This window comes from Saimiri boliviensis, chromosome 1 (genome assembly GCF_048565385.1).
Source record: "Saimiri boliviensis isolate mSaiBol1 chromosome 1, mSaiBol1.pri, whole genome shotgun sequence".
Classification (NCBI taxonomy): domain Eukaryota; kingdom Metazoa; phylum Chordata; class Mammalia; order Primates; family Cebidae; genus Saimiri; species Saimiri boliviensis.
Window position 1 is genome coordinate 17,936,767 of NC_133449.1, and position 576,716 is coordinate 18,513,482.

Below are 576,716 nucleotides of genomic sequence, written 5' to 3' on the forward strand. Positions count from 1 at the left end.
CACTTCCAATGAAGTGGAGAAATACAAGCAATGAGATGGGCCGCCAGCAGCTCCCTGGACTCCTTCTCCCCAAGGGAAAAAGGTGAGTAAGACTAATCCCAAAGACTGGAAAGGAAAGAAAATCTTAAACATAAATATCACTTCTCAATTGCAGTTAATTGGCCTTTCCCTGCTTCTCTCTCATAAACACATGCATATTCACTTAAAGCAGTCTTATATTTCAGAATTGAAGATTTTTTAAGAAGAAAAAGCTTAAAAATGCAAAATTCAGTACCTCTATCCTGACTGCTATGCAGCCGTGGGTGAGTCATTGTTGAAAAAAAAAAAAAAAAAGGAGGATGAGAATCTCAATGATTAATGAAGGATTTCAAGACTGGCAGGGGGCCTTACCCAGATGCTAATAAAATTTTCCACCTACGTCTTGGTTTTAGAATGAAAACAGTAGAGAAAGTTGAAAAAATGCAAGTGCATGCAGATTTTTTAAAGCACACTGCTTTTGAACATATTGAGGGTTAGTGTAGTCATTATGGTGATTGCCATTATTCATTTGACTGTTTCTCAATTACTAAGTCAAACTTTTCTTTTTAAACTTGGGTTTGACCTCCTTGACACTCACAAATGGGTTGCAAAATAGCAACATATTTTTAACAAGTTATCTTTTCAGAAAGCAGTTGTAGAGCACCAGCCTCTCACTTCTAAATCACAAAACACCACTGCCCTTGTAAATATCCTGCATCTGCAACTGTACCTCTCTCATGGGCTCCAGGCATGGCAAGGTTGCCTAGATGGTAGTTACAACTTCAATTTCTCATTGCGAGGGAGATACCAAATTATATAGACCGTACACAGGAAGAGTTATCTTCACTTTGTGGCAGTAAGAACCCTAGAGAGTACACTTACTTCCCAGCTGGTGATCAGACATTTGAACAAGGTGGCAGAAATAGACTTTCCAACCATCTCACTTTCTCTTTTAGTCCCCTACTCCTGTCTGCCTACTACACCCATCCTAACCCTTAGACAACATGTTCCTGTTTCTTATTTTCCTGGGGAAACCAATGCTTAGCTACAAATCACCAATTCTCTTTTGCTTTTAACAGAAATTTACTTATTGTGGTAAAGACAACTATCCATGCAATAAAATCAACTCTTCCATTTTTCCTGAGCAAGGAACTAGCTCAGTTACATCTCTCGTGCCCCCTTGTGTTAGATGTGACCATGTGACTAAGCCCCAGCCAACAGTTATGAGTGCCACCTCCAGCTGTCGCCCATTAAAATCTCTCATTTTTGTTCCTCCACGCTTTTTAATTTTTAAAGCTAACTGGAGTCATGACACCCACCCCACCATGGTAACTTCGTAAGCACCATGTTAACGGCTGCTATTATCCTAAAGTTTCTGAATGACCCCATGGGGCAGAGTCACTTTCCTTACTACTGAAATACCTGGAACCATACTGGCCATTAACTTATTTAGAAATAAATTTCTATCATATTGAATATACATATATAAACTTTTTATTACCTTAGCCTAGTCTACGTAAGAAGATTTATATATGCTTTAGAGCTTCCTTCAGATAGATGTGTTTATTATTATAATTTCATCTGAAATAATAATAATACACTAAAGCTAATAGTTGCAGATACCCCAAAGCTAATACTAGCTATCTAGTGGCAGGCTCTGATAATTGGTGAAAGGGAGACCCTGGGCTTGACAGTTTGTGCCCATCAAGAAACAAGTAAAATACCAGCCACACAGCACATCTAGCATTCAATTCACAATAATCCATAACTTCCATTCATGATTGAATGAGCTGAAAATTAGGGGAGTTTACTAATTTGCTTCAACTGAGCCACCAGTATGACATATGGCAGTGGCTTTTCAATGTCTAGTTATTGAACTTTAAAGGAATACTCCAGAGGAAGTGTTAAGTGAAAGCCCAATGTCCAAATCATTCATCATGGATCAGTTTTTGCTGAAGCATTGAGAGGAATTCTGCAGCCTTTCTAGGGCAAGAGTCCCTGACAACCCACCAAAACACCCCCAGAGAGACCTGGGGATGGAACCTTGTAGGAACAGCCTTGTCATATGGAAGGAACCTAGGTTTTAAAACCAGACAAATGTTGCTTCAAGTCCAAGGTATTAACTCACTCGTGCTATCAGTCAGTTAGTAAAAGCCATCTTGATTAACCTTGGCATAAGTAGGAGAATTCACTGACTTCTGCAAATGTAGATTGAATCCAGGGTCTGTGCTGCCTTCAAGTATGGCTACATACAGGAATATACTGTGAGCATTTTGTAGGTCTTGCCTGGTGAGGGGCCTTATTTGAAACATTATTCTTTGATTCCATTTCTGAGAATTTGTGGTTCTGGTGTCTAGGAACCTGGGCACAGCCCCAGTGTATGCCTCTTATGCCCAGGGAGATGAGAGAGGCACCTGGGATGGTGTTGGGAGCACTGTCCTGTGGGTTTCCTGCCAGATTACAGACACAGTGTCCAGAACCGGATCCCCACATTCAAATGGGGACAATGAAATATCAGTGTCAATATACCTGGGCAAATAAGCAAGGAATTGAGGGGAGCTCCTGAGGAGACCAAGAGAGCTGGGTGGGAAGGTAAGGTCAAGAAAGATGAGGCTCCTGAGGGTGCAAAGCCAGGTCCTGGGAAATTGCTGCAGAACTAGAGTATGTTTTATGCTTTCTCACAGAGAAACAACATTTTTTGTTTTTGAGGTAGTAACTATTTCTCTGACAAACTTCCTTGGATTGAAGAATTTCACTTTATTGATGTTAGTCCAAATTTGGTCAAGTGATCTCTCACTTTCTCCATTTCCTCTTCCTCTTTCTCTCCTTCCCTCCTTTCCTCTTCTTCCTTCCTCTTTCTTCTTACCTCCCTCCTTTATTCCTTTCATTTTTTCCTTTTTATCTTCTTCCTTCCTTTCTCTTTCCCTCCCCCTCCCTTTTTTCTTCCTCTCTTCTCCTTTCTTCCTTCCCTCCCCCCTCCCTCCCTTCCTTTTTTTCCTCATTCCTTCCTTCCTTCTTTCCTTCCTTCCTTCCCTCCCTCCTTCCTTCCTTTTGCCTTCTTAATATTGAGCTCAAACTTTATAATAGGCATTACATGCAAAGTGCTATGGTTAAAGAATAAATAAGACTTACTTCCTGTCTCCAAGGGGTTCACAGTCTCATGGCGAAGAGGACATGAAAGTAGACAGACAATAATATAGTGTGATAAGTTGCAAGGAACAGGTGGGCAGGAAGGAAAGAGAAAATATATCTACATCCAGCTTCAAACAAGTCTTTCTAGATTATTGACTTATATCTCTTAATTTCCAACATTAGCCTCCCTCTGGCTCTGTGTGTTCTGTAACTCTGACATGGACCAGAAAAAATGAGAATCCTGAAATGAATATGGCCCTTATGGAAACCTCCACTCTAAAAAAAAAAAAAAGAAAGAAACTTTACAGAATCCAGCCCCTGAGATGTTTTGCCCTAGAACCCTTGCTCAGCTCTTTGGAAAGCATGGCTCTCCCACTCAGAATCGTGTCTGTTTGAGTTTGGTAACACAGAGCCAAGTTCAGTCTGGTGTTTCTCACTTTAAAAATTCTCATCTGTCAAGAGATGCTGAAGGCACCACTCAAACTCAATTGTACCCTAAGGCCATCAACATTTAAAAGCTAGCCATTGTTTACCAAGTTCTGTCAACCAGAATGGGGTATTTCTTGCATTTATTTGTTTGAAGAAAAAGTTACTTTGCTGTCTCTAGCCACCTACCCAGCAAAAAAGGAGAAAGTGTTTAAACAAACACATTTAGTAAAATAGTCCTGTTCCTTTGGTTGAGGGAGGGCAGGCTCTCTACATGATGTACATGAAATTGAGTTTGTCAATAGAATTAATAAACTACAAACATGGATAGCTGCTTTAGCCTAACACATAGGCTTTAAAACCCCTCTTTGCAAACAGTCTATAAGGACTTTTACCTGTTTGAATGATGCTTTGTAAATTATAAAATGATTTCTGTAAGATATTTTATCTTTCATAATCCTTACTGTAACCAGTGAGGTGAATATAATTATTTGCATTTTACTGGTAATAACTGTGCTGTTCAGAGGTGTTTAAAAACTGACCAAGTTTACATACTAAAAAAATCAATTGAATGAGATTGACTTTAAACTCCATGCATTTTAGACTAATCCAGGCCTTTAGCTACACACCCTCTTTCCCTGACATTTAGACAGACAGGAGCATCCGGAGAGGCAGTATAAGTGTAAGGATAGAAGAGGCAAATGCAGATGGGAGACACCTGGAGTCTCAGCTTTCCTCCATGCTCACTCATCTGTGGCCCTTGAAACAGAGTTGTCCAAAAATAAGAAACACTTCGATTAGTATTTCAGTGCACAGCATAGTCTGCATATAACTGTATTAGACCACTTTCACACTACTATAAAGAACTACTTGAGACTGGGTAATTTATGAAGAAAAGAGGTTTAACTGACTCATAGTTCTACATGGCTGGGAGGCCTCCGGACACTTACAATCATGGTGGAAGGTGATGGGGAAGCAGGCATGTCTTTCGTGACAACAGGAGAGAGAGCAGGAGCATGAGAGGAACTGCCAAACACTTTTAAACCATCAGATATTGTGAGAACTCACGGTCATGAGAACAGCAAGGGGGAAACTGCCCCCACGATCCATTCACCTCTCACCAGGTCCCTCCTTCAGTGAGGATTACCATTCATTATGAGATTTCAAACCATATCAACAACCAAACCGTATCAACAACCACTGCAGGTATCACCACAAAGGACATTGAACCATCAGTAAACACAGAAAGGACAGCACTGCAAAGACCAGCCTTGACTTTAAAGATGCTGGGGGCACCCTCTTAGGTGCTAGTTTCCAAAGGGCTGTAGCCAGCTTCTCCTGCATATTCAATAGAACCCATGAAGACAGGGTTTTTTTTCCCGTATTTGGAATATAGACACCCTGGAAGCCCCCAAACCTCCACCTTCCAGCTCTCTACATGCAGTTCTGCAACTTAAAATGAAAACAAAAATGTTGAAACCTCAACAGATTATTTTAATTTGGGTTTCTGAAACTCAGCACTGCTGACATTTGGGGACTGGATAATTCTTTGTTGTGGAGGCTGACCTGCACATTGTAGGATGTTTGGCATCCCTGGCTTCTACCCACTAGATTCCAGTAGTACCTCCAATTGTGACAACCCAAAATGTTTCCTGACATCACTAAATGTTTCCCTGCATGCAAAATCTTCTTCTCTTGAGAACTGCTGCTTTAATGATTCTCAAGAAAGAACATTTCCTTGTTTCTTTTAATGATCTGGAAGATATTAAAAATATCATATACTCTAGCTATTTTTTTAGGAGGCTGATTTTGTATTCTTTACAGCTTCTATGGACTCCCTCCCCTCTCTTAGAACTATCAATCAATAGTTAAATTATGTAATTGTTAGAGAATGTCAAGGTTGTTTACATTTGTAGCCCTTGAGAAAATATGTTATGACCATAGACTATGAAGCAGACATATATGAATGTAAATCCTCATATTATAATTGTGTGATCTTGAAATGAACCTCCCTAGATATTCATAACCTTGTCTAACCCTATCAAGAGTTCTTGCAACATTGTGGCACTGTTTACAACAGCAAAGACCTGGAACCAACCCAAATGCCCATCGATGATAGACTGGACAAGGAAAACGTGGCATATATATACCATGGAATACTATGTAGCCTTAAAAAATAAGGAGTTTGTGTCCTTTGTAGGGACATGGATGAATCTAGAAACCATCATTCTCAGCAAACTGACACAAGAATGGAAAATCAAACACTCATAGGTGGGTGCTGAACAATGAGAACACAGGGAGGGGAGCATCATACATTGGGGTCTGTTGTGGGGGGGCTAGGGGTGGGACAGCCGGGGGTGGGGAGGTTGGGGAGGGATAACATGGGGAAAAATGCCAGACATAGGTGACAGGGGGATGCAGGCAGCGAACCACCTTGCCATGTATGTACCTTTGCAACAATCCTGAGTGATCTGCACATGTATCCCAGAACCTAAAGTACGATTAACAAAAAAAAGTTGTCACAAGGATTAAATGAAACTATATGCATATAGGAACATACAGAATTGCAAGATTTAACAAATGAAAATATACAACTCCATTAAATTTGAATTTAAGATAAATAACATATATATGTATGTGTATATATATATATAATTATATCTCATGCAATATTTAGTAACCTTAATCATGTATTATCAGTGTTCAATATTAGCTATTATTACCATGAACTTAAAAGTACAAAACTTCTGTTGAGAAAACCATAGGCAGCTCCTCTTTAAAACAAATGTATGTTTAAACCACTTAGGACAAAGGGTCATTTGAGATCTTCCTAAAGAGACGGTAATAAATACTTCAAATCTTTCACAGGCTCTTATTCTTTGTTTGATTTTCTTCTCATTATTCAGAAGTTCTACTGTTCAACTAACGTAACTTCTACTTTATTTTGTTTCTTTATAATTGCACACCTCCATGTGGATAAATAATCAGGAAACAACCTTTCAAATACTTTGAGGTATTAATAAATCAAAGTTCAGGTAGGGAATTAAAAAGAATGGTGTTAAAATCCTCATCTGTCACTTACTGACAGGATGAGCTTACGAGAGTTTCATCACCTCTCTGATCTCAGTTTCCTCATCAGTGGAATAATATTACCTACTCAACACAGCTGCTGGAAGGGTAGAATAAGGTCATGCATTTAAAAAGAAGTTAGTAAATAATACATGAGAGCTAGCTTCCTTTCCTTCTTTGCTCTCCTTTCCTTCCTTTCTCCACCCTAGGTTAAATAATTTTGATTTTGTTAACCTCTTTTTTTTAAAGAAATAGTTGGTTACAAATAAAAGATAGAATAAGTAGAAAATCATAACTTCCTGGTTAAAAAATAATTAGGGAGACTTGACTGCTTGTTAATAAATTTTCAGACAAAAGAATGTGGGTTTTGGAGTCTGTCCAATCTGGTTTAAATCTTGTTTCATCCACTTACTAGCTGGTTAGCCTTTGGCAATCTTTTAAGCTTTTTAAAGCTTATTTTATTCTTTGATAATGTCCACAAAATATTTCCTTTTTTTAACTTTTAAGTTCAGGGGCACATATACAGGTTTGTTACATAGGTAAACTTGTGTCATGTGGGTTTTCTACACAGGTAATTTTGACACCCAGGTATTAAGCCTAGTACTCATTAGTTATTTTTTGCTGATCCTCTTCCCTCTTCCGACACTCCACCCTCTGATAGGCCCCATTTTGTGGTGTTCTCCTCTGTGTGTCCATGTGTTCTCATCATTTACCTCCCACTTCTAAGTAAGAACATGTGGTATTTGGTTTTCTGTTCCTGCGTTAGTTTGCTAAGGATAATGGCCTCCAACTTTATACAAGTCTCTGCAGAAGACATGATCTCATTCTTATTTATGGCTACATAATATTCCACGGTGTATACATACCACATTTTCTTTATCCAGTCTATGCTTGCTTTGAGAATCAAATAGCTGCTATGTATGAAGATTCTTTGCAAACTGTAAATCAGTATTAAATGTCAGAAATACAACTTTTTTTTGTAAAAGTTAAAGAGATTTTATCTCTGACTTCAGGAACATCAACCAGTTAAGTTCCAGTTTGAATGTTAGCTGGGAAGCACAATTGTAGAAGAGACTTAGTTGCCTATGTAATACTCATTCTCCATTCCTGTTTTAATAACACCCTACTGACTTTATTCAGTGCAGCAAAGGGCAGAGATACAATATGAAATTTATCAGCCTCCTTTGTAACTAATAGTGCTCAATGATCTATAAAATGCAAGTCAAGGCAGTAGAGATGTGGGCAGAGCTTTCCCAAAAGCTCTAAGACTGACTCAGCTGAGCTCTTTCTTCCTTTCTGCTATCTGAAATGTGTATGGGGTGGTCAGGCTCCAGCTTATATCTTATGCCATGGAGTAAATTTCAGGATGGAAGAAGCTATATGTGAAAGAGGTGGAAAATTAAAAAAAAAAAAGACTAAATTTCTGATAACCTCAGAGTATCATACCCACCCCAAACTAATTATTTTTTCTGTGTTATAGGTAAACAAAATGCATATATCCTTAGAGCTTCTGAAACTTTGTTAAGTGCAGCCAAACATATTTTTAAACAATCCACTAAGAAAAGTATTGTTATATGCAATGTCAAAGAGCATAGAAAGAAATACTTTGCTTCTTCAAAGCAAATGCTACAAACCAAAGCTTACATCTGACTTCACATGGCTTATATAGCAACTATTTTTCATCTTTCTGTTCATATTTGTTTCTCATATCTGAATAATAGCTGTTCTAAATGTAAGTGCCAGACCGTACCTGAATCTGCTGCTTGTATCTAACAAATGCACAAGGCAAATGAAATGTTCTCCCTCGAGGGCTATACATGACATGCCACTTGGAACACATCCCAGTGAGAGTGTAGCAATGCTTCACTGTGACATTGTGAACTCCCAGATAGATTGTGGTTCACCATGCTTTCTGGGAACAACTTAAGTAATTCTTCCCCTTCATGTTTGGGTAGTTTGTCCAGAACTGATCATCATAAATTTGTGTCTATTAAATTTCTGGTGCTGTATCCACGTGGAATATTAATTCATATAGTCAAATTTTAAAATTTTTCTGAGTTTTGTTGAACACTGTTATCATAGTATTATCATCTACAAATCTAGTTTCATATTTCTAATTTGTTAACAAACATTTATTAATCCAAAGTGCTCTTTCCATGCTTTCGTAGAATCATAAAAGCATTTAGTGGTCAGCCTTAAAAAAGAAAAACTCATTTTAGGAACTAGCCAAAATTAGATGAAATTGCTTATATAAATCGAATACTTTCCTTTTGTTTTTTCTCCCTATTCTAGGAAATGTTTTACTATCCCATTATTAGATAAACCATGGACTATAGCATAAAACCCTTTATTCGTAGTATTACAAGAAAATAGCCATCTCCACTGACTATTCATGTACCAAGCACTGTGTTACATGCTTTGCAAATGTGAGCTCAATTAACTATCCACAGCACAACTCTTGATTAGTATCAATTTCCTCCATCTACAAAAGAAACTATAACTTAGAAAATTTAAATAACTTTCTCATGATTTCAGAGTATGCTGTATGTGCTTAGGGGGTTGGGCATGGGACCGAAGTAAAAGTCAGAATTCAAACCCAGGCTCAGTTCCAAAACCTATCATCTTTCTGTTAGATTCTACAACATCTCCACCTCTATTACCCCAATTTCATGGTGCATGCTGTAAAAACAAGCAAGAACATTGTTTGGCTTCAACTTCCTCCCCACAAAATCCTCAGCCATACTTTTGTTCACATAGGAAGCTGAATAAAGGAAAACATGGACAACCTCAAATGCAGAAACATGACGTATTTTCTCATGAGGATAGTATGGCCCGAGAGGAAAAAGTGAGTTAGGATTCAGGGCATGTTTAGATTCCCAGATGAGGGATCCCATTCTCTAAACTTGGAGAAGCCACTTTCATTCACTGAGGCTTTGTTTCTTCATCAGAGAGGGGTCAGAGGTTAGGCTAAGTAACCTCTTTTGTTTAGGAAATCCACTTAGTTTGCAGCCAGGGTACGGAGCAATGTTCTGGATGAGACCATCTGGAGAGGAGAGGTAACCATGAAGGTATGGACTCTTTTGAATGGTTTTCAATCTGTAGGATATTCCTTTTTCTTTCCATTCAATGTTTTGCAGAGGGTTAAAAAGCAAGGAATTCTACATTTGAGGCAAACACAATATTTTTCTCTTATATTTTTATAATACTTAACAATTAAAGTATTGTCATGTGTATTATCCTCATAGCAACTGCTGTAAATAGTGATATCATTATGTTCTAGCTTTACAGAGGAGAAATTCATCCTCCAAGAGAATAGTGACTTTAATATTACAAAACCAGTCTTTGAGGGTGCTGGATTTGGACCTTGTTGTGTTCTTTGAAACTTCTCCTTCCACACAACACTAACCTCACTATTTCTGTAGTCTGAGAACAAGAAACACAAACCCACTGCTGCTATTAGGACCAAAAATTCATTGTTATACTCAGGTGGGTATTTGGAAACAGTGGTTTACAGTAACAATTTCTGCAATGTGAAGAAACTAGCATTACTGTTTTTTATAAAAATTTTTTAAAAGTCTCTCTCTTATTTCTGGAAATTAAACATGTTTATTTTCTCTCTCTTGATGATGCATATATGTATTCAGATATGACATCATTGTGTGCATTTTTGTTTCCTTTATTTATTCATATGATTTTTCCCATTTATTCCTCTCAGTGAGCACCTCTCATTGGCTAGACCCTGTGCTAGGTATGGGGGATATGGACATCTCTAACACCACTGCTTCGCTCACGTTTGCATAATGTGGGGTATTCACGTATGCATTGAACACTAACATGAGGAAGGAGGTATCCATTACAGAAAAATATAAGCAAAATGCAGTGGGAGCTTAGAATACATATTTTTTTCACTCCTCCTTTGAAAGATAAAAGAACTACCAACAGAAAAGAGGATCGTCTTACCAGTAGATGGTCATGGTTGGGATAGTCCCCTTCCCTCAAATATCTATTCCCACTTTGACATCATGGTGGCTGAAATGATAGCATCCATTGCACATCATGAAGAAAGGATTTCTGAAGACCTCCTTGAATAGAATAAAGAAGTAGTTAGTTTGGACCTTCATTCAATGTCTTCTTGCTTTAGCTGTGGGGGTACAAAAAATCTCTCATCAGCTTCTTTGATGCTGGCCCATTTCTGGCTGCTCTCTCAAGAATCCACTGCGTATTTCTCTCGACTCGGTAGGTGGATGGAGAAAATTTTTACCTATTAAATGTTGAATAACTAATACTCACATAATTATTACAAATCTTACCAGTAAAAGCTCCTTCCCAGCATCCTGTAAAAATGTGTACAGCCAAGTTCACTGAAGATATTGAGGCTGCAGCCCCTATCTCAACACCCTCCCTCTGCCTGCCCATCATTCCCTCAACTCTAGCATATCTTTCTACCCCTTAACCCACATCTTCAGCCCTACTCTGAGACCTAACTCAAGACCCAGCTTCTTTATGTGGTCTGTCCTATAGCAGTTCCAGAATCATCTTTTTCTCTCTCCCTTAACTGTTTATATTGTCATTTGCTAATTATTATTTTTTAATTATACCACAGTTTCTCTTGTTTTAAAATGACTGGCTTCCTCGACTATAGTTTTGTGTTCTTTGAAGGAAGGTATATACTTTCAGGAACCTTGCGTAATAGCAGTTTTATTTGGCTTTCTTTAAGTGACACATACTTAGCAAGTTTATCCATCTGAATGAAGAAATAATGAATTGCAATGTTTGCAAACTGAGCAGGGCTTTTCAAAAACCGTATTTTAAGAGGCCCACACCACACTATATAAAACATACTAAAATGTATTCACATGTCAATTAAATATTGTACACATATGCATATTTGTGGATTTCTCTACATATATGCATACATATGCATATATGTATGCAAATATGTGTGTGTATATATATATATGTATATATATATATGAAATGAGTTCTAATTTGCTAGTTAAAATAATGTTCTGTTTCACACCTATTTGACCATTTTGATGTCAATTTTCCAATTCTCCTTTTTACTTTAGAGCCAATGCTTCTTTTGGGCATTATTTTCATAGGGTTTTGCCCATATGATAGGCTGTAGGCATTGGGCCTGGCTTGCCTACTGGACAATGCAGAGGCGTGTTGGGTTGTTGATGGGTGCAGGTGCTTCCTGATCATCACAGTGAAGCAGAAATGAGCCACGGCTTTGACCTAGCAGCCCAGCCTCACTGCAGAGTGGACGTCTTTGAACAACACTGGTTGTGTTGACACAGACATTAGGTTACATCCCTCACTGCTGTTTCCACTTGTCCTGATTTTTCCTAGCGTCCTCTTTTGCTCTGAGATTTTCCAGGATTTTTCACACCACTTAGGGGATTTGCAGATGGAAATTTTGAGTAAAATTGTTTCATTCGTTTTCATGTTATGCAAGAGTGAAAACAAAAAAGCCTCAAACTCAATTTGGGATGGAGTGGGATGGGGTGGAGTGGCGCCCATGCACGAAAAACTCAAAGCTGCTAAATTGTGAGAAGCAAAACTTTCCTGGAGCTTAATGTTTGGTGTGGGAGATTCTCTGTAGGGATCTGGGGTGGGGGGAAATGACAGAATTTTTAAGCACCATTGACGTGAATATTTGCTACATAGACTTTGAATGATGTACCCATTTCCATGTTATAAGTTGATAAGCAAAGTGAGTTGCTGAAGCTGAAAGTTACTGTCAGTGGTTTCTGAGGATAACATGCAATGACTGTAGGAGTTTCTACTCCCACCACCCCATCTTCTTCGATGCCCCCATGACTTATGCAATCCTATCTCTATTTTACATTTTCACTTTTGTTTAATGTTTCAGACTTGGTTAGAACTCTAAGACACAATTGTAAAATTTCCTGTTTGAAGGAAAAGAATCTTTTAATGTTCACCCCATGGAGGAGCATTCAAAATGCCCTTCTGACAGTTGCTAAGCATCCATACATAAATTAGATGCAGATCGAACTATACAGAAACTTTTCCCACATGCACTATAAGCTCAGTTCACTTCAGTCTGCAAAGAAACAATATATACATATAAAACTACTGAAGATTAAACTGAATAGTATGTAGCAAGCAACTAGGATAGTGCCTTATACGTAACAGTGGCTTAATAATTAGTAGGTATATTATCATTTTTATTTTAGCTAGAGCAGATCCTAAGAATGAAATAGATCTATGAATAGATTACAATATTCTTAAATTATTTTTATATTTTCTGTGTGTTAGAAACATGGACACTCACGCACTCTCTCTGTTCATATGGCCAGTTGAGAGTTGTGGATGACTGGTTGGTTCACTAATTGTCCCCTAATGCTGGAAGTTCCAGAAGAGCAAGAAATTATAACCTCTTTAGTTTATTTCCAAATTGTATCAGTGAGAAAGTGGTTGATTTTGAAATTATGTTAATGTATAGAATTATTTCAGTCCTCTGGAGCCTACTAAAAATACATCCGTCCCACAAAGTGAAGTTATGAAAGATAATGGCCATTTCTCTCCCTATCTTGATAATGAAGAAGTGATTGAAGCAATAGAAGGACTGGGAGTTACTCAGTCAAACCTCCTTGAACTGTATCACAAAGAGGACAATCAGAAAAGATGCAATGTTATGAAAGGGAGGAAGAGTGGGAGGAAAAAAATGAGAAAGGAGGTGGAAAGAGGGAAAAAGAGGGAGAGGAAGATGAAAGGGAGAGGGAGAGAGGTGACGGAATATGTTCTTAATGAGCAGATTACAGCAGGGGAGAGATCTTAACGGCTGGAACTGGACATTCTGAGACATGGTCAGGGGAAAGAAATCAGGTTTCCTCTTTGCCTGAGGGCAAAACATTGGCAGTTCTTCACAGAAGCAAAGTGCAGGCATAAGTTATTGAAATCCAAAGCATTGTCAGCTTGAAGTTTATCTAGATCACAGGTGAAAGGTTCAAGTCAGTACAAAATTGGACATGTGATGATTTCATTGCACTGGCAACTTAGAGTGGTGACTCCGTCAGGTTCCAGAGGAAGGTATCCAGACTGGGTGTGGCAGATGCAATCATCCAAACAGTAAGCAAAGCCCAAGGGCTTGGATAGCAACTCTAGGGGAGGATGGAGCTGGCATTTGCGTCAGTTAAGTCTGTTCAACTCTCTTCCTTCCTTCTTCCCTTCCTCTTTTCCCCTGTTTTTCCTTTTTCCCTCACTTTCTTTTTTATTCAAAACATTTTCAGATATGTATAGCTCTATGAATGATTATAAAGAACAATCCTTGTGAAAAAAGCACCCAGCTGAAGACGCGGGGCACCTACAGAACCCCCCGGAAGTCCTGTATCTGCCTCTATGAATTGTAACGCTCTTTTCATCCAATAGGGGTAACCACTGTGCTATCATCAAAACCGTTTGTTTGTTTTCTTGAGCTGTAGCGCTTTTACAATTTTTCCTTAAAAGTATTATTTAGTTTAAGCTATGTCTCAACTTCTTACAAAAGGAATCACTGTATATATACACACACACAAACACACACACAGATGTGTTATATATATATGCACATGCATATATATATATATATATATATATATATATATATATATATGTAGTCCCATGATTTGTTCATTATCAAACATTAGGTTTGGAGTTTTTTTTTTTTATTTATGTTGCTATATATAGCTGCTGTTTCTTTATCTTATTTTCTGTATAGAATACCCTGGTATAAGAAACTATCATGCAGGCAGCCATTCTACTTCTGGTGAACAGCTAAGTTGCTTCCAGTTTGGGTTTTTGTGGATATGCTCATACGTGTCCTCCGGTGCACATACATGAAAGCTTCCATTGTATAAACAGCAAGTCTAGAAAGACTGATCATAAAGTACGTGAATCTTCAACTTCGGGAGATCATGCCGACTGTTTCCTCAAGTGAATGTACTGATCTACCCTCCAACCAGCAATGAATGAAATATCTTATCAAAGTTAACATTATAAAACTTTAAAAATTTTTGACATTCAACTTCGCATTGTGATTTCAATATTCATTTCTCTGACACTGAAGTTAAACAACTTTTCATAAGCTTATGGACAATTTAGAAAGACCAGTTTATATCTTTTCATTATTTTTTGTATTGGTTTGTTTCTCTTTATCTTCAGGCTGTAGGTAGCTCTTTAAATATTCTGATGGCTGATATTTGTCAGTTGTGTGTGCTGCAGATACTTTTCAATTCAGTGGCTTGTAGTTTTACTCTTGTAGTGTTATCTTTTTAACTATGTGGAAGTTCTTATTGTTAATAAAGTCAAATTACTAGTTGTTTCTTTTATGACTAACATGAATTTTTTTGCTTTTTTTATTATTCCAAGACCATGAAAATACTCTCTTATATTATCATATAAAACATTTATATAATTTTATTTTATTTGTATAGTTTTATCTCTCTTATTTAGGTATTTAAATTACATGCAATATTTTTTGCACATAAAGTAAGGTAACAGTCTGATTTCATTTTTCCATGTTAGTCAATGTACTTATGCATCATTTATTGAAAATAATATGTTTCATTTAATGAAATATGCAACTTCTATCATAGTTCAAGGGTTCATACATACATAATTTTATTTTTGTTGTACTGTTTGCTACTGCCTTGTCCTGAACCATACCACAGTCTTAATTATTACAGCTTCACAGAAAGTATTTGTTTCCTTTAAAGCAAATACTATTCATTTGTTACTGTTCTAGAATGTCTTTATCACTCTTCTCCCTTTGCTTTTCCATATACATTTAAAAACAACTTGTTGAACTCGGCACTGTGGTTCACCTCTGTAATCCCAACACATTGGGAGGCTGAGGTGGAAGGATCATTTGAGGCCAGGAGTTTGAGGCCACAGCAAGCTAAGACTGCACCACTGCACTCCAGCCTGAGAGACAGAGTGAGATACTGTCTCTGAAGAAAAAAAAAATTATAAACAACTTTTCAAGGTCCACACACACACATCCCTCTTTTAGAATTTTGATTGACATCGCACTGAATCTATAAGCCAATTTGGGAAGAATCAACATCTTTAAAATATTAAGTCTTCCAGATATCATAAACACAGTATATTCTTCCGATTACTAAAGTCTTCTGCAATAACTCTTATCTAAGTTTCATAATATTTTCCATAAAAGTTTTGCATAACTTTTGCAAGATTTATGTTTAGATATTTTCTATTTCCTGACGTTATTATAAATTGCATAATTTAAAATTTCATTTTCTAGTGATTTACTGCAAGTATATATACATACATAATGTATAAATATGGTAATATATAATGTGCATATGCAATATATATCTTGTAAAAATCATATATTTGTTGACTAGCTAAATATATATTTATATGATTCCAGAAACTTTCCTTTCTTATATTTTGTCTATAGATTCTTTTGAATTTCCACATATGCAATTGTTTCATCAGCAAATCAGGACAATTTTGTTTGTTTCCATCTAATTCTTAACATTTGTATGTCTTTCTGTTGCTTTATCCCACTATTTATGATATTAAGTATAATCTTTTTTAAAAGTTGGGGGCAATGGCTCTCCTTGTCTCAGCACAAAACTCAAAAGGGAAACTTTCAACCAGTAATTATATTTGTAGCAGATTTTTAAATTAAGATAAACCCTCTTTTAATGATATTTTTCTTTCAACTTCTGTTGCTAAGATCTTTTAAATAATAAACTGTTCTTTTTAAAATTGTATCCAATATTTATTTTTTGAATTTTTAGGGTTTTGTGTTTTTTTTGAGAGAGAGGAGACTGAACTTTTATTAGCTACTGAAAGAAATGGGTTAAAATTTCTTCCTCTGATTCTGAAAATATGTATTATTATAAAGTGATGCTATTTATGTTTTATACATATTGCCTTATAGTTTATTTTGTTCAATATTAGTATAGCTATAGCGGTTCCTGTGGGTGATCAGTATTTTTTTTAATCTTTTTACTTTGAATTTTTTAAAATCTTTTTACTTTGAATTAACTGTATCTTTGTAGTTTATATATTTCTCTTTTAAAAAGCTTACATGTGAATATTTCATAGTCTAATAATATTTATTTTTTAATTAGAACATTTATTCCATTTATATTGCATGTTGTGTATGGATTTATCTTTTAATTAATTTTGTCCTTTCTATTTGTTCTCCTGTATTGTTCTCTTTTTCTGTCTTAACTTCATGGGAAATTTTTATTTCATTCTATTTTTTTTAACTTCTAGTAAATACATACTCTGTTTCTGTTATTTTAGCAATTAACATAGAAATAAAGCATAAATGCTAAACTCATAAAAGTCTGAAATTAATCAACATTTTTACCCTTTCTGCACAATGTAAAAACTTTAGATCACATTGACTCTAGCTACTTGCTTTGTAACTTATATGTTTAGTTTTGTCTTATATGCCCATAGACATTATTATAATGTTTATATAGGCAGTACTTGCTACAGGCTGAATGTTTGTGTCCCTCCCAAAATTAACATGTTGAAATCTAATCCCCAAAGTGATAGTGTTAGAAGGAGGTATTAGAAGTTATTGGGAGGTGATTAGCTCATGAAACCTCTGCCTCTCTGAATGGAATTACTGCCCTGATAAAAAGAGACCCCAGAGAGCTAGCTAGCCCCTTCTGCTATGTAGGGATACAGCAGAAAGGCACCATATATGAAATACAGAGCAAGCCCTCACCAGACACCAAATTTAGTGCTGCCTTGACTTTGCACTTTCCACCCTCTATAACTATGAGAAATGAATTTCTATTGTTTTTATTGTTTATTACTTTATGGTAATCTGTGACAGCAGTCTGAATAGAGTAAGATGTTGTTAGATATTCACATATTTCAACTTTCTCTGTTTTTATTCCATCCTACGGCTTAGACCTTCAATCCAGCATCAGTTTTCTTCTGCCTAAATTTTTTTTTTTTTTCAAAATTTCTTTTAGTGAGAGTCAGTTGGTAAGAAATCTACCGTTTAATTTACTTGAAATGTTTTAGTTTTGCCCCCATTCCTGAGAGATGTGTTTTCTGGATAGAGAGTTTGAGAACAGCAGTACTCCTCACTCTCTCATCACACACAAACCCGCAAAATAAAGATATCCTTCCACTTCTTTGGATTCAACTGCTGCTGCTCAGAAGTCAGCTGTTAGTCTGTAATTTCCTTAAAGATAATGCTTCCCCTCAGTGCCTTCCATCACCACCACCAGCACCACCACCCTTCAGCTTTTTATCTCTGGGATGTTCACCAGTTATCCTATAATGTATTTAACTTGGCTTTTGTTTAATTTTTTCTGTTTCTGATTAATCATATTCCTTGGATCTCTAAATCAATGTCTTTTGTCATTTCTGGAAATTTCTAAGCTGTTATATCTTCAGATATTGCTTTTTAAACATTTTATCTGTGCCCTCCTTCTGGGGGTCTGAAAATATGCTGAGACTGTTTTCATGTAACGTTTTATGTCTCATAACTTCCCTGTCACATTTTAGATCTCTTTGTTTATGTTATAATCTGGATAATTTCTTCTGAATCTGTTTTACAGTTTATCAATTATTTTTTAGCTGTCTCTGATCTGTGGTTAAAACTGATCATTGAGTTTTTAATTTTAATCATTGTCTCTTTATTCGAAAAATTTCTATTTTTTTGCCATTTTTTGTGGATTTCCATTCCACAAATTTTTAAAGATTTCTTTTTAATGTATTTAAACACAATATAGTTAATTGTTTATTAAACTGTGTCTGACAATTCTAGTACCTTAAGTCTTTGCAAAACTTTATTGCCTTTGTTTGTTTGTTTGTTTGCTGCTTCTTACTTATGGTTTATTGTCTTCTTGTTCTTTTTGGACTGTGAGCTGCTGTATTTATTTGTAAAATTATTTCTGGGCCTTCTTTAAGGGTAGAATGATAGTGCATTCCTCCAGAGAGTACTGATATTTGCCTCTGCAATTTTAACCACACAGTTTGAAGATTATTTTTAACAGTTATTGTGAATTTGGACTCTCAGTATGTGCTAGGGATAATTTGTGGTGACAACTTCTCAAAGACTTTATTTTCTTAGTACCAAGGCAGATTTCTATGTGGCCCCCTTCAGAAAAGGAAAGACATGGGTTTATTGTGGGGGATTTGGCAAAGCAGATTTATTTTTGGCTGGATCCCAGCTTATAGGCATGTGTTGTTTAGTGGATTCTCTTCCTGGGAAAGTGTGGCCTTTGGTGTGTGGCCTCCACACTCTGTATTTTAATCTGATTTGCCCAATACTCTCAGGAAAATGCAGCCATGTTTCCCTTTACATCTCTGGTTTCCTGCCTTTACATAGATATTGACCAGATAATTTCTTACTATATTATCAGCTCTTCTGTGTTTATAATATGAAAATATATTTTGGATAGCATTTCAGATATTTTCAAAAGGAGAATTGATTTAAATAACCTAAGCAGCCACATTAATTAAGCTGAAATTGTCTTCTTTCTTGACATTTTAGATATTTTGGGGTAAGCTCAATATTGTTGCTCCAGTGACATGCGGGGTCTTGGAGGAAAGGATTGCTGTTTTACATAGATTTCAGAGTTTCTAACAATCAGTATCAGAAAGAAGCTTATGGCATTCACTTGTGAGGTAAATTCTATAATTTTTTATGATAATAAAAACTATAAATTTATTTGTGAATTTATAAAACTAAATAAATGAGAAAATTATTAAATACCCAATCTCTGTTTTACTGGTGTTGTTTTGTTATTTTATAGACACATGTGTGAATATGCATGTGGGTTATATAAATACACATACACACATATCTGTGTGTATATATATATGTATATATATATACACGTACATATATACACAAATATGTTTATGATATTAGGCATTATTAACTATGTACCCTACATCTTTTTTCTCCTGATATACACACATTATGCAACATCAATTGACCATGACCATCAGTTGACCAATAATGCTTTTTATTAACTATAGTCACCATTCTGTACAATAGATCTGTAAAACTTATTCTTCCTGTCTAACCGAAACTTGTACCCTTTGACTAATATCTCCATTTTCCCAACCCACCCCTCCCTACACTCTGCTAACCACCCTTCTACTCTCTACTTGTGTGAATTTGATTTTTTTTTTAGATTCCAAATATAAGTGAAGTCATGCAATATTTGTCATTCTGTGTCTGATTATTGTTTTGTTTTAGATATTCAGAATGCTCTTGATACATTCTGGCCTATTAACAGAGATTCCACAACTAAATGGCAATTATTTGTTATATGGGAATAATAATAAATACCTCCCTCACACACAGATGTAAGGCTATAAAAATTAACTGTGATGACCCAGATCAAATCCGAGAGTCTGGCTCTTGCTAGGTACCAAAAACCGTGTCCCCATAGCATTGCTATTACTCCAATTTCTGTGAACATGGCTATGCAATTGCTATCCAAAAAGTTCAAAGTGATGACAGTGGGCCCACCCACTTTTCCTGCCCCGCTCTTTCCCACAACCACCAGTGGTCATTCTCATCCTCTTTAATCATTTACACTATTAGTACAAATTTCTAAAGAATTAATTTGGAAATTTTTTCTGCCTTAGTTTTAGCTTGAAATTAACTAGCATTACTTGACTTACTATGGATTATTATTATTATTATTTGAGATGGAGTTTTGCTCTTGTTGCCCAGGCTGGAGTGCAGTGGCACGATCTTGGCTCACTACAACCCCCGCCTCCTAGGTTCAAGCGATTTTCCTGCCTCAGCCTCCCAAGTAGCTGGAATTACAGGCCTATACCACCATGCCCAGCTAATTTTGTATTTTAAGTAAAGACAGGGTTTCACCATGTTGGACAGGCTGGTTTTGAACTCCTGACCTCAAGTGATCCATCCACCTCAGCCTCTCGAAGTGCTGGGATTACAGGCGTGAGCCACTGCGCCCAGCTGGGATTCTTAATATGTAAAATACTGTATTGCAGAAAGCAAAGAATAATGGAGGAAACCAGAAAAAATGATTTTTCGTCCCAGCCCCACTGCTAACCCTGGGATGATTCTGGACAAGTCATCCTATCCTGTTCTTCGAACTGTGGGAAACTTATCACATTTGTCCTTGTGGTTACTTGGGGTTGTTGTGAGAATCAGACTCGATCTTGAGAACGTGCTCTAAATTCAAACAGACAGGACGTTGCCTGTGTGAGGTGCAATCTACGGGAGCCAGAGTCTCAACTCCTGGGAACACAATCTCCTGGTTGCATTTCCAGCTGCTTTTTGCTTAGTTTGGTGATTGTGAGCAGAGCCCTTGGGGTTTGAGAAGCTCTTAGCCCATGAGTGCAAAAAGATGAGAGAGAAATAATAATATTTTTTTTCTCCATAGGGAACTTCCAGCATCTATGAGGAAACAGAATTTCTTTTGATCACAGAAGAAAAGAAAAGAATATTAACCATGGCATGTCCACCAGTGCGAGGGTTTCTGTGCATCAGCTCTTGGAGGGGACAAGGAGCCTTGGTCAAAGAGGACAGATTGGAAGTAACTGGATGTGGTTTCCCTGCTGCCCCAGCCTTGGGCTCAGCACCAGATTCCCTATCTGGTGGCTGTACCATTGAGTCCAAGTCTTCCCAGAGGTAAAGAAAGAACAGACAGTTCTAGAGACTATAAAATAAAGCAGATTTCAGGGTGCTTGCAAAATCCAGCGCCCACAGGCAAGCCAGGTCATTGTGTGTGAGTATGGCACACTGAAGGCATATATTATACCAAAGGAGACTGCTCACACTCAGCTACAACTCCTTGTTGCCATATCGGATAGTGAGAAAGTGTGTGCATGCATGTGTGGTGTGTGCATGAGTGAGATGCATGTTGGGAGTGGTTGGCAGTGGGCCCATCGAGGTATATGTGGGGTTGGGAGCAGAGGCAGCAGTGATAAATAACCCCCTGCCCTCAATTAGAAGTGACTGCCTGCACTGGATCCTTCCCAGGGCTGCCTCTGTCTAGACAGTACCACTGCAGTGCCACCAAGAGTTAATATCCTTCCCAGGCTTCAGTGTGTCTCCCTCTGGGTGTTAGAGGGCAAATTTGTAGAAATAATAAGTTTCTCAGAGCCAAACGCATGCCTCTGTTTCAAAGGGACTCCCCAGGCCAACCCTGACGGGGCCAAACAAAATACGTCCGAGCTGGATCTGCTCTGTGAGCTGCCAGTTTGAGTCTTCTCCTCTTAAGGAAAGGAAATCTGTTCAAAATCAGTTTCTAAGGCAATGCTTTACCCTTATTTCAGACAGTTGTTTTTGCTTCCTTCTATTCTTTCTTTTTCTTCTGAGAAAATAAGTTTTCCTTTCTGTTAATGGCTCTGAATCCTGAATCAGTAACTGATTGGGTAGAAGAAACAGATTCTTATGGCAAGTTGCTCTTATGGCAAGTGGTGGGACAGGCTAATGTTTGGCATAGGAAGGAAAAGATGAAGCTGGAAATTATTTATTCTGAGTGACTCTAGCTGTTAGTCTCTCACATAAACTTTGATACATCAGAAATCATCACTAAACTCTTTTCAGATTTGCTTTTGGATCTTATACCCTGAAGTTGATGGCTGCTGACAGCAGAGCTGAGAATCCTGGGACTGCAGAGGATGCCTTTGCCTCTGTACTGTCATTTCCTGAAAGAAGGGGAGAGAGCCATCTCCATGAGTCTCCTGCAGAAGTGGCCAGAGATAAACACTGGCATTTGGGGCCTCTCAAAATGAAGTTTGTTGGCAACTGGGAGAGCCTTGGAACTCCATTCCTGGGATCAGCCATCAGGGTGCAGACATTGCAGGTCAGAATGTCATCTCAGACTTTACCCTCCAACCATTGAGAAAATGTCTCTGCTTAGTGCCAGAGATAGCCCCACCAACTTGGTGGAAGTAGCAGTAATGAAGTATAAACACACCTCCTTCCCCCAGACGCTTGGGGCTCTGTTTACAGATTAATCTCAGGATGTGTATATTCGACGTTCTTATTCCAGGATATTAATGGCAAAATGAACTTGTCTGGTGATGGCTCCGTCACATTAATGTCTGATGGACGGTTCGGATGTGAAAGGTGCATTAAGGCCTGCTGAGGGCCCTGCATGTGCAAGTCAGGAATGTGACTGCAAGGCTGGAATGTGAGCTTGTTTAGAGTGAACCCAAATGGAGTCGATTTAACCCTGCAGGAGTCGAGTCATCTGAAATACCACAGCCCCCAAAGGCAGAGTCTTGATAAATAGAAGGAAATGTGCAAAATATTTATCTTGCGATTCTTAATCTGCCTAATGTAGTCTAGCAGCATTTCTAGGAAGCTTTGTGGATTTTAACCATTATCTCAAAATTTATAGTTAGCTCAGAGGTCAACTAGAAACATGGCTCTGCAGGATCCTAAAGTCTGTTTAAATCTCCCAGAGGTATCCGGGTTGTCTTCTGCCTGGAGAAATCTGGAGAGAATTCTTACAGAAGGTGATGGGCGTGACTGGGCTAGGGAGCCATCTCTTGGATTTATTGAACATCTAGCAAACAGCCATACTGTGCCCATCACTGAGCTAGGAAGAGAACGGGAGAAACATATATTTTGGTTCTGGAGCTTGTGTGTAGTCTGATTGGGAGGTAAGATAGACTCCAGGAAACAAATACAGAATGAAATGGAGCAGTTAAGCCCAAGGTCATGGAACAAGGCAGCCAGACACTGAAGGAACCACTAAGATTTATGAATGTTCTTTCTCTCCTGTCACAAGGTATGTTGGCAGCTTCAAAATATGAGCCTTAAATGACTCTTGAGAACATAGTGGAAGCCATCATATAACCTGCAAAACATTTGGTGTCTCTTCACACACCATCTCGAGCATGTGTGTGTTGGTACCCAGGGTGGCTGGGAAAGGCAAGTGAAAGTGGACGGATTCCCTTCTCTCCTTCACTCTGGCTCTTCTTTCACCTTTCATCCTTGCCCCACGTCCTATCCACAGTCCTTTGCAGATGACAGAAGCCATAGAGCTGAGGAAGGAGGGACAGCCTGGGAGTGCCACCGTGATTGCTGCCACCTGATTCATCCTTAAACATCAAGAAGCTGCTTTCCTAGTGCCTTAGTGAGGACATGGTAGCTCCTCCATCTCAGTCCTACTCATGAGAGAAATCCAGAGTCCAAATATCAACCAATCCTGATTCCTAAAACAGGTTAAAAAAAAAGAACAGTTTGATGAAAAGGGTTTGGGGTATTTTCTTTTTCTTTTTGGAATCGGGGGTACTTGTGCAGGTTACAAAGAGACATTGTGTAATGTTGAAGTTTGGGTGTAATTGACCTGCCACTCAGTACTGAGCAGAGTACACAACAGTTAGTTTTTCAGCCCTTCCCCTCTCTCCCTTCCTCCCCACTCGTGTATTTCCCAGTGTCTATCGTTCCCATCTTTATGTCCATGCATGCCCAATGTTTAGCTTCAATTTATAAGTGAGCATATGTGCTATTTGGTTTTCTCTTTCTGCGTTAGTTTGCTTAGAATAATGGCTCCCAGCTGTGTCAGTGTTGCTGCAAAGGACATGATTTCCTTCTTTTTATGGCTGTGTAGTATTTCACGGTGTATATGGACCACGTTTTCTTAATTGAACCCACCCATTGACAGGTACCTGGATTGATTCCATATCTGAAAAGATTTATTTTAGGTTTAAAAAAATTGTTATAAAAAGCCATCTTCTTTTTTTGAATGTTGCTTTATAACTAGTAGAAAGCAAACATCAGATGCCTGTGTATATTTATACAATTTTAGTCATTTTCAGCATATTTAACTGAATATAGAACTACTTTTAAAAAGACATTTTATTTTCTGAAAGTAAGTATTTTTGTGTTATGGACATATAAAAAATAACAAAACTATTTCAGCTCTTTAAAAGCTCATTTCAATTAAAAACAAAAAAGGAGGCCCTAGCTTCATGTTCATTTCAGTGGCCGTTAATCCAGCCAACACATACTGAATGCCCGTGAGTGCCTAACTGCAGTGTTAGGTACTAATGACAGAGGGGTGAATCAGATGTGGTCCCGCCCTTTGAAACTAACTTGCTTTTCAAGAGGCTGTAACTGAGGAAGACTCTCTGTGGGCAGCTCTTTGGTAGGACACAGTTCCCCAGGAAACACTATGTAACATCTTCCGTCCTTGCCCCTTCATGACTCATGCTAAAAACTTCTAGGCTGAATTCTATCTGGAAAAAAAAAAAAAAGAAAGAAAAGAAAAATGAGAAGTAAATACATTTGACAATACATTTGAGATCATAAACCTTGAGATTCTTTTCATAATACCATGCACTTCAAAATCAGGCAGTATTTTTCATTCGTCATGGATTTAAAGGTAGCTCAAAGAAAACAGAGGATTAACTGTAAGTAGTGGGATAGTAAGTGTGAGCCAAGCTTCCAAATAAACACATCAGAGACTTGGGCTAAAAAAAGACAGAACACAAATAACCTCCTCTTGATGCGCCTACAGTTTCATTTAACTGTTCCCAGGTCATAAACTAATTTGCCAAAAAGAGGTTAACTCCAGTGCAACCAAACAGCATTTCAGGAAACAGGTTTTGTGCACATCACCTGTGGAAGCTGGGCCACTTGAAGTCCTGCCTGTGAAATGGCTCTCAGATGAGCCCTTTTTAGAACTCTTCAGTGTATTCCTTTGCCGTGAATGGCAATGCTTCAGGACATTGGAGAATATGAGCCTTAAGAAACATGAGCTTGGCTTCTACCCAAGTGCTGATGTCTCCAAACCAAAGAATTAGCCTAAATAAATTTGTTTTGAGTGACTGTGTGACCTTGAATGGCCTACTTCCTCTTGGTCAGCTAGGTGTATTTCCTATAAAATGAAGAGCTTAGAGGAGCTGCTCTTTCAAGTCCCTTCCAGCACGCAGAGGCCCTTCCCAAGAACTCAACACAGGAAAGCTGTCCTCTGCCCCTAGAAGCTTGCAGCCGAAGGAGAGCAGTCAAGGAGCCAAAGTCTTCGGTGCTCAGCTGGAGGAGGATTTCCACTCACACTAATCTTCCAAAACCCTGGGACTTGGGACCAAGCAGTGGCATTATATCGTTTCCAGGCAAAGCCCTAAGTTCTCTCTCGAGTTCAAGTGGTCTCTTTTTGCATTTTGCGCTCGGTTATTTGCTGCTTCATCTGACCTAACTCAGTGAGTTTCTTGATTTTAATCTATGTAGAAGTTTACTTATTGGAGAATTTTATTAAACATGCACATTTTTAAATCTTGCATCAGATGATTCTCATTTAGGAGGCCGGGTAGTGGCCAGGACGTAGGCACGCTTCAAAGGCACCCAAAAGAATCCCATGCAGCAGTGACCCGTGGACCATGCTTTGAGGAACACTCATCTAACGGTTCTGGAGTTGGGGTTGATCTCCTTCACAGACTCAGGCTCCTGGGAGACAGGGATCCATTTGATGTTGTAATGTAACGGATAATATGGAAAGGGACATGCCAGATAGTCAATCAAAATTGGATGAGGAAGTGAATCAATGAATGACTAAGGCACATGCAATAGGGAATTCACTGTCACCATGAGCTGAAACTTTCTGGCTATGTTGGAGAAGGTAAGGTGAGTGGGAGAGGCAGTACAAGACAGGCTTCAAAGCTGTGTCTCTGATGGGTCACCAGAAACAGGAGGGTCCTTGTAAGGCAATGCTTCTTCTCTAGCAGACACATTTGTCCAGAGGAAGTCTGCCAGCCTCCATGATATTTTAAGCTGCATCCCTCAAAATATCATAAAGGAGGATTAAAGTATAAATGATTGTCAGTTCACTCCTGTCCTCCTGGTACTGCGCTGAGCATCTCAGGCCGTTTGGAAGACAGGGACAGCAATGGAGGGCAGGAACAGGGGAGGGTCTTGAAATGTAACTGAACAGAGCCTGCAGAGAATGAGGAGCTCCGGTGTGTCTTGGGGAGGGTGGGGGGAGCTAAAGCAGTTCACAGGCTGCTACTTTTTTGTGACATAGCTTTTATGGGGGAGAGCCAGAATATTAAGCTCATTGCTTCCAGATGGGAAGGTTGGACAAGACAGAAAGGCCTTGGCTCTGAAAGCCTGGATGCTGTGGTGCGATATGGATGTGACATATTGAAGTAATCGAGATAGACGATCTGGCTTTAGCCAAGGCTGTCAGATAGATACTTTTTAAAACATTACATGGTTTGTAACAAGGTATTGTGTATCCTCCCAGAAACCCTGCCGCCTGGGTCTCTGGGAAGGCTGTGGGGGGAAAAGTGTGCTTATTTTGCTTGAGTTACTAAAGCTCCTTTTATATATGAGGAATTTGGCATCTCCTGGCTGGGAACGGCTGAGCCAACAGTGTCCGATGCTCTTGTAATGTAGATCATGCTAGTGACTTGCTAAGTGAGTCCAGGTGCTTGCATAAGAGGCAGGGTCCTAAGCACCTCCTTATTTGAGCCCCGAAGCAATCATGGCCCAGTGCCTCAAATGAGCTTCAAATCTGTTTAATAAATCATCCGTCTATTTATAGAGTTAATCCAAGGAGAAAGCCTCTGTGTTGTTTGGTGGGGCATGAGCCACCAGAGGGCGCCCGATGTCTGCCTCATCCATCCGAGTGTCTCTTGCTGTATCAGGGGTTTTGCCCCCTCTGCAAGCTGCTTTATGCTTGCAGTTTTCCTTCCTAAGCTTCATGCCCTGGATGGCATGCCTGCGGATCAAAGCCAAGTGGGACAGGGGAGAGCCCCCAGACCCTTTCACGAGGGTCCCCTTCTCCAGCGTCCCCAGAGAGAACTTTCCATGCACGCTGTGGAAAGGGAGAGAAGGCCTTGCTTCATTTGGAAATCTTGAGTTTGCAATGTGCTGGTTGACTTGTAATTCTCAGGTTCGGAGAGCGGGCCCCTTCCTTGGCTAACTTCACACCTGAGAACATGTCGGGGCATCCCTGCGGACCCAGTGTCTGCTTCGCATTTCAAAGGCTGGGAACTGTTAAGCTTGTATTTTGATTAAAATTTTGTATTAGTGCCCCCCCCACCCCCGCTTTTCAATGTAATTTCAGGATATTTAATTTCAACCAATCATCTGAAGGAAAGTGGGGGGAGGAGGTATTTGATGTGAAACAGCACACGGGGAAAGCCAGCCAAGTTAGAAAATAGAGCAGCTCGGGGCTGTGTCGATGTGACAACTGAAATCTCTTTTGTTCTCTCAGGCAGGGTCTGAAACCAAAGGCCCTCAAGGACAGGAGATCTACCTCTGGGCTTGGAATCAAGAGGACCAGTCCTCTCAGGAGGCCTCCCTGCTACCTTTGTGGCCTTGGGCAAGTCCCTGAAAGTTTCGGAGCTTCAGCCACCTAGTTGGGCTCTGGGGAGAGGAATGCGCCATTTGCCACTGGCTCTGGGATTTTAAAAGAAAAAGCAGCAGAGTCTTTGGAAAACCCAGTATCTGAAGCCCTGGGGTGAACATTAGTTACAACATCCTAGCTTCAAGGTGATGCAAACTTAAGGGTATGGAGGTTACGCTCAGAGGAATGAAGGAGTGTGAGGCTCCCTCTATTGTGCTCTAGGGTGGAGACCCGTCATTCAAATGTAAGTATGGGGGCAAGCCCAGCTCAAAACAGACGTACAGTAAATAGTTGTTGTTGACTGACTGAATAAATAAAAATGGGTATGATATAAGACCTTAGGGAATGGTGAGAACCTTGTCAAACTGGAAGGTGCATGCCCTGAATTTGATGTTCAAACTATTGCCTTTTAAAACACTAGTTTAAACATCTTCTGGCCCTAGAGCTACCAGTTTGTATCTCTGTATTCACTTTTATATATTTCAGGCCCATTTAAAAGACCAGGAAAAGAGAAAAATAAATCTGGCACTCTAGGAAGTTCCCAATCTTCGCAGTTAACACTAATTTTAATGCCCCATCTCTGTTTGTCATTCTATGTAACCACTTTGGATTAAGCAAATCCAGTCGCTTTGGAAATAGAACATGTGGATGGTACCCTAGCAATATTCTCTAGTGCAGGCCTCTGCCTCTACAGGGGGGACAGACTGATGAATCAGTGATCCACTCCTGCATCCTCTTCCTCAAGGAAAGCCCACATCAATAAAACTGCAGGTTACAATGGAGCCAGAGGGAGAGCTGGCCTGAGCTGAGACCTCCTTTGGAACCCTGGCTTCAGTTTCCTAAAATGGGGATTGTACTCCACTAGCTTTCCTTGCTTCAGAGAGCTGTTTGTGACAGCTCATGAGTAATGTCATGTGAAAGGGCTTTGCACATTGCAGTGTGCCGAATAAATATAAAGACTCATGCTATCCAATTTGAAGACAGAAATTAGAGGACTTATCCTCATACTAGTTAATTACATCTCTTAAATTGCTTGGACTCTTGGCATCGTTCTCTCCAGAGTTGAATATAATTCCGCTATTAGTGGGTCAGCCTTTATTTCCCCCAGTGCTATTTCTTACTTGAGTTAATGAGTCCAAAGCTCATGTTTGCATGTTACCTCTGACTCTCACTAAGTGCTCACCTGCAGCTCTGCCCTGTCCTCAGAATGTAGTGACCCTTGGGGCCAAACACTCCACAGGCTGCACTCTGCCACCCCCAAATTCCCACCAGTGGGTCCCATTCTCAGTCATCTGCTGGGTGTATTTCTGTCGTTTCTGTATTCATGTCAGGGATATTTGGCTGCAGAATTCCTGCAGTATATTTTAGGTGAATGTGCAGCATGATCTTATCCTGGAGTCCAGGAGACTCCATGTAGGATTGTTCACGAATAGGTCAAATGGAGAGGGTGGCTAAGGCCAGTTTTTCTGCCATGACAAGAAATTTTTGCTAGGCTGGTGCAGGCACATGCTTTAGAGTTATGTTTCCAATAAGAGGCATAGATTTTCACTGCCTGATGATCAAAGTCAAGCTCCTAAACCTGGAATTTGAGGCTCTCCAAATCTAGCAATATCATTTTTGCCTTCTCCTCCTCTAGTTTCTTCTGTGCACTACAGGCTTCAGGCACCAGGGTGCACCCCCTTCCGTGTACATATTCCGCATTTTCACACATCAAGCATGCATCTGCGCAATTTATACATACAATTTCTTCTGATTCTTTATTGCCTTTAAATGTCTGCCTGCTATAATCATGACCATTTTCAGGGAGAAATACTTACCCATCCCTTCTATTTCCACAGAAAGGAGAGGCAGAGTAGAGTGCTTCACCACTCTCTTTAGGAAGAGAAAAGATGGAGGAACATTCCCAGCCCCTGGCTCCATCTTTGACTCGCTCTTCCTAAGGGAAGATGAGTAACTGGGACCAAGACCTGAGCATATCAGACTCAGCCTCCCAATCCCTCCCTCTGCAGGGCTTCTCCTGCATGCAGATCAAGGGCTTCTTGCCTTACTACCACTTCCTTTCTCCCTGTGGTTGCCTTCTAGAGGCAGTCATGAGGCCCCGCTCTCAGGCAAGTCCTTCCATTGGGGCAGGACTGGCATAAAGAAGTAATGCCCTCTGCAGTAGGCAGGGTGAGAACATCTGCCTGGGACTGGCCCTGCCCTCACAAGGGTTTATACTGCAAAGGCAGGGGGAAGAGGAATGTTATCCCATCCAGAGTTACCAACTGATGGTTTGAGCTTCTTCAATCTGACCCTAGTGCCCATACTGAATTGATTCTGAATCCTCAGAGGAAGAGAGAAATTATTTATGTCCTAAAACCTCAACAGCTAAATATCACATCTTCAAAGAAGTCTTCTTTGATTCCCCTGACCAGATGTGATCATTCCTTCTCTTTTTCCTCTTTGCATGTCTCCTGTAGGATTTCAGTTGTGCTTGATTTAGCTCATTCTTTAGTTCAACACATATTTACAGGTAAAGACCTGGGATTTCCTTGCATTTAGGATGTGATGAGAAATCACATTTTTAAAGTTGTGATTTGTTTTAGAAAATCCAAGTCTTCATATTAACATGGTATAATGAGAACAAAATTGAACAGAAGGCTTGGATTTAGGTCTCAGATTGAGACCTGCAAGATACTGACAACTTCTGAGATTACAGTAATGGTGCTAGGTGCTTTTTGATACTGAATCTTGAAGTCATTGGTTTACTACATTATTTTCTTTTGGAAATGAAGACCACTGCAGATCTAAGACTAAATAAACAAATGATAGCAAAAATAACAGTAAAGAAATGATGATCACTTCAGGGTCATGTCACCAATGGTTGGACCAGGAGTCAGACCCAAGACTCTTGACTTTGAATTCTCTGTTCATTCTTTCTGCCTTCTCTCACACTTTCTGTGACTCTTGCAGTCCCTCTGCAGAGATAAGAGCAACCCTGAAACAGATCTGTAGCAACATAAGGCAATAAAGTATAACTGCCAAAATAATTCCTCCTGACTGTGCGTAAACTAAGGATTCCATGGAGGATGAATCCCCATGACTGTGTAGATTCATGGCAGCCTTCATGGAAAAGGCAGGATTGAATTGAACCCTGGCAGGAGAATTCTTGAGTAGGGATAAAGGTCTTGGAAGAACATTCTAGGCAAAGGATCTCATAGACACAAAGGAGCAGAGGCTAGATAGAACAAGAGAAATTCAGGACACAAATGAATTTACCAGCCTGGTCTGACCCAAGATTAATATTTGAATAACATGGGAGGTAGGCCTAGAACCTAGAAAGGACAATTAGCTCTTTACTCGATAGGATAGTGGTTTTCAATTTAGGAAAAACCACAGTCTCCCCATTTTGAAAATGCATATACCAGTCCCCAGACCTGCTGAACAGGTAGGATTTGGGGGGATGAGATGGAACAATCATTATCTTTCAATCCTCTATATGTGTGATTCAAATGCTCAGTGAAAGCTGAAAATCACTGAGAAAGCAAGAAAGCCCATCAGCCTACAGAGCCCTTATATTTTGATCCAGCAATCCTGGGGTTCCTCTCTGGCTTCCCATCTCTAACACTCAGTTGGGGCAAACTACTCTTAGCACCCCACTTTTCTAATTTTTAAGATTGAAACAATAATAAGACTGCCTACCACCCTCAAAAACTTATTGTGATGAAAAAGCAAAATACTGTGTTTGAAAATCCCAGACAAATGTGGCATAGGTAGCTGTGAGTTGATTCTTTGAGTGTGGAGGTGCTGAAGGCTGCTGATAAAAGTCTTGGGGCCGGAAGGGCACCCAGAGGGATGGATGAAGCCCTGAGAGATTGAAGGGTACTAGGTGGAAGCTAAGGCAATGATTCAGGTGTGAGCTGACGCAGCCCAGCCATGGTGAGGTCTTGAGGACAAGTGTGTGGCCACAGGCCAAAAAGATTCAGATTCTCTGAGGGGAACAGCAAGGCAGTATCCACACCTAAAAATAAAACTGGCCTCTCTCGATGCTGGATTGGTCACCTGAAATTGCTGAAGGGCAGCAGGACCAAATTATGATTTTAAGAAAGTCTGCTGTTTGAATACAGACTCAGAAACAGTTTTGCTGGGGAAAAAATGTCACATGGTGTGCCAGGATATCGACAGTGTTCCCAAAGATATGTCAGGAATAGAAATACTGAAAAAGGGGATGTCAAGGGAGGAGGTCCTGGGGTCTCTGATTCTAGACTCTTCCAGCAGGAGGAGGAAAGGCAAAGAACGGAAACCCAGAAAGTTAAAAATAATAATAACAACAACAATAATGATAAGACCAAGCTACAAACCCACACTCCTGACATTCCCATCTTGCTCTGACCTGGGCCCCTGGAGCGATTCTCTCTGACCCTCAAAGAGCTCCCACACCTTGGGGTGGGTGCCAGGGGCTCCTGCTCCCCTTCTTCCTCTTCTGGCAGCTACAGGCGTCATTATCTCATGAACTTTCCCCAAATCCCTTGGAGATAAGTATTTCCTTATGGTGATGATTGTTATTCTCATTTCACAGCTGGAGAGGTGGAGACAGGGATAGTCCTGAAAAGAGGGAGACATTTTCTTCTTTTTCTCTGGACTCTGTCATATTCAAATCATAAAACAGAAAGCACAGGAAAGGTCTCTGAGCATTGTTAAACTCAAGGTAGCAGGGATCTGCACCAAGGGAAGGCAAGGTTATTGTGGATTTGGTATGTTGTAAAATTTATGTTCAAATTTTCTAGGGGGAAATGATGGATAGTCAATTTCTTTTTATTTTCATATGCCCATTAAAAAGGATGGAATTTCAGAAACAATCTAATGCAAGCTTCAATTTGCATATAAGGAAATTGAGGCCCAAAGTGAGAACTCGTTAAAAAGGCTGTGACGGGAATGCTGAAGTCCCTGATCCTAGTTGCGTTTAGACCATGCTACCTGCCACCCATCAACCTGCTTCACATGCCCTGGGAGCTGAGACTCCAGGCAAAGGCACATCCCATAGTGATGCTGCCTTTCCTCAAGGTTATCGTGAGAGCCTGGCCAGAGACCGGACTTCTCTGCAAAGTTTGAGAAACATATTGAAATTATCAAGACTTGGAAGGCGGCAGTCATTCGCACCGAGCTTTCACCGCCTTATCGAATTCCTAGACTTTAGCTGTTCAGGGTTTAGCCAGCCCATTGTATCAGCCTCTTCAGCAGCCCTGTAATTTTAGGCCTATCCCCTAGGCCCAGGATGAGGTTTTTGCGGGGTATGGGAGCAATCCTGGCCCCACAGAACCCCAACAACTGCCCTAGGGGAGAGGGGTTGTGGGAAAACTCCCTTGTCCCTGAGCTGGGAGGGCACGGGCAGGGACAGTTGGATGCTGCTCTCAGGATATGCTTAGGTAGGAAGACAGGCCATCCACAGAGAACTATGGCCTATGAGAGCCTCTGTGGAGGAGAGTGCAAGGTAGTCCCTTTCTACAAAAGTGATTCATTGCTAGAAACTTCACATAATTACACATTTGATAATTCGAAGCTAATTTTTTTATAGGCACAAATGTAAAGAAGCACAGATTTCGCTTTTGAGACTTGTAAATCTGTAAGTACCATAAGAAAGTGCAACTTTTTGGTTTGTTTTTTGCTTTTGAACTTGCTTTTATAACAGTAAATATAGGATATGTCAATAAGAAGTTTTAGAAAATTTAGAGATGACCACTGAATAGTGCTTTTCATTTTCAAGAGATTATCTCTAGTGTTTTCCTAAATCAACTGCTGGAGTTATCCTGGCAGATATTTGGTCCTCATCATAGTATTTTATCACATCTAATCCTGTTTTCTAATGTTTTTATTCTCTGAAATGTTTTTCAGCCAAAGCACTATTTCCACTACTTAATACACCCTTGGGTGACATTGACATAAGATATAGAAAAAAATGTAATTATAAGAACACTGAGGAGTGAAAAAAATGACCCCCTGCCAATCCTTTGGGTAAACAACAGAATGGGCTGGTGACAGATTTGTGCGTGCTTACAAAGAGACTGTTGCCATGGGGCAGTAGTGAAAACAAAGCTTAAAACAAATTCGGCACTATTGATTATTATGCAATTCTCATTAATTTTTATGCATTTTGAAAATTTAATTTTGAGCACTTGGCAGATTCTTTTTAAATTCCTCTTTCTACCATACTGTACAATATACAAAGTAACGTACGTAGAAGGTCCGAGGAGGAAATGGAACAAAAAAAAAAAGATTGGAGTTAGGATTTAAACTCACAACTTTTGCTTCTAGATGATTTTACAGAGGATTTACCCAGCAATGTGTCTCTTAAAGATGCACCATCCTGCCGTCCTTGGCTCATTCGGTATGACACATTGCCTCCTGCAGGGAGAGTCACTGCCAAGAAGATATCGCGCTGGGCACATTCGTTTTATTCAATTCTCCTAACAATACCATGCTGAAGATATCTCTGTAATTAGGTGTCTACTGAGTATTGCCTCATTTCCCTCAGTTTACAGCCCCCCTGGCTTTGTGGCCCCTGGAGTCCTAGCTGCCTTGGCAATTGCAGACTCCATTGTTTCTCTGCTCAGTGCCTTAAGATTTCTCAGCAATTGTCCTCTGCCAGGCTTCCCAGGCCCCTGCACTGAGAATTAGCCAATGCAGACATCGAAGTGGAGTTCAGAAAATTATGCATGCAGCTTAGCTTCACAGATCCTGGCTGCCTCAGCAGCCCTCTGCTGCCTTCAAGACAATTAATTTTTTTTAAAATGTTTTTCTTATTGTTCTCAGCTAGAACAGTGGTTTGCTACAGCTACTGAATCAGAACCAAAAGTGGAGGTCAACATGCTTTTGAGATTTGTGTTACAGAGTTGCATCACTCTTTTTAGCAGCTGAATGTAATTTATATATATATATATATATATATATATATATATATATATATATATCATTGTATCTATTTATAGGTGGACATTTGAATGTTTTCCAACTTTTCACTGTTAAAAATAGTGCTGCAATGAATATTCTTGCCCAGGTCTTCCTGTACACATCTTTGAGAATTCCTCTAAAATATACATCTGGAAGTGGAATTGCAGACCATAGAGGCTATCCATTTTAATGTAATTATATATTGCCAAATTGCTTTCTAAAGTAGATGAACCACTTTATGGTATTACCAGTAGTATGTGAGTGTTTGTGTTTTATCACCAGCTTTGATAATATTTGATTGTGAAGCCATTTAATTTTTGCTAGTCAATTGGAAAGAAATGTATATCTTCTTCTTCTGAATACTAATGGGGCTCTCCAGCTCATTGCATTTCAGGATTCCTTTTCTGGAAATGTCTGTTCACATCTCTGGTTGATTTTCCATTGGGCTTTTGTCTCTTCCTTATGAATGTATTCTTTATATAATCTAAATAGCAATTAACCCTTAGTCTGCTACATATGTGGCAAATCAATCCACAAGTATCTATTGAGAGCCTTCTACATGTAGTGCTAAAAACATAGGTATAAATAAGACAGACTAGATCTGATTTCTATGAGGTTTATGTTCCAGTGCGGGAAGACAGAGCATCATCAATTTGACACAAAATTAATAAAATAATATCAAACGAGGAGAAAAGCTGTAAAAATAAAACAAAACAATAGAATAGAGAAGGATGGGTATGTCCGATGTTTTAGGTTGCAGAGGTTACAGAAAGCCTCAAGCAGAAGCTTGGATGAGAAGAGAGAGCCCCAAGAAAATGAGGCAACTGTGCTTCTCCACATGGATGGAAGTCTAAGACTCTGAGGTGGTGCCAGCTCGGCATTCAGTGTTTTTTTTCCCCCCTCTCTCTCTATCCTCCAAAGGCCAACACTTTCTCTAATGAGTACTTTACTCTGTGCTCCAGCAGGACTGCAATCACTGCTATCTGAATCTGGGTTGTGGCAGGCAAGACGTACAGATTATTCTCTGGCACAATAAACTGGTTTAACTCGGGCCCCCCAGCAGTGGTAATAGCTGAAGAAGAGAGTCTGTCTTCCACACAGCATGGCTCATGCCATTTTCAGGGCATCGTGATGAAAGGCACTGGCACTCTGGATTCAGATTACTCCCATTCATATCCCCCTTCCAATTTATTAGCTATGGGACCCTAAAGCAAGTTCTCTAAAATCTCTGAGCTTCCATTTCATCTTGTGTAAAATGGAGATAATAATTATAGTAGAAATGCCTCTAAGATGTCCCCCAGAGATCTCAGCCTGTTGGTATTCATACCCTTGTGCAATTCCCTTCATGGAGTGGACCTAGTAACTTCCTTAGAATTAATGAGAATATCACAAAGGTGACAGGATGTTGCCTCTGATATAAGGTTTTAAAAGACTCTGTCTTCCAACTTGCCATCTTCCTCACTGTCCCTTTCTTGCTCTTTTTGAGTAAGCAAGCTGCCATATTGAGAGCTCCATATGGCAGGAAATGAAGACATCCTCTACCCAACAGCCAGCAAGGAACTAAGAACTGCCAATAGCTGCAAGACAAGCCTGGATTCCTGACCCACAGAAACTGTGAGATAATAAGTGTGTTATTTTAAGTCACTAAAATTTGCGGTAATTCATTATATAGCAGTAGATAATTAATACAATAATAGGACCTTATTATGTTGTTCCTGTAAAGCTGAAATTACAATGATTCCCAACTTAGCAAGGATTTCACTTATTTTTATTTATTTATTTATTTATTTTTTACTTTACTATGGTGTGAAAGTGATACACATTGGTAGAGTTATGTCCTGAGAAGACCGTTTTACAGTGAAAATATTTGCTGGAAAATAAGCATATTTGACTTAGGATGTTTTCAGTTTAGGATGGTTTTATCCAAATATAACACCATTGTAAGTGAAGGACCACCTGTATTTAACACAAGTGTTAAGGTCAGTTGTGTGGCACGTGGCAAGGGCTCGTAAATGTTAGCGGGTGTCCTACTCATTGCCAAAAAGTTGGGCAATGGGTATTTTTACCAAAATCAAGGCTGATAACAAGTCTTGCTTCCTACACATCCTCCCTGAAGCCCATTGGATCAAAAGTTTGACCAAAGCATCCTTGCAGTTATAAATCTCCGGAGCAGCTTCTTCAGACAGGCTATCTTGAAAAAACCAGAGTAGTCTCATCCCTTAGTCCTAAACAACCAAAGGATAGAGATGGCCTCTGATTTTAGTAACTTCCTTCTGTTCTCTTCTATTTTCCCAATTCTCCATCTACTCTCGGTTCTGATTTTCTCCAAGAAGGCTTTTCACATAGACCCCAGTGAGCTCTTCTTCCTCTGAAAACCTTAGCTATTTTTATTATTGCTATGGTTTTGTATTTCCTTCCACCCTTGTGCAACTCTAGCTACCTGAAGGGGATTTTACAAGACATCGCCTCCCCTGGAGGTCCCTTTGGTACAGATGTTCACTTTCACTCTATTGCCTCCTGCCCATTTGCAATTCAACTCTTCCCACCCTTGCCCCTGGACTGCATGGCGATGAGTAAGCATATCCCAAATTGTTGGCAGTGCCATGGCAGTAGATGGCAAGGATGTTTCAGGTGATGCCTACAGGTCTCAGGTAACTAATGAAGCCCATTTCATTAGTAAAACCAAAATGAGGGGTCCTGTTGCATGCTCCCCCATAGGAAAACCTTTACAGCTTATGGGTTCCAAGCTATAAATAACTGTGCCAAGTCTGTGAAGCATATTTTTTTTCATCAGTTTATCCAGATCAGAAGCTACTGAAAGTCCAAAGCACCTGAGATTATTTGCTTTGTAACAACAAGAATATGCAAGGTTCTTCCACATTTATGATGTCATACAGACTACAAAATAATGCTGGAAGATAGTCAGGAATCATTGACTCCATTTCACAAATGACTTAGAAAAGGGAGGAACTTACCCAAGTTTATAAAGGACAGAGGTGGACTTCATAAGGACAGGGGTGGGCTTGAGTTCATTTACCTTTGCATCTAAATGGATATTGATGTGGTGAATATTCAGAGTTCTTGCTCTGTGCTAGGCCCCACATTGAGTGTTTGTATATGTTATCCCATATATAGTCATATGGCATGCTGATGAGTTAAATTTAGAGAGATTAAGTCACCTGGCCTGGGGACCCACAGCTAGTGAAGGAAGAACTAAGATTGGAACCCAGGTCTCTAGTTCTAGAGCCTTTGCTTTTAAGCACACACCAAGCAGCTCCCAACTCCAAAGGTCCGGAGCTTCCCTTACAGGGTGTTGATGATGAGGTGTCAGAAGAGAGGAAGAAATCCTGCTCAGCCCCACTAAGCCAAGTTGATGCTAATGGTCAGTCAGTCCTCAGAGAGCTGGGATGCCCTTCTTCTCCCTGCTTGCTTCTGCCTGGTCCACCTGTCCTCCCTCAGATCCAGGCCTCTGCAGAGGGCTGGCCTGACTCTGGGAGTATCCTGACTGCTGAGGATAGAGAACTAGGCCTGAAGAAAGGGGATATATTTTTAGCAATAATAATTATGCCAACCTGGACATAAAACTACAATCCAGAAGGAGGCTTCATTTTCCCATAAAAGAGCTCTACTTTGAAGGAGAAGATGGGAGAATCTTCGCATGTGCAATTTATATAAGCAAGCTTCATAATGCTACCCTTTTCAATGAAATCAATTTAAAAATATCATTTGGATATAAAAGAGACTAAGGAAAAAATCTGTATGAAAAGCAAATGGGGTTCCTAGACAAGTCCACAAAATCTATTCATTGGCACAGAGATTGGGGTCAGCAAAGAGACTTTCTGAAAGATTCTCTAGGTGTGAAATACTAGTTAGGAAATACCCTCTATGTGGTTGGAGGGAGGAAGATGGGGGTTATCAGGACATGGGCATTGCTAAGTCCTGAGAGTCTCTCTGTCTAAAAGTTTCCACGATCAAGGGCTCCAGGCTCTCCATGTACATCATAGGATAAGTGTTTTGATTCTGGATTTAAACAGTGTGCTTTCTTCTCCTCCTGAAAATAGAGCGAAGTCTATTCTCACCTCTGCAGTCAGAGTGATCCTTCTGAGTCGGATCAAAGTACTGATCTGCTCAAAATCCTACAATGGCTCCCTACTTCTTGTAATGACAGCCTACCTCTTTACAGGAAGAATTGGCCCGGGGTCCTTTTAAGTTCTTAGTAGAAACCCAAGCCACCTAAGGTGACACCTGTTAAGCTCCAGTCACGCGGGCTCAGATGCTAACCTTGCTCACTTTTCTCTAGCCACACTGTCCTCTTGGCTACTTGTCCTCCAACAATGCCAGATGCAGCTCCCACTTGATGGCCCTTGTACTGATGCTTCCTTGGCCTAACCAATGGGTTCAGCTCCTTCATGTCTTTGCCTGTATATAAACTTCTTAATGAGTCTCACCCTGTGAAACTATTACTATATCTGCCTGTGCCCCTTTACCTTCCCCAATTTTTTCCCTGATCACCTTCTTAGTATACAATTGATTTATACATTTCACACTTTTTCCATGTCACTTCCCCCTCTAGTTCAATCTACACAAGAGTAGAGGTGTTTGTTTGTTTCAGTCATTAATACATTCCAAGGATCTAGCATGGTGCTTAATGTATAGTAGGTGCTTAATAAATTATGGCTGAATGAATGATTTTTAAATGCTCACAAGCCACTTCTCTGAGCCTCAGTTTTCTCTTCTCTGAAAGGAATTAAAAGTAATACTGCAATGAGCAGCTACTGTTTTGTCTACCTGGTATTCCTTTTGCATTTGATAAGAGAAGTCCTCCTTCCTAAACCATTTCATGTGGTTCTGATAGCACCAACTGCAGGGTGGCTATTGTCACCCCAGCTGCCCTGGCCAATCAGGGGACAGCACCATTTCTGTGCTGATGGTGGTGCACAAAAAGGCATGCATTTCAAGCAGGGCCAATCCATGAGACTAGGCCAATGCTCTCAGGATGAAGGGATGTTTGGAGGAGCTTGTGCTGGCAGGGCCATGTGGGCTGTGGCTGTCAGCAGTGATCTTACAGACTCTTGAAGGCAGCTTGCTTGGGATGAAGCCAAGCAGAGTCAGGCAAAGCAGAGTAGTTGCCTCGAGAAAGGACAGATCTTGTGCTCTTTTTGAAAATAGGGTCTAGCTGGGACAGAGCTGAGGCAAACAGACCCTGGGAATAGGCAGGACTAATATGCAGAAACAAACTGAGGAGCCAGAAAGCAGAAATTCCTTTGTCAAGGATGCCATCCTTCAATTTTTGCTTGGCAAATTCCTGCTCATCCTTCAGAACCTCATTTGAGGAATTCTTGCTCCCTTAGGTCTCATGGGCTGAATTTATCATGATTCCCCTTGGACCTCATGGTACCAGGTTTCAACTGTATCAAACTCATCACTACAAATTGTAGTCATCCATTGTGTCCATTTTCTAGGAAGGCCACAAGAAAATAGCATAATCTGGGGGCTTAAACAATAGAAATTTATGTTCTCAAGTTTCCAGAGGCTGGAAGTCCAAGATCAAGGTGTCATCAGTGATAGTTCCTTCTTTTTTTTTTTGAGACGGAGTTTTGCTCTTGTTACCCAGGCTGGAGTGCAATGGCGCAATCTCGGCTCACCGCAACCTCCGCCTCCTGGGTTCAGGCAATTCTCCCGCCTCAGCCTCCTGAGTAGCTGGGATTACAGGCATGTGACACCATGCCCAGCTAATTTTTTGTATTTTTAGTAGAGACGGGGTTTCACCATGTTGACCAGGATGGTCTCGATCTCTCGACCTTGTGATCCACCCGCCTCGGCCTCCCAAAGTGCTGGGATTACAGGCTTGAGCCACCGCGCCCGGCCTGATAGTTCCTTCTGAAGCTTCTCTTCTTGGCTTCTCTCTGTCTTCACTTGACCTTTCCTCTTTGAGTCCATCTCCAGTATCTCTTCATGTGTCTAATATCCTTTTATTAGAAAGACATGAGTCAGATTACATGAAAGCCCACCCTAATGGCTTCATTTTAACTTATTTACCTCTTTAAATGCTCTATTTCCAAATACAGTCACATTCTAAAGTAAGAGGTAGGGCTTCAAGAGATGAATTTAGAGGGACAAAATTCATCCCATAAAATCTACTTTTCTACTTCCTCCACAAGTTCCTTGAGGTCAGATGGAAGCTGCTGAATACATGTTTGATTAAGAAAGGATTTAAAAAATGAGTGAATGAGCAGAAATCATTGTGCTGCCCCAGGGTTAGACAGATCCTGCCTTTGGCCCCAGTGATCACTTTATAGTCTCTCCTCAGACTGGTCTGGGAAGATTAAGTCTTCCACAGAAGGCTTAGATTATTGTAGTTTCTTCTGCCCAGTTTCAGGGTGGGCCAGGTGCCAAGGGGAGGCCTATGTTGCAAAGGCCAAGAATCAGTTTTGTTATTTCAATCCCATTTAAAATCTTTCTAGCCTCTACTCTCTTACTGAGTTCCCACATCCTGCAAATTTCCTGAGCTGTCAATTCTTCTCCTAAAGTAGCTATCACTTTTCTCATGACTTGTGAGGCTGGCAGTAACCTTGACTAGCTCTTTCTTAAATCAGAGTACCAACCTCCTAACTAGCTGATCTCTCACCACTGTCCCCACTTTAATATGCCCTCTCCTTGTGATTATAATCTATCTGAAATCAGTGCTAATTGTGCCATTCCTGTGCTAAGAAAACTCTGATCTGCCCTACTGTCTAAAAGTCAGGGTCCCTTTTACATTCCTCCACATCCCCTTCGGACCTCTTATGATGTTCATTTCACCCACCTCTCCAGGGTCCTCTGTCATCTTCACTCTCCTGCCACACCAAGGCCATGTCTCTGTGCCTCATCATGTGCTTTTCCACAGCCTGCAACACATTTCTCCCCCTTCTCCCACAAGGATCCCAGGCTTTGCAGGCCAACTCAACATTACATGCTTATCCAAAGCTTCCTAAGAACCAAGTTTAGTTATGCTTTGAACTCTTTACCATAGACTCTATCATTCTGTATTACAGCTTTTTTTGTACTCATGCATTTATCTACATCTGCTAGACTGTGAGTACTTTGATGGGAAAAAATTAGTCATTAATCTATGTATCATTAGCACCCAGTACATGTCTGGAATATAAAAGATACTCACACTCATAGATAATTGCAAAATAGTTGACTTTTTTCTTGTTGCCTAAATGCACCAGGCATCAAGACACACATGGCCATGAGATAGACACAACATGGCCATGACTGGCAGTAGTGTGCTAAGGGATCAAACAGAAGTGGAAATACAAAAGTCTTCCTGTGGTGGTGGCATGTGACCTGGAGCTCATCACCTGGGTAACAATTTTGTAAGGAAAGTGAAAAATAATTCTTCTTCACACAGGGTAAGGATAACTGAAAGCATTCCCAGTGGAAGTAAATGACCCAATTGGAGGAAAATAAGGAGCAGGTAGAAAAAAAGGCTAAAAGGCTTCAAGAGTACTGAGTGGCTGCAGTTAGCTGAGAAATAAGAATCATTTGCTGAAAGTCTTCATGTTGAAGTAAAGGTCCCTGACTTGCAACACAGGTCACCTGTTTTCATGAACTTCCAGATAGCAGCATAAAAGACGAGAGCCCACATATGGGATGACTTAAATTGGTGCGAGGAAATATGTGTGTCACTCTGATCGGGGGTGGTACGTGCTGCGTTATTAGGCCCAGCCTGAGGCCATAGTACAGTCATAAATCAAGAAGCGGGTGTTTAAAAAATAGTGGAAGTGTTAAGGAAACATGAAGTGGCTGACCTGTGGGGCTGGGCTGTTCCTCCCTATGAGAATTTCGATGACTAATGATGTGGATAAATAAGTGCTTAACTTTCTTATAACCACGCGTGTAATTTATTTAATTCTAGGGTACTATGCAGTTCTGTTGAAGCCCCTTCAGATGATGGTGATCAGTTGAAAAAGGTTTCCCCCTACTCAGATGAAGCTGGAGCCTTGTTCTCGCAAAGAAGATTCTTTTTTTTTTTCAGATAACTGGGATTAGTGTATAGGAAGGTGAGATTTAGGGGTAGCCACCCACTTTTCTAGTTTAATTTATAGCTCTTGAAAGTCTACCAGTAGATAATCATCCCGCTGGATATTTAACAGCCTTTAAAGTGAAAGTGAAAATAATATCTGGGAAGAAGGTGGGTCTCACTTTAGGATTTATTGGATCACATTCATTGAGATTCATGATAGTTGAGAGAGGAAAAGGCCTAAAAGCTTGTGGGTTTGCAGGATGACAAGAAAATGAGTAGAAGCCTAAGACTGGCTATCTGCCCCAGTCATAGCAGTTTCCACCTTTCCCTTCTAAGCCTCCGTTTTCTCATCTGTAGAAGGGGCTAATAATGCCTACCTCATAAAGTGTTACAAAGATCAAAGTACAATGTCAGACACCCATTCCTAGACGATATATTTCTTAGATCTGTATAAAATTCAAATATATTTAAGTGAACAAGCAATATAGATATATTACAAGAAAGAGCTGGTCCCAGGTAAATATAAATTGCAAAATTTCTAATTATGGCTTACTATTTCTGTATAATCTTTATTCTTAGAAAAAAATACTTTTAGCATTTTATTTCTGTTCTTTAATAATTGTTTTAAATTTTATTTTATAATTGAACACAACAATAATGAGTGTAAGCCCAGTGAACATTGAGGTTCATTAAGATCATCAATTATTTGCTTTCAGTACATACATTTCATTTCATTTATTCAATCATTCAACTGGAACAACAAAATGAGTATCAATTACTTGGCAATTTAGTCTCAAACATTTTAGAATCATGAAACTTACATTGATTTATTGCTTTCTTTTTAAAAATTTTAACCTTTCTTTAAAAAAAATGATAAAATTCAGTCAAGATTCAAATAAGCTCTTGGACACTACAGAATAGACATGCCACTGTCAAACAGAATTTTTGGCTCCCAATAATGTCCTAGGGATAATTCAAACAGTTTTTTTTTAATTAGTGATTATGAAAGTCTAAATTCAACATACACATAAGTTTCAGGGGTGTCAATGTAACATATAGATAGTAGAAAAGTTGAAAACCATTAGTAATGTATCTAAAATGTTTTGGTTAGGACATCATCCAGATCTAATGGAATATCAGAGGGTGATATCAGAGTGAGAGGAGAAAGCAAGAAAGGAGGCAGACAAAGGGGAAGTCCTGTTCAAAGACATCATGTGTTTCCTGAGAGCTGGCATAGATCCAGGTCTGCATCAAAGATGGTCTGCTTTCTCCATGGTAGCTCATTTTTTTCTTCATTATTCAGGATAGCTTCTTAATGTAGGGGTCCTCAATCCTGGCTGCTTATTCAAAACATGTATGATTCCAATAAAAATAAGTCAATGCCCGGGGCCTGCCCAAAATGGATTAAATTAGAATTCCTGGGGTGGCTTGCAGACATGGGCTTGCACTTAGGCTTCTTCAGTTACAAACAGCATGGTAGTGGGCAAATAACTTGAGTTTTGTGTAACAATTTTCTCATTAAAATGGTTACTGATCTATGTCACAGATAACTGTCTAGGTTTACACCTGATATATAAAAACTGCTCAAAATATACAGTTTTCCTCTGTATTAGCAGACAGTGCTAAAACAGGCAGATGAGAACAGCATTTCTGACAGATCTTGTAATATCATCAAATGAAGTAGGCTGATGAGAGGATGCAGATGCCGGAAGGAGTCAGAGAAAATAACAACACGCTCCACAGGAATTAAGCCACTCACAAAGCATCTGGCAGTTTTCTCAGTGAGATGGAGCACCATCCATAAGCCAGTAAGCATGACTGCTTCTGACCTGGTCAATGGAAAGTGGAAAGAGACAACTTGCTGGTAGATGTGATGGAAGAGGCTCAGCACCCCAGAGTGTTCTCTAAGGAACAGGGCATCTTAACCAACCTACTTCTTACAACTTTTCTTAAGCCTCTGAATATTTGATTGGGTTAACTCTTCATAATGAAAGGTTACACCACAGGATTAGAGAGTTGGAATATATAGTTTTACTCCCCAGCCTCTGGGGAGGGTGGAGGAACTGGAGATTAAGTTCAATCACCAACAATGATTTAATCAATCATGCCTATATAATGGGACCTCCATAAAAACCCCTAACAATGGGGTTCAGAGGGCTTCTGGGTTGCTGAGTGCATCTATGTGCTGAAAGGATGATCCACCATCTGTGAGCAAATTATTGAACCTGAGGATAGGTTGGTGACAACTTCTCATTTGTGGCCAAGTTGGACAAAATGTAGGTAACCTGTGGACCCACTACTTGCAATCAATGCAAGTTGTAGGGCAGAGTGGTCTTGTGGGACTAAGCCTTTAACTCTTGGAGTCTGACATTAATTATTCATAGATTATATCAGAATAGAATTGAATAATCAGACACCCAGCTGATGATTGCAGAGAATTGAAAGACTGGTACCCCACACATTTGGTGTCAAAAGTGTTAACAATGGAAGAACAATTTCATTTGCTTTTAATTTTTTTAAACTTTCTTTAGTTTTTGCTGTACATTCTTTAACTTCTAGAGACAACCATGTAACTAATGGATTTCCAGTTATGCTCTATTTTTATGTATTCAAGGCTATAATTTCATTATCTTTTTTTTTTTCTTTTTTTTCTTTTTTTTTTTTTTTTTGAGACGGAGTTTCGCTCTTGTTACCCAGGCTGGAGTGCAATGGCGCGATCTCGGCTCACCGCAACCTCCGCCTCCTGGGTTCAGGCAATTCTCCTGCCTCAGCCTCCCGAGTAGCTGGGATTACAGGCACGCACCACCATGCCCAGCTAATTTTTTGTATTTTTAGTAGAGACGGGGTTTCACCTTGTTGACCAGAATGGTCTCGATCTCTCGACCTTGTGATCCACCCGCCTCGGCCTCCCAAAGTGCTGGGATTACAGGCTTGAGCCACCGCGCCCGGCCCCTTTTTTTTTTTTTCAAAATATTTTAAAACTTCCACCTGAGGTCAGGAGTTTGAGACGAACCTGGTCAACATGGAGAAACCCTGTCTCTATTAAAAATACAAAAATTAGCTGGCCATGGTGGGGTATACTTATAATCCCATCTACTCAGGAGGCTGAGACCGGAGAACCACTTGTACCCAGGAGGCGGCGGTTGCAGTGAGCCAAGATCGTGCCGAGCTGAGATTGAGCTGAGATTGTGCCATTGCACTCCAGCCTGGGCAACAAGAGCGAAACTCTGTCTCAAAAAAACAAACAAACCAACAACAACAGCTTCCATTTTGATTCCTTATGATCCATGGGGAATTTAGAAATATATTTCCATCTTTTCAAACTTATGAGAGTTTCAAATTATCATTTAGTTACTAATGTTTATTTTAGCTGAATTGTGATTAGGGAATATATTCCATGTAATCTCAAATCCATAATAAATGTTAAACCTTGCTTTATACTCCAATAGAAAGTCATAGTTTGAGATTCTGCCTGTGCTTGAAAGTTGGTGTATCTTGGAGTTGTTAAGTGCTGTGTTCCATATCTATACATTCCATCAATTTCATTCATCAGATTGTTGTTCAAATCATCTGTAGGCTCACTGGTATTTGGTCCCGTTTCTCAATTACTGAGAGAGATGCATTTTAAAAATTTGCTGTTACAGTAGATATGGCTATTTCCCTTGCAGATATGTAGTTTTGTTTTTTGTTTTGTGCATTTGAGACTCTACAATTTTAAATTTTCATGCAGTTAAATTCTTGCAATTTTTAAAAAACATTTATTTGCCTGGTGAATTAAAACTTTTCTTATCATCAGTGACCTTCTCTTGCAGAATTGTAAGCAATTCTATTGTAATGCTTTTTGGCTTAAGTTCTAGTTTTTCTTAATATAGTTATACCAATTATTTTCTACCTATCTTCATACTTACATTTATGATGCATCTCTTGAAACAGCATGAAATTAGATTTTTAAAAAAAAGTCTAAAATCTTTTTTAACAGAATAATTTAATCAGTTACATTTATTGTAACTATACAGTTTTAGTTAAATCTCTCATATTATTTTGTGCCTCACACTATCATATTATTTTTCAGAAAGATTATTTTTATCTTTCTGGCTATTTTCTGCCTTCTTCGTTTGGAGATTTGATCTTCTTATTATTTCAGTGGCTACTCTCTATTGCATCATATATCCTTGACTTAAATTTTAGTATCAGTCTTTACTTTTCTATTATTTCTAGACAATTGAAAACATTTAGAATACTTTAACTCAATTCACCCCTTCCTGATTTATACCTAAATATTATTAGCTGTAAGTCACCATTTTTCCTTATTATTTTATATTGTTATTTCCTAATATAATTATCAGTTTTATTTTTACCTAATATTTTCTTTGGTTTTGACTATTTCATGAGTCTCAGAACCTCCATCTGGAATTATTTTCCTTAAAACTGAAGTAAATCAGTTAGAATGTCCTTTGTTGTGGTTCAGCTGTGGCCAGTTCTCTCAGTTTGGGTAACTTCGTTAACATTTTTTGTTTCATATCCATTCTTGATATATGTTTTGATTGGGTATAGAATTCTAAGTTGGCAGTTATTTTTATTCATTAGATTAATTCCTCTGTCCTGGCTTACATATTGCTGGTGAAAAGGTAGTTGCTCATCAATTGTCTCTCTTAATGATGATCTTTCTTTTTCTCTCTGTGCTTTTTAAGATCTTCTCTTTGCCTTCTGTTGTCTATAGTTTCTTCATGATGAATCTTCGTATGAATCCTTTTTTTTTTTCTAAATAGGATTCACTTTTGGTATAGTACTTTCTTTGGGTTTTGATATTTATCTACCATTGTCATACCACAAAGAATAGTTTCGATGACCTAAACATCCTCTGTACTGTACCTTTTCATTCTTTCCTCCCACAACCTCTGGCCAGCATTAGTCTTATTACTGTCTCCACAGTTTTGCCTTTCCAGAATGTCATATAGTTCAAATCATACAGTATAAAACATTTTGAGTTTGGCTTCTTTTACTTAGCAACATTCATTTAAGGTTTCTTTCTGTATTTTATAGCTTGATAGCACATTTTTCTTGTTAGAAGGAATACTGTTGTATTGATTGAATGTATCACAGTTTATTATTGTTCACCTACTGAAGGGCAGGTTGCATCCAAGTTCTGGCAATTATTAAGAAAGATTCTCTGAACATCTGTAGATCTTATGTCCACCCGTGTGTACACATAAGTTTTTAATATATGCCTTTTCAATGTTGCTATTTAAAACTAGGCTTCTTTTGTGAATTGTTGTTTTTCATCAATTCTAGAAAATTATCATTATCTCTTCAAATATTTCTTCTGTTCCTATTCTCTCTTTCTTTCTATGTCTGACAATTCCCATATCTGAACTATTTGCTGATTCTCACTCATGGTGTCTGTACCTGTATCCTTAGTGCTACTCACTCCTCTTAAAAATATTATTTACAGGGGCTGCCCAAGCTTTTTTTATTAAGTTATCTTCCTCAAAGATGTGGAGTTTTTTTTTTTTTTTTTTTTTTTTTTTTGCTTCCAGACATTTAGTATACTATCAGTCCCTAACAATTTTGGATGAAATTGATGATTTGAGCTTTCTTGGATTGCCCTGGTAAAACCATCTTATTTCTGTAATCTTTGTGGTAAAGATTTTCCTTTTTTTCCTTTTATACATACCCTTTTCTGCTCAGTGTTGAAGCAACTCTCCCGTTCCATGGGAGAGTTAGGAGTATAATAGTGCTAATTCATGTATACCTTAACTTGAATATGTAGTCTTTCAGAATCCAGCTTAGTATGAATCTTTGTGAGTATCGATTAAACCCCAGATTTTTTGCACACTTTTACTTCTCATGTTCTTGAGGTGCTAGGCAGTCAAAACAAACCTTCACATTCCTTGTTGTTTCTGCTAGGAAGACAAATGCCTTCTGGGTAAAAGTGATTTTGCATTCTCTCTTAACTTTTAGGATTCTCACCTTCATGTTGGCTTGATTTTGACCTAAAAATTTTTCACCAGCTTGTAACATTGTGATGTTTTTAAGAAGAAAAAAAAAGGCATATGCTTATGTATCTGTCTGTTTAAATTTCATCCAGAATTTCTAGTTGTTCTGAAATAAAAATTGGTCAAAGTTTAATTTATCCCATTATGTCTAGAAGCTGACATTCCCTTAAATAATATTTTTGAAAAGAAAATACATTTTCTCTATAACCTCTAATTTTATTCAGAAATTTTTATGAAATAATATTGCTATATTAAATGTGTTATCAGTGGTATGATGGGAAAGCTATGCTAAACATTCGAAGTCTTTAGTGGGTTTTCAGAGTTATGTCTAATCTCTGAATTCTCAGCAGATGTTGGAGAGTTAAAACTGTTGGATTTCAAAAGAAATAGTTGCATTTACTATATAGTACTCTAATATGGTTCTTTTGATCATCATATTGTGATTTAACTCAGACATGTTCATTGTTTGTGCAGTTTCTCCAAACCCCTGAAAGATGATATATATCCCTCTGGCAGGAAACCAACACTCTAGAGTGGCACTGGGTTATTTAACCACGCTGATAAATAGTTTACACTTGGGGATATTATGCAGAAACCTTTTCAATTAACTTGTGTTGACAGAGAAACTAAATATAGTAGTCGGTGAAAATTTTTTTAACACATTCTTGACCTATCAGGCAGAAATACTCTTATTTGAAATAACATCTACTCTAGAAAATGAATATATTAAAGAGAAAGATTTTGAATAATAACTACATATGAGAGTTCAATATCTACGATTGTTTATATTTCTGAGGAAATTTTAACTTTTTCTATGTACATTGTTTTAATTCACTGAAACAAGTGTCTGCTGGTATAGTGAAAAAGCCAAAGGTTCTAAACCCTAAAGATTTTGGTTCAAATCATGAGCTCATCAGGCTTCAGAGGAGTCACTTAAGTTTTCTAAAGTCTCATTTTCTTATCTATAAATTAGGAATAAGAATAGCTTATAATGTTGTTACAAGAATTAGAGATGATATATGTAAACTATCTCAAATAGTTTTTATTCTAGAAATAATTTTCCCTAATGAGTTTAATCACATGTCCTATTTTGTTCCATTAACTGATAAGCCATGGTCTTAGGGATTTGAAATAATGTGGCATTATTTTGAAAAGAAAATAAGTCTTCTTTAGTTTTTTCCTACACATATATATATTTATTTGGAAATTAATTAAGAGATGGAGTAAATCAGTACTAAAGATGGCAAAATTAAGTGTGTTGGCTTTAGCAAGTCACATCTGTCAACTGAAGACAGGCTGCTTACTAGAATACACAAGCATCTGCAGAAAGAACTAGAAGACAGTAGTCAATAGTTTGACTGAACTATACAGAAGCTTCCAGGGGAATTTGTGGCAAGATGATGATGATGATGATGATGATGATGATGATGATGATGATGATATGCTTTCTTTGTAGATGTTCTAGCTTTCTTTATACTCATTCCCAATTACCATTGACTAGCATTGTCAAAAATAATAACATATTTACTTAATGGCTCTTTCATGCTTACCATTTTGACTGTTAAAGATGAGTGTTGAAGAATCCAGCATTGACTTCACAAGCCAGAAGGACTCTCTTTTCTTCAGTGAAGATGAAATTCATTTCCTAGGGTATAGTAAGAGACATCTACCACAGCCAAATCAGCTCCATCTATCCTGGCCATCAGTAATGTGTTAGACAGCTGAGCTTTCGGTGATTAATTAACTAATTAATTGGTCAAACTAATATTTTGTGAGTGATTGATATATAGGAGCCCCATGCCAGATGTTACCAGTATACAGAAAAGAGTCAAACAGATTCCTGCTCTCAGTGTACTCATAGTTTAGCTCTTGACCACTCAAACCTAACTTTTGAATCCTTTTCTATCTACTTCTCTGACTTGATTTGCAGTGTAGAAATAGAAATAAATATTCCTAATGTAACCAAGGATTCAGTCATGAATGTATTTCTAATCCATTCACACTACCCAAAACACTTATGCAGGATTATCCATCACAGGTCATTCTATAGTCCTAATCACATCGACTGCTGAAAGAAGCCCCGTATTTATTACATTTTTCCTTAATGGAAAACAGCTGTGATAAATTAATCTGTTCAGCAGAAATCACATATTAGGAAACATAGTCTCAAATTTCTTATATAGGAATATCTATATCCTGATACAGATTTTTCTCAACTGTCAGTGTCTCCAAACTGTGAATAATATCTTCCTCTACCTTACCTGTGTCTTTAAATATGGCTGGTTCACTTGGCCTCTTCTACTTCTCTGTCATACAGCAGAGACAAAATGTTTCCTCAGCCAGACTACAAACATTTAAATGATAAACACATATTAAAAAAAATGTCACTCAGAGGCATAATAGAACACATAATTACAACGCCCACATAAAGAGATGTATCCAGAGCATAAATCGCCTGCTTAAGGATGAGCCTAATGCAGATATTACTGCTAATGCCACTAGTTCTATCTCAGAAGTCACTTCCTGTGCTCTGATTCTAGAAGAACTGTTTAAGATTCTAAATTGGCTCCCCAAATGGATTTTCTTAATTGGGATACATTTTGCTACTGAAAGAGAAGTTTCCTGTTCTTTTGTTGTTTTCTCATTATTGACAGATATTTTGACAAATTCAGATACTGAGGCTGCTAAGCTAAGGCTTAAACATTGTACAAGTGTGATTAAAGAAATGCCATATTGATTGCTTTTCTTCCCCCAACCTACCCCCAGGTCATTGCAAAGTGATTTTACTTACCAATTTATGTTTTTCCTTTCTAGTCAGTAATCCTGGTAGACTATATTTGTTATATGAAACAATCCATCCCAGATATCTTAAGGAGAGAGGAACAGAATTTTCTAACAGCAAAATAAGTATGTATAAAATAACGGGAAGGGCTGGAAGAATGGCATAGGTTCCAGAAATAGTAATGACTCCAAGAATATGCAAGAATTGACCTGCTAGGGGAAGGTAACTTCTGCCCAAATCTGTACCTTCAGGAAGGTGTGAGATCTAAAGGCTGCCAATGGAAGCACAAGTTAAAACACATGGAATCATGTGTCATCCTAGTATCTAAATATCAGGGAACTGGGATCAGGATACCACTGCCACTGCAGCCTCCTCTCAGCACCCATCAGGAGTTGAGTGGACATGGAATCATTGTAGAGTCTGCTCTACAATTTCCTCTTGTTATTAAAACAATTCAAAACAAAGAAAACAAAACTGAACAAAAAGAAAATGACTCTGTTTCTATGGCCTTTCTTGACAGCAGAAAATAGCCCAGAACAGTAGGTAAAAAGGCCTTCTCAATTGTCCCCACAACATCTAATTTCATAGGTATCTGTTTGGTGGAAACTGGTTTTCATCCATGATGTAGGCAATGCAGGTTTTTGTTTTTGTTTTTAAATCTTCCAACTCAAGCAAGATAAAAAGGGCACTCTAGATGTAGGTAGGAATGAAAACTGAATACCAATTGACCATATCTAAGATATTTCATGTTCCATTTGTCTTCTTATGTTCCTATAAACATAATATAAAAATTTATGCAAGATACCCTATCTTGCACATAACCTACTCTTTGCATGCAATCTCTTAATGCAAATGTATGTATGCATTTGAGGAAATGGTTGAAATTGTGCTCTGGAGTTGGTAGTAAATTATTATTCTTAGTAACATACTGCATGAGATTCTGTTTAGTACTATACTTGAAGATGCTCTAACTTATAATTCAGTATGTAATAAGCGTATCATTGAACATCCCTATGCCATATATAGAGTGCAGAAAAAGTCAGACAAACCCCCACTGAAAAAAGAGCACACTTAAATGACTTTTTACATCCCACATTTAGTTTAATGAAATATGGATCCCCTAATCTGCTGTTTCCTTCTTTCCTTTCTACTATGCTACAATACTTTTGTTTAGTCACTTTTTTTGGTAGCTTCAGTTATTTCTTTCAAAATATCCAAATACAATTATCTTCCTCTTTTCCAGTTCTTAAAGAGAACATGCAAAATGTCTGTTCAGTGAAGAATGAAAAAAACATATATCCAAGCCTTCTCCAAAAAGGCCTCAGTGACTTTTGCAACATCCTCAACTTCATTTATCTATAGGATGGCTTTTGATAGCTTTGTGTAAGCTTTTTAAAGTTCAGCCAAGCCAGCTGCATGATCAACACAAAGACAATAGCTCCCACACACAGGGTTACAAGGATTAAAGAACCCGATCCATCAGTAAACCTGCCAGATGGCAGTGGAAGAAAGCTTGTAACTCTCTCACTTTCATTTCAACAGCAGCAAACAATGTTCAATGTTTAAAATAAACTCTTCCAGATGAGCTAAAGATAAACTCTGAGGTGGGTGGACTTGATCTTGCTAGGCTGCAGCTCTGAAGTGTTTGGTTACATTAACACAAGACCCCTGGGTAGAACCCACTTCTGTCAACAGAATGCCTAGACTCAAACACCTACTACACGAAGCCATTTCCTGTGCTTTCATGGGTTGGTGGCAGAAACTCGCTTTGCTTTTTCACAAACTAATAATGATTATATATTTCTCTGTGCTCAACATTTCCTCAAACCATGTGGATAACTTTAAGATATAACTGAAGTGCCAACATATATGTACGTCGGCACAGATAAAATGCTTTGAAGATGCTTACAACTTAAAATTCTACTTATTATTCACCTTACTACTCTCATAGTAGCAAAAAAGGGGGCTACTAAAAAGATTGAGAATGAATTTCATTCTGTCCAAAGCTGGAGGACCATGTACATCTGTGGGTTATACCAAAAAGGAAAAGAGAAAGGCACAAGTGCTTTTCTTAAGTTCAACATTACAAAGGAAGGTAGAACTTTTTTTGTTTTTAATACACTGTAAAATCCCTAACTTAGGACAGACCAGGCTGTAATAGTTCATATGTAACATGGCAACTTCTAAATATAAAATGACATACTGAAAAATAACTTTATTAAACATTCAGGAACTTATTTATCACAATTAGTGAGAGCTTTTTAAATGAAAGAAAGAGAAACAAAGCTGATGATGAAACTAAATCTTAAGGACCAGCTACAAAACACTTTAGGACCAAATATATCAAATTATCAATTCAATTTATTGGTATATTTTTTAAAATAAAACTATTCCCTAATGTAGATTAGAAGTCCTTGGAAAAATAAGCTTCACTACACAGAACACATTTGTTGTCAGTCCCTCCCAACAAAAACTCTGCTGATACGCAGTGGTACCTCTGTTGTGCAATGGAAGCATTCTTATTTCGAATTGGTTGGTTACATTTTAAAAGTTGATTCAAGCAGAAAATAAAAAAGATGAATCATATGTGCCACAAAATTTTTTAGTTTAAAACATATAACATTTTCATTTATTTGCCTATCATCTAATATAAAACTAAGAGTTCAACTGGCATCTTTGTTGTTTTCCTTTTTTTGAGCGTGGACTCACTTGGAATTTTGTTTTCTTACATTGCTCAAGAATATCTTGTTTTATTATGCTTCACTTGACTGTGCTTTGCAGATATTGCATTTTTCTTTTAACAAACTTAAGGTTTGTGGCAACCTTGCATGGGGCAAGTCCATTGGTGAGATTTTTTCAACGGTTTGTGCTCACTTCATGTCTCTATGTCATATTTTGGTAATGGTCAGCAATATTTCAAACTTTATTATTATTTTATCTGTAACGGTGATTTGTAATCATTGATCTTTGATGTTATCATGGTAATTGTTTTGGGGCACTAGGAATCCCACCCATATAAGACGGCAAACGTAATTGATAAATGTTGTGTGTGTTCTAACTGCTCCAGTCATTCCCACATCTCTTTCCCTCTCCTTGGGTCTCCCTATTTCCTGAGACACAACAATATTGAAATTAAGCCAATTAATAATCCTACAATGGCTACTAAATGTTCAAGTGAAAGAAAGAGTCTTACATTTCTCAAATCAAAAACTAGAAACTATTAAGCTTAGTGAGGAAGACATGTCTGAAGCCAAGAAAGGCCAAAGGCAAGGCCTCTTGTGCCAAACAGTTGGCCAAGTTGTGAAGTCAGTTCTTGAAAGAAATTAAATGTGTGATTCCAGTAAACACATGAGTGATAAGCAAGTGAAACAGCCTTATATTGCTGATACGGAGAAAGTTTTAGTGGGCTGCCTAAAGTGATCTTCTAAGATCAAACCAGCCACAACATTCCCTAAATCCAAACCATAATTCAGGCAAAGCCCCAATTCCACTCTATCTGGATTGAGAGAGGTGAGAAAGCTGCAGAAGAAAAGGTTGAAGCTAGCAGAGGTTGGTTCATGAGGTTTAGGGAAAGAAGCTATCTCTACAACATTAAAGTGCAAGGTGAAGCAGCAAGTGCTAGTGCAGAAACTACAGCAAGTTATCCAGAAGAGTTAGCTAAGAACATTGATGAAGGTGGCCATACTAAATGATATGGTTTGGCTGTGCCCCCACCCAAATCTCATCTTGACTTGTAGCTTCCACAATTCCCACATGTTGTGGGAGGGACCCACAAGAGGTAATTAAATCATGGGACAGGTCTTTCCTGTGCTGTTCTCATGGTAGTGAATAAGTCTCATGAGATATAATGGTTTTATAAGGGGAAATCACTTTTGCTTGTCTCTCGTTTTCTCTCTCCCCTGCCACTACATAAAATGTGCCTTTCACCTTCTGCCATGATTGTGAAGCCTCCCTAGCCACTGGAACTGTGAGTACATTAAACTTCTTTTTCTTTATAAATTGCCCAGTATTGGGTATGTCTTTATCAACAGCATGAAAATGGACTAATACACTAAGCAACAGGTTTTCAATGTAGACAAAATAGCTTTCCATTGGAAGAAGATGCCATCAGAGGCTTTTATAGCTAAAGAAAAGTCAATGTCTGGCATCCAAGCTTCAAAGGACAGTCTAATTCTCTTGTTTGGGGCTAATGCAGCTGGTGACTTTAAGTTGAAGCCAATGCACATTTACTATACCAAAAATTCTAGGGCCTGTAAGAATTACGTTTAATCTACTCTGCCTATGTGCTATAAATGGAACAACAAAGTCTGGATGACAGCACATCTGTACACAGCATGGTTTACTGAAATTTTATGTCCACTGTTAAAACCTACTGCTCAGGAAAGATGCCTTTCAAAATATTACTGCTCCTTGACAATGCACAGTCACCCAAGAACTTTGCTGGAGATGTATAAAGAGATTAATGTTGTTTTCATGTCTGCTCATACATCTAGTCTGCAGCCCATGGAGGAAGGAATAATTTTGACTTTAAAATCTTATTATTTAAGAAATAACATTTCATAGGGCTAAAGCTGCCACAGAGTTATTCCTCTGATGGATCTGGGCAAAATAAATTGAAAATTTTCTGGAAAAGTATTTACCATTCTAGATGCCATTATGAACATTCGTAATTCATAGGAGGAGGTCAAAATAACATTAACAGAAGTTTGAAAAAATTTGAGTCCAACCCTCATGGATGACTTTCAGGGATCAAAATTTCTCTGGAGGAAGTAAACAGAGATGAGGTAAAAATAGCCAGAGAGTTAGTGGTAGAGCCTAAAGATGTGAGCGAACTGCTGCAATCTCATGATAAAACTTGAAGCGACAAGGAATTGTTTCTTATGGATGAGCAAAGAAAGTGGTTTTTGTAGATGGAATCTACTCCTGTTGTAGAGGCTGTGAGCATTTTCCGAAATGACAACAAAGGATTTGGAATACTACATAAACTTAGTTGATAAGGCTGAGCAACAGGGTTTGATAGTACTGACTTCAATTTTGAAAGTTCAACTGTGGGTAAATAGCACCGCATGCTACAGATAAATCTTTCCTGGAAGGAAGAGTGTGTCAATTTGGCAACTTGCATTGTTGTTGTTTTTCAGACATTGCTCCAGCCAACCCAGCATTCAGCAGCCACCACTCTGATCAGTCAGCAGCCTTCAACATCGAGGTGAGACCCTCCACCAGAAAAAAGATAATGACTCATTGAAGGCTCAGATAATTGTTAGAGGTTTTTTGGCAAAAATGTATTTTTAAATCAAGGTATGTACATTGTTTTTAGACATAATGTTCTTACACACCTAATAGACAATAGGCGTATTATAGTATATTATGTATAGTATATTACGTATAATAGGTATAGTATATATTATGTATAGTATAAACATAACTTTTATATGCATGGAGAAACAAAAGAGTTTGTGTAACTCACTTTATTGTTATAGTTGCTTTATAGTGGTGATCTGGAACAACACAAGAAGTATCTCTGAAGTATTCCTGTACTCACTTAAATAGCAGAGTCGGATTTCTAGCTTTTTTGTCCTTAAAATAGACTCAAAATTTAAAGTAACTTGCAAAGCACTAACTACAGATTCCTTTTATATTTTTGTCTTTATTTTTAGTACTTGGTAGTTTTGAAACTTTAGTCAACAGTAAATTTTTAGTAACTTGCCTTCATTTAGTTTTTACAAAGTGACTTTTTTACTTTTCATATAAATTATATTTGTATTCATATTTCATTGATTTGCAGTATGATTAATAATTTGTAATGTGATTAACCAACACAGTTGACACATGCATGCAAAAATTGGGCTGGGTTTTCTTTGTTGCCTCCTGCATCCCCAGAAGTAGAATAATGCCTGGTTACATAATAGGTCCTCAATAAATATTTGCTAAGTGAATAATGAATGGTACGCAACTCACTCTTAAGTATATAATAGAACAAGAGAGAGCAGAAGGGCTGTTGTGTGCTAGAGGAAAGCCTATCAGCCTAGAAATTTCACATGCTATGTGGATTAGTTTTTTTTTTTTTTTTTTTTTTTTTTTTTTTTTTTTTTTTAGAATAAAAGAATGTAGAATCAGTTATTATAGCAAATCTGTTAGATGGTAGTTGCTTAAAAGTGCTTCCACAGCACTTTGATTACACATCTGGCTTAGAAAAACTTTTCCTTACTAACTGCATAAAACTGAGCATTCCATCTTAGTTTCCTCTAGGAATAAACTACCTTTCTCCATGTTAACCTGTAACTAATTTAACTCCCCATTGCCCAGAAAAGGTTTGTGAAACATTTGAAGCTGTCGTGGGGGCCAAGCTCCTGAAGTGTGATTAGTAACATGTTCTCTCTTCAGTGTTGAATAGGACATTTGGAATCAATTAAATATTCAAATACAGATTCCCTCAGATCTCTGGCCAGGCCCAGCAGGTTTGTCAGGGGAGGGAGTTGAAGGCAGATAACTGCTCTTCCTCACACCAGAATCTATAGCTGGAGACAGACTTTTAAAATACACTTTCTAGCCTTCCTGGATCTGCAAGCAAATAGTCATCCATGATTAGAAGTAATATGGAAAAACAACAGCAGCCTTATAGAGTAATAGGAGCTATACCATATATGACAACTACTCCCAAACAAGGTGTCTTAAAAGCAAGCGAATACGTTGGCCCTGGAAGGCTGTACCAGTTATCTAAGTACGATAGTATGGTCTGTGCTGGCTACAAATGGTTTTTACATTTAAAAAACTGGCCTTTTAGATGAAGTCTGGTAACTTTTGGTTTAGAGTTTTGTTTCCATTGTATGTACCTGCCTAACCATTAGCATCACTAATAACTATTACTAATAGATAGTAATGATTAGTTGCATTGCGGAGGGAGAAATGGATGTGTGCCCATATGTGCCAGGCACTTTGGTAAAGGCTTTACTTACTCTGTCACTTTCATTCACTGAGTAATCCTTTAAAGTAGACACTTATATTTCAATGTAGAGCCAAAAAAACGTATAGCTCAGAAAGTTTATGTAACTTGCCAAGGTTAGAGGAAGCCTTACGCAGTAGAGCTGTTAGTCAAACTGAATGTGGTGGTGTGTTTAAGCTGTGAAGTCCCTTCTCCAATTAAATGCTACTTAGAACCCTACTATATAAAATACTCAAGGTGAAGTTGAAACAGAAGGCCAGCAACCTCAACCCTACTCAGAATAAGCTGCTTGACAGGAGTCAAGTTAAAAAAAAAAGAAAAGAAAAGAAACCAAGAACCAGCATGGAAAATGGATTTTCAATACACTTCTTCCATTATCTGGCACATTACAGGCTTCCCTCTAATATTTTGCTGAGGGTGAGAACAAGTATCAAAATAACAGGACTGCCTTTTACTTATTTCTTTGCCCAGTAAAATCATATAAAGTGAGTCAGCAAAAGAGAGAAAGGAGGAGAGAAGTTAAGGACTCAGTCTTCAAAATCTAACTCATCATTTTGAAGCTCTTAGTCCTCGATTCCATCAAACACAGTGGTGAGGACATCTTCCAAATGGCAGCTCATTTTACCTTAATAGTTGGTGTTTCCAGATAAGTTTCTAGTTTTCCATCATGATAAGTTAATATATCCTATTTTATTATGGTGCCACAAACAAGAACTCTGAAAGGCTCAACTCTTACAAAAGGTCCAAATCCCCTGAAAAGCATCAAGTATCAAAATGCAGCCAGAAAAGATGGTATTAAATTAAAAAAGGGGCTCCCTTTTAATGAAGTCGAGGTGTAGGACAGATTTATTAGCTTCCATTTTTCCAAGTTGCATTCTGGTGTATTTCCTGCCCATATTTCTAAGTTCAGCAGGTCTCATTGTAGGATTACTTTTTAAAAATACAATGTTTCAAAGAACATGATGCAGCTATATCCACTACACCTGCAGAGACACACCTGTGATGATACGAACACTGTTTCTCCAATTCACAAGGCAATGCTCTAACAGAAAACAGACCTTCTGCATGATATGCCAAGATCCTGCCATTCTTGAAAATAACTGATACTGGTAACCTGATATTATAAATGGTCTTAAAAATACTAACCAATCAAGAATTATCCCTGGACTAAATGGTTATTAAATTCAGTGTAGCTGTTTATACTTTAGTGTTAGAATTCCTTTTTTCAATATAAGGAGACAGTGAGACAAATAATTGAAATTAAGTAGATACTTTTGATGCTGTAACATGGATGCCTACAATAGTCCTATTTGGGTTCAGTTATTCTTATGCACAGCAGTATTTATTGAATTTTTACTGTGTACTAGGCACTATACTTGATACTTGAGGGAAGAAAGTTAATAATTAAATAAATCTCCTTTCCTTAGAGAATTTCTATTCTAATTATCTAATTTAACCCATGAATGAATAATTAGTGCACTAAACTAGCAAAAGTACCAAGATCAAGGGGAAAAAAAGTAGGAAGAGAGAATTATCTCTGCTTACAGGGGTTGGAAAAAGGAACACATTTGAAAGGAACCTAAAGGGTAAGTCATATTTCCAAGGAAAAAGGAGAGGGTATTCCAGACTGAGAATAATATAAAGAAAGGCCCAGAGCAAGTGAGTAGGTGACTGTTCTACAAGCAGGACTGGGTTATCTGATAGGATGAACTGTCCAAGACACCAGTTGCTAGACATGTGCCTATTTAAATTAACATTACGTGTAATTAGAAATTCAGTTCTTAATTTAATTTGAAGTACTTAATAACCCCAATTTATCTAGAGTCCACCATGTCTGACAACGAAGAGAACATTCCATCCCTCACTGCAGTTCTACTCAACAGTGCTGAGTGAGTATAGGGTAAGCATGGTGCCGCCTCATGGAGCCTCTACTCTATCATAAACAGTTTAATCTTTAATCTAAATAAAAGTGGTTTATAAACAACTATATTCTATGAAATCCCTTTAGGGATTTAGGAGGAGCCTTGGGGGACTCCACCTTGGCAGCACTGTCATAACCTGCTTTACCCCTCCAGCTTCTACATTTCAGTGAAACAACTCTTTTGAAGAAAGAATTCTACATATATTTTTTTAAAGCTCAAAATCCACTGTTTTTTAAGCAGCGTTGTGACAGATTTGGGTTTTAGAAATATTATCTCTTAGAGCAGTGTGCAAGATATGTGGCAAGAAGAGACTTGGCAGACCAAGATCTGCAGAGGCTAATGGTGACAGGATAAAAGACAGTATTCAGTGAGGTCTCCAAAGAAATACACAGTAAAGAATTTGTATCAGTAAATTTATTTCAAGTAAGACTTGTGTGCACACACCAGGGAGATTATTTCCACACAAAAATAAACATCATAGTAAAAATAGTTAATGCTTTGGCCATGAAACTCATATACTTGAAAAACCTCTTGAATAGCACTTTGAGTCACTTAATTCTGATAAATATTAATATTTGCCATCCATGCTTACCCAGTTATAATTTTACAATATATTTTCCATTATACTTATTATTCATTATATTTACTATATATTTAAAACATCTTTGCTCAAATTTTATCCCAAAAATAATTTTTCAATAACTCAAAAATATTCACATGTACCGCTTGGCAGTACTATCGCAATACCAAAATTCTTTTTCTTCAAGTAACAAGTACTCAAGCCACACCATTTCTGATCACAGATATAACTGATATGCAGTTTTATAAATAGCTCTTTTACTGCTTTTTCTTATTTTAGTATGCCAACCATCACTTCACTGATATCCCAGAGTTTTCTTGCAACAGATTCATCCATAGCTTTGGGCAATAGTTCTTCCTCTTTACAATCACCAAAGTATCTTCCCGACACTCCTTCTACCTCAGGTGAAGAGGCCAAATAAATGGAAGTCTGGGCACCTTCTACTGGAGTTTTGAAAAAAGCCCATGATACCAAATTGAAGAGTGGTTTGACCAACAGTGGAATATGTATGTGCCTCCCCAGATTCGTCCGTACAATACCAGGATGCAACACATTGACGGTGACATTTGTGCCTTCTAAGCGACGGGCTAGTTCCCTGGTAAAAAGAATGTTAGCCAGTTTGCTCCGGCTATAACAAAAGCTTTTATTATAGCTTTGTTCACTGTTTAAGTCATCAAAGTTGATATCTCCATATTTATAAAGTTTGGAAGAAACTACCACAATCCTGCTGGGAGCTGAACTTTTGAGGAGTCCAAGGAGAAGATTGGTGAGTAGAAAGTGCCCCAGATGGTTCACTCCGAACTGCATCTCAAACCCATCTTCAGTCTTCATGTAAGGGCACTGGAAGATCCCTGCATTATTGATCAAGACATCCAGCCTAGGCTCTTCCTTTAAATGTCAAAGAGAATAGTAGAATTAAGACATACACCTTGTATCGCTTTTTCTCTTCATGGTAATAAGATTTTAATAAAATTGAGAACTTGAGACTAAAAGCATTTAATTTCAGTTGTTGGTCTAGAACTACTTGAAAACACTGGCAATTTTGTTTTTAATTAATGGGGGAAGGGATTCCTCTGCAAGATGTTCCTCAGATCAATACTGATATTCATGATTTTTCATTCAATAGCTCTTTTTTCTCATTTACTAAAATGATATACTGAAAGGTATTTATCCACAGTAATCTTCCAATAAAGGATGTAGAAACTAGATCTAAGACTTAATTTCTAGTTATACGTTTTTATAACAATAATATTTACAAATATATAAACTTTACCCTTGCACTAGAAAGTTGACTAAGTGATTAGTACTAAGATCTTTCTTAAAACAGAAATACAGTCAATCTGAGGACAAGGCGCTCCTATAATCCTGTATTTTTCCCCTTAATTTCAAATGAACTAGGAAAATATCAATTTGGGAATTATCAGGATAATACTGAGATCATATCAAAATTATAATAATTGTATCTATGATAAAATGTTTAAAAATTCGTGCAGACTACTAAAATTCTGTAAAATGCTTCTACGAGCTTTCAATAATTGAGAGAAATAAGAAAAAAAAAAAAGATGCAGAAGCTTGATAGGGGCCTGCGCTTTTCACATGTTACCACATCTAATTCCAACAACTCTATAAGCAAATGAAGCTCAGAGGCTACGTGACTCGCCCAGTATCAGCACTCCTAAGCAGCAAAATAAGATCAGATCTGAAGATGAAGTCTTTGACATCAAGGCCTATTTTCATAATCAGTAAGCTAGCATGGCTTTCTAATTGGGATTTTCAAAACAGCTAGAGAGGCAAGGTAAGCTAGACAGACCATATACAGCAGAAGACAGGTAAGCATAGTTTATTCCCAGAGCTACTGGTTATCAACACCAAGGGCAAACTTATGGTTGCATTATTCTATAGTTCTCTTGGGGTAAATGGCACCATGGGGATGGAACAACTTCAAGTCATGTCGTTAAAACTGAAAAAGCAATAGAAAAGGTCAGAAATGCAAACTTAACGCTGGAGAGAACATCATGAATAAATCGATATTTATAAAGAATCATCAAAGATTAAGAAAAAATTAAATAGGTAATAAATATCCTACATAAGGAGGACTCTAATTTAGGAGATCTGTACAGTCAATATTTTATACTTTGACCATATGCTTCTGTATCGTTCCAGATTAAAGTCTTAACATTTAGACTGCCCATAGGGAAGTCTTTTCATTCACCAAATCACATCAGATGGTCTTCTCTAGCCTTTTCTCCGTTGTTCTGTTTCTTTTGATGGACAAAGCAATGTACTACATGTTCCAAGTGTAAAGACACTGTGATGACCCACGATTAATTTGAGGTCAAATTTCAAATTTCACTGGCCCTTCTGCCAAGTGTAAGTAAAAAGAAAAATGTGTTACATTTCACAACTGTTATCAAAGCCCACCTGTCAGAGGATTAACTATTTCTCATTCTGGCCTGTTTAAACATCTTTGGGTTTTCCAACAGTCAACTTCAAAAAGAAGGCAAGAGTTCACTCATGGGAAAAAGAAAGGAGTGTTGTTTTTTATTAATCGTTTGGAAGAGTTTCCTGAATTAATCATTTTTTAGCTATCATTCTTTTCTGGACTTGTGTTATTTTAAAATTTTATCATTTACTATTTTTTAAATTATAGGAGATAAATTACATAAATACCAAGAATACCAACCTGTGGGAAATCTACATCTCCATTTTTTTTTTTTTTCATTCTAATTACAGTCACTTAACTTCAGAGCCAGGCAGGAACAGAAATACTCAGAAGCAAGGACAACTTAGTTATCTCTTTGTATCCTCACTTTTTAATTAGTTCTGCCTCAAGTGCCAAAGAAGCACACCCAGCCCCATCTATATTTTAATGAAGAACAGAAAGACCCATTTTTAATGCTTCAAAATCTCATAGATGAGTATTATTTAACCTGTGTTACACAATAATGAAATACTAACAATAAAAAAACAAAAAGCCAAGTCTGTAGTTCTGCAACAACTCCCAAACTGTGCCCTACAGCACTGCAGCAAACTCTCAGCGTGTTGTGGAATATTTTAATTTTTGAGAAAAACACTGATACTTTGCTCAATACCTCAAAAACTACTAGCTACATGTGGTTCACGGCTTCAACGTTATATTGTGCTATATTCCTTTCGATGATATTATTTCTTTGTAGAGCTGACATTTAAGCAGCTGTTAGCAGTTGCTGTAATAAAAAACAAGAACAATGCTAAAAATCTACCCAGAACAGGAAATGAGGGTGGCAGTGTCCAATCTGATTCCAAGGTTTCAGACAGTGGTGCAGTGACCGACAGGCATACATTTCCTGTTAGTAATTATGGCTGTTTAATAATAAAATAATAATTTTTTCTTTCAAGTATATGTTATTTTCTCAAACAGCTACTAAGTTGTTAGGACATAACTACTTATTAGGTTGTGTGAAAGGAAAAGAAATCTCAAAGCCCAAAATCACAAAGGCGAAGGTTAAAGTCAAGCTGGGAACTGATTCAGACAAACCTGCTTCCCATTTTATTCCTAAGATAGCTACAAAATTAAAGAAGCTACATACCACCCTCACAATTGGCCCATATGGGCCTCCTCAAGATCCTTACCCTAAAACAGTTCTGTTGAATTTCACCCTGGCAATCTATTAATAAACTGATAGCTCATCTTCACAAGTACCAAATAAAAGAACTCAAAAGTCATCCCTTTGTTCACCTGAGACAAACCTGATTGCTGCCTCTAGTCTTCTGTTTTTGTGAAAATACAAACTCACTGAGCCAGTCTAAGACGTAAGTGATTATTCCTCTATCCCCCCTGCACATATAAATCGTGCATTCAGTAAAAGGCTGATCAAAGACTAACTTTTTATCTCTCATCTACCTATGACCTGGAAGCCCCCACTTCGAGTTGTCCCACTTTTCCAGGAGAACCAATGTACATCTTACAAATTTGATGTCTTCCTAAAATGTATAAAGCCAAGCTATGCCGTGACCACCCTGGGCACACGTACTCAGGACCTCCTGAAGTTCTGTCACGGGTGCATCCTTAACCTTGGCAAAATAAACTTTGTAAATCGATTGAGACCTATATCAGAAACGTTTCGTTTTACAGTTGTTTGGACTTAACTACTTAATAAATGAACTGGGAAATACTTCTGGCCTAAGGGCATCATGAAAAAATTACTGAGAAAACTTGGGAACCTGTTCTCTAGATTCAAGAGACTCCATGTCATACAGGCACCCTTCTTGTCCCAGATAATTTTAAATTTCACTCTTCTGAACAAATGACCTCTGAATGCTAGTTACCCCTGCAAGAAACCCTTCTACCTCACTCTCAACAGAGAGCATTCACTTAAACGTGGACTCACTTACCATTTGCACAAACAAATCCTCATACCTCCCTACCAGACAGCAGGAGGAAAGAACGGGGTTAAGAGCAAGTGTTCTGGAGACAGACCACAAGCAAGTTGCTTAGCCTTCCTATGCCTCAGTTTCTTCGAGTTGTAAAATGGAGATAATAATGCCTACTCCACAAGGTTACTGTATAGCTTCAATGACAGTTATAGGCAAGGACACTTTATTTTCATTTAAAACGAAAAGGAAGATCTGAAATGTTTGGCAAAGCTCCTGGCATACAGATCTTCAATAAATGCTGGGTATTACATTATTTTTATTCCTGTCCCTGTCTGGAGCATGACCACTGGGTTCCAAGCTCTATTCTACCTGGAAATCAGACCAGAGTCCCGTTAAGGATGGTGCTGAGTTTACTGGAAGCAGCGAGCTCCCTTTCCCAGCAGAAAAGGGGCAGAGGCTAGGGGAGGGAGGAATATTTTTCTAAGGACTGATCTGAGGTTCTTGGCTAGCTACTTGTCCCAGTGCTCTGGGTTCTAGAGGCACAGCTCGGTGCAGATTCACTTCTGACACAGGAGAAACAATCCGGAGGCCATGGATCTATCTCCGGGGCGGTCCTCACATAACGAAATGAAATGTTCAGAAACTGGTTTATATTTATTTTTCTCTTGGGCCCATTTCTTTCTCGACATCCTTCCCAGTTAGCTCCTCTTTCCTTCTGAACCCTACAGCTTCCCAGCCGCCTCGAAGTGGCTTTTGGACTCCGCGCTGCCTCAGCGGTCCCCAAGGTCACACCCCGAACCCCAGGGCGGTCCCTCCCGGCTCAGCCGCGGTCCGCACGCCCCTCCCACCTCGCTCCCGGGCCCTTCTCCCCAGCCCGGCCCCCCACCACCCGAGGCCCACACCTGGAGCATCTCCTGGCAGAAGGCGCGCACCGAGCGCAGCGAGGCGAGGTCCAGCTCCCGCACTACGAGCTCGCCCGCCCCGCCGACGCCGGGCTCCGGGCCGTACTCCGATGCCTGCCTGAGCTCGCGGCGGAGCTGACCCGCCGCCTCCTCAGCGCGCGCGCGGTCCCGGCATCCCATGATCACCCGCGCTCCCAGCCGTAGCAGCTCGGCGGCCGTAGCACGGCCCAGGCCGCTGTTCGCCCCAGTGATTAGCACTGTCTTCCCGTGCATGAGGCCGGGATCCCCGCCTCTGCGCAGCCTCTGGACCCCGGACCCTACGAACCGCCGGGCCGCCAGCCACAGCGCCCCGCCCAGGGCGGCCAGTACAGCCGCCGCGATGGCAACTGCCATCAACCGCCCGGCCCGAAGGCCCACCGGCCCCTCCGCAGGAAGGCCGGCGCCGCCGCCTTCCCGGAATCCAGGCGGCCACCTGTACGCGGAGAACTCTGGGGCACGACGAGTCGGCCCCTGACGGTGCGCGTGGAGCATACTGGGACTTGTAGTTTCCCTCTGAGGGCTCCTGATTGGTTTGGAGAGTTCAGCGCCTGGAGTCCTGCGCCCTCTGGGGAACCTCCTCCCAGCCTAATGGTGGAGACTGGGTACCCAGTACCGGGTTCAGGCTGCCGAGGTTCATCCGTACTGAAACCCCGGAGTAGGGGCGGCCTTCGCCGTGGCAGTGCCTGATGAGTACTTTGAATTACAGATATCCGTACAGGCCCTGTTACAAACGCCACTCTTCAGGGCGTTTTGTGTTTTCCGTTAAGGGCTCCTGGGACTTGTAAATTCAGTTCAACTCACCTTCTGGAGAAGGGTCCCTGCCCAGAGGAAGTCTGAGGTAGGACGGTTTTTCATGGATAAGACAAAGAATTTAGCAACATGAATCAGTTGGAAATAGAATGGGCGAGTAGTTCTCAAACTTTAACGCACATCGGAATCACCTGGAGGACTTGGGGTGAGGGTTCGAGGTGGGGTAATGAAAACGGAAACAAAAAACACCTGGGCCTCAGTATTAGGACTTCTAATTCAATAGGTGCAGGATGGGGCCTGAGAATTGGCACTTCTAACAAGTTCCCAGGAGCTGCTGCTTCTGCAGATCTGGGAACCACACTTTGAGATCACTGAAGAAGACATTATGACATTGGTCTCTTTAAAAAAAAAAAAAAGAAACTCATCCTCAAATGATCTTGACACTGGCAGAGGTACAGTGGGAGAAGCTTGGACTTACTGTAAATATAGGCTTCTGAGCAGGCCCATTTACAAATGCTTCCCTGCCCTCTCCATGGAACGATTACACATAGCTGTGGAAAGCACAGTGCGTGGTTCACTGTAAAAGGCCTCATTAATATCAGGGTTAGTGCCACAGGGACCCATCTTCAAGCTACTTTTAAAGGCTCATTCGTTTATCTGCCTCTCTCTCCAGCATATGCCTGGCCCTGCCTGTTCCCTGTTAGAGCTACAGAAAAATGGGACACCATTTTTGCTCTCAGGGTGCTTACTTTCTGGAACTGTGATCTCCCACTTCCCATCCTCCACCCATTGCAGGTTCTTCAGATAAGGAAAAAGAGCCACAGCTTACGTAGTTTGAAACAGACTCCCTACATAATTGTGATAATCCATCTTCCACTCCCTTACCTTTGGAAAGCATGTAACATGCAACTAAGAGTCATAAAACAAGAGAGAGGGATGGATTCCAGGAGGTTTCTTATGAATAATGAGAATGGAGCTCAGAGGTGGGAAAGAGCACTCTTACTGGGGATTAGACAAGGCACCAGGAATAGGAATCATGAGAGATGGTCCTACTCCACCCTATCCCCAATTTGAAGTTGCTACTCAAACTCAATGATCCCCAGGGTATGTGTTTCTTCTTTCTCTTCCTTTCTACCCATCCACATCTTGCCCATCCATTAAAGTCAAAGGCTACTTCAAGTCCTTTCCTGACCACTTCGGGCCTATAAAGATCTCTGCTCCCTTCACCTCATGTGTGACCCTCACTGGCACTGAGGACAAACAGCCTTCTGGTGTTGGCTGTTTGAGTATGTACATTTGACTTCCTTGACCAGATTGTTAAGGTTTTAAGTTTCCTAGAAGACAGGGTTATGCCTGTGTATCTCTTGTGGTCTTCACATGGGAGGACACCTAGAAAATGGTAGGTACTCAGTAAGTGTCGTAGTCACAACTGATAGAGTTTGGACTGGTTTACATCAAATTAGGGAGCATCAGAAGATGTGTTTCAGCTGTGATCTTCTCAACTAGAGTCAGGAGTGGAATACATATGTACAGGTGGAATAGAGATGAAGGTGGAGGTAGAGTAGGAGAGAGTATGAGGAATAGAGGGAGGAGGAATCCTTAGACCTGCAGTGTAACTGCTGTGTGGTTTGCGCATGGAACTTCATGAAATGATTAATCTGTACCAGATGGGTAATAACTCTATTTAGAAGGAAGGAAAGAGACATCATTATAACTTTTGAAGATTTGAATTTGAATCTAATTAGTCTTAACACTCAGTTCCATATCCTTAGACAAGCTATCTAATCTTTTTGAATCTTAGGCTTCTCATTGATAAAAAGGAAGATAATAATGATACTATGTCACAAACATTTAATTTGATAAGAAAATGAAGTAACATGTGAAAATAACCAGGTCACTGTGCCTAACATATGATATATTTAATGATCAACTAATTGTTGAAAAACAAAACAAAAATCAAAAGAGAATGACAATGAAAGGCCAGGATACTACACTTCAGTCACATTTTAAAGTGGTAGAGTCTTTTTTTTTTTTTTTTTTTTTTTTTTTAACCCATACAACTATGGATAGGCCACCCTGCCAGGCCCAAAGCCAGAGACTTTAAATATATGAAACTCTGTGAACCAGAGGCATTTAATCCACCAAGTAATTTACAGAGAACCCTTCTCAGGAGGTTCTGTTTAAGGCTTGTCTTACAAAGTATCCTGGAGGAACAATCACCTGATTTATTTCTAAATGAGCAGTATCAAAATTGTTATACTCATGCAGGTAGAGTGAAATCCTCATTTTGCATTGGTTAAAAAGGTGGACATGGTGGTCACAGAATACAAAGCTCCAGTTTTCAAGAGTGTGCTTAACCATACTCATTCTCCCTTTGAAGACACTACTCTACAATGCTGAGGGGTAACAATTCATTGTTATCTACAAACATCCAAAAATGAGCAGTGCTTTATGAAACTAAGTAAGCTTCTAAAACAGTCCCTTAAGCATGCAAATATTCAAGTTCTAAACTTACCCTAAAGAGCCATCATTATGACTTACACAGAGTTAGGTGCAATGGCATTCAGCAGTATTGGTAGTTCAAAGAGAAGTAGTTTGATCATAACTTAAGGGTTCAAAAGGTTTTCCAAAAAATCAAAAGAAAACCTTTCCAAAGAAGCTAAGTTTTAAGGGTCAATATTCTGAAATACCTATATAATTATCCTAGAGAGCCAAAAGAAGTGGCTTCTGTAATACCAGACTGTCACCACTTTATTTCTCTTCCCTGTCTCTAAGTACTGAACTTTTTATTAAAGCCATAAGCTGCGACGGGACCTAACTTCGGTGCCCCTTCAATGTGGAACATGTGGTCATCAAAGAAGATGTGGGGCCGGATCTTCACCAAGATGGGACTTTTGGGGGCTCCAGCAAGGAAAAGAGCTTCGTCTATCTCTAGACCCCAGCGTCGAAGGGTCTTCAGCACACGGGCGCCTGAACTGGCTGCACTCCTAGCTGTAACCAGGTAGGTCCTGATAGGACAAAGTAACCGTTCATTTTTGGCATAGAACTTCTTTTGCAGTCTGCCTAAATCTTCCAGAAAGCCTTTTAGGGGACCCTGTGAAAGGAACATATATCACAGCTGTGATACAATGAGCCAAAGAAAGTGAGTGCTGAAAAGCAGAGACATATAAGATACAATACAAAGGATATGATACAGCATGACACGCTTATGAAGCTGATGGCAAAATGCTAAAACTTGATATGTATTCATGTGAATATGTTTTCTGATATGGAATCATCCTTGCATTCCTGGAATGAGCCGAAAATGACCATGTGATTTAACATCTAAACCTGTATACTTTAAGTATGAAGGAATATTCTATAAATAATTAAACCAGGACAACAGACATGAATTATCCATGGTAAGCTAGAATACAGGGTCACTCTAAATAAAATCTAATTAGTTACCAAAGCACTACTCCTTTAATTCGCTTTTTGTGAATTGTGCCTTTTAAGTTCATAAAGTCTACTCTTGTCTAGTTTAATGCTGTCTGGCTTGAATCTAACTGTGTTTTTCATTTTTAACCTTTCCAAACACTTAGTTTTAGTATCACTTGTATAGAGCCTATAATTGGATTTTGCTATATGATACAATCTGAAAACCTTATTTTTAAAAACAATAGATATGTTTTAGTTCTTTGACATTTATTCATATTACATATATACTTGAGATTGTTTCTGTCTTGTGGTTTTTATTGCACTTTCCATGTTTTAAAGATTTTAAAGGATTGTTCAACAATTTGTGTCTTTCTTCTTTGTAGTTGTGTATCCGTGGTTCTTCTGACATTTAAGGTTTGCATTACTTCCTTCTATCAATTACAACTATAAACTTTTATAGTACCCTCAGTCTTCTATTTAAAAAAATCCCAGATCTACTCTTTTCTTTTTTAAAGTTTTGGTTTAACTTTTTATTATTATTATTATACTTTAACTTCAGAATGTGCAGTTTTGTTACATAGGTATACACATGCCACAGTGGTTTGCTGCATCTATCCCCCCATCATCTACATTAGATATTTCTCCTAACGTTATCCTTCCCCAATCCCCCTACCCCCTGCTATCCCTTCTCCAGGCCCCCGAAGCCCCAACAGGCCCCGGTGTGTGATGTTCCACTCCCTATGTTCCATATGTTCTCATTGTTCAACACCCACTTGTGAGTAAGAACATGCAGTGTTCGGTTTTCTGTTCTTGTGTCAGTTTGCTGAGAATGATAGTTTCCAGATTCATTAATGTCCCTACAAAGGACACGAACTCATCCATTTTTATGATTGCATAGTATTCCATGGTGTATATTTGCCACATTTTCTTTATCCAGTCTTATCACTGATGGGCATTTGGGTTGATTCCAAGTCTCTGCTATTGTAAACAGTGCTGCAATAAAAATACATGTGCACAGGTCTTTATAATAGAATGATATATAATCCTTTGGATATATACCCAGTAATGGGATTGCTAGGTCAAATGGTACTTCTATTTGTAGATCCTTGAGGAATCGCCACACTGTCTTCCACAATTGTTGAACTAATTTACACTCCAACAATGTAATAGCATTCTTATTTCTCCACATCCTCTCCAGCATCTGTTGTCTCCAGATTTTTTAATGATTGCCATTCTAACTGGCGTGAGATGACATCTCAGTGCAGTTTTGATTTGCATTTCTCTAATGACCGGTGATGATGATGAGCTTTTTTCATATATTTGTGGGCTACATAAATCTCTTCTTTTGAAAAGTGTCTGTTCACACACTTTGCCAACTTTTTGATGGGGTTGTTTGTTTTTTTCTTGTAAATTTGTTTAAGTTCTTTGTAGATTCTGGATATTAGCCCTTTGTCAGAGGGTATATTGCAAAAAATTTTTCACATTCTGTTGATTGCTGGTTCACTCTAATGATAGTTTCTTTGCTGTGCAGAAGCTCTTAAGTTTAATTAGTTCCCATTTGCCTATTTTGGCTTTTGTTGCCATTGCTTTTGGTGTTTTAGTCATGAAGTCCTTGCCTATGCCTATGTCCTGAATGGTATGCCTAGGTTTTCTTCTAGGGTTTTTATGGTGTTAGGTCTTATGTTTAAGTATTTAATCCACCTGGAGTTAATTTTTGTATAAGGTGTAAGGAAGGGATCCAGTTTCAGCCTTCTGATAAGGAACTTCAGCAAACTCTCAGGATACAAAATCAATGTGCAAAAATCACAAGTATTCCTATACACCAATAACAGACAAACAGAGAGCCAAATCACGAGTGAACTCTCATTCACAATTGCTACAAAGAGAAGAAAATACCTAGGAATACAACTAACAAGGGAGTGAAGGACCCTTTCAGGGAGAACTACAAATCACTGCTCAAGGAAATAAGAGAGGACACAAACAGATGGAAAAACATTCCATGCTCATGGTTAGGAAGAATCAAAATTATGGAAATGGCCATACTGCCCAAAGTAATTTATAGATTTGATGCTATCCCCATCAAGCTACCACTGACTTACTTCACAGAATTGGAAAAAAAAACACCTTAAACTTCATTTAGAACCAAAAAGGAGCCCACATAGCCAAGACAATTCTAAGCAAAAAACAAACAAACAAACAAAAAACCCAAAGCTGTATGCATCATGCTACCTAACTTAAAACTATACTACAAGATTACAGTAATCAAAACAGTATGGTACTGATACCAAAACAGATACAGACCAATGGAACAGAATGATCTATTATTCTTTATAATGAGAAATAATGAAAGCAGGGTGTTTCTTCAATGTCTCTCTAGTCATCTATTTCTTCTCCACCATCTAATTTTAGTCATTTATTTACTCTTCCTTTGTGTTTATTTACTTTTGAATTATTAAGTTTTGTTTGATTTCTGTTTATCAAGTTGACATTTCATCCTTTGATTGGCTATTGTAACTGAAGATTCCAGCATACTTCTTCCATAGACCTTCTTTTCCCATATTTTTTCATTTTTTGTTACGTATATAATTTGTACGTCATACAAATTTGTTCATTTGCACAGTTTTAATTTTATTCCTATGGTTAAATATATTTTATGACTCTTCGTGCCTTTGTGCTTCTAGTCCTCTGCATGTTGGCCAAAATTTGTCCTCTAGTACATATTTTCTCAAAAATATCTTATGGTAATAATCCCTGAGAATATAGCATATTCTCAACTGTATATCTGTTTCCTCTGTCCTTGAATAAACTTTTGGCTGGATATAGAACCCATGATTTATATATAAGATCTCTCCAACAAGATCTTATAACTACTGCTTCACTGTCTTTTGCTTTTTAGGGCTACTCTTGAGAAGTTTGAGGGTATCTTGAGTCCCATTACATCTCTTCCACCACTTATATGAGTAGGCAGCCCAAATAATTATTTTTTCATTTGAAAGTCCAGTAATTTCACTAGGCCCTATCTCAGTTATGATCATATTCTACACCTCTATCACACAATATGAACTAGTAATCTTTAACATTTTAATCATTTAATGTATATATTAAAATATTTTGATAATTTAGTAGTTTTTAAATTTATGTTTTTACATTAATTTGCATATTTATGTTTAACATCACTCCCCCTCCCCAACATGATTTTAAAGTTTTTCTTCAGTGATTCTACTTAGGCATATGCTGGGTCTTCTTTGCCTGTTATCTATTTCTGTCATTTTTCTATATGAAATTACATTTTAAATTATTATTATTTATGGGATTCTATAATTTCACATTTTAATATCTCTTCTTGATTATTGCATTTTTACTTTATGATCTTGCTTTAAGTTTTTAAAAGTCATGACAAATATTCAGTCATAATTATCTGTATTGTGTCAACTCTTTCTTGAAAGAGCTCTTCACTCTTAATAGATTTAGTTCATGTTTTATCTGCCTTTTTCTCATGGTATCTTTGAATATCGTCAGTGCCAGTTCTCTTTTTATTACTTATACTGAAGTAGATTGGTTTTTCTTGGGACAATTGGTAGGTTTCTAAGGGAAAGTCAAGGGTAGTATTTGAAGACTGACTTGTTTTCATGATTCAAAGACTCCCTTCTTTGCTGTCATGGAAACAAATTGTTTTTGTAAACATGACTTATTGAGTAATCATTTGCTTAAATTTTCTTTAAGGCTTATATATTATTTAAAAAAAAACAAGTAAATTTACTTTCTCACAGTGAGAATCCATACATATAGGTGAAAAAATTGGCACTTTTTTTTTTTTGACAACAGCAGCAAACTGGTAGTGACTGTTGACAGGAGCCACCCTCATTGCAGTTTGTCATTGAAACACAGAGGGACACAGTTTCCCTTGCTATTTTTAGATGATTTCCAAATGGAAGAAATAGAGAATGCTGAGTTGATGTCACCACATTCAAATCAGGTATCCATCTCATTCTCTTTTACTTCTATTTTGGGGTATGTTTTATAATTTATATATTTGCATGGTAGTACAGCATATAATTTATCAATAAAAATATAAAAATATTAGGGAAAGTTACAAACAACAAATACTAGGGAAAGACTGTTACTTCCACCCCAATAACAAGAAAACTCCAGACAACCCAAAAAAAAGAACTTTTTCTGAGCCCATCAAAGACCTGCAATTGCAGGGTAACCAACTAGCATGAAAACTAGGGGAAAACGGGCATCTTCAAGAATATGTGGAGTGCAAGAACTGGATACCTTTGGTAGAGTGTTGTAGAAAGTTATACCAGATATCATACAAGCAAGTACAAGCAATTTAAGTAATTTTAAAAAGAGATTGACAAAGAACTAGGGTGGACCAATGAGATAACAAAGAAGCCCTGCACAGCCACAGAAGTACACTCTTTTAGGCTTTTCTTTGTGGACTTCACTAGATGCTGATGAGAAAGACTGCAGGCAGTGGAGTGAGAGAATAAAACCATCCTTGGTGGTACAGGCACAGAGGAGGGGAACAGCTGCCACTGGGAGCAAAGACTAAAACTCCCCCTAGTTGATTATAACCTCAGGAACAAAGACCCTAGACTGCTAGAAGGGCTTCAAACACTGTTAACCTCCAGGTTATTAGTATAAAGATCCACTGTTACTGGGAAAAGGGGACAGAAAAAAATATTCTACCTTTGGGAGGATACGAAACTATCAAGGACTGGAACCATTAGTTATTGCCTATCACTGGGCCATGGCAAGAGCCAGGAGAATGTTCATCCTTAAGCCCTAGGGAGATAGAAGGAATAGCTGGGAAGGGGTAAGAATGGGGAGACCTTCTTTGCAGCAGACACACAGGGAAGGCCTAATGCTGAAAGTAGACTAGAAATCTTGAGGAAAACCTTCTGGCAAGCCAGTTTGCACCCTAAGAATAGAGTTGATACCAGACAAATTTGGATCCTCTGGGGCCATGAAGATAAGCATAGAAACCACAAAACCTAAAACAAGTTTAACTTCTGATTTGATTGATTCAATCTATCACAATAATTGCTAATCCCACAGTAAAACAGAACAAAATAAAAAGAACAATCTACTTTCAGGAGAAATTAAAAGAACTAGACTTAGTAATGACCCAGGTGTCATAAATATAACAGGGGGAATTGAAAATAACTGTGACTAATATCTTTAAATGTCTACTTTAAAAGTGGATACCTATACATGAATAGACTAGCAATTTTGGCAAAGAGATTAAAATGATAAGAGAGTTGAATGGAAATGGTAATAAAAATTACTATATAGCGATAAAGAATGCCTAATGGATATATCAGTAGACTCAACACAGCTGAAGAAAGAATGAGTGAACTTGAAGACAGGTCTATAGAAATTGCCCAACCTGAAATGACAGAAAGAGAAAAAAAGCATGGAGAAAAAAGAGCAGAGCATTGAAATTCTGTGGGACACACCCACCCCTCATATTCAAACCAAAGGAAATATAGACAATTATGAAGGCAGAGAAAAATAGATCCAGTACATAGTAAGGACCAAAGATATAAAATTTATGACATTTGTCATCAAAATCTATTCAAGTGAGAAGACAATGGAACAACATCTTTAAAGTACTAGAAGAAAAACATAGTAACCCTAGAATAGTACATTCAGTAAAAATAAAATATTGTTTTTAAAAATAAATAAGATGAAGACTTTTTAGGCAAAGAAAATCAGAGTATTCAGTACCAGTAGATTGTACTACATGAAATGTTAAATAAAACAAAAGATCTCCTGGCAGAAGGAATATAACAGAGAGAAACCTGATCTACACCAAGAAAGGACGATCTCTGAAAATATTTACATGAAGATAAATACAAAATATGTGTTTTTGCCTCATCCTTATTTACTAGGAGGTATTTAATTAAGAAATATAGAAATAGTAGTGGGAAAAGAAAATAAATCTTGCAGCCCCCAAGTCACTAAACTAAAGGGAAAAGTCAAGCCTGGAACAGCTTAGAGCCATCCTGCCTCCCATTCTATTCAAAGTCACCCCTGTGCTCACTGAGATAAATGAATATCTGCCTCTTTTGGAGAGGCTAATCAGAAACTCAAACCCACCCGGAGTCTTCCCACCTTTGCTTCAAGCTGTCCTGCCTTTCCAGACCAAACCAATGTTTATATTATATATGTTGACTGATGTCTCATGTATCCCTAAGATAAAACCAAACTGTGCTCTGACCACCTTGGGAACATGTCATCAGATCTTCCTGAAGCTATGTCATGGGTGCGTGTCCTCAACCTTGGCAAAATAAAATTTCTAAATTAACTGAGACCTGTCTCAGATTTTCAAGGTTCACAGAAGCAAAGCATAGGGAGTTTATTGCATAAATAAAATAAAAATATATGACAACAGTAGCACAAAACATGAGAGGTAGAGTGTGGCAGTTCATTGTTGCAAAGTTCTTATGGTATATATGATGTGGTAGTGTATAACATTGTTTGACGATAGATTGTGATTACTTAAAGTTGTATATTGTAAATACTAGAGTAACTAATAAAAAATTTTAAATGTCATAAGCCAATAGAGGAGATACTATGGAATTTAAAAAGACACAATAAATCCATAAGTAAATAGGGGGAAAAAAAAAACAAAAGAAAAAGGGAACAAAGAACAGTTGGAACACATAGAAAAAAACATAGGAGATAGTAGATTTTAATTCAACCAAAGCAATGATCACATTAAATTTAAATGTCCTAAAAATAGCAATTAAAACGCAGAGATTACCAGATTGTATAAAATAGCAGCACCAACTATATTATCTGTAAGAAAAATATAAATGCAATTCAGATATAAAGACATAGATAGGTTAAAAGTATAGAAAAATCATATCATACAAACATTAGTCCGCAGAAAAGCAGAGTGATTATATGAGTATCAGACAGATGAATATTACATAATGAAAAGGTATTAGTGAATTAAGACTAATACGATATAATAATCCGAATATGTGGGCTCCTAAAAGCAGATTCAAACTACATGATGCAAAACTGATAAAGTTGAAACGATAAATAAATTCTCAAATATATTTGGAGATTTCAACACTGCTTTCTCGATAGTAGATTTTAAAAAGTAGACAGAAAATCACCGATAATATAAAAAACCCCAAAAAAATTACCTGAATTAATTTTATAATCTAATTGACATTTATAGCATACTCAACCAATGACAGCAGAATATTCTTTTCAAATACACATGACATATTCATCAAGATAGACCATATTCTGGGCATAAAACATACCACAAAAAGTTAAATAATTGAGATACAAAATATGTTTTCTAACCACAGTGACCCATAGGTCAAAGAGGAATCTTTGACCTATGTGTCATTTAGAAGTAGGTTAAGCTTTGTTTCAACAATAGAAAGATATCTGAATAAACTCCAAATAGATGACAATTAAATAACCTACTTCCAAATGACCCATGGGTCAAAGAGGAAATTACAGAAAAATTTTAAAAATATATTTTGAATTAAATAAAAAAAAAACATCACCTATCCAAATTTGTAGGCTGCAACTACAGCAGTGTTTAGAGGAAAATCTATAACATTAAGTGCTCATATTAGAAAAGAAGAGGGGGTTTCAAATTAACAATCTCAGCTTCCATATTTAAAAACTTAGGAACAGCTGGCTTAGGAAAATTGATTAGCCTCTGGCCAAACTGACTGAGAAAAACAACAACAAAAAAGAAAAGACACAAATTACTAGTATCAGACATAAAAGTGGGGACACATCACTAAGGATCCTACAAAAATAAAAACGTAATAAAACACTCTAAAATTTATGTAAATAAGTTCAGTGATTTAGATGAACAAATTTCTTGAAAAACACAAGCTCATAAATAGAAGAAAATAATGAGAAAAGGAAGAAAAAGAAAATTTAAATAGTAGTTTTATAGCTATCAAAATAATTGAATTAGTAGTTAAAAACCTTCCAAAATGGAAAGCAGTCCAGGCCCAAATGCTTTCTCTGAAAAATTCTACCAAGCATTTTATGAGGTTAGTACCATACTGTTACTAAAGTTAGATTAAGATCTACAAGAAAAGAAAGCTATAGAGTATGAGGATGAAGACATAAATGAATAAATAATACAAAATGTTAACAAATTGGATCCAGCAACGTATGAAAAGGATAATAGCACATGACCAACTTGAATTAATACCAGCAATGCAAAACTGCCTCAGCTTTTACAAATCCATGAATTTCATTTACACATCAACAGACTAAAGGAGAAACCACATGATTTTTCTCAATAGATGCAAATCAAGCATTAGTCAAAATTCAACCTTCCTTTATTATACAATCTCTCAAAAAACTAGAAAGAAGGTAACTCCCTCAACCTGACAAAAGGTATCTAGAAAAGAACTATAGATAGCAGTTAAGAGTGAAAGACTGATGTCTTCCTAAGATCGGGAAACATGGCAAGGGTGTCCACTATTCTGAACATTGTACTGGATGTACTAGCAAGGTAACAAGGCAAGAAAGGTAAATAGCATACATACAGCATGGAAACATAGAAATAAAACTGTCTTTAATAACGTCAACATTATTGTCAACTTAGAGAATCTCAATCTGTAAAATTATTACTAGAACTAATGAGGAAATTAAACAAGGTTGCAGAATACAAAAACCAATTGTGTTTTCACGTATTAGCAACAAACAAATAATTGTACAGTAAGGATTTTAAAAATACCGTTTATGATAGTACCAAAGTATTATAAAATGCATAGGTATAAATAAAAAAATACAATATCTGTATGCTGAAAAAAATTTAAATGATCTAAGTAAGTGAGAGGACAAATACCACGTCCATGGAGAGAAAGACTCAATATTGTTAAGATATCTATTATCCCAAGATTTAGCTATAAATAAAATAAAAATAAAAATTCTAGCAAATTTTTTCCCCAGAAATAGACAAACTTCTTTGTGTGTGTGTATGTGTGTGTGTGTGTGTGTGTGTGTGACACACACACATAAAGAAGTTTGTGTGTGACACACACACACACATACACACAAAGAAAGTTGAAGTTTGGTCTTAAGAAATACTATAAAACTACAACAATCAAGGCAGTGTAATATTAATAAAAGGATGAATATCTGTATTAAAGGAACAAGACAGAAAGTCACCCTTTTCAACAAATAGTGCCGGGACAATTAGGACATCCAGGAAATTCGGATAAGCAGGAAAAATGAACTCCAACTGATACTTTGCACAAATATGATATTGTTTCAAAATAGATCATAACCCTTAGTAAAAAACCTAAAACCATAGATTTCTGTATAAAAATTTAGGAGGCAGTCTTTGTGGCCTTGAGTTAGGCAAAGATTTCTTATATATGACATTAAAAACACAATTTCTAAGAAAAAGTTGATAAATCTGACTTCATCAAAATTATAAGTTTCTGCTCACTGAAAGGCACTGAAAGATGTTAGAAGAATGAAAAGACAAGCACAGGCTGAGAGAAAATATTTGTAAAATGCATATCTGATAAAGGTTGAGTATCGAAAACATATGAACTCTCAAAAGTTGATGATAACAAACAAAAAACCCAATAAAAACAAGCAAAAGATTTGAACAGGTACTTCAACAAAGAAGATATTTGAGGGAAGAAGCATCTGATAAGATGCTCGGTATCATTTGTCGTCAAAGAAATGCAAGCTAAAACTACAATGAGATAATTTGTTTTAATAAACACTAAAATTGGTTAAATAAAAAATAAAACTGCTCAATGCTACCAAATGCCAGCAACAATGCAAAGCAACAAAATTATACATTGCTTTTAGGAATGCAAAATGTTATAGTCATTTGGGAAAAAAATTTGACTGTATCTCATAAAACATATACTACTTATCACATGACCTAGCAAATCCCACTTCTAGGTATTTAAAAATGAAATGAAATCTTACGTTTACACAGAAATTTGTATTCAAATGTTTAAAAGTAGCTTTATTTATAAATGTCAAGGACTAGAAATGACCTATCCCTTCAACAGGTAAATGAATAAAGAAAATGTGGTACATCCACAGAATAGGATACTACTCTGCAATAAAAAGGAGCCAACTACTGATACATGCAATTACATGCATTATGCTATAATTAATGAAAGAAGTCACATTGCATCCTGTACATGATTCCATTTATGTGACACCTGAAAAAGACAAAGCTATAGAGAAAGAAATAAGAGTAATGGTTGATGGGGTCTGGAGATAGGGTACTAGGATGGCTACAAAGGGATATGAGGAAATTTAGTGATTTTTTTTTTTCTGAGAGTGAGTTTTGCTCACAGCAACCTCCACCTCCCAGGTTCAAGCATTATTTTACCTCAGCCTCCCTAGTAGCTGGGATTATAGGCATGCACTACCACACCCAGCTAATTTTTTTGTATTTTTAGTAGAGATGGGATTTCTCCATTTTGGTCATGCTAGTCTCAAACTCCAGACCTCAGATGATCCGCCTGCCTCCGCCTCCCAGAGTGAAAGGATTAGGCGTGAGCCACTGTACCTGGTGGAATTTAGTGATTTACTGAAATTGTTGAGTATGTATTTTAATGTTAGTGGTTATTTCACAATTATGTATAGTTGTCAAAACGCTTAAAAGTATACGCTAAAAATGATACATTTTATTATATATAGATATACCTCAAAAATTCCGATTCACATACACACATGTATGCACACACACACACGGAGACCATTATCCCAGAATGATAAGACAAGAAATAGGGATCAAATCAGGAGTTATCAGTTACTTGTCAATGTACTACACTGGAGATTGGAGGCTCATAAACTACATTCAGAGTTGTTAAATTAATCGTCTCAAGCTGTCCCATTTGCTGGTGACTCTTAGACCTTTGACAAAACTAAGATATTGTCATGACCAAACCACCACCCCACTAGAAACATACTTGAATATCTTCAGTAGGAGTTGTACCTCTTAGATTCTTTCTCATCAGTGGAACCCACCTGGCAAGTCCTTTGGCCTTTATGGAAAAATCACCTTTTTTACCTAAAAAATGTCATGTTTTTTAAAGTGGCAGAAGGACTGCATGATAAAAGAAAGCATGCATACTAGAAATTTGTTGGATATTCCTGCAATAACTAGGATTGGGTTTCACAATTTAATTGTTTAATGGGAGAAAAAGGCAATTTAAGGAACAAAAATAAGTGAGACTACATAAACTAGAAAGATCCTGCAAAGCAAAGGAAACAACAGAGTGAAAAGGCAACCTATGCAATGGGAGAAAATACTTGCAAACTCTACATCTGATAAAGGGTTAATTTCCAAAATATATAAGGAATTCTTATAGCTCAACAGCAAAATAAAAACCAATTAAACTGATTAAAAATGGGCAAAGGACTTGAATAGATGTTTTTCTAAAGAACACATACAAATGTCAATGGGTATGTGAAAAGGCTCTCAACACATTAATTATCAGAGAAATCCAAATAAAAATCACAATCAAATATCAGCTTTGCCAGTCAGGATGGTTATTATAGAAGACAAAACAAAACAAAGATACCAAATGTTGGGGAGAATATAGAGAATTTGGAACCCTTATGCACTGTGGACAGAAATGTAAAATGGTGTAGCCTCTATGGAAAACAGAATGGAAGTTTTTCAAAAAGCTAAAAATAGAACAACTACCAAGTGATTCAGTAATTCCACTGTTAAGTATATATCCAAAAGAAATGAAAGCAGGCTCTCAAAGAGCTATGTAAATGTCAATGTTTACTGTAGCATTATTCACAGTGGCCAAGATTTGGAAATCACCCAAATGTCAGAAGAGGAATGAATAAAGAAAATGTAGTATAAGATATAACATATTATTAATTAGCCTTTAAAAAGAAGGAAGTACTACTGTTTGTAACAAAATGGATGAGACCTGGAAGATTTGCTAAGATGAATTCAATTCTAGAGATCTGCTGTACAATGTAGTGCCTATAGTTAACAATATGGTATTGTACACTTAAAAACTTGTTAAGTGGGTAGATCTTATGCTAAGTATTCTTACCACAAAACAAAAAAAGTTTTAAAGACAAGGGGAAAAGTAAGTTTTTGGGAGTGGTGGATATGTTTATTACCTTATTTGTAGTGACAATAAGGTGAGTGTATATACATATATGTCCAAATTCATCAAAATGTATACATTAAATATGTGCAACTTTAAAAATTAAGTATAACTCAATAAAGCTGAAAAAAAGAACAAGGTACAACATGAAAAAAGAACTGAAAAATGTAAAATCCAAAAGAAATTAGATTATTTACTTCAGATGAGAAAATACTGCTTTAACATTTGTCTGGAAGTAATGCTTTCTTTGAAGTATTTTTTGTTTGAGTGTTCTTTTTATCAGAGATTTTCACATTTCAATAATGGTTAAAGGCTCTGAATTTCAGCAGAATAGATTGATACAAAATATAACAATTTTCCTCTCAATAGTAAGCTTTGTTAATACTGAACCACTTTATAACACTAGGTCAACATTTCCAAAGGAGCTATTTAGAAAGAATATGAAGTTACACACACACACACACACACACACACACACACACACACACACACGGAGAGAGTTTAAATATTGCTTGCTTTAATGAGAGGTGACGAAGTAGAAAAACTTTTCAACTTTCAATTAGTCGATTCATACTTTTATAAATTTTTATAAAAATAACAATATTTAAGTTTAATTTAAGTTCAGGAAGAACTGAGAAAAAGAACAATTAAATTTCTTGGGAAAATTGATAGAATAAAATTGAAAAACCTATCAGTTTAGATGCAGATTAAAGAATATTTTGATGTTTCAGATTTCCTTTTGTTCAAAAGTTATAGGTTCTGTTCATTTTTGACCTTGATTTTAACACTTCAGTTCATGGATGAATTGAAAGGTATTCAACAGCACTAATCCAAAAAAATCTAAGTATTTAGTTTAAGTTTCATTACATATTCATAATTTACACTTGTTTGAGGATCATTATTTAATTCAGGTTCTTAGTTGTGCGTATTTTCTCAATTAAGCAATGGCTTTCTTGAGTTTAAAGTCAAGTACAGAGATTCAATAAATGCTTACTCTAACCTATTGGAAATGACCCTACTATTCTGAGAATTTATTACATAGAAATGGCTTATTGATAAGCAGTAGTTCCTGTTACTCCCAATTTGGAGGGGTAGATTTATTATTATGGGAAGATCATAGAAGCATTTCCAATAGGATAAGATAATGTTAAAATTAAAAATAAAGTGTCAGCAGGGAATGCATTAAATTGAGCAATTCATGAAAGACAGAAAGCTCCAAAGATAAGACAGTGAGAAGGAGTGACCTGCCTAAAATAACTTAAACATTCATCAGAAGGGACCAATATTGATATTTATATATTAGAAAATAAGTAAGTACATAAAAATTAATTAGCACTCACTGAACCTACCTGAGCAAGAGGCTTACTTTCACATAACGTATCATACTGGAAGAATTTGTCCATCCCATGCTCTTTGGTAAAATGTTCAGACTCATCAGAGAAGAGGACAGCATCCCCATCAAAGGCCACACGGAGCTGGGTGTCACAGTAAGCCATGTCTTTGGCTCCGTCAAACATTGTCGCAGAGGCAATACCTGATAGATCATGGAGACTGATTAATACTCTTCTCAGGTCCATGAGTTATAGTTTCTACCATTAAAAAAAAATTCTCCCACATCTTAGGTTTTCTCTCTAGCTATTACCTGATGGCTCAACTCCTCTTCAAACCACAGATCTCAGAACAGTTGTCTATGCACTGCCTCTGTTTCTATAGGGATGGGAACATGGAAAATGGATTGTAGGACAATTACTAAGGATGTCCATTTCCAGCAAAGTCAAAGCTCTAAAAGACTTAAGTGTTGCCATGTGGAAAAACTTCAGCAGAATATCCAACAAGAACATAAGCCTCATAATCATATGTGAAATTTAATGTAAGTAATCATTAGTGTAAACCCCTTTATTAACTAGAGGAATAAAATCAGACTAATACCTTCTTGTATTGCCTCTTGCACTTTTTCAGAATCTGCAGAAACATACAAGTTGGTAAGATATGCCTTCAAATAGCCAATGGGGTTTTTTCCACCAGTCAGACAGAAGCGGTCAATCAGTAAGCCTATTATCAGGCAAAAAAGACTTTGTTATGACAGAGATTAAAGACAAAATGCTAAAAATCCAAGTAAAAGTTACCATAGAAATAACTGAGTTTATTTGTAAATTCAACTGGCTTTATTTTTGAACCTAAAGGAAAGTTACCTTAGAAATAACTGAGTTTAGGCCGGGCGCGGTGGCTCAAGCCTATAATCCCAGCACTTTGGGAGGCCGAGGCGGGTGGATCACTAGGTCAAGAGATCCAGACCATCCTGGTCAACATGGTGAAACCCCGCCTCTACTAAAAATACAAAACATTAGCTGGGCGTGGTGGCGCGTGCCTGTAATCCCAGCTACTCAGGAGGCTGAGGCAGGAGAATTGCCTGAACCCAGGAGGCGGAGGTTGCGGTGAGCCGAGATCGCGCCATTGCACTCCAGCCTGGGTAACCAAAGTGAAACTCCGTCTCAAAAAAAAAAAGAAATAACTGAGTTTATTTGTAAATTCAACTGGCTTTATTTTTGAACCTAAAGGAAAGTTACCTTAGAAATAAACTTTTAAAATTATGTTATAGCACCAGTATTTAAAATTCCTTAACAATTTCATTTTATTTATTTTTTATTTATTTATTTTTGTTGTTGTTGTTTGTTTGTTGGTTTTTTGAGACAGAGTCTCACTCTGTTGCCCAGGCTGGAGTGCAGTGGCACAATCTCAACTCACTGCAACCTCTGCCTCCTGGCTTCAAGTGATTCTTCTGCCCCAGCCTCCCGAGTAACTGGGACTACAGGTGCCTGCCAACATGCCTGGCTAATTTTTAGTAGAGATAGGGTTTCACCATATTGGCCAGGCTGGTCTCCAACTTCTGACCTTGTGACCCACCTCAGCCTCCCAACGTGCTGGGATTATGGGCGTGAGCCATCACACCTGGCAAACAATTTTATATATAGTGGTTGTATTTCGTATGTTATAGTTTATAAGCATAGTATATTCACATAGATTATGCCATTTTATTCTCATAAACATACTGAAGATATTATTGTTTTCATTACAGGAAATGGAAGTTAGACATAAAGACTTATCTAGATGCATAGAGCAGACTTGAGCCCAAGTATTTGACTATTGTCTAGACTAGAACAGGATGCTTTTTCTTGAACTACAGCCTCCTCACTTACTGAAAAGGCCTATTAAGATATGGCTCTCTCTCAAAACCATACAATTACATGGAAAGTAAACAGGCTGCTCCTGAATGACTTTTGGGTAAACAATGAAATTAAGACAGAAATCAAGAAATTATTTGAAGCTAATGATATTAAAGATACAACATACCAGAATCTCTGGGACATAGCTAAAGCACTGTTAAGAGGAAAGTTTATAGCACTAAACACCCTCATCAAAAGATAGAAAGATCACAGATTAACAACATAACATGACATCTAGAGTAACTAGAAAAAAAAAAAAAAAAAAAAAGGGAAAAACTAACCCTAGACCTAACAGAAGAAAAAAAGTAACCACAATCAGAGCTGAACTGAATGAAATTGAAATGTGAAAAAATATACAAAAGATCAAGAAAACCAAAAGTTTGTTATTTGAAAGAATTAGTAAGATTGATAGACTGCTAGTTAGATTAATAAAGAAAAAAAGAAAATCCAAATAAACACAATCAGAAATGATACCAGGGATATAACTATCAACCCCACAGAAATAGTAAAGCAAAACAAAAACCCCTCAGAGATTGTTAAAAACACCTCTATGCATAGAACTAGAAAACCTAGAAGAAATAGATAAATTCCTGGAAATACACAGTCTCCCAAGATTGAACCAGGAAGAAACTGAAACCCTAAACTGACCAATAACACATTTCTAAATTGATTCATTAATAAAAAGCCTATCAACCACTAACAGCCCTGGACCAGATGGATCCTCAGCCAAATTCTACCAGATGTATTAGAATAACTGGTTTGAATCCTCCTGAAACTAGTATGAAAAATTATGGAGGAGCGACTTCTCCCTAAGTCATTTTATGAGGTCAACATAACTCTGATACCAAAACCTGGCAGAGACACAAAGTAAAAAGAAAACTGCAGACCAATATCTCTGATTAACACAGATGCAAGAATCCTCAACAAAATACTATCCAGCAGCACATCAAAAAGCTTATCTACCATGACAAAGTAGGCTTTATTCCTAGGATGCATAGTTGCTTCAGCATACAGAAATCAATAAATATGATTCATCAAAGAAACAGAACTAAAAATAAAAACTACATGATAATCTCAATAGATGCAAAAAAGGCTGTCAATAAAATTCAACGTCCTTTTATGTTAAACCCCACCCCGCAAAAAACTCAGCATTGAAGAAACATGCTTCAAAATAATACGAACTATCTATGACAAACCCAGAGCTAACATCATACTGAATGGGCAAAAACTAGAAGAATTGGAATGAGACAAGCATGCTCACTCTTACCATCTGTATTCAACATACTACTTTAAGTCCTAGCCAGAGCAATCAGGCAAGAGAATGAAAAAAGGCATTCAAATAGAGAGGAAATAAAGCTGTCTCTCTTGGCAGATGATATGATTTTTCACCTATAAAATGCCATAGTTTATCCCCCAAAGTTCCTAGATCCCATAAATAACTTGAGCAGTTTCAGGGTACAAAAACTAATGTACAAAATCAGTAGCATTTCTATATACCAAAAATGTTGAAGGTAAATGCCAAATCATGAATACAATCTTGTTAGTAATCACCACACTCAAAAATAAAATACTTAGAAATACAGCTATCCATGGATTTGAAAAGTCTTTACAAGGATTAAAAGCACTGCTGAAAGAAATCAAATACAAGACATACAAATGGAGAAACATCCCATGATCATGAATAGGAAGAAACAATATCATTAAAATGGCCATACTGCCCAAAGCAATTTACAGATTCAATGGTATTCCTATCAAACTACCAATGACATTTTTCACAGAATTAGAAAAAACTCCTTGGAAATTCACTTGGAATCAAAAAAGAGCTCAAATAGCCAAAGCAAACCTTAGCAAAAAGAACAAAGCTGGAGGCATTCCATTACCCAACCTCAAACTATACTATAAAGATACTAAAACAGCATGGTACCATTACAAAAACAGACACATAGACCAATGGAACAGGTTAGAAAACTCGTAAATAAAGCCACACACCTACAACCATCTGATCTTCAACAAAGTCAAGAAAAACATGCAATGGGGAAAGGACTTTGTATTCAATAAATGGGGCTGGGATAACTGGCTAGCTATATGCAGAATATTGAAATGGGACCCCCTTCCTTTTACGAGATACAAAAATTAACTCAGGATGGATTAAAGACAAATGTGAAACACAAACCCAAGCCCTAGAGGAAAACCTAGGAAACACCATTCTGGACAGGCTCTGGGGAAGATTTCATGATGAAAACACCAAAAGCAATTGCAACAACAAGAAAAAATCGACACATGGGACCTAATTAAACTATAGAGCTTCTGCATAGCAAAAGAAACTATCAACCGAGTAAACAGACAGCCTGTAGAATGGAGGAAAATATTTGCAAACTATGCATTTAACAAAGGTGTAATATCCAGAATTTGTGAGATATTTAAACAGATTAACAAGCAGAAAAAACGTCATTAAAAATTGGGCAAAGGACATGAATAGACACTTCTCAAAAGAAGACACACATGCGGCTAACAAGCATATGAAAAAATGCTCAACATAACTAATCATTAGAGAAAATCAAATCAAAACCATAATGAGATTATCATTGCATAACTATCATAATGGCTATTGTTAAAAAGTAAAAAAATAACAGATGATGGTGAGGTTGTGGTTAAAAAGGAATACTGATATGTTGCTGTTGAGGGTGTAAAATAGTTTAGCTGCTGTGGAAAGCAGTTTGCAGATTTCAGAGAATTTTCAGCAAAACTACCAATCCCATTGCTGGGTATATATCCAAAGGAATATAAATTGTTCTACCATAAGAATATATGCACACGTATGTTCATCGCAGGACCATTCACAATAGCAAAGACATGTAATCAACCTAAATGCCCACTGATGATGTACTGGATAAACAAAATGTAGTACATATATACCATGGAACACTCTACAACCATAAAAAAGAAAGGGATTTTTTTTTTTTTTTTTTTTTTTTTTGCAGCAACATGGATGGAGCTGGAGGCCATTATCTTAGGTGAATTAATGTAGGAACAGAAAACCACATGTTCTCATTTATAAGTGGGAGCTAAACATTAAATACACATGGACACAAAGAAGGGAGCAATAGACATCAAGGCCTACTTGAGGGTGGATGGTGGGAGGAGGATGAGGACTGAAAAACTGCCTATTGATAATATGCTTATGACCTCAGTAATGTAGAAATCTGCACACCAAATCTGCATGACATGCAATTTAGCCATAAAACAATGAATTATTATCATTAAACATTAATATAACAAATGCTTTTACAAATCAGTAACAATTACAAAAACACACTGGGTGTTTGTGAGAGGGTTGTAAAACAGGGACCCTCATCTTCTATGTGTGAAAATATACATTGGTACAAGCTGTCTAGAAAATGCTTTGATGACATGCAGTATGTATCAAGAGCTTTTTAACAGGTCTGTACCTTTGACCTAAGATTCCTTTATTTTTAAAAAAAGAAATATTCTGAAATTCTGATAAAGATTTCTATAGAAAGGTCTCAGTTTAGGGTTATTTATAAAAGCAAAACATGTTCAACAATGTGACAGTAGTTATATAAATTATAGGATTATGCATATGATAAAACATGTACCAATTCAAAGTTTTTTTTTTTTTTTTTTTTAAGATACATGGTAAACTGGGTAGCTGTACATGATGTAAAGCAGAATACTGTATCTAGTTAGTTGTTTATCATCTGTATGGACCAAGAGAGTAGGTTAGGTCCACTAACTGTCTTGGTGGAAAAATGCTTTGGTATTTGAAAATGCTGTCACTTTTTCACTTATGCCAATATTGGGCATATGTGGCCCAAAAGTCTACTCTACAAATCCTTAAATCATATGCATCTCATGATCCAGAAATTATTTGGTGACACCAAGACTCCATAAGTGATTAAAGCATCATCCCTTTTCTTAAGGAGATCACAGTTCACTGAAGAGCCAGGCATGTAAAACATTTTTTATAATAAAGACCCCAGGAGACGGAGATATGAATTGCTTTCAGTACCCAGAGAAGGAAATAACTAACTCTTCTGGGCCAAAAGATTTTTATTCCATGAACAAGGCTGCATGAGGAGGTTGTACACAATCAGTTCATCAATAGAATTAACAGGTAAATAACTATGATTTCTTATGCTTCCAGACTTGATGGGTCAGCATGGTGAGGGGTAGATAGACCTCGATCACCTACTAAATCAATTAAGACTATGTGTTGCTAAATACTAGCTGTTGTTTACTAGGTGATTGCTATATGCCAGTCATCTATATTAAATATTTATTTCTATTCTCTTTTTACTTCATAACCCTATGAAGACTGTACTTTTAAAAGGCAAACCTTTTTTAAAAGTGTTTCAATGATTTCAGCCTTATAGTTAGAATAACATAAAGTAAAACTCATAACTTATATCTTGATTATTTGCAAATATGCCCAATTTAAACCTTATTTTAACTTCACATACCCATTTAGAAAATAGGCTAATTGTGCATGAAATAATTCAGGTAGTTCCATAATAGGAAAAGGTGGAACTTTCTCTTAAAGTCCCAGCAGACTGATAGAAACACTGGAAAGACTAGAGTCAATCAGATTTTCCATGTAAATGATTTTATGTGTGGGGAGAGAGAGCAGCCGGGGACAATCAGATTTTAAGAGTGGAAAGGAGAGGTGAAAACCTTTAAACCTTTAACACGAATCTGTGGTGAGCAAGAAGTTTGATCACACAGTAAAAGCCTTTGGGTTGACGGCTCCTTGAAGTCAAGTTCAGAAGTGAAAAACATAAAACAGAGAAATATATTGCAGGACCTAGGATTAAGACTTTGAAATTCACACTTGACAAGTTAAGTCCAGAGCTTTGAGCCCAACTCTGTGCTGAAGTTAAAAATGAACATGGCCTCTCTTGTTCTGACATAGGCAAATAAACATTCCTGCCACAGAAGGGGGTGTCAGTATCAAATACACCGCATTTGGTTAAGCCACAGTTAGCAAAATAACATGGCTTCTCTCTTTCAGAGCGGAGAGCTGGTCTTCCACATGGTATTTATTTTACTTACCATAGTGATTGACGCTGTTTATAAGCCGCACTCCCACTTGGGCATGGTTATTAGTCATCAGTACAATATCAAATAAGTCCTGTTCATCGGGATATAGATCACGGAGTCTAGCATTGACATACTGTAGTGCCTGCAGGTTACAAACATGAATGTATGTAAAGAGGGGCAGGCAAGGTGGGTTTGGGGAGGCCAGAGAGGAAGCATCTCATCAGGGTCAAATTCAGGTTCTGAAGAATCTTCATTGAGAGATTCTGCCTCCTTTAGGACAGAGTTATTCCATGCATTTCTGTGTTATCAGCCTCTCATACATAGGAACTCAGTGAATGTTCACATACATGAGTAATGTTTGTTGAAAATTTTTACAACTTGGATTCACTTGAATTATCTCTGGGGGACAGGTAGAGAGCAGGGTCAGGCTAACGCTTTTGTGCTTTATGTTTGATTTTTAAAATTTGCTTTTACCAATCATCTAATGATTATTTTTTAATTTTGAAAAATATGGACTGCTTCGTGAATATGCATGTCATCCTTGTCCAGAGGTCATGCAAATCATTTCTGTTTTGTTCCAGTTTTAGTATATATGCTGTCAAAGAGAGCACTTTGTGTATTAACATGTATCTTTAGGTTTGTGGTTCCTGTCCATCCATTTACTGTCTCTTAAGTAATTCTACCAACAGCTTGTAGAGGTGTCATTTGTTTTTTCATGGTTATGATATTATTGTGTAATATTTGTATTAAGAAGATCAAAGTTGTAAGTGCTATGTATTTCAGTGTAAGTTCAGAGAACCTTACCTTCTCTATTGAAATCACACCCCTAAGTGCCAAGAGCATCTTTATTTTCTTAATATGCTACGTTTGGGGCCAGAACAACCAAAGTGAATTTCACCTCACTGTAATACGGCATTTTATTTCTACTATTCAGGATTATAAACTCAGGGTTTCTTAGCACTCCTTCGAGGGAGAGAGCAAAGGCTTCTGTTATTGGTCTCATGATTAGGACTTCACTTAGAGAATGCTAACATCCCAAATCTAGGGCTGTGGGCTGGAGTCCCTTCCTCCACAGCCTGGAAGCCTGTGCGAAATCAAACTGACCTGGGTCAGCTGGAAGGAGACAAGAATGACAAGGATGGGCTAGGAATGATCGAGGAAACTGGATGCACTCCCAAGGGTTGGCCTGGGTCCTTCCCTCGCCATTGAGGGTCTGGCGGGCCAAAGACAGCTTTCAGAGTACCTTGACAAAGCGGAACGCGGGGCCTGGGGTCAGGATGACGTTCTCATTGGTGAGCTGATACTCCATGTACTTTTCCAGACCCTCTTCCTCGTAGACTTTCCTGCCGTCCACCATGTTGAAGAGCGCGCAGGATGAGACAGCAACGGTGATGGCGTTCTTGGGTTTGGGCTGCAGAGAGGGACACCAACGGGAGGACACAGTCACGTAGACAGGACGGGGACAGGTTGGGGCTCCTCCAGGGTAGGGTGGGAATAGGACAGCAGGCCCCAGCTCGGAGAAGTGGGATGCTGGAGATAGCCAAGAATGGGACTCCCAGACGTTTGGGGAGGAGAAGTGGGAGACCGGGGAGGACCTCCCTGCGCAGTGGAGAGGAGGGCGCCTGGAAGAGGCTCTTTTGCGGGCTGCGGGGAGGGGCTTCCCGCGTGCCAGAGGCTGCAGGCCTGCTCACCGGCCGGGGGCGCGAGCAGCTCGGGTTCTTCTCATAGAACGACCTCACGGATGCCCAGTAGGCAGCATCGTAGTCGTCCTCATCGTCCTGCTGCTGCTGCTCAGACAGACAGTCGCGGTCCAGCTGGCCGGAGGCTGGGTAGAGCACCCTGCGCTGGCTGGACGCGCGCTGGTATTCCCGCGGCTGCGAGTCCCGGGACTGGCGGATTTCTCGCATGCCTTGCGCCCAGGCCTCCGGATTCTCTTGCATTTTGGTGTTGCGCCGGGAGCCAGGATCTGGCTTTGGGGGTGTGGGAGGCCGCGAGTCCAGTGACCTGGGTGGCTGGGGCGACGCAGGGAGCTGGGGCGAGGCGGGTGGCTGGAACGAGGGCTGCCCGGACGGCGGCGGCGAGGAGTCTTGCAGGCTGGGGGAGGTGGATGGGGTCCGAGAGCTCGCAGAGCTGCTGGGGAGCTGCAGCAAGACAATGGGCGTCTGAAGTTGAAGCCTGCCCCGGGTCCCTCTCGCCAGCTCTGCCAGCTCCCATCAAGATCTTTCCCTTCTGCCTATTCCGTTGCTAGACCTCAGATGGATGCTGGTTCATCTCAGCTCCTTAAGTAGGGCTTAAGGGACCCCGGCATTTCTAGGCCTCAGCTGTTTCATATTTCTGTTAAACAGACACAGAAACGGTCTGCTTTCATTCTCCCCTAGCTTCCCCATCAGCACTTCATAACATTGTTATTTGTTTTGAGTAGATAGGACCCAGTCCTCCTCCTCCCTCTTAGGCAGCTGACACATGGTTTGCAAAGTCCTGTCCCCTGCTTGCAATGTACCTGCTCAGTCAGAGGCCTGCAGGTAGGACAGAGGGCTTGCGAATGGATCTTGCTTGGCCAGTGCCTTGTTGTGCAACCTCCAGTTAACTCCATGAGCAAAGTGGGCCAGACATTCCTACCAGAACACTCTACATAGCACCTCGGGGCATGTCGCTCCCGAATCCCCATGAGAATGATGCACTGAGAGCTGGGAAGTTCCCTTGGCTGGAGACTGGTGCATCTCCCCAGGGCCTTCAGAGCTCCTCAGGCCAGTGGAGCACAGTTACATAGAATCATCTTCCTAAACAGGAAAGGACCATTCTAGAGGAAAAAAAACCTCCTTTACTAAGGTGAGCAAGAAGTTATTAGGCATCCATATATTATTTCAGATTGTTTCGCACACGGCTCAGAAAAGGATGTTTTTGTTTAGATCATTGAGTTAAATCCCATAAAGATGATGGATTGGGTAGGAATGCATGTTCTCTCAGTGACTGTGTCTGGTTCATTCTCTCTGCTTCCAACATCTTAATCTCCAAACTAACTTTTTCTTTTTAATTGCTTATGTCGTCAGGCTGAATTAAAGACCCAAACCTCCACACAATCTAACACTATTTAATTTTTCTCTTGTGGTGACCATTTCCTTCCCTTTTCTGAGAATCAACAACTATTTGTTGATTGTTACTCAAGAGGTGTTGAAGGAAGGAAGGATGCCAGAAGTGTACTGCCTCTAGATCTAGAGCCCCTGGGTTTTAATGCTAGCTCTACCACTTTTTAATGTGAAACCTTAAACAAGTTTACTCTGTACTTCAGTTTTCTGTGGTAAAATGGGATTTTTTTTGTGGGGGAAGGGAGTTCTCACGAGGGCTTAATTAGCTAACACATGTAAAGCACACAAACAGGGACTGGCACATTACTATTATTCTATCATCTACTCCTCCCATTCATCTTTATCTCTACCTTAGCACTGGTGTTCCTGCTTCTAGGCTCATCTACTGATGGAGCCCTGGTGGATGGGCTCCCGGATCTTCGAGACCACTGACTGCGTACCACGTACCCTCGAGAGTCTGTCTTTGGCAGTGATAATTCTTGTGATTCCTGTGATGGAAAGAAGAAACCCAAGAGTGTAAAACCCCACCACCCACTCCTTCTATGCATGTGCCTGCAGAATAGTCATGTCAGGCTGAAAATAGCAGCACCCAGTGAGAAGCTCTCGGGCCTCAATGACTCTTAACTCAACCTGAGCTCTTGTGTACTATTCTAGTTCTGGTCTAGTCCTCCTGTTTGGAGCATCTACGTGGGGTCCTCTTGAAAGAGCATCCAAAACCAAGATGCAAACTGGGTAACATATTTTTTCTCTTGACTCCTCTAATATGGAACTTAATATCGTCATCATTTTTCCTCCCTTTTCTTCACTTCTTTCCTTAAGGATAAGCCTGCTAACAGATGCTGAAACAATATATCCACCATTTTTACCAGACTGTAAAGGTGAGGGCAGCAGGTGCCCTACTGAGGTTGCAGGGAGACTCTAAGGCAGCTGATTCAAGGGAATGGAACCCTCAAGCTTTCCTTTCAGGAGAGACAAAAATGAAGGAGACTTGGGGGAAGCAAGTAAAAGAGTTTCTATTTGCCATATCCTTCCCCTCACCCAGATTGCCTGTGGTTCCCCTCCAGAATCAGTAGTGTGATCTCTGCTCACCCTCATCATGGTGATCTGCTGGCCCCGCTCCCACAACAGGCACATGTGAATATAAATACGTATTGTGCGGCAGGGGCCAAGGGCTGTTCCCTCAGCTGCACAAAGGCAGCGTCTACACGACGAGTGACCCCGGAAGGGGCAACATCTCAGCGAGTGATTCGGATTGACTGCACGCCTCATCTGAAAGATTGTGCAGAAAATGGTCAATGCAATGGCCAGACAGCCCTCCCCTCCCTGATTTGAACAAAGATCAGTCTCCTCCCAGCACAGGCTGAGCAGAGGAGCCTGCTGTGGCTCCACACATTCTCAGTGAACACGTGGGTATGGATGGAGGGGAAGGCAGGGCCCAACCTCTTCTAGTTGTTCCTTAAGCTTCTCATGAGAACATTAGGGACGCCTTAATACAATACTCAACAGCTTGGTCTTCTCTCCCAGAACTCCCTGCCCCCTAATATTTTCCATTATGCTTTCTGCTCCTTAATTTCCTCACCTCTGCTGCAGAGATCAGCTCACCTGACTGCTAAGACGAACTCCCGTTTTGTCAGATTCCTTTCTTTTTCCTGCTTCTAGACTTTCTTTTGAGGACCTCATTCCAGGCTCATTCTTGACATGGAAACAAATAATATTTATTAATTTTTTATCTCAGGACATTTGGAACCTTGGCTTTAGAAATAAAAAGATAAAGAAAACATATAATTTATTTCTTTGCCAATATAAAAAGATGTAAATTCTAGACATTAGCTTCCCCTCTTCTAACAAGCATGAGTAAAAAATGACATCTATTTTATTAAAAAGTATTGTATAAACAATGTTTTTTTGGGCCGTGTGTGGTGGCTCAAGCCTGTAATCCCAGCACTTTGGGAGGCCAAGGAGGGTGGATCACGAGGTGAAAAAAAAAAAGATGTAAATATAATGATGCTTCATTCCTGGATAAACACTTTTTTCACTTGGTTTAACCAGGAGCCTCATGATGTATTCCTGATAACCTACTACTTGCACGACCTTCACTCTACACTTTATATCTAAATTCTACTAATATCAAATAACTTGTATTTGCCTGCACACACCACCCTTATTTCCTTGTGGTCTCCTCTTCTCTTTCGTGTTCTTCAAAACCCAGCTCAGTGTGACCTTGGGAAAATTCCCAGAGTTAAATATTGTTCTGTGTTGCTTGTGTCTTTTGTACATCCTTTTACTGAGCAATGAGTTGTCCCTTTTCTATTCTCTTTCCTACTATGTCATGCATTCTTCAAAGACAGCCACTGTTTTTACATTTTGCTACTAACATATGAGCATGTGCTCAATGAATGCTGACTTATTGGATTGCCTTATATACTACATTCTTTAATCTTTTTCTTTGCTGTCTTCATTTTTAAAAATTTCTCCTTCTTCCCTTTTCTCTGCTTTCTCCATTGCCTTTATTCTCTTCTTTCTCTTTTCTCTACATGAAGCTATTATCTGAAATTATTTGATTGTTGCAGAGCCTTTGCAGAGGCAAATAATGGACTGATATCTACATTTCCTCAGCCTCATGGCAAGATTCTAAGACACTCAATTCACTCACCTTCTTTTTCTGTTTGAGGGATGTTTGACTCATTTTTTTAACTGTTGAAATTCTTTTGTTGTTATGCAGATATTCATCTCCCCAGCTCCATTTCCCGTCACTTCCCTTGCTCCATCTAGCTTTGCATTTAGAATGTCAAATTTATGACATCATATGTGATTCCATAGTAACAAACTGACTCTGTGAACATGTTATTAACCTTAAAGAAGGAAGTTTCTTTATTTTGAATATATCTGCTCATAACTATTGTCTTTGTTTTCAGAAGTTGATGTCTAAACATTGTTCAAATGTTCAATGTGTAGCAGTATCAATATTACCACTTCCTTCTTTTTAAACCTTTTTAGGCATTTCTCTGCCATTCATTATATTAATCCCATTTTTGGCTGTATGTTTCCTGGTACTGCCAAAATGACGGGCAAAGTCATTTGTGGATCCAGGCATTTATCCAGGTTTATTCTGCCAGACACACTTTGGAGGGCTTTCCTGAGATCTAGAGATTATTTTTGATAGCTGAGATTTTGTTCTAGACATGGAGTTTAGACTTGAGTTTCAGTTTAGCTTTAGTGTCTCATGTTCCTTTCAGTGGCAAAACTTGTTGAGGAAGACACTGTCAAAGCCCTTTCCCCATGGCTAGACTCAGTGTAGAATGTTACCTCTGCTGCCCCATCCTTAACCGTTTACCCTGTGCTGTCCCATCCTTAGCCCTTTAAACACTACAGCTAAACTCAAATTCAAGTCTAAACTCCATTTCTAGAACAACATCTCAGCCATCAAAAATAGTTTCCAGAGGCCGGGCGTGGTGGCTCAAGCCTGTAATCCCAGCACTTTGGGAGGCTGAGGCGGGTGGATCACGAGGTCAAGAGATCGAGACCATCCTGGTCAACATGGTGAAACCCCATCTCTACTAAAGGTACAAAAAATTAGCTGGGCATGGTGGCGCGTGCCTGTAATCCCAGCTACTCCAGAGGCTGAGGCAGGAGAATTGCCTGAACCCAGGAGGTGGAGGTTGCGGTGAGCCGAGATCGCGCCATTGCACTCCAGCCTGGGTAACAAGAGCGAAACTCCGTCTCAAAAAAAAAAAATAGTTTCCAGATCTGAGGAAAGTCTGGGAGAATGAACATGGGTAAATGATTGGGTCCATAAATGAGTTTGTGATTCATTTTGGCAAGTAACAGGAAGCATACAGCTACAAATAGGATTGATATTTGCAAAAGGTAGCCTCTAACTCTGGTTTACAGAATCTAACCATGTTCTCCATTTTAGTTTTCTCCTTTTATCTTCACCCAAGCTTTAGATAGGAGACATGTGCCATGCCAACCTGAACTGGTGACACCATCAAGGACTGAGGCAGGTTTCCAGCCTGTTTTCATGGGATTTGATAGCTAAGGTTGAATATCGGAAGTTGTTGATGGTTTTAATATAAGTTCTCCAGGGAGTCTTTTAGTTAGTAAAATGTGCAGGCTGTAGGTAAGAATGCCTAGATTTAAATTCTTTCATCTCTCCCCTACTCTCCACTGTACCCCAAACCCCCACCATTCTACCCAAAATTTGTACAGGGGGCATTTGTTTTTTGCCTGGTTATGATGTTATTATATTTGTTTAAGTTATGTGGAAGATCAAAGTGGTAAGTGCTGTACGTTTCAGTGTAACTTCAGAGAACCTTACCTTCTCTATTAAAATCACACCCCTAAGTACCAAGAGCATCTTTATTCTCTTAATATGCTATGTTTGGGGCCAGAACAACTAACGTGAATTTTATCTCATTGTAATAAGGTGTTTTATTTCTACTACTCAGGATTATAAACTCATTATGGATTGTTAGCACTCCTTTGAGGGAGGGAGCAAAGGCTTCTGTTACAGGTTTCATGACTAAGACTTCACTTAGGGAAGTCTGACATCCCAATTCAAGGGCTATGAGCTTCCTCCACAATCTGGAAGCCTATGCAAAAGGATGAATGGACCTGAGTCAGAGGTTTATCTGACCCATAGTTCTGCAGAGTATACCGGAAGCATAGTGCTAGCATCTGCTTCTGGTGAGGTCCCAGGAAGCTTCCAATCATGGTCAGGAGGCAAAGAAGGAGCAAGTGTGTAACAAGACAAGAGCAGGAGCAAGAGAGAGAAGGGAGGAGGTCACAGACTCTTTTGAAGAATCAGATATCCTGGTAACTCATTACCATGGGAGGGCACCAAGCCATCCATTAGGGATCCCCCTGCATGACCCAGACACGTCACACTAGGCCAAACCTCCAACATTGATAATCACCTTTTAACATGAGATTTGGATGGGACAAATCTCCAAACCATATAATGGTTAAGCATGTTCTTGTCTCAAGTCTTTTACATTTGCTGCTCCATCTGTTGCAGTGACTCATATGTTCACATTGCTTAATTCCTTATTTCAATTAACTTTGCTCTCAAGTCATCTCCTCACAGAGGACCTCTCTGACTCCCATCTAAAATGGTACCTCATTTCCTTCATCTTTTAATCCTTCTGTCACTTTATTTTTATTCATAATATTTATTTCAACCTGACTTTGTTTCACAAGACTTTTATTTGCTTATTATCTTTTCTGGTCCCATTAGAGTGAAAGCTACTTGTGAGAAGGAACATTATCTTTCCACTGCTGCTTTCTTCTTGCCTAGAATAGTGCCTAAGGAGGTACTTCCATAAATATTTGTTGGATAAATACATGAATCTTTTAAGAAATGCATTTACTTAACAGTGATAAGCAGGATACATAAAATTATAACAGTAGTGGTAGAATTTTTTTAATTTTTTTTTTTTTTTTTGAAACAGAGTCTTGTTCTGTCACTCAGGCTGGAGTGCAATGGCATGGTCTTGGCTCACTGCTACCTCCACCTCCCAGGTTTAAGCGATTCTCCTGCCTTAGCCTCCCAAGTAGCTGGGATATCAGGCATATACCACCAAACCCAGCTAATTTTTGTGTTTTTGATAGAGAACAGGTTTTCACCATGTTGGTCAGGCTGGTCTTGATCTCCTGGCCTCAGCCAATCCACCTGCCTCAACCTCTCAAAGTGCTGGGAATACACAGTGGCCTGAGCCACCATGCCCAGCCATGGTGGAAATTTTAAAAAGTCATTTTCTTATGCCTTTGAAGAGGACCATGAATTAGTGCATGGGAAGAAAACCCAGAAAAGTGCTGTATTTCTTTCCTGTCCTTTAAAGCTTTTTTCCCTAGAGATTGGGGTTCTCAAACTTGAGAGTGTATCAGAATTACTTTGAGAGGTTGTAAGAGTGACTTTGCAACAGAAGAATGGTTAAACTGTGGCACATTCATACCGTGGAACACTGCTCAGCAATGCAGAGGAACAAACTATTGATAAACAGCATAACCTGAATGACTCCACAGAGAATTATGCTGAGGAAAAAAAAAAGCCAGTCCCCAAGAGTTAATACTGTATGATTTCACTTGTATAACATTCTTGAAATGACAACAATTATAGAATGGAGAACAGGTCAGTGGTTGCCAGCATGAAGAGGTGGGTGAAGTCAAGTGGGTGTAACTAGAAAAGGGGAAAATGAGAAATCTCTCTGGTGATGGAAATAGTCTGTATTTTTTATTTGCTTGTATCAGTGTCAACATCTGGGCTCTGATATTGTACTATAGTTTTGCAAGATGTCTAAATTGGCAAAGGATAATGGGATCATTCTGTGTTTTTTTTTGTTTGTTTTTTTGCAACTGCCTACGAATCTACAATTATTTCAAAAAATTTAAAAAATTTAATTTTTTTTAAACATATAGGCAAAGTTTTGGGGCCTTTTTCCCTAGAGTTTCTGATTCAATAGGCCTGGATAGGACCCAAAATCCGAATGTATAAAATGTTCCCAGATGAAGCTGATACTGCTGGACTTTGATAATTACTAAGCCAGAATAATTAGGAATTCTTCGTACTCACAGGTAAGCTCCAGGTGGTCCATTGACTCCATGTGAACACCATCAAATAATCCTTTCCTATCTTAAATATCATCTCTCGTAACAAAGACTATCATTAGTGAAAGAGTCTCTAGGTGAGCCTGTCAGACCCCAATGCTCAAGACAAAGCCTCACTTTTTTTCAGTAGGGCCCTGTCTGATTGGTTGGGCTGTAAGCAGTTCACCAGCAACAGCTATGTCCTTTACTGACTGCCTCAGTTGGAAAGGAACTGTCCGAGTTGAGTTGTAGGTTCACATCCTTGGCTGCACATTAAAATTAACCGAGAGCTTTAAAAAAATCCCAGTGCCCAGGAGTTTTCCAGATCACAATCACAGCCAAGTTTAATTAGAATCTCTGAATGTAAGACCCAGGTATCGGTATCATTTGTGTTTGGCTTGAGGGCTGAGGCCTAGGCTTTCAGTAGAATTTCTAAGGTACCTACTTTCCTTCCTCCCTCTCCCCATATTGCTCTGGGTACAGTTCCCCAGACTCCCCAAAGGGGAGGCAGCCCCTGCTCAAGAAGCTGAACCCCCAAACTAGAAACCTCAGTCTTCTTAGACTCTTCCCTCTCTCTTGTCTCAGGTTCTTACAAGTTGCATGTCTTTTATCTCAGCTGTATCTTTCAAACACCAGGCACTCTCCCATTCCATTCGCTTTTGGTTAAGTCTTTATTTTTTCCAATAAGCTATGCAAGAGTCTCCTCACCAACCTCCTCATCTGTACTATTGTGTCCTCAAATCCATCCTTATATAACCACTAGAAAGATCTTTCTAAAACACTAATAGATTCTTTCACTCCCTTATTTAAAACCTTTTGTGAAGAATCTTTTTTTTCCCCAAGAAACAAATTAGTATGATATCCAAGACTCTCTATGACCGAGTCTTTCTCCCATTCCTTGCCTCCTTTCCTAGCCTCATACATCTAGATTTCCCCAACAAAACACTTCTCATTCCCTTAAAAAATTGTTTTATTGAGATATAATTAACACACCATACCCATTTAAAGTGTATAATTCAATGATTTTTAAAATATTTGTAGTCATGCCACTATAACCACAGCCAAATTGTAGCATATCTTCAACATCCCCAAAATGAATTCAGTATCTTCTAGATATAACCCCTATCTTCTCACCCCTTGCCCAGTCCTAAGTAATCATTAATTTACTTTCTTCATAACCCATTTTACAGATCAATGCATCGCTACCCAGTAGAGTTCTGAACTTTGAAACAAGACTGACTTAGGTTTAAATTTTACCTTGGCTAGTCTATATATTTGGATCACTTACTCCATCCAAACTTCAGTTCTGTTCCCATCAAAACTGGAAAAGTTACATACTTCTTAGACAGGCTGTGAGGATTACTGACAGTATAACAAGGTACCCAGCAATAATAAATAGGTGTTAATTATCATTATGTTTTAGTGAATTATGAATATAAAATTTTGAAAAAAGCATTGCTGTGATCCTATAACCAATAACTAGATATCCCATTGTAGCAGTAATTACCCTTTCAGATTTTAATAAGAATATGTGGGCTTATGTGATAGTTCAAATCAAGATGGTTTTAGAAAATTTAATATTAATCATATTAAATTTTGGACTCAATCCAGGTCACAGGGTGGACAGGTTGGCAAGTATCAGGCCTAAGGTTAGTCAGCACAAGTGCGTGATTCCTGAGGCTCACAGAAAGACTGTGGAGAAGGGGAAGGGGTCTTGTTTTCTTATCATTTCCACCTGTTACTTAGATCATCTCGCTATATTAGTTTTGCGTGGCCATGTAACAAATTACTACTAACTTAGTGGCTTAAAATGTGCATTTATTATCACACAGTTCTGTTAGGTTAAAACTCTGGGGAAGCTCACCTGGGTTCTTTGCTCAGACTCTGTTAAAGGTAAAATCAAGGTGTCAACCATGCTGAGCTGTTCCTGGAGGCTCTGGGGAAGAATCTATTTCCAGTCTCAAATGGGTTATTGGAAGAATTCAGTTTCTTTTGGTTACAGGACAGAGGTCCAAGTTGCTGGATGTCAACCAGGGAATCATCCTCAGCTCCTAGAGGCCACTCTCAGGCCCTTGCTCCATGGCCCCCTCCATCTCATTAATGGAGAACCTTCCTTGTGCTGAATCTAATCAGTCAGAAAAAAACTCTCGTCTTTCAAAGGGCTCAGTTACTTAGGTTATGCCCATGGGGATAATCTCTCTTTTATTAACTCAAAATCAACTAATAAGTAAGCTTAATTATATCTACAAAATCTGTCTTGCCATGTATAATGACATAATTATGGGTTTGATGCCCCATTGTATTCCCAGGACAGGGAATTACACAAGGGTGAGGGTCTTTGGAGAGATCATCTTAGAATTTTGTCCTCCACACTCATTTAATTGACTTTGCCTAAGTGAGTCCTCAAAATAGGGAACTAAATAAATAAAACCCGGGCTTGCAAATTGGTGACCACCATTATCTATTTCACTGAATATGGACTATCTGGGGCTAGTATGGGCACTTGATTCGAAGATATATTTTGTTTTTAAAAGTATGGACTAGGAAATGTAACATGTATGGACATGTTAGAGCCTGTCACTACGTCTTTTGGATTCACGTGCATGGATATTTTTGGAGGAGTTGTGTACTTTCTCTTGCACCTTTCTGAGGTCTGTGATTGTTTGTGTGGGCATGGAACAGATCTAGGAGCACATTGACACCTCGGAGAGAGTTTAGAAACTCAAGATGTCTTCATTGGGAGAGTCCTAAAATTAAATATAAGGATAAAGTAGTATATACTTCTTAGTTCCTTTCTATAGAAATGGAAGTGTATTTCATGGTTGGTCTCCAAATATACTCTTTGATGGATTGGGAAAATTTTTTTTAAAGTAAAAAACAGTTGTACTTTAAGAAAAGAATTTTTAAAAATATCCGGGGGAAGGCAGTCTCAGTTGTAAAGATGCTTTGTGAAATATAAGTGCTTGAAAAATAAAAGTGCCACTTACTTGTGTAGATTAGAGCTCTGAAGTTCAATCTTTTCATCTGTGAAACAGAATTTAAATGCTTATGCACATCTTACAATTTTCTTGTGAAACTTGAATGTGGTCATACAATGAAAAGCCATAAGAAGTTCAGAGGAAGTTTTTATAACACATCCCACCAAAAATCTGCATGTTGAGCAAAGAAGATGACCAAAGGACTTGGAAACTGGGCAGGCTAAGTGAAAGTCGATAATCACTTCCTCATAAGGTAAGGGAGCTTGGTGCCAGTGCAAAATCCATGTCTTACTCTTTTTTAAGAAAATCATGAAGAATATTTTCCACATTTTATTAGGCTTAGCCAAAATGGTACATGTTCACCTTTTCCCCTCCATCCATACTTCAACTCACTTTAGTAAGTAAAATCAACAAATAACCCCATTTCTCCCATTAGTAACAGCTCATGAGCTGGAATGTTCGACACTCACAAGCATTAACCAAACCCTAATCAGCCAAATGCTGTCTGCCACCTGCTCCTTACAATGCTCACCTTTCTTTCCCCATGCCTATGATAGCTTTCCTCAAAGACATTTCTGTGCAGAACTCCTGTCTTTGCTTCATTCTCCCTCACATCATTAATCAGTGTGCTATGCCTCATACAAAGGAGGGAAAATTATCCAGTTTCCTGCTCCATGCCAGCCAGATGAACAGGTGCTAAAGTAGGACTTTCATAGGCACTTAAGCTGCTGCACCTGGAATCATGGTGTGTTTAGCAGATTGTGTCCTGTATCTCACAGAAGCCGTCTTTATGTTGAATTGTTCTGTATGATGCCCTAATGCTTCTGGTGTCCAGAGCCAAGCCTTGAGTAGAACAACACAGGAAAATAACTTCTGGCTTAGGTTCTTCAGGAGTTTATCAACTTGCTAGGAGAACCTAAGATCCAAAAGGGACTGTATGAGGAGACTTTCTCTATTAGGTAGCTTTCAAAAAAGGAAAATAATCAAACAAATAGGGAATAATCAAACAACCAAGGCATCTGCACATACACACAGTTCGATAAACCATGCCTGCATTGATACCAAGGGATTTCCTGTGTGGGGGTGGTCCTTGTAGGAGCTTTCAGGAACTGGGAGCTCCCAGGTGGTGTGCTCACCTCCTTGAGACAGGCGATATGTTGCCAGGAAAAGAAACATCTTCATACTCTGCAGATGTGGCTTTTCATATTAATATGCCACTTCCTATGAGTCTCAGAGAGTTGCTTAGCCTCACAGCCCATTTCCTCATTTGTAAAACAGAAATGATAATAACAGTGATTTCGTAGAGAGAAAGAAAATGAGAATTGTGAAGGATTGAGCACAATGCCTGGCATTGGACAGGCACTCGGTAACCATCGTCTTCCCAGTTTCCCTGCCTCCCAATTCACCTGCATAAACATATTTCAGGCACTCTGGGTAGCGTTTTATCTGGACCCCATGACCGCCTAGGGAGGGCCCTGCCCTGAACCCCGGTGCCCCATGGATGACAGACTGTGTGTCTTGCCTGTTTGTTTTCCTTTTGCCTGTTTTTTATTTTGGGTCTGTGTGATTTCCTGGCAAAAGTCCGATCAGTGGTGAGAAAATATGTGTGTTTGCTATTATATTTGAGGAGTGAGCAGCTTGTTCCTAGAGGTCCCCCAACCCCAGATATTGTTGGAGAATGTAGGTCCGCAATGTCCTCAGTGCAGCACAGCTCAGAGTAGAGTCCCAAGTCTGGACCAGCTTAGATTCTGTATTTTTGGTGATGAAAACAGATAGAATTCACTCAGTGACATTTTTCAGTTTTTTAACATTTGGCTTTGACATCGATGACCTTCATTTTCTTTTCCACTTAGTTCTTTTGGCTTCCCACTTCTTCCTGTTCAGTAAAATTTTGAAAAGCTTGCTTTTGCTCCTGTGTTTCTGTTCCTGTGGCCAGCACGACCATCCTCCCAATCAATTGCTCAGGAAAGATCCCAAATTAATCACAGATTGCTGCATTTTCCTCCCTGTCACATCCTGTTATTCACTAGCATCTTTTGGCTTGACTTCCTTAATACCAGTGAAAATCAGCCACATACCCGCATCTCATGTCCAGTGTCTTACTGTGGGCCCTCCCGTGGCACCCTGTGCAATCTCTGTCTTAAGCCCCAGGCATGCCAAGTTATAATTACTTGTTCTTACGTTTTTATTTTCCACTAGTCTTTAACTCCCTTTCAAGGACAGAGCCTATGTATTATTCATCTCTGCAACCCCAGTGCTTAATATAGTGTTTGAACAAAATGTTTCCTGAATGAATAAAATAATGAGTAAAAAATCATGTTACCAATTAGAAAGACTTCCTGTGTCACAGGGTAGACAAAGGTTTGAGGAGGCACCCTCTAGGACCATAAAATGAGATTCCCAATTCTATCTCCATCAACCCTGGGTTCTAATGAGGCTATGCTTATTTGAATTTTTACAACTTTCAGTCAAAACACATTCAGTAATTGATTAGTCCCCTTTAGAGGTTGGCAGAGAATTTTTTTTTTTTTTTGAGATGGAATTCTGCTCTTCTTGCCCAGGCAGGAGTGCAATGGTGTGAGCTTGGCTCACCACAACCTCTGCCTCCTGGGTTTAAGCAATTCTCCTGCTTTGTCACCCATGCTGAAGTACAGTGGCACAATCATGGCTCACTGCAGCCTTGACCTTTCAGGCATAGGTGATATTCCCACCTCAGCTTCCCGAGACTACAGGTATGTGCCACCATGCCTAGCTAATTTTTGCATTTTTTGTAGAGATAGGTATTTCACCATGTTTTCTTGAAGTCCTGGGTTCAAGTGATCAACCCACTTGCCTCCCAAAGTACTGAGATTATAGGCATGAGCCACTGTGTCCAGCTGATCTTGACGTTTTGAAAATTATAAGCCAAATATTATGTAGTGTGTCTCTCCTTTGGGGTTTTCTGACACTTCCTTATCATTGGATTCAGGTTATAGATTTGGGGCAAGAATGCCACTGAAGTGATGTTGTGTCCTCAGGGCACCTTATTAAGAGAATGGTAATGTCAGGTTGTCCCAATATTATTTAGTGACTTGGTTGAATTTGTGTCCGCAAGTTTCTCAGTTATTAATTATCCCTGTGTAAGTAATATGCAATTTTAATGTACTGTGTAAGTATGGAATCCTGACCAAACTTTCATGAGTAATTTTAGCTTCCATTGATGATTTTCTAGCTCCATTATTCCTTTAATTAATTAGACGGCATTCTGTTTTAATAAAGTACTTCCTATTTACTCACATTTACTCATTTCTGTAAGTATGGACTCAAAAATTCTTATTTTATTCAATAGGTTTAGTTCATGATTTATGTAGATGCTCAAATTGTCCCAGATTTGGCCATTGGAAGCCCTGTCAAGTGGGGTTGCTGTGCTTTTGAAATGTCCCCATGTCTCTTTCAGCACTTTTTTTTTTGAGACTTGCCGTGTCGCCCAGGCTGGAGTGCAGTGGTGTGATCTCGGCTCACTGCAGCCTCCGCCTCCTTGGTTCCAGTGATTCTCTTGCCTCAGCCTCCTGAGTAGCTGGGACTACAGGAATGCACTACCATGCCTGGCTAATTGTTTTGTATTTTTAGTAGAGATAGGGTTTCACCATGTTGTCCAGGATGGTATTGATCTCCTGACTTTGTGATCTGTCAGCCTAAGCCTCCCAAACTCTTGGAATTACAGGTGTGAGCCACCGCACCTAGCCTTCAGCACTTTCTTACTTTCTAGAATAACAAAATTCTCCAAACTTATCTTGTACTTTTTCTCTCATATCCTTGAATTAGCCATTTCTTCAGAGCTCTAATTTTTTAGGTGGCCAGTAGCATTTAGAAGTCAGTATATGGGCAGCAGACCACACTGCCATGTGTGTACCTATGCAACAATCTTGCATGTTCTTCACATGTACCCCAAAACCTAAAATGCAATAAATAAATAAATAAATAAATAAATAAATAAATAAAAGAAGTCAATATATGGGCATTAAGTGTACTTTTTGCTTCTAGGCCCTGTCAGTGGATGGAAATCTGCTTTATACACAGACACACACACACACACACACACACACACACACATGCACACATGCATGCACACACACACACACACACACACACACACACACACATACACACATTTATTTCCATCATCTCTTTGTCTACCTACCTATCTATAGTATTAAAAACCATGGGTTTATATGGGTACCTTCAATTTCAACCCAACTTTACTGTGTTCATGTTTACTTTGAATATAGTATGAAGATCTTGCGGCCATTTGAAATATTTGTGTTCAGGAACATTTTTATGGTAATGAAAGCCTACAAGTTCTACATATTTTCATTACAAGAACTTTTTTTTTGTAGTTCTTTTATATACATAGGTGTCTGAAATAATTATTCAACTTAAATCCCATTACTTATATTTCAAGGAAGGAAGTCAATGCTTTATTCAATTTTTATCATGCTTTAAAAGATAGCCTCAAGAGGGAGATCTGGGTATTACCCCAGCTCTTACATTAATGCAGACAAGAGAGTTGAAACTACCAAGCTAATGACAGCTCTTAGCAGATTTGGATGCTCCTCTGATAACATCATGTGTATTACTCTATGTTCAAACATATTCCATCACATTTTAGTTGTCATTTTATATGTTTTCTTCTCCTGTGACATCATGAACCTTCTGATGGTACTTTTTACTGATACAGTATCACGGGCCTCAATAAATGTTTTTGAAGGAATGAAGGATGGGTGACTAACTGATGAAATAAATAATCTTCTCCCTCTCCAGGATCTGTTTAATTCACTCATTTCAAAGTCTGATCTTAGGCTGGGAAGCTGTGGGATAAGAACAAAGAGGAATATACATGCATTTCTGCAATAGGATCTGTGTGGCAACAGACAGATTATAAGCTATGACATATATTGAAAACCTGCTAGGTGCTAGATGGCTACTTTATGTATTTACCTTATTTAAGCCTCACAACAAATCAGTGATAAAGGAAATGGTAATCTCACTTTCAGATGCATGTTTCAGAAAAGCAAAAAAACTTTCTGAGAAAATTGGGGAACTAGAGTCCAAACTCTGGCTGGTTTAACTTTAAAACATAAATTCTTTCTGCGGTGTGATGGTGCACATCAGAAATTGGATGACATCGGAGTTGTGAGGTAACAGAGCCAAAAAGATAGCTAATAGGTGACGTTCTCTGGAGGGACATCACAAAAATTAGTGGGCTTATCAAGCAAATACGATGATGAATATAAACATAGTTTATTGTATTGAGGGGAAAGTGTGACATTTCTGGGGGGACAACAGACTTTAAAAAAATTTATGGGCTAATTGAGTAGATAATACTTCAGATACTATCAAGAAAAATGAACTCTGCTGGGCACGGTGGTTCATGCCTGTAATCCCAGCACTTTGGGATGCTGAAGCAGGCAGATCACCTGAGGTCAGGAGTTCAAGACCAGCTTCACCAACATGGTGAAACCCTGTCTCTACTAAAAATACAAAAAAAAAAAAATTAGCCTGGTGTGGTGGCAAGTGCCTTTAATCCCAGCTAGTCAGGAGGCTGAGGCAGGAGAATGGCTTGAACCTTGGGAGGTGGAGGTTGCAGTGAGCCAAGATTGCACCACTGCACTCCAGCCTGGGTGACAGAGTGAGATTCTGTCTCAAAAAGAAAAAAAAAAAAAAGAACTAATATAAAACGAGATGAGGAAACCAAAGTCTAGAAAGAAAAAAAAAAGGTTATCTAAAAAAAAGAGTTATCAATGCAGCAAGTTGCTGTTGGAACTAGTACTAGAAACCAGGTCTTTGCATTCTGTCTCTTTATTAGTGTACTTCACTGCTTCCTTTTATGTTATTTCATTTTTTTTCATAGTCTGCCTACCTTTTTCACTTGCTTTAATTAAATAGCAAAAAAGCAGGAGCGCAAAGTTTGGGGTTAGCAAAGCACTTGTCTCTCAGTAAACAATAGATGGCCTCCTCCCAGAGTGCAGACAAAGGTCAGGCCATGCTCACCCATGAATATGACCCTGCATGTTTTGTGGGCCTTGTTGCTGTGCTGAGGTTCAGTGTCACATTCTGCATTGCCCCCTGATAAACAGCACACCAAGAATGGACGAGAATGACTATGAAGAGGGAGAAAATGTCCAGATGTTAGTAGCTCATAATGTTTTAATTTAGAGTAGTGCTTTCACCCAACACCATTACCAAAGGTTTGTCTTTGGTTTATTTGTGTTATCACAACAGTGACGATGGAGTTAAATGCAGCCTTTGAAAAGAGGATTTTTGCTTGTTTCATTTACATTCTACTGTTCTTTCATGAAACATTTCTAAATATTCATGGGGCCCAATTCTTAAAAAAATAAATCAGATAAACCTAGGTTTCTTGCCAAGTCAAATATCTACAGTTTCTGGCAATTATGTAATTTCCAACTGCTACAGTGACTATTGCTGATAGGTCAATCGTCATAAAGAGAAATATTCCAGACCAATCTTTATTATGTGTCCTTCACTGATATATGCAATGTCTTTTTTTAAAAAGCAGAGTTATAACTTTTTTTGGGGGGGGTCCCTAGTGAATGGGTTCTCATCATAACAATTTATATCTGGATAATGTCATAGTAAAACATGAAAATGGTAAATTAAAACCAATGAAATTAGGTTCTGCTGTTATTAAAAAAATGGCTCTGGTTTTCACCATTTTGTTATGATGGCACTGTCATATAATGCAGCTTTGCAGTAATGTCTTTCTGGCATTGCAGTTTGATTTGGCCCAGACGAAAGCAATATTTAGGAAGTTACTCTGTAGATCTTCTCCGGGAAGCAGGAACTTGAGGATCACATGCTAATTTAAATACTTTTTAAAAGTTGAGGTTAAACATATTATTGAAAAAAAAGAGCTTTTATGGAGGGAGGAACTCTGCTATTCCTTAGGAGTAGTATAAAATAAACAAACTGAATATACCAGTGCACTATTTTTTTTCAGGGTCACATATCTGTTCGGTGCAAAGATATATATCACTAAAGATGTTTATATGAAAAAAAAACATTACTTTTAAATCACATTTTTTTTTGCCCATGCTTTGAGAAAGATCCCCTGAGACTGACTCTCTGTAGCTAGAGCTCACAATGGTAAAAGCTCACTTTTATTGAGGTCATTAGGGTTTGTGCAATATTTCACTCACATTATCTCATTTATATCCTCCTACAATACCCCTAAGAGGTAGGTAGGGTTTAATTTTATAGACGAGGAAGCTGTCATTCATAGTAGCCTTGCCCAAGGTTCATATGATTATTCTAGTAAGTAGCAGCCCTGGGACTCAACTGGACTTTCTGAATCTTGACCACATCCTTCCCCAGTGCTGTGCTTAAGAGGCAAGTAGTCCTTTTAGGATGCTCATCCTAAAAGGACTGCTTGCCTCTTAAGCACAGTTACTTGTGCTTGATGCATATCATTTAGCATCCTAAAGGGACTGCTTTCCTCTTAAACACAATTCCTTTGATATATCTGAAGGGAAAGTAGCTTAATAGCGCCACCTTAGTTTAGTTGCTTCCCTCTTTGGGCACAGAGTGATCACCAAGATAAACATTACTTTCCACCTTAGAGGAGCATACAGGCAGGTGGATATCTATGTCAGTGGAGAGCCCAGACTTTTAACCTCTCTCAGAACAGGCTTGATTTACAAATTGTTACCACAAGAAACCTGCTCATGGAAACACAGCTTTTCAATTTATTGAGGATTTTCCAAGCCAGCCAGTTGTTGTTCTTTGTGGAAAAAATGCCCTTCTTTGCCAGTATCAGTGAAAAACACAAGCGAAGAGAATGAAGCTTATTCTTAGTTATTTATTTCAGTTATTCTTAGTTATTTATTTCAGGTCTCTGCTTCTTAGGCTATTCTATAGAGTTAGTTAAATGAAAACTTCCACTACAGTATGTTTGGAGACAATCAGTCTAGACAGGTAGGAAAATTTCAACAGAGAAGCTGAACTGGGTGAAAAGGACTAGAAACAAGCTTTCCACAGGCTCTTAAGTGATAAAGGCATGGTATTGCAAAGGATGGGGCTAAAAGAAAATATACAAAACACACAAAAGGCTTGCCACCTTCTGCATAATCTGGCCACCTCCTGCATGCCATTCACCTCCTATTTTCCTTATTTCTCACTGCAAATAATGTCTCTATCTAAAGATTTTATTTCTGCTGGTTTCCTTTTGCTAGAAAGTCACATTCCTAGAGTCTCTTGAACTCTTTTCCATTTTATTCACTGTGTAGCTGTACAGCTGGGGCTGTTCTCAGAATGGGAGAGGATTACTAGGCTCCCACATATTTCACTAAGATTGCTTTTGAAATGAGGGCGCTTGGATTCCCTGCTGCTCTTGTTTTATTTGGGACTGTGCAACAAGGATGAGGACAGGAAGAGACCTGCAAAGGCAGTTAACATGCAGCATACACAGCTAATTTTACAAGCATGGAGTCTCTTTAAGTGTCCTCCCTGGGAGTGTTTTCCTCTGAATTAGAAAGCTCTAGTTTTAACTTGATGAACTGGTTTCTGGTAAATTCAGTTGTTCTAGCCCCTGCTGGAACTAGAGTGATGGATATTCAGAGCAGAGAATGTGGCTTTTAAAAATGACATCATGAATAGGGTTGCCAGATTGAGTAAGTAAAACTACAGGATAGCCAGTTAAATTTGGTACTTCAGATAAAAAATGAATAATTTCTTAGTGCAAATATGTTCCAGATATTACATAGATCCTCTCAAAAATGCAAAGGACACATTTATAATTTTAAAAATATTGCTTATCTGAAACTCAAATGTGATTGGACATGCTATATTTTATCTGGCAACCCTAATCATGAATAATTAAAAGTTGATATTGCTGTGTTGTTCAAAGGCAGTAACTTATTTGATTACTAATTAGGTTCACTAAAATGAATACATATATTAGTCATTTGTCCTTATTTTTTAGAAGAATTGCATCAATAAAATAAAAATGTGTATTTTACCTTTTATATTGTGGAAAAATAAGAATATTCATGTAGACACAGATACCTGTTATCTATATAGTAATTTGCTCTACATGTTTAGAATGTTTGTTTTTATTTAATGCATGATTGAAGACTGATGCCTAAATATGAAATTCTTTATTTTATTCAACTAGTATACATAATAAACGTAGTAGATTGAGTGAGCTGGGGAATTTGATAAATAAATAAAACTATTTCCTGATTATATAAATGACATATGTTTTATATAGAACATTTGGAAAATATATAATAATATTTTTAGAATAAGCCTATAATGTTTTTTATCTAGTTTATATTTTTTTGTGGAAAAATTTTTAAAAATATGTTGGGATTATGTCATAATATAATTTTTTTGCCTTTAGAAATTTATCATTATAACATGTATGCTTTTTATTTCATTAAAATCATTTATGAAACATTTTAATGAAGATATAATACTCTTTTTCTTTTTTGTTTTGTTTGTTTTTTTTCTGTTCTAATGTTAAAATGAGGATATTGGTACATAATTGTTTGAATTGCTGGGTATTTTCTTTGGATTTTTTTATGGAAGTGCAGTTACTTGATCTAAAGATCAAAGTATCTTTAAGACATGAGCTGCTTGTTGCCAGTCTATGGAAGCCTACGTACTCTATGCTTTGTGTTTCCATGTTCTGGCCAGAGGGACCCTCCCGGTCTTTTTTGTCCTCCCTGCCTCTACTCACTTCTTCCCCTTGGGATAGATGTAACTTATCTGATGGCTAAGATTGAAAGCAGAAACTATGAGTCAATTCCTTCTAGATTCTGTTTCTTTTAGATCTATCTATCCAACAGAAGGCACTTTTGCCATGTGGTTACATTACCAGGGTAGACTCTAACTGGCTGGGCATGCCTGCAGTTGTTCATTCTCCTAATGGGTAAGTTGAAAATTTAAGAAAATATTAAGGAGCCCATTGTGACTATTCATTTAATTTACACTGTCATACCTAGTGATTTGAAGTAATACATCTGACATCTGGTCTTTACCTTTCTGATATTCATGTTTAATTCTTAACTAGTTCCAAACTCAAATTGGGAGGAAAGGTGTAATTAATTGTCTCAAGGTAAAACCCCCAATACAAGCTCACTGTCCAGGAATAGTTAGAAGGACTGGCATTTAGAGACCAAAATAACATGAGGAGAGTGAGATTTGGCTTACTGCCAGCATTGCCTTAAAGCATTACGGCTTTTTGTTGTGTAGATCTTGCAATCTTTGACCTTTCAGCTTGGCAGTTTGGATGGTGCATCTTGTAGTTGTACAGCTAGGATTATTAATTAGCATGGGTCATACAAGTTTTGGTAAACATGAGTTGTGTGGTCCTCTATGTCTTACCTTGATCTTATTTACAAAGCTGTGGTTTGGGTGAGATGAAATTCCAGGTTGCTGGGAAAAGAGTCTCTAAGTTCCTCCTGAAGGTCATTTTAAAATCACAGTATAGACTTTTAAAGTATTTTCTGATGAAAGCCTTTTTCCTCCTCTCTCCAGGGGAATGTTTTAGTATGGACAGCAGACCAAGACTGAACACTTCAAAGATAGCTTAGCCCTGTGAGGAGTGGACACCAATAGATGAGTGTCACAAGCTCAATCCTGTGTAAGTCTAGAGACAAAACACGGTTTGCGTGAAGTTTTCATTGCCCAGCTCTTTCCTTCATCTTCTTAGTAGACACCATTTTTAGCTGAGCTGTGAGAAGGAAATTTATGGCTTCAACTTCATTCACAGAGCACATTGAGTTTTTGGAGGATTCTGAAGCTTAAATAAAACAATTGAAAATTATGAACACAAAATTAGGCATGAAAGTGCATATTATGAAGGAGAAACAAAATCATGACAGACTCCCAGAAGCTTGGAAATCCAGATCTCTTTTTCTGAAGCCTTCTTGCCAATTTACCAGAAATGCTTACCTTGAAATCCTTCCTGACTGCTATAGGAAATATTCCAAATTTCAAGGTCTTTCATCTCCTTCCCTCTCAAAACACTTTGTGACTCCAGAGCTCATGCCGTCAGGCTCCAGTGCTTCAGTTTAATTGATCTCCATTAGTATACCTCTGCCTTCTTCGGAGCCTGTCTTTCCAGGACCCATTAGTTATCTGAGAGAACACCCACTTCTTCTGAACTGATGGTAACACACTTTAGGGAGGTGAGTCTCCCCACTCAGAAAATTCTGAGATTCCTCATCAAAAGCAGAAGCTTGGTCTAACACACAAAAAAGGTCCCCCATTCTGCAGAATGTATTCTGGTATTATGGGCTGAGCTGTATCCTCTCAAAATTCACATGCAGAAGCTCTAACCCTCAGTTCCTCAGAGCAAGACTGTATTTGGAGACAGGGCCTTTAAAAAGGTAATTAATGTTAATTGTGGTCATTAGGGGTGGAGCCTATTCTAATATGACTTTTGTCCTTGGAAGAGATTAGGACACAGGCAGACACAGAGGGAAGACCATGTGGAGATACAGCAAGAAGCAGCCCATCTATAAGCCAAAGGGAGAGGTCTAAGGGGAAACTAACCCTACTGCTGATCCCTTGATCTCTAGCTTCCAGCCTCTAGAATTGTGAGAGAATAAATTTCTGTTGTTTAAGATACCCTGTCTGTGGCGCTTTGTTACGGCAGCCCTAGCAAATCAGTATACTTGGATAGACGGAGAAAGAGGGCTCGTTGCCTTATGATATGATTGCATCCCAAATTGAGCAGCTTCTAAGATCACAAGAATAAGGGAAGCAAGGATTTATTCTGAGTGTTAGGAGCCCATGGCCCCTGTGTCCTGAGGAGCCCTTTAAAGCACTTGGTCAGTTCCATGTGAGCAGCTCCCAGTGGCAGCTCCTTGTCCTCAGTCTTGCACTTCGCTGACTTGCATTCCAATCAGCTGCAAACTCATTATAACCATACCTCCTGCTGACTTTTCAGATCTCAGCCCTGGTAGGGGTAACCTTTACTACAGGCGGTGACTGTTTTCTAACTGTGCCACCTACTGATTCCTTCTCCGTAAATTCATGCTTAATCACCTGCTACTCAGTGAAATGCTGAATTGTTCAAATAAACATTGCTGGGAAAGCTAAGATCAACAATTTAGGCCTGTGTGTTAGCAGTCACCTCCGAAAGAGAGTAGGGAGGCCCAGGCTTCTGCTCTTAGCTCTGCTGTAGCCATCCCTGGCCATCGACTGCTTCCCCACACCCTCTACCCTCATTCTTCAGTGGGTTCAGCACTTCCTCTTTGAGATTCCCATAAATTAATTCTGGGCTTCATCCTAACATGCTAATTACCACACTGTATTGTAATGTTTATTCAAAAATTTCCTTCACTAGACTGCCAGTTTCTTTAACTCATGGGCTGTGTCCAATTCATCTCTGCATCACTGGGGTAGTCACAGTGCCAGTTACAGTGCAGGTGCCAAAAATTGGGCCTCAAGATAGCTCATAGCTCTTTATGTGGAAAAAAAAAAAAGACATTCATATAGCATTGGCCAAGAGCATACTATCATAGACTTTGCCCTGTGTAAGTTTTTCCTTTAGGTCATTTCTATTCAACAAACTTGTGTTGAGTACGTACCGGGTGCCGGGTGCTGTGTAAGGTTTCAGGGATAAGTTTATGAATCTGACTCAATCATTGATTGTCCCCAGAAACTTATAGTCTAGCAGGAAGAGAAGACAAGTGCACACATGACTGTGACACATTGGGTGCTGTGTCCATCCTAAGAGGGGTAGGAGCAAAGCACTGTGCCCTGAGAGTCCAAATGTGAGAAGGTTCAAATGAGGTTTGTAAAGTGTGGCAAGAGAAAGGCTTCCTAGAGAATTTACCATTGGGATGAGTGAATGGGAGATAAAATATATTAGTTTTCCAGGACTTTCCATAGCAAAGTACCACAAATTGAGTATCTTAAAAAACAGAAATTTCTTGTCTCATTGTTACAGAGCTGGAAACCTGAGATAAAGGTGTCAGAAGGGTTAGTTCCTTTTATTAGCTGGAAGGGAGAACCTGTTCTATGCCCTTGCCTAGCCTTTGGTGGTTTGCTGGTAGCCTTTGACATTTCTTGGCTTGCGTCCCGATCTCTGCTTTTATCTTCACATGGTGTTCTCTCTGTGTGCATGTCTCTGTGTCTAACTTCCCCTTTTAATAAGGATATCAGTCATGTTGAACTAGATGCTCACCTTACTCCAGTACGACCTCATCTTAACTAATAACATCTGCAATTACCCTATTTCCAAATGAGGTCACATTCTGAGGTAGTGGGGGTTAGAACTTCAGTATATGCATTTTGGGAGGGATACAATTCAACCCATAACAGGTAGGCTTTCAGGAAGCAAAGAGTAGAGGAGGAGAATAAGAAGGAAAGCTCTCCAGGAAGCAAGTACTATGTATACTTTCTGCTTCAACTAAGCTTCTGAATCACTCACTCTAACCATTCCCTTTCCTGCCCCACTCAAGATTTTACTTCGTTAGTTCTCTCGGTCAAGAATGTTGTTCTTTCTCCTTGCCTCCTCCTCCTTATCCCAGAACTGTGCTAAATCCTTTCTAACTATGACACTAAGAGATCCACACTGTGACACTAAAAGGTACTATTTTCTGTACAATCCAGTCTCCATGCTTTAGAAAACTCACTCTGACATTTCATAGCCATGCTTCCCCATACGAGGCACAAATTCATTAAAACCAAAAGGCATATGTACTTCCTGAGTATACACCCTACTACTTTCTGCACTTTACACCATACTCAATGTACATAGGGCTCCAGAATTTTCCACCAAAGGGTTCCATGTGTGTTTCTGATGCCTGCTTGGAGAGTATTCCTAGATTAGTCCTTCAGAGGGCATGGACCTTGCAGGCAGAGGGCACATTCCTAGAAGGTGGTGATTGGAAGGGAAGAGAAGGAGCTTTCTTTAATTGTGCTGTTCCGCTTTCTATTACTGGTAGAGGAGTGATTGCCTATAAGAACCAGGTCAAACACCACTTTCATTTTCTCGAAGAAGCCATTCCTGATCATCTTGTCTCATTCAAATAATGCTAAGATCCTACCGCCTGCTCCATGTATCAGCCTCTGTTTCCACTCTCCTGGCCAAGCCTTTCCTTGGAACCTCTCTAAAACCACTTACCACATTTTATCATAGTTATATTTGTTAGTTATATTTTCCCTTTAGATGGTTAACCTATGTGTCAACTTCACTGGGATAAATAATGCCCAGATAGATGGTAAAATATTATTTCAGGGTGTGTCTGTAAGAGTGTTTCTGGAAGAAATTAGCATTTGAGCTGGTTAGACTGAGTAAAGAAGATCCACCCTCACCAAGATGTGTATTGGGGGTCATTTCTTGAGGGCTTGAATAGAAAAAAATGGGGGAAGGAAGGGTGAAATAGTTCTCTCTGCTTAAGCTGGAACACTAATCTTCTCTTGTCTTTGGAAATCCCCTCTCCATAAATTTATGCTTAATCACCTGCTACTCAGTTAAATGCTGAATTGTTCAAATTGTGTGTTAGCAGTCCCTCCGAAAGAGAGTGGAGAGCTTCAACTCCCAAAGGTCTTTAACTTCGGTCTTCAAGCCCAAAGACCTAAGAGCTTCTCATCTTGGGTCTTCTGACTTGGACTGGGATTTATACTATTGGCTTCCCTGGTTCTCAGGCATTTGAGTTTGGACTGGAACCCTGCCACCCGTGTTCCTGGGCCAATCCTTCATATAAATCTCTTTCTGTATATCTATAAATGCCCTGTTGGTCCTATTTTTCTGGAGAATCCTAACTAATATGTAGTCCTCCTTTTCTATTCCCCTACTCACTATTTTTCCCTGAACTAATCTCTAAGCTACTTAGAAGCAGGGACTGTGCTTTCTTATCTTTTTATGTAATGAAGCTAACGATGTAGCTACTAAACAAATATCCTTTAAATACATTCAGAGATTCCTGAATGAAATATGACATTTTGTAGATACTGGAAGGAAGTTACTGTAGTGGAAACAGCATGATTTGAAGTTGGACAGTCCTGGATTGTGCTTCATCATTTTGTATGACTTAATGGGGCAGGGTCACTTATGAATTCTTTTAAACCTTAGTTTTATCCTTTGTGGAATGACAGCCTCCAGTAGGAATACCTTAATTAATGATGGTTATAGAAAGTCAAAATACAAAATAAGTGTGAGAAGTGTGTTGCCAACCTGCTTAAGATTTACCTGAGGAAAATTTATATGTAGAAGTGTTCAGACCTAGCTACAAGATCTGACTTAGGAAACCTAGGGTGGGTCTTATTAATCTGTGCTTTTATAAATACCACTAAGTGATTCTGCTATGCAACCAAATTTGGGAACTCCTATTTTTTTTTTTTTCAATTTTTAAGTTCTAGAGTACCTGTGCAGGATGTGCAGGTTTGTTACATAGGTAAACGTGCACCATGGTAGTTTGCTGCACAGATCAAACCATCACCTAGATATTAAGCCCAGCCTCCATTAGCTATTCTTCCTGATGCTGTACTTCTCCCATTCCCCTCTGCCGACAACCGAAAGACCCTATTGTATGTTGTGGAACCACTATTCTTGACTACTCTCATTGATTTTAGACTCTCATTAGTAATGGGCATTGAGGATCTCTGGTAGAGGCTTAAAGTTTTTAATAAACACAAAATCCTTTAGTCACAGATTGTTTTGTGAGGCTTATGTTTTATGAACCATGTTTTGGAACTGCTATAGGAAATATTCCAAAATTCAGAAAAATTATATTTGACAACTTTTCCACATTTAACTGTATTAAGAACAATAAAATAGGTAGGTTTTTTACTGGGAACCAGCCAACAACAATGGCAACAAAAAAACAAAAACAGGCCAGGCATAGTGGCTCAGCCTGTAATTCCAGTGCTTTGGGAGGGTGAGGCAGGTGGATCACAAGGTCAGGAGTTTGAGACCAGCCTGACCAACATGGTGAAAACTTGTCTCTACTAAAGATACCAAAAAAAAAAAAATTAACTGGATGTGGTGGTATGCACCTATAATTCCAGCTACTCAGGAGCCTGAGGCAGAAGAATCACTTGAACCTGGGAGGTGGAGGTTGCCATGAGCCGAGATTGCACCATTGCAGTTCCAGCCTGGGCAACAGGGCGAGACTCTGTCTCCAAAAAAAAAAAAAAAAAACCCAGAAAACAAAAAAACAAGTTACACTGAAAAATATTTATTGTACAATGTAGTGATTATGGTTAATAACAATGTACCGTATTCTTGAAAATTGCTAAAAGAGTAGCAGGATTGAAGAGAGTAGATTGTAAGTGTTCTCACCACAACACATGATAAATATGTTAGGGAATCCATATGTTAATTAGCTCAATTTAGACATTCCACAATGTATACATATTTCAAAACATGTTATATATGATAAATATATACAATTTTTATTTAGTTTTTAAAAATAACACAAAAAGCAAGAAATGGGAAAATTCATATGTTTCTCACTCATTTGAATTAATATTTCTGGTTGTCTAGTAGACACAACTACTTGTCTAACTTGTTGATTCCTTAATTTCAGCAAAATTTCTTGTCCTACTTCTACCCTAGATAATTCCTTTCAAAACAAAGTACACCACACATTAAGGAATACTGATTTCTTTTTCTTTTTCTTTTTTGAGACAGAGTCTCGCTCTGTCGCCTGGAGTGCAATGGCACAGTCTCAGCTCACTGCAACCTCTGCCTCCTGGGTTCAAGTGATTCTCCTGCCACAGCCTCCTAAGTAGCTGGGATTACAGGCACTCACCACCTCACCTGGCTAATTTTTTGTATTTTTAGTAGAGACGGGGTTTCACCTTGTTGGCCAGGCTGGTCTCGAACTCTTAACCTTGTGATCAGCCCACTTTGGCCTCCCAAAGTACTGGGATTACAGGTGTGAGCCACCGTGCCCTGTCGGAATAGTGATTTATTTTGGGTCAGTTACAACTCTTCTGATGGAGCTCCCCAAGACCGAAAACTTTGCTTCACCTTGAATTCCTCCTTCATCTTCAATATCCAAGTAAGCATTCAGACTTAAATAAGTATTTTCAATATTTAAATCAGCAATATCCAAGTAAGTACCCTGACAATTATTCCTTCATACATTGTTTAAGCACTGTCCCTTTTCCTCCTTTTCCACTGCTACCCATTTATGCCTCTACCATCCACTTGCGTTACCTATTGTTTGTGAACTAAATTGTGTCTCCCCTGTTCATATTTTGAACCTCTAACCCCCAACACAATTGTATTTGGAGAGAGAGCCTTTAGGAAGGCAATTAAGATTAGATGAGGTTACAAGGGTAGGACCCTATTTCAATAGAACTTGTGTCCTTATAAGGAGGAAGAAACAATACATCTCTCTCTTTCTGTCTGCACTTTTGCACAGAGGAAAGATCATGTGGGAACAAAGCAAGAAAGTGGTCATCTGCTAGCCAAGGGATGAGGCCTCACCAAAAACTCACCCAGCTGGCACCTTGATCATGGACTTCTTGTCTCCAAAATTTGAGAAGATAAATTTCTGTGGCTTAAGTCACCCATACTGGTATTTTGTTATGTCAGCAGTAGCTGACTAATACACTATTTGTCACTGTGTCCTTGAAGGAAACAGCTCCCTTCTTTCCAGATCATCCGGCACAGCTTTGCACGATCACCACAGATATTATATTAGTTTGTTATTGCTACATAGCAGTTTGCCGCAAACCTCGTGGCTTAAGCAATGCCCATTGATTATCTCATAGTTTCATGGATCAAGAAAGCAGGCACAGCTTAGCTAGGTCCTTTGCCCATAATCTCACAAAGATGCAAGCAAGGTGTTGGCAGGAACTCCAGTCACATCTAAAGTACAGAGTCCTTTTCCAAGCTCACATGACTATTGGCAGAATTTATTTCTTTGCAGCTGCAGAACTTATGGCAATTCTTTCAAGCTCAACAAGAGAATATCTGAAGCTCCTAGTCTCTTTTCAAGAGCTAATGTATTAGGTCAGGCCCTCCTATATACTATTCCTTTTGATTGATTCAAAGTCAACTGGTTAAGGCCCTTAATTACATATGCAAAAAGTCTTACCAAACTCAAGGGTAGGACATTATCCAGGATGTATACTACAGGGATCTGGTAAGAATCTTGGAGACCACTCTAGATTTTTGCCTACCATAGACATGATTTCCTTGATTACAATTTAGCACTAAAAGCTATGCACAAAGTATCGATATGAAGTCCCTGCTAAACTCAAGCTTAAAACAGTATACAAATGAAAATATGCCAGTGCACACTAACATCAAATGCCAGAAGAGTGGTACAAATAGTTAGGGCACAGAAGTACTCAGAAACTCTCTGTAACCTGACAAAGTTTTCTTGAAGAACGTTAATTTTTAGCTGGTTCTTTGTCGATGAACTGAACCTAAACCATCAGAGGGAATTCCTGTGTTGTCAGTGTATAATAACATTTACTTAATACTGTCCACTTTTATTTACATTATAACATGTGTATTCAGTTGAATTAAATGTTGCTAAATATTCATCTACTGTAACATTTTTTATTATTTGCCTACAATGTACCAGTCTCTATAATGCAGTCTTCTTAACCTGTTGTTTTATTTGGAAGGTTCCATTTGGAAAGTAAGCAGTAAGACAGAGGGATTAGTATATCTAGTTAGCCATTACCTAGTTAGCCATTAATTCATCAAGCAAGCTGGTCACTTTTTCTTTCCAGCTCAAAATGACCTTATTTGTAAGTCAAAGCTTCAAGATGGAGTCATTTATAACATCCCTTTGGACTTACTCACTTACCTAGAATTTTTGGCATCCTAAGATAAGATAGATTTCTTTTTAAAATGCATTTCTATAGCATATGCACTTCTTCTTCAGAACCCTTACCAAACATATAATTACTTGTCAAAAGTTTATCCCCACTAGATTTTAAAGTGTCTGTGGTCATGGCATGTATCTTTTTTACCACTGGATTTCAGCACCTGGCTCAGTGCTTGATATGTAGTGGTTGCTTAATAATTCTTTATTGACCAAATTAACAATTGATGACCCTGTTTCATGAATATTATGTTCATATGTTTAGTCAACATTTAAAATAATCAGGCATTAATGAGGCATTTTCAACATATATGATTGAGACCAGTTTATAAACCTTACCTATCAGAATATTGTACAAATACTGACTTTGTTTTTTCTGATGGGCTGAGGACAGCTCCTAGGAGCCCAAACTGTAGAGTACACTGAAGCAGGCAGTCTTGGGGCCAAGTGGAGTCTTCAAGGATGATGATTCGGGATAGGGAGAGGAACCATATTATAAGAAGAATAATGTTGTTGAGAGAAACCAAGGTTGAATGCTAAATGGCAGGATAAGTCAGGAGAAAGGTAAGGATAGAAATAGGGAAATGATGGTGAGTTTAGTGGACAGACCAGAAGGCAGTAGAGAATCATCTTCAAGGAAGGGATCCATGAGAGTGGTTAGAACTGAAATAGTGAACAAGGAGGATGTGTTAGCTCTCCTGTTTTACATTGGACATGGTGTGCCTGCAGGTAGAAGGGAGACTGAGTTTTGTGATAGGGGAGATTTTATGTCCTAAGTGGATTCCTTTTATGGAGTTATAGGATAATATTCCCTGATATTTACAATGCTTAACTTAAAAATGGGCCCTAACCAGATATTCCATTTATAATTCTGTTTTACTGAGAAACTAAAACTTTTCCCCGTGGATCCAGTGCTAAGTAAAGGTTGGTTAGATTTTTCAAAGTAGTTCAAGAGTACTATTTAATAAGTATTTTTCTGTGAATACTATAGAAATATTTAGTTTTTGAGAAATCAAGAATATTTTATATTTTCAAAGTGTTTTATAGGAAATAATTATAATATATGCATTAGGTTTACCAGTTTCTTTGTCATAAATAACATAAAAAACTTCTGTAATTTACATAGCACTGATTTGCTTGAAATTATGATTTTTAAAAAAATTTCTTCATCTTGTGAGAGTAATTGTGTTAATGTCTATTTTAAGCCTCCATTTGGTATTAAAATTAGGACAACTTGTTCAAGTCTTGTAGTTTTTATCTTGAATAAATATTGCTAAACTTTCATTGAACAAGTTGGCTTAACTTCAGTTTTGGAAAGTCATCAAAATCTTTCCCTTGCTCTTTTATTTCATCAGATCCACATTAATTTTTGTTTTCCTCCTTTGTATATTATTTCATTATATATCTCTTTTCCCAGATATACTAGTTAAATCTTTTCTGTAGTAGCTCATTCTAAATAGCACAAATACTATGCTTTCTTATTCAGGAGCATTGTATATATGTGTAGTATAAATTTGGTCCCATATTAAATTATGACCACACTTTTTCAGTGTTAGGACTGTGAAGGAGCTTTTGAAGTTATTCTAGCCACTTTAACTTACAAATGAGGAAAAAGAAGTTCAGAAAGTATGTCCAACAAGTCATGACAAGTTAAAGCTAAGACATACACAGAACTCTGATGTCTTAATTCTCTGTTCATTGATTTTTTTTTTTTATATACTACACTACCTTGCCTGTAGCATTTGTTTTCTTTTAGATTTTAGGCTACACTTCTTTCCTATGCCCAAAGAAAAATCTTATATATAGTTTTATACAAATATCATTCTTTTAAAAATAGTCAACTTAATATCCCCAAGGGCTTAGCAGTCTTGTTAGATGGAAAAGGACGTAAGATCATGTATTACCTCTCAAACTTTAAACAAGCTAATTTGTAGTACGATTGTTCTATGAGGATTAGCAGATATTAAGAAGGATTAAATAATTATTCCGAGGATACTTGGATCAGACCATTACCAGCACAGAACTTACTTCTATAGCTACCCATCCTGAACGCATAAAGAAGATTCATGACCACATTTTTAAGTTGTTTATGCTCCTAGAAAAAAAAATATGAGACTCAGGCATATTAACTTGTGGGACATGACAATTATGGAGTTTAGAAGTTGGAATATGTAGCCTTGTAGGTTTAGGTACATCCACATGATGGAAGTTACTTAGATTTTAATTATTCATTCAACAAGCATCGACTGAGTTTCTATGGCCAGGCAGACAAGAAAGAAAGATATGATCCCTGCCCTCCATATGATCCTAATGTGAGCATATAGAAAGGAAGAGGTAATAGAAAAGAGGTTGGAGGGGAGAATCATGAAATAACTGATTCCTTTTGGGAATGGGTGGAAGAGCCAGCACTCTGGGAGTGATTTTCCTCTCTCTTTGTGTTCCCATCCATCTGAGTTTATTGTTCCCGTGCCATTTCTCCCTTCGCTGCCCACTGTCCTTGTAGTTCCCTGATTACACTCAACCTTGCCAACCTTGTTGTAGTTCTAAAACTATTTATTATAATTGTTCCTTGGAAGAACTTGAGGTACTGTGCTAAGAACCTTCATGTTTTCCAAAGAAAGTACTGTAAAAATTGCACATAAACAAGAATTATTGTTTTAGACAAGCTCATCCAAGACAAATCATCCATGCTACCAATTTCTGGCACAGCCCTATCACTAAGCATTCATCTCATTTCTATTTGAGGCTCAAGCATATTTCTTACCTTATGCTATTTTCTTTTCTCCTCATTTTCTGACATTTTCAGTTCTTGCCAAATATGTTTTGATTAAAGGTTGCATAGGTTTCTACCTGGTCTGTGATGGTGCCTTTTATTTAGCTGTGATTCTTGTTGAGTACTGATGCTTTACAGTGGGAGGTTGGTAACGATACATTTCCTCATCTTTTTCTGAAAGGTTTTGCTATTAATGCAACTGCTACTCAGACCTGAATAACCAGGTAAAGCATGGGAGTCAGGGTCTATTTGTCCTCAGTGAAATGTTTTTTTTTTTTTTTCTTTTTTTTTTTAACGATGAGAGCTGGGGATATGAGAGAAAGGCTGTGGCCTTGGAGTTCAGAGCTAATTAATGGCTGCAGTTTTATTTTCTCTCCCTTAGTTCATTGGGAAGTAAGCATAATAGCCCACTTTTACGTGTGTTCTGGACACTCTTCAAAGCTGTTTACATGGATTAACACATTTAATCTTCATAGCAATACAAGAATCAGATACTGTATTCCCATTTCACAGATGTGGAGATTGAGGCTTATTGAGTTTAAATTAAATGCCTAGCATTGTCACAACTATTAACTGTCAGTAATAGTTCAGTCTGTCTTCAAGGCTTGAGCTCCTAATCACTGTGTTAAGTTTTGATCTTCATTTTAATGGAGTTCACTTTTATTATTATTATTTTATAATAAATTTTATGTTTTTTCCTACTCTTTCCATTCAAGTCATAGGAGATTTATTTAGTGTACCTTTCAAATGTACATTCTGTTAGAAGGATACCAGATTACTTCACAATAAAGAACACTCCCGCTAACTTAATTTTAGACTGAACATTAAGCTATATAGCCTCCAGAACTCCTTCCACTGTGACAGTCTGTTATTTCAGAGGGATCTTACTCTTTAGAGAAGCATTCTAATCAAAGACTGCCAAAAGAATGAGACAACTGTTAGCCTGAAGGGTATAGGTTGTCTTAGGTAGGGTCTCAGAGGAACTCACTGTGTTCACAAAGCAAGAGCTACACTCTGATCCTATAGGAACTAATACATTAGCTCCTACCATATGGACAATATCAGAAGATCTGTGTCCAGGTCCCTGCTGTTCCTGTTACTAGGTGCATAACCTGAGACAAGAAATCTTACCTCTCAGAGACTAATTTCCTTGTGCATAAAGCAATAATAAACGGACGTATCTCAGAATTGATAAAGTGTTAGTGAAAGATCTGGAGTACAATGTTTGCTGCCTACCCTGGGTCTTGTGCTTCCCATCTTTAGATTCAGGCTGTTCAGTTGGCTGTTTTTCTCAACCATGGCTTAATTTTTTGAGGTGATGCTCATTTCTTAAAATTTCTCTAATTTGAAAAATCATGACCATGCAGCTGAGATATGTTATATATTTTCAAGAAGACAAATCTTTCTCAGTCAATGGACAGCTCATAGAATTTCAGAATGTTGAGTAATCTAAGAGATGACACAATCCAGTCCTGTTGTTTTTCAGCACAAAGAGGTTAAGTGGATTTCCCACGATTATGAAGCAAATTGGTGGTAAAGTCAAGGCTAAACTTTCTTTCTCCTAATCCCAAGCCCAGTGTTTTTGTTGCAGAGTTCTAATAAACTCAAGATGAGGGTTAAAGTTAGAGGAAAGGCTATTTAAACTACATTACAAAAGAGACATTTTATGTGCACTTTATTTTTGTTTTCACCTAAGTAATTGCTTATAAATTAAATATTATTGTCAGTGAAGAATTAGACCAAAAAACAAAACAAAAACAACAGCAAAAACTTGGTTATACCTCTCAGCAAAGCTGGATTTAAGACATTTATCAGCTATATGACCTTGAAATGGAAACTCTGTAAGTTTCCGTTTCTTTATCAGCAAAATGGGGATAATGATTATAACTTTCTAGTTGTTAGGAGGATTAAAGGAAATATTATACATAAAGCACTTAGTGGAGTGTCTAGTGCATGGTTGTCATATCATAAGTGTTAACTTATAATCTTAAAATAAACTCAATGTAAACAATTTCAGCTATGACCACAATTATGTTGATAAAGGGTGAATTCATCCTAGTAGAACCAAAAATGCTTGGTTTTTACTGAAAGTTAATAAGTTTTAGGACCAGACATACTGTGTTAGGCAAGAAGTCCATTGACTACAACCTGCCCATACCACTGACTGATTTAGGGAGCTCTCCTCAAGCACTCAGAGGGTACTCAGAAGTGAACCAGTCCTTGAAGCTATAGTGCATGGGATTTTATTGAATATGACCAGGGAAGAGGTGCAGTTTTCCACCAGAAAGATCTTTATACTATAAAATATGAGTAGATACACTATGAGGTTAGTCTATGTGCTGTGAAAGCTTAAAAGAAAAGATTAATGTCAAGTAATAGCAATATTCTAAATGACTGGATAAATCTAAAACTAGAGACAATTCCTGCCTGTCAGTTCTCCTACTTAAAGGGCTATTGGCCGGGTGCAATGATTCGTGCCTGTAATCTCAGCATTTCAGGAGGTTGAGATGAGTGGATCACTTGAGCCCACAAGTTCTAGATCAGCCTGGACAACATGAGGAAACCCCATCTCTACAAAAAATACAAAAATTAGCTGGATGTGGTGGCATGCACTTGTAATTCTAGCTACCTGGGAGGCTGAGGTTGGAGTATCACCTGAGCCTGGGAAGGTACAGTCTGCAATGGGCCCTAACAGTGACACTGCACTCCCACCTGGAGACAGAGTGAGACCCTATCTCAAAAATAAATAAATAAATAAATAAATAAATAAATAAATAAATAAAAATAAAAGGCTATTATGCTGTTAATACTAGAGATATCCAAGAGTGTTCACTGTCATTTTTAAGAAAGCCTATGTCTAAATGAGCCAAATGATATAATTGGGAGAAAAATTATCTTGTTTTTTTTTTTTCTATATTTTACTTGAATAATTTAATATAGTAGTGCAGTTTTTTCTTATTAAGATTTTCTTGGATCAGAACACTGAAAGAAATATTTTAAATAATCCACTTTTCTTGAATACTATTATATCTGGCATCTTAGAAATGTAAGTTTTGCTATTTCAATGTGAAAATTTTCTTAAAAGGTTATAAATTTTATAGTTCCTCATATACCAAAAAGTCCAGTTATCTTCTGGGCTAGACCTCAGGCAAATAACAGCCTCCTAACAACTGTTTGCAAATGCTTTCTTTTTGTTTATTTATATTAACTATGTTGGTGAGAATTGGGATTATTATTACAAAACAATGGTTTGATTCTTTTAGTCTAGTGATAATAGAATCTAGAAGGAAGGGAGGATACACTGAAGGGAAAGTGGGGTCACTGTAAATTTTGTAAATTAATTCAATATGTAATTTTGGAATCAGTTCCCAGAATCTAAGTTGATTAGACACTAACAATCCATTGTTGAAATATAATAATGGATATGTAGAAGTTGGCGTATATTTGACCATTTGTTCTTCCTATTTCTGACAATATTTTAAAAGAGTTCTTAAATATCATATGCTAATAATATAATTTTTCAGTTCTGAGCAAAAAACAAATACAAGCTTAGGAAAATTCTAAAAAGAAAGAAAGGAAGAAGGAGGACGAGGAGGATTGGGAGGGTAGGTGAAAAGAGAAAGAGAGAAATGCACTAAGTGACACTTGGCCAATGTCCAGAGCAGCTACTTCTCACTTTAGCTTTTATCCTTTAATGTCAAACTGAGAACAAAGAGCATTTGCCTGCTACATCTCAGAAATAGGAAGGGATTTGAATCATTAACTCTGAAAAAGGCATGCCATCCTGGAAGATGTCCCAGGCCCTTTAAGAAGGGCCCATATATCTGCTCATCTGTCAGCACACATTTCCCATGTCTGTCTTTCTGTTCAGAACAATGCTGTCCCTACTCGCCTGTTGTGTCTTAACTGTTTTCATTGCTGTGGAAATATTTCAGAATTTGGAATATTTCCACTTGCAATCATGTCATCTTTAAGAAATTTGAACACTAAGAGTACATGTTATCTTCAGTTATGATGAGTTGATTCATTACCGGATGCTAGTTAGCCAAAGATAGAAGCAATTTTTATGCAATTAATCATGTTTCCTGCAAACTCTATAGTAGTTTTCAAAAAAGATACATTATATAAAACATTTTATCCTTTACTGTTAGCTTAATGTTTGAAGAGTGTCTCATGCTTCTTGGAGGAAGGCATGGCATATGTTAAAAACAATGTTGATCTACTTGATTTTTACAAAAGAAGTAGATGTTGCATGTGCAACGTGAAGGAAAATCACTTGTAGAGAGATCTATTTAAGATTTGAATATTTCTTGAATTAGAAAATAATCTCTAGTTACGCATTTTTCTTATATAATAAGTTTGGAGTTAGGGATGAGACTGTGTTCTGCATGCTGGAATCTGTGAGTGCTATGGTTTGTGTGCCCCCTACATTTCATATCCTGGAAACTTAAAATAGTGTTGAAAGGTGGGACCTTTAAGACGTGGTTAGGTCATCAGGAGTCTGCCTTAATGAATAGATTGATGCTGTTGTCATGGGAGTGGGTTCCTGATAAAAGGATGACTTTGGCCCCTTCCACTTTTGCTCACATGCTCTTATGCACCACCACCATGGGATGACACAGGAAGAAGGCCCTCACAAGATATGGCCCCTAAATCTTAGACTTCTAGTCTCCAGAACCATGAATAAAAACATTATTTATAAATCACCTACTCCGTGGTCTTCTGCTATAGAAACAGCAAAATGGACTAAGACAATGGTCCAGAACACAGCCAGGCTCTGAGCTTGACCAATGAGACTCATTTTCCAGTTGCCCTTAAGTCATTCTTATACAAGCTAATTTGGCATGACTTGTTTAGCTTTTGTGAAGTGGGAAAATGAATTACATTCATTCAGGCACTATTTATGGGGTGTTCACCATGAGTCAAAAATGATGTTAGGCATTGAGGATATAAAGATAAACAAGATAAATTCTCATCTCTCAGGAGCACAGATGATAAGCGAAAATAAACAGGCCTCTAATACATGGGCCCAGTTCAGACTTTCTTCTACTAGCTGAGTGATGCTGGATGACATACTCTGCCCTTCTGAGTCTGCTTCCTCATCTAAAAATGGGATGGCAATGATGATACTTCTCTGAGAAGGCTGTTACTAAGGTCAAATAAGAATAGAATAATGCTTCGTAAGTGATAGAACATTAAACGTATCAGAGTTATTTTAGGAAGAAAATATGACATAGTAGAATGGTCATGGGTTTGACTGAACTCAGTTCAAATCTTAGCTCTACCACTTGGTAGTTACATGAAATTGAGTTGTTGTGAAGATTAAATAAAACATTTCATCCATACACCCATCCATCCATACACTCATTCAACTAAGTCATTAAGTACCTACTGTATATAAGGTATTTTTTTTAATAAATGATCTCAGAGAATACTTTTCTGCAAAGGGCCACATAGCAAATATTTTAGGCTTTATGGTCGATATGCTTTCTGCTGCAAATACTCAACTCTGCTATATAGTGTGAAAACAACTATAGAAAATTTATAAGCAAATAAGTTTGCTACTATTTCCTGATATGACTTTGTTTACAAAAACAGGTGGTAGGCCAGATTTGGCCTGTGACCTATGGTTTGTTCACCATGTCTGTTATAAATACTAAACATGGACCTTAATTTCATGGTGGTTTTATTTTAGTGGACAGGACAGCAAAACACAGGTAAACAAAAAAGATAATTGTAGATACCCTTTCTCTAACAAACTATAAAAATGACTGTTCTACCTTCTGGTACATGACATAGGGTAGGAGCTTGGTGAGTGCTTACTTAGTTGAGATATGAAGAGATACTTGTTACTTATTCTGTAGTCTCTGCAACTATGTTTTCTTCAATTTAGCAGTGATCGAATACATAGTTGGTTATCAACAAAAGACTTTGGGTGAATTTGTAAATTCTCATTTGGAAGTTGAGTGCCTCAACAAGATTCCAAGGCCGAACATACTGCTAAATGCTCATATATCGGGGGCCATTATTATTTTCTGAACTATTGAAGGAAGCAGTTGATGTTGGTAGATTTGAAAGTGAACTCTGAGACTGCATCAGTTCTGGGGCTCTGTGAACAAGATAAGGTTAGCAGTGCTGAGCCTTTGAGAAGTACCCATGATGTTGCCTGCAAAGGTTAAAAAAGTCTTAGGAGAAAGGCAAAGAAGATTGTCCATTTTTCCAAACTTCTACTGAGGTCACTATATATGGAAGAACTATCAAGTGGATTAAAATTATTTTTTACACTGTGTGTTTGTAGCAGGGTATGCTTTTGAGCCTTCTATTGGTTTGAAAAGCTACAGGAATGAGGTAACCGTGGAATCTCAAATTTCATAACTGCCACATTTTCCAACTGTACTGGATCTCACATGACTGCACAATTCAGCCCTTCCCTTTTGCTCCTCCTCCTCCCACTCAGAGGTACATGGGGCATTGGGATACATAGAAACAGCCTCAGTTCTCTCCCACCTCACTGAAATCATAGAAAGTGGGTAGAGACTGCTTTGATGGATCACTAAAATTATACAGTTGTTTCATAAAACATACTTAGATATCATTCATTCCAAAACTATTCATTTATAGATTAACAGTCTCCTACGGGGGTTGATGATTACACTGGCTTTGGGGTTTGAAAATTGGAAGTTATTAAATGTTTAAAATGGAATTAACTTCGATATGAAAATAAATGACTAGATTGCTTTTAATTTTTATAAACAACAAAATTTTAGGATTCAAACACAATCATATATAAACCTACATACATATGTACATTGCCTACTGTGCCTGGGCACATTTAACCCTCCCAATCTCCCTTTGTTGTATGTGCTATTAGTATTCCCATTTTGCAGATGATGTAACTGAAGAAGAAAGATTATGAAACTTCCATGAGAACAGAAAATAATAAATATGTAGAGCTGGGTTTGAACCCAGGTATTCTGCTTCTAGAGGAAGACTCATTTTACATATTTTTTAACATGTATCCACTAATGATTTATTCTTCATTTATTTTATTTTATATATTTTTTATTTTCCCATAAGTTTTTGGGGTACAGGTGATATCTGGCTACATGAGTAGGTTCTTTAGTGGTGATCTGTGAAATTTTGATGTACCCATTACCCAAGCAGTATACACTACACCATGTATCTGTAGTCTTTTGTCCCGTGTCCCTCTCCCACTCTTCCCTCCAAGTCCCAAAAATTCACTGTGTCAGTCTCATGCCTTTAGGTCCTCATAGCTTAGTTCTCACATATCAGTAAGAACATATGATGTTTGGTTTTGCATTCCTGAATTACTTCACTTAGAATAATAGTCTCCAATCTCATACAGGTCACTGCAAATGCTGTCAATTCATTCCTTTTTATGGCTGCATAGTATAATTTGAAAAGCTGTTTTTCTTCTTCAGGTCTCATGACAACATAATGAAACAATGACTGGACCTTAGCAGGATTGACATTTAAATACAGAATTGCTGAAACATAAATGCAAAATCTGAATGTTATTTTATTTTGGGCAATGACAATGTACAGCTGTAAAATGTACAGCAAGATTTTTCTAGGAGACCCCTATAATTCATAAACAGCTAGAAGAGCCCAGCTAATACCTGACTTATAGTTCATGGAAATAAGTTTTGAAGGCTATGATTTGGCCACCTGCATCTAAATCTGTGTGATAATTAGTCACATCATGGATGCAATTTGGAGGTATTTGAAGAATTCACTTGTGGATTCTTGGCTGAGAGTTTCTCCAGAAGAGTGCCAGAGAAAATTGCATGTTTTCCTTTACTTGGCTGATATCAGTACCTTTGAGATTAAAAAAAAATTGTGAAAAATCTAAGGATGGTAAGGTAAGTAAACAATGTCTAAACACAGGATGGTCCAAATTTAGATGATTACTATGTTTCTTTTTTTTTTCTAGAAAGAAGTAGAGTTACAGAATTGAATGAAGTGAGAAAAATCTAAAGTCCTACCATAACCTTTGAGGGCTTCCTGATCTCACTCTGACTAGATTTTGACCTCTTTTCAACCTGTCTCCTCAGTCCTCCTTCCCACTCTCCAACTGCACAAACCCCTTGCTCTTATTCTCCTGCCCGAACTTTGGCCATTATTCCCACTGCTCTGTGGTCTCTGCCCCCACAGGTCCACATGATTCAACCCCAACACTTCCTTCAGCTCTCTACTCAAGTGTCACCCACTTAAGAGCAGCCTTCCCTGACCACCCTCCATTGGACTGACACCACACTCCACGTCCCTTATGGTGCTTTTTTGTGCTTCATAGCCCTGTTACCATCTGACATTTATCTCTGCTTATTTGTTTGTTGTCGATTTCTGCCACTAGAGAGCAAGCTTAATGAGAACAGTGGCATTCTTTTTGTTCTTCACTGATGTTGAATCTCCATACTAGAAAATTGCCCAGGGACCAAATAAATATTTGTTGAATGAATGAGTCAATGATGAAAGGAGAGCAATGCAAATGCATAGTATTTCCTTTTAGGCTTGTTGAGGCTCTGTTGAAAACTGGAAGAGTAACCACTGGGTGGCCACAGCTGTCTTCACCAATCTCGTGAAGTCACTCACACTCTTTGCTGACCATACTGTGCCAAAGAACTTGGCATCATTCTTCTGAGTGGAGACCTTTAGGTTGTTTGTCTTAGTTCTAATTGCTCAAGGGAAATGAGCCTTTAAAAGACCTGGTGCCATCATATTTATCAGGCTGCTTTGGAATCCACACTCATTCTACTCATTGATTTACCAAACATTTAGGGAGCACTTACTGTGCTTCAAATGCTTAAGGGACAGAGATGAATGTCTTGGGGTCACTGCTTCCAAGGAGTTATCTAAGTTCTACTGAAGGAAGCAAGTGAAGAGAAAGTCACAATCCTAGATGATTAGCACTCTGTAGAAACAGGAAGTTGTGGAGCTTGCAGGAGGTGTACCCAACCCAGCCTACAGTGGGTAGTGTGAAAGATTAGGCTTCCCAATAGGATGACAAAGTTTTGAAGAAAACTAAAGATTACTTAGGTGGAGGTGGTGGAAATCTTTCCAGTGAGAGGAAGCAGCATGTAAAACATCTAAAAGCTGAGAGAACTTGGCACAACTAAAACTGAAGTAGATTATTCTTCTTAGACAATAAAGTACTCCAGGTAGAAGAAGGAAGAGACAAAGCTGGAGAAATGGTGCTTAATGCTGCAAGGAAAAATTAAGCTTATCAAAAAAAAAATATAAAATTGCACTATATCTAGGCATCTAGGTGGGTTTTTCAAGGAACTTTCAAGGGAACTGATATGGTTTGGCTGGGTCTCCACCCAAATTTCATCTTGAATTGTAGCTCCCATAATCCTCACGTGTCATAGGAGGGACCCAGTGGGAGGTAATTGAATAATGGGAGTGGGTTTTTCCCATGCTGTTCTCATGATAGTGAATAAATCTCACCAGATCTAATGGTTTTATAAAGGGCAGCTCCCGTGCACACACACACTCTCTTGCTTGTTGCCATGTGAAGAAGGATGTGTTTTCTTCTCATTCTGCCATGATTGTAAGTTTCCTGAGGCCTATCCTGTTGTGCTGAAGTGTGAGTCAATTAAACCTCTTTTCATTATAAATTACCCAGTCTTGGATATGTCTGTATTAGCAGCATCAGAATAGACTAATACAGTAAATTGGTATCAGGTAGTGGGGTGCTGCTGTAGAGATACTAAAAAATGTCAAGGTGACCTTGGAACTGGGTAAAAGGCAGAGGTTGGAACAGTTTGGGAGGGCGCAGAAGAAGATAGAAAAATATGGAAACGTTGGATCTTCCTAGAGATTTGGAGAGCTCAGAAGACAGGAAGATGTGGAAAAGTTTGGAACTTCCTAGAGACTTGTTGAATGACTTTGACCAAAATGTTGATAATGATATGGATAATGAAGTCTAGGCTCAGGTGGTCTCAGATGGAAGAACTCATTGGAAACTGGAGCAAAGGGACTCTTTTTATTCTTTAGCAAAGAGACTGGAGGCATTTTACCTTGCTATAGGGATCTGTGGAACTTTGAACTTGAGAGAGATGATTTAGGGTATCTGTCAAAAGAAATTTCTAAGTGGCAAAGCATTCAAGAGAAAGCAGAACATAAAAGTTTGGAAAATTTGCAGCCTGACAATGCAATAGTAAAGAAAACCCATTCTGGGGGGAAACATTCAAGGTGGCTGCAGAAATTTACCTAAGTAATGAGGAGACAAATGTTAATCACCAAGACAATGCGGAAAATATCTCCAGGACATTTCAGAGCTCTTGAGGCAGCGATCACAGGCCCAGAGGCCTAGGAGGAAAAAATGGTTCCCTGGGCCAGGTCCAGGGAACATGTGGTACTTGGTTTTCTTTTCCTGTGTTAGTTTGCTAAGAATGGTGGCCTGCAGCTGGAGCCATGTCACTGCAAAGGACATGATCTCATTTCTTTTTATGGCTGCACAGTATTCCATGGTGTATATGCATCACATTTTCTTTATACAGTCTACCATTGATGAGCATTTAGGTTGATTTCATGTTTTTGCTATTGTGAGTAGTGCTACAGTGAACATACATATGCATGTACCTTTATAATAGAATGACTTATATTTCTTTGGGTATATATCCAGTAATGGAATTGTTGGGTCAAATTCTAATTCTGTTTTTAGGTCTTTGAGGAATTGCTGCATTGTCTTCCACAATGGTTGAACCAATTTATACTTTCACCAACAGTATAAAAGTGTTCCTTTTTCTCCAAAACCTTGCTATATCTGTTTTTTTGACTTTTTAATAATAGCTGTTCTGACTAGGGTGAGATGGTATCTCATTGTGGTTTTGATTTTCATTTCTCTAATCATCAGTGATGTTGAGCTTTTTAAAAATATGTTTATTGGCCACATGTATGTCTTCTTTTGAGAAGTGTATGTTCATGTCCTTTGCCCACTTTTTAATTTTTTTTCTTTTCTTTTTTTTTTTGTAAATTTGTTTAAGTTTCTTATAGATGCTGGATATTAGACCTTTGTCAGATGTGTAGTTTGTGGAAATTTTCTCCCTTTCTGTAGGTTGTCTGTTTACTTGTTTGATAGTTTCTTTTGCTGTGCAGAAGTTCCTTAATTAGATCCCATTTGTCAATGTTTGCTTTTGTTGCAGTTGCTTTGGGCATCTTTTTAAAGAAATCTTTGCCTGTACCTATGTCCTGAATGGTATTGCCTAGGTTTTTGTCTAGGCTCTTTGTAGTTTTTGGTTTTACACTTAGGTCTTTAATCCATCTTGAGTTGATTTTTGCATATGGTGTAAGGAAGGAGTACAGTTTCAATTTTCTGATTATGGCTAGCCAGTTCTCCCAGCACCATTTGTTAAATAGAGAATCTCTTCCCCATTGCTTGTTTCGGTCAGGTTTGTTAAAAATCAGATGATTTTAGGTGTATGGTCTTATTTCTGGGTTCTCTATTATTTTCCATTTGTCTATGTGTCTGTTCCTATACCAGTACCATGCTGTTTTAGTTACTGTTGCCCTGTAGTATAGAGTTTGAAGTTGGGTAGCAGGATGCGTCCACCTTTGTTCTCTTTGCTTCAGATTGACTAGGCTATTCAAGCTCTTTTGTGTTTCCATATGAATTTTAAAATAGTTTTTTCTAATTCCCTGTGAAGAATGTCAATGGTAGTTTAATGGGAATGCATTGAATATATAAATTGCTTTGGGCAGTATGGCCATTTTAATAATTGATTCTTCCTATCCATGAGCATAGAATGTTTTTTCATTTGTTTGTGTCATCTCTGATTTCTTTGAGCAGTGAAGAGGTGCTTCTTTTCCCTTGTTAGCTGTATTCCTAAGTATTTTATTCTCTTTGTGATAATTGTGAATGAGAATTCATTTGTGATTTGGCTCTTGCCTTGGATATTTTTGGTGTATAGAAATGCTAGTGATTTTTGCACATTGATATTGTATTCTGAGACTTGGCTGAAGTTGCTTATCAGGTTAAGACGCTTTGGGGCTGAGATAATAGGGTTTTCTGTATATAAAATCATGTCACATGTGAACCAAGATAGTTTGAGTCTCTCTCTTCCTATTTGAATACCTTTATTTATTTCTCTTGTCTGAATGTCCTGGGCAGAACTTTCAATACTATGTTGAATAGGAATGGTGAGAAAGGGCAAACTTATCTTATGCTGGCTTTCAAGGGGAATGCTTCCAACTTTTGCCCATTCAGTATGATATTGGCTGTGGGTTTGTCATATATGGCTCTTATTATTTGGAGCTGTGTTTATAATATCTAGTTTACTGAGACTTTTTAACATAAAGGGATGTTGAATTTTATCAAAGGCCTTCTCTTCATCTATGAGATAATCATGTGGTTTTTGTCTCTAGTTCTGTTTATGTGATGAATTACATTTATTGATTTGTTTATGTTGAACCAGTCTTGCATCCCAGGGATGAAGCCTATTCCATTGTGGTCATAACCTTTTTGATATGCTGCTGGATTTGGTTTGCCAGTATTTTTACTGAGGATTTTTGCATCAATGTTAATCAAGGATATTGGCCTCAAGTTTTCTTTTTGTTGTTGTTGCTGTATCTCTGCCCAGTTTTGTTATCAGCATGATGCTGGCCTCGTAGAATGAGTTAGGGAAGAGTGCCTTCTTTTTATTTTTTTTTTGGAATGGTTTCAGTAAAAGTGGTACCAGCTTTTCTTTGTACCTCTGGTAGAATTCAGCTGTGAATCTGTATGGTCCTTGGCTTTTTTTTTTTTCTGTTGGTAGGTTCTTTATTGCTGCCTCTATTTCAGAACTTGTTATTAGTCTATTCAGGGATTTAATTTCTTCCTAGTTCAATATTGGGAGGGTGTATGTGTCCAGAAATTTTTCTATTTCTTCTTCTTCTTCTTCTTCTTCTTCTTTTTTTTTTTAGCTATGTGCATAGAGGTATTTATAGTATTCTCTGATGGTTGTTTGTATTTCTGTGGGATCAGTGGTAATATCCTCCTTATCATTTCTGATGTGTTTATTTGAATGTTTTCTCTTTTCTTTTTTATTTGTGTAGCTAGCAGTTTATCTAATTTTTTTTTAAACCAGTTCCTGTCTTCATTGACTTTTGAATGGACTTTTTGTGTCTCTATCTCCTTCAGTTCAGCTCTGATCTTGGTTATTTCTTGTCTCATGGTAGCTTTGAGGTTTGCTCTTGGTTGTTTAGTTCTTTTAGTTGTGGTGTTAGGTTGTTAACTTGATATCTTTCTAGCTTTTTGATATGGGCTTTAGTGGTATAAATTTCCTTCTTGATATTATTTTAATTGCATCCTAGAGATTCTGGTACATTATATCCTTGTTCTCATCACTTTTAATGAACCTCTTGATTTCTGCCTATATTTCATTATTTACCCAAAAGTCTTTCAGGAGCAGATTGCTCAATTTCCATGTAGTTGCATGGTTCAGAGTAATTTTCTTAATCTTGAGTTCTAATTTGATTCTAATGTGGTTTGAGAGATTGTTTGTTATGAATTCAGTTCTTTTGCATTTGCTGAGGAGTGTGTTACTTCTTCTTATGTGATCGGTTTTAGAGTAAGTGCCATGTGGTGCAGACGAATGCATATTCTGACTTTATTGGTTGGCAGGAAGTGGTGGAGAGTTCTGTAGATAATCTATCAGGCCCACTTGATCTAGAGCTGGGTTCCTGTCCTGAAGATCTTTGTTAATTTTCTGTCTTGATATTCTGTCTAATATTGTCAGTGGGATGTTAAAACCTCCCAATATTAATGTGTAGTTATCTAAGTCTCTTTGAAAGTCTCCAAGAATTTACTTTATGAATCTGGGTGCTGCTGTACTGGGTACATATATATTTAGGATAGTTAGCTCTTTTTTTTTTTTTTTAATTGAACTCTTTACCATTACAAAATGCCTTTTTTTGGTCTTTTTTCTCTTTTTTGATATAAGATTGCAATGCATGATTTTTTCTGTTTTCCATTTGCTTGGTCAATTTTTCTTTATTGCTTTATTTTGAGCCTATGTGTGTCTTTGCATATGAAATGGGTTTCTTAAGACAGCATATCAATTGGTTTTAGTTCTTTTTCCAGCTTGACATTATGTGTCTTTTAATTGGGGGCATTTAGCTTATTTACATTTAAGGTTAATGTTGTTATGTATGGATTTGATTCTGTCATTATGATGCTAACCAGTTATTTCGCAGACTTGTTTATGACATTCCTTCATAATGTCTCTACTCTGTGTACTTCAGTGTGTTTTTGTAGTTGCTGGTAATGGCTATTCCTTTCCACCTTTAGTGCTTCCTTCAGGAGCTCTTGTAAAGCAGGTTTGATGGCAAAACATTCCCTCAGCATTTGCTTGTCTGAAAAGGATCTTATTTCTCCTTTGCTTAAGAAGCTTAGTTTTTCTGGATACGAAATTCTGTGTTGGAAATTTTTTTCTTTAAGAATATTGAATATTGGCATCAAGTCTCTTCTGGCTTGTAGAATTTCTGCTGAGAGGTCTGCTGTTTGTTAGTCTGATGGGCTTCCCTTTGTAGGTGACCTGGCCTTTGTCTCTGGCTGCCCTTAACATTTTTTATTTCAATTTTGTAGAATCTGATGATTATGTATTTTGGGGATTATCGTAGAGTCCTTTACTGGGTTCTGCATTTCCTGAATTTGAATGTTGGCCTGTCTTACTAAATTGGAAAAGTTCTCCTGGATGATAGCCTGAAGTATGTTTTCCATGCTGATGCCATTCTCCCTGTCTCTTTCAGGTACCCCAATCAGTTGTAGATTCAGTCTCTACATAATCCCATCTTTCTTGGAAGTTTTGTTCATTCCTTTTTATTCTTTTTTTCTGTATTCTTGTCTGACTGTCTTATTTCAAAAAGATAGTCTTTAAGCTCTGAGATTCTTTCCACTATTTGGTCTATTCTGCTATTAATACTTGTGATTGCATTATGAAGATCTTGTAGTGTGTTTTTCAGCACTATCAGATCAGTTATGTTTCTTTCTATACTGGCTAATTTGGCTGTCAGCTCCTGCATTGTTTTATCATGATTTTTAGCTTTCTTGCATTGGGTTACAACATGCTTGTTTAGCTCAGTGACTGTGATGGTTAATATTGAGTGTCAACTTGATTTGATTGAAGGATACAAGGTATTGTTCCTGGGTGTGTCTGTGAGGGTGTTGCCAAACAAGATTAACATTTGAGTCAGTGGACTGGGAAAGGCAGACCAACCCTCTATCTGGTAGGCACCATCTAATCAGCTGCCTGCATGGCCAGAATAAAAAGCAGGCAGAAGAACACAGAAAGACTAAAACTCTAATACAGTGAAGTTCATTTTTACCCACATTCTGAAGCCTGCTTCTGTCATTTCAGCCATCTCAGCCTGACCCCAGTTCTGTACTCTTGCTGTAGAGGTGTTGAAATCATTTGGAGGAAAGGGGCACTCTGGCTTTTTGAATTTTCAGTGCTTTTGTGCTGATCCTTTCTCATCTTTGTGAGCTTATCTATCTTCGATCTTTTAGGTCATTGACCTCATGTTGTTTTTTGGTGTGTTTTTGTTGTTTCTCTTTTAACAGTCTGGCCACTCTTCTGTAGGGCAGCTGCAGTTTGCTGCAGGTCCACTCCAGACCCTAGTCATCTTGGTTTTTCCTGTACTTGTAGGTATCACCAGTAAAGCCTGCAAAATAACAAAGATGGCAGCCTGCCTCTTTCTCTGGAATCTCCATCCCAGGAGATTACTGACCTGCTATCAGCTTGAATGCACCTCTATAAGGTGGCTGGAAACCTCAGTTTCAAGGTCTTACCCAGTCAGGAGGAATAGGATCAGAGACCTACTTAAAGAAGCAGTCTGGCTACTTTTTGGTAGCACAGCTGTGCTGTGTTGAAGATACCAATTCAGCCTTCAATTTGTTTGGGCTCACCAAGGCCCACAGGCTGGACCAGCTGAGATGCCCAAACAATCAGCCGAGGTCGTGACCTGCCCTGACCCCCAGGCACTTTGTTCCAGGGAGAAATTAGAACTCTGTCAGCTGTAGAACATTGCGGGATGGGAGGGGGGATAGGGGAAGAGGCCCTGGGTGGGAGGACCCACCCCATGAAAAGGATTGAATCAGCGTCCCACTTAAAGAAGCAGCCTGGTCACACCTAGACAAAACTGCCATGTCATGCTGGGGAACCACCTCTGCCTCTGTCAGCTTGGACTCTGCAAAGCCTGCAGGCTGGAACAGCTGAATCATCCAAACAACCAAGATGGCAGCCTGCCCTGCCGCTGGGCACTCCATCCTAGGGAGAGATCAGAACTCCGTTCATAGAATGCATGTGTGTAGGATGACTGGAGGCCCCAGCTGGGAGGTCCCGCCCAGTGAGGAGGAATGGATCAGATGGGTTCAGCTTAAAGAAGCAGTCCGGCCGCCTTCTGGCAAAGCAGCTGTGCTGTGTTGGAGGGACCCTTGTTCGTGTGAACTATTTGGACTCTCTAAGCCTGCAGGCTGGAATGGCTAAGTCGACCAAACAGCAGAGATGGCAGCCCACCCCTCCTACCGGAGCTCCATCCTGTCTCAGGCAGGCTCCACCATGTTGCCGGTGGCTGGCTGGAATTCCAAGCCATTGGGTCTTGTCTTGTGAGGTGCTCTCAAAGTAGAACCTGCAGACTGATGCTGCTCGGCCATCTGAATTCAGCCACCTTCCTAGGGGTACGTATGTATCTCACACCTTGCCTGCGTTGCAGACACCTTTGTTGAGAATCCTGAGACCGGAGTGTGTAGAGCTCCTGGGTCTCTGTGTGTGCCTGAGCAGCTGCTCTGCCGAGACTCCGCACCACAGCTCTGTATGTAAGACCCAGGCTCTCGTGGTGTTAGCTCACAAAGGGATCTCCTGATCTATTGCAAAGATCTGTGGGAGAAGTGTGGTTTCCCAGGGGTCAAACATTCACTCGCCACTTCCCTTGGCTGGGTGTGGGGGTTCCCTGGGCTCCCTTTTGCTCCTGGGTAAGCCATCGCCCCACCCTGCTTTTCTTCATTTTCTGTGACTCAAGTTTTTTCTCTCATCAGTCCCAGTGTGAGTACGTAGATATTTCAGTTGAAGGTGCTGGATTCACTCTCCCCGTTCGTCTCGATGAGCGCCACAGAGTGCAGGTGTTTCTAATTGGCTATTTGGCCCTGCTTTGTGGGCCAAGATAGCCAGTTAAAAACAGCTGCAGCTCAGTTTTGAAGTTTCAGTGCTGTGTAGTATTCCATGGTATGATCATTACACAATTTTATTTTTTTCTTTTCATGTTGATGAAAAAGACATGGAAAGGAAATTTAGAAAATTTAAAATTTTCCCTTTATGAATAAGTGGTTAATACATGGAACAACAACTGACATAATTTAAGAGACTTTCAAGACCCTCTCTCAGATATTGATAGAATATGTTGAAATAGATAGTTAATAGATATAACAAGTTAAAAGATAACTTCTGGGGATATAAGGAATACTGATGGAGGAGATTTAATGCATTCTTAATGGCTACCTGTGGCCTGGCATAAGGATCAGAATACTGAGAACCCCCAGTCACAGAATGTCTCAACCTATCCATTGGCCTTTACCTATGGGTATTCATGGAGAGCAGAGACGTAGCAGGCTGAAGGCTAGGGGAATGTCACAAGAGCTAAAGAAGATCACTCTGAGGCACAGCCTTCATTCCCCATGTGCACAGAAGCAGCTTATAGAAGTCTGGGGTTCAGGTAGGAGAGCAGTGAGATTCATCCAGAGCACACAGAGCTTTGGCTAAGCGCGAAGTAGAAGCTTGAGGAAAACTGTGGATGGGGCAGGAGTCCTGAGAGGCAGCCTTCTGCAGTTCATCAGACCTTTGTAGAGAGTGCTTCAGATGTCCACTGAAGGCTGAGGGAAGGGAAAGAGTGGAGAAGGGATATACTGAAGTCCCAAACCCCAGATCAGGAGCCCAGAATGCAAAGAGAACTCAGTAACTTAGAGGGTTAGCTACTAGGCTATAAAATAGGAAGAGACCACCTGGTTTAGAAATCTGCAGGCTGGGCTATAAAGCTTAAAGGGTCTTTCAGAGTCTGACCATGCTCAGATTCTAAGCCATATTGAGCTAAAAGCCCTAATCCTGTGGTCAAATCACTTGAAGCCAGTCAAAACCATCTAACCAGATCTGCAATAAAACCCAGGCAGATCAACTACAGTTCAGATTGGTTTAGCCTCATCCCTGCCTCTTGCTACATTAGCAAACACACTGTGGAGGGACATACTGTGTATATGAGACCAAAAGCAGGAATAACAGTTGGCTTTTCATCAGAAGCAGTGCAGGCCAGAACACAATGGAATATCTCTAAAATCCTGACAGGAAAAAAAGGTTTATTCAGAATCATATAATATTATATTATAGAATATGAAATATAAGCAAATTATCCTTCAAAATGAAGCAACATAATGGCCTTTTCAGATAGACAGATGCTGACTGGATTCCTGCACACCTGCAGTATAAGAAACTGAAGAGTTCTTCACGCTGGAATGACATACTTCATAAAAACCTGAATCTGCTAGAAGGAATACAGAGGCAAAGCTTTTCAAAAAAACTATTAAAAACTGATCTTTGTGTGAGACAAAAAAGAATAAGCCATTCATCTAAATGAACTTTAAATATAAAGACACAGATTGAAAGAATTAGAATGGAAAAGATGTAACATGCAAATGATAAACATAAAAAGGCTGGTGAAACTATACTCCTAATTAAAAAATGTACCTCAAGAATAGAAGAGTTACTAGAGATAAAGAGAGAAACAACAATTGCTAGAATTAATTACAGTTGGAGATTTTTAAGACCTTCTCTCAGAGATAGAGTAAGTTGAAATAAAAATCAATAAGGATATAAAGGATTTGAACAATATTATCAACCAATGTGACCATAACTGACAATTATAAAACACCACATCCAACATTTAAAATCTGTATTCCATTCTAAAGTTCATGTAAAACATTCATCATATGCAGGGTCATAAAACAAATCACAATGCATTTCAAGGAACTGAAATCCCACAGAATATGTTTCTGGCCACAAGAGTAATAGATTAGAATCAATAACTATGAGATATCAGAAAAGTCCCAAAAAACTAAAAAAGAAGGAAAAAAAAAAGGAAAGGCAGGAAGGCAGGCAAGAGGGAAAGAAGAGAGAGAAAAAGAAGGAAAAAAAAAAAAGACATATTCCAATTGTACTGTGAAGCTACAGAGTAATCAGGAGAATGGATGGTATCAGCGTAAGTACCAAAACTATGTCAAATAAAACAGAAATATATCTACACATCCATAATAACTGATTTTTTTTAACAAAGGTTTCAAGTTAATTCAAAGGAGGAAATTAACATATTTTTATAAATGGTCCTAGAAAAACTGACTAGTCACATAAAAACCCCCGAATTTCAATCCTTGCCTCATACTGTAGGATAACAAAAAATAACTCAAGATAAATTACAATTTTAAAGGAAAATTTAAAACTGTTCAACTTTCTAATTAAGACAGAGGAGGATAACTGGGCAACCTTAGGATTTCATGGGTAGAAAACAATTTTTTAAATTGTAAAAAGCATGTAATATCAAAGAAAAAAATAAATTGTACTTCATCAAAATAAAAATTTTCTGTTCATCAGAAGATACAAAAAAGAAAATGAATTAACAAGCTACTAAACTGGGAGAAAGTATTTGCAATAAATATATTTATCACAGAACTTGTATCCAAATTATACAAAAAACTTCTGCAAATAATTAAAGGACAAACAACCCAATAAAAAAAGGAACAGACATTTAGAAAAAGAAGACCCACAAATGGTCAATGAGTATATAAATATGTACCAATGAAAATTAAAACCACAAGGAGTAATTTTCACCTACTAGAATAACTAGCCTCAAAAAAATCAACATATTAAATATTGATAAGAGTGTGCCATCTTTGGAACTCTCATTCATTGCTGATGGGAAGATGAAGTGATTCTACCACTTAAGCAGGCAATTTCTCATAATCCTAAATACACATTTACTGTATGAGGCAGCATTTTGTTTCTTTCTTTCTTTTCTTTTTTTTTTTGATATTTAGCAAATAGAAATAAAAATATATGTCCACAAAAGACTTGTACAAAAATCTTTAAGCAGCCTTAATCATAAAACCTTCAAACTGGAAGCATTCCAAATGCCCATTGATAGGTGAATAGATCAACAAATTGTGGTGTGTTAATATAGTGGAATAATACCCACTTCATAAAAGGAAGCAAACTGCTGTTACATACAGCAACCATGTACAAATCACAAAAAATACTATGTTGTATGAAATAAATTAGATGCAAAATGATACACTGTAGGATGTGTATTAGATGCAAAATGATACACTGTAGGATACATTTACATGATGTCCCCAAACAAGCAAAATGAATCTATGGTGATAAAAATTATGCCTCTTGGCTGGGCACAGGGGCTCATGCCTGCTATCCCAGCATTTTGGGAGGCCGAGGAGGGCAGATCACCTGAGGCCAGGAATTCAAGACTAGCCTGGTGAAACTCTGTCTCTATTAAAAATATAAAAAAGTTAGCTGGGCATGATGGCAGCACGTGTAATCAAAGCTACTCAGGAGGCTGAGGCAGGAGAATAGCTTGAACCCAAGAGGCGGAGGTTGCTGTGAGCTGAGATTGTGCTACTGCACTCCAGCCTGGGTAACAAGAGGGAAACACCATCTCAAAAAAAAAAAAAAAAAAAAAAAAAAAGGATGCCTCTGAGAAACAGAAAGAGTTGACTAGAAAAAGAATAAGGAAGGTTTCTGGGATGATAGAAATATTTTATATCTTATCTTGTGTCGGATTTTAATTACATTGATATATATTATATGTGTCAAAACTCATCAAACTGAACACTTAAATTCTGAATGTTTTATATTTTTGTTATATGTAAATTATACCTCAATAAAAGTTTAATAAATTAAAACAAAACAATGGAATGGAGCCACTCAGGATTGTGAGGAAGCTGCTGCAATAATTCAGACAAAAGATAAAGATTTCCTGGACTAAGGCAGTGGACATCAAGAGGGAGAAAAAGGAAGCAGGAATTTATTCTCAAGTGGCTCTGTTTAAAGTCTGGTACTCCTCAGACTATAGTCAATCTGTCATATGACGACCTGTGATGGAAGAGCCGAAGCTGAAAACTAATCTCAGAATCTGCTAGATTTGTTCTGGTCCCTTTTTGTTTACAGGAGATTTAGATGATTGTGTGAAGTGAGGTGTGGCTGGATCCTTTCTCAGGTCCATCCATAGACCGCATAGACTCAACAATCTATACGCTTGTCTTCCCTTAAGTGCATGGCTATAAAGAGTCTTAAGGTCTGAGCCTCACCTTCTTCATATGTAAAATGGAGATAATAATAGTTTTGTAATAATATTGTTATGATAATTAAGTGAGCTAACACACTAAAGCACTCAGTATAACAATTTATTATTCAAGGCAGTTGTTCACTGTGATATTTTTGCTATCTTTTTGTATTTTCCTATTTTGACCTTCTTTTATTCAGTAACTTTTAGCATTTAGGACTCTATTTTATAAAACTGTTTACATATGCTATGAGGGCTGGGGTTTCTCCAAATATGTACAGATCATAGAAGTTACTGTGTACTGAGACAGCATACTTGGTACTTAAAGCTTGCTTGTTGAAAGCGCAGATAAAGGAAATACCCAATTAAGTTTTGGTGAAAGACAGCCACAGACTGGGGTCTAAGCATCTCTCTCTGTTCTATTTCTTTTCTCTTCCCAGCCATCATCCATGGAAAGTCAAGGTTAGCCTTCTGGATGGATTTGTGTGTAGAGCCTCTCCTCCAAACCAGAGAAGCCACTGTGTACCTGCTTGCCCTATTAGCATACCATGTGCCCAGGAGTAGACAGGTAATTGTGGGACCGGAGACAGATTAACTCATCACCTCAGGTGAGGCAGCTGAGCTGGGAAAACCAGAAGTCTATTTAACTTCCTGGTTACTTTTATAGTGATGGAAACAAGATCTATTTATTTATTATGTAAGAGATAGGGTCTCCTTCTGTCACTCAGGCTGGAATTCAGTGGCACAGTCATAGCTGCCCGCAGCTTTGAACTCCTGGGGCTCAAGCAATCCTTTTGCCTCAGCCCTCCCGATAGCTAGGACTACAAATGGGTGTCACTATGGCTGGCTAATTTCTTTTCTTTTCTTTTCTTTTTCTTTTTTTTTTTTGAGACGGAGTTTCGCTCTTGTTACCCAGGCTGGAGTGCAATGGCGCAATCTCGGCTCACTGCAACCTCCGCCTCCTGGGTTCAGGCAATTCTCCTGCCTCAGCCTCCTGAGTAGTTGGGATTACAGGCACATGCCACCATGCCCAGCTAATTTTTTGTATTTTTAGTAGAGACTGGGTTTCACCATGTTGACCAGGATGGTCTCAATCTCTTGACCTCATGATCCACCCGCCTCGGCCTCCCAAAGGGCTGGGATTACAGGCTTGAGCCACCGCGCCCGGCTGGGCTGGCTAATTTCAAAAAAAAACATTAAAAAATAAAATAAAACGATGTGCTTGGGAATGTGATGAGTGTTGTGTGGGTTGAAAGTGAATCTTCCTTCCAGTGAACAGCAATTTAATACAACTGAAACTTCTGACATTTTCTAGCTAGTAGGTTGATAGAGCTGTCTGGTCCATCCAGATGATGGGTAACAGACTACTTGAAGTAAGAATTCCAAATGAGATATAGGCAATGAGCAAATTTTTGCCTAGTGGTGCTGAGTGTCTTGCAGTGTAATGCTGTTGAGGCACTGTGGGCTTAGTCACCAGCTGAGGTCCTCAGTATACCTTAGGTGGTGCAGTCCCAGGATCCAGGGGTTCAACACAAAGCAAAAAACACTTTGGATGGGATGGGGCAGGTGCTGATAATGAAGGAGAGTGCTGCTCTTCACTGTATCCTGAGTTCTATGACAAGACTATCACCAACCATGTAAGATTGATATGACTGTTAAATGAGAGAATATAATATGCTCAGCTGGAAGGAAAGATAAGGGCTTCTCTGTATTATGTATCTGTTCTTTTGCAAAGTCTGGTCACCATAATACAGGGAAATCCTTACCTTCTTTTCTAGTTGAAGATCTCATATGTTAGTTAATCCTCATATCAATTTCATACAGTGATATTATTTCTAGAACACAGAAAGAGAAATTGAGGCACGGAGTGTTTAAATAAGTTGCTCAAAGTCATACAAGCATTCTGTGAAAGAGCTGAAGTTTGTGTAAGTTCTGTCTAATGCCAAAAGTGATACCTTCCACTCTATGATACCTTCCATTTCTCTGCCCTTTCCTGTCCTCCAATTTGGCTCTTGGCTCCTTTGCTCTTGCTGTAACCTGCTCCTCATGCCTAAAAGGCCCCTTCCCTTCCTCTTCTCTCAACATGTTCTCAACAAGAAAACATGCTAGCTTTCCTGTTGACAACTCATCATAAGAGGTATAATGTCTTTTAGTGCCATTGTACTGCCTGCTTGCCACACACCAATGAGTCCCCATTTTCTTTGCAGAAGACATTTAATTTTTGAACATTCACTGCCCTTAATTTTGAGTTCTGGTTTCATTTTCAGTATTCTTTTCCGGTGGACAGCCTCATGACCTGTGCAACAGCAGCATCCAATCACTCTAAAGTGCGCAAATGCCCCTATGTTTTTTTCTGGTCTGTATCTGTGCTAGCCCTGATGTTGGTATAATTCCCAGATGGTCTTTTACAACCTCTTTTAGGAAGTTTTCATTGACAGCCTCAGGCTAGGTTTATGCTATTCCTTTCTGTTCCCCTAAACTGCGTAGTTTACTCTGTCAAAGGATTTTTTGATTCTCTAGTGAATTTTTCAATTTACTCATCTAATTTTCCAATTATATTACAAGTATCTTGAAAGTAGGAGCTATAACCAACTCAGTTTGTTATCTATAGTGCTTAGCATATGAACAGACTAATTATAGGAATGCAGTAAATGTTTAAAAATAATGCAACTTGAATGTACTAATTTCTTTAACAAAATATAGAGAGTACCTGTGATGTGTAAACCCTATGCTAGACTTTAAGAATGATGAAACCAAAAACATAGTCACTGCTCTTAAGTGGCTGACAGATAGTAGAGAAGCTGATATTTAAACAGATATTTGGGGCAATGTCCCATGGGTTAATGTAAGTGAATGTTTGCTATTGTGGGAACTTGAGGAAAATCCATATGAAACGAAGAAAGCTTTTTTCTCTTTAGTTTATAGAAGACATTCTATTCCATAGTCCTGAAGAGCCTCTTTTGTACTTAGATGGAAATTAACAAGTTATTACCTAGTGTTTGTTATTATTAGTTCTCACACCAATCTTCTTGAGTACAAATCTTAGTATGTGATCTTGGGCAAAATGTACTCTCTCTGTGCCACAGATTCCTCATTTGTAAAACAGGAGTAATACACTGCCAGGACCATCAGGTCCACCAAGCAGGGCAGGGGCTGGAGGTTATGCTGCTGGATTTCTTTCTCTGGGGTTTCAGTTGGAATGTGACTGGGCCATGCTGGTTTTGTGTTTAAACGCTGTACTTATTACAAGAAGAAACTTTTTTTTCAAGCTGTACATTTATAAAAACAGATCATATACTATGTATACAAAAATCTCAAGATGGTAGAGGCATATATGAATGTACTAAGTAGTGCTAAGTATTCCACCATGCTTATTCATATGATAGTTTTTATTACGAAACTCACACTAGGTACTTACAAATGTACCCTGTTTCTTTCCAACTGTGAAAACAGTGTCACTGCTTTCTGGCTCAGTCCCTGCAGATCCTTCTCAACCCTTTTCCTAGAGGTAATTTTCTTCAGCATCCTTCCCCCTACCTCCTACATAAATGAAGGAATCAGCAAACCCAAAATAAATATGGATAATAAATGTATATGCTTCCCACATAGGATTGTAAGGATGAAACGTGGATATCTTCATATCTTAGAATGACATCTTGCATTCAATAAATGCTAGCTTTATCAGCCTTTTTAATACAATTATTACTGTTGTCCTCAGCAAACCAGCCAACTCTATAATTCTGAAATAGGTCTTTTCAATGACATGAAAATATAGAGTAGCAGCTCCAGCCCTATATTTATGTTCGTGCTTGTGCCATAGACATTTGTGATAGGGGCACACACAGTGAGAAAGAGACACAGATTCTGTTTGGATTCCTTGAGAGAGCAAGCATTTTTAAGAGCTGGAAACTTAGAGCATAAACAACAAAGATATCCTTGAATTTCTTGCTCAAAGTTCTGAAGAGACTTCTTAAATTTTGAGAGCTGGAAAGAGGAGGAAATATTTATTCTTTGCAACCTAATAGCAGGAGAACTGTCATGCTACAATTCACCTTTCTCAACTAGATGAGAAAAACAGGCTCAAATGCTTTCCAATGTCTTGAATGTTTACTGAGAGATGTGAAATTGGGAGAGTCCCCTGGTCCCTGTTTGTAGCCTCATTATGCTTTCTCCTGGAATGTTCTGAATTCCTCTTGCACTTACAGAGATTGGTGGATACAGCCTTGGCTCATCACAGCCAATTCCAGCACACATCTCCCTCTGGGACTTTTCACTAGCTCCTGAACAAATGGCCCATCCCAGGTGTAATTTTACAACCTCTTCTTCCATTCTCCCCCACCTCCACATTCAAGTCTTGAAAATTACATTTTCTATTCTTCAATTAACTCCCAAATTTAGACTTCCTCTACCTTTTGCTTTATATCTCCCAAGGTTGCAAATGTATTTCATTCCAACACTGAAACAACTTGAAGTAACTAGCATATCTTGCCTGGAGAGAAAGGGCTCTTGGTAGCAATCTCCCTGTGGTCTACCCGACTATTTCTAGTTTTTTCTTGATTTAGAGTCTGTCATTGTGAATGGGGACCCACTGTTCTCAGGAAGAAATCTGATATTCTCAAGTAGTCCTAGACACCTTCACTGACTGCCTCCCTTTTCTTTCTCTATTCTCGTCCCACAGCCTCTGAGGACTAACCTCACACATTTCCCCCATGCTACTTGGCCTAGGGCTTGCTTCGCTCCTCCATGCTGGCCTCTCTTTCGCCCCTCCTGGTAACCTCAAGATGTAAAATGCTACAGTATCTCTGGCTTGGGCTCCTTATCTGGCCTCAGATTCTTTCATTCTCCCTTTAAGATACTGAAGAAGAAGGAATGTTCATTTCTAATGCATAGTTTCTTTAACTTTTTCTTCTAGGCTCCTTCAGATGACATTTTTGCTCATGCTGCCTTAAAAATGAAATGACCTTTTCCCAATTGCCCTAAGAGATGTGGCATTTCCCCAGAATTAGTTGAGATTAGATCCTTAGGTTGTTGCATTGGATGAGAAATAGTTTTAACAAAGTTGGTGATGGGTTGTATATCAAAACAGAGAAGTGGGAGGCACTCACTGCTTTGGAGACAGTATCCTCCTTCCACAATGGAATTTTTGGCACAATCTTCAAGTTCTTGAGTTTCTTTTTCTCTTTCCTTCCCAGAACTGTAGGAAAGAGTAATTTTATATTATTTAGGCTTCTCATCACCACTACTTTATTGTCCTACACACTTTGTAACAGCTGTAGATGAAACCTTAATATCATACAAGGTTTCAGAATCAGGAAAATGTGTTCAATGACTATTCTAATTCCTCTGACCCAGATATTAAAGCATGTTATTAATAGTATCTTCTATTTGGTGTGCTTTTTTTTTTTATCTCTCCAGTATACTTTCAGACACATTCTTACTTGATTTCAAAAGTTGCTTTACCTACTTTCTGTTCAGGAGTTGTCTTCTGATTGAGTGGCTACAATGTCAGAGGGACGTATGCCTCCACCTATCAACGTGAAAAATAAAAACCAACATTCACAAGAGACTTAGGTACACAATTATTTTTGGACTAAGTATTAGGAATACAAACCTAAATAGACCTAGTTCCTTCTTTAAATGAACTTGCATACTGGGCTATACTCAGAATACTTGGGACCCAATTCTGTTGAGTTTATAGAAATGTGTGCGTATGCAAGGCTGGATTTTTATAAAATTTCTCATAAAATGATTTTTATAAAATGTCTCACTTATGCTTCTTCCTTTTATAATAATATAAACCACATACTTTGTAAGACACTAAAAATATTTTATGAACAGTTTTTGAAACCAAATATAAATGTGATTGTTCATTTTACAGTAAAGTTCATAACCAGGTTATGAGGAATTAAGAGACTTTTGACAGATAGTCTGGATGTTGGGATGTAAATATATCTACATGTATACATTTATATAAATACACACATACATATAGATATATTTCAGGGTAAACATGGTAAGTAATAAATTTTGTTTGAATATTTTGCTCTCTTTGTAGATAAATAAGTAAGTTTTGTTTATCCTAGTAAAGGAGTACTTCCTCAACAGGATTCTATTCATTGCAATGATAGGGGGCTAGTAATTCTAAGCTGGAGAACTGGTGTGTCTACTGTCATCACTTATCACAAAGACCTTGGTGTAGGATGTGCTCCTGGGGGAAGGCTCATAGGGAGAGAGATTTTTGTGATGGAGTAATCCAGATGTTTGAACAGCTGTATTAGTAGAGTTGTTTGGACAATTTTACACAATAATATTTTGTGATAAAGTTTTGGTATGTGAAATGGCCATTGTTTCTCAAAGTTCTTTTACTCAGAAACAGAACATGAATTTGTAGCAGGTCACAATTTAATTGAGAAAATGAAATATATCCTTCTGAGATGTTACACTAAAACACAAATGGCTTTTGCTTCATCCTAGACATTCATGTGAAACAAAGCATTCTGCTAAGAAGAAACCCATAAGGGCTTTTTAAAATAGGATACACTTTGATTATGATCCAAGGAAGAACTGATAGTGAGAGATTAAAACATTTCCAGGGAAATTTATAGCTTCCTGCATTTCTAAGGTTACTTTATGTCTTAATGGTCAGGCATAATTTATATTTTCCATGGCAGAAAGATGCGTGGTCAGAGATTTTCTCTGCTACTCAGAATCTTGGTTGATTTAAGAGAGGAGATGCTATCTCTTAGAGTACCAAATGGAGCCAAGACTTGTACACTTCACACAGCAGCCAAGTCTGTCTGTATATGTTGACACATTTTATAGACAGTGCTTTTCTGAGATCTTGATCAAGATCAGAATAAAAATACAAATAATAATAGTAAGATAAAAAAATGAGAGGATAAAAGGAGCAGGAGAATAAAGTGAAATTGCTACTGTGCCAGAAGTGCTAAGATTAGCATCGGCAATTAATAATACTAGGGCTTCTGTAATTCTAGAGTGTGTGTTAACTAGAGTTAACTCAGCAAACATTCATGGAGACTGTGTGCCAAGCACTGTGCTAGACACTGAAAGATTAGAAAGATGAATCAGACTCAGCCCTTTATGATCTAGCTGGGAGACTCTCCTGTGGGAATTATTTCCAAGAAAAAAAAGCCATTAAATGTGACAGAGAAGCTCAAAGAAAAATACTATATGAACAAAACCTAGAGTTTATGCTAGATTTAGAGATTGGGAAAGCCACATGGGGAAAGAGAGACACACAAAGGAGTTTACAGAAAGTTAATTTTGGTGAATGGATATGGAAAAAAAAAGCAAAATATGGCATGCACAATTTGTGGAGATGGGAGTACATATAGTGCCAGAGTATGAAGATGTCTGAGTACAGAGAATAAAGGATGCTCTCTGGGGACTGTGGCAAGGAAATCTGGGTCATCATTAGAATCTATTCTCATTAGTAGCACTAGAGTGAGGTTTGCTCTAGTGCAGATTTAGAATAGGCCATGCACTAAAGCCTGATGTAGGTGAGCACTGTTTTGAATCCCACCTCCCGCTTTGTTCCTCTTCTCCAAGCTGCCATCCTGTGGTTCATTCTGGCATGAGCTTCTCTATATACTGCAATAGATTTTAGGGAAACTGAAAAGGCCTTTCAAAGAGAAGGATCCCCTGCTGGTGAAAAGACCAGGCAACACGCTGAGCCAAAGAGGGTGCCTGGCTTTTTACTTAATTTCTGTTCCAATGTGACCATCCTTGGACTATGCCTATCTTCTCCCTGCCTGCACGCTACAGATCGTTTTCATTTAGTTTGTAGACATAAGGTGCCCTTAATCATGGACTTTAAGGATTTGTGCTTGATCCTGAGAAGTACTATGAAGCTGTGGACAAAGACTCTGGCTCTGTGTGAGTTCTGCTTACCGGCTGTGGCGTAGAAGGATGCTGTGCTATGTGTGTAAATCAATCACTGTACCCTGGTAGGCATTAAAATAATTGGACTGGGAATCATTGGCTTTGGCTTTTGTCATGGTTTGGCTAAGATTGAGACTTATTACCTTCGGCCAGTTATTTAACTTATTTGACCTCCAGTTGTGTCTTTTGTAAAATTATTTGGTTCGACTTGATCTCCAAGTTTTCTTCCAGCCTCTAGTTTTTATTGTTGTTCTACAATGAAATTTGGATAGTATGGCTTTTAAAACATGAAGAATCCAAGAGTGGCTGAAGTTTCACGTTTCATACTGACTTTTGTGTTAAATTTACTTTTAACTGATATGTTTCAAATTTGATATGATGGCAAACATGTCAAGTCATTCTTCCTTTGCAAGTATAATTCTAGTGTAAGTCATTCATCCTGCCAAGGAGGAAAAAAAGTCAACTATTTTTGTAAACAAACAGCTAATGGGCATGCTAAGTTTATTTAAATTTTGAAAGCCTTTGCAGAGGAAGTAGTATCTTGTAGTGATTAAATCAAACAACTGTATTAGAAATTCCTTACCAAAATCAGATATTTACAGTGAATTTTGCTATGGAATGTTGGCTGGTTTTTGTACAGTTCTGAGGTTATTTTGCTTCATCTTGAAAGTAGCAGGGTATTAAAATACAGTACCATGAACATTTTACCCTGAAGCTTAGCTGCCTTTTATTTTAGAGAGGAAAAGGTAAAAGCTTTGGAATATGGTTGTGTAATGTAGCATAATGCAGTATAAAGAGGAATGCCTACATATTTAATGCCCCACAAATGGAACTTCAGAAAACCACAGTAGTTCTTAAATGGTGCATTGCAAGAATAAAAACATGATCCAACCCAGAAAGCATTCCTGCTGGGTGGCTAGATGTTACTGCCTTTTAGGCCTGACTTTTCTCAGGGGTAAGGCAGACCTTGTACAGCCTTTTATAGAGTGAGGCCTAGATTGTTCCATTATGCTTAGGAAAATATGAAAAACGAGCTAAGTGTTTTAGCAAATTTTTAAGCTAATTGAATCAGTAAGGCAGAAGCCAAGAGTGGGAGAATTTCTAATTCTGGTCCTTTGCTTTCGGCAATGATATTGGAAGCTAATGCGTAAAGTATGAGTTATAAATGCCTGTTTACTTGTCTGCCTTCCTCACTAAACTGAGTTGCTTGAAGAAAGGGACTTTGGCTTATATGAATGCATATTTCTATCTGTGTAACTAGTATATGAATGGAATATAATGGGTCACCAGTGATTATTTGTAGAATAAAATAGAAAAAATAATTCAATAGAAAAAAATCTTTAGAGCAGAGTAAAATAACAAAAGCAATACATGAATGAGAAGAAGAATGAGGTAACACTTTCAGGATAAGTAGTAGGAATTACTAGCTTGTGAAATGAAGGATTCCTTGGTGCTTGTTAGCTTTCCTTAATGTTCTGTTTAAAATGCATCCGTATTTATTGGACCCTTATTTTTTATACTGGGAGGAAATCTTGTAAAATTGGGGTTTTTACATTTCAAAAAAGATGGAAGCTGATCCTAGAAATTAAATACAAATTATCCCAGGTGTCATTCTTTGGGGAGCAGTATACAGGATGGAGTTGTCTCTTGGGACCTTTAGATGCTTCAATTTGGCCCATTATACAAATACAACTTTTTACTAGCCTTTTATCGACTGTTCTTAAGTTGACGTTTTCATACTAGTTTTCCTCTGATCCATCCTAGGGAAAAGTGGCTTGATGTAGTATAGGGAGAGAATACTAGAGCCCTGGAAATCACTATATTTGGCATTCTGGGGTACAGGGTGTGTTCATAGATCGAAATATATTTGAGAGTGTGTGTGTGTGTGTGTGTGTGTGTGTGCGCGCGCGCCTGCACGCGCGCATGTGTCTATTTGCCTTGTCTGTTTGGCTGACTTAATACTACATATTAAGACTTGGAAATATATAAAGTAAAAGAAAATTAAAGGAAAGCCATTCTATTCTCTGCTTTCTGATGTTGATTTACAACATCAAAGCAAAGACACAGAGACTGGTGAGATATTTAGCAATCAATTGTCTATATCTGTTTTTAAGTATGTTTTTGGTTTATAACTGGTGTCTTAAAAATTGGTGTGTGGTTTAAACGCAGATTTTACACTTTAAATTGAGACCATCATCTCAGTTTTGAAGTAGGAAATTGCTAAGATAACTTTATTTTGTAAAAAATGAGGTCCCTCAAATGGTGGACAATTAATCCCAAGGCTTTAATTGTCATCTAAAAGCATAAAGAATAAAGTGTGCCATTTCCTTTTTTATCTTTTTCTTTGGACTTTGTTTTAGAGAAATTAATTTCCTTATCAATTCTGCAGACATAGTGCTAGCTTATGTCTTAAGAGTGGATGCTATCAGTTTTAGTACATTCACTGAAGTTAAACTATCTACATTGAGTAGGAGAAGGGATTTTTCCTGGCATTAAACCCAAACAGAATTGTAGTAAAATTTATAACAAATTCACTTCATTATTGCATTATATAAATGCTCTTAATCTTAGAAATGGCTTTTAATGTGGTGTCCTTTTTATATTTTGATACCATAAACATAAAACATGACAGAATATTGGAAAAATGAAATTCATTCATTGGAATGTATTGTTATGGTTGTTTTTTTCTCCCCTGGCCATTTTAGAGGTTAAAGCTAAGGAAATGTCTGTAATTTTGATGTTCATTAGGTGCAATCTAAATATATTTCTTGGTATTAGAGATTATGTGGAAATAACTTTTATTAAATATTTACTTTTGAGATTAGAATTCTTAAGCTTCAGGTACATTTGTAATCATTACTTAAAGGTGGAAGAAGTTGCTTTGTAAATTTTAAAGCTGGAAATGTGCCTGATTCAGGAAAAAAAGTGAATTTATCCTGGGTCATCCAGTATACTTAAACATTTCTTTTAGCGACAGTTGTGTGTTGAATACTACAGGAAATGGGCCAGGCCTGACTGCCTTTAACAGGTGCATAATCTGTTCTCTTCTTAAACCGTCTCCCTATCCAAACATCATGTTAAGGGCTTGGATATCATTCTTCTGGGCCATAGCATCCTGTTTATATGTCCATCCTCACATTTTATTCTATTAATAAGGACAAAATATTGAACTGCATGTTTGTCTTTCCAACCAGATCCTGAGATCTTCAAAGTCAAGAGCAGTGCTTTAATCTTGTGTTCCAAGGAAAAAAATACATGGATCTTGACAGTAAATACTTTAAACTATCCCATACTTTGGGTCATTAAATTGTTTCCTCTGCTCCCATTTTGCCTTATATAACGTTGCAACGGATTTTTTTTTCATATTAAGCTTGTTTTTCTTTGTCAAATTTTCTTTGTATAATAATAATAAACATTTACATTTATATTTTATGCTTTAATTATATTGCTAAGTATTTCACCTGTGTTACATTAATCAATCCTCATAGTAACCTCTAAACTGATTACTATTTTCTTTTTACAAGTAACTTTGTCTTCAGAGAAATTAACAATTCATCCAAGGCCACATGGTCAGTAAGCAAATACAAAACTATGTGAGCCCAAATCCTGTATCATTATACATTATGCTATATTTACTTATTTACTGATAGTAGAATGAATAAGTCAAAATTAAGAATAATAAAACTATTAGTTTTGCTAATGAATGTGATAAAGATTGAAGATTCTTGAAAAACTAAATGTCCTACAGGAAAGGGAACATGATGTTTTGCTGCGGGTGTCAAAGCTTTGCATGGGGGAGCTTCCTTAGCACTTGACATGTGTGCCTTCCTATGTGGTCCTAAGGAGAGTTCTGTACATGTGCTAGACTGAAAGAACATTGTGGCAGCTCAGCACTGTAGGTCATTCTGGCCTCCATGTTGTTCCAACACACCTTCTCGACAGAAAGTAGATCAGAGAAAAAGGTGTTCTCTGTTAAGTGACACCAAGAGTACCTAGTGATCCACGAACATCTCACTCTTCTGACATTGAAGCCAGGATGTCAGCTTGGTCCATGCATTGGTGGCCCCTGGCGTGTTTGTGCCTTTTCTGAGAAACAGTGAGGGCTGCTGCTTTATGCTAGCCAAGGGCACAACTTTGAAACACAAATATCAATGTGTCTCAAGTCAGAAAGCAAGGAAATAATGATTGGCCCAAGGAAGCTAGGTGACCAGTATAGACCTTCCAGAATTAATCCCCATGTGACCTATGTCTGGCTCTGTCTGAGGAGGATGGGCCGAAAGATTCACTTACTCAGTGCTTTTTCACATTTGTCTGAATCTCCCAATAAGTGTAGCATGCATAATATAGCATAAAGAATGCACTGAAAGAGGTGAATGATACTGGAAGAAAAAGTGTCCTTAAGATGGTATAATGAAATGCAGAGACAAGACCTGTGATAGCATCGTGGAGTAGGAGGTGTGTTTCTAAGAAAAATTTATCTTTTGCACAGAGGCTTCAGTTTCTTCATTTACAAAATGAGGAGGCTGGGATAAAATAATCTGTTAAAAGTCTTTCCTGCTTTTGGGTTGTTATCATGAATTATTCTATAATAATATTTAAGGGTGGGTGGTTCTGATTTAGACTGAAAGTGTGAATTCTTGCTCTACAACTTACTAGCAGTGTGACTTTGACTATGTCACTGAACTTTCATGAACCCCAGTTTCTATTTTGGTAAAATGGAGCTAATAATACTTTTAAATTTTTTTCATGGAAAGACACAGAGCTCAATGCCTACTACAAATTCATTCTATAAGAAATGAAGACATGGTAATGATGATGATGCCATCAATGATTCTGTTTACCCCAGTTTTTCATAAAAAGCCCCATCAGATGTTCAGTGTCAGTTGCTGTATACTGTATGCATTAGTTTCCCAGGGCTACTATTATAAAGTACCATAAACTGGATGACTGAAGCTATCAGTAATTTATTCTCACTATTTTAGAGGCTAGAAGTCTTAAATCTAGGTGTTGGCGGGGCTGGCTCCTTCTGAAGGTTCTTGGTAGACTCTGGGCTATGCCTTTCTCGTAGCTTCTAGTGGCTGCTGGAAATCCTTGGCATTTCTTGGCTTGCAGTTACATCCCTCAAATTCTGCTTCTGTCTTCCATGGCTGTCTTCCCTCTGTGTGTGTATCAGAGTTCTGATATCTTCCTAGGATATGCTTATAAGTACAATAGTAATTAATTGAGGGCCCACCCTAATCTAGCATCATCCCATCTTAACTTGAATATGTTGTCAAAGATAGCTATTTCCAAATAAGTTCAAAATTCTAAGTTAACGGCATTTAACACTTCAATATATCTTTTTGGGGAACAAAATTCTACACAAAATAGTCTATGGGGAACTGTACAACTATAAAGCAGTGAAGTTACGATTTCTGTTAGTGATGATCATAGGTTACGCAAAATCAGAATACAAACAAGTTACTTAACTGGGTTACCTCAATCTTGCCACATGCCAATTGCTTCTAGAAATCAAGTCAGGGAGGATTTTGTTTACACACAGTGTAATGGATTACCAAAGTTATCTGAGTTTTTCAATTTTGGGGAATGGTCTGTTATGCTAAATGAGTTTTGATTTCCCCCAAAATTTGTATCTTGGCTATCTTTGGAAATGGTGACTGCTGAAGACAGTTAAATTATCCTGGAACTCAAAAATAACCCATTTTCAAAATAACTACTAATTGTTTGACTGTCAGGCCCTGAGTCAGATGATTTATTTTTATTCAATGGTCTGCCTCTGGTGTGGCTCCCTCTGATAGCTCAGAACTGCTTCACCTGCACGTCGGCCCCACTAGCAAGAGCTAGGTTGTAATGCTGCATGACAAATCACAGCACCAAACTCATTTACTTCCGAACCACTGTGCAGGAGTCCCTTGATTTTAAACCAATCACCATGATGCTTTCAATTGCCATTTTCTTAGCAAGTGTGAACTTGGGGGGCATAGTTCTCAAAGCCCTCAAGATATACAGTCTTCACAAGGATGCCAAATTAATATGACATTTAGGAAGGGCTCTAAGCTAAGAAAAACATCTTTCCTAGGAACCTCCAAGTATCTCCCTCCCCAAACACATGAATTAATGATCCCATGTGTGAGTTGCAGGGCCAGGAGATGATGATAACTGACAAGCTATCTTTGATTTATTTTCTCTTGTGTCCAATACACTTGGAAAATGGTATTTTGTTCTTTGCTAAATTGGAACCTCAATTCTACCAATGAATGTCTTAGGTTGGCAACTATCTACTGTTTTACTGTCTTCTTCTCTCATAAACATATCTGAAATGTTGTCCGCAGATCTAACTTTCAGAATCAGCATCGTTCCAAGGTCAGGGCATGACACAGAAACTTCCTTATTTCCATTGAGGATTGATATAACTCTGGCCATTCCCCTCTATTATTTTATAAAATCCTAGGATTTATTCAGCCCTTTCTAGAATCTTAAATCTTTATTTCTATCTATCATTTATCTACTGACCTATTTATCTGTCATCTATCTGCAATAGTATGTTATTTCTTTGAATATATAAAATATTTTAATGAACTTAAAGTTTTAATAGACAAGTCTGAAATACTGGAAGTATATATGGTGGTAGATTTATTTCCAGAAATAATAAGCATCGTTTTCTTCTTGAACTTCAGTTTTCCCAGTTTCCTTTTGTTTTCATTATCCCTGAACTTTTGAATTCAGTGAATCCTTGGATACCATAGTAAATTTTAATCTTCTTGATATTTTACTTATTTTCTCCATCATGGTACATTTTTTTTTTCAGATTTCTTCTCTTTTTGCCTTTCTGTTTTCATTTTTCTCTCCTGCCTGCCTGTCCTCCATCCTTGCCTTCTTATCTCCTTCCTTCTTCCTCTACCTCTTTTATAATTCATAAAGAATGAAAAGTGTATAATAAAAGAAGTAGAACAAGAAAGATACAAGAAGGAGAAGGAGGAGAAGGGCAAGGAGAAGGAGGAGGGGGAATAGAGGGGGGAAGTGGGGAGAGAGAGAGAGAAAGAAAGACATAAGGGAAAGGAAAAAGAAGCATTATGTGGTAAAATGAGAAGATGGAAGCAGGAAAGAAGAAAATACCTAAAACTACAAGGCCTAACATTAGTGGGCAATATATTTAGCACTGAATGTTTGTCCAGTGAACACTAAAAGGGAAATATGACTAGTTGCAAAATATACATTGTCCCTAAACATAGAATCATGCCATTTACTTAATAAAATTGAAAAATATTACAGTTTGAAACTATAGTAAAATAAAGATTTCTTAGATAAATATCAGCCCCTAAACTGGCTTTTAACTAACCTAAGTCTGGATGTAATCATTTCAATTCAATTTGAAGTGAAGCTGTCCACTTCACTGAGGCAGTGACCACTCAGTGCAAAGCTACGTCTCCAAGCTCTGCTGCAGGAAGGCTCAGTAGTAAGAACACAGAATCTAGAGTTCTAAGACCTGGGCTTACATGTTTTTTTATCACTCACATGTTCTGTGACCTCAGGCAAGTCTCCTTGTCTCTTTGTTTCTCAAGGGAATAATGAAGAAAAAAACATTTTATATACATACACGTATTATCATTAGCTATTAATTATTGTCATCCCCGATTGTTATGTTTCAAATACATTTTAATTCTCAGATAACACCATTTTGCAGTCCACTGTAACATTGTTAAAATATTCAGTTCTATTAATTCAATATATTGACTATGTCATGAAAAAACTTTAAGTGCTTTTTAAAAAATGTTCAAGGGCTTTTATTTTCTGGTTTTCAGGTAAAATTTTCGGTTTACAGATGTTACAAAAGTACATATGGAGGGCATCCACTGCAGCAGCTCAATATTCTTTTAGATTACGTTTTAAGAAAAAAAAAGAGAACAAAAAACTTATAACAACACCTGCTATTCAGCAGAATTTGACCTGACCCCTTTCTCCTTTTCTTGTTATTATAAACATCAAGCTCTTTAAGCGAGAGCTGTTTAAAGGACTGAGGGTTGTGAGTGTTCCTTCCTAGATCCCAGATGCACTGGGAGACGGATGGGCTTTTTGATCTTTATTTTATGAGTGTCTGATAAATTGCCTCTGGCACCTGGCAACTGAAATTTCACTATCTGAAAACTAACCCTCATGTCAAACAATGGGACCAGCCTCAACCTCTCAATTGAGGACCTCTGTAGCTGGATGGAGGATGCCTTCTACTTCCTGGACAGGTCTACCACCGTGCTCAGGGATTTACATACTTGTGATTTCAGAGGAAAGGAAGGATTATTAAAGGCTTTATATGCTATGCAAAAATGTGTTTTTTGAAAGGTTTCATCATAACTCTCATTCTAGGATTTTTGAGTAAGTCAATTAGAGACTTCAGCCCACTGCCTAGACTGAAAAAAATTGCTGGTAACAGGATAAAGATTTGCAACTCTGGGTCATGAGCCTCTCCTTACTAGACTCCATCTGTGTGTTGATATAAGAAGAATGCAGGTGGTCTTTTTCTAGGAACAGCAAAGCTATAAACAAAGTCAGCAGCTCAGCCTATTATCACCTTTCTTTTAACATCTTATCTGGGGGCAAGATTAACTCAACCCCAAGAAAGGGCTCTATAGTTTTCTCTGTTTATAGAGATTCAAATATGCAGATATTTTAATTTTTAAGAAAAGGGAAAAATAATGAAATGATATAAACATTCTCATATTGTATTGCTTCTTCAAAGGTAGAGAAGCCTAAGAGAGCAATGATAAACAAAAATATTAATCATCCTATAATGTCCAATGAATATGTCATTACAGTGGGAACACAGGTCCTGTGACTTGAGACATCTATGTTTGTGCCATATTACCACTTGCCACTCTTTTTTCCTCTTCCTCTGCTTTCTAAACCTGTCTGTTTAGAAATAGTTGTTACTCCTGGAAGATAATATGTGCACATTTGCTCTGTTCTCCCCATCTTGGAGGAAATTTTTGTTCATCTTTTAAAGTTTCCTTCTGGGTTGCTGTTTTAAGTAATTTTTGAGATCACTTACAGAGCTCTAATCTTGCTGGCTAGATGGAATGGAGTTTGGACATGCTAAAGTTTTGTTTCAGTTTCTTTCTTACTATCTCTCAATTTCTTTCTTTTTGTAGCCAACAAGAGATTTTTAGGTTAGGCTTGGCTGTCTGAAGTACAGTAATACTGCTGTAAAAATAGAAATGTCCTAGGTCAATCATTTACTTACCTAGCAGCATTTATTCATTATTTATTGAGCAAGCAAAATTTATTATACTCAATTCTGAGTTTAGAGGAGTAAATTGGATATATATCTTGCCATCAAGAGGCTCATAGTCTGTGTGAAAAACAAATGTGTACACAAACCAGTAAAAGACAGTTTTTGTCATTGCTTTCTTAGAAGTCTGTATTTGGAAGAATGAGGCTATAAAAGGGTGAGAGGGGAAATTTACAGGTGACATATATGCTAAGTCTTGAAAATTGAGGAGATATTCCTCAGGTAATAAAATCCAGGCAAAAAGAGCAACCTGAGCAATGCATGGACCCTTGAAAGGACATGAGAGTTGGGGAAAGCAGGAAGCAGGTTGGAATGAGTGGATCACTGAACTTGTCCCAGTGAAGGATGACACATCCACGGAGGGGCTCTGATTCATCAATCCTGGCAGGGTTTGGATGCTGCAGTGACCATTCACAAGTAAAAAAATAAAATTCAGAGCTTATGAATCTTTTTTTTTTAAAGTGACATACGGGATATTTAAAGATAATGGATATAAGTTGGTTTTGAAAGAGAAATTATTCTGTCACTAATGTACATCCAGGACTTTCAAAGTCCTGTGATCTGTCAGGTGGCGAAAATAGAATCTTAGGGTGAAATTCTAGGAAGAAATCAAGGCGTTGGGTTAATGTCAGCAACCAATAATAAATGTGGATCCTAAAGTTTGGGATTCATGTTGGTTTTGGCTTTTACACGATGGAACAACAACAAAGCAACACAAAGATGGGGTAGGCATGATGGATGGAGCAATAGGCTGCAGGGCCAGAGACTGGAATCTGCTCCTGGTTCGGCCACCAAAACACTCCATGGATTGAGGCAGTTTCTTGACCACTCCAGGGCCTTCATTTTATATTTCCCCTTGGCAACACTTATTATACTTGCCATGTTTCATGTGTGTATATTCCACTAGATTCTAAGGTCCAAGAGCACAGTAGACATGTACTGTAAGTGACTTTTCTGCATGTTTTCAGAGTCCTGTCAGCTCAGGCATGTGGATATGCTTCCAAGGCTTCAGGCTTCATGTTTTGCTTGACTTATGACTTCATGTTAGAGGTTCCTTCCTTCCTCCCTCTCTTCCTACCTCCTTTCCTTTCTTTTTTCTCTTTTTGACACTGTGATATACTCTATAGAACAGAGACTGAAATGTACCATTCTCTTGCCTAGATACCTCTGAGAGGGAGAATGGAAACTGGGCTTTCTCCATGGGGCTCTAAGGAGTTTGGACACATAGATTCAGAGGTGTCTTTGGATGATCCTACAGGGCTCTTAAATATCTCCTTGTGGAAAAGAGCAGTCCATGCTGCCAACTCCCAGATTCTCATCTGGGAGATTGGAAGACAAGACCCTGTATCATTACCTGTCCCCTGTGTGCTGCCAGTACACATGTAGATATGGACTCTCATTAAACCTGGGGTCACCTCAGCACTGAAAAAGCCAAACCCTGGTTTCCTCTGAATATAACCATTTAATTACTAAAACCAAAATATGAGTGATATTTCCTTTTTAATTAATCCTCCCAACCACCTAAAGTCAGATGGAATTTAAAGTTCTGGGTGAATTGACTTAACGTACATACAACAATGAGAATAATGCAAACTCATAAAAACACATTACTGTGTCTTACATATCAATAATTGATAAGTATAATACAAACTCTTGGTTTTAAAGTTTGGATCTGTAAGCTATGTATTGGGCCCTCCCAAAATATATGAAAGATTTCAGAATGATAAGAAATCCACAGTTAGTTGTTTGCACTGGCATTTAGAGTGTTGACTAGAAATTGCAATTTAACAGCTATGTTTTTTATGTGTTTATATAAAAGAAGAATGCTCATAAAAGTTAAGTATTGGTTTGGGAAATAATAAGCTTTAAAAAATTAAAATGGCTGCACTCAGCCTTCCCTCTGGCTTTTCTCTTCTGTCTCTGTGGGTTAGAATAAGTGAAGCTGTCAGGAGTAAGCAGACTCCTATTGTGTTGAGTGGAAATAGCATGTTGCTTTTTCTTTTTTTGCATCCTTTTTGTTGTTGATAGTTAAACTTGGCTTGGGACCCAGGAATGCCTCAAAAATATTTGCCAAATGAATGGAATGTCTACAAAGTCTTCTGACATGTAAGCTCTTTAGCTAGGTGACCTGGGAATTAGGCATTGCAGATTAAATCACATAAGGCATTATTTGAAAAGTTTGCTCCCTGTTGAAGAAATCAGGCAAGAAAACCTGAGAGAGCAAAGACAAGGGCTGCCATTCCAACTAGTGTCATCTCTCCATTAGTTAGGGGAAGGGTGGCATGGGATCATACACACAGAGGATGTGGTGTGCATTTGTGTGTGTGTGTGTGAATGCATATGTGCTGTGAGTGTAGAAGTCCATGACGCATGTGTAATGTGCAGAGGCAGCTTACTCTAGGTAGAAAGTAATTGAATCCAGTGATTTTTGTATTGCCACTTTCCCTCAGAATCCAGAAGTACGGACATCTGTAATGTGTCAGGGAATGCAGACATTTGAACATGTCTAGTTTTGATATCATTAAATGACCAATGAATTAAAGTAAGTGATGGGAGGAAAGTGTGGCTCTCCCTACTTTACAGATAAGCTGAGATTGAAGTGTGAGATTGTATGGTCTAGCCAGGTTAGAACGGATGACCTGCTGCTGATGAGAAGTAGTTGAAAAATAGTTCCATTTTAATTGTTTTATTGTCTACTTTATATTGTCAGAACTTCTGGGACAGAAGAGTTATGGATAGCAAAAGTGACATAACCCATGTGCCTAAGAAGCCCCTGTCAAAAGGCATGAGATACTTCTTTGGGTCTATCACATTACATTTAGCAAGATCCTCTATTTGAGTATCTGAAAAAATATTTAGGAAGACCTCATACGTATTTTTTACACACAGTCTGTAGAGAGGGGTTTAATCAAAGGTGCAGCAAACAGTAATACTTAGAAATGAAAGAACCAAAGTTCAGTCTTTCTGATGTTTAAAGGATTGTTTATGACCTCTAGAAGGGCAGGTGTTTTCTTACTTTTGGAACTTCTTTAGACAGATGACAAATATGCTCCTGCAGTAACGGGTTCATTTATGCAGTGTGATCATTGAAGAAAGAACCCAGTCATCAGAGAGGCCTGGGCTAACATTCTGGCTTAATTGTTTATCAGCAGAGTAGCGAAAATGGATTTTATCTGTGTCTGAATCTCAGTTCTGCTGCCAACAAAATGACAATAATATACCTGTCATATAGTGTTGTGAGATTTAAGGAAGATAATAAAAATTTCAAAGCTTAATACAGTGTCCGGTAAGTCCACAATAATGATTCACTTTTATGGTTTTAATCATACTTCATCAAATTTAAGACATCAACAATGATAACTTGACCACCAGATATAATGATAACATGGGGGGGATATGGCTTAAGTATGTTAGTTTTATTGTATCTTTAACGACTGACATACTCTAATCCATATAATACCTATTAATTTCCTCTTTAGGTTCAACATCAGTATTTGAGGTGAGTCATGCAAATATCCAGTCTAAACATTTTGTGAATCAATTTGGCCACTAGGGATTACAGAGAATACCAATTGACTTCTCCTTTCTCACCTCCTGCTTGTTATCTTGACACAGCACCTTTACTACTGACAGTGAAATTTGAGGTTTGTCACAGGAGACCAAGTTACCTCTTTCTTCTTCTTTTTGACTAATTGAATTACCTCCCACAGGAAGTCCAGTAGTCTCTTTTGAGAGAAACCAGAACATGTCTGACAAATTTCCGATGCTTGAAAGACAGTACTTTGTGTCTGGGAGGGCATAGAAGAGCTTGGGAGTCAGTTTGTTTACCTGTCTGTCATCCTGGCTTGGGCCCAAACTACTGCTCTTTGCTAATTTTGAAAAATACGGAATTTTGCTGACAGTTGTTGAATTGTCTGACATGTGACAAGCAATAAGCTTATGTTTTAAGCAAACAAAAGATACTTTTCTTTTAATGTTGCTTTATAATATAATCTTGAAATACTTTAAGCAACAATTGGTGCTATAAATGTAAGCTTAAATCTGAATGTGGTGACATCAATGAAAATGACTACTTAGAGATAATTATTGATGAACTACCTTGTAGTTGAGCTATATTCACAGATGAGCAAGCAATGAAAATTCTCTCATAATCATCACTCTAACTACTGACAAGTTGCTTTTGGCAATGAATTTGAAGCACACAATGCTATATACCTATATCATAACATTACATTGTACCCTATAAATATTTGCAATTATAATTTGTCAATCAAAAATAATAATTTTTTAAAAGAAAACGAAAAGATTAAACTGTATCTTTTACATTGAAAAAATTGAAGAAATATGGTGTTATTGATGGCATGTTCTAGCTTATTCTAACTCTCATATGACATTTCCTCAAATGTTTGTACTCTATAAAGAAAATGCATGTGGGTATACACTTGACCCTTGAGCCTTGAGTAACTCCAGGGTTAGGAGCACTGACCTCTCTCTACCACGTAGTCAAAAATCCACCTATAACTTTTGACTACTTAAAATATTAACTACTAATACCCTGCTTTTGACTGGAGGCTTTACTGATAACATAAACAGTTGGTTAACATGTATGTTGTTTGTTAAATATATACTATATTCTTACACTAAAGTGAGCTAAAGGAAAGAAAATCTTATTAAGAACATTATAAGGAAGAGCAAATATACTTACTATTCATTAAGTGGAGGTGGATCATTATCATGAAGGTTTTCATCCTTGCTGTCATGTTGAATAACTGAGGAGAAGGAAGAGGAGGGGCTGGTCTTTTTGTCTCAAGGATGGCAAAAGAAGAGGTAGAGGAGGTGGAAGGGGAGTCAGGAGAGGCAGGTACACTCCCTGTAACTTTTATTGAAAAAAATCCACATAGAGTGGAACTGAATGGTTGAAATCCATTTTGTTCAAGGGTCAACTGTGTATATGTATATTTGTTTGTTTTCTTTTGTTTTCTTCTGTGCTTCTGCAATAGCTTACTCTACTTGATTTCTCTTCTGTTACAATACTTGGCTAGCATATCCATAGGGACGGGTCCATTAGCCTCTTTGAGAATTTGAGCTTTAGAAGAAGTGCATCACTTTACTGTAGACCCAAGAAAGAATTATTCTTTTGAAAGCAGATTGCAGCTTAAATTTTATCTCTTGCCATTTGGTGGTTGTGTAGCTTTGGTCAAATCAGTGATCTCTTGTAAACCTGTTTTCTCATCTGTAAAATTGCTATAGTATGCATTTTTGGGATTATATTTGGCCTATATACTCTACGATTAGATTGTTCCTCCATTTGCTAGCAGAGATCTGGGTATGGCATCCAATAAGTTTATTGGTACCCAATAAGATTATTGCCATAAATTTTTAAAATAATGGCATATAGGCCTGCTGCTTTGTAGTTTACAAAATGTTTTTTGAACACTAGCTTAATTTTACAACATTACTGTGAGACAAAGTAGTAATCATTTTATTAAATGACAGCAGATTTGATTTAAAAACACAGCTCCTTATTTTTAGTGCAATCATCTGTTACTTCCTCCTTACCTCTTTTAGTGTAAAATTGACTATTATTTTGAGCAATTAAAAGCCATATTTGATGCAGATCTCTATTTATATTGTATTATTTCAGTCTAAATAATTTTTTGATAAAGGTAGTTTGCTATCAAACAGGAAACTGAAGATACATGTTGATCTTATTTAGGCCCAAGAAACGTTCAAGAAATTTTACTTGCAGTGAGTTATGTATTTCAAGAAAGGGTTACTAGGCTTTCACAGTTCAAAGTGGAGGTAAACAGGCTGGGGTGGGAGTTGTGGATAAGAGAAGTGTATTCAGAGTCACCTCATTTAGCCCTGTACATAAGACTACCAGAATATTACTGTTATGGTTTGGTTATGTCCCCACCCAAATCTCTTCTTGAATTGTAATAACTCCCACATGTCAAGGGTGGGGCCAGGTAGAGATAATTAAATCATGGGGGCAGTTTCACTTATACTGTTCTTGTGGTAGTAAATAAATCTCATGAAATCTGATGGTTTATAAATGGGAGTTCTCCTGCATAATCTCTCTTGCCTGCCACCATCTAAGAAGTGCCTTTTTCCTCCTTTGCCTTCTGCTATGGTTGTAAGACCTCCCCAGCCATGTGGAAGCGTGAGTCCATTAAGTCTCTCCCTCTCTCTCTTTTTTTTTTTTTTCCTAAATTACCCGGTCTCAGGTTTGTCTATATTGGCCATGTGAGAACTGACTAATGCAAGTACCCTGTGAATTTAAAACCTGCTTTTGAACCTCTGTGAGGTAATGTTGCAACTAGATATATATATATTTTTTTTTTCCGTCATCTTCTAACCCTAAACTTTTGGTACTCTGTGATCCAAGTGCGATATCAGGCCTTGAGCCTGGATGAGTCTCAGCCCTGGAATCACTAGTTGATTTCCTATGTGCAAAGTTCAAGCAAAGTGCAGGGTTTTTGGAATCCAGCTTTGGTGCATCTCATCCTGTAACTATGATATATGATAAAAGGAAAAATTGAAGCCAAACTTGACTATGTTCAAAGCAAGGTGCTAGTGAAAAGATGGGATGGAAAATAAGTCCTAAAGGATTAATGGCTCATGATAAATGTTTTATTATAAGAGCTTGTGAATGATTAGATAATTCTTATTCCAAGAGTAGAATTTAAATATTTCTGCCTGGCTTGTTACCAAAGTAAATAAATCACTTAAGTATATAGATAATAGTCAAATCTTTATGTGCAAAAATAAAATATAGGAAAGATTTTTTTTCTTGTAAATAATCAATGTCTGATTTATTTACTGCTTATTTTTTAAATAATATTTACTGCTAGTTGAACCAACTTACTAAGAAAATAAAAACACTTTCAGTAAATCATAAAAGATATTCCATTTGACACCTATCCATTCAACAAAATAAAGTATAGTGAATAATTTTCTGGCTGATGTAGTTGTTAGTAGAACTAAAACATTAACGAAATAGATGGCTCATTTGCAAAAGTATTTATAACTATTCCAGGACAATTCTCCCCTCACTAACACCCACACGATTCCCACTGAGTGTAACACGTGCCTGTTCGAGGGTAGAATCCAAATATGGTGTCCATTTGAGCTAATTTTCTTTCTCAGTGTGCTGAGGTCAGATTCCCTTGGATGACCTTATGAATACAATTTATATCTTTAATAGCCTGGAATCTTATATACTTATTGATTTAAACATAAGGAAAAAAATATTGCTAACCTAATCTAAAAGTGTGGTTGAAATGCCTCTTGTACCTGGATCAGTGATTTGGTTTTACTGGTTTTCACTTAACTCTTTTGTCATTTTCAGATACAGCTGTTATAAAAAACAACTGTTTTATTCTGATCACATTTTTACACATTGCATGTTTTCTTCCAAGACACTTCAGGAAGTCCTTGTGAAACAAAAAGGTAGTTATCTGAAAAGAAACAAAAGTATCTTATGAAAGTCCTTTGTAACCTCGGAAGTGGTTTTTAAAAAATGTTTTTATTTAAATAGCTCTACAAGTGGTTTTTTCTTACTTGGATGCATTGTATAGTGGCAAAGTCCAAGGTTTTAATACACACATCATCTGAGTAGTGTACATTATAATTATACAAAACAGGTAGTTTTTCATCCCTTACTCCCCATCCAACCTCCTCCCTCTGAGTCTCCAATGTGCATTATACCACCCTGTATGCGTTTCTGTACTCATAGCTTAGTGCCCATTTGTGAGAACACGCAGTATTTGATTTTTAATTCTTGAGTTACTTCACTTAGAATAATGGTCTCCAGTTCCATGCAAGTTGCTACAGGAGGCAGTATTTCATTCTCTTTCATGGTAGTAGTATTCTATGGTATGAAATACTATGTTTTCTTTATCTACTCATTGGTTAATGAGCATTTCAGTTGATTCTATGTCTTTGCAATTGTGAATTATGCTGTGATAAACATATGTGTGTAGCGATCTTTTTTATTTAGTGAATTCTTTTCTATGGGGTAAATATTGAGTGGTGGGATTGCTGGATTAAATGGTAGGTTTCATTTTCATTTTTTTGAGAAATTTCCATACTGTTTTTCATAGGAGTTGTGCTAATTTATATTCTCACCAACAGTATATAAGCATTCCTTTTTCACCACATCCACACCAACATCTATTGTTTTTTTTTTTTTATTGCATTTTAGGTTTTGGGGTACATGTGATAAACATGCAAGATTGTTGCCTAGGTACACACCTGGCAGTGTGCTTTGCTGCATTCCGTCCCCTCACCTGTATCTGTCATTTCTCCCCATGCTATCTCTTCCCACCTCCTCACCCCCCCGCCCCTCCCCCATTTCCCCCCAACGGACCCCAGTGTGTAGTGCTCCCCTCCCTGTGTCCATGTGTTCTGATTGTTCAACACCCGCCTATGAGCGAGAATATACGGTGTTTGATTTTCTGCTCTTGTGTCAGTTTGCTGAGAATGATGGTTTCCAGGTTCATCCATGTCCCTATAAAGGACGTGAACTCATCGTTTTTGATGGCTGCATAATATTCCATGGTGTATATGTACCACATTTTCCCTATCCAGTCTATCATCGTTGGGCATTTGGGTTGGTTCCAGGTCTTTGCTATTGTAAACAGTGCTGCAATGAACATTCGTGTGCACGTGTCCTTGTAGTAAAATGATTTATACTCCTTTGGATATATACCAAGTAATGGGATTGCTGGGTCAAATGGGATTTCTATTTTTAGGTCCTTGAGGAATCGCCACACTGTCTTCCACAATGGTTGAATTAATTTACATTCCCACCAACAGTGTAAAAGTGTTCCTATTTCTCCACATCCTCTCCAGCATCTGTTGTTTCCCGATTTTTTAATGATCGCCATTCTAATTGGTGTGAGATGGTATCTCAATGTGGTTTTGATTTGCATTTCTCTGATGACCAGTGATGATGAGCATTTTTTCATATGTTTGTTGGCCTCCTGTATGTCTTCTTTTGTAAAGTATCTGTTCATATCCTTCGCCCATTTTTGAATGGGCTTGTTTGTTTTTTTCTTGTAGATCTGCTTTAGTTCTTTGTAAATTCTGGATATCAGCCCCTTGTCAGATGGGTAGACTGCAAAAATTTTTTCCCATTCTGTTGGTTGCCAATTCACTCTACTGACTGTTTCTTTTGCCTTGCAGAAGCTGTGGAGTTTGATTAGGTCCCATTTGTCTATTTTGGCTTTTGTTGCCATTGCTTTTGGCGTTTTGGTCATGAAGTCCTTGCCTACACCTATGTCCTGAATGGTTTTGCCTAGATTTTCTTCTAAGGTTTTTATGGTATTAGGTCTGATGTTTAAGTCTTTAATCCATCTGGAGTTAATTTTGGTGTAAGGTGTCAGGAAGGGGTCCTGTTTCTGCTTTCTGCACATGGCTAGCCAGTTTTCCCAACACCATTTATTAAACAGGGAGTCCTTTCCCCATTGCTTGTTTTTGTCAGGTTTGTCGAAGATCAGATGGTTGTGGGTATGTTGTATTTCCTGTGAGGCCTCTGTTCTGTTCCATTGGTCTATATCTCTGTTTTGGTACCAGTACCATGCTGTTTTGATTACTGTATCCTTGTAGTATAGTTTGAAGTCCGGTAGTGTGATGCCTCCTGCTTTGTTCTTTTTGCTTAGAATTGACTTGGCTATGCGGGCTCTCTTTTGGTTCCATATGAAGTTTAAGGTGTTTTTTTCCAGTTCTGTGAAGGAGGTCATTGGTAGCTTGATGGGAATAGCGTTGAATCTGTAAATTACTTTGGGCAGTATGGCCATTTTCACGATGTTGATTCTTCCTAACCATGAGCATGGAATGTTTCTCCATCTGTTTGTATCCTCTCTTATTTCGTTGAGCAATGGCTTGTAGTTCTCCTTGAAGAGGTCCTTTACGTTCCTTGTTAGTTGTATTCCTAGGTACTTTATTCTCTTTGTAGCAATTGTGAATGGCAGTTCGTTCTTGATTTGGCTCTCTTGAAGTCTATTACTGGTGTATAGGAATGCTTGTGATTTTTGCACATTGATTTTGTATCCTGAGACTTTGCTGAAGTTGTTTATCAGTTTCAGGAGATTTTGGGCTGAGATGATGGGGTCTTCCAGATATACAATCATGTCATCTGCAAATAGAGACAATTTGATTTTCTCCTTTCCAATTTGGATACCCTTTATTTCTTTTTCTTGCCTGATTGCTCTGGCTAGAACTTCCAGTACTATATTGAATAGGAGTGGTGAGAGAGGGCATCCTTGTCTAGTGCCAGATTTCAAAGGGAATGCTTCCAGTTTTTGCCCATTCAGTATGATATTGGCTGTTGGTTTGTCGTAAATAGCTTTTATTGTTTTGAGATACGTTCTGTCAATACCTAGTTTATTGAGGGTTTTTAGCATAAAGCGTTGTTGAATTTTGTCAAAAGCCTTCTCTGCATCAATCGAGATAATCATGTGGTTTTTGTCTTTGGTTCTGTTTATGTGGTGAATTATGTTTATGGACTTGCGTATGTTGAACCAGCCTTGCATCCCCGGGATGAATCCTACTTGATCATGGTGGATGAGCTTTTTGATATGCTGTTGCAATCGGTTTGCCAGTATTTTATTGAAGATTTTTGCATCTATGTTCATCATGGATATTGGCCTGAAATTTTCTTTTCTTGTTGAGTCTCTGCCGGGTTTTGGTATCAGGATGATGTTTGTCTCATAAAATGATTTGGGAAGGATTCCCTCTTTTTGGATTGTCTGGAATAGTTTCAGAAGGAATGGTATCAGCTCCTCTTTGTATGTCTGGTAGAATTCAGCTGTGAACCCATCTGGACCTGGGCTTTTTTTGGGTGGTAGCCTCTTTATTGCTGCCTCGACTTCAGACCATGTTATTGGTCTATTCAGGGTTTCGGCTTCTTCCAGGTTTAGGCTTGGGAGGTTGCAGGTGTCCAGGAATTTATCCATTTCTTCCAGGTTTACTAGTTTATGTGCATAGAGTTGTTTGTAATAATCTCTGATGATGGTTTGGATTTCTGTGGAATCTGTGGTGATATCACCTTTATCATTTTTTATTGCATCAATTTGGTTATTCTCTCTTTTCTTTTTTATTAATCTGGCTAGTGGTCTGTCTATTTTGTTGATCTTTTCAAAGAACCAGCTCCTGGATTTATTGATTTTTTGAAGAGTTTTTTGTGTCTCTATTTCCTTCAGTTCTGCTCTGATCTTAGTTATTTCCTGTCTTCTGCTAGGTTTTTAGTTTTTTTGATCTTGCTCCTCTAGCTCTTTCAATTTTGATGATAGGGTGTCAATTTTAGATCTCTCCTTTCTTCTCATGTGGGTACTCATTGCTATATATTTTCCTCTAGAGACTGCTTTAAATGTGTCCCAGAGATTCTGGTATGTTGCGTCTTCGTTCTCATTGGTTTCGAAGAACATCTTTATTTCTGCCTTCATTTCATTGTTTATCCAGTCAACATTCAAGAGCAAGTTGTTCAGTTTCCATGAAGCTGTGAGGTTCTGAGTTAGTTTCTGCATTCTGAGTTCTAACTTGATTGCACTGTGGTCTGAGAGACTGTTTGTTATGATTTCTGTTCTTTTGCATTTGCTGAGGAGTGATTTACTGCCAATTATGTGGTCAATTTTAGAGTAGGTGTGATGTGGTGCTGAGAAGAATGTATATTCTGTGGATTTGGGGTGGAGAGTTCTGTAAATGTCTATTAGGTTTGCTTGTTCCAGGTCTGTATTCAGGTGCTGGATATCCTTGTTGATTTTCTGTCTGGTTGATCTGTCTAATATTGACAATGGGGTGTTAAAGTCTCCCACTATTATTGTGTGGGAGGCTAAGTCTCTTTGTAAGTCATTAAGAACTTGCCTTATGTATCTGGGTGCTCCTGTATTGGGTGCATATATATTTAGGATCGTTAGCTCTTCTTGTTGCAGTGATCCTTTTACCATTATGTAATGTCCTTCTTTGTCTCTTTTGATCTTTGTTGCTTTAAAGTCTATTTTATCAGAGATGAGAATTGCAACTCCTGCCTTTTTTTGCTCTCCATTTGCTTGGTAGATCTTCTTCCATCCCTTTATTTTGAGCCTTTGTGTATCCTTGCATGTAAGATGGGTTTCCTGGATACAGCACACTGATGGGTTTTGGCTTTTTTTCCAATTTGCCAGTCTGTGTCTTTTGATTGGCGCATTTAGTCTATTGACATTTAGGGATAGTATTGTTATGTGTGAATTTGATGCTGTCATTTTGATGCTACCCGGCTGTTTTGTTGGTTAGTTTATGCAGATTCTTGATTGTGTTGATGCTTTTTTACCATTTGGTGTGTTTTTGGAGTGGCTGGTACTGGTTGTTCCTTTATATGTGTAGGGCCTCTTTCAGGAGTTCTTGTAGAGCAGGTTTGGTGGTGATGAAATCTCTGAGTGCTTGCTTGTTCACAAAGGATTTTATTTTTCCTTCACTTATGAAGCTTAGTTTGGCTGGATAGGAGATTCTGGGTTGAAAGTTCTTTTCTTTAAGGATGTTGAATATTGGCCCCCAGTCTCTTCTGGCTTGTAGGGTTTCTGCTGAGAGATCTGCTGTGAGTCTAATTGGCTTCCCTTTGTGGGTAAGCCGACCTTTCTCTCTGGCTGCCCTTAGCATTTTCTCTTTCATTTCAGCCCTGGTGAATCTGACGATTATGTGCCTTGGGGTTGCTCTTCTCGAGGAATATCTTTGTGGTGTTCTCTGTATTTCCTGGATTTGAATATTGGTCTGCCTTGCTAGGTTAGGGAAGTTTTCCTGGATAATATCCTGAAGAGTATTTTCCAGCTTGGATTCATTCTCTTCATCACATTCAGGTACACCTATCAGACGTAGATTAGGTCTTTTCACATAGTCCCACATTTCTTGAAGATTTTGTTCATTCCTTTTTGCGCTTTTTTCTCTGTTCTTGTCTTCTCTTTTTATTTCATTGAGTTGATCTTCGACCTCTGATATCCTTTCTTCTGCTTGGTCAATTCAGCTGTTGAAGCTTGTGCATGCTTCACGAAGTTCTCGTGTTGTTTTTTTCAGCTCCATCAATTCACTTATACTCCTCTCTATGCTGTCCATTCTCGTCAGCAGTTCGTCCAATCTTTTTTCAAGGTTCCTATTTTCTTTGCGATGGGTTAGAACATGTTCTTTTAGCTCATTTTAGTTTCTTACTACCCACCTTCTGAAGTCTGATTCTGTCATTTCATCACCCTCCTTCTCCATCCGGTCTGGTTCCCTTGCTGGTGAGGAGTTGTGACCACTTTTAGGAGGAGAGGTGTTCTGGTTTCGGGAGTTTTCATCCTTTTTGCGCTGGTTTCTACCCATTTTTGTGGGTTTATCCACCTGTTGTCTGTCTCTGTCCCAGGGAGTTGGAGCTTTATGAGTTTCCGTTGCACTACTGCCTTTTTTGATTTTTCTTTCAGGTCAGACCCGCCCAGCTAGCAGCAGGCCTAGCCTCTGCCTGCCCGCAGGGGCTTTGCTGAGCTGCTGTGGGCTCCGCCCAGCTGCCCTGAGCTCTTCCCTGCACCCCTTTTTATATGGGCGTAATTAGAACTGTCTGGGCAATGGTGGCCCCGCCTCTGTTATGGAGGACTCTCTCTGTTGTGGCAGGTTGCCTCGGCAACGGCGGGTTGCCTCGGCAACGGCAGCCTGCCTCCGTAGCGGTGGAGAGTCTCAGTAATGGCAGAAGCCCCTCCCCCACGGAGCCAGACCATCCGGGTTCAGCTGTGCTTGGTTTGAAGGGCTCAACCCAGAGGGTTTCCAATTACTGTTTTTGTTTTCGTTGTTGTTGGGGGTGGAGGGGTGGGACCAACCGAGCCTGATCACCTGGCTCCCTGACTCAGAGTCTTTTCTTTTAAGTTGAACGACCCCGCGTTCCGGTCGCTTGTTGAAAAGGCGCCGGGATCTCCCGTGCTGCGACTCAAGGAGTCGGCTCGAACCGCGGCGCCGGCTCCTGGCGGATTTTTTGCCTAGGAGTCTCCTGGCCTGACTCGCTATTTCGGATGAATGGGCTATTCTGCCGTCTCAGGGCTCTGCTCGCCAGCTAAGAGGGCTCCCAGACCAGTGGCTTTTGTACAGAGAACCGCAGCAACAGGGAGTGGTCACAGCAGCCCCGTGGGCAGAATCAGCCCCGCGGGGGCCAAAACAGCCGCACCGGCTGGGACTGCGACGCTGGCGACCCCTCTGCCTGGGTATCTCCTGGTCTGTGGGCAATAAGAGTTCGTCTGGAAATGCGGCGTCCACTCACCCTCTGCACTTTCACTGGGAGCTGAAGTCCTGAGCTGTTCTTAGGCGGTCATCTTCCCAGCATTCCCTCACATCTATTGTTTTTGACATTTTAGCAATGGTCATTCTGGCTTGGGTAAGGTGATATGCTATTGTCATTTTAATTTGCATTTCCCTGTTGATTAGTGGTTTAGAGCATTTTAAAAAATGTTTCTTGGCCATTGTATATCTATTCATATCTTTTTCTCACTTTTTAATGGAATTATTTGCTGTTTTCTTGCTGACTTGTTTGAGTTCCTTGTAGATTCTGGATATTAGTCCTTGATCAGATGCATAATTTCCAAGTATTTTCTCCCATTCTGCAGGTTGTCAGTTTCAAAGATTATTTATTCTGCTGTGCAGCTTTTTAGCTTAATGAGGTTCAACTTATTTATTTTTGTTTTTGTGAGCATTTGCTTTTGGGATCTTAGTCATAAATTCTCTGCTTAGGCAAATGGCTAGAAGTTTTTCCTAAGTTTCATTCCATAATTTATATGTTTTCAGGTCTTAGATTTAAGTATTGAATCCATTTTGAGTTAACTTTTGTATATAGTGAGAGACAGAGATCCAGTTTCATTCTTCTACATGTGGCTATCCAAACTTCCCAGAACTGTTAGTTGAATAGGATATCCTTTCCCTAATCGATGTTTTTGTGAGCTTTGCCAAAGATCAATTGGTTGTAAGTATTGGGATTTAGTTCTGAATTCTCTATTCTGTTCCATTGATCTGTGCCTACTTTTATACCAGTACCATGCTGTTTGGATTATTATAGCCTTGTAGTATAATTTGAAGTTTGGTAATGTGATACCTCCAGATTTGCTCTTTTTGCTTTGTATTGCTTTGGCTATTTGGGCTCTGTGTTGGTTCCTTATGAACTTTGGGATTGTTATTTCTAAGTCCATAAAAAATGACATTGGTATTTTCATAGGAATTGCATTGAATCTGTAGACTTCTTTGGGCAACATCACCATTTTTATGAAATTGATTCTTCCAATCCATAAACATGGAATTTATTTCCATTTGTTTATATCATTTATGACTTTTTTCGTCGGTGTTTTATAGTTCTTTTTGTAGAGAGCTTTGACTTCTTTGGGTAAGTATATTCTTAGGTATTCTTTTAGCTATTATAAAAGGGATTTAGTTTTTAATTTGATGCTTAGCTTGGCCATTGTTGGTGTATAGCAGTGCTACTGATTTCTGTACATTGGTTTTGTAATCTGAGGCTTTGTTGAATTCATTAATCAAATCTAGAACTCTTGAAGTGGTCTTTAGGGTTTTTTAGCTATAAGATTATGTCATTGGCAGATAGCAATAGTTTAATGACTTCTTTTCTAATTTGGATGCCATTTATTTCTCTTTCTTGCGTGATTGCTCTGACTAGGACTTCTAATACTATGTCGAATAGAAGTGGTGAAAGTGGGCATCCTTGTCTTCTTCCAGTTCTCAGGGAGGATGCTCTCAACTTTTCTCCATTCAGAATGATATTGGCTGTGGGCTTGTCACAAATGGCTTTTACTATTTTGAATTGTGTTTCTTCTATGCCCAGTTTGTTGAGGGTTTTTATCATAGATGAATGCCAGATTTTATCAGACTTTCTCTTCATCTATTGAGATGATCATTTTTTTTGTTTGTTTGAAACTCTGTTTATGCGATGAATCACATTTATTGACCTGCATATGTTGAAGCATCCCGGGAATAAAACCCACTTGATAATGGTCAATTTTTTGATGTGCTGTTGAATTCAATTTGCTATTATTTTCTTGAGAAATTTTGCATATATATTCTTTTTTTTTCTGTGTAATCTCTTTTTTTTTTAAATTGCATTTTAGGCTTTGGGTATTCTTAAGATATACTGGTCTGTAATTTTCTTTTTTCATTATGTTCTTTTCTGGCTTTTGTATCATGGTGATATTGGCCTCATAGAATGAGCTAGGAAGGATTCCCTCCTTCTCAATCTTTTGGAATAGTTTTAGTAGAATTATTACTATTCTTTTAGTAGAATTATTAATTATTACCAATTATTCTTCTTTAACTGTCTGGAAGAATTTGACTGTGAATCCATCTGGCCCTGCGCTTTTCTTTTTCAGATATTTTGAATTTTTATTTTAAATTACTGAGTCAGTCTCACTGCTTGTTATTGGTTTGTTAAGTATTTCTGTTTATTTCTGATTCGAATTAAGGGAGATGTACTTGTTCAAGAGTTATCCATTTCCTCTAGACTTTCTAGTTAGTACGCAGAGAGGTATGGTATTTATAGTAGTCTCAAATTCTCTTTTGTATTTCTGTGGTTTCAGTTGTAATGTCTCCATTTTAATTTTTAATTAAGCTTATTTGAATCTTCTGTCTTCATTTCCTGGTTAACATAGATAATTTTGTTTATCTTTTCAGATAGCTACCTTTTTGTTTCATTGATCTTTTTTGTTGTTTTTGATTTCAGTTTCATTTGGTTCTGCTCTAATCTTTCTTTCTTTCCTTTTGCTACCTTTGGGTTTGATTTGTTCTTGTTCCTCTAATTCCCTGTGGTGTGATGCTAGGTTATCAATTTGTAATTTTTCAGACTTTTTTCTGTAGGCATTTAGTGCTATAAACTTTACTGTTAGCAGTGCTTTTGCTGCATCCCAGAGGTTTTAATAACTTTTGTCACTGTAATCACTCATATTATTAATTTCATTGTTAACCCAGAAATCATTCAGGAGCATATCTTTCAGTTTCCATATATTTGAATAGTTTCAAAGGTTCCTTTTCAAATTTATTTCCAGTTTTGTTCCATTGTGTTCTGAGAAGATATGTGCTATGATTTTGATTTTTTAAAAAATGTATTGAGACTTTTTTGGTCTGCCATATGGTCTATGTTAGAGAATGTTCCATGTACTGATGAGAAGAATGTTCTTTGGTAGTGTGTTATGTAATATGTTAGATCCATTTGTTCTAGAGTGCAATGTAAATCCAGTGCTTCTTTATGCCTCAATGATCTGTCTGGTGCTGCCAGTAGAGTGTTGATGTCTCCCGCTATTGTTTTGTTGCCATCTATTTCTTTTCCTAGGGTCTAGTGGTAATTGCTTTATAAATCTGGGAGCAAATGCAGTTACTCTGAAGTGTTCCAGAAAGGCTGTCTCCAGATATACCCATGCTGAACTCCCATGGCAGAAGCCCCAACTCTGTCTGCAGTGGTGGGTGAGGGGAAGAAGAAATTTCCTTCTCTAAGACTCTTCATGAGCACTGGGGCTGCCTGACTGTGGGGTAGAGTTGCTGACTTTCCCCAGTGAGTCCAGCACTGTACCTTTGCTTTGGCTGAAAGAAACCTCCCACAAGACTGAAGACCTGCAGTCTGGTTTTTTCAGTTCCATGTGGTGTTTCCTTAATTTGGTGCACTTTCCCTTTTTTCACGGTAGACCAGAGTACTGTGAATCCTGTTGCTTCTCTGAGTCTACCTGCTAGGGCTGTCATACTCTAGGCTGGTGCAAGGTAATGTCTGCAAGGGACCCTGTGTTGTGACCTGTCTTGTAGTCTCCCAGCAGCAGGTACAAGCACCACCCTCCTTGTGAAAATACAGAGAAATGTAGTAAAAATTAGGTGTGTTTATGTGTTCATACATGAGGTAATATAAGATTTAATGCCCTCAAAAAGATGTTCATTGTCCCATTTGGTACTGTTTTCCTAAAGCTTACACTGACACAAATGTAGTCTTTTATAGGATTGTGAATGAGAGTGATATCTAGTATCATTCAGAGGATAATCTGAATCACCCACCTTGTTTGAAAGAAAATGAGTTCTTTAAAATAAATATTTATCACAGATTTCCTTACACTATAAAATGATTCTTCACCATGCATAGTAACTGATATGGTTTGGCTGTGTCCTCACCCAAATCTCATCTCGAATTGTCGTTCCTATAATCCCCATGTGCCATGGGAGGGACCCAGTGGGAGATAATTTAATCATGGAGGTGGTTACACTCGTGCTGTTCTCATGATAGTGAGTGGGTTCTCATGAGATCTGATGGTTTTATAAGGGGCTTTCCCCCTTTTGCTCCCCACTTCTCCTTGCTGCTGCCATATGAAGAAGGAGGTGCTTGCTTCCCCTTCCACCATGATTGCAAGTTTCCTGAGGCCTCCCCAGCTTTGTGGAATGGTGAGTCGATTAAAACTTCTTTTCTTTATAAATTACTTAGTCTCAAGTATTTCTTCATAGCAGCCCGAGAAAGGACTAATACAGAAACTTTTGCTTGCTTTGCTGCAAATCTCCTTTCTCACCTATGACTTAACCAACTAAACATATAGAAACTTCCCTGGAACCCCTCCTTACTCCTTATTTTTGTCATATGTGATTGCAACTTGTCCATTCAGATACCTTCTGTTTCTCCTATGAGATAATCCTGTGTGTGTGTATATATATGTGTGCATGGACATAGGAAATTGTAATTAGTTAAGATTTCCTCTAATATGTGGAAATTGTCCATCATCCTTACTTAAATGTCTTCTAAAATTTAGAAATCAAAAGGCCTGCCTAATTTTTAACTTTGCAAAGTTAAATGTACTATAAATAATCTGTATGTTATTGCTTCCTTGGTGCCTAGAAGAATGTCTGACAAATTCTACTGGGTAAGAGATGTGTGATAAACTCAATTTAATGTGACGTTCTCTGTGGTCCTTTCTAAGCTTAACTAACATTCACAGATTTATTGACTCAGTGATTTAATATGTATTTGAGTACTACTACATGAATCATACTGTTGTAGACAATGGGATATAACATTGAAAAACAAACATTCTCCGTCATTAAATTTGCATACTGGTAAAGAGAGGTGGATAATAATTATACAAATGAATAAACAGGTAATAGAAGTAGTAAGCCAGGAGGTGTGATAAATGTTGTGAAAGAAAGTACAGTACAGTGCAAGGCATAGAGTTGGGGTCCTTTTTTAAGATAGGATGGTCAGATAAGACTTTCCTGATAAGATACCATTTGACTAGAAAACCTGGAGGGAGTGAAGTATTAAGTGAGGCATATATTCACAAGGTAAGCACTGCAGGCAGAGGAGAGGCAAAAGTGAGAGGGTGATTTTGGGTGTAAGAAACAGCAAGCCCACAGTGTTCCCAGAGCAGAGCAAAAGAGGTAGGTGAGGAAGTTGGGAAATGGAGAGATGTAATTGGAGTTCAGCTGACACAGGGCTTTGAGGGCCAGGGTGGAGACGTCAAAAAGCCATTGAAGGATTTTGATCATAGGAGTATCAAGATCTTGACACTGAACAGCAAAAAGGGAGTCAATTTCACTGTAAAATCATTTAAAGATATAATTTAAATATATATTTTACAGGATCTCTTTGATCACTTTGTGAAAAATATACATTTGGGATCAAGTGTGGAAACATGTTCAGTTAGGAGGCATTGGAAAAAACCTGGATGTATGATGATGGTTGCTTGTACTAGGGTGGCAAAAAGTGCTTTTATTCTAGAAATACTTCAGTGGTAGATTCAAAGTAATTTACTGAAAGATTGGACATGAGGTATGAAAGAAAGAGACAAGGCTGACTCTAATTTTATAGGGATAAGAGTGAGCTGCCACAACTTGAAGAATGGAAGTTTTATTTCCTAAGATGGGGAACATTTTAGGTGAAACTGGTTTTAGGAAATGGACAGGTTAAGTTTGGGGTTTCTATTAGAATTCAGATGAGAATGTTAAGAAAACATTGGGGAATAGTGTTTTATGACATCTGGACTGGAGGTATACGTTGGCAGTCAACAGCAGGTATATGGTGTCTAAGTCTATGGATCTGGATAGCAGCCTCAAGCAAGACAGAGTAGAAAGAAAAGGGATGAGGTCTTGAGACTGAGCTTTCACATGCTTTAGCATTTAAAAGTTGGAAGGTGACTGGAGGGATACAAAGAGACTGAAGAATAAGAGCAGCCAGTAAGCAAGCATCAACAAGGTGTTTGTTGGTGACAATTGAAAGTGGCTATTTTGGTTGATTGTGGAAACAACAGCCTGATTGGAATGGATCAAGAAAAAATGGGAGGAGAGAAGATGGCGATCAGAATTATGACTATTTCTTCCTAATGGTGTTATAAAGAGAAGGATAGAAATCCTGTGGTGGCTAGAGGGGATGTGGGTCAAGGGAGGAGTCTGGGTTCTCTCTTTTGTTTTTGATTTTAAGACGGCAAATGATTTGACATGTTATATAATGTGGATGGGTCCAATAGAGAGTGACAGCAGTAGAGATTTATATGTGTGCCTTTTGACAAAACATTTCTGTTGACTGTCCATAAAACAGATGGATTTTGGCATTAGGGCGCCTCCTGGTCCATGGTGGGTGGGAGTTCCCTTTGCACTTTGTAACAGAGTCAGCACTGTGACAGAAACTCACACACCACTCCATTTACTAAGCTAATAAAGAGGGCAATCAAAGGCCCATGTGCTCACAAGGTAGGCTGGTACAATCAGAAAAGGAGATTTATGAACTAAAGTGAACCACAATATTAAATGGTCACAAATAACATTTCCCTGTTGCATCTACTTTCTACATATCCTAAGGCCCTGCATTTTTAACTGCTTTTAGAGAATTCATTTGAGAATTGTTGTGAGCTTTTGTTAACTCATGATCAATAACCCCTGGGATAGCAGAATCTCCCGAGTGTGTGGAATGAATTGTCGGGGGCAAGGTGGGGAGTGGGGGGCAGGATGGGACATATAATTGAACCCTTTTGAAAAGGGTAGAGCTCAAGACTGGCCAGGGTGGGACAGTGCCTCTTTCTGCCCTCCTGTTCTAAGGCTTCCCTCTGGCACTGACATCCTGTGGTTTAGTGACTGCAGAAACAAGATTTTCAATAACAGAGAAACGGTTCTTCCTCTTACTTAGGAAACAGACCTGTGCTTTCTCCTATGTCAGGTGTATTGTAGCTGTCAAATTTCCCCTCAGAAAATTTAGCCCTTTGTGACTTTCATCTCCTTCAAATGTCTCGTTTGCCTCAGATATCTTGTCTAAGAGAATGTTCAAGTGCCTTCAGTCCTATGGTTTTATCAATAGAGACTAAAGTTTACTTTTGCCCAATCTATAACAGAAAATAGTTTTTTACATATGTGTATGTGTATCTTGTTGAAGATGTGTTTGACTTATTTATAGAAACTGTCATTTCAAATATTAGAAGCACCTGTTTTTCTAGAAACAGCCATCTTATCATTAAAGTAGGTTGAGCAGGGTCTGGGCAATATTCTGATAGTTAAGTGATTTGTATGCACTTAGGTTTAAAAAAAATGCTGCATTTCTTTATGTCGTTGATCCACTTCTGCACTGAACATAACACTGGCAAGTAAGGATGGTGATGAAAAGTGGTTTCAATGAATCAGTGGTCAGTAGCACTAAAAGAATTCCTGGCCACCCCTGACTGCCAGGTGGACCTAGCAATCATGGGTGTAGGGATAGTGTTATTTTGCTTGTCCTTATTTGTCAAAAACTTTAAAAACAATAATTCACTTTCTTATCTTAAAAAAATTGAGTAACAAAGGACTATTCTCATTATCAATTAGGAAGCACTAAGCCTAGTCATGAAGATATTTGGGGAGCTAAAAATCTCCATAAAAGTGGGCTTTTGCATCGTTCAAGCTAATCCCAGTGTTTTCCTTTGATTACTTTTGGTACCATTTAGACCACTTATTGTATCATCTTGTAATTGCCCTGAACAGTTTTTCATCAGAAAAGTAGTTAGGTTCTCTCGCTATTTGACACAAAGTGTAAAGAAAAAGTATTTAAAATGTCAGGCTACTTTGGTATGTTATACCACAAAGGATGGAACAGATGTTTTTAAATAAACATCAGCCTGGTTGTGCGTTGAGACACTGAGAGAGCATTTTTCAGAAGCAGGGGCAGCTCATGAATTTAGAGGAGGCTTAAACACTGTACTTTCACATAAAGCCATAAAGAGTTGGCAGAAGTATCAGGGACCAATGAATGGGCACAGAACTGAGCATGTTATAACTCAAATTGCCAATAAAAACGTCAACCTTGAATCTGAAGCAAATAGTTTTGTAATTCTGAACTGAAAGCATTTTTTAATTGCTTTCAAATGGAAAAACATCACATAATTTAATAAAATTTATCTTCTTTATTATCAAGAAAGCCATTATTGCAGCAAAGGGAAGTGGAGGATTTAAATGTCATTCCTAGCATCTAATTTCCCAGCTCTTTTATTGGGATGTTATTAAAACAAGACCAAATGGACTTTGCTACAACCATAAAAGCCAGTCAAGCAACAAAAGTTCATCTGGGCAGTGTAGAATCATGAAACATGGCCTGTGGCTATAGCCAGGCTGGTGTGGGGTGAGGCATGTGCTCAAAGCAGGTGTTATATGTCAGGAGCAATGTTTTGGCATTCTGGAACTTGTGGAGCCTAAAGAGCAGCTGGACACAGGGAGAAGCATGCCAGGGACAATGGCTATCTTTGTACCCTAGAAATATTTTGGTTCTTTAATGCATGTTGTGAATCAACTAAATGCTTGGAAACAAATAATGCTAATAATGGGCTGAGGTCCTAGGCAAGGGCTGATTGGAGATGACATTTTCTCTACTAAAAAGCAGGGCCACTGTCTTGTTAGGTGGATACTTGGATTCCTCATATAGACCTATTGAGATAAATTCTAGGGCTAGCAGGAGGGCAAAACAGCTTGTGGATGGTGGAACTATTTAGAGTAAAATATTTACTAATGAGATAGAAGGTATCCAGGCACCTTTGGCTGTGAGGAGGGAGATGTCATCACTAGGAAGGCATAGAAAGGAAGTTAAGCATGTTTAAAGTGCTAGATATTACACAGAGTGCCTTACTGGTAGCTGTAGTCCTAGTAATAAATAACATTTTCTAAAAACCATCTGCCACACAATGCTTAACAGTTTGTGTATTTTGTTTGATTTACAATAATCCTCTGAGGTCTTACTCCCATCTCACAGATGGTTCTAAAACCCAAGTTTGTTCTGTGCTTTCTATTCCCTAGTTCATGCTCTCTTTCATAGGTGCCATGGTGCATACAGTGCCAGCTTGGTTTCCTTTGAAAAGAAACAGCATTACCTCCCAGTTTCAAAATACTATGGACATATATAACTGTAAGATAGTTCTTTGGGTGGCCTTAGACTGATCCAATTCCTTTCCCCATGCTCCCTCTTTTTCGCATGTAGTTCTCAAGATTAACTATAGACTGTGCTAAGAACGCAACATTATAAGATAAAAGGAGAGCCCAATAGCCTGGGCTCTGATCCAGCCCCCTCTTCTCACCCCAGAACTCTGAAAGACAGCTCGCTTAAGATTTTATATACTCAAACTGAGTTTGAGCCCAGTTATCATATAATCCCTGGGTATATATAATCTTAAACAGGCTATCTTTCAGAGTTCCTTATCTGTGGTGCAAGTGGGACACACACACTTGAGACTTCATCTGTCACGAGACTGGAGACTTCATCCACCCCAGGCAGCTTTCTGAGCTTTCGAGAGCCCGCTCCTAGTGACTCCTAGGCTTCTGTTGTTCCTTGCTGCCTATTGTAAGTAATAAACCTGCTTCGTGTCACTTGTTGCATATGGGTGTGTTATGTTTCCGTGGATTTAGACAAGTTGGTAACCAATCCACAGTGAACTCGTTTCATAATAACTTTTACTAAATAATCGCAAACTAATGATTCTGTATTCAAATTTCTGTTCTAGGCACAGAAGTTAGGTAGTGAGTCCAAAGATGACAAGTCATATCTGTATCTGTAGTAGAGTTTGTCTTACACACCTCTGAGGCTAAAGAAGATAAGGAACGGGAAATAATGCATGTAAAACGTCATTATTATTATTATTATTATTATTTTTTGAGACAGAGTCTCACTCTGTCACCAGGCTGGAGTGCAGTGGCACAATCTTGGCTCACTGCAACTCTGCCTCCCAGGCTCAAGCGATTCACCTGCCTCAGCCTCCCAATCAGTTGTGACTACAGGTGCACCCCACCACGCCTGGCTGATTTTTTGTATTTTAGTACAGTTGGGGTTTCACCATGTTGGCCAGGACGGTCTCGATCTTCTGACCTCGTGATCTGCCCGCCTTGGCATCCCAAAGTGCTGGGATTACAGGCAATGGGCAAAAAAATCCCCCAAAACAAAAAACATAATTTTTTATGCTTGGGCAAACTGTATGTTCTGTCTATGACACTATGATAGCAAATTTTGGGTCAGGAAAAGGCAGTAAGAAAGAGACAACTTTTAACCATATGGCCAAAGAATCACAAATGTGTGTGTGTGTGTGTGTGTGTATGTGTGTGAATTTAATAGCACCATTAAGGATAATTTAAAAAATAATCGTCTGGGCACAGTGGCTCAGCCTGTAATTCCAGCACTTTGGGAGGCTGAGGCAGGCAGATCACCTGAGGTCGGAAGTTTGAGACCAGCCTGACCAACATGGAGAAACCCCATCTCTACTAAAAATACAAAATTAGGCAGTGTGGTGGCACATGCCTGTAATCCCAGCTACTTCGGAGGCTGAGGCGAAAGAATCATTTGAACCCAGAAGGAGGAGGTTGTGGTGAGCCAAGATCACACCATTGCACTCCAGCCTGGGCAACAAGAGTAAAACTCCATCTCAAAAAAAAAAAAAATAATTAATTAATTAAATAAAATAATAAAAAACAAAGGAAAGCACCCACGATCTCATTGGCCAATAATATTCTGTTTTATTTCTGGGCTAATTTATCTTTGTCCATATTCTGACACACTTATACAGTTACCATTATAAGCAGAAATTTTGGCAAAAATTTGGAGAGTAGTAGTAGTATTAGAGATATCTGGAAACAGATGTCCAGATATCAAATTCTGGCTTTATCATTTATGAGCTTGGAAACATTTATGAACAATTTTTCATTTCAGATTACTTACACGTAAATGGCCATAATATTAGGATCTGCCTCATGAGGCAGCTGAGAAGATGAAGGAGAAAAAACATTAAGTACTTAGCATAATGTGGAGTGCATAGTATGCATTCATCACAGGTTGGCTGTCAGTACCATTTGGTGTTCATTCTTCACAAAAGCCATGTTTTAAATGTGCCTTTACACTATTTAAAATGTGGTTAACGAAGTGAGGAAGTTCATTAATCACCAAAACCACTGATAGGGAGAGCATGCAGTTGTAAAATAAAGACGATTCAGAAGACACCATGAGGCTCTTGGTCTCTTCCATTCCAGAGTCTTAAGCCAAAAACCTTAGGGTAAACAAAGACCTCACCGGAGCCACTCAGGTGAAACCCAGCTTCTAAATTAAAGTCTTTGTATGAGAGAGCTATAATCTGAGTGCCAGAAATCAGGCTTTACTTCCATTTTGAATCTTGACTCGAACATACCTAAGTGTACCGTGAAATTTGGGCAGGTGACAAGGTATTCAGCCTCCTAGTAAAGTCTCTAATAATAGAAGTTGTACCTATCTTGCAGGGTTGTGTGAAAATTAAACAAATTAAATGAGATACAAGTGTTGACAAGAATGTAGAGAAATTAGAATCCTCATACATTGCTGGTAGGAATGTAAAATGGTGCATCCACTTTGGAAAGCACTTTGGTAGTGCCTCTAAATATTAATCATAGAATTTCTGTAGCACTCAGCAACTCTACTTTTAGGTATATACCCCAAAGGATTCAAAACCTATGTCCATACAAAAACCTGTACCTAGCAGACTGTTTATAGGATAATTATTCCTAATAGACAAAAAGTGGAAATAACCTAAATGTCCCTTAAGAGATGAACAGATAAATAAAACACGGCATATCCATCTAATAGAAAATATTCAGGCACAAAAAAAGAATGAAGTACTTATACAGGCTTCAACATGAGTGAAACCTGAAAACATGCTCTGTGAAAGACACCAGACACAAAAGACCATATATTGTCTGATTTCCTTTTCATACAATGTCCAGATTAGAGAAACTGATGGCATCAAAAGGAAGTTAGTAGTTGCCAGGGGCTGGCAGGACAGAGAAGCGCAGATTGACTACCAATGGGCATGGAGTTTCAATTTGGGGTGATGATAGTGTTCTGGAATTAGATAGTGGTGATGGTTGTACAACTTTGAGAATATACATTAAAAACATAGGATTGTATACTTGAAAGGGTGAATTTTCTGGCATGTGAATTATATATCAGTCGATAAATATTTGCTTAAACAATTAAATGAGATGATATATGTTAAACTCACAGTACAATGCCTGTCATCTCATAATCAAATAAATAAATCTCATAAATCATATATATATATATACACATACACACATATATACATATATTTGCGACACAGTCTTGCTCTATTGTCCAGGCTGGAGTCCAGTGCTGCAGTCTCATGTCATTTTAACCTCTGCATCTCAGGTTCGAGCGATTCTCATACCTCATCTCCATGTTGGCCAGGCTGGTCTCAAACTCCTAGCCTCAAGTGATCTGCATGCCTCAGCCTCCCAAAGTGCTGAGATTACAGGCATGAGCCACCCTGCCTGGCTAAGACTGGGTAATTAATAAAAAGAGATTTAATGGACTCACAGTTCCACAGAGGAGGCTTCAAATCGTGGTTGAAGGCAAAGGAGAAGCAATGACACATCTTAGATGGTGGCAGGCAAGATAGCATGTGCAGGAGAACTGCCCTTTACAAAACTATCAGATCTCATTAGACTTACTCAATCATGAGGAAAGCACAGGAAAAACCAACCCCCATGATTCAGTTACCTCCCACTGAGTCCCTCCCACCAAATCTGGGGATTATGGGAGCTACAATTCAAGATGAGATTTGGGCAGCCAAACCATTTAATTCTGCCCCTAGACCCTCCCACATCTCATGTCCTCACATTTCAAAACACAATCATGCCTTTCCAACAGTCCCCCAAAGTCTTAACTCATTTCTGCTTTAACTCAAAAGTCAACAGTCCAAAGTCTCATCTGAGACAAGGCAAGTCCCTTCCGCCTATGAGCCTGTAAAATCAAAAGCAAGTGAGGTACTTCCTAGATACAATGGGGGTATTGGCACTGGGTAAATACACCTGTCCTAATTGGGAGAAATTGGACAAAATAAAGGGGTTATAGGCCCCGTGCAAGTCTGAAATCCAGCAGGACAGTCACATCTTAAAGCTCCAAAATGATCTCCGTTGACTCAGTGTCCCACATCTAGGTCACACTGGTGCAAGAGTTTGGTTCCCATGTTCTTGGGTAGCTCAACCCACGGCTTTGCAGGGTACAGCTTCCTTACTGATTGCTCATGGGCTGTCATTGAGTGTCTGTGGCTTTTCCAGGTATGCAGTGCAAGCTATCAGTGGGTCTGTTACCCTGGGGTCCAGAGGACGGTGGCCCTCTTCTCACCCTCCACTAGGCAGTGCCTGTGTGAGGACTCTGTATGGGGGCTCTGACCCCACATTTCCCTTCCTCACTGCTTTAACAGAGGTTCTTCATGAGGGCCCTACCCCTACAGCAAACTTCTGCCTGGACAGCCAGCTCCCAAATCTTAGTTCTTGACTTCTTTGAACCATCAGGATCAATACCACATGGAAGGTGCCAAGGTTTGGAGCTTGTACCCTCTGATGCCACAGTCTGAACGGTACCTTGGCCCCTTTTAGCCATGGCTGGAGCAGCTGGAACTCAGGTTACCAAGTCCTGAGGCCAAACACAGCAGGGGGGGCCCTGGACCCGCCCACTAAACCATTTTTCTTTCCTAGGCCTCCACACCTGTGATGGGAAGGGCTGCTGTGAAGGTCTCTGACTTGCTGTGGAGACATTTTCCCCATTGTCTTGGTGGTTAACATTTGGTTCCTTGTTACTTATGTAAATTTCTGCAGTGGGCTTGAATTTCTCCCCAGAAAATGGGTTTTCTTTTCTATTGCATCATCAGGCTGCAAATTTTTCAAACTTTTATGCTGTGCTTTCTCTGGAATGCTTTGCCACTTAGATAATTTCTTCCACCAGATGTCCTAAATCATCTTTCTTAAGTTCAGAGTTCCACAGATCTCTAAGGCAGGGCCAAAATACTGCATGCCCCTTTGCATAGCAAAAGTGACCTTTATTCTAGTTCCCAACAAGTTCCTTTTCTTTCTCTGAGACCACCTCAGCCTGGACTTCATTTTCCATATCATTATCAGCGTTTTGCTCAAAGCCATTCAACATATCTCTAGGAAGCTCCAAATTTTCTCACATCTTTTGAGACCTGCAAGTCTCTAGGAAGCTCCAAACTTTCCCATATTTTTCTGTCTTTTTCTGATTCCTCCAAACAGTTCTAACCTCTGTCTGTTACCCAGTTCCAAAGTCACTTCCACATTTTTGGGTATCTTTGCAGCAGTACCCCACCACCCAGTACCAATTTATTAGACCATTTTCATACTGCTATAAAGAAATACCCAAGACTGGATAATTTATAAAGAAAAATAGGTTTAATGGATTCAAAGTTGGTTCCACATGGTTGGGGAGACCTCACAATCATAATGGAAACCTAAGGAGGAGCAAAATCATGTCTTACATGGTGATAGGCAAGATAGTGTGTGCCTGGAAACTGAACTTTATAAAACCATCATATCTTGTGAGACTTATTCACTGTCACAAGAACAGTATGGAAAAAATCCACCCCCATGACTCAGTTACCTTCCACTGGATCCCTCCCACTACATAAGGGGATTATGGGAGCTACAATTTAAGATGAGATTTGGGTAGGGACACAGCCAAGCCATGTCACATACCAGGATGGTGGGGTGGATGGATCATAGATAAATCCAACAAGGTTGAACCTTTCTGTCCTCACTGCAGGAAGCTAATCCAAAACCCTGAGATGGGAACTATGCTACTCTCTTCTGTGTGTCCTGCAAGGCTGCAACATGTGTTCTGTGCCCTGTATTTCACCTGAAAAAAAGATAGGCAGGTGCCATTGAGAAGCTGGCTAAAAAATCCTTTAAAACGATATTGGAGAATTCCAGAAAGGGGGTTCAGATATATTAATTCAACTCCCACATTTACTGAAGGGGAAACTTGGGATCAGAAAGGAGCTCTTTAAAGACATATACTCTAGATTATGAGCTCTTTAAAGACAGGGGCTTAGTCTTTATTGTAGCCCTGACAAATATGTAGCACCTCATACAAAGTGTATGCTCAGGTACACGCACCTTGAGGTAACAGTTGCCCGGTACTTACAGAAAGTGTTAAGATGAATATATACTTCTAAACCCCACACAAAATATAGCCACAGAAAGAAACTCATTTTTCAGCAAGCTTTACTTACCTATAGAGTCCCACAGAATGCAGCTAGGATTTCAGTTGGGTTAGGAATGCCCAGAAATGCCCAGGTGTTCTGGCTGGTACCTGTGAAAAAGCCCACAGAATGTTCTGGGGAAATTTAATCACATTGACACCTATCTCTGGGACCAGGTGGGCTTGTGGAATTTTCTGTCTAACAAAGTTCCATTTAGTATATTAATATGGATTTTGAAAAATGTATTCTAATGGACTTTCTAGAAAGCCAAGATCAGCTAGGCTGCTTCTATCCAAATCCAAAGTGTGTGTGTGTGTGTGTGTGTGTGTGTGTGTGTGTGTGCGTGTGCGTGTGTGCATGTATACACACCACATACATACATATATATTTTCATTGTGAGGCATCTGGAAATCTGGAATCTGGCAGGAAATTTTGAAGCCATAGGATCTTAGATGTTTTTCTCCTTTTTTGAATTGAAAGTCAAATTATAACAGTTTGGGATTTTTTGAAATAATAATATTATTTTACAGTAGGAGTTTTGTGCCCATTTCAAACTATAATTTCAAATTCTCTTTTTGCTCTCAAGGGTACAGTGATGAATGGTCCCCGCTGTGTAATTGTAGTTTTGGAGTTCCTCAGGAGATGACAATGGTTCCTATGAAGCCTCAGTCTTAATGGTGGTAAAAGAACCTTGGCATGTTCACCTCTTGCATGTGCTTTTGTTCATGACAGTATTGCAGCATCTCCGAACTGTAGGCATGCTCCCTATTTCATATTGGAAGGAAGGCAAATTTCTCTTCCTATATGGGACAGAAACCTAAGCTGGGAGGCTCAGGAAGTTTGAGGAAGTGCTCAAACTTCTACCACTGGGGACAGAGATTGGCCTGACTCTGTTTCTGCCTGGAAAATTCTATCCTTCCCCACCCAACTGATTCTTTCCTGCCCCTGTCAGAGCTGGCACAGAACACATTTAATAAGAATACAATTTGAGGAGAAGGGCTGCCTTAGTCAAAGGGCTTCTCAGGAAAGTGGCCCTACTCAGGCCCCTTCTCCAGCTTTGGAATTAGCACACACGCTGTCAGCACTCACCTGCGTATTGAAAGCAGCCAGGGTGGCAGCAAGGGGGTGCCACAGCAGATATGCACAAGTCCTCATTCTACATTCTCTGCCAGAGGTAGCAAACTGGCAGATTGCTAGCTGGACCTGGCCTCAGGGTGTTTAGTTTGGCTCACCCAGAGTTGGCCCACACAATGTTTTATATTTGATTTATTTGATTATAAAAATGGGGAGATATCACATAAATGTGTAAGTTTTCAAACTCTTTTGAAAAACACTTGGGAAATACTTGGCTCTTTTCCCTTGATTTGCAAAAAGGCTGCAAAAGAGCAGGTTTTGCTACCTTTTATAGAAGCCTGATATGATATCATGATTTATAATAAGAAATATATATTTTGGTCCTTTGTCCCCAGTTCCTGAGATAGGTCACCTACTTGCTTAGAATGTTCTGGGTGATATAGCATCTTTTTTTTTTTTTTCCTAATGAAGTAACTCTTATCAACACAAAGACCAAGCATGATTAGAAGCTTGGAACTTTCAGTCCTACTTCCCATACTTCAGGAAGGAGAAGGGGGGCTAGAGATTAAATTAATAATCAATTGTGCCTATATGATGAAGCCACCTTAAAAATTAATGAACTTCAGGGTTCACATCAGGACATTTCCAAACCTTGGCGTATATATGCCTTAATCTGGCTGTTGATTGGTGTCTTTTAAAATATTGTTTGTGAAACAAACAAAATAGACACAAAGACCAATGAAATAGAATACAGAACTCAGTAATAAACTGAAGCATATACAATCAACTAAGTTTTGACAAGACCACCAAGAAGATAAACATGGTGAAAGGATTCAACAAGTGGTATTGGAAAAATTGGATATCCACATGGAAGAGAATGACACTGGATTCTTATATGGTATCCTACACAAAAAGAGGCTGAGGTGGGCGGATCACCAGGTCAAGAGGTCGAGACCATCCTGACCAACACGGTGAGGCCCTGTATCTACTAAAAATACAAAAAAATTAGCTGGGCATGGTGGCACAGGCCTGTGGTCCCAGCTACTTGGGAGGCTGAGGCAGAAGAATCGCTTGAACTCTGGAGGTGGAGGTTGCAGTGAGCTGAGATTGCACCACTGTACTTCAGCCTGGTGACACAGCAAGACTCCGTCTCAAAAAAAAAAATCAAATAAAAATATATTAATAACCTAAATATAATATCTAAAACTGTAAACATTCCTAGAAGAAAATATGTAGAGGAAAACTCCTTAACATTGCCCTTGGTAATTATTTTTTGTATTTCACAGCAAAAGCTCAGTCAATAAAAACAAAAATTAATGAATGGGACTATATCAAACTAAAAAGATTCTGCAAATAAAATAACCAACAAAATAAAGATACTAAAAATTAGCCAGGTGTGGTAGTGGGCACCTGTAATCCCAGCTACTTGGGAGACTGAGGCAGGAAAATCACTTGAACCTGGAAGATGGAGGTTACAGTAAGTTAAGATTGACCCACTGCAGTCCAGCCTGGATGACAGGGCAAGACTCTTTTTTTTTTTTTTTTTTTTTTTTTTTTTTTTTTTTTTTTGAGACAAAGAGAGAAAGAAAGAAAAAGACAGCTCATGGATTGGGAGAAAATATTTGCAACTATATATCTGATAAGACATTAGCTCCCAAAATATATAAGGAAGTCACACAATTCAATAGCAAAAAAAAAAAAAAACGATTAAAAACTGAGCATTTTTATGTTTTCAGAAAAATGTCCAACAGATATCTGAAAAGGTGCTCTCCATCAGTAATCATCAGATAAATATGAATCAAAACCACAATGAGATATGTTCTCACATCTGTTAGTATGGCTATTATCAAAAAGACAAGAGATAGCAAGTACTGGTGAGAGTAAAGATTAAAACTAGAATTACCATGTGACCTACCAGTTCCTTTACCGAATATATGTCCAAAGTTAATGAAATCAACATCTTCTAGATATATCTACACTCTGATGTTCATGGCAGCATTATTCACAATAGCCAAGATAAGGAAACAATGTGTTAATCAATAGATGAACAAAGAAAATGCTATCTATCTATCTGTCTGTCTGTCTATCCATACATTCATCTTAAAAGAGAAAGAGATACTACTACGTGTAACAATATAGGTAAAACTGGAGGCAGTTACATTAAGTGAAATATGCCAGACATAGAAGAAAAAATACTGCATGATCTCACTTCTATGTGGAATCTTAAAAAAAAAAAAAGCCAAATGCATAAAAACAGAGAATAGAATTGTGATTACCAGGGGCAAGCGGTGGAGCAGAGGAGGAAATAGGGAGGAGTAGGTCAAGGGGTACTCTACTCACTTGCAGTTATGTAGGATGAATAGACGTAGACATCAAACGTGCAGCAGCATGAGGATGGTAGTTAACAATACTGTATTGTATAAAGAAAATGTACAAAGAAAATGGATTTTGGGTTGTCTTGCCAACAGCAAGAGAAAAGGTGAGGTGATGAATATGTCAATTAGCTTGACTATAGATATCATTTTATTCCATATATACATTTTTAAAACATCATGATGTATACCTTATATATGATAAAAATTGTAAAAAATTAAAATGATGCTGTCTTCAAAAAATGTAATCTTTTGTAATAAATCAGCAATGGTAAGTAAAATTGTTTTCCTGGGTTCTGTGAGCCACTCTAGCAAATTAAACCTGAGAAGAGGGTCATAGGAGCCTCTAATTTGTAGCCAAGTCAGTAAAAGCTGTAGGTAACCTGGCAACCTACTCCTTGTGGTTTTTTTTGAAGTATGGGGCCAAGCCCTTAAACCACTGACCTCAGTTAGTGTCAGAATTGAATTGAATTGCAGGACATCCAGGTAGATACAATAGTCCTGCCTTATTCATGATTTTACTTTCTGTAGTTTTAGGTACCCAGAGTCAACAGCAACCTAACAATATTAAATAGAAAATTTCAGAAATAATTCATAGGTCTTAAATTATGAGAAACATGACAAAATCTCACTGTCCCATTCCATTCCATCCTGGATGTGAATCCTCCCTTTGTTTTAGCATACTGTGATGCTCCTCTGCCTGTGAGTCATTTAGTAGCCTTCTCTGTTATCAAACTTACCAACGCAGTATTGCAGTGCTTGTTTCAACTAACCCTTATTTTACTTCATGTTAGCCCCAAAATGCAAAGGTAGTGATGCTGGCAATTTGGATATGCCATAGAGAATCCATAAAGTGCCTTGGGTAAAAAGGTAAAAGTTCTTGACACGGGAAAAAAAAAAAGTATGGTGAGGTTGCTATGATCTACAGTAAGAATGAGTCTTCATGTGAAATTTTGAAGGAGAAACAGAAATTTGAGCTTAGTATATATGGAATTTGGTACTATCCATGGTTTCAGGCATATGCTGAAGGTCATGGAATGTATCCCCAGCAGTTACACAAGGGACTACTGCAATTGCTAGGTGGGGAAACACACTCCACCTGGTCATGTTATTAGACTACATTCTAATTTTAAAAAATTCTGCCATGAATTTGATAATCATTTTCAATGGACTTGTAGTTTATTAAACCCAATTACATGTGACTGTATTTTAAAAAATTAGTTTCCCATACATGTAAAATACATATAATTTATTCAGTCAACTCACAGTGATTGATGTATATTTGTATTTGCAGCCCATAGCTTACAAGCATTGAATGACAAAGAGACCATTTTCCAGATTGTGCAGTCTCCACACCACTGACTGAAATAAAATTGAAGAAAACATAAATGGGCGAAACGGTAGCTACCTATTACCTACTCAAAGCTCTTTCTCATTTATTTCCTTACTTGGGTCTTAAAAGTAACCCCAAAGACCCCTTGGCTTACTTTTAGGAAAGCGGATCCCTCACTTCCTAACAGATTACAAAATTGAAAATTTACAATGTTTTATATAACATTTCTCCCATGAATAAGTAATACAACTTTTCCAAAAAGTAATGGATTGCTATGAATGAAAGTCACCCGGAATCCATATCACATAAAGAAAACCAAATTGTCCATAATTTGAGTTACTTTCTTCCATTGTTGGAGTGTGCACGTGTGTTCATGCCCACACAAAAACATGCATGAGCTGTAAATTGGAACCTAATGTGTTTACAATTTTACAATCTGATTTTTAACTTAGAAATTTCCCATTTTCATGTCAATTAACATTTATTAAAAACATGAGCCTTTAAAGATTGTGTAATCACTAACATACAGATGTACTGTTCTACTATTGTACATTAGGGCTTAGCCCAACTGTTTGACTACTGTAAGTAATGCACATTTTGAATAAAGTTTTTTCCAAACTGTATTATTTTCTTAGAATAGATTCCCATATGTAAATTTATAAATCAATTGGTGTGAAAGATTTTATTACTCTTTATTCAAATTGCCATTTAAAAGGTTTCTGCCAAAAGTATACTATATTTCTACCGATGATATGTGAATATATCGTATGTTAACACCCTCATATATACTTAATATTCATAGCATGCTTTTAAGTTCATAGAATGCCCTTTCAAGTATTATTTCATTTATTCCTCCATGGCAATCAATAAAGTTTAATATCATCCCCACTTAGATAGAAGGAATCTAAGACACTAGGAAATTAAATAATTTTCCCAAAGTTTCTGCTACTAAGTAGCATGGCAGAGACTAACTTTGAAGACTGTAATTTCTCCTAAACCAAATTGCTAAATGAGAAAATCTGTAGTATAAAGAGTTTATAACCTTTTTTTTTTTTAACATTAGACAGGTGCTTAGAGATCTGGGATAAGCATCTACATCTATTTCAACCAAGTTGAGGCTCTCTCTTTTTCTTTAATTCACCTTTATTTCTTATGGATGTGTTGATTCTTGTTATTCTATGACTAATTTTAAAAACTGGATGTGTGTGTGTGTATGTATATGTGTGTTTAATTTAGAAGGTCAGTTTTCAAACATTAAAACCTTAAAACTCAATCTACTTATGTTTGTTCTAAGGCATTACTTGTCCAGAACCATTAGGGTGTTTCCTGCTAGTTGCCATTAGCTTGATTATTATTTATTCAGACTTTTCCAAAAATTGACTCATATAAACCCTTCTCTCTTTCCTCATTATACTTCCCTGCCACCCCCAGTCTTTCCTCAAAGATAAATCACATTATTTTTTTGGCAATGGTTCTGTAATGGGGAATTTAGCACAACACTGAGATTGATTCTGTGCAAAATTAGCTGGCCCTGATTCTTATGATTCAGTTTACCAAATGGCTATTTTAATGGACCTAGACAATGTCAGGAATACCTGTGCAGGCTCTTTTGCAGAAGCTGGGAAAATGACCGTGACAGGGAAAACTTAGTCTCTTTAAATTTGCTGCTTTGTTATTTAATCAAGAATATTAATTTTTCCTTTTGTAAAAAACACTGGACAAACATATGCAAATGTTTCAATCATCTTCCGATTGGGTAAGTATGCCTAAGCAGGAGCAAAAGGCAGAGGAAAAAAAACGCATTTCCTGAAATGGAATACTGTGTAGATTTGGCTCTGTGGCCCAGAGGATGATTGGGATGTCTATTGTTCTTGGATGCCTCAGAAGTGAAGACCAAAAGGAAGGAATTCAGAAACCTTCAACTGGAAGAGTTGGTGTTACTCATCCTCTGATGACTGTCTTCAAAGTCAACAAAATCAAACAGCTGGACTTGAGAGGACTCTTATTTGTGGTGGGGAAAAGACCAGGTCATTTGTGACTGGCTCCCTTGATTTTTACTTTAGCTGCTTTCTTTTAACTTGTTCTTGCAAGAATCACCTATTTTAATGAGTCTTAGTCCTATCAACATTTGCAACTATCTCTTTTAGAATCTTCTTTTGGTGGAAGTGGGAGTGGGTGGGTTGGGCTGAATATTGTCTCTGCTTAGTCTCTTAGCAAACATTTGGATTCCATTTTATTTTTGGACCCTAAGCTCCTAATTTTCAGAGACTATCTTCTCTTTGGTATGTGCTTTTGACTGCAGAAAAGTAGCTTAGTCCAATATTTCCCACCCTAAATCAAATTTTTGAGAACCATAAATAGGCCATTAAAAACTTTATACTTTTCCAGTGAGATTAGGAGGGAAATGTTCCAATAAGTTCACACCATTGTTTTAGTGTCTCTGAATGATCCTACAAATAAGCTAAGAATCACACAATCTCTAAGATGAACATGACCTAGAGTAAAAAAGAAAAATTTAAAACTAAGACAAACTTCTTTTAGAAACAGTTTAGTTCTCATCCCCAGGAGTGAAATATGTGTGTTAATATTTCTCATAAGTATGGAATCATTGTTTCTCATAATTCTTTACATAGTTATTGATCTTCTTTGCCGCTACCTCAACTATGAAATGTGAGTTTTTCCTTCATGCAACCATCGCTCCTTGTTCTGTTCTATACATTTGAGTTACTATAGTAGCTACAGATAATGAGTTTTAGCACTATGAAGCTATTGGAAGGGTATAGGAGTTACTTGGTCTAGTGAGTGAGCATAGTTATGTCAGCTATAGCTCAAAGATGATTAAGTGATTAATATTTATTTGCCAAATAGGATGGGACGAAGATCATAGTAAAGGCAAATAAAACATTTTTTTCCTGAATGCATCTATATGGGATTAAAAATTAGTTCTGTATGTCTAAGTATGACTTATTCTTGTTAACTGATACTTGCATTTAAGAAGAACAGTATACAAGACAATTTTATAATTCATCTCCATTACAAGGAAGGTCTGTTAAAGTGAAAATGGAACAAGTATGTTCATAAAGGAGAATCCTAGGAGATCAGAAATGGAGCTAGGGTTCTTATTTTCCTGGGAATTTACAAAGATGTTTCACTTTTTAATCTTTAATATAGTAAAGAGATGTTACTGAGATTGCTAAAGTCCATGTCTGACAAACTATCTTGATATTTTGAATCAGTAAATCTTACTAAGCTTCAAAGAGACAGCAATCTAAGTAAGATACATATGACTTAGGGAGGTATGTGTGCAGTTATATATTTGTTTCTGATTGGAAAAGATTAGGCTTTAGTGGATGGGTCTTACTCCATGTTAACTGTCAGCCCATGGGATTTCTAATCCTTAAGCCTGGAATAGACACACTCCTGGATGACATATTCCTGGAAGAGGGATGATTAATGGAATTGGAACTAATTTTGAGAACATGTCTATCTTTTAAAACAGAAAAATAATCTACATGTGGTATTATTGGCAAGTTGCTTGCATGATGAGTCTTAACGCAGTTCTTTCCACATGGGTTACCTGAATAAATGAAGCAATAAAGAGGGAGCACTAGCCTGTACTGAGCAACTATTGGATATAATAATATATTCTAAAATATCAAAAAGTTACACATTATGGTACTGATATAAAAATGGATCAGTTGGTTAGAGTATGAATTCCAGAAAAAGAATTAATTTAATGTGTGCCAAAGAACAAACAAGAGAACTTAGGGATTATTCATTAAATGGTGATCTGATAGCAATTTTGAAAATGAAAAGTTATGTTAAAGATTTCTGTGTTGTTGATCAAGGATTGATACCATTACCTCCACTCTTTAGTAAGGCACTAAAAGATTTTCTAAGCATAAAAATGCAAAAAATCCAAACAAATGAGAAATGATATTAGCAACAAATTTTTAGAAGATAGAAATTAAAAGATAAGTGCTAAAACATTTAACTCACCTGAGAATACTGAATCCTAAATCAGCAATGGAGAAAGTTGAGCAGCTACTCAATCTGTACCACGGATCTCATGAGAGATTCAGAAATTGTCAGCACCAAGTATATCTGGAGAGGACAGAATGGAGTGTATGAAGAGGTTGTTGAAAACAGGAAGTTGGATTCAGTTATTTTTTTAGACTCAGTTAAATTACCAGATTCCTTATCCTCTGTGCAGCTGGAAGAGTTGTTGTCCCTCACCCTGGCAGAAGACTGGAAGTTTATTCTCTAGAGAGGTAAAGCTAAGTGTCTCTGGATTGGGAATATCAGACACATTTTGAAGGAAGGCAAATCTTATTGTACATTAAGAGATTTCATTAAATCTTGCCTACTGACTGTTACGTGCTCTCATTCCACTCTTTTCCCACTCACCTTTCAGGATGGTGGGAGCCTGGTTTATGCTTTTCTTAAAATAACTTGAAGATTATTCCAGCAGAATTTAAATGGTCAGTAAGAAAAGTCTGGTTAGAACTTCTGAGCACTGTGTGAGCTTGTCAACTTTGGGCTTCACTTTAAAGTGAAGTTGACAAGCTCACACAGTGCTCAGAAGTTCCAACCAGTCTTTAGAGATCACCAGATATTTTAACAAAACCTCTAGCCTAAAAGTTAGAGACGAAATACATAAACAGAAAGCAACAATGTGGGTGGAACAGATTATACAGAGAGGTAAAAAAATTATGAACACCATTACTTCCCAAATAGCTGTAAGACAATATTGCATCAATGAAACAAGAATAGTGTACTTCAAAAGAGATAATATGACTCAAGAAAAAAAAGTCCCGAAAGTTAAAAACATAAAATATGATAACGTAGTTGGAAGTTTTAGAAACTAATGTTAAGATACTCTCTCAGAAAGTAAGACAGTGATAGGAAATAGGAGAATAAAGAAAAAAAAATGGTAGAGGATTATCTCAGGAGTGCTAATATTTGAAATTATAGTTCTAAATAGACAAAATACAAAAAAAAAAAAAGAACAGGAAATAATACTTTAAGTAGCTCCCAGAATTGCTGAGGATGAATTATAGAATTAAGTTATAGCAAGTGCCCAGCAACATAGATCAAAATATGAGCACATCCTGTCATTTCAGACTGTCAGTATCCAAGATAAAATCCTGATGCTTTTGGAGAGGAAAAAATCTTAGATATACTAAAGATTATGAATAGAATACTTTTGGACTCTGCAGAAACACACCAATGTCTTCAAAACTTTCGGGTAAAGACTTTCAGCATTTTTAGGAAAAATATTTTCCAATCTAGAATTGTGCACTCGAACTGTCCAGTAAATGTAAGAGTAGAATAAAGACATTTTTGACAGCTGATATTACTAAAAATGTACCTCCAACTTACCTTTTCTTTGAAAGCTACTTTAGGATTTTTTTTCAAACAACTTAGAAAGTTAAAAAGGATCTGGGAAAAAGAGGATTTCACTGTAGCGAGTGCTAAAAAGAATACCCTTGATGATGATGTGCACAGATTTGTAGTGTTTAGTAAATATTACTTTCCTTTTCCTATCTCCAAACTCCTTTGTCCCCAAATGTTCTGCAGGGGGCAGGTCTCTGCAAACCCACCCCTGAAGTTAGAGGATAATGAAAAGCCAAAGAAAGAGGCTGACAAATCAATTTTTTAGCAAGAAATATCTAATATGGCCTTAAGAACAGAAGTCATCCTGTCCCCAGTGGCAGTAAGATGAGATAATGAGTCCCCATGTCATTAACCCCAGATCTAAGGGCTTATATGCCATAGGGAAAGAGTATATGTGATTCAGAAGGGATAGGTAGGACACTTGAAGTATGATAACATCAAGATTGTTTTGACCTGAGGGAAGGGTTTACTTACTGTATGTGTTCCTTGTGTACGTGTTCTTACACAAGGAACAATAGATAGACTGGAAATCTTAAAGGCCTTCCTTTAAGGTGAATCAGAAGTCAACATGGCAGAATAGCATCCAAGTTAGAGTTATTTTAGCTTCCACACCAAACTTCATGCATTAAAGTGTGGCCTCTGGAATAAGTCTTTTGAATGGAATGGATTGTGCTACTTCCTTGCTACTGTTTCAACAAGTGAATGTGCCTCTTCTGGCTCCTCTTAAGACAGCTGGATGCAGGTGATGACTATGCCTCAGTAGATGGTAGATTCACAAGATTAAAAAAAAAACAAACCTGGATCCATAAATGAGCATATGGAGAAGAGGCACCCACTAACCAAGAACCACCATCTTGGATTGTTTCAGGAGCAGAAATAATTTTCTATTCTGGAAGTCTGTTTATCATTCCAGCCTAACCTAACTACTAGGAATGGTGAAAGGAAATACTGGGATAAAAACAATGTAACAGGCCTAGAGAGTAACCAGTCCAGATTGGAGCAAGTCAGATACTCTGGAAGAAAAGTTTTCCAAGAAGATGAAACAGATAGAAAGCTGGATGTATTTGAACACTGGGGAAATGTTTGGGGGTGAATTAGTCATAATAACACAGGCAACAAGGAAAATAAAAATAAACAACACATCCACTGAATCTAGGGAGAAAAAAATTTATGCAAGATAGGAAAACTAATTATACCTTGCTGCATAGCTCAATTGCAAATAACATTTACATAACCTTAATAGACTGGTCTAAACAACATAAAATTGTAACTTTATTGGGGGATTAGAAGTCTGCATGTATGTATACAGTAATGTGGGATAAAGGCATGCATGTATACAGTAATGTGGGATAAAGAAAGAGAGTTAAGTCTGTATGTGCCATCTTGGGGAGTCAATAGATGATGCCTAAAACTGATAAACCAAGAAGTGCTATATAAGTACTTCTCATACATAGGGAGATTAATACCAAGAAAAAAATAGCTACAGGTGTCAAGAGTGTGTAACACTGAAGAATAAAAATATTGAAAGGGTATCAGCTGGGGCCTTATATATTTTAATAAGCCACATAGATTTATTTTGCTGTTTAAATTCTATGTCTGTATACAATAAAACAAAAAAAATAAATTTTAAAAAGTTAAATCTACACTCTTTATAAAAATATTCATATATGTTAAAAACAGAGCAATAACACTAGAATAAAGTTCAATCAGAGTGAAATAGAAAACAGGAGTGAAGGGATTCTGCTGCTTGAAGCTACAGAGGAAAATGAAGAGAAAAAAAATCTGTCCAAAGCTAAAAGTAAAGAAAAATCTGAAACACTATCAGCTATGAAACTCTAAGTTTTATTATAAAATAGCTCATTCAAATTATGAGAACTATCAATACCTCAGTAGATGAATTTTTAAAATATTATGTGACAGAAACTAGAATGGGCTAATCGTTAAAAAGATAAAATTTGCTGTTAAGTAAACAAAAAAGGGCTGCCTTTATATGTAACCAACTTAAAAATGGTAACTCTAAATGTTCTTGGAATTATGTTAAATTTGTTTTGTATATGTATACATTGCCAGTTTCAATGCAAAATTTTATGTCTATTTGAGAAATAATGAGATAATTAACAGTACTAAACGTGTAATCTTCGAACTCTATGACAAAGTTTCAGAGATCTGAGAATTTCTCCTAAGTAAATAATCAACTAAAAACAATCATGCATAGTAAGATAAAGGTGAGATAAATGATAATTCCTTACTCTATAGAGTGGCAATCTAATTATAAGAAGCATGCCATAACTTCATCAGATTTTCGTTATATAATAAATACTAAATTACATAAGACAATTTTGTAGTTGTGATTGTTATATAAAATTCGAATGCATATGGACACAATTGTCAAAATTCATAAATTTAGGTCAATGACTTTAGGGTGCTGGCCTGTAAAACGATGTTTTTTATCTTAATTTTTTTAAATGTCACAAAAGAGATTTGAAGTTTAAGTGTTGTCTGCAATACTTGCTGGTCAGTTTAGACAGAGTGCATATATTTTAGAGCCTTACTTTTTACATTGGAGAACAATTTAAAAAAAAATAACATTTGTTCACCTATCTCTGAGCATTTTTCTGAGAATCCAGTGCTATAATGTGTGTGAAAGCACTTGGTAAACGCAAAGCACTTTATTAACATATGGAGTTATTGTTATCATTTTCATCAGTACAATTGAGAACAATGCTTTGGCAGGATTTTTCTTCTCTCAACCACAGACAGAGCTTTATCTTCCTGCCTCCAGATGTGTCACATTAGAAGTTACTTGAGCTTAAGGTCAATTTTTAACTTTGGCTCCTTAGAGAAGCAATGGAAAAACCAAAGATCAATGTGAATGTTTTCCAATAAAATCATCCAAAAGGAATACCCAGGGAGGGATGGAAAGTATTCCAAGGACCCCACAGGAAGAACAAGTTTTTGAGAGCTCTGGGCTGCTCTATTAGGATTGCCTTAGCCATTGTCCATCTTTCCATTGGAAAAGACTCTTTCCTTGGTCAACTCCTGTTAGATTTCAGTGTTTGCTTGGTCAACTGCTATTACATTTCAGTGTCTTTGAGGGGGTCAATCAGAGGACCTCAATCAAATGACTTCAACTTAAAATATTTAGACCCAATCCTTACTATAGGCCAGGATCAAATTGGAGTTCTTTTTACATAATTAAAAATATGTATCAATAATTTTTCAGCTTGGGAACCTCCCTGAGTTCAACAATTAAAGTTTAGAGATAACTGTTTGGGAATTCTAGTTTGATCTGTTTATTGAAATTAAATACAGGAAGACCAAAAACTACCTCCATTGCTGTTTTCATGGTTTGCTGTGTAAGGAACTTAAAAAGTATATGAAAATATGTACTGAAGTTGCTCAGTCATTATTTCCTAAGAATATTATTATGAGTTTTGGTAAAGGCTTTTTCAGCTGCCAACTGTTTGTTTCCTTAAGTAAAATGTCTGTTCATGTTTTTTGCTTATTTTATATTTGGACTTTTTGTTACTTTAATGCTGTGCTTTGAAATGCACAGAACTAACACTTTATGCAGTACATGGCTTGCAAATATTTTATGCCAATTTTGCAAGAGGCTTATCAATTTTAATTGACTTTTTCAGAATACCAGGTTTTGCTTTCAATGATTTTTTCTATTGTTTTCCTGTTTTATATTTAATTGATTTATCTTATTTTTATTGTTTCTTTCTTGTTTGCTTTCTTTTACTGTGTGCTTTTCTATTTTCTTAAGCTAAATACCTTGTTATTAGTCTGAACTCTACTCATTTTCTAATGTAAGCATTTGGGACTATAAATTTCTGTGTCAGCCCTACTTCAGCTGCATCCCACAAATTTTGTTATGTTTTATTTTCATTGTATTCAATTGCTTACATTTTAAATTTTATTTTAGACTTTCTCTATGATCCATGGGTGCTTAGAAGTGTGTTTGTAAATTTCCAAGTGTTTGAGGCGTTTCCTGTCATCTTTCTGTTATTGCTTTTGATTCAATTATGGTTGGAAAAACGTTTCATAGGATTTTAATGCCTCTAAGTTTGTAAATGTTTGCTTTATGAGTGAGGATATAGTCTATCTTAATGAATGTTTCATAAGTACTTGCGAACAATGTGTACTCTGCGGTTGTTGGGTGGAGTATTCAATAAATGTCATTTAGATCCTGTTAATTGATGGTCTTGTTCAATTATTCTGTATCTTTGCACATTTTCTGTCTGAGAGTAGGATGTTGAAGTCTCAACTATATCCGTAGATTTGTCTTTTTATATTTCCAGCTCTATGAATGTTTGTTTCATGTATGCGTTAGTTTCTTATGTTGCACTAATGAATTACCATGAATTTAGAGGCTTAATATAGCACAAATCTGTTGTCACAGCTCTGCAGGTTGGAATTCTAAGACAGTTCTCACTGAGCTATAATCAAAGCGTCAGCAAGGCTGTATTCCTGCCTGGGGTCTCTAAGAGAGAATCTGTTTCCTTGTTAATTTAGGTTGCTCTCAGAATTCAATTCCTTTTGGCTGTAATTTTGAGGTCTTCATTTATTTGCTGTCAAGTGACTGCCAGCCCTAGCTTCTGCAGGCTGCCTGCATTCCTTGGCTCCTGGCTTTCTTCTTCCTCTTTAAAGCCAGTGATGGGAGGTCAAGTTCCTTTCATATTCTGAATTTCTTCTTCTTCTGTTGAGGCTAACATCTGAACCACTCTTCTGGCTTCATTAACATTTTAAGGGCCTATGTGATTATATCACAGAGGATCCAGTTAGATAATCCAAGATAATTTATCTCTCTATTTTAATGTCAAATAAGTAATATCATAAGTGATAAATTAAGTGATTTAATTAAGTGACTTAGGTAATATTACCTAATTTATTTGTTATATTAATTATTTTAAGGTCAAATAATTATATTAATTGTTTTAAGGTCAAATAATTAATATCTTAATTTCATCTACAGCCTTAATGCTTCTTTGTCATGTAACATAACGTACAAGGGATTACAATGTACATGTCTTTGATTCTTGGTGCCATGTTTTATTTTAAACCTCTGTTGTTTTATTCATACATTTAAGAACATTATGTTTTGGGCAGATTGATCTTTGAAGTGTCCCCTTTATTCACCAAGTAACTTTTTTTCGCTCTGAAGTCTACTTTATCTGGTATTAATATAGCCAATCTTGCTTTTTTAAAAAAAAAATTAGCATGATATTTTTCTACCTTTTTGTCTTCTTTCTTTGACCTAGCTATGTCATTTTGTGTGAAGAAAGTTTCTTATGAAAAATACTGCTTATATATATATATATATATATATATATATATATGTATATATATTCAATCTGCCAATCTTTGTTCTCCATTGATGTATTGAGACCATTTTATTTAAAAGTTATTGATATATTAGGACTTAAGTCTACCTTTGTATTATTTTTTATTTGTTTGTTTCTTTAGTCATTTCTGCTTTTCTTTTTTCTTGCCTTTCTCTGGGTTAAACATTTTAAGGTGATCCTATCTTGTTTTATTTATATTATGTTAAGTATGTTACTTTGTAGCTTTCTTGATGTTTACTTTAAGTATCATACATATGAGAGCACTTCAAAAAGTTCATGGAAAAATGGCATTAACAAATATAGGTTAAAAAATATAAACATTATTTCACCCAGTTCAAGACACCTCTGTAAGCAATGATACCAGCCATTTAGTCCACCCCTAAAGAACTGAAACTGAGTCTGGGAATTTAACCTTGCCAGTACAGTTTTGTTTTATTTTTTTACATTATTAATGGAGAAAATATGGGTACCTTTTACAATTTTTTAAAAATATTAGTAGACCAAAAAAAAAAAAAAAGAAGAAGAAGAAGAAGAAACCAAATTAGGACTGTAAAGTGGATGCCTCATGGTTTCCCACTGAAACTCTTGGAAATTTGCCCTTGTTTGAGGAGAGGAATGAGGAGACCCATTGACCTAGTGGAGAGGACCTCTCTGGTGAAGATTTCCTGGGCATTTTTCTGCTAAAGCTTTGCTAATTTTCTCAAAACATTCTCATAGTAAGCAGATTAGTTATCATTCTTTGGCCCTCCAGAAAGTCAACAAGCAAAATGCCTTGAGCATGCCAAAAAACTGTTGCCATGACTTTTTCTTTTGACTACTCCACTCTTCCTTGAACTAGACCACTTTTACCTTTTAGTACCATTGCTTAGATTGTGCTTTGACTTCAGGATTGTGCCAGTAAAGCCATGTTTCATCTCTTGCTACATTTCTTCAAATAAATTTATCAGAATCTTGATCTCATTTATTTAAAATTCTATTGAAAGTTTTGCCTTTGTCTGCAGCTGATCTGGGTGCAATGGTTTTGGCATCCATTGAGTAGGAAGTTTGCCCAACTTTAATTTTTTAGTCAGAACTGTGAAGCTAAACCATTTGAGATATCTATGGTGTTGGCTATTGTTTCTGCTGTTAATAATCAGTCTTCTTCAATTAGGGCACAGACAAGGTTAATTTTTTCTCTCTAGTTGATAGGAATAATATGCTGCTGTGGGCTTCATCTTCAACATCATCTCTTCTCTTCTCTTCTATAATATAAACTGATATTATAAATTGCCTATTTCTTTGAGACATTGTTCTTGTAATGTTTCAGTGATTTCCCAATTCTTCCAGCCAAGGTTCATGACAAATTTGATGTTTGGTCTTGTATCAATTTTATCAGAATTTATGTTGCCCTGATAGAGGCTCCTTTCAAGCTGATGACTTACCTTTCTTAATGCCTCCAACTAGATCCAGTTCAGACATGGTATAGCAAGTTAGTATGAGTTTATTTTTATCTAAAATATTTTGATACCCATGAATAGGGTTTTCATAATACATGTTTTACACGAAGTTTTCGAAGACATTTTATATATAATTCATTACAGACTTCTAATATTGCCATTGTAACCGTTTGAATGAAATATTGAAAAATTACTTCAATTTATTTCCCTTTATCTTCCATACTTTTTAAACGTAATTGTATCAGTATTTTTCTCTATATTTATTTAATAACACAGCTAATATTACTATGTTTTGCTTCAACCATCAAATACAATTTAAAAAACTTATGTGGAAAATAATAGTCATTATATTTTCTCTTATTTTTAATTGTTTTTAAAAATATCCTTTCTGAAGTTCTGTGCCTTCTTTTGATACTTTCTTTTATATTTTAAGAGCTTCATTTAGCCATTCCTTAAGTGTAGTTTTTCTAGAAACAAATTTCTTTAACTTGATTTGGGAATGTCTTTATTTTTTCTAGAAACAAATTTCTTTAACTTGATTTGGGAATGTCTTTATTTTTCATTCATTTCTAAAGAGTTCTTCAGCCAGATATAGAAATACTTGATGGTTACTTTTTTTTTTTTTTTTTTTTTTACACTTCAGAAATGCTGTGCTACTTTCTGCTGAACTCCATGGCTTCAAATGAGAAATCTGCTTTAATTAGAATTGGTATTCTGTTATAGATAATGCATCATTGCTCTGATTGCTCTTAAGATTTTTATTTTTTGTCTTTAATTTTAAGCTATTTACTTAAGATATCTATTGCCGTGATTTCTCTAATCATTTATAGTTGCTCAGTTTTTTGAATATGTAGCTTTATGTCTTTCACCAAATTCAGAAAACTTTCAGTTATTACTAGTTTCAGTATACATTTAGCTCTACATTCTTTCTCCTCTTGTTTTGGGCCTGCAATAATACAAGAGTTAGATCTTTTGTTACAGTCACACAGGTCCCTGACATTCTATTCATTTTTTTCCATCTATTTTCTCTCCATTGTGCAGACTGAATAAATTCTGTTGTTCTGCTTTCAAGTTAAGTGATTCTATCCTCTGTTATTTGTTCTGTACTATTGAGGACATCCATCAGATTTTTATTTCAGTTATTGGATTTTTTTTAGTTCAATAATTTTAGTTTGCTCCTGTTTTATAATTTCTATTTCTTTGCTAAGGTTTCTTTTTTGGTTCAGTGGAATTCATAATTATTTGTTCAAACAGTTTTATTGTGGCTGCTGCTATATAGTCTTGTCAGAAATTTCCCATAACTTGATATTTATATCAGTCTATTTTCTTTCCTCATTCAACTTGCAATTTTCCTGGTTCTTGGTATCAGAAATTATATTTTATTGTATCTTGGACATTTTGGATATTATGTTAAGAGGTTCTCAATCCTATTTTTTATCTTTTATTTTAGCAGGTCATCATTCCTTTTAGGTTTAACATGTAAATTCTGACATTTTTTTGTGGGCTGTGGTTCCAGTGATAATTTGGTTTTCTGAGTCTTTGAAATGCTGTTATTGCATGCTTCACTCTTTTGGCTCTGCTCATATTCTCTCTGGATCCAAGATAGAGCTCTCTGAGGGGCTGAAGGTGCTCATTTCAGCCAACCAGAAGAGTTACATAATGGGGAGGAGGTACTAGACCTGTAGGACAGAATAAATTCCCCCTGGCTTGTTTTGTGGCCATCTGATATTGGTGAATTTCTTACATTATTTCTGCTGGTGCCACTGGAGAATAAAGGACTTACCCGGCTGCCTTCTGGCACTGGGTAGAGGATCAATAGCTACAATGTCTGGAGGACTTTCTATTAGTTGGGTGGAGGGCCAGATTATATTGGTCTTGTATTGAGTAGACATGCCAGGTGCTACTGAGCCTGGTTGGCTCTCTGCAGCTGGTTGGAGCACCAGGGGGACATATCTCTCCCTCTGGATTGGGGCATGGGTCTATGTGTTAGTCCGTTCTCACACTGCTAATAAAAACACACCTGCGACTGGGTAATTTATGAAGGAAAGAGGTTTAATTGATTCATAGTTCCACATGGCTTTGGAGGCCTCACAATCATGGCAGAAGGCAAAGGAGGAGCAAAGCCACATCTTACATGGCAGCAGGCAAAGAGAGCTTGTGTAAGGGAACTTCCCTTTATAAAAACCATCAGGTCTCATGAGACTTACTGCCACGAGAACAGCCTGAGGAAGACCCACCTCCACGATTCAATTACCTTCCACTGGGTCCCTCCTGTGACACATGGGAATTATGGGAGCTACAGTTCAGGATGAGACTTGGGTGGAGACACAGCCAAACTATATTAGTTGGCCTGCACAAGAGCCTCAGTTGATACTGCTGTTACCTGTTACTGTGTCCGCTGATGCTGGCAGGTATTGATTGTCTCAGCCCCTCCAAGCTCTGTTGTGTCAACCCCTTCAGGCTTTGTTGCTGCTGGAAGTACTGCTGTCACTGACAGGTGTGGGCAAGGGATGGGTTAGCTACCCCAGATCTTGTGACATGGCTGCTGCAGGTATATTAGGCATCATTGCTGCAAGGATCTCAAGTCCCCACTGGGGTTTCCTTCCCTGATCTTTTGGTCAGAGAGAGAAGGATTCTTTTTCTTATTTTTCTCTCTGTTTTTTTTTTTTGTTTTTGTTTTTGTTTTGTTTTGTTTTTTTGTTGTTGTTGTTTGTTTCTTTTGCTTTATTTAATCGTTTTGTTTTAGTTAGCTGTTGTGGGTTACAGGCCTCCATAGTACTCATTCTGGGATAACAGAATAAATGGGAGGAAAGTTATCATGTTGGTATTTATTAATCCCTGAGATCCTTGAGGAAGGAATAGAATTTTTATCTGAAGAGCCTTTTGAAACAGTCAGCCCCAGAGAAACATTAAAATTAGCTGAGAAACACTTCCTATCTGCCCCTTTAAACTACATATTTGTCTCTTCAAATTGCTTGTTATTGCCACAAGTAGGTTGAATCTAACGGTACAGTATCAGACACAGCTTAATAGGGTATAGCCAATCACTAATAAATGTCATTTATGTAAACCAATGAGAATTTCTGACAACTTTGTATCAGTCTTTTTTTTCCCCCTTTAAAATCCTCCTTCTAACAAAGGCTTATTGGAGCTCATATCTAAGGTCACTTGGGTCTGAGTCTTCCAGGCATCTGTCCTGACATTGGCTCGCATAAACTCTTTAAATTTTTATTTGTTCTCCACCCTCCCCTTTAATGGTGACTCTCTTATCCCACCAATTATCATCTTACTACCTCTCAGAGTATTTTTATAATTGCCTGCTGAGTTATTTCCAAAGTATGTCATTGCATATAAAGGGGATGAGCAGGAAAAAGAGAGTCTATGGCCAGGTGTCCCCAAACTATGGCCCGCGGGCTGCTTGTGGCCCCCTGAGGCCATTTATCAGGACTCCCGCCACACTTCAGGAAGGGGCACCTTTTTCATTGGTGGTCAGTGAGAGGAGCACAGTATGTGGCGGCCCTCCAATGGTCTGAGGGACAGTGAACTGGCCCCCTGTGTAAAAAGTTTGGGGACGCCTGGGGCTCTATGCCATATTATTCCTGAACTCTAAATGATAATCTGCTTTTTAAAAAAATTAACCACTAAAGTTTCTTCTAAAGAAATAATATATTGAAAGTATTTTGCTATAAATAATAAAACATGCTAGCTATAAAAATTAGCCAATAAAGAAAATATAGAAAGTAGGAAATCAAGCCTCTATACTTGATATCTAAAGCCAAATGTAATGAACATTTGGTGAATTGCTTTCCAATCTTGTTTTTCTGATGAGCTATATCTTTACTTTTCTTTCTTTTTTTTTCTGAGCAGATGTTTTATTTATTTATTTATTTTTAGGGTTTTTTATTGCATTTTAGGTTTTGGGGTACATGTGAAGAACATGCAAGATTGTTGCATAGGTACACACACGGCAGTGTGATTTGCTGACTTCTTCCCCCTCACCTATATCTGTCATTTCTCCCCATGCTATCTCTCTCCACCTCCCCACCCCCCCGGCCCTCCCCTATTTTCCCCCAACGGACCCCAGTGTGTAGTGCTCCCCTCCCTGTGTCCATGTGTTCTCATTGTTCAACACCAGCCTATGAGTGAGAACATGCGGTGTTTGATTTTCTGCTCTTGTGTCAGTTTTCTGAGAATGATGGTTTCCAGGTTCATCCATGTCCCTACAAAGGACACAAACTCATCGTTTTTGATGGCTGCATAATATTTCATGATGTATATGTACCACGTTTTCCCTGTCCAGTCTATCATCGATAGGCATTCGACCTGGAACCAACCCAAATGTCTTTACTTTTCTAGGTAACCATGACCACACCATTTTAATGTTTCAATTATTTTAACACAAATACTTTTTCTGTTGTTATAAATTCTTCGGAATTCTTACTTTTGGTGACGGTTCATTTTGGGATACCATCATTTTCTTATTGTTAGACATTTAAGTTGTTTTCTCCATGCCAGTTATTTTTTCTGTTGTAATATTCATGTAATGCATACCTTAATATATACAATTATTTTTGTGATTTACTTTATTTAAATACAAAAGTGTCCTGGAGGAGGAGAACTATAAGAAACTAAAGAAAACAAAAAATATTTCACCTCAAAATATCCTTCTTTGACATATTTCAAGATGGCTCTTAGAAGGGAGTGTTAACACAGGAGTAGCTTAAAAAAAACCCTGCCCTTTGTGGAGGAGATTTGCATCTGTAAAGGAAATCTGCATTGGTAAAATGAACACCCTCGCTTGCTCTACCTCCCACTCCAACCTCCCACACTACCTTGAGTCTGGATCTAAGAATGATTGGCACACTTTAGGGGTCTAACAGACACTTTTTCTGAGCACTGCTACCTGTGAGGTTTCATCTGCATGAAAAGACTTGGTTTGACCTGCTTTCCTCTCTTCACTTCCCAGAGCCCAGATAAACTGGGTTCCAGAACGCTTATTCTTTGGATTCATTCATTTCTTATGAAAATCATTTACTACTACTCACCCCCGACCACCCAGTAAATTTGTATGCCTTCTTCCCCCTGTTATCTGTCCATAATCTGTCTACTAGGGTTTATTTCATTTTTATTTTTAGAGAGAGAGACATGAGGTCTTGCTCTGTCACCCAGGCTGGAGTGCAGTGGCGCCATTAGGGCTCACTGCAGCCTCCAACTCTTGGGCTCAAAGAATCCTCCCACTTCAGACTCCTGAGTAGCTGGAACCACAGGCGTGCACCTGAATATATACCTGGCTCAGCTTGTTTTATAGTCCCAAATTATCTAAACTTCCAGGGAAAACATTTAAACTTCCCTACAAGACAAAGTTGCAAAGAAGAAAGGTTTTGGTATCAGAAACATAACAATTCAGTCTCTGCTGCTTTCTAGCTGGCCACCTAATCTTCCTGAGCCTCCCTAATCTCCTCTGCTTGACATGGGGACTAACAAAGATCATGTATGTAAAATTCTTAGCCTGCCCTAGGTACTTATACATCTTACATAGCAGTTTTGTTCCCCTTCTCCTGCCTCCCTTACTCCTCCATTTTACTCTTTTCCTGAAGATAATTAGGATGAGTTAACTACTAGGGTCATTTAAGGGGCATTTCTAAAATGCCAGATTTTAAAACAGTCATCAATACTACTCTTTTAAATAATCTGCATCTCACCTCTGTAAAATTATCATCTTTCTAGTTAAATAAATTTTAATAAATTGGAATGGAATTAAAAGATGATAAAATTTATTATTTGAGAATGTGAGTGGCAATTAAAATGATCTGTGAGAAGGTTAAATTTTTTTAAATGTTTAGAAAAACATGAGTAAACATTTAATGTCAGCACACAGCATAGGAGTGAAGTGCCATGCAGTTTCCAAGAGTCTCTTTATCCCATAGAAACCATGTATGGATTTCTCATGAGTGGTGGTTTCCCTATGAAGAGACCCAGAGGATTTGTTCTACTCTTTTTTGACAATGATGATGATGATGATGATGGTGATGATGATGATTAGGATGGATAAGACCTAGGAGGGGAAGACAAGACAAGAACAGAAAGGGGAAAATGAGAGAGAGGTTAATTAATGTATATCCATTGTTAAGTGCCTATTGTTTAGATTATTATTGTTTTCTGATGATGAATCTAGGGCCATTTCTTCCTTCTTCTATTATCTGTTATTTACTTTTGTCCTGTTTGTGCAATTTTACTGCATGTACCAGCAATATGAGATATGGCCCATTTCCATGCATTTGATTACATTGCCTACTCTTCTTTTTAAATTATTAACATTTATAAGGGTAATAAGCCATATCATTAATTCGTTAGTTTCTCATTGCTTGTGAGTTCCGCATATGTCTTATATAACTTATGTTTAAGGTTGGAATAAATCAGACTTGGGGATCAAAGTATTATGAATAGAGAGTACTTTCCTCATTTTTTATATTTTGTCTATTTCAATTAGTTTTTATTGGAGTTTTGTATAAGTTTATGGGGTGATGAATTCTTATCTGTGTTTATTTTCTCTGCTAAACAAGAACTCTGAGAAGCTGGGTCATGTGCCTTTGGTTTTAGAAGTTGAATAATTTTATTTTGAGAAATGATGAGGTTCAACATTTCTGGGACTAACTGTGTCCATGCACAAAGCCCTGCCTTGGCTTCACCTTTGAACCTAGGTTCCTCGAAGACCCAATTTACTCTTCATTTAGCTCATTATCCCCAGTGGGAGAGTGAGGTACCGTTCAGCCAAGTAGGCTTAGAGAGCTCAAAGAATCTACTTTCCCTAAACAAAATCCAGTCGTGAGTTTTCTGGAAGAGAGAGCTAGTTTGACCGATTGGTCAGGAAAATGCCATGGTAAGGTAAACTCATCTGACTATACTTGGTCCTTATGGCCTAATCTTTTTATATGTGAAACATCACAAAGAAGATTGTGTGTCCTGAACTCTAATGGGCTCCAGTTAGGCTCTTGGAGAGAGTGAGATTGGTTGGAAGGAATGCTTTTAGGATTTTTGGCATAATGGTTGGAGATTGAACATAATGCAATATTTCTGTCATTTATATAATAACTATTCTACATCTGAATATGCTCTTCATTAAATGCATCAGCTTAGGAACTCTACCATGATCATAGCCAAATAGTATGTCACTCCATATATAACCATGACAATCTTGAGATTAAACAACCACTGGATGCTACTTTTAATGATGTTTTTCTAGCATCTTTATACTTAGAAATGTGAACGTTTGGCAGACATTTTTATACTTCACTTTGTATTGTAAAAGGGTCTTAACCCTAAAAAAGTAGCCGGCTTTTCACTTGACAGTTCTCGAATCTCAATTTTCTTATGCCTTAAACAAAGGCCTTTAAACAGCAATATGCTGCATCTTCTTTTACTCACTAAAGTTAAAAAAAATAAACTAGAAAGACATTCATTTGTTTACTTATTCATTTCTATGTTGTTTAGCATCATTGTGTCTTCAGCATCATACTAGGTTCTATAAGGTGATGTAGAAATATAGCAAATTCACTCATTCATTCATTCATTCATTCAGTCAATGAACATTATTGAGATTCTGTGATTTGATGAGTTAATAAAATGTGCTTCCCATCTTCAGTAAATTCACAGTGTAGCTACAGAAACCTTAGCTAATAAAATTGTTGAGATCTTTGGGTTAAATATGAAATAAATGGAAAATATCATAGATGCTAGGAAACTACTTTGCAAATAATGAAACTTTGCACTCAAGAGTATTTGTTTAGCATCAAACGAAACAGTCTTTTCAGTCTCCTGACCATACAAGGTACTGTGGACACATATTAATTTGGTTTATTTGACCAGAAATTTACCATATGCCTCCAGAATTCTAGGTCCTATGCCAGACATTGGGAATGACAAGATCAAAGAAACACAGTTCCTGCCCTTGAAGAACTTAGTCGCAATGGAGATGAGGATGCTCAGGAATTGTGCAATGGTACAAGTGATGAGGGAGCAGAGAATGTCCCTGACAGTAATGGTGCATGAACTGAATTTCAAAACAGTAAAGAGAATGGGGCATCAGTGTTCTGGCCACACATGAAAGAGATTAGAGGTCTGAGAGAGCTTGCTCTGTTGAAGTAACTATATGTCATGTGTTATTACTAGAGCATGAATTTCATGGGAGAGCGTTGGGAAAGGCCTTGGATACCAGAAGAGAGCATTTGGATATCTTTCTGGAAGAGATGGTGAGTCAGAGATCTACTTTCCATCGAATCTGCCAGTATTTCCCAACTTCTTTTTTTTCTAATACCCTATGAATTGTTGTGTTTTGCTTAAAATAAAAGTAATATTGTTTGAGCTCTTCAGCAGCAGAGAGTAATGAACAACAATTAGAACAGTTAGGCTAGAAGAACATAAAACTACCTCCCAAATGTCAGGACACATTCTTTACTGGTGCTGTGTCCCATGTGGGGTATGAGAAGCACTTTCTCTTATATTCATCTCCTTTGGTCCTCTCAATAAATTTATAGAGTGAAGTGGAGCTCATTCATTTGCTAGAAAAGAGACAGAGACCCTGGGAGATAAACTGGTATTTGCTAAGCCATACAGAGAGCCAGGAGTGGTTTATTTCCAGGGTCCAGGCCTCCTGGTCCCAGTGAAATGTTTTTGTTTTTGTTTTTGTTTTGCCATGAGTCACATATGGACTTTCTGTTCTGCTGTGTTCTCAATGGGTACCAGCTTACCCTCAGGGCATGCAATTTAGAGTGTGAAAAAGATGGATCCTGTACCTATTGGCTGTAATGAAATCCATTTGATACTTCTAGCCAGCATCTAATCATTTATTTATTAATCATTTACTGTGTGCATTTTTATATGCAAAGGGGTGTAGAAGATCAGACCTGGGCATTGAATTCCAGCTTTTAAACTACATGCCTTTTATTTTTGATCAAGTTTCTCAAACTCTTGGTTTTATTTGCTCATCTGTAAAAGTTGGCACAATCATGATATCCCAAACATGAGGTAATATATTCTTAGAAGAGGGCCTGACATATGTTGATCTTTCAGAACCATTATACAACAGCTAAAATCAGTAATAAGATCTGTGCCCTGCCTTCTCCATGCTTAATCTCAGCAAGAACATCAACATTCAAGAGAGATCTTGAAGAAGTTTCAGAAGTCAAGAGAGCAGGAAATCTCAGGCACCCTAAACCCTTTCTTAGCACCATGGAGTCACACATTCTTGGCTATTTACTCTCTTTCTGTGGCTTCTGACGATACTGGCCAAGATGTTCTGTTTAGGAAAAATGCCTACTGCAAGGGAAGTAGACTGACGTCATCTTGGGAATCACCCTTGTCTTCTTTTCCCCCTGCCTACTCCTGCACCACTAAGTGCTCCTAAATTTCCTTTGTCTTCTTTTCCTCTAGTTATTTTTCTTGGCCTGTTGAGAAGTTATTTTCTCTAATTGCATCTCTCATGGAATTAGAGTTCCTCCATTATTTATCGCTGTACCCATATGCTTGTTGCAGATACACATGGAACTATAGATAAGTCTGAGTTAGGTCCTGCCTGTGCAAGTGCGTGCACACACACACACACCCCACATACACGGACACAGACAGAACATGCCTGTTTCCATTTAATTTTGCTTTTTGGATGAAATCGTTTACATAAGTAGGACCATAGGTTAAGTATGTCCATGTTGAATGATTTGGCAAATGAATCTGGCCTGACAAGCATTTTTGATATCAGACGGCCTGAACAGCATCATTTTCAGGGGTCAGGCCCTACTGGGTCTGGCTCAGAGTTCTTTGCCAGTTTTGAGGGTGTGGTGTGGAGAGTCTGATGTTTGCTTTAATGAATGTGTGAAGTCTCTTAAACAGATTGTCTGCCTAGAAAAACATGTCAGATGCTTCTCAGTCCTGAACTTTGGCTTCTTCTGTCATGACCAAAGAAGTATTAGGCTAGTTTAAGAAGTTTTCTAATCATTCCATAAAAATTATGGTTTTCCTCCTCTATCAAATCAGCTAATCTCATTTAACTATGATCACTGCTTAAACACAATTAAATTATAGTCAAAAACTTCTGTGTTTCCTTGATCAGAACATAAAATAAGGTGCACATACCAATGAACACAGGCTAAGGTCTACGTTTACAAGCTCCATGAGGGTAGGGGCTTTGTTCTTGTTCCCTGTTTTATCTCCAGACCCTGTAACAGGGTCTTCATTACTGCTTACAGAGTATGAGTTCATAAAGGAAGTTTGATGAATCTTCTCATCTCTGATATGAATGGCAACTAGTGGACTTTTCATTAAATATTTGGGCAAATAAATGCTGACACCTGGTATTCCATCCTCTTATATTCGCGAGTCTAGATTAAGACATTGATTACTGTTAAGATGACGGCTCCTTGGATCTGAGATGGAAAGGCAAAGAGATTGTGCTGAGGTTCAGGCTACCAAGGGAGATGTGAGTAAGTGGATGCGATGGTGGTGCAGGTTGGATGCAAATAAGACTTTTTCCCCTTTACTTCTAAACCTCAGTCAGCCATCAAGCAGCCCCTCCTGGCTCTCTCCCACTGGCTGTCCCTGTAGACCCAGGTTGTTCAGGCTACTCCTCAACTGCTGGGAGACAGCTCCTTTGAAATCTCAGGCTACTCACTTTTTGATTCAACAGTGAAGGTCAAGATGAGTATTTTTCCTTGAATTCAGCCTTATGTCACAACTCCAATGAATCCTGCATATAGCATTTTTCTAAAATACGTATTTTATATGTCTATGAAGAAAATTGAGGTTATGTATAAGGTATAAATTGGCAGTATAAAATTATTCATTAATATTTAGTTAGAGTTTGTTCTGGTTATTTTTTAATGCTTAGGGTTTTTTATTTTGTGCTATTGAGATTATATTGCATGAACAGTAATATATTTTGACATTTTACCTAGTATGATTAATATAGGAATTTTCTCATATTAAATAACATGCAGTGCAAATGCTATTTCAAAAAAAACCCACAAACCTTTGTACTTTGCAAATGCACTGTAATTTATTTAGACTTTCTTCCACCATTTGAAAGTAATTGATACATAGCAGGTGAAGAGTTTCTCTAGACGTGGAGAATACAGTATTAGATCATGTTTGGAACTGTCCAAGCCAGGCTTCTGTTCTCCTTGGGAGAGGTAGTGTTCTAGATTTAATCTCTGTTAACTAGTCATTTGATTAAGTTAGATGCCTCACTGAGTACAGATATAGTAAGAGATATACAGGGAAATATGAATGTTCCTATTTTGTGTCTTCTGACTTAAAATTTTGAAATGATATAAATAACACTCAGATCAATGGATTATTAAAGGGAAACAAGTCACAAACACCAATGCAGTTTTTTAACTCTTCAGCCTTAGTTCAAAACAACTTAATAGTACATTTTAATCTTGATTTGAGTGACTCATGGGTTTGATTTGATTAAATTAAATTAAATTGGCTAAGCTGCAGTCAGTGCTAGCCACCATTCAAAAGGCTCTGGAAGTACATAAAGTAGTGTAGCCACTTTGGAAAACAGTGTGGCAGTTCCTCAAAAAAGTAAAAATGGTATTGCCATATGATCCAGCAGTTCCACTTATTGATTTATACCCGAAAGAATTGAAAACAGGGATTGGAACAGATATTGTACATTCATGTTCCAAACAGCATTATTTGTAATAGCTAAAAGATGGATGCAGCCCAAGAGACCACTGGCAAATGAATGGATATACCCATAAAAACTCAAAATAATTTTTTAAGAAAACAAATGAATGGGTAAACAAAATGTGATATATCCATATGAAATGAAATATTATCCAGCCTTAAAAAGGAAGAAGATTCTGACACGTGCTACAACATGAATAAATCTTGAGGACATTCTTACTGAAACAAACTGGTCACCAAACACAAATACTTTATATTTCACTTACATGAGCCATTTAGAATAGTCAAATATGTAGAGATGTAAAACAGAATGGCAGAAGACAGGAAAGGGGAAGAGGGAGAGGAATTGTTGTTTAATGGGTATAGAGTTTCAGTTTTACAAGATCAAAATAATTCTGGAGGATTACAGTTATGGTTGCATAATATGAATGTACTTAATACTGATAAACCGTATATGCAAAAGTAGTTATGGTGGTAAATTTTATGATATGCATATTTTTACCATAATTTTTACAAAATAGACTGAAAAAACAAGTGATGTAAAAATATATTACCTTAGTGACCTCTTAGGGATGTGCGCATAGTTAGATCAAGGGAGGCTAGGGGAAAATAGGCTGGTTCATAAATTATAATGCAGAGAATAAGTGAAAGGGGCATAAAATCTACAAAGTATACTAAAAGAAGTTAAGTAAGAGAGAGGCACATGTAAGCAAGTGGGGACTGCAGGTCAGGGATGGTCTCATGAAGGAAGTGGGCAGAGCTTCCGCAGAGGTATGTCGGGGATGGACAGGGGTGTCAACATAGGGGGATGTGATAGTTAATATTGAGTGTCAACCTGACTGGATTGAAGGATGCAAAGTATTGTTCCTAGGTGTGTTTGTGAGGGTGTTGCCAAAGGAGATTAACATTTGAATCTGAGACTGAGAGAGGAAGACACACCCTCAGTCTGGGTGGGCATCATCTAATTTGCTGCCAGCATGGCTAGAATAAAGGAAGCAGGATAAAATGAAAGAGCAGACTATCTGAGCCTTTTGGCCTTCATCTTTCTCCCTTCCTGCCCTCATACATCAGACTCCAAGTTCTTCAGCTTTTGAGCTCTTGGACTTACACCAGTGGTTTGCCAGGGGCTGTTGGGCCTTTGGCCACACACGGAAGGCTGCACTGTCATTTTCCCTACTTCTGAGGTTTTGGGACTCAGACTGATCCGCCACTGGCTTCCTTGTTCCTCAACTTGCAGATGGCCTATAGTGGGGCTTTACCTTGTAATCATGTAGCTCAACTTTACTTAATAAACTCCCTTTCATATATACATATATCCTATTAGTTCTGTCCCTCTAAAGAACCCTGACTAATACAGGGCAAGAGAAGAAACTTGGAGGAAAAGACATGTAATGAGCTTAGGGCAAGTTTGGGGTATTAAGGAAACAAAGTGTTGTGAAATAAGTAGCTCAAGAACCTCTCGTTAGCTGTGTCAGTGTTTGGTCCAGCAAGTTTTTCTACTAATGATTTGATGTAAGACTGATAGTGTCCTAGTCATATATCTGTCAGTCTAGAAAGAGGCAGAGCTGGAGGTTTGGAAGCATTTAGTTCAAAGTGAAAGCAGGTTTATTTTGTTGGAGATTCAGTAGATCTGGAAATGAAATCTCACAAATTGTTTGTCACATTGGATTTGTGGGAACAGATTGAATTAAATATTATTCCATTGAGTATATAACTTAGCAGTACATGATATATTTGTGATAGATTTGTGCTATTTTCAAAGGTTACTTGAGTTTTTTTTTTCTTTTTTTTTTTGAAGTTTAACCAACATAATATCTACCGGGTCACTAAGACTGTGTTAAAAGAGAAGTGAAAGGGCAAGAGAGGAAAAATGAAAGCGAAATTGATTGGAGTTCCTGAGTCAATGGAAATAATAGTTCAGCAGGGGAGAGACGTTGCATGGTTAGTGTGAGGTTGTATGGGATGTGGCTTGACCGTGCTGGATGGACTGGAGATCAAGCCAGCCTTAAGACATCAGGTTGGAATTTGATGTCAAGGAGATAGAGGGAACTCAAAAAATCTCACCTCTCAATCTAGTGGCTTGGGTAGTGAATCCTTCAGGGTCTGGATGAGATACTAGATTGGAGTAGCTTGGGCTACTTAAATATTCAAGCTAAGAGGTGTAGAAGAAAAGACAAAAGATCCTGCAGGGAAGGAGTTTCCAAGCTGCTGGTTGTTAACAGCATTTGTTACAAACATGAAGTAGGCCAGAATGGCATGGAATTGAGTAAGAAATATTAGTATGATGTTACAGAGAGTAAAGAGAAGTATAATATCATAAAACTGTGGTCTCAGTTTTGAGGGCAGGTTCATAGCATGGAGCATATTTCTTACTGTGAATCCCAGTGATCAATGTTTGGGAGCAGTGCTGTAGGCATCTACAGAAAGCAGAGGAAGCAAATTAAGAAGGCAATTGAATATGTTAACTCCTTGTATGGACAATGAACAATATAATAATAGCATTTTCTTTAATAATAAAGCTTTGATTAAACTTGATTCAATGTTACTCAAAAGTTTAAGAATACATATTATATGAACAGAGTTCAAACAAATGAACAAAAATAATAAAACATAACACTGCTATGGATACATACTAGACATGGAAGAAAGAAGCTAAAATGCCTGTGTGTTTATGTGAAGGAATGCATGTGTTTGTGTCTGCACATGAAAGATTACTCATCTAAAAGAAGAATTAGATTGTCCTTTACAAGTAGCAACCTGACACTGAATGCAGTGATAAGGCAGGTTATATGGACTTGTGATTTGGTCTCATAGCTATATGGGTTTCATTGAATATTCTTGAGCATTTTCTTAACCAGCAGTCTTGTTATATTTTCTCCAGAACATTAAAAAGACATACTTTTAGGAAAAAATTTCTACATTTCAGAGAAGTTGATTTCAGATCCATGACTCTGATTGCAAGGATTACAAAGATCATTTCTTTTCTCAGAGAAAAAAGCAAGACAAAAACAACTTAAAATATAGAAGAGAGTTGCTACTAATAATTTTAGGGGTTTTATTATAAGATCAAAGTGAGGTGGTCTAACAAATCAAAAAGTCAAAAGATAATAAATGTTAGCAAGGATGTGGAGAAAAAAGCCTTTATACACTGCTGGTAGGAATGTATTTTAGCACAGCCATTATAGAAAACAGTATAAAAGTTCCTCAAAAAATCAAACTAACTATGTGATCCAGGAACCCCACTTCTGGGTATATATCCTGAGAAAATAAAATCACTATCTAGAAGAGATATTTACATATCCATGTTCACTGCAGTATTATTCACAATAGCCAAAATATAGGAAAAAATGTTATGCAACAGGTGAATGGATAGCAAAGGTAGGGTGTGTGTGTGTGTGTGTGTGCATATGTGCGTGTGTGCACATGCATGCACATATCAGTGGAATATTATTCAGCTTTACAAAAGAAGGGACAGAAATTCTGCCGTTTGTGACAATATGCATGAACCTAGGAAATGGTTATGGCATGTGAAATAAGCCAGACAGAGAAAGAAAAATACAACATGATCTCACTTACATGTGGAATCTAAAAAACAAAACACGAAGTTGAATTCAAAGTACATAGAGTGGAATGGTGGTTACCAGGGGCAGCAGGGGTAAAACAGAGATACTGGTCAACGAGTACAAAATTTCAGTTGTGAGTAAATTCTAGAGACCTGATGGTAACTAGAGTTAATAATAATGTGTTGTATACTTGAATTTGCTAAGAGAATTTGCTGAGAGCAGTTCTCAAATGTTGTCAGTACACACACTAAAATGGCAACTATGTGAGATGATATCTTAATTAGCTTTCACAATGTATACATATATATCAAAACATCATGGTGTACACCTTAAAATATATAATATTTATTTGTCAACATACCTCAATTTAAAAGAATTAGTTTCTAAATGAAGATGATAATATCTAGAAAGGAGTTTTGGCAGTTAGCAGAATGATACTGATAGTTTTGGAATCCTGTCTTATGAGTGAATTTCATGAGCCTGTTATCCTGTCTACCATTTCCAATGCTGGCTTAAAAAAATACTCCATGTGTTTGAGCGTGTACACCACCAGCTGGGTGGAATTCCTTTTACAAAGACCCAGCTGAATGGATTGGAGAGGACTCTTTATTTATCTATGATTTCAGGTCCACCTGTTTACCATTTTCTTGTTAAAAGGAATTAGTGACTATTGGGTATATGGCTATGCAGCAATTGAACAAATCTCCACTGCAACTATAATGCAAATCCATCTTCCATCCCAGAGCAAATTGTTCTCATCTTGGGAGGGGAAAAAGGTATTTTCTCAGCTAAACACAAAAATTAACAAATATTTTGCAAAAGGTGAACTCCAGGGTCCCAACCAAATCCTGAACAAATTAGAGTGAAACAGAAACAGCTGTTGAGTAAAATGCACATCCTAAGCGTAGGTTGTGGACTGTCAAGCCAAATTGCTTTGAGTCGGCCCATCCCAGCTTTACCATTTCTCAGCACTTTGGAAAACAAGTGGAAAATGTGGAAAGTGGAGCACATGTTCAAGAAAAACAGCAGAAGCTCCAAGTTCTCTTTGCTTTGGGACCTAAGGGATGCAAAGGTCCTTATTTCTGGTTTTCTCCTGGGAAGTTGCTATGCAAATGAAGAATTGCCTCTGTGACAAGAGAAAACATGAAGCTCTAAACCCAGTAAGCTTCTTAAGGGAAAGACTGTGTTCCCAAAACAGGATTTGGTTCAGTAATCCTGTTGACCTCACCTGCGAAGGTTAAACTTTGTACAACACTGAATTAAAAAATATATCTTTATTTTATCCAATCATATTTAAGTCATGAGATATGACATAACTAAAGGAGATTGAAATACAAGCTTGGCCACTTTTTAAGTTCCAAATTTGCTTCCACTCCACCTAAAAATGTTTTGTTCCAGTTCAAGGAAGGTGTCAAATGTAGGTGTTCAAGAACGTCTTACACTATTTTTACAATGCCAAGGAGTTATAAAGTAATTCAGTGCTTGTTTCTCTCTTTCAAATTTATGCTCAATTATATTTCTTGTTAAATATGTTAGAATGTGCCTGGGGCCCATATGAAAAGCACACCTCTTTTCCACCAAGCTCTGAACCAATCAAAAATAAGAACAAAAAAAGTAAAAATGTAAAGGCCAGAATATAACCTTTATAATGGATAAAGCAGGTATAGTTCAATGTGGCTTATTTCTCAGGACATGTGGACTTTTTAACACTAGACTAAAATTAGGAAAAGTTATGAAGCCCCCTCATCAGGTGGCACCAGCCGATACCACAGACTTTCCTCAGAGGGTGGTTATTATTGTTTGCTATGTGGCCGAGAACAATCAAGAACATATACTCTCCTTGGAATGTAAATCTGCCTCAACAATGTATAGTATAATTTATCTTTTTATATGTAGCTAAGTTTCTATTTGTAATGCATTTGAAGTATCAGGACAGATGAGAAAGAAATTAAAAAAAAAGGCAAAGTCTTTCCCCCATTTCCCCCCACTCTCTTTTCATTGTACATTCCAGAGGCAACCGCTTTTAAATGACTCCTATTTTTACTTTTTTTGGTTGTTATCATTATAATTTTAAATGGCATACTTCTGTTTCCATTTCTAAAATTACCAACTTTAAACAATATTTATTGATTCTCTTTCATAAAAGGTGAAGAGTTCAGTGGCTCATGCCTGTAATCCCAGCACTTTGGGAGGCTGAGGTGGGCGGATCACCTGTGGTCAGGAGTTCAAACCAGCCTGGCCAACATGGTGAAACTCCATCTCTACTAAAAATACAAAAATTAGCTAGGCATGGTGGCATGGGCCTGTAATCCCAGCTACTCTGGAGGCTGAGGCAGGAGAATCTCTTGAACCCAGGATGTAGAGGTTGCAGTGAGCCAGGATTGGGCCATTGCACTCCAGCCTGGGAAACAAGATGAAACTCCATCTCAAAAAAAACAAAGATGAGGAGCTTAGCACACTTAACTAGCTCCTGCCTTGTCTTTCCCCCATCTTCTAATGTTTATCAACTATATTGTTTTTATTTCTTCTGTGAGAGGGAAGCTACTTAAAAGTAGGCCCCAGTCCAGGCATGATGGCCTGGCACCTTTTGAGGCTGAGGCGGGTGGTTCACTTGAGATCAAGAGTTCAAGATGAGCCTGGCCAAGATGGCAAAACACCGTCTCTACTAAAAATACAAAAATTAGCTGGACATGGTGCTGCATATCTATAATCCTAGCGAATTGGGAGTCCAGGACATGAGAACCGATTGAACCTGGTAGGTGGAGGTTGCAGTGAGTTGAGATCATGTCACTGCAATCCAGTCTAGGTGACAGAGTGAGACTTTGTCAAAAAAGAAATAGAGAGAAAAAAAGAAAGAAAAGAAAAGAAAGAAATGTAGGACAGGTGCAGTGGCTTCTGCCTGTAATCCCAGCATTTTGGGAGGCCAAGGTGGGAGGATCACTGAGGCCAAGAGTTTGAGACCAGTCTGGACAACATGATGAGACCCCATCCCTACAAAAAATATAAAAATTAGCCTGACGTGGTGGCCTGTGCCTGTAGCCCCAGCTGCTTGGGAGGCTGATGTGAAAGGATCTCTTGAGTTCAGGAGGTGGAAGGTGCAGCAAAGTGTGCTCATGCCACTGCATTCCAACCTGGGAGATACAACAAGATCCTGTCTCAGAAAGAAAGAAGGAAATAAAGAAAGAATAAAAGAGAGAGAGAAAGAAAGGAAAGAAAGGAAAGAAACGAAAGAAAGAGAAAAAGGGGAAGGAAAGGAAGAAGGAAGGAAAGAAGGAGGGAGGGAGGGAAAGAAGAAAGGGAAGGAAGGAAAGGAAAAAGAGAAGAGAAAAAAGAGAAAGAGAAAGGAAAGAAAAAGAGAAAGGAAGGAAAAGAGAAAGAGAAAAATGTAGTTTTTTTTTAACACTAAAATGTTGGCTCTTAACCCCTTGGCCCTCAACCCCTAGGCCAAGGACTGATTCTGGTCCATGACTTGTGAGGAATAGGAACAGGTCACACAGCAGGAGGTGAGTGGCACGTTAGGGAACATTATCACCTGAGCCCTGCCTTCTGTCATATCAGCAGAGGCATTCAGTTCTCATAGGAACATGACCCTTTAGTGAACTGCACACTTGAGGGATCAGGTTGCACACTCCTTATGAGAATCTAATGCCTGATGATCTGAGATAAAACAATTTCATTCCAAATCCATACCCCCAACATCTGTGGAAAAATTATCTTCCATGATATTGGTCCCTGGGTCCAAAAAGGTTGAGGACCACTGCTCTAAAAAACACTCTCTCAAGTGTCAGTGTCAATGTTGAATATATTCCCTTAATTTCCTCTAGGTTTTATTATTTTTTTTGGCCATACTCATTTCTTATGTATCTTGGATTCAGAAGCAATACAGTATTGCTGTTCAGCTTACAGACTCTGTGTGTGTGACATTTTGCAAGTCGCTTAGACTCTCTGTGCCTCACTTTTCTCATCATTATATAAGGATAACAATAGTATCTCCCTCACAGTATTGTTATGAGTAAGAAATAAAATAATACACACAGCACATAGAAAATTGTCCAAGACACCGTATTATTTTGCTTTCTTTCTTTGTTTTTCCTTTTTCATTTTGCTAGAGTAGATTCATTTATTTATTCTCACAGAATGTCAGCACACTAAATGTTCTGTGTTTATATGTACAAAGTAAATTGTTATGTTTCTCTTTTCCTATCATAACTGAGTGCTTATAAGATTCCGAATTCAAAGATGAAACCTGGAGTTCTGTTTTCCAATAATGAGAGAGTGGCTTGTTGCATACAAACAATCCAACGAGGAACATCTAAAGAAATTAGAAAAATATCCATGTAGGTACTGGAGAGTTACTAAGGCAGCCAGGACTAGAAGGTCCCAGAACCTAGAATGAAGGTAAATAAGTACACCGAGATGAACCCCAAATTTTGCATTTTGTTTTTTACTCAAGATATTTGTTGTTCCTTTTTGTGAAGAATTTGGCTTCCTTATAAATTCTAGATATTATTCCATTGTCCAACGAATAGTTTGCAGATATTTTTTCCCATTCTGTAAGTTGTCTTTTCTTTCACTATGCCAAAGCTTTTTTTGTTTAATTAAGTCCCATTTGTCTATTTGTGTTTTTGTTCTTTGAGCTTCTGAGCCCTTGGTCATGAATTCTTTGCCTAAACCAATGTCCAGGAGAGTCTTCCCTAGTTTTTCTTCTAGCATTTTTTATAGTTTTGGGTCTTACATTTAAGTCTTTAATCCATCTTTCCTTGATTTTTATATATGGTGAGAGTTAGATGTCCAGTTTTATACTTTTACATACATATGGCAATCCAGCATTCCAAGCACCATTTATTTAAAAGCATGTCCTTTCCCCAGTGTAACTTTATTAAAAAGTGGGCAAAGCATATGAACAGACATTTTTCAAAAGAAGCCATACAGATGGCCAACAAGCATGAAAATTGCTCAACATTAGTAATCATTAGAGAAATGCAAATTAAAACCACAATGAGATATTATCCTACATCAGTCAGAATAGCTATTCTTAAAAAGACAAAAAACAAAAAAAAACCACATGTTGGCAAAAATGCAGAGAAAAGGGAATGCTTATACACTGTTGGTGGGAATGTAAATTAGTATAAACTCTATTGAGATTTCTTAAATAACTAAAAATAAAACAACCATTCAATTCAGCAATCCCACTACTGAGTATCTACCTAAAAAAAAATAAATTATCATATAAAAAGATATTTGCATTTTTATGTTTATTGTAGCACTATTCGCAATTGATGCTCTACCCAGTAGATGACTGGGTAAGAAAATGTGACATAGCACATTCATGCACACACACACACACATACACACACATGCGCATACATACAAACACACACACACACATAAACACACACACACAAAATAGAATAGCATTTGGCAGTAAAAAAATTAAATCATTCCTTCTTCTGCAACATAGGTAGAACTGGAAGCCATTATCTTAAGTAAAACAACTCAGACACAGAAAAACAATTATTGTATGTTCTCATTAATAAGAGCTAAATAATGTGTATACAGGGACATAAAGTATGGAATGATAGACACTGGATTGAGGGATGGGAGAGGGTGAGTGGTGAGAAATTACTTAATGGATACAATATATATTATTCAGGTGATAGATACAGTAAAAGCCCAGACTTTATACTATGCAATATAGTCATGTAATCAAATCTCACTTGTACCCCTTAAATTTATACCAAACAGTGGTATTTGTTGTTCTTGACATGGGTGAAGAGCCTAAAAAAGTGAGCAGAAAGTGGCAGCTAATTGAGTGGAGCATTTGGGAGTCTCATGGGACCAGAGCAGATAAAAGTTTCATGCTCTACCAAAGACATGAAGGTCTGGTAAAGACCCCTTCTTCCAGTTAGAACCCCTCCAGACATTCATAACAGAAGCAAAGGAAAATTTGAAATAGATCAGCCCTCATAAAAGCAGTATTGAGCTTTGAATCAGTTCAACCCCAGGCTGGATTATAGTAATCTGTACCTACTCTAAATGCCTGCCAGCAAGCAAAACTACCTCCTCAATGGAGGAAGATAAATCAAATTTTGAATGATCTTTATATGTTTTTATTCATAATGTCTAATGTTAAATTTTAAAAAATCATGAAATATGTCACAAAACTGGACCAAATGACCCAAATCAAGACAAAATACAGACAAAAGAATCCAATTAAGTGATCCATTTATTATTTGACATCTACTTTAAAATGACTGTGATCACTATAATCAAAACAATACATGTCCAGAGTAAGAACTTCACTGGGGGAACTAGAATATATACAATCACCTAATCCACACTCTGCACACAGAGGAAAAAGATATAAGCTACATAAAACTGCATAAAAGCCACTTGGGTCATGGTGAAAAGATCTGACATATTGTACATCGAAGTCCTAGAAGAGGCGAAGAAATTATGGAAGAAACAACACTTGAAGAGATAATGATTCAGAATTATCCCATACTTATGAAAGTCATCAAGATGCATAATTCAAGAATAATTGCAAACCTTAAACAGGTAAGCTAACAAACACACAGAAATGCAGGTGCAGAAGAGTAAAACTACTGAAAACAGAAGACAGAAGAAAATCTTAAAGGTGGCCAAAAAAAAAAAAAAACAAAAAAAACTTTACCTTCTAATGAGCAACAATAAGACAAACTACTAACTTATCAAGTAGAATGATACAAACTTGAAAACAATGAATGGAAATTTTAGTTAAAGCACTGAATAAAATAAATGAAAACCTAGAATTCTATATTCAGATAAATAAACTTCAAAAATGAAGACAAAAAAAGGACATTTCATAAAATAAAGAAAAATTTTATTTACAGATCCATACTAAAATAATTAGAATATAAAAGGTCAAATTATTGATTTAAACCCACATATATAAGAAAAATTCAATCTAGACTCTCAGGTTCCCTTTTCAACTCACAAAAGATGGCATGCAGCATGAGTGAGAAAATAACCTTTGTTGTTTTAAGCCTGTGATTTAAGAGGATTTTTTGAAGTGAGTAACCAGACTGTACTGACCTACAAACATTGGTGCAGGCTTTTTCCCTCCTCATTGGACCATTTTTTTTTTTTCCTACTGTGTGTAAGTTATGCTCTATGCCTACTCTTTCAGTGATTACTCTAGTTTGTTAATTTGCATATTAGCAATGTTTCACACTTCAAATTCTCAAACTTTAAAGTACATTCAAATCATCTGCAGATCTCGTTATAATACAGATTCTGATTCAGCAGATGTGGGATGGGGTCTGAGAATCTGGATTTCTAATAAGCTCCTGAGTGTCAACACGATGTACATGCTTTGAGTAGCAAGGCATAAGTTACTTAAATTGTCTTATCCTATCTTCCAACTAATATCTAGCTGTTGTCCCATATTTTAGCTGTATTTCCACACAAATTAAACATGATTACTTTGACACAGCCAGCATTTGTTGCTATTAACTCACTAACAATTTCCTTGCTCACTATTCTTTCCTGCATCTTCTTTTCTTTCTTTTAGAATTTCTTTTAGTGTAGACATGTTGATGGTTTATTCATGTTTTTATCATCCAGAAAAATGTTTAAATTTTATGCTCATTCTTGAAAAAAATTTGCATTGGGCATAACATTCAGGGCATTGCATTGTCTTCACAGGGCCATATATGCTAATGTGAAATGAGTCATCTGTTGAACTGATATTTATGTGATCTGTTCTTGCTCTCTATTCTCTACTGGCTTTAAGGACTATTTTTCTTTGATGCTCATGGCTTCACTATAGTACATCTTTGTGTGAAGTTTATTTTATATTTATTCTTTTTAGAATTAACTGGGCTTCTTGGATCTGAAAACTGGTGTCCTTCATGGGTCTGGATAATTGTCAAACATAATGTCATTAAATACTGGCTCATTTTCATCTTATTATCTCCTTTCAAAAATAATTGTTGCCTTTCCCCACTCTCTGCTCTGCCTCTTGAATTCTTTTTCATATTTTCTATCTCTTTGTCTTTCTGGGTCACAGTTTTTATATCATCTTTTCAATCTATTTTCTAGGCCACTCAATGTTATCTACTTTAATCTTTTATTTAACCTATCCAGTATCCTTTTTATTTTAATTATTATAACTCTTCATTTCTAATATTTTATTTGCTTCTGTAAAATATTCCTACCATTTAAAAATTACATTTATTTTTTGTTTGTATTTTTATATTTATTTCTTTAAAGTGTATAAAGTTTTATATTCTCTGGTCATGACAGTATCTGATATATCCAGTAACCTGACTCTCCTGCATTTCATTCAAGGTGTGTTGTTTCTGTGTGCTTTTCATTTTTCTGTGAGTTGCTCATTTTCCTTGGAACTTTATCTACAGGAATTCTTTGAAACCTGGGTTGAATTAGTATTCCTCTAGAAATGATTTGTGTTTGCTTCTGCCAGTTTCCTGGGGGGGCACTGCTGGCCTAGGACCACTTTAAATTAAATTGTCCATTTGAGATTTTTCAGACCTCACAGGTGGCATAAATTTGGATGGCAAACCTGTGAAGGGTCTGTGGTGGTTATAAAATCTCAGGATGGATTTTTTACCCCTCCACTAGTGCCAATGCAGACTGTAAAGTTTCCCTGCTCTTCTATTTTTGGTGGTGAGTTTATTTCTCATTCAACCTTCTACAAAGAGTATAGCCCAGTGGGATTCCAGCTTGATGCATGGGTCTCCTGTTATACTCCCCACCTAGGGCAAGCCTAGCCATTTGTCCTGTTCCCTGAATGCTATGCAGTTTTTGTTGTTGTTGTTGTTGAGACAGAGTCTGGCTTTGTTGCCTCAGCTGGAGTGCAGTGGTGAGATCTCGCCTCTGCAACCTCCGCTTCCCTGGTTCAAGTGATTTTCCTGCCTCAGTCTCCTGAGTAGCTAGGACTACAGATGCAAGCTACCACACCTGGCTCACTTTGGTATTTTTAGTAGAGACAGGGTTTTTACCATGTTGACCAGGCTAGTCTCAAACGCATGACCTCATGATCTGCCTGCCTCAGCCTCTCAAAGTGCTGGGATTACAGGTGTGAGCCACCGCGCCTGGCATATGCAAGTTTTATGATGCAAAACTCTTTGTGTCCTGGTTCTTGGAACACGTTTGTCTTCCTTCCTTTCCTTCAGATGCCTGGTTGCTGTGGTCTGAAGGTTTATGTTTCCTCCAAATTAATATATTGAAATATCAACCCCCAAACTGATGGTATGGTACAAGGAGGTGGAGACTTTGGGGGGTGATTAGGTCATAAGGGTGGAATCTTAATGAATGGAGTTATTCCTCTTGGAAAGAAGCCCCAGCAAGATCCCTCACTCCTTCTTCCATGTGAGATTATAGTTCAAAGATGGCCATCTAGGAAGAATGGCTTCACCAGACACCAAATTGACCAGATGCCTTGATCCCAGGCTTCCATCCTCCAGAATTGTGAGAAATACATCTCTGTTGTTTACGTGTCACCCAGTATATGGTATTTTGTTATAAAGTTTGAACAGACTAAGATGCTGTGCAGACCCAAGGGGGCATGTGAGGAAGGTCTGTTGTATGGTGAGAACACTGAGACACCTTCTACCCATTCCATGTCGCCTCTCACTGCTTTACATTTCTGTTCTAAGATTTTCATGGGAACACTATAAGGTGATGAAATCCATTTCAGTCTCTCCTGAACTAGATTACAATTCTCAGGAAAATAGGGGCAATGTCTTACATGTAATATGTTTTGCCAGCAGCTCCCTGCACAGTTCATAACTTGTTCTTTCCACATAGTAACTTCTTATTACATGTCCAAAAGGACATTTAAAATGATTAACATTTACACTAACATTATGACTCATCTGTCTGTTAAAATGTGGAAATAAATAAACAGAAATCTAGAATTTATCTAACAACTGGTTAGTGCTAGCTTGATCAGTTCTGCATTTGGGGACCTACAAACTCCCTGCAGAGAAATCAAATTCAGTTTCACAACTATGTTTCAGAACGTTATACTCCTCAGAATTAAACTTCCATCTGATTTTCTAATCTCAGCCATCCACCCGCACCATAGATGGAATCAAAACTAGATAATCAAGTGGAAGAGATTGAAGATGTGTGTTCTGAGAATGTTCCCAGAGCATTCCCTGTGGTTGAGACCCACAGATATCGTTCATACCCTCATCATGCTGGGAGGGTGGTGGAGGCCCTCCTCAGGGCAGATGTTGAAGCCCAGAAAAAGGGTTGTGGTCAGTTCCAGCGCAATTCTTTATTATGCCGAGGTCAGGCCAGTCAGGTCCTCCATAAGTCATGGGTTAGGCATGTGCTTTGGACCCAGGCCGCCCTCCAGCTGTCTCAAGAAGCCCGCTGGCCGGGCCCTCCATCACTTTTCTCCAGCAGGCAGTCCACCAGGCCCGTCCTGCACTGCTCATTCTTCTGCAGCTTGATGTCAGGTCCCGATGGATGGCTTGAACCCTGTGTTGGCCCACCATATTTCCTGAACTTCTCCCACTTCCTCTATCCTGACAACATTTTACCACCACCAAATTTCTCAGAGTGAGTGCCAAAATAAAAATTCTAGATGTAAAGAAAAAACATTTTGGAATCATTGTAGATTTATCTCTGGTGATACTTAAAATTCATGTTATTTCAGAATAAAGGGAAGAAATGGACACTCAGGGGCTGCTTCCACACTGTTTCTTTTTATTGACTGTCATCTCCAAAATCTCTGATTTATTAAGAGTCCCTCTACTCATCTATTTCATATCCTTAGGGATGGTGCTGTTCTTTGCTTTCCAGCCTTCCTGGGAGATGATTATTTTCCCCTACTTTTTATTTCTTGTTAAATCTGGGAAGGTTTTTATCACTCATTCCAACCCACATTCTTTTCTTCCCATTCTTTGTTGCTGCGTGCTAGTAAAATGGGAAAAGTGTTTTTTCTACCCAGTGAAATGTTCCAATGGGTTAGAAGACAGACTTCAATATGGAAATTAATTTCTGGGCAGTTTATTTTCAAGACCCTGGGTCTGTTTGCTCCACCTCCCTTCCCATCCCCCTTCCCCCCACCCCCTTAATTTTAAGAATTCAGCATAATTAAATGAAGTTAGCTAGCCTGGGCTTGGGAGCCCATAATCTAGATTCCGTTCCTTGCTCTATCATTAAACCAATTGTGTGGCTTAGGTCAGATTATTTATTTATTTGGTTAGTTTTCTTATCTATAAAGTGTGTAGATTAGTACCTACCTTATGTGGAGGTTTTGAGGATTAGAGATGTTTTTGAATTTAGACCAGTGTCTTAAAATAGAAAGGACCCAATAAATATTAACTATTATTATTATTGTTTATTCATATATTCACTCAAACACATTAACTATGTGATTGAAATTGTGGCAATGGTGATACCTCATGATTACAGTAACTTGGAAGTATCCCAGGACCCTGCCTGAAGCACTCATTGCTCTGAAGGGAGGGTGATTTTCTAGTAATGTAGTCAAATGCCTTGAAGTTTGGAGCCAAATGACCATGAAGCTTCTCTTGTTTAAAACACCACAACCCCCCCAACCCTCAGACCTAGTAAGGAATTCCTATGTCATTAGTCCCCCTCATGTATTGCTTCTGAGGCTCCTAGGCCAGTGTGTCTGGGAAAGTTTCAGGCTGGAGGCATCAAGAAGTATTAATGTGCAGATGTAGAATCTGTCAAGAATACGAGCTGTGGTGCAACAAAAACCACCTGCGTGGCTTGTGATGTTTTGAAACAGAGTGCCGGAAAGAAGGGGCCCAGGGCCAAGAAAGGAAAACGGAGCTGTGGATTTGTGTGCAGCTCAGAGCGCAGCTCAAGAGCAGGAGGAAGAGGAGACTGTGGCGGTATGGTCACTGCGTCATCCTCCTGTTGATGTTGGTGTCACATTTTTATGACTGATGGGCAGTGCGTACATATGAGAGAATGGGAAAGTTCAGTGTCTCCTTTGAAACCTAGAGGATGAGTTATCCCAAGGAGTGACTCCCCCATACCCCTTACATCAGAACATAATAAAAAGTTTCCAAACAGTAACACAAAGCAATCCATGACTCTCCAGGACCTAAGCTGTGTGTCCTTCAGACCTTGGGAACAGTAAATCTGGAAGGCAAGCAGTTAGCCTCGCAATGAGACAATGTTCACTATGGCCATCTCCCACTACTCTTCTGAGCTTGCCAAAATCACAGTAAGGATGCTACCACAGGCTTGGGAGCAGAGCCACTGAAAACAGGCAGCCTAGTGCCTACCAGTGGCTCCGGTGGCTCCGCTTCCATGGGCTGGAAAATGTGCAGCTGACTGATTGGCTGGGCTGTCCTATTTCCCTCACTGAGAGAGAGCCTTTGCCAAAGCAGGCCTCATGGCTCTATTGATTGCTTTTCAGAGCCATGAGTTAAAACATGATTTTTCTGTTCCTAATTTATGCCATGAGAGCCTGGACTACGACTTAATTGGGAGCTCTGCGATGGTGGAAAAGCAGCTACTGAGGTCCGCAGCGCTGGCGGAATCCTGGAGCCAGCGACTGCAGTTCAAAGGACTGCAAAAACATTTTGCTGAATGAAGGGTAAGGGTACAGAATAGTTTCCCACCAAGTGACACAGGAATACGTCCAGCAATGTCACGAGCAGGGAGATGTTATGGACGTTATCCAGACCAGCTTTCCCACCTACAGTGCTATCAACGTCCATTTTCCCAACACTCCAGTATTTCCTTCAATCTCCCCTAACCTGCACAAGGCCCTCCATGCCCATAGTTTTCTGTCCACCGCAAGGGCAATCTCATCTGATTTCCTGCACTAGTTGATGAAAACCCATGTGGACAGACAGGAGAGAAGGAGCAGGGTGGGGAGTGTAAACAGCACCTGATGAGACACGATAACTGCACACCTGTGACTGGGGTGAAGCGTTGAAGATAGCACAAACTAGCATTAGCTGGGATGTAAATACATTGATGGAGAGATGCATTACAAACGTTTTTCCTCTGACATGAACAATTAGCACACAGCGGTCTTGAAAAAATGTAAAATTTTACTGTGAAGAAAATTTATCTGTTTGCCTAAGTGGAGTATTTGCTTTTGCTAAGAGAGAGATACTTAAACTTGTTTTCTCCTGTTGGATGTGTTAATTTTAAATGATATTGATTATAATATCATTTATAATTGTGTCTCACAATTCTGTGGAGTAAGTACATAAGATTATATCATGTTCATATTTCAAAGGAGTGAATTTTAATGTTCAAACCCATACACATCAGATTAGCAGAATTAGATTCTGACCTGCTTTTTCTGACTTTGAATCTTGGGTTCTTTTCATTTGAGCTCATACTTATTTTTATTTACTGAGATGCCTAAATCCCAGATGTTCCTAAAATGACACATAATAAATGCTTATTTTAGACAGAAATATTGTGTGTGGGTGCATGTGTGCACATGTTTATTTTTCTTTTTTAAGGGCACATTTAACGTTACTTGGTTTCACTCAAGCCATGTAAAATGAGGAGGACTTGTAGCATCCCTCTTGAGTAAAGAGATACTACATAGATTTGAAAGTAATCTACTTGAAAGAAAATAAAAGCACAAAGACCATCCGATTTCTAAGCAATATTTCTTCAAGATATGTTTTCATTATTTTAGGAGAAGGAGAATAACAAGCTAAAGTGAGAATGATCTGAAATTTTTGTAATCTGTTCTTGAGAGCTGTGTGCTGTGGAATGACTACTGGAGTAAGACATATTTTTTTGTTCATCTGTAACTAGCTTTGTGGCCAAAACAAACTGGCCAAATATTTGTCTGTCTCAAAGATTCAGTTTCCTCATTTTCAAAATCAAGAGATGGACTCAAAGATTGCTAATGAATCATAAACCTCCCTGAGATTCCTAAACCAAAAAAGTGCTTAAAATACTGAATTATAGCTTCAGTTCAATGGACATTTATGGAGAACCTACTTCCTCTGTATGTTTCAGGCAGTATGTTACACTCTGGAGTTGCAGGAATAAAAACCTATCTCTTTCTCTGCTTGGTTTCTATGTGATTGAATTTTAACCCACCATCTATGTTTCTGTGCTATTTACCCGTGTTAGGATAGCCCAGGTTATACTGCAGTAACAATGCCCAAATCTTGATAGTTTATCAGAAGAAAGTCTGTGTTGACTCCACATAGTTCACAAAAGATCCAGATGAACCTACAGAAACTAACTTCCATGTGGCACTTCCATGATTCAGAGTATTCCCATCTATGTTCTTAATAGGAGACTTCCACACTTGCAGAAACAGGGAAAACAAGTCCATTGATATTTCATGTTTTCTCTTCTGATCTTTGTTCTGGAAGCAACATATGTCAATTCTCACAGTTCCTTGGCCATTGTCACATGATTCCACTGAATTGTAAAGATATCTTGGAAGTGAAGTCTATCTTCTATCCAGAAATAAGAAGACAAATTGAGATTTGTGACCACTGATAAGGTCTACCCCACTGTATCTATGTGAGAGTCATAGGGAGAGGCTGTAGACAACCACAAACAGTAGCAGAGTAAGAACCAAAAGAAGAACACACAGCTGGAACTGGAACAATTTATGAATTCATGAGGGCTGAGATGGTCAGGGAGGCAAAGCTAAGCTGAACCTTGAAACATGAGTAGGGGTTGGAAAGAGAAAGGGGAGCTCCAGATAGGACAGGGCACAGAAGTTGGTTTCAGAGAAAAGAACAAAGCAGGTGAGTGATCCTCAGGTCCACTCTGATTAATGGCTGAGCATGGACTGCATTTTTACTAGTGCTAAATTATGCAAAAGAAATCAAGAAATGGTGGGGGGTTAGGGAAGGGATAGCATTAGGAGAAATATCTAATATTGATGATGGGTTGATGGATGCAGCAAACCACCATGGCACGTGTATACCTGACCTGTGTAACAAACTTGCATGTTCTGCACATGTATCCCAGAACTTAAAGTATAATTTTAAAAATTAAAAAAAAAACAAAGAAATCAAGTAATGAAAATAGGCGAGGAGATAGCAAAAGTCCTATGTGGAGATATATTCATTCAAGACTTCAGTGAACATGGACTGCCTGGGAAAACTCTGATGCACCATCTTTAGGGTATTGATGGCTTCCTTTTTTTTTTTTTTTTTTTTTTTTTTTGAGATGGGGTTTTTGGCACTTAGGCTGGCATGCAGTGGCATGTGATCACTGCATTCACTGCAGCTTCAAACACCTGGCCTAGCCTCAAAGAATCCTCCCGCCTCAGCTTCTTAAAGTGCATTACTCACCATGCCTGGCCTATTGATACCTTCTTGAAAGGTGTTTCCAGTAAGCCATGAGGATACCAAGTGTGCCCATCAACCTATTTGGCCAACTCTTAGAGAATCTACTTTCATTTTTTTTCAATTTCAACTGCTGCTTCCTCTCATGATACACTGAGGAAGTTTTAAAAGGTAATGGCATCTAATCCTCATATACTCACAAATTTCACAATTTACCGAGTACCTTCTTTGCATTGTTTTATGTGATTCTTGTAGCATCAGGATGGTAATGATGCCAGATTCAGTCAAATGACCTGGACTAGGCTATTCCAACCTTATGTAAATACTTTAACTTTTCATGGCCTCAATTTCTTTATTTGAATAGTGGGAAGGATACTCATTAGGCCATTATGGGGAACATTGTGATCCAAACTTAGATTTTAATGCCAGTCTTATGTTTGACCTCTAGATCTGCTACTTGCTATTATGTCAGGCAAGTTATTTAATGTGTCTGTGCTTCATATAAAATGAGAATAATAACTATTTAGTGGATTATCTTAACAATGAAATGAAATATGTGTTAAGCACTTAAAAGAGTAATCCCTGTGGGATAAATGCTTCATAAATAATTGCTATTGTTATTGTTGACAGTATTATTGATATAGAGATGGTATGCCTGAGAGCATTCTGTAAACTGAAAAGTACTATATGACAGCAAACCAGCCGAGTGCGGTGGCTCACACCTGTAATCCTAGCACTTTGGGAGGTTGAGGTAGGTGGACCACCTGAGGTCAGGAGTTTGAGACCAGCTTCGCCAACATGGTGAAACCCTGTATCTACTAAAAATACAAAAATTAGCAAGGTGTGGTGGTGCATGCATATAATCCCAGCTACTCAGGAGGCTGAAGCAGGAGAATCACTTGAACTTGGGAGGCAGAGGTTGCAGTGCGCCGGGATCACACCACTGCACTTCAGCCTGGGTGACAGAGTGCGACTTTGTCAGAAAGAAAAACCACTGGGCGTATTAGGAGTCAATATATACATTATTAGTGACATTTCTAAATTTACTTGAACTCTATTTCCAGAATTCTATTTGTTTTATAGTATTACTTCTTTAGAATCTTTCAAGGGATAGCTGAACATGGTGGTTATGTGCTTATAGTCCCAGCTACTTGGGAGGCTGACTGGGAGGATGGCTTGAGCCTAGGATTTTGAAACCATCCTGGACACATAGCAAAACCCTGTCTCAAAAAAAAAAAAAAAAAAGAAGAAGAAGAAGAAGAAGAAAAGAGGATGGAGTGGAACTTTTGAAATGATTTCTCCTGTGAATAGAGCCTGCAAAGCTATGGTACTATGTCCTTGTTTTTCCTTGTTCTTTACTGTCTGACAATCCATTCATTAAGATAGAGTATGATGACCATGAAGGAAGAGAACTCAGTCTTCAGGTCATAACTCATCTAAAACCACGTTGTCTAGTGATTGCCTGGGTTAAGGCATTTTGGGGCGGCATTATTGGAACACTTTTCTTCAAGATGTTTGGCTTGCTCATGATGTCACCAAGGCCACACTTGGAGTGTGGTATTATAGTTATCAAGGCCAGTTCTCTAACCTGGAGGACCCTTATAGGGTTGAATTGAGGTATATGGGTTTTTGTTATGTGCTTGTTAAAAGTGGCTCTAAATGTGCACACACACTGAGTGCTGAAGGATGATTTGCACTTGCTGGCCTGTTGCTACCTGACTAAAATAAATGGGCACATGTTGCTCACATCATTAGATGAAACATGGTCACACATCCTTCTATGGATCTGCTTTTTTATTTTATTTTATTTTGAATTAACTTCAACCTAGCAGAAAGTTTGCAAAAATAGTACTAAAACTTCTGTATATAATTTACCAAGATTCATCACCTTTTGACATTTCACCATATTTGCTTCATTACAATCTTTTAATATATGTGTGTGTACATGTGGGCATGCTCATGCATGTGCGTATTTTATAATTTTTCTGAACAATTTGGGAATAGTTTACATATATCATACTCCTTTACTTTTTAGATCTTCATATGTATTTTCTAAGAAAAAACGATTACTCTTGTATCTAACCACTGTACAGTTACCAAATGTAAGAAATGTAAAAATAATGCATATTTATTGCATTTGCATTGCACCTTTCATTTTGTCAGTTGCACCAATCATACCCTTAATACCCTTTTCCCTCCATTACTATATTTCTGTCACCCTTCTTCCACAGTGAAGGATGACATCTTTCACTGTGGAAGAAGTCATTGGCTCCCAATGACATCAACACATTTACTCAATTCTACAATAGAAAAATTAGTTTTAGAATTTCTAAACCCAAATGGCTATATATTAAAAACATACTTGGGAGTTCAAGATTTGTTTTCATTCAATTTCCTAGACTAAAGTAATATGTTAGTAATGCTGTGTTCTACAGTTGCTTGCATTCATTTTATTTTATTTTTTTCAGTATGATCATTTTCTTGGTTTTTCTTTTTTATTAATTTTACTTTAAGTTCTGAGATACAAGTGCAGAACGTGTAGGTTTGTTACATAGGTATACATATGCCTGATGGTTCGTTGCACCTGTCGACCCATCATCTAAGCTTTAAGCCCTGCATGCATTAGCTTTTTGTCCTAATGCTCTCCCTCCCCTCACCCTCTCCCCACCAACTGGCCTCAGTGTGTGTTGTTCCCCTCCCTGTGTCCATGTGTTCTCATTGTTCAACTTCCACTTACGAATGAGAACATTATTTTCTTCATTTAAAATACAATTGGATTTGTTTCTTTTGCATTTACTTTGAGATTTTCCCTACTATCTTTGTTAATTTTATTTTTGACTATATGAAATACTACTGTGCTTCCCAAAGTCCAAACTACAAAATTATACACTCAGAGGAGTGCGACCCCTTCATTTCTGCTTCTCTTCTAACTAGGTGACCAATTTTGTTTTTGTTTAGTTTAGCTCTTCTCATGTTTATTACGTTATAATATTAGATTTATGTGTATTTTCATATTCCCTTTCCTTACATAAAGTATGACATATATAGTCTTTTCACTATTTCTTTATGAAGACTCAATATAATAATACATTGGACCCTGCCCTCTGCCTTCTTCTTGCTCTGGGTTTTTAACACCTTCATATTGTGGCTATGTAGAGAAAAGATGCCTCCGAAGCTTTTTTATTGTTTGCACTCTAAGGCTTAACATAGAATTGGCCTCTCATAACTATTATTGGATAGACATTTAATTGACCTGATTATTGAATGAAACAGGAGGACAGCATTGAACTATAACAATGCATACTGGACTGTGATCACTGTGACTCTGAAGTCCAAACTCTATAGCCTTGCATGAAAGGCTGGGCTCCTTCTGTTATTTGCTCATATAGATATTACACAGCTGCCACCAGAAGTACTTGGTCTCATTCTAACATGTTTTCCAAACCTTTAAGAATTTGAAATTCCATTTTGGTTATCCAGAGTTTTCTTTCCACCATTTATGCTTGGTCAACATTTCCACCTATTTAAAAGTGAGCGATTTATCTAACTTATTTGATAGATAACTCTCATTAAGATGCTCTGGAAAACTTATTATTTCTATTACAGCACTTTGGAAACATCTCTACTATAGCACTTTTGGGCCTGTGTGGCAATAATTATTGGTTTATGTTTAGTCCATAGCCTCCCCTATGAGATTTTGAGTGTCCTCAGTGTCAGGACCATTCTCTATCTCCGGTGATTAACACAGTTCCTGCTCAGAAAATTTTTTGAGTAATTTAATAAGTTGATAAGAACTTTCCCCATTTTGAATCTTAGTCTACTTTATATGTCTGAAGAAGGGTCTACTTGAGATTTTCTCTACAGTGTCCATTTCAAACTCTAACAGTTTGAAATCTAGAATATTGTATCATTCTCTCTATATATATGTATATATACACACATATATTTCTTGTTTATTATTTGTTTCTAGTTTATTATATATCTAGTTTAAATGTATACGTGTGTGTATATGTATTTCTCCTTGACCAGATTCACCACTGACAGGAAGGGGGCGCCATTTAACAGCTTGTGGAGAAAGGAAGTTTTGTAACTTCTTTTATGGAAAAGGATGGTATTATTATCCTAGCTGAAATTGAAGTATATCTTATACTTTTCTCTGAAATGTCAATTTACTTAACATTTGACATTGGCATTGAGGGGGAAAAAAGCCAAGGATACCTCATCTAATCTCCTTTGCAAATTATGCACAACACTGACTTCTAAATTTCATGTGGGTTTATGAAAGGTAAAAATGTTGATAAGAAAAAAGAATAGTTGATAACTCTTGATATAACTAAAATGTATTAATACATATATATATATGACTATGGGTTAGGGAGGGTTATTTTTGGGCAAACACTGATGCCAATGTGTACTTACAATGCCTGTGTCTATCAGGATAAGCAGAAAAAGCATTTCTGTTTGTTGTATCACTAACAGTAGATGCTTTGTATTAATATGGTATCCACATTTCAAGGCCTTTGAGGTCTGAAACAATTCAGAACCTAGACCACGTGGTGGTCACTTAGAATTCTACAGATCTCTGAGGTCTAAGAAATCTGACTAAAGATCAGACTGTCTTATTTAAAGGGGAGACATCTTGGTAAAAGCCTCTTGAAACTGCCTGTTCCTACTTTCTAGTTACCTGAGTTGCTTTGCTCTGAGTTGCTTTAACTGCCTGGGCCCAGCCCCACAAGGCACAAATAGATTTGTTATTTTAAAAGGCAACCTGAAGCCACTCTCTCGTGCAGTTACATAAATAAGACCAGGGGCTGGCTTGGAAAGGGTGTAAATCTCTGGCCAAAATGAGAGAAGAGGGAGTCATTTGCTTTCAACCACAGTTAACATGCTGACTGAATTTCCAAATAAACTTTTATCTCTTAAGACTGATTGCTAGTGATGGTTATAAAAATGAGTGTAAGAATGTAGCCAAGGAAGTGACCACACCTTTCCAGATTCTTTCTTAGCTCTGCCTTCAGTGGGTATTTTCCTGAAAGCCAAGAAGTGGTAGCTCTGGTTCCGAGGTGTAACTCAGTTTTATTATAGACAGAAAAGAAGAGTGTTCCCCATCGTTCAACTTCTCTTGTAGCTCCTTTTCTCTGCCAATTACAGAAGACAGAGGTGAACAGGAGAGATGAGTAAGAACGCAGATCTTAACACATTCATTTCTGTCTGCATTCAGTGTGCCAGATCATTCTGCCTTGCCTTCTTGTATTGCACAGAAAAACTTCAAGCAGCCAAAGGAAAATGCCTCACCTTTGAGTGAAATTCTTATAGGTATTGCAAAAGGAGTTAGAGGGACTTATCCTGCCTGTACATTTCTAGAACACTGTGCAAGTTAGAAAATGTTGCTTGTGGATTACAGTCATCAGTGTTCTTAGAAAAGTGACAGCTGTAGCATTTCTTTGAGGTCCTACATTCATTTAGCTTCCTGGATTCTTTTCCCTTGATTTAGAATTTTATTTTTCCTGAAGAACTTTTTTTTTATGCTGCCAGTACACACAATGTAATATAGCAAAATTTTGATTTTTCTCCCACAATTAAACTAAACTTTTCTACATTAGGTTAGCGATTTGTGGTAAAGAGCAATAATTATGAATTATTGATTTTTTCCCACTTTTTACAATCTGCACCTCTTAAAATAGTTTTAAGCACTTTTAAGTCATATGCTTCAGCTTATTTTGGACGACTTTTTTTCCCTCCCTCTGAAACAAATGTATTTTTCTTTTATCCCTCCTTTTCTGTAATTCGTGTTACCAAAGAAAGCTCTTTTGAACAAACAAACGAAAATCCTGAGATAATTGAAATAGAAGCAGCCAAATATGATGTCCTGGTAAATATTTATAAATATGAGATGCAGACTTTCTCCTGATACCCTCAAATGCTGGTCACCTTAGGGCACTGAAAAGAATTATGACTCAATAAACTGCATGCTGACATATAACCAAATAAGTAAATAACTGGAGTGAAGGCCGACTGCTGCTTAACAGCTTCCCCAGTTACGTACACACGTTCAAACAAGCATGAAATGTAGGTCTCTGGACATCACTTAAAAGAACCACAAATAAACAGAGTGTGATCCCACACTCCTATTCCTTCCGGACAGCTAGAAAGCTTGGCTGGGAATTGGGGTGGTTTTTGTTGCTCTTCTGTCCTGTGCACTGTAAACACAAACACTACTCAGAGCACCAGGGTCGTGCTGCTGCCGACAGAGTCACTGAGCCTGGAAAAGTGGGGTGGCAAAGAGCCCATGACCTGTGGCCCATCACCTCACCTCTGATTTTTCAAAGAAGCACACTCAAATCACACTCCAGACTTGGATACTTCGACTGTAACATCTGGGCTAAGTCAGTCTAAGGGACAGGGAGCCTGATTTGCCAGTTCTCAAGCGTGGCTCTCTTTTTTCACCTGCAAGATATATGTTAAACTCAAGCTCTGCAGTTTGGGGTCAAACTGATGCCAAAATAATAGAACATTTTCATGGAATACATTCCTTTTACATTAAACACAAGGTTGGAGCTGAAAGGCTTGTTAGATGTTATCCATTCTTACTGTTTATTTCTACATATGAGGAAACTGAGGCAAAGAACAGAGCTCAGAATAGAGCTCAAATGTCCTTGTTCTTGGACCACTGCCATCCCTGGACATTTAACTGTCTGTATCAGTTACCTGTAGCTTCATAGCAAACTATTCCAAAAGTAAAGGTGTCAAACAACAATAATTTATTGTTTGTCACAATTCTGTGTTACCTCAGGCTCACCCAAACAACTAACATCTACCAGGCTGGTGTCTGGAGGCTGAACTTACCTACATGGCTCGGATGGCTGGGCTGTTTCTCTCTACTTGGTCTTTCACCCTGGAATTCTGCATAGTATGAGGATTCATATAAAGAGATCCAAGAGGTCAAGTCCTGGTGGGTAGGCTTTTAACAAATAGCTACTTGCAGTCTTTGCTAATACCTACTGTCCAAAGCAAATCACTTAGTCCAACTAAAAATGAAGTGGAAGAAGAACGTATAAGAGTGTAGGTCAGTCAGGAGAAGCCTGACCAGTGGAGTGGTTACTGCAACAATCTTCTGCACTGCTTATGACAATGCTCTGCCAAGTGTTCTTTTTTGTTTATTTATTTTTATTTTTTTAATTGCATTTTAGGTTTTGGGGTACATGTGGAGAACATGCAAGATTGTTGCATAGGTACACACATGGCAGTGTGGTTTGCTGCCTTCCTTCCCCTCACCTGTATCTGTCATTTCTCCCCATGCTATCTCTTCCCACCTCCCCACCCCCCCGCCCCTCCCCCATTTCCCCCCAACGGACCCCAGTGTGTAGTGCTCCCCTCCCTGTGTCCATGTGTTCTCATTGTTCAACACCCGCCTATGAGTGAGAATATACGGTGTTTGATTTTCTGCTCTTGTGTCAGTTTGCTGAGAATGATGGTTTCCAGATTCATCCATGTCCCTACAAAGGACACAAACTCATCATTTTTGATGGCTGCGTAATATTCCATGGTGTATATGTACCACATTTTCCCTATCCAGTCTATCATCGTTGGGCATTTGGGTTGGTTCCAGGTCTTTGCTATTGTAAACAGTGTTGCAATGGACATTCGTGTGCATGTGTCCTTATAGTAGAATGATTTATAATCCTTTGGATATATACCCAGTAATGGGATTGCTGGGTCAAATGAGATTTCTATTTTTAGGTCATTGAGGAATCGCCACACTGTCTTCCACAATAGCTGAATTAATTTACATTCCCACCAACAGTGTAAAAGTGTTCCTATTTGTCCACATCCTCTCCACCATCTGTTGTCTCCAGATTTTTTAATGATCACCATTCTAACTGGTGTTAGATGGTATCTCAGTGTGGTTTTGATTTGCATTTCTCTGATGACCAGTGATGATGAGCATTTTTTCATATGTTTGTTGGCCTCCTGTATGTCTTCTTTTGTAAAGTATCTGTTCATATCCTTTGCCCACTTTTGAATGGGGTTTTTTGTTTTTTTTCTTGTAGATCTGTTTTAGTTCTTTGTAAATTCTGGATATCAGCCCCTTGCCAGATGGGTAGACTGCAAAAATTTTTTCCCATTCTGTTGGTTGCCGATTCACTCCACTGACTGTTTCTTTTGCCTTGCAGAAGCTGTGGAGTTTGATTAGGTCCCATTTGTCTATTTTGGCTTTCGTTGCCATTGCTTTTGGCATTTTGGTCATGAAGTCCTTGCCTATGCCTATGTCCTGAATGGTTTTGCCTAGATTTTCTTCTAGGGTTTTTATGGTGTTAGGTCTGATGTTTTCGTCTTTAATCCATCTGGAGTTAATTTTGGTGTAAGGTGTCAGGAAGGGGTCCTGTTTCTGCTTTCTGCACATGGCTAGCCAGTTTTCCCAGCACAATTTATTAAACAGGGAATCCTTTCCCCATTGCTTGTTTTTGTCAGGTTTGTTGAAGATTGGATGCTTGTAGATAAGTTGTATTTCCTCTGAGGCCTCTGTTCTGTTCCATTGGTCTATATCTCTGTTTTGGTACCAGTACCATGCTGTTTTGATTACTGTAGCCTTGTAGTATAGTTTGAAGTCCGGTAGTGTGATGCCTCCTGCTTTGTTCTTTTTGCTTAGAATTGACTTGGCTATGCAGGCTCCCTTTTGGTTCCATATGAAGTTTAAGATGTTTTTTTCCAGTTCGTTGAAGAAGGTCATTGATAGCTTGATGGGAATAGCGTTGAGTTTGTAAATTACTTTGGGCAGTATGGCCATTTTCACGATGTTGATTCTTCCTAACCATGAACATGGAATGTTTCTCCATCTGTTTGTGTCCTCTCTTATTTCGTTGAGCAGTGGCTTGTAGTTCTCCTTGAAGAGGTCCTTTATGTTCCTTGTTAGTTGTGTTCCTAGGCATTTTATTCTCTTTGTAGCAATTGTGAATGGCAGTTTGTTCTTTATTTGGCTCTCTTGAAGTCTGTTACTGATGTGTAGGAATGCTTGTGATTTTTGCACGTTGATTTTGTATCCTGAGACTTTGCTGAAGTTGTTTATCAGTTTCAGGAGATTTTGGGCTGAGACGATGGGGTCTTCTAGATATACAATCATGTCATCTGCAAATAGAGACAATTTGATTTCCTCCTTTCCTATTTAAATACCCTTTATTTCTATTTCTTGCCTGATTGCTCTGGCTAGAACTTCCAGTACTATATTGAATAGGGTGGTGAGAGAGGGCATCCTTGTCTAGTGCCAGATTTCCAAGAGAATGCTTCCAGTTTTTGCCCATTCAGTATGATATTGGCTGTTGGTTTGTTGTAAATAGCTTTTATTATTTTGAGATATGTTCCGTCAATACCTATTTTATTGAGGGTTTTTAGCATAAAGGGCTGTTGAATTTTGTCAAAGGCCTTCTCTGCATCAATTGAGATAATCATGTGGTTTTTGTCTTTGGTTCTGTTTATGTGGTGAATTACGTTTATGGACTTGCGTATGTTGAACCAGCCTTGCATCCCTGGGATGAATCCTACTTGATCGTGGTGGATAAGCTTTTTGATATGCTGTTGCAATCGACTTGCCAGTATTTTATTGAAGACTTTTGTGTCTATATTCATCATAGATATTGGCCTGAAGTTTTCTTTTCTTGAGTCTCTGCCGGGTTTTGGTATCAGGATAATATTTGTCTCATAAAATGATTTGGGAAGGATTCCCTCTTTTTGGATTGTCTGGAATAGTTTCAGAAGGAATGGTAGCAGCTCCTCTTTGTATGTCTGGTAGAAGTCGGCTGTGAACCCATCTGGACCTGAGCTCTTTTTGGGTGGTAGGCTCTTAACTGCTGCCTCGACTTCAGACCTTGTTATTGGTCTATTCAGGGTTTCAACTTCTTTCGGGTTTAGGCTTGGGAGGATGCAGGTGTCCAGGAATTTATCCATTTCTTCTAGGTTTACTAGTTTATGTACATAGAGTTGTTTGTAATAATCTCTGATGATGGTTTGGATTTCTGTGGAATCTGTAGTGATATACCCTTTATCGTTTTTTATTGCATCAATCTGGTTTTTCTCTCTTTTCTTTTTTATTAATCTGGCTAGTGGTCTGTCTATTTTGTTGATCTTTTCGAAAAACCAGCTCCTGGATTTATTGATTTTTTGAAGAGTTTTTTTTCTGTCTCTATTTCCTTCAGTTCTGCTCTGATCTTAGTTATTTTCTGTCTTCTGCTAGGTTTTGAGTTTTTTTGATCTTGCTCCTCTAGCTCTTTCAATTTTGATGATAGGGTGTCAATTTTAGATCTCTCCTTTCTTCTCATGTGGGCACTCATTGCTATATATTTTCATCTAGAGACTGCTTTAAATGTGTCCCAGAGATTCTGGTATGTTGCGTCTTCGTTCTCATTGGTTTCGAAGAACGTCTTTATTTCTGCCTTCATTTCATTGTTTATCCAGTCAACATTCAAGAGCAAGTTGTTCAGTTTCCATGAAGCTTTGTGGTTCTGAGTTAGTTTCTGCATTCTGAGTTCTAACTCGATTGCACTGTGGTCTGAGAGACTGTTTGTTATGATTTCCATTCTTTTGCATTTGCTGAGGAGTGATTTATTGCCAATTATGTGGTCGATTTTAGAGTAGGTGTGATGTGGTGCTGAGAAGAATATATATTCTGTGGATTTGGGGTGGAGAGTTCTGTAAATGTCTATTGGGTTTGCTTGTTCCAGGTCTGAGTTCAGGTCCTGGATATCCTTGTTGATTTTCTGTCTGGTTGATCTGTCTAATATTGACAATGGGGTGTTAAAGTCTCCCACTATTATTGTGTGGGAGTCTAAGTCTCTTTGTAAGTCATTAAGAACTTGCCTTATGTATCTGCGTGCTCCTGTATTGGGTGCGTATATATTTAGGATCTTTAGCTCTTCTTGTTGCAGTGATCCTTTTACCATTATATAATGTCCTTCTTTGTCTCTTTTGATCTTTGTTGCTTTAAAGTCTATTTTATCAGAGATGAGAATTGCAGCTCCTGCTTTTTTTTTGCTCTCCATTTGCTTGGTAGATCTTCCTCCATCCTTTTATTTTGAGCCTTTATGTATCCTTGCATGTAAGATGGGTTTCCTGGATACAGCACACTGATGGGTTTTGGCTTTTTATCCAATTTGCCAGTCTGTGTCTTTTGATTGGGGCATTTAGTCCATTGACATTTAGGGATAGTATTGCTATGTGTGAATTTGATACTGTCATTTTGATGCTACCTGGCTGTTTTGTTGGTTAGTTGATGCAGATTCTTGATTGTGTTGATGCTCTTTTACCATTTGGTGTGTTTTTGGAGTGGCTGGTACTGGTTGTTCCTTTATATGTGTAGAGCCTCTTTCAGGAGTTCTTGTAGAGCAGGTTTGGTGGTGATGAAATCTCTGAGTACTTGCTTGTTCACAAAGGATTTTATTTTGCCTTCACTTATGAAGCTTAGTTTGGCTGGATAGGAGATTCTGGGTTGAAAGTTCTTTTCTTTAAGGATGTTGAATATCGGCTCCCAATCTCTTCTGGCTTGTAGAGTTTCTGCTGAGAGATCTGCTGTGAGTCTAATTGGCTTCCCTTTGTGGGTAACCCGACCTTTCTCTCTGGCTGCCCTTAGCATTTTCTCTTTTATTTCAACCCTGGTGAATCTGACGATTATGTGCCTTGGGGTTGCTCTTCTTGAGGAATATCTTTGTGGTGTTCTCTGTATTTCCTGTATTTGAATATTGGCCTGCCTTGCTAGGTTGGGGAAGTTTTCCTGGATAATATCCTGAAGAGTATTTTCCAGCTTGGATTCATTCTCTTCATCACATTCAGGTACACCTATCAAACATAGATTAGGTGTTTTCACATAGTCCCACATTTCTTGAAGATTTTGTTCATTCCTTTTTGCGCTTTTTTCTCTGTTCTTGCCTTCTCTTTTTATTTCATTGAGTTGATCTTCGACCTCTGATATCCTTTCTTCTGCTTGGTCAATTCGGCTGTTGAAACTTGTGCATGCTTCGTGAAGTTCTCATGTTGTGTTTTTCAGCTCCATCAATTCACTTATAATCCTCTCTATGTTGTCCATTGTCATTAGCATTTCGTCCAACGTTTTTCAAGGTTCCTAGTTTCTTTGCACTGGGTTAGAACATGTTCTTTTAGCTCACTGTAGTTTCTTACTACCCACCTTCTGAAGTCTGATTCTGTCATTTCATCACCCTCCTTCTCCATCCGGTCTGGTTCCCTTGCTGGTGAGGAGTTGTGATCCCTTTTAGGAGGAGAGGTGTTCTGGTTTGGGGAGTTTTCATCTTTTTTGCGCTGGTTTCTTCCCATTTTTGTGGGTTTATCCACCTGTTGTCTTTGTAGTTACTGTCTTTCAGATTGGGTCTCTGAGTGAGCTTCTAGTTCGTGGATGCTGAAGTTACTTCTTTTTTTTTTTTTTTTTAAGCTTTCCTTCTAGTAGTCTGGCCCCTCTGCTGTAGGACTGCTGAGGTCCTCTCCAGGCCCTGCTTGCCTGGGTATCACCTGCAGCAGCTGCAGAACAGTAACGGTTGCTACCAGTTTCCTCTTCCACTATCTTTGTCCCAGAAGGATGCTCGCCAACTGTTAGTCCGTTCTCTCCTTGTTTGCTACAAGCTGTCCAAGTGAGCACACGAACTTTCCATCTGGCCCAGAGCAGTAGGTTGGTAACAAAGCATAAGTAGGGTGTAACTTGTATGGATAAAGGCAAGTCTCAAGAGTCTACTTCATTTTTATGAGTCTTAGTTTTCCCTTTGCTAAAAATTGGAAAATCACAATAGCCTTATATATAGTTATGATGATAAAATATATAAATGTATTTGGAAATATTTTGTGATCTCCAGGTGTTAAATAACCATTATCCAACTCCAATTAAATATTAGTAGATTTGTTATAATCTGGGTGCTACTGTGTTTTAAGTATAGAATAGACCTCCGAAGTGCCCAGCTAATGCCAAGAATCATTGGTCAGTGAAATTCTGAAAATACAAATGTGATCATGTTACTGCCCTTTTAAAACCTCTCCAATGATTTTTGACCACTAAAATGAGCTTTAAAGCGTTTGTGTGATTGAGGCCTGCTCAGATCTTCAGCATTCGTAGCTCACAAACCAACCCTGACCCCTCCCTTTTTCCTTGTTTGCTTCAGCAGAATAGTCTTTTATTTCCTGAATATTGTTTGTGGCTCTGGTCGTTTGGACAGACAATTCTCTCTTGTCTAACCACTCTTCTTCCATGACCATAGAATCCCTTGCCCCCATCCTTTCTACCTCATCCCACTGTAAGTCCAGGTTAGGTGCTGATTTCTTCCACTGAGCATCCAGGCTATCATGTTGTCCTCCATTTTAACATTAAGCCAATAGGCTCATTGCTTGATTTCTTGCCTCTATTTCAAACGCTATTGAATTAAGTAGGTTTCATTAAACATTTTCTGATGAAATGAATGAATGTACTATTTAATACATCCATGAAGAAATTAACACAGTTCCTGCTCAGAAAATTTTTGAATAATTTAATAAGTTGATAAGACCTTTCCCCATTTTGAATCTTAGTCTATTTTATATGTCTGATGAAGGGTCTACTTGAGATTCTCTCTACAGTGTCCATTTCAAACTCTTAACAGTTTAAAATCTAGAATCTTCTAGCATTTGATATATATATGTATATACACACACACACACACACACACACAAACACACGTATTTCTTGTTTATTATTTGTTTCCAGTTTATTATATATCTAGTTTAAATGTACATTTGTGTATATATATATTTCTTCTTGTCCAGATTCACCACTGACAGGATGAATCTGGTAGTATTTTTATGTAGCCTTGGAATGGAAGACTGTGGGGAAGCCTCCATGAACCCCTATGGATTGAATTAAAGTGAGGTCTCTCTCTCTCTCTCTCTCTCTCTCTCTCTCTCTCTCTCTCTCTCTCTCCATATATCTATATATATATGCTTCTTTTATTTAAAAAAAGAAAGCAAAATGAGTATGTTTATAGTGAAGAAAGGTCACATTCTTAATGATCACCCTTTCATAACTCATCTCCTAGAGAAAAGGAACTTCTTTCTGTAAAATTCAAGAATGAGTCCTAGATATAGTGGGATGGTGGAGAGTGTGGAGAAGTTAAGAAATAGAAGCCAGTTGGAGAATTGTTTGGTTGGTTATGGGGTGATCCAAATGCAACTTCAGACTATTAAATTGGGCCAGCCTAACCCTTACTATGAAATGAGATGTGATTCTGAGAGGGAATCTAGATTTAGACAAGGATAATACTCTAGAATCAGGGTTGTGTATGAGTGTGTAGTGTGTGTGTATGTGATGAGCATGGGGCCTCTGGAAGGTTTTGGATAGATCTGTGGTATGAAAGTGTACATGTCTAGTTTGTCCAGCACAGAGAGAAGAAGAAGTCATGTACAGAAATGGGCACATTCAATTAAATTTTATTGATTAGCATAAATCAATAAAATAATAGTTTCCTTGATAAAATAAATATGATTTTTGATTAGAGATTAGCACAGCTCTTTGCTGTTATCCTTTTAAATCTATTTTCTTCCTCCTGCTTCTCTCTCTCTTTCTCTCTCTTTCTCTCTCTCTCTCACTCTCTCTCTCTCTGTGTGTGTGTGTCTCTATGTGTTAGAGGTTTTATGGAGGTAAATATTCAGAAAAGCTTTAAGATTGTGAAAATGAAAGAAAACTTCTTAATGGTATGGTTGCTAAAATCAGGTTCATTTTCATTTGATTTCATTTTAAGTTCTAGGGTACATGTACAGGATGTGCAGGTTTGTTATATAGGTAACTGTGTGCCATAGTGGTTTGCTGCATCCATTGACCCATCACCTAAGTATTAAACCATAAAGGCATTAGCTATTTTTAAGTTACGGCCATTTTTACATTAAATTTAAGTGTCCACCAATGTTTTTAAAGTTTTTGTCTGCTGAATTTTAGATTAGAATATGTTGCTTTGCATATACCTAAAAGAAGTTTATGAGACATTAGAGTTCATATTAGAAAACATATTGACCAATAAGTTTATGAGACGTTAGAGTTCATATCATATCTTAGTCTGATCCTGCTGCTAAAACAAAGTATCTTAGATTGAGTAATTTATGAACAACTGAAATTTATTTCTCACAGTTCTGGAGACTGGAAAGTCCAAGATCAAAACACTGGCAGATTTGGTGTCTGGGTAAGGTTCACTCTCTGCTTCATAAATGTCAGCTCTTGCCACATTCTCCACATGGCCGATGGGAAAAGAAAGAACTAACAGATTTTCTTATGGCCTCTTACAAGTGGACTAATTCTACTCACGAGGGCCTAGCCTTCATGACCTAATTACCTCCGAAAGCATTTGCCTCTTAATACCATAGAATTGGGGATTAAGTATCAGTGTGAACTTTGGAGGAATACCAACATTCAAAACATAGCAGTGATATTTAACAGCATTAAACATACACTGAAGTTTGTGTCTCTGTTTTCAGCCTTTATGTTCAGTCATCATAGTCCTACATTCTGATAGAAAGGGGCTTTCTTGAGTAAAGGCTGTGCTGCACCATTTCCACATGGCAAGGGGAGGCAATGAGGTCCTATCAAGGAAAAAGAACCGTGGAAAGGCTGGGGAGGGAATGGGGCTTGGTTTTGAACACTGTTCTTTTTAGGATTGAGAAGTTTGATGTGAACACATATCATGTGAACACATTTTTGGAAGAGATTATCTCCTGAAGTGCTTACTCAGGAATTTGCATAGCCTGATATACAAAGTCCTCCAGAATCTGTCCCCACTAGCACTGACCTTACCTCAGAGACAACACAGCAAGGTCTTTTTGGAGTTCAGCTTTGTTATTTATTAGTGTAGCAACATGGGCAATGTACTTAATTTCTCTTGCCCCATATTTCTTCATCTTTAAAAATGTGTATAATAGGTCTGGGCACAGTGGCCCACGCATGTAATCTCAGCAGTTTGGGAGGTGGGTAGATCACCTAAGATTAGGAGTTTGAGACCAGCCTGGCCAACATGACAAAACCCTGTCTCTTCCAAAAAATAAATACAAAATTAGCCAGGCATGGTGGCGCATTCTTGTAGTCTCAGCTACTCAGAAGTCTGAGGCAGGAGAATTACGAACCTGGGAGGCAGAGGTTGCAGTGATCTGAGATCACGCCATTGCACTCCAGCCTGGGCAACAGAGCGAGACTCCCTATTAAAAAATGTGTATAAGAGCAATAATTATTGCTTACTGCCTTGTTGTCATGTGGATCAAATGGGGAAATGAATATATGCCTGACATTTAAAAAGTGCTGAATCAGTGTTGGCCATTATATTTAGTTTAGGCTTTAGTTTTATAATGGAGTTTATGGTTTTTAATTTATTTTGTTTTCTTTTTAAAGTTAAATATATGTATACAGTTTAAAAAGTCAAATAGTTCTACAAGATTTATTGTGAAAAGTAGTAGATTTTTACTCCCATTCCTCTCCTCCCCCCATTACTATCTCTCCCCAGAGGAAATCACTTCCTATTCATTTAACTTATACTTTCGGTATTTACCTCGCTATCTCTAAATCAGAGCTTCTCAAACAGTAAGGAACAAATAAGCTGCAGGTGTGGCAAGATATTGATCCCTTCTTCCTTTGGGGTGGTCAGGTGGAACCCAAGGTGGTATGAATTCCCATCTTGTTGTCTCCAGTCTCAATCAGCTTTTTTCATTTATTCCTGTGAGCCTTATAAATATTTATGTGTGTATGTGTGCCATATCTTGAATGAGGCTAAGAATAATTGATAAATGCAGTGCTACTTACAGATGTTTCAGTTTAGGAATTATCCATTGACCTCACACATGTGTCTGCATGTGTACACACCCACATACACACTTCTTGTTCCTTCCACCCTTCTAATATAGTTATCATAATTTTGGTTATATACATTTTCAGTGTTTCCTGTGTTATAACTAGGTAAATCATGAACTGTGTTGTAAATGATAATTTCTTTTTGTTTTCTGAACAATTTTCCTTTCCACTGAAATGAATAGTTGATTTTTTTCTTTCTTTAGTTTTCTCTGTACTTATCAACAATCCAGCCCAAATTTTTCATGAACTGTCAAAATATTCAGCTATTCTTTTAATTTTATATTCCAGAAGAAATCTTATCAAAATTCTTAACATGTGCTCCTAACGGATTTGTCTTCTCTGCTGCATGCACAGCCGTTGCCCTTCAATCGTCTCTGTTATCTTAGGGACTTTCTTTCTGTTTCCCATGTTAGATTCCCTCTTGTTTTAGCCATGTCTTCTGTTTTGATCATCCCCTTGTTTTGCTAGAGCACTTTACTCAGTAGTTTCACAAGAAAGGAAATAATTAAAAACAAAGCAAAACAAAACGTTTTTTAGACCATGGCATACCTTAAAATGTCTTCATCCTAGTCCCACTCGATTGAAAGTTTGGTTGGGTAGACTTTTAGGTCGCAACTCATTTTCTCCCAGAGTTTGAAGGATTTGATGCATTGTTTTATATCTTTTAGCTCTGTTGTTGTGAAATCCAACCCTATTTTTGATTCCTCATCCTTTGTATGTAACTATTTATTTATCTTTTCATAAGTGTGTGGTCTTCTCTGAAATTCCATGATGCTCTATCTTGGTATAAGTCTGGTTTCATTTACTGTGCCAGATACTCAGCAACTGATGTACTTCAATTCTGAATATATTTGGATGTAGTTTTCCACTGTGATTCCTTTCTTCTTCTTCTTCTTTTTTTTTTTTTTTTTGTTGTCGTTGTTTTCTAATCAGTGCTGTCTTCCTGAAACTCCTACTATTTGGATATTAAAAATTCCTAACTGATTTTAAGTTTTCTTTGTGTTCTTTCCTATTTTTCATTGCCTAGACATTTGGTCCTGCTTTTTGCGGGTATTTCCCTAATTTCATGTTGCAACCCTCTTTCTACTGAAGTTTTTATTTCTGCTCTCACATTTGTTTCCAAGACTCTTTTAAAATTGTCAGATTGTTTGTTTTTGTAAAGGGCTTCATTTTTTATTTTATGAATGATACGTATTAGTAAAACTGGACTTCTGTCTTGCATTTTTCCCCAGTTATCTCTAAGCTGCTTTTTTGTCCTTTTAAAATTTACATTTAGGTCTCTGTGTTTCATGTTAGCATTTGTTTGAATGATATTATAATTTTTTAGTGCGATGCTCTTAAAGGCTGATGTGAAATTCTCTGTGATAGAACTTGTCAGGCACAATCTTCAATGTAGAGAAATGATTTTTATGGGCTTTTTTGTGGAGGAAACCTCAATACTGGACTCTTAATATATGCCCACTTGGACTGTTCATTCCAAGTATAGTATATGTGCTGCTGAAGTGAAAGGGAGTTGGGCTATTCAGATTCTAGTCTTCCTTGCAGGATATTACTTTAATTTTCAGTGTTTTAGAAACCTAGCAGTGATAAGACTGGGACTGGGGTATTAGGGTGAATCTCAGTACTTAGCATATGAAAGGTGCACATAATTTCTCTAGCTTCAGTAAGATAATACCATGGTTTGGACCTGAGAAGAGAATCAGTGATGTTTTCTAAGCAAACCTTCAATGAATTATTCTCTTTTTAGCCCAACATTCACTTTTACTCCTAGAGGTACTTGGTGCTGAAAAACCTCTGAATATTGTGGGGATTTTTGCCATAAATTTGGTCACATTTTAGCTTTTCTTACTGCAAACTTGTAATTCTTATTTCTCACATCTCCTATGCCATTTAGCACAAGTCCAATTGCTTGACCAGTTCTAAAATTTATTGTTTTCTCTTTTTCTATTATTTCCTTTTTATGGTTTTATGCCTTAGAAACATGTTTTCCATGTGATTTTCTAGGGTTTCATAAAAAAGCAAGAGTATATGTATGCACATTTATTTTGGTATCTTTACCTGGAAATCTCACTTGGGGTTCTCTTCTCTCTCTCTCTCTCTCTCTCTCTCTCTCTCTCTTTCTCTCGCTCCCGTTCTCTCTCGCTCTCTCTCTCCTTCCTTCTCTCTCTCCCTTCCCTTTCCTTCCCTTCCTTCCCTCTTTTTCTTTCATTTTCTTTCTTTCTTTCTTTCTTTCTTTCTTTCTTTCTTTCTTTCTTTCTTTCTTTCTCTTTCTTTCTTTTCTTTCTTTTTCTTTCTTTTTTCTTTCTTTTTCTTTCTTTCTTTCTTTTTCTTTCTTTCTTTCTTTTTTCTTTTTCTTTCTTTCTTTCTCTTTCTTTTTTTCTTTCTCTCCCTTCTTTCATTTATTTCTCTCTCTTTCCTTCTTCTTTCTTTTTCTTTCTTTCTCTGTCTTTCTCTCTCTCTCTCTCTTTTCTTTTAGACAAAGTCTTGCTCTGTCACCCATGCTGGAGTGCAATGCGCAATCTCAGCTACTACAACCTCCGCCTCCCAGTTTCACATGATTCTCCTGCCTCAGCCTCCCAAATAGCTGGGATTACAGGCACCCACCACCATGCTTGGGTAATTTTTGTATTTTTTGTAGAGATAGGGTTTCACCATGTTGGCCCAGCTGGGCTCGAACTCCTGACCTCAGGTGATCTGCCACCTTGTTTTATTGTTCTGTCCTCTCAGGTTGTAATGTCTTCCATTTGACTTTTTATCCCTTCACTGACATCCAGCCATAGCCATGATTCCATCCTCAAGCCTTCCTTAATAATTCCAGACTACAGGACTTTATATAGATATAGATATAGATATAGATATAGATATAGATATAGATATAGATATAGATATAGATATTGTCCTTAAAGCAATTTGATTTTTCTCTGCTTAGTACCTGGATATTCACATGCCACTGCTACTGCTGGTGTGGCTACCATAGCTATGTCTAGTAATAACAATATAACTGAACACTGACATTTACTGAATGCTAAGTGCTATGCTAATTGCTTCATATGTGTTTTCTTACCTCTTTCTTGCAACTCTTTCACTTTGGTAAAGGTATCATCTCCATTTTACAGATGAGAAAATTAAGGCACTTGGAAGTTAAATTACCTCCAAATCACAGAACTCATATCTGGTAAAGGCAGATTTTTCAAAATAGGACTGTCTGATTCTAGTACTTGTGTTCTTAATTATTGAGAAGATTTTGCTCTAAAGAATTTATTATCTTTCCAAAATTTCTTTCTGACTAGTAGGGGAAATAACCAGAGTTTTATGATAACAACTCCAGGACTCTATCCACTGTACTTCCAGGATAAATTATGTCCTTTCCGAACTAGAAACGTATTGTCTTGCTGTTTCAGTTTTCTTTACTAAATTATTGATTAATTGATTAAATATTTATCATGTGCCCCATGCAAATATAATATGTAGTGTTAAAAATACATTTTCAGCATTTCAACATTGAATTACAAGTTGAGACCACTTAATCCAACTGCCTTATTTGGCAGATGTAGGTGATTCTTAAAGAAGCTGAGTAACTTGTCCAAGCTTATATTGCTAATCACTAAAGAAGCAGTGTTAAAACCCAGTCATCAAATACTTTCATTGAATAAAATACCTTTCAAATGACTCACTGTTAGCAACTTAAATGACTTTTTTTTTTCTAGAGGGTTTGTTTTGCCGAAAATAACTTTATAGGATATATATTTTTTCTTAAAAGTAAAATTTCTATATGTCAGATTTTCTTTTTCATAATATAATAGACTTGTTTACTGACAAATGTAATTTGGCCCCATAAAGCACAATACAGATTACACAACACAACAAACTTACAAATATGTATATTATTTAAAAGTGTGTGTTTTTTTCCTGGTAAAGCATATGTGACTCTGAAAAGAGATAGTATCAATACAGCCCGGAAACTAAAAATGCCACAAATCAGAAACAGCATTCTTCTCTTCTTGATCCACTGAAGAGAGGCTGTGTTCTATGGCTGTCTCCTTAAACTCATTCTTGGGTTTTATCTCAGTTCCAAGGTAAATATTCTTTAAAAGTCGAAATCTCTTAGCTGTTCTGTTAAAAGGTTTATCTTGTGCATGTATTGCTTGTTTATTTAGCAACCCTATGAGTCTATTTAAGTGTTTGTTTAATGGTCTTTCTAAATTACTTATGGTGAGAGCCAACTAATATTTGGTCACAGTGAATTTCAAGCTCTGGAAATCAGTATGCCGATTGCTTATATTTCCAATTGGAAATTTATAAAAGTTGCTCAAGCTTACATTTTTGTTATATCTTCAAACAACTTTGTACAAAGAGAAATGAGTGGATCTTATCCCCCAAAGGAGAGTTGGTAAAACCAATGTACCTCAGATAAGGGAAGGAATTAATAAATTCAATTTTCATACTTTCTTTTCTGTCCTTTTAAAAAATTATTTGTTGAGGTGAAAGTACGGAAGACAGGGGCTTTAATCAGGCATTCAGAAGAAACTGGAAAAGTAATAAAGACAGGAGCAAAATAAGAAAAGTCACAGCAAATATGTCTTGCAAGAAATGTCAACAAAAGAGGGGAAATGCAATCTTTGGCTCCTCATCCTATCTTAAGCCTTGGCAGTTTTACAATTCAGGGCAAATGACCAGCATACTCTGAGCTATCCTTCTCTAGTTCACAGAAGGGCCTCAGTACTTTTAAGAAAAGGGAGTGTTCAACTTCAAATTTGAGGGTAAAGATTACAATCATAGAATGTTAGCACTCAAAAGGAACTCATAGATCATCTACTTTCTAATCCAATCTCTTTGTTTCACAGCTGAGGTCGCTCTGAGGCCAAGAGAAAGGATATAAGTTTTCTGCAGTCATACAGTCTGTTAACGTCAGGCATTGATTAAAACTCACCAAAATCTTGATTGTCAGACTACAGTATCAGCAATCATGTATTAAAATGCAATTTAAAAAAATCCAAGCTACTTAACTTGGCCGACCTCATCTCCTGTCACTCTCCTTGTTATTCCCTCTGTTTCTGCCACCTTGGTTTTCTTCTTGATCCTGGGACACATCGAGACACCTCCTGCCTTCAGATATATGCAGTGGCTATTCTCTCGGTCTTGGGGAAATGCCTTCTATCCCTGCCCAGCTTGCCTAATTATAGGTGTTTCTTGTCACTTAGATCTCAGTCTCAGTCTAAATGCCATCTTTTCTGTGAGCTCCTCCTTGACCAGGCAATGATAAGATGATGCCCAGGGTCTCTTTATCACATCATCATTCTTCTTTTCTTAGCATAACATTTACCACAATCCATTTTTTGTTGCAACTTTTTCCCAGTATAAGTAAGCTCCATGAGTATATTGACCTTGTTTGTTGATTGTATTCATTAATGCTTAGGGCATGACAAACACATAGTAGATATGTTAGACTCATATTAAATAAACATAGTTGATCCTTGAACAATACAGGTTTGAACTGCCTGGGTCCACTTATACATGGACCTTTTCGTCTCTGCTACTTGTGAGACTACAAGATCAACTTTCCTCTTTCTTCTCCTCCTTAGCCTGTTGAATGTGATGACTATGGAGATGAAGAATTTTATGATGATCCACATATGGTTAATAAATAGTAAATATATTGTATCTTTCTTATGATTTTCTTAATAGCATTTTCCTTTCTCTAACTTTATTGTAAGAATGCAAATGTGTAACGTGAAATATTTGTTAATTTACTGTGTGTGTTATCACTAAGGCTTAAGGCTTCTGGTCAACAATAGGCTATTAGTAGTTAAGTTTTTGGAAAGTCAAAAGTTATACATGGATTTTCAACAGCCTGGAGAGATTGATCCCCCTATTTCCAGTATTGCTTAAAGATCAATTATATGTACATAAATAAATGCATAAATGAAATAGTTGGAAATATAGAAAAAAGCATTGTCTATAGCAGACATTAGTTTTAAATATACCAACTTTACCATGCTCTGTGCTTTATTTTTAATGTTAAAACTTACTAAATTTGTGTATTTCTAAATAATACATAATACATAAATTTATATATGAAAATGCATGTATAAATACATAATCTTTAATAATTAGATTCTCTGTAGATAACAAAATACTGACAAAAAAGGAAGAGTGTTGTACATTTTTTGACTTTTTATTGCATAGAAAATATTTTTTTCTGAGAATTTTTGAATTCTGACAAAATTCTGGCCCTTTCTAAATGCAAGTCTTTAGTGTGATTATGAATAGAACAGACTGTGGGAGGTTGAGAGAGTGATTATTTCAGCTCTTCATCAATAGCTCCATACTTGAGGTAGCTTGGAGACATAGGAGACTTCAATGAGGATAATACTCACCATCTCCAAGTTGCTAAAGAGTCTAAGATGATGATTGTCTTTTTGCCTGAAGCTCCCTTGATGTTAGAGAGATGTTTACATTTCTTGGTGTCCTCCCTCTAACTTGACAGGTTTAGGACAGCCTGGGTGGGAACAGAAACACACTAGAAGGAGTAGTAAAAGCCCATCTTCACTATTCCTGCCTCACACTGTTCAGGTGTACCCTGATGAGACACATCTATTTTAATTCAAGAATTGTAAAGATATTGTTAGTTACATAAGTATAACTTCTTGTCAGTTACTCAGTTTTACATTTTAAACATCGAATATTGCTCTCACCTGAATACCTTACACTTGGTCTTAAGTATGGAGAACTTGAGAACCGAGGAGACTAACACATGAAAGTCAAAAGAGAAAGAGTGTGTGTCTCGCTCTGTCCATTGGGAATCTTGTTCTGAAAAAAAAGAAAGAGAGGGAGTGGTCAGGACCCCTGTCCTCAAAAAAAAAACAAATGAATTATTTTGCTCATAGAGGGTCATGAAAAGATTAAAATTATAAATCTCTAAGTGACAGTCACATTCCTAGCTGTCAAGCTGTCATTGGGGCAAAATTTTCTTTGCACCATGTTACCAAAATGCTCTTTTCTCCTGAGCGCTGGAGAGTTACTCACTAAATTATGACCTACGGACAAGAAACCTATTAGTCCCATAAAGAGAATGATGTACTCTTCCCCATAGCACCACTGTCTCCACTGGGATACAGCTGGAGTCAGACTAATATTTCAGCATCGTTTCTATAAACAGAAGGGACACGTAAGAACCAGATTCTTACTTTTCTTTTTAAGAAGGATAAATGATTGACATCAAAAACACAAGCAACAAAATAAAAAATAGATACGTTGAATTTCATCAAAGTTAAAAATTTTTGTTTCAAAGTACATCAAGAAAGTGAAAAAATATCCACAGAATGGGAAAAAAAATTTGCAGATCACATATCTAATAAGAGACTTATGCCTGGAATATAAAAAGAACACTCAGAACTCAATATTTTTTTTAAAAAAGTTAAAAATGGGCAAATGATCTAAATAGATATTTCTCCAAGTAAGATATAAAAATGATCCATAAGAACAGGAGATGATGCTTCATATCATTGATTCCTGACTTCATGTTCTTACTGCTCCTAATCTAAGCAACTGATAATCTGTTTTCTGTCTCTATGAATTTTTCTATTCCGATTACATTATGTAAGTGAAATCAAATGATACGTTTTTGTGTGTGACTGGTTTATTTCATTTAGCATATTTATGTCAAGGTTCATCATGTTGTACTATGTAAAAATATTTTATGGTCAAACAATATTCTATTGTATGGATATATCCCATTTTATTTATCCATTCATCAATTGAGGGACCTTTGGGCTGTTTCCACTCTTTAGCTAGTGTAAGTAATGTTGCCATGAACATACATGTACAAGTTTTTATGTGCGTATTGTTTTTATTTGTCCTGGGAATATTCTCTAAAGTAGAATTTCTGTGTCATATGATAACTTTAACTTGCTAGGAAACTCCCAAACCCTTTATCAAGATGGTTCCAGCATTTTACATTCTTGTCAGCAATGTAGGAGGGATTCATCTTCTCTACATCGTTGTCAATAGTTGTCATCATCTGGCTTTTTGATCCAAGTGATATCTCATTACAATATTGATTTGTATTTACAAAATAACTAACAATATTGGGCATCTTTTCATGAGCTTATTGACCATTTCTATATTGTCTTTAAAGCATTTTCTATTGAAATTCTTGCCCATTAAAAAATACGTTATCTGTCTTTTTATAAATGTTTTAAGATATTTTTGTATATTCTAAATACAAATCCATTTTCATATATAAGACTTGAAAATATATTTTCCTATTCTGTGGGTTGTGTTTTCATTTTCTTTATGATATAGTTTGCAGTATAGATTTTAAATGTCTATAGCCCAATTGGTCTATATTTCCATTGTCACTTTTGCTCTGGTTTTTATATTTAAGAAGTCATTCCTTAACCTAAGTTTACATAGAATAATTTCCTTTATTATAATGATTTTATAGTTGTAACTGATATTTAGATATATAATTTATTTTGAGCTGGTTTATATATGATTTGAGGTTGGGGTCCAAATTATCATTATGGTTGGATTTACTTGTGCCATTTTGCTTTTTCCTCCTATATGTAGTGTAACATTTTAGTTGCTTTAGTGATTTTCACACTTGATCTTAGCCAAAAGGCTGAGAAGCAATTGCTTTAGTGATTTTTAATTATATTTTTTAGTTATTTTCTTAGTGATTAATCTCAGGTTTACCATATGCATCTTTACTTCTTAGAATCTGTACTCCAGTACAGCACCACTTTCTCCCTACCCTTTAAAACTTACTTTTATATATCTTGTGTTGATATATATTAAAAATCTAAAATATATTGTTATAATTATTACTATTATAGCTTCTAAATAATCTGATCAAAGAAATGATTGCAAACATATATGTATAATGTTTGTTAAACTGGGTATATTATCAACCCTTCTTGGTTCTCTGCAGTTTTTTTCTGTGGGTGTGAGTTACCACTGGTGTCACTTTTGTATGTCAATACACCTTATTGTTGTCAAATAATTTACATTTCTGCATATTTCGGCCCCAATGATATAATTGTATACATATCAACTTATGCTTTTTAAATCAAGAGAAGAAAGGAGAAGAAATATGCCATTATACTACATATCCTTTTTTTAAAAAATTATCACTACCAATTTTTTCCCTTCTGTATATATTCAAATTACTGACTGGTATCTTATACTTTTAGCCTGAAGAACTTCTTTTAGTATTTCACAGATTAAAAGTCTGCTAGCAGCACATTTGTTCAATTTTTGTTTACCTGGGAATATCTTTATTTTGCCTTCAGTGTACAATGATAGTTTTACTGAATATAAGATTCTTGGTTGGCTTTTTAACTTTCAACATTTTCCCCCTATCATCTGACTATTTTGTTTCTGATATGTTAGCTGTTAATCTTATTGTGGTTCCCTTGTATGTACTAAGCCATTTTTTTTTTCTTGCTGCTTTCAATATTTTCTCGTGTTTTGCTTTCAACTTCTGTTATGATGTGTCTGGGTGGATCTTTAGTATAATGGTAATTCTACCCAAAGAGAAAGTAGACCATAAGGGAAAAGAGCTCTTGAGCTTGTCAGGTTAGTTATTGTACTGAAGATAGGAATGGGATGCATTTTTTTTCCTGAAGTTCCCCAACTCTATAAGTAACGATAAAGTAGGTGAATGAGTAAGAAGACCGTAGTCTTCTGTACTAGCCCCTCCTGATGTAGAACTTTTACCCTAGGAACTTACCGAGACGAAGGCACTTGGGGGCCCATTATTCTAGGCCTGCTGGTCCTGGAGTAGCGTTTCTATAAGAGGTTTTGGAGAATAAGAAATACAAGCATCCTTCCCATCCTGGGGTGAAACCGTAGCCCAGTACTTATAAAAGCCCTCAGCTGTGGTGCTTCTATACTACCAAACTGATGTGTGTGGCAGAGAGGGTCAGTAATGGTGTGGATTGTAGCTAAATGCCACGGACTCTCAATATTCTTACTAAAAGCTGGTACAGTTTATTGCGTGAGTGCCTCTACATTTCCTGTGTGGCTCTAGGAAAATTTCTGGAGACTTTAAATATATAGCTTCTCAATTTCTACCAGTTATTTGTTTTTATTTTTTTCCTGGAAGATAGGTTCATTGAGCTTCCTATTCTGTATTCTCTCTGTCCTGAGAGAGCTGATTTTAAAGTTAAAGCTAAATGGGGGAAATCACTTCTGTGTGCTTTTATATTTATTTTATTTATGTTTTGCTCAACTACTTTCATAGGCTCCCCACTGCCTGAGTCTATGCCATTTATTCTAGGAGCCAAGGCCCTCCACAATTTAGTCTGTGAATTCTTTCCTAGTATCTGCAAAATTTATATTTCATAATACCTTCATTTCATGCAAATTGTTTCACTTGTCTTCTGTTATTGTTCAGATATTTTAGTCTTTATGACCTTCTGTGTTTTTTGGCCAAAGTATCCAAATGTGTCATTCATGGCCAATTCCAGATGGTCAGAGAGCAAGAAAGTTAATAAGATTTCCCATTCACTGGAGCATCAGCATCATTTAAGCCAGACTGTTCTGTGTTGGTCTTTACTTTGTTATGTGCATGCCATATGTGTCCAGCTTAGTTTTAAGCACCCCAATTAGAAAATATTTCTCAGCCAGGCACGGTGGCTCAAGACTATAATCCTAGCACTTAGGGAGGCCAAGGCAGGTGCATCACCTGAGGTCAAGAGTTTGAGACCAACCTGGCCAACATGGCGAAAACCCATCTCTACTCAAAATATAAAAATTAGTCAGATGTGTTGGTGTGCACCTGTAATCCCAGATAATCAGGAGGCTGAGCCAGGAGAATCTCCTGACCCTGAGAGGCAGAGGTTGCAGTGAGCCGAGATCATGCCATTGCACTCTAGCCTGGGCAACAAGAGCAAAACTTGGTCTCAAAAAAAAAAAAGAAAGAAAAATGTATGTTTCTCATTCCATTTTGACCTGAGAACACCTAGCCCAGGAACAATCATACAGCAGGTATTAAATAATACTGTGGAGTGAATCTTTGCATATGTTCACTTCCAGCTTAGAGGTACTCCTTCTCTTCACAGATGCAAACACAGTCCTGATGAATTTCTCCTTAAGTTTTAAGTACAGAAGGATTATGAAGTTTTTTCATTTTATGGTTCTTGACATAAAATGTATCTTGAATTTCACAGTGTGGGAATGTTCCCAGTTTTAGTTGCCTAAAACAAATTCCATGTTGGGGTAATTTTTCTAAAGGCTCAAGGAGTGAGATTGTCAAGGAAGATATTCCTTGTCCTACAAAGTCATAAAATTCTATTCAATAAATGTTTATAAATATTTGAAACCAGGTATTACAGGCAATAACACCAAGTTTAGGACCTTCTAATCCAATAGAGAAAATTGTAGTAAGAAATAAGCAAAATCAGCACAAGTTTAAGCCAAACTGTATCACTGTTACAATGTATTGTGTGTCCATGTAGTCCCTCACTTGAGGGACTACTCATTGAAAGGATGGCACTTTTAATCCTCTGGGGCCTTAAAGAATAGACAGGCTTTTGGGAGATGAAGATAATAATGTGGAGTTTTCAAGCAAAAGGATGAACAAAGGCCCAAAGGGGAAAACTAAGTGTTTTTTTTTTTTTTTCCATTTATGAGCATCCCATTATGTTTGTGTCATAGCGTTCATGGCAAGATGCAGCAGGAAACTAGAATGGGCATTTAAGTTGAACCAGATCCTGAAGAATCTTAATTTGGCAAGTTGATGAGTTTTCAGTTTATTTCATTCTCACAATTAGGATATGATTGAATTACCGAATATTGTAGAATCAGAGACTGAATGATTAGCTCTAGATCTGTGCTGTCAAATATGGTAGCCACACGTAGCCAATATCGAACCACACATAGTTTTATTTGTTACTAAATATATTAAAATAGAATTAAAATTCACTTCTTCAGTTGCACCAGTTGCAATTTGAAATAACTATATTTCAAGTGCTCAATATGTACCTAGAATCCATATTAGTACAGAACATTTCTATCAGTGCAGAAATTTCTATTGTACCACATTGTATCACATTTTAGTCTCTGATACGAGTATAAAGAAGGGTTGATGGGGTTTGGGAAATAGATGGGAGGATGGTGAAGAAGCAGTGTAACCCATAGGTTATTCTCAAAGCATTCCAGGTGAAATTAGGGCCTCAACCAGTAATGGCAACACCAGGAGGGCTGAACACACCATTGGGATACACATTTTGGATAGTGACAAAAAGATTCTATGACTAAATAATTACCTAGTAAGGATGAAGTGAGGATGACAAAAAGCTAAAACAGAAGGTTGGCATACTCTCGGTGACTAGGTGAACTGGAGTGCCACTCACAGAGGTAAGACATACAAAAGGAAGAGTTAGTTGACACAGGAAATAATAGTACTATATAGCAATGTTAACTTTGGGTTCTGTATGGGTTCTGTATGGTAGAGCCAGGTAGAGACTTCCAGAAGACTGGAAAGAGTACTCTGGGAATTGTGACAGAAGAAAAGACTGATATTCAGTATTTCTTATATAGAAGTAATGGCTAAAACAATAAAGAGAGGAGAGTAGAGCCAAAGAAAACACCTAGGTGTTTTGTTATGTTTATTTTTCCTGTGTTCAACTCTTGATTAAATAAATCTATGTCAAGATGGCAAAGTTTGTCCATTGTTTTCAATTATTTTAATATCATCTTAGTTTCTTAGGAGTGGAATTCTCAGTAACATCGTAAATACATTTTGCTGGATATCGTCAAATGATTTTGTGACATCAAGGTTTTCTTGCACAATACAATTGACTGAACTTGACTGGGGAAATGGAGTCACAGATGGCCCCAGGAAATGGAGCAGTATATGTGCCATAATCAGTCTTTTTAGACCAAAATGTTAACTGTTTAAAGAACAACACATGTCATTACTCATGGATTTCTAATTGCTAACTCTTATATCTATGTATACTTAAAGGATGCTATTAACGTAATTCATTTAGCAAGTATTTACTGATTATTTACAAAAGTATTTACAAATTTAACACATTTGGAGTTTACAAATACTTCTACAACTCAGATCCATGTTCAGAAGGATCTCACATTTCAGTAAGAGGACACACGTGAACACTAGTAATCACAATACAGTGATCAATGCTAGAGAAATATAAGTGGAGAAAAGCATTAAATGCTGTTTGGGCACAGAGGAAAGAAACATCCTGTCTAGGGGAGTCAGAAAAAGTTTCTCAGTGAAGTTGATTTCTGAAGTAGAAGTTAAAGAGTGAAGAGAAGCATGCATGCAGAGACACCAGTATGAAAGGCCTTGGGTCACTCATAACACAGAGTCCATGAAAGACAGCCATCTTTTGATAACCCTTTAATGTCACTCTAAGGAGTTTGATTTATTTTAAAGGGAATAAAATAAAGGAGAATTATTCAAGAACTTAAAGATATGAGATCATGTTGTCAGAGTCTCATTTTAGAAAGTACCTAGCACCTGTGGGGCAGGTAGATGATAGAGAGGTGATATTGGAGGAAACAACAGTTGAAAACCTGTGGGTAAATACTAGACTTGAAGGGGACTGGTAAGAATTTGAGTCCAGAGATATTTAAGGTTAATTAATATACTCAATATTTATTAATATACTCAAAATTTATAAAAAGTTTATAAATTTACTTAAAAGTTATAAAATTATAGAGATAATTTAAAAGGAGGCTCTGGGATGATTCCTAGACATGTGGCCTTGGAGCCTAGGCAAAAAGAGGTACCATTGGAACAAAACATTCTGGGAGAAGGAGCAGGTGTATCATGAAGATAAGTTTCAGCTTGGTAATATTGAGTCTGAGGTTCAGGTCACCCAGGGAGATATGTGAACTCAGAGATAGGGTTAAATATTATTTGAATATTATCTCTAATCTGTACTGAATGATATATTTATTCATTCTCTATACATTGTTCATTTAGGGTTCCTTATTTTTTTCCATTGCATTATTAATGTCATGGCTTTAAGGTCTGATGCTGCTGATGGAAGGTGAAATGACATTTTTGGAGCTACCACAAAGTGGGAATGGATATGGGACTTTGTAGCACTTCAGGTTTCCACATAAACTTGAATCATATACTTTCTACTTTCTTATTCTGGAGCTTCCCTGAGAGGTATTTTACTAATGCTTTTGTCTCATAAAACATTATCTCTTCCTCTCTCCTTTCCTCCCTGCCTTCATCATGACCTCCACTTTTCTCTTTGCTCAGATCCTCTTTGTTTGGATATTTTTTACCTGGTTGAAGGCTAAATTTTGTTCCTGGCCATATTCCTAATCCTCCTACTACTCTACCACTTCAACCAGTGCATGGCAGCCCTTAGAAAACCAGCAAGTTAGAGGTAGATGTAAACTTAGTGAATATCCTGTGTAAGGCCCTGATTTTGATGTATTAAAAACTGAGGTTCAAAGAGGAAGGTTATTTGTACAAAGTTATATCACTAGACAGTACCTTGCATATGTATTTGATTATCTAAATCATTTTAAGTTCAATTCTTTTGGAAGTGTTTTCTATTTGTAGTACAAATATATATCACAGATTTTTAAAACTTGAAACATAGGCTGGGCACAGTGGTTCACACCTGTAATCCCAACATTCTGGGAGGCCAAGATGGGCAGATCATGAGGTCAGGAGATCAAGACCATCCTGACCAACATGGTGAAAACCCTTCTCTATTAAAAATACAAAAATTAGCCAGGTGTGGCAGCACGCACCTGTAGTCCCAGCTACTTGGGAGGCTGAGGCAGGAGAATTTCTTGAATCTGGGGGGCAGAGGCTGCAGTGAGCCAGGATTGTACCACTACTCCAGCCTGGGTGACAGAGCAAGTCTCAATAAATAAATAAATAAATAAATAAATAAATAAATAAATAAACTTGAAACATGGATCCTTGGTTGTAGATGAATTTACATTGTACATGAAGAAACATTCCAAGACTTGTTTTAAAATGTTTTTTTCTAGCCTATTTAAACATTATCATGCTTCTTTATTGAATCAATGAAATTGCATTTAATTTCCTGATTAGTTGTTTTTTTCCATTTATTGCATAAATGTGAAGTTTTTCAGATTTGACTGGTATATTTAACCCATTTGAAAAGTACCCATTTGCTAAATTATAAATTTAGTTTTATAAATGCTGCCAATTAATTAAAACACATTCTCCCTAATCATCAAATGAATACATATTTTTATATAACATTTAAAAATATTGAAAATTATGTAGAAGATTTCAAAAGCCACCTTGGCTTTATTATAATTATATAACATATAATATTTTAGTGTAGGTTTCCATTTATGTTTTCTCTGTATATTCATGTGACCATTCTCTTGTAAACCAAAAATGAAATTCTAAGGCCTCCAGCCCTCTGAATGTACACCTCCTTTTGGCCAAGGGGATTTAAAAGTTAACCCAAAAAACTTGTTCAGGCCATGATGGGAAAGGGGAGCTGGAAATGCCTCATTATCCCTTCCTACCTTTTAGAATTACTGGTAGAACAGACTCTTTAAATCTGATAAGAAACATTTATAATCTATTCTCTCTGAAGTCTGCTACCTGGAGGCTTGATGTGCATGATAAAACCTTGGATTCCACAAACCTTTTCATAACCCAGACGTTCCTTTCTATTGATAATAACTCTTCCAAGCAATTGCTAATCAGAAAATCTTTAAAGCTACCTGTAACCTGAAAGTATCCCCTGCCCGTTACCACCCTGCTTCATGTTGTCCTGCCTTTCTGATCTGGACCACTGCGATCCAATGTACATCTTACATGTATTGATTGATGTCTCATGTCTTTCTAAAATGTATAAAACCGAGCTATAGTCCAACCACCTTAGGCACATGTTCTTAGGATCACATGAGGGCTGTGTCATGGGTCATTGGTCACTCATATTAGGCTCAGAATAAATCTCTTCAAATATTTTACAGTTTGACTCTTCATTGGCACACTAAAGATAATTTTATTTTTTTCTAACCTAACATTTATTTTTCTATGATTTTTATCTTGATTTTAATAATTTTAATGGCTTGGTAACATTTCATCACATTTTTATACCCGACATATTAATATTTCAGTGTCCTTATTTTTGGATGCTTAGCTTATTTTCTATTATTAATGTTACTTATAATGCTATAAAGAATTTTGTTGGTTGTCAAGTTTTATCAAAGTTTGGAGATTGTTGCCTTATAACAGATGTCCAGATATAGAAGCACTGGGTGAGAGGGACTAAACCTTTGTGTATGAGGGAGATGCTATTGACCTGAGGTCAGTACCACATACATGCTACAGGCGACTTCTTAACACTTTTAGGGAATATGGTCTGAACAGTCACACTTATGGGCTCCCATGTGACCAGTAGAATACAGTTTGAGACAGATTGAGATAAGGGTACAATTTGATGTCTGAGGAAGCCAACATTTTGCCTTGTTCAAGATAACTTGCCCAGATGGGCCGTAAACTTTGACTGTATTAGCACTGGAGTTATAATAATTAAGTTAATGAGGTCAATTGTCTATACTACCAGAGTGTAGACTTTATAAGTATATGTTACAGTTACTCAGACTACCTGGACATTTTATAGAATCATAAAATCTTGTAGTAGAAAAGTACCCTTAGAGACAGTCTATCTAATTTCTAAATTCTACAAACAAGATAATGTTAAGGAGGAAGATAGAAACTTTGAGACAATTCAGCCAGAGTCACAGCTGAAATTTAAGCCTCTTGACTCCCAGGTAAGAGATTTTAATGTAGAAACTATGTAAGAATGAATAGTAATTTCATTGAATGGAATTTCATTGAACTCCAGTGGTCATCACTCCATAAGAAACTTATCTGCCTCCAATTTCATTGATTCTTAGATACAGGTTAATGTGGGTGAAGATAGAATTTGATCGCAGATTATCTGAGAAGCAAATATAGGAAAACACAATTTCTGCTCTAATCTTATCTCTTTATTCAATTCCCAGATTTTGATATTCATAGAGGCACGAATTACAGTATAGTGTAATATTTCCCATTATAGGAATGCAATATGTACAAGCCACAGTACTCACAGAAAAGGATGATGCTGCAGATATAGACACGAAAGTCTTTGCAGAAAGTAACTCCTAAGCTGGATCTTGAGGAAGAAGAGTATTTTGCCTTATAGACAAGACAGTAAAGGTGTTCTGAATAAAGGAACTGTGGAAGAAGTGTGGAGAAGTGTGGAGACATGACACCCAGCTACGTTCATTGTGCTTTAAGGGGTGAATATGGCTGAGAGGATGACAATGAGACAGCTACAAAAAAAGATGGTTAGGAAGCCAGGTCCCTAAGGACTGCAGGCCCAGACGGGATTTGGATTTTATCTGATGGGGAATGCTAAGACAGCAAATACTTTTAATCAGGGAACAAAGCTCAATTTGCATGTTGCATTGTAAAAGGTAGTTAAAATTGTTCAAGTTAACTTTCCACTGAGCAAACTGAATGTTTTACATCTCAATACAGTATTGAGTTGACATTTGCTGTGGCTTCATTAATCAAGGGGGAGTTGACTGAGGTCATATTCAGTGACATGTAATTCACTCTTTCTTTCATTTCTACAAACAGTAATATTTTAAGAAATTATAGCCCATTGTTTCATGAATGAAGTAGCCACAAGAGCTGCTTAAAGTTGTGCTTTAGTGAAATGCTTCTCTAGATGATCTTATGTCTGACCTTCTGTACTTTATCTTCCAAAGATCAGCTTGTGGTGTTAATTATGGGGTAAGTAAGCAGTTACTTCCTACAGCAAATCAGCCAAAGTCCAGGTTTGCTCTGGAGGTCCCAGGGATCAGAGCTCTGTGTTTCTTCAGGTTTCAATTTACCAGCCTCAAACCACTTAAAAGCAGGAGGAGGAGAGGCTGGGGAGTGATCGGTTTACAAGTGACCTGGGAGTTCACAGCTTTCATCCCTCCAAATCACAGTCCATATAATAGGTCTTGTGCAGATACAATTGGGACAAATTGACTCAGGCGTCTTGCTTTCAGAAATGAAAACCTTTCTTCTCCCTTATCAGTGTCCCTATGCCTGAATTGTCGGAATCAAGCATTTGATGGAGGATGGTAGTTGTTCTAAGGTCAAATAGGGGATGTAAGTCCTGAATAAGAGGGTAGGCTGTTAAGTGGCACCCAACTGTGTTAATTGGTTAATAGGACTCTAGCTAGTTTAGGGACTTAAAAGTCAAGCCAGAGGAAAAAAGCCTAACAAGTTTTCTTCTTTTTAGACCAGTGAGAGATTCAACTGGAACAATTTACAGCTGGCACATCTTCAAACCAGGTTGCTGTTATACCAAATATTTTGTAGATGTATCCTGTTAGAGATGCCTTCAGAATTTTTAAAATGTTTTAAAAAAAGGCAGTATTTTCAAATTGGAGCTTGAAGTTGGCTTTCAGGGGCACTTTGAATCCCCAGGAACCCAGGCTAGTGGGTATGATAATAATCATGGCCAAATAATCATTATCTGCAAAAAGAAACACAACTTAAAAAGAGAGAGAGAGAATTTAGATTTATATGAATGATTTGCAAGCAAACTAGTTTTCACCACACTTTCCAAAGTAGAGTAAACATAGAATCTGAGAGGGATTGTTTTTACATTAATTTGGAAGTAGAAGACATATTTATTAGGATTTCAATAGTCTTGCTTTAAAGTCATGTATCCTACAAATAATTTGAGCAAAAATTTCTCAACATATCCTTACCATATGTACAGGTACTTCATAAAATGGCAAGCATTGTGAAGCCATAGCACTATCAAATGACGGCATGCTAGACATACTAGAATGAGTAGATAATACAGTGATTGTGTTGTCATGGTTTAATGCATTAGTACTGAGAAAAATCACCAATTGTCCTTATCATTTTCTGATTAATGGTAATTATTCCGAAATTCATTCTATTGCTGGGATGATCTTTATGAAATTCAGTTCTAAACTTGACACTCGCCTATTTAAAACTTTTCAATGGCTCCCTAGTGACCCACAGAATATGCTTTTGTCTGCCATTTTCAAAGACTGGAATAATCTTCCCTGAATTAGTCTGTCTAACATCCCCCAAGGAATGGTATTTTTCCTATGACATCAGATAACTCACTAGTTCTTCTACTAACTATGAATAGCCATATCTTATCTCTTACCTCTTCAAGAAATTTCTACTATTCTTCCAGTAGAAACCTCACTTGTTCTTCAAATGCAACTTGGTTAATGAAATTTTCCCATCTTTTAAAAATGCCCCCCCTCCATTTTTTCCCAAAGTTCACCTCCAACTACCTCCTTCCTCATTATTTCCATGAAACTGCTGCCATTAAAATTACCATTAATCTTCTTGTGGTTAAACACAAAGAACACATTTTACTGTTTATTTGTCCTGACTTCTCAGCAACATTTTATACAGTTAACTGACTCCCTTCTTAAACTGTTTTTTCCCCTTTGTCTTCCATATGACGTTCTCCCAATGTTCCTTTGAGCTTACTCATTTTCCATTGTGACAGTCTCTTCCTGTGTTCATCCAGCAAATAGTTGTATTTCTCAGGTGATCATTTCCATGGTCAAAGACTTAAGTATTTCTTACATATTGATGACTCCTACATTTACATTTTCAGACTGTCTTTTCATTGTGTGCTTCAGATCCGTATTTTGAACTGTCCAATGGGTGAAAACAGTTAGACATCCTATGTAAGTCTTAAAATCAATATGTCCCACTTCAAGTTTTTATTGTTATGCTTAAATCTGCTCCTTTTTTTTTAAATCATTGCTGAACTCAGATAATGGCATCGTCATATTCAGCTTCTCAGACTCAAAATCTGCTGTCATCTTTGTTCACCCTTCTTTATATCCACTCAGATGTAAAATTTTAATAAATACCTAAATTAAAAACAAATAAAACTGTTCACATATATACATATATTTACATATACATATGCACATATGTATACCAACATATATACATATATGCACACACATATATGTATATAAGTATATATCCATTTATGCATGTATAGATGTTGTCCTCTTCTGTCAACCCCCAGTGTCATGGTTCTAGTTTAGGCTATTATAATCTCACACATGGTTTTTACGAATGGCCTCTTCACTGTTTTTTCATGCTTCCTATTTGGAATCCTCCAGCCATTCTTCCCATTGAAAGTAGAGTGCTCTTTATGAAATACAAGCTAGTCATGTCATTCCCTTACTAAACATTTTTTAGTTGACTTCTTGTTATATTCTGGATGAGATCCAAACTTTTAATATATTTCATAAGACCATGTATTTAATGACATCTCTTACCACTTCTCCCTTTCTACTCTACTTTAAGCCATAATGAGTCATGATCTCTTTTTCTTAATTGGTTAAACTCTTTCTCACTGCACATCTCCAGGCCTTCCCCTTGCGTAGAGCATTCCTGCCTTTTTCTAGATAAGTCGCAGGGAAGCCACCTCTCCTTAGTCCTTATTATTTATCAGTACCCTATGCACTTGCTGCTCCCTTGTCACCATATAATACCATCCTTTGTGCTGCATGAAGCCCTCTCTTTTCTCAGTGTGACACTTTGATTGGATTATGTTGAATTTTTAATGTCATTTTATCTAGTTCCCACTAGATTGTAATTATTTTTATTATTTAATCCTCAGGACCATGCATTTGCTAGTTGACAAGTACTCAAACTATGAGAGCTATTATGATTATTTGTATACTTGAAAATGATTTTTTTTGCTACACGAACATACTCCAAAGAATATATTTCTATTACTTGATGTCAAGTACTACTTTAGTGCCACACTTTTCTCTTGAAGTTTTTGGTGTTATTAACATCAGAAGACTGTTACTTTCCTAAAATGCTTTTGTGGTTTCACATCTGTTTATATACAGATATGAAAATAAATATTACATTTATTTTCTAAGCATTTGTTAGGTTCTGAGGATTAAGTAATGAAAATAAAATAATTAAAATCTAGTGGGGACTAGATTATTGTTATTATGTTCTATGTTAAGTTCTAAAGTTGACACTTGCCTATCTAAGAACCTTTCAGTGCCTCCCTAGTGACCCCAGAATATGCTCTTTCTGCCGTTTTCAAAGATTAGAACAATCGGCCCTGAATTAGTCTATCCAACATCCCCTGAGGAATGGTACCTCCCCCAATTATGGCCCCTCAAGAGCCATAATAACAGTAATAGCCATCACCAATTTATTTATCATCAGCAGCTTAGAAGCCATACATGTTCTCTTGTTTATTACTCACAGCAAGTCTGTAATATCAATGTAGTTAATATTATTATTGCTGTTTAATGACAAAATGGGATTTAAGCAGGGTGCAAAGTACATCTACTATCTTCATAAAGCCCCCATGAAAATGAATATTTTCATGAATATATATATGACTATATATATGCCAGTAAATATTTTCTTCTGATAATCCTAATTTGTTCAAATGTTGAAAAGACTAGTTAAATGCATTTTTTTAAAAATTATATTGTTATATATTCTTTAGGAATGCGATACTGTACTATACTGCTTGGTGTAGTGACTAGTACTCAAACTATGAGAGCTATTATGATTATTTGTATACTTCAAAATGATTTTTTTTTTTGCTATGTGAACACACTCCAAAGAATATTCTTCTCTAATATGATGTCAAGCACTACTTTAGTGCCATACTTTTCTCTTGAATTTTATGATGAGAGAGATCTTTATTAACATCTGAAGACTGATACTTCCCTAAGAGGCTTTTGTGGGTTCACATCTGTTTATATATGATGGAAAATAAATATTACATTTATAGAGACTATGTTCAACAAAATTATTTGAATTTTTCTAACTACATCTGTAGTGGGAGGGGTAGATAAAACTTATCAATAGACCTTTCCAATTCTAAGGGTCTAAGAATTATTCCCCATTCAATAGTCCTTAAATGCAGTGTTAAGAACATAATCCTCTTTATGCTACTATCACTCTTAAGCTTTAACATCTACAAAGAAATATATAAATTTTCTTTAAGTACCAAATGTTTTAGCATGAGCCACATTTTAAACTAAGGCATTTATTATAAATTTTACTTATAATTATTAGTTTAGAGAATTTGTCTGTGTTTGACAAACCATGGTCAATAAATATCAAATATGAAAAGGAACATATACTTGAAAATATACTATGGCAAAAAATAAAACTGGATTACAAAAATCACTTCAAGGAAAATGTACCTTGTAAAATGAATCCATTGACTATGAGCTACCATTATTGTTGACAATAGTTATCTTTTATTATACAAAACAACTCAGCATTTTTGGTAGTGTTATGATACTGTTGGTACTTTGATAAATATTTTCAAAATGTTTTTCAGGCATTATATTTTAGGAACATACCTCCTTATTGATGCATGACACTATGTTAAGTCTCTAAAATTTTCAGCAAATGGCCAGTGGGAAAACAGCATTTAGTCAAATGATATATAATATTATAAATATAACTATTGCATATAATTTTTTCATGATATTTACAAATGTTTAATATTTAAGTAGCTAATAATATATTACTTATTGGCAAGTTAGTATTTTATGTGCTTTTTTATCATATAGTGTAACTTTAGCACATTATTTTACAAATATATTCTACATTTCACATTTTCTAATAATCATTACACATCAAAAAGCTTATCCATCATGATCAAGTAGGCTTCATTCCAGGGATGCAAGGCTGGTTCAGCATATGCAAGTTTATAAACATAATCCACCATATAAACAGAACCATACTGATTATCTCAATAGATGCAGAGAAGGCCTTTGACAAAATTCAATAGCCCTTTATGCTAATTCTCAATAAACTAGGTATCGAAGGAACATATCTCAAAATAATAACAGTTATTTACGACAAACCTACAGCCAATATCATACTGACTGGGCAAAAACTGGAAGCATTCCCTTTGAAATCCAGCACTAGACAAGGATGCCCTCTCTCATCACTCCTATTCAATATAGTATTGGAAGTTCTAGCCAGAGCAGTTAGGCAAGAAAAAAAAATAAAGCATATTCAAGTAGGAAAAGAAGAAGTCAAATTGTCTCTATTTGCAGACGACATGATTGCATATCTAGAAGACCCTACCATCTCAGCCCCAAATCTCCTGAAACTGATAAGCAACTTCAGCAATGTCTCAGGATACAAAATCAATGTGCAGAAATCAAAGGCATTTCTATACACCAATAACAGACTAACAGAGAGCCATATCATGAGCAAACTCCCACTCACAATTGCTACAAAGAGAATAAAATACCTAGGAATACAACTAACAAAGGATGTAAAGGACCTCTTCAAGGAGAACTACAAACCACTGCTCAAGGAAATAAAAGAGGACACAAACAAATGGAGAAACATTCCATGCTCATGGTTAGGAAGAATCAGTATTGTGAAAATGGCCATACTGCCCAAAGTAATTTGTAGATTCAATGCTATCCCCTCAAGCTACCAATGACCTTCTTCAGAGAACTGGAAAAAACCACCTTAAACTTCATATGGAACCAAGGAGAGCCCGCATAGCCAAGACAATCCTAAGCAAAAAGAACAAAGCTGGAGGCATCATGCTACCTGATTTCAAACTATACTACAAAGCTACAGTAATCAAAACAGCATGGTACTGGTACCAAAACAGACATACAGACCAATGGAACAGAACAGAGGCCTTGGAGACAATGCCACACATCTACAACCATCTGATTTTTGACAAACCTGACAAAAACAAGCAATGGGGAAAGGATTCCTTGTTTAATAAATAGTGTTGGGAAAACTTGCTAGCAGTGCAGAAAGCAGAAACTGGAGTCCTTCCTGACACCTTACACTAAAATTAACTCCAGATGGATTAAAGACTTAAACACAAGACCTAACACCATAAAACCCTAGAAGAAAACCTAGGAAAAACCATTCAGGACACAGGCATAGGCATAGACAAGGACTTTATGACTAAAACACCAAAAGCATTGACAACAAAAGCCAAAATAGACAAAGGGAACCTAATTAAACTCCAGAGCTTCTGTACAGCAAAAGAAACAATCGTTAGAGTGAACCAGCAACCAAAAGAATGGGAAAAAAATTTTGCAATCTACCTATCTGACAAAGGGCTAATATCCTCAATCTACAAGGAACTAAAACAGATTTACAAGAAAAAACAAACCCATCAAAAAGTGGAAGAAGGATATGGACAGACAGTTTTCAAAAAAAGATATATATGAGACCAAAAAACATATGAAAAAATGCTCATCATTACTGATTATTAGAGAAATGCAAATCAAAACCACATTGAGATACCATCTCACACCAGTTAGAATGGCAATCATTAAAAAATCTGGAGACAACAGATGCTGGAGAGTATGTGGAGAAACAGGAACACTTTTACACTGTTGGTGGGAGTGTAAAGTAGTTCAACCATTGTAGAAGACATTGTGGCACTTCCTCAAGGACCTAGAAATAGAAATTCCATTTGACCCAGCAATCCCATTACTGGGTATATACCCCAAGGATTATAAATCATTCTGTTATAAGGACACATGCACATGTATGTTCATAGCAGCACTGTTTACAATAGCAAAGACCTGGAACCAACCCATATGACCACTGATGATAGACTGGACAAGGAAAATGTGGCACATATACACCATGGAATACTATGCAGCCATAAGAAATGATGAGTTCATGACCTTTGTAGGCACATGGATGAATCTGGAAACCATCATTCTCAGCAAACTGACACAAGAACAGAAAACCAAACACCACATGTTCTCACTCATAGGAGGGTGTTGAACAATGAGAACACATGGAAACAGGGAGAGGAGCATCACACACTGGGGTCTGTGTGGGGGCTAGGGGAGGGACAGTGGGAGTGGGGGTGGGGAGGTTATCGAGTGATAACATGGGGAGAAATGCCAGTTGTAGGTGATGGGGGGATGGAGGCAGCAAACCACATTGCTATGTGTGTACCTATGCAACAATCCTGCATGATCTGCACATGTACCCCAGAACCTAAAGTACAATTAAAAAAAAATCATGGAGAATCAAAACTTCCTGCAGTTATCCTAGCATTTTCTAAGATTTTGTCTTCCTTCCCCTCTTCTCCTTCCTTCTTTCTTTCATTCTTACTGTTTTTAGTAAAGTCACTTGACCACCTGCCTTCTGTTAGATCATTTATTCCATTGTATTTAACATATTTTAGTTTTTTTCCTTACTAAAGTGTGATACATGTAACCTTTTCTGATTCATGACCTAGCAAACCCAAAGAAACTTTCTGAAATTCTAACCCCCACACAGCCTTCAGTTGGGTGGTAATTATATTATTCTGTACTGCACTAACTGATTCAGTGTTTTCATTCTCACAGGAGCCTGCAGGCCCCACCTGTCTGCTGGGGAGAGACAATCTCATAAAGCTGCCAATACTATGATTTAGCTGAATACATGTTTATTAATTAATCTTTCATCATATTATAATCAAAGAGTTCATTCAGTTTATGACCCACCTAATGAAGGATTTGAGGTGTCTGCTCATCAGTTTGATGTTTTAAAGACAAAGCTAGGAGGGAGTCATTAGTGTGTGTTTTACCCCCTTGGCTCAGGTGAAAAGTGGAGCAGGAGATGTGGTAAAGAAAATAAGAGAAAATATTCATTAAAAATAAAGTTGTCGTGTGAACCACATACACATTAGCTTTGAGCATAAATGTTTTGTGATAAAAAGCAAAATATTTTAAGTCTAATGAGCCTCTGGGATCTACAACAGTTCTTTATCAAAGGCCTTTTTCAGTGATGTAGCCAGCAACATTATCATCCAAAGAATTTGATGTAGTTCTCTGAGTTATGGGAGTGTAATTATTAATATGGTGTGACTGAAATTCAGAACTTTTGAGGGCCTGCTGTTCATTAGTGTGCAATAATGGACATTCATAGCACCTTTCATGACATTAATGTTATGTCTTCAGATCTCAATTTTATGATTTATTTGTGGTTAAGATTACAGTTAGTCAAACTGTTTTTTTAGTTTCCTTTCTTAATACATTGAGGGTAGATATAATTATTATAATCTCAGTATATGCTTATTTATTTGAAAATAATTGTATATTTTTATAGGGGTACAGTGTGATGTTTCAATATATGTATGCATTGTGTAATTATATAGGACAATACATAACCTCCAGACTGAAACACACCAAAGATTTTAATGAATGAAAAACAAATATAGTGATATTATGTATGTATGCATATATATACACACATAATATTTACACACACACATATATGTATGGGGGTGTATCTATCTATCTATCTATCGATAGCTTTAGCCAATCGATAGATAGATAGATAGATAGATAGATAGATAGATAGATAGATAGATAAATTGGCTAAAGCTATAAAGTATGTGACACCAGCTGCTAAAAGAAAAATTTTTAAATTGTTACTTTCCCCAGCAATTCTCTGCCCTGTCAAAGCTTTTCTCTGTGGTCCAGTGCTCAGCTGCCATTGGACTGAGATCCAAATAAGTTTAGGGAAAGAGACAGTACACTGACCTTTGTTTGCAGTTTCCTTCCAACTCTACAGCAAGTTCTATTTCAGCTCCACAATCAACAAATAGCTCTGAAAACCAAATAGGCCACACCGTTGGAAGCCAGAGAGAGTAAGGCCAAAGAGAAGTCCCAAACGAGGGAATATAATATCTTCTTATTTCCTTGGTGGAAATTTCCAGCCTTCACATTCATCCATCAGGATATCCTCCTTCTCTGCTCTTATCACTCAAATCTTTCTGCTGTTCCAGTGTCCACCTGAAGATGACACAGCTGTATCAGGCTGGCTGATCTTTTATGTTGTGTCTACATTCACTGCTTTCTCTATTTCCTTTCCTTTGTGATATTTTCAGCATCAGGAAGCTTCACTCACCTTGACCATTGTTTTCATACATTTGGGTTTTAGACACAGGATTGTTTAATTTGACTCCAAAAGGATGGACAGGAAGGAAAGCAGACAGCAGAGATATCATTCACTTCCTAACTGAGTCATAACATTCTACTTTCATGACTTTGTCACACTACAGAAAAATGCAGGGCATTCATTTGAAGAAAGGTAAACAGTGAGACTGACATGTTATCTTATTCAGGGTCTTCATTCAAAAGGTAAAGACTAAGCTTGTTTTTGGAGGGGATTTTTTTAACTTTTCTGATTGCACATTTTCCTAATAAAGCCCAGATTTGGCTCAAAATGAATGTGCAATTTCTTAGCATTAAAATTATTTCATGAGTTGCTTAAGTATTAATAGAAATCACTCATTTCACTGTTTTGATAATAGGTCTGCAGAAATTAAGCTGCCTGATTGATGCTTCAGCATTGCTACTGAAACTCTTGTATGTGTTTGCCTTGGATTTTGTTTTATTTCCTTTTTGTGCAAAAGCTCTGGTGCTGAACAGATCTTGCTATCAATATTGGCTTGGCCATGTACCAGCTGCATAGCTTTGGGCACCATAATGAGCTTTCCTAAGTCATGTTTTCCTCACTACTATGTTGGGGATGCATAAATGTATGTTGTTTAATTTTAATGACTAAATGAGAAAAATATACATTAAGTGCTTAACCCAATGCGAAGCACATAATAAGCATTCATTTAAGATAGCTGCTATTCCAATTAGTGTCTATTGGTGTTGGGTTTTCTAGACTTTACACATTCCTTAGATCACTGCAATATGCATGTAATATAGTCTGCACTCCAGGCATCCATAGTTATTTTAATTATCATGTCAATAATTTTTATTATTTGTGTTTCTTTCATATGCTATATAACATTTTAAGAAAAGAATAATCTCAGATAATTATATACATTATTAAATTTATAAATATATATATATATATATATATATATATATATATATACATACATCTATATATTCTGTATATCGTGATGTCCTGACATCTTAAAAAAAAAAAAAAGCTTTTCAGTCTGGGAAAATACTAGCCAATACTTAGGGATAACAAGAGGCCCAGCTTCTGGTTCACACACCCCAAGGAGCAATACTCCTCTGCTTTCATCATTTCAAACCAAGACAACAGGCAATTAAAGAGGACCCCTATAGTTAGAGCCCTGAGCATTATTTAAACAAGACAATCCTAAACTGCTAACCCCACCCTGTCTTCCTTTGCTGAGGAAACTCCAGTAAGGACTGTGGCTGAAGTGCTCCCCTCATTCCTGACTGCTGCCTCCTGACCACATTAGTGCTTTCTCCAGTGTCCTTAAGTAACATGCAGTGACCCTCAATCTGGGACCTATGAGTGCTCTATATTTCCCCCTTCCAAGCCTCATTTTTGTTTCTCCCGTGGGTGTACTGACCACATTTACAGTTTTAAAACAGGTAGCATGCAATAATTTCTCCCAAAGTCAGAAAGCATTCTGTAGTGTTATATCACCTATAGAAGGGCTGAAGTCAACAGCTCCTGTCTGTCCTGGTGCTGGTGATCCCTGAGGCCTACTGCCTGCTTCAGCATCTACCATCCAACCTCAGGTCCAAGAGGAGATAGGTTTGCCTCAGGCCTACAGCTTTCTTGATGTTATGTCCTCTGTGTCATGCTTCCCCCAACGGGGATTCTTATATGCTTGTTACTATTGACTTGTTTTTTCAGCTACCTATTCAGAAGGACCAAAATAGGAGAAGAAAAACAATGTGATGTCATGACTTAATGACTACCTTGAAGTGTTCTGAAAAAATGATTAGTAAAGAAAACTAATGACATAAAAGCCCATCATGCCATATTAGGAATTGGGGTGAAGGAGGGTTCACTCATGAGGCATGATTAGAAAGTTGGGTGGGTAGTACTTTGGGCTTATGTTGGGAGTGCATGAGGAATGGAAAGGATTAAAAGGCAGAGTGCATGCTTCTCAAACTGCTGTGAGACAGCATGAAATTATGTGCATAGTGGATTCTTACTATACACTTACTGGAGTAATTGATAAAATATTTTCCAAATCTCCCAAAATTTCAGTTTAGCAGTTTGCCATGTTTACTCTAGGTTCCAGCATTTCTTACTAATGGTTATTATTTTCAGTCATATTCAGCTTTTTAAAAGGAGCGTGATCTCTTGGGCTTTGTGGGGAGGAAGCAGAAGAATGAGAAGTTTAAAATGTGAGAAAAGGTTGATACAAGAGAGGCTGTTTATGAGGTGAAAGAGGTGCAAGAAGGAGAGTGACCCCTGCCCAACAGCCAACAAGAAGACAAGTACCCCATGCTACCAACACAGAGAACAGGACTCAGTCAGCAATCTTAGTACATTTAAAAGCAGTGTTTTCCTCACAGCTTTTAAATAGGAGCCCAGCCTAGCTAACACATCAGCCTCAGTCTGTGAGACACTGGGAATCCAGCCGAGCCTGGGGAAACCATAGACCTAAATAACTCAAATACAATACGTGGCTATTTTAAGCAGGTAACTTGGTAGTAATTTGCTATGAAGCAACAAAAATCTAATAAAAGGGGTTATCAAAAAATTAGTGAGCATATATTAAAATTACCATTGTAATTAGTTAATTTTAGTGAAGGTACTTTGAGGTTATGCAAATATTTTATTTCCCCATTTCCAATCTTTGTGACTTCTATTTTATTTTGTTTTTTGTATTTGTATTGTCGTACCTCCTGGTTTTCCAGTGTGATGCTGAATAAAAGTGATGAGAGAAGACACTCTTGTCTTATTCCTGATCTTAGGGGTAAAAACAGTATTCATTCATTGTCACCATTAAGTATACTGTCAGCTATAGACTTTGTGTAGATGCCTTTTATTAAAGTAATTATCTTTAATTCCTAGTTTTTTTTAATTCTGAGAGTTTTTTTATCATGACTGAATGCTGCATTTTGTTGAGTGCTTTTTAAATTCTATGTCTATAGAGATAATTACATGTTCTTTCTTTTTTAGTCATTTATATAGCGAATCTTATTGATTTATTTTTGAGTGTTGAACCAGCCTTGCATTTCTATAATTAATTACCACGTGTTCAAGATGCGGTTTCCTTTCAATAGTATTGTTGGATTTAATTCTATATCCTTTTTTTATTATCTTGATGCTATATGAGAGATATTTTTCTATAGCATTGTTTTCTTGTAATACTTTAGTTTTTATATTATAGTAATCCTGGACTTATTAAATGAACAGAGAAGAATTATTTCTGCTTTTATATTGTGGAAGAAGTTGTGTGTAATGACAGTATTATTTTCTTAAATGTTTATTAGAATTTGCCAGTGCAATGTTCTAGTTGAATAGTGAATGTTGGTGAATGTTTCATCTACTTTTACAGATGTATTATATTGTTTTGGGTGCCACTATTTTTGTTTTGATTTCACTCAATGCGCCACGTACTTTAAATTTCTCTAGAGAAAATTTGTGTCTAGGATCGAGGTGGGGGGTTAACCAGAGCAATGTCTATATGATTCTGAGATTTAGTTCTTACTTTGGTGTCTTAGGCTCTCTTTGCAGGCTCTTTTCCTCTTTAATCTTTCTCTAGCAGTATTCTTCCATTATCTGTTTTTCCAAGGCAGCTTGGTGGTGATGAGGTGTGATTTCTGTTCTAATTACAGCTTTGTCTTAGGTTTGTCCCAAGTTCCTGGGTCTTAGCACTGTGGCCCTCTCTGTCCTCTGCCCTTGCCCTGGTTCATCTAGGGATCAGCACATTAACTCTATTCCACCCCAGGGACAGGATTGCCTCCACATACATTTTTTCTTCCTTCAGCTGCATTGAAGGTCTTCCTATGCCTTCAGACCATAGTGTTGCCCTTTTCCCTCAAATAAAGGCTTCTGTTTTGTAGTGGGGATGGATATAAGGTAAGCATCCTCCTGTAAGGCCACTGTTTCTGTCATTCAGGTCTGCACCATGATAGGCCCTTTTTAGGGTTCTTTTTGATCTTCTCAATGAGCACCTGGGGAATCTATGCAGAACAGTCTGAACTTGCCTAATTTCTGTGACCCGCACCTCCCCCAGAAATTTACTCTTTCCTACCAACCTGCACTTTGCCTATGCTAACTTGTCAGCTATTCAAGTTGAACTCTTAGTATTGACTTTCGATTGTATCTATCCCAGGTGAGTACATGTTCACAGTTTCTCTCTCCCTGCAGGTACCATCTCTCCTTACATATTGTGTCAGATCTCTGCTATCTGATGGGCTTGGAAGATGCTATGAATTTGAAGTTAGCATGGCCCTTTTTCATTGCTTGAATGCTGCTTTTTCCAGCTGTCTTTATTCTTGGGCTAAGGTTGAAGGCAATTACAGTTCACTGACACCATGTTTTAAGAGTCATTATTAGCTGTTATTCATTGCTTCATTCATCCATTCATGTATTTAAACACGATGAAGCAATTTTATTCTATTTGTATTTATGTCACTACCACTTGTTCTAGGAACATAAATGCAAATGGAATAAGACTGTTTTCTCATTAATCTGCTGTCTGTGTGGAAAGAGACAGCCTAAAGAGCAAGCAGTTATCCTAGAATGAGATCCAAGGCATGTGCACCGAGGAGGCTGATGGAACTGAAAGCAGGGTAGTGTTGGTGCTCTTCAAAGTGATCAAGAATATGCCAGGAAGGCAAAAGTGACAAAGTACAATTTTTATTTTTTAGTTGAGATAGGGTCTTACCTGTCACCCAGGCTGGAGTGCAGTGGCACATTCACGGCTCATTGCAGCCTCTACTTCTTGGGCTCAAGCAATCCTCCTCCTTCAGCTTCCTGAGTAGCAGAAATTACAGGTGCCCACCACCATGCCCAGCTAATTTTTGCGGAGATGGGGTTTCTCCATGTTGCTGAAGTTGGTCCCAAACTCCCGGACTCAAGGGATCCACCCACCTCAGTCTCCCAAACTTCTGGGATTAGAGGTGTGAGCCACCATGCCTGGCCTAGAAGTGAAGTATAATCAAAGGGAACAGAATATGCAAAGCACAAAGCATGAAACAACAACAAATTTTTTAAATTTCAAGTGAGATAGTGTTTCTGAATCACAGGGTATAGATTTCTATAGAAGATAGCTTTGGTTGAAAACTTCATTCTTTATTTTTTTCTTTGTACTAAGCTTTTTGTACAAAGACCCAAATTCTTTAGAAATCTCACGCTTATGCCATCCATTCTCTATTCAACTGACACTTTTCCCAAGTACGTAAAACCACCTAAATTTGCCCTTTTGCCACCATTAAATAGCTATGGAAATTTATCTATTTTGTCTCTGCCTTAATATGCCCATCTGTCTATTGAGATAACGGTCCTTTCCCTGGTTCCCTCACAGGAACTGAGTGAAGATATTGTAAAACCAAGGACAAGAACATACTGTAACAAACAAAAAAAAAACGCCCTTAAAATGGAATACGAATAGATTTTTACCCATGCCAAGAAATATTTTCTGAATTCCTAGATTGATTAAATGCTCCTTCTCCGTGCTCTCATAATACCCTTACTTACATCTGTTTTATCACTTATAATATTTTATTGAAATTGTCTGTTCATGTGCATATTTCCTCCAGTAGACAATAAACTTCTTAGATCCAGGAACCAGCACATATTTATCTTCATACTTCTCGCCCTTCAGTTTATATTACGTATCTGTTTTGTGAGCTAACATTCATCAGTAAAAAAGTTGTGTCTCTCCAGAAGCAGCTTAGTTTCTTGGGGTTTCTTTGTGGCCTGTATCACCTTCTATTATATATGAAGAGAATAAGTCAGGCCCCCGATGGCCTCTCTGGGCAGCACGATGCTGCATCTTTCTGTAAAGATACCACCCATAAAATCTGTGCAGGTAAGGAAAACTTTCTCTCTCCTTCAAAATAAGCACGATATTTCTGAAACTCCTTAATATCAAAGCTTCTCATCTCCTGAATAGAAATTGGATGAAATTCAAATAAAACCATAAAATGGCAGTGCTTCAAGGGTCTTTAGAGATTGGTAGTAAATTCTGTTCTGAAAACAGTTGTTGCCAGGAGGCAGAAGAAGGCTATGAGAGAAATAGACATGATAACTTGCTGAGGACAGGGCATGAAAGACGAGGATCCAGTTCTCTCATCTTTAGTTTTTCTGCATTTTGCCAATGGTCAACTTTAGTCCTTTCTGTCGTTCAAGCCTGAGAATAAAGTATTCCTAGTCTGGGTGTCACTGAGAGCTTACAGCATTGCTAGACTTCAATAAGAGGGGATTTCCTCAAAAGGCTACCCCAGTGAGACCATAGGCATATGAATTAAGTACATGTTTGGATGCTAAAGACCTACTTTAACTTACTCAGGTCAAGGGTATACATTTGTTCTGTAAACCCATGAAAGGCTGCTTCTAGGTAAGAGAATCAGTGATGGTGACTGAAAGAGTCCAGGGGTTCCCCTCCTCTTTCTGTGGGTTACTCCATAGGCCCTGGATGTGTCAGGACATGGTTGGCTGGCATTCTGGAGACACAGTTCTGGAGAGTTCAGTCTTGGGTCTGAGTACACCTTTTATGCCTCAAAATTTAACGCTTAACTCCAGCAAGGGCGTTGTAGGTCTCCCTCCCCACTCCAGAGCTGTGACACAGGAAAGGGGCACACCCCAGGGGTCACAGCAGAATTCCAGGAGGCCTCCAACTGCTTGGCAGAATGCCCAGCATGCATTTCTTTCAACCAGAGAGAGAAGACAGATCTTTGTGGGAACGAGATTCAGAAACTCAGGAATACATTGGAACCAGGCCAAATGTTGAATCCTGAAAGAAAAAGAGAAACTCCAGGCATTGGACAGATGTCCCTGGCTGGAACAATTGAGTTACATATATACATGTATGTCTATATATACTCACATGTGTTTATGTATATGCACATATATTTATTTAATATTTCATAATTTGTAATGTTCAGACATATAACAGTTACACTCCAGGAGGTGGATTCAAACAAAGTCTTCAGGAATCTGAAGATTTTGCCCAATGATCTTTAAACTCTGTCATTGGAAATTAAAACTGGAAGAAAACTTAGAAATGAACCCTGGCCTTCCGCTCCTGTTTTGTGGATGAGGAGAATAAAGCCTGGGGAAATGATACTACTTACTGGGCATCAGTGGGAAGAACTACTGGGAGTTTTTCCTAAATTCAGTGCAGAGAAAGCCTGATGCTCCTCACTTCATTTCTCTGTGTGAGCCCCTCTGGATCTTATGACTGAGGGCTCTTGTAGCCTAACCTGTGTGTGTAAGGGCTTACTCATACAAGATCTCTACTTTTGTGGAAAGCCAGGACAACTGTTCACTTCTGCATATGTCACAGGAGGAAGCTGGAGTTTAGAGAGTTAAAGTGATGCATCCAAGATCCTCTAAGAAATGGAGGACACTGGCCAGGTATGGTGGCTCACGCCTGTAATCCCAGAACTTTTGGAGGCAAAGGTGGGTGGATGACAAGGTCAGGAGATTGAGACCATCCTGGTTAGCACAGTGAAACCCCGTCTTTGCTAAAAATACAAAATATTAGCCAGGCGTGGTAGCACAGGCTTTTAGTCTCAGCTACTTGGAAGCCTGAGGCAGGAGAATCACTTGAACCTGGGAGGAAGAGGTAGCAGTGAGCCAATATTGCATTACTACACTCTAGCCTGGGTGACAGAGCGAGACTCCATCTCAAAATAAATAAATAAATATATATAAAAGAAATGGAGGACGGTGACTTAAACCAAAGACCATCTGCCTCTCAGTCCATTACAGCCTCTCAATGAGAAGTAAAACCAATTTTAATTGGGTTAGGAAGCCATGAGTGTGACTGCCCTAGGCTTCTTGCCAGGCTCTCACTAAGGTCCCTGCAATTTGGCATTGCTGATTCCTTAGCATTGTGCAGACATGGCCGGTGCCCTCTGTGTGCTTTCATTCTTGCTGGTCTCTCTTCAGGGCATCTCCTTTCTTCCCACCCATGAGTCCCAGCTTATAGGCTCCTGGGTTAAGACTTGACAAACCCCTCTTCTTTCTTGGAAGAGAAATTGCTTTTGTCTTCAAGGTTCTTTTAGAAGCTTGTGTGTACCTCTGTTTCAGCAGGTATAAGCTAGGCTATGCTAGAATCACCTGCTTCTCTTGACTAAGGTGGGAATGTGTGCAAATCTTCATGTGTCCTCTGCATAAGGCCTGGCACATCAAAGGTATTCAATACACATTTGATGAGCAAATATAACATGAATATTAGCCCAGGAATATACGTTCTTTAGACTAAAAATCACTAACTACATAGTACCTTGCACAGAGTGAATGTTCCCAGAATGTTCCATCAATCCAGACCTTGACCAGCATCCTCTTTCTTATTGCATTGTCCTCAGCAAATGACATCTGCCTTTCCAGGTTGCTGCCATCCTGGTCGTCTGTTACTCTGCTCCTCCACTGGCCATAATGACTGAGAACATCAGAGGGGACAATATTTTGATGGAAAATATTTCAAATAAGCGTGAATACAAAAGTGTTTCAAGAATAAATCAAAACAAAGATGGGAAGCTCTGGTCTCTCCAGAGCTCACCTAAAAGTCCTTTTACAATGAAAACCCTGAGTGCATGGTTGATGTGTTTGGCAAGGGTCTGAATGGATAGAGAACCATGGCTTTAGGCTACTTCTGTTGGTTTTTGTGACCATGTTCACAAGCAAAGCTATAAATCTTACAACATGGAATACTCTGTGGTTTAAGTGAAAGCTGAGGGCTGGAGGTGGAGAGATCTTTCTTCCAGATCCACTTAATGGTCTAAGATTCAGCTGCTCTTTGATCTTGGAGTGGAGATTTGGCTTTCGTAGAGAGTACACAGGTGGCAAGATGTAAACAAAATAACATCCCAGGGCCTTCATCAGGTCTTTGGAAAACAAAGTGGAAACATGGCTGGCTCTTGAACTGACTGGATGTTAAATAATGACTCTGACACATAGTGAAGTTTTCACACCCTCAGCCATTCATGGGGGCCTATGACAAGACGATGTACTTCTAAAGGTTTCACTGGCTTTTCCCTTGCTGACCCTAAACCACACTTATTTTTGCACATGAGGCTTTAGTCACGAAGGAGAAAATGTGCATCTCTGCCCTGGGTTTATTGCTGAGCCTTTCCTGGCCATTCTCAAGATCCATCCCAGAGTGAGTTCTGTGGGATCAATGTGGGAAGAGAATTTTTTTTAAAAGTAGTTGATCTTTCTTTCTCTCTTTCTCTCTCTCTCTCATTTTTCTTTCTTTGTTCCTTCCTTCCTCTTTTTCTTTCCCTCCCTCTCTGCCTCCCTCCTTCCTTCCTTCCCCTTCCTTTCTTCCTTCCTTTCTTCCTTCCTTCCTTCTTTCCTTCCTTCTTTCCTTCCTTTTCTCTCTTCGTCTCTTTTCTTTCCTTTTTGTTAATAGAAAACAAGAACACAAGAAAGGAATGGGTTTGAGAACTCTTGTCTTTTTCCATTTTACCATCATGGAGGAACTGAGTCTGGAACTGTTTCTTGAAAACCTGTCCTGTCTCTGGCCCCATGCTCACTGATTTTTCTGGAACTTCTATATAGGGCCTCCAGTGCCTGGCAGCAGCTTAAAGGGAGAGCTCTGTGCAGAGCAAAGGCAGGTTTTATTAAGACGTTGGCTGAGATGGGACCAAGCAGTCAGAGGCAGAGAAGGAACCATCTCATTCACCTACCTCAGGACCAGAATCCTTTCTCTTACTTGGGGACTGACTCACTCCTGACCTCACCCCTGTTCTCTTATGAATTCCTTTAGAGCAAGAAACAGTATTTGTGTATTTTGAGAAGTCAAGGGCCGGTGTTAAATGTTCCTACCTCTGAGAGAAAGCACATTGCCTTCCTCATTGTCATGCTGGGGAAGAAACCCCAGCTCCTCCGTGTGCTCAGGACTCCAACCAGGCCTCCTTGGTGCCAGGTTCTCATCCGCACCGCACCCCTGAGAACGAGCAGCAAGGCTCAGCTGCAGTTAATTTTCATTTGCTGTTTGTATATAAATGCTTTTAGGACTTAAACTAAATTCAGATCAATTAAACTAATGTTGTTTGACATAATATTCCTTGTTCCAAAATCAATATCCCTTCATTTGACAGGACTTATTCTTGAATTCAGGATGTTTATTGTTCTTAAAGCTTACCTATAGACCTGGCTTTTGTCTTTAATGATATAAAACAGCTCTTCTTCACATACTGTATGCCAGTGTGTAATGGGGCTCAAATTTCTCTGGTAAATATATTTAATTGTACCATCATGCCTTTTAATCTTAGCAGTACATGACCACTCTTTCTTTGTCTCCATTTGTCTCCTTAGTATTAAATACATTCCTTTAGTGGTGTCTGTTTAGAAAGAACTGGGGTGAATGAAAGAGCCAGGCTGAGATTTGCAGTTTGGAGCTCTCTCTTTCCAAAGAGCAGGGCCAACAGAGGTCTCCCAGGCTGGCTGTTTAACTGTGGCCACTTATTCTTCTCCAGACCCCCAACTCCCCCTCTGACCCAACCCAATCATCATCAAGTAACATGTAGCTACTAAAACGCACCATGTTTTCTCATTGGTCTTTCCCCTATGCCCTGCAGCTCTTCTTCACCCTGCTTTTGGCTCTTATAAATCTTTTTCTGTTTTCCCTGGCCTTTGTCCAGAGACAGGCCTTGCGTGGCTCTGGGGAGAGAAGCCTGAGGGTCATTTATCACTTGAACAGTGGGAATGGGGGACTGAACGGTAGTTTTTTTGCTGTCACCATGGCAAAGGTCTGTGCACAGTTACCTAATTGGAAGAAGCTGGCTCCAGTTCCCATAATTGCCCCACCTTGATAACTGCCCAGCTCAGACTGGCTCACTTCATGGCAAAGGAAAGGATCCGTGGGGAGGAAGGACCTCTTGGTGATAAAACAGGAATGGCTTGCAATGTTTTTCTTTTTTTTTCCAGGCTAATAATATTCTTTAAATTAATAGTTATTGAAATGATAGAAGCTGGCATTTGTGAGAGCTTTAATCAGCCTCTGAAATACACCCGACTTTGCTCTGTGACCAGCCTTCAGGCAGGATGAAGCCTCATGAAACCTGAGCTGGGCTTGCTTGTCTCAGTCTTCCTACTGGAAAGGCTCCTGCAGCAAAGTGTGCCCAGACCCTAGGAAGGAAGCCGCTCCGCCCCACTGCACACCCTGCACCACATGCACACATACACACACATGCAGACATATACACACCCCCACATACACATACACACACAAACACACTACATGTGAATACACATGCACACACATGCACACATACACACACATGCTCTTTTTTCTATAGTATTTTTCAAAGGAGCATAGTTTGAGATCACAGAGGTTTGGGTGAACTCAGGAATCTATATTGGTGAGGTTCTGGGGGAAAGCAAGTGAGAAAATAAATGGTTTTTGCTACTGCATTTTGTTTTCTGTCAACCATGGACACAGCTTGACTTTCATTCTGCACAAAAAATGTGACTTTATTCTCCTAGGGATTGGTATCTCTCTCTATTCTCTTTGCTCTTCTTTCTCTCTACTCTCACATTTGCTCTCACTTCTCATTTTCTTCTCTTTCTTTTCATCCCTCTGCTCTCCACTTGTCTGCTGTATCCCATCTGGAATAATATCCTGTGTATTGTGAGCATGGATACAGTAAATCCTTCATAATGGTAAGCTGGATGTGATGGTACTGGTTAATACATGCTGCAGGGAAGAGCTTTCCGACAGTCCCTCTCTTCAGCAAGCCACGCTTCTTCCCTTGGGATACCTTTGATCATTTCCTTGGTGACTGCACCTGGCTGCATTTTCTTTCCATTCCTCCAGATTTCCATTCCCTCCAGCTGATTGCCTTGCTCTTATTTGATGAGTCCTGTTTCTGGGGTGATTTATACTGGTCCTGAGAGGAGGTACTTCCCTGCCCCATTCTGGAGAGAAATTTCTGAAGGCCCTTTGGCCTCTCCCTCAGCTCCACCCTGAGAAGACTCTCAGCAGAGACCAGGGTAGGAGGCCCTGGGTCTAGTCAGAGAAGGCAGTGAGGGTGCCTGGCTCTCACCCTCATGACCTAGGAAAGATCAGGAAGAGGAAAGCCTGTGCAGAAGTTGATCTAGAGATGTGTCTCCTGTACCACCCCAGGGAGAAGAGCCAGGACCTGTTGCCATCCTTATACCTCACAGATGGTAAGTGATTGCATTTATGTAATTTTCGACACTGCACATAAGAAAATAGTGTTTTTTAAATGTTATTTAACCTCCACCATTTCCACGTGGAGGTTGTCATGCCTGTTTCACAGATGAGGAAAGTGGGCCCTGGAATAGTGACTTGTGCAAGAAGAAAGAATCTGGTCCCAGTTTCCATAATTACCCCACCTTGATAACTGTGCCCAGCTCAGACTTATGAGAACGGTTCTCGGCTTAGAATTATGGGAACTGGGGCCAGGTGGCACAGTTATCAAGGTGGGGCAGTTATGATTCTTCACTCCAGATTCTTCACTGAGGTCACTTGGTGAGTATGTGGAGGTGCCCTGGGCTTCCCATGCCTCTTCCATGGCCCCTCCGCTGTGTGGTGTTGTATCCCTTTTTGATGTAGAATCCCCATTCTTGGTCTCTGCCATTCTTTTTGCTTCCCTTGACCTAAAGTACTTGACGTGGGCTTACATCTTAGAAGAGGCTTAGCCTGGTCCAAAGCCAGGCCTTCCCAGAATGCTGGCCAGAGGCTACCCAAATGGCTGAGTGAGGAGAGACACTGTTGGGACAGGCGGTCCAAGGAGCAATGCAGTGGAGCAGCCCTCAAGTTCCCAGGCAGCAAATGGGAGCCTACCACATGGTTCTTATGTCCTAATCAATGTAGTGCTTGATTTATTTCGGGCTTTAGAATTTTCGGAGGCATGTGTGGCCTCCTTCATAATCCCTGGTTTAGGATTCTACTTACCTAACATCCGCTGGGTGGAGATACAATTAAATAAGATTGGATTGCACATATAAAATAGCCTTGTTCAGCATGGGGCACTTGGGAGGCCCTAGATAAATATCAGACTGAGTGCTGCCTAGGGGAAGATTTGCAGGTGACAGACTAAAAAAAATGGAAGGTGGGGATACCCAACTCTAGTTTAGAAGATAGTTTTGTGCTCATGTTCACTTATTTGACTGTCTCTAAAAGCTGGTTGGTTCAGAGACTCTCAGAAGGGCTGAAATTTGAAAGAGGTGGAGTTCTTAAGGGAATTCCACTTAAAGGAATTTGGGTAATAGATACCAACTGGACACTTGGTTGATCCAGCTTCTCTCTGTATGAGGAAACTGATGTTTCAAAATGATGCAATGAAATCTAAGGAAAAGCATAAAGATGTTAAAATATGGAGCATCTCTAAGATAATTGGTTTTAACTCAAATTCAAATAAATCTGAATACAACTTTAAAAACAATTGTTAATCCATTATTTTATTTCAGCTTTACCACAGCCCTCTAATGTAGCATTATTATTGTTCCCACACTATGGATGCAAAAAATCTGAGATTCAGAAAAATGAAGTGACTTCTCCAAGGCAGATTACAATTGACACGTTGCAGCCCAGCTGTGCAGGATATCCCCCTCCTCTTTCTTTCACTTAAGCACTCAGACCTGATAAAAATGTCAGAAAGATGAAGAGAACAGCATAAAGTCCCCATGAGTATTTGAAGAGATTGACATCAAGTTTGCTTAATAATGAAGTTAATTAGACATCATCTTGAGTTCAGTCTTTGGTCACACCCTTAATATGATACTGGGCATCTAGTCCATATTATATGGGTATTAGGATAAATAAACTTCTAAACAAATGTAGTATATTAACTTTTTAAAGAAGGGAGAGCTTAATAAAGAAACCAGAAGTGTGGTTGGAAGCAGGGGAGTGGGCGATGAAGATGAGAAACAAAATGAATATGAAGAAAGAGTGCAAGTGGAATGAATGTTCTCTTAGTGATTTCCATGAAGGGTTTGGTGTTCTCCCTGGTAGCTCAGGATTGCAAAATCCAAAGCCAGATGGGCTTGTCTTTTGCATTTATGGACCATCCTCAATCCCAAAGTTTGCTTTCCAATAGCTTCTCATAGCATACTTGGCCTGTAGCACTGTTCTCCTTTAATTATAAAAAGCCAGTGCACTATTAAGAAAAAGCCATGCCATATGTTTCTGATTCATTTAGAATTGAGCCCACAGCCTGCTGTTAGCTAAGAGAAAGGCAATATTCAAGAACTCATTGTAATACATAAGCAAGGTTAGCAAGAACCCTCGTAAGAAACAAGTTTAGATTTTGCTGGGAATAGTGAATGTATGACTCCTGAGCGGTTTGGGTAGGATTTGGAACTCAGCCACTGTGAACTGCAAAGTGAGGAGTGTATTGTGAAAGGCATAACTTCTTCGGTCTCGACTGAGGATCAATCTTTGTCAAACTGGAGCTAGTTAAGTCTCAAGGGAGCAAGGGGAAGTTGTAATTTAGGAGAAAAAGAGCTGTTACCTAGGGCTGCTATTTACCTTACAGTAAATATGAGGGAACAGTGGTTAATAAAATAGTTTTATATTTTTCTTTAAGAAAATAGCCATAATGTATGAAATACATCAGTATTCAGGCTTTAAGACAAAACAATAGACCTTGTGATTTAATTTAAAAAATGGAAAATCAGAGAGCAACCTTGTTTCTCTTTCCTTGTTTGCAAACTTTTTACCATCTAGCTATTAATTGGGTCAGTTTTTGAAGAAGGAGTATTTATCTTTACTGTGAACCATTTTCCCCTTTGGGCCCATTACGTTAAACATTGCATTTAACCCACACCTTAGGAGAACAAAGTAATATTTCTGTTGGTTTAAACTGTCAGATTGACTCATATAATGGAAAACTGGCTAACTGGAAGTGGAGGAAGATATTTCAGTTAAAACAAATATCCCCAGGAAAAGATTAGCTCCAGCCTATTCCCAGCAGCAAACTTTTGCCTGTCCCAGGTGTATGGAAAAGAAGAGGCTGGCCTGCTGGAGGCTCCTACCATGAAGCTGCTCCTTCTGTCTTCTAACCTCACACCACCTCTTATTGAAGAGACCCTGAGCAAAATGGCAAAGAACTAAGCAGTTGGTTTCTTGCCTCCCAGCTTTTCTTTTGTTCCTTTGTGCTAATCTAAATCTACTTTTTGTTATATTGTGTGTGTGTGTGTGTGTGTGTGTGTGTGTGTGTTTGTTCGTGTGCTGTGTTACTGTGTATTTTTTCTTCTGAATGACAACGCAAATCTAAGTTTCCATGTGGAATAAGACTTCATGACATCTTATGGGAATGTTAGAACTTAGACCTTACCAGTATGTGGTATTATGGTCAGAGCTCAATAATAATTGCTGAATATCATTGAAAGAATCTTCAGTGTGTTAAAAAAGGGTAAGACACAGAGTAGAATACTGGGTAATAGTATATTTAAGACTTTTGCCACTGATTAGTCATTAGGTCAGGTCTCAGGGCATTTGTGAAGCAGCTGTAAGAATGGTTACTTCCAATTGTTGTGTAAGAATTAATGAATTTATATATAGGTAAATCTAGACATATAGCAGGCTTTCAATAAACAATTATTTGGTTAAAAATTGTTTGGAATACAGTGTTGCATTTTTGCATAAAGTTGAGACTACGTGGGTTTAAATTCTGACCATTTAACTACTGATTTAGTTAAGTCACTTAACATTTCCAATTCTTAATTTCTTCATGGTAAAATAGAAATAATTTTACCAATAATTTGACTCACTTAAAGGATTGTTGAAGGATTAAATGAGTTTTTGTGGGTCTATATGCATATGATATTGAGTAAGGTCAAGACCCTCAGGACTGCTTCTCAAAATATTCCAGAAGCATCATCTTCAAGGAAGTCCAGAGTTTTGGCTCATAAGATGACTTCAGTGACTATGTCTTTAGAAAAGATGAAGAGAAAATCAATGTTTACTTTAGTCGGTTATAACCTGAGAGGAAGGAAAACTTAATAACTTGCTAGCAAGACTAACTTCAACAGTGACTTATACTGGCAGATCAGACCAAAACTATCTCGCTTCATTCACTATGGTTGAAAATAAGCATCTGCTTATTGTTGTAAATGTGCAGTATACTGAATGCCAGAGAAATCCAGCAACTGATAGTGTTAATTTTTCCTACACTATATCAGTCTTTTAAAATTTTAGTATAAAATATTGAATATAACATTGCAATAATATTTTCTTTTTGATAAAACTTCAGATCTATTCTTGTATTTCAAGAGTTCACTTTATGAATAGTGTTACTCGATTTCTGCCCTGGCTTCCAGCCAAATTTTGCTGTTAATAATCAGCCATTCAACACTAGACCAAAATGGTGCTTTTCAATGAATGTGTTTAGGCATTTGGTCAATTGCCTAAAAATAAGTACTGACATAGGTTTGTCTCTGTGTCCCCACCCAAATCTCATGTGGAACTAAAATCCCCATGTGTCGGGGAAGGGACCTGGTGGGAAGTGATTGGATCATGGGAGTGGATTTCCCCATGCTATTCTCATGATAGGGAGTGAGTTCACACGAGATCTGATGGCTTAAAATTTGATACTTCCCTGCTCTCTCTCTCTTCCTTCCTCTCTTCCTCCCTACCTCCCTCCCTCCCTCCTTCCTTCCCTCCTTCTCTCTCTCTCTCTCTCTCTCTCTCTCTCTCTCCTTCTGTCATGTAAGATGTGTTTTGCTTCCCCTTCACCTTCCACCATGATTGTAAGTTTCCTCAGGCCTTCTCAGCCATGTGGAACTGCGAGTGAATCAAGCCTCTTTCTTTTATAAATTGCCCAATCTCAGAAGTTCTTTATAGCAGTGTGAATGTGGACTAACGCAAGTACTCTATGTAAGAATATTTTATTCTCATTGGTAGAAGGTGATGGGAAGTTTACCTAGTGCCTCCAACATCAGGGCATACAGGAGACTGTTTACTGAATTAATTGTCTTGGGTTCCCAGCAAGTTTATTTTCATCTCTGCTGTGATTTGCCCATTGATGAAATGAGAGGAGAGTTAGACTCCACTCTTCTAACTTAACTCTCCTAGTCTCCCTGAACACTCCCAGTGGGTCCTCCCTCAACAGCTGTGGATGCAGTGCAGACTCAGGGAGCAGCATCCCACATTTCTTCTAGATCAGCTCCTTATTCTTCACCAAATTCTTCACCCAAATTCTCAGGTAAGTAAAAAAGACCAAGAGAGAAAAGATAAGCCCCTTCCTGATGAAATAGTGACATGGATATGTGTGTGTGTGTGTGTATATATATATATATATATATCTCCCCAAAGAACAGGCTAAATCTGTCTAAAATAATTTAGCATGTCGGCTACAATATAAATGAAATAAAATCTCAGAAGGACCTAGGTGGGAAACTATAGGCTATAGGAGGCAATGGTACAGTGACAAGAGGTGGCACAGAAAATCAGTGCTAGATATAGCTCCTTTTTCCTTATCAAAGAAAACAATAGAGAAAACTTCCCACTTATTGATCTCTATGTTATGAGCCTTTTCTAAATATCCAACATACATTTTATATTCATTACAGAACTGCCAGATGTATTTTAAAACATACCTTCTATTGCTTCAAGAGCTGAAGTTTAGAGAAATGAAAACTTGTGCTGAGATCTCACAGCAGACCCTGAGCATGCTGCTGGTGCTAGAGCCAGACTCACTGGACATGGATGTTGGTGTCATCTTTTATGCATCCTGTGGTCTCCAGCATGTTTCTCATCTGTAGAATGTAGGTGATTATAGTGCACATTCCTGGGTATTTAACTTTTTTTCCCTTTCATAGTTTTTGGAAAAAACTCCATGCAGAAAAGTTGGACCAATAAACTGAAATATGTTAACTATCAGAGAGGCTGGTCTAGGACATTTACATCTAATGAACTCTGTCTCAGGAGCAGAGACTACAGACCATAGGATTTAGCCACTTCTCACCACTAACTCCTAAAAGACTGATGTGGAGGACTTGAATCTGTAGTACAATTTAAAGGCTTTAGACATTTTGTGACAGAATTAGCCCTAATACTCATAAACTTTGAGGCCATGTATCTCATGGAGTTCATGGAGTTGCTAACTTCCATCAGTTAGATGAAGGGAAATTTTCATGTTCCAATTTCAGCAACAGCAATCTTTTCTCTTGCAGAGAACCCTGCTCTTGATGCTGCTCTGCTTGTATTGGGAATGTAGGATATGAATGGAATAGTGAGCCACTCACTGGCTGCCTTCTTTCTCCATGCAGAGCTCTTCCTGGCTAAACTAGAATTAGAACAAAAAGGTCTGTAAACATCAATCTGTCATGAGTCTGAGTGAAAAGGAGAAAAGGGGGATCTGATTAGAAGAAACAATTGGGGAATTTTGTGTGTATCTTCTACATCAGTAGTTCTTCCGAGTCAGGCAGAGTTGTAGCCAGGGGAATGAATACTTGTTTAATTTACTACAAGTTTACCTGAGATTAAGGGCAAGTTGAATACAGCCAGTATCTTTTGTTCCAATATTGACTTAGTCTTGTTGTCACAAATCAGCTATTGATATTTGGGGTTCCCATTAGTCTCAGGGAAGAGATCTAATCCTTCTTTCATGTTTGTTTATATACCATATTTGGCCGGAGCTTGGGATGCACTTTTCACCTTGGTCTACAAGTAGAGAGGCAAACACATGACCTCAGCACTTGAAGTTATCCTGGCTGGTCACTCTCTGCTGTTTGTTTAATTTTGCTTCGACTCCAGCCTGCCTCCTAATCCCAGGTATTCGGACATGTTACAAAAAGAAAGAGACTCTGAGATCAAAGCACTGGTCACGATTTTACTAGAGGGCACCTCTGAAAGCACTTGTAGGCCTGTGTGCGTGGCTAGCACTGTGATCTTTAGAAAATACTTTGCTCTCCCAATTGAGGCCAACAGATTTATCACTCTCTGGGTCCCAACCCTCCAGGTCAGGCTAGGGTTATTTTTGTGTATTGTGTGCAAAGACATGGTAGTTCTTACAGAAACCTGAAGAGCAAATATTTAGAACATGCTTGAGGGATAAAAGGGACTTCTGAAAAGAAATTTTTATTTTAGCGTTTCCTATAAAAATAAGTTAACTTCATTTGTCATCTGCTTGGGATCCTTGTCCCTGACAGATTTCTCTCTCAGCCACCAGAATTGTAACAGTTCAAGATGATGGATGCTTTTGTCTTCTTTGTGGAATTTGTGTTTCTGCTGTGTGCCAGGCTAAATCTGTTACAAATGAACTCTGAGGGACACTCTAATTGTTTTTGTTTTATTGGTTGTATAAGGTGTGTTTCAATAAAGGGGGAGTATCAACAAATGCAATATAAAATATCTTTGTCTTTTTCTGATTTTGTTGAAAAGTTGGTGATGTTAATATGGTTTGAGAATGTCTGTTCATGTCTGCAGACTAGGGAATTGGCAAGTATATAGTACACTAATTTAGAGGACAGAATTTTGTAGACTTAAATTCAAATCCTGACATTATCTATGTGACTTTGGGGAAGTTATTTTACCTTTCTGGGCTTCAATTTCAAAATCTATAAAGGGGAGTAATATTGGTATTGACCTCATGGAGTTATTGGAAGGATAACATAAATGTATATATTTCACATTGTATTATATTTTACATAGAATAGTCAATTAAGAATTGCTTATTATTATTTACCCTCTGAGACCTGCATTTTGCTTCTCACGGATGATCTTGACTTTTACTTTACAAAGGAGATTGAAGGTCTACCATGTTTTTACCTCGAAACATCTCTGTATATCTATACATTACTTTTTTAAAAGTGTTAAAATCTTATATGTACTTTGTGCCAGGCTCTGTGTGAAGCCCTTTATGCATATAGATCATTTACTACCCATTCCAACCATGGGTCAACTTCATTTACCTTATGAGAAATTGAGGCTTAGCAGGGTTAATAATTTGCTGGTATCATGTTGGTCATAGGTGAACAAAAATCCCCTAGTTCCAGAGCCTATCTTCCTAACCCTGGTCCATCTTACCTCCCTTCAATGTATTAGAATTTGAGTTTTATCAATGATCATCTTGCATATTCATTTTTTCACTTTCTACTGGTACTTCAATATCTTTCTAAATGAATGTTTAAATTTTTCTCAAATTCAATTAATCAATAAATTAACCAATCAATTCTTCATTAAGCACTTATTTAATAAATATCTTCATTAAGCACTTATTTCTAAACTCTTTGTGTTCTGGTTTTTGTCCTACTGGCCCAGAAAGTAATCTCTCAGTGGTCACAATTGAGTAGAAAAATCACTGTATATGAGCGAGAGAGTCTGTCAGGAGTCAGCTTGGAAGCTGTTGCAGTGGCCCAAGTGAGAGATGTTGGTAGCTTGGACTAAAGTATTTGTAGTAAAGATGGTGATGAGTAGTTATATTTTATGATATTTTAGAGATATGAAAAAAGTCCTAAGGATGCACTAAGTGATTTGATGCAGGAGGTAAGGGAAAGAAAGGGATATAAGAAAATTATGTGTTTTGTTGTTTCACTTTTTTCTATGAGGAGGTTATTGGGTGGAGCTATCAATGGATTGTAAAGGTCTAAAGCTCAGTGAGCTCAGTAAAAAGTTGTCAGTATGAAAATATGTGAAGCTATAGATGTGATCCCTCAGAACAAGGACGAGGGCTTGGACAGCAGCGTCCGCCACCACCACCCCTCCCCGCTCCCGGCCCCACGCCAAGTAAAGAGTACAATCAGGAGTGAAGTAGAGAAGAAGGTAGCAATGTGTAACAAATTTAGCAATCAGTGAGGCCAGAGGAAAATGATGAATATTGTGCTGCCAGAAATTATATATATACTCCTTGAGATTTTCCAAGCCTTTTATACTGGGGGAAACTGCTATACTTTTATATACTCTGCCTCCACTGACTGCAAGGCTCTCCTTCACTTCTCTGCCTGGCAAACTCCTATTTCTTCAAGACTTAATTCAATTTCTCTGGAAGCCAACTTTGATTCCTTACCTCTTAGATAAGTCTTTCCATGGCATTGTATCCCTACTTCTATCTTAGCCCCATCCATGGGTACTTTGGATAGTATGATCTGTCTTAACTAAATTCCTGGTTCCATTAAAGTGAGTTATTTGATTATAGTGGCTGAGAGTTTTACTCTGAATCTCTAGCATTTGGCACAGTGTCTGTGGGAAGAATACTTGACTATTGCTGGTTAAATAAATGTTTGTGTAACAACTAACTTCCCTTGTGAGCTTCAGTATTTAATTTCAAATATGTAATGTCTGTCTGAGAGCTCCACCTGGCAGCCCAACATTGAGATTTACCTGTATCTCAAATTCTGCACAACTCCAGTTGAATTTACTTACCTTTCTTAAGACCTCCTTCTTCTATCTTGTATTACCGTGTTATATTCTCAAATACTTCCAGCTTGGAAACAAGAAACAGCTTTTGACTCTTTTTTCTATATAGCCATTATGCCACTATTCCTGTCCACTTTTTCTCAATATTTCTTAAATCTGTATGTTGTTTCTTTTTCTTTATTAGCAACTTCCCAAATGCTGTAGACATACTCAGATACACAGCCAGGATTGTAGTCCATTCTGCCTGACTCATGAAGTTGTATCACCGTTCTGGCTTATGCTTAGGTAATAGGGAGCCTTTGATAATATGGGAATCAATTCCAAATAATGTAATTTTCTGGAACACTTTGGAAAGGAAAATACTCTATAGACTCTTGTTTTGTCTTATGTCTGAAACATAAACCAGCTATTTTTATGAAGCATTGACAGAGAAATAGATCGATGGACTGGTTTATTTCCCTCAGTAGTATGCAATCTTGCAACTGTCTAAAGATATAAAAATTTATACACTGAGTAAAGTATTTTTATCTAGAATATTTTTGTTAAAAATGATTAAATGCATTACATATGATAATTTCTAACTTCCACTCCCAAAGTTCTATTCTACTCAGTTTTGATGTCTTCTCCTCAAATTAATTTGCTTCCTAGACCCTCATCCTACCCACAGGGTAAAGTTTATAATTTTGAATTTTAATATCCTTTTGCCTTAACCCTAGGTGATATCCAATGAAGGCATGGTAATAGAATGATTAAATAATTGGATGTACATATAGCTTAGGAAATAATATATTCACAGTAGTACCAATTAACTGATCAGTATTTTTCCACTTTCTTGCCATTTATCTGTCAAGTAAAGATAGAGAGCTGGTTACTTTACCACATTGTGACATTGATCCAGTACTAATACATACTCAATTTCCAAAATAATGAATTCTTACATCCTTCTTTCTTCCAGCCTACCCAAATAAGTTACTTTGATTATAAATTTTCCTCAAAGTCATTGGTTCTACTACTTTATTTTATATTTTCCTTTTAAAAATACGTAGTTCAGGCATCTGTTTCTTGCTAATTATAACAATTGCCACTGGATGTTCACTTCTGTTAATACTATAACAACTAAAGTATACATATATGTCTATATATATGTCTATATAAGTGTGTGTGTGTGTGTCTGTGTGTGTGTGTGTACATGCAATAAAACAGAAAAGTTTGACCAATAACAAGCAGAAAAAAAAAGTCAATAGATACCAACACGGAAAAAAGAAGTTATCAGACAAAAACATAAGAATTATTAGCAGTATACTCAAAGGTTAAAGGAAGATGTGAATATAATAAAGAGATAAATAGTTGACGTAGAAAAATAAGCAATTTCTGGAGCAAAAGATCTAATAATACACACAAATAATACTCTTGATGAAATTAGCAGATTGGACACTACAATAGGAAAAAAAATTGGTAATCTTGAAGGAATAGCAATGTAAAGTAACCAAACTAAAAGACAGAGGGAAGAAAAGGAAAAACATAAATGAAAATTAACATATTTTCAGTGACCAGTGACTTGTGGTTATATTATATGTAATCCAATATATTTATAATTGGAATTCCAGAAAAAGAAGTTGTCAGAATATTTGAAGAAAAAATAACCATATTACATTTCTAAATTTGATGACAAGTATAAACACAGAGATCCAAGAAACTCAACCAATCCCAAACACAATAACCACAGAGAAAACCACATTAAGACACAATAATTAAATTGTTGAAAACCATTAATAAATAAGAAATCTTATATAAGAATGTGACATGAAAAACATATTAAATACAAGAGGACAGAAATAAAAATAATTGCTGTCTTGTTATCAGGAACATCAAGTGAGAAGAAAACAAAAAAACCTCTCTAAAGTACTGGGGGAGAAAATCTGTAAGCAAAATCATGTTTTTAAATGAAGATGACTACCATAAGGCAGATATTGTCAGATTAGATAACAAAATTATAAGCTTTCTACAAGAAACACATATTTTAAATGTGAAGGAATAGATTATAAATATGAAAAAATGCCATGCAAGTACTGATAAAAATAATAAAAGAATGGGATTTCTAAATCAATACCAAGCAAAGTAGACTACAGGAAAAAAAATATTACCAGATATAAATGAGGACATTTCATAATGATGACAGACCAGTTTATCAAGAAGAAAGAATAATCTTAAATATGTACATGAATATGATCAAAAAATGAAAACTAGACAGCATGATTACAGTTAGAAATTCAACACTTCTCTTTCAGAAATCAGTTGAACAATTAGAGAAACAGTAAGATTTGAATGACATTATCAACCAACTTGACCTAATTGATATTTAAAAATACTCTGCACAATAATGCCAGAATATACATGCTTACAAGTGCACATAAACCATTTGCCAAGATAGATCATGCTTTTGATCATAAGTCAATTATCTATACATATTAAAGAACTATAATCACGCAGACAATGTTTTCTGGCCATAACGGAATTTAATTAGAAAACAGCAACAAAAAGTCATAAAAATACCCAAATATTTGTTCTTGAACAATGCTTTCTTAATTATACATAAATGAAAGACAGAATCACAAGAAATATTTAAAATAACTTAGAAATGAAAACACATCCTACAAAATTTATGTGGTGCAGATAAAGCAGTGTCTAGAGAGAAATTTATAGCTTTAAATGCTTAAAAAAGAAAATCTAATGTTAACAATCTAAGTATCTACGTCAAGGAATTAAAAAAATAAGAGCAAATTAAAATCAAAGTAAGTATAAGAAAGTAAGATAAAATTATAGTTTGAAGTCAGGTAGTGTGATGCCTCCAGCTTTGTTCTTTTTGCTTATTATTTATTGTCTTTGCTATTGTGGGCCCTTTTTTGGTTTGATTTGAAGTTTAAGGTGGTTTTTTTTAGATGGTCAATGGTAGTTAGATGGGGATAACATTGAATCTATAAATTACTTTGGGCAGTATGGCCATTTTCATAATATTGATTCTTTCTAACCATGAGCATGAAATGTTTTTCCATGATGGTAATGGTACCAAAACAGAGATATAGACCAATGGAACAGAACAGAGGCCTCAGAACTAATGCCACATACCTACAACCATCTGATTTTTGACAAACCTGGCAAAAACAAGCAATGGGGAAAGGATTCCCTTTTTAATAAATGGTGATGGGAAAAGTGGCTAACCATGTGCAGAAAGCTGAAACTAGATCCATTCCTTATAACTGAATATAAAAATTAACTCCAGATGGATTAAAGATGTAAACATAAGATCCAACACCATAAAACCCTAGAAGAAAACATAAGCAATACCATTCAGGACATAAGCATAGGCAAGGACTTCATGACTAAAACACCAAAAACAATGGCAACAAAAGCCAAAATAGACAAATGGGATCTAATTAAACTTAAGAACTTTTGTACAGCAAATGAAACAATCATCAGAATGAACCTGCAAGCAACAGAATGGGAAAAAAAGTTTTGCAAGCTACCCATCTGGCAAAGGGCTAACATCCAGAATCTACAAAGAACTGAAACAAATTTACAAGAAAAAAGCAACCCCATCAAAAAGTTGGTGAAGAATATGAACAGGCACCTTTCAAAAGAAGACAACTATGCGGCCAAGAAACATATGAAAAAATGCTCATCATCACTGGTCATTAGAGAAATGCAAATCAAAACCACATTGAGATACCATCTCATGCCAGTTAGAATGGTGATATTAAAAAATCTGGAGACAACAGATGCTGGGGAGGATGTGGAGAAATAGGAACACTTTTACACTGTTGGTGGGAGTGTAAAGTAGTGAAACCATTGTGGAAGACAGTGTGGTGATTCCTCAATGATCTAGAAATAGAAACACCATTTGATCCTGCAATCCCATTACTGGGTATATATCCAAATGATTATAAATCATTCTATTATAAGGACACATGTACATGTATGTTCATTGTGGTGCTGTTTATAATAGCAAAGACTTGGAACCAACCCAAATGCCCATCAAGGATAGACTGGATAAAGGAAATGTGGCACATATACACCATGGAATACTATGCAGCCATAGAAAAGGATGAGTTCATGTCCTTTGCAGGGGTGTGGATGAATCTGGAAACCATTATTCTCAGCAAACTGACACAAGAACAGAAAACCAAACATCAAATGTTCTCACTCATAAGTGGGTGTTGAACAATAAGAATACATGGACACATGGAGGGGAACATCACACACTGGGGTCTGTTGGGGGTTGGGGGACTGGGGTAGTAATAGCAGGGGGTGGGGACGTTGGGGAGGGATAACATTATGAGAAATACCTAAGGTAGGTGATGGGGGGATGGAGGCAGCAAACCACCATGGCATGTGTATACCTATGTAACAATACTGCAAGATCTGCACATGTACCCTGGAATTTAAAAGTATAATTTTAAAAAAGTGAAATCAGTTAAGTAGACTAAGGCCTAACAATAGAAAAAAATCAATGACACCAAAAAGATACAGAGTGATAAATAGAATACAAATGGTCAATATCAGGAGGAATAATATGGCATATTCTACAGACTTAAAAAGGATAATTTTGGCTAATAAATTTAAAATTTTATTGAAATGTACAAATTCATTGAAAAGTATAATTATAAAAATTTCCAAAAGAAGAGAGAGAAAAGTTAAGTAATCGTATAATTATAAAATCCATAAAATTAGTTATTTAAACCTTTTTATAAAAACTCTAGGCCTGAATGACTTCACAAGTAAATTATACTAAACATTATATGAAGGAATCACACATCTATTACAGAAATTATTTGAAAAAAATAGAAGAAAATGTAATATGTCCTAATATATTTTTAGAAACAGAATTATCTTAATACTAAAATCAGACAACAAAACAAAGAAAAAAATGCAGAACAACATACTTCACAAATGTAGATATAAAAATTCTTAATAAAAATTAATAAATAAAATACAGTAATATAAAGGATAATATGACTAAGAGGGCTTATTCCAGAAATGCAATGTTGATTCAACATTTTAAAATCAATCAATGTTACACAATATTAACTAAGTAAAGAAGAAATGGTCATTTCAATATATGGAAATATTTGATAAGACTCAACTCCTATTTACGATTAGAAACTTCCTATAAGCCATCAACAGAAGGAATCTCCTCAATGTTATAAAGGAAATCTAAGACAAATCTGTAGCTAATATTATACTTAAGGGTGAAACATTGGTTTCTTCCTAAAATAAAGAACAAGGCCAGTATGTATTTTTTGGCCACTTCTATTCAACATTTAACTAGAGATTCTAGCTAGTGTAATTAAAGGAAGAGAGAGAAATCAAATGCAAATATAAGGGAAAGAGAAAGTTAAGCTGCATTTCTTCTATGGATAACATCAAGTATTTATAGGATTTTAAATAATCTACAAAAAATAATCAGATAAGCAAAGACTTTGAATACAAAGTCAATATTTAAAAAATTTATTTCAATACACTGGCAACTAAAAATTGGAAATGAAAATTTTAAAATATTACTTGCAATAGTATCAAAAACACAAAATACGTATAGATAGGTTTAACAAAATATGTGTAACTATGTACCCTGAAAACTGCAAATCACTTCTGAAAAAAATATTCTAAATAAATAGCAAAATACATCATTTTTCTGAATTGAAAGATTCTAGTGTGTTAAAATTTCCCAGCAGGACACAGTGGCTCATGCCTGTAATCTCAGCACGCTGGGACACTATGACAAGCAGATTGCCTGAGATCAAGGGTTCGAGACCAGTCTGGCCAACATGGTGAAATCCTGTCTCTACTAATACAACAACAACAAAAAAGCCAGGCATGGTGGTACGAGCCTGTAATTCCAGCTACTCAGGAGGCTGAGGCAGGGGAATTGCTGGAACCAGGAGGAGGAGGTTGCAGTGAGCTGAGTTTGCGCTACTGCACTCCAGCCTGGGTGACAGAGTGAGACTCTGTCTCAAAAAATAAATAAAATATTGGCAGGTGATGAACAATGAGAATACTTGGGCACAGGAAAGAGAACAATACTCAATGGGCTAGGTGGCGGGTGGGGGGGAAGGGGAGGATGGGAAGGGATAACACCATAACACCGGGAGAAATGCCTGAGGTAGGCAACGGGTGTATGAGGGGGAAGGAGACAGCAAACCACAAACCACCATGCCACCATGGCATGTATGTACCTATGCAACAATCCTGCAGGATGCAGGATGTGCACATGTACCCCAGAGGCCAAAGTACAATTAAAAAAAAAAAGATAAACAAAAAATAAAAAAATGTCCTTAGTTCAACTAGAGATTTAGTGTAATCCCAACCAAATCCAACTGTGTTTTTTATTTCTGAAGACCTTGAAAAGGTGATTCTAAAATTTGTATGAATATGAAAAGGATCTAGAATAAATTTTAAGAAATGAACAAAATTGAAGAATTTGTAATATCTGACATCAAGACTTATCATAAAGCTACAGTTATCAGAACAGAGTGGGACTGGTGTGAGGTTAGGCAGAACAGTGAGACTTGATACTCATCTCCACTCAGACCTCTCTCTTTAGCTCCATTATTTTAGAAATAACTGTTTATTTTACATCTTTTCTTGGATGTCTTCGAGACATCTTAAGCTCTGTATATCTGAAACCCAATCCTTCTTTTTTCCCCTAAATCTGAAACTCTTTGTTCCCTACCCCTTTCATCATTTCCTAGAGTTGTGCCAGCCAAAAACTTAAGGGTAATTTTCCACCCCTCCCCTTTCTTTGATACCCCACATTACTGATTCTTTACAGGGAACTTCCAGTTTTACCTGCTAATATACTTTAGCTTCATTCACATTTTACTATTTCCACCACCCAATTATAATATCTACTGCCTAGACTTTTATAAATGCTTCCTAAATTACAACCTACATCTACTTTTAATTACTTCCAGAGTATATATATTTATATAAATATATATATAAATACAAATTGTATCATGTTAAACATTGCTTAAAATACTCCAATGCCTTCACATTGGGTTTAGGAAAAAGATACATCTTAATAAGGCTTTCAAGGCTCTGCCAGGTCAGCCCCTATTTGCCTTCCTAGCAACACCCTGCACCATGCTGTTCCCTGTTCTCTTAGAGGGTAATTCTCATGGTTGTTTGTTCAGAGGAATATTTGCATGTTTCACCTATTTGTCCACAAACGAACACGAGCATTACATGTCCTGTGATTACTATACATGAAAATACATTCACCTCCTTATTTTCAGTTTAAACTTGACAAGCTGACATTACATATGAAGTTCTAACTTCTTAGGCTTACACGATTTTTTAGATATGGTCACGTTTTTGACACATTCACATGATTGATAATGTTAATGTCTTCATATTTTTCTTCTAAAAGTCAATGCGTTATTTATGTATTTTTGATAAACATTAAGTATTTATATTTGGTGATCTTATTGAAAAAATTGAGAACTGAAAGTTCTGCCTTTAAAATATATTCCAGCATGTGTCCCTACATATAACGTAATTCTAATATCATGCTTATGTAGAATGGAGAATGATAGCTAAACATTTTATTTTTGTATACTCTGTGTTTTAGACAAATAATTTGAAACTTCTTGGTCATTACACATATTACAGAAGATGTATCACACACTGCTGTGGGATGCCCCTGAGGATTTATAAGTGTTCCCAAGTTCTACCTTTGTTCTCTTTCACTTAAGAAAGTATGTTGTAAAGCAAATGAATGACAGTGACATTAGTGTAGTGGTGATCTTGGAACTTATTTATAGTATTCTAAAATCACTCACCAATTTCATACTTCACCTACCATTCATAACAAATTACTTGTGGTGCATCTCACCAGCAAACTGGGTGAAGGAGAATTATAATGCAGAAGTATAAAAACAACTCTTAAAAGGCGGCAATTCAACAGTCTTGAACTATCACCGTGTTCTAGCCTGAGTGAATATAACAACATTCATACTGAACACCAAAGGGTAAATTATGCGCATGTTTACATATTTATTTTATTTTATTTTATTTTATTTTTTTAAATTGCATTTTAGGTTTTGGAGTACATGTGAAGAACATGCAAGATTGTTGCATAGGTACACACATGGCAGTGTGGTTTGCTGCCTTCCGTCTCCTCGCCTGTATCTGTCCTTTCTCCCCATGCTCTCTTCCCACCTCCACAACCCCCGTCCCTCCCCCATTTTCCCCCGACGGACTCCAGTGTATAGTGCTCCCCTCCCTGTGTCCATGTGTTCTCATTCTTCAACACCCGCCTATGCGTGAGAACATGCGGTGTTTGATTTTCTGCTCTTGTGTCAGTTTGCTGAGAATGATGGTTTCCAGGTTCATCCATGTCCCTACAAAGGACACAAACTCATCGTTTTTGATGGCTGCATAACATTCCATGGTATATATGTGCCACATTTTCCCTATCCAGTCTATCATCGTTGGGCATTTGGGTTGGTTCCAGGTCTTTGCTATTGTGAACAGTGCTGCAATGAACATTCGTGTGCATGTGTCCTTATAGTAGAATGATTTATAATCCTTTGGATATATACCCAGTAATGGGATTGCTGGGTCAAATGGGATTTCTATTTTTAGGTCATTGAGGAATCGCCACACTGTCTTCCACAATGGTTGAATTAATTTACATTCCCACCAACAGTGTAAAAGTGTTCCTATTGCAGCACTGTTTACAATAGCAAAGACCTGGAACCAACCCAAATGCCCAACGATGATAGACTGGATAGGGAAAATGTGGTACATATACACCATGGAATATTACGCAGCCATCAAAAACGATGAGTTCACGTCCTTTGTAGGGACATGGATGAACCTGGAAACCATCATTCTCAGCAAACTGATACAAGAGCAGAAAATCAAACACCGTATATTCTCACTCATAGGTGGGTGTTGAACAATGAGAACACATGGACACAGGGAGGGGAGCACTACACACTGGGGTCCGTTGGGGGGAAATGGGGGAGGGGCGGAGGGTGGGGAGGTAGGAAGAGATAGCATGGGGAGAAATGACAGATACAGGTGAGGGGACGGAAGGCAGCAAACCACACTGCCAAGTGTGTACCTATGCAACAATCTTGCATGTTCATCACATGTACCCCAAAACCTAAAATGCAATAAAAAAAAAAGTGTTCCTATTTCTCCACGTCCTCTCCAGCATCTGTTGTTTCCCGGTTTTTTAATGATCGCCATTCTAACTGGTGTGAGATGGTATCTCAATGTGGTTTTGATTTGCATTTCTCTAATGACCAATGATGATGAGCATTTTTTCATATGTTTGTTGGCCTCCTGTATGTCTTCTTTTGTAAAGTATCTGTTCATATCCTTCGCCCATTTTTGAATGGGCTTGTTTACTTATTGATTTTAAAACATGTCTTTGTATAATAATATTTCTCTTTTGATTGTGTCCATGCACCCAAATATTCATGCATATTCCCAGTGAAACTGCTTGTCAATTCCTTAACTATCAATACTAGAGAGCTGAGGGCATGGAATTCATGTTAACCATAGACATTTCTCAAATAGTTGAAAGACTAGAGAAAGTAATATCCTCTGGGCTCATGTGAAGGCAGTAGTGTGCAGTTAATTCTGTTAGTGACTATATATTCATGGAGGAGTTAGTGGGAGTTTATGGAGTCTGGTGGGCGTGGCCAGTTTCCTCTCCAGCCTGCTGCTGTCTCATTTCTTTGTCATTCCCTGATGGTCAGTGCCCTTCAGAAAAGGTGAGCATTTCCCCCTACACTCAAACTCTTCTGCAGCATCCTTTAGCATTTGCATGAAAACTGGAGCTCACAGTTTTCAACATGGATATTTGTTTCCATGGTGAAAATCTTCAATCTCAAGAAAGCCTTTCCTAAAATATGTTAAACCTGACCTTCTCCTGTGTACTTCCTTTAATCTACAAATCCTCCTTCTGACTGCTGGGTTACACTCAGCAAGCCTCCCCAGTAGTCTGCTGCATCTCATGATGTATTTTTTTTTCTTTTTATGTCTAAAGTGTGTTAGTTTTCTTTTCTGTGAGTTCCATTTTCTCCTGCATAATCTCCTCAGTTCCTTGAACTATTTTCATGTACAATGTTTCTTTAACCTCTTAGACAGTGCTCATCTAAAAGCATAGTCCTCCAAATAAAAGGTAATGTTCTAGATTGTCACCATCCACAATTTTTTGAACAGTCATGGGATTCCTGAGAAAGTGGCATTTAAACTGAGGCAGGTAGTGAGTGGAAGGTATGTTAGTAGAAGAGCTTGTGGGACAGTGCAGAACCATGGGGCTTGTGGTGTACCATAAAATGGAGCATGTCATGCTAAAGAGTTTGATGTTTTTCTTCCAGGTTATCCAGAGCTTTCAAAAGTTTCCAAACAGGGTCATCACCTGGTAATATTTATGTTTTAAAAATCTTCTTTGGTTTTACTGTTGCCAAGCATTTGTAAGGATTAAAATATATATGGAAAATCAGTTCAGGTATTTGTTGAGGTGAATGAAATGAGATAGAAATAGAAACAGATTCTGGAAATATTAGTAAAATATCAGCAAGACTAGATGAATAATTATGGGTTGTTTCTGCAATAAAGCTCTTTAAGAACATACTTGAAGTCTAGGTCCCTACTGATCTTGGGGAAAACCACAACCTTTTTTCCCAGAATGGGTCAAACACAGATTTGCTCCATTTTACCAGTCAGTGTTGTGCATTAGGCCAAATTTATCTTGAGATGTTCCTGTTCTGAATTTCTCTACTATATTTTCATCACATCTCTTCCTGCAGGCAGCAGCTGTCAATGGCCCCATCCTTTCTTTAGCTTGCCTCATGGGACAAGGAAAGTGGCGTGCTTAGTAGATGGGCAATTCTGGACTCATAGCCTGGCTCTGCCTTTACCTTTCTGACAGTCAATTTAATAATCAGTTAAAGAAAAAATACTCCGTAAGTTCTTTGGAGTCACAAACACACACACACACACACACACACACACACACACACACACGTTTTATTTATATATATATATAAAACATAGACAATGCCTGGTATATAGCATACAGCCAAATGAACAAGATAAAAATATTCACACTAAGGCTGGGTTTAGAATTTGTAAAAGATACAAAAGGATAATGTTTAACCTAAGAGGCTGGCATCTTAGATGTGAGTGGGGGGAAAAGTCAGTGTTTGATGACAGCTGCATCAAGTCATACATTCACAAACAAAAAATATTCATAAACAAATACCTGCAGTGTCTTCACCACCCATATAATCTTCCCGGGGTGATAAGTTCAGCAATGTCTGCCCCAGTGGTTGATATCTCATGGAATTGTAGAAGAAAGTCCACAACAGTTTTAAGCCTCATGAACCTGGGAGTTGTTGAGGGAAGGAGCACAGGACATCTGTGGAAAGTGCTGTGGTCCCATTGTCTTTTTTGTTGTTGTTTCCTGGAGAGTGTCGTAGTCTTTGCTGCAATGACAAGAATAAGAAATATCTGGAGAGTATTTATTCTAATGAAATACTAATTTTCAAGGTTTACCTCTCCATGGCTATGTTATCCAGTCAAGGAACATGGTGTGGCCTTTGATTGAATTGTAGTTGATTCAGTTATGAGTTATTTAAACCTCAAGTCTTGGGTTGGAAAAGTGGAGGGTAGAGGGTAGATTGCAAGGCTTAAAACCAGTGTTTCATTGGAGTGTTATCTTCCTTCTTGCCAGACACCAGTGCCTGCTGACTTAAGAGTGACACTTTTAAGTATAGAACTGGATTTGATGTAAAGATTAACTGTATTCCATTCAGCCCAGAATGTTTTAAAGCCTAAATAAGCTGGAGAATCCTCTTGACTTGGTGCAGGCTGAGCAGCTCAGCTCAGGTCACCTGCCCTCTCATTCTTCCATTGAAAGAAACTGTGGGCTTCCTAAATATTAAACTTCATGATACGAGCAGGTTGTCCATGTCTCACTACTTTCTCTGAAAAACAAATATTGTTATAAAATGAGCAGCTCATGGAGGCCATTTCAGGGATTGTTGCTACCCTCAGCAGAGCCTGGTTTCCTTTTACAGTCTCACATAAAATGAAGACCAGATAAGCCATCTCGGGAAGGCTCCACATCTCGGGAAGGTAGATGGAGAATCTGGGTAGTTGAAAGCAACTGACGCATGTCTCTGTGCCACTGTATCCTTGCATGCTGGGGAAAGGGCACACAGGAGACTTGGGCAGACTTCAGTGCTATAAAGAGAGTGTGGGAGATGCCTAGCATATGCCAACATGAATGGATGATGGTAAGCTGGGTAACCCCATGGGCTTTCCACCTACACAGGATTCTGCTCTGATAGGTACATGAGGACTCCTTTTGGAATTGGCTCATGCCTGGTTAGTCTCTCCAATTATCTTCAAATGCTAGGGATTTCCTAATACATCCCATAGATGGGCTCTTCATGAATATGAAACCATTCTCGAGAACACAAACCTCATAATTTGAAAACACATGAATCAGGGCTGGGTTTTACTTTATCTGAAATATGGCTCCTTCACACTCAAGATGTACCCTCTAGTGGCTAATTGACCAAATATGTCTGCTACACCCAACTCTTCACAATCGCATTTATTGATTTATTCAACTAGTGAATGTTTTCTTTTTCTTTTTTTTTTTTTAATTGTACTTTAGGTTCTGGGGTACATGTGCAGATCATGCATGATTATTGCATAGGTACATACATGGCAATGTGGTCTGCTGCCTCCATCCCCCTGTCACCTGTATCTGGCATTTCTCCCCATGTTGTTCCTCCCCAACCTCCCCAGCCCTCGCTGCCCCTCCCCTACCTCCCACCAACAGACCCCAGTATGTGATGCTTCCCTCCCTGTGTCCATGTGTTGACATTGTTCAACACCCACCTATGAGTGAGAACATGCGGTGCTTGATTTTCTGTTCTTATGTCAGTTTGCTGAGAATGATGGTTTCCAGATTCATCCATGTCCCTACAAAGGACACAAACTTATCATTTTTTATGGCTGCACAGTATTCCATGCTGTATATGTGCCACATTTTCCTTGTCCAGTCTGTCATTGATGGGCATTTGGGTTGGTTCCAGGTCTTTGCTATTGTACACCATGCCACAATGAACATACGTGTGCATGTGTCTTTATAATAGAACAATTTATAATCCTTTGGATATAAATCCCAGTAATGAGTTTGCTGGGTCAAATGGAATTTCTATTTCTAGGTCGTTGAGGAATAGCCACACTGTCTTCCACAATGGTTGCACTGCTTTACGCTCCCACCACCAGTGTAAACGTGTTCCTTTTTCTGCACATCCTCTCCAGCATCTGTTATCTTCAGATTTTTAATTATCACCATTCTAACTGGTTTGAGATGGTATCTCAGTGTGGTTTTGATTTGCATTTTTCTAATGACCAGTGATAATGAGCATTTTTTCATATGTTTGTTGGCCTCATATATGTCTTCTTTTGAAAAATGTCCGTTCATATCCTTTTACATATTTGAATGTGTTTTTTTTCTTGTAAATCTGTTTTAGTTCTTTGTAGATTCTGGATATTAGCTCTTTGTCAGATGGGTAGATTGCAAAAATTTTTTCCCATTCTGTTGGTTGCCTGTTCACACTAATGATTGTTTATTTTGCTGTACAGAAGTCCTGGAGTTTAATTAGATTTCATTTGCCTATTTTGGCTTTTGTTGCCAAAGCTTTTGGTGTTTTAGTCATGAAGTCCTTGCCTATGCTTATGTCCTGAATAGTTTTGCCTAGATTTTCTTCTAGGGTTTTTATGGTGTTAGGTCTTATGGTTAAGTCTTTAATCCATATGGAGTTAATTTTAGTGTAAGGTGTCAGGAAGGGGTCCAGTTTCTGTTTTCTGCACATGGCTAGCCAGTTTTCCCAACACCATTTATTAAACAGGGAATTATTTCCCCATTGCTGTTTTTGTCAGGTTTGTCAAAGATCAAATGGTTGTAGATGTGTGGCATTCTTTCTGAGGCCTCTGTTCTGTTCCATTGGTATATATCTCTGTTTGGTATCAGTACCATGCTGTTTTGATTACTGTAGCCTTCTAGTATCATTTGAAGTCAAGTAGGGTGATGCTTCCTGCTTTGTTCTTTTTGCTTAGGATTGTCTTGGCTATACAGGCTCTCTTCAGGTTCCATATAAAGTTTAAGGTGTTTTTTTTTTCCCATTTCTATGAAGAGGGTCATTAGTAGCTTGATGAGGATAGCATTGAATCTATAAATTACTTTGGGCAGTAAGGCCATTTTCATGATATTGATTCTTCCTAACCATGAACATGGAATGTTTTTCCATCTGTTTGTGTTCTCTCTTATTTCATTGAGAAGTGGTTTGTAGTTCTCCTTGAAGAGGTCCTTTACATCCTTTGTTAGTTGTATTCCTAGGTATTTTATTCTCTTTGTAGCAATAATGAATGGGAGTTTGCTCTTGATTTGACTGTCTGTTAGTCTGTTATTGAGATATAGGAATGCTTGTGATTTATTCATATTGATTTTGTATCCTGAGACTTTGCTGAAGTTGCTTATCAGTTTCAGGAGATTTTCGGCTGAGACGATGGGGTCTTCTAATATACAATCATGTCATCTTCAAATAGAGACAATTTGACTTCCTCCTTTCCTAATTGAGTACTCTTTATTTCTTTTTCTTGCCTAACCACTCTGGCTAAAACTTTCAATACTGTATTGAATAGGAGTGGTAAGAGAGGGCATCCTTGTCTAGTGCCAGATTTCAAAGAGAATGCTTCCAGTTTTTCCCCATTCAGTAATATATTGGCTGTGGGTTTGTCATAAGGAGCTTTTAATATTTTGAGATACGTTCCATGAATACCTAGTTTATTGAGAGTTTTTAGCATAAAGCACTGTTGAATTTTGTCAAAGGTCTTCTCTGCATCTATTGAGATAATCATGTGGTTTTTGTCTGGTTCTGTTTATGTGGTGGATGACATTTATAGACTTGTATATGTTGAACCAGCCTTGCATCCCCAGGATGAAGCCTACTTGATCATGATGCATAAGCTTTTTGATGTGCTGTTGCAATTGGTTTGCAAGTACTTTATTGAAGATTTTTGAATCTATGTTCATCATGGATATTGGCCTGAAGTTTTTTGTTTTTGTTGAGTCTCTGTCGGGTTTTGTTATTAGGATGATGTTGGTCTCATAAAATGATTTGAAAAGGATTCCCTCTTTTTACATTCTTTGGAATAGGTTCAGAAGGAGTGGTACTAGCTCCTTTTTGTACATCTGGTAGAATTCGGCTGTGAACCCATCTGGACCTGGGATTTTTTTGGTTGGTAGGCTATTAATTGCTGCTTCAACTTCAGCCCTTGTTATTGGTCTATTTAGAGTTTCAACTTCTTCCTGGTTTAGTCTTGGGAGGCTGCAAGTGTCCAGAAATTTATCCATTTCTTCCAGATTTACTGGTTTATCTGCATAGAGGTTTTTGTAGTTATCTCTGATGGTAGTTTGTATTTCTGTGAATCATTGGGGATATCCCCTTTATCATTTTTTATTGCATCTATTTGATTATTCTCTCTTTTCTTTTTTATTAATCTGGATAGTGGTCTATTTTGTTGATATTTTCAAAAAAATCAGCTCCTGTATTTGTTAATTTTTTGGAAGGTTTTCTGTGTCTCTATCTCCTTCATTTCTGCTCTAATCTTAGTTCTTGTCTTCTGTTAACTTTTGAGTTTTTTTGATCTTGCTGCTCTAGATCTTTAAATTTTGATGATAGGGTATTGATTTTAGATCTTTCCTTGCTTCTCATGTGGGCATTTATTGCTACAAATTTCTCTCCAGACACTGCTTTAAATGTGTCCCAGAGATTCTGGTACATTTTCTAAGTAGCTATTGGCATTCAGGCTTGAATTGGTTACTGTGGAGGATACTCAGGAAAATATGACAATGTTATTTATCTCTCTGACTTTCGTAACATAAATGCCTTAATGTCAGGGGCCTTTTTTTACCTTTTTTCCTAATTTTTTTACATCTGTCATGTATGTAAATGATTTTAGAAGGATGAGAGAATGAGCAAATGGAAGTAAATTATTTTAGTTAGCATGAGAGAATAGGTAAATAGAAGAATGATCCTGATCTCTAAAAGAATAGAAAATGTATGTTTCTTTTTTAGGCAGACAGATAATTATTCAGTGGGCCTTGAGGAATAGAATGAAAAGTTTATCCGAAGTCCTTCATATTCTAAAGAGTGAAATGATTTGTTAATAAATATGAGTCTCTTCTTAGAATAGTTATCCAATGAAAAGGTTTCAGGATACAAATGAAATTCTTAGTCTTGTGTATCTTGAGTTATCTATATAATTTCAATAGTTATATTTCAAAAGTACAAAACCTTCAGAAGGCCAAATATAAATAAATCTTGAATTCTACAAAATTATTGTAGTGAGCAAAGATGGAATTGTTTTATTCAACTGAATATGTAACATTATTAATCCACATGTTATATTAATAAATGCAGATAAGTTTGGATTGCTGAACATTCTGTACGCAGAGATCTCTGGGCGTATCCAGTCTCACAGCATTCCATAGGGACTTATGAACACTTAGAAAACTATACAAAATGCATACTTAAAAAAATAAACTTTCATCAGTAATATAATAAAATGATTGATAATATTGTTACTTTCACCTAAACAGTGTTTGATACTGTAGAGTGAACCAAACATTTATTGAACACACTATATAATAGATGTCTATCTTTGGTGATAGAATAATCAATAAAATCCTGAAGACACTTGTATTTCTGCTGGTGAGAGAAGACCCTGCTACTTGTCGTGCTATTTGACACCAGGATATTTTTAAAGACAATATCATACCGTAATAGTAGTTAAAGCAATTACCTTCTGAAAGCACAATTTAAAAAATGATTTAGGGTATAGCCATATAGCATAATCACCTTTGTATACCTTCACCTTGAATTTTACAGCTGATCTGCTAATGGCTCATGGGTTGGCTCCTAATAAACAGGAATTTGGCCCCTTTGGTCCTTCCAGCAATAATTGTACATTCTCTGCTTTGTTCCTCTTTGCTCCTTGTTCTTCTTTCTATCCTCATATCTCCTCCTTTTTGGCTTCATGGTACTCTCTTTAACATGTAGGTAGGTTCAAAGTACTCTTCTATTTACTACTGATATTCCTTCTCTGCCATGGTCCACCAACTGACCCAAGGATTCTACTGTCAATAAGCCTTATAGCTGAGACACTACCTAGCTTCTTTCCAAGTCCTGCCTTTAGGGTACATGCAGGGATATTTAATATTATGATGCCGAAAACCTCATCTTAGTTTTACGTGAATATCTTATTTCTACTATAATTTGAATTTGTATTTTTTTTCTGACAGTAAAACGGCATGACTCCTAAATGAGAGAACATGAAAGTAGATTTCTCAGATTCACAAGTTCCATTCTGCACTTATTTGAAACAACCAAATGTTTTGCTGGCATCTGGGAGTGAAGCCAATGAACACATGTGGTCAGTTTCTTTATGAGTAGGATGAGGGGATTTGGGTTAGATGATTTCTCAGGTTCTTTCTAGCTTTAATTTTCAGAGACTCTTTAACTCTGATTCCTAGGGAAGAGGGAACTATATTGATTTGAATTTCAATATAAACATTCTTTTCAGCCCTGCAACTTTAGAATTAGATGGAACTTATAAATTATCCATGCTTATCCTCTTGCGTGGAAAAGGCGGTCCAAAGGAAATGACCTGCTCAAAGTCATACATCAACTGGGTGCAGAGCTGAACTTGGGCTTGGGCTTCTTGTCTTAATCCTACTGGCTTCTCATTGTCCCAGGGAAGACAGCCTGAAGGAGTACACCTAGAAGTGCTTATTATTTCCCACAAAACTCTGAGACATTCACACATACTAAATGTGGGGTTTTGATTTAAATGTTTGGCTTTTGTAAAAGCCATCAAGATCGGCCAATTTGATCTCCTGTTTGTTGGTCAACTATCCAGTGAACTACCCAGGCCTGAACCTGAGCCTGAGGTGCTCATTTTATGTTCTCACTTTTCAGCCACCATGCAGCCCTTGCTGGAAAAATACTCTTAAACCACCGCAAAGGTGTAGTTAATTTAACTTTCCAAATCTGCTTTTTCCATATGTACCTTCTAACTGAAGCATCATATTCAGTATCTCAAACCTAGGAAACATTTTATTTCATTAAACATTTTGGAATTAAAGAATGTCTTCTAAAAGCATTTAAAGAAATCTTGGTAAATACCTAACACTCTTTGGGTAATACTGACGGATTTAATCAAAGAATGCCTAATATATGTTGAAGGGCCTCCTTCAAAATTGCTTAACAAGTTTCTCCCAAATTTTCAAATGATCCTAATTTGCTTCCATTTCTTCTTAAAATTTGAAGTGATAACACAGTTCTTGATGAGATCATCTGAAGAGTTATGGAAAAAAGGGAACTTTGAAAGTTTCAAGGCATGTTCATTTTTACCTGGAATCATAAAAGCTATAGCCACAATTCTCTTTGCAGTTCCATTTCTTCCTCTCTAGCTACCATTTCTAGTTTTAAAACCTTGGAAAAAGTACAGTTTCACCAGCCATCACTAGTACCTAGTGTCAGCAGCTCATATAAAACCTGAGAAAATATAGTTAGGATTAAAGAAATCTGTAAAACTGTGAAATAAGGCCATAGCATGTAAAATGCAATTCCTTTTACTGAGTACATAATTTATTAGGAAAGCTCTTTATTTGAAGGAAATCTGCTTGACACCTTATCCTTGACAACTGCTTACTTCATTTTAGCAGAATAAAAATGGATAAAATGCTTTCCAATATGGGAATCCATTAATTTCTCAATAAATATCTTATGTCTATGCTTTAGACACACTCTCCAATTCCTTTCCTACAACTAGTCTCAGAGCTAGAACTAACAGGGGTTTTTACCCACTCCTATCTCATCTCTACCTCCCTCTTCCCCAAGTATCATTGTGCTCACTACTGAACTCACTGCTGCAAGTCATGAGGATTTGGCTTTTGGATTCCCATTGACATTTAGTTCCTCTTCTCTTCTACTTCTGTGAGCCATGTCTAACTTTGTTGTAAGAGTGTTTGGTATTTATTCATGCTAATTTTCTCAGGAAAGCATCAATTACCCACAATTTTCGGAAGCTTTGCAAATAGAAGGAGCCCTTCGTTTCAGACTGCTTTTGTCTAAAACAGTAGAGAGGAGTCAATGTCAACAGCACTTTTGCTTGGATAGAGCCCCTTGTTTTCCCAGGTATATACTATTATTGCATTTCTGGGCTGTCTGACCCCCTAAGATTGCAGAATCTTCACAAACACCTTTAGCTACATGTTGGGAGGGGCTTTGCAAGCATCATGACTTGGGTGTGAAGATCAACTTAGTTCTTCTAAGGGTATTGTTCTTTTCTAGGGTTCAATGCTCCATTTAGTTTCAAAAATGGAATGTCCTGATTTTCCCTTTTAAAGTGCACCTCTGAGATATTATGTCATATTGTCACCTGTAGGGTTTCCTTCTATTCCGGAAAAAGGATAGGAAAAGTCTCACTCGTTCATTTCAGAGATAAAGCTGCCACATCGGGTGAGGCAAGAGAAAGAGTAGGGAACAAAATATTATGTGGCCATTGATCAGTAAAGGGTAAGGTGAGAAGAAATAGAGGAAAGGGCTCACTCAAGCCAATGGGCAGATCTGGCTTTTGTTCAGATGAAAACACCTGCCACAAAAGATGAATAGTGCTAACTTATCCCCCACTTTTAACCTTGAATACCTTTCCTTCTTGCTCTATCACAAATACAGATTTACTTGGATTCTAACAAAGGATTTTCATGATTGATCTACTATCATTATTTAGGACAACTAATGAAAATACAAATCCTATAAAGAGAAGTTGTAGGCCAGCTGGCACCATCATGCTGCCCTTGATTTTTCAATTCTTTTCATACTCACAGCTCCATTTGTAGTCAAGTGGCTGGCACAGGCCAATAACAAGCTTATTTCATGGTTACTGAGAAGAGGGCAGGTGTTAGGGAATGGGTGTTGGTTAACAAAGTTCATGATCTCCTAAATATATTTAAAACTTTGCATCCGAAACAATGTCTCCCAGAGCAAACCCTAAGTTGCCACTTCCTAAGTTATTTGTGGAGACTTTGAGTTAAAAAATAGCAATCAAAGCTCAAATTTTTAAAAACTCTTATTTTAGAATTTGTATTTTCATCAGTTTTCCTAAATACTAATAGCAGGTCAATCAGAAAATCTTTCATTAGAACCCAAGTGAACTTATATTTGGGGTGAAGTAAGACAAAAAAAAAAGATATTTGAAGTTAAAGGGGGAAGTGAGTTAGAAAGCACTATTAGTTTTCCTTGTCATGTCTTTACATCTGTACAGTATTTCATTTGGGTGCCTTATTTATTTAACTTACAAAATAGTCTGTGTGTCTCCTTGGATATTGCATTCCTGGATATAAGAAAACTTATAGAGCATAGGCTGGTCACAGTCTTAATTATTACTGTCATCATTATCACTAGGCATCACAGATAGAACATTATTGTAAGCTAAATAGAGTACTATTTTCTGTATCTTATTTAATCCTAATAATATCTCCATAACCTATTATTTCCACATAGGCTCAGTGAAGTTGAGTACCTCATTCAACAATGTATAGCTCCTAAGGGTCATGCTGTTAACCTGCATGGAATCTGTTTCCTAATGAAAAAAATAACCTAATATGTATTTACTTCTGACAACATAGATCAATGAGAAAATGTTGACATCAGTTATATCTGTGGTGAACTCAGGAGGAATTTTCAACCAACTGTGCCTTTTTGGACTCACAGAAATTTCCATGAATCAGTACTGATTCTTTCATACAAGGAGTGGAATGAGTGAAAGAACTAGGAGGTAGTTTGATCATCCTTCAGCAGGAAAAAAGTAATTACTATTAGGTTAAAAGTAACACAGAGAGTTTCATTACTTTAAAAATTACAGCTTCTCAAATTCTACAAATACTTAATTTTATGATGTTTTGTTTTTGTTGTTGCTGCTGCTTCTGTTTCTTTTCTTTTTCCAGGCAGAAATTGCCTTTCTCATCCCTAAATTGTTCTTTTATATCATGAAAGATTTTAAACCTAAATATAAAAATGTACAATAATTTAAAAACATTTCTGTACCTTCTCCAATTATATTCTCTCCATCATGTCTCAGAGATAACCATTATTATAAATTCAGCATTCCATTATTCCATGAGTGATTTTATACTTCTTCATCATAAGGTATTCACCTACTTTATAGAGTGTTATTTTGCAGATTTTAAATTACATGTAAATAATTTTAAATTTTATATGTTCTGTTTCAGAACACTGTATTTTTGATATTATGTTTTTGAGAATCTTCCCTATCAGTGTACAAAGTTCATTATTTAAAATGGTGTATAGCATGCTGTATAAACATACCACAATTTATGGGTCCATTTTCATGTTTACAGACATTTTTATGTAATTATTATTATAACTAGTGCTGTAATGCACATGCTTTTATGTACTGGTACATTTATCTGGAATTAATGTCTAGTAAAATTGCTGACTGGTATCATATAGCATGTGCATCTTTAACTTAAGAGCATATTGCAAATATGCCCCAGCCTGAGTGTGTTCTAAGCACCCAAAGGAACTACAGTAACTAGAAAGAGGATCTGGTGAAGAGGGTTGGCTTAATGTGTGGGCATAAGGGCATACAGTGCTGCTTTTTCTCCAGGAGCTTTCTGCAGTAACAGTTATTTCCTTGTAACCTTGAACACTGACAGGTTGAAACCTGCAGCTGAGACTTCTTTCATATTGAGCTTTTCTCTTTCAATTTCCTGTGAAATTGAAAGTATAAAAATATTGTTTTCTATGTTTAGGGCTCTGTGGAAATCATGCTTCTCAATTAGGTCTACTGTTGACCCATCTGAGAACTGAGAAAGCAAAGGCTTAGACAGAACAGTGCTTCTCAAAATTCAGTGTGCATAGGAGCCACCTGAGCATCCCATCACATTGCAGATTCCTGCTCAGTAGGTCTGAGGTGGGCCCAAGAGTCTCCAGTTCTGATAAGCTCCCATGTGATAACAATGCTGGTTGAAAGATTGATCACACTTTGAGTAGGAAGAGGATATCCTAGAGGAAATAATAATTTGCCAACTTTTAAGCTTTTCTGGGAGTTAGTGCAAATTATTTTAAGTTCCTTACTTTTTTTTCTTCAAATAGCAAGAAATTATAAAATAATTAGAACATTTTAGGATTAACTTCTTTCAAATCAATCCTTATTATATTCTTGATAGAAGTGGTAATAAACTGTTCTGTTACAACATATGAAATCTATATCTTTCTGTCTCATATTTGGTGAAAGAAATAGGTGTGAACTGATTTAGAGCACAGTCATGAGTTCTGCATTAACTCTTGGGAGGCTTTGCATCACATTAGGAGAGAAATCTGATTCTTCAGTGCCATGTATTATGTTGAAATAAAGTTACAGGAAGAGTAAATATTTAAGTATAGAAATTAAAACATAAAAGAAGTACCAAAAATATAAAGGAAGTTTTCTCTGTTCTTATAGGGAAAAAGAGCCTTTATAAAGGCAAAGGCAAAAATAATAAAGGAAATATCAAAAGATTTAAATATATAGACATTTAAGTCTTGAGATAATATAACCAAAATTGAAAGGAAAAAAAAAATCCCATTTGAAGAAAGTTGCAAAATATGGCAAAATAAACTTATAAATCATAAGAGAAATATAAAAATTATAGTAGAAAAATATACATAGAATATAGACATTATTTGTAAAAAAGAAATATGAAAAGTAGTAAATGTGAAAACTTTAATCTCATTAAACTAAAAAAATTCAAATTAAAAAACTCACAATTTTTATCTATCAAGTTGGCACTTGCTTTCAGTTACACTTTTCTTTTTTTCTTGCTTTTCTTTTCTGCTTCTTTATCCCCTTTTCTTTGAAGCATTTCATGCCGGTGATTTATTTCACTCCCACTTCCTCAACTGCCCCCAGCAAAGTTTTTTCTCTAGGCAGAAGCTAATCTCAAAATCAAGAAATATGACTTATTTGCATTTCTTGTTTTCTCTTACTCCCTTTTATTTTAGAAAAATAAAAAGTGCTTTTATTTTAATCCCAGGGAGGTGGGACAAAATTTGGGTAGACTCCTGTACTTCCCCAAAACCCCAAACGTATACTGTTATTGTTTTAGACAACCTTGCCAGGGCCAGGTGAACATTCAGGAAAGGCTGGAATGCCCAGCTCATTCTCAAAAGACAAGGCAGAAAACAGACAATCTAGATGAAAGGATGAGCTTTGTGTCAGAAACCACTGCTCTGCTTCATTACATTTTGAATGTGGGGCTTTGGGCTAATTACTCTTACTCCCTGAGTGCTAGTTTCTTTCATAAAAAATGAAGATAGAAATATTTTCTTTGTAGTATGGTTGTGAGAATGACATAAATTGAATATGTACGTAAGACATCTAGTGCAGTACTGGTGCATCACATATGTGCCATTATATTAAAGTCTCTGTGTACTTGAACATTGTCCTTTAATTCATATTGTATCCTGTAGTAGCTAGAATTGAGCTAAAACAGTAAAACATGGTGTGTATGAAATTTGAGGTCATCCAGCTTTCTCCTTCCTTTAAAAGGAGAGAGGAGAAGGAAAGAGATATCTGGAAGAGACAAAAGCTGATGGGGGAATGAAAGGAAAGAGGGGAGGCAGTTGCCAGGGAGCATCCCTGCACTGAGGGCCTTAGGCAAGATGGCAGGAACTTGGAGTGTGCAATACAGTCTGTCAGGAGTTACTGCCTGTGTTCCTAGTCTTCATGGTGCCAAATACCAGATGACATGGGTTGTGAATGATATGTCTCATTCATATGTCTGAGAAAGATAGAGAGTCTATTTCAGAAGGAGGTTGGCATACTGTTCCTGTCTCTTTAGGCATTTTACAAGGAATATTAGTACAAATCAAGTGGGCATTAGTGGTCAAAACCACCTGACTGTACTGTTTTCTTTAAACTAAATGCCAGGAATCCCAGTAGTAATGTCAGGCTTAAGTAAAATGCATCAGAGTGGAGAAAGCTGGAGTGATTTTTTAAAAAAATATTGAAGTCATTTACAAATTACTCCTCTAAATATAAATAATGCATCCAATGAGTACAGTGGTAGACAAGAATATGAGATAGCATCCTAATTGAAGAGAGGCAGTTATAAGGCATATTAGTTATAAAAATAATTGGTCATAAATCTTGGTAATACATCTGCCTTCTCATTTAAATAAACTGCCTTGATCTCATTAGTATAAATGTACTTGCTTCCCCACTCTCTACAAAAGGACTGGCCTCTAGGGAATAAAATAGTAACCACTCTTTCTAAAGAATTCTGGAAAATTCTGCTTGCACAAGAGCCACATAGCAAAGACCTATAACAAACTACTTGGTGCAGAAAACCTATGAACATGCATTTTTTATTCTCTGTGGAGTTACTCACTCTGCACTGGATGAGGACCAAGGCTTTTCTAGGAAGAGGTCTGGGACCGCCTCTGATTTCATAGCTGTACCAGCATTTCTGCTTGTGCTGGGTCAGGTGTTTAAAAGACATTTTCAGAAAGGGCAGCAAAACAGCGCTCCTTTCTTTGTTTCATTTTCCTTTTCCAGAAACTGGTATCTCATCCTGGGTATATGGAAAGAGATGGGGAGGCAGTTACTTTGGGCATGACAGTGGGAGAGAGCCATGCATTGAGCTGACTGTAATACAAGCTCTTGGTTCTTCTCTGCCTGGAAAGCCCACTGTGCTCACCTATACCCCACGTATTTCCACTCCTGCTGATACCTCTCGTGATGAGCTCATTCTTCTCAAGTGCCGTTGGTTGACACTTTGCTCTCCTATAGGCTCTATGTCCTTCATGCTCTTCCCCACTGGCCATCTCCTTGCCACACTGTAGCACACATAGTCTCACTCACCTGTGGTCTCTGTAATGTAGGGACCAGAGGATGCGCTGGAAGAGAATGAGCTTTGTTTCAGACAGAAACCACAGTTCTCCTCTATCACATTTTGAATATAGGGGTTTGGGCTAATTACTCAAACTCCCTGAGTGCTAGTTTCTTTAATAAAAAAAATGAGGATAGAAATCTTTTCTTTTTCTTTTTTTTTTTTTTATTGCATTTTAGGTTTGGGAGTACACGTGAAGAACATGCAAGATTGTTGCATAGGTACACACATGGCAGTGTGGTTTGCTGCCTTCCTTCCCCTCACCTGTATCTGTCATTTCTCCCCATGCTACCTCTTCCCACCTCCTCACCTCCCCGTCCCTTCCCCATTTCCCCCCAACGGACCCCAGTGTGTAGTGCTCCCATCCCTGTGTCCATGTGTTCTCATTGTTCAACACCCGCCTATGAGTGAGAACATGTGGTGTTTGATTTTCTGCTCTTGTGTCAGTTTTCTGAGAATGATGGTTTCCAGGTTCATCCATGTCCCTACAAAGGACGCAAACTCATCGTTTTTGATGGCTGCGTAATATTCCATGGTGTATATGTATCACATTTTCCCTATCCAGTCTATCGTCGATGGGCATTTGGGTTGGTTCCAGGTCTTTGCTATTGTAAACAGTGCTGCAATGAACATTCGTGTGCATGTGTCCTTATAGTAGAATGATTTATAATCCTTTGGATATATACCCAATAATGGGATTGCTGGGTCAAATGGGATTTCTATTTTTAGGTCATTGAGGAATCGCCACACTGTCTTCCACAATGGTTGTATATCTAGAAGACCCCATCGTCTCAGCCCAAAATCTCCTGAAACTGAAATATTTTCTTTGCAGTATAGTTGTGAGAATGACAAATCAAATATGATAATGTATGTAATATATCTAGTGTAGTATTGGTGCATGGCTGTCATCACATGTGCCATTTTATATTATTTTAAGGTCTCCGTGTACTTGAACATTGTCTTTTAATTCATATTGTACCAACAGCAGCTATGATAGAGTTAAAACAGTAAACCATGGTATGTCTGAAATTTGAGATCATCCGGCTTTGTGCTTTCTCGTTAGGTAGCCTGAGGAAATTTCTTAAATTCTCCATCTTATTTTTAGCATCCAAAAATTAGCAGAATAATAAGTATTCTGTAGAGTTATGTGAAGGTTAAATGTGATATGTATTGAGGTAATTAACAAAGAGCCCCACCTAGTAAATCCTCAAAAAATATTGGGGATTGCTCTTCAGAACATGTGGGGTGAGATCAAGCCAGGAGTGACTGTTTGTGCAAGTGAGATTTGGTCTTCCCCTCTCCCCAGAGCTCACCTCTCCTGTGTAAGTTCAAGCAAGGGAGGAGGGGGAGGCCTTTGGGGATGCCATGGGTTGATGCCCCCACATGCGGAAGTCGGAGCTGAAGATCAAGGAACTGTGAGGCCTGGTCCAGGCCACACAGGGAGCTAATGGCCAAGCCTACTGACGTCCTGGTTGTTTCACAGTTCCCTGGGGGCTGACCTCTCTGCCACCTCTCATTTCTGTACCTTTTGACCTACAGGAGTGCACAGCAATGCCTCTGACAAATAAACAGTGGCCTAGATATTAAACTGCACCTGAAGCTGGTTATGCAGGTTCACTTAGCATTTGAACCAAGAGCGGAAACTCAGTCATACTCAGACTGCAGAGGGATTAACCCATTCTCAGACTCAGCCTGTAAATTATTGTCCACTTAGTAAATAGAAGAAGGGAGGGACAACCTAAATCTCACTCAAAGTAGCTCAAACGTGTGTAATTTTTAAAAAACAAACCAAAAGTAAAAATCAAAAAATAATAAAAAAAAATAGAAACAAAACAGATTTGGATGTGCAAAACAATTCCAAGTCAACTTTCTGCTGCTATTTGCCTCAGTAGAAAAGGAGAGAAGATGATGGGTGACAGCAAAAAGGGTCCACCTCATGCCTCTGGCCTTGATATGTTTCAGAAGTAACAAAGTATCATCTTCAAAATATGCTAGTTACTGCTAAGTACCTGCTATACATAATGTGCTACTCTAAGCTGAGCAGCCAGGGACAGGTGATGTGGCACTTGGAGAGGAGAGCGGTATTCTAAGGGTTACCACCTGGCAGTCCCTATTTGCCTGGGACCGAGGTGTTTCCCAGAATAGGAGACTTTCAGTGTTAAAATCAGGCAGACAAAGATGGTGGTTACCATAATGCTGTCATAAATACTTCATGAAATATGATGTTTCTAATTTTCTGAGATTGTTAGGCCCTAACTACGTGGTAGGTCAAAGCAAGATTCTAAGAGCCTGGAGTAAAGAAAAGCTGCATTAGAGTGGATGACTAGAAAAGACTTATTGATAGATGTGTGTGTTTAGAACAGGCGGAGGGTCAGCATTAAGATGCTTCAGGATAGAGGAAAGCTTGAGCAAAACTGCAGAGAGAGAAAAGCACAAAACATCCACAGGCACGTGGATTCCACATGTGAGCCTGTGCACATGGGCACATGCACACACGCACGTGCGCGCGCACACACACACACACACTGACCATTCCCCGTTGTTGCCCATTTTAGCTGATGGCACAGCCATTCATTCAGATCTTAGCCCCAAACCTCAGAATCATTTCCAAATCCTCTCTTTTTTGTCTTCCCCACCCCCCACCCCATGTACACAGTAATTCATTTGGAAACTTTGCTAGTTCTCCCTCCAAATGGATCCCAGACATCATCTATTCTGCTGCAGCCATAGACTTCAGCACTGCCATCCCTCACCTAGACAACTGCGCTTCGGACTGGTCTCTCCCATGGCTGCTTTTCCAGCCCTCTGCCTGTTCTCCACCAGAGGCCTAGGTGCTCTTTGCAAAGCACAACCTGGTTACATGCTTTCTACTTTACTGACTCCTGTTTAAAGCTCTCAAGTAAGTTCTTTACTAGGAAAACAAAATCCAGACTCTTATCTTGTTCTGTGAGGCCTTGCACCATGGGGCCCCGTCTGCCCCTCCAACTTTATTACTCTGTTCTCTTGTGATGTAACAAATGACCAGAAACACAGCAATGTGAAACAACTGCCAATTATTAGCTCTGTAGGTCAGAAGTACAGCACGGCATGGCTGGGTTCTCTGTAGGGCACTAAGATTGTTTGGGTCTCTGTCCTCACCCATATCTCATGCTCAGTTTTAATCCCAATGTTGAAGGTGGGGCCTGATGGGAAGTGATTAGATCATGGTGGCCATTTCTCATGAATGCTTTAACGCCATCCCCTTTGGTGCAGTTCTCGTGATAGTGAATGAGTTCATGAGATCTGGTTGTTTAAAAGTGTGTGGCCCTCTGGCCCCTTTTCTTCTTGCTACAGCCACATGAAGTGTTTGCTCCCCCTTTGCCTTCTGTCATGATTAAAAGCTTCCTGAGGCTTCCCTGGAAGCCTAGCAGAAGCCACTATGCTTCCTGTACAGCCTGCAGAACTGTGAGCTAATTAAACCTCTTTTCTTTATAAATTACCCAGTCTCAGGTACTTCTTTCTAGCAGTACAAGAAGGGACTAATATAGGCATCATGAGCCTGAAATACAGGTCTTGGTGGGGCTGAGTTCTCTTCTTGTAGCCTCTGGGGAAAAATCAATTTCCAAGGTCATTTTTTTTTCTTTTTTTTCTGAAATCCCCCAAAACCATATGTTTTTAACTAATTAATTTTTTTTTAATTTTACAGTAAGTTCCAAGAGACAGGTGCAGAATGTGCAGGTTTATTAAATACGTATACTTGTGCCATGGTGGTTTGTTGCACCTGTCAACCTCCCATCTAGGTTTTAAGCCCTGCATGCATTATCTATTTGTTCTAATGCCCTCCCTCCTCTCACTCCCAACGCCCCAGCTGGCCCCAATGTGTGATGTTCCCCTCCCTGTGTTCATGTGTTCTCATTGTTCAACTCCCACTTATGAGTGAGAACATGTAGTGTTTGGTTTTCTGTCCCCGTGTTAGTTTGCTGAGTATGATGACTTCCAGCTTCATCCATGTCCCTGAAAAGGATATGACCTCATTCCTTTTTATGCCTCAATAGTATTCCGTGGTGTAAATGTACCATGCTTTCTTTACCCAGTCTATCACTGATGGGCATTTGGGTTGGTTCCATGTCTTTGCTATTGTAAGTAGTCCAAGCTCATTCTTACTACAGGCAAAAATCAATTTCTGGAAGTTGTCAAACTGAGACTTTTGTTTCTTTGCTGGCTGCCACCCAAAGAGTAACTCTCAGCTCCTTACCATGTGGCCTCCTCCATCTTCAGGACAGCAATGGTGCATTGAATCCTCATGCTCTGAGTCTCTGACTTTTTCTTGCCACCATCTGAAGAAAACGCTCCATTTCAAAGGACTCCAGTCATTAGTTCAGGCCCACCCAGATCATCTCCTTTGTTAAAAGTCAGCTGTTTAAGACTAGCCTGATCAGGAAAATAAAATCCTTTATATTCATAGTTTATGGGATTACACAGGGTGTGTACATAGGCAAAGTGAGTGAAAATCTTAGAATTCTACCTACTCCTGTCATATTTCAAATGCCTTCTGATTTTTTCATTCACGACTTCAGCCAAATTGGGCTTCTTCCCATTCCTTGAAAAAGCCAACTTGACTTCCATCTCAGGGCCTTTGCATTTGCTATTCCTTCTGTTCAGATACAGTTTTTGCTGAGAAAGCCTCCATAATGAGGCCTTTCTAAGAATTTCATTATTTCATTTATGGGGCTCCCCTCTGCCACCTCCTGGAAATTCCTTTTGTGCAGTGAGTTTCCCAGTACTTGCTGCTAGCTGACTTTTACTCACATATTGGTTTATGTGCTGGTGTCTTTCCCTGAGCTCCTCTCCACACATGCACCTGAGAGAAAGAACTCGTCTTATTCATCATTGCATCCCCATTGCCTTGGTCAGTGCTGGCATGAGCTGCAGTTGAACCCACAAATGCACACATGTTCTGCAGGAAGCGAGGACACAAGCTTAAGATAGGAGAGGCATAGAAGTCGTTTGAGCAGGAGGTGGATTCTGTGTTTAGCTATAGCTAAAGGCTTGAGTGACTAGTACAAATTTGAATGCAATGTTAAGAGCAGTGGGTCTCTAGATGACACTGAAAGTGCTGGACAATGTGAGAGTGCCACAAGAGAGCGCCAGCTGCAGGTGACCCTGCAGCACAGCTCCCTATGTTTAGGGAACATGGATCCTTGAGCCTCTAGGGGAGGGAACTCTCTATTGCTTAGGATGGGATGACTGAGAGCACCTACCACATTCCCAGTCTGCCTCCCTGATTTCCAAGGGGTTATAGAATGAATCTGCTTTCCTCCTCTACCTTTCCAGAGGAATGAGGGTTGAAAAGATCATCTTAGATATGTACAATGCTAGCTTAAAGGAGAAAACAAATATACTTGCAGTAACAATCATTCAAGGTTAGTTTCCAGATCCGTGTAAGGGAACGGCAGATCATGCACAAAGTCACGCTTGCCTTCCTTCCTATCAAGCCTCAGGGTGTGCCTCCTCCTAAACCTCAAGCTGGACACTGTGGATGTAAGTTTCCAAATCTGCAGTTCATTAAGTCTTTCTTTTGTTATAATATTATTATTTTTAAATCCCTGACGGTTTGTTGTGAGGAAAAAAGAATTTCCCTATGTGACACATATTGGCTACATGTGTGTAATAAACTTCAGAGTTTTAGCACCCCTCAGCAATTACATTTCTTGCTATATCAGCTGTTTTAACACATTTTCTTCTCAGTTATTTGGATTTTAATTGTACTTATGCCTAGACACTAGCATATGGTATTAGGCTCCAAATTTTAAATAAAATTTATTTATATCATTTATTGTGAGATGCTGTTTTTCTTCTCATTTCACACTATTTTTCCAATAACTTCATTGAACTTTTATTACTGGGGGGATATATTAAGATACCTTTAGCGTTGTGAACCTTGGATTCTTGCTTAGGCAAGGCCAATATTAACATGTACAAAAACCATGTCACCTGCTAGAGTTTGATATTGTATGTTTGCATATGTGTGTATGTGTGTGTATGAAAGTAATGGCTTTTATTGAAATTCAATGGGTGAATAACTTCAGCTATAAATATTTCATTCATAGAATTACTCATGTGATACAGAAGACATGTGGTCTTGTAGCAAACTTTTAGCTGACTGAGTCCAGATCAAAGTAAATTAAAGAAAGTGTTACCTATTTAGGAGTTTTAACGGTCAACTAGGAATTTCTACTCGGTTACCTCCTCATAAACTGAGATTTCACTTATGTGAAATGACAGGAATTTCAGGGTTTTATCCCACTTAAGAGATCTTGCCAAGATTGTCTATGTCCCCTGGGCTTGAGACCAAAATACATAATTAATTATTTTCCCAGGCCTGTGGGAGTACACACGACTTGTCATAAAACAAGCTACTGGCATTCTTACACTTTGAGGGTACTCATTTCACTAGGAAGGCTAAGGAAGCAGCTATTAGTAGAACTATGTTGATCTTCTTTCAGAGAAGGGAAAACTGAGCCTCAGGGTGAAAAGGAGAAGGTTCAGAAAGAATAGCTGATGTGTCTGAGATAATTATGTTTACATGGGTAAGAGGTGTCAAAGTGACATTACTCATGAGACTGATTTGAACAGAATGTTGCAAATCACTTTCAAGATTTTTTTTGGACTTCCTCATATTTTTGGAGGTTGGAGTCAGGATTACTGGCTTTGGTAATTAATCCTTCCCAGCCTGCATTCTTTGCTACTGAGCATAGAAGTGATTCAGGGGCCCTACCTGCTAAATCAAGATAATGTTTGACCTCTGGAAGCAGAAGCCTTTTCCTCACTTAGCCAGAGAAACTAAATCTAGGAGCACAATTGGTAAAATCAACAGAGTTCATATTTGAAGAACTGGAGAGAGAGTTTAGAATATCTATTTTGGGCATTTGAGGGTATTTTGAGAATATAATATAAAAAGTAATAAACTTGAAGGACAACGTTAGTTGGGCAGTTTTGTGTGAGTACTGATACAGAGTCCTTATAGAATGGTAATATTTTCAAGGAAAACATTTCTTTCAACATAAGCTTATCGAAGTTGATCTTTCCTGGCTGCTGTGTTTGAATGTTTATTTGCCAAGTAAGGCATTATATTAATATCACAGCTATGTATAAAGAAATTCCATTGGTTTGGTTTGGCCAGAGCCAAAATATTTGTGAGATTAATTCACCCAAGAGACTATCATTACCGTTGTGTTACTTTGCAATTAGTTATAAGGCCTCTAGACAACACTTCTGACTCTAGCAGGATGGTGTAGATAAAAATGATGACTTTGGTTTTTGTCAAGAAGTGGGAATAGGATAACTTTTCTTTTATGAAACCAATTAAGTTTTATAAAATGGAGAAGGCTAGAGTGGGCCCTTTTTCAGGAGTTAAGATCAAAGTGACAGTATTCTTTAGCACCATGGGCACTGACACTTGGCACAGAATAAAGTCATCCCTTGGTTTCCATGGGGATTTGGTTCCAGGATTCTTGTGGATGTCAAAATCTGCAGATGCTCAAGTCCCTAACATGAAATGGCATTGTATTTGCTATCACCAATGCACATCCTTCCATGTACTTTCAGTCATCTTTAGGTTACTTATAATACCTAAATACAGTGAAATACTGTGTAAATAGTTGTTATACCACAGGTAGGGAATAATGATGAGAAAAAAAATCTGTACTTGTTCAGTAAAGATGCTTGCATCCTTTCATTTTTTTCAGATATTTTTGATTTGAGGTCAGTTGAATCTGCGGATGTGGAACTCACTGATACAGAGGGCCAACTGTATATACTTTAAAAAATATTTGGGTAAATGAAATTAAATGGTTACTTTCTGTTGTGTTAAAAAATAATTTCGTTAGTCATTCCAACAGCAAAACTTGAGATTTTTGAGTCTAGAGAGAAGGAACATTTTGATGAAGTTTGCCACTGTATTTTTCTGACTCCACCAATATTAATGCCTTCCTATTTCTTTGAGTTTAAAGATCAGTCTGAGGTGGAATGAGCCCAGAGAAGAAGAAACATATTCTCTTTTGAAAAACGAACAATGCATTCGAGATTTTCCCTGTTCACTGCCACCCCTCATCTGGCCTCACAGGGCGACCTGAGCTTCCTCTTATCATGGTCCTTATCACTTTGTCCTGTAATCATTGGGTCACTCTGGCTATGCTTCTAGATCTTGCATCCTTTGAGAGCAAGGCTAAACTGTATCACCTGGCTCTGTAGTCCTAGGGTCCACTTAGTGCCTAGAGCATACTAGGAGCTCAAAAAGAGAAGACTGTGTGAAAGATTAAATAAGAGAATTCTCGAAGTGCTTTTGAACTATGATGTCCCTTTGGTTCTTGTGTGCATGGTGTGTATCTCACCCAAGCTGTTACCTCACCTAATTGTGTTTTTTCTTTTTTTTTTTTTTTTTTTAATTATACTTTAAGTTCTGTGGTACATGTGCAGATCTTGCAGGATTGTTACATGGGTATACACATGCCATGGGTGTTGCTGTCTCTATTCCACCATTACCTACATTAGGTATTTCTCCCAATGTTATCCCTTCCCAATCTCCCCACCCCCTGCTGTCCCTCCCCTAGCCCCCAAACCCTTGTGATGTTCCTCTCCCTGTTTCCATGTGTTTTCATTGTTCAACATCCATTGTCTAATCTAAATTTAATTTCATACACACACACACACACACACACACACCCCTCATATACACATACCACAACAGCTATGCACACCATATTTACTGTCTGATTTTTAGGCTTTGATAGCAAAAATAACTTTCCAAACTCTTCTTTCTCAGCAGGCAAGCTTTCTGGTGTCAGACACCTGAACTCTCTGTCAGTGAAGTTGTGACAAGCAGGCCATATATATATATGTTTTTAATTGCACTTTAGGTTCTGGGGTACATGTGATGACCATACAGGATTGTCCATCTTTAGATTTTTGTTTTTTAAGATTCAGCTTGAGAACATAAACATTGTTCCTTAGTCTCAAACTCTTCACTCAATTACACCTTCTTTCCATGGCAGTCTCATTCTAGGGCAACTCTCAGGAGCTTTGTCTTTAAAGCCTATGGGTTTTGGAGATTCAAAGAAGGTCAATAAAACTCAGCAGTCAAAACCAAAACACAGTTTTCCTTTAGGAAAACTTGAGTATTTGCTCATTTTGATCTCAAAAGCCCTGAATACAGAAGGGAAAAATGCAAGATGGCTTTTCTTCCTTCTGTGCTACAGCACCGCATGAACTTTAGAGAGAGGATTTGCAAGCTATTTAAGGTCTAAAATATTTGCTCCCTGCCTTTCTAGTACACGTGTTTGAAACTGAGAATCTTATCAGCAGATAAGGGCAGAGAGGCTGCTATCCCACATTCCACAAACTCACTTCCAGATGGTTTGGAGACTAAGGGGTGAAAAACTCAAGCTCTTCAATCAAGCTAAACAGCCCACACCTTTACTGCCCCATTTGTTCAGCAGCCTGTCAGGAGGCTCCTAACATCTCAGAATCAGCCATGAGGGCAGCTGTTTAATTAACTCTTCAAGGTGCATTTTGGTGGGGGCAATTCATTTTTTATGAAAAACAAATTTAGAGCTCCAATGTGATTTTTTTTTTTTTTTTTTCTTTAGTGGTTACTGTTATCTGGAGCACTGGCTCAGTCCAAATAGCAACAATGATTTTTTTTTTTTAAAGCCATTTGATCTTTTGTTGTTTTTTTTTTTCTTTTCTTTTCTTTTTGTTTTCCTAAATCAGTCTGGCTATCTGACTTGAACATGGAGAGATTTCTTTTCCTTGGTGCCAGAAAATGATGGTATTTTTCTGGACTTTTTTCTGTTTTAGTTGTAAAAATACCAAAATTGCAATATTAACTGCTTATAACAAAGTTGCACATTGCTTTGTCCCAGATTAAAATGTGGTTTTGAGTCACTTTTGGCCTATTTAATTCTAATACAATTTTTTTTTGAGAATTTACTGCAAGGTGCTTCTATGCGCAGTACTAAGAAACATAGAGAAAGAGAAAAGAAGATCACTGGTCTTGAGAAATTTACAGTACTACCTTCTTAGAAAATATAAAATCACATTTTTGTTATTTTAAATTTGTTTGAAAATATTTTTTATTTAAAGAAAAGTGCAAATATACTACAGAATGCTCCCGTATACCCATCACCCAGCTTCCTCTGATGTTAACATATAATATAGTTATATAACTATGGATCATCACAAATAAATGAACATCAACACAGTACTGCTAACTAAACTATAAGCTTATAGACTTTACCCAGTGCTATGGTCTTGTCTATGTCCCCTCAAAATTGATATTTTGAAACCCAACCCCTACGATGATGCTATTAAGAGGTGGGGCCTTTGGGAGGTGACTGGATAATAATGGCTCTTCCCTCACAGTCGGGATTAGTATCCTTACAAAAGAGGCCTGAGGGAGCTGGCTACCTCTGATGTTCTTTTGCCATGTGAGGACACACAGAAGGTGCTATCTATGGGGTAAAGCCCTCACAAGACACCAAATCTGCTGGCACCTTGATCTTGAACTTCCCAGCCTTCAGAATTGTAAGCAATCAATTTATGCTGTTTACAAACCACCCAGTCTAGGGCGTCTTGTTATAGCAGCCCAAACAGACTAAGGCACCAAGTTTTTCCACAAATATCCAATTTCTGTTCCAAGATCCAATCAGGATCCCACATTGCATTAAGACATCATATCCTTCATCCCCTCCAGTCTGTAACAGTTTCTTGCTTCTATGACCTTGGCATGTTTAAAGGGTATCGGTCAGGTGTTCTGTAGAATTCCTCTCTGTGGTCATTTTTAGTGCCTATTGAGAATCAGCCTCTTTTATAATGCTGTGGGAAGACAAAGTGTAAAGACTTAGAATTATGTGGATTTAGACTAAAAGCTGAATTATCACCTCATTCTTAAAAGGTAGAAAATGAGATCCAGAGAATAATAATAATAAAAAAAAAAAAAAAAAAAAAAGACTTGCCCAGAGTGAGATGGTTGACTTGAGCTGGGATTACAATTCAGACCTCCTGACTTTTTAGGCAGTGTTAGAATTATGTCCCTTTCCTATTTGTGGTCCACAATAACTTAATTCTGAAGAGGATCTGACCTCTAGAGTGTGCTCCTATGATGCCCAGAGGCAGGCTCCGCATGCTTCCTGGAGCCCACAGCACAGAGTCTGTGTTGCAAACACTATGGAACTGAATTAAATCCTACTTCAGAGAATCCAAATGCTGGGAATGGCTAAAGATGTTTCTTTTAGATAAGAGCTGACGCTGCTGGGAGAGTTAAGAACTGAGAAGGTCTGAGTGAGGCTAAGAACGAATGGCTATATTGCCTGGAGCAACCGAAAATGCCATTGGCAGAGCCATAACTTTTGGCAAGAGGCCTTGGACAGCTTCTTGAGGAGTGGGTGATGCTTCCCAGCCTGAGGCAAATCTGTTTCCTCACCCACAATCCTATAGTGAAGGACCTATCTGTCCCCTGATCCCAGAGCACTTAACTGCCCATCTCACTCCTTGAGACCTGAGGACACAGAGTGTGGCACCCATGATTTCTTGCCTGCTCTGTCTATAATCAGTCTCCCTGACTTCACAGACCAGACAAGACCTAGCAAAGCACTATCAACCTCAAGGCTCAGGGTCTAGTATACAGAATTAGTAATTAGGTCACACAGTGCAATCCTGAGCCATCTAGGGTCCTTGGGGAATGTGTCATTCTGAATCATAGAGTGTGGCTCGTGATTCATCATTCATGATTGGAAATTTACACTGGTTCTCAATATGTTGTGTCATCCTCTTGGATACAGGAAGATTTTCTCCTGGCATCCTCTGTTGGCATCTTCCCAATGTGTACCAGGTACAGAGTAGATTTGCTTGTGCTTTGGAGAAAATGCAGAGCACACTATTAATTCAGGGGACTGGCCCAAGAATTAATAGTCCTGAGTTCCAGCTCCAGCTGTCCCACTGATTACAGGACTTAAGAAAAGTAGCCAAACCTCTCCATTTCATGGTATCTCACATCTGTGCTCTTAGTAAGTTGAACTAGATTGGTGGCATTGAAACTGGATACTAAGATGGAATTTTAGGGTTGCCCTGGCTGAGATTGGGTTATTGAAGAGAGTCAGTTGAATTTTTTGCTGCAGAACCTTTTTAAAAAGAACAGTGGTCCAAATGATCTATTGCATTGTATTAAAAATGAAAATTCTGCCATTAGTCAAATAAGTCAGGTTTTATATACCAGCTTAGGAACTTACTAGGTGTATTCCTGAAGCAACTTGATCAACATTTTTGAATCTTAATTTCCTCATCTTTAAAGCAGAAATAATAACTATAATTTCATGTGCAATGATACATGAGAATTAAATGTGCTATTAAATGAAATATACTTTGCACAGCACATGATACATTTTATTATCTATAAAGGCACTTCCACCTGTAATGTTCTGTGATTGTGAGGGCTGGACCTGAGGAGGACCTGCTGAGGCATTGCTACTATGGTCGCCATCTTCAGCACTGTAAAGGTAGTTTCTACACCTGAGACATCAGATGGTGGCAAGGCAGAGTGTCAGCTTAGACTGAGAAGCAGAAGAAAGTCAATGAAGGCAATTCCTCCAAGGTCATCATAGCTTAAGAGTTTGGGAGGAGGTGACAAAAAAATTTCCTTACTTCTTCCAAAGTTCTTGCTCCCCTCCTCCTTTTCTTACCCCAACTGCACAGGGCTATTCTAGGTCTATGTATTTCAGGAGCCCTAATGAGGTGCCTCTCATCATACCTTGCCATTTTCAGGCAGCTTTGACTAGCCGCCTGGATACTGGGACAACCTAGCAATTTAAGAGCTATAGTGGATGCGGCTGGAAATAGAGAAGCCTGAGCTGCAGTGGGGTGAAGTAGGAGTGGGGAATTTGTTCCCTCCTTCATAGAAGAGGAAGGCTAAAATGGCTCAAAAATCACACACATAACCATTCACAGAAGACAAGAAACCAGATTTTCTGATTCTTACACCATATTGTGTCTAGAGAATACAGAAGAATAGATAATCTTTTAAGGAGCAAACAGCCATCTTCAGTGAACATGAAGTTAACAGTGGGCTTTCTTCATTTGACAGAGCAGAGGGGCTATGCAAGCTGCCTGGCCATGATTCATTTTGAGCTTAAGTTCTATTGACATAGGAATACATTCTAAGAAAGTAAAACTGTCAGTTGCACCAGCTTTTGAGTCAAAATGCAGCCCTTATAAGTGCCTTCAAATTCCAAATGACCAGTCATCTTTTCTTTTCCTACAGCACACAACACTCTGGAATTTCAAAGCAGGTCTTCCTGAATACAGTTTTCCAAGCTGTGGCATTTTCCTTTTTTAACTATGATGCTACGAAGTAATTCCATGGTGCAATTAGTCCTGGACTTACAGTCTTCCACCCAAAAAGTGCCTATTCTCTCATACTGTAATGCATCATCTTTGTAAAAACGTAAGTGCAGATTCATGTCTATTTCAAAGGACCCCACATTTCCTCCTATCTTATGTCTGGGGAAAAAAGGAAAAAATGCTGCTCATGTGTTAGGTTTTGCTCAAGTTTTCAAACAAAAAATGTTGTCTCAACTTCAAACACAGGATAAAGGAAATGCTTGTCTCCAGGAGCTGACACGTCCCTGGTCATATTTCAGATACAATTAGCCACCATTGATGGTGGTGGTTGATATATCAAATGAGCAGCTAATCTTATCTGTGGTTCACAAATGGCTCAGATGGTAGCTTGTGACTTTGATTACTAGAAGACTGGATCCCGTCAGACGGCTTTGCTCCAAACAGTGGTCCTTTCAGCCTGCTGCTCCTGGAGATCAAAGCCCTCTCCCCTCTCCCTATCTGCAGGGAAGCTCATTAGAGGGAGGCTGTCAGGGTTATAATCATGCCACAGTTTTACTTCTGGGTTCTAACGCTTTCCCCTTCTTATCGGCCTGTGAGGTCCAAAGTGAGAAGGATAAAGGAGGTACTGATGACATCTGATACATTTAATAAGCTTGCTGGTGAATGCCTGGGCCTCAGCTCTCTACCACCACTGCCTCATTGACTACTGGAGCCCCCCTCCCCCACCCCCACCAACCGCCTCACCTATAAGGATTGAATTTTACTCCTTGGCAGGGTGTGGGAAGGACTCCATTGTCCCCTAACAGTCACTTTATTATGAAGAATTGCAGAAGCACGAAATCAGACAATACAGAAGTTTCTAAGTCTGAAAATCTGTCTTTACATTTCAAAAGCTGTGTGTGTGTGTGTGTGTGTGTGTGTGTGTGTGTCTGTGTGTGTCTGTGTGTGTGTGTGACTTCAGTTTCTTATGCAAAGTAGAAGAATTAATACTTTCCTTATTGGACTTAATATGAAGATTTCAACAGTTTCCTCTCCCAGACAACCTTCTATTATAACCAAGTTATTCCCTTCTTCTAGCCCCTGGGTTAAATCTCCCTCCTTTGTGTTCCCATAGGCCCTGGGATTACCGTGAACACAGCACTTATCATGTATGAACTTATTTCTTTTCTTGACTTGCCTTTTGCTTGCAAATAGATAATGAACTCAAAACATAGGACCTACGCCTATTCAGCTTCAGCTGCCCACTGTCTCAGCCCTGTTGTTGCCTCTCATTCTTCTGTATAAGGATAGCTGCTGCCAAGAGTTCCATAACCCTATGAAGTAGATCTGTTCCCCACTTTACAGAATAGCAAAATGAGTATCATTGGGTTAAATCCATTAAGCAATTTATACCACCAGGGATGTAAGAAAGAGAAAATTAAGCCTAGTCCTATTCAGCTTCCAGCTGCCCATTGTCTCAGCAATGTTGCTGCTTCTCATTCTTCTGCTTAAGGACAGCTGATGGCATTGCACACTGAGCCTTTCAGAGCTTCATGGGAATCCCTGTAGATGACCTAATACAGTGATTCTGTGCTGAGGTCGGAAATTCACATTCCTAACAAGTCCCCTCTTTGATAATCACTGACATAATTCAAGCTTCATGTTTCAAGATGAGGAAAGTGAGGCCCAGATTGGAGAAGTAACTTGTCCAAAGTCAGACAACTCATCAGAGACATTCAGTGTGTTCTTATTTCTAAATAGTTTATCAAAGTAAACTCTATCTCACATGAGGATGTATGTGTGTTTGTGTGTTTGAAGTGTATTGTCAATAGGTCTTTTTGCTTGTTTTTAATTCATGTCTTTAATATCCTTAGGCTTCAAACCTGGGTCTTTTAAATTTCATGGTCATTTCACAGCATGGTCATTTTACAACGTGCTGTCTTCATGCTAAAAAGCACTGTTGTCATGCTGCCAAGATGCTAGCTCAGGTTTTGTCTTTATTTGTCCTTTATATGTTATATAAATTACATATATATAAATTGATGCTTTTGGAAATGTGAGAAGAAATGCCAATGGGAACCCGGATCACAGGACAGTCAGGGAGAGACTCTGAGTATCGCAGAGCAGACCTGGTCTCTCCAGCACTGAACTCAATGCTAATCTAGATGCAGTCTTTCCCCAACCACACTCCACACAATTTAAAAATTGTTAAAGCATTTTGCAAGGTGTCTGGCTAACAGGAGGCCTTGCCTTTTTTTCCTCTTTTCACCCATCCATGCACTGCTCCCCACCACTGCGTAATAATCAGTATTGGCAGAATGTGAATTTAAAAAGTAACCCCATTGGCAAAATAAGAAAAATATACTGTCTTTTGCCACCTGTTCCATGTCTTGTTGATTTACTTACTGCTTTTTCTTCACTATTAATTTAACTATGCATTTTTTTACTGAAATCCATTTCAAACTTTTAAAAAAGAAAGTATTTGTGTTAACATAATAGCTTTTCCATTAAATATAATTTGGAAGGCATTAGTAATAATTGTGAATTATAATGATATTTATGTCTGACACATTATATAGATCCCATGATGAAAGAATGCCAGGCACTTCCCACAAATCAGTAACAAGTTGATCAGAATATTGTTCTCCTTCACTTGCCCTTTAAAAGAATAAAAAATGAATCAATCACTGACTGCTAATGTATTACCCCTTTGCTAAGACAGATGATCATTTAAACTTGAACATAATATACTTATTAAACTGAAGAAAATCATGACTCAATTTTCTTTGTTTTAAATTATAATACAGTAAAAGCCAGACAAGTTTGGGTAATTTATTAATCAACCTTATGACAAATAACACATTTCATCAATTCTATCTTAAACTGTGAACATATATCTGAAACATTTACTAGTTGTCCAGTCTTAGTAAGTAGTCTGTAAGAAACATCTTTAATGAAGTCTGTGTTAGACCCATTCTTGCAGTACATCATTTTACTCCACAAATCTCATGGCATACGATTTTAGTTTCAGAGATTCTAAGAAAGTAGAGAAATGTTTGTTGAACCAGTCCAGAACTAGTTGCCATGATCTCAAATAAATTTCAGGGATTAATTAACTTTGTTGTGGTTACTTTTTGCTCTCATAATGGAATAAGAGGAGCAAGATTCCACTGCTGAGTAAGAATATGTGCCTGTTAGTTTTTCTTTTATAGATATACTACAACAGCAAGTGTCATCTGCATTGATTGCTATTTCATTGTGATCATGCTCAGATCTAGCTAACAGATCTGTTCTCTTTTGTGGAGAGCAGCAGCCCATTCCCAGCCCAGGGCACATGCGTGAACTTAAGTGACATCACAGAGGAAAGCCTATTTCCATATGGAGGGACTTCTAGCTATTGTCACACTTCTGACTCTCTACCCTGATTCCTTGGGAGGAGGAGGAATTTACCTGGTTGGTACTTTGGGAAAAGAAATTGAACTCAATGTCCTTCGTCTGCCTATTTTGAAACCAGTCTGCCTGCAGAGAGGGTACCATCTGGTTCACTCTCCACTGCTCAGACAGAAATCTTGCAGCGAATGTTTCTCCCCTTCAGCAATTCGAGGAGTTGCCCAGCACCACCAATTGTTGGGTAGTAAATTTATCTAAAAATTAGGTGTAATATTCTCTAATTCATTTAGTTGAAAATCTAAAATTATGATAGGCAAGTATCATGTGAATTAACTCAGGAAAAAAGCTCAAGAAAAGGCAAGCCATTTACTTGCTTATGGGGCCCTCTGTCAATCCCCAGCAGAGACTTCTTGGGTTCCAATTCTCCTGGGCCTAAGACAAATTGCTCTAGATCCATGTATTGGACAGTTAAACCATGTCAGGGCTCAATGACTGTGATAGATAAAAGACAAAACACAAGTGTGAAGCCTTCTTGTGATTCTCCATTTCCAGATGTTTATTTCTCTAACAAGGAAAAAATGGATTATGTGATTGAAATGACCCTGTTTTTTCTTGTCCTCTGTTCTTACCCCACCCCTTCCACTCCCATCTGTATCTTGACAATAGATGTGTATCCTCACAGGCTTCTATTTTCTTTAGATCCTGGCTGCCCTCAGAGACTGGAGGAGTGTTTTAATGTAATGGGGAAAAGAGAACAAGACAGCTGAGTCAGTTACCAAGTTTTTTTGAGACCAGGGAAAAGGTATTACATATGCCTCTGTGGAAACACTAACCAAAGTTGTCATTTGGGTGTTGTTGGTTTTTGTTGTTGTTGGTTTTTTTTTTTTTTTTTTTTTTTTTTTTTTTTTTTTTTTGGCTTTCTCACAATACATAGGTCTCGATGGATGTTTCTTGAGAACGCTTTATCTTCTTGAGAATGTAGCTGAACCAACAAGTGCAAGAGCAGCTTCTGAAACAGGCTTTGTTCTGAGATAGAAGTGGCCCATGAAAGTCCCAACTAACTGATGCTATAAGCATTTAGAGAGAGGAAGAAGACACCTGTGCCCCCTGCCCTCAACACTGTAAGGAATTTCTGGCTGCTCATTCATTTCAACTCAACTACTCTTAAGGCAGGAGGCTCCTTTTTGAATCTGACAGTGGTTTCTATGACTGTGTGGTTCCATAAATGTCCATTTAGAGAGCTGGAATTGCCGTTATTTCTTTGGGATGTGGTTTACAGAGGGCTTCCTTTGCTTGTGTTTTCATGGTTAACAACAAGACTGGAAGATCTCATAATTACAAAACATTTGGACTTTTAACTAGGACATGGAGGAAATGGTTATTCACTTAATACTATTTATTTATTCATTGATTCATATATTCATTAATTCACTCTTCAGATATATTTGAAATGCTTATTCTATATCATTCTATACTAGCCAAGGTTGGGGAGATACAGAGGTAATTAAGACAGAAGTCTTAGCAAGCTCCCAGGCTGGTGGAGGATACTGACCAGGTTACATAAAATCATAGTGAAATATAGCACATTCTGTGCTGTCAGGAACATGGAAAATGGTCACATAACATCTCGCCCTAGCAAATCAGTGAAGGCTTCTCAGAGGATTTGGTGTAGGAAGTAAGACTTGAAGAACTAACCTCAGACCGTCAGATCCCAGTGTGGCTACTTAGGATGAAGCCTGTTCCAAGCAGACCAGGAAGAGAGTGCAGTTGACCTGGAGTGCAGGTTTGGAGGGTGGAAGATAAGTCAATGGAGTCCTGTCTGTTAGGTATCTCGTAGAGCCTCATCTGGCATTATTTTTAGATTACTTCTTTAGGTGTCAGCATGTATCTTGACACAGCTGTATCTTTGTTGCATTACAGGTTTATATCAGATACTGTGTTTGGCAATTTTATGTGAGTTGCTTTGATTTCTCATAACAACCCTGTAAGCTCAAGATCATTATTCAGATTTTATACATAAAAAACCTGACAGTGAGGGTGGATATATAATTCACCCCAATGTACACACAGAACCAGGATATAAAATAGGGATTCTCCAAGTTCAGTGTCTGGGCTCTTTGTACTAATCCATGCTGCCTCTATGAGCAGTAGAAAGCACAAAAGAACAGAGAGAGGGCCAGGCGCGGTGGCTTAAGCCTGTAATCCCAGCACTTTGGGAGGCCGAGGCGGGTGGATCATGAGGTCAAGGGATCAAGACCATCCTGGTCAACATTGTGAAACACCGTCTCTACGAAAAAATACAACAAAATCAGCTGGGCATGGTGGCACATGCCTGTAATTCCAGCTACTCAGGAGGCTGAGGCAGGAGAATTGCCTGAACCCAGGAGGCGGAGGTTGCGGTGAGCCGAGATCGCGCCATTGCACTCCAGCCTGGGTAACAAGAGTGAAACTCCGTCTCAAAAAAAAAAAAAAAAAAAAAAAAAAAGAACAGAGAGAGACCTTGTAAGTAAGCAAGCACTGCCTAATAGAGCCTGGGTGGGCTGGGGTGTCTCTCACTCTCACACCAGGCAGCACTTGATGCTGAGAGTCTCTTATCTTCAGAAGTCTGCTGGGCACCTGCTTGTCCTCAGATTCAACCCCCCAGTCTCCCTGTAACACCACCCCCACTCGTTTCATTTTTTACTTAGTTATTTGTTCCATCCTCGCTGAAATGTACTTCCAAAAATTGTGGCCCCAGAAAGCTACGCTAGTAGGCCAAGAGAGACTTCTACCTGTAATATGCAGAAGAGTTTCAGTCTCTCCCTCCCATGAAGTACTTTTTGAAATATTTGAGGAAGTTCAGCCTTTCTCTCCACTCTCACCTCTTTCCTCATTTCTCCCCACACTTCTTATCTTTCAGATAGCATGCAGCAGGCTTGCGACAATGAGGACTAGGCATCAGGGAAGGATGCTTCCCTGAGAGACCTACAGCTTCTCCTTGGTTGTCTCTTTGAGTTTCAAATGAAACGATGCTTAATTGGCCTCCTGGTTCTCAAAGGCAGAGTGGATATTGTTTGCAGCTCATTTTCTCCGTGCAGTTTTAACCAAATGTGCCTTCAAAGATATCACATAACTGAAAGACAGAATTAAGCAAGAATGGCAGAACCCTGGCAGCAAGTAGCCTCTGCTCATGTTTTCCATTGAAAAGCATATAGGATTACCTTATTGTTCCAGATATTAGCTTTCTGTACCCAGGACATACATATTTAAACAGCATAACAAATGTGCTACATTGCAAAGCACCTACAAGTCACCAAGGCACAGAAAGCCTGTGTCGTGCCAAGACCTAAAGACGTCCTTCCAAGTTTTCTTCCCAGCTTAGAGGCAGATTGTCTTCATGCTTGGGGTGGGCCAGTCAGCCTGAGTTTAATAACAAACATTCTCAAATTTTTTCCGACCCTGTGCGTAACACAACTTTCATTTAAATGTGGCATCTGCCTGCAAAGGAGCAAATTCCCAGCACCACCAGTGCGGCTTGCACATGAAAAACCAGACAGGCTGCTCTTAAGGCTTTCACCAAACAGCAGGGCTCAGGCTCCAGACTGTACCCTTGCTTGCTCTGGACAACATTATCAACCCTGTGGTTCAGGGTTAAGGTTTGGGGTTGAGGTATTGTTAGTGTTTTCATCACTTGTGGAAATGTACAGCCTGACAATCCCCATGCCTGCAGATCAAAGGCAAAGGAAGGTGTTATCTGCTGCTGGCTGGGCTGTGACTCTAAGCACATTTCTGATGGGCTGACCTCCAGGTGAGCTGTGGTGGGAAAGAGTTCTCCATCAGATGGCTGTCTGAATAGGGGTTCATATGGGATGGTCTTTTAAGAACAAAGTCTCTATCCCTTCCTTTTGGATAGCACCACTACACCTAACCTTAGAAATATGGAGTACTTTGGAAATGGTATTTGATTGGCATAGGGAGAAGCATGCAGTTTGTAGAAAGACTAGTCTGGTGAAAGTGTGGTGTGCTGAATTACCATGCTGGGTCTGCCACTTGTCTGCTTTCTGACTTAGGGTGAGACCCAAGCTTCAATGACACTAACCACCCCCAATCCGCCTCTGCACAGAGCCTGGCCTCTCCCATTTCTGTTTTCCACATGCTGCCTCACTGATGGGGATATTTTGCTTTGTCTTCCCTACAGGACAAACTGACCCTTTGTGCTCAAAGCTCAGATTACAGGGCAACTCCTTTCTGATGTGATGAGCATATTTTTTAACTCTCTTAGGAGAATAATTTGTCTCTCTTCTGTGCCCCCATCATTTACACTTTCGCTGGCTTCTTGACCACCAATCACTGTTTATGTGCCTATCGACATGTGAAGCCAAAAGAGACCAGACACTGAAATGGAGAACAATTTGAAATAGGACCTCTCCATTTCAATATGAGGTCATTTCAATGTGTGGTCCTCACGTGAAGACCTCAGGGAGTGACCTGTTCACTCTGTGTTCCAGATGCCTATGATGGCACCTGGTGGGTAGAGCTGAATAGATGCTTGGGGAGTGAATGCATGCCTGCAAGAACAGGCAGGGGTGGAATAGAAAATGGAGGAAGGGGTCTGTGCATCCCCAGAGGGAAAGCATGGACTTTGGATGCAGAGTGCTTCTGCAGGAGGAAATGCCACTGTGTCTTCTGGTTGTTCCTGTCATTTCCCACAGGTACAGTCACTGGCGGGACCAACATGTTCTTTCCAGTTATGAGCTTTCCTCCCTCTGAAATTCATATGCTCTCCACTCAGTGCTGTGGTTAGAGGTCTGTTCACCTCAATCTTTGTTAATGTATGAACTTTTCTTCTATGAAATGCTTTACTCCTCCTCAAGTCCTGATGCCTGGCAACTTGTGATGGTCTCTAAGAGGCAATTTCTTTGTCCTAGATGCAATCATTGAACTATCTGGAATCCATGCAGCTACTTCTATCTTTCTCACTGGATCTTGGCCATATGTTCTTTCTAGAATAAAGATCTGATCAAAAGCTTGAGCTGGTTACACAGTTATGGTCTCAATTTTGCTACTACTGGTCTCCACTATTGTTTGAGGAGTGTTGTGCGTGACACCAGCTAAGAGAGAGAGGTTGACTGGACCCCAGGGTCTCTAGTCCAAGGAAGCCATGAGTTAGTGGATTTTTACCAGTGACAGACAGAGGACAGAAAAAAAGTCAGTGAAAACGTTATTCTTCCTTCCCTGACCCTATTTATTATTCTGAGAACAGGTAGTTAATATTTTCTCTCAAGATGATGTGAGGAAAAGAACAATCATTCCTATTTATCATGAAACTGGCCACGTTGGTAGTGAGCCCTCTCGTCTTTGCATTTGTTTCTCTCCCGACATCTCTGTTCTGGTTCTCTGGGGTCGTATTGGCATCAGTCTCTGTTTCTGGGTGAACTGAGCTGACACCTCCCTTGCCAACTCCGATTAGATTGACCTCCCTTGTGTTCTTTCACTTTCCCTGCAGTATCACAATTACGTATTTATGTGCCTCTGTCTCCCTCTGAATTACATATCTCTCGAAGTCAGGGACCACATTTTACTAAGTTTTAAATCTCTGGCACCTAGCACAGTGCCTGGCATAAATTAGAACTCTGAAAATGATAAATGTTTGCCAGATGACTAACCATAAAAGTAAAAAAGAGCTAGATTTCCTCTGATCGGGGAGAGATTCCAACAGACCTGAAACCTATTTTAAATTGTTCTCCTTTCAATGTGTGGTCTCTTTTGGCTTCACCTAAATTGAGTCAGGAACGATGCTAGCAATTGCATCACACTGTATGATTATAAATACTATGCAGTAATTATAATAATGATTACTACAGTATGCTGGGCACTGATACATTACTATGCTACATTAGATATTTTACATATATAATCTCATTGCAGCAAATGTATGGATTTTTATTATATACTTGGGACTGCTTATAAATGTAGCTGGACAACTGGCCTTGACTGAAGGCATTCTTGAGAGGATTAAAAGTTGTTTTGCTTATAGTTTTAAAAGGAGGCTTTCTTTAGTGGTTAACAATTCATTTGCCAATCAGTTTGTAAATGCCAAAGGGCAGAACCACCTTAAAAAGAAATCACTTCCACCTTAATTAACAGAAATGGGACCTTACACTCTAATGCTTTCCCTCCACTTTCTGCCTACATGAATGTGTGAGCTACAGTGTGACATGAGCACAGACCCTCAGAGCAAAGCACCTCAGTCACCACACATCTTCCTGGTTCCACTGAGACTGGCAATATGAAATAGAGGAATTTTTAACCAGGGAATTGTTGATAATTATGGAAATCAACATTAAGTTTACCCAGTTCTAAAAACCCTCAGAAATCATGTAAATATTTTTTATGTGCATCTTAAAGGTGCAATCTTCTACAGTGAGGCTTATGTTATATTCTCAAACCAGTTAAGAAACACCAATTCTAAGTGAATCTTCAGCTTAGGGTAGGCTATGAAGAATGGAGATAGAGCTCTCTGCCTTGGAGTTTTCTGCTGTGCAATTGAGTTGTGAGTGTCCAGGGACTGTAGGAATAAACTTTTGTGATCACTGTTACTTTAGACACTTGAATTGAAGGCAAGGCACAAAGGAGTTCATGGCATATGCTTTTTTATTTGAAAAGCTATAAGAATCTATGGGACCCAATCTTTACTCTCTGCATGTACTACCCCTATGGTGGCTTTGTTGTCAGGATTTCATATTATGATGCAATCCAGTACTGCTTGTCCAAAACAATATTAGATTTATTCCATTTGTTAAAGGGAAGATATCACTAGTATGTGGTCCTTTTGGCAAAAACCTCTACTCTTTGTTCTAGGCATGGGTTCAATCACCTGTTGCTAAGATACCGCAAAAAAATATTATCAGTTTTTAAATGTCTCCTTTTAATTAAATAAACTTGCTTTGAAATATCAGTGAAAAGGTTAAATAGATCTTTGAATCATAGTTGTTTTTTTTTTTTTTTTTCCAACTGGCAGAGATATTTCTGAGCATTTTAAATGGAGCGGCTGCTATCTCAGTGGAGCTTCTTGATGAGTTTCAAAGTCCAAGAACGGTGTTATATGGTATATATGTAACTGGATTGAAAGAAATAACTGAAAGACTCAATTCGATTACTACCTGTTGAAAATGCAAGTGACAGTTATTGATTCTGCATCAAAACCATGAGAAAAATTCAGATACACTCCTACAGTACCAATTATCAACCCTGAAAGCCAGACTAAAACTGTTTGGATTTCAGAATGGTAATACAAAGAATCTACAGCCAGAAGGGTCTAAGCCAGCATTTTGTAATCAAATGCATTAATATCTCTGTGACAGAGCATTTTAGTCTTCACTTTAATATCTCACATTAATTCAGGTTTAACTCAGTGGTCAAAACAGTTTGGTCAAACATAAGAAAACACTTGGGTTTTAAGATCATTTTTATTTTATTTTTGTATTGCAAAAAAAGTGATTTGGTGCCACTAAAATGAAGGAAAACCTAATAGTGCACATAATTCAGAATAATTTAAGAATCAACTTAGACTCCAAATGGCCTGGGAAGTAGCAAGGTTGGGCACCTGGAGTCCTAGTGTTACAAAAGCCTTGAGGGAACAGGTTGAACACTCACTGAAAGCCCGGACTAGGCATGGTCAGCAGCAACCAGCAGATTTTATGGACAGAGGTCCCAGACTATGAGTAGCCCTCAAAAGGGCAGGTAAGAATTTAGAGACATTGAGACAGTACTAGATCTCTCTCAAATCCAAATACTTCTCTTACTCTGCACTGCTATTGCCCTTGTCCAGGCTGGATCCTTAGAAACCTACAAGAGTGTCTAGGCTGGTCTCTGTGCTTCATTCCAGTCTTTTTAATTCAATCAGTCTTTTATATATTCTTCCACTATGGGCATTCTAGAATGGTTTCTCATGACCTGCAGGGTAAGTCATTAGACAAAGGGGCCCTGTCCTGTCCCCATCTTGTCTTTAAACCCCTACCTCTCATTATAGGCAGCACCATTACAGTTCCTTCTGAACAATCGTGATCAGTGTCTTTGTCTTCAGACACTGTCCTCACCCCTTGCTTCTCCACATGGCCATTTCCCACATCCTCTGTGGAACTTGACATCACCTTACTTCTATTGCAGACCCCAGGCTAAAACATTAAAATTGTCTATTTGTAGACTCCCTCCTTCATCTGACTGTAAGCTTCTTGAGACCAAAAATCCATTTCTCATCTATCATATTACCTCTCAGAGTTTAGCACAGTGCTTGGAACATAGTTTATGTTCAGTAAAAATTTATTGAATTGGTGGTGGAATGTTGAGGTAGACAAAATGATGGAATCCAGGCAGTCAGAGAACACAAAGAAAACATCACTTGGGAGCAAAAACACGAAGGACTCTCAGTCTTGGGAGCCGCTATAGTCACAGTCTCCTAGATGATGTGAACAAGGATGAACATTCTATCTTGGAAGAATTAGAAGGCTTATGAAATAGTGAATTTACTGCTCTGACACCAGTAATATGGCCTATCATTTCTTTTGCCCCAAAGGAAAGGGAAGCAGAGTGGCTTTAACCAAATGAAAGCGATTTACTTACGGTGAGTTTGGGTGGGTAGTGTGATAACTTTAGGAGAGGATTTTGACAATAGAGCTCCATGTATCTATAAGAAAAAATTGTGTAGTGACTAGGGAAGATATGGTAAATTGACTTGTCATGGTCCTAAAATATGATCATTTTGGGTTAGCATTTCTTGCTATACTCACTTCCCTGTAGAGTAAGCTGCACCGTCTCACACTGGAGTCACATTGTCATAATAACTTAAGGATTTTAAGCAGAACACACAAAAGTCCACTGTGATGGTATGGATGAAGTGCTTGCCCTGGGAACAAATCCTAGGTCTCAAATTTACTGTGCCCTTAGGAAATTAGTTATCTACTCTTTGCTTTCAGTTCTTCTTCTCCAAAAGAGATATCATAAAACTAACATTAAAAGGATGTGTTATTAAATTTTAAAAAACTTGTGTGAAAGCATCTGTCAAGTAATCTGCACTCAAATCTGTGTGAATGCCTTAGAACACTTTTGTTACCTGGATAATTGATAGAATAGGAGACGAAAGCATCATTCTATAATAAGCTAAATTTTCGATGTTATGGTAGGAAAATACGTTACTTTAATCCTTTCCAAAATCACTAGGTAAAGAATGGCTTTATCTATCTGGAATATAGCCCTAAAAAGTTCTAAACACTAACTTGATATATATTTATTAATAAACATCTTCATGCTATTATTGTTTTATTTTTTACAAAGTACAATGCATTTAGACCCTCTGTGACCAGGAACAATGTGAAATAAAATTCATTTAAAGTAATTTTACACAATTAATTATCAGAACAAAACCATCTAAATATAAGGCCTGCAAGAATATGCAGACAGTGAGTGAGCCAGGGACTTAAGAGATAATTATTAAGAAGGTAAGCACAGTCTTAAGGTTACAATTTAACAAGAAAATGAGGATGGGAGGGAGGAGTAGGAGAGATCAAATGATCATCTACCATGGCAGGAGGATGTGGGATAACATCTAAGACAGACGAGTCAAGAAACCAATTATATGTATGTTGTTTAAAAACATGAGATAAATGCCTGAAGAAATACTTCCAAAGTTTGAAGGTAGTTATCCCTAGGAGAGAGTGGACTATGAACTGAGGAAGGGGATAAAGAGAACTTTATGTGATTATATACATACATATGTCCATATATATATATATATAAAATCACTGTATATACTGTATGTAATTACTGTAGATGTATATAAAGCTATATACACACACTCATTTACATATATCTATATTTACCAATATGAATATATATATATACATAATACACATTTTATACATGTTGACATTATAGCATATTTAAAATCACTCACAGAATACTTTTTAAAAAAATTAATTCTGATAATTCAAGCATGTATATTCTGAGCAGGAAAAAATATTTAAGTATACATAAACATCCAGAGCTCAGTGCCTTTGATAACAACGTTTCTGTTTAATACTATTAAATGTCTTCTCTGCCCCAGACATGTTCTATAGGCTCTTTTATTTGATCCTCTTATTATGTGAAGTTGGATTACCAACTTCATCTTAAATATGAGAAAACTCTCCCATTAAGTAATGGAGTATGAATTCAACTGATGTCTGCTTGAAGACTCAGCCTATGTTCTCTGAAAGTAAATTGAATAGAGCTAAGAGAAACAGGCCAAGATAGCAATGCGGTCATTAGTAAATGAGGCAGGGATCATATGACCAACTAGAAACGTCCTTGAAATCCGAGGATATGGTTGCACATTGTGGCTTCAAACTCCATGCTCTTAATTCTTAAACTATCCTTTCTCTCTTCTGAAAGGATATGTAGGACCTGGTACTCCTAGTCATCTTGAAAATGTTGTCCTTGATATTACATGTATCACAGAATTGCCCATATAAGCATTTTCTGTAAGTATCATTGCTCTTAGAAATCTCTTAAGTAATTTCATATTTTTAGCCATTACCTTACTTATGAATGTAAAGCTTTCAATCTTACATCTGTTTTCAATTTGCAATGTGGAGCTGTGGACCTGTCATTTGTAAAGCAGAAGTAAAAAATGTTCTATTAAAGAAAGAGGCTCTGGTTTCTTTATGTAGTGTGAATATAAATGGAAGGAGGGGATCTACGTGACTGCTCAGGTATACTGACCATAGAACCTGTGTCATAGTCATTCATTGACTCATTCATGAAGTGCTGTAGTTTTTGGATACCTAGTTTGAGCCCAGCACTGATCCAATCATGGGGAAAATCAGTAAATAATAAAATAAAGTCCCTGCCATCTTGGAGCTTACAAGATAAATAATTTTGGTGCTGTAGTTAATCTTTACAAATGTGTTTCGCTCCTTTATAGAAGGAAGTAACGATAGTAGGGGAATGAGGCAAACTAATTAGAAATGTCTGCTGGAGCCCAAAGGAAGACCTGTGGTAGCAGATTCCATATATATCCAGGAAACTTACAGCTCAGTCTTTGATACAGTCACCTCTGGTCCCTAAAGACCTGAATTTCTAAGCAGTATGAGCCCATCTTCAATGAGTACTTTAACTGGATATTATTCCCTGGTGTCTTTTTATTTGAAAGCCAATGTCACATAGTAATGGGTTTGAAGGCTAATGTTCTTGGCTTTAAAATCTATCTATCTAGAGGCCTGGAGGCAGGTTGTCTCAACTTTGTAATCTTAAAATGATGATAAAAATATGTAACTTTTGCACTTAGAGAAGAGATATAATATGAAATATAAAGTTTCATATCTGGCAGACAGTAAGCATGACATAAATGGGAGGTAATATGCTTATGGTTGCTATCACAACAAGACAAGTAAAAACATGATCTTTGGTATTATATGTATCATGGAATTGGTCATATAAGAGTTTTCTATAATTATCATTGCTCTTAGCAACCTTTTAAGTCATTTTTTCCTATTTAGCTATTACCTTACTTAGAAATGTAAAGCTTTTGCTTCTCTCTCTGTCATTACTGACTAATTCTTAGTCTGAGGGCTTGGCATAAAATAAAAACGCTGACACACCTATTCTGGTCTTCATTTCTGCAGACTAAACATGTCACCTAAATTTTTTAACCAAAATAAAATAATAGATATGTATATGGCAGAGTTATTGAGTTTTAAAATTTTAGAGGACTTTAAACCCAAAACCATGTAGGTAGTAAGTAGCTGAAGTTGGTGAAGAAAAGGGTCCCCAGATTCCTACTCAGAGTTAAGCAGTAAAATGCACATGATAGTATCAAGGGAAAAATGAAAATATTTCCTGGAGGGCATGAACGGTGTCTTATTTTCCTTTCTATTATAGAATTTTCCACAGGGCCTAGAGCATAAATGTTGCCTAATGTTCTGTTGGATTTTATTAAGTGACTTGAGCAGAAAATGTTGATTCTAGAATTCTAGAGTTATAGTACTAGAGTATCATAGTTTAGAGGAGTGTGTGGCTACATTTGATTTGTAGTCTATAAAAGACTTCACTGAGGATGTAGGTTTTAAAGTGCATTTTGAAGAATGGATAGGGTCCATTTCTGATTTAGTTTCACAACAACCATAGCACCTAGAACAATATTTCTCAATAATGAGCCTCCAATAGTATTTGATGAATTGAATCTAATTTGAGTAGAAGCGGGGGGAACTTTTGCAAGTAAAAGTTCATAACAATACCACTGCCTTTCCCCTTACCTTCTCACCTTTGATTCTGAGGTCATAAGTCTTATCTGATGTTCAAACCCAGTACTTCCAGGCTTTGTTTCTAAGTGGAACATATTTGTTTTCCACCCGCATACACTCAAATATCTGGTGTTCATTGAATACTAATTTGAGGCATACAGATGACAGATTTGGCAAATATAAATGCAGCTACTTTTGGTCAAACAGAGCTGAGATAGAGTCCTTTGCTGAAAATGCCTTCTATCCAGAGACTGAATGAATTTCTGCCTTTTAAGTCTTTCAGAAGATCCTCTACTCCCAGAGTGTGATGCCATGCTGGCTTCTGCTTTATTCACAGAGGTCATGTCAACAGAGTCAAATTTACCAGGGCATTGACAAAGATTCAGTTGGAACTATAGACCAATGATAATTATTGATTTGGAACCAAATAAGAAAGAAAGCAAAGAAACTCTTACTGGGTTAGTTTGCTTTATGTGAACATAGGTACATAATCATCAAGGTTTTGTGACATTTAATAAACAAAACTAAAACAAAAGAATTTTTTTTGAAACTTTTCTACTTCCAAAAAATTCAATAATACTGAAATTCCTCACATATTTGTATCATGGAGATTCTCCTTTTGCTAAAACAGGGGTAGCACAGACAGAAGTTTAAAGATGATCAAAGTAGTAGAAAGGCTGAGGCTAACACAGAAGAGTATGCTCAACCCTCACCTTTAGCCACAGAAGCTTGGTCATGTCTAAGCAGCCTATCTTTGTTGTACTTGCCAGTTAGGACTCAGTAGTTCTCAAGTGACGCCCTGCTGTCATGCTAGAACTGATGGTTTGGAAATCTATTTATATAAAATGTAACTACTCTGTTTATTCAACATGGTGTACTGAAATATATTTCATGTGCCAAGCACTGCATTCCATATAAATGTGTCTTTACTTTTGAAGCAAAGAGCTTTTATTAATTATTGAATAAATGTGGCCTGGCAAAGTACATGTCACTTCCTATCATAGCATATTATACAATAGGGAGTATTGTATGAATTAAAGATTTCATTTGACTATTGATGAGATTGATGTAAAATAAAAGTGTTTTAAGCCTGTTAGGAGATTATTTTTCTCTTGAGTAAAAGAAATCAGGAGGGAGACAGTCCAGGGAGAGTGTGGTAGATACATGCTATCATCAAAGTTCTAAGCTTCTTTCATGTTTCTGCTGCACTATCCTTAACACATGGCATCCATCCTCAAGATCACAAGGTGGCAGCTTGGAAGTCTTGCTGGCACCTTCCAGGAAGAAAAAATAGAAGATCAAATGAACAAATGACACACCTCCCAACTGAGCCAGGTCCTTTACAGATTGCAGAGCATTTCTGCAATCTCTATCCAGAAATTTCTCCCCATAACTCATTAGCTACTCCTAGATGCAAGAAAGCCTGGAAAATGTTCCATAGCTGATTACATTGCTATACCCAACAATACAGAACTTTTGCTACTAAGAATGAAGAGGGAAAATGAACATTGGGCATGTAGTTAGCAGTCTCTGCCACTAAGCTGTATGGGGTGGAAGGGAAAACATAGATTTCACTGTCCTAAAGATGCCCGCATTTACCAAACTAGTTTGTGGAATTACTTGACCAATCTTGGATGATTCATTTCACAGTTCTTCTTAGTTTTCTCACCTATAAAATTGGAGCTTATGGTGAAAATCTTGCAGGATTGTCTTTAAGATTAAATGAATTATTTCATAGTTCAGTGTGGTGTTTGGTGGCAACACTTGTTGATGTGTATGTGTGTGTGTGTTTTATTGACTTGCTAATAAAATACTGTGAAAACATGTGCAATGATAAAAATTAAAGATTTTGACAAAAATGTCAAAATTGGAAAGGAATCTCCACCCACAGTAAGGTATAAAGAGTATTAAGAAAAGGGAAAAGATACTTCATCAGGGTAGTGAAAAAAAGACTACATGCAAAAAGACAAGAAGATACTCCCCATTTCCTACTCTGACACACTCAAGGTCTGTATGAAATAGAAAATGAACAGATGTCACTTTCCCATTCAGTGGCTGATGTCTGAAGCCATCTTGGGACATTCTTTGTGTACTTCTATCAGTTATCATATAGCTCACCTCTGTTTGTCTTTGTACAAATGGGACCTTCTTAGTATGATGCACTCAAGATGCCCTCGCCGTAATACTCCCTATAGCTTTGACTTGTCTTATTTCTATCCTTAGTACTCATTATCATTGAACGTGCTATATATTTCAGTTATGTATCTAGATTCTGTTTTCTTCTTCTGGAACATAAGCACTTTCACAAGAGATTTTTTGTTTTATTTTGTTATAGTCAGTATTGCATTACCAGAGCCTAGGAGAGAATAGAGAACGTAGTAGGTACTCAATAGGCATGTAAAATTGAAGTATTTAACTTCTCATGCACTCATTATACCTCTTTTCTGCTATAAATTTTCCCCATTCCACTTACCACTGTGTACACACACACACACACACACACACACACACACACACACACGGGTATATGTGCAGATTTGTTACATAGGTAGATTATGTGTTGCTGAGCTTTGATGTACAAATGATTTCATAACCCAGATGTTGAGCATGGTAACTAATAGCTAGTTTTTCAACCCTGACTCTCCTCTTACCCTCCCCCATCAAGTAGTCTCCAGCATCTTCTGTTCCCCTCTTTGTGTTCATGTGTATTCAGTGTTTAGCTCTCACTTATAAGTGAGAACATGAAGTATTTGGTTTTCTGCTTCTGTGTTAATTCACTTAGTATAATGACCTCCAGCTGCATTCATGTTGCTTCAAAGGACATCATCTCATTATTTTTATGGCTGCATAGTATTCCATGATGTATATATACCACATTTTCTTTATCCAGTCCACCACTGGTGGACATCTAGGTTGATTCCATGTCTTTGCTATTGTGAATAGAGCTGTAGTGAACATAGGAGTACATATGACTTTTTGGTAGGATAATTTATATTCCTCTGGGTATATACCCAGTAATGGGATTGCTAGATTAAATGGTAGTTCTGTTTTAAGATCTGTGAGAAATATCACTGTGGAAACTCTTTTCCACAGTGGTTGGACTAATTTACATTCCCATCAGTAGTGTGTAAGTATTCTGTTTTCTCCACAATGTCAGCAACATCTGTTATTAATATTAGCCACTCTGACTGATGTGAGATAGTCTTTTATTATGGTTTTGATTGGCATTTCTCCAATAATTAATGATGTTGAGCTTTTTTTATTTTCCATATGCTTGTTGGCTACATGTATGTATTATTTGGAGAAGTGTCTGTTCATCTCTTTGCCCATTTTTTAAGGAATTGTTTGTTTGCTCTTGTTGATTTGTTTAAGTTCCTTGTAGATTCTGGATATTAGACCTTTGTCGGACACATAGTTTGAAAATATTTTCTCTCATTCTGTAGGTTGTCTATTTGTTGTTAGTTTCTTTTGCTATGCAGAAGCTCTTTAGTTTAATTAGGTCCTACTTCTCTATTTTGGGGTATTTTTTTGCAATTGCTTTGGGAGAGTTTATCATAAAATTTTTCCCAAGGTGTATGTCGAGAATGGTATATATTATATTATATATATAATATATGTATATATATATGGTTTTACATCTTACATTTAAGTCTTTAATCTCTCTTGAGTTGATTTTTTGTATATGGTTAAAAGTTGGGGTCCAGTTTCAGCCTTCTGCATATAGCTAGCCCGTTATGACAGAAACATTTACTGAATTGTGAATCCTTTCCTCATTGCTCATTATTATCAACTTTGTCAAAGATTAGTTAGTTGTAGATGTACAACTTTATTTCAGGGTCCTCTAACTTCTTACACTGGTCTATTTTTGTGCCATTACCACGTGATTTTGGTTACTGTAACCTTTTAGTATAGTTTGAAATTTGGTAGCGTGATGCCTCCAGTTTTGTTCTTTTTGTTTAGGATCACCTTGGTTATTCCAGTTCTTATTTGTTTCCACATGAATTTTAGATTTTTTTTTCTAATTCTGTAAAAGATGACATTGGTAGTTTTATAAGAATAGCATTGGCTCTATAAATTTCTTTGGGCAGCATGGCCATTTTACACTATGGATTCCTCCTATCCATGAACGTGGAATGTTCTTCCCTTTGTTGGTGTCACCTCTGATTTCTTTCAGCAGTATTTTGTAATTCTTGTTGTTGAGCTATTTTACCTCCCTGACTAGCTGTATTCCTAGGTATGTTATTCTTTTTGTGGTTATTGTGAATGGAATTACATTCTTGATTTGGTCCTCAGTGTGGATGTTATTGGTGTACACAAATGCCACTGATTTTTGTTCATTTATTTTGTATTTTGAAACTTCATTGAAGTTTATCTGTCGTAGGCACATTGGGCAGAGACTGGGATTTTCTAGGTATAGAATCATATTATCTGTGAAGAGAGATAGTTTGACTTCCTCTCCTTCTCTTTTGATGCCTTTTATTTCTTTCTCTTGCCTGATTTCTGAGGGTTATTTGTATTTCTGTGGGATCAGTGGTAATGCCACTTTTGTCATTTCTGAGGGTATTTATTTAGATCCTATCTCTTTTTTTCTTTATTAATCTAGCTAGTGGTCTATGAATCTTGCTTAGACTTTCTAATAACCAACTTTTTGTTTTGTTAATCTTTTGTATGGATTTTTGCATCTGAATTTCATTCAGTACAGCTCTGATTTTGATTATTTTTCTTCTGCTAGCATGGGGTTGGCTTGAATTTGTTTTTCCAGTTCCTCTAGGTGTGATGTTAAGCTGTTACCTTGAGATTTTGCTAACTTCTTGAGGTAGGCATTTAACATTATAAACTTTCCTCCTGAGGCTGCTTCAGCTGTGTCTCAGATTCTGGTTTGATGTTTCTTGGCTCTCATTAGTTTCAGGAAGTTTCTTGATTTCCACTTTTATTTCATTCTTAACCCAAAAGTCATTCAGGAGCAAGTCGTTTAATTTCTATGTAATTTTATGGCTTTGAGAGATCTTCTTAGTATTGTTTTTTATTTGTATTGTGCTGTGGTCCAATAGTATGGTTGGTATGATTTCAGCTTTTTTAATTTGTTAAGACTTGCTTTATGGTCAAACATGTAGTCAACGTTAGATTATGTGCAGCATGCAGATGAGAACAATTATATTCTGTTGTTGTTTGGTAGACTATTCTATAGAGGTCTGTTAGGTTCATTTAGTCAAATGTCAAGTTTAGGTTCCAAATATCTGTGTTAGTAGTCTATCTCAATGATCTGTCTAACATTGTCGGTGAGGTGTTTAACTCTCCCACTGTGATTGTATAGTTATATAAGTTTGTTCATAGGTTGCTCAAAACTTGTTTTATGAATCTGGGTGCTCCAATGTTGGGTGCATGTATGTTCAGAATAGTTAAGGCTTCTTGTTGAATCAAATGCTTTAGCATTATGTAATGCTCTTCTTTGTCCTTTTTGATCATTGTTGGTTTAAAGTCTGTTTTGTCTTCAATAAGAATAGCAACCTCTGCTTTTTGTTTGTTTTTTTTGTTTTCCATTTGCTTGATAGATCTTTCCTCATCTCTTTACTTTGAGCCAACGGGTGTCATTTCCTATAAGATGGGTCTCTTGAAGACAGCATACAGTTGGGTCTTGTATCTCTTCAGCTTGGCACTCTGTGCTTTTTAAATGGGAGCAGTTAGGCAATTGTAAATATTTATAGGTGAGGATGTGATCCTGTCATCATGTTTTAGCTGGCTTTTATGTAGCCTTGATTGTTTAGTTGCCTCATAGTGTCATTGGGTTAGTTACTTAAGTGTGTTTCAAGGTGACAGATATCTTTTATTTCCATACTCAGTACTTCCTTTGAAAATTCTTTTATGGCATGCCTGGTGGTAAGGAATTCCCATAACATGTGTTTATCTGAAAAGATTTTATTTCTCCTTTGCTTCTGAAACTTGGTTTGGCTGGATATGAAATTCTTGGTTTGAATTTCTCTTCTTTATGTATACTGAATATAGGCCCCTCATCTCTTCTATATTGGAAAGTTTTTTTTTTTTTGTTGAAAGATTCACTGTTAATATGTTGGGGTTTCTTTTATATGTGGCTGTCTTTAAGATTTTCCTTTATGTTGAGCTTGGAAGTTTGATGATTATTGTCTCAAGGACAGTCATCTGGTATAGAATCTTGCAGGAATTCTTTGAATTTCCTAAACTTACATGTCAGTCTCTCTAGCAAGGTTAGGGAAATCGTCATGAGCGACATCCCCATATATGTTTTCCAAGTTGCTTGCTCTCTCTCCGTCTCTCAGGAATGCATAGAGTTGTGTGTGTGGTCCCTTTACGTAATCCCATATTACCTGGAGGTCTTGTTCATTTTTAAAAGTTATTTTTTTTAAAAAAAATGGCTTCTTGTGTTGATTTGGAGTGGTCTTTGAGCTCTGAGATTGTCTCCTCAGCTTGGTCTATTCTGGCTTCCAATGATATTATGAAAATCCTATAGTGAAATTTTCATTTCCAGAAGTTCAGTATGGTTCCCTCTTAAAATGGCTGTGTCATCGTTCAACTCTTGGATCATTTTGCTGTTTTCCTTGGATTGGGTTTCAACCTTCCCCTGCATCTCATGGAGCTTGCTTGCTATCCAGATTCTGAATTCTATAACTATAATTTCAGCCATTTCAATCTGGCTAAGAACCATTGCTGGGGAGCTAGTGCAGAGATTTGGAGGTAAGATGACAGTATGACTTTTGGAGTTGCTAGAATTCTTGTGATACTTCTTTCTCATCTATGTGGACTGGTGTTCCTTTGATTTTTGAAGTTGCTGTACTTTGAATGGGGCTCTTTACTTTTATATTCTTTATGCCCTTCAGGATTTGACTGTGGCATAAATTGGATTTAGTTGATGGACTTTATTTCTGGATGTTTTCAGGCGGCAAAGGCTCAGCTCAGTACTCCTGGAATGCTTGCACTAACCCTAGGAGGCTGGGGCTAGGTCTGCAACTTTGTTGTCAGTCTCCACAAAATCAAACACTGGCTACACTGGAGGGGCTGATGTGTTCCCAGTTTCATGGCAACAATGTTCTGACAGGTTTTCCAGGAAAAGTGCTCTGGTGGGGCAGCAGGTGGGCCATGGAATAGTGTGCAGCAGGAGTGCTGCAGGTGATTGTGTGTTGGCAGGATGGTGAGGGGTGGGGGCTGCAGGCAAGTATGCACCAATGGGGTGATGGGGCTGTGGCCAAGTGTGTACCAACAGGGTGGCAGGGGGACCATGGGCAAGTATGCAGTGGTGGGGCAGCTGCAGGTATACGCACAACAGTGGAGTGGTAGTGGGCTCTCATGAGTGTTTGCAGTGGTGAGTTCATGGGGTTAGGCTGTGGGCAAGTGCACCTCAGTGGTAGTCTGTCTGCAAAAGCGCTCTGATGGACGGCCACAGGCTGCTAGTAAGAGTTAAGGTGGTGGGTGTAAACAAGCACTTTGGCATGGCAGCTGAGGCTGTGCTGCAAGTAACTATGGCAAGGCAGGGACCCTGGGAGAGGCCAGTAGACAGGCGGGCATTTGCATCAGACTTGCCCCATGGTTAAGGGAGCTCTGCTGTCTCCAGATCTAGCAACTAACAAAGGCTAAAGCCACCTGGAGAAGGATGGTGAGCCTCAGGAGATGAGCACCCATGGCTGTGCTTCACTGTAACCATCCCCATGCCAAGCCCTCTAGGCTGCATGTGGTCTGGAGTTCTGTCTCCACCACTGTCTGGGCAGTTCTCCCTTCAAGCTCAAATGTCCATGGGGGTTATGGGTGTTCCTTACATTTAATTTCCTGGAGGTCCGTCATGAGAGTACTCCACTTCACAGCTATTTCAATCACCCCTTCCCTAGAAGCCAGTTGGGGGCAGGAATGAGTCATGGTGCTTGGCAACCCCATGCAGAGTTCCCAGCTTCCTCTCCCTTCAGCCCTGGGCTCTGTATTCTCTCTCTTTCCATTTTCAATGCCTTTTATTCAGAATATCTGTTCAGAGGGTCCCAGTATACCTGATGTTCTGTTCTCTCTGAAGCTCTGTGGCTAGTCAGACATCTTGTCTCTTCCACTGTGTGTGTGGGTGCATGTGTGTAATCTTCATGAGGGCAAGAATGCTATTTTATATACAACTTTTTCCTAGAACGTGTAACCGAACCTGGGATGTAGTAAGTATGCAATACATGTTTGTTGATCTCCTGACATTTCCAGCAACTGTATCTATTCAGATATGGCAACTTATTGAATATTATACATCTGGTCAAGAAATGGGGTGAGAATAAAAACATGATGCATTCCATCCTGAGGATATGGCCCTTGCATTGGCATGTAGAACAGAAACAGGAAGGACACTGGTGGCTGGCTAGTTGAAATGTAGTTTTCACACATCCCATATGTTTAGAGTAATAAACAACAAAATTTCACCTCATTAGTACAAACATTAAGTTCTTGTAATTTTTCAAGAACTGTGTGATCAGTGTGCAGATTGTAGGCATTTGATAAATGTGTGTTAATATTTACATAAATCTTCACCACCACCCCTCAGAATAAATAATTTTTTATGGGCAGGAATTGTCTTTTTTTTCTGATTTAAATGCCGCATCCAAAGCACTTCTCACTGGACATCTGGTAAAGGTCTTACTGGTTGATGGTTACAGATTTGTTAGAAATCCACATATAGACAAAAGAGATTTAGAAACATAAACTGCATTAAGCATTTACCTAATAAAAAAAATAAACAGGTAAAGGGGGATATTTTGACCAATGTTTGATTAAGTAAATATGTGTTTTGATTCTGTTACAGTAAAGACAGTCATCTAGTACTTGATGACCAATCCCAAATTGGAGGCAACTGAAGAAAATGTCATGGGCCAGTGGCACACAGTAGCATCCACTTCCCAGTCCACTGCTGGTGGAGGGCTGCCTTAACCTAAATTGCAGTAGGGAAAGCACAAGATGCTCAGACTTGTTGAGCTTAAAATAGGAAAGAATGGAATCAAATCAGCTCTTCCTTGACTCCTGAATTAAGATGTTGTGGACAGGTGAAGAGAAAGATGAAATTCCCAAGCTGGAATATCTTCACCATAGCAGACATTGGAACGGAGCTTATGGGTTCCAGCAGTAGAATGCAAGCTTAATGCATTCATTCCTGAAACCCTGATTACTCTGCATAGTTTGACTCCTGTGTACCCATTTGTTAAGTTAACCTGTCCGATTTCATGCAACTTACTTTTATCACAGCCGTATTTGTCTTAACCCAATATTTCTTTTGAGATATTCATCTTTTCCTAAGCACAACTTTGTAAACTCCTAATCATATTTGTTTGTTTTAATTAAACAAATATGTTCTGTGCCTTGGGTCCAAGTGATGGCTCCTAATTGGTTGCATGCTAGCTCAGCTTGTAGGTTCAGAGGATGGGGTTTCTCTGGTTCTGGTTGGGCATGTGGAAGGAGAGATAACTTTAAAGCTTGATTAAAGCAAGTTTCTCTAATGTCAGAGTTCCTTCTAAAGAAACAAGCATAATCCTGGAGGAACAACAGAGGTTCACTTGAGTTAAGAAAGTTAGAACAGAAGTTTAAAAAAACAATCCTTGGTCCAATTTTCAAGAGGGTTGTATAATGTTTAAAAAATGAAAAAAATCCCCCCCCCCACCCCACTTGTAACCACAGGAAGCCAAGCATTTAAGTCAGAAAAAAGAAACCCCCAATCCCACCCTCAGAATGAACTGCACCATATCATTTTCCTTTCGTGCTTGCCGATTTTAGATGTTCATTTTCTGTATGCTATAAAGCAAAAGAGACTTTAAAAAAATTCATTAGTGGTTTCTGTCTAAATCTCATCATCTAATTATTTTCATAGTGAACATTTGAAATGGAAGAAGTAATTCTGCCAAGAACTTTCTCTCCCTGGATTCCAGGAGATGTTTCACAATAATTAGAAACCCCAATGGGTCTTTTAAGAACCCTTAAAGTATTCCATATGCAGACTTCCATATGAAGTGGTACAATGTGCAGTTCTTCATTTTCTACAATGGGACCTGACAGGTCTTAATATATATTGTTACATTAAATAAAATGCACATTAGTTGTTCAGACCACTGGGTAGATGACCTCTGTTCATAGAGAAATATGCACCAACCTGTTAACCCCAGTATTTGCCCCCCACACCACTTCACGCACATACACACAGAATACTGTTAATCATTGTGCAGTACTCAAGCACTAATTGGCTTCTTGGACCCTATCCTTGAGTGTGGAGTGCTGGTCTCACTGATTTTACTCCAATTGTAATGTGAATTAACACATCTCAGTCATGAAATATCTGGGCTAAGCCAGGGGTCAGCCAAGTACCAGCTATCTTTTTTTTTTTTTTTTTTAAACCGGACTAGTACAAGACTTTCATATGTTATTTAGGCAGAGGAAAATGCAGTAGCTACCAAAAAAAAAATTCAGAGTGTCCCCTATTTAAAATATATAGGTTTGCTAGATCTTAGCTTGCTTTTATCCATTGCTGTTGTGGCACTCTGTGCAAAAGTTGTAGGAAACAATTTTACAGAAGGAGTATTTGATACCGTGTCAGGTCTGTTTATTTACCATGCTTTGCTAAGTAAAAGACACTGATTATCAACTTTATTGTGACAGAGAGAAGTCCAACTGGTGTGCTTTTGTTGATGGTAAAATGCTATTGTTTTTCTTAAAGGAAGTTGTGTGTGGTTTATTAGGTAGGTAATAAGTCTACAGTCTTTCATCCCCTGGTCGATGACATTTTAGGATATTTTGATTTTGAATATTGTTATGGTTTGGCTGTGAACCCACCCAAATTTCATTTTGAATTGTAACTCCCACAATTCCCATGTGTTGTGGGAGGAATTTGGTGTCAAGTGATTGAATTATGGAGGCAGGTCTTTCCTGCACTGTTGTCCTGACAGTGAATGAGTCTCATGAGATCTGATGGTTTTAAAAATGGGAGTCTCCCTGCATAAGCTCTATTCTCTTGTCTGCTGCCATGTGAGATGTGCCTTTCACTTTCCACCATGAATATGAGGCTTCCCCAACCATGTAGAACTGTAAGTCCAATAAACCTCTTTCTTTGGTAAATTGTCCAGTATCAGGTATGTCTTTATCAGCAGCATGAAAATGGACTAACACAGTACATTTGTACCACCAGAGTGGGGCATAACTGAAAAGATACCCAAAAATGTGAAAGTGACTTTAGAACTGGGTAACAGGCAGAGGCTGGAACAATTTGGAGGCCTCAGAAGAAAGGAAAATATGCGAAAGTTTAAAACTTCCTAGAGACTTGTTGAATGGCTTTGACAAAAATATTGATAGTGATATGAAAAATAAGGTCCAGGTTGAGGTGGTCTCAGATGGAGTTGAGAAACTTGCTGAGAACCAGAACAAAGGTGACTCTTATTATATTTTAGCAGAGACTAGCCATATTTTGCCCCTGCCGTAGAGATTTGTGGAACTTTGAACTTGAAAATGATGATTTAGGGTATCTGGCAGAAGAAATTTCTAAGCAGCAAAGCATTCAAGATGTGACTTGGGTGCTGTTAAAGGCATTCAATTTTAAAAGGGAAACAGAACATAAAGGTTTGGAAAATTTGCAGCCTGACAATGCTCTAGAAAGGAAAATCCCATTTTCTGAGGAGAAATTCAAGTTGGCTGCAAAAATTTGCATAAATAACCACAAGCCAAATGTTAATCCTTAAGACAATGGGGAAAATGTCTCCAGGGCATGTCAGAGGTCTTCATGGCAGCCCCTCCCATCACAGGCCTAGAGGCCTAAGAGGAAAAAGTGGTTTTTTGGGCCTGGCCTAGGGTCCCTGCATTTGTGCAGCCTAGGGACTTGGTGCCCTGCATCCCTGCCATGCCAGCCATGGCTGAAAGGGGCCAAGGTATAACTCAGGCCATGGCTTCATAGGGTGCAAGCCCCAACCCTTGGCACCTTGCATGTGGTGTTGAGCCTGTGAGTGCACAGAAGTCAAGAATTGAGGTTTGGGAACTTCTGCCTAGATTTCAGAGGATGTATGAAAATGCCTGGATGACCAGGCAGAAGTTTGCTGCAGGGGCAAGGCCCTCATGGAGAACCTTTCCTAGGGCAGTGCAAAAGGGAAATGTGGGATCAGAGCCCCCACACAGAGGGGCTAGGGCATTGCCTAGTGGAGCTGTGAGAAGAGGGCCACTGTCCTCCACACCCTACAGAATAGTAGGTTTACCAACAGCTTGCACCATGTGCCTGGAAAAGTTACAGATGTGCAACACCAGCTCATGAAAGCAGCCAGGAGGGAACTCTACAGAGCCACAGGGACAGAGCTGCCCAAGGCCATGGGAACCCATCTCTTTTTTTTTTTTTTTAATTGCATTTTAGGTTTGGGGTACATGTGAAGAGCATGCAAGATTGTTGCATAGGTACACACATGGCAGTGTGGTTTGCTGCCTTCCTTCCCCTTACCTGTATCTGTCATTTCTCCCCATGCTATCTCTTCCCACCTCCCCACCCCCGTCCCTCCCCCATTTCCCCCCAACAGACCCCAGTGTGTAGTGCTCCTTTCCCTGTGTCCATGTGTTCTTATTGTTCAACACCCACCTATGAGTGAGAACATGCGGAACCCATCTCTTGTATCAGCATGACCCAGCTTCAAGACATGAAGTCAATGGAGATCATTTTGGAGTCTTAAGATTTTACTGTTCTACTAGATTTCAGACTTGTATGGAACCTATAGCCCCTTTGTTTTGCCCCATTTCTCCCATTTGGAATGGTATTTACACAATGCCTGTACCCCCATTTTATCTAAGAAGTAACTAACTTGCTTTTAATTTGACAGACTCATAGGTGAAAGGAACTTGCCTTGTCTCAGATGAGACTTTGGATTGTGAACTTTTGAGTTAATGCTGAAATGAGTTAAGACTTTGAGGGACTATTGGAAAGGCATGGTTGGTTTTGAAATGCAAAGACATGAGATTTGGGAGAGTTCAGGGGCAGAATGATATGGTTTGGCTGTGTCCCCACCCAAATCTTACCTTGAATCGTATCTCCCACAATCCCCCAATGTCATGGGAAGAACCTTGACATGGGAGGTGAAGAACCTCATGGGAGGTGATTCAGTTGTGGAGGTGGGTCTTTCCTGCACTGTTCTCATGATAGTAAATGAGTCTCCTGAGATCTGATAGTTTTAAAAAGGGGAGTTTCCCTGCACAAGCTCTTCTCTTGCCTGCTGCCATGTGAGACATGACTTTCACCTTACACCATGATTGTGAGGCCTCCCCAGCAGTGTGGAACTGTAAGTCCAATGAACGTCTTTCTTTTGTAAATTTCCCAGTCTTGGGTACATGTTTATTGGCAGTGTGAAAATGGACTAATACAGATGCTCTGTGTATCCTTAATAAAGATGTTCTTTATAACCTAACTGGACCACCAAAGATCAAAGCAGTGCATTTAAAAATAGCTGTTTTCCTGAAGGGACTTATACTGTTCTCATTAGATGTTTGTATTTTCCAAAAAAAAAAAAAAAAGTCTGAGATTTTCTAAAAATAAAAATGCCTATTAGTATTTTAATATTGACAAAATATCTCCCACCTTTTACTTAGGATATGCCCCCTCTTTACTATTATTTTAGTGGAATGATCAGTGCATGTCTTTTAAAGTTACCACATCAAGGAGTAATATATGAGCAAAAATAACAACTTCTTATCATTATTTCTTGCTTTAAATTTTTCTTAGTACATTTAAGATTTTCAGAAAAGAAGAAATGTGGTCGAGCTCAGCATTTGATACATAATTATTTGTTCCTTCTCCTTCCTAAAAATAATGGTCAAAATAGGAGTGCTCATTTGTTTGAGGTAACATGAATTAATATTATTTTGCACATGTTAACACAACACCCTCCTATGATATAAAGAAAGCAGTGAGTGGAGTATTTCTTGAGGCTATTTAATTTCCTTTGGAAGTCTGACAGTAACTGGGTAGAGAATGAAGAATGCAAATAAAAATATGAATGGACAATTTAATATTGCTTTTAGGAACAGGAGAAAAACCAATAGTATATGAACTTGCCTCTTCATAGCTCTTGAGGCCCTTTGGTTCTTTAAATTTTGATTTACTAACATATAAAGGCTAAAATGTTTCCATCAAAAGCTATTAATTGAACAGCCCTGGACGGATATATTGCCTTATCTTTCCCCTAAAGGACAGAAGTTAAGATCTGCAACTAACGATAATTTAAATTCAAAGTATTAGAAACAGGAGGTGGAGTTTGAAATAGGTATATATAGCAGGAGGAAAAGTCCAGGATTATACTCTGTCATTGGTCACCCAAACAAGAAAACATAATAAATTATTGGAACTCTTCTGAGATATTTAGCTGCACATCAGTCCTAGCATTTGGAGAGAAAGAGAACTGGGTGGTTTTTTTCCAGTTCTGTGAAGAAGGTCATTGGTAGCTTGATAAGGATAGTGTTGAATCTATAAATTACTTTGGGCAGTATGGCCATTTTCACAATATTAATTCTTCCTACCCATGAGCATGGAATGTTTTTCCATCTGTTTGTGTCCTCTCTTATTTCCTTGAGCAGTGGTTTGTAGTTCTCCTTGAAGAGGTCTTTTACATCCTTTGTTAGTTATATTCCTAGGTATTTTATTCTCTTTGTAGCAATTGTGAAGGGCAGTATATTCTTGATTTAGCTGTCTGTTAGTCTGTTATTGCTGTATAGGAATGCTTGTGATTTCTGCGCATTGATTTTGTATTCTGAGACTTTGCTGAAGTTGCCTATCAGTTTAAGGAGATTTTGGGCTAAGACGATGGGGTCTTCTAAATATACAATCATGTTATCTGCAAATAGAGACAACTTGACTTCCTTCTTTCCTAATGGAATACCTTTTTTTTTTTTCTTTTGAGGCAAAACGTAAGTTGCCTCTCAGTGTCTTACCCCGTAATTATCACCCTATCTTATTTCTGTCCTAGTAATAATCAGTTTAAAATTACAATGCCTATAAAAATGTTCATTTGTATAATTTATTTAAATATCCTCCACACTAGCATGTAAGCTCATAGAAAGAGGTAGGATCCAATCTGTATGGAAGAATACAGGGGAGAAAGCCCATTCAGAATTAGCAGGTACAAACAGGTGCCTAAAATAAAGGAAAAGATGACCTTTAGACCAACAGTCCTGTTGGTTCTTATACTCTCCACCACCTTCCCTGAGAGCAACTAGCTGCCTGGCAAACAAAACAGTAAATACAAAACCAAGTGTGGGCTTCTTCAACATGACACAACTTGTCTCTTGAGAAAGGATAAAGTTCTAAAGGCCTTTGTCACCTGACACTTGGGGAACTTGTAGTCTAACAGCCAGGTTAGTGCTACTTGTAGACTTTACAGTAAAGCATTCTAGTTGACAGTCACTACACTAGACAGAGCTCCCAATTAGGTCATTAACTGGAAGGCGTGTAAGAGGAATACATGTATTCCAACTACATATCAAAAATTACAGTCTCCTTTATTGCTAACTATAGCAGACAAGTAACATCATACCAGAAATATGAGTAAAATAAATAGCTATCATGGATTTAAAAAAGTTTTAAGGTCAAGATCAATTAACTCCACCAAAAATGGATAATTTAGGGAGCATAATGGACTTCTGAAATGTCACAACTATTAGAAAGATTCAGGAATCTTGTTACCTTTACAAAACAAGACTAGACTGTGATAATAAAGGGAAAGACTGAAATATTATAAAAGGCCTCTTGGAAATTAAAAATAGTTTGCCTAAGCTTAAAGTTCAATAGAAGGGCAAAAGCAAAAATTGATAAAATTTCACAGACAGGAGTAAAAATTGATAAGTAAGCTAGAGTAAGAGATCCAGAATACTAATAAAATTAATATTTAATACAATATTTAATACAATTTTTGAGAGAACAAAAATGGAATGGGTTTAAAATAAATACATAATAGAAACCTATTTATCAGAGATACGGTAAAATGTGATTTTTCAATTCCAAGGGAACAATTCAAAAGACTCACAAGGTAACATAGGAACACACACATACACACACAAAATTGAATTTCTTTCACTCTACTTTTCATTTTTCACAACACTAAAGACAGAGAAAATCCTTAGAAGGCAAAGCACATTTACATCATAGAATGAAAATTAGACTAGCAGTAGAATTCTCATTACCAATAATGGTTGCATGAAGACAATCCAAGAATTCCTTCTAAGCTCTAAGAATAAATTGGTGTAAATCTAGAGTTTTATACACAAGTAAGCTATCAGAATATATGAGAACAACAAAAAAAGGAACCTAATAGCAATTTTATCATCCACTAATTGTCAGAAAATTTCTAGGTGACATCCTCAAGAAAATAAGATTTAAAAAGTGAGCAACAAATATAAAATATGAGGTAAAAGATATATTAGAATTAGCTGAGAAAAATCATAAAAATAAATCTCATGGTAAACTACTAGCTCAGTACAGGAAGTTAGTGTGCTTCTGAAAAAAATGTTTTCAAAAAAATATGTTCTTTTAAATTCATAGAATAAGCAAAAAGATTTTAGTTATGTGACAAAAACATGTATTTGTTTTCCTAGGAAGACTAAAAGGAAAGCAATTCAATATAGGTGACGGGGGTTTGGAGACAGTAAACCACATTGCCATGTATGTACCTGTGCAACAATCCTGCATGTTCTGCACACATACTCCAGAACCTAAAGTGCAATAATATATATATAGTTATATATATTATATATATATATAATTGTTATATATGTTATATATAACATTGTTATATATAATGTATATACACATATAAAACAATGAAAATGTTAGAAAACAGGAAAAATTATTGGTTCTAAAATTTGAAAACTGCTAACTGAATGTTAATAGATGTTTGATTAAATGCCTGCAAAATATATTTTAAAAATGTAAATAATGAACATGGTAAAAATATAAAGCAAATAAATTGTGCCATGTTTTAAAATAGTGGAATGTAATAAATAGTTCATGATTTCACTTATTATTTCAGATTTCCTGTTAAGCTAAAATATATCCCCTACTTTGAAGTAATATCAATATTCTCTTAACGCTTTTAATTTATAAATTGTATTTTGATGTCCTTTACATTTAGATTTCTAACTCATATAGAATTTATTTTTATGTGAAGTATAATATAAATTTAACTTTACTTTTTCCCTGATGGATAGATAATTACATCAATGCTACTTATTAAACATTCTTTACTTATTTGAAATGCCAATTTTATTACTTTGTTCTAGATATTGAAGGAAAAGATTCATACTATAGGCAAAGAAAATTGAAAGAAGATAAAATACTTGTATTTTTCATTGAGAGGAAATAAATATTTGGTAAGTTGTAACAATGCAAAGATAAAACATATACATTTGTCATAAGTTCAGTCCAATAACCACAAATATAAAAATAGAATATATATTTATATATGGCTTTTAAAGTTATGATAGGATACTTTTAGTTATCTATGGGAATGCAGGAAAGATGGGAAAAGGAGATAAAAGAAAATAGAGAAATTTGAAAATATAAAATAATGTGCAAAAATAACTACCAAGAAACAGGCATTAAGACTGTATTGAAAATGCATGTACGTATATACACTACCTTACACATACAACGTTTTGTAAAAAAGATCATGGACTTAATTTTAAATATGATTTTTTTTAAATTTGCCCAAAGGAGATCTATATTTCTGAACAATGAAAAAACAGCTTTTGAAAAAACCAAACATCCATTCCTGATTAAAACTAATCAAAAAAGCAAGCAAACGAATTCTCAAAAGACAAGCAATAAAGTAAAACTTTTTCAATGTAATAAAGATCTCTGAGGAAAATCTACAACTACCATCATTCTTAATGATGAAAAGCTCAATGCTCTTCTGCTAATATCAGGACCAAGATAAAGATACCTGTTTTCATTCTTGCTATTCAACTGGAGGTTTAACAAGTGCAATAAAAATAGAATGAATCCAGATTAGGAAGAAATAAATAAATTTATCTTTATTGGTAAACAATGTGATAATCTTCATAAAAAATCCTATAGTATTTTCAAAAAAGCTACTAGCACTAATAAATGAATCTAAAAAGGCTGCAAGATATAAGATCAATATAAAAATACCCATTGTATTTCTATATAGTAACATGGAACAATCAAAACTTGAAAATAAAATACCATTGACCATAGCATAAAAAGAATAAAATACATAGATATAAATCTTATAGAAGTATACAAGTCATGTTCACTGAAAACTGCAGAAAATTGGTAATTGAAGTTAAGACCTAAATGATGCACTTACTGTGTGATGGACCAGAAGATGCAAGTTGTTAAAGATGTCAGTCTTCCTCAAACTGATCTGCAATTTTTTTTTTTTTGATCTGTAATTTTAAGGCAAACTCAGTCAAAATCTCAGCAGACATTTTGTAAGACATCACATGCAAATTCAAACCACCTAGAATATTGAAACTTTAAAAAAAAACCTAGTTGAAGTATTAATACTACTTTAAGATTTATTTAAAAGATATATTAAAGTGCTCTGGTATTTTCATAAAGATAGACAAATAGATCAACTGAACAGAATATAGTCTAGAAACAGAATCACAGTTATATTAGCAACTTATTTTTCACAAAAGTGCAAGGAGAATTCAGTGTGGAAAGGATAGTCACATTTTTCCCTCTAACAAACAGTCCTGGATTAATTGAATATCCCTATGCAACAAACAAAATGAATTTCAGTTTATAGCTTAGACAACATGCAACAATTGACTCTAAATGAATTGCAAGCTTCTACGTAAAACCTAAAACTATAAAACTTATAGATGAGAACAGGAAAATCTTTATTACCTTAGATTAAACAAATAATTCTTTGACACGGTACTAAAAGCACAGGTCTATAAATATAAATATAAGGCATATTAAACTTTATCAAGATTAAAACCTTCTGCTCTTTGAAAGACAGTGTTTAAAGAATGAAAAGATGTGCCAGAGACTGCAGAAGATATTTGCCAATCATATATCTGATAAAAATTTGTATCCAGAATATATGTTTAAATATGTGAAGTTCAAATATGTGAAGTCTTTTATATGTCAATTATACTTCAATATAGCTATTAAAATATAAACTCATCATTAAATGATAGATTTAAAAGAACATATCAAGGTCAACTAACTATTTTAAGAATGCAAGAAGGGTGGCATCTTTCTTAAGTTTCAGAATTAAAATTAAAATTGACACATAATAATTTTACATATTTACAAGGTAGAGTGCGATGTTTCTATACATGTATGCTACATTGTGTAATGATCAAATCAGGGTAATTCATATATCCGTCACCTAAAGCACTTGCTATTTCTTTGAGGTGAGAATATTCAAAATTCTTCTTATTGGCTATTTTATTTTTTTTACCACATACAGTATATTATTGTTAACTGTATTCACCCTGCTATGCAGTAGGATATCAGAATTTCTGTCCCCCTTTCAAACTGTAACTTTGGATCTATTTACCAACCTTTTTCCTATTTCCTCCTTCCTGCTCCTCTCTGATAACTACTCTACTCTTTACTTCTATGAGATCATCTCTTTTAGATTCCACTTATGAATGAAAGCAGCATGTACCTGGCTTATTTTCCTTAACATAATGTCCTCCGTGTTCATCTATTTTCACAAGTGACCAGGATTTTATTCTTTTTATAGCCAGATAGTATTCCATTATGTATATATATATCACAATTTTAAAAAATTATCTGTTGTTAGACAAAGGTTGATTCCAGACCTTGGCTATTGTGAATAATGCTGCAATAAACATGAGAGAGCAGATACTTCTTTGACACACTGATTTTACTTTATTTTTTACATATCCAGGAATAGGACATATGCTGAATCATGTGGTAGTTCTATTTTTAATTTTTGAGGAAACTCCAGGCTGTTTTATATAATGGCCATACTAATTTACATTATCATCAACAACGAATAAAAGTTTCCCTTTATCCACATCCTTAGCAGCATTTTTACTTTTTTTCTGTATTTCTGATAATAGCTGTTTTAAATAGAGTGAGATGATATAATGGATTTGATTTTCATTTCCCTGATGGTTGTGATATTGAACATTTTTCATATACCTGTTGGACATTGTTATGTCTTCTTTTGAGAAATGTCTATGCAGATCTCTTGCTTATTTTAAAATTAAGTAATTATAATTATTTTGCCCTCGAGTTGTTAGATTTCTTTTCTTTTTTTGATTTTTAAGTTCAGGGATACATGTGCAGGTTTGTTACATGTTTAAACTTGTGTCGTGAGGGTTTGTAGTACATATTATTTTATCAGCTAGGTATTCTACTTAGTATCCTTTATTTTTTTCTTATGCTTTCCCTCCTTCTACCCTCTACCCTCTGATAGAGGTGTATTGTTCCACTCTATATGTCTACGTGTTCTCTTCATTTAGCTCCTACTTTTATATATTCTGGATATTAATCCTTTGTCAGGTGCAGAGTTTGTGAATATTTTCTACCACTCTGTAGGTTGCCTCTTCACTATTGCTGACGTTAATGGAAGTCTGTTGATTGTTCGCTTTGCTGTGCAGAATCTTTTTTGTTTGATGTAATTCCATTCTCTATTTTTGCTTTTGTTGCCTGTGCTTTTGGGGTCTTATCCAAAAAAATTTGGCCCAGACCAGTCATAAAGACTTTCCCCTATTGGGCTGTATGCAGTGGCTCATGCCTGTAATCCCAGCACTTTGGGAAGCCAAGGCAGGTGGATCATGAGGTCCAGAGATCAAGACCATCTGGCCAAAATGGTGAAACCCCATGTCTACTAATAATACAAAAATTAGCTGGGTGTGGTGGTGTGCACCTGTAGTCCCAGCCAAATGAGAGGCTGAGGCAAGAGAATCACTCGTACCCAGGAGGTGGAGGTTGCAGTGAGCTGAGATCGCAACCACTACACTCTTGACTGGTGACAGAGCAAGACTCTGTCTCAAAAAAAAGAAAGAAAAAGAAAAAAGAATTTCCCATGTTTTCTTCTATTATTCTTATAGTTTGGTGCCATGTGTTTAAATTTTTAATTCATTTTGAGTTGTTTCTGTATATGGTAAATGATAGATATCTACTTTAATTCTTTGCATATGTATATTCAGTTTTTACAGCAATATTTATTGAAGAGATTGCCTTCTCCCCTTTCTTTTCAACATAGCATTGGTAGTTATAGCCAGAGCAGTTAGGCAAGATAAAGATATAAATGTCCTGCAATTTGGAAATAGGAAATTCAAATTTCTCTGTTAGTAAAAGATGAAATCTTGTATGTAGAAAGCCCTACAGACTCCACCAAAAAGTGCAACTGTCAAGTAGTAAATGAATTCAGTAAAGTTGCAAGATAGAAAATCAACATATAATAGCCAGTAGCATTTCTATATGTCAACTATCTAAAAAAGAAATAAAGGAAGTAATTCTATTTACAATAGTTACAAAAATTTATATGCCTAGGAATAAACTTAACCAGTAAGTTAAATTTATCTTCTGTAGAGAAAAGCTGAAATTGTGGAAAAACAGACACAAACTCTTATCATGCGAGTGGCTGACCTGCAAGGAAAGGTGCATGTGCAGTCTCTTCAGGTGTCTACTGTTGAAGTGGGGGCATTGATTGGAAAAGAATGGGACCTTGCAACTTGGAATGGGGTTGTGTGAGAGGATGCTGGCGAGTCTAGGGACAGAGTTTCTAAACTCTGATGAACCTTTTTTGCCAGAAGAAACAGCTTCCCCATCCCCAATAGTGGCAACATCCCCTCCGTGACCCAAGTTGCCATCAACCTTTCCTCCTTTATCTGGAGAGAGAAACCCTGCACTGCCTGAGGCAACAGTGTTGGCCACCCTTGGGGCAGTTGCCAGGCAAAATAATGTTGATTCTCCTCAGGAGCCACCCCCAACATCCCTATTTGCTTCTAGACCTGTAACTATACTAAAGTTCTGGCGGGCCCCTAGAGGTGAGGTTGAGAGTGTGACCCATGAGGAAGTGCACCACACTTGAAAAGAGCTGTTTGAGTTTTCTAATTTATGTGATCAGAAATCTGGAGAACAGGAATGGGAATGGATGTTAAGGGTGTGGTATAATGGTGGAAAAAACATACAGTTGGATGAGGCTGAATTTATTGATTTGGGCCCACTAAGTAGGCAATTTGCATTTAATGTTGTAGCTTGGAGAGTTGAAAAGGATTCTAATAGTTTATTTGCTTGGTTAACTGAAATACGTATTAAAAGATGGCCCACTGTGACAGAGCTGAAAATGCCTGATCTCCCTTGGTTTAATGTAGAGGAAGGGATCCAAAGGCTTGGAGACTTTGGAATGGTGGAGTAGATTAGTCACTTTAGACCTACTCTTCCCAGCTGGGAGGATCCTTGCAAAACAGATTTGTGAGGGTGGCACTTGGATCTTTGAAGAGCCCTGTGATTGTTATTCTCTGTATGTCAGATCTAGCCGTGGAACTGCAGTCATTCAACTACAAAATACAGTGAAAATAATCAGGGGCCAAGTGGCAGCACTCAACTGCCAAAGGCAAGGTGAGCGTAGCTACTGTAATGGACAGCAGGGACAAAGCAGTAATCAGAATAGTCTGACTCGTGCAGAGCTCTGGCATTGACTAGTTAATCATGGTGTTCTTATAAGTGAAATTGATACGACACCTACTGCATTCCTGCATAATTTATATAAAGAGAAAACTGCCAGGTCGAATGGACAAAAGACTAAATAGAATTTTAAAAACAGGGTATCATGGCTCCTCAATCGATTTCCAGACTTGAGCCAGTTTACAGACCCAAAACCCCTTGAATGAAGGGGAGGTTGGGGCTCCCCACTACATTATCAACAATTTATGCAGTGAAACTTTCTCCCACACTTCCCCAAGGACACCTCTGGCATTTTACCAGAGTAACTGTGCACTGGGGAAAGAGAAATGATCAGATATTTCAGGGAATACTGGATGCTGGCTCTGAGCTGACGTTGATTCCAGGGGATCCAAAATGAATCTGTGGTCCTCCAGTTGAAGTAGGGGATTATGGAGGTCAGGTAATTAATGGAGTTTTAGCTCATGTCTGACTTAGAGTGGGTCCAGTGGGTCTCTGGACTCATCCTGTTATTGTTTCCCCAGTGCCAGAATGCATAATTGGCATCGACACACTTAGCAGCTGGCATAACCACCACATTAGCTCCCTGATTTGTAGGGTGATGGCTATTATGGTGGAAAAGGCCAAATAGAAGCCATTAGAGCTGCCTCTACCTAGAGAAATAGTAAATTTAAAACAGTATCACATCCCTGGAGGGGTTGTGGAGATCAGTACCACTGCCAAGGACTTGAAAGATGCATGGGTGGCGATTCCCACCACATCCCTGTTCAACTCTCCCATTTGGCCTGTGCAGAAGACAGATGGATCTTGGAGAATGTCAGTGGATATTGCTTGAGCAAATTAATATATCTCCTGGTACCTGGTATGGAGCCATTGACTTGGCAAATGCCTTTTTTCCATTCCCGTTCATAAGGCCCACCAGAAGCAATTTGCTTTCAGTTGCCAAGGCCAGCAATATAGCTTTACTATCCTACCTAAGGGGTATATCAGCTCCTCGACTTTGTGTCATAATCTTATTTGGAGAGACTTTGATCACTTTCCCCTTCCAAAAGGTATCACACTGGTCCATTACATTGATGATATTATGCTGATTAGATCCAGTGAGTGAGAAGTAGCAAATACACTGGACTTATTGGTGAGACATTTGTGTGCCAGAGGATGGGAAATAAATCTGACTATAATTCAGGGAACTTCTACCTCAGTAAAATTTCTAGGGATCCAGTGGAGTGGGGCCTGTTGAGATATTCCTTCTAAGGTGAAGGATAAGTTGCTGCATTTGGCCCCTCCTACAACAAAGAAAGAGGTGCAATGCCTAGTGGGCCTATTTGGATTGTGGAGATAACACATTCCTCATTTGGGCATGTTATTCCAACCCATTTATTGAGTGACCTGAAAGGCTGCCAGTTTTGAGTGGGATCCAGGACAGAAGAAGGCTCTGCAACAGGTCCAGGCTGCTATGCAAGCTGTTCTGACACTTGGGCCATATGACCCAGCGGCTGGCTCCAATAGTGCTTCAGGTGTTAGTAGCAGATACATACGACTGCTGTTTGAAGCCTTTGTCCGGCACCCATAGGTGAATCACAGTGGAGGCCTTTAGGATTTTGGAACAAGGCCCTGCCATCTTCTGCAGATAACTACTCTCCTTTTGACAGACAGCTCTTGGTCTGTAACTGGGCTTTGGTGGAAACTGAATGTTTGACTCTGGGTCATCAAGTTACCAGGCCACCTGAGTTGCCTAGCATGAACTGGGTGCTTTCTGACACATCTAGCAATAAAGTGGGTCATGCACAGCAGCATTCTATCATCAAATGGAAGTGTTACATACATCATTGAGCTCAAGAAGGTCCTGAAGTCACAAGTAAGTTACATGAGGAAATGGTTCAAATGCCCATCATCTCCACTCCTGCCACCCTGCCTTCTCTCTCCTAGCCTGGCCTCATGGAGAGTTCCCTGTGATCAGTTGGCAGAGGAGGAGAAGACTAGGGCCTGGTTCACAGATGGTTCTGCATGATACACAGATACCACCCAAAGACAGCTGCATCACTACAGCTCCTTTCTAGGACATCCCCGAAGAACAAAAGTGAAGGAAAATCTTCCCAGTGGGCAGAGCCTTGAGCAGTGCACCTGGTTGTGCACTTTGCATGGAAGGAGAAATGCCCAGATGTGCAATTATATCCTAATTCATGGGCTTTAGCCACTGGTTTGACTGGATGGTCAAGGATTTTGAAGAAACATGATTGGAAAATTGGTGACAAAGAAATTTGGGGAAGAGGTATGTGGATGGACCTCTCTGAGCAGTCAAAAACTATGAAGATACTTTTATCTCATGTGAGTGCTCACCAATGGGTGACCTCAGCAGAGAAGGATTTTAATAATCAAGTGGATAGGAGGACCCATTCTATGGACACCACTCGGCCTCCTTCCCCAGCCACCCCTGTCATCACCGAATGGGCCCAAGAACAAAGTGGTCATGGTGGCGGTGATGGAGGTTACACATGGGCTCAGCAACATGGACTTCCACTCACCAAGACTGACCTGGCTATGGCCACTGCTGAGTGTCCAATTTGCCAGCAGCTAAGACCAACACTGAGCCCTCGATATGGCACCTTTCTTTGGGGTAATCAGCCAGCTACTTGGTAGCAGGTTGATTATATTGGAGCTCTTCCATCATGGAAAGGGAAGAGGTTTGTCCTCACTGGAGCAGACAGTTACTCAGGACATAGGTTTGCCTATCCTACAGACAATGCTTCTGCCAAGACTACCGTCTGTGGACTCCTGGAATACCTTATCCACCACCATGGTATTCCACACAGCATTGCCTCTGACAAAGGCACTCACTTTACAGATAAAGAAGTGCAGCAGTGGGCTCATGTTGATAGAATTCACTGGTCTTACCAGGTTCCCCATCTTTCTAGAGCAGCTGGATTCATAGAAAGGTGGATGGCCTTTTGAAGTCACAGTTACAACCCCAGTTAGATGACAATACCTTGCAGGGGTGGGGCAAAGTTCTCCAGAAGGCTGTGTATGCTCTGAATCAGCATCCAATATATGATACTGTTTCTTCCATAGCCAGGATTCATGGATCCAGGAATCAAGGGTGGAAGTGGAAGTATCACTATTCACCATCACCTCTAGTGATCCACTAGCAAAATTTTTTCTTCCTGTTCCCACTACATTATGTTCTGTTGGCCTAGAGGTCTTAGTTCCAGAGGGAGGAATGCTACTACCAGAAGACACAACAGCATTTCCATTATACTAGGAGTTAAGATTACCACCTGGACACTTTGTGCTCCTCCTACCTTTAAGTCAACAGGCTAAGAAGGAAGTTACAGTGTTGACTGGGGTGATTGACTCAGATTATCAAGTTGAAATAACGGAGGTAAGGAAGAGTATCCATGGAATACAGGAGACCCATTAGGACATCTCTTAGTATTACAATGCATTGTGATTAAGGTGAAAGGGAAACTACACCTGCCCAATCCAGGCAGTACTACAAATGATCTAGAATCCTCAGGAATGAAGTTTGGGTCACTCCACCAGGAAAAAAAAATAAAGCCATAACCTGCTGACGTGCTTGCTGAAGGCAAAGGGAATACAGAATGGGTAGGAGAAGGTAGTCATCAATACCAGCTACAACCACATGACCAGCTGCAACAATGAGGACTGTAACTGTTATTATTATCTTTATTTGAAGATTATGTATGATCTCAGGAGGTGTGTATGGGCTGAAGTTGACAAGGGGTGGACTTGTGATGGCTTATATTGAGTGTTGACTTGATTAAAAAATACAAATTACTGATCCTGGGTGTGTCTGTGCAGGTGTTGCCAAAAGATATTAACATTTGAGTAAGAGGGTTGGGGAAGGCAGACCCACCATTAATCTGGTGGGCACAATCTAATTCACTGCCAGTGAGTATAAAGTAAGCAGAAAAACATGGCAAGGTGAGACTTGCCTAGCCTCCCAGCCTACATTTTTCTCACATGCTGGATGGTTCCTGTCCTCAATCATTGGACTCCAAGTTCTTCAAAAAGACAGATAATAACAAATGCTAGCGAGGACACCAGGAGAGGGAACCCTCCTACAGTGCTGGTGGGAATGTAAATTAGTACAGCCACTGTAGAAAATGGTATGGAATTTCTTCAAGAAAACTAAAAATAGAAATACCATATGATTCAGCAATCTCACTTCTGGGTATATAGCCAAAAGGAAGGAAATTGATATGTTGATGTCTGCAGCACTTCCGTGTTCATTGCAGCCTATTTACAAAATTTAAGATATGGAATCGGTGAATGAATGGATAAAAATTGTGGTACATATGTATTTATATATATATGTGTGTGAGTGTGTGTATATGCATAATAGAATATTATTCTGCCACAAAAAAAAATAATGAAACCCTGTCATCTGCAGTAACATGGTTGAAACTGGAGGTCATTATGTCAAGTGAAATAAGGCAGGAACATAAAGAAAAACATTGCCTATTCTCACTCATATAGGGAGCTAAAATATTGATCTCATGGAGGTAATGACTAGATTACCTCCTATTCATTACCACCTATTGAAGCTGGAAAAAGTAGCAGGGGGTAAGGGATAAAGAGGTGATGGTAAATGGGTACAAAAATTGAGTTAGATTGAGGAATAAGATCTAATGCTCAATAGCACAATTGAGCTACTATAGTTAACAGTAATTTTTTGTATGTTTCAAAATAGCTGGAAGAGTAGATTAGGAATGTTCCCAACTCAAATAAATAATAAATTCTTAAGGTGATGGATATCCTAATTACCTTGATTTGATCATTACATATTATATATGCATGTAACAAAATATGACATGTACCTTATAAATATATATCTGTTATATATTAATAAAAATTAAAAAGAAAAAAACTACAGAATGATGTATGTAGCTTGAAACCATTTTGTTAATTAAAATGACATACATCCAAAACAAAACTAAATTTACATGAATATATATCTCTCTGCCCCATATATCTAATCTGTATTATAGTGATATATATTTATATCTCTATAATATAGATATAGATATAATAGATATATTTATATATATCTTACATAATGTTACATGTAGAGTATAAGTGAAATTATTTGGGAGGCAAAAGGAAATGAATGCATATTTTAAATAAGAGAGTTATCATATATGAACCGATCATAGGGTAAATAAACTGAGGAGCATAATTGGCTCAACCCTCTTCATCTGAAGATCAAAAATAACAACATGTTATGACAAACACACAAAAAAACTGTTAGGGCTGCTACCAAGTGCTAGACACTACAATCACTACAATTTTCACCAGTGCTACTTCCAGGCTCCATTGAGGTATCAGTGCCAGAAACTTGACCTTCCAGCCACTGCTTGCTGCCACTGCCAAAGACAGAGTTCCCTCACCCCACACCCTCACATTACCAGCTCTTGGGTTAAAATATGACATGGGTGTAACTGATTGGTGAATCCCACATCACAACACTGTGCCCTAAATACAAGGAAGACTGCGAAAGAGAGTATCTACCATTTTCACTCCCCATTATCAAATTAGGATTGTTCATTGCTCTTCACAACAGGACTGATAATGTGAAGAAGAGTTGCCTAGGTGTAGTAAGGTATTCAGAAACTGGGTGGCCAAAGTTAATGCCAATTATTTGCTTTTGCCAGTTTGTAGATTATTTGATTTATTTTGTTGGATATGCTTCCAGGATTAATTTCTACATAGTCTGAATCTGTGAACATACTATGTTATATATCAACATTGATTGATCTTTATTGTTTTCCTCTTCAAACATGTTGCGCCTATTAAATGTGAAGATTAAAGTATTTCTAAATTTTAGAAAAATTACTTGAAGTATGTTTTCAAATATTTTATTTTTGTTCCATTTGCTCTATGTTTTTCTTCAGGGATGCCAATTGTGCATCTATTATCACCCCTTTGTTTTCCACACCTATCATCCTCCTATTAGTCCTTCAAAATCTTAAAATAATTTTGTTCAGGTTTTTTGAGACTGTCATCATTTCTGCTATTGCTTTTTTTTTTTTTTTTGCAGTGTGTGTGTTTCTTTTCTACTTCCTTTTGATGTTTTGTTTACCCCTTACATATTTTCCCTTACCTCTGAAAGTTTAGTGTTATAATCTTTTCTTTTTTTTTTTCTTTTTTGAGCCTGTGTTGCCCAGGCTGGAGTGCAATGGTGCAATCTCAGCTCACCGCAACCTTCTCCTCCTGGGTTCAAGCAGTTCTCCTGCCTCAGTCTCCCAAGTAGCTGGGATTATAAGGATCCACCACCACACCCACCTAATTTTGTATTTTTAGCAGAGATGGGGTTTCTCCATGTTGGCAGGTTGGTCTCAAACTCCTGACCTCGACCTCAGGTGATTCAAACACCTCAGCCTCCCAAAGTGCTGGGATTACAGGCATAAGCCACTGCGCCTGGCTGGTATTCTAATCTTTTATTCGTTGTTCCTCTCTAGTTCCACGTTGAACATTTCACCCATAAAGTCCTTTTAAATTCTCAAATTTTGTTGGAAAGATATGGCAAAGTTGTCTGCTTCTTTATGAAATACTTTTAATGGTGTGGTTCTTAATCTTTTTTTTTTTTTTTGAGACGGAGTCTTGCTTTGTCACCCAGGCTGGAGTACAGTGGCGCAATCTCTGCTTACTGCAACTTCCACCTCCCTGAGTAGCTGGGATTACAGGTGCTCACCACCATGCTTAGCTAATTTTTGTATTTTTAGTAGAGTTGGGGTTTCACAGTGTTGGCCAGGCTGGTTCCGAACTCCTGACCTCAGGTGATCTACTCACCTCAGCCTCCCAAAGTGTTGGGATTATAGGTGTGAGCCACCATGCTTGACGCTGCATCTTTTTATTATTCAGTTCAATTTCTCATTTTCTTTATAATTAAAAATGTATGTTTCATAGATTTGATAAGTTTAATTTGTTTCTTGTTACTGAACCATAAATGGTAGTAGTAATATTTTATTGTTTTTAAAATTATCTTTGAACTGAGGAATTCTTTCTGAACAAGATATTTATGGATGAATTTTGTGGAGAAGGAACAAGTGGGTGGAAACCACAAATGGAAGCCCCTCTGAGTATCAGGCAGGCAGTTTGAGAGTCTGTTTACCAACGCTAACTCATCTTGTCAGTCCCGTGGGCAAAAATAAAAGCCATGAGAAAATAAAACATCTTCGGCTTACGGTAAAACTACATGATGCTACAAGATTCAGATGCATATGTGAGTGTGTGTGTGTGTGTGTGAGTGTGTGTGTGTGTGTGTTTATGTGTGTGTGTGTGTGCATGTGTGTGTTTGTGTGTATGTTATGTGAGAAAGAGAGAGGGACTGAGGCAGAGAGAGACACAGAGAGAGAAAGAAGTAATTTTAAGTTTCAGGCTGTTTGATTGCCATTCCTTCTTTAGCACCTTGCCCACAATAGGCCTCCTCTTCTTCAAAGATGGTGCTCCTTTGTTATCCAACTATAGTTTGCTTAATATGCCATAGAATCTAACTTGGTTCCAAGAGACTTACCCAATGAAACTACGTATATTTCTTGTATCTTTCCAAAGAAGTAATCATTGTGCACATCTGGCTCTGGCCCAATATCTTTGAAGCTAGGTGTCTTTTTTGGCATCATCTCTTATTGGTATTACCATTTTATTTCTCCTAACAGCCCTTATTTATACACTGTAGTTTGGAGTTATACGTGTTCCATAGAATCATCAAAATAGCAAACCCCTTTCTGTTTTATGTTCTCTTCATTTCCATCAGTTTATTTTAGAGAGAGAAAAGAAAAAGAGTATGTTAACATTTTCTTCTAAAAACTGGAAGAGCAGTGTCTCATTCCTATAATCCCAGCACTTCAGGAGGCTGAGGCAGATGCTCTTGAGCCCACTGAGTTCAGGACCAGCCCGAGCAACCTGGTGAAACCCTATCATCTCTACAAAATAATAATAACAACACAAAAATTAGCTAGGCATGGTGGCATGTGTCTGTAATCCCAGCTACTTGGGAGGCTGAGGTGGGAGGACCATTTGAGCCCAGCAGGTTGAGGCTGCAGTAAGCCATGATCACACCACTACACTATAGCTTGGGTGACAGAGTAAGATCCACCTCAATAAAAATATATAAAAAATAGATAAAATAAAAAGATAATAAAAGTGAAAGAATCCTAGAAGCCTTCTGGATAATGATGCTGTGGCCATGAGGAGCTGAGTACCATCATGTATGGTAGCCCATTTACTAAGAGTGATGGCACTTCAGGGCCTTGACTCAAGGCCATGTCCTCCAACTCCTAAAAAATGTTAGATGGAGATAAACATTACAGTGACGAGCTCTTCAAACTGTGTCTCTCATTCAAGGCAATTATTATCCATGTATTCTTTATTCAGGAACAACATGTATAAGTTGAGTACAAGTTATCAGGCTATTGTCATTTGAAAATGTTAGTCTACTTGCATGTCCCTTGAAGATGATCGGCCAAGTCACAAAGTAAACTTGAGCAACACTCTGATAGTCTGGCCTTCTTTGTTTTTTTCTTTAGGCATGTTTATTGTTTTGGTGTAATCTTTGTTGGTTATTTACAGCAGATATGATCACCTACCCTATTATTCTGGAGTATGTGAGTCTCTCCCATGGATAGTAGTTCCATTTCATTGCATTGACTAGGGACTAACTATGTGACGGGGTTGAAGGTTGTGATTATAGAAACTCAGATCCTTGGATCATGTAAGTTCCATTTGAAGACAGAAATTAGACACATAACTAAAATAACAGAGAAAGTACCTAATCACTAACTGGTAGAGTTATGTGGTTTAAGAAAATTGCCTTGTAGGTAGAAAACTGCGAACCTTAGGTATTTTGTTGATATTATTTTTTATCATCATCATCAGTGCAAGGAGATAATACATAATTCTAGGAATTGACAGAGGTGGAAGAATTTGATTTATTGCTAGATTGATTCCATGGATATTGACAGTGACTGGAAATATGATCCTTGGATAAAGGAGAGATGAAAGATAGGTCCTTGAATAAAGGAAAATCATTAGTGGACATGAAGGCAGAACTGAAAGGGCAGAAGCAGGGCTGTTTACTGTACTGCTCTGTCAGGGTGCATTGTGGCAAAAACAAACAAACAAACCTGTTTCGGTATTGGGGGCCCATGCATTGACCTTTTGGTTCTGTCTCATTCTCTCTAATTAGCTCACTTCAGCTTGGTGTGTTTTCTTTAGCATAGCACTTGGCATCAGCCTGGTCCCAGTATAACAATTTTGAGAGGATGAGAGATGTGGATGGAAATAGCCCCTCTAAAGTTACTATGACCTTCTCCCATAATGTATTGTAATGTGATGGTAATGATAGGTACGCTAGCTTCTGTACTGGAAGTTAAAAGAAAATTCAGTTCTGTTTTCTTTTCACCATCCACAAACTGTTATTTGTAATAACAGAGGGAAGAGTTTTCTATAGCTAGCCTGTCAGTGGTTCCAAACTGGAAATAACATCCAACCACTAACTGCTGTTTAATTTTTTTTCTTTTTACTTTATTTCATGCGTAACTATGTTTGCACAGCAGGGCGGCAAACATCTGAGGAAATGTCACTTGGAATAGCAAATAAGCTAGCAATGCCATTGTCTCTGCCTAAGGTGTTACCTTTGGTGTGTGTAGTTCCTATTCACTTTGGTGGGTGAGTAGCCCCAGTTCACCAGAAAGAGTTAATTTAAGTAAAATTAAATCTGTGGAAAGATAAAAGGTAGCAAATGGCACAACTTGCCAAAATATCAATTTTGTACTTGTGGTACGTTTTTTCTCTAGAATGGAAAGCAATTCTAAGAGAAACCCCATCACTAAGAGCGTTGTTGGCTGCTGAATGACTGAGGACAGAAGGAGGGAGGCCTGGTGAGAATTCAGCACAGGGCGGGGCCAGCAGAAGCATAGATGCTCAGTGTATAATCTTTATATGTAACTAAACCCCAGGCAGACTTCTTGTGTTTCTGAGGGATGCTCCTGTTTTCTCAAGGATTTCTATTTTGGGAGGTTGGCACAAAGAGACGTCAGCGGATGTTGGCAGAGACCATGTTTCTCTCCAGCTGCTCCAATGGAAATCACGTTACAGTGAGTCATATTTTTTCCTTTGCCAGTAGGGTTTTATACACCATCATTCCCACTCCAAGACATGCCTAGTGACCAGGAGCAGAAGGAGTTCTTGGACCTCTGGGAGTTCATGGCCCTCTCCTTAACGGAAGGACCCAAACTTAAAGAAAAAGCTAGACTTTAAAACAGAATCATACTACTTCCATCCATGAAGTTGACCGTTTTCTTGTATCAGGGACATAGGGGTGCAGACAATGGTATAGAAGTCCTTTTCTGGCACCTTCTATCATATTATTTGCCCTTTTCCTCTCTAGCTAACTCCTTGTACCAGAGAGAAAAGCAGAGCAAATTTATGAGTACTGATATAGTTCCAAGTCAGCATTTTAACTACTTTGCGTTTCAGTTTACACATCTGTAATACGTGAATAGTAACCACTTCCTCAGGATTGTTGAAAAGATGAAATTAGATAATTGAGTTTAGTGCATGTAAAATGTTCCCAGCAAAGTTCTGCTGGAGGTAAGCCTTTTTAAATCCAAGATTTTTAACCTAAGAGTTACCTCCTGAAGTACTTTGCTGGGAAAATTTTACATGCAACAAATTCAAGTGCTGTATTCCTGATAGTTAATAGTTTTTCTTTTGTATAATATCTTTCTCCAAAGATACAGCTGAGTATCTAATGAAAATTCAACTCAGATATATTTCTTTACTCATCCTTATTTATGCAAGCATGTCATTTATTTCTATGATTTACTAGGCATACATAATGACATTTTAGATTTATGCTCCAGTTACCATGATGGCTACAAGGCTGGATGATGTAGCACTTAGTCAGGCATAGTTCTGGCCTTTTAAGCAGTTCAAAGTCTGATAATATAATTTAATAAAACTATGTGTAACTCAAAATAAACTAGCTGAGGTAGGGTGGAGGGAAATGGTGAAGTATGATAGAATAGGGTTTTTGAAGAAGCTAGTCTTTTGGATGGACTTTGAATTACTTTGGGGACAGTATACATAAATATGTAGATATAGGAAAGAGCATGGAGATTTTGGGGAGTGGGCAAGTGGCTGGATACTTTGGCCTCTCTTGAATTTTAAGGAGCATTCTCAATGAATGAGATCCATGAGTAGAGACTTAATCAGAATTCTGAAACAGAAGGAAACAGTGAAAATGCCAAATCTAGTAGTCATTCGGATTTACTTTACGAATAATCAGTGCTTGACTGAGAGCAGAGGACACAGGTTAGCCTATGTCCCAGATAAGAAGGTTTTGCTAACCTTATGCAAGTTTATTAGATGCAATTTAAGTGGGTAGACCTGGAGATCCACAGTACACATTTTAACCAATTTTACTGATGTTCAAAAGGTGATTTAGACGGCTTTGAAAGAGTCATCAAAAGAATTCAGAGCAATCCTGCCTATCCTAGAAGTATTTAGAAACCTGAGGAAAGGAGCTAAGATGACAGTTCTTTTCTGAAAAATGCAGAGAGGGGCCATGCATTCTTTGGTGATGTGCACCAGAAAAATGTTAACAAAAGGATGTTTTTTACTCTTAAACCATCAACTGATTTTGGCCGCAAAGCACCAGCTGGCTTGCATTACTTGTAATGTGCTTTGGTGTGTCTCTGATGATAAATATGAAGGGTCCTTTAAGATATACAGAAATATTAAGCAACTAAACATGCTTTTTCCCCTCCCTTTGAAAATTTAAGGAGTTGAAAGAAACATAGACACCTTTTAAACATAAGAAAAGTTATGCATGATTAGATCAATTTTGCTCCCACTATGACAAGCCAATAAGAACTTCTTCTTAAGGGAAAGAATAATTAAGTTTGAGCTCCAAAGGTTAGAACTCTAGCCTGGCCTTAAAAAAAATGCAACCAAAATCACCTTTCACAATTCAGCCTCAGTTCTCAGTCTGTGACTCAATGATATCTCACAGTTTTGTTTTATTTTGTTTTTCACCAAAGTGATTATGTAGCAAGACAGATTTTGTTTTGTTTTGTTTTGTTTTATCCTGGCATAAGCCAAGAATATTCTTATCACCAGTTCTTCCCTTACTTTGTCTGGGTGCAAAGCCTCTCATAGCACTCTAGTTAATATTGATGTCCACTCCCTCTGACCCCCTAATTCCAAGTCTCCCTCTACACAGTCGTTTTACTTGTGAGCTGAAACCCAATGCACACAGCTTCTGTGGTGGGTGGTCTGTAAGTACAATCTAGTCTCATAACCAATAATGTATGTGCCCTGCAAATACGTTACTTAATTGACGCTGTCTTCCCTTACCATGGAGCAAGAACCTGGTAAAAAGTGAGAGCCCTGCAGTATTTTCTGTTTGGTCACTATGGCCAATGAACTTCCCTTAGAAATCACCACTTTTATCAGCGCAAGCAGATAGCATATGACAGAGTTTTCCAGCATACTCTCCAAACTTGACTTGCCTTATAATTGTATTGTTGGTACAAAAAATTTAAAGAATTCCTTTGTTTATTGACTGAACAAGCATTTTATCCCAGGCTGTGTCCTAGGCTTTGGGGATAAACTAATAGGAAAATACAAGTGATAGGCATAACCAAAGATTCACCCAGTAACTATAAACATTAATATAAAAGAAAAGAAAATGTTTCCTATTACTCTTAACCTTTGTCTTCAGATTCCTGGGCCTGAGAACACTCTACTTTTAGAAGAGCAGCAAAAGGTCGACTTAGAGGAAAAGTAGGTATAGAACAGATAAATTATTTTAGGAGAATTCTGTGGTCTGTGAAATTGGTGGTAAACAGAAAAATGGGTCTTCCCTTCAGAAGCAAAGACTACATAGACTAGGGGAGAGGGAATTTGTCTGAGCAAAAGTACTCCTCAAAAGTACTCCTCAAAATAAGGATGGCCCTCAAAGGCAGAGTGTGATCAATGTGCTTCTGAAGAAGATCAATATGTCTAGCAAAGTAAAATAAGATGCACATCTTTATCTTATCCTTTCTTCTCTGAAGTTTCCATTTTTCAGGGAGTTTTGGGAGCTGGAATCATTTAGTAGAGCAATCTCAGAATTCAGGGCCACACTGAACTGGGGTTTTCACCAGCTGCAAATCCCAGTTCTGCCACCTAGTAATTGAGGAACTTGGAAAGGTTATTTATTATCACTGAGGCTCATTTTTCTTGTTTGTTTTAAAATAGCAGATACTAATATTTAACTTGCAGAATGATTGTAGTCTGTCTATTTCAAGAAACCAGAATACTAAAACTTATGTTTATAATGGAATTCCAGGAACCAGATGTCCACTAGAAAGAGGGAGGGACTAATTTATTTTTGCAGGATGCGGAGTGAAGAGAAGGCATGAGAGTGTACCCAGGTAACCAGAGGAAGTACCATGCATGAGGAGGCAAACAGAGCATAAGCATTAAATATAAAGTCAGAAATCAAAGAAAGGTAAACCAGAGATTATGGGTTTGGGACAAGGCACCTGGAAGCCTTGCAGATGCAACAGAAAGAAAGTCTGTAACTTCTGGTTAAAGCAACCATGAACATTGATACTTGAGAAGGTAAAGTACTCAGGACACTATGTGGTATGACACTCAAGACCATTTCCTTACCTACAGAGTTGCCGGCACAGCCACTAACATGACAGACATTGCAAACAACTTTAGAATTTAAAAATACTCTTACACACACAATCTCTTGTGAAGTGTGGCCTTGGTTGGTGGCCCAGATATCACTAAGGTTCAATTTCCCTCCATCTGTAGTATGGAGTATGAAACTCAGAAATTTGACTTGATTTTCCCAAGCTTCCATAATTAATATGATAAAAAACCTCAGAGTTGAACAGAATATCTCATACAAGTAAAATATTCTTCACATGATCCATTGTTTTATAAAGCTGAATAGCAGAATATCAGAAAGAAATATAAATAAAATAAAAATTTTTGAGCCATTCCAAAATTGCTGAAATCTGTGAGGTCAGAAATAGGAATATCTATTTAAGTGATCACCTTCGGTAATTTTGAGACAGCTACCTTGGAGTAGAGGAAAATCATCTGGGTACAACTGTTTTACTCCACACATGCATCTGCACAGTTAAACCATCTTATCTAGCCTAATTACTCACCCAGTTAGAGCTAAGCTGGGGCTATAAAAGCTTTGAGTTTCCTCTTTAATAGGCTATAAAAGTGACCTTGTTTTCACTCCTGTTTTTCCTTTTTTTTTTTTTACAGTTATTATCTAATATTTACTTTTAAGAATTAAAAAATCTTTTAAAAGAATTAGCAAAAAAAAAAAAGAATTAGCAAATACTGTACAATAAATCTAGCCAATGATTTGATATAGAACCTGGGAACCTGGTAAATAAATACAATCTGATATTTTAATTTCTCACTTAAAACATCATATAAATAGCAAAATCTCCTAAGTTATATTTTTAGCATAAAATGGTAAATGGCAAAATAGTTTCATAAAAGATCTTTTATTAAATATACAAGTAGCTCAAAGAATTTGGGTAGGAGAATTTCTTACTAACTGCAACAGTAGATAGTGAAACTTCTCACTTGAATTCTGGAGATAAACCGTGTGTGACCCAGTGTGAGGCACTTATCTTCTCTGAGCTTCTGTTTTCTCACCTGTTAAATGGAAAACATCATATCTGCCTCCCAGCATCCTTGGTAGGATTAAAGAGATTATATTATAAATGTGCCTGTGACTGAATTAGGAACATAACAGGTATTTGACAAAATTTAGCTGCGTTTGCTCTAACTTAAAAATACTTGCAGTAAAATCATTCCTTAGCGACTCTTACAGTTACCGAATTTGTCTCATCCATAAATGAAGGTGGTGTTCAGAAAAACAAAATTATCTCAACAATCTCTTACAAAGCTAATGTTCTGTATATTTATTATTCTAGAAAAATTTTCATGACCTCTAACCAGAATTACTTTCGAGAAGGTATATTTTGTCACTGAAAAGTCAATGGATAATTCCTAGATAATCAATAACATTATCTTAAGAGGTAATTAGATATACTTCATAGGATTTTCTTGCATTCAGTGAATTCCAATGTTAATAGGAAAACATTAAACTCAACTATGGTAAAAGTCGTTATTTGATTTAAAAGGAACTTCAAGACCTTGTATGGCCTTTTGTTTACTCTCAGAGGTCAGGAATTATTGTGCTGTTGTCATATTAACACACCAATTAATGAAAAGCTTCAGAAAAAATATGGCAAGTAGAGTTATGTATTTATCTATGTTATGTATGTGTATTATTAATATTAGGTGGATTCTGGATTTGTTATCATAAAAGTTTAATTTTATGCCACTACCTATCACAGTGTCTGATATAAAGTAGACAGGTAACAAAAACTTATCAATGGAGTTAGTAAGTGTATTTTATTAAACTCGATTAATCAATGTGATGGAACAGAACAAACATGGACTTACAGTACTCCTACTTCAATTATTTCATTCTTTCATTTTTGTTCTATTTTTTTTCCTATTTATCTTCCATTTTGCCTTTTTTCCTTTGATCAGGGCCACCAGCTATCCAATACTGGTCTAGTCTCTGCCATGATGGCAAAAGTGACCTTCGAAGGTGGTAGAATGCCAACAAGCAGAAGAGGACCAGGGAAGTAACAGGGCCTAAGAATCATATTTTCATCATTGTCAATAGAACATGACAGATTGTGAGCCAGTCTCTGATTTGGGCTTTCAGTAGGACATTCTGCACGAAGAGTTATCTGCAAAAAAACACCCCTACAGGGAGTTAAATCAGCAAGCAAACATGGTTGATAAATATTCCCATCCCATTGTTTTTGCAAGAATGTAAACCACACCTAAAAGCACATTCCTTATTTTGTAGAGAAATATAAGATGATGCACACTTCATCCCACTATGCCAAGACTTATGCTTAAATTTAATTTCAGCCTTCTTGTTTTCTCCCTGTGCTACAGTATGATTTCACAGTACATCCTCCCATCTGCTGAAACAGAGAAGTGCTTGCATTTTGGGCTGAGATGACTAATATTCATGAGGAATGAATCCAAATCCAAACTAAATGCACATTTTTGCATCTGTCCAAACCTAGCCATGAATTATCTCAGGCTATCAATAGAAGAAGAAGAAAGTTGCTATCTGTAAATCTCTATTTGTTTTCCCAAATTGCAACCTTGGCAATGGGTGTGACAGAAAAATGTTCAGCATTCCTGGTAGCCTAACCTGCCAAGAGAGATAAAGCCACTTTGAAGTCCAGCGACAAGAAACTACACAGATTTTTACACCAAACAGGCCTCAAGCCCTTCTCAGAGAGAAGTGGACTAAAACAGCCTGCCTGTTTCACAGCCTTCAGAATCAAAGAGATGGAGCCTGCTGGCTCCAGGAGGTAGCAGATTTGAAGTCAGTAAAGGTAATACACTTTAAACTGCTCTGACCAATAATGATGGTGATTATAATATCAATAAAACAATAACAGTAAAAGTTAATGTAGAAATAGTAGCCATCATTAATGCTTACATTCATTAGGTGATTGCTGGACTCCAGCATTGTGCTGAGTCCTGAGGCATTATTCCATTTCCTGACAACATCCCTGGGATGAACAGTGAAGCTCAGGTGGTTGAGTGATGAGGCCCACACAGCCAGGAGCAGGGCTGAGGTTCTGACCTCAACTCTGCTTCCCTCTGAAGCCTCTGCCATTTACATTTCTGTTACCCGTGCTGCCTCTCTGTTTGCATTGCTACTTGTCTCAGATGAAGCCCACCTTGGACCTCCTTTGGGGACAGCTCCTCCTAAAACACTGTCCACAGCAGCTGCCCTCACTAGCTAACAACCTATACATACAAATAGTGTCTTCTGGAGGCCAGGGAGAAAGAATGCCTTGAAAGAAATCTGATTATATTGCAAAATAAACTTCATGTGTAAAACCCTTTGGTTTTAGCAAAATGTGCTCACACGCCTTCCCTTATAGGAGTTTCTGTCATTGCAGATGGGACTTGGGGGGCAGAAGATTTCCAGCATGAAGTCAAAGGAGCCAACTCTGCATTTATTCTTGTCTTAAAGTCTCAGAGAAATTCTTTTCTTTTTCTTCCCAAAGAAAGAATTAGTTTACTCAGCTAGGTTTTCTGAGCACTCACTTTGCACTAGCCCTAGGCTGGACACCACACATGTATTTTCATTAATTCTAACAAATACATTAATTTTATTGTTTTCTACTGTTTTTCCTGTTGAAATAAATTAGATAAGATGCAGTAACTTGTCCAAGGTGTGAAGTCCTATTAAAGCAGTGCTTCTCAAGCAGACGATATTATCATTCCCCTTCTACCAAGAAAATTTGTCAATGTTTGGAGACATTTATGTTGTCACATATGGAGGGGCGGGGGCAGGGTTTCTATTGGCATCTAGTGGATAGAGGCCAAGGATGCTGTTAAACTTTCTACAGTACACAGAATAGCCCCCCTACAGGAAATAATTATCCAGTATAACATATCAATAGCACTGAAGTTGAGCTACCCTGGATTAAACTGACTGACTTGCAACTGGATTCTGCTATCTGGCCCCTTTGGCTGATGACATACATTCTCTTAGATGGACAGATGCACTCAGTTTTGAATCAGAGCCTCTGGCTGCTCTGCCATGGCAGTGCCTGCTTCTCAGTGTCCTGCTGCAGGCAACAGCCTGGGAGCTGGGGTCCTCCCTGCTCATTCAGCTGTGCATTCAGAATGTCCATGACTTAGAGCCCTGATGCTGCTGCAACTCATAAATCTCCTTATAATCCCACATTTTGTAAAAGGTGCATCAGCAAACATTAATGGCCCAGGAACACTGGGATTCTAAATATTCTAAGAACCCTTTGCTGAATGAAATTTTGGTTTGAGGAATGGCCACAGTGAGATCAGTGCAGCACCGCCCAAGGACTCTAGATTCAATTTGAATTTCAGAAAGCAGGAAAAAGTATGGAGACTGATTAGGACATTGCTGAAAAAGGGTCACATGAGCTTTTGACTAGTTCTGTGGCAGGGAATATGCAGACAAGTGGATGGATTTGATACATACCTTAGTGGAGGGAGGGCAAGGAGTCAGTGATGGACCAGCTATGACAAGCAAGGGAGATAAGGTGAAAGGATGCTTGCCAGTCCAAGTAATTAGGTGGATATAAGTTCTCAAGACTCTGCAATTCTCATTTTCCTCATCTGTAAAGTGGGGACAAAATTCTTATCCTTTCTCCCTCACAGGGTTATTTGAAGGACCAAGTGATAAAACAAATATACAAGGGTTTCCTGGACTATAACTGATGATAAATATCTGATCTACAAGGTGACTGCTTATAATCATTATTACAGCATGTTTATCTCTGTGTCTTTGTTATCAGTCTCTGTGTACTGTGAAACACCAATGCTAGCTCAATGATATCACTTGGGTGCCTTACAGCTTCCTGATTTCACAGTTACAGGGAGTTTACAAAGCACATAAAATGGCAAAAGTGAGGCCAGGAATGGGGCTCACACTTGTAATCCAAGCACTTTGGGAGGTGGACGCAGGTGGATCACCTGAGGTCAGAAGTTCTAGACCAACATGGTGAAACCCTGTCTCTACTAAAAATACAAAAATTAACTTGGTATGGTGGCACATGCCTGTAGTCTCAGCTACTCAGGAGGCTGAGGCAGGAGAATCACTTGAACCCGGGAGGCAGAGTTTGCAATGAGATGAGATTGCGCCACTGCATTCCAGCCTGGGTGACAGAGCAAGAGTCCGTCTCAAAAAAAGAAGAAAGAAAAAAAGGGGGAAAGTTGTGGCTTCTTGTTTCTCCAGCATGAACTTGGCTTTTAAATCTTGAAATCTCTGATTGCCATGAGAACCCTGAACCAGCCCCGTTTCATTGCTAACATGCTTGGGGAATTGGGAATAGACAATAGAAACTGTTTCTCTTGCATTGTTTTACCAAGTTGCCAAAGAATTGCTGCGCCTCACCGATCTCAGCCTGGTAATTATCCAAATAACTCTGGGTCACCAAAACCACAGGAAAAAGTGTGCTGCTACTCCAGGGCTCCAGGGCTCCAGGGCTCCAGAGCTATGGCCTTTTATATCCCTTTGCAGCCTCAGAGAATGTAATCATGATTGGATGAGCCCAGCCCAAGTTATAAGGAGAATGTTTTAGGACCAGTATCAGGAGACCTAAGCTCAGCCCCAGCTCTGCCACTTATCAACTATGTCATCTTAGGGAAGTCACCTTGAGAAGTACCAGTTTCCTTGAGCATTATTTGAGGACAGAGTTAATTGATCCATTTTAGAGTTGTGAAAAGAAAAGCTAACTAACACATTTTGTAAATTGCAAGATGAGAAAATTCAATAGATGGGTAAATGAGATGAGTGATGCTAATAATAGTCCCATGGAGAAGAAAGACATAGATTGATCGATGACAGATACACACATATGTTTCTCACTTGGGTGGGGGGCATAATATTTATTTGGAAAATTACATTAAACTAGGAAATTAGTGACTCATTTGTCCATCAGTATAAGTTTTAAAAGTATACTCTCCATCTGTGAAAGTACAACTAACATAACCTGACTGTATCTTAGAATGCTCCAGTACTGGAGACTACTTATCTTGGAGATTCCCAATCCTGTGCACTTTTTAGGAGGGGTCACTGAGGGCAGCAACATTCTGAGTGAAACCTGACTTGTTCTTGGTGATCCAGCCATGCAGTGGTCGTGTGGAGCTGAAGCCCAGACCTCTGAGTCTATGCTCTGAACTCTTTTTACTCAATCATGTGTCCTCTCAGGAGTCTTTCTATTTCCTTCCAAACAGCACAACCCTCCTTGGGCAGGAGAGTGAGTGTCAGGGGCCCAGACTGCTGGTGGTGATGTTGGGGGCAGTAGGCTGAAGGCAGGAGGGAGTATTTCACATTTATTGCCTTCACTGTTCAGGCCAGGCAACATTACAGATTCAATTCATGTAATTGGAATTAATTTTTTTTTCTTTTAAAAATAATGACCTCAGCGTTTAGGGTCATCACTTTATACTATTCATAGTTCCTCAGTTTTATTTTGCTTCAATTGTGAAATCAAGCAAATCAGTTCTATCACTTTTCAACAAAACAAGGAAGCCAGCGTGTATTAAAAGGATAACTGTGGATTATTCCATTTGATAGGAGAAAGTCTTTTCTGGGACACCAGCTAGTACCCCAATTCTGTTTTCATTTTGATGGATGAAAACAGATGTCAGGGAAAAAAGATGAACATAGTAGCATTCACTGTCAAAACATCTTGAATAATTTTTCAAACATTTTGGGTTTGTTAAAATCCAGACTGCATAGTGCCAAGCAGTTTTGCTTAATTTCTAAACCCCTGAGTATTTAAAGGGAAATTTAATCGGTGTTTTTCTGAATAATTTCATTTAACTCATCAGTGTGCTGTTTCATAAGAGCCATTTGATGCCAAAAAGGTTCATCTGTGCCAATTTAGGAATTTTACTCTGAAAGTCTCCAAAGGTCTAAGAGCAGAAAACACAGCAGGGACCAGGGGGTTCTAGACTCTCACAAATCAAGATGTAGAAAAGGCTGCATATCCCACTGTCCTAACTCCCTGCATTCCCTAGATGGGAAGAGTCTTGCTCAAGTTAATTCCAACAACCAGCAAGCAAAGTGGACTCTCAGTTCCTAAATCTGCCAAAGCATTGCTCTATGTTCAGAACAACTTAAAAGTGAACTTATGTATTTAGCAGAGACTTGCTTGTAAGTGTGAATGTGATTTTTTAATAAATATGCATAGCAACTAATATTTATAAAGTATTTTGCTATAATCAGTATAACTGTGCAGTGTTGCTGTGAAAAAGCTTTTGCTTCCTTAGAGTTAGAGCCCAGGTTTCTCAGGCAAGAGCAGCATCCTAAAGATGAAAGTTACTGATGCTATTCCTCCCCACCTGCTCACCTCCCATGAACTCAGTGGAAAACCTCAAAGTCAGCTTGTTTCTTTGCATTAAAGGCCACAGTTCAATAATTACACACAGACACAGACACAGACACACACACACACACACACACACACACACACACACACAATTTGTAATGCTACCTGTATATTATAAGGACATTTAGAGCTCAATATTGGGAATAGGCCGGTTCCCAATAATAAGAATCACAACAAGCAAACAGCAGTGTGCCAACATAAATGCAGGCTACTGATGCAAAAAACTTGCTTAGTACTGATTCTTTCCCAGACTTTATGCCTGGTGGTTTACATATATTCAGTCATTTAGTCTTCATTATGATTCTGTGAGTCTGACAGTTTTGAGTTGATTGTACAGTAAAGATATTGGGATTTAGTGAGGTCAAGTAACTCAGCTAAGATCACCCAGCTAGTAAGAGGCAGAATTGGATTTGAGCAGGGACCTGTAAAAAAAGTACCTGTTATTTCCATTTGCCATTCTGCTTGTTGCAAACAGTCTTTGATATTTGATTAAGTAAATAAAAGTAATGCAACCACATGAATAATGTTCAAACCTGGTTAAAGGGAGCTTAGTTAGGTATAGTTTTCAGGTAAAGAATTTTAGGCTCCTTTAATATATAAATAGAATATGTCTTTCATTTTTAGGTAGAATATACACCATGCTACAATTGTGAATCATAAAATTCCAGAATACTAGATGATTAAGTGTCTCATAGGACATGTTAAGAGGCTGATTAGGACTAAATTCTGGTGAATCCAGTATGCTGAGTAGGTGTACCTAATTCTTGCAAACACTTGCTCAGGAACAATATACTCTTGGCTAAATTTTCAATCCCAATAGAAGTTGCATGCTTATTTTGGTCACTTTTTCATTCCCACATTTATTCATAGATTCAGTCACTTGTACTTCATTTCACACACTCCTCATTTATTAATATACTCATTCAAAATGGCCAACAGCAACTTCCCAATGTGAATAATACTGAGCTATGCTAGGTCTTGAGAAACAACCGATATATGTAAAGTGTGGCTTTGTCTTCCAATGGATCATTTCTTTATGCATTAAGTACTAAATGCCTACAATGTTCTGGTACTTGGGGAGGTCCTAAGGATATAGCAAGGCAAATGTGGCCACCATCTTCATGAAAATAATTTTATTGGAAAAGCAAGTCTCTTGCCCACAAATGTGTAAACAATGGCAGCAACAAGAGACCAAGGCTTTGACATGAATGAATGTGCGTGATGGTGAGGGCCTAGAGAGGACCTCGCCAAGCAGATGAAAACAAAGTTGGGCTTCAAAAAGCTACAGATCCCTCTTCTGCCATTGCCTCTTCTGCTAGCCCTCTCACCTCCAACGCCTCACTTGACTCACTCTCCAGGTCTGAGTTAACTGTCACTGCCTCAGGAGAATTCTCCCTGGCCTCCCACGCTGGGTGCCACAGTAATGCATTGATAAAAAAAACTCTGCTTTTTCTTCAAATTCCTTGTCAAAAGTCTAGTTAAACATTAAATAAAAACTAATGAAAATATGTTTTTTTAACATAAATGTGAATTCCATGATGCCAGACTATGTCTTGTTCATAACAGCGCCTCCAGCACTGGGCTCAGTGGTGTTCAACAAGCATTTTTTTCTGAATGAGTGAATGAATGCTTTTTTCTTTGTCCTTCTGTATTAAAAAAAAACTGCAATTTTAGAATGACACTGACATCTCAGGGAATGAGTTGCTCCACTGCCACCCCTCTAATGGTGTTCGCAAACACCGGAAAGAGCTCCTTTGTGTTGAGGAGGAAAGTAGCTGTATGCTCCCTTACAGCGAAGAGGTAAAAGCAAGGTTTTGGGGTAAAGTGCCTGAATCTCAACAGTATCATCTGGGCCTAGGCACTTCATCTCTCTGTCCCTAAATATTCTCACCTTTCAAAAGGAGATAAAAATGAGACCCACCTTCCATGATGGCTGTAAGCATCAAATGATGTGAAAAATCCAAATATTCATCTTAAACAGTAAAGCTTTTATTAAATTTAAATGATTGTTATTCATATTATTCTCATTATAACTCCTCTTTGGAACTTGCTTTTTCAATAGAAAATGTACTTGAAGTCCCTAAAGGCCTTCCCTAACCTGTGGATGGTTAGGTTGTAGAGTATTATCATAATTCAGTTAGAAGTCATATGTAGAGGATTTTCCAATAGAAATAGCGTGCAAATGATGTCCAGCCTTCTGTGACAACCCATGAGATCCTGTAAAACTCCATAATCCTGGAACAGAAAAATAGTTTCTGAATTAGAAGCAGGTCCAGTAGCTGGCCACTTTCGGGGGTGTGCCATGGGAGGACCTGGGGTCATGCACAGGGTGAAACTGTGGTTTCTGTGGTTGGCAGCAGCTCTGTCATGGGCGTGGGAGCTGTTCAGCCAGAACTACACCCGAGTCAGTGAGCTGCGAACTTTCCCTTGCTTTGGTTTGTGATGACAGACTTCAGGGATAGCATCTGTTGTTCATCAGGAATTCGGGGAGATGGAAGATTTGTTCTCTTCCTGTAAGACTTGGGATCTGAAAAGCATCACCTCTCTGGACAGATTCACAAGCCTAGTTCCTAAGTAGTTTGTCACGTGAATGCTTCCATGCGTCCTGCATAGGCCCATAAGCACCAAAAACGCAGGGACCTTGTATGCTTTGTCCCAGTACAGCTTTGACGGCCAGCATATGTTCTCACATATTATAGGTCCTCAGTATATATTTGGCAAGTAAATAAATACATGTTAAATAAGTTCTCACTTAGCTACCATCAGCCTTGTAGTTATAAGGCAACTATATCAGCCAAGTTATAGAGGAAAGACATTTGGCATGTTTGGGGCACATTAGAGAAGTGTGTGACTTGCAGGCCCTATTGTTCATCCAGTGGATACTTATTAATCCTAAGAATTAATCTCAGATATCTCCTCTTCAAGAAAACCTTCTACTATACCATCCACCTCCAACAGAAGCTGGGATGGATAATTTGATACTATTCTATGATTATTTATGTCATTGCCCTGCATTATTTTATGCTTTGCTTATGTCATAAAATGGAAAGCCCCTGAGATTTATTCCTCTTTGTAAACCTAACATCTAATCCAATGGCTGGTACAAAGTGCTTAACTGGTATAGACAATAATAATCTGCCTCTGCCGATGTCTACATCCTAATCTCTGGAACCTGTGAATATGTTAGGTAAAATAGCAAATGAAATTAACTTTAAAATAAGAAGAATATCCTAGATTATCTGGGTGGGCCAAATATAATCACAAGGGTCATAAAAGTGGAAGAGGAGACAGCAGAGAGTTGATGTGAGAGAAGCTTGTGTCTCCAATGCTGGCTCTGAAGATGGAGGGAAGGGGCCATGAGCCAAAGGATGTAGTCAGCCTCTAGAAGCTGAAAAAGGTGGAGAAATTGACTCTCCCCTAGATCCTCCAGAGAAAATACAACATTACCTTTGTCTTTATTGTAGTCTCAGAGACTCGTCAGACTTCTGACCTACAGCACTATGAGATAACGCATATGTATTATTTGAAGGTACTAATCTGTGGTGCTTTGTTATAGTAAACTAATACAACTGGGACCTTCAAATTTACCATTTGAGAGGTTAGGTAATAATGTGTAATAATTAACATTAATATGTAAAAATTAATATTACATGTTAACATGTAATATAATACCTATTAATAGGTTATAATATCTAGAAAATACCTAATGGATAATAACATAATAATACCTACTGTGGTGCCTCCTGCTTTGTTGTTCTTTCTCAAAATTCTTTTGGCTATTTTGGGTCTTTCTTTGTTCCATATGAATTTTAGGAATTTTTTGTATATCTGTAAAAAATGGCTTTGTTCCATATGAATTTTAGGAGTTTTTTGTATATCCGTAAAATGTGGCATTGAGATTTTTATGGAAATAATATTAAACCTGTAGATAACTTTGAGCAGTATGGAAATTTTAACAATATCAAGTCTTCTAATCTATGAACATAGGATGTATTTTAAGTTATTTGTATCTTCTTTAATTTCTTTCATCTATTTTAGTTTTTCATGTACAAATATTTCACCTCCTTTGTTAAACTTATTACTGTTTTATTCCTTTTCATTGTTCTTATAAATAGGATTGCCTTTTTAATTTTCTTTTCAGATAGTTTGCTAGTGTGTGGAGACACAAACCATTATAATACTAATAACAAACTCTCTCAGCTTTTGTCCACCTAGGAATGTTCCCACATGCCCGTATAAGAATAAATTCTAGACTTTCAGGGCCCTCTCACTTGGTTTTCCAGAAATTCACAAGCGATTATGCCAGTGTTTGACATGTGAGTCCTGCTTGATTTTCTCTCTCATTTTGCTGAGGGCATAATTTAAGAGCATACATTTTTGGACTGTAAGGTGATACAAACACCTTCAGAAAGGGTGTTAATGCCATCAGGGTAAGTGCCACAAGATGTTGTCCCCTCCAAAGTCTATACCTTTTCCTTGATGAGTGATCCTAATAAAGAAATGTTCTATGGGCCAACGAGTCAAGGACAGGACCATCTATGCCTGCAGTGACATGGCCAAGCTGACATTTTTCTCATGCCATTGCCATTCATGTCAGAGTGGGCAGTTTCCCAGGCCACTGTGATTCTTTAAAATGAATTGGCCTCTCCTTGCTAGGATCATTTTTAACCAATGTATTGAATTCCCAGATAAACATGACCTCACCTCACCACATAGATGCTGTCAGGTCTCTGTGCTGAAGCAGCACTATCAGCAAGGCTCACATTTAAAGCCCTGAGGATGGGGATGCTGGTATTGGTAAAACTCCTGGAGATCCTTGCCGACACTGTGGTGCTTCTCCAAGATGTATATGTGTGAGGGTGGGGATAACCATCCAACAATTCTAGGGTTGAGTAAGTTAGGTTGGATCACTCAACCTCATTCTGACCAGGCTCCTGAGGTGCCATTCACATTGCCATCCCTCCTGGACACCAACCAGCACAGAAGGGCTACAGCAGGATAGTTTCCAGTATCTCAGATGGGCAGATCACCTGAGGTCAGGAGTTCAAGACCAGCCTGACCAACATGAAGAAACCCCGTCTCCACTAAAAATACAAAAAATTAGCCAGGTGTGGTGGCACATGCCAGCACCTGTGGTGGCACCTGTAATCCCAGCTACTCGGGAGGCTGAGGCAGGAGAATCACTTGAATCTGGGAGGCAGAGGTTGCAGTGAGTTGAGATCACACCATTGCACTCCGGCGTGGGCAACAAGAGTGAGACTCTCTAAAAAAAAAAAAAAAAAAAAAAATCAATATGTGAAAATAAGTGTGATTTTTTTAATTGCAGATTCTTTTTTTGAGAAAGTCATCCTCATCCAATACTCCTCTATATACATGTTGCTAGACTGATTGTTGAATTTGTAGATGAACAGGGAAAATCCCTAAGGATATTAGGAGAATTGGAAGACAATGGAGCTCATATAATGAAACTCCTTTGAGGAAAACAATTTGGATTGCAGAGGAGTGAATTGAAGAGTTAGTTTCTTTAAGTCTTAACCTCTTTTCTTTTGCTATAACAGAATACCGAAGAATGGGTAAACTGTTAAGGAAAGAAATTTATTTGGCTCATAATTCTGGAAGTTGGGAGTCCCAAGATCAGGCAGCTACAGCTGATCAGCTTTTGGTGAGGGCTTCATGCTGTTATAACCTGGGGGACAAGTCAGAGGAAGTGGGTACGTGCAATAATCAAACGTGAGAGGCAACCTTGCTTTATAACAACCGGTTCTCTTTCTCTCAAGAACTAATTAATTCTTACAGAGTAGGAACTGACTCACTACCATGAGACTGCCTTTATCCCTCCATGAGGGCCAATCCCTTGTGACACAAACACCAAGTAAAGGTCCCACCACCTCTCAACATGGTTACACTAGGGACCAAGCCTCAATAAGAGTTTCAGTGAGGACAAACCATCCTCAAACCATAGCACCATCTACATTGATACTCAAAATATCAGTAATTCAACAAAATCAGTTAAATGTGTTACCCAGGAGAGGGGACAGTTCAGTGGGATAGGGAAGCTATCAGGAGCACTAACCTAACTGACTCCAGAGAAGGGTGGAAAGTACCTTCTCTAGAAGGGCTGTAACATGCCAAATGGCTCCCTTTCTTTCGCATTCTACCCTCCCCCAAGTTAGGGGATATAAATAAAGGACTACCAGGATAATGAGAAGCAGACTTGCCCCTGCTAATTCCTAGGATATGGAATGTCTTTAGAAAAAGCCTCATAAGACATTACTGAGTGTTAATGAGCCCGACCTCCTTGATAGAGGGCATATATGGGAGGCAGAGGGCAAATCTGTGCTCCAGTGTGGTGGATGCTCCAAGAAAGGACAGAGCTTCACAGATAATACCTGTACATTTACCGTGTGGCCTGGTGGATGAGGAACCTTCTACTTTTATTTTGTATGTCAGAGACAGGGACCAGGAAAATATAGTCTACCCTCCTCCAATCTGAAAATCTATGCATCCTTTCTTTAGATTAGGGCTGGGGACTGTCTAGAATATCTATCTCCCTTTGTTCTGAATAGAGTCATGCAGTGCCTGTTAGAATCCAAAGACTTCTCTAAATGAACAACTGAGTTAAAATTGCTGAGAGTGCATAGAAACAGTAACTGACTGCAAAAATCAGCTTCATGAGATTAAATAAGTATAATCCAGAAGAAAAAAAGCAAAAGACAATGTTTTCCCTGAAAAGAGACCTGCCTGTAGGTCATGAAGCAGGGCGTGCAGGAAAACTTGACTGAGCAGGACTGGGAACAGTGGAAAAAAAAGAAGTCTGAAATTAGACTTCCTCTTACTAAACCTCAGGAAATCCTTGTCTGAAGGTGGCATCTGCCTGCCTGCCTGGCAGAGATGCACTACAGGGACTGGCCTCCCTCAGAAACAGCGGACTAATTTCTTTGGCCAGGATAGTGTGGAAATAACTTCTCCAGTAGTTGTGGTGGAGACTGAACAGGACCATAGCACCCCACAATTATAATGATTGTCTTGTGATGCCAAGTGGATACAGGGACCTATGTCATTTATCAGGAACCTCTGACACAGGGGTAAGGCTTAAGAGAAAATGAACATTGCCTAATGCCTACCTCATAGCATACAAAGAATGCACAGAGAGTGTCACTGAATATGAGGGTTAGAAATGGTCTTAAAGATCACATCCTCTGACCAGGCACGGTGGATCACAGCCATGTAATCCCAGCACTTTGGGAGGCCGAGGTGGGAGGATCATGAGGTTGAAAGATCAAGACCATCCTGGCCAACATGGTGAAACCCTGTCTCTAGTAAAAATACAAAAATTAGCTGGGCATGGTGGCACGTTCCTGTAGTCCCAGCTACTCGGGAGGCTGAAGCAGGAGAATGGCTTGAACCCGGGAGGCGGAGGTTGTAGTGAGCTGAGATCATGCCAGTATACTCCAGGCTGGGCAACAGAGTGAGACTCCACCTCAAAAAAATAATAATAATAAGTTGGGGAGCTGGGCACGGTGGCTCATGCCTGTAATCCCAGCACTTTGGGAGGCCGAGGTGGGTGGATCACGAAGTCAAGAGATCGAGACCATCCTAGTCAACATGGTGAAACCCCGTCTCTACTAAAAATACAAAAAATTAGCTGGGCATGGTGGCACGTGCCTGTAATCCCAGCTACTCAGGAGGCTGAGGCAAGAGAATTGCCTGAACCCAGGAGGTGGAGGTTGCAGTGAGCCGAGACCTCGCCATTGCACTCCAGCCTGGGTAACAAGAGCAAAAACTCAGTCTCAAAAAAAAAAAAAAAAAAGAAAAGAAAGAAAAAAGAAATGCCCTGGGGCTGGTTAATTTATAAAGAAAATAGTTTCAATTGGCTCACAGTTTTGCTCGCTGTAATTCCTAGCAGCTTCTGCTTTGGGGAAGGCCTCAGGAAGCTTCCAATCATGGAAGGCAAAAAGGAATCCAGTGCCTTACATAGCAAGAGCAAGAGGAAGAGAGGGGAGAGGTACGTACCAGCTTTTAAATGACCAGCTCTCATTAGAAGCCATTGTTGCAAGGACAGTACCAAGTGGAAAGGTGTTAAACCATTCATCACAAACCTGGTCCCACAATCCAGTCACCTCCCACCAGACCCCACCTCCAACACTGGGGATTGGAATTTGACCTGATATTTGGTGAGGACACAGATCCAAATCATATCACTTTAGAAATGCATTTTATCCCTCAGAAACTGATTTGTCATTGCAATGCAACAGGCAAGCAAAAGGCCAAGGGATTGAAAATAAACTAAGTTGTATTCTACACCATCAAGTTTCTTGTAGTATAAAGGAGTAATAAACTCTGGCATGAAATAATAAATGCTATAGAAGAACATGTGCATATGTAATTTATTATTTTTTTAATTGTGCTTAGGTTCTGGGTTACATGCACAGATCATGCAGGATTGTTTCATAGGAACATACATGGCAAGGTGGTTTGCTGCCTTCATCCCCTCATCACCTATATTTGGCATTTCTTCCCATGCTATTTTTTACAAGAAATTTATGAGACATCTATATTTATCAAAGTAGGATCATGGTAATATTCCATACAGTTGAAATTTTCAGCTAAGGTATTTTCAGATGAGTAAGGTATTGCCATAAATAATGTAGATACTATAAAAGAAAAGTAGTATATGGGATAAAAGAAAGAAAATAACTAAGTAAATTTAACTTTTACTGCTTCAATGAAAGAAAGTACATGGTGTAAATTTTAAATCTGTTATGAATGGTATCAGTTTTTTATATAGCTTACTTTTCTTTGAATAGGCAAACTTACAATGCCTACATTAGTCATGTTGAAAATTAGTGTTACCCTCTGTCTTAGTCCATTTCTGCTGCTGTAACAAAATATCATATCTTGAATAGCTAATAAGCAACAGAAATTTATTTTTAACCATTCTAGAGGCTGGAAAGTTTAAGATCAAGGCACCTGCAGATGTGTTGGTAGAATGGGTAAATGGGTTCTCTGTGCTCTCTTTTATATAGAAACAAATCCCATTCATGGAGGGAGGACTCTACCCTCATGACCTAATCACCTCCCAAAGGCCCCACCTCCTATTACCATCACCTTAGAGATTAGGATTTCAACATATAAACTTCACAGGTGACACAAACATTCAGACCACAGCACCCTCTATGAATTTTTGCCCGCAGAAAACATCCTGGAAGTGATTATGTGGGATAATTTAAGTTTGTCTTCCCTAAAACTCATGCAGAAATGTGATCACCAATTTGGTGGTGTTGGCATGTAGGGACTAATAGGAGATGTTTGAGTCATGGGGACAGGTCTCTTGTGAATGATTCACTGACATTCTCTTGGTGATGAATGAGTTCTCACTCTTGGGAAAATAGATTTGTTTTCACAATGATGTTCCCTTGAGAGTAGGGTGTTAGAAAGTCAGGACACCCCTCAGGCTTTGCCTGTTTGCACATGTCTGCTTCTTCTTTGACCTCCAGCATTTTAAGACTCAGCGTGGAAAGTCCTCACCAGAAGCCAATCAGATGCTGCTAACATGCTTCCTTTAGTTCCCATCCTGGAGAAAGCTAAATAAGTCTCTTTTCTTTATAAATTATCCAGCTTCAGGTATTCTGTTATAGCAACTGCAAATAGACATGACATCAATTTGATATAATGGGAATGATCTGCAGTTGGTTACTTATTCAGTAAAACATATCAACTGACATTTTTTGTAGCCCACTGTGGTGTGTGTGTGTGTGTGTGTGTGTGTGTATGTGTGTGTGTGTGTTGGTGAGGGAGTGGGTACTGAGTGAGGGGAAGAATGAGCTGAGTGTGCATATGAGTGTGTGTGTTGGTGAGGGGGTGGATGCTGAGAGAAGGGAAGGGTGAGGTGAGTGTATGAGTATGTGTATGAGAGTGTGTGTGTTGGTGACGGGGTGGGTGCTGAGTGAAGGGAAAGATGCAGTGAGTGTGTGAGTGTGAGCATGTGTGTTGGTGTGGGAGGTAGGTGCTGAGTGAGAAGGCTGAGGTGAGTGTGACTGTGTGTGAGAGTATGTGTGAGTTGCTGTGAGGGGTGGGTGCTGAGTGAGGGGAAGGGTGAGTGTGGTGTGTGTAAGAGTGTGTGTGTATGTGTGTGTGTCGGTGAGAGGGTGGGTGCTGAGTGAAGGGAAAGGTGAAGTGAGTGTGTGAGTGTGAGTGTGTGTGTTGGTCTGGGGGTGTGGGTGCTGAGTGAGGAGAAGGGTGAGGTGAGCACAGATCAGAATAAGACCCAGGGTGTTGGTGAATACAGTATTATGAGGTAACTTCAGTGGTCTACACTGTCATGTGTGACTGCTATCAAAGAGATCTCATGGCCAAGGTCACCTTACGTTCTCTAGATGAAAGGGGCGGATGTGTTTACACAGGTCCTCACACCTCTGACCCCCTTCTCTTACTTTACCCAAAGCAATGTTAAGTAATCCCTGTACCTTGGGGAAAGCCTCAGCCCTCATCTTCAAAAGCCATGCCCTTCATCCTGCATGTAGCGCACTTTCTGACCCCACCTTGTCAGCTGGTATGACCCTCAAGGAGTGGAAACAGGTTATAACTGTCCAACATTGGCTCTATTGGAGCTGAGATAATACTCTGCCCTCACCTGGTTAACGGAGCATTATGAATGTCAGCGGAAGAACAGGACATGGAAGTTACATCTCTGCCTGTGCTGGGAAGTGAGCAGTGAGGCAACACTCCCATAATAGCTTTCTAGCGGGCCCCTCATAAGCTCTTAAAAACTTACTTTCACAGAAGCAAGGAGAAGATGAAGATTGTTGTATTTTTAAGCTTCTTCAAAGTTGCTTTCTCAAGCAAAACCACAGAATAAGTGTTATTTTATATGCAACCGTCTCCTAAATTTTAGTGTTGGACTTAGTTGTTGATTCTTAAATCACTAATATATATATGTATGTGTATATTATGTATATATAAATGTAAATATCTTCCTTTATATATTATAAATTTTAGAGTTTGACTTAGTTGTTGATTCTTAAATTATATATATACTTATATGTACATTATATATACAAATGTAAATATTTTCATATATATATATATAAATGTAAATATCTTCCTTTACATTTCAGAAAACTACACTGACCTTCATCTTGCTGCCCCTAAGTGAGTGCCACTCATAACAGTCATAGTTTTAAGTCTATTTGTAAATATAAGTTTTTTCTTACACTTTTGGAAACAGCCACCACTTTTTAATATAGCACAATCCTGTATAAAGTGATATATGTTACACAACATATAGAGCATTAACTTTCTTTAGCATTTCACAAAAGATACTATAGAATTGCCAGGTAATCTTCAAGCTCAATAAATTTGAGAACCGCCAGACAAATTGAATGTTGGTTCAAAGAGTCATTCCTTCAAATCTCTCCACTTGGACCGACCCAGCTTACCCAAAGACAAGGGTGAAATGGGCATGTTTGCTGCCTATGCTGGTGATATGTATCCACTGACTGGGGTGATTATAAACAAATTTCTGCCTGCAGGTACATGCCTTATCTTCCTTTTAGGCTATAGAAGGGGAGAAAGTGACTCTGCTTTAAATTTGTTCCACACACAGTTTGTGTGTTTGGTAGTTATTGATTCTTGAAGTCAGAATTGCTGTGGGTTGATATGTAACTTAAAGCTCTTGGAGAAAGTAAAGCCATAGACCTAGAATGGACTTTCAGAGATCCTTTGACTTAGAAGAGAGCTGAAGGTCTCTAGGAGCCAGAAACTCCACAGCACCACATGAGAGAATCGGCAGGACATAAAACTGTGAGTCCTGTACCCCTGTGGGTCATCTCTGCCCTGGCTGTTTTTCCAGCTCTTTGGTAGTTCTACTTAGTCTCTTGGAAATTTTTCCTTGTTTAGTCTTTAATTCTGACTTGTGCCATTGCCCTGATACTGACTTTGACCACTAGATTTTTGCAAAGGAATCTTTAGAGCAGTGTCAAAAAGGGCCAGAGACCGCATGGTATTACTCTCATCATTTTCTTTTGTTTTCACCAGAGCCAGTGCAGCCAAGATTGCTGCTCTTAAATAAGAAATGAATTGCACTTAGTGGGACTAACCAGTATGTGTACATTCCTCTTTCTGATTCCTCCAGTGGATCAGAGAAACCTATGCCTTTGCAACTCTGAAAAAGCAAAACTGTACTATGATAAGTTGCATAATAAATGGAGGTCATCAATGGAATTCTTCAAGAGAAGGGTCATAATTAAATAGCAGCTCTCAGCATTATCATAGAAAAGGAAAGTGGGGTGTCCTTGATGCAATGGCAGCCTTGACATTCTCCACCAAAATTTGGCTATTGGCCATGACTGTCCCTTCGTTTTTGCCCCCAGGCACAAACGACAGCTGTCAACTTGAAGACCTAGAACTATTAGAACTCCTTTAAGCTGAGGGTGAAGGAAGTGCAGAAAGCACCTGTAAATTGCTAGGATAGTACATTTCTAAAAAAAATAAAGGACACATATAAATGATTGGAGAGTGTGTCCCTTCATGTCTTGAAGTTTTCTCTTTTCTATCAATTAATCAAGGTATAGAGTAGCCTAAAAGGAGGAAACACCTATAATTTTGACAGACCATAAAACAAGCAGTTCACCAAATTGACTGAGGAATGTTCTCAGTTTTCTAGTATAATTTTTTTTAATTCTCAAAAATAGTCAAGGTAAAATTTCTTAAAATGAATTTGAAATTTTAAAAATTAATGCGTTGGCTTTTTTTTTACTTTCTGTTTTACAAAAGTAAAAAGCTGGTTTTGGAATGAAAAAAAAACTCAGGATCCTTGAAGCATGGAAGGCTTTTCATATTGAGAAGCTCAGGCTTGATTAGGATATCCTGAAACCCTAGGAGCAGGACAAAGCTGTGTATTGCAAGGATCCCTGGGGTGTTTCATTCCAGGGCTGAAAAGAGTCTGAAACATCACTCTTAACTAGTTTCTACTTGGAGAATTTACTCTTTGTTTTAGAAAGTTTTAGAATGTTTTTCATATTGACCTAAACCCTGTCTACCTATTGCTTTGTTCCTCACTCCTTATCTAAAAGCCCTGGTGTCCCTTTTAACTGACAGTCTCATGCAGACATACAGAGGCTACCTTTTCCTCTCTCCACCTCAACTTTCCTCTCTTCCTAGGCACACCAGTCTTCACAACTCTTCCATGTAAGCTGTGCATTAACCTTTCTTCCCTCTCCTGGTCTCTCTGCTTTAGACCCACTACAGTTTGCCTAGAGAAATGCTTTCCTTTAAATTTGTTCCACACAGAGTCTGTGTGTTTGGTAGTTGGCTAACTTATTGATTCTTGGACTCTGAATTGCTGTGGGTTGATATGTAAGTTAAAGCTCTTGGAGAAAGTAAAGCCATAGACCTAGAATGGACTTTCAGCGATCCTTTGACTTAGAAGAGAGCTGAAGGTCTCTAGGAGCCAGAAACTCCACAGCACCGCATGAGAGAATCGGCAGGACATAAAACTGTGAGTCCTGCACCCCTGTGGGTCATCTCTGCCCTGGCTGTTTTTCCAGCTCTTTGGTAGTTCTACTTAGTCTCTTGGAAATAGAATATGATATTCCAGGTGAGATGAACCCATCTCGTATTCTGAAAACAAGATACTCAACAACTAGGTAATCTAAATAGGGTTGTTTAAAAATGTTAAAATCAATAGGATCTCACTAATCATTAGACAACTTTAGAGTTTTCTTCAAGTTCATAGGATACAACACCAAATAAGTAAAAGTGATAAATTGCAAATGCACATAGACACATGCAGATCTATATGTGCACTCAGGGTGGTCCACTTGACAGAGGGTCCTTATAAACTGCATTAGGTCCAGAAGCTTCCAAAATGCCTTGAGTTCAATTTATGAGGTAGACTTTCTTTGGAGGTCTACAAGGCGTAAATAACTATTGATTAGCTTTTCAGAGACAGGTTTTTAGTAAAACCATGAGCAAGGGCATTAGAGAAATGCCCCCAATGGGGTCATTTTGAGCTGACCTGGGACTACATAAAAATGGGAGTATTGAATGCTTAATGTCACATTTTATTGCTTGGTTCAGCTAATTTGTCTTGTGGGAAGCAAATGTTTTTGAAAGCATTCCAGAGCCTTTGTAGTGTTAAAGCTCATTACCTTGAATTTCATGTGATCCAAAAAATATACAACCGGCTAAGTGCTCTGAACCTCAGCAAAATTTCATGACTAGACATGGACGCAAAGCTCTGTATACTATGTCATCCAAAAATAAAATGAATTTAGTAAATTGTATTTTTAATACTATAGGAAGTATAATCAATTTCAGAAAGATTCATTTGTTATTATTTTTAAGGCTGAAGAATAAGTTAATGAACAGATTTAACACCAATAGAGTTTGTCTTCTTTAGAGAAATTACATCATCTCTCTGTTAATACTGAACTCTCAATCATGGTGTTTTCAGTGAGCTTGAAAAAAGACTGTGCACATTTTAGCTAGGTAGAGTACTTTTATATGCCACAAGACATTTTTCAATCATCTACAATAGACTCAGCCTTCTGTCAGGTTTTTTCCTATATATAATTAAATTCTTACTCTTAAGGAATTGTTTATTCCATTTTACAGATAAAGAATGTCACTATTCTCCTAAAGAAAAAATAATCAGGGATAAACAAAAGTCAGAAGAATGTTGTGCCTCCATAGAACCCTAAAGATACTAACAGTCTGATCTAATTCTACCTTGATAGACTGTGTTTTTCACTCATATCCTTAAGGTCTTCTAATGCTAACTCATTGCATTTGGTAGTGGTCATCAGTTTATATATTTAAGATTTCATGATTCTGTTCTATCAAATAATCTCTTTTATTGATCCTGTATTGAAATGATCCATCTTTCAACCCTCTGAATCATTCTTTTTACACAAAACACTCTTGGCCTTTCCCTGACTTGAGAATGGTCTCTATGTCCTCTTAACTCTTTGTCCACAAATACTGAGAATAGTAAAAGATTTTACTACTAATGGGGTGAAAAAAATCAAAATATGAAATAAAAAATTTTAAATGTTCTTTTTGTTCTGTAAATCAACTATGTATTATAACCTTTTACCAAGTGATATAAACTAGCATGCAAATTTTTCATAGAATCACCCTTGTAATTTCTAATTCATTATTGACATTTTGACACTGTACTTGTGACCATTATTTTGATACAGTGTCACCAGCTAAATAATGACCCTGTTTGTAATTATGTTTTGATGGAAGATGAGCACATATTTCAAAAACTTTTCATTAGAGGATATGCTATTCTTTAGGTGATTCAGCTCAATAAATAGAGTTTTTCTTACCAACAGTTCTATTGTTTATGGTACCAAATCCTTTATCATCTTCAACTGAACATATGTTACTACATATATCACCTTTAAGCCCATATTTTTATCTGAGATATTAATATAATAAATATCTTTATTATGATCTAGGTCATAAAAAGCTTTTTTGGAATCTTTATAAATTTGATTTATAAACTTGATATTTTGCTCACCTTTGTAGAGATTTGCAAACTTTCTTGATTATGTTGCAGTATACACATAAATTATTTATATTTTTACCTTTTGTCATCAAACTATGGTCACATATTCATATATTAAACATTTTAATAGCTATTTCCCTTGGAATATGATATATTTTTTCAAATGCTTTATCATCTTTGTTTCTATAATATCTTGCTTTTCTTTCATGGTTATTTTGTCAGTTTCTCTAAATGGTAGCTAAAAGATGATATCCTGTAAAGTTAAGGCAAATATTGAATTTAGAATTCCATTTTTTAAATTGCCATTTTCACATTCTGCAATTTATCTAATTTCAGAAATCTTGAATGGCTATTTAAGATGCTATTTAGTTTCCAAAGGCTTTTGTAGCTCTAGCACTATAGGCTATTTTTGAGATACAAATATTCTTTTAATAGTCATGATTTTGATTCTATCTGTGTCTATACATCTCCCCTCTCTGATGTTTATTTGATACATAATCAATACAATTTACTAATTCATATTTTATTGTATTATATCTTCCTCCAGGGCAATAACTTAGATATATCAAATCAAGACATTCAGAAATATTTCTCAAACTATGGGTGACTCTTCAGCCTTTCTCCATAGCCTTAGGAATTCCTATACAGCCTAACTTATTTTGTGTGTGTGACAAGGTTTGGCTCTGTCACCCAGGCTGGAAAGACATAGCAACATCATAGCTCACTGCAATCTCAAGCTCCTGGGCTCAAATGATCCTCCTACTTCAGCATCTCAAATAACAAGGACTAAAGACATGTGTTGCCATGCTTGGCTAATTTTGTAGTTTACTTTTTTGCAGAGGCAGGAGTTTCTCTACATTTCCCAAGCTGATCTCAAACTCCTGTGCTCAAATGATCCTCCTATCTTAGCCTTCTGAACTGCTGGGATTACAGACATGAGCCACCACACCCTGCCAAGCATAACCTTTTAATCTAATTTCTTCATCAATGAATGAAGGGAAATATCTTTTCATATGTTTGTTATAGGAAGTAAAATTTTATGTAAATGCAATTATATGTAAAATCCTGACTTAAATGCATTAAGCTTCCCATAAATTATTATCAACTATTGTTTCTATATGTCCAGCACTTTGGCTTCCTTGTTTTGATGGTAGAAAACTTTTCTTTGGGATCTGCTCCTGCTACACTGAAACCTTGAGTTTCTGCATGCTTCCAATTCCATTACCCCATTTTCAAGAGACCCTGTGAGCATGAGATTTAGATCCAGGTAATAATAATGTCCCACAACTCTGGTGACAGTGATTGCTGTGGGAATAGGAATATGATCCAAGCTATAGCAATCAGTGTTTCCTCTAGGACTCTCTTAAATAGATCAAGTAGATAAAATTATTTTTCTTTCTCAGAGGATCATCATGGATATGATGATTACCATGTCCTAGGGTAACCATGTCCTCTGCATTATAGGGACACAGAGAATAAAGCTGACACCAGGAGATACGCTGATACTGGGGAGAAGTAGTGAAGAGGCGTCCTGAAAGAGGTGGGATTACTGTCTCTGAAGTTTCCAGTTAGTACATCTCTTCTGTTAATTTTATGAGGGTACATCTATTCTTACATGAACATTTATTGAAGTAAGCTGAGTCCAGCCTTTGTTGTTTCTACCCAAGTGCTTTTCTGATAATTATGTCAGCTTGTGTAATGATGAGCAACACTTTAAGAAAAAACAGCAGGACAGACCGATTTCAAGTAACCATGGCGGTGTTAGCAAGCTTTTAGACATGAGAATCTTAAGAAAAGCTACAGAGCCAAGGCTTCCAAGAGAAAAGCAGTGTCACCAATAGTGTCTTTAAGCTGTTTTAATCCTTTCAAATCATGAATTGTTGCAATATTTTTGTGCTCTCCCACATTGTTTCCCAGTGGTCTTCTAAAATGTTTCTTCATAAATTTAAATAATTCTAAAGAATGTAACTGCCAGCATATGATAGCAAAATGTGAATATTAGAAGAATCCAATTATTCCATGAATTTTATCCATTGGAACCTTAAAACTCACAATCTGACATCTACTAAAATCCTTAAAAATATACTTGGTATACGTTTATTAAATAGTTAAGGCCAGGCATGGTGGCTCAAGCTTGTAATCCCAGAACTTTGGGAGGTTGAAGTTGGTAAATCATGAGGTCAGGAGTTCGAGACCAGCCTGGCCAATATGGTGAAACCCCATCTCTACTAAAAATACAAAAATTACCTGGGTATGGTGGCATACACCTGCAGTCCTAGCTACTCAGGAGGCTGAGGTAAGAGAATATCCTTGAACCCAGGAGGCAGAGGTTGCAGTGAGTTGAGATCATGCCACGGCACTCCAGCTTGGGTGACAGAGTGAGACTCCATCTCGAAAAATAAAACATAAAAAAAAGCAGCTGAAGCATGTTTATCACTCCTTTCTCTCTTTCAAAAGTGTTTCTTTTCTTTTTTCCTTTTTTCTCTTTTTTTAAATAAACTGTATAAGTACTTATCACAAATATTTATTTTTATTGATTGCATACTATTATTAACTTAAAAAAAACCTCAAACCAGAATAAAAACACTTAAAATATAGAAAAATACTAGAAATAACTAAAAATCATCTCATGTGTATGTGTGTGTGTGTGTGTGTGTGTGTGTGTGTGTGTGTGTGTGTTTTTCCTAATACATGGTTATTAACACATGGTTAGTGACAGAGCTGAGCTGATTACCTAACTATCTTGATCCCAGCTGCTTTCCCCACACACCACACTGCCCAAGAATGCTTGCATTAAGATGGAACTTTGCTCTGCAGTAAAGCTCATTCTGTGCCTGGGCTTAGTTTCTGGCCGTATTGGGGCTTGCCTGTCTCTCAAAGTGGAAAGAGGATAGATTTAGTGAAATCATTATGTTTGAGACCCCAGAGTCCAGTAGTGGTTAAAACTAGAGCTACACAGGCTTGTGGAAGCATCATGCATGGAAGCCCAGGCTGCATGCAGTGCAGTAGGTGCCATTCCAGACCCGGGGAGTGATGTAAAGAGTCAAGACTTTTTCCATATTGAGTTCCTCACTAACTGTGGCCTTTGTTCTTTCAACACTTACTTTGAACCTTCTCCATGTGCCAGGCCCAATGTTAACACTGGATATACAATGCATAGAAATGATTGCTGCCCTCAAGAAGCTCATAGTCTAGTGATGAAAGGGTAAGTGCCATGTCAAATTGGAAGTCCCTTCGTGCTATGGAAACAGTCGAGTGCACTTCTCAGTTCTGGGGCAATAGACACTTTCATGGTCATCGTTGCTAGAGAAATAAGCATAGAGCATCTTCTACAAGTGCTGAAAATGGCCACAGCAATTTTATTGCATTTCTATCTAAGTAAAAGATTGAGGTACAGGAGACCTGGGTAGCAGGCTTCTACTGTGTGCCAGTGCCCCCTCTTCCTCTCTTAGCACATGATGTTTATTCTAGGAGAAGCACTTATCACACTGAGCTGCAATTGCCAGGTCACCTATCTACCTCTTCTTGACTGCAAACCCATGAGAGCTTGGATCTCATATTTGTTCTGCTTATCTCCTGAACAAAACATGGCTTTGCATAAAAAATAAAGATTCTAGGAATGTCTGTAGAATAGTGTCCTCTTGATACTTAGACCAGACCCTGAACTTCAGTGTACTTAGCAGTAAAATGAGAGGGTTGAATCCTGCAGTGTCTAAGTTTTCCCTGATGTTCAGTACTGATATGCAGTAGTTTAATGAGATATAAGAGGTTAGCACAGACACCTGTGCATGTGTACCCATGTGTGTTTCAGGACGGGCTCAACTAACTGGCAGGTACTTATGGAAGTAAAAGTATGGGGAGAGGAGTACTTCTAATGTTTGCACAAGAAAGTGCCATAGAGTAGTAAGACACGGGAAAAGGGACAATCTTGAACTCCCATAGGAGGGAAATATACCAAGAAAAAAATCAAATCATCATGCATGAGGTCATTTGTCCAATCCCAGGCATTTTTATCCTTGGAATGACAGATAAGTGATTGCAGCAGATCTTTTAAGGCGAAAGATCTTAATTTGAGTCTTGTATTTGCCGTATATATGGGAAATATTATTAATTGAGTTTTCTTTTTTTAATTTTATTTTTTTATTATTATTTTTTAATTGCATTTTAGGTTTTGGGGTACATGTGATGAACATGCAAGATTGTTGCATAGGTACACACATGGCAGTGTGGTTTGCTGCCTTCCACCCCCTCGCCTGTATCTGTCCTTTCTCCCCATGCTATCTATTCCCACCTCCCCACCCCCCCGTCCCTCCCCCATATCCCCCTAACGGACCCCAGTGTATAGTGCTCCCCTCCCTGTGTCCATGTGTTCTCATTGTTCAACACCCGCCTATAAGTGAGAACATTCGGTGTTTGATTTTCTGCTCTTGTGTCAGTTTGCTGAGAATGATGGTTTCCAGGTTCATCCATGTCCCTACAAAGGACACAAACTCATCGTTTTTGATGGCTGCATAACATTCCATGATGTATATGTACCACATTTCCCCTATCCAGTCTATCATCGTTGGGCATTTGGGTTGGTTCCAGGTCTTTGCTATTGTAAACAGTGCTGCAATGAACATTCGTGTGCACGTGTCCTTATAGTAGAATGATTTATAATCCTGTGGATATATACCCAGTAATGGGATTGCTGGGTCAAATGGGATTTCTATTTTTAGGTCATTGAGGAATCGCCACACTGTCTTCCACAATGGTTGAATTAATTCACATTCCCGCCAACAGTGTAAAAGTGTTCCTATTTGTCCACATCCTCTCCAGCATCTGTTGTTTCCAGATTTTTTAATGATTGCCATTCTAACTGGTGTGAGATGGTATCTCAATGTGGTTTTGATTTGCATTTCTCTAATGACCAGTGATGATGAGCATTTTTTCATATGTTTGTTGGCCTCCTGTATGTCTTCTTTTGTAAAGTATCTGTTCATATCCTTTGCCCACTTTTGAAAGAGGTTTTTTGTTTTTTTCTTGTAGATCTGTTTTAGTTCTTTGTAAATTCTGGATATCAGCCCCTTGTCAGATGGGTAGGCTGCAAAAATTTTTTCCCATTCTGTTGGTTGCCAATTCACTCTACTGACTGTTTCTTTTGCTGTGCAGAAGCTGTGGAGTTTGATTAGGTCCCATTTGTCTATTTTGGCTTTTGTTGCCATTGCTTTTGGCGTTTTATTCATGAAGTCCTTGCCTACGCCTATGTCCTGAATGGTTTTGCCTACATTTTCTTCTAGGGTTTTTATGGTGTTAGGTCTGATGTTTAAGTGTTTAATTCATCTGGAGTTAATTTTGGTGTAAGGTGTCAGGAAGGGGTCCTGTTTCTGCTTTCTGCACATGGCTAGCCAGTTTTCCCAACACCATTTATCAAACAGGGAATTCTTTCCCCATTGCTTGTTTTTGTCAGGTTTGTCGAAGATCAGATGGTTGTGGGTATGTTGTATTTCCTGTGAGGCCTCTGTTCTGTTCCATTGGTCTATATCTCTGTTTTGGTACCAGTACCATGCTGTTTTGATTACTGTATCCTTGTAGTATAGTTTGAAGTCCGGTAGTGTGATGCCTCCTGCTTTGTTCTTTCTGCTTAGAATTGCCTTGGCTATGCAGGCTCACTTTTGGTTCCATATGAAGTTTAAGGTGTTTTTTTCCAGTTCTGTGAAGAAGATCATTGGTAGCTTGATGGGAATAGCATTGAATTTGTAGATTACTTTGGGCAGTATGGCCATTTTCACGATGTTGATTCTTCCTAACCATGAACATGGAATGTTTCTCCATCTGTTTGTGTCCTCTCTTATTTCGTTGAGCAATGGCTTGTAGTTCTCCTTGAAGAGGTCCTTTACGTTCCTTGTTAGTTGTATTCCTAGGTATTTTATTCTCTTTGTAGCAATTGTGAATGGCAGTTTGTTCTTGATTTGGCTCTTTTAAGTCTGTTACTGATGTATAGGAATGCTTGTGATTTTTGCACGTTGATTTTGTATCCTGAGACTTTGCTGAAGTTGTTTATCAGTTTAAGGAGATTTTGGGCCGAGATGATGGGGTCTTCTAGATATACAATCATGTCATCTGCAAATAGAGACAATTTGATTTCCTCCTTTCCAATTTGAATACCCTTTATTTCTTTTTCTTGCCTGATTGCTCTGGCTAGAACTTCCAGTACTATATTGAATAGGAGTGGTGAGAGAGGGCATCCTTGTCTAGTGCCAGATTTCAAAGGGAATGCTTCCAGTTTTTGCCCATTCAGTATGATATTGGCTGTTGGTTTGTCGTAATAGCTTTTATTGTTTTGAGATACGTTCCGTCAATACCTAGTTTATTGAGTGTTTTTAGCATAAAGGGCTGTTGAATTTTTGTCAAAGGCCTTCTCTGCATCAATTGTGATAATCATGTGGTTTTTGTCTTTGATTCTGTTTATGTGGTGAATTACGTTTATGGACTTGCGTATGTTGAACCAGCCTTGCATCCCCGGGATGAATCCTACTTGATCATGGTGGATGAGCTTTTTGATATGCTGTTGCAATCAGTTTGCCAGTATTTTATTGAAGGTTTTTGCATCTATGTTCATCATGGATATTGGCCTGAAATTTTCTTTTCTTGTTGGGTCTCTGCCGGGTTTTGGAATCAGGATGATGTTTGCCTCATAAAATGATTTGGGAAGGATTCCCTCTTTTTGGATTGTCTGGAATAGTTTCAGAAGGAATGGTATCAGCTCCTCTTTGTATGTCTGGTAGAATTCCGCTGTGAACCCATCTGGACCTGGGCTTTTTTTGGGTGGTAGACTCTTTATTGCTGCCTCGACTTCAGACCTTGTTACTGGTCTATTCAGGGTTTCGGTTTCTTCTGGGTTTAGGCATGGGAGGATGCAGGTGTCCAGGAATTTATTCATTTCTTCCAGGTTTACTAGTTTATGTGCATAGAGTTGTTTGTAATAATTTCTGATGATGGTTTGGATTTCTGTGGAATCTGTGGTGATATCCCCTTTATCATTTTTTATTGCATCAATTTGGTTATTCTCTCTTTTCTTTTTTATTAATCTGGTTAGTGGTCTGTCTATTTTGTTGATCTTTTCGAAAAACCAGCTCCTGGATTTATTGATTTTTTGAAGAGTTTTTTGTGTCTCTATTTCTTTCAGTTCTGCTCTGATCTTAATTATTTCCTGTCTTCTGCTAGGTTTTGAGTTTTTTTGATTTTTCTCCTCTATCTCTTTCAATTTTGATGATAGGGTGTCAATTTTAGATCTCTCCTTTCTTCTCATGTGTGCACTCATTGCTATATATTTTCCTCTAGAGACTGCTTTAAATGTGTCCCAGAGATTCTGGTATGTTGTGTCTTCGTTCTCATTGGTTTCAAAGAACATCTTTATTTCTGCCTTCATTTCATTGTTTATCCAGTCAACATTCAAGAGCAAGTTGTTCAGTTTCCATGAAGCTGTGCGGTTCTGAGTTAGTTTCTGCATTCTGAGTTCTAACTCGATTGCACTGTGGTCTGAGAGACTGTTTGTTATGATTTCCGTTCTTTTGCATTTGCTGAGGAGTGATTTATTGCCAATTATGTGCTCAATTTTAGAGTAGGTGTGATGTGGTGCTGAGAAGAATGTGTATTCTGTGGATTTGGGGTGGAGAATTCTGTAAATGTCTATTAGGTTTGCTTGTTCCAGGTCTGAGTTCAGGTCCTGGATATCCTTGTTGATTTTCTGTCTGGTTGATCTGTCTAATATTGACAATGGGGTGTTAAAGTCTCCCACTATTATTGTGTGGGAGGCTAAGTCTCTTTGTAAGTCATTAAGAAGTTGCCTTATGTATCTGGGTGCTCCTGTATTGCGTGCATATATATTTAGGATCGTTAGCTCTTCTTGTTGCAGTGATCCTTTTACCATTATGTAATGTCCTTCTTTGTCTCTTTTGATCTTTGTTGCTTTAAAGTCTATTTTATCAGAGATGAGAATTGCAACTCCTGCTTTTTTTTGCTCTCCATTTGCTCGGTAGATCTTCCTCCATCCCTTTATTTTGAGCCTTTGTGTATCCTTGCATGTAAGATGGGTTTCCTGGATACAGCACACTGATGGGTTTTGGCTTTTTATCCAATTTGCCAGTCTGTGTCTTTTGATTGGGGCATTTAGTCCATTGACATTTAGGGATAGTATTGTTATGTGTGAATTTGATACTGTCATTTTGATGCTAGCTGGCTGTTTTGTTGGTTAGTTGATGCAGATTCTTTATTGTGTTGATGCTCTTTTACCATTTGGCGTGTTTTTGGAGTGGCTGGTACTGGTTTTCCTTTATATGCGTGGAGCCTCTTTTAGGAGTTCTTGTAGAGCAGGTTTGGTGGTGATGAAATCTCTGAGTACTTGCTTGTTCACAAAGGATTTTATTTTTCCTTCACTTATGAAGCTTAGTTTGGCTTGATAGGAGATTCTGGGTTGAAACTTCTTTTCTTTAAGGATGTTGAATATCGGCCCCCAATCTCTTCTGGCTTGTAGGGTTTCTGCTGAGAGATCTGCTGTGAGTCTAATTGGCTTCCCTTTGTGGGTAACCCGACCTTTCTCTCTGGCTGCCCTTAGCATTTTCTCTTTCATTTCAACCCTGCTGAATCTGACGATTATGTGCCTTGGGGTTGCTCTTCTTGAGGAATATCTTTGTGGTGTTCTCTGTATTTCCTGGATTTGAATATTGGCCTGCCTTTCTAGGTTGGGGAAGCTTTCCTGGATAATATCCTGAAGAGTATTTTCCAGCTTGGATTCATTCTCTTCATCACATTCAGGTACACCTATCAGACGTAGATTAGGTCTTTTCACATAGTCCCACATTTCTTGAAGATTTTGTTCATTCCTTTTTGTGCTTTTTTCTCTGTTCTTGCCTTCTCTTTTTATTTCATTGAGTTGATCCTCAACCTCTGATATCCTTTCTTCTGCTTGGTCAATTCTGCTGTTGAAGCTTGTGCATGCTTCACGAAGTTCTCGTGTTGTGTTTTTCAGCTCCATCAATTCACTTATATTCCTCTCTATGCTGTCCATTCTCGTTAGCATTTCGTCCAATCTTTTTTCAAGGTTCCTAGTTTCTTTGCATTGGGTTAGAATATGTTCTTTTAGCTCACTGTAGTTTCTTACTACCCACCTTCTGAAGTCTGATTCTGTCATTTCATCACCCTCTTGCTCCAACCAGTCTGGTTCCCTTGCTGGTGAGGAGTTGTGATCCCTTTTAGGAGGAGAGGTGTTCTGGTTTCGGGAGTTTTCATCCTTTTTGCACTGGTTTCTTCCCATTTTTGTGGGTTTTTCCACCTATTGTCTTTGTAGTTACTGTCTTTCAGATTGGGTCTCTGAGTGAGCTTCTAGTTTGTGGATGCTGAAGGTACTTCTTTTTTATTTTTTTTTATTTTTTTTTTAAGCTTTCCTTCTAACAGTCTGTTCCCTCTGCTGTAGGACTGCTGAGGTCCTCTCCGGGCCCTGCTTACCTGGGGTTCACCTACAGCAGCTGCAGAACAGTAAGGGTTGCTACCAGTTTCCTCTTCCTCTATCTTTGTCCCAGAAGGATGCTCGCCAACTGTCAGTCTGTTCTCTCCTTTATGAGGTGACTCTTTGGATCTATGGGGGTCAGGGAGCTACTTGAGGAGACAGTCTATCTTTTATTGGGGCCTAAGTCCTGAGATGTGAGCTCTGTTGTTAGTTCAGAGCTGCTGGGCAGGTACGTTTAGGTCTGCTGCAGCTGAACTCAGAAAGCACTTTTTGTTCCCAGGTGCTCTGTCCCGGGGAGTTGGGGCTTTATGAGTTTCTGTTGCACTACTGCCTTTTTTGATTTTTCTTTCAAGTCTGCCCCGCCCAGCAATCAGCACGCCTAGCCACTGTCTGCCTGCAGAGGCTTTGCTGAGCTGCTGTGAGTTCTGCCCAGCTGCCCTGTGCTCTTCCCTGCAGTCCTGTTTATATGGGCGTAGTTAGAACTGTCTCGGCAATGGTGGCCCCACCTCTGTTATGGCAGACTCTCTCTGTTGTGGCAGGTTGCCTCGGCAACAGCGGCCTTCCTCCATAGGGGTGGAGAGTCTCAGTAATGGCGGACGCCCCTCCCCCACTGAGCCTGACCATCCCGGGTTCAGCTGTCCTTGCTTTGAAACACTCAACCCAGGGGGTTTCCAATTACTGGTTTTGTTTTCCTTGTTGTGGGGGTCGGGGGTGGGACCAACTGAGCCTGATCACCTGGCTCCCTGACTCAGAGTCTTTTCTTTTATTTTTTAAGTTGAACGACCCAGCGTTCCAGTTGCTTGTTGAAAAGGTGCCGGGATCTCCTGTGCTGTGACTCACTGAGTCAGCTCAAACAGTGGTGCCGGCTCCTGGCGGATTTTTTGCCTAGGAATCTGCTGGCCTGGCTCGCTATTTCAGATGAATGGGCAACTCTGCCATCTCAGGGCTCCGATTGCCAGCTGTGGGCTCCCAGACCAGTGGCTTTTGTCCGGAGAACCACTGCAACAGGGCGTGGTCACAGCAGCCGCGCCAGCCAAATCAGCGCCGAGGGGGCCAAAACAGCTGCAACTGCTGGGACTGCAGCGCTCGCGACCCCTCTGCCTGGGTATCTCCTGGTCTGTGGGCAATAAAAATTCATCTGGAAATGCGGCATCCACTCACCCTCTGCACTTTCACTGGCAGCTGAAATCCTGAGCTGTTCTTAGGCGGCCATCTTCCCTGGAGTATCTAATTCAGTTTTCTTACATAGGAAATGGAGATAGTAGTACCTGTTTCATAGAATGGTGAAGAATCAGTGAGAAAATTTGGTAAACCACTCATTACACTGCCTGTCACACAGGATATACTAAAAAATGTTATTATTGTTATTTTTTTAACTGTAAAATTTCTTCTAGAGTGTAGTGTTCTAGGCCAAGATACGCCTTTGGGTGAAGGACTACAACATTGTGAGCTTGCCCGAATGTGTCACCTGAGCTGGACTCTGAGCTACAGAAACCAGGTCTGTTGTATAGCCCACCTCAATGTGGAGAGAGAGCTGCTGTTCTTAGCCCAAACACAGAAGGAAGTCCAGGTCACTCTGTGCTACTGCCTTGCTGGGCATTTGTATTTGACTTATATGTTCATGAGAGGGAACTCATCCTCAGTTCTGTGCTGAATCCTTCCTCCTTCTGAAAGCCACACTTCAATCTCATCTGCCTCCTATATAGCAAACAAGTTGTGTGTTTCTTTTATTTTATATCCTCTAAATGTTTACTCAATTATAAAACACCCTCCTGAGATTTATGACCCGACAACTTAAGCCAAGACTGACAAAGAATATTACAAGACTGTCTGTGTGTGTATGTGAGCATTTTATGCATGTGTGAATGTATGTAAAAACTCTCTGATCTGCCTGGGATGGTGCCAGAGCTTTTGCCAGGAGCAGGCCAGAGGCTGATTCTGAAAATGTCTATGTGTGCTGGGTTGGTGGGGCCGCAGGGAGGTCCTTGCACACAACTCCCATCTCTATGCTGAGTATCAGTTATGATTCCCACTGAAGAAGCAAATTGGGTGGAAAGTTCAATCACTTTCACACTCACAGAAGCACCAGTTCACCAAACACTCATTTAAATAAAATAAATGCGTAAAGACTTGAAGCGTATTATCATGGTTAGACTAAACTGTAGCTATTAGAAGCCTATAGGCCAGAAATTTTAAAAAGTTGTTATTTCTGAAAAATAAGATTGATTTCTGTTTTTTAAAACTTAATGTCATGAACCAGACATCCATAATTATATTATTTGTCTTATAAAAATGAAAAAGAATAAATTAAAACTGGACATGTTGCAACGGGACTGTTGACATTATATACAAAGCCTGCTTATTGTCATAAGATACTCTTAACCTTCAAGCCAAAATCTTTCAAAACTATTAGTGTTAAATCTAGCAGCTGTTGTCAGAGTTCTCCTGTTCTCTGTTTTATGCATTGTGCTTTATTTGAAATGTTTGTTATATTTGTGTATATAACTTTCTGTGAGCTGTTCCTTGAAAGCTCCAAGGATTAAACATGAAGGTTGAGCCAGTTCAAAAGGAACAAAGTTAAGAAAATTAAAGAAAACTTGCTAAAATGAATGTTTAAACCATTAAAATATTTAGAAAGCTTTGCCTGGAGCTATTTCCTTCATGTAAAAGCATGATGCATTTCTTTTCTTTCTCATTCTCTCTTTTCAAAAACAAATGATGTTAAGAAAAATATACTTCTGCTCTGAAGGATTTTTTAGCATTAGAAATTTAATATCTAAATATTTTATGCAAATAGATATGCTTGACTGAGGCAGAAATATCTCAAACATGCCAAGCATTTGGACCAGCGGTTTGTAACTGTATTAGTCAGACGAAGGCGACGCAGAGCTGAAGGGATTGTCTTATTTGAACTTAGACCAGCCTATGACTTTACTAAGACCTTAGGACTCAACTGTGTGGTAACAGAGAATATAGTTCTTGTGTATTTTCCAAAAGCAAAAGAGAGGGTAAGCTTTGCAGAACTTGATCTAGATATATCAGGCATTCTGGTTTTATTTATTCAGTATGCTAGTATTTGATTGATTTTTTTCACACAAGAAAATACACAATCTAGCTTTCTCTACCATTCCATGGCATTTAAAGTATTCCTCCTGTTCAGAAAGGCCAGACCTTTGATTTGTACCAGCAACCATCCGCCCACCCATTTGGGGAAATAGTGGTGTGGTGGAAAAAGCACTAGCTTCAGGTCAAACCATTCTGTGTTCAAATGACATCTACTAGCTATGTGATTTAGGAAATTCACTTTACCCCATGAGCCTTGGTTTCTTCATCTATAAAATATAATACCCACTTCATTGGGACATTGTTAAGGATTAAATGAGATAATGCACTTCAAATACCCTGTTTTGTACCTGGCTCAATAAATGTTCAGAGAAAACATTCACCAAGAAACATTTGTCAATATTTGCTGGAACCAGTTACTTCCTTCATCCCCTCAGGTCCAGGGAGCCTGAGCTAGAATAGAAATCTTGAGAGTTGGCCTTTTGTAAGATCACCAACCACCTTTGACTGGTGCAGAAGGTACCAGACTTTCTTGAAGGACAGTATCCTTAAGTGTCTTAGTAAGTTTTTCATGGTACTCAGACCGGAAAACATACTAATACATATTTCCCCTTTGTAAGTAGTTAGTTCTACAGAAATTTATAAACATTTATGCCTCAAGAGTTTAGTAGTCATTTGAAAACGTAATAATATACTGAACATAACAAGGGAAAAAACATTTTTATTCCATTCTTTAAAAACCAAAATTACATCTGGGAGCAGCGGCTCATGCCTGTAATCGTAAGTTGAAGGAGAAGCTAACATCTCCAGATGTTCGCACTGTGGGAAGCCAAGGTGGGTGGATCACCTGAGGTCAGGAGTTCGAGAACAGCTTGGCCAACATGGCAAAACCCTGTCTCTACTAAAAATACAAAAATTAGCTGGGTGTGGTTGTTCATGCCTGCAATCCCAGCTACTCGGGAGGTTGAATCAGGAGAACCACTTGAACCTGTAGGGCAGAGGTTGCAGTGAGCCAAAATCACACCACTTCACTCCAGCCTGTGTGAAAGAGCAAAACCTTGTCTCACAAAGGAAAAAAAAAAAGGTACAATTACTCACTAATGAGATATGTACTCAGTAAACCCTGTGAAACCGCAAAATTTGGAGTCAGATTGAATGAGGCCACTCGTTTCCTGTTTCATATTAATTTTTATGCAGTGTGTGCTTTTTATCCACAACCACCAAAACCGTTTTTGGTGATTTGCAAAAATGTAGCATCACTGAAAGGAATGTGATACAATCTAATGTTAAAACTGTGCCCTACCTCAAGTCAGTAGTTCACGTGATGCAAGGCAGTTGGCAGTGTCCCTTGCTGTGTCCTCCTTCAAATTAATTTTTTCAATTAAGAAAATTTAAAAGCCTGTGGCTTCCCTATACATATGCTGTGGCATCCTAGGGAACCTGGGCACACGGCTTGGAAACCTGTTGTATTAATCCATTTTCACGCTGCTGATAAAGACATACCTGAGACTCGGCAATTTACAAAGGAAAGAGGTTTAAATGGACTTACAGTTCCACGTGATTGGGGAAGCCTCACAATCATGGTAGAAGGCAAAGAGGAGCAAGTCACTTCTTACATGGCTGGCAGCAGGCAAAAAGAGAGTCTGTGCAGGGAAACTCCTGTTTTTCAAAACCATCAGATCTCATAAGACTTATTCACTACCATGACAACAGCACGGGAAAGACCTGCCCCATGCATGATTCAGTTACCTTCCACTGGTAACTCCCTCTCACAACATGTAGGAATTCAAGATGAGACTTGGGTGGGGACACAGCTAAACCATATCACCTATAATCCTAGAGTATCCTTAGAACATTTTTGCGTTGCTTCTGCAAATAAATTGTCTTACTTCTAGCCCCAAATTTGTATTCTTAAAGAGGGAGGACTGAAATACCTGTAGAAATATTGAAATAGCAAAGACTAGATCCTCTGTGCACTCACATCTATCTAGCCACTTCAGGTACAAAGGCCAGCCTCAGTTGTATGTGTCACGGGTCCTCTGACCAGGCTCCAAAGACAGAGGTTAAAGGGAGCAGGAGTTAAATACAGCCACCCACCAGCCTGGCTGACTGTTTGCTTAAGTAATAGCCAACTGGTTTTTTTTAATAGAAGGACCAGCCATTCTACTTTCCTCTTCAGAATTTGAATAATATCTACTGCCCAATAGTTTGTAGAGTCATAGAGTGCCACTCACAAAGTCACAATCAAATTTCTCCTGCTCAGAATCTTGCATTATATTTAACTGGCTGTGTCTAAGTTTCCTATTTCTAAACTTTCCTGGGCACATAGTCAAGACTGTACTTTCCCATGCAGCAGTCTACTCTGCCCTTCACAGGCCCACCCCTTACATTGTGGCTCCAGTAATATTTCAATTAGCAACTTTCAGAGGTGCCAAAGACGAAAGCTCTAGGCTTTAGTCTGTTTATTCTTACATAAATGAATATATGCTTTTGTGCTTCAATTTAGAAACTTCCAGAAGCCTGGGACTGTGCTATATTCTGTGGGTGTTAAAGGGAAACACTCTGAAATACTCTTGTGCCCTTAGAGGAAAAATACTTTACAGTTTCTGTTTCGCTGCTTATTGGGCTACAGCCTTACTTTCCTTGACAAATGCCAATCTCATGCTTTATCTTAAGGATCTCATAGAGAGAGAGAGAGAGAGAGAGAGAGAGAAGAGGTAAAGAGGAGGCTTTCTGGGGATGTTAGCTTCTCCTTCAATTCTGACCTGGGAACCACCCCAATGAATGATGCAAGATGGAGGACAAGAGCCACGCTCATCTCTGTCTGTTTATGTAGATCCCCTGAGGATTTGTCAAGAAGAAAAAAGGCTCCTGGCTTCTCACAGCTTTGACTTGGCCTCTTTTTAGGAGCACCAGTCCATAACTCCTTCTCTTGCTGGCAAATATCTGGAAAGACCTTCCTCCACTCCAAATATGCCAGAATAATTCTCCCCCAGCCCTCAAGTTAAACGTGTCTGTTTCATACTTATTTAAAGAATGCATCTTAAATTTATGTTACTTACTAAAAGTATCATAAATTATGAAATTTTCAAGAAGAAAACATTACCCATAACCTTGTCTAGATAGAATATTTCCTTTCATACTTTCTTTTAAAGTAAATTAGAAAAAAAAAGTTGAACTCTCTGTATATGACTGTCTCCCCTGCCATTTAGATCCTGGCACTTCTAGGGCTTACAGGTTCAATGGTGACAAGCTCCAACTCTAACTTTACTCACTCCCCTCTTCTGTCCACTGAGCCATCTCCACTCATATACATACAAAGTTGCTGTGTGACTGTGTGGGGAGAGTTGCACTCTCCAAATGGTTTCAGAAAGGAAAAGCCTAAAATAAGGTGTAGAGAAGAGTAGGAAAAGTCTGGTGTAGTCAAAAAGCAGGAGACACCACAGTAGAGGGAAAGCATTTATGCTTCCTGGATCTTTTATTCCTGAACCAACTTGGAAATGCAGGTGAAGGAACAAAAGATCATTTGCACTCTTCATGCCAGTATGCTCCCTCTGATTTCAGAAGCCTAGCAAGAATAGATCCCAGATTCTCTTTCTCAATACATGTTTGTAGCCTTGCAATAAACAAAAATTCTTTCTAGATTTTGGCAGTAGGAAAAGCATCAAACAGATCTAGCTTTTGAAGCTGAAGTGGGAGTGAAAGTGATTGGGGACAGAACATCAGATTTATAGCTGCAGGTCAATGCCAATTAAATGAGATTCAAAGACCATTAATTTTATATAATTCTTTAGTGAGAGTTAAGCTATTTAAAACTAGATGACAGGATATATTGTAAGCAATTTAATTCATGGAAGTATAAGGATCTGAACATTGTTATAGACGGCACCTAAAGCCTATGGATGGGAGAAGATAAGAGTATGTGGCCCATTGGAAGGATTCAGGCCATCCTCAACCCTTCATCACTCATTTGGCAGCATTCCTACACATCTATTGATAATAATGAAACAAATGTGAATCTCTTGTGATTTGTATATGCGATGTGATTTTTGTATTTCTTCTTTTTTCGTTTTCTTTTTAGATAGAGTCTCGGTCTGTCACCAAGCTGGACTGCAGTGGTATGATCTCTGCTCACTGCAACCTCTGCCTCCCAGGTTCAAGAGATTCCCTTGCCTCAGCCTCCCAAGTAGTTGGGACTACAGGTGCGCACTACCATGGCCAGCTAATTTTTGTATTTTAGTAGAGGTGGGTTTCACCATATTGGCCAGGATGGTCCTGATCTCCTGACCCCATGGTCTGCCCATCTCAGCCTCCCAAAGTGCTGGGATTACAGGCATGAGCCACTGTGCCCAGCCTATTTATGTGGCATTTCTCCATCCATCTCCCCTTGCTATTCTCTGTACAAGTAGTTAGGATGTCCTCCTTTTACAGATGAAAATTCATTATGAAAGCACTGATGAGACTAAGTAGATACTAATGTAATCATTTATTGATTCATTGACTCTAGATCATTAATCCATATACTTATTCCTTTAGTTTTTGGTAAACACTATTTCAGAACCTGTGCTAGGTTTTGAAGATGAATGTAAACAGTGAAGATGAATGTAAGAATGCCAGTATATATTTCACAATTGTTTCTTGGGAGGTAAGGGGTAAGGCCGATTTGCAGTATTTACCAATTTCTGTGCTATAAGTAATTTCACTATGGCTGATTTTGGACTACTAATATGCCATCAGTGAACTTAGAGGTGGGATAGATACATACAATTGGCTCTTGCGAGTAGTATAACTGGCCCTACTACACCACTGGACAACAAGGGATAGAAAAGGGCCCCTGTGTTTGAGTTGTGCATGGTGTTAAGCCAAGGACAGAATTGTAAATATTTACAATGTATAATTAGATAAATGCTGTAATAAATGTGGAAGAGACCACATTTATCCAGAGACCTGTGGAAGTACAAATTTTTCTATAACAGCTTTCAGATAAGCTTCACAGAGCAGGTGATGTCTGAATTGCACCTTGAAAAATTAGTATTAATTATTCAGTCAGTTAGTGTGAGGCAAAGGCTTCTCAAGCTGGAGAAAAGCATGGGAAAGGACACAAATGAGTCCATGAGCATAGTATGTCAAGAGAGCTGTAAGCATGGTATGTCAAGAGAACTGGGAATAGTTTGTTAAGACATAACATGAGTGTGTCCTGAGGAAGTGTCAGCAAAAGAGACATAAGATCATAAAGGACATTTTAAATTGTGTAAAAAAGTCTAGACTTGCTTTACTATAAGGGAACATAAAAAGTTCATTTTTTAAAAACAATCACATTACTTGTAGTGATTAGTCAGAAAGATGGCACAGGAACCCAACTGAGAACGAGAAAGGCTAGGAATAAAGAGGAGAGGGATTTGACAATCAAAGTGTAGAATCAACTAGATGGACTGATCTAATAGAGACTTGAACCTAGTCCTCTACCTTCTCCATATCCCACTGATTTCTTATCTACCTCACTGTACTGCACTCCACATTGAGTGGCAATTTCTGGGGTGACTCTGGCTAGCAAGTCAACCCTTCCAGTCCCCAGTTACCCCAGGTTGTAGACTGTGGAGGCAGTCTCCCCTTTTCAGCAGGCCCTATCTCTATTATTGACTGCTGCAAAATTGGTTTACTCTCTGCTTTGAAAGGCCATGCAGGCTCAGGGCCACAATGCAGAGAACATGTGGTTGCTATTTCATTTATGCTTTATCATTTTTCATTCTGACATTAAAGCTCCTCTGCAGCAGGGTGAGAGCGCTGTGCATTGTAAGGCGTAATGTGAAACGAGGGCTCCTGCTTCGTGCCAGAGGAAACGTGATTCAGAAACAATTTGAGGGCAACTGCAAGGTGATGTGGCCCAGAGAACCAGAAGCTATTGAAACTTTAAACATCATTTCTGGACAGTATAATACGTTCTGCAGGGCAGCTTGGAAAAACAGGAAAACCCTCCTTGGCCAATCCTTGGAGAATTAGAAATCTTTAAATATCATATGGAGCAAATATTTCTTAAAGAGCCCCTGGCCCTTATAGTCAAACACCCAAATGTTGAGCTGGAGGCACCTTCATCCTATGGCCCCATGAGAAAGCTGGGGCCATGGAGGGGGATGAGCCTCACATCAAGTGTTTCATACCCTCATAACCAACATAGATTGTCTGACTTTTCCCACCCTACATCAGACCTTCTATTCAGTAATTAGTTTATGCCAAACTGTCCTTCTAACCTAGAACCATTGAAGGATCTTTTGAAAACAGAAAGACAGCTGCCTTATTTATCCTTGCACAGTGAATTCAGTTTTGTGTTTGCCTGTATCTCTCACATTCACACTAGGTGATGTATTAGTTGATGGTGTCTAAGCATAGTGACAAGAACAGAGTTAATATTCAATAAATGTTGCTGGAAGAGTTTAACAAAAGGGACAAAAAGAACAGCAGAGGAGGAAGAGAGTTTGAGAAAACCATGAGGGAATGATGATTCTCAGCTTGGGGTCATTACATAAGGAAAAGAGGAGCTATTATGCATTCTGTAAACAGATGTGGTTAGAGATAAATATAAGAGCAATTTGTATTATTCAGTGGTACTTTGAAAGTCTCAGATCCTGTCATCAGTTTATCACTGAAAAATTACATTTTAGCTGTGTACCATTAATAATTCATAGCAAATACAGATGGTGTTGAAAATACAGTCTTCAAATACTAATGTCTGTAACAAAATGTAATTGTTCCTGTTTTGTGGGGCTCAGAACACCGCTCCCTTCTTTTCTCTGCTTTTCAACCATAATAATCAATCCTTCTGACCTTGGTGAGGAGGTGGGAATACAACATGACTCACTGTGATATGTGAAATGAATTTTTATAAAGAATGTCTCATCTCAGATTTCTTAAAAATAACAGTTTCAGATTGACATAGAATTTGTACAGATACAAGTACAAATTGTATCCCACAGAGACATACCCACTTTCCCAATTATTAACATTTTGTATTAGTATGGTATATTGATTAAAATCGATGAACAATATTGAAACATTATTATTAGCTAATGTCCATACTATATTCAGATTTTCTTAGCTTTTGCCTAACATGAAATCCCATCTAAGATATCACATTCCATTTGGTGGTCCAGTCTCCTTAGGCTCCTCTTGGTTGTGACTGTTCTCTCTCATCATTCCAACTGAAGTAAATAAAAAACATGTTTGCTGTGCTTAAAAATAGTAAGTAAGCTTCCCTGCCCAACATGGACCTCTGCATATAAACACATTTTTTTTACAAGTATAAAGTTGTAAATATGTTTACCCTGTTACAGGCAAGCATATGGTTCTTTCACTCAAAGGAGATAAGCACCTGCTGAACCCCGAAATGATAAACATATTTTAGAAAGTACAGAAAGTTGTCAATATGCTAAACAAGGCATGTAGGCAATGCCGTACTAATTACTGTACCTTTGGTTGTGGCCAGCCCAAAGATGAAATTGTGTCCTGAATTTGTGGCACATGCCTATAATCCCAGGAGACTGAGGCAGGAGAATCACTTGAACCTGGGTGGCAGAAGTTGTAGTGAGCCGAGATTGCACTATTACACTCCAGCCGGGGTGACAGAGTGAGAGTGAGATTTCATCTAAAATATAAAAAAAAGAAAAAAAATGCAACCTAAGAGTCTGTTTTGTAACAGCTAGGTCTCAACCAATCATAAGAACTTCAGCCAATCACATGATGCCAGCTCATCAGATCATTTCCAAATGAGGCAAATGCCTAGCTGTAATCAATCAAGCTATTTCTGTACTTTACTTCCATTGTTGTGTGTAAATACTCACGGCCCATATTGTAGAGCAGAGCTCTCTGAACATCTGGTTCTGAGTGCTGCCCCATTCATGAATCATTCTTTGCTCAAAGTTAATACCTCACTTTGGATATAAGGTGTGAATGATAGCATTCTTTTTATCTCACAGGGTACTTGGGTAGCCAAATGAAAAATCAGATTATTCCCACAATAGTGCTTTATACCAATGCATTATAAAAAGTGTGAGAGAATATGACTTTTATGTGAAAACTACCACTACCTCTAAGAGCTAAACCAGTAAAATTAAATCAGAGTGGATGGGATATTTCTGCAGAAGTTCCTTTAGAGAATTTTAGGAGACAGAGTATCTTCTGAACCATAGTGGTTGGTGTAGAAATCTAACCAAAGGATATAGTCTAGGGCATAGAAAGAAAAACTAGGCATAAACGTTGCACCAACATCATGGAAGAAAATTTGTTTATTAGTTTTCAGTAAACAAAATACTAAAAACAACAACATAAATGTATTTTCTCACAGTTCTGCAGCTGGAAGTCTAAGATCATGGTATCGGCAATGTTGATTCACTCCAAGAGCTGTGAAGGAGACTATGTTTCATGACTTCTTCCTGCTTCTGGTGATTTTCTGGCAATTTTTGACATCTTTGCTTATAGATGCATCACCTCAATATCCGCCTTCATCTTCAAATGCCATTTTCCCTGTATATGTACCATATTAAATTAGGGCTCACCCCAATGATCACATCTTAATTTGATCATCAGCAAAATCCCTATTTCTCAATAGGGTCACCTTTTGAGGTTCTGGATCTAGGACTTCAATACAGGGATTTGGGGGACACAGTTTCACCCATAAAATATGCACCACAGAAGAAAGATGCTTCAATTCCAGATTTTTAAAGGAAAAACAAAAAATTGACATACTTATGACTCCCTCATGGTCCATGAGAAAGGGTACTCAAATGGACTGGGCTTAGCATTGATAGGTCTATTTCTATAGTAGAGATAGTGTCTTCTTTTCCTATGCTCAGCACTGGCTATGTGATTACAAAGCAAAATTATAGAAATAATTTTAGTCTTTCCAGCCTGGGAGAGGATGTGCTTACCTGATGGCATAAGCATTCTTACACACATTAAGACATTTTAATTATTAGTGTAAATCAGTGAGTTTAGTATATCTAGGTGCTCTTGTTGAATCCATTTTCTGCACATGTCACATGCTATATGCAACCCTGATGAAATCTTGTCTTACTTAACACTAATTATAATGTGGTACAACTTTTTATACAATCTAAATAATATTCACTAATTTTTGATTATCAGTTCAAATTATCATTCCTAGCGCACTCTCTCTCTCTCTCTCTCTATATATATATATATAAGCATATTTCATATCTATATATCTAGACACTATGCAAATACTCAGTGCATAATAGGGGCTGGGAATTTTTTTCTAATAATAATAAATGTGATATAAAACATGATTCATTTAGGTTACTGTTAACATAACTTTTATTAAATCTGAAAATATATCTAAATATGCTACTTTGCTTATATCTGATGCTTTTAAGTTATCTCCAGTCATTGACTTGGCTTTTACTTTCCTTGATATAAATTCCTTCTTAGATTTTTCAAAAAGCTCCCAAGGCCTTATGTAGCCTGTTATTACTTTAGGTAGGTGCTCTGAGAAGGAGCCTAGAGGAAGGTGCCACATCTTATGGTCCCATAGCACTCTGACCTTCCCTTTTATGATGACTCAACACATTTCTCAATTATTTTAACAGATTCATTGAGGTGTAATTGACATAAACAACCCAGAAGTAAGCAATATGATTTTCTACATTATAACCTAGACATAAATAATCTGATACATTGTAACATATGTATATACTTATCAGCACTATCAAGATAATGAGGATATTCATCACCCACAAACATGTCCCTGTAATCCTTACTCATCCTTTTCTACATCCCCTCCTCACTGCTGCTCATGTCTCTAACAAACCCCAATATACTTTCTGATATTGTTAGCTTGTATTTTTCCAAAGTGTTATATATATGAAATAATACAGTATGTAGTTTTTTTGGCCTGGCCTGTCTTTTTGCATTCCACATAATTATTTTGAGGTTTATCCATGTTGCTGAGTGTATCAATAGTTCATTCCTTTATATGTGAGGAGTATTTCATGGTACGGATATGCCACAATTCATTTATTCATTTATTTGTTGATGGATATTCGGGTTGTTGTCTACTTTTGATTATTATAAAGTTTCTGTGAACATTTGTGTTTAAGTATTTCCATAGATACGTACTTTTCTCTTTGGTAGATACATAAGACTATAATAATCATATAGCAGCTGCATCTTTAAGAAACTGCCAAACTATTTTGCAACTTGGCTATTTTGTGTTACGTTTTCACCAGAATGTTTCTCCACACCCTTTTCAACATTTCAGCATCTGAGATTATCAGTCTTTTTGATGTTAGCCATTGTAGTAGGTGTATCATTTTCATTTTAACTTGCCTTTCTTTAATGATTAATAATGTTGAATATCTTTTCATGGGCTTACTTTTATTTGTACATCTTCATCAATAATACCTGTTCAGTTTTTTTTTATTGACTTGCTTGTTTCTTTGTAATTGAATCTTGAAATTTTTTCATGAACTTGGAATCAAGTTCTTTATCAGATATTTGTTCTTTATCAAATATTTTCTCCCAGTTTATGGTTTTCTTTACTTTTAAACCGTGTCTCAAAAGAGAAGTTTTTAATTTTGATGACACCCAAGTTATCAACGTTTGGAATAACTTAAATGTACTTGAAACCGCAAAAGTTTTCTCCTGTGTTTTAATCTGAAAGTTATGATTTTGGTTTATAAATTAAGGTATGATGTCAATTTTGAGTTAATTTTTATAATTGGCAAAATGTATAAATTGAAACTTTTTTGTTTAGTTTTCTGATTTGTTAAAAAAATATATAGTCTTTTCTCACTGAATTGCCTTTGAACCTTTGTGGAAAAATAAGTTACACATATATGTTTGAATCTATTTCTGGACCTCCCTTTTATTCTGTAACTCAATTTGTCTGTATTTAGATAAATATTACACTGTCCCAATTGATGTGGCTTTATAATAAGGTTTGGAATCAGATCATGTAAATCCTCCAACGTTTTCATCTTTTAAAAAGTTGTTTTGGCTCTTCTACATAGGTCCTTTGCATTTCTATTTGAATTTCAGAATCAGCCTGTCCAATTCTATGAAAACAAACAAACAAAAACCATATGTTTAATTGAAATTTAGGTCAATTTGAGAAAAATTAACATTTTAACAGTATTCAGTTTTCAAATTACAAACACAGTGTATCTCTGTGTTTATTAGGATCTTTTAAAATTTCTCTAGGCAATGTTTGGACATTTTCAGTATATAGAGTTTGCATGTTACTTGTCAGATTTATCCTTTAGTATTTCATATTTTGGTAATATTGTTAAATTTTTACTTTAATTTTTAATTGTTCAGTGCCTGTATATAGAAATACAATGAGTTTTTGTGTATTGATCTCATAGCTCAATTTAGTATATTTAATCAAATCCCCTACATAAACTGTCAATGTTACCTAGGACTAGACAGATTTACTTCTTTTTAAATCTAGATGCTTTTTTTTTTTTCTTGCCTAACTTCATTGGGGAGAATCTTTAGCACAGTGTTAAAGAAAAGTGATGTCCATTCCAAGTAACACTGAGGGTTAGTTCAGAGATCTCATCAACTTAGCTTCCACAAAGCCTCTTGGTTCCTGTTTTCTAGGTGTCTCTCATCATCTCTGTAAGGCAAAAAGCTTTGCTAAGGAAACACTGTTCCTGCCTTCCCCTCAAGGCAATGTCCAACTTAAACAAATTGCCCCATGCTTGATACATACTTGCCATTCATGTCCTCAAGCTTCTGAAGGCCTGTCAGCAAATGCATGAATGGAGGTCATGTTTACACTTACACTGTCAACAGTCAGCAATTGTTGGGACTGAATTATTCTCATGGCTAGTTATTAAATCATTAAATGTTAAACGTTTATTCATCCTAACAGTGCTCAGGACAATCTAGTTTTGTTTCTCTAAATAATGAATAAAATGTTTTCAAATTTCAGGGTCTGAATGAACCTAACAAATTATCACCCTTCTAAAAGGAACTTATAACAGAGCCATGATTTATACCTTTAAAGATGTCAAACTTCTTTGCTAACAATAAATACTTACTGACTTCATATTAATTCCCATGTCCATCAACAAGGAAACAGAGAGGTGAAGCGAAACTCACTGTGTCTCATGGTAAGGGGTATATGAGCTAAATTGCTTTCAGCTGTAAGTTTCAGAAAATTCCACCTCTAATTACCTTAAATAATAAAGAAATGTACTATTTTTCATGAAAAGAAATACAGAATAATAACAGTGAGTACCATTATCCCACTCATTATGGAGCTTTTCTTAACTGGATCTCCAGAGAATTTAACCCTAATGCCTTAAGGCATCTTTTGCATGCAATTAATGAACTTCTATGTATCTGTAGTAGTACTATTTACTATCACTCTTACTGTATTCTAAGAAAATATCCGTATCTTTGTTTTCTGATTCCAAAGCAGAGCCCAGTTGAAGAAGGCGGTGTAGTTTGGGTTTCTCCCCCTTTCATCCTCAAAAAGACTTTCTTTAATGTTTATAAGACGTGCCAGAGAGTCCTGGCATCACATTCAAAAAACACAACTTTCAGGGATGAGGGAGGGAGGAGAGAAGGCCTTCTTCATTTAACTATTTATTAGAAGTGAGGGAGCAAGTAGCCCCATCACACTTTCCCCTACATCTTATTATATTGGCCCAATGAAAGAAGTAATTGTGGTAGAAACAGAAAGAAAACTCACATTAGAAACAGCCTGAAGATGTGACAGAATTGCCACAATCTCATGATAAAACATTTTTTAAATTGTATTTTTTATTATACTTTAAGTTGAGTAGCTTCTTATGGATGAGCAAAAAAAGTGGTTTCCTGAGATGGAATCTACTCCTGGTGAAGATGCTATGAATATTGTTGAAATGACAACAAAGAAGAACATTACAGAAACTTGATTGATAAACCAGTGGCAGAATGTTACAGAATTGACTTCCATTTTGGAAAAAAAAAAAAAAAAAAAGCTACCAAACAGCATCACATGCTGCAGAGAATTTTTTTTTTTTTTTTTTTTTTTTTTTTTTTTTTTTTTTAATGAGAGGAAGAGTCAATCAATGTAGCAAACCTCAATCTCTGGTACTATTGCCTTACAAAATACAATTTTAAAATAATAAGACTTCAAAGTCATAATTACTCCTTGATCCCTGAGTTGCAGAACAGATGTTGTGTTAGCAGGCATGAAAACAACATTCATCTCCTTGTGCCTCTCTATCAGAGCTCTTGAATGATCAGGTGTATGGTCAGTGAGCAGTGATATTTTGAAAGAATTTCATATTTCTCCAAATATGGGCTTAACATATTCAGCAAATCATGCCATCACCCAGGCTTCATTGTTTCACTTTGAATGGCACAGGCAGAGTGGATTTACCATAATTGTTAGGGTCCTAGAAATTTTGGAATGGTAAATGAACATTGGCTTTAATTTAAAGTCACCAGCTACATGAGCCCTTAACAAGAGAGTCGGCCTATTCTTTGAAGCATCTGAAGCAAGCATTGACTTCTTCTCTCTACCTGTTAAAATTCCAATATAAGGATGTTGCATCTACGCTGAAAAATCTGTTGTTGAGCCACCTCCATCAATAATCTTAGCTAGCTCTTCTGGATAACTTGCTGTGGCCTGATATCAGCATTTGCTGCTTCCCCTTACACTTTATTTTGTGAAGATGGCTTCTTTCCTTAAACCTCATGAACCAACCTTGACTGGCTTCCAAGTTTTCTTCTGCAGCTGCCTCACCTCTCTCAGTCTTTATGGAATTGAAGAAAGTCAGGACCTTGCTCTGGATTAGGCTTTGAGCTTTGGAGGGAATATTGTGGCTGATTTGATCTTCTATCTACACCACCTAAACATTTTTTTTCTCTTTTTACTATATTAGCCGTAGGACTGTTTTGCTTTCTTATCAGTCATTTGTTCACTGAAGTAGCAGATTTAATTTCTTTCAGGAACATTTCCTTTGAATTTACAGTTTGGCTGTTTGGCACAAGAGGCCTAACGTTTGACCCATTTTGGCTTTTGGTGTGCCTTCTCCACTTGGTTTATTTATGTATAGTTTCTGATTTAAAGTGAGAAATGTGCAACTCCTCCTTTCACTTGAATGCTCAGAAGCCATTTTAAGGTTACCAAATTGCTTAATTTCAGTATGTTTGTGTCTCATGAAATAGGAAGGCCCACAGAGAGACAAAGAGATGGGGAAACAGCCTGTTGATAGAGCATCCATAACACACATGCTAATTATCAATTAAGTTTGCAGACTTATATGAATGTAGTTCATTTCTCCCCAAAACAATTACAATAGTAACATCAAATATCACTGATCTCAGAGCACCATAACAGATGTAATAATAATGAAATACTTGAAATATTGTGAAAATTACCAAAACGTGGCACAGAACATGAAGTGAAAACATGCTGTTTGAAAATTGATGCAGACAGACTTGATTGAGGCAAGGTTGCCACAAGCCTTCAATTAGTAAAAATGTAATTTCTATAAAGTGCAATAAAATGGAACACAATTAAAGTAGTTATTGAAAGGTTTAAGCCTAACTTAAAAAAAAATCTCAGAATCTATAATTTAAATACATTTAGAAAGGTTATCAGTAGTGACTCTGTCATATATACTTTATGAAGCCATATAAATGTTTCACTAGCAATGCACATTTGCTCATTTTTACCCAGGTACTTTATATTTGTTTTTTATATGTTTTCATCTCTTCACTTATTTATTTGACAATACCTCAATCAGAACTTAGGTACTAGCCAACACTCTAGTTTAAGGACAAGGAGACTCATTGGTGGATATTATCCAGCTTAGAAGAATCCTTTGAATGTTTGAAGAAACAGACTCTGACTTGAGCAGAGCCAGGGCAATTCAGAGACTCTTTTATTATTAGAGAAACACTGAACTGATAAATTGCTACTACTGCTGCCAGCTCCAGAAGTGGCAAAATGGATGACCTAAATTCTGTTAATTCTTAGGAAGGCAGCTAGTCATCACTAGGACATATGCTGCTGCTGCTGCTGCTGCTGCTACAGAAAACTGTCATCACCATCATTACCATAACCACCATTACCATCACCATCATAATCATCACCATCTTCATCATTAACCTTGCAGTTTGAATGCTTGGGAGTCTGTAGGTTTTACATGAGTAAATCTGTATGATCAAAGGTAAATGACATCTGAAAGCTTACCTGCCAAGGAATTTGGGAATGTCATTTTCTGGTTTCAACCTCTACAGTAACACTAAGGCAAAGTAGAAGGAAGTTAGTGATTCGTGTCCATTCCAATTCATCATTTTTGATGGTTTATAACACAAAGGATGTTGTAGCAACTGGAGAGGTCTGTAAATGAAAAAAAAAAAAACAATTATCCCAAATACACTTCCAAAACAAGTGAAATATATTCATTGTCCATGTTTCCACGTATTTTAAATAATGTTTTCTTTTAGACTTTTTTATACTTTTAAGTAAAAACATTTCCCATAGTAAAAAATTATAAAATATAGTGACATATCATTCAAAAGTGTTAGTCCACTAAAATCACATATCCCTAATAATCGCAGATAAATTTTGGTGTTTTTCAGAGTTTTCCAATGCAGACTATGGAGAGAGAGAGAGAGACAGAGATGAGAAAGAGAAAGAGGTGAGTTATGAGTACAGTTGTAAAATATAAATGCTTTTAAAAAGCAGAAATGAAATATAAGCCAGAATTGGTGGTTCACCACTGTAATCCCATCACTTTGGGAAGCCAAGTGGGAGGAACATCTGAGATCACCCTGGCCAACATGGTGAAACCCTGTCTCTACTAAAGATACAAAAATGTCCTGGCATGGTGGTAGTTTCCTGTAATTCCAGCTACTCAGGAGGCTGAGGCAGAATTGCTTGAACTCAGGAGATGGAGGTTGCCGTAACTGGATATTTAGTCATTGTACTCTAACCTGGGTGATAAGAGTGAAACTCCATCTCAAAAAAAAAAAAAAAAAAAAAGGAAAGAAAGAAAATTATACAAAATGTATTATTATGAACTGTTTATTTTTAAATTAACAATATATTTGGAGCATTTTTTATGTGTGTATATGCATAAAATCTACCTTATTTTCCTCATTTTTAATGGGGCATCATCTATGGCATGACTGTATCACAAAAGATTTATTATTAGACTATTTGATTATTTCTCATGTTTTATTAGTATGAAAAGTTATAATTTACAATGAACATTATGTTGCATAGAATACAAATCCATGAAGATTTGTTTGATTTATATCTCCAATTTCCACTCAAAATGATAATTTTTAGTATGTTCCTACCAGCAGTAAATAGAAGGGTATTTTCCTGATATCCTTATCAGTATCAAATGTTGGCAAAATTGATTATATTTGTCAGTTTCTATGTCAAACATGGTATTATTTCATTGTTAAATTGTATGTATTTTATTACTAAGGAGGTTGATTTTTTCTATATATCTATTGGTTGTTTGTATTTCTTACACAGTGCTTTTCTGTTTATATTCTTTGTCCATATTTTTCCTGAGTCAATTATTTGCTGTTTGATTTTTAAGAATTGTTTATATTTTGTATTTATCAGCTCAGTGTTTGATCTTCTATGATGTAAGTATGTTTTCTTCTGTTTACCATTTGACTTTATTATTTTGTTAATGATTTAAGTTATCAATTTAATGAATTTTGCAACTTTTATCCATTTAGATGTATTTTACAATACCTATTGTTTTATTTTCTTTGATCAATTTGAATTTATTTTGATGTGAGGAATGAAGTAGGGGTTTGCTTTATTTTTCCCCCTAATTGGTTGCTAGTTTTCTCATTATAATTTCTAATTGTTCTTCTCCCCCATTAATTTGTCATGGCATCTTTATCATTTATAAAATGCTCTCTGTGTTCTTAAATCTAATTTGGACTTTCTTATGTAACATTGTTTTGATTACCTTAATGGATAGACATTAAGGCACAGTCTCATTCCTTTATTAGTCAGCTTTTAACTACCGTACATCAAAGTGTGAACTAGCCCTATATTTTTTCTTTAATTCAGTATCTCCTAATATATCCTATTCTAGAATCAGATTTAAAATTAGGATATATAGATTTATCTCCTTAAGACTACCTTCAATTTCAACACTCTAATTTTTTTTCTGTCCATACTTAGTGACATTTCTCTTAAGAATTTGAAATTTCTAGCTCTCTTAGTATATATCATTTTTTTTTTTTTTTTTTTTTTTAGACAGAATCTCACTCTATCACCCAGGCTGGAGTGCAGTTGCACGACCTCTGCTCACTGCAACCTCCAGGGTTCAAGCCGTTCTCCTGCCTCAGCCTCCTGAGTATCTGGGATTACAGGTGCACACCCCTACACCCAGCTAATTTTTGTATTTTTAGTGGAGATGGGGTTTCACCACGTTGGTCAGGCTGGTCCCAAACTCTTGACCTGGTGATCCACCCACCTCAGCCTCCCAAAGTACTGGCTTTATAGGCATGAGCCACTGCACCCGGCCAGTATATATCTTTTCATAATCTTTATCATCTTCCCTAGTACCCTTCCTGCATTATAGAAATAAATTGCAGAGATACAGTGTGGGGTGAAGAAATAAATAGACCATGCTTGCTTTTCAGTTCTTAATTTTCTTGCCCTTATATAAACATGGCACAAGGAAAAAAAACAAACAAAGATGATTTCTCTATATCAAGAACATAAATTTATGCTTTAACTTTTTAAAATTTTCTTTTTTATTACTTATTTTTATTTTTAATTTAATTTAATTTTAAATTCTGGGGTACATGTGCAGAATGACTAGTTTGTTACATAGGTAAACATGTACCATGGTGGTTTGCTGCACCCATCAACCTATCACCTAGGTATTAAGCCTCACATGCATTAGCTATTTACCCTGGTGCTCTCCCTCCCACTGCCCAGAGACAGGCCCCAGTGTGTGCTATTCCCTTCCCTGTGCCCTTGTGTTCTCACTAAAAACATAAAATTTTAATAGAATCCCTTTTCATTTAGAAGGTGACAATACTGTAGTCTCTTAATGAGAGAAAATATTTTTAACATCTAAAGCTAATTAAAATTGCTTATAATTTGACTATGGATTATATAATATTTTAAAACATGGTACCTGATTTCACAGCTGAGGTTATCTCTAGAAATACAAATATCTTATTGCCTGTCTTTTGAAAACAGGATAATATAGTAATGTTTACAAGTAACAAGCTTTTTAGAGAATACTATAAAAGAATTCTACCCTGACTAAGAAGAAATTACCGACTGCAGATTGTGAGCAAATTTTATTTTAGAGATGTTACTTTTATTAAAGCATTAGGTTGACATGTTCTCATGGACTTAAACAGTTTAGGTTTAGCTAACTTCAGAGAACTGGGGATTTAGGAGATATTCTAAGATTTAAACAGTGCTACCACTGCCCTGAACTTTAAAACTGATGTACAGCAGAAACCATGTAAGAAGTCTGCTGGATTCATTTACTGGATTAAAAAATAACTTGTCTTATCATTTCTGTGCAACTGAACACTTTTCTTATCCAACTAGCCTTGAAATTTTTATCCCAGCTTTCTGCTTCTATGGTATTGAATTTGTACACCAACATGCATGGATAAGGAGTTATAAAAGGAAAGAAAGTGGTTGTTCATAACATAGATGACCACAACGACAGATGTTCATTTTCTTTATGATATATTAGGGTTTCGTCCTTTTTAAAATGACTGAAAGATGATTAAAATTTAATAATTCAAGATTGGAATTAATATAGTATTCATGTAATGATGTTCAGTGGTAGAAGCAGAAGGCATAGAGTATAGGCTAAATATAATTGTAAATTTGTTACTTTAATTTGTATGTATTTTATTAGTAAGGAGGCTGCCTTTTTTCTATATATCTATTGGTTGTTTGTGTTGTTGTTTGTACAATGCACAGTGCAAATACCAGAAATTGCTTTTGAGAGAATACACACACAAACATACATAGACACAGAGGCATTTGCCAACAATTACTTCGGTTTCTAGATTTAAAAAAAATTAACAAAAATTCGGGAGATATTTAACTAAAATTTTTAGGAATTAATAATAGCTTAAATAAAGTTAACAGAATAATACAAAAAATTAAAATTAATAGTTTCCTCATGAGAATACACAAATCAATTTGAAGACTTTTGGAAAATATTCTATTTATACTAACAATAAAAACATCTACAGAATATTCAGTCTGCCAAAAATGTGCAAAGAACACAGTAAAACTTTATTGAAAATTTAAAAAAAAATAGCCACCTTCTGTCCCTGGATGAAAAGACTGAGTTTTATAGCTGACCATTCTTCTTCATTTTTATTCACTAGGAATAATAAACATGGCAACTAGTTGGGGAAAATATGCAGTTAAACTTCTAACTCATTTCATATGTCACTATTAATTTTAAATTAATATAAAATTAAATACAAAAAAATTAAGTAAATAAGTACCCAATTTTTAACTCTGGAAGGTGTTTTACACACACAGGCACATACACAAAGAAAATGACAACCAAATAAATAACAGCAGCTAAATAAATAAATAAATAATAAAATTGATATATTGATGGCTGCGTAATATTCCATGGTGTATATGTACCACATTTCCCTATCCAGTCTATCATCGTTGGGCATTTGGGTTGGTTCCAGGTCTTTGCTATTGTGAACAGTGCTGCAATGAACATTTGTGTGCATGTGTCCTTATAGAAGAATGATTTATAATCCTTTGGATGTATACCCAGTAATGGGATTGCTGGGTCAAATGGGATTTCTATTTTTAGGTCATTGAGGAATCGCCACACTGTCTTCCACAATGGTTGAATTAATTTACATTCCCACCAACAGTGTAAAAGTGTTCCTATTTCTCCACATCCTCTCCAGCATCTGTTGTTTCCAGATTTTTTAATGATTGCCATTCTAACTGGTGTGAGATGGTATCTCAATGTGGTTTTGATTTGCATTTCTCTAATGACCAATGATGATGAGCATTTTTTCATATGTTTGTTGGCCTCCTGTATGTCTTCTTTTGTAAAGTATCTGTTCATATCCTTTGCCCATTTTTGAATGGGCTTGTTTGTTTTTTTTCTTGTAGATCTGTTTTAGTGCTTTGTAAATTCTGGATATCAGCCCCTTGTCAGATGGGTAGACTGCAAAAATTTTTTCCCATTCTGTTGGTTGCCAATTCACTCCACTGACTGTTTCTTTTAGCTCTGTGTCCTGACCAAAATCTCATGTAGAACTATAAACCCCACTACTGGAGGTGGGGCCTGGTGAGAGGTGATTGAATCTTGAAAGCATTTTTCGCACTGGGTGCTGTTCTCGTGATAGTGAGTGAATTCTCCTGAGATCTGGTTGTTTAAATGTGTGTAGCACCTCCTCCCACCTTCCTCCTGCTCCTGCCATGTAAGATGAGCCACTTTCCCTTCGTTTCCTGCCATCTTTATAAATTTCTTGAGACCTCCTCAGAATATGAACAGATGTCAACATCATGCTTCCTGTACACCCTGCAGATCTGTGAGCCAATCAAATCTCTTTCTTATAAATTTTTCAATCTCAGATATTTCTTTATAGCAGTGCAAGAACTCCCAGACCTGTCAGAACCAATATAGTCATTATTTTCACTTTAAGTGTACTATTAAATCCAAGACTTTCAAAATTGTAGTATTCTGCTTCAGTTACAATTACTATATAGAAAAAAAAAATCTGTGCATGAAGCCCTTGTCCATGCCCCATGAGTCTCCCCAAGCTTTGTAGTTTATGGTGCCACTTTAATAGGAAATTTATTTTTCCCCTGAGAATGTCTGAAGTGAGGCTAGCCTAAGCTGGTGGTAGTGAGGGATGAAAATACTACCCTGGTAGATCATACCCTGAAAGCTGAGGAACCTCATATTGCAGAGAGGGCATTGTTAAGTTGAGTCATCACTCAGGGGGAAAAAAAAATCACAGTGAACAACATTGTGCAAAGATCAAGTGTTTTCTAAAAGTGTGCTTCCATTTCCTAAAGGTTTAATGGTATCATTTGAGTATCAGTGTTCAAATGAGAAAGCTTAAGAATGAGAAGCAGTAGCCAACAGATGTTTCTTCCCTCCAGTGAGGCATTGTGCTTCGGACAAGTGAAAAGAGAAGGGAAGAGGGAAACTTAGGGAAAGAGTAGGTGCTGTCTTTCTTTAAGATGGAGTGTAACTGGAAACAGCCTCCAGCCAAGGTCAGGGTCAAGAGTAATAGAATCCTGGCAAGATGTGCTAGTTTATCTTCCCCCATGAACTCCTGCCAAACAATATACACAGTGCCGCGCAGCACCGGAGAGTGTCTGATGCATCTCCAGAGTATTTATGAGGACTTCTGTTTTGAAGATAGTTTCTTAGGTAACAGAGTGAAAACATGTATGGATGAGCTCTCATTTATCAGTGGCTTGGCTTCCTGTGAAAATTAAACAGCAAGAATCTTGATATTTTGTCCTGAGTAAAGGAAGTTCTTCAAAGGGATGTATGGGGTAGGGGGTTCTTTGAAGATGGTGTATGTTCAGCAGACTTTGCAAAAGGCCCAGCATCTGTTTAAGTTACACAGAGGTCCTGGCCCAGTGCGTCTTGTCCCAGCTCTCACAGAAAAGAGCCAGCAGCTGTGGGCTTGGGTGAAGCTGTTTGTTATGGGGACTTGAGCCCCCTAGCTGGGGAGTATGCACTGTTTTGCTTTGTTTATTGCAGGCACCTTTGGATGTCCCTGAGTTTTTCAAGCTTCATTCAGCTGCTCTGGTGGCCAGAAGCTGTGCAGTTAGATGAGAAATTATCTGCTTTTTAAAACAATCCTTTTAGTTCTGTAACATGAGCTGGCCCTTGTTTCCACAGAACACTTTTCCTCAGCAGGGAATAACAAGGAAATTCCCTAGGAATGAAGGAGAAAGCTAAAAGGGAGCAACCCCAAACACCAGAGCCCCCAAGACACTGAGCCAGGATGTGCCAAGGGAAGTGCTTTTGGGGAGGATTAAAATAATTAGTTAATAAAATAAAATAAAGTACTTTCCCTTTCACTAAGTTGCCAATAAAAATCCTCCATTTTAATGCTTTTAATTATAAAATAATACATCTTTAATTGATAACTTGTAACTACAGGAAAGTAAAATGATCCCAGTATAGAAAGATATAAAAATCTGATCTAATTCCAAACTGTAGAGATAATAGCTACATTTTGAAGTGTTATTTTTCAAGATTTTTTAAAAAATAAATATGTGTCATAAGCAAAAAAAAATGAGAACATGTAAATATAGTCATGCATCTCTTAAAGGGGAGGATTATGTTCTGAAAATGCATTATTAGGTGGTTTTGTCGTTCTGTGAACATTATAGAATGTACTTGTATAAACCTAGACGGTATAGCCTACTACACACCTACCTATTTAGTATAGCCTATTGCTCCTAGGCTATAACCCTGCACAGCGTGTTTCTGTACTGAATACCATAGGGCATTATAACACAGTGATTAGTATTTGTGTGTCTAAACATAGAAAAGGTACAATAAAAATAGGGTATTAAAATCTTGTGGAATCAGGGTCATACGTGTGGCCTGTTGTTGACCAAAATGTCATCATATGGTTCATGACTATAACCTAAAAAATAAAAATCGCTAATAATTCCACTACTCAGCAATGCTATTATGCTTCTACATGGTTTCCATTTAATGCAGACATCTCCATTGTAGAGTGCTTTAATAAAATAGTACATAATTCTTTTGTCCCTGCCCTTTTCCTTAATTACATACTCAAAATTTTGAAAACATTGTTTTTAAATCTAGTGGCATACATTGTATTTTATGAATATTATATAATAATGTGGGTTCTCATAAAACAACTAAATAAATAGCTTTCGGGCTCCTGAGTTAGTCATAGTGTTAATTTCCAGAGATTAAGTGGCCATTCTGAAAATACAGATATGTACTAAGTCTTAGTAAAATTAAAATATTTTATTCTAGATAGGAGACCCAAAGGTCAAGGAAGCAAATCTAACTGCTCCCCTCCACCTAGCAATCCCCCTGCCAGTAGGCCAGGTGGTACTTAGATACCTAGTGGCTTTGTAAATGGTTCCCAGGATAAACACAGTACACAAAACTCATAAAGGGCCACTCTTGTAGATCAAATCAACAGGCCAAGTAAACGCACCTTAGAGTGGAAAGAGAAAAGAGATTGCAGATAGGGTTGAGGTTACCAGTCTGAGATTTCAGCTGCTTGAGGCTGCCATCAGGCTTTGGGCTTAGTGCTTTTACCTGCTCTGGCTTTCTGAATCAGACTCACGAGGGACATGCTCATGGAGAAAGTGCACATTTGGAAGCCATTTGCTTTTACAAAATGTTTACTGTTCCAGCCCCTGACAGTTATTGTTTCTAGAGTCGTTACTGATGGAGTTCAGAAAGAGAAGGTTGCCTTTGGTTGCCCAGAGTGAGCCCACATGTGGAAATGCATGTGCACAAGGGGGCAGAGACAGAGAACAAATGTGAATCCACCACTAATGTTGTTACACCTCTTCTGAAATACTGGATTTCTCATCACATCCCAGAATTTCAGAGTTTTAAAAAGATGAAGCCATAGGCAGTATTCTCTTTCCCAATAAAGACAACAATTCATTTTTAAAAATTGTGGGTAATTCTCCAACTATGATACATTTTCAATTGCCAGAAATAATCCCAAATTGATTATTGCTTTGCAGATTATTTCTGATGTTGTATCTTGAAAAATTACCTTGTGAGAGGATGGGTGTGAGTAATAAGAACTAAATTTGTCTTCAGGAAGTTCCAAGTTGAATAAATGACCTCACTGTATCATATCAACAGATAAGATTGCTTTTGCAAATGAGGGCAATCAGAACCCACTTGCTTAAACCTCTCTTTTTGTTCATTTTCTTAAAGTATTTATTCCAGAACAAAAAGAGTGGAAAAGGTTAATTGGTTCACATTTTATATTTTCCCATGGTTCATTTTGAGTTAATTTTTGTATAAAAATTATGTTAAGGTTTATTTTTTGCATATATATGTTAATCGTTCCAACCCTATTTGTTGAAAAGACTACTCTTTCTTTGTTAAATTGTTTCTTAAAACTTGGTCAAAAATTGATTGACTGTATTGGTTCAGGTCTATTTCTGGACACTGTATTTTGTTTCATTTATTTATATGTCTATATTTTCACCAGGTTAGCTATGTTAGCATTAGAGTAAATCTTGTAATTGGATAGTATGACTATCCCAATTTTATTTTCCTTTTCCAAAATTGTTCTGGTTATTCTAATCTTTGCGCCTCTCCACATGAAGTTTAGAATCAGCTTGTCTGTATCTACGAATAATCTTTCTGATGCTTTGCTTGAAATAAGTTTTGAAACAATTGACAAGTTTGAGAAGAATTGACATCTTTACTGTACTGGGCCTTTCAATACATTAACATATATGTCTTCTAATTATTTGAGTCTTCTTTAATTTTTTTATCAGTATTTGGCATTTCTCAGCATGTAGATTTTATACATACTTTGTGGGATTTATGGCTAAATTTTTTGAGGGGAGCTATTACAAATAGCATTGTATTTTTAATGTTGAATTCTAATTATTATTCATGCTAGTAGAAATATGATTGATGTTTATGGGTTTTCCTTGTACTCTATGATCCTGTTTTACCAACATATTTATTCAAGGAACTACATATTTTTGTAGATTTTTAAAGATTTTTTAATGTAGATAATCATCATACCTTCATCAAATAGAGACAGTTTATTTATTTTCAAAATGTAGAAATTTTTGTTTTAATTCTGGCTTTGTTTCACTGGCTAACACTTCCATTTCTATTTTAAATAGTAGTGGTGGGAATATGAATCCTTGCCTTGCTTCCAGTTTTCGTGAGGAAAGCTTTCAGTCCTTCATTTTACATAAGCTTTGTTGCTAACACACTTTTTGCTATTAGAAGCAAAAATTTATGTAAGATTTTTAAACAATAACCAGGATTTGTATTTATTCCTCAAGTTGTCCTTAAATGGTTTGTTGACTGAAACAACAAGAAATGGCAGTTGTCCAATCATTTCACCAGAAATAGCAGCCAAGCTCAAACACATGCCAGCAAAAACAAGAAAGCCATTACTGCTACCTGGCCTGTAACAGCTGTACATCATGGATTTCAAGAAGCATTCAGATTCTAGAAATGTTAAGAGGTGAAAATGTGCATGTTAGAGCTGATAACATGTAGTATGTTTCTTATAATAAGCTTTTAAAAAATAACTCAATTTCAAAGATCAGATGCTTGTAGATAGATGTGTGGTGATATTTCTGAGGCCTCTGTTCTGTTCAGTCGGTCTATATATCTGTTTTGGTACAAGAGTCATGCTGTTTTGGTTATTGCAGCCTTGTAGTATAGTTTAAAGTCAGGCAACATGTTGCCTCCAGCTTTGTTCTTTTTGTTTAGGGTTGTCTTGGCTATATGGGCTCTTTTTTGGTTCCATATGAAATTTAAAGTTGTTTTTTCTAATTCTGAGAAGAAAGTCAATGGTGGCTTGATGGGAATAGCATTGAATCTATAAATTACTTTGGCCATTATGGCCATTTTCATGATATTGATTCTTCCTATCTATATGGAATGTTTTTCCAATTGTTTGTGTTCTCTGCTATTTCCTTGAGCAGTGGTTTGTGGTTCTCCTTGAAGAGGTCCTTCATATCACTTGTAAGTTGTATTCTTAGGTATTTTATTCTCTTTGTAGTAATTGTGAATGGCAATTCACTCATGATTTGGCTGTTTATTATTGGTGTATAGGAATTCCTGTGATTTTTACACATTGATTTTGTATCCTGATACTTTGCTGAAGTTGCTTAAGCTGATAGCTTAAGTAGTTTTAGGGTTGAGACAATGAGGTTTTCTAAATATATAATCATGTCATCTGCAAACACAGATAATTTGACTTCTTCTCTTCTCATTTGAATACCCCATATTTCTTTCTCTTGCCTGATTGCCCTGGCCAGAACTTCCAATACTATGTTGAATAAGAGTGGTGAGAGAGGGCATCCTTTTCTTGTGCTGGTTTTCAAAGAAAATGCTTCCAGTTTTTGCCCATTCAGTATGATATTGGCTGTGGGTTTGTCATAAATAGCTTTTATTATTTTTAGATATATTCCATTAACCTGACAAAAACAAGCAATGGGGAAATGATTCCCTATTTAATAAGTGGTATTGGGAAAACTGGCTACCCATATGCAGAAAACTGAAAGCTGGACCCTTTCCTTATACCTTATTTAAAAAATTAACTCTAGATGGATTAAAGGTTTAAATGTAAGACCTAAAACCATACAAAAACCTAGAGGAAAACCTGGGCAATAACATTCAGGACATAGGCATGGGCAAGGACTTCATGACTAAAACACCAAAAGCAATGGCAATAAAATCCAAAATTGACAAATGGGATCTAATTAAACTAAAGAGCTTCTGCACAGCAAAAGAAACTATCATCAGAGTGAACAGGCAACTTACAGAATGGGAGAAAAATTTTGCCATTTATCCATCTGATAAAGGTCTAACATCCAGAATCTGCAAGGAGCTTAAACAAATTTATAAGAAAAAAAAAAATCCCATCAAAAAGCAGGGTGAAGGATATGAACAGACACTTCTCAAAAGAAGACATTTATGCAGCCAACAAACATGGAAAAAAGCTCATCATCACTGGTCGCTAGAGAAATGCAAGTCAAAAACACAGTGAGATCCCATCTTATGCCATTTAGAATGGCTGTCATTGAAATGTCAGGAAACAACAGATGCTGGAGAGGTTGTGGAGAAATAGCAATGCTTTCACACTGTTAGTGAGAGTGTAAATTAGTTCAAACATTGTGGGAGACAGTGTGTGATTATTCAAGGATCTAGAACCAGAAATACCATTTGACCCAGCATCCCATTACTGGATATATACCCAAAGAAGTGTAAATCATTCTACTATAAAGACACATGCACATGTATGTTCAGTGAAGCACTATTCACAATAGCAAAGACTTGAAACCAACCCAAATGCTCATCAGTTTTAGACTGGATAAAGAAAATGTGGCACATATACACCATGGAATACTCTAAAGCCGTAAAAAAGAATGAGTTCATGTCCTTTGCAGGGACAAGGATGAAACTGGAAACCATCATTCTCAGCTGGAAACCATCATTCTCAGCAAACTATCACAGGAACAGAAAACCAAACATGACATGTTCTCACTCATAAGTGGGAGCTGAACAATGAGAACACATGGACACAGGGAAGGGAACATCACACACTGGAGCCTGTCACGGATTGGGGACAAAAGGAGGGATAACATTAGGACAAATACTTGATATAGATGACGGTTGATGGGTGCAGCAAACCACCACGGCACATGTATACCTGTATAACAAACCTGCACTTTCCGCACAGTGTATCCAAGAACTTGAAGTATAATTTTTTAAAAAAGAAAATAATAATTAACTCTATTTTATGAGAAATATCTCAGGTCATAAAAAAAATTTTTAGATTTTTTTTAGTAGTGAATAATATTTTCATTGTAAGTTTCTGTCATAATTTATGTAATCAGTCTTTTCTATTGAAATTTTATTTTTTTTTTCAGATTTTGCTATTATATGTGATCCTCTAATAAGCATGTTTAGCATTAAAGTGTGCATTTACAACTCTATGACTGTGAGAACCAGCTAGGAATAGATTTAGTCCAAAGGCAATTTTTCTAATTTTTAGGAAAATTGTCCTTCCAAGGGTATAATTTTATGCCAGGAGAAAGTTAAATGACCCCTGAGAAAGTGAGTAAGGGTGGAAAACATATAAAGTTGTATTCAAAAGAGAACTTTAGTTACCATATCATGAGATTTAAAAAAACTTTAAATAATTAGATTTTTTTTCTTGTCTATCTGTACAAGAGTGGAGTATACATAAGAGATTATTTTCCCATCAAATTTGATAATAGGATTTTTAAAAATCAATTTTATAAAAATCTTCTTGTTAATATATTTCCACTGAGGGCTATTGCTACAAATTGTAAGCTAAAATGGAATGTGTACTGGATGAAACATGAGGATTTTTTTATGTGAGACAGAGCAAAGTTATTTAATAGGAAAAAAAAAAACATTGTTGAGTCAAAAAAAAAAAAAAAACATTGTTGAGTCGTAAAAAAATTACAAGTTTTTTCACTTCTACTCAAATTTGTAAGCCAATGTAGTCCATGAACTTCATTCCTTCATTATATGGGTAACTATGGGAAAGTTTAACATGTCTTGGATAAGAATCTCAGTTGTAGTTGGAATTAAAACAAATCTATGTTGCAATACAATTTGCTCTGATGTTTAGCTTAGTTTAGAAACAGAAAATGTTAACACAGTAATTTCAAACTGTTGATATTGGTTTGTATTTTGGGGGCCAGCAGTGAAATTGATATAAACAAAAAGTACTTACACTGGATTTTTAATTCACTCTGTCTTGTGGTTCAAACTTCTGGCTGGTTAAATGAGGAAATAAGAGGGAAGAGATTAGGAGTAAGTGAAAGCCACATTTATGCATTTCTTAGTAAGTGTAATTTTTAAATTACCTAAAAATTAAATAAATCTACATATTTTTAGAAAGAAAAATATACACAGATACAATATAATATTTCAGAGAAAGCGTTTGAGTTAGGATTTCTGTCACTTATTAGCTGTGTGACTTAGCATGTTTTCACCTATGAAGGAAAAATCTTTGAGTAACAAAGTTGCAAAATTCAATAGATAATTGATAAGAAAATTTCTGTTTTGATTTTTTTATTACATTCTGCATAGTTGAAGTATTATTAAGGAAGGGCAAATATGATCATTTCTGCCACTTTGATGTGATCATGAGAAAATAATTTAACCTTTATAAGCCGTGTTTTTTAATCTCAAATATTAATACATCTTAATGGTGTTTTAAGAGTCAGATAAAATAATTCTGTGAAAGTATCAAAGGTGAAGCATAAGGAAACAAAATTAGAACAAGTTCAGGTGAATTTTCATAAGCAGATCCCTCATTTTGTCCAGTGTAGGGTAACTATTTGCAAATATTAGCCAGACGCCTCTCCAAAGCAATGCTGGAAGGCATTATTTTAGCTTAAGACTTTGCAAAGACCATCAAAGGATGATCTGAAAACATCTATAACCATGTGATTCTAGAATCATAGACGCCACTCTGTATGGTAATATATGTGCATGTACCATCCTTAGTGACATTCAGCTATCTCTAGGTCATGGATGGATTAACAACAAATACCTCCTACCAGGCAGAGAAAAAGTTTGGAGAGAAAAGTTTTCATTGTAGTTATGTCTTTATTCTCATGCAGGTCTTCATTTTCTATCAAAGAGTACTTCTTGAACACCTAGGAATATTCATAATTTCTCATGTTAGTCACTTTATTGTCAGAACTATTTTTATCTTTCTGGATTATTTTACTTAAACCTATTGGTTGCCAAGTTTTCCATAATTTTGTTTGTATTTGTTTCATCAATTTTTTCAAATATAACTTCATCACCTATATAGCCATGCAACACATAAAGATATGTTGGTCAATGACAAACTGCATAGACAATGTCAGTATCTTAGTCCATAAGCTAATAGAGCAGAAAATTTCCTATTGCCTAATGACATCATAGCTGCCATACATTATAGCATAATGCATTACTCATGTGTTTGTGGTGATGCGGGTATAGACAGATCTCCTGCACTACCAGTTATATAAAAATATAGCACATACAATTACGTATAGAACATAATACTGGATGATAGCAGTGATAAATGCCTATGTTACTTGCTTATGTATTTACTATACTATGCTTTTCATCATTATTTCAGAGTGTACTCCTACTTACAATAACAAAAAAAGTTATAAAAAAGCTGCAGGCAGGTCCTTCAGGAAGTATTCTAGAAAAAGGCATTGTCGTCACAAGAGGTAATAGCACAATGCACATCATTGCCTTTGAAGACCTTCCAATGGAATTAGATGTAAAGGTGGAAGACAGTGATATTAATGATCCTGAACCTAAGCTACCACTTATGTATGTTTTTGCTTTTAACAAACAAGTTAAAAAGAAAAAAGAAAGAAAAAATTACAAATATTTAAAAAAGCGTTACAAATAAGGACTTAAGAAATTTTTTTTATACAATTGTACAATGTATTTGTGTTTTAAGATAAGTCTTATTACAAAAGGGTCAAGAAGTTAAAAACTTAAGAGGTATATGAAATTTAAAAGTTACAAAAATCTAATGTTATTACTGAGGAAATTTTTTTTCATAGATTTAGTGTTGCCTCCTACAGTAGTTTTCATTAGTGTCCTATGTCTTCACATTCACTCACCAACCACTCACTGACTTACCCAGAGCAACTTCCAGTCTTATAAGCTTAATTTATGGTAAGTGCCCTATGCAAGCATACAGTTTTTAAATCTTTTATACTGTATTTTTACTGTACCGTTTCTATATTTAAATATGTTTAGATACACAAATACTTACCATTATGTTATAATTGCTTGTGGTATTCAGTACAGTAACCTGCTGTCTAGGTTTGCAGCCTAGAAGCAATGAGCTTTTCCATATAGCCTAGGCATGTAGGGCTTTGCCATCCAGGTGCATGTAAATATACTCTGTAATGCTTGCATAAGGATGAAATTGTCTAATAATAATACATTTCTCGGAATGTATCTCCATTGTTAAGCTGTGTATGACTACATTCCTAAAACTTCTCTGTTCCCTTTCTGGTATATTACATCCATAGAATCTAAAATTGAAGATAATGCAATGCCCTTTATTTGTGCCACAGTGTTTCAAGAGTATCTAAATGGGCTACATGGCTTAGGAGATAGGAATTTTTTTGGCCTTCATGCATTTCGGTTAGAAGAAAACAAGAGGTCTCAGAGCCCTCAGAACCCTCTCAACACAAAAGCTCCCTACTTTTGGGTTACATCTGGTATCACTGAATCAAACACTCTTTCAATTATCTCTTCTTGCTGCTTTATTTGACCTTTTAATTTTCATGCATACATGGCTTTCAAAGCACTTGTAAATTAAATATTGGTAGGCAAATATGAACTGGATTATTATAGTATTAAAATGAGATCTTGTCTGTCTGTTTCATCCATGACTTTCAGACAAAAGATCTTAATAACAACATTGTAGAGAAAGTTGAGAAGCAACCCAAATGAGACTACGTGTGAGCTACAGGAAACAATGTTAGCCTGGGATTGTCTTCAGTCCTGCCGGAGAGGCCACCTGTAGGGAAGGGAGGCTCTGAGGATGCAGGCTGGCGGTTTTCTTGCAGATGCCCTCAGGCTGAAAGGTGAGGCTTTAGGGATCCGCTGGAAAAGAAAGAAAGGCAAGCAGAGATCATTAGTGATGGGAGAGGACCCTCCAAAGATCCCACAGAAGCATCCAGAAGAGAAAGAACCCAGAGAATATTGACAGCAAATCCAAGAATACCAGTCAAATAAGGCCTTTCCTGCCTTTTACCACATATCTCTTTCCTTTCTTCATTTCTAGGGGAAGAAATTGGTAGCCTTGGCTCTCAGATGGAGGAGGAAAGCTTCAAACAGAAAGCTAGGAACTGGAGAAGACACCCACCACACTTCCCTTTCCTACTGCAAGGCCTTGCCTGCAAAAGGTTCAAGCTGGGAAGGGCTAACTAACTTTAAGTGAAATTTGGAGTTTTGACTACTACAAATGACTTAACACTTTAATTGCTGAAACAATGCAGTTTTGTGGCTAGCAGCAAATTAAGGAATTTTTATTAATGGCAAGTACATAAAGAAAGTCATGGACTGTGTCAGATTTCATGAAAGGAACAGGGAATAATGAGTCCTGGGGAGCAGGTGTGTATGGGCTGTGGTGGGTGGATTCTCATGACCCCTGGTTTAGAGCATTGTATAAGCACCAAGGATTATAAATGATGAGCAGAGCAAAGACACAGATGCAAATGCTCCCTGTCTTCTCTCTCTTCAAAGGCACAGAGTTCTCACTGCCCTGAGCACAGTGATTAACAGCAAACCACATTGGTTAGGAGAGCTGTGATGACATCTGCTGATGGTCCTTCAAGCAAATGAATGACCGGTAGTAAACCTATCTTGCTCACCTTCAGGAATGCCTCCTTTCCATGGAGGCTCTCATTTGATATTTTAGATTGTTGGTCCTAGAGAAATAATTCAAACACTATCCTCTGGCCTTAGATAAATAATTCCTTTTGAAATGATTTCCCAAATACCAAGGGCAAGACCTCATTTAGATGGAATAAAAGCTTCCCAAACCCAAAGGGAACATTCTTCCCAAGGCTGTGATTTCTGCTGAAGAAAGGGAGGTGTCTGAGATAAGCAGCGCAGACTGTGCTGGAAGAAACAAACATGTTTGTTGTTCCCTTGGCGCATATATTTCCTAATATAGTCGTGGACCTTGAGAACTCTGGCTGCCCTTGCGGCTACAGAGAAGCCCAGAGCTATGTCCTGAGGAACCCCGGGGCCTGTGCCCACTGAGAATCCCTGAGCTGCCAGGAATACCTCCTGAGAACAAAAGCGATGATCCAGAATGGGCCGGCGCAGGGGCAGTGCATCTCAGTTTCTACGTGGGTGAGGACCACCATGACTCGTGGCACAGCTGAGGTTGATGAGATGACCTTCTCGCTTTCTACACCTTTCCTTGGGCCTTTAAAGAGGACAAGCTTACTGCACTGAAATGCATTCCTTAAAAGCTGTCCTGCACTTCCATCAGCTTACAGCAGTGGGATGTGTTCAACACTCATGGAGCACCTGGGCACTGGATACAGCAAGAGAGGAAAAGGAGTGGGCATTGTCTGTAGATAATTTTAATACAACATTTTTAAAGATAATGCTTTTCATTATTGCCTTGCTCCAGCAAATCTAAGCAAGAATGGTGATAAAAATACCCTTTCCTGAAGCAAATATTTTCTGGTACTAAATTCTAAATGATTGCTGTGATTATTATGGAATTTTAATTATATATACATTTAAAATGAGATATAAATTACATATTGCATATATAACTATATGTTAATTAACTATATGTTTCTAATTATAATTTATATTTATTAAATCTATAATCTGCTATATGTTTAACACATATTAGTCATATGTAGTACATACATGTTATAAAACTTTTTAAATTTTAATAATATTTAAATATAAAACACTTAAAATAATATTTAATATTTATTTACTTAAAAGAACATATTTAAAGCTATTTAAAAATAAATATATGACATATATAATTATAAAGTCCATTTATACATATAAAAGCTTAAAATGTGCATATTTTTATTATCCTTGAATAAACATTCCATTCTACATACCTTAATTCAGAGAATGTCCAGTTATAAGTTAGTGTTGATGTACATACATTCAACTCCATGTGTTTGTTTTGAAAATCTATGAATAGAGACTTAGAATTGTAGGAGTTTATTTTAGGTATAATTTGTATCTAACTCTTGAGGTACTAGCCATTCTTGCCTTTAAATAACAAATTTGAAATAAATAATGATAAAACTATTTTTTTTTTTACATTTTTCTTTTGCCTCTTATCAAATACCTTTTTAAATTCTGCTTTAAGCTCTGGGATACATGTGCAGAACATGCAGGTTTGTTACATAGGTATACATGTGCCATGGTGGTTTGCTGCACCCATCAACCCATCATCTACATTAGGTATTTCTCCTAATAGTATCCTTCCCCAGCCCCCCACCCCCTGACAGGCACCAGTGTGTGATGTTCCCCTCCCTTTGTCCATGTGTTGACATTGTTTAACTCCCACTTATGAGTGAGAACATGCAGTGTTTGGTTTTCTGTTCTCGTCTTAGTTTACTGAGAATGATGGTTTCCAGCTTCATCCATGCCCCTGCAAAGGACATGAACTCTTCTGTTTTTATGGCTGCATAGTATTTCATGGTATAAGTATGCCACATTTTCTTTATCCAGTCTATCATTAAAGGGCATTTGAGTTGGTTCCAAGTCTTTGCTACTGTGACTAGTGCTGCAATAAACATACGTATGCACATGTCTTTATAGTAGAATGATTTATAATCCTGTGGTTATATACCCAGTAACAAGATTGCTGAGTTAAATGGTATTTCTAGTTCTAGATCCTTGAGGAATCACCACACTGTCTTCCACAATAGTTGAACTAATTTACACCCCCACCAACAGCATAAAAGTGTTCCTGTTTCTCCACATCTTCTCCAGCATCTGTTGTTGGCTGACTTTTTATTGATTGCCATTCTAACTGTCATGAGATGGTATTTCATTGTGGTTTTGATTTGCATTTCTCTAATTACCAGTGATGATGAGCTTTTTTTCATGTTTTTTGGCCACATAAATGTCTTCTTTTTAGAAGTGTCTGTTCATATCCTTCATCTGCTTTTTGATTTTATTTCTTTGCTTGTAAATTTGTTTAAATTCCTTGTATATTCTGCATATTAGCCTTTTGTCAGATGGATAGATGGCAAAAACTTTTTCCCATTCTGTAGATTGCCTGTTCACGCTGATGATAGTTTCTTTTGCTGTGCAGAAGCTCTTTAATTTAATTAGATTCCATTTGTCAATTTTGACTTTTATTGCCATTGCTTTTGGTGTTTTAGTCATGAAATCTTTGCTTATGCCTATGTCCTGAATGGTATTGCCTAGGTTTTCTTCTAGGGAATCCAGGACCAGATTTTTTGAAATACAAAATAGATAGACCACTAGAGATTCTAATAACGAAGAGAGAATAATCAAATAGACACAATAAAAAATGATAAAGGGTATATCACCAGTGATCCCACAGAAATACAACTATCATCAAAAAATAATATAAGCATCTCTATGCAAATAAACTAGAAAATCAAGAAATGGATAAATTCCTTGACACATACACTGTCCCAAGACTAAACCAGAAAGAAGTCGAATCCCTGAGAAGACTAATAACAAGTTCTGAAATTGAAGCAGTAATTAATAGCCTACCAACCAAAAAAAGCCCAAAACCAGAAAGATTCCGGCAGAATTCTACCAGAGGTACAAAGATGAGCTGGTGCAATTCCTTCTGAAACCATAATAGAGAAAGAGGGACTCCTCTGTAAGTCATTTTTTTTTTGGCCAACATCATCCTGATACCAAAACTTGGAAGAGACACAACAAAAAGAGAAAATTTCAGGTCAATATCCCTAATGAACATCAATGCAAAAATCCCCAATAAAATACTGGCAAACTGAATCCAGCAGCACATCAAAAAGCTTATCCACCATGATCAATTCAGCTTCATCCCTGGGATGCAAGGCTGGTTCAACATAAACAAATCAGTAAACATAATTCATCACATAAACAGATCCAATTACAAAAACCACATGATTATCTCATTAGATGCAGAAAAGGCCTTCGATAATATTCAACACCCTTTCATGCTAAAAACTCTCAATAAACTAGGTATTGATGGAACGCATCTCAAAATAATAAGAGCTATTTATGACAGACCCACAGCCAATATCATACTGAATGGGCAAAAGCTGGAAGCATTCCCTTTGAAACCTGGCACAAGACAAGGATGCCCTCTCTCACCACTCCTATTTGACATAGTATTGGAAGTTCTGGCCAGGGCAATCAGATAAGAGAAAGAAATAAAGGGTATTCAGATAAGAGGAGAGGACATCAAATTGTCTCTATTTGCAGATGACATGACTATGTATTTAGAAAACCCCATTGTCTCAGCCCAAAATCTCTTTAAGCTGATAAGCTACTTCAGCAGAGTCTCAGGATACAAAATCAATTGTTCTTACTTTTTAAAAAAACTTTTATTGTAGATTAAGTCGGTACACATGCAGGTTTGTTATCTGGGTATATTATGTGATGCTAAGGTTGCATTGTTAATGATTTCGTTACCCAGGTACTGAGCATAGTACCCAGTGGAAAGTTTTCAACCCTATTTCCCCTTCTTTCATCCCCCATCCACTAGTCCCCAGTTTCTATTGCTGTCATCTTTACGTCCATGAGTACCCTATGTTTAACACCCACTTATAAGTGAAAACATATGACATTTGGTTTTCTCTTCCTGCCTTAATTTGCTTAAGATAATGATCTCCAGCTGCATTGTGTTGCTGTAAAAGACATTTCATTCTTTTTATGACTGTATAGTATTCCATGTTATATATGTACCACTTTTTAAATCCTGTACAGGGCTCCTAGGTTAATTCCGTGTCTTTGCTATTGTGAATAATGCTGTGATGAACTTGTGAGTGCATGTATCTTTTTGGTAGAATGGTATGTTTTCTTTTGAATATATACCCAGTAATGGGATGGCTAGGTTCAATGGTGGTTCTGCTTTAAATACTTCGAGAAATTTCCAAACTACTTTCCACACTAGCTATATTAATTTCCATTCCCACCAACAGTCTATTTTTTTTTCCCACAGCTTTGCTAGCATCTGTTGTTTATTGACATTTTAGTAATAGTCCTACTGGTGTGAGATGGTATCTCGTTGTGGTTTTGATTTGCTTTTCTCTGATGATTAGTGATGTAGAGAATCATTTTTTCAAATGTTTGTTGGCCATATGTGTGTCTTCTTTTGAGAAGAGTCTGTTCATGTCCTTTGCCCATTTTTTAATGAGGTTGTTTTGTGCTTGTTGAGTTCGTAAATTCCTTATTAGATTCTGGATATTAGACCTTTGTTGGATCAAGGTCTAGTTTGTTGGATTTTACTGAAAGCTTTTTCTGTGTCTATTAGGGTAATCTGATGATTTTTCTTTTTAATTCTGTATGTGAAAATCATTACTTTTAAAGATAAAGAGACAAAATCTGAGTCATTTCTGTGACTGCTTGGAGTATTTATATATTTTTAAAATTTAAGTCAATGGTCAGAGTACAAACTAAGACATGATATTTCTGTTTGATAAATAGACATTTTAGCTCACTATGAACATATGAATATTTTACTGAATTTAACTCATATTTATAGCTAAAGTTTATTCTTTAACATTGTTAACTATTGCAAAATTAAAGAATATGTCTATAAAATCAAACATTAATCAATGGCATGACTTAATTGTACTTTTTAAGATACTGTGTTTTTCTTAAAATTCAGTTATTGGTTATTGGATAATTGTTTACGCAAGATTTTTATATCAGGCTGCAACCAAAGAATCAAAGTTTAAACTCTTAGTTGCATATAATAACTGTTAAATAAATAGTTATGCAGAATTGGGTTTTTTAAACTGTAATTTATATTTTTAATAATATGATTAAATATATCAATGAAATAAATTAGTGAGTATCTGCTCTATTGGGCTCTTATTATCATTTGCCTTATTTCCTGACTATAAATTAAAATAATTTTCTCATGCAGAGGAAATGGTCTAAAACACGATCTTCTCTATGTCTCAAATGTACTAGCTATGCAACTGATCACAGTGTTATCAACGATGACCAGTATTTACTAAGCAGCTTCTGTTAGTTCTAGGGTTTATTCTGAGGTTTCTAATACAGCAGTAAACATAACAGAAAATTCTTGTCTTTATTGAATTCACATCCAAGTGAATGGGGGAGAAATAAATAATAAATACAGTAACAAAATACATCACATAATATGTTAAGAAGTGATACATGCTCTAGAAAAAAGAAGTAAGGCAAGCAAAGAGGATCAGTATGTGTTCTGGTGGGGCTACAATTTCAAAAAGGGTCAGAATAGATCTCAATGAAAAGCCAACATTTGGGCAAAGAATGAGGGAAGATACAGAGTGAGACTTCACTCTCATCCTCACACATCTCATTGTCACTGTTTCATATGTCATCTCATTTACCAATCTCACCCAGTTTACTGTAATTGCTATCCACGGATAGAACTTAGCTGAATGGTGAAGTATAGCTATATGCCACACCAAAGAAACACAGTGATGTGAAGAGCTGAGGGAAGACTAAGTTAAACCTGGCATCTAGACATAGGAGCAGGCTTTGTGGAGTCAACGGCATTTTGGTCTTAAAGCATATTTAGGATATGTGTAAACAGAGATTAGTCCTGTATAGAGGCTCTTTGTGCTAAAGCACAGAGGTGTGAACCTTTAGGAAGTCAGAATAATGGTCTGTGGACCCTCAGCTGAGACAGAGACAAGCAAGTGATTAAGAAGATTTGGGAGAAACCAAGGACTCTTGCTAGGTTGTTGGCGTCAGGTCTGAAAAGATAGATTAAATCAGAATAGTGGGGTGTTCATTGTATAGTTTATCACAAGTAGACATGTGTTTACTCAGTGATGAAAGTCAAAGGGTGGCTGTGCTTTAATTTGGCTGAAATAAACTAGATTTAAGGAGGCCGAGGACAAATGGGTTGGGGGCAGGGGTGGTCATCAATGTGGAGTTTAAGTTCAATGAAGAGGACCACAGAGGGAAGGCTGGAGGAGAAGACTGTAAATCTAGCACTGGTGTCAGTGAGAAAAGTGAAAACATATCCTAATCTTTTTATCAGTAGTGAGAATGAGAAAAAGAGGTAGTTATATTTCATTCAGCTTTTACTTGGTGGTTCTTTATAGGGTAAGAATAGAGATAAACCTCCTTTCCTTAGTCTGGTAATTCCATTGTGTTGGTTTGAATTGGGAGGGAGAAGAAGGGGAGGGGTAGAAATCAGGAAACATATATTGTTTGTAATATCAGATTCAGTAAATATAAAACTCAGAGATAGGGTGATGCCTCCATTTGAACCAATTGACTGATAAGTACAGAAACTATCAAGATGCAGTGTGTGTTCTCACAAGTTCCACAATATGTACATATGATCCAAAGCCAAATGAAAGGATGTGTTTCATAAACCAAAAATAGACATTCTCCACAAATATCCTCTAGGGAAACCCCACGGGACCCTCGCACAGGGCAAGGTTTACATAAGAGGCTGTAGAGTCTCTGCCCTGTCTCTTCTGGAAAGAAGATGCATAAGGAGGGACTGTCTTCGAACACTTAAGTACATTCCCTTGGCAGTACACACTACATGCTCTCCCTAAAAATATTGTTCTTCTTCCAGGACAGTTTAAATATTGTAATTTTCTTATCCAGCTGAATAGTATCATTCAGCAGGACAGAATGGGGGGTCTTGAACTGAGAACAGATGTATTAGGAGCTGTACTCTAGGCCAGCCCTCTACAAGTTGGTAGGGGAAGAACCATCTTATTTTCAGAGAGACTATTTAGAAGTTCACCATTTGGTGAAGCATTCAATACACTGAACGTATAGATGTTTTATAAACATTTCTGGGTTCTATCAAAATAGCTCTTTCAAAGCAGTTCATGACCAGGTTAGAGGAAAGTTCTCATGTTATGAGAAAAAATTGAACCACATAAGAATGAACTGTCACCTGGCATGAGCAGAGGCCTCAGAACATGTGGTTAAAGGAGAATGCTCTTCAAAGTACCAGCTCTCCCCACCCCAACACACACATACACACACACACACACAAGCTCACTCTCTCGCTCTCTCTCTTTTTCTCTCTATCTCTCATCTCTTTTCTTCCTTTATTAAGGCATGTCATTTAAGTGTCCATAACAGAAGCAGAAATGGCTTTTGGTAGGGTGTCTCAAAACCTTTTCAACATTTCTTCTCTTTGATGTTGGGATTAGCACCTCAAATATTAGATGTGTAACATTTTAATTAAAGCCAGGTTCAGAATTCAGAACAAACAAGAGCAAGTTCCCTAGGGAAGTCCTAAAGATCCATTTTTGGAAGAGAATGTCTGTGTTTATATTTCCAGTTTATAGAACATGTACCAATCACTTGGCCTCAGAACATGTTTACAGAGGAAAAAAGTACCCACAAAACAAACAAACTGCTTCTTTCACAGTGTGGACCAATAGTCTTTGGCTCTTCCCTTTCAAGCATTAATTTTTTCTCGTCTGATAGAGGGATTCACTCTCCGTCATGTGGTTTCTGCACAACACCCATTCTTATAGCGACAATTAGGTTCTGATTCCCTCCTGTCTTATATATGGATAACTGGTTGAAATTAGAGAAAGAAAGTTTCTTACTGATTAGGATCCCTCACTAACTAGCAAACCCTGGATGTTTCACCCTGAGGTGGCATCCTGGGCAGTGTGGGCAGTTCCCTGAGGCTGTCCTGCAGAAGAAGGTGAGAGCCCTATTATCATTGTTCTAGCTGTTTGCCTGGTCCTCGGTTCAGATTAGCAGATAATTGAATTAGCAGTGCCCGCTTTGATGCAGTCCCTCAAGAAGAGCATGGAATCCAATTTACCAGTAATTTCAACAATAAACAAGTCCTACTTTGTGAGTCCTAATGAACAGATTATTGGAAGATGCATTAAGCTGGTCTCATCCAAGAGTTAGTTTGTTTATAAAAAAACAAACAAAGAAGTAGAAGAAGTTAACCTGTTTCTTTTCTGTGAGCAGAAAGTAAAATCAAGTCAAGATGAAAACTTGTATATACAAAGAGCCAAATAATGAGTGAACTCCCATTCACAATTGCTGCAAAGAGAATAAAATACCTAGGAATACAAGTACCAAGGGAGGTGAAGAATCTCTTCAAAGAGAACTACAAACCACTCCTCAAGGAAATAAGAGAGAGGACACAAACAGATGGAAAAACATTCCATGTTGATGGTTAGGAAAAATCAATATTGTGAAAATGGCCATACTGACAAACATCATTATAAATTCAGTAATTCAAAGATTCAGTGCTATCCCCATCAAGCTACCAATGACTTTCTTCACATAATTGTAAAAAAAAACACCTTAACTTCATATGGAACCAAAAAAGAGCCAGCATAGCCAAGACAATCCTAAGTAAAATAAATAAATAAATAAATAAATAATAAAATAAAAAAAAAGCTGGAGGTATCATGCTACCTGACTTCAAATATATTATAAGCCTACAGTAATCAAAAGAGCATGGCACTGGCACCAAAACAGAGATATAGTCCAATGGAACAGAACAGAGGCCTCAGAAAGAATGCCACATAACTACAACCATCTGATCTTTGACAAACCTGACAAAAACAAGCAATGGGGAAATGATTCCCTGTTTATAAATGGTGTTGGGAAAACTTGCTAGCCATATACAGAAAGCTGAAACTGGATCCCTTCCTTATACCTTATACAAAAATTAACTCTAGATGGATTAAAGATTTAAACATGAGGCCTAACACCATAAAAATTCTAGAAGAAAACCTAGGCAGCACCATTCAGGACATAGGCGTTGGCAAGGACTTCATGACTAAAACACCAAAAGCAATGACAACAAAAGCCAAAATAGACAAATTGGATGTAATTAACATAAGAGCTTCTACACAGCAAAAGAAACTATCAATAGAGTGAACTGGCAACCAACAGAATGGGAAAAAAATTTTGCAATCTACCCATCTGACAATGGGCTAATAATCTACGGATAATTTAAACATATTTACAAGAAAAAAAAACCCATCCAAAAGTGGTCAAAGGATATGAACAGACACTTTTCAAAAGAAGACATTTATGCAGCCAACATATGAAAAGAAGTTCATCATCACTGGTCATTAGAGAAATACAAATCAAAACCATATTGTGATATCACCTCACACCAATTAGAATGGCAATCATTAAAAAATCAGGCGACAGAAGATGCTAGAGAGGATGTGGAGAAACAGGAATGCTTTTACACTGTTGTTGGGAGTGTAAAAAATCAGGAGACAGCAGATGCTGGAGAGGATGTGGAGAAAGGAACACTTTTACACTATTGGTGGGAGTGTAAATTAATTCAACCATTGTGGAAGACAGTGTGCCCATTCCTCAAGGATCTAGACCTAGAAATACCATTTGACCCAGTAATCCCATTACTGGGTATATGCCCAAAGGATTATAAGTCATTATATTATAAAAACACATGCACACATATGTTTATTGCGGCACTGCTCACAATAGCAAAGACTTGGAACCAACCCAAATGCCCATCAATGATAGACTGGATAAAGAAAATGTAGCACATATACACCGTGGAATACTGTGCAGCCATAAAAAAGAATGAGTTCATGTCCTGTGTAGGGACATGGATGAAACTGGAAACCATTATTCTCCGCAAACTGACACAAGAACAGAAAACCAAACACCACATGTTCTCACTCATAAGTGGATGTTGAACAATGAGAACACGTGGACACAGGGAGGGGAACATCACGCACTGGAGCCTGGGTGTTGGAGATCAAGGGGAGGAATAACGTTAGGAGAAATACCTAATGTAGAGATGGGGTGATGGTTGCAGCAAACCACCACCATGGCACGTGTATACCTGTGTAACAAACCTGCACTGTCTGCACATGTACCACAGTTCTTAAAGTATAATTTTAAAAAATGGAAACTTCTGAGAAAGAGATCAGCAATTAGTAACTATGAAGTTATGTAGGTAAGAGAGTAAGGTTGAAAGGGAGAGTTGTAAGGACTAACTACAGAGTAATCAGAGTTGTGCACAGGAAGAATTGAGGATGCCCACAGCCTGGGTAGTTCACAGGTCTTTCATGTAAGACTCAGCAGTTCTAACCTTTTCGTTAGCCAGAGTTAGAACTTTGAACTTTTAACATGCAGCAATCAGCAACTCCATATAAATTGCAAGGAGTCATGCTTTATGCAAACCTGTCACCTCCATGAGTCATTAGGAAAATATCTTGTGTCAACCTTGCCAGCTGTATAGCTTCATATGAACTCACAGATCTGTGCTATTTGAGACCAAATTTCTTCTGCAGTCATTGCTGCTGGGGCATATTGCAAAAGTTTGAGTAACAACTGTTTAAGACCATTCAAATTCAAGCACAGAGACTCATGTATAGTTGGGATTCAATATGTGTTTAATAATAAATTCATTAATTAAAATAATCAATTGCCTGGTGCTGGAAAAGGAGCCATGTGTCAGTGGTGTGAAATAGTTACCAGTGTCTTTATATTTTCTATAAATTTATCTTCTGAGTGTCGGTGTGGTATAGTACACTCAGGTATCTATGAGTTTCTTACTTATTGTCAACTTGGATTTGTTTTACAGAAGTCCTGCTGAACTTACAAGTTACACATAAGAAGAAATTTGGGAAGGCTCTATCTTTCCATATCCAAAGATGAATGTTGTTGTCCTCATTAAAATAAAAACCCTTTGTGAATCCTAGCCTTCTCCAGGACCTTTCTCCTATTGGAATACAAGCCTTTTGAAGGCAAAAGTCATGTCTGTCTGTTCCATTACTAGAGTTTTACTTACACTAGTGTTTTATACCTAATAGGTGCTTAATAATTTTTATCATTTAACAGTGTTTAATATATAAATATTTAGAACTGTTTGTTGAATGAATAAAGGAGTAAATGAACTGCCACCCTTGTGAAACACAGCTCAATTAGATCTTTGAAACTGCTCTCCTACATACTAAGAAATTATCATTCTAAATCCTGTGTTCATCATTTTCTTGCTGTATTTTTATTACTCTACATATGCTTTGAAATTGTATATATTTTTATTGCATCTCTATATGTTCTTTACTTAGTTCAATAGATTTTAACTTCACAGAAATGTATCATGCCACACTATAAGAGAAATTTAGTGACTTATTTAGTTTATGCTTAATGTCTCAATATTATATTACTAAGGTGAATCCCTATTGTAAATTGCTATTCTTCATTTGTTTGTATTGATATGTGTAAGTCCTTTATTGAGACCTTGTGAAATCTTTTGTTGATGAGTACCTAGGCTTTAACTGTTAAGAATAAAGCTGTCATGAACATTCATGCACACATTCCCTCTCGTGTGTGCAAGTGTTGTTGGGCACATATCTAAGAGTGTATTTGTTGTGCCATAAGATATATATAAACGTTCAAATTTAGGTGATGTAAAGCTGTTTTCCAAAGTGGTTGCACCAATTTTACAATCCCATTGGCAAAGTTTAAAATCTTCCTCCGATTTATCCTTTCAAACACTTGGCAACATCAGACTTTTAAAACGTGTCAATTGCAAAATGTATCTGTTTGTTAAATAATACCTCAGTGTGGTCTTGATTAGCATTCCTCTAATCACTAATGACAGTGATCAGCTCTTTATATATTTGTCAGGAGATTAATTTCAATATTAATGCTTTCTTTCTGGAATTCCACAATTTGCAAGGTTTTGGTTGTTTTTGGTCATTCTTTCTCCCAGGTCGTCCTAGCCCAGTCGATGACTTGTTTGCCTGGGACAGGGAGCAGAAATTGTTTCCGTTTCTTTATCATGTGTACAGTCCTTTCAAGTTCTGATTTCTAGTCTCAGCCCCGTGACTTCTAGCTTGAGTGTCTAGGAAAAATGAACACGGATTTGATGTCTTAGGTTTCTCATCTGTAAAATAAGGGTGATAATAAAACCATCAGGGTATATAAGGGTCATATATTTACATCAAATGACATTTCTATCAACACTTGGTCCGCTTTGTAGTTTGCTTCTTCCTCATTGCCAAGCTCTCAGATTTTGCTTCTTCCATCCCTGCTTCTAGAATGACCTGTAACAAGTTTCTACTGACCTGCTCTACAATATGTTTGCGGCCATTAGAAAACAATTAAGATACTATAATGGTGACAATACCTAACAGCATTAACCTAGCAGCGATTAATGTGTGCCAAAGATGGTACTAAGCATTTTATAGCTATTACTTAGTTTAATTCTTACGACTACTATATAAAGTAAATACTATTAGTATTCTCATTTACTTGTTTTCACTATGACAGTGGTCAGCAAACTTCATGTGTAAAGGGCTAAATAGTAAATATTTGGGGCCTTGAAAGTCCTTGGCCTCTGCAATTATTCAAACCTGCTATTGTAGTATGAAAGGAAATGCTGACAATTTAAAAATGAATTTTCCAATAAAATTATTTACAAAAAGAGATGGTGGCAGACAGATTTGGCCTATGACCTGTAACTTGCCTGCCCTAGAATGTTGCCTTTTATGCATAAGGGAAAGCTACATTTCAAAATTGTTTTCATGCCGATAGGTTCACCTAAGGATTGGCATGATTTTTAGAACCTACAGCAAATGTTCTTTGCTTAACTTTATCAAATATGCATTGAGTATTCAGGGTTGCTAAGCACTACACCAGGTGCTAACGATACAGAAACAAATTAAGGCACAGTCTCTGCCCTCTAGGCTCAAAGAATCGTGGTAGAAAAGTCAGGTAGGCAGACATGGAATTCATAAGTGCTATGATATAAATACACAGTCAGTGCCACAAGAAAACAGAGAGATGGCTCCATGAGTTCACAGACATCACAGGGCACCTACTGTGTTCCAGTCACTGAGATGAACCCTGAGGATATAGAATACATGAGACAGACACAACCCTCACCCTCACTTAACTGCGAGTTTAGTGAAAAAAACTGTCAAATAATGTAGCAAATATTTACAAGTGTGAAAAATGCTGAAAAGAAGTAGTAAATACTATGAAAGCATATGAACATGTGGAGTCTGGGAATAGGGAATTGGTCTGGTATGACCGGATTATGAGGTGGTGGAACATGAACTGAAAGGTGAATTAGGGCCAGACCAGAGGGTTTTGAACACCAAGTTAAAGAACTTGGGCTTTATTCTGGAGGCACCTGGTAGGCATCAAAGATTATTGAACAGGTGAATGACAAGACTAGTCCTTTTGAAAGAAAACTCTGGCAACCATATGTAGAGTAATTTGAAAGTACAGAGAAATGAAGTCAACAGACTCAGTCTCACCACAGTCTTAAATGAAAACCATTTAATGAATGCATGAAGATAGCAGAAGATAAGATGCTGAGAATTTTTTGGCTGTTGAATAATCCCAAAAAGAGAAGTGGGTGCTCCCTCTGAAGGCTTTAATAAACATTTTACTAAGTAGCATACTAATTGTATTATATTTGGTATGATAGTGGATCATTACTATCTATAAATAATATTATTTGCCAAAATACGCTGAGCTAAACGTTTAATCTTTCAAATATTTCAACATAATACTTCCCATGTATTTGCCTGTTAATTTTCTTCAAATCTACTTTCTGCATGTATAGTTTAAAACCAAAATGATCATAAGTCAGTGTGATTACAGACTACAAGGTAGTGGCATCCGAATCATCTGAGATTTGCCCTATAACATGACTATTTGTTATTCTGGGTCAAATACTTTATAAAAAGGATATTAATGGTGTGTTTTCCTCCTCTATCAGACTTAATAATGGAAGAGATTTCTAAAGGTGCTTCTCTAATTCAGTGGCTTCACCACCGCTATGATCACTAAAGCTCAACCCTTAGAGTAACATTTGATTCTTTTCTACATTTATTAATAGTTATCAAGTGTAGTTGATGGCCCATTTAAAATGTTTCTCTGTTTAATTCTTTGTGTTCCATTGTTACTTCCACCATCTCAAAGGATTCATAAATTTTGTGTCGAGAGCGTGTCAGAAAAAAGAGATAGTGAAAGATAATAAGAATCTTGACAAGGACAGTGGCTTCTGGATAAAAGGCCTTGGCTCAAGTAACACCAAGCCTGTCATCTGCCTTGTGGCACCAAAGTTTCACTGTAAATATATAGCAAAACAGGAATCCTCTTTGGGAGCCAAAATATCTCACAGGCAGCAAAACAGATGCAAGAACTGTGAATAATAGAAGGTCTTACAGGACTGAATCCAAGAAAGAGAGGATGCCTGTGGCTGAGGAAGGGGTTACAGGTCCCCTAGAGCTCTGTTCGGCCACACATACAGGAACAGTGTCCACAAAAACATCATCCTAACTGACGGGCAGCTGACCATTCCTGCAGCAGACATTGGTCTTAGAATCAGCATCCTGATTTACTTGACATCTGCAGAACATCCAAAGACAATATTCAAGTATGGGATGGGCAATCCGGCTGCTTTCTGAGTTCATCAAATATCTCACACTCCTTTTTCAAATGTTTTCAGTTTTGCAAAACTCAAAATGCATTTTGCCAAACATGTTCTCTGTTAATGTTTATTTAGAAGGGAATTTAATCCGTATGCTGCTGGTACATTTACACTTAACTCATCAAAATGTTTTACTAGAGTCATTTGATGTCCAAGAAACCTTTTGAGTCTTTTTTATAAGCCTCTTCAAGCCCATTTTGCTTCGAAACAGGAAGTCGCCTGTTACTAACCATAAACGAATGCACTCCCTAGAGGATTTGGTTTCATTTAAGACGCTGGGAGACCACAAGGTCTCCGCGGACCCTGAACTCTACAGAAAAGATTTTTTTCCTGAACCTACTGAGAACGAGCCATGCACAGATGAGGTGCTGTTATTATTTTCCAAAACAAAATCCTTTATGAAGAGGCATCTTTCATACAACTCCTGGGAAAGACGGTTACCAAAGCACAGCGCTAAATCATGGGTTTTGCCGGCTGCACCTGGTCAATGTCACTGTCTCCTATGAATCCACTTACCATTCAGGGCTCGTTTGCCAGTATTAATAGAACAAATAAAATGGAACGAGAGATAAAGATACCGGTGTAGTGATTTCTTGCTTCAGGAAAACCCTCCTGAGTTACAGACCAATACAATGTTCCCAACCACGAGCCAGGGAGCCAAAGCTGATATAAACACAGCATCCAAGCCACAGAACATGACTTGTTTAAGGCTTAATTCTGTGAAGTAAGGCAGGAAACAAGATTTATCCTTCTGGGAAACTTTTGGCATTTGCCTCGGGCTGGGCCTGATTACTCTCTGCCGTCCTCACCATCCATTACAGCTATCTGAAGGAAATCTTTTTTTTTTTTTTTTTTTGCCCAAACTAAGGCAAAAGAGAAATGTCTCCATCTGAGTCCTGTAGAAATCCTTCTGTTTGACGTGGCATTAAACAACCAAGAGCGAACTGCCCTGTTGTGTGTTGCCATGAGGATCATCGTTGCTATCTTAGGCCTTTTGGCTGTGAAGGGGAGTGAAATTAGTTGGGCGAAAGCCATTTTACAAACATAGTAAAAATAAATTACTACACTTAATAATTGAATCTTAAACTTGTCATTAGGCAAACTCTAAATTATTCCAAGAGCCTTCACTGAGACTTGGCAAAAATATTGGGTGCCGGAGGTCAGTTTTCATGTATGAAATCCAACTTAGGTTATAACTGCACAAGCTACAGAGTAAACGTTCAAAGGATGAATGGGCCATTGAGAAGTAAATCAGACTCCCCGAGACTCTTAAATGAGAGCTGGAAGATTTCAAGCCACCAGTGTGGTGGGCTACCAATAGAACTGAGTTGTTAATAGAAGATAATTTGGGACTGTTTAGTATCAAGGTTTTCTTCTTTGTCGTGTGTGTGTGTGTGTGTGTGTGTGTGTGTGTGTGTGTGTGTTTAAGAGTTTGTTTTTCAACGCGTCTTGTGTCTCTATGTCATGTTATTTTAGTTGCTTTAACTGCATGCTGATTGGGCAATGAAACCTGTGTGAGCTGGTCCTTGGCCCACACTGTAACTCCTGCGCACAAGGCTGGAGTGTTTACACTGGAGGGGCATGTTCAGACTCTGACCCAAGTGGGAGACATTTCAGTTAACATTTGGCTTTACTTACTTGTCCTAAATATTAAATTATTAATGGGATATTAATATTAAATCATTTCATTTGTTCCTTTCTTTTCTCTTTAAATTCATATGTAAAGGCCACTGTCCTTAGAATAAGGTTTAAACCTCTCTTTAATGTCACTGCCTCAGAATTTGGCATACATAAAACCTCAGGAGAGTCAAGCAAAAGAAACAACTCAAGCAAAAAATAAGAAATAAAAGACTAAAAAATATATTTTTTTTCAGTGAGGTTGGAAAAAACAGATCACTTCATTCTTCAAATTGCTTATGTAAAAACATATCCAAATGCTAGTGTTGCTGCTAATAGTTCACAAGGTCCTTGGAAATGATCTGGTTGCATATAACCCTAATGTAATGGCCAAAAATAAATATTTTACAGTTTTATTTCCATTTTGGTCTTATGAGTTATTTTTCAAAACAGGTCTACACAGTCTCAACTACCTTATTAATTTAGGTAAGATCATTTGTGGTTCCGAGCTACGTATGTACATATTTACTGATTCAACACCAGTCTACTCTTGCCAGAATAAGTCGTGGAAACATCATGCCTGATGGTAGAAATGGTCTCAACTGGGCAACTATTTTATGAATTTATCAAGCTCATCACAAAACACATAACCGTGATATCTAAATGGAACAGCTTCAGAAGGCATATGAGTGTCTTACATTATAGCATAGATGGTATGTATTTTACTACCTGGCTATGAATGATTAGAAAATGACCTATTTCATTTTAGTGCTGTTTTGTTCCCAAAGAAACCACGTTTGCTTTGGGTGCTACTGGAAATTCAAGCCTGAATGCGTCATTTTGTCCCCATATCTTCTGCTGCTATTGCGTCTTCAGTTTTTATTAACGGTATCAATGCTGCCATGAACTTTGATGTCTCCCAATTTGAAGGTCAATAAAAGAAATGGTTCCTGTTGCATACAACATTGAATCCAAAGACACTTTCTAAGTGGCCCCATTCAATATTTCATTTTCCTTAGTGATTAGAATTTCTATTTTATCTCTCACTAGCATTATTAGGTAGGCAATTTATGTATGGCTACATTAACTTATAATTGTTATGTGCATTTAGAGATAGACATGCATAGAATTCTATACTTGAGTAACTGTTGCTGTGAGTGAACTCAAAACAGCAAAGCAAAATTATGAGCAACAAAAGTACTATCAACCGAGTGTTACTTAGGGCTTTGTGTTTTCTCATCAGTCCTCATAAAAAAACCATGATTATTTTCTGCCTTTCTTTCCCCTCTCCTCCTTTTATTTATTTATTTTGTGTGTGTGTGTGTGTGTGTCCTCATTCTTATTATTCTATAGCTTTACCAAATAGTTTGTAGAGGTTCAGTTGAGATCATTTAGGTAGTGAAGAGTGAAGTTAGGCTTTGATGCCAATTAGATCTAACTCAGAGCCAAATTCTTTTCACCAAAGCTATACCTTTGTTGAGGCTGAGGAAGAAGGTGGCATCTTAACTTTACTATTTTTATGTTTTTGCCACCATCGTAGAGGGTCATCCTGGAGGATTAGCCCCTTTCCATGCATACACACATGTTGATCTTATTTATGAATAGCTATGGGAAAAACAAAGTCAATATTTATTTCTATGGTAGAAATACAGATCCTGCAAACATGCTTCATAGTACCGTCCAATGATCACAACTTCTAGGGTGAGAGGAGCAAAGCATCTGGGACACAGTTTAACGAGGCACTCACTTTCAGGGTCCTACAAGTGCAGAGTCCACAGTTGAGAGTGAGTGCCACTTTAAATTTTGTACCCTAAGCACCTCACTTGCCTCACCCTTGTCCTGGGCCTGCACTCACAATTACCATAATGCTAACAACTTGGAGATTGATCGAACATCTACCATGTGCCCTCTTGTAGGGAAAGTAAAAATAGTTCCAATCACATTGCATAGGACTGTACTGGAGAAAAATGTCATCCAACTGGACACAACAAGGCCTGCACATAGGAGACAATAAAATCAGGTGTATCATCAACTCTATAAACTAACATGGTCACATGAGATCACAGAGTGCGAGAGTCAGTAGGGTGAGATGTGGAGGTCCTAAAGGAAAAGCCATTGTACTGTGAATTGTGGGGAGGCAGGGCCCTGCTGGGGAGACCATGGAACTCCAAGCAGAGGTTGATTGATGCTGGCTGTGGGAAGCCATTTATGTGTTTGAACAGGGGAACAATGTGCAGAAAGCTCTGAGATGGATTATGCATCATTTTGCTGGAGTGGGTCATGGTGATGGATGGATGGTGGGTCCATCCAGAATAAAACATTGTTTTAGAGTGGGTGCCTATTAATTTAAAATTCATTTTAAAGTGATTACTACCACAAAGTGGTTTTGATCTGTTACAGGGAAATTGAAGTTGGAAGAAAGGAAACAGTGGAGGTTGAAATATCCAAATCAGGCATCTTATTTACACCATTTTGTCATATTCCCATTTCTCTTGAAGTTGGCTCTACGATGCACTTAGCAGTTGTTGTTGGCTCTGAACTCTATTGTCTGAACCACATAGCTGACCACTCTGTCATAGGCTGCCTTGTTCACTGAACAGTTTGTGTGGGTGACTCTGGTCTCCCAGATTAGCTCACAACCCTTGTAAAAGCTCATTCTGGATGGTTTTTGTCTGTAAACTCTGGCAGCAACTTGGTACACCGAAGGCAATTAATAAAGGTTTCACAGCTGTCTGCTGTAGAGGAACAATGTAGAGAGAAATTGAACTTGATTACCAAATGTGGAAAGGTCTGCATTTGTTGTACTTTGCAACGTTTGGACTAACCTGAATGAAATTTCCAATGGCTAATTTCATTTCCAATCCATACATGAGCCAGAAAACACCTGCAGGCGAATGGTTTTTTACTGCCTTTCTTTTGAAAAGGGTCAGCACCCCATTTCCTGTCAACATGAGTTGCAGTAATAAGCAGGGATTGGCTACTTCTATGACAGTGGTGGTTGCTTAGGAAGAAGGCCCAGGACTCAGGCTTCTGTAAAAGTTTTTGGCTTAAGGTCAAACCAGAATGAACAGTGTGAGACCCGCATACCTCTTGATATATGGATATCTGAGCTGGGGGACAGCAAGGCCCAAGACAGTTTATGAGAAAGGTAGAATTATGTTATCCTGTCCATCAACAGGGCTTCTTTCCAGTTCAAGATATCCTGGGACTAAACAGTACACATAGCAACAAAACAAACTTAACATGTACACTCTTTGCATTGTTAAATAAAATACACTCCCCATATTAGTGTGCAAATCAACAGAAGTATAATGGAGTGATGCCTCATTTATTTACCATCACTAAGCTATGGACTATTTATTACAGATTAGTATTACAAATAACTAAACCCTGTGAATTTAAGTGCCAAAACTTCAAAAAATGTTAACCACATATGATGAAAATCATTCTAAACATTCCCTAGCGTCTTAAACACAGTCCTCAAAATATAGTTTCGCCTTCAATATGTTTAGAGGAGAAAAATGGAAAAAGGAATGGCCAGGCAGATGGCCAGATTTAATGCTTTAATGCAGAGAACTAACCAGGAGGAGCAAACTTCTAGTGTAATTCCATTTCTTTTTTTCTATTTCAAGAGGAGGATATACGTCTGTTTTTATATTATGTATTATTTATTTCCTTCTCTTAGCTCTTCAGTTATTCTCTTTTTCATTAGTGGTTTTCCTTGTACATTGGGTGATCCCTGGATGCCACTTCCTTCTTCTCCCTTCTCATAGTTGAGATTCCCTGCTCGTCTGATTACATATACTGTTTCTATATTGTGCAACTAGTTCTCATATTTTGCAAAAAAGGCAGAGCATTCTAAAGAGAGGGCAGATCAATAGGGACACTAGTATAAAGCTCCTTCCTGCTTGTAATAAATCTCTTGAATAATATCTCATGGAATGTGTTTCTCTGGTCTCTGAGCTGGCACTAAAATGCTCATATCTATGAGCTCAATTTCTCTGCCTAAACACCCTTTGCCTGCAACCTCCCTCCTCTGTGATTCCTCATGGTCATTCAGAGTTTCCGATTTCAAAATATCAGAGGAGAGTTCTGCAGTTCTGATCAGCAGGCCAAACAATTGATTTTTTTCCTTTATATGCCTCACTTACAGCCCATTAGAAAAGGGGATGGGTGAACAGGAAACTTACCCTGACATATAAAAATGTACCTTGAGATGATTTCCAAAATAATGAGAACTCTTACTAAATAGACTATTTTTTTTTCCTTTTAGAGTTAAGCTACATCTAGTTCTGACAGATATGTATACAATGGCCTTCTCTGTCTCCCTGTTACAGTTTTTAATTCTGGAGGACTTCTCAAAACCTCTCTCCACTGGTGTCCTCATGTGTCTCTGAGTGATTAAGAACATTGGCTTTAGAGGCAGATCATTTTGAACTTAAATCTCAGGTCTTCCTTTAACTCATTATATGGCCTTGTACAGGTCACTAACCACTCTGCTTCAGTTTTCTCATCTGTTAATTGGAAAAGAAAATATGTCAGTGCCTATGATATAGGCTTTTTGTGACGATAAAGTATGAAAATGCATGTAAACTGCTTAAAACTGATTAGAGTATGACAATTGCCCTAGAAATGTAGATGCATTTTTATTTTTTATGTAAGACAAAGAGGAGGTTAAAAAGCATGTATTATTATCTAAATAAAATGCCAAATAATTTTAAATGCAATAAAACTTATTTTCATTGAGAAAATCTTAGATATAAAACATACATAAAACATGATAAGTATTACTTTACTAACCTGAGAAACTTCACTATGCCTAGTTGTGAAAACCTAAAATATATCACTTGTATTTGTAAACAAAACACACATATGTGCTGTGCCCTTTAGTACTGAATGGTTGTAGAACTTGTGGCTATTACTATAAGGTATTGAGCTCAAGTAGGAATACAATTTCCAGAAGAAATAACAATTAGAAAACTCACGAAAATTAACTGTAACCACTTAACGTTAGTAAGAATTTAATAGTGTGTGGATACTAGAAGTAATCAAAAAGAAAATATGAGGAAAAAAGTCATCCAAAAACAATAAAAGCATTGAAAAATTCAAAATATTATGGAAAAAAATAAAATATCTAGAAACATAAAGGCAATTTTAGTAAGTCCTTATATGAACCTCGTAAAGATTTTGAGACAGCTTAGTAACTTTTAGAGGGAACATACCTTAGTGGTGACAGAGACCCAGATTTCTGAATATAGAAGGACTGAAGTCAAAACTCATTTTCAACGAACTGCTGGGTGATTGAAGAAAATTGCATAACGTATCTCTGCTTCTTGAATTCTCTGTAAAAATGGTGATAATAATAGTACGTGCCTCATAAGGCTGTTGTATGAATTAAGCTAATGAGTTACATCAGTCAACTCAGTGCTTGGCAGAAAGCAGACACTCAAAGAGTTGTAGCTACAGGGTTTTGTTTTTCCTTGTTTTTGTTGTTATGATTGACACTGACATTGATACACCAATTACTCCAGACTTCATGTGTAGGTCTTAGACTGTCCTGTGCAAAACTCCTGTAAGACTTGTCAAGATATAGTACTGAAAATGTTACTAAACATTTCATGAGGTCTCCACTTAAATCTCAGAATCATTGACTACACCATTGTTAGTTGAAAATCAAATAAAAATATAAAATAAATAAATAAATAAGTCTCCTTACAGAGATTTATAATTGTATACTTACAAAACATAATTTAAAAATAGATGTGAAGCTAGAGAAATATTATAGCCCATATGATAGATAAAAAATTAAGTTTCTTCATAAGGATCTCAAATATTTATCAATTTATGCAATTTATTCTGACATCTATTTTTACATTCTATTTTGTAAGTATACATGTATAAATCTCTGTAGGGAGACTTGTTTATTTTATTTTCTGTCTCTATGAATTTGACTAATTTAGATAGCTCATATAAGTAAAATCATACAGTATTTGATTTTTTTAAATAACTGGATCATTTTACTAAAAATAATATTCTCAAGATTCATCCATGTTGTAGCATGTGACAGATTACCTTTCTGTTTTAGAGCTGGGTAAGATTCCAGTTCTTATTTTGTTATTCCATTAATACCTTGATGGACATTTGGGATTTGCATCTATAAACAAGGGCATGCAGATATCTCTTCAAGGCCTGCTTTCAATTCTCTTGGATACATACCCAGAAGTAAGATGGCTAGATCATGTGGCGATTCTATTTTTAACTTTTGGAAGAACTGTCATACTATTCCATAGCAGTTGCACCATTTTACAAGCCCACTAACAGCATGCAAAGGTTCCAGTTTCTCCACATACTCACCAACATTTGTTAGTTTCTGGTTTCTGCTTTGCTTTCAATTAAGCTGTCTTCATAAGTTTGAGGTAATACCTCATTGTGGTTTTGATTTACATTTAATGATTTTTGAAGTTATCTTCTCATATGCTTGTTGTCTCTTTTATGTATCTTTGAACTTGTCGAAATGTTTAGAATTAACATGTACTACCTTTATATCATATAAACATAATTGGTATCAGTTTTTTGACAGCAAGAGTAAAGAAGCTTCCTTCTTCTAGTCCCTCAAATATCCATCTGTGAAATGAGGACAGACTAGCTAATAATCTCATCTGTGATTTTTTAATAAAGGAAATATGTCCTGATTCCTATTGGTATTGTAAAGATAGTATTTATAAATTTCCTGAATTTTACAATTATTCTGAAGAAAAGACAGGTGGGTAAATAAATGACTTGGTGATGATTTTTCACCATTTATTCTCTTGTTTAATATTTCTAGAGCTCCAACTTTGTGGTAGGCACTGAACCGGGGGCCAAGAATGGAAACATAATGCAGTCTGGATTTTGCCTTGTTAAGTTTCAAGTCTATTTGGGGAGGCAGACTTGTGCGTAAATAATTACAATGAGGCTTGAAGTTGACATAGTACATGTATAAATAAGGTTTACTGGTGCTGCAAAGGAGACGATATCTGCTTCTAAGTTGCTAAAAATATGAAGATTCATCTAATAGTCAGAAAAGGGTCATAATGGTGTTCCCCCAGACCTTGTTGTTTACAAAATCTGTGACATTTAAACTTAGTGAGAAGAAATTTAATATTCCCCAGCAAAGACAAAGCAGAATGTCCATGAGCATTTAATCATTACATTTTCTTTTAAACTAACAAATGGCTAAACTGTTTTCTATTCAATCAAATGGTATTTTAGAAATTGTGGTCTACACAAAGGATGTCTCTTGCTGGGCAGAGTAATATAATACATTCTGTGTGGAGTAGGAAACTTTAATGATATATGCAGTTTTGTTATTAAAACTGAGTTATATATTTTGCTCTGTTCTGGAAAATTGTGACCCAGTATAACATATCTTCACATTGTTTATAACTTGAGGAAAATCAACATTTTGGGTTTCCAGTTCACACAGTAGGAATTACATTTGTTTTGGCCAAATATAATTTATATAACTGCAAGGAACAACAAAACATGAACTCTACAGTGTTTTCTTACCTAAAAATAATATAGACCTTGTAAAATGGAAAAGATTATTATTATAAAGAAAAAGACAGTAACTTAAAAGGCTGAAGCTCATTTTACAATACTTTTTAATGCCTGTGCAAATAGGCAGACACCTGTGTTCCCATTTTTCTTGACCCCAGCCACAGGAGTGAGATTCCACATCGTAATAAATAACTTTGCAAGTAAAACTTTGAAATATAATTTGCTTGAATAAGCCCAGTCCTTCCATGTCCAAAAGTCATTTTCAATATGACTTCTTAAAATGATTCAGTACTCTTTAGTGCTCTGCCTACAAGGATTTGTTTGTTGGTGCTAAAAGCATCTGGTCCATCTTATTAATATAATAACCCCAGTTAGTGAAGGGGCCATTATGGATTTAAGAGTTGAAAATGAATGAGTGAATGAATGAATGAATGAATGAGTATTTGTCATTAAAGTCAACTAGCCTATTCAGAAATTGTCTCTATTCCTTCATTATCATAATAAAAATATGATCTCATTCTCAAAGATATGGGAATAAGATTTTTAAAATATTCAAATTTCTTTTTATGAGACATATGTAAGAGTCAATTGAATGCCTATTATAAAGCTAGTGAATGCATATTATTAAACTGCTGATTGTAAAATCAATCACAGAAGTAGGAAAAGTAGTAACATTTTAGGGGCAAGTATTTTGTTCAGAAACTAGTTCATCATATCCTATTTAATCCTCTAAAGTCTAACAATTCCATGAAGATGGCAGAATCATGATTTTACATGTGAAGAAGCGCAGGCTCATAAATCTTTTGTGATGTGTTCCAAACCACATGGCCAAGTGAGTAATGGAGTTGACCCCCAGACTACAAGTCTTATGATTCTACACACCATGCTCTTTCCACTGCACCACTGAGAACTTACTGGGTGAAAACTGCAGGCTAGTACCAGTCACAGCATAATCAGATGGCTGATGCATCTAACATTCCAACTTGCTAATTCTGGTGTAATATTCAACGTGTTATTTTAAACCCTATTATCTGTTTTTAAATGGAATTTAAATTGCATTCAATATTATTAGTGTTTGTACTTGTATTAATTTTTCTAAAGCAATGCATTTTTAATCTTTATTTAGAGAGACATTCCTAAGGCATCCTACATGATGCTGACTTGCTTCTCAAGACAGGACATGAGTCCATTTTACTTTTAAAAAGTCTGTAGCTTCCTCAGGCTTTGAATCATCTGGCTTGGGGCCAGACACTAGAGGGTGCTTTAGAAATATTATTTGATGATGAACTCGGATGTTGGCCACTTGCTTTCAGAATTCATTCCTGTAAATCATGGCTTTGAAAACTTGTCAGTATTTTGCTTTTTCTTTTGCGGATTTCTTCAAAGGGAGAAGGAATGTCTGAAAAGTAAATATTCAACAGTCAGAACTACATCCCGAGGAGGGTGGAATAAAAAATCTTATAGATACTTATAGATATATAAATATTTCTAGGAGATAAAAAGAGAACCCCGTGGATAACTCACAAAGATCCTACTGGAACTTTATCAGTTGGCAGGGCTTTGTCAGAAGAAAGTGGATTTGTGAGGGGACAGCAGAACATGTGTTTCTCCCCATTCCACACCCTCCTTTTCTGGAAGCTTGCTGTAAACAACCACTCACAGTTGTAGGAGACATTTCATTTTTTTAAAAGAGGCACTTACACATATTACCCCAAGGAATATTTACAACAACCTATGTGGTGAGCATTACTATTTTTATTCTATAGAGAAGGCAGCAAACCACACTGCCATGTGTGTACCTATGCAACAATCTTGCATGTTCTTCACATGTACCCCAAAACCTAAAATGCAATTATATATATATATATATATAAAATAAAAATAAAAAAGAATAAAAATTTCCAAAAAAAAAAACAGGTTTAGTGATAATAATTAACTCACGTACATCCAAAAAGCAAATTGACAGAAAAAGAATTTAATGATAGGACTTTATTCTACAATGTGCAGCAACCTCATCGTTTCTTCATATATGTTTGATGTAACTATATTTCATTCTTTTCACCTTCAGATTTTGTCACCAAATATGTCCTTCCATTTTTATTCTTTTATTTTCTCTTTAATGTCCTCAAAACATAAAAAATAAATAAGTAAAATAGAACACATGAACAGAGAAGAAAAACCAGAAGTCATGAAATATAAAAAATTCATGTCTCCCCTGACCTCAAAAAAATAGCATGACCTGCTACTGGAGCTAAACAAACAAACAAAAAAAGTCCTCCGAGGACTTACATTTTGAACTCAGCAGTTGACAATTTTTTGAAGGCTTATCTGCTCACATAGGCTCTGTTTAAATGGCTGCACATTCATTGCATATAACTCTTGTCGCTGAAGCAGAGCTCTGAGTGAAGCACAGCCGAGGCACAAAGTGTGCTCTCAGATTCCAGAGGAGTCAAAGCTCTCACTGGATCATGCCATTGCACTCCAGCCTGGGTAACAAGAGCAAAACTCCGTCTCAAAAAAAAAAAAAAAAAAAAAAAAAAAAAAAAAAAAAAATCTCTCACTGGGAAGATTTAAAAAGGCTTCTGCCATGTGTGTACCTATGCAACAATCTTGCATGTTCTTCACATGTACCCCAAAACCTAAAATGCAATTTAAAAAATATATATATTTTTTAAGAGAAAAATATATATTTTTTTCTTAAGAGAAAAGGAAACGATCCTTTTTTTCTAGACATACTCATTTTCTATGACAATAGGATTTCAAAAGAACACTTGAGCTTTGGTAATAGCAAAGCCCCAAGTCAGTGAAGCTCAGAATATATGCAGAAAACAATAAATATTTAACTTATTGGAGGCTCACTTGGCTGAGGAAACCATGAGGAGAAGAGCCTGGCAAGCAAGCTTCGAACTGTGCTTTAGAGCAGATCTATCTCAGAGCTTTCTTAGCCACCAATAGTAGCCATGGGCCATGTGTGGCTATTGGGCACATGAAAGGTGATTTGTTTGAATAAAAAACGGCAAGTTTAATTTAATTTTAATATTAATGTAAAAGCCAGATGTGACTAAGGGCTACCATTTTGGACAGTGCCAATCGAGAAAGATTTGAATTACAGAGTGACAGGTTATTACAAAATTATAGATCTACCCACGGGAAGCAGACACTTACCGACTGAAGAAGAGAGATGAACTCAGAGAACCTGAAGAGGCCAACATAAGAAAAATATAAGAGAGATGAATTGAAAATTGGGATTAAAGAAGATGCCAAGGTTGTAACTGACAAATTTGTGAACAGCTGAGTTCAAAATGCAACTTACACTCATTTAGTTGGTATGAAAAAGTTTGTTCTCCATCAAATTTATGGATTTCCAATGTCAAAGTGATGTCCATATTTTCAGCTCTCAGTCAATATTCAGAACCCAGCATCATGCCTTACACAAATATATGTTGTGCATTTGATAATTTCTGACAAACGCAACCATAGCTCTTTGTTAATGCTACAGTTAAATTAAATATCTAACATGGTTGAAAGTGGCAAGAGTTGGGATATAGTGAATATTCACTCATTTAAACACACATATGTAAGCAGGTAAACCTTTAAAAAAGTATTGTTTTTTCTGTATGTATGTAAATGTGTGTGCATGTGTGCAAATGTGTATTGGTTTATTCCCTCTTAAATTTTTAACTCCAAGGCACTTGGAATTAAAATACATTGTATTATTTTAAACCCATAAGAAACAATGTTCTTATTTCAGCTTCATTAGATTCTTAATTATGGATAAAGTATTCTGTAAAGTTAGCCAGTGTTCACTCCTTCATTCTATAAACTAAAATGATTGCTAAAATAAAAACAGAAATTGTTTAAAATAAAAACAGAAGTTGGACTTCTCCAACTGTAAGGAGTCTATTCCCTAAAGGCTTAGGATCAAAATATCAAAATCGCTAATAAAATCTCACAGTAAACTTAGTAAAAAAAAATTTTTCCTGTAATATTTTGCCTAAGAGCAAAGAAAAGGAATAAAACAGTAGCAGCAATAGCAATGTAAGATCTCACCTTCAACACAACCATTCTAATCACTAATATCTCTGTATTCACAAATGGACTCATCCCTTGGCTGACTTCTCAAATAAATCTTAAATTGTTTATGGGTCAGTAAATCCTTATGTGAAGACATTCTGGGGATGAATAGTCACCAAATAACCTTCCATGAAATGTGTTACGGGCGAACAGTCACTCAGTGACTGGGCCTGCCTTCTGCATGCTCATATGATATGAGCAAATGCACAGGCAGAGTTTCAGAAAACAAACAAACAAACGAACATTGAGAAATTACTTTTTCCTTCACGTTCATTCAAATGATGCCTGGGCTAACTATGTTTGATGAATCCAGAGTGGATTTATCCAGTTCTCCAAGCAAGGGCTATGGGTATTCTATCTCTCTAAAAGTCTCATTTTGGAGAATCCTCAATTCATCAATAACCTCTACAGCTATTACCAAAACCTTCCCCCTCATTTTGTTAAACCTGAAAAGAAAGTGAAACTCACCTGGTGGGGGTTATTGGTTATCTTTTAAGACTGAACTATAGAGATTTGTATTCTTATACATTCTTTGTCTCACTACAGTAGAAATCCTTGAATGTCCAGGGATTTAGATGCTCCAGTATCTTAATCCTCTTAAAAATTCATTTGCATTATCCAACAATTATTTGAAATGTTGGCCCCAGAACTTTGAAAATGGTTTTAGGCCTGATTCTTCCATTTTAACTTTATTGTGTTTTTAGGACTCATTTTTGAGTTTTCTTACACATACATAATGATCCTACATTTTTCTGCATATATATTTGAATATAGGCAATCAGCCATATAAAATCAGGAAAATAAAGCAGTTATTGATATTAATTTATTAATTAATGAATTATCATTCATTCACAGAATCCTAAGATCTTAAAATTAAAATTGACCTTAAAGGAAGCTACCTTAAACCATTCTTACAAACGACCGTACTATCACAAGTACTGAATGCCTGGAATCAGAAATGGGAAGAATGCTTCCTTGTTCATGTTTTGCTCCTTTTATTTTTTTTCCAAATGTCCAAGTAGCCAAGTCTCTGGTATGTATCATAGGAACAGTCAATTTTCAGAGTGAAGTCAAGTGAAAAGTATGCAGATGGCAGTGTAAATGTTAGGAAAGTTTGGGGAGAAATATGCCAACTATGTGCTGTTTTGTTACAGTAACTATAGAACCGTCTCTCTAATGCCACGGACAAGAGCCTTGCCAAATGGAATACCCTATTTATAACCCTATTGGGAAGAGGAAATGGTGCCAGGAACAAGATAAAACTATTATCTGTATTAAGAAAAATACTTAAAAGCCTGTTTGCATTGGGAAATAAATGTTAGTGGTTAAGAAAGAAAAAATAATGGTAGTTGTAGATCTGGATGTTGAAACCTGTTGCAAGACCATTAATTAGTCATCATCTTATCTTTACTGCCGTGTCTCTGCCAACTTACCTGTTTGAAGTCATAAAGGAAGCTCATAAATGAACTCTTTGGGAGATATGTAGAAAATAAACAATTTCCCCCACTGGGTAAATAGTTAAGAAATCTCCCTGGGCCCATATGTTTTCCCCCTGTTGGCACTGTTGACTCAGTGTCCATGTGGGATGTACTCCCAAACTGTCCTGCTGCTGGCAATGTTTCCAGTGCCAAGTAATTAGCCTGCAGTCCCAGAGACAAAGAAAAAATAGCCAAGTCCAAGGAAGTGTCATGAGCATATGGACCCTAGTCACAAGAGTGTCACACTGGGAGGGGCTTGGACATATGCCATGGGCTGCATCAAGACATATGCCATGGGCTGCCACCCCAAATTATGCCCTCTTCCCCAGGGGAACAGCTTGCTGAATAAACAAGAGACTGAGAGTGTGCCTGAACTGGCACCAAGCCAGAGTCCCTTGCCTTCCCCACTGAATCAATGAAAACTTGGCATATACTACGTTATCAAGGAGCAGGGAAGCCTGAAGGCATAAACTCCTTGTCTCTCCTGTGTTTTGTCACTTTGTCTCTTCTCCATCTACTTACCTGACTTGGTAGAATACAAACACTCTATCGTTTGCAATCAGACAAAATAAGGGTTGATCCCTGGCTCTTTTGCTAACTCTGTGCCTCTAACGGAAAAAAAAAAGTAACTGACATAAGTCTCAATTTCTTTTCAGTAAATGATACCTACCTTACTGGTTTGTGGAAAGGTTTAAAAAGGTGATATGTAAAATGCTTTGCACCATTTCTAGCACATGGTAGGCAATAAATGTGAAATTATGTATGGCTAGAGGCAGACATTAAACACTGGATAGTTCAGTTAATTACTTCATAATATTATTTAATAATCAAATTCATTTATTGAGTTATATCATAATATAAAATATTGTCCTGTAATTATGTATTTATTAAAATAATCTAATTATTAACCCTATCGAAATTTCTGAAAATTCTGTAAATAATTATATGTAATTATTTAAAGCATAATGTCCATGTATTATGTATTTTATACAAACACATTACATATATCACATTATATATTATATGTTTTATATATCATGTTCTAGCTTGTATTACATATTATAAATTTGTATGTATCATGTATATGTCACATATGTATCACATTTAATATAGTGTATATTTATTTGTACTATTATCAATTTATGTTTACATCAATTACAAATTGTGATATGAAAGCTTATTTCATGTAAATAACTTAAAAAAATAAAAAATTAATCATATGATTAGTATAACATACATTAGGGACATATTAGATTGTCATACAGAGAATCAGATATAATTATTAAAAATAACACAATTTTTTTACTGTTATATATGCTATTTATATAAGTATAGGTATAAACATGCACACACAGATTTATTTATTTAATGACCTTTAGTGTACTTAAGCCACAGTTCTTCTGGTTTATAATTATCAGAAGGGCAAGAGGTGAAATGTCATGGGAAAACCATGTGTCCAAGTGAGAAAAGTGTCAATCGAGGCCCTGACAGGTGTGTGACCCTACACATGCCATTCACCCTCTCTGAATCCTTATTTTCTTACTCTAGTAAAAAGGGTAGGGAAAATTTACACACTTAAATCCAAATAATATATGAAAAGTATGCCACGCAATGGTTAGCTCGTAGTTAATCAATAAGTGGTAGATGTCTTGATTACCAAAAACTAATTGTCAGTGTTGTTTTCAATGGAAGTCTCAGAAACAACATTTGAAAAGCAGCCTTTCACTTACTGAGGATTTCTACATGCAGAGCTGGCTACTGCGATTTCTGTTTTGCTTGGGCCTCATTTGGAGAACAGGGCCAGTTGTTCTCACTTTCTAGTGGTTGGAGAATATTCAAACTGGTATCCCTTGTGGGGTAAGATCTTGGGGACAAATATTTCTTCTATTTCAAGGTTTCTTAAATTTCACATGTGATTTTAAAAAGCAAATAAGCCCCTTAATTGCTTCGTTAAGCTAGTCAACACTAATTAAGAAAAGTCAAGTGGAAAAATATTAGAAACTTCTGTGCTTCACTTTAAGCCTCTTCTCTTTCGCCCGGAATATGTTTTGCTTTGCTGAGGAAAGGAGTCTGTGATTTTCTGTGATAGAATCCACTCTGACCTCCTGGGTTCTGAGCTTGAAATTGAGCTTCAGTCTTTGGGGGTTGATCTTGTTTATTACTGGTGAAACATGATTTCCAAACCCCATGAAAAATATGCCTAAGTGCCTTGTAAAGTAGCACAGGGGGTAACCCAAACTATTTTGATGAGTTAGAATTCTGCAAGCTTGAAACATCAGTTTTTTCTCCTTTAATACAACATAGCAGCTTAAGAACAGTGAGCAAGGGATCCCATGAGGTAGCTCAGCCTAAGAGTGGGAGCTCATATGTGAACATGTGCATGTGTGCATGTGTGTCTGCACCTTTGTATGTGTTTGTGCATCTCTGTGCACATATGCGGTGTTGGGTGTGCAGTAGGAAGCTTCTACTTGTCTGCAAGACAAATAGGTCCTAACTTCAGCCTTTTGCTCTTCTTCAAACATTGGGGCAGTTATTTCTCTTAGTTCTTCTGAAGCTTATAAGAAAAATGTGAGGTTATAATTTTCCTAGAACTAATTAGGCCATATATCTGGTTATATCAGCTGTTTTAGAATCTCTCAGATCTAGAAAAAATGATAATGTAATTCCAGTAACCTGCCTTAACTCTCCTTTATTATAGTAAATAGCTTCTATATACTGAGAACTTACTGTGTACCAAATGTTGTTTAGATATTTTATAACCACGGCCGCATGTAATTCTCAGATGTAACTCCTCAAGATACATATTATTTTCTCTATTTAATTGATAAAAATATCAAGGCTAAGAGAAAGAAATGGCTCATGGACCCAGAGTTGGTAAGTTGTTAAGCAGGTATTAAAACCCCAAGATGCCTTCTGCAAACTGTCTGATTTCCTTTTTACCCCTTTATTGAAAAGCGTCTTTTACTGTAATTCTCTGAGTCACACTAGTAATCTTCCCTGGTTCCAGATGAGAAAAAACCAAATTCCTCTTCACTCTATAAAGACCTCATGGTACAGCATCTCTGCTCAGCCTGCTCAGCATGCAAGCATCCCCTGAAGCTCCATGATTGGTTCTACTCACACCCTTCAGGAAGTCAGAACATGTCAATCCCTTCACAGGATTTTGGGCTGCTTAAAGGAATCTGCTGGAAAAGCAAGAAATATGGAGAACTTGGGGACTGAAGTCAGAAGGAATTTTTCCCACATTGACACTTGTGCTCGAGAAACCAGACCTGAGTTATTTAGGAGACCAGACCCTTGAGGCGTCAGCTCCCATGCATGGCCTTTCCCATTGACTATGGGTGAGTGAAAAGGATAAGCGCCTTCCCTTCATCAGAATAAACTCAACAGAGCCAAAACCATAAGACAGTTGATGCTGCAGGCATTGAAGCATGCTATGACACTGTCATGCCAGACCCCTATTAACTTCAAGAGGGATGGCAATGGGTTCAAGAGGCTAGAGAAGAGACCTGGAGCCAGGAAAGAGGCCAATGGTTTTATACAGGGATGGTCCAGTGGTGGCAGACTGGATGGGAGACCCACAACCACTGGCAAAAAACATGCAGTCTATGTAACATCCTCACTTAGCACCATCTCCCCAGCAACCTCCACAGAGAACTCTCATTTCTTAAATTATTGCTGTCAAGTCCATCTGCTGTATGGGGTCATTCTCGGGGTGTGCATAAATTAAGCTATTGCTGTCAGGTGAGTCTACCATACAGGCACAAATTGCATGGGCCCATTTGAAGAAAAAAAGCTCAGTATGTCTTGAGTGAAGAAAAGGTGTAGAAGCCTTTGTTGGATGTATCCAGTTCATAGGGTCCAAACAGGTGCTATTAACTCAGCACTGACCAGTCTAATGAGATTGTAAGTGTTCAGTCTACTTGGTGAGGAATGGCAGTGGGCACCTTCTGTCTATGGTAGGCATGCTTGTGGTGGTTGAGAGACCTGGCATCCACTAGACTCTTGTGTACTGAAGAGCTACCTCTGTTTCCTTTTGGTCCAGGATTAGTAGGAAAGACAATTCTAGATTTCACTCATAGTGGGTCTGAGCCAGTGGATAGTTCCCTTGCCTTGGACTGAACAGGATGAAGTCTCCAGGGAGTGGGTGGGAGCAGTGCCTGTAGCTCTGGTGCTTCAGACACATGTAAATTCTCATTAAAACAAAAGACCTTTGGCTAGGAACTGAACACAGATAAACTAAGGCACAAAGTGTGCACAATTAAAAAGACCACAGCTTTTGTGAAAATGCTGACTTTAATTAAAGTAAGCAACTAAAGGAACAAAACAACCCTTATATATTTCCTTCAATTTCTTAGTGTTCTGGAGATTCATGGCAACTGATTATGAGCCTAAAAAATGTTATCAGGTAGTTATCAAATAATTCCCATCAAGAATATGAGTTAGCATCATGAGATTCTTTCCAAACATCTTTAATGAGAGTAGAATGAGGTCTTTGTAATAACAAACAGCTTTTGATATTTCTGCGGGGGCCTATTGCTCTAACTGCTCACAAATCAAGGGAAAGAAATCAAGTTTAAGTAAGAAGAATGTGTGATGAATGTTTGGGGAATTGAAGCATGCAACACACATGAGTCTAAGGATACAGGTGTGAGAAGCTGTTGTAACCTAGGTCATAGTTCAAAAGGTGATCTACCCCAGAGCACCTGCCAGTCAGATAAAGAATCCAGGCAAGCTCAAGGCAGGATATTAATACTCCCAGATAAATGAGCTGAGAACTGTGGTCCTGGGGGGCCTGAAACACTTAACAAAGTAGGAGCTCATGACTAAGAAAAATACAAGGGCAGATCCCAGTTCTAGGGACAAGGTCAGAGGGATTAGAGATGTCAGCAGGGTGACCTGGAGAGTACTAAGCCTGAGACCTCACTGTGGCAAAAAGTGATTAGAATCTAATGAGAGTGCCTGGGTATCAAACCCAGTCAATGGATACTAACAAGGGTTCACGAATAGTCTGAACTCCACTGAATTTCACCGTTCCAAAGATTGAAGTGGTGGAAGGCTCCTGATAACCTTGCCATGAGCAGAAGTGGTATGAGTTCCTGGGTACTTTTAGACCTCCTGGAAGCTCAGAGGATTCAGCCTCAAGAGTATGAAGAGGGTTGAAAATGTCATACGTTGATACACTGGAAAATCATCACTCCCAGATCCTTTCCATGGAGGCTCTCTGGAAAGCAGAATGACCCCATTCTAGAAGCAGCAGGTGAGTATGGCAAAGGCCTATGGAGGAGCTAGTATGAAAGGAACTGATGTGAGGACAGCTACCAACTGGTGAGAGAAAGTCAGGTCTCAGCTGCGAGAGCACTATTTGGGCAGGTGAGACCAGTAGGGCCCTCGTCAGAAAGGGTCCAGGTCAGCCACTGATTTTGACATTTTGAGCCCCAACATGTTCCCATATATGACACTGAAGTGTGTCCCTGAAGGTGGCCCCAGAAATGGCCCAGATGAAGTCCTGGAAAGGCCCCGGAGGTCCTCCTCTTTTGTTTCCTTCTTTAATTTGCTCCGATTACCTTGCTCTTCCATTGACTTTCGAATCAGGCCGTGTATCTTCACACCTCAGGCCTTTACCCTAAGCCTTCTCTTTCCCTGAAATGCCCTCTTTCCTCTTTAATGATTTGATTTCCATTCCGCCTTTGAAATAAAGCCTGTCTTTCTTGCTATTGTGATTAGTTTAGCTTGCAGTGACTCTTCCTGGCTCTGATATCTGAATCTTGTGTTCAATGATCATTCTTCAGTAGGTTTTCCTAAGGCCACTAGACAAAAGTCAGATTCACACTGAACTACAGACTAAAGAGTAGGAAGAACCCCTAGAGATCCCTTAGCCCTACTACTTCTGTTTAAGTGAGCAGGCAAAAGGGTAGAAGGAAGGAGTGATTTCCTTAAAATCACAAGAGAGTCAATAGTGAGAATGCATAAATCCATGTCTACTGACTCTCAACTTGGGATGTCTTCCATAACCTTTCTTTTAATTTTTTTTTTTTTTTTTTTTTTTTGCCTAAGTAGTTTAACTTGAGATGAAAACCCAATAAGAATCACATTTCCACAGAAGTGATAAGAAATTAGTCAGGGCTCTTTTCTGATGTTTCAGCAGCTATGAGTCTCACTGAAGGTCCCTGTTTTTGTACCTCAGGGTGAATCATGGATTTCTGAATGGGCAGGAGGAAACTCAGGCCAAGTGAGGCTACCTCTGGAAGAACTGGAAGCCTTCCCAGGAGGGAAGAGAAGGAGACCTATGACATCAACCTTGAGGTTTCCTTCTTTGTTCCTTTCATGGCCTTCCTCAGTTTACGTGAGTTCTGGGATAGGACCGTGCTCAGGGATAGGGAAAGCTGTAATCCCCAGGGCTTTGCACTATAAACTTCATTTCCTCCCTTTATTGCAGTTAACTGCCCATGCACTCTATTAATAATTTTGCAAATTGAGATCCCCAAAACACACGTTACTGTTAATTTTAACCTCATGCTAACTAGGATGTGGTCAAATTTTCACAACAAATTCCAAGGATATTTTGATATGCCTTGGAAAAATGCATTTAAAGGTGGCTCTGGGGTATATATTTTTTCTAAGTCTATACCGTTTCATTCAATTCTTGCTATTTAGGAGGAGGCAGAAGTTAACTATCTTAGGTGAGGAGGAGCCATGATACAAAGCGATTCAGTTATGACATAGGAGTGACAAAAAGAAGCCTCCACCAGACCAAGAGGGACAGTCAAGGAACATCAACTTTCTGAACTTAACCATAATAAAAATCTGCTGTCAACAAAATTGTTATACATTTTTTCCTACATAATCACTTTACTTAGAAACACTTCACCATTCTATAAACACAGTTTTTCCTTCAGGCAAAATCCTTGGGTTTTATAAATTTAACGAGAAAAAAAATGAATTTTCCCACCTCCACGATACCAAATATATTATCATGGAATAGTATCACAAGTGTGACCTCTAAATCTGATGAGACAGAAATAAGAAACTCAATCCCTCTCCTTCTTCCTCCTTTCTTCCTTCTCTCCCCGCTTCCTTCTTTCTCTCCTTTCCTCCCTCTCTCCTTCCCTTTTTCCTTACTTTCTCCCTCCCTCCCTCTCTCCCTTCCTCCTTCTCTCCCTTCTTCCCTCCCTCCCTCCCTTGCTTCCTTCCTTCCTTCCATTCCTCCATCCCTCCTTTCTTCCTTCCTTCCCTCCTTTCTTTCTTTACCACTCTGCTGCCTCCTTGCTTTCCTCTCTTCCTGTCCTCTCACATCTCTTTCCATACCCTTCCTTCCTTTCATATCCTTTTTCTTCCTTCCTTCCTTCCTTCCTTCCTTCCTTCCTTCCTTCCTTCCCTCCTTCATTTACTCAAACAAATATTTTCTATCTATGTTGCCAGGAATTGCTCTAGCCATTGCAGATTCAGTGATAAACATATCCCCAGAAAACATTAATCAATGATTACACCTCCGAGATGGATACTCTTCCCCAAGAACATCAATCTATTCAAGGCACACATCTTACAGAAAGACGTGAGAAAACTTCCAGCTATAGAAAATAAAGCTGGCAGTGACCATTCTAGGCATAATTAAGTCAACAAACTTCTGCTTTTTTAGTTTGTTTCCCCAAATGATTCTTTAGTTTCTCTCAATCATAACAGTAAGTCAAAGTTTACCTAAATCCTAATTGCCTCAAATAAGGAGATGGTGTGGTATCGTGACATCATTTTTCTCCTCACAACCAATTATTCTGAGAAAGATGAGGGAGTGCAGAGCCACTGGCGAGATGGACATCCACCTTCCTCTGCCTCCTGCCCTTCTACAATGCCAAGGTCACACCTGGACCTAAAGGGGAGACCCTCCTCTTCCATATATGTTCCATTGATCTTATTCTTCAATTTCCACTGCTCTCACTCCAATTATTTATTATCCCTAATTCTAATAGAGGTGACAGCATTCTCAATACCTAAGTGCCAACTTCTCTCAATACAGTCAATAGCAATTCAGTTATTTAGGGAAGAAAAAGTAAATATTCTTCCTACCCCTTCCTACCCTCTTTGTGAAATAACCATGCTTTCTCCTTATGATTAGGGTATATTATAACTGCCAGTGCAGGAAATCTTTCCTTTGCCAGGTGGTCTACTGGTGCAGTGGGCCCAAATTGATCAGCAGTGGTCATAGCTTTAAGTTCATGAGTCCTGTATCTCCTGGTAGAAACAGCCCTCAGAATCTAAGGTTTCAAGAAAAAGAAACAGAAATCTCCCAAGTAGGTCACTGGAAGTAATAGTGAGAACAGCTCCAAGTTCCCCCAGAGGACTCAATAGCAACAATTCATTCCTCTTTTGAGAAAGCCAAGATCCCACCTTGCACCCTCAGCCCAGTGACTTCCTGGCATACAGATGCCCCAGCCCGAGAAGGGCTGCTGCAGGGCTGGCTGAGATGCACATGAAGCTCTGCCTGAGAGAGAGGGAGGGAGGGAGGGAGAGAGAAAGAGAGAGAGATCCTTGAGAGTCCACAGCTGTGTGGGGATCTGGGCTTTAAACCCCCTTAGCTGAAGTCAGCAGCCCCTGGAGTGTCTCAAACCTGCTGCTGGCCTCAAAGCTCAACTCGCTTGGCCAAGGCCCCATATCACTGTAGGACATCCAGGGCTTCAAAGGAGGGCCCCTTAGAGCAGCCTCCTCCTCCCAAACACTTCTTGCCAAAGCACAGCTGAGGCAGGCCTGAAGCTAAATATTTGGATTGAAAGGGAGGGAGAATGCAGCCTCTTTGAGGGGTATTTTACCCAAGCCATTGGGAGAGAACCAGCTCCCAGCACAGCCATGCTGAGCCCCACAGCATTGGAAAGCACTGGAATCACTGTGCAATCAGCTGTACCATGTGCCTGCAAGCCTCGCAGAAAGACAGGCACTGCAATGCACACGGTGATTCCTAGCCTGCCTCCCTCGTCTCATTTCACCCTTTTCACGACCTTCTGAACCTGCACGATGTAATGGCTCTCTTCTTTGTATATGTAGAAATCAAGCATCTCCACAAAGGGGAAAGGACATTCTCAATGTTGAACACCAAACAAGGGCTTCAGACTATAAGTTGGGCCTTCTGAAGGCAGGATTGACCCCTTCCTTGTCAATCTGGGATTTCTGTTGAATAATAATGCCCACGGTGAATACACAACGCTATAGGGAGGGAGACAGAGCATGGTTTTTGGAGACAAGAACAGAGCTCAAGATTCCGTTCCAGCCTTTGTAGGCTCTGTGACCCCAGACATGTCACAGTCCACGTTACTGAGCCTCAGTTCATCTGGAAAGTGGACACAATAATGAAGTTCCTCCCTACCCCCATCACTGGACTGCACTGGGGATCACCTGAGCCAGTGTGCATTTAAGAAGTCCTTTTCACCTGTATGTGCCCTGAACCTGGGAATGATGGTGATGGTCATTATGCCGAAGGAATGATCATCACAGCCTGAAAGAAACTCAGGGCAAAAGAGATCTTCAACATCTTGCCAGCCCCCTTTATTTTATAAATGTAAAAACTAGTTTGTCTGAGTCAACCTAGTAAAACAGTAGCAAAGCCAGGCTTAGATCTCCCAGACCTATCCTGTATCATCACCTTTCCTTTTTTCTTCATGTTCCCAAACACTTAACAAGCATGTTTATTCTCTGGAGAAGTAGATAGGACAGATGATATATCCCAAGTTTATGAGTGAGGAAATCATGACACAAGGGTTACAAGAATTACGTCAAGTGGCATGATGAGTAAGGAGTGGCCTGAGTTTCACTGTTAATTTGGCAGAAGTAATTTTATTTTAAAATGTGAAAAAAAAAAAAAAACACTACACTCATACCAAACATTTGCCATACAAACTGTTTGAAGGGCTCTCTTTCTACAGCTCTCTGCCCATTGCAAGTATTCCTTTTACCACAGCCCTGTCACATGGGCAGCCACGTTGGCTTAATGAGGTCCTCTGTAGTCCTCATCAGGCAAATAATTCCACCGTTAAACACCCTTTACTTCAAGCAAATTTTTACCAACTGCCTGCTGCATGCAGGGGACTAGATGTATCGATTGCTGGAAAGCTCTCCCATGTATTGGAGTAAAATCTGCCTCCCCCTCACTAGTGGTCATTTTGCCCTCTGACTTCACTACAATGGCCCCATGCAACTTTGCTATAGAATTTGACTATGCTAACCATTCCCTTCTTCCTAATGCTCCCTCCTTCCTTGCGTCCCGGTAATCAGGCTCCATGTTCTCCTATCCCTCTAGCTCAGTCTTTTCAGTCTCATTCACTGCTAGTCTTCTTCTCTCTTACTTCATAAATATCAGCATTCTGGACAGGACTGATTCACAGCCTCACAGACATGACTCCCAAATATAAATCTGCCCAGACCTCTCTACTGAGCTGCAGACCTGTACATCAAACAGCTATAAGACATCTCTATTTTGATGTCCCACAGGCATCTCGAATTTGGCATGTCTAAAACTAAACTTCCATCCTCTAATCCCCAGGAAACCTCCTCTATCCTGTATGCTCTTTCTCTCTATGCTGTATGCTCTATTATTCCCCATTCAAGCCAAACACCTGAATGCCGTTTTTATCCCCCCTCTGCCTTTGCATGCATCCTAATGCCTTAGTTGTATACCACACCACTCCTTGAACCTGCCCTTTCTTCAATCCTCACTCCTATTGGTTTAGGTTGGACCCCATTTCAGTTCCCTTATAGTGTATAATAGCCTTCCAGTTTCCACTATAAACTCCATGTAATTAATTAAGTGTTCTCTCTAAAATGTGATGCGCTTGGTCACTCTTTCCCAGCTAAAAAACAGCCAATGGTGCTCCACCATCAAAGGATAATGTCCTGATTTTATATCATGTGCTAGGGAATCCCTAGCCCCTGCCTACTTTCCAGGCTCATTTCTATTTGCTTCCGGCAAAGTTCTCTGAGGTCCTCTCACACTAAAGTCTAGGCATTTCCCTAAACATGCTGTGCTCTCTCTGTCCTCTGGTCCTTACCAAAGTCTTTTTTAACTCCCAGATGTTCTCCCTTCAAAGGATACATTTAAATATTGCCTGCTTTCTTTGTGATGCCTTCCCTATCCCCAGCTAGGTAGAGCTGATCTCTTCCCATGACATAACTTGGTCATAGAATAATCTTATATAATATAGCTGGTTGCTGCATGTCCCTTTACTTTGCAGTGAGCATCTAGATAGTGCAGACTCTTTTTTATTGGTTTTTGTATTCTACTGCTTAACATAGGCCTGGAATACAGCAGGTGCTCTAAAGTTGTTTGCTCAATTAATTAGTTAAATAAATGAATGTATGGATATTTGTATTTCATGCCTCTGCACTATTTCACCTTCTCTACGCTTGCCCTAAAATGCTTGGCTATGACGTTTTTAATAGTCATCCAACCAGCCGAACCAGATTTTTATCATTTAAATCTAACTAGAAAAATCTTTCTATTTACATCAAACAGGTCAATGGAGACATGAGTAACCCTAAGAAACTGGATGGAAGATAACCAGACTTTTAAAGAGGGTGTTATCTCCTCTTTACTAATTCCCTCTCCCCAACACGTTATGTCTGAAAGGGGGTTGTTGCCCTGCCTTTCTATCCCTGCTGCAACCATAAAAAATGAGGCAAGCAAAGAGACATTCGCTTTCCATGCCCTCTCTTCTTCCTGACAATTCTTTTTCTCTACGTCACCAAAGTCATCATCAGTGAATACTGCCTGCTTGCTTGAGCTGTTTTTGTTTTTTGTTGCCATTTAGGATCTCAGATTTATTTCCAACTAGATGATGATCAGCCTAAGATCAGAAGAAGGTGTTATTCTACATTATTCTGTCCTCTGGCCTACAGCAACATTCAAAGTTTGCACTGAATTTGGTTTAGTTTTGGTCGAGTTCTAGCTACATTCTTGTTATGATGTTCCTGCTATACCTGCTGACCTACTGTGTGGTTAAATGTCATAATGTAAGATATTAAGCAACATTTTTTTTCTCATTCTGTTTTCCCTTCATCAACTTATACAGTTAAGACCATTTGTCACAGCGATTATTTATCATGATGGGATCAGAGGGCAGAGACAATTCTTATCTGTTAAATTTTAAAACATTGATGTTGTAAGACAGAGAGATGTAGAAGGCAAATGTGTTTGTAAGAATTCAGATCTCCTGTCCTCTCCACTTCACCACAGACAGTCTGAACACCCACAAACTGGGAAGGAAAAGAAAGATTAGAGAAAGTCACTAGATTTGATACTGCTCTGTGACCTGCCCTCCACCCTGAGTAAGCTCCTGGGAAGGGAGAGACACAGGAACTCCCCTCATCAGTCTGACCATTTTGTAGGCATCTTCACCTTCCTCTCAGAAAAAGAGGTGCATAGCTGAGAAGAAAACAAGGGTCGTAGGGAAGCTTTGGATGCCTGAGCAATAGGCACAGTGGCTCCGTGAAGCACACAGTCAGCAGCCTCCCTAGGCCCTGCATGCCCCCAGGGAGCTAGGAACTAACTTTTCTGTGTTCCCAGAGAAAGAGAAAGCCAAGAGTCCTGTGCTCCAGTGACCCAGATGAGAGGGATGGTCACATAGCAGAACATGTTGGCTGGCTTTGCTGCCACTGATAGGAACTCAGGCTCCTTCTCTGTGGGTCAATATTAGGAAGGTGCATGCATCTGACAATGATAAGGCAACAGTATTACAACATGGCACCACAGGACCTAGACCAAGGTGGAGATGAGTCTACCCTTCCCACCACCAAAACAAGGTTGAAGTTGCATAAGTCTCTGACTTTCCCACTTATCCCCCGTGCCCCCCACCCCGCCCCATGCAAGGCTTTTCATCTCACATCAGAGCTACCATTTCATCTCAACACTAGGGAGAATGATGATGAAGAAAAAAGTCTTGTTGAGGAATAAATTTTCAACCTGAAGTGCTCCCCCGACCAAAACAACAACAATGACAAAACTGAGTTGATCAAGTTTCTTCTATAACGGAAAGATGTATGTTTACTGAAAAAGGCAAATTGTGGAAAAAAAATTCAAAATTATACTGTTAACTTGTAGAATATAATGATGGCAATAGTTTGCATACCTAAACTTGTAATTATAAAGTTCATGTGTTTTGTATACAAATGGAAGTTTTGGTGGGACAATCAGTATGGGTCTGAAATTTCTACAATGAATCTCCTTCTTTCCCTGCAGCAAAACTTCCCAATCACTCAAAATTAAGTCTGGATTCATTTTTGACCCCATTCCTCCATGTCCCACGTTTAGTTAGCCACCAAACCCTGGTAATTTCACCCACACAGTGTATTTCTATACTTCCAGTCTACCTCATCCCTCCTGTTCCTCACTTGGGTGACAAGCCTTTGTCATTTCTTAATATTAAAATATTTTCAATTGGTCTCTTTGTCTCTGGTCTTCCACTGACCCTGCACTTATTTCCAGAATAACTTAAGAAAGGAATAATATGGTTCCAGGACTCTGCATAACACTCTCCAGCATCCATAGATTTAATATCAATCTCCTTCATCTGGTGCTGAAGTCCACCCAAAGTGAGGTGCTCTATGAATGGGGAAGACATGTTGCCTGACACAAAGCACAGCTGTTACGAGCTCAGCTTTGGAGTCAGATGTCTCTGGTTATGTGAATTTAACACTATTTAACCTCACAAAGTCTCAATATTCATCTATAAAGTAGGAAAAACAGTTCATGTGATCACAGAGATGATAGTGATCTCATGTTTATCATAGGGCCCAACACTTCAGTAAGTATTTCACAATTTTTCTATTGATCAGAAATGTGTTTAGGGCCACTGCAGCAATTACCTTCCTTGCTGCTACAATTACTCCATGCCTGGCCAATACAAAGCAGCTTTCATTATGGCTCCATGGCATGACCTAACCCCGTTTCATACCCACTTCTCCTTCAGTATCCCTCCCTGGGCAGTAGAATCAGATTCCATGTGCTGCTTTATGTTTATGCTGACAACTTTGCCAAGATTGTCCATCAACAGAGAACACTTTGAGCGCAACATATTTTACCTCTTGACGTTGACCCTGAGGACTTCGAATAAAATTATTTCCATCAGAATTTTATCAACACTGTTAAATTTCCACTGAAGAAACATTTTTTTGAGTGAACTCCAAGTTACATTTTGAATATATATAACTAAACACATACCATTTTTATCTGCATTTTAAATTATTTTCAACTGATTAATCAACTGTAAATAATATAACTAGGGTGTATACTATTTTTCATTTCTAAAATCATGTATTCTTTGTGGTTACTATTTCTATTATGGCCAATTTTCCTGGGTCATATTTCATAGCCTACTTGATTCTTCTCTTATCAACAGATTTTTATCAACTCTATATTTGTATCCTTTGTCAGTTTTGTGTTGTGATTATTATTTGTACTGGTAATATACACTGGAGAAAATCTTGATGATGTTTATTTTTAGACAATTCATAGAAAAGTAAATGAGAGCAATTTTTGAGAAATGTTTAGAGAGTATTTCTTAGGAAAGAGGTAGAGCTGAAGAGATAGAGAAAGAGATATGGAGGCAGGAAAGGGGAAGAAGAGTCTCCTGAGTTCAAGTTCCACAGAAACACCAGAAGCGAGATTCCTGGGTGAGTGAATTAATAAAGAAATGTTTCCGGCCGGCTGGCCGAGGTGGATGGATCACAAGGTCAAGAGATTGAGACCATCCTGGCCAACATGGTGAAACCCTGTCTCTACTAAAAATACAAAAAAAAAATTAGCTGAGTGTGGTGGCGCGCACCTGTAGTCCCAGCTACTCGGGAAGCTGAGGCAAGACACTTGCTTGAACTCGGGAGGCAGAGGTTGCAGTGAGCCAAGGGCACGCCACTGCACTCCAGCCTGGTGCCTGGTGACTTTCTCAAGAAAAAAAAAAAAAAAAAAAAAAAAAGGAAATGTTCCCAGGGTGGACCAGTAAAGAAGAGGAGGGAAATTTTTACATTTACAAAAATGTTGAAATGGCATCTGAAGGGATCTACAAGTAAGGTTGCTAGATACAGCTACTAAAATAGAGGTCTCCAAGCCACATCTGATTTTTAGATAAATAATCAGTAATTTAAAAATATGTCTTATGCAAGATTTGTTGTTTATCTTCCCTCCCACATATTCTATCTTCTGTGCTCTTGAATTGTTTATTACAACAGCACAAGAGATTAGAATATGGAGGAGGGAAGAGGCCCCAGACACTCTTATATCCTGGTTGCTGAGTTCCTAAAAGCCTAATGGAGTTCAAAGCAATTTGGAGGCCAAAATTTGGGAACATAATGGATAGTACAAGGACCTATTCCAATGTTATTTGCTCCTCTCCCCAATCTTCAAGTCCAACTTCAGCTGTGGGTAATTATTAGACACAATATGATCTTTAAACATATGTATACACACACGCATTACTGCCACAACCACCAACAATGTATTCCTTTACTTCAAAAGTAATGAATACCATTTGAGAAAATTTAGAGAATATAAAGAGTATTTATAAAATAGATAAAAGCTAATTTATTATTACCATAATGGTGCATTTTTTAATTATTTTTCTAGGCATTCTTTGTATTTTTCTATGTATTCACAAGTATTTTTTTCTTTTTGCATTTCCTTTGCAATTGGAGCAACATTCTAAATATTGTTTTAAATCCTACTTTTCAAAATTAATATTGTTCTGAGAACTTCCCATCCTTAGGTATAATTTGAAAACATAAATATTAATGACTGTGTATTATATCACATGGACAGATTATAATTTATTTATAAATGGCATTGTTTTGGACACAGATTATGCATTATTCATGGTTAATAAAAACAACACTGTAGATAACTAGGTAAATTTTTGTCAGCATAGCTTATTTCCTGGAGATTATTCCTCAAGCACTTACACTCCACTGTGGCCCTATTCTGCCAACTACTAGCTGGAAAGGTAGAAAGCTGTTTCATGACTCGATGCAACAGTTTTTCTATCAGGATAAGATTGTTTTCACTAACCACAAAAATAATATTCAGGTATGAATGGGAGGGTCAATTTATATCTTCAAATCTCTAAAGGTTATTAAAAGAAGAAAAGAAACAATAAGAACAAAATGCGCTGGATGGCTCTGAAAGTAGAAAAAGACCCAACTGAAGAGTTATGGGCAGGCAGACTTTAGTTCAGCATGAGGAAAGCCATCCTGAAATTCCTGCAAAGCAATAGAAATGGCTCCCTTGAGTGACACTGAGCTCTGAAAATGTGATCCCCAGTGTTGGAGGTGGGGCTTAGTAGATGTTTAGATCATGGGGGTGGATCCATCATAAATGACTTGGTGCCATCCTCATAGTAATTAGTTCACAGAAGAGTTGCTTGTTTAAAGGATACTGGCACCTCCTCTTTCTCTCTTGCTCCCTCTTACCACATGGCACTCTAGCTTCCTCTTTGTCTTCTAACATGATTGTAAGCTTTTGGAGGCTCTCACTAGAAGCAGATACTGGCAGCATGCTTCCTGTATAGCCTGCAGAACTATGAGCCCAAATAAACTTATTTTCTTTATAAATTATCCAGTCTCAGGTATTAACTTATAGCAACTCAAAACAGACTAATACACCCAGCTCTGCCATTTTCTGGCTGTGTGATCTGGGGCAATAATATAACCCCTTTGGGCTTTAGTGTCCTTATCTGTAGAATGAAAATTACTCCTAATGGTAGTTGTGCGGATTAGATGAATAATGTCTGGGTAGCACTAGAACTGTCCTAAACATTCAATAAAGCTTAGCACTTGTTTTAGGTGTTGTTATTGTAGATAAGTTTGATTAGGCAGTATAATTGGCTAACAACTCGAAGAATTTGGGAATCTATATTAGTTGTTGGAATATCACTATACTGCTATAGTGATGTCACTTCAATAGACCCTCCTGGCATTCCACAGGGTACACTCTGGTTCTGTTTGTTTCCAGGTCTGTGCCTCATTGTTTACCTTTTTATGAGTAAAAATAACTTCAGTGCCCTTCATTTTGCAAGCCATGATGGAGGCCAACTCTAGCTTTGTAGCTTATCCATGCTGGAATCAAATAGCTGCCTTGTAAAAAGAGTGTCGCAATCTGTAAATGCCCATAAATAAGGATTTGAACATTTATCTCACATCATGTGATTGCGTAAAAGTAAACAGAAAGTCTTTCAGTGGAAGAGTGGAAGTGATGACTGAGTGAAATGATATAAAACAGGAGAGTTAGGTTGAGAATGTGTGTGAACTGTAAATAGATGAAGGAGAAAAGTGTGGTTGGTACAAGAAAAGTCAGCTTTCTGTATGGCAAGGCAAGGCCGGTTCACAGATGCTGCCAGCTAAAAGAAAATGACCTGCAGAAACTCAGTAAATAGAGAAGACCTCAGTAGCCTCCTCCGTTTATGTCACCCCTAAAAACTTCCCATGTCTGCTCTGCGACCTCCTTCCCATAAGTCGCCAGGAGGACATATTAAAACAAAAATTATCTTCAATTTGGAAAACCAAAGCTTAATTGGAACCAGGACTGAAGTCCATGAGACATGGCAGGCCACAGAAAATAGAATCACCTGCTAATTCACTGAAGCTGGATTGAGGAAAATAGAACACTAGAGCCAGACATGCCCCAAAGCCGCCCAAGATTAAAGGCAAACAGAGGTCTCACATTACATAGTAGAAAGTGAATATCGGGAAATTGTTTAAAAGACAGCTGATTGTTGGAAATACAAATAAAATTCTTGAAAATAAAAGCTCAGATAATTTATCAGTAGCAGACTACACCATGGAGAGAAGAAGGTAAGGACTGGAAAGTCTGAGGAGGACAGAAACAGTGAAGATAGGATAGAAGACACCTTGGTATGATCATGTTACTCTCAAAAGTCTCCTGCAGCTTCTCTTTGTACGATGTATCCCAATATTGCTTAGAATCAAGAAAAGGGGGTCAAATTGACTTTCAAAGATCCACAGACTTACCACGGCTTCTGAAATGTACACCTTGTTTAAAACTCTAGAAACCCTTAGCCTTATAATATGGATTTTTCACAAGGAATCTTTATAGTCTCTTATTTTGTTAGTGTGTAGAATGTTGAAATGCCCAAGAGATTACAGTTGGGATTTTTTTCTACCTATACCCTCAATGGATGGGTTTGGCATGATGCTGGTGAAGAGAGACCACCTGCTTGCCACTTAAGCTATCAGCTCCCATGACCTAGCAGCGACTCATGAATTCTATACTTTATTTTATCCTGTAGTTTGGTCATACATATTTATTAGGAAAGGCTTGGATTTTTTTTTTAAAGTAAGCTCTAGATCAACATGTGTATTGGAAGCTTAAAATCCAACTTGCTCTTAGAGACTTTCTTCTAGAAAATACCTGAGTTAGATCTTAGAATCTGATATATCTTCAATTCAGAATAGTTCTAAAATCTAGGAGAGAGTCTAAAGTCGAATGATCCTAGCAGCCAATGAAAGGACTGGGAGTGAACAAGAGAATTCCATGGCAAAGGTGGTGATGACAGAGGGGACTAAATCAGTGAAATGGTTGAAGAGCTCTTTGCTGAGATTGGCAGAAACATAAAGAAGATGCTTGTGGGTGATTCAGGAGTGATCCCAGAGAAAGGGAGGGCAAATGGCAATACTGGGCATGTGTGTTGTTGTTATTGTTTTTCTTAGCTTCAGATTCCCAGTTTGCTGAGCCAGACTTGTCTAAACCATGTTAATAACTACAATCGTTCTTTCCTCTTCCTGTGGAGGTTAACCATTGATGGGTTCTAGTTAGCCTCCCTCCAACCCTCAAAAAATCAGCAGCACATTTAATGGGTACTTTCCTTCTTGAGAGGTGACTCTGGGCACTTCTCCTGCCAAGCAAAGAATGCTACAAATAAATTTTAAGGGAGGAAGAGAAGATTCCTAAACACATTGCGGGTGAAAATAGTGGGGTTAGACTGTGGCACTAGTATAAGCTCCCTTCAATTTAACTCAACCACTTATTGTAGACCTACTGGTATCCCAAGACTGTGCCAGCCTTAATAATTCTGACCTGAATAACAACAGCATCAGGTTCGCTCAGCACCTTTATGCTCTAAAATTTCTTGGAACATATGTCCTTCCAAGCATTCCCACTTTTAAGAGAAATTATAGTGTGGCAGGAAGACCATGAGCTTAATTGCAAATCCAAATTCTGCTACTACGTAACAGTATGAATCTAAGAAAGTTACCTTCTCACTGAGACACTATCTTCATTTGCAAAGGATTGATTGTATCTATTTTAAATTATAGTTATGAAGGTTAACTATAATGTCTATAAAGTGCCTGGCAACTTTTCATGCTTCCTAGGTGTTCAATCAATGGTGGTTATCATCATTGCCACTAGTTTCCCTGTGGGCCCCAAGCCCATCTGCTGCTCCTCTTGTCACCTCTAAAACTAGTTAGCCTCCCTCTTGCCATTGTAACTGCCATTACTGTTGTTTTTGCCACCACTCAAAGATGTCCCAAATCTTGGAATAGTTACCCAGGAATTATTCTCACTGATGAGACTTTTTAAAAGGCATTCTGGATTTTCAGGTATTATCAACCTACAACACAAAAACTTGAAATGAATTACCAGGAATCTACTTCAAGAATAGTCAAGTGAAATTGTTGTATTTCATCTCAAGCAAATTTTTTTCTCTGAAATCCCAGTATTTCAAAATATGGCCTCTGAACCTTAATTATCTTCCAGTTCAAAATGAGTTCACTGATTTCTAGGACTTCCTCAAACACTAAAGCACATTTTACCTTCTTTTATTTCAAGAGTGTATCCACTGTGACCTAGGGCCCAATCTTCAGTCCTCACACCTCAAACCATTTATTCCAGATATCTAAATCTTAATAAAAATTCTAATAGCATGCAGTATGTTCCAGAATCTCTCTAGTTTACACGGAGAATATTTCTTATTCCTTGCCACTGTGCCCCTCCATATCCTTAAGATTCTAGAGATAGAAACATGAACTGTACTCAAGCCCCATTTCTATACTCAAGCCCCATTCAGTGAAAGCATCAGATACTCACTGACTACATTACAACTGATTTACGCCATGTGTCAAAGCCCAGTTGATTACAGGTTCCCAGCAGGGATCAAGAAGGGAAAGAAAATCAGGAAAGACCTCATAAATAAGAGCCATTTGAGAAGTCTTGGGGTAAGATTTGATTGGCCAAAAAAAGTGTGACAGTACTTTCAGCCTTAGGGATCAAAATGCACAAAGTCATAATGCAAAATTTCATGGCATATTACAGGAAATGGCAACTGCTTTTGTAATGAAGGGGCATAGGATGTTTGCAGGAAAATTATTGAGATGAGCCTACAAATAATAGTTGAAGACAGATTGAAGAGGGCCTTGAATGCCACAATAATGAAGTAGAGTCTTTTCAGCCCTGAGGACTTAATCAACAGGTTTTGAGCAAGACAGTAACATGAGGAATGTTAAGAGTTAGAAGAGAACTTTATAAAATAGTGATTGCCCAAGATGAATGGCCTAAGATAAATTAGGTGGAATAAATAAAAGAAAGATTCTTAGATAATGCAGTTTTGAGCTTACTTTTGAAGACAGATATAACTGAATTTAAGAGACAGTGGTGACTGGGGCAGAGAAGTTTTGCTATGGCAGGCGTAGTGATTGCAGTTGGTATTTTGCAGCATCTTCTCTGTTCAGTGCTCTGCACGATCACTCTTGTGTGCTCTTAGGGCATGGAATGGACACTCTGAGCAGAGTTTGCAGTTTTCATACATGACTCCTGGAGAGGGGTGAAAAATAAGATTGACTGGGCTGGAATATGTTATTTCTTTATGAGAAATAAAATGAACTCCAAAGCTGCATAAAGGTGGTTGGGAGTAAAAAAGCTGCTGGAGAAGGAATGGGACCAGAAAACTCAATGGGACCAAGACTTTGGGGAGGCTGGAGCAAGGGAGCAGGCAAGAGCCAAGATGAGCAAAATTTGATGTCTTCATGGAGGTTAAAATAAACAGAAAGTGGATTCTACAATAATGATTCATCCTACTATAAGCCCTTGAGAGCGGGAACTCTGTCTCCACTATCACAGTCCTTGGCACCCAAGCACATGGGCCAATAATTATTAGTCCAGAAATGAATTAAAGCCAAGAGAAATGACTGAATATTAGCTTTATTTTAAACATACAGACACCAAAACAGTGGCAGAAGTTCAGTCTAAGTTGCTACTAAAGGAGGCTATATAATTATCATAAAAAGTTGCTATAGCAAAAACTCTTCCAGAATCCCAGTAGAAAGCATTTTTGGAGCTATCTTATGAACCACCCAAGATAGCCCATTACCATTCTTTATAGTCATCCCTGGCTTTTGAGCCCAACAGGGTTCCTGTTCTATGTCTTAACTGTGGTAACAGATACACAAATCTAAACAAGTGAAAAAATTGTAAAGAACTAAACACACACACACACACACACACACACACACACACACACACACAAAACTTAAACCAGGGAAGTTTGAATTAGACAAGTAGATTGTACCAATGTCAATATCCTGGTTGTGGTATCGTATTATGGTTTTGCAAGACACTGCCATTGGGGGAAACAGAATGAAAAGTGCCTGGGATTTCTGCATTATTTCTTAAATACTTGTGTGAAAATCTAAAATTATCTCAGAATAACTTTAGTTTTAAAAAATGAATCATTGAAAATTTTTTGAAAAATCACCCTTCAAAACTTGGTTGAGATGACGTAGCTACTTTGACAGACCAGTTTGGTGGTGCTGTTCCGAGAGTCTTTCATGGAAGTCAGTCTAAAGCCTTTCAAAGGTTTTCTAAGTACACAGTTTCCTACATAACATTCCTTTTGCTTGATACAGCTAGAGTGTGTGTTTGTTTTGTTATTTGCAACTGAACCCTCATGCTGATGCCCTGTGGCTTCATAGTTCCATCATGACTTTGTATCCAAGTGTGATACAGTTTAAAAGTCTAAAACTATCCAGAGATGGTTAGCTAAAGTACAGAATGGTCATTGGGCCTCTCTCAACTAGGAACCTTAGGAGTATTGTCTGATAGTGAAAAGAAAAAGCAGGGAGAAACAATGGGGTCATGGTTATGGGACATTTATAACGATTTTGCTGGTGCAGAGATTGGGGTATTGACGAGAGCATAGGTTAAAAGTCCCAAGGAAACTTTAGGAAAATCTGGAAAGTGTTTCAAATTTCTAATACATTTAAACTCTTTGGAGTTTTAATGGAGACTTGCTCTTAGTGGAAATGTTGGTGAGATTGCATTGTGTTTCCCTAGGAAATTAAAAGCAGCTGAGAGAATTTTCTTAAGCTCCTATCTATCCTCCTCTCCATTTCTCAAAGGTTTAAGAAACTCCCCTCCCAGTAAATAGAACAGCATGGAAGTGTCGTGGAAGCCAAGGTGAATGAATTAGCTGGGCCATAGTCAGGAGCTATTGCAGCGACTGGAGCTGGGCAAAGCGGCACTCATGTTTGGAAAGGGTAAAACCACAGCCTCAGCTTTCATGGATAGAGCCATCTTCTCAGTGGCCCTAGCCATCCTGTGCTCTGCCTCCTTTTCCCTTTCTCCCCTCCCACCTTTCATCATCCTCAGAAGCCCATGTGTGTGAAAGGCAGCGGAGGAATGTGGGTGGGTTGACTTGTATAATTAAATCCATGTTGCATCGTGTTCTTTAGAATTAATAAGGAATTCATCGAATTGAAACTCACCATGACATCTTCCCTCTGACTCAGATTTCTTTTTGCTTTTCTCTTTTTTCCTTGGCTAAAAGCATTAGACATGGGGCTATGGTTCAAATTAGCATCCTACATGTCTCCTCTCTGTCTTTGCTTAATTAAACTTTTCTGTTCGGTGAAGAGTGTAGTTTGTTTGTATTTCATTTTTCTTCAATTCCACTTATCTGTGATTGTCCCTTTTATTTCTTCTTTTAGAAAACTTGGGAAAAGAGAAAACAAGAGTGCTTTTCATCTTGCATGTGACTGTAAAGTTGGAGAAAGTACTGCTGGCCAAAACTTGACAATCCGGGTGTTGGTTTTTTGTTCTCCGGACCTTCATATCCTGACACCAGGGAAAGTGTGCTCTCATATACTCATCCACTGAGGCCGGGAGAGCTGTGAGACGCGGAGAAACAGTGAACAAATAGCACTTCAGAATTACTGGGTCATGTTGCAAAACACCTTTTTATTGGGGGTAATAATTTGACTGCATTTCCTTATAAAAGTGGATTTATGTGATGGGTATGTGATATATATATATATATATATATATATATATATATATATATATATATATATGGCCACTGTTTTTTGCAGGATAGCGGTTGTATCAGTTAAGATTAGATTTAACTGTGAATAACATAAACCCAAAACAACAGCGGCTTAAACCTGATAAAAGTTTTTTTTTCTGCTCATGTAGAAGAACAGCCATAGCTGTCCTGGGCTTGTGCGGTCACTCCACTCTATGAGGGCTTTCTCGGAGACCCCAAAGAAAGCAGCTGAGGGTGTCACCTTCAGCTTCATGATCCACGTAGGCAGTTATAACACCATCTTCAGAACAATCTTACAAACACTCCAAAAGAGTCTACCTCCCTTCTTTACAGCCTCCCGATCTTTGGCCACATGGAGGTTCTCCTTCAGTTTCATTCATGAGATTCAGGGTCATGGCACATATTTGAGTCTGACCTGTGCTGCCTGTCAGAAATGTAAATCCGAGCAAAATTTCTCAGTCTTCTTAAAGCTGTCCCTAAACTTCTATGAGTCTGTATTTTCATCATATGGAAAATTGAAATTATAACATAACTCTTAGAGCAGTATAGTATAAGAATGAAATGACAATATGTAAAGAAAAATTGGTCTGCTGATTAGCATGAAAATGAATATCATTTTACAGTTTGTAAATTTCTTGAGTTTTTTTTTTTTTTAATTTTCGAAGAAAACCAATCCCATATTTAGAGACTGGAGATTTTTTTCCTGGTGAGAACATCCTCAAAAATGGGTGTCATATTCCCTACAAGCCCTCTTGCCAGGCAGAAAGAAACCTGATGTGCAGTGGGACAACATCACTGTTTCTTCCACCTCCAGTGAGGCTTCATACTGTAGTTTCATCTGCAGGAGATATGGTGGATTTATGGTAAATATGCACTATCCTCTCCTAGTGGAGTTTTGTTTGTTTGTTTGTTTGTTTTGTTTTTTTTTGTTTTGAGACAGAGTCTTGCTCTGTCACCCTGGCTGGAGTGCAGTGGCACAATCTTGGCTCACTGCAACCTCTGCTTCCAGGGTTCAAGAGATTCTCCTCCCTCAGCCTCTAAAGTAGTTGGGACTACAGGCACATGCCCCCACACTCAGCTAATTTTTATATTTTTAGTAGAGATGGGGATCCACCACATTGGCTAGGATGGTTTCCATCTCTTGACCTTGTGATTCGCCCACCTCAGCCTTTCAAAGTGCTGGGATGACAGGCATTGGACCACCACGCCTGGCCTCTAGTGGAGTATTTTTCAAACTGTGGATCAAGAGATCCATTGTGTAATTATGAAATCATTTTATCCAATGGTGTTGTAATGACCAGTGTTTTTAATGAAAAAAATAGAATGCTGGAGAGGATGTGGAAAAATAGGAACAACTCTTACACAGTTGGCGGGAGTAACTTAGTTCAACCATTGTGGGAGACAGTGTGGTGATTTCTCAAGGATCCAGAAAAAGAAATTCCATTTAACCCAGTAATCCCATTACTGGGTATATACCCAAATAACGATAAATCATTCTACTATAAAGGCACATGCACAAGTATGTTCATTGCAGCCCTGTGTGCAATAACAAAGACCTGGAACCAACCCAAATGCCCGTCAACGATAGGTTGGACAGGCAAAATGTGGTACATATATACCATGGAATACTATGCAGCCTTAAAAAATGATGAGTTAGTGTCCTTTGTAGGGACTTGGATGAATCTGGAAACCATCATTCTCAGCAAACTGACACAAGAACAGAAAGCCAAACACCGTACATTCTCACTCATAGGTGGGTGTTGAACAACGAGAACACATGGACTCAGGGAGAGGAGCATCACACACTGGGGGCAGTTCGGGGTAGGTAGGGAAGAGACAGCAGTGGGTGGGGAGGGAGGGAAGTGTGGGGAGGGATAACATGGGGAGAAATGCCAGATATAGTATGCACCTAAAGTAAAATAAATAAATTTTTTAAAAAGTAAACACAAAAGTTAATAATTACAATAAACTCATATTCAATAAAAAACAGAATATAATAAAAAAGAAAAAAGCATATATCACAAATAATCAATGTAAGTTTTTCATGAAACATATTTCATGTACATGTGCATACACATGTATGTGTATTTTAGGTTATGAAGTAAAATGTATTTCTTCAAACGGATCATGAGTCTTGTGATAAAATACTAAATTGAGAGGAATTACTCTACCTGATACTGACGATATAATCACAGTGTTTAACACAATGTGTTCTTGGCAGAGTAGATAGACACATAAATCAAAGGAACATAATAGAGAACTCAAAAATAGACTCCCACATATATGCCCAAGTGACTTTTAACAAAAGTGGGAAAGCAATTCAAATGAACAAGAAATCAATTGACCTTTTCCATTCAACTTGGCCTTGTCAAAAAAATGGCCCAAATGGGTAGGCCTCTTATTTTCATTCTAAGTAGCAGCAGGAAGACAAGAGATGTCTCCGTGTGTGCCAGAGGACTTTCAAGAAAAACATCCAGGAACAGCCACAGACTTTAGGCTGAAGTCTCATTGGCTGGAACTTAGTTTCATGGCCATACCAACTGTAAGGAAACCTGAGGAATTCATCTTCTTTCTGATGAATGTCTGGCTTAAATATCTATTATTTTATATAAGTAGAACAAGGTAGATATTGGGGCGTAGTTAACTCTCTGTCAGTGTTACACTATTGTTAGATTTATCTAGAGATGCTGTGCAGGTGCAACATTCTATCTCTCCAGGACACCAAAACGACCTTTCCACAGCATATTTTATCCCCTTGTTAAAAACCTCAGATGCCTGGAGTGCTGACTCACACCTGTAATCCCAGCATTTTGGGAGGCTGAGGTGGGTGGATCACTTGTCAGGAGTTCGAGACCAGCCTGACCAACGTGGTGAAACCCTTTCTCTACTAAAAATACAAGAATTAGCTGGGCATGGTGGTGCACATCTTTAATCCCAGCTACTTGGGAGGCTGAGACAGGAGAATTGCTTCAACCTGGGAGGTGGAAGTTGCAGTGAACAATGAACAGGCACCATTGTACTTCAGCCTGGGCAACAAAAGCAAAACTCCATCTCAAAACAAAAACAAAAACAAAAAAAACCTCAGATGCCTCCAATGCACAGAGGGTAAAGACCAAACTCCTTTGGATGATATTTAGATTTTTTAACATTTAGCTCAAGTCATATTTCTAACCATCACCTTCCCACTGCAGTCTCCCAAATGCTGACTCTCTGCCACCTAAACATTCCTGTTCAAGCTCTCCCTTCCCCTGGAAAGCATCACAACTCCCAGCCCACTGCCTATATCTGACTGATGACACCTCATCCATACAGACCTGTATCAGTCATTATCCTCTCTCTTTCTCTTTCTCCCCTGCCAATCCTGACTCCTCAAGCCAGCAGAAGTACCTGTTCCCTTCTCTAGGCCTTATTAATTCAGATGTAAACTGAGGATGGCACCACCCTGTATCTTTGTTATTGTGATTTTGTTTTGTTTTGCTGCAGACTAGAGGCTCCTCCAACACAAGACCTATCATCCCGAATTCTGTTGCTACAGATTTTGGGCTCCATCCACACCCTTAACATTAATTGAATTATTGAGAGGTTTCTCAGCATCAAAAAATAGAAAGAAAACAGTATCTATTTATGACAGGTATGCTCTGAATGGGCAAAGCTGTTATTTCACAGGTTCAGTTGTGAATAAATGATCTGTACTGAGAACCGTTTGAAAAAGCTAAGGTGAAAAGGATTTTTTTTTTTTTGACAACTGGAGATCCCTATTTCATTGTCATGAGTGGGTCACTTTCACAGTAGATCACAGCAAAGTCAATCTCGTTAGACCTCATGGCTCCCTTTAGGAATATCTGCCTGCTTGAAGGAGAAAGATGTCTTTTGATTTTAGCATGCAAAGACACTGTAGCAAGGGCAACTTTCATAGTATCATTTCTGTAGTTATATATTTGGGAAAAAACATCTTCTTTCTAAGGAAAAACATGCATTCTATTCTTGGAAACTCTGCCTTCTTTCTTCGTATGAAATGCCAGGGTGACATTCTTCATCAAGTGTGGTCCCACCCTACTCTTAATTGGCCTTCCTGAGCTGCAGTTTCTTAAACTGTGAAATCTAGCTTTTCTGCTGTGGATGATTTTGCTCACCAGATTTATATATGCTCCTTTATATTTCCCTGACTTTCAATTAGATCAGGTCATGTGATATTTTAACCAAGGAACTGTGAACAGAAGTGTTAAGATAGGTGTTATTCAGAGTGTCCCTATCTTTCTCTTCCCATAAAGAACATGTGTTTTGGACGGCATAGTTACAAGGTGAAGGAGGATTTTACACATGCAGGAAATACATCTTTACTTTGTTAAGCCCCTGAGATTAGGGAGTTTGTCTGTTACAGCATCTACGATTAATAATTATAACTAATATACTGCCAATGTGAAGTTCTTAGTAGGATTAAACAGATTATTTACATATAAGCATGAGCACAGTGTCTGAGTGAAACAGGCATCAGTCACTATGAAGTAAGATATTGGCATTAAGATAGATAAATAATTTTTAAAAATCAAAAAGTATATCAAAAGAAAAAATGTCAGTAGAACAGGAAATCTTGGTTCTAGCATTGCATAATTTCAGCCTTGGACTTAGAAGCTATTTAATCTAGTATTTTCCAAACTGGTCTGATTATAAACATCAGGTCCTTAAGCAGAAAATACAGATTTCTGGGCCCATCTCCACTTATAATGAATCAGATTCTCTAGGGAAGAAGTTTTGATTCTAATTGTTTTGTTGGTTTTCATATGGAAGGAAAGTGAGACCTGGGAAGTTGACGACTTTTCTAGGGACATAGACCTGATTATTGATGTGTTGGAACTAGAACCCAGTTTCCACAGAGCTGCATGCTTTCCTTCTGGGATCATATAATAACGCCCTAATAGAGTGAGACCAGGACTGACCCTTTGTCCCTCTATCTCTGATAAATCATGTCAAGACCTGCAAATGATTTTACCCCTTAACAATGAAAAGAAGATGTAATTTTAAAATTACCTTGGATGTACAGTAAAAGCAGCATTCCCATAATCAATCATCCAAAATCACAGGGTTATTTGGAGCTATTTGAAGGAAAGTAAATTGAAAACATGTTGTTAAACAATGCACCAAAGAGTTATCAAATCATAAACATCTAGATTACTTTAACATGTTGATTATTTCACATTTAGGGTCTCCTTACAAAGCAACTCTGGTCATGAAGAGACCTGGAAAATTCAGTGAATCCCTTTCTAAGTTGTTAACTGTATTGAGTTGAATTATTTGGCTATGTGGGAACACATGTTAAAGTAAAAAAAAAAAAAAACCTATATATTACATATATATATTCTTTTTGGAGCTATTATTCACACTTTTCACTAAGCAGAAGACACAGAGGCCTGCTATTAGGACATGTCTCTGAGGACACAGAAATTGTTTGGGGAGTACAGTGGTATAATATTGAACACATTAAAACCTATCTGGAGCTTTGGAAATCAAATATACAGACATTCCATAATGACCCTTGGGTTTTAGCATAATTCCTGAACCTGAAAATTCATAACTAAATAATGGCAGCACATTTATGACATGAAATGCCTTAAACCATTTGTTTATTATTATATGTGGATTTTGAGTTTTATGTTTAAGAAAATTGAAAGCCTAACCTTTCTTTTTTATTTTTTTTTTCCATTTTGGAAGAGTGATATACCAATTACCTTTGAGAGACTTTGTTTTTCTCCCTGGAAGAGAACTGAACTAGGACCGAAGTTTATGTCAAGACATCCATTTGGTTATCAAATCTGTGATTATGCACTCTTGTTAAACTAAACAAAATTAAATTAATATTTGTTGAAAAATAGATGATGTAATTTCTGAAGAACTCTGTTTTACTCCCAGGATGGTGGCCTATTTATTCAAAGTAGCTTGTGAGAAAACGAAGTCCAAAATAGTTCTTTAAACTGAAAAGAAGAAATTGTTTTGAGTCTTGCAGGTGTCTAGAAGGAGCTACTACTCCTGAGTAATCTTTGATCTTGGGGTCATCCTTATAAGACTAAATAATATATGCAATTTTCCTGAGACCAAATTCAAAGACTGAACTCTTAAATTAATCTGGATATTATTTTTTCTTGGAGTTCTAAAACAAGCCCAGGGAAGATTAGAAGCCACTCATCTGACTGAGATGCATTCTCTTGACTTTTCTTGGAATGGATTCCTTATGTGGACACAATGTGATTTGAATTGCATCTGGTTACTGTTTTTAGAACATTTTGTTGAAATTCAAACTGAGCCTGTGTACTGTAAGCTGATTTATCAGTGCCTGCCCATGTGAGAACCAGAAAGGAACTGGGAGGTGTAACTGTGGGGAGGTTGCTCTGGGGTCTTTCATCCAGGTACCTATTAAAGGGGCAGATTCCCAGGCCAGAAGGAGCAAAGACAATGTACTCCAAGAGAGAGAGAAGCCTTCCCTTGAGGCTCTGAGAACAGCTAGAGAAGAAACAACAGCAGCATGATGGAACAAAGACAGAATTTGAAGTTAAACACAGATGAATCTTAAGTCTAACTCCACCATGTAGGAGATATGTGACTTTTTTTAGTAAGTTTTTTTCACCTCTCTGAGCCTCAGTTGTCCTACTGGCAGAATAGGAGTCATATTGCCTGTTTTGCTGAGACGTAAGAGGGGACTTTATGCGTACTACCTGGCATCTGTTAGGTCCTCAAAAACTGAGGGGAAAAAAAGTACATCTACAATCATCTTATCAGCAATTAGCATATATTGAATATTTATTATGGGTCAAGCACTATACTCCTGAACCTCCTGTTGATATCTACCTGGACACCTAGCATTAGTGGATACTCAAAAATAAGTTGTAAACTGACAAAATGATGGATGAGTCTCCTTTTCCTATTGACTTTCTTTGGCCACAAAAGGACAAATAGGCAAGGCCAGAGGGAAAATGTCCACAAGTTCTGCTGTGGATCCCCCGGTGCATGCAAAGATGTGGGTTTCCAGAGGAATGGTCCCCTCATCAGTTCAGTTTCCTGCTCTTGGGTGGATTGCAATGCCCTGCTATTGGGGTAGTAGCCTTCGTTTTGTGTATCGTGGTATTGCTTCTTCTGAATCCAGATGGTAAAAACTCAAACACCATCTAAAAATGTCAAGTTCTATTTTGCTTCAAGAGCTCCTGAGGGCTGGGCAGAGGTTTTGCAGTTTCACCACAGGCATTTACAAGGGCCGCACTCTTTGGCAGAGCTAAGTCTCCAGATAGCTTAACCTCTCCAGACCTAGAATACAGCTGAATTTTAGGGGTCGTGAAAGGGGGAGTTTCTGGGGGGTCCTGGAAAAGACTGTCTCCACTTTGGTTCATCATGATGCTATGCTCAACACAACCCCCAACCCGCTGCCCCCTGTATAGCCAGGGCTTGCTTGGTTTCTGGTTTCAAAATGAAATTTTCACACGGCCCAAATCCCAACCCACCCTAATTTAAAGAAACAGGCACTTGGCATGTGATACAGATAGATCAGCAGTTGCTCATATACAGCTGTGCACATCTGGCACACAGGTATGTGATTTTGCATGAAGATAAATTGTGTGGGGACCAAATGCACAGTTGTTAAACTAAAAATGAATTGCTTCTTGGAAGCAATCTTCCTGCACAGCAGGGCCTCTGTGTGAGCTTGATCCTTTTCATTAGGCCTTTCTCAGGAAGCACAGCCTTCTCCAGAAGGTCTAGAATGGAGGAGGGGGCATGCTCACACCTGCAGTTGGCTCTTTGCTGCTCCCCTCAAACAACACTTGGACATAACCTCTGACCACCATGAATGGACAGCCTTCCCAAGGGAGTTACTCAGAGCCCAGGATAAAGGAAGAGGCCAAGTCCTTCATTGTACTGCTTCACTTTCCATAAATAATGTTGCATTCAGGAGCCTATTCTTCAGGGAAAGTTCTTTTGTAGACCGTTGCTGAAGGATCTAGGTGTATTACCAAACTTCATGGACTAAGAAGTCTTCTTCCTTTGGGGTCCTCATGGAGTCAGTGGTGTCTATCTCTGTGTGTACATCTTACCTATAATTCAGGTACTTGTAACTCCTGGGAGCACTGCAAGCTCACATGCTGCTCAGATCAGCTGACTCCACTCGAAGGTGCTTTGCTAGCACTTTGGAGGAAACAGAAAGAATGAATCCTGCACTAGGCAATCTCCTGGGTTCCATGAAGCACTGTTCTGACTCAATGGGATCAATGACTAAGGTGGATATAGAATTTTCCATTCCAGGCTCAGTTTCACAATTTCAGTAATAGGAAGTTGCTAGGTGTTACTAGGAGTTTGCACAAATGAATCAGTGACTTTGAAGGAGATTTTTCCCATCTCTCTTTTAGTGTGGCAATAATGTAAGCAAGTGTCTAGCAGATTTACTTTTATTCTTATTTATCTCCCTAACCAACTCTGCCCTTAATTCGTTCCTCCTTATTTATCTGTTTATTTCTCAAAACAAACATCAAATCCAGCAGATGAAGGGAGAATTGCAGTGGTTTCATTGCAACATAAACTACACCTTATCCCATGTGAGATTAAGCGTCATATATATTCTGCAGTGTTACATATGCAGAACTGTCTTTTGTCTCTTTCCTTTTTTACCCTTTCCTGCACTGGTGAACCCTAGATTATTCCTTATAGGTAAACTCAATTCTCACCTATTTTATGACTCCTTCTCACACGGGAGATAATTTTGTTCTCTGTGCTGCTATTATCCTGCGTGCATACCTGTCTACTAGCAGCACACCACTTTGTGATTGCCTGTTTCCACGTCTGTTTTCCCACCACAACGTGGGCCTCTCCCCAGCAGGGATTATCTATTTCTTTCTATTTTCAACTCTTAGCCCTATTTTAATAAATATATGTCTGGCAAGTGAATACCAATGCTGTTCTTTCTGTTCCTGAATAACTTTGTTAGAACACCAGATATTCCTTCTTTGTGAACTCCGTGATAGCCCAGGATGAGAACATAAAAGGTCCTCCATAAAGCTGGCCTGGACCTGACCCAGACAGCAAACAAAAAAACAGGCATATTCTGAGGTAGCCTTCAACTGCCAGAATTACCTGAGATCTGCCTCAGCGGGTCCTGGCAAGGGATAAAATAAGAAGAAACATGTGAACGAAAACAGGATTGATTATCTCTGGTCTTACGGAAAATAAAATGCAACTGTTTTCAGGCCTCAGTGCTGAGCCCAGGGTGACAGTAGAGATGTACAAGTCATTGTGGGAGCTAGCAGAGGTGTTTGAAACCAGCCACTGCAAGAGCTCCTTGATGGGACTTTCAATCCAGGAATCATCAATAGCAAAGTCTTACAAGGGACTGTCTCTGTCAGCACTCTTCATTTGCCCATTTGTCCAAACTTGCCTTGCATTGGTAGTTTACGATACTGTTGAATCCCAGAATGAGCAAAAGCTTTGAGTGGGGAGATTTGTCTTTTGCAGAACCCAACATAAATTCTATACTCATGTGGGAACAGAAAGCTGAGCAGAACCAACAAGCATATATGATGATACATACGATACATACATACAATATATATCACATATATATCAGATATATCATACATGCACACCCACACACACACATACACACACACACACACACACACACACACATTTGTCAGTTGTTTTTCCAACTAGTTTTTATTATATGAATAAGACTCAAAAATACTTACCAAAATTAATAATTGAGAAAATAGTCAATCTTCTTCTTTTTGGTAGAAGAATTTTATCTTAGGGTCCAATAGTATAATAAAATCACGTTACTGAGTTAGCTCAGAGAAGAGGGCTTCTAAGATGAGCTTCTCACAGTTTCCTACTTTGACTCTGAAAACACTTGCACTGCTCTGCCTTGATCCCTTGTCCTTGTTCTTCACATCTGAGCTCCCGTTCTCTCCCACTCAGCCTCTATGGCAGGATTCCCTGAAGCAACCTTCCTCTCTCCCCACATGATCTGCATGGTGGCCAGGTACCAGCACATCAGAGGGACTGTCCAGTTCCTTACAATGTGTGGGAGAGACATAGCCACCTGGGGTGAAGGGAAGAATCACACTGCAGCTATACGGTGGCTTCTGTGGAAAAGGTCATGTGGAAATATAATCTATAGAGGTGACCGGAATGTTTAGTCATATAGAATTTCTCACTTGCTATGTCACCCAACCAAGAAGCAGCCCGCATTTTCAATTGAGGGAATAAAAAGCCTGGTCACTCACATGTAACCAAATGATGACTTCTGTACACTTTCTCCTGGCCTCTTCAGTGCCTCAGTACAAAAAACTCGAAACTGTCACAGGTAGCTCAGAAAGGCAATAGGAAAAGAGTGAAGATAGGAGAGAAAGGACACCACCCTCGACTTGGACTTTAACCGCTGGGATTTCACCCAGTTGTTTACTCTGTTACTTCAAAAAAGTCCCTTCCCCATCTGAGAATATAAAATGAGAAAAATTAGCAATACCATTCCAATACGCCAGTATGGTTTATTTTTTAAATTTTATTATCTTCTATGATCTTTATAAAAACTATTTTTGTAGAACCTACAATTGTGTTTCCATTGTTATAATTCTGGGTTTATATTTTTTCTTATTTACAGAAATTTTGTTCAGAAAGATATTTTCGTTTTGTATTAACTTTAAAACAAATTACCAATTTTTCTCCCTAGAAGCCATTTGAATGTGGGTGGGCCTCATACCCAAAGCTAAGTCTGTTTTCATGTTTGTGTTACTGATCCATCTAGTGTAGGTGTTCATTCAATACTTGCTAACTAAAATAATCAATCATCTTATTAAAACAACATTGGCAAATGTTATTTCTAAAAGTTCAATCTATAGTGAAAAATCTTTCACATCCTGCGGTTGAAAGCACCTGAGTCACTGTGAACTGTGTTCATGGATTAGTTCCAGGAGGCCTCCTCTGTTGACAAAAGATACTCATTATCAATTGGGTTTGCTGGGCAGGGACTATTTAGGGCATTTGTAAAAGTACTATCTTTCAGATTTACATGGCTTTTATGACATTTATGAATCATATCTTTTGGTCCAACCCACATCATTCTAACCCTCCAAAAGTAGACTTGTTCTTAGCAAATTGGGTGGACATTGTAAACTTCTTTCCCTTATTTCTGGGAATGCAGCAATCCCAGGATTATAGCAAGTACAGCGTATATTTGTAATCAGGTATTATGAAAACCTGCTTTGGATAAGGATGGAGTCAGCAGTGTTTATCCTTACTGGCTTTGATTAGTAGTTGAAAAAAAGCAGGATAAATTAGCAGGAAAGACCATGATGTGAAGTGGTATATGAAGAACTCATTTCCAACTCTATTCATATATTTCCCTGGTAACTTCTTACACTGGGAACTCAACTCCAAAAACAAATGTGGTCCATTAAAGTAGGCTGATATAAAGTTTCCTTTTCATCTCCCATCATCTTCACTCACCTTGATGACATAATATTCTTTACCTTCTCATTAGCAATCAAAATATGCATGATTATGCCCCACAGATTATTATCAAAACCACTTCCTGGAGAAAAAAGTCTGAAAGTCCATTATGATCAAGAATGCATGACTGAAGGAATGTTAACATGAGATACAGAAGTAGTGGCATCGTAGTAGAGAAAAAAGCCTTACATGGAAGGAACAGTGAAGTTATTATTAACAGATGGTAGCTACTGGCTGGGAAAAAGGACATAGGGCACCAAAGCCTATGCTAACTCTGGAGGATGTAAAACCCTAGAGAGCCATGTCTGCCAACGTTGGGTGAGGAGTAGGTCTGGTGCATGTGAACCACTCGGCTCTGTAAATAAACTCAGCAAGATCTGCATGTGTTTTCATAGTGAGCCTGCTTCCTTATCACAGAATTTCTGCTGCCCTTGCAGTCTCTGCTGGTGTTCACTTCCCTTTGGCAAGCAACCCCACGGACTTCTTGGGGAGATGTCATGTGTGTCTTGTATAGCAGGACCAGGGCCACTTGTCTATCTACTTCCAAAAACCTGGGCAGAAGGAGGCCTTCTGTGCTCTAGTTGCAGAATGGAGTTCCTGTCTATAGATGTCTAAACAAACAACACTGAGTGGAAATGTCTTTAAGAACCTGCTACTGTGAGGACATAATCCATCATCTCCTAAAACACAGTTTAAAGTATCATGTGTGGTCTTATGCTCTTGGGATTTATTTGGCCTAGAATTTAATTAGGAATTTTTAGGATAAAACTATGATGTGCGACAACTGGAGTGTCCCAGCAAGTATGTTTTACATATTCATAACGGTATAATCCACAAGTTTGTTTCCATTTATGAAAAATCTTGATGAGAATAAACAAAGCAGAGAGCATAATAAATGGTGTGTTTATCATAAAGAAACCAGGAAGATTGCACTGGCCATTTGTTTCCTTCTGGGACCTAGGATAAGACAGTCTGCCTGTCATGAAGTTGGCAGAATGGGATCTAGTCAACCCCAGGGCCACCTTCCCATTACAATCCATAGCTGTACCAGTTGTCCTCAGTTTTGAAAAAGATATTATAACCTCAACCCATCTACGCACAGATAAGACCAATATCCCTGGAAAAGATACTTAGGGGTACCTACATCCTATCATCCTAAAAATCAGAAACCCATGTGCTTCTTCTAAGTGGCAGCAGCCTCCGTGAAATGACGAATGTCTGGAAGCATTACAGACCCTGGTTATGAGACAGGGCATCATCACTTGAGATATGTCAACAGATTTTTTTGATTTAATGAATAGAGAAAACATTTGAAACACTAGTCAGAGAAATAAAGTTGAACTTACTTTATTTCTTCATTGACAAATCAGGAAAATGTAGTAGATGTACTCTAATGGTTGATACTTTTGTGAGTGTGAGGATTCCTTTTTGGTATCAAAATACTTCAAAGCTTGTAGCTCCAATCATGGTTGTTTAACTTTTAGTGCTTTGTTTGCAATAAATTAACTTTAGATAAATTAGCATTTTGCTTTATCTCAATAGCATCTGCATTCATTTTAAGGCACTCATTTGTATGTGGAAAATGTAATTTATTCAGACTGCAGATAATATTTGGTTGCTTTGAGAATGAACAGATTATTTGTGTTAATTCTGCAGTTCCCAGAGACCACTGGGAATCATGAAGACCTGACTTTTACTCTGGACTTCACCCAAACACAACTAAGTTTCTCACGATATATTATGAAGACTAGAGAAATAAAGGCTGACGTTGACATGATGAGTGCATATTAGGTAGATTGACTGCTTCCAAAAGTGCTGATGATTGCTGGGGAAGAGAGGATGGGATCTCTGATGAGGAGCTATGAGCTTTATCCTTTGTTCTCTCTTCTTCCATTCTTGCTCTGTCATTGACTCAGTGCATGTTCTGGGAAATGTCATCTTTGCTCTCTTAGCCTTTGGTTCTTCTTATGAGACAGGACAGGTGGGATGTAAAATAGAATAGCATTTCTAAATCTTCTGATTTATAAATCCTGAAATTTTAACAAATGCTTTGAGTCATTTTTCTGGAAAATACTCAATGTGCACAAAATTGATCTATCATTCTGGGGACTCATGGATCTTCTGAAGCCTTGGTCAGAAACCCTGGAGGTGATGAACATTTAAATACTCCCCAGCACAGACAGGGCAGTGTTAGGGAGTCAAGGTCCCCGTACTATGGAGCTGTGGTGATTTCACTTTTCTTTCAAGCACCTCTTTTGCAGAAAATAATGGGAGCCAGTCCCTGGGAGGCATCTGGAAAGCATGTCGCTTGACCTCCAGCTGGGTTTGGTTTCAGTCTGTTCCAACTGGTGACCCTGCAGTGCTCCTTCTCTTTCCCAACCCAGACCTTCTCTGTCTCCCTGTCTGATCCGGGCTTTCTGTGGCCTTGCAGAAATGGTGTGCCAAAGACAAGACAACTCCATTCTGAGAAGGGTCTTACAGCACTGCTTTGTATTATAAGGGCTTCTTCAGTGGACTCTGAGAAGTTCATTTCCTCCCTCATCACTGAATTTGATTTCCTTTCTTTTTTTTTTTTTTTTTTCGGGGCAAAAAAGAACAGTTTATCCATGAGTTAAAAGAAACATGTAAGCATACTGTAGTTAAAAATATTAAAAGACCAAGAAAAGAGATATTGATGCTCATGGAACTATGGTGGAAGCTCACTGGGGCATGCCTTCAGCACAGGGTCAATGTTTTGAGGCAGCACTTGATGGGTGGGGAGGACCTTCTGGATCTTGTCCAAACAGATCTTGTTTGCTGCTACTCCTGCTTCGAACTCTTAGCATTTCTCTTCCTTCTCTGCTTCTTGGGACTGCTGCTGGTAGGCGATTTGCATCTGAAGTTGCTTCCTGTACTCCTGGGCTAAATGTTGGTTTCTTACAGAATTCTCCTTCTCTTCACAGTTAAGTTCTTTAAGATCTTCATTTATGTGTTTCCGTTCCACAGCACGTTCTTCCTGTTTTTTAGCTTCTCATTGAAACTTTTCTTGAATTTCAAGTTTTCTTGTACACATGACCTCATCCACAAGCTGTCTCCTTGCCTCCTTTTCAAGTCTCAGCTCCCTGTTCTTCTCAGCCAACTTCTTATCCTTGTCTTCCTCTAATATTCTGTCAAATTCTTTCTCCTGAACTTTTTCTTCCTCGCATTTCTGTGCCAAATATTTATGATATATCTTCTGTTCTCTTATCATATCTTCTCTTTTCTGTTTCTTTTTATCTGCCTTTTCCTGAAAGTCTTGAAGGGCCATTTGCATGAGCTTCATGTTCAAATCCTGTTCTCTGGATTCCTGCTGAATATGTTCTATCCTCTCTTGCAGGGCCTTTTGCAAAATGGTCCTAGTTTCCTGCTTTGCCTTCTGTTTTTTTTAGTTTATCCTGTTCATTCTCATGTTTAATCTGTGCATTGTTACTTTCCACAAGGCACACCTCCTCTTCCTTCAGTAGCTGTGCTGCCTGCCTTTGTCTTGATGCTGGTGATCTGGGCATTGAACCCCAGGCATGCGTTCTCCATCAACTCTTTCCATCTCCTCTCTTCTTGGGCTTCTCGCTTTTCCTTGGCTAATCGGTCTTCCTCCCAGAGCTTGAAGAACATCTGCTCTTCAACCAGCTCTTGCCTCCTCAGCTCCTAATTAAATGTGATCTGTGCTTTCTACTCCTCACACACCTTCTTCTGAGGGCTACAAAACAATTCAACATGGAGATCCTCACAGCATTCCCTGAATTGCTGGTCTACCTTTTCAGCTGCACAATCCTGCCTCTCTTTTTCATTCTTCTCTTTTAGTAATTTAGTTTTCTCTCTCATCCTATCATTTGTCTCCTTGATGGTTTCTTTCTTCAATTGCATTTCTGTGAAATACTAATTTTCTTCTAATGCTAAAAGTTCACATAGCTTATTTCGCCTTTCTTCAATGTTAAGGATAAATCTTTGCATGGCATCCTTGATTCTTGCTCTCACAAGGCTGTCCAAAAACTTGCAGTAATGGTGCTGATCCCACTCAGCTTTCAAAAGATCCCGCTCATTTGACTTAATGGAAGCCAAAATAGCATGATGTTTCTGATGGCTGCATCAGATTCTTTCTAGATGTTGCCCAGCCTTTGGCCTTTAGGAGGCTTGGCTCTCACATTAGGCGGCACCTGTTCCCCTCAAGAAAGCCCTGGTTGGACACCGTGGTGGGCTCAGCCAGGCCTGGAGTACATGGAGATGGAGAAAGCTGTAGGGTCCGGCATGCACATCCTGTGCTTACCACGATCACCACTTTGGGAGTGAGGTCCTTAACCTCCTGCTGTATGGTGCTGGATCACGGGCTGTACATTATCTTGATTCCCTTTCTAAAGCCTTCTTCATACTTTATGGAAAGGATTCTTTTTACAGGCACCAACCAAACAGAATGTGTGGACCATTCAGGAGTGGAGTCAAGTCAGAGAGAGAAAGCACAGCTATGCATACCACATCGTCTGGCTTCCAAGCCAGCTGCAGAACTATATGATCAACATCACATGAGGGAGAAATGTGGAGGTTGAATAGAATGTTGTTTCTCATCTCCAGACCTACTCGTTTGGGTTTATAGCAGTCCCCTTGTCATAGAATGTGAGCAGCATTTCTCAAAATCACTGTCGGCCATTCTCTTATCAATATTTACAGCTATGCTGTCCAAATGCACCAGCTACTTGTCACCTGTGGCTATTTAATTTTATTAAAATTAAGCTTTAGCTCCTCAGTTGCACGAGCCACACTTCAAGTTCTCCATAGCCATATAAGGATAGTGGCTGCTGGACCGGATAGCACACATATAGAACATTTACATCTTTGCAGAAAGTTGTATTGGACACCAATGACATATACGCCTTCAGTAAATAAACACTCCCTGCCAGCACCTGACTGAAATTCAAAAGCATAAAAATGATTGAGATGAAATTCTGCCCCCAAGAGACTAATGGGTCGTAGAGAAGGCAGACATGAGATTATACCATCACCAAACTCTGAGCTTCAGAGGGAGGCAGGAATTAGGTATTCCAGGTAGAGATAACAGTAGGTAGAAAGGTACAGAAGAATTAAAATATTACATGTTCAGAGAATGGGGCATTGCTGGCTGTTCACATGTAGATTATATGTGTTTCGTGAGTAAGCAAGTGGTAAGAGTGATGACTAAACAAGCTGGGAAAGTAGACAAGGAGCTGGTTTGATGAAATTTTGTCTACCGTGTCCATTGGGTAGTTGTTTTATAAAGGATAATTAACCACAATTTGATCTGTAACTAGTTTTGATTTCCTCAAATTTGGTTCCTTGAAATTAAATACCCCTTTGACCCATCTCTGTCAGGATCTTAAGGCAGAGTCTTTTAAAGAATTTCAAACCCTGAGCTCCTGTCCTCTCTGTGGCACATTTTCTTCTTCTTCCAGGCACTTCCCTCAGGTTCACATCTCTCATTGCCACGTTGTATGGTGGCTGGAAGATGTAATAATGTATGGTGTGTGTTTGTGTTTAGCTAAGCAAAGACATCCGTTACATTGACAATAAGGTTGATGACCACAAGCAAAATAAAACAGGGCGTTGCCTTCAAAGAAGCCGTTAGCTAGCTGGGACAACAGGGTCAAGGAAAACTGGTGGAAAGACAGGTGCAAAAGACAGGGACTTGCAGAATGCTCTTCAGGAGGTATTCCTGCAGCTCACTGTGGCAAACATATGCACTTTCTTTCAAACTACATAAATCCTCACAACTGAGGTTGAGGTTCCGTTCTCCCTATTCTAAATGTATCTTGATAACTAGTGAAGATGTATACTATAAAACTGTTCAAGAAACATTAATAGAGCACCTACTGTCAGCTCTTGCTGCCTTCAACGGAGACCAGTTTCATGGGTCTGCGATGATCATGGGTCACAGTCCTGACCTCTGGGATATTCATGACAGATTTCAAAACCCTTCCAATGCTATCTTCCACAGTGTCAACATAACCCTGCTAGGTAGACAAGACCAAGTTTTTTTTTTTTTTTTTTTTTTTTTGAGACGGAGTTTTGCTCTTGTTACTCAGGCTGGAGTGCAATGGCACGATCTCGGCTCACCGCAACCTCCGCCTCCTGGGTTCAGGCAATTCTCCTGTCTCAGCCTCCTGAGTAGCTGGGATTACAGGTATGTACCACCACGCCCAGCTAAATTTTTGTATTTTTAGTAGAGACGGGGTTTCACCTTGTTGACCAAGGTTGGTCTCGATCTCTTAACCTTGTGATCCACCCGCCTCGGCCTCCCAAAGTGCTGGGATTACAGGCTTGAGCCACCGTGCCCGGCCAAGACCAAGTTTTTATCCCCATTTTTACAGATTGCAGAATTAAAGTCCAGGGACACAAAGTCATGTCCCAATATTGCATTGAACAAGGGAGCTAGAGTCAGCTCTCTTCTTTCCAATATAGAATCTTAGAGGTGTTCTCCCAAGGAAAGTTACATAATTACAGAAAATTTCCCAAAATTACTTTTTCCTAATATGTTGGGGAAAAACATCAAATCTGAGGCAAAAAACACTAGGAGATCCTTGATGATTGCATTTGCTTAAAAACAGATAAAATATTATCAGCAGTTCAAAGCCCCAGACACTTGACATAATGATGAACAAAAGCTGAAAGCTGATTTCTTCTGAAAATCATCAGGTGGCCATAACCATTCATAGCCTTCCTGTTACACTAAAGAAAAGAAAGAACTTGATGAGTTTAAATGATTTTTGAAAGCATTAATTCTATTTTAATGAAAAGAAATACACATCTCTCTTTTCTCATTTCAGTGGATCTGAAGAGTTTGGGGCAAAAATCATACTGGCCAACACTGAGCCAATGCTGCAGAGCAAATGCTAAATAAATAAATCTGTTTTGAGCTTTTATTGAATTGTAACTGCACACTTGCAAATAAATCCCAGTGCATGTTGTTTTAATTAATGTAAATAATAAGATAACAGTTGGTTATGGAGGCCTAACCAACCATACAGTTAAGCATTCATTTGTTTTCAATTATAGTTAAAATATATTCAACTGAATACAGCTTAAGTGGTAATTGCATTCCTTACAAGTTCCTAATAATCCCTGGAATGGCCACTCTAATAAAAATTTGCCTCTAATGGGTACATGTCCTGCTTGCTCACATGTCAAGGCCAGTGAAGTCATTAGGAACAACAGCCATCCAATTGTCTATCTGGAGATTTAGACTTCTGTCCAAAGCCCACACATGAACCACTCACTGTGTACTTAATGTGGGAAACAGCATGGTCGTTTGATTGTGGTTTTATGCTCTTTCCCAGGAATGCTTCTCTAGGGGGTAATTCTGCTATTGGAGAGTGGCTATTTGTCATTTCCTATCAGATGAGGCCTTGGACAGACCCTACAGTAGGATGTAAGAGGCTTAACTCAGCCATCCTGGCTACAGGAGTTTCACTTCATTTTCAGATAGTCACTGACCTCCACCCAAATTTCCAGGATATCAATCTGTGTTTAATGGGTGGCTGATTATAAGACTGAAGTAGCCACAGCATTCCAATCAAGGGAAATCTGTCTGGGTGCACACACAACTTGACAAATTGCTTTTAATGTTTTGAGTCAAGAAAAATATCTAACATTATACGTTTCCTTTTGTTTCTCTTCTCTTAATATTCTACTGTGTCTCTCTTCCTCAATTGTCTTTCCTCCGATGCTCCTTTTTTCTTTTTTCTCTTTCTTGTCCCTTCCTCCCTGTCTGCTGCATGGGAGAATTTCAGAGGAAATAAAAGACAGAACTTGTCTTGCAGTTAGAGTGCTACGTTGGGTGATTCTGAGCTGTATCATTTCCTCAACTGCCATTCCAATATTTATGTGTCATTCTAGTGGTGCAATTCTGCTGCTCGAGATCTGGAGAGCTATTATAATTCAAATACTTCACAGATTTTTATTTTCAGCATCTACTTGAAGATGATGAAAGATGAGAGGAAGACAATGGGGTCTATGCCCAGAGAGAGAAAAGCATCTCATAGATAAGAGACATCACCCCTAATATTGAGGACAACTGTAGAAGTAAACATGAGCCTACTGCTAGCAGTGCTTTTCTAAATGAAAAGATGCAAATCTTTGCAATAAATACATAATAAACAAATAACAGGAAGTAGAATTCAAGAACAGATGGCAGAAGGCTATATGCACTCATAACAAACTTGACAGTGTCCTCTCTAATAAGCCATGGCAATGCTTGGATAATTGTTCAGTTTGGAACAAATTTTAAAAGGTAAAGTCAGCCACTTTTTGTACCTAATAGAATGTTTAAATAACTCCTTCCTCCTTGATTTGTCTGTTCCATGCTTGAGAGGCTGCTGGTAGAAGGGGTTCTGGTTATATGTGGCCCTATTATCAAGTGATTACGGGAGCGCTTGTAATTACCTTGTCCTCTATAGGTCTTGCTTTTTCCTCTTTTAAATTGATCATCTTAAAGGCACCTCTCACCTCCGACAATTGCCATTTCATTCAATTATAACTCAGATTAATAAAGGCTTCTCATGCTTGATGTGCTTTAACAATCTAGTCTTTCCATAGCAATGAGCCATCAATTACTAGAGTTACTTGAGTGTGTATACATGTATTAGAAACTTTATAGAGAAGGACCATGCATCATAGACAAAATTAAGAGACATGTGACTTCAAGGCTTCTATCCATCTCAAACTGCCAGAATTCTATGGTATTTCCATCTAGCCACAATTCATTTCTGCTTTGTGCTTCTCCACTACCTTGTGCTATGAGACTTTAACAACTTCAAACAGAGTGGAGGAGTCCCATAGGAAATCCTGGCAATGCCTGTAAACCTGCACAAGCCAGGAAAGTGCTAGAAAGATAGTATCAGGGTAACTCCTACCAGCATGTGAATATTCAGTCTCTCTCTTACTACCCAAACTATGCCATGACCACTACCACAGAACGTGGTAGCTCATATGGTGTCTCCCAACATTATCCCATCCACTGGAATTTCATTTAGTTCTAATTTGAACCTAACTACATCCATTGCATAGATTCTAATTTGGACTAAATTGTCTCTTCCTAATCTTTTCAGCCTTCCATTCCACCAACCCCCAACATGTACTCAGAACTCAAACTTAACCTGATAGTTTATAGTATTAGATTTCTATTGTTGTGCAGCAAATTACCACAATTTTGGTGGCTTCAGAAACATCCCTTTACTATCTCACTGTCCATTGGTCTACAGCCCAGGCATGTGCTAGCTATATACTCTTCTCATGTGCTTTCCAGACTACACTCTGGGTATCCTCTGAGCTATTTTCCTTTCTAGAGTTCAGGGGTATTTTCCAAGCTCATCTGCTTGTCGGTATTATGTTGGTGCAAAAGTAATTGTGGTTTTTGCCATACTTTGCATGGCAAAACCTGCAATTATTTTTGCACCAATGTAACAGCATGTAGTTCCTTGCAATTGTGAGATTGAGCTTTTTCTTTTGTGTGGTCTTCAGCTGGGGAATGCTCTCAACTCCTAGAGGGTCCCATGCTTCGTTGCTAAGTGGAATTCTCATAAATGGCAACTGATTTCTTCAAAGGTGGCAGGAAATCTCTCTCCACTGTGCTGAGATGGAGGCTTATATAAAGGAACACAAACACAGGAGTGAGCATTGCCTCATCTTTGCCATATAGCACAATGTCATTATGGGAATGACATCCACCACCTTTAACAAAGCAAGCCTAGAGTTCCATCTATGGTCAAGAGGAGGGGCTTATACGAGAATGCGATTCACTGGGGATAAAATTCGAATTCTGATGACCATAATTATTATTCACAGAGCCTTTTTCTTACCCCTTTACAAGTGGGTTTTCCTCTGCCTAGAAAGTGCCTTTATCTTTCTTTACCTATGTTTAAAACAACCACCTTCATCGAAGTCCACCCATCCTCCCACTGAGGCACTGGCTCACTCTGGAATGTGATGCAAGTTTGCAGGGTCTTCTCCCTCAATGCACAGAAACCTTCTTCCAAGCAGGGAACAAAATTATATTCAACCTCACATCCCTCTCACTCCTCACTCTCTACTACCTAGCATAGTGCTTTCTACATAGGCAGTAGCTGGCAAACACTAGTGAAATTCAATAAATTAAATCAAAACATATAAACTACAGAATACGCAAGCTGAAACAGAGCTTCGGGGTCACCTAGACCGAGCTCATTCCCTTATTTCTCTTGGCTGGAGGCTATTGGCATCTCTTTGTGTTTGTGTGTTCCATCTGCTATCAAACATTTTTATGACATTTATTTCCTCATTATAGTTCTTATTGTGCTTTATTTATATATCTGTGAGGCACAGGAGAATTTCCAATTCTCCTTTCCCCTGTAATCTTTTCTTCCCAAAGCCCCAGCCAGCCAAGACTCCCAATGCCCATGACAGGCACCTAGGGCTCCCGTGACAATACTACTCCCCACTTCCCTACATGTCTCTCTGTCTCCTCTGTCCCTCCATCATCAATTTCAAACTTCCTGCCCTGATATTCAAGGCCTCCTTACACTTTGAGTTTGTCTGAATCACCTCCCTTATTTTCTCTGTGTCTCATTCCCTACCTCCCACTCCCAATTCTGGGCATTTCTCCAAGTTTCTCCATATTCCTGGAACCATCATCCCACTCTTTCCCTCCCCCACCTCTCCTATCATCTGTCAAGCTTTCCCCCATTTCTTTTATCTCCCTAACCGTACAAAAATTTGAAAGAACTCTCTTTTGACATACTAAGTACACGTAGATTTGATATTCTATGAGCAAATGTTGGACCACGGCTCTTCGACCATTGAAACATATACATAGGACAGATGTGAGAATACCTTGGTCTTTGCCACAGTGAAAATCATAAGCAGCTTTAAATGTCAGACATGGTAAAGTGGGGAGGAAGCCTACCATCAAACAGAATTAAGTTGTCTTGATTTGCCCATATGGCCAACTTAACTCAAGAAGGATACAAATTATCTGGGGCTTGATCTAACACCCGAATAGATCTTTCATTATTTCAAGTAAAGGGAAGACTAGGCATTAGACAGATTTTTAAGGTGAGTTCTCATAGTTACTAGCTACTGTGATTTTGGATAAATTATATAAATTCTCTAACATTGTTTCCTTACAAGCTAACATGAACAAACACATCCACAAAGAATTGTAAAATGCATGTAATTGATAACGTGTAACCTTTCACAGCAGCATTTTTGAGTGCAGCTTGTGTCAGATTCTCAGTGATCGACTGTGGGAGAGCTACCAGGTTCCCTCAGAACCTCAATTTCCTCATCTTTAATATTGGGGTAATAAATTCCTGCCTTGCCTATATCAACAAGCTCTTTTGAAGATACCCTAAGAGAAGAGAAATGGGCATTTTAACTCAGAAAAGTGTGAAAATACAAGGTATCATTTTCATCTCAGTCTGCAACAGCTTCATTCCAAAAGGAAGTTACCTGGGTTGCCTACATTCCTTCTGTTTTGTTTTGTTTTGTTTTGTTTTGCTTTGTTTTGTTTTTTTCTGCCAGGAATATCTTCCTTCTCCTCACCTCCCTACCTCACCTGACTCTAGGATTCATATTTCAGGACCTGGTTAGTGCTCTGATTCCCTCTGTAAGTGACAAGCCTTGATCAGTAATATCTTAGGATTTCATTCACTCTATACTCCAGTGAATTAATGGAGACTGAAATGGCCCCCATCTTCTCAGGGTAGGAAGATGCACCCTAAGATTTATTTTAGGAGCAGTTACATCTTTATTTTGCCCAATAGCAGAGACATTTGGGAAACTTCTGAGAACAATCTGTATTGGTCCGTTTTCACACTGCTATAAAGAACTTCCTGAGACTGGTTAATTTATAAGGGAAAGATATTTAATTAACTTACGGTTCTACATGTCTGGGAAGGCCTCAGGAAACTTGCAATCATGGTGGAAGGTGAAGGGTTGAAAGGCACGTTTTACATGGTAGCAGGAGAGAGAGCAAGCCCAATAGCTTATTCTTCTGTTAAATGTGTTCAACATACACAGATTCAAATGATTACATTCTTTTTTTTTTCCAGAAACCAGTCATTTATATCTATTTATTTTTTATGTTTAAACATCTTCCATTTAGAGAATTTCAAAGCTTCAGAGCAATTTGATGTAGAAAGCCTCTTACAGCTAGCTTTCTTTAATCTTAAGTGTTTTTATAGAAATAAAAATAGAATATAATAATGTGCTAGACTAACCACAATTTGTGGCCTGTGTCTAGCCAGTACAAAGAACAGTAGAAGCCATTTATGAAAGTAAGACTTTGCAGATCACAGACTGTCAGATATGTTAATGATCATGATATTGTTTGGCTCTGTATCCCCACTCAAATCTCATCTCAAATTGTAATCCCCACAAGTGAAAGAAGGGCCCTGGTGGGAGGTGAATAAATCATGGGGCCATTTCTCCCATGCTATTCTTGTGATAGTGAGGGAGTTCTCACAAGATCTTATGGTTTATAAGTGGCAATTTTCCTTGAAGTATTTTTATTTCTGTAAAAATAAGTTTATTTACACAGTGATCATTTTTGATATGCAAATGACATGTCATTCTGAAGCAGATCTATAGAAATAAAAAAACTTACATAAAAATTTCCAAATTCTAAATTTAAACCTTAGCTTCTGAGGTCTTTAGAACTTCTTTTTTACCAAAGATGTTCTCTAAATTGAATAATTCTATTTTTATTCATAAACCAGTAATTTGTATCTATTTACTTTTTATGTTTTAACATCTGATCCTTTTAGAAAATTTCAAAGCTTCAGAGCAATTTGATGTAGGAAGCCTCTTACAGCTAGCTTTCGTTAATTTTATTCCTGTTAAATGTGCTCAACATTCACAGATTCAAATTATCAGAGTAAAAATCCAATTTATCCCTTAAAGCTCATAGCTTATTTTTCACTTTTTAGCCAGACAAAAGGAAAAGACATAATGTAACATAACATACCTGGAGTCTACCTAAATATGTAGAAGTTTTTTCTAGCTTACCTAGTTTTCCTAACCTCTAAAAAAAATGGCTGTTTTCTGTTTATCTATCAACCCATCTTAAATATTTCTGATATTTTTATAGTTGAATCTTTTTTTACCTTTGCAAATTGATCTTACATTTTAAATTTTACTTTTAAAATTGCGTTACTAGCAACTTGATTGTTTTTCATGTGATTGGGTCAACACCATCCATGATCACTTTCACATACCAACTCCCCTGCCTCAACCATTGAGTGAGTTTAGGGCATAATTTACTGATTTGGGGAGTTCAGGTACTGGTAACTGATTAGGGAAAACTCTATGATAGACTCTTCTCAATTCAAGTAAAGCAATATTGCAATTCTAAATTAGAATACTGTAATAGATGAATTGGGAATTTTGGCTGTCCTCAACGCTTGGAAGAGGTGTTTTAAAAGTTCTTTAACTCAATGAAGCACAAAGTCCACTTCTGTAGGTACTGAATACATAGGCAGGAGGGCAGAAGCCCCACAGAAGCACAATAGTAGGGAATATTCATTGCCTATTATTTTGTAACTAATCACCATAAACTTACAAGCTTAAATAACAAATTTGTTATCTCACACTTTCTGTAGGTCAAAGTCCTAGTACACTCTAAATGGGTTCTCCACTTAGTGTCTCATGGGAGAAAGTGGGTCTTGCTGGCCAGGCAGGCATCTCATCTAGGGACTCTGGGGAAGAAATTGCTTGCTTGCTTACCTAGGTCGTTGCCAAATTTAGTTCCTTTAGATTACCGGTTGTTGGGATAACGTTCCCATCCTCTGCTGGCTGCCAGTCAGGGGTTCTTTCTGCTCCTGTAGGCTGTGCATATTCTCCTTCATGCTTTCTATGAGGCCCTCCATCTTTGCAGCAGCCAGGGTTTTTTCAGGACTCACACTTAAAATCCCTCTGACTTCTCTTCCTGCCTCCAGCTGGAAAAAGCTCTCTGCTATTAAGGACTCATATGATTATATCAGACCCACTTGGATAACTCATTATTTGTAAAAGCAAATGTATTGTGATGGTTTCCACTGAACTGGGAAACAGGGTTCCCAGATTAAACATTATTTCTGTGTGTGTCTTTGAGAGTGTTTCCAGATGATATCAACATTTAAATTGGTGAACTAGGTAAAGTAGATGGCCCTGCCCAATGTGAGTGAGCCTCATCCAAGCCACTGAGGGCCTGAACAGAACAAAAAGGTGGAGGAAGGGAGAATGTGTTCTCTCTGCCTGACAGCTTGTGCTGAGACATCACTCTTCTGCCTTTGACTAAAAATTATGCCATTGACCCTCCAGTTCTCAGAACGACATCACCAATTCCCTGTGTCTCCAGCTTTCAGGCAGCAGATCATAGGACTTCTCAGCCTCTGTAATTACTTGAGCAGCAAATTCTTTTTTTTTTTTTTAATTGCATTTTAGGTTTTGGGGTACATGTGAAGAACATGCAAGATTGTTGCATGGGTACACACATGGAAGTGTGATTTGCTGCCTTTCTTCCCCTCAGCTATATCTGTCATTTCTCCCCATGCTATCTCTCCCCACCTCCCCACCCCCCGTCCCTCCATTTCCCGCCAATGGACCCCAGTGTGTAGTGCTCCCCTCCCTGTGTCCATGTGTTCTCATTGTTCAACACCCACCTATGAGTGAGAACATGCGGTGTTTGATTTTCTGTTCTTGTGTCAGTTTGCTGAGAATGATGGTTTCCAGGTTCATCCATGTCCCTACAAAGGACACGAATTCATCGTTTTTGATGGCTGCATAATATTCCATGGTGTATATGTACCACATTTTCCCTGTCCAGTGTATCATTGATGGGCATTTGGGTTGGTTCCAGGTCTTTGCTATTGTAAACAGTGCAGCAAATTCTTTATAATAAATAGATACTAACTTCTTTTGAAAAGTCTAAAGATCTGGCAACACTGTGCCCATTTCTTCCCATGACAATAACAGGCTGGAGCCTCCTTGAGGTAGCCTGTGAATTCTCCAGTTGCTGTGGCTCCATTATTCACTTTTGTATTGCACCTGGTGTATTCACTGTTTCACATCACTTGCCTGCTCCCTGAAGGCTTTTGGGCTGGCAACCCTTGCTGTTGTTTAAACAACTAACTTTACATATAAGAAAACTGAGTAACAGAGGGATTTAATATTATGTTCAGACAGTAAGGACAAATCTCCTAACCCATGCCATGCCATCAATTTTATTTGTGTAAATTTTGCTCTAAGCAATATATCTTTTTTTAAAAAATAATTTCAACTTATATTATAGATTAGAGTGTTCATGTGCAGGCTTTTTGTAACATTTTCCTATTTTTAAAAAATTTTGTATAGGCCAAACGATATTTAGTTTGTGAGTGGTCAGTTTGAAGTCCTTAAATAAATATGTCTTTAACCCATCTCCAACTGAAAAATAAAAATGTTTCTGTTTTTCATTTAGAGGTATAAACTTAAATATGAATACTATAATATGGAACATATTTATTCCATACGTTGGGAAAACATCTCTTTTAAAGTATGGTTGTCATAAGTCATAGGTACACGTGTTATGCTTTTTTTTTGGGGGGGGGCAAAGTCTCCACCTGTCATCCAGGCTGGAGTGCAATGGTGCGATCTAGGCTCACTGCAACCTCCACCTCCTGGGTTCAAACGATTCTCCTGCCTCAGCCTCCTGAGCTGCTGGGATTACAGGCACCTGTCACCACACCCAGCTAATTTTTGTATCTTTTAGTAGAGATGGGGTTTCTCCATGTTGGCCAGGCTGGTCTTGAATTCCTTACCTCAGGTGATCTGCCCACCTCAGCCTCCCAAAGTGCTAGGATTACAGGCGTAAATCACCACACCTGGCCAATAGTATTTGTCTTCCTTTAGGTGGTTTGTTTAGCAGCACTCCATTTGGTTTAGGAAAGTCTACATTTTTGCTTCAATGAAATCAATAAAGAATCTCTTTCTCTCTATCTCTTCCTATCTGTGTATATATACATATATATCTCCCATAGGTTCCTTTATTCTGGAACCCCCTGACTAATACATGTACCATACAGCATAACACAAAATCACAAGAATGATATTTCATCATATTTACAAATTTGAGCGATTATGTCAAGATATCTCATGAGGAAGAGGTCGTTTTAGAAATTCTGCTTACCACAATGAAGCATATTTTCTTCCAGTTCATGGAGATGTTTCAGTATCCAAGTGGTATCACTTAGAAGGTGACACCTCCTGAGAATAAGAAGACTTGGAGTGAGAAGGAAGTTTCCAGTAAACAAATGGGAAAACCTTCAACTGCACTGACAAATTCTCTGCAGTTGCTTTTAGAATAAAACTATAGGAAAGGCACAGATAATCTAGCAAGGAGAAAAAGAAAGAAAAACATAAAATTTTGTTAGGATCTAAAAAAACCAACACTGAGCTTAAATATACTGACATGAACAACATGAAACAAATGAAAAAAGAAAAAGGAGCCATAAAGGGAAAATAATCAGGCAAGAGAATAATCAGCGAGGAAGCCAAGAGACAGAGACCAGAGAGAGGATGAATAGAGAACAGAGAGTTCGGAATGGGAATTCCCAGATGATAGAAAACACCAAATAAACAAATACCCAGCTCAGAATCAAGAAGCTGCTTCAAGGCTAAGAAATTCCAAGATTTAAAAAGTGGGGGTGGTAGTGATAGGGTGGAACAAGGACATTGCACTGTAGAGATCAAGCTAGTTGGTTGTAAAGAGGAGTCGTATATTAGTTATGAATAGTATGGCAAAATGATCCCATTAAAAGGAAATATAGGCAGCAAGGCTGAAAATTAGATGCCCTACAGTAGATATCATTAAATCTTCAGAGAATCCTGTGCTATTACAACTATTTGTCTTTACCTTCTACCTAATTCAAGAAAAATAAATTACGAAATATTAAAGATGAAAAGAACCCTTAGGGATCATCTAGTCTAGCCTGTTTTTACAAACTGGCAAACTATGGGCCAGAGAAGGAAATAAAATTGACTGAGTCAAATAGTGAAACTCAAGACAGCCAAGTCTAGGGACACTTGTCTTTTAATTCCTAGCCCATGCTCTTTCTAGCATAGGGGGCTGTGGACCTCTCTTTTCTTGGATATGCTACTCATCAAAGATAAAGCTTACGCTGTTTAGAAGACAGGGAGCAAAAAGTAGGTTTTGCCCAAGACTGGATCACCTTTTTAAAAAATAACCAAAAAACTGTGGGTGTTTTCTTAGGAATTTTTAAAAAGTCTATATTTGTATATTTCATGCTACCCCAAATGATTTCTTAGGAAGAGTATTTATGTTTTCATGCAAAACATTTTGGAATAAAATTTTGGTTTTATTTACATTTTTAATGTTTTTTAAATTAAGAAAACTTCCATGTTGGTGGGACTGGAAGTGGGAATCTTAAAAGTTTATGAAAGTGAAAATATTTTTAAACAATGTTATATGGTAAATAAAAGTTTAGTCCCTATCAAAAGCTATTATGCATGAAAACTGGATAATAGTAAGGCAATATATGATCTACACATGAACTCATACAGCCACTGGATAAATCACTGTATGAAAATATGGAAGAACCTCACTGCTGGACCTCAGTTTCTATCTGTGAAAGGTAGAAATTGGAGTACATTATTTATACTTTCCATTTTAGTGCTAATGTACTATGACTTTAATAATATGTGCCGCACATATGGCTGCTTGGGTATGCCCTGCGAACTTCCAGGGAGCACCTTTCTCATTACAGTCTGCTTGAATGGGCCCCTGCAGTTATGGAGTATGAAAGCTGAGATGTGACACTTGGTGGGGATATAGAAAAAAAAATACATCTGAAAAAAGAACAGTATAATATATGAAAGATAGCATTATACCATTAGCCTAATAAAGTATCATCTCATATTTAGTGACAGTCCTCCAGAACTTCCCTCATGTTGGCTGAAAATAGAAGACATTATTTTTTTCTGGCTGAGAAGAGCCCATTTGCTGTTTAGATGCCATCTTAATTTAGTGACAATTCTGCTCCATAACTGTCCAGCTTGCAGTCAGGAGCATGGGAATACACCCAACAAACACTGGAGAAAGGAGAGGGTAGTGATGAGCTCAGGTATCTAAACATAGACAGAAGACAAGCTAAAAATTGAGGAGGAGGTTGCAAAAGGAGGAGTCCAGCGGAAAGGTAGTGTATTCTGTGGGCATGCACAAAGGCATGAAAACCCAAGAATTAAAAATACAGAACATTAACCCAAGTAATTAATTAATTAATAACTTGAATTTGAGGCATATCCCCACATGGGCATGTTCTTTGGTTTTGATTCTTATAATAACAAATATTGTTTTGAGGCACAACCTATGAGAAAGATGCTTTTCAGATTTCAAGCTTACCCACGGCAAAGTATTATGGCAAGTATTTGAGGTCTCCATTCTAAGACAGACAGAAACGTTTGTAGATAGAGTTGTAGATTAAGAGAGAAAAGAGAAAGAGGGAGAGAGAAAGGGGAAGACAGACCCAGAGCAAAAATCTGAAGGATCTCTTACAGACTTAACTTTTTTTTTCCAGCTTTGTAAATGTCAAATCCCTCTCTAGATGAGGTCTAACCTGGGCTACTGGAAGAGCACATGCCATTCCCTATGCTAACGCTGCTGACCACAGCAACAACACTTTGCACTCAGCAACATTTGCACTCTGGTACCTGAACATAAAGGAGCAACAAAGTGAAGCAGCCACTTAAAAAAGGGGAAGGTTGGCCAGGTGTGGTGGCACATGCCTGTAATCCTGGTAGTATGGAAGGCCGAGGAGGACAGATCACCTGAAGTCAGGAGTTCAATACCAGCCTGGCCAACATAATGAAACCCCATCTCTACAAAACACGCAAAAATTAGCGAGTTGTGGTGGCGGGTGCCTGTAATCCTGGCTGCTCTGGAGGCTGATGTAAGAGAATTGTTTGAACCTGGGAGGCAGAGATTGTGGTGAGCCAAGATCTTGCCATTGCACTCCAGCACTCCAGCATGGGTGACAAAGTGAGACTGTCTCAAAAAAAAAAAAAAAAAAAAAAAAAAAAAAAAAAAAAAAAAGGTAGATCTTGCTTTGGTTTTCAGTAAACATCCTTCCCACAGCTCTCTGAGACCAAAAAATAAGTAGTATAAGTTGAGCTGAATTAATACATTCTTCTCTTACGTTTCTCAGAATCAAGCACAGAGAAAATAAATACTTTATTCATTGTCACCTATTTTTTCATTCAAAAATGAATGTAATAAAAACACATATATTATAAGCCAGATGCTGGGAATGAATACAACCTTAGAAAATAGAACCACTCTGCTTATTGAAGCACTGAAACATTGCATAAAATTTAATAATTTTTTAGGAATCTTAATAAATAAGTAGTGACACAAGATTTTTGAAGCCATGGATTTCTGCCTTCTGCAGTGGGAGTGAGATCTTTAAATGTTCTTCCCATTGTTGACCTGCAGCCACATGAGGATTAAATGAAATGAGATAACAGCTACAAGATACGTTGCAGGGCAGCTTCCTTTATCAGTATGGATGTGCCTTGGCGCACCAGAAATGTTCAATAATGTTAATCTCTTAATTCATGGACTCATGTATTTTCCATTGCTCAATTCCTTCAATTTACATTACATCTCCTTTCTTATATAAATCTTATTTGCTCATGAAGATGCAAAGTTGTGTGTGCCAGGTACACACATGAAACATCCTAAAACCTGATCCCATTTCAATGAGGCTACACTTTCCCTGCTCCAGCCACCAAGAACTAAGTCCAGAAGACGCTGCTTGAAGTTCAGATGTGGGAACCAGACAAAGAGCTTCAGACTCCACGCAAAAAAAAAAAAAAAAACATCAGTCATTAAGTGCTAGTTGCTGTTTTCCTATCCACTTCCCTTGCCTGAGCCTTCCTGTCCAGATCCTCCACCTCTACACCTACCTGGTTAAAAATGTCAGCACTGGGGGACATATTTACTTAGCCATCTACTTCCTGGCTCTTGGATTCTGTTTGCTAGGTCCTGTCGTCATCACCAGGCTGGAGGCCAATGTTTGCACTGGGTGGGAGTAGAGGGAGGCATAAACAGAATCAACCCTCTTGTGCTTTAAAAAATCAGGCTAGAATTATATACATATTTCATGTCAGAAAAATAAAATGTGTCTTGGCAGTGGATGGGAAGTTGGAGCACTTGGATGGGGAGTAGAGAGTTGGCAGATGTGTTCCCCTTTCCCTTGGACCCCCGCCTGACAATCATTCAACATTTTACTCTTAGAGTCAGTTCCTTCCCCCTCCTTTGAGGCCTTCCAAGTGCTATAACATCCTTGCAGTTATCCTTAGCATGACTTGAAAAGGAAGAGAGCGCTTTTACAAAAATGGTGTACATTCTCTGAATTATATATATGGCTTGTGTTCATATCACTGGAGTGAACCCCAATTTTGCTTTAAGCAGAAAGCCAGGTTCAGAAAACAAGACCAATTGACACGAGAATGATGTCATCTAAATGAGGACATGTTTAGAAATCACCACTTAACCAGAAATGGAGCTCCCATTTCTGAGGTTCATTAAGCACTAAGAAGATTTTTAAATTATTTATTAATTTATTATTTTTTTAAGACAGGGTCTTGCTCTGTCCCCTAGGCCTAGAGTGCAGTGGTACTATCACGGCTCACCGCAGTCTCGAATTTCTGGGCTTAAGTAATTCTCCCACCTTAGCCTCCCGGGTCGCTAGGATTACAGGCATGAGCCACCATGCACAGCTGAAGAATATAATTTACTAAAAATTTAACTATATTTTTCTTAGCTCGTTTGTTCCCTTCCAACTCAAGTGGTTCTGTTTCTCAATTCCTGGTCTTTCCTGAGACCACCCAGGATTGCAGTGTCTCCTGAGTTTTTATAGCCCATTCTGTGGCCTTCGTCCTAATCCTGCCACCTCTCCTTTCACAAGCCAGCTCCCAATGTATCCCATGAGATTCCTAGAAAAGACCACTCCATTTTATACTGTCCTTCTCCTGTATCTTCAAATTCCTCAGAAAGTGTTCTTTCTTCTAAACTATAGTCTCTGGGACCCTGTAGACTTGTGGTGATGGTGTTGCTTGTGTTGATGTGACCCCGAAGTCCCCATGGTGGTTGTAGGAGGTACTGGAAAGCCTTTTATGCACCCACATGACAGCTTCTAGACCCTTGCTTTCCCACCCTCATGGAGATAACTCTTCTTCATTGAGGCTCCTGACACCAGCTAGCTCTCCTCACCCCTGTGTCGATCATCTGCCAGCCTCTATGGAGTCCATTTTCTCATGCTTAGCACCCTTTTGTAGCCTAGCAGGAAGTCTGGCTCCCCACCATCAATCTTGAAACTGCTTTGGGAAATTTCACAATCTACAGTCCTAAAACCTTGCTAATTCAAATGGCTTTGGAGTCTCTTATAACCTAAACAATTCACTCTAAAAACCATAAGCCAGATCACAGAACTCTTCAACTGGTAAAAAGCCCCTGATGCCCACCGAAACACTGTATTGAGAAACCTGACACCACTAACTGTGTTTAAACAGTGCAACAATCTGTTTACTATGGAAGATTTTCCCAGTTCAGGTTGTGTGTTCAGAGTTTCCTTCTTCCGATATAAAAATGAAAACAAACACTACAGTAATGTTTTGTCTGGAGAGAAGGAAAGCAATGGGCAGCACAGAAAAAATCATGAGTATAGGGGGCCTTTGGTCCTATATTGAATTGCTCATCCCCTCTGTAATTGGAAGAAAAATTCAATACTAAACAGCAAATAATTTGGATGTATCTCATTTCATCTTCAGGAAGAAGATAGCATTTCTGCTGAACCTCTGTGAAGGGAGAGGGAAGGATAAAACGAGAATCTCTATGTGCTATGATTTTCTGGGTTGTCTGTTGTGAAGAACACAGTGTGGTCCAAGTCCCAGTCCCTTCCATGGTCAGCCACCAGACACAAGCTGAAGGTGACATGTTCTGTCACACTAAAATGTATGTGCACTATTCCTGTTTGCTGTACTTTCTTTTGACACGACTGACATAGGAGGCTGGGAAACTTGCCTTATCTAGAGTTGAGTCCCAGATCTTGGCATTGTCTAAAGCAATCCAGGAATTCAAGTTACACTAATATAATGTTACCTCTTGTGCCAAAAACAACTTTTGATTGAGTCTTCTACACTTATTTTATAGGCCATACATTCTCCCCCAAATGTGAGCACTGATGAACTAGCTTAAACTAATTTCTGAGAATTTTTAGGCCAAGGAAATAGTCCCAAACACTGAGTTTAGCTGACTTTGTTTGAAGGGCTGTGCCTCCCTTGGCTCTGTGTGTCAGCAGAATTAACCAGTCTATATCATTTTTTATAGATTGTGAACAAGATGGACCTCAAGTCTGACCCCTGTCGGGCCCCAGTAAATCTCACAGCACCAAGTTAAAGACACTCCTCTGGGCTTTGTTTTTCCGCCAGTCTATCATCTCCTCCCATGCACTCTGGATTTTAGCAAAACGTTTCATCTGAGATTCACAGTAGGATTTTTTTTTTTTAACATCTGCTGATGATCCAAATAGGTTATTACATAGGATTCAATTTGTCATGTGACCTCTAGGACCATCCCACTGTTCTGCATTAAAATAAAATTATTTCCTCTCATAAAAGAGTCTGTATTTCCTTCTTGCATGTGCCTAGTAGCATTTTCCTTATAAACACCAATCTCATGGAATTATTCCTTCTAGCCTCTTCTTTTCTAGAGAAAGTGTACTCACTTTCTCTAAGCAGGAAATTAGGCAATTACAAGTTCTATCTTCATTTATTTGAAACTACTTTGTTATCATTTGGTTTAGGGACTTGGGATATTAATTCGGAAATCTCTTAAGAATTAGTTTTGTAAAATGGTATACTACCATATACTTTCACACAACTATATTATTCTTATATTAAAACCAATACATATGTTATCAGATAGAATGAGAAATAAATGTATATGCATTTTGCAAATAGATCAAGATTTCTAAGGCATTTTCAATATGTAATTGTCAACTTCAGCCTTTCATTCCAGAAGCTCTAGTTATATGTTTTGTCTTCTCTTCAGGAAAAAGTAGGAGAAGCACATTTTTAAAAGCTTATCACAAAAGAAATGAGGAAGACGACAAAACGAGAGGATCATGATGATTATCAGAAACTAGCTGGGGATCCCTTGGACTTGAACTCCGAGCTCCACCCTCTTATTCTACAGAACAAAGCAAAACAAAACAAAATTGACAAGTATAAATAAAATTATAACTCATAATTCACAACGTACAGTAACTATATTTTGGCGAATATCAGTTTTTATTAGGATAAATTGATTTTATATCATTGGGATCACAATTATGCATAATTTTGTATTTTTTTAACACAGAAGAATATAACACAAGTATTTTTATGTGTATAAAACTCTTAATATGTTAATCACTTATTATCTTATTAACATATATACCATAATTTAATGAATTACTTTTATTGTCCAGATTTTTACATTAAATGATGTAAAATGAATACCTCTCTTTTTACTTCCCCCTATCACCCATGTTTCTTAATTGACTCAGGATAAATTCTCAATGATTTGGATTAAGAGTATGAATATTGTAAGGTCTTGATATTTACTGAGAATTGTTTTACACATAGTTGTTAATTTACATTTTTTTCTAGGGACAGATGTCCTTTCTTTCTTTCTCTTGTCTGACTGCTCTGGCTACGACTTTTGGTACTAAGTTGAATAGAAGTGGTGAAAGTGGGCATCCTTGTCTTGTTCCAGGTCTGAGAGAGAATGATTTCAACTTTTCCTCACTCAGTATAATGTTGACCGTGGGTTTGTGGTAGATGGTTTTCATTACCTTAAGGTATGTCCCCTCTGTGCTAATTTTGCTGAGGATTTTAATCATAAAGGAATGCTATATTTGTCAAATGCTTTTTCTGTGTTTATTGAGATGATCATCTGATTTTTGGTTTTAATTCCGTTTATGTGGTGTATCACATTTATTGACTTACATATGTTAAATCATCCCTGCAGCCCTAGTATGAAACACATTTGATCATGGTGGATTAACTTTTTGATATGCTGTTGGATTTGGTTAGTTAGTATTTTGTTGAGGATTTTTGCATCTCATTTCATCAGGGATGTTGGTCTGTAATTTTCTTTTCTTATGTCCTTTTCTGGTTTTCATATTAGGGTGATACTGGCTTCACAGAATGATTTAGGGAGGATTTCCTCTTTCTTCATTTTTGGAAGAGCTCAATAGGATTCAATTCTTCTTTGAATGTCTGATAGAATTCAGCTGTGAATCCATCTAGTGCTGAATCTTTTTTTGGCAATTTTTTATTACCGTTTTAATCTCACTGCTTGTAATTGGCCTGTACAGGGATTTTATATCTTCCTGGTTTAATCTAGGAGGGGTGTATATTTCCAGGAATTTATCCATCTCCTTGAAGTCTTCTAGTTTATGCACATACTGGTGTTCATAGTAGCCTTGAATAATCTTTTCTATTTCTGTTTTATAAGTAGCAATACCTCCCATTTTGTTTCTAATTGAGCTTATTTGAATCTTCTCTCTTCTTTTCTTGGTTAATCTCACTAATGGTCTATCATTATTTATCTTTTCAAAGAACCAGCATTTTGTTTCATTTATCTTTTGCATTTTTTGGTTTGTTTTACTCGATTTCATTTAGTCTTGCTCTGATCTTCATTATTTATTTTCTTCTTCTGGGTTTGGGTTTGAATTGCTCTTGTTCTTCAGATCTGTAAGGTGTGACCTTAGACTGTTTATTTGTGATCTTTCAGACTTTTTGATGCAGGCATTTAATGCTATGACCTTTTCTCTTAGCATCACTTTTGCTGTATTCTAGAGGTTCTGATAGGTTGTATCACTATGATAGTTAAGTTCAAAGAATTTTTAAATTTTCTTTGTGATTTTATTGTTTACCTAGTGATCATTTTTTCAAATTCCCATCTTGATTTCATTGTTTACCTAGTGATCATTCAAAAGAATGTATGTGCTTAGTTTTGAGGGTTCCTTTTGGAGTTGATTTCCAATTTTATTCCACCATGGTCTGAGAGAGTACTTAATATAATTTATATTTTCTTAAATTTACTGAGATTTGTTTTGTGTCCTATCATATGGTTTATCTTAGAGTTGAAACCATTTCCTTGTCTTTTCTGCATTTTATTGGCCAGAGCACGATTTCCTAGGTAGCAGAGGACATAAAATCTTTATTAGTGACAATGGCAGTGGAGTATGGAGAGAAGAAAGATATGTTTGAAGACAAAGGAATCTGTTACAGCAGAAAAACTATCTATAAAAGAGATAGGAAAGAATTATCCAGAAACAGTTGTATGAAGAAAGAAAATGTTCTTTCTCCAGCAGTACCAGTTGAAAGAGAAATCATAAGTTAGCATGGCACTTTGTAAATGGCTTTACTTTTATGAAAACCTACTATGAATTTGAAACATTCTATGGACATGTATGGATGGGAGAGATTATCCCTCTGCTTATTATTATAAAAAAAGCATACACTTCTAGAAATATCTAAATTATAAGGTGATCAGTCTTAGCGTGAAAGTATAGTCAGATCATTTAATAGCAGATAATATTTGTGGCCATGTATATCAATCATAAACTCACACACTGGGCTGGGTGCAATGGTTCACACCTGTAATCCCAACACTTTGAGAGGCCAAGGCAGGAGGATCACTTGAGCCCAGGAGTTCTAGACTATACTGGGCAACATGGTGAAATCCTGTCTCTACAAAAAATTTAAATGTTAGCCAAGTATGGTGGCACACACCTCACCTTGTGAGGCTCAGGTGTGAGGATTGCTTGAGCCCAAGAGGTTTAGGCCGCAGTGGTCTGTGATCATGCCACTGCACTCGTCTGGGCATGTGGATATCACTCTAAAAGTGTGTCTTGACACTTTTGGAGAAGATTTTGGTTGTGTGTACCATATCTTTGTCCTAGCAAGTCTACTTCTAGAAACTTTCTGCACTCATAGCCGTAATGGCACTACCATTGAAGATGCATATCTTTACCAGTGGTATTGGCAAGATAGCATATCTCATGGTTTCATTTGATTTTTATCTGGTTTTTAATAGTTTTTAATTTACATTTGCATGTGTGTTTTTCATTTTCTCTTTATGCCATTTGAGTACATTTTATACTCAGGTAACAGATACAAGAACTTAAAAGTGAAGAATATCTTCATTTTCAGAGCACCATAATTAAAATTGTTACATATGTGACAAACTGGACAGGACTTACTATAAAAATGGCAGTCAGAGAAGTCTTACAAATAATTTGCCTTTATATTAGGAAGACTTCAGCACTCTAAGATCCCATAAACATTCTCTTATATTTTATTCAACTTTCTTAAGATTTTTATGTATTTCTTTATTTTTGGTCTTATTTAGCCAATTGTTTTTATCCAAACAAAACATGTACATGAGTTTATAAAGTCAATATCACAAGGTTTATTAAAACAGCAGATCTGTGCCCTGTGTTTCCCAGCTCATAGCTGTGCTGCTCAACTTTCTATTTTGCTAGATAATGCAATTAGGTTCTATTTCTTTTATTTTTATATTGTTCACATTTAGGTGTTATCCATTGTCTTTCTGTTCTGAGGGATGAAGTGTAACTTCTCGCTTCAAAACGTTCCCTTTTCGACCTCACATATATTCTTTACTGCCTCTCTTATCCTTCGAAAACAGTTAAAAGATAATTTTTTACTAAATCAATATTGATTGCATATAGCATTAGGATCATGTTAATAGGATTTGCAGCTGACTTTTACATTCTGCAGGAATCCTCCCATTCTGTGCCACTTGTGATGTTCTCACCACCTTTCTTTGTTATTATTCTTATTTGCTTAAGCTTCCATGGACTTGTCTACAAAAGGAAACATGTTCTGAAGACACTGTGGCCAACAGGGAACACATGAGCCTTCAATGCTATTACTCTTAAGATTGATTTAGAGATGTTTTGTGTGTTTCAGACATTTACAATTTATCCAGATGATCTTTGTTCTACATTTTCTCCAGATTCACTCTAGTTTGACTTCCAGGCCCATGGGATAAGCAGAAAGATTATTCTAGAACCCAAAAGAATGATAAATGAAAATTCTTTATCTCAGTTATTTTTGACAGAATTTCTCAAACACCAAGAGTCAAAAATTATAAACTTTATCCAGTTGTAATTTAAATTTTCCTTGACTAGTGGAATTTCATCTGATCTAAAATATTTATTTTTATTTTCTAATGTTTAATATGATGAAATTATGAACATTTGCCACCTTGTAATAAAAATCAAGGCAGGAAAAATAAAATAAGAATACTATAATTTCTTTATTTTTTCTTGTCCAGAACTAAGTTCCTAAAGAGGGATAGCTGCATTAAAAATGCACCAAACCATTTATGGAGGGAAGAAATAGGCAAACTGGGACCCTCCCTCAAAACTCAATAACCCTATCCTCAAAGGATTACCTTTGTGATTGTCACAAATCCAGTCTCAAAAAACAATGAAGACTGTGACAAAATCTTTGCAGAGGCAGAGATAATTGGGAGAGACCTTGGGTTGTGTTGTTTCTCCCTCTCTCACATTGCCCTCCTGGGAGCAAATCCTGCCTTACTGTTGTCATGGCATAAGAACGCACCTGAGCCAGGAAAAGCATGAGAGCTGAAGCTGCCAGTAGGCTGGGGTAGGGATATAACAGCTATGCTAAAGGCGAGCAGCTAGCCCCCAACTCATTACTGGCTCCCACTTTCTCTCATCCCACCTTAACTGCCTCCATGGGAGAGAAGAGATTAGGCCAGCCATGCTAAGAAATTCCCTGGGGAAAATGGCAAAGAACCATGGAGTCCTGATAGCAACGCCGTAGGGTCTCCACCCTGAGGCATGCTCTCCACCCTTTGAATCTTCGTGAACACAACCAAGGGTCTATTGTCTTAATTTTTCCTCCAGTTAGATATTAGTAGACATGATATCTGATAGCAGCAAAGAAATGAAAAAATGAAACATTGGTGAGATATGTGAGAATGTGAAACAGAATGAAAGAAATGATGGCACAATCTCTATGAGAGGAAATCAGTACTAATGAAATAAAAGGATAAGAATTGAAAGTAAACACAATAAAATATCTTTGGCATAACAAACAAAGACACTGAAAACATGAAAAATAACTAATTTATTTTGTAGAAGAACCACTTGAATATTTTGGGTATAAAAATATAATTGCTGAAATTAAAATATCAGTGGGTAAAACAAATAACAAAACAGAAATAGTTTCCCAAAAGGCATAAAGAAGGAATAAAAAAGATCAAGAAGTAAAAAAGAGAGAAAATGACATAGATGATCTAAGTAGTTGCTATTTATAATAAATGTACCAGAAAATAATCTGAAAAGATTAAAGAAGCTTGTTGAGTTTTAAACATGGTAAGTCACAGTAAAAAATTAACTAGGCATTTATTCTAAAATGTCAGATAATCAAAAAGAGAGGTTTTTCAAAAGAAAAAAGTGAATCCTTTCCAAAAAAATAAGAATCATCAGATTTTTCAATAGTCAGGCAAAAAGAAGAAGACAATAAAGCCTTTTATTCAAAAAAATTGACCCTGAAATTACAAATCCAAGTAAATTAATATTTAAATCTAAGGGCTAAATAATAATAATTTCAGTCATCAAAGGTTTTTAGAGTGTTTACTACACATAGGATCTCTTTGACGAAACTCTTGGAGAAAATTACTTCAACGAGAATGGGAATTAGTCCAGAAAAAAAACAAGAAGATAAGAAAAGCTGAAACCCCTTTATAAAGATTACTATTAATATTGTCTAAACCAGGCAGGTTCAACAAACTTTTTCTATAAAGGACCAAATAAGAAATAATTTATAACTTATGGTTTGTATGGTCAATCTAAACTATGCGAATCTACCATTGTAGCATGAAAGTAGTCTTAGACTAAAGTAAATGAATGAGAATGAGAATGCTGTCCATCAATAAACTTAATTTTCAAAAACAGATGATGAATTAGAAATCCCAGGATGCTATTTTGTCAATATCAAACAACTAAATATAAAGTAAACAACTGTCTAATCCCAAATCGTGAAGATTGACTCTGGTGTTTTGTTTTGTTTTCATTTAAAACTATAAAAACCATTTTTACAGTTTTAGCTCTTGTATTTATGGCTAAGGTCTATTTTGAATTAATTTTTGTATTTATGGCTAAGGTCTATTTTGGATTAACTTTTGCACATAGTGTGAAATACTAGCCCAACTTCACTATTTTACATGTAAATATCCAATTGTTTTAGAACCATTTGCTGAAAAGAGTATTCCTCCTTCATTGAGTTGTCTTGGCACATAGACAAAAGAGAATTTAAGGCAAAAAATTCTTATGTGGTTTTAAAACAAAGAAAGGAAAGCATCTCATTCTTACAAAAAGAAAAAGAGTTCATAAAGCTATAGCAATCAGAAATATACATGAACCTAATATACTACCCGCAAAATACAAAGCGTGACAATTCATAAGAATATGAAGAGATAATAATAAATCATAGTTGGATATTTTAATGCAACCCCATCAAGAGCTGACATATCAAGAAGACTTTAAAAAAGAAAAAGAAGGGATTTTTACAGTGCAATAGCATTTATCTAATAGTTAACTTTAGAAATGCTCCAGTCAACACAAGCAGAATACACATCATTTTGGAGACTATCTTGAACATTTCAAAATCAATCACATATTGGCTCACAAAGAAGGCCTACGATAAAATTGTAATCAATAATAAATAATACAGAATAATAACATTAGAAATCAATAATAAAACAGTTGGCTTTTGGTAATCATAGACAGATGACTTTCAAATCCCTTGTTTCTATAAGCCACTAACTACAAAACTGGATTAAAGCAGAAACTATAAGGAAAATTATGTAGGTGCTAAAAGGTAAATCACAATAACAAAATCATATGCAAAAATTTTTAAGATGTAGCTAAACCAGGCTGTAGAGGAAAATTTACAACTTTAAACACATTTATCAGAGAGTATGAGATAAATGGAAACAAATGTATTAAAGACCTAAATTCAAAATCTAGACAAAGAGCAGCAGACTAAATCCAAATAAACAAATTAATAAAATAGCAAAGAAAAGGAGAAAAAAAAATCAACAAACCACAGTAAATAGTAATAGACATGATTAATCAAACCTACAGCTACACCTTTGAAAATAATAATCAGACAAGACTCAGCCAAAAGAGAACTAAGAAAATTAAGTAAAAATCTAAATTAAAAGAAGGAGGTTACAGATGTCTTTTAAAAATTATAAATGAAGAGTATGGTGAGCTGTTCTAGAGTTTCTTGGGTTCATAATCTAGTTATACTATTTACAGTTTTCTCATCTGTAAAACAGAAATAAGAGTCTCTATCTCTAACGCTAGTTTCTTTACAGAGCTGTCATGAGTATTAAATATATCCATTCAAAGAGCTTAGAACAGTGTAAGGTACATAATAAGCTTTATATAAGTGCTAGATATTATCAGAGCAAAAGAATCTTCAGTGAAAGAAAAAGAAAAGGAGATGTAAAGCCCAATACCATTTTATAATTGATTGTATTCCTTACTTCTTCAGAAAAATAACACTAACCACCAGAAAAGCAAAAACACGATGTATTTTTCTTCTTGTACCCATATTGTGAAATTAACAGAGATGATGTTTTGAAAGAATTCTAAGCTGAGACTAACTTGTTGTTTATCAAACCCATTTCCCAGACTGCCCTGCAGTTAGCTGTGGCCATGGACCAGAGTTTTGCCTGGTAATATAGGAAGGAATGATGTAAAACCAGTTCTAAGCCTGGCTTCTAAAAGTCTCCTACACAAGTTTCCACTCTGTTCCTTTTGGGTAACCCTGGGAAGTATGCATTGATACAGATTTCCATAGGTCTAAATTCCTGGGTGACTGTGTGAGACAGCCCCCCACAACCAAGGCTTCCAAATGCAGATGTATGTGTACATATGCAAACACACACACACACACACACACACACACACACACACACACTGAACTTTACATGAACAAAAAATAAATGTCTGATTTGTTAGCCACCAAGATTTCAGGTTTATTTGAAATAATAGATAGCAATTCCTCAACCAGTGCAGCTATTCTAGATAAGAAAGTTGACAGAGAGGTTAATGCACTTGGAAACTGGGAAATAAAAGCATGGTGGGTGAAATAGAAAACAGTAAGAAACAGTAAACTAAGAGGGGGACAGGGACATAATTACAATAAGTGGGCAACCCATTTTTGCGTACTTGAGATCCAAGCATAGTTTAAGGATTGAGAAATCACAGTCTGTTAGTCAATCATTTCATCTGTATGTTATTTTTTTTTTATTTTTTATTTTTTTTTGAGACGGAGTTTCGCTCTTGTTACCCAGGCTGGAGTGCAATGGCGCGATCTTGGCTCACCGCAACCTCCGCCTCCCGGGCTCAGGCAATTCTCCTGCCTCAGCCTCCTGAGTAGCTGCATCTGTATGTTATTTTTAAATGTATTTGATAATTGTCTGCAAGTTGTTAGAGTACAGGATAGGTACTAGGGATATATCAAGAATTAGGAGGTGGTTTCTTACCTCATGGTGTTCATGGATTGTTGAAAGAAAGGTGGATTTCTTTAACATTCTGTCAGCAAAGATAGCTGCTTTCTACGTAGACTTCCTGGAAAGAAGGAAGGATTAAATGAGGAGCTTTAATAATCTCACATTTTAGTAAGCCTATTCTGTTTATGTTTGTTTTGTCTTGTCTTTTCCTGATAAACTACTAAGATTTAAAATGAATTGGCCTTACATTTTTGCCAACTTTTACCTCTAACTTCCAAGAAAATTCTAAGAGCAGTAAAATTGACTAAAGTTACCAAACAGGTAGGGAGGAAAACACACATTTAAGAGCCAGATAGAACAGGGATGAGAAAATCCACACACCTGATTATTTAACTGTATTTAATTAGGGAAAAAAAAACCCTAGAATTTGGAGGAAACTGGAATTTTCATCTTAGAAGCTCCAGGTTGTTTCGGTTTGCCTCACGGAGCCACTGAATCATGCTGGTGTAAAGGGGGCAAAGGTAAAGGAAAATGAGGACCTCACCTAAGGGAGAGATGGGGCGGAAGCCACCCACGCTCTCTGCATGCTGTATCACAAGGGGACAATCCAGCCACCCGCCTGAGCAAGAGGAGCTGTTTGCTGTGGGACTCTGAGCAAAGAGTAGCAACTTACTTATAACCTTTCTCTCCATACTTCCTGGACTGTTTCCCCTTTTCCATATGGTGGAACTCTCCCTTCCACATAAATCCAAACATGTGGAACCAGAACCCCCATTTTCCCCCTTCAAAATGGGCTGAAACAAACACATACCTGAACACATCATAACTCAGAAAGCCAGATACTGATGACACACTTTGCAGCTGGGATCTTTTTGCCTTGGTATCTGGACCAAAACTGAGTACTTGCCAACTGTATTTTTACCTCATTATTATTCAGATTTCCTCTGCATTGGCATGTTAATATGGTAAAGATTTGGAAAAGGGTTGTGCATATTCTTCAAACCCAGAAAACGTTTTGATGGCTGTATTCTCAGTGAAAAAGTGATGTTTTAGAAAAGAGGGATGAGGCCAGAAACAGTGACTCACGCCTGTAATCCCAGCACTTTGGGAGTCCGAGGCAAGCGGATCACGAGGTCAGGAATTTGAGACCGGCCTGACCAACATGGTGAAACCCCGTCTCTACTACAAATACAAAAATTAGCTGGGCATAGTGGTACATGCCTGTAATTCCAGCTACTTAGGAGCCTGAGGCAGGAGAATCGCTTGAACCCGGGAGGTGGAGGTTGCAGCGAGCCGAGATTTTGCCACTGCAGTCCAGCCTGGGTTACAGAGTGAGACTCTGTCTCAAAAAAAAAAAAAAAAAAAAAAAAAAAAAAAAAAAGAAAGAAAGAAAAAAAAGGAAAAAGAAAAGAAAAGAGGGATGACATTTTGTAACATTAGATAGCATTCTTCTGGGGACAGCAGACCAGTAACATTTGAATCCTGCCCTAATCTCACAGTGTTTTCCTGTAATGTTCCCATAAAAACAAGGGACCACAGCAAATGAGAAATTAAAGTATACTTTATTATTAGCCTGGCCAATGCCAAATAAACAAATGCAGTACTTTCTGGTAATTTGTCTAAGACACATGGCATACTCTCAGATCACAGTCCAGACCACCAAACTCTAAATTAAATAACTTATCTTAGAATCTTAGCATCCTTGAGCTGCTCACATGGAACAGGAGACAGAAGTAATAAATAAGGAAAGCATTGCATGGAAAAAGAAATAAAATTAACCTGGAGAAATTTCAGAGACAGTGTATTTTATTCAGACAAGACAACAAACAAATGAAAAGTACTTTACCATGAAAAACAGCTCTTCTATAAAAAGTTATCTATCATCAGGCAGACAGATCTTCTGAACCTAATGCCTAGTGATAGGGAGTATGTGTTCCAGCATAAAATTCTGGGTAAAAGAATAAAATAAGGGACGGTTAAACTAAGGTGCTCTCTCCAATATGGCCATAAGATTAAAGAAGAAAGTAAATTTTAGCCTGGAATGAGCTTCCCACTAGTGAATATGCACCACTCCAGCAGCAGAGGAGCTAACATAGTTTAGTACCATAATTTTTTGAGAAAAAGTGAGAAACAGGATAAGAGGGTGAAAAGTCTGTTTTCTCAACCCTGTACAAGTGAGAGTTTAGTTAAAAGAGAAAGGCCTTTATTTATTTTGAGGTTATTGTTTTATTGTCATCTTTAATACTAGAGTTGTGAGTCCCTTGCACTTTGAAGGGGAATTTAAATGGAAACTCCTGCAACCATCACAATTACCTATCAAGTTAGATATTCCAAGAAGCTCATAGGTCCCAACCCATACATTGCATAGTTCAAGATAAAAATAATAATAGTAATAATAATAACTTAACCCTTGTTAACCTTTGCCTAGCAATCCTGACCCTTCCAGGGTGTGAGAATCCAAGCAAGAATCACAGTGACAGCTATGTGGATATAAAAAAGGAGCCTCAGAAAGATAAATGTCACCAAGACCTCTGCATTAGTCCATTCTCATGCTGCTACGAAGAAATACCTGAGACCAAGTAATTTATAAATGAAAGAGGTTTAATTGACTCACAGTTCTGCAGGGTTGGGGAGGCCTCAGAAAACTCACAACCATGGCGGAAGATACCTTTTCACATGGTGGCAGGAAAGAAAATGAGTGCCGAGGGAAGGGGTAAGCCTCTTGTAAAACCATCAGATCTCATGAGACTCACTCACTATCAGGAGAACTGCCTGGCAGAAACCGCTCCCATGATTCAATAACTTCCACCTGGTCCTGTCCTTGACACATGGGGATTATTTCAATTTAAGGTGAGATTTGGGTGGGGACACAGAGCCAAATCATATCTGTCTCATAGCTAACAAATGTGATCTTGGGCTAAGTCCAGAGCCTATGCAACAGTCATAAAAAAACAAAAACAACAACAACAACAAAAAACTGAGATTCTCATACCAAAATTACACAGTTAATTACAACAGGTTTTGGAAATCGCTTGATTTGTTTTTCTCATTAGGCATTGCAATTTGGCCTGGATGAAAATATTCAAAGTAGATACTGAATTACTCTATATTTTCTGTAGACAAATAGAGCAAAGCAGACATTGTTCATCATGTTCTTTGTAGCATTCTCTAAATGATTTTTCTTTCAGTGTTATTTTTGATTGACAAACCATGATTGTATATATTTTATTTTATAATCGTATACATTTGTGTGCTACAGCATAAGTTTTGATTTATGAATACAACATAGAAGGATTAAATCAAGTGATTTAACATGTCTATCACCGTTTCAAGATGGCCGCCTAAGAACAGCTCAGGACTTCAGCTCCCAGTGAAAGTGCAGAGGGTGAGTGGACGCCGCATTTCCAGACGAACTCTTATTGCCCACAGACCAGGAGATACCCAGGCAGAGGGGTCGCCAGCGTCGCAGTCCCAGCCGGTGCGGCTGTTTTGGCCCCCGAGGGGCTGATCCCGCCCGCGCGGCTGCTGTGACCACTCCCTGTTGCTGCGGTTCTCCGTACAAAAACCACTGGTCTGGGAGCCCTCTTAGCTGGCGAGCAGAGCCTTGAGACGGCAGAATAGCCCATTCATCTGAAATAGCGAGCCAGGCCAGGAGATTCCTAGGCAAAAAATCCGCAAGGAGCCGGCGCCGCGGTTCGAGCCGACTCCGTGAGTCGCAGCGCGGGAGATCCCGGCGCCTTTTCAACAAGCGACCGGAACGCGGGGTCCTTCAACTTAAAAGAAAAGACTCTGAGTCAGGGAGCCAGGTGATCAGGCTCGGTTGGTCCCACCCCTCCACCCCCAACAACAACGAAAACAAAAACAGTAATTGGAAACCCTCTGGGTTGAGCCCTTCAAACCAAGCACAGCTGAACCGGGACGGTCCGGCTCCGTGGGGGAGGGGCTTCCGCCATTACTGAGACTCTCCACCGCTACGGAGGCAGGCTGCCGTTGCCGAGGCAACCCGCCGTTGCCGAGGCAACCTGCCACAACAGAGAGAGTCCACCATAACAGAGGCGGGGCCACCATTGCCCAGACAGTTCTAACAACGCCCATATAAAAAGGACTACAGGGAAGAGCTCAGGGCAGATGGGCGGAGCCCACAGCAGCTCAGCAAAGCCCCTGTGGGCAGGCAGAGGCTAGGCGTGCTGCTAGCTGGGCGGGTCCGACCTGAAAAAAAAAATCAAAAAAGGCAGTAGTGCAACGGAAACTCATAAAGCTCCAACTCCCTGGGACAGAGACAGACAACAGGTGGATAAACCCACAAAAATGGGTAGAAACCAGCGTAAAAAGGATGAAAACTCCCGAAACCAGAACACCTCTCCTCCTAAAAGTGATCACAACTCCTCACCAGCAAGGGAACCAGACCGGATGGAGAAGGAGGGTGATGAAATGACAGAATCAGACTTCAGAAGATGGGTAGTAAGAAACTACAATGAGCTAAAAGAACATGTTCTAACCCATCGCAAAGAAAATAGGAACCTTGAAAAAAGATTGGACGAACTGCTGACGAGAATGGACAGCATAGAGAGGAGAATAAGTGAATTGATGGAGCTGAAAAACGCAACGCGAGAACTTCGTGAAGCATGCACAAGCTTCAACAGCCGAATTGACCAAGCAGAAGAAAGGATATCAGAGGTCGAAGACCAACTCAATGAAATAAAAAGAGAAGGCAAGAACAGAGAAAAAAGCGCAAAAAGGAATGAAGAAAATCTTCAAGAAATGTGGGACTATGTGAAAAGACCTAATCTACGTCTGATAGGTGTACCTGAATGTGATGAAGAGAATGAATCCAAGCTGGAAAATACTCTTCAGGATATTATCCAGGAAAACTTCCCCAACCTAGCAAGGCAGACCAATATTCAAATCCAGGAAATACAGAGAACACCACAGAGATATTCCTCAAGAAGAGCAACCCCAAGGCACATAATCGTCAGATTCACCAGGGTTGAAATGAAAGAGAAAATGCTAAGGGCAGCCAGAGAGAAAGGTCGGGTTACCCACAAAGGGAAGCCCATTAGACTCACAGCAGATCTCTCAGCAGAAACCCTACAAGCCAGAAGAGACTGGGGGCCAATATTCAACATCCTTAAAGAAAAGAACTTTCAACCCAGAATCTCCTATCCAGCCAAACTCAGCTTCATAAGTGAAGGAAAAATAAAATCCTTTGTGAACAAGCAAGCGCTCAGAGATTTCATCACCACCAAACCTGCTCTACAAGAACTCCTGAAAGAGGCTCTACACATATAAAGGAACAACCAGTACCAGCCACTCCAAAAACACACCAAATGGTAAAAAAGCAGCAACACAATCAAGAATCTGCATCAACTAACCAACAAAACAGCCAGGTAGCATCAAAATGACAGCATCAAATTCACACATAACAATAGTATCCCTAAATGTCAATGGACTAAATGCCCCAATCAAAAGACACAGACTGGCAAATTGGATAAAAAGCCAAAACCCATCAGTGTGCTGTATCCAGGAAACCCATCTTACATGCAAGGATACACAAAGGCTCAAAATAAAGGGATGGAGGAAGATCTAACAAGCAAATGGAGAGCAAAAAAAGGCAGGAGTTGCAATTCTCATCTCTGATAAAATAGACTTTAAAGCAACAAAGATCAAAAGAGACAAAGAAGGACATTACATAATGGTAAAAGGATCACTGCAACAAGAAGAGCTAACGATCCTAAATTTATATGCACCCAATACAGGAGCACCCAGATACATAAGGCAAGTTCTTAATGACTTACAAAGAGACTTAGACTCCCACACAATAATAGTGGGAGACTTTAACACCCCATTGTCAATATTAGACAGATCAACCAGACAGAAAATCAACAAGGATATCCAGGACCTGAACACAGACCTGGAACGAGCAAACCTAATAGACATTTACAGAACTCTCCACCCCAAATCCACAGAATATACATTCTTCTCAGCACCACATCACACCTACTCTAAAATTGACCACATAATTGGCAATAAATCACTCCTCAGCAAATGCAAAAGAACAGAAATCATAACAAACAGTCTCTCAGACCACAGTGCAATCGAGTTAGAACTCAGAATGCAGAAACTAACTCAGAACCGCACAGCTTCATGGAAACTGAACAACTTGCTCTTGAATGTTGACTGGATAAACAATGAAATGAAGGCAGAAATAAAGATGTTCTTCGAAACCAATGAGAACGAAGACACAACATACCAGAATCTCTGGGACACATTTAAAGCAGTCTCTAGAGGAAAATATATAGCAATGAGTGCCCACATGAGAAGAAAGGAGAGATCTAAAATTGACACCCTATCATCAAAATTGAAAGAGCTAGAGGAGCAAGATCAAAAAAACTCAAAACCTAGCAGAAGACAGGAAATAACTAAGATCAGAGCAGAACTGAAGGAAATAGAGACACAAAAAACTCTTCAAAAAATCAATAAATCCAGGAGCTGGTTTTTTGAAAAGATCAACAAAATAGACAGACCACTAGCCAGATTAATAAAAAAGAAAAGAGAGAATAACCAAATTGATGCAATAAAAAACGATAAAGGGGATATCACCACAGATTCCACAGAAATCCAAACCATCATCAGAGATTATTACAAACAACTCTATGCACATAAACTAGTAAACCTGGAAGAAATGGATAAATTCCTGGACACCTGCAACCTCCCAAGCCTAAACCTGGAAGAAGCCGAAACCCTGAATAGACCAATAACATGGTCTGAAGTCGAGGCAGCAATAAAGAGCCTACCACCCAAAAAAAGCCCAGGTCCAGATGGGTTCACAGCTGAATTCTACCAGACATACAAGGAGGAGCTGATACCATTCCTTCTGAAACTATTCCAGACAATCCAAAAAGAGGGAATCCTTCCCAAATCATTTTACGAGACAAACATCATCCTGATACCAAAACCCGGCAGAGACTCAACAAGAAAAGAAAATTTCAGGCCAATATCCATGATGAACATAGATGCAAAAATCTTCAATAAAATACTGGCAAACCGATTGCAACAGCATATCAAAAAGCTCATCCACCATGATCAAGTAGGATTCATCCCAGGGATGCAAGGCTGGTTCAACATACGCAAGTCCATAAACGTAATTCACCACATAAACAGAACCAAAGACAAAAACCACATGATTATCTCGATTGATGCAGAGAAGGCTTTTGACAAAATTCAACAACGCTTTATGCTAAAAACCCTCAATAAACTAGGTATTGACGGAACGTATCTCCAAACAATAAAAGCTATTTACGACAAACCAACAGCCAATATCATACTGAATGGGCAAAAACTGGAAGCATTCCCTTTGAAATCTGGCACTAGACAAGGATGCCCTCTCTCACCACTCCTATTCAATATAGTACTGGAAGTTCTAGCCAGAGCAATCAGGCAAGAAAAAGAAATAAAGGGTATCCAAATTGGAAAGGAGGAAATCAAATTGTCTCTATTTGCAGATGACATGATTGTATATCTGGAAGACCCCATCATCTCAGCCCAAAATCTCCTGAAACTGATAAACAACTTCAGCAAAGTCTCAGGATACAAAATCAACGTGCAAAAATCACAAGCATTCCTATACACCAGTAATAGACTTCAAGAGAGCCAAATCAAGAACGAACTGCCATTCACAATTGCTACAAAGAGAATAAAGTACCTAGGAATACAACTAACAAGGAACGTAAAGGACCTCTTCAAGGAGAACTACAAGCCATTGCTTAACGAAATAAGAGAGGATACAAACAGATGGAGAAACATTCCATGTTCATGGTTAGGAAGAATCAACATCGTGAAAATGGCCATACTGCCCAAAGTAATTTACAGATTCAATGCTATTCCCATCAAGCTACCAATGACCTTCTTCACAGAACTGGAAAAAAACACCTTAAACTTCATATGGAACCAAAAGAGAGCCCGCATAGCCAAGTCAACTCTAAGCAAAAAGAACAAAGCGGGAGGCATCACACTACTGGACTTCAAACTATACTACAAGGCTACAGTAATCAAAACAGCATGGTACTGGTACCAAAACAGAGATATAGACCAATGGAACAGAACAGAGGCCTCACAGGAAATACAACATACCCACAACCATCTGATCTTCGACAAACCTGACAAAAACAAGCAATGGGGAAAGGACTCCCTGTTTAATAAATGGTGTTGGGAAAACTGGCTAGCCATGTGCAGAAAGCAGAAACAGGACCCCTTCCTGACACCTTACACCAAAATTAACTCCAGATGGATTAAAGACTTAAACATCAGACCTAATACCATAAAAACCTTAGAAGAAAATCTAGGCAAAACCATTCAGGACATAGGTGTAGGCAAGGACTTCATGACCAAAACGCCAAAAGCAATGGCAACAAAAGCCAAAATAGACAAATGGGACCTAATCAAACTCCACAGCTTCTGCACGGCAAAAGAAACAGTCAGTAGAGTGAATCGGCAACCAACAGAATGGGAAAAAATTTTTGCAGTCTACCCATCTGACAAGGGGCTGATATCCAGAATTTACAAAGAACTAAAGCAGATCTACAAGAAAAAAACAAACAAGCCCATTCAAAAATGGGCAAAGGATATGAACAGATACTTTACAAAAGAAGACATACAGGAGGCCAACAAACATATGAAAAAATGCTCATCATCACTGGTCATCAGAGAAATGCAAATCAAAACCACATTGAGATACCATCTCACACCAGTTAGAATGGCGATCATTAAAAAATCGGGAAACAACAGATGCTGGAGAGGATGTGGAGAAATAGGAACACTTTTACACTGTTGGTGGGAATGTAAATTAATTCAACCATTGTGTAAGACAGTGTGGCGATTCCTCAAGGACCTAAAAATAGAAATCCCATTTGACCCAGCAATCCCATTACTGGGTATACATCCAAAGGATTATAAATCATTCTACTACAAGGACACGTGCACACGAATGTTCATTGCGGCACTGTTTACAATAGCAAAGACCTGGAACCAACCCAAATGCCCAACGATGATAGACTGGATAGGGAAAATGTGGTACATATACACCATGGAATATTATGCAGCCATCAAAAACGATGAGTTCACGTCCTTTATAGGGACATGGATGAACCTGGAAACCATCATTCTCAGCAAACTGACACAAGAGCAGAAAATCAAACACCGTATATTCTCGCTCATAGGCGGGTGTTGAACAATGAGAACACATGGACACAGGGAGGGGAGCACTACACACTGGGGTCTGTTGGGGGGAAATGGGGGAGGGGTGGGGGGTGGGGAGGTGGGAAGAGATAGCATGGGGAGAAATGACAGATACAGGTGAGGGGACGGAAGGCAGCAAAGCACACTGCCATGTGCGTACCTATGCAACAATCTTGCATGTTCATCACATGTACCCCAAAACCTAAAATGCAATAAAAAAAAAAGAAAAAAAAAAAAAAAAAAAAAAACATGTCTATCACCTCACTTACCTGTCATGTTTTATTAACACATCGAAAATTTATTCTCTGGCCAGGTGCTGTGGCTCACACTTATAATCTCAGCACCTTGGGAGATAGTACTGGAAGGTACATTTGAGCCCCAGGAGTTTGAGACCAGCCTGGGACGTAGTGAGACCCCATCTCTACAAAGAACAATAAAAATAATTAGCTGGGTGTAGTAGTGTGCAACTGTAGTCCAGCTATTCAGGAGACTGAGGTGGGAAGATTGCTTGAGGACCATAGGTCAAAGCTGCAGTGAGCCATGATTGTGCCACTGGGCAACAGAGCAAAATCCTATCTCAAAAAAAAAATTACTCTCTTATTTATTTTGAAACATGGGAGACCACGGTCTAAAAGTTTTCTTGTTAACTGTCAAGATCAGAAACTTCTTCATATTGAGACATTCTTCTGCCTTCCAAAGAAAACATTTTTTTCTTATAAAATTTATAATTACTCAATTATATGCTTGATCACCCCAATTGCTAGATACCTGAGTTAAAACAATAATTGAGTGCAAACAACTGTAGGAATATGTACATATGTTTTTGTATTCAATATATTATGTATTTATTATGACTGCTCTCATGAACAGGTTTCAAAGAAATGAAGGTTTCCATAGTTATACATAAATGTATATAAATGTGCTTTCCGGCTTTTATATTATTTTACCCTCTAAATATATATGTGTGTGTGTTTGTATGTGCATCCATCTATATCCACATTTATAGGCACATTCTGTATATGCCACTGGGCACTGGCAAAAATGATTGGTCAATATCTTAAGAAAGTATCCCTTGTGGTTCAGGCCTAAACTCTCCTCTATTTCCTCTTCACAAAGGAAAAAGATCCTTAATCTGTAGGGAAGGGAGGAAGGGCGGAAGTACAATAAACATAGTTTTCCTTGGACCACATTATTTTCTGTTAAATTAGCACAAAATCTCATGAGAGACTGAGACAGGCCAGTGGGAACAGGTCTGCGTAGAATCACAACTTCATATCCCATGAAGTAAAATAGGGGAGAACTCTTCTTTTTTGCATATCCATCAGTACCTTTCTTGTGATACTTGTGCTACCATATAACGTCATCATTCTGTTAATTTAGAAAACATTCCTAATTTTCCCCCTTCCTGTTCCAACTTAGGCTACTGTGCCTTTACATAATCACCTTTCAATTTCCATTGTAGCACTAACCACATTCCCTTATGTTTTCCCTTTGCTTCCTTGTGCTTTTTCTTCCCCCACTAGATCATAAATCCCACAAGAATAGAAATTTGTCTATCTTGTTACTTGTTGTCAGCATCTAATAAATATTTGCTGAATGACAGAATGAATGTTTAATATGTGGTTGATTACGTGTATTGCCATGTCTGTTCCACAGGGATCTAAGAGATAACTCACTTGTGAACAGGGAGAAGGATTTCTCCTGGGAGAAACAACCTTACAGTCACCTTAGAACAGAACTGAGGGAGGGCCTGTGCTTCCATACAGAGCCAGAGAGGAGTTTGGCTTTGATTCTGATGTGTTCCATCAAGACCAAATTGGGGTTTGAATACCTGCATTATTTTGTGATTTGAACTAGTCTTTTCCTACAAAGCTTTAGCAAGTCTTGCTAAAATCTTAGCCTGCTATCAGTGGAGCTGGGAGAGCCAAAGACAGGAACATTCACTCTCTGAGCCTGTAGCGAAGAGGGAATTCCAGGTAGACATGCATGGAGTCGACAGTGCCAGCAGAAGAAAGCTCTCAACAGCTGTTATTACAGGAAGGACACAGAGAACATACCAGCACAGAGAAGGGTCAGAGCAGAGGCAAGTGGATTGTTGAAGAAAAGGTGAAAGTCTGAGACATACCTGCAGATATTTAGAGGGGAGAGATCACTTCCAGCAGATGGCCAGGCAGGGTGCATGCTTTAACATGGGTATTGAGGAAACATTGCCTTGTTTTGTAGCTGTGTTTTACAAGGCTGATGCCATATGACTTATAAACACATCTGTTTAAAACCTTCAGAGTCTCCTCAGTGTTAATATTGGTGACTAAACTTTCAGAGAAAAAAGTGGATAATCATTCCTTCTCTCTTTTTTTGTTTTTATTTTTTGAGACAGAGTTTTGCTCTTGCTGCCCAGACTGGAGTGCAACGGCACGATGTTGACTCGCTGCAACCTCTGCTTCCTGGATTCAAGCAATTCTCCTGCCTCAGCCTTCTGAGTAGCTGGGATTACAGGTATGCACCACCACACCTGGCTAGTTTTGTATTTTGAGTAAAGACAGGTTTTCTCCATGTTGGTCAGGCTGGTCTTGAACTCCTGACCTCAGGTGATCTGCCCACTTCGGCCTCCCAAAGTGCTGGGATTACAGGCGTGAGCCACCGTGCCTGGCCATTCCTTCTCTTTTGAGGCACATACCTGAAAATTTTCCTTGGATAGCTATATTAAAATAAACATGTGTGTGCATTAAAAATAATGCATACATATATTATGTGTGTATATATATATAAATGTCTTTTCAGACAAAAAAGAACTTATTTTGATCCCTGATGAAACACTTACTTGAACTCTACAGTACTCATCCATCTAAAACCCTTTCAGGTTCATCATCACAAAATTACTTTTCCTTTGAATAGTATCAAGTATCCACATACTGGCCTGACATAGACAGCCCTGTTCTGCGCAGTTACCTTATGCTGCTCACAACCATCCTGGGCCCCATGCTTCTTGGCTCTTGGATGCTTATTTCCTGTCTCTTAAATTCTCTCCCCATCAGCAAGTGTGTTTCAAAGCTGAGTCCACAGTCTAGTGCTGTATTAGTTGTCTGGGTCTGAGTAACACAGTGCCACAAACTGGGTAGCATCACTGAAATTCACTTTTTTGTACTGCTGGAGGCTACAAATCTGAAATCACAGTGTCCGCGGTGTTAAGTTTCCTCTAGGGGTGGTGAGGAAGGCTCTGTTCTGTGCCTCTTTCCTGGCTTCTGGTGGTTGCCAGCAAACTTTGGCGTTCCTTGATTTGTAGAAAAGTATCACCACACTTTCTGCCTTCATTTTCACATGGTGTTTTCCGCGTGTGTGTGTGTGTGTGTGTGTGTGTGTGTGTGTGGTTTCTGTGTCCAAAATTTTCCTTTTCTTAGGCCACATTTGTATTGGATTAGGGCCTACCCTAATGATCTTACTTTGATCTCTGCAAAGACTCTATTTCCTTTTTTTTTTTTTTTTTTTTTTTTTTTTTTTTTTTTTTAGTTTAGTTAATCTTTTTTTTTTCTTTTTTTTTTAATTGCATTTTAGGTTTTGGGGTACATGTGATGAACATGCAAGATTGTTGCATAGGTACACACATGGCAGTGTGGTTTGCTGCCTTCCGTCCCCTCACCTGTATCTGTCATTTCTCCCCATGCTATAAGACCCTATTTCCAAATGAGGTCATATTTGCAGGTTCTGGTAGTTAGCACTATAATCTTTTAAGGAGATACGGTGCAACTCAAAACAGGTGGGAGTAGGGAGATGAGCACTGAACATACATTTACCTCTTCCCGCCCTCTTCATTATGATTTCCCAGGTTAATTTTTCATGCTATTGGTTGTATCTGAAACCTTCTGTTTTCTTTTCAAACCCCAGCTCTCCTGCTTCAAAACACAGAATTTTCACCCTGTTAATAAAACACCGCAGATGATCTTAGTTCGATTTTCTACTGAAAAAAGAAATCGATGAAGATCTTTCCCGAGAATTTATAATTGGAAATTCTGGGTGATTTGGTCTTTTCCAAAATGTTTGAAAGAAAGGCAGTATTCAGGTACAGATAAAAGGAAAAGGTAGAAAGTTATTTCATTTTCCACCCTGCTGTTTTGCTGCCCCTTTCGGCCATGATGCCTATTCTTATGAAGCCTGCAATCAAGTATCATACTCACTTTCTACCACGGTTCACTGTCTATCACTCTCGAGCCACATCAACTTACTAAGCAATTCTCCAACCAGAGCACGTTTCTGGTTTTCTTTTCACATGCCATTTCATCTCTCTGGAATAACCATACCGCCCTTGTTCATCTGGAAAACTCCTACTAACCTCCAGGATCTCAAATAAGTGCCATCTTTCTGAAATTCTTCAGAGATTTGAACTCTCCTTACTTTCACCCTTTTCAATAATTTATACAAGCTTCTATCATCACAGCTTCACCATTTTTTTTTTTTTGCTGGTATTTTTTGACCCTTCTGTGTCCTGGCCAGCACTTAATATTTATTTGAGAGACATTTACAGAAAGGAGTACACAAGTCACAGAGGAGCACTTTACAGCTCTTCATTGCCCTTGTGTGCAAAAAAAAAGAAGTGTGCTGATCATACGGTCTTTCCATGAGGGAGTTCAAAGATCAAAGACCTTGTAGTTTCTTAAAAGAAACACTGAAGGCTCACAAGAGCCAAATCTTTGGAATGGGTATATATTCAGAGAGGAGTTTCAGGAAAAACTGTTGAGAACATTGGCTAACATCAAAAGAACTAGACTTTTGACCAGGTGCAGTGTAATCTCAGCACTTTGGGAGGCCAACGTAAGTGGATCACCTGAGGTCAGGAGTTCAAGACCAGACTGGCCACCTTAGTAAAACCCTGTCTCTATCAAAAATTCAAAAATTAGGCAGGTGTGGTGGAGCATGCCTGTAATCCTAACTACTCAGGAGGCTGAGGCACGAGATTCACTTCAACCTGGGAGACAGAGGTTGCAGTGAGCCGAGATTGTGCCATTGTACTCCAGCCTGGGTGACAGAGCGAGACTCTGTCTCAAAAAATAAAAAAATAAATAAAAATCTGGCCTTTTGTTCATGTGCACCAACCTTGAAGCTACAATTTAAGAGTCAACACCCAAGCAAAATTGCTTTGCATAAGAAATGCAATTAGAAGCCAGGCCCAGTGGTTCACATCTGTAATCCTAGCATTTTGGGAGGCCAATGTGATTGGATAACATGAGGTTTGGAGTTCGAGACCAGCTTGGCCAACATGACAAAACCCCATCTCTACTAAAAATACAAAAGTTAGCTGGATGTGGTGGCACATGCCTGTAGTCTGAGCTGCTTAGGAGGCTGAGGCAAGAGAATTGCTTAAACCTGGGAGGCAGAGGTTGTAGTGAGCAGAAATTGCACCACTGCACTCCAGCCTGGGTGAGAGCAAGACTCCATCTCAAAAAGAAAAAAATGCAATTAGAAAAGCAAAGAACCAGGCTCTTTGGCTCATTTATCCATTTGGCTTTGGCCCATCAATATTTTTTGGTATCCAAAGCCCAGGCTGATCCATAGCTTGATTTCTGAAGAGAAATCTGTCAGTGACGCCCATTTACCAAGCAGAGGATCACCTGGAATGATTGGACAAGGGCTTTGTCTGCTCATCATTCCTAGTCTGGGTGGGTACTGCCTCTTGCCTCAAACATTGACATCGAAACAATCAGCAACTTCTGTCAATAAGACTTTAATAAACTCCTCAACATTCTAAATGTAGCATCTGAAACTGCATAAACAGGAGTGAACTAGTAGCAGTCTGAAGTTGTCATCATTGACAGCTTATGATTTATCTTAACTCTCCCTCGCCATTTGGCTATGACTTTAAGTAAACACTTTCCGTCTTCCTCATGTTCTCGTTACTGCCACCTCCCACTAATAAGAAAGACTGCCAAGAAAAGCATCCAGACAGTTAATTTACCTCCCAAACTTGCCTGAAAGTAGCCGCCCCAGTTTAGACAAGGGGCTAAGCAACTACTGCACATTTTCAACAGATGGAACAATGCTTCCCCAATTATTTACATTAACATTATTTGCTTTTAGAATGTGTGTGTAATGAATTGGTAGTTGAATAAAATATTATGGTGCAGGCGCAGGCACCAGCAGTTCAGGCCGGCCATTTACAGTGATAGATGGTGATAGGCGCTTTTGCTTTCTAAGAAGCTGGGGAGCTTTAGGCAGTCTCTGTTCGCTAAGTTCTTGGTACCATTTTGTTCTATCAGGTTCCCAGAAGCTTGGTCCAAATGTACAGGGAGGTTTCCCACTTTAACCATGGTGTCCAGAGAATGCCAAAGCCTGTTCTCCTCTCACCCATCAATGAATGGTCGTAAGAGTCGTTTGCTTTTATGCAGATGTTCACAAGAGTGATAGGTGTTTCCTGCATTTTCTGTGAGTGTCGTTAAACCATCTCTAACAGAAGTTGGGAAACCTTCCCTCATCAATCTGATGGAGCCCACATGAGATTCAACCTTCTTGAAATTTCAATGGCCCGTCCACACCAAGCCCAAGGTAGTGTTACACATCACATAGTGTGGGTCATTGGAAGGACCATATGCTTAGTTGTATTATTTTATTATCTTCTGAACTAAGCCAAGAGTCAAACACTCACTGAAGATGACTGAGTACAGCACAGGAAAAGGGTAAGGAGAGCCCTGCTATTTCTGCAGGTGCCCATGCACTCAATACACAGGCCTGGGGTTTGCAGCAGTTTGTTAGTGAGAGTTAGAAATATGCCATGTTGAACACCCTCAATGCCAGAGTCAATATTGGGATAGTACTTCTGGGTTCTACTTGGAGCCTTACTTTTAATCTATAAAAGTTGTCAGGCTAAAGTGACAGTTCTGTATGTGGGATGCCTTAAGTGATCGTGTATTTATTATTTATTGAGTACATTTGGGATCCAAGGTTCTGTGTCTGGTTCCACAAGGGAGACTTTGAGTCCCTCTCCAGAAACGCCTGTGTAACAGAGGTAAAATTCCATTCAATATCTAAGAGGTAGACCTCAAGGGAATGTCTCAAGTGTTTTTGAAGTGGTGAATAAACTACACATAGGCTCTTGCCTGTTCTTGGTGTTTATTAGAGAACAGAGGGAGCACCAGGGGTGGGGCTGTTTTTGCTCTCTTAATGAATTTATCATTATTGGAGTGGGTGTTAAGCAGAGGAATGAGACGCCACAGGCCATGCAAGCCAAGTTGATTAGGGAGCCTACAGAGAAAACTTGAGATACAGAAAGACATCCCAAGCTCTGTCTGCAGATGTGTCAGCAGAGTACTGTGTGGTGTTATTTGTTCTTTCTCTTTCTCTGTCTCTTTCTTTTCCTCCCTATTTTTTGCCTTCTTTCTTTCTTCTAAGAGTCTTCACAAATATCTCATTTTATTCTCTAAACTTCCTACTAATCTTCAGTGACTCCTGGTCTCTGAGTCCTGAGTTTCTCATTTGCAGCTGAGGTACTTCCTCTTAAGTCATATCCACCTTTTTTGGAGCAGGGGCCTGAGATGTCTTAGCCCAAGTAGGACCCCATCCCACACTGCCTGACTCCACCCACACTGAATCTGAGCAGCATTATCAGACACCAACAAGCATCACCAAATCAGAAGGAGGAGACCCACAAGGGAGCCAGAAGGACCGTATGCCAGGATGTCCCATCTTAGTGTTACTAGTCTATGTGATTTTGCCAGAGATGGAGAGCAATAACAACAAAAAACATTTCATCCTACTGCTTTGATGCATTTTTAAAATATCTGGACTTTGATGTTATGAATGGAAGACACAAAGTTTCTATATTTATCAAAGTCGGTCAATACTTGGAGAAAA

General features: G+C 38.0%; 2 protein-coding genes, 1 long non-coding RNA gene, 1 other non-coding gene and 1 pseudogene across 4 annotated transcripts; 1 reads left to right on the forward strand and 4 right to left on the reverse strand.

Annotated features, from left to right (window-relative positions):
- Positions 1 to 60,933: 60,933 nt before the first annotated feature.
- On the reverse strand, positions 60,934 to 66,885 carry RDH14 (retinol dehydrogenase 14). The gene is made up of 2 exons (XM_010345748.3): positions 66,373 to 66,885; positions 60,934 to 62,002 (listed from the first exon to the last, which is right to left on the reverse strand). The coding sequence occupies exons 1-2, from the start codon at positions 66,763 to 66,765 to the stop codon at positions 61,385 to 61,387; spliced, it is 1,011 nt and encodes a 336-aa protein (XP_010344050.3). The 5' UTR covers positions 66,766 to 66,885; the 3' UTR covers positions 60,934 to 61,384.
- A 3,015-nt stretch (positions 66,886 to 69,900) lies between these two features.
- NT5C1B (5'-nucleotidase, cytosolic IB) lies at positions 69,901 to 105,570 on the reverse strand. Its single transcript, XM_074387757.1, has 10 exons — positions 105,496 to 105,570; positions 95,665 to 95,754; positions 95,101 to 95,331; positions 94,413 to 94,550; positions 92,668 to 93,117; positions 92,220 to 92,387; positions 90,989 to 91,118; positions 84,624 to 84,746; positions 84,044 to 84,228; positions 69,901 to 70,255 (listed from the first exon to the last, which is right to left on the reverse strand). The coding sequence occupies exons 1-10, from the start codon at positions 105,568 to 105,570 to the stop codon at positions 69,932 to 69,934; spliced, it is 1,914 nt and encodes a 637-aa protein (XP_074243858.1). The 3' UTR covers positions 69,901 to 69,931.
- Positions 91,481 to 91,587, reverse strand: LOC120362058 (U6 spliceosomal RNA). The gene has a single exon (XR_005578063.1). It is a non-coding gene; the product is annotated as a U6 spliceosomal RNA (small nuclear RNA).
- Positions 105,571 to 142,102: 36,532 nt separating the features above from the next.
- Positions 142,103 to 464,587, forward strand: LOC141583678 (uncharacterized). The gene is made up of 5 exons (XR_012516447.1): positions 142,103 to 147,108; positions 218,341 to 218,420; positions 447,229 to 447,287; positions 448,229 to 448,251; positions 463,183 to 464,587. It is a non-coding gene; the product is annotated as an uncharacterized LOC141583678 (long non-coding RNA).
- A 66,118-nt stretch (positions 464,588 to 530,705) lies between these two features.
- Positions 530,706 to 532,370, reverse strand: LOC101027780 (cilia- and flagella-associated protein 53-like; annotated as a pseudogene).
- Between the last annotated feature and the right edge of the window lie 44,346 nt (positions 532,371 to 576,716).

Coding starts and splice junctions, on each gene's coding strand:
- RDH14 (XM_010345748.3), bottom strand. CDS start 66,765: ATGGCAGTTGCCATCGCGGCGGCTGTACTGGCCGCCCTGGGCGGGGCG. Junction 62,003..66,372: donor TCTGCCAGGAGATGCTCCAG/GTGTGGGCCTCG, acceptor TGACATTTAAAG/GAAGAGCCTAGGCTGGATGT.
- NT5C1B (XM_074387757.1), bottom strand. CDS start 105,570: ATGGTCGTGCTGGCCACAGGAACAGAAACACAGGAGCAAAAGCAAGCT. Junction 91,119..92,219: donor CCGCGTTCCGCTTTGTCAAG/GTACTCTGAAAG, acceptor TGTAACCTGCAG/GCACTACAGTATGTCAATGC. Junction 84,229..84,623: donor GCAAGAGGCAATACAAGAAG/GTATTAGTCTGA, acceptor ATGATCTATCAG/GTATTGCCTCTGCGACAATG.